Here is a 576716-nt window from a genome sequence, read left to right as displayed (position 1 = left end):
TCTTTGCAGTCCTTTCTGGTGTCCAAGGTCATTTGCTGGTGTTCAGCTGGTTCTCTGTGGAAATTATTGCATGTTTTGGTGTATTCCTGATGCATCTGTGGAGAGGGATGCTTTCCACATACTTCTACTTCACCGCCATCTTTCTTCCTCGCAAACCCTTCTTGAAGAATCCATCCAACAGCCCCACTTCCTAAACTCTTTAACATTTCACCCACTAAGAAGTGTTGCTTCCACTTCTCCTCACACTAACTTCCTTGGCCATACCAGAAAATTTCTAGCACCACTAATGGCACAATCTTCAAGATTTTAGTTTCAAACAAATTACTTTTTTACTGCTATTTTTTATCCTTCCAGTTAACTGCTCTAGAAATTCCATTTCACTGAATTTTAATTTTTTGGTGATGTCCATGATTTTATTACTTGTCCTGCAGCCCATGATGTGTACTTAGCCAGTTTAGATTCCATTGCTTACCAATAGAGTCCCTCCCCTGAGAACAACAACTTCCCTCTCACTTCTCATTGATCTCTTTGAGACACTTGAAAGTCTCATGGTATTTCATACTCAACAGTCAAAACAGAATTCTTTATTTTTCCTCCACACAATTGTCTCTTTTCCTAGATTCTCCATCTAACTTAACACTGCTAATCATCCATGTTGTCAGGAAAATTTTAGGTTTACTTTCTTGGCTTCACTTTCCACTTTCTTCCACAGACATCCCCAAAACATGTCCTACCTACCCCAGGTCTCTCCATTTCTTCCACACTAGTCCAGACCACCACCATTCTCTCTTTGCCCAAGATCACAGACTCTGACTCTTTTCTTCCATTTGCAGACCCCTACAATGGAGACCTCACTCTCCATAAAATACTTATAGATGCTGTAGAAGTCTCTGTTAAACAGAAATTAGATCCTATCTTTCCCATCTTTAAAATCTTCCAGTATCTCCCCATGTCAGTTAGAATAAAATTCAAAATTCTTTTGGATTGCAAAGCCCCATTTAACTTTTGTCTTCATTTTCAACTTCTTTGCCTATAGCTGCCTCCCTACTTGTCCATTCTGGTTTTCCTGCTGTCCTTTCTATTCCTAAGGTTTGTTTCCACCACAGGGAGCTTTGTCCTTGCTGTTTCACATGCCTAGAATGCCCTTCTCCTGAGTCTCCTCATGGTACTCTTTCACTTTGTTACACTTGCTGTTTTAATGCCACAACTCAGAGATCCCTGCTGACCTCTGGTCAAAGGAAACCCTGAGTCACCATCTACCACATACCCTTTTCAAATTATCTGCATAGCACTTATTCCTACCTGGTGTTTTGATTGTGTATGCATATGTGAGAGAGAGACAGAGACAGAAACAGAGATGGAAAGAGGAAGAAACAGAGAAAGACAGAGAAATGGAGAATGATAGAGAGAGATGACAGAGACAGAGAGGAACAGAGAGCCAGAAAGAGAGACAGAGAAGAAGAAAGGAGAGACAAGGAGATGGAGGGAGAGAAACAGATGACAGAGACAGAGAGAGGGAGTGACAGATGATAGAGAGAGGAAACAGAGATAGAGACAGATACCAAGCATGTTTATCACATCTCCTTCACAAGAAAGCAAGCTTCATGAGAATGCAGACCTCCTATGAGCCACATCAACCCTCAAGCCCATTTGAGGCATAAATGACCATGAAACCTGAGGGGTTTTCTTACACTCTGATCTAACCAGGCCTGATGTGTGCAGCACGGGGTGCAGACCCTGGTCAGAGCAAGCTCTCCGTGGGCTTTCATTGAGTGAATGAAGGCATGCCAATGTGGCTGGTCCTGTGCGGAGCATGAGAACCATCCTCAGGCTTCATGCTTTTTAAGCCTCAGATGAACCAGTGGGCTGACTTGTTGTTTCACCCCAGAAAGTTGACATTAGCTTCTCTGAGAGGAAGGTCAAACTTGAAACTTCACAAGCAGTGCTCTCTTAGCCTTTTTGAGACAAGCAGGGAAACCATCCAAGCATTGGTGTGTGCCAAAGAATGGCGTTGTCCAAGGCACGCATGAGGCTCAAAGAGATAAAAAGTTATGCTGAAGAATTTTATCTAAACTTGTTATAAATGGGTTTATAAATGCAGAGAAAACTGCAGTGCAGGGGCATTCAAATGTGATAAGAAATAATGAGGGACGAAAGAAAGGGCAGCTTGCTTGAATCTAGGCATCGTTTGTCCCCCAAGGTCGAGGGTTATCTGGAAGCAAAGTCTGAATTCTGTTTCCTTCAGTAGAGCTCATTTCCTCAAAGCTAATTAAAATAGTTGTCTGGCAGCTTCCATGTCATCCATAATACTTCCCATTTATAGCCTTTCTTTTTTCAGTATATGTCTCAGCTACACCTCCATTTATAAAGCCCTGAGACAACTTTCCAAGCAACACAGAACAAAATGTCTACCTCTTTTTCATGAATTATCTTGAAACACTGTACTATTTAACCTCCATTATAGACATTAGGGGTAAAATGAGATATGAGATTTGAAGCCACAAATAATATTACCACCATTTTTATTTGTTTATTTATTTTGCTGGCTTTCTTTTAAGAAACAAACAGAAAAGAAGGTTTTAATTTTAAAGGGACAAGGGGCCTGATTTTCATGATTTATTTCTAATTCTCTTTGATGTTGCCTTTGACAGTAAAGAGGTCTCCTTTTCTGGCACCATTTCTGATGTTTTACTCCGTATTTAGTGGTGCCAAAATGTGGTTTATACAGATAAAGGTTTGAAGAATTCAGGACCTTTAATAAAATGTCATTTTTTTTCAAAGTTCTTGCATGAGTTTATGCTCTCACTAGAATTTCCTTAGATTTGCACTGCTAGTGCCTTACACATTAATCCTCACAAATCAAATCAATATAAAATGTCTCATAGTAGTTTGATTTACACATCGACGATCACTGATCAGTGGAGAAACTCTTTATTCTTTTATTGACTGCCCATGTTTTTCTCGTCAGTAAATTGCTATTTTTTTGTCTGTCCATTTTTTCTGTTGGGTGGTTTGTTGTTTTCTCATTTATTTGTAGATAGATGATTGATAAATAGATGATTGATAGATTAAAGGATGGATAAGTAGATAGATGATAGATGGATAGATAGATGATAGATAGATAGATGATAGATAGATAATGATAAATAAATAGGAATCACATTTCAGCTATTACAAATATCTTCTCCCCATTTTTTGCTTTTGTTCACATTTTATAAGATAGTCTGTGATAAGCAGATGTTTTTAATTCCAATGGAGTGAACTCCATCAATCACTTCTTTTGTGATTAGTGCTTTTCTGTGTCTTGCTTAAGAAATCCTTCTTAACCCCAAGATCAGAATGATTTTCATCTACATTGCTTTTACCAGTTTAAAGCTTTGCTTTTGACATTTAAATCTTTAATCCATCTGGACTTAATTTTTCTACAGTGGGAGGTACACATCTATTTCATAAATTCCATGTAGCAATACATTTTCTTAGCTGCATATATTAAATAGTCCCTTCTTTAAACAATGACCTCCCATGACAATGTCATCATTTATCAGAATTCCGTATAGTCTTTGGTCTGTTTCTATTACTCAGTTTCGTTAATTAATTCACTATTGTCTTGCAAAATCAAAATAATAATTGCCATAGTATCATAATTAGATCAACTTGAGTTGTGTCTGCCTTTGTTTCTTTATAGATTGGGAGCCCTTTGAAGATAAAGAATGTCCCTCATTCATCTATGTCTCCCCAAGAAGAGCCTATTATCTGACATGTGAACTGCTCTCAGTAAATACCTTTCTGGCAATTTTAATACAGGATACTTCAAGATGTGGAGTCTATGTCCTCTCTCCTTGAACTTGGGAGAGTATGTGGTTATTTGACCTCTGGAATATACTAGAGCTGATGCTATGTGACTTCCAATGCTGGTCATTAAAGGTCATGCAGCTTCTTCCTCATTCACTGAAAATCTTACCCTTGGAGCCCTGAATCATCATGTAAGGAGTCTGATCACCCCAAGACAACCATGCCTGAAATCAAAGTCACAAGAGAAGTGATGAGCAGGCATTCCTGTTCAAGTTTTTGAGTTACCCCATCCCCGATGCCAGGAAATTGAGAGAAGAATTCTCCAGAGAATTCTAGCCCCAGACATTTGAGTCACCCCAAGCTGTTGTGCTTTCCCAGCTGAGGGCCCCAGGCATGTATATAAGTTGAGCCAACCACACTATGCTATATTCAAATTCCTGATCTACCGCACCTGGGAGTCTAACAAAAGGTTGCTGTTTTGTATGTCTAAGGGTTGGAGCTATTGACTACTCTGCAATATATACCCAGGACACGTGTTAAACGGAATGGAGGGAAAAGCAAGTATAGAGAGAAGCATGGGCAACAGAAAGGCTCTGGGATGCAGGAGCCCACAGTTCCCTGGGGAGTAGTTCTGCTGACTGCACACCCTCTCGCTTTACTGGTCTCAGTTTCCCTTCTTTAAAACCATTGTCTAGCACTCAGTAATTTAAAAGTTTCCTTCTAGTTCTATTGTCTCTAGTTATAAACAAATCCAATCTGATAACCGTGTTATTTAAAGCCAGAATAGGCTTACAAAGTCACCTCAGAACTTCCATTTTCAGGATTTGCCAAGTGGATGGGTGCTAATGGTTATTATTAATGCATTTTATTTACTGGATACGTAACATTCACAACTCACATTTCCTAATAAAAAATGATGTTATTCGTAATGTATTCTCTTACCACATTTAAAAGGATTAGAGACTGTGTACACATCTACCTAGATGGAAATTAAAAGAAAATGCAGAAGAAGTAACATACACAAAAATTTCTATTAATATATTTACCATTCGGTAACAAACTGGCAGTCCCCATAATGATTATTAAACTCAGTTCTGAGTAATCAAGAAGTAAAGGCAAAACATCACGGGTTACTGAGCTTCATTGTCTGATAAAATTTACCAGGTAAACCTCTGAGCAATGATCAAAGATGTTCTGATAATGTACTGTAAGAGTCATGTACTGATAAAAAGCAACAAAGCTTGCAGTCTAGATATAAATTCTGAGTAATACTGACAACATCCTGTCGATTAGATATCACAAAATTGCTATTTTACAGTTAAAAAACTGAGGCTAAGGGAAACTAATGACAGTTGCTTTAAAATTACACACCTCCCAAATGCTAGAACGAAGACTTAAATGTAGATTCATGAGCTTAAAATCAACTTCTTTCTACCATGTTGGTAATAAATCCCAAATTCATTTTACTTTTAGGACTTTATACCAGCACATGGGCCAGGCTTGTCCAACATCTCTGATAGCAATTGTACAAAAATGCAGAGATGTGACTGTTCCCTGTATTATCTTCCAAAAAACCCCTGAAGTAATAAAACACTCACAAAAAATGATGCAAATGTGCTGTTTATGTCAGGGGAACAAGGGGGCTAAGCTAATGAAATTCAAAAGTTATAAAAATATGCCCCACAACACATGGAAGAATAGATGGTTGGCCTGCCCTGCCCTTATCTTTCTCAAATATCAACCTCCTCAACCAGGTCTCTGATAAGAATTGGAAAGCAAACAGTTCAAATTTGGTCTTTCTTGGCAAGTTGTGGGAATAAACACCGTTAAATAAATTTATTGTGAGTCATTGCAACATGCTGTAACTTGTATGTGCAATAGCAAAAAGTGTTGTGTGGTCCAGCATTCTTAGTTAATGTTTTCATAAGAAAAGAGCAGGTGCCTTTCGGTTGGATCTCATAGGGTATTGTTAATGTTCATAAGTTTTAACTTTAACAAATATTAAGCTTTGAATTATAAAAAATTTCCTTTAAATATTGTGGATACAGATGGTCTTCACTGACAACTCTTTCACAGGAGCCATTCCTGATACTCAGCATGGTCTAAATGAAGCCAGAGTGCCCCAGTCTCCTCCCCCTTCATTCCCCACCAGTAAGGCCCTCAAATGCTGGACTTCATCCCCATTGGTGGATTTCTTGGACATATAGAAGAACTATTTTAACCACAAAAGTATACAGGCAATTTTACATTACATCAATTCCCAATTATTTTAGGCCTTTTAATTTATGTGACTTTTAATAAATGCCCACTGGTGGCTCAACATTCTTGTAAGTTGAAATTACCCACAAACTGTAAAAAAACAAAACAACAAAAAATTTTGCTCTTAAAGACTGGAAATAAAAAATACTGAGAGATTTTGAAATGGCCCTAGATCTTTTAGAAGATGAACTTAGATGAGATTATCTCTTTAACAGTTTGCCTTGATATAGAAATTTATTTTCAGTCTGTCAGTAATTCACATGCATCCATTTGTTCTAGGCATTTTAACAGGCTTTGTAGGAATCATACAAAAAATTCTGAGCTCTTCCTTATATCTCTTTTTGTAGCTTGTTCCCTTTGCCTGCAATACTCTGTCCTCTCCTTGCCCATCAGGAGTCAGCTTTGGATAGCCCAGTTCTTACCTCCTCTTGGTAATCTGCCCCAATTTCTCCTTAGATAGAATTGGGGGTCTTATAAGCTTATAAGGCAGCTGTGATCTTCTATTAGCAATCTGGACTTTTGTTTCATTCAACAGTCAATGGAAAAAAATTATATATTGTTTGCCTGCCATGTGCCAGGCATCACTCTAAGCCTGGGGAGATGGCAGTGAGGAAGACTACTCCCCAGTCTGATGGAGTTTACATCGGAGTGAAGTCAACATACAAACCAACAACAAACACATTTGTAATAGTATACCATATGCACACAAGAAGAAAAGTGGGAAAAACTATAGACTCAGAAAGTTCTGGGGTAGGGCCCTGTGAAGTGATATCTATGCAGAAGTCTGAGTGACCCTCAAGAAAATATTGCTTCAGGAAGAAGGAGGAACAAATGCAGAGCTTATAGGGTGAATTGCATGTGGCCTGTTTGAGGAACAGCAAGAGGTCAGCAGGGCTGGAACTTAATGAATGAGAGGAAGAGTAGGAAAAAGGGATTTGGTGTCCGAATCCAGGGTCCCATCATACAGAGTCGTATAGAAGATGGTCAGCACTTTGAATTTTCTTCCAAGCCATTAGAGAGTGTTAAGGAGTGACATGATCTAACTTATGTTTTAAAAACATCCATATGGCCACTGAGTAACTGTCACATTTGTCACTGCAGCCCCTCCACCAATTTAATTCACTTTCTTTCATTATTTTTGTATAATTCCCTTTCCCTGCCTAGAATATAAAACATTGAGCTATTGGGGGCAAAAACCTAAAACCTAAGTGGGAACACTCTCAAAGGCAGAAACAAGTTAGAAGAATTTTTTGGCAGTCAGGCAAGACAAAGGTTGTAATTTAGATGGGGTAGGGTAGTGGCCCCATGGAATGCACAGACACTTTGTTCAAAGCCCTGGAAGGCCAATGGTGATTGAGCTTCATGAGAATTGCAACCCCATTTTCACTAAGCATAATCTCCAGTTGAATTAAATGACCATTTGCCTCCTGACAAGTGAAGGGAAGGATATACCTTCTTTAGAAGAATATACCTAGAGACTTTAAAATTTTCAAATGCATAATAAAAGTCATTTTAAAAAATTACATTTACTTTGAAACACAGAAACACAAAACCTATAGCTGAGAAAAAAACAGATAACACAAACAGATCCACAGGCTACCCAGATCTTGAAGTTAGCTGGCAAAGACTTTAAAATAGTATTACTTAATATGTAGAAGAAAATAGAGAAAATGATGGGCAAAATTAGTGGAAAGTGGAAAATTTTAATTGAAAATTATAATCTATAAAAATAATAAAACAATAATTCTAGGAAAGAAAAAATACAATATCTGAAACAAAGAGCTTGTAAGATAGATTTAATAGCAGAAGAGTACAACAGAAACACAATTATTTCTGATTGGAACAGAATCAGAAAATATCCAGTTACCAGTAGAAAATATCTAATCTGAAGGATAGAGAGAAAAAATGTGAATATAGAAAAGAATATTAAATAAATATGGGACCTAATGGAAAAAATCTATCCTAGCATGGAAGGCAGTCTCCAAAATGAGTCCCAGTATTCTTTCTGGTATATACTCACCTTTGTATCATCATATCCCTTTTATGTGCATTGGTGTAGTGACCTATTCCTAATAAGTAGAATACAGAAAAAGACATGGAATTCTGAGATTTTGTTACTAAAGCATTGTGCTTCCATCTTGCTCACTATCTCAACCAAGGGAATATTTATTCAAGAAAAATTGCTGAATCTCTGTAAGAACATTAAGCTTTATGGTGAGTTAACTCACCCTAGTCTTACTCCATGCCCCTGAACTTGCTAGCAGCTTTGAAAACAATGACCTGTATTCCCAGACCAGTACCAAAGACAGCAGAATCGACTTCAATCACAAACAATTATAATTATATGTTTTGACCTGTCTGAAGACTCCCTTGAAAACCAGTCTGAAAGGCTTGCCTGTATCTTACCTAACCCTGAACTCACCTAAGTGCTAAAGTTGTTACCCAATCAATATTTTCAAAAACTCTTACAAGCAAATGTTTTAGTCACTGCTGCCTAAGGCAATGGATAAAGTTGAGACAAAGAATAAATTAACTAAAACTTGGGGAGAAAAGTCTGGGAAATAAAATGCTTTGGGAAATAAGGGCTTTGAAAAGCTCTGACATATTTCTGGGAATCTAGACAGTCATGCACATGCCCAGGGCTGTGCACATGCTCAGTAAAGACCTGAGAAGGCTCTGATTTTTCACTTCTGCTGAACTTGAGGCTGTCAAAGCAGGAAGTAAAGTCGTAATTGCAATCTCTTTGACTGAGTGCTAAAGACATGCTGCAACATACTCACAGAGTTTCTCTGCAATGAATGGCAGCGTATTTTGTTTTTGTTTGTTTGTTTGGGGGGCATCCAGGCATTCAAGGTAATCACTAACTAACCACTAAATGAATGGAACAGAAATTTCAGTCATCACACACAACAAAGGACATACTAGAGTATACAAAGTTATTTCAGAAAATCTTTATTAAAAAACAGAAAATAATAACTATGGCAAGAAGCAGCAATAAACCTTTGAGGAGAAGAAAGGAGAATCTGATTTCCACATTTGCTATATTATTACATTCAAAATGTCCAGTTTTCAACAAAATATTGGGAGGCAAGCAAAGACATAAGAAATCTACAAAGGAAAAAAGGCAATTAATAGAAACTGTCCCTAAGAAAGTCCACACAGTGCACTCTAAAACAGCTATATACAATATGTTTAAAGAATTAAAAAGGTAACCATATCTGAAGAACTGAAAAAAGTCTCACCAACAGAAAAATTATATAAATAAATAGATATAAATTATAATTTTACATATATGCCTATATCTGTATCTATATCTATATCTATAAAAAGATAGATATTGCAAAAAGGGACAAAATACAATTTAAAGTTAAAAACAACTGAGACAAAAAATTCACTGGAGGAGTTCAATAGCAGATAAGAGAAAACAGATGAAAGAATCAGCAAACTTGAAGATAGGTCAACTCAGATTATATAGTTTGAGGAACAGGGAGAAAAAGAAGAACACATGCAAAAAAAAAAAAAAAAAAAGGAAAGCCTGAGAGATATGTAGGACAACATCAAGCATTCCAACATGTGCACGATGGATGTTCTATAATAAGAGGAAAGAGAAAAAGGAACAGAAAGATAGATCAGAAAGATCCACACCAGGACACATAATCAAGTTGACAATAACCAGACAAAGTAGCTTATTACATACAAGGGATCCTCAATAAGATTAACAGCTACTATCTCATCAGAAACTCTGAAGGCAAGAGGCAATAGAATGACATACTCAAAGTGTTTAAAAAAAAAACCCTCAAGCAAGCTTTCTACATCTGAAAAAGAAAAAATGTTTCCCTTCAAAAATGAAGACAAAATTAAGACATTTCCAGATTAACAAAATATGATGGAGTTTATCACTAGCAGAACTGCACAAGAAATGCTAAAGGAAGTCCTTCAGGGTGAAATAAAAGGACACTAGACATTAATTCAAAGAACACTGCTGATGCAGCTTAATACCAAAAAAGCAAATAACCCAATCCACAAATGGGCAGAAGACCTAAATAGACACTTCTCCAAAGAAGACATACAGATGGCCAACAAACACATGAAAAGATGCTCAACATCACTCATCATCAGAGAAATGCAAGTCAAAGCCACAATGAGGTATTACCTCACACCGATCAGAATGGCCATCATCACAAAATCTGGAAACAACAAATGTTGGAGAGGGTGTGGAGAAAAGAGAACTCTCCTGCACTGTTGGTGGGAATGTAAGTTGGTCCAGCCACTATGGAAAACAATTTGGAGGTTCCTTAAAAAAACTACAAATAGAACTACCATATGATCCAGTAATCCCACTCTTGGGCATATACCCAAAGAAAACCATAATCTGAAAAGAAACATGTACCATAATGTTTATTGCAGCACTATTTACAATAGCCAGGACATGGAAGCAACCTAAATGCCCATCAACAAATGAATGGATACAGAAGATGTGGCATATATATACAATGGAATATTACTCAGCTATAAAAAGGGATGAGATGGAGCTATATATAATGAGGTGGATAGACCTACAGTCTGTCATACAGAGTGAAGTAAGTCAGAAAGAGAAAGACAAATATTGTATGCTAACTCACATATACGGAATCTAAAAATGGTACTGATGAACTCAGTGACAAGAACAAGGACACAGGTGCAGAGAATGGACTGGAGAACTCGAGGTTTGGGAGGGGCGAGGGGTGAAGGGGAAGCTGAGACGAAGCGAGAGAGTAGCACAGACATATATATATACTACCAACTGTAAAGTAGATAGCCAGTGGGAAGTTGTTGTATAACAAAGGGAGTTCAACTCGAGGATGGAAGATGCCTTAGAGGACTGGGAAGGGGAGGGTGGGGGGGACTCGAGGGAGGGTGGGGGGGAGTCAAGGGAGGGAGGGAATACGGGGATATGTGTATAAAAATAGATGATTGAACTTGGTGTACCCCCCAAAAAATAATAAATAAATAAAATTAAAAAAAAACCAATAAAATAGCAAAAAAAAAAAAAAAAAGAACACTGCTGAGAGGGTCACAACAATAATACAAAGGAAGATCAAACTATATACTATCTAAAAGTGACTAACTTTACATCTAAAAAACAAAAATAGATTAGGGATAAAATGATGGAAAAGATATTCCATGCAAACAGTAACCAAAAGATAGTTAATATCAGACAAAATAGACTTTAAAACACAAATTTTTCAGAGAGACAAGAATATTTTAAAATGACAAAAGAGCTTATTCATCAAAAGATATAGTGATTATAAACATATATAACCAAGTAACAGAGCCCTAATATGTATGAAGTAAAACCTGACAGAATTGAAGGGAGAAATAGACAATTCTTCAATAATAGTTAGAGACCTCAATAAGCAATTTTCAATATTGTATAAAACAACCAGAGCCAGTACAGAAGATCAATAAGAAAATAGAGGACTTGAGCAACACTGCAAATAAGCTAGACTAACAGATGTTCCTAGAATACCAAACACAGAAAGATACATATACCAATATTCATGAAATATTCTCCAGGATAAATTGTATGTTAAGTCACAACAGAAATTTCAATAAGTTTTTAAAAATTAAATCACACAAAACATCTTCTCTGACCACAATAAAACAAAATTAGAAATCAATAACAGAAGACAATTTGGATATTCAAAATATGTTGAATAAGGCAACCCACTCCTAAATAATCACTGAGCCAAAGAAAAACTCACAGAAGACTTTTAAGATGTAGTGAAAGCAGTACTCAGAGGGAAATTTACAGCTCTAGTTAAAAAAAAAAAAGGAATGGTCTCAACTCAAAACCCTAACCTTTTACCTTACGAAAGTAGAAAAAGAAAAGCAAACTAAACCCAAAAAAAATAAAAAGAAAGAAAATATGAGGGTGGGTCAAAAATTATCCACACTCTGGCTGTAGAACTTATTGTACTTAACTTTTAGAAAAGACAAGTACATTATTTTTTGACATAATCTCCTTGCTTTTCAATACACTTTGTCCATTTGTCCACAAGCTTTCATATTCCCTCATTAAAAAATGTTTTAGGCTGAGCTGTGAGCCATAAATGCACTGCTATCTTCACTTCTTCATCAGAAGTGAATCTTGGTCCTCATCGGGCTGCTTTCAGATGACTAAACAGGTGAAAATCTGATGGAGCAAGATCAGGACTATAGGTAGGATGCCTTAACACCTCAAAACATGGTAATCCATGACAGACTTAGGTTTCAAAAAGTTTGTGTGAAATGGTTACTGAAACAACTCACAGAAGAGCATAAACAGAAGCATTTGGATCTCTGCAAACAAAATTTGGACTGATACTCTAAGGAAGGTGAGAGTTTCTTAAAAAGAATCATTACTGGTAACAAGACATGGATTCATCACTATGAGCCTGAGAGTAAATGGCAGAGTATGGAATGGAAACATCCTCAATCGCTGACCAGGAAAAAGTTCAGAAGTCAACCATCACCTGAAAAATTGATGCTTATAGTTTTCTGGGATTCTTAATGGACAATATTGGAACATATTAGGAAAAAATTTAAACAATCAACAGTGCTTGTTACAATGAGATGCTTATTGAAGAGCTGAAGCCTAAACTTTGGATTAAACTCAGAGAACTGCTACCCAAGAGCATTGTGATCTTGCATAACAGTGCACATCCACACACTTCTGCCCACACTGCCGATACTCTGCAAAAACTTCGTTTCGAGGTGTTAAAGCATCTTTCCTATAGTCCTCATCTTGCTGCATCAGACTTTCACCTGTTTTGTCGCCTGACAGCAGCCCTATGAGGACCAAGATTCACTTCTGAAGAAGAAGTGAAGACAGCAGTGCATTTGTGGCTCACAGCTCAGCCTAAAACACCTTTTAATGAGGAAATATGAAAGCTTGTTGACAGATGGACAAAGTGTATTGAAAAGCAAGGAGATTATGTCAAAAATGATGTATTTGTTAATTAAAGTAAATTCTACAGCCAGAGTGAAGATAATTTTTGACTCACCCTTGTAATAAGTATTAGAGCCAGGATAAACAAAATATAGAACTCAAGACCAATAAAGAAGAAAAAAACAAAATCTGGTTCTTCTTGAAGATCAACAAAACTGACACAGATTTAACTAGACTGGCCAAGAAAAAAAGAGAGAAGACTCAAGTTACTAAATCAGAAATAAAAGTAACAATATGATTGCAGACCTCATAGAAGTAGAGGAGATCGTAAGAGAATATTATAAACAATTGTATGCCAAAAATATAACTTAAGATGAAATGAATAAATTTCTAAAAATACAGAAGCTATCAAAACTGACTCAAGAAGAAATAGAAAATCTGTTACTTATAACAACTAAGATATTGAATCAACAATCAAAAAGTTTCCAACGAAGAAAATCTCAGAACCAAATGGCTTTACAAGTGAATTCTATCAAACATTTAAAAAAGAATTAACACCAATCACTCTCAAAATCTTTTGAAAAATGGAAAAGGAGGTACCATTCATAACTCACTTCATGAGCCCAATTCTACCCTGACACCTAGGCAAAGCAAAATTATTAAAAGAAGATATTACAGACCAAGATCCCTAATGAATATAAATGCACACATCCTCAACAAAATACTAGAAAAATGGATTTAGCAGCTTACTAAAAGGATTTTAAACCCTGAATGCTTTAGTCAAGGTTTTCCAGAGAAACAGAACTAATAGAATATGTGTATGCATAAAAAAGGAAAGATTTATTTTAAGGAATTGGCTCACATAAATATGGAAGATGGCAAGTCCAAAACATGCAGGATGCAGAACCAGAGAAGATTTAATATTGCTTCTTGAGTCCAAGGACAGTCTGGAGGCATAATTCTCTCTTCCTTGGTGGACTTCAATCAGTTTTGTTTCAAGACCTTTTCCTGATTGGATCAGGCCCACCACATTATGGAAGGTGATCTGCTTTTCTCAAAGTCTACTGATTTAAAAATTAATGTCATCTAAAAAAGGCTTTCATAGCAACATCCAGACTAATGTTTATCCAAACAGCTGAGTACAATGGCTTAGTCAAGTTGATACATAAAATTAATGATCACTATGACCAAGTGGGGATTTATCTGAGGAATACAAGGGTACAACATACATTAAAAAAAAATCAATGTAATATACCATATTAACAGAATGAAGGAAAAAACACACATCATCTTAACTGATGCCAAATAATTGACCAAAAAATCTCACTCCCTTACCTGATAAAAATGCTCAAAGAATAGGAGTAGAAGAACTATTTTTTGATCTAATAAGAACATCTATAAAAAATGCACAGCTAACTTTATACTTAAGGGTGAATTGCTGAGGAGTTTCCCTCCTGACATCAACTACAAGGCAAGGATTTACACTCTTGTTATGCCTACTGAACATTGTACTGGAAGAATTCTAGTTAGGGTAATTAGGTCCAAAAAAGAAATAAAAGGCATTAGAATTGGAAAGAAAAAAGTAAAACTATCTCATTTCACAAACAATGTGTGTAACATACAGAAAAACCTAAACGAGCCACCCAGAAACACACACAAAGAAAATATTAGAATAGACAAGTGAGTTCAGCATAGTTGCAAGACACAAGAGCAATCAACAGAGAACAAGTCAAAAATGAAAATATGAAAAGTTCCATTTACAATAGTATCAAAAGGAATAAAATACTTATAATTGATTTTTTCAAAAGAGGTGAAAGATTAGTGTATTGAAAGCTACAAAATATTGCTGAAAGAAACTAAGTAGGACATAAGTAAATGGACCTCCATTTCCACTAATTCAAAGGCTTAATATTGTTAAGAAGGCAATAGTCCTCAGATTTATCTACTATCAAAATTCCAACTACTTGTATGAAGAAATGGCCTTGATGGTCCTAAAATACGTATGGAATTGACAAGGACACCAAATAGACAAAACAATCCTAAGAAAGAAAAACAAAATTAAAAGACTCACACCCATAGGCGCATATCTTTGTGGCTTTGAATTAGGCAATGGTTTTTTAAATATGACAACAAAAGCACAAGCAAGAAAAGAAAAAAAAAAAATACATTGAACCGAATCAAAATTTAAAACTTTGTGCATCAAAACACATTATCAGGAAAGTGATAGAGACAAATGACAACAAAAACATAACAATCCAAAACCTATGGGACACAGCAAAAACAGTTCTAAGAAGGAAGTTTATAGAAATACAATCTTACCTCAAGAAACAAGAAAAATCTCAACTAAACAACCAGCTTTACACCTAAAGCAACTAGAGAAAGAAGAACAAACAGAACCCAAAGTTAGCAGAAGGAAAGAATTCATAAAGATCAGAGTAGAAATAAATGAAATAGAGACAAAGGAAATGATAGCAAAGATCAATGAAATGAAAAGCTGGTTCTTTGAAAAGATAAATAAAATTGATAAACTTTTAGCCAGACTCATCAAGAAAAAAAGGGAGAGGACTCAAATCAATAAAATTAGAAATGAAAAAGGAGAAATTATAGCTGACACCACAGAAATACAAAGGATAATAAGAGACTACTACAAGCAATACGCCAATAAAATGGACAACCTAGAAAAAAATACACAAATTCTTAGTAAGTACAACCTTCCAAGACTGAACCAGGAAGAAATAGAAATATGAGGATACCAATCACAACTATTGAAGTTGTGATTAAAAATCTTCCAACAAACAGAAGTTCAGGACCAGGTGGCTTCACAGGCGAATTCTATCAAACACTTAGAGTAAACAGCTACCCTTCTGAAAGTCTTCCAGAAAATTGCAGAGGAAGGAACACTCTCAAGCTGATTCTATGAGGCCAGCATCACTCTGATACCAAAACCTGACAAAGATATCACACAAAAAAGAAAATTACAGGCCAATATCACTGATGAACATAGAAGCAAAAATCCTCAACAAAATACTAGCAAACCAAATCCAACAACACATTAAAAGGATCATATACCATGATCAACTGGAATTTATCCCAGAGATGCAAGCATTCTTAAATATACACAAATTAATCAATGTGATACACCACATCAACAAACTGAAGAATAAAAACCATATGATCATCTCAATAGATGCAGAAAAAAACTTTTGACAAAATTCAACACCCATTTATGATAAAAATCCTCCAGAAAGTGGGCACAGAGGGAACATACCTCAACATAATAAAGGCCACGTACAACAAACCCACAGCAAACATCATTCTCAATGGTGAAAAACTGAAAGCATTTCCTCTAAGATCAAGAACAAGACAAGGATGTCCACTCCCACCACTTTTATTCAACATACTTTTGGAAGTCATAGCCACAGCAATCAGAGAAAAAAAAAGGAATTCAAATTGGAAAAGAAGTAAAACTGTCATTATTTGCAGATGACATGCTACTATACATAGGAAACCCTAAAGATGCTACCAGAAAACTACTAGGGCTCATCAGTGAATTTGGTAAATTTGCAGGATGCAAAATTAATACAAAGAAGTTCCTTGCATTTCTATACACTAACAATGAAAGATCAGAAAGAGAAATCAAGGAAACAATCCCATTAATCATCAAATCAAAAAGAATAAAATACCTAGGAATAAACTTACCTAAGGAGGCAAAAGACTGGTACTCAGAAAACTACAAAATACTAATGAAAAATATCAAAGATGATGCAAACAGATGGAGAGATATACCATGTTCTTGGATTGGAAGAATTAATATTGTCAAAATGACTATTCTACCCAAAGCAATCTATAGATTCAATGCAATCCCTATCAAATTACCAATGGCATTTTCACAGAATTAGAACAAAAATTTTACAGCTTGTATGGAAACAAAAAAGACCACAAATAGCCAGAGCAATCTTGAGAAAGAAAATCGGAGCTGGAGGAATCAGGCTCCTTGACTTCAGACTATGCCACAAAGCTACAGTCATCAAAAGAGTATGGTACTGGCACAAAAACAAAAATACAGATCAATGGAACAGGATAGAAAGTCCAATGATAAACCCATGCACCTATGGTCACCTAATCTATGACAAAGGAGGCAAGAATATACAATGGAGAAAAGAAAGCCTCTTTAATAAGTGGTGCTGGGAAAACTGGACAGCTGTAAAAGAATGAAATTAGAACACTCCCTAACATGATACACAAAAATAAACTCAAATGCATTAAACACCTAAATGTAAGGCCAGATATTATAAAACTCTTAGAGGAAAACATAGGCAGGACATTCTTTGACATAAGTCACAGCAAGATCTTTTTCAATCCACCTCTTACAGTAATGAAAATAAAAACAAAACTAAACAAATGGGACCTAATAAACTTAAAAGCTTTTGCACAGCAAAGGAAACCATAAACAAGACAAAAAGACAGCCCTCAGAATGGGAGAAAATATTTGCAAACATAGCAACTGACAAGGGATTAATCTCCAAAACATACAAAGAGCTCATGCAGCTCAATATCATAAAAACAAACGATCCAATCAAAAATGGGCAGAAGACCTAAATAGACATTTCTCCAAAAAAGACATACACATGGCTAAAAAGCACATGAGAAGATGCTCACCATCACTAATTATTAGAGAAATGCTAATCAAGACTACAATGATGCATCACCTCACGCCAGTCAGAATGGCCATCATCAAAAGAGCTACAAACAATAAATGCTGGGGATGGTGTGGAGAAAAGGAAACCCTCCTACACTGTTGGTAGGAATGTAAACTGATACATCCACTCTGGAGAATGGTATAGAGGCTCCTTAAGAAACTAGAAATAGAGCTACCATATGATTCAGCAAACCCACTTCTGGGCAAATATCCAGAGAAAACCATAATTCAAAAAGATACATGCACCCCAATATTCATTGGCACACTGTTTACAACAGCCAGGACATGGAGGCAACCTAAATATCCATCAATGGATGAGTTGATAAATAAGATGTGGTACATATATATATAATGGAATATTATTCAGCCTTAAAAAAGGAACAAAATAACATCATTTTCAGGGACATGGATGGACCTAGAGATTGTCATACTGAGTGAAAGAAGTCAGATAGAGAACAACAAATATCATATGCTATTGCTTATATGTGAAATCTAAAAAATAAAGGTACAAATGAACTTATCTACAAAACAGAAATAGAGTTACATATGTAGAAAACAAACTTATGGTTACTAGGAGGAGAGGATAAATTGGAAAATTAGGATTGACATATACACACTACTATATATAAAATAGATAACTAATAAGGACCTACAGTATAGCACAGGGAACTCTACTTAGTACTCTGTAATGTCCTATATGGGAAAAGAATCTAAAAAAGAGTGGCTATGTGGATATATATGATTCACTTTGATGTACACCTGAAACTAACACCACATTATAAATCAACTATACCCCAACAAAAATTTTAAAAATATAAATAAATAAATAAATAGTGAAAAGGCAACTCATTTTGGCAACCCAGAAAGAGCAAAAATATTTACAGATCTTATATCTGGTAACAGTCTAGTATCCAGAATACATAAAGAACTATTACAACTCAACAACAAAAAGACAAACAGCCCAATTTAAAATTGGGCAAAGGGCAGTGGGCATGGAGGGTTGGGTGGTGTCCTACCCACAAAAAAAAAAAAAATTGGGGCAAAGGATTTGAATAGACATTTCTTCAAAGAAGATATACAAACATCCACCAAGGACATGCAAAGGTGCCTATCATAAATAGCTATTAGAGAAATACAAATAAAAATCATGATGAAATACCACATAACCCTCACTAATATAGCTGTAAAAAAAATGGAAAGAAATAAATGTTGGCAAGAATTTGGAGAAATTAAAGCCTTTATACGTTGCTAACGGAAATTCAAAATGGTATAACCACTGAGAACAGCCGTTTGGTGATTCCTCAAAAAGTTAAACATAGAATTACCAAATGATCTAGCAATTGTACTTCTAGATACACATGCAAGAGAATGAAAACATATGATCAGATGAAAACTCGTACATAAATGTTCATAGCAGCATTATTCATAATAATCAAACAGTGGAAACAATCCAAATGGGTATTAACTAATGAATGCATAAATAAAATATGATATAGTCATACAATGGAATATTGTTTGGTTATTAAAAGGCATGAAGTACTCATACATGCTACATCATGAGTGAATCTTGAAATTTTTATGCTAAATAAAAGTGCCTAGACACAAAACTGCAGATATTGTTTTATTCCATTTGAATTATCTCATGTGAAATGTCAAGAATAGGCAAACCCATAGAGACAGAAGGCATATTAGTGGTTGCCGTGAACTGAGAGAGAAGGAAGGGGGGAATGATTGATTAATGGATACAGGGTTTATTTTGGAGGTGATGAAATGTTCTGGAATTAAATAGTGGGGAAGGTAGCACAATATTGTGAATATAATAAAAACCACTGAATTATACATTATGAAATGATTAAAATAGTGAAGCTTGTGTGAATTTAACCTTGATTTTTTAAAATACATGCTTTGATTTAAAATGCATTAATCTTGACAAACCAATGAAAATTTAGAAAAAGAACCAAGTAAGATGACTTGACTTAGCAAATATAAAGGCTTATTTATAACCTATATTAAATTAGTTAATTATATAAGCTATATTAATTAAGACAATATGAAGATGGTGTAGAGGCAGACAAATATATCAATAGCATAGAAGTAAACTCATGAAAGAATGGTTCCTTGGCATACAATAGCAAAGGCATTATAAATCATGCAAAAAGAGTAATTCATTTATTATATCATATTGGCTTTCCATAATAGAAACAATAAAATTACATCAATGACACCATACTCCAAAATAAGTTCAAGATGTGTTATAAAAGGCTGAATTTAAAAAGAAAAAGCTTTTAAACACTTAGAAGAAAATACAGGAGAATTTCTTTGCAATTTCAATTAAGGATGAGGTTTCTTAAATGAGACCACAAAAGCAGTATAAAAACAAACAAAAAAGACTCCATCGCAGTAAAATAACACAACAAATTATACTATTAAATAGTTTGAAGCTAAGCTACAGACTTGTAGATCTAGAGGAGAACTTTACAACCTATTTAATAGAAAAGTTGAGTCTCTATACACAAACAAAAGATCAGAAAGAGAAATTAAGAAAACAACCAAGGAAGTGAAAGATCTCTACACTGAAAGCTTTAAGATACTGGTGAAAGAAATTGAAAAAGACACAAATAAATGGAAAGATATTCCATGCTAATTGATTGGAAGAATTGATATTGTTAAAATATCCATATTACTCAAAAGGATCTACAGATTTAATGTAATACTGATCAAAATTCCAATGACGTTTTTCACAGAAATAGAAAAAACAATCCTAAAATTTGTATGGACCCACAAAAGACCCTGCATAGCCAAAGCAATCTTGAGAATGAAGAACAAAGCTGGAGGCATCATATTTCTAACTTCAAACTGCATTACAAAGCTATAGTAATCAAAATTGCATAGTATTAGCTCCCCCCAAAAAAGACACATAGATTAAAGGAACAGAATACAGAGCCCAGAAATAAGTAAATTTGGACAAAGACACCCAGAATATACAATGGGAGAGGATACCTCCTTCAAAAAATTGTGCTGGGAAAATTGGACAGACACATGCAAAAGAATGAAACTGGACCCCTATCTTACACCATACACAAAAATCAACTCAAAATGGATTAAAAACTTAAATGTAAAACGTAAAACTCCTAGAAGAAAACATAAGGAGTAATCCCTCTTGACCTTGGTTTTCCAATGATTTTTTTCTGATACCAAAAGCAAAGGCAACAAAAACAAAAATAAACAAGTGGGACTACATCAAGCCAAAAAGCTTCTGTTCAACAAAGGAAACCATCAGCAAAATGAAAAGGCAACAAAACCCAAATATCCAACTAAAAAGTGAACAAAGGACCTGAACAGACATTTTCCAAAGAAGACACACAAATGGCCAACAGGTAAAAGAAAAAGTGTTCAACATCACTAATTATCAAAGAAATACAAGTCAAAATCACAATGACATGTCACCTTACACCTGTTAGAATGGCAATTATCAAAAAGGCAAGAGATAACAAGTGCTGGCAGGTATGTGGAGGAAAGGGAAGTCGTGTATACACTGCTGGTGGGAACATCAACTGCTACAGCCACTATGGAAAGCAGCATGAAGCTTCCTCAAAATATTAAAAATAAAACTACCGTATGATCCAGCAATCCCACTTCTGAGTACATATCCAAAGGTAACAAAATCACTATCTCAAAGAGATATCTGTACTTCCGTGTTCTTGTAGCATAATTCACAATAGCCAAGGTATGGAAATAACCTAAGTGTCCATTGTTAGAAGAATGGATAATCAAGATATCATACATACATATATAAATACATACATACAGTGGGATATTATTCAGCCTTTAAAAAGAAGGAAATCTTGCCGTTTGAGACAACATGGATGAAACTGGTGGGCATTATGCTAAGTAAAATATGTCAGACTGAGAAAGACAAATAATGTATGATCTCACTTATATGTGAAATCTAAAAAAGCTGAGCTTATAGAAGCAGAGAGTATAATGGTGGTTGCCAGGGGCTGGGATGGGGGAGATTGGGAGAGATTGTTAGATGTGTATAAACTTTCAGTTATGAAATGAATAAGATCTTATGAATGTATAACATGCTGACTACAGCTGATAACACTATTGTATAACTGAAATTTACTAAGAGAAGAGAACTCTAAATTCTTATTTAAAAAGTGGGGTGGAATGAATAGGGAGCTTGGGATTGACATATATACACAATTGATACTATGTATAAAATAGATAACTAATGAGAACCTACTGTATAGCACAGAGAATTCTACTCAATGCTCTCTGGTGACATAAATGGGAAGGAAATCCAAAAAAGAGGTGATATATGTATACATATAGCTGATTCACTTTGCTGTAGAGTATAAACTAACACAATATCATAAAGCAACTATACTTCAATAAAAACTAAAAAAAAAAACAACTAAAAGGTAAATACGTGAGTTAATGGATGTCTTAGTTCACTCACTGAGAGGAATCCTTTCACAATGTATACTTACACCAAATCATTACTTTGTGTGCTTTAAATATCTTACAATTTTATTATACATCAATAAATAAAATTATACATCAATAAACCTGGGAAAAAAACCCAGAAAAGTACTATAAGCCAGAATACATATTTATATATGTATATATTCACATCAATAAGAATCTATAAAACAGACATTCTCAAGTAGTGAATAGTCACAAAATAAAAAAATTCACCACAGATGAACAAAAAATGAGCAATTGACAAATGACAAGACATCTAGACTCACTAATTTATCAGACAAATGTTAATTAAATTATAGGATGTTTAATTCCATAACCATGAGATTGACTATATTAGTAAGTTTAACTACAATAAGTGAGTCAGTCAGAATCCTTTCATTTAAATTAGAAATAGAACAGAAAATGCAAATAAAATTGACTTAATAAGAATGAAATGTATTATTTCGTAGAACTGGAGCTAATTTGAACTTCAGGTTGTTAATCTATTGGCAGTGACTCCTTTCCTACCTGAACTCCTCTTCTATAGGTCATTTCATCTAAAAGATGCCTCCCCTTCATTAGCCTGAACTGAAGGTTGACTGTGTTTTCCTTAAATCATTCTTTCTACTAATTTATGTCTCCAGGAACATCATAAGATAACTATCATTATGGTATTTATTTTGCAGACGAGGGGCGTGATGTCCCAAGAGATTAACTTTGCTCAAGTCTGTTCAGCTGGCAAGAGGCAGTTGTAATGTAGATTCCACACAGTTAACACCAGGATATGTTGCCTTTATAACTGATTCAAACTTAATAGAACACTTTCCATACAACACATACTGTATTAGCCATTTGGGAGTCCATGGTTACTTTATCATGATCACTGCCCTTACGGAACTTATAAAAATGGGAAGGTTGCCAAGAAATGAACTTGCAATTATAATACACTGTGATATCCTCCAGAGCTGTAGAAGAATAGAAGATACAGTAGCTCCCTGGTAGGGAAACTAACCCAAGCTAAGTTGATAAGTAAGCTTCCTGGATAAAAGAACCTTTAGTTGACCTCTCCCCACAGCCTCCTTTTCTACAGGGGATGCTTGAGCTGACATCTTTGACATTGGGAGTATTAAGGAGCTGTTTGGTGCTATGCAATCTGCATTTGGGTCTCAGCTAGTCACAGAAGTCGTCTGGAAAAGCCAACTCCCAACACCTGGGAACTTTAGAACCCATAAGTAATTCTAGTTCTCGCATCACAAGAGGGAGGAACCTGGCCCTGATACCAGGAAAGCTGAAGTTTTTTGCAATTCTCCAAAAAAGATATCCTATCCTGCCCAAAATGCTTCCTCAGCTCTTATTATCCAGGCAACTAGCAGTGAGCCTACTTGATCATTTTCAAAAAAAACTCTGCTCCGTGAATCACAGTGAGAAATGGCTGGTGTTACATGAGACTTCGCTTCAGACATTATTTTTAAGGACAATAACGAGAGAATGGCAAGTTTTAACTTATAAAATTGGAACTATAGACTTTAACATGGTGACACTACCATGTCTATCCAGTAGCACTTGTGAGAAATTGCTCTTCTGAAGGGCCCAGCAGGCTCTGCTCTAGGGAATGCCCCATGTCCTACTGGCTTTCCAGTTCCGCATGCTACACATCACTGGCTCAGTGTGTCCAGGGTGTACTAAGGAAGTTAACTTCCATGAATATTCAGAGAGAAGAATTATATATTCAGCAGGCAGACTGAGAAATCAAAATTGTCAGCCAGGGAGGAAATAGGAAGTGCTGGCAATTTCCAGAAAAATTCCAGAAATCTTAAATCAGAAATAACATAGTCATTACACAGATTTAGCATAAAATTCCTCAAAGGTAAGGATAGGTGTTCTTCATCTTTGTTATCTCAGAAATTGACCAATTACCTGGAGTAAAATAAATTTTCTAATAAATTTTAATAATAAAAATAATAAATTTTGGATTGATTGATTAATTAATTGAATAATTACTTAATTTCAGCTACCAACTCAACATTACTGACAATTACATGATGTTTTAGATAATGTTACTTAGGAATGGTTGCCTTTATTAACCTTGTAAACAAATAGCATAAAATCATCACTAAAGATTACACTGTTAGGGCTGAAGAAGTATGTAGTAAAAGGGGCACAGAATTTAGAATTGGGTGACTGTGTGTGCTGTCATGGTCATGTTCAAACCCAGGAGAGAGAGGAGCAGCAGCTAATGAAGGGATTCAAGATGAAATGACCTTGGGAATAATCCACATCTGTCATCCAGGTAGCCAGTCTAGGCATCATCAAATCTTGTGACCCAAGGCCAAAATCAAAGGTAGGCCACAAAACTAGGGTTGGGAAAAGTCTAGGTCAGTCTGAAGTAAAGAGAAGGTAATTTATTTTAAAGGCACCATCCTATGATAGGACCAAATCAACACGATTTCAGTATTAGGTTGATACTGAACAAGGCTTATACTTTTCCTATCATTTCATGCTGTGCCTATTTTTAAATCATGGAGATGATGGGTGACGCTTGAGCATACATAACCTTGAGTAAGTTGTTCTATTCTTCACTGTCTATCATGTGAAAATGGGGCCAGTAACAGCTGTTTCAATAAAAACAGCTAGAAAGATTAAAATCCCTGAGATGCCTAGTGTATGTGAAAAAGGCTTGACTAACTGTAAATTATTGTAAAATGTACTTCATTAACGTCTGTGGTGTTTCACACCACTTTTCCAGTACTGTCTACAGGTATGATTTGCTTACTTCTTTCTTATAGAGATTTTGAGTTTTTTGAGTTCTCTTTGATTTTCAAATCCCATATGCTGTAATTGTGAGATATTTCCATTTTTACCACTATTTCCAATCATGTGGATGGCGGCTGCCATTTGTTATAAGGAAATTGTACTGGTTTAGTTATATAGCTTGGTCTATTTGATATTTTCCATTCACAGATCTTGCTATAAATTTGGAAAAAAAATTACACACTGAGATTTTTAGCATTGTTGGCTTAGGAAGTTTGAAGTCATATTAATATCACCCACAGTCATAGAAAAATGGTACAGATCAATTGGTTTGCAAGGCAGAAATAGAGACACAGATGTAGAACAAACATATGAACACCAAGGAGGGAAAGCGGGGGGTGGGGGTGGGGGTTGGGGGGATGAATTGGGAGATTGGGATTGCCATATATACATTACTAATAAGAAAAAAAATCAAACTGTACACTTTAAATATATGCAGTTTATTGTATGTCAGTTATATCTCAATAAATGTCCTTAAAAAAAATCACCCACAGTCTTTATGATTCTTAAGGAGAGGAAGGAGGTTTGGCACTTAGTAAGGGACACTGCTGATATTGCCCTGAGAATGAAGACTTTCCAAGCCCCAATCAACATACACGGTTAACCCTTGAACAACGCGAAGGTTAGGGGTGCCAGCCCCCACGAAGTTGAAGATTTCTGTACTGCCATCTCTGCCTCAAAACTTGAATTGATAAATGGCTCAGTCAAGGGCAGGAAGCTGAGATAGTTTGAATAGGATCAGGACTCAACCCCTAGTCTTTTGATTCCACCTATTGGGATCTCTAATGGATCACAGACTACCCCCCCCCCCCCCCCACTCCACATACACTTAGTTAATTTAAAGATCTGTAAATTTATTGGAAAAAATACGCCTATAGGTGGACCCACACTGGTCAAACCTGTGTTGTTCAAGGGTCAACTGTTTTTCTGAATTCTTGTTCTATACCAGGTAGTCTTCTGGGTGCTGACTGAGATGTTAGCAAAAGTAAGCCTGCTAGGAATAATTGGGAAATTACTGCTTTCTTCCCATAGACACTCACCCCACTGTGAAGCTTCCTCCTTCTTGTCTGAGGGTGGGCATTATGGCTGGAGCTACAGCACTCACTATGGCAACAAGAGGGAAAAGTTGATGGAATTGCATTGTATAATCATACTGCTTATTGTATAAGAGAAAAACCAACTCATACTTTTTGTTGAAAGTCATCACTGTTTACATGTTTTTTGTTAATAAGCAGCAGAACAAATTCTGAATCTGATTTCTGTTTCTTGCACATTATTTTAGGAGTGTTTCATTTCTGTATGATAAATGCTGCGTCCTACCTTAGTTTAGTGTCCTGGGATGCCATAAAATTTGAAAAAGTCCTGTCTTTGAAAAGCAGGCTAGATATACATTATAGAATAACAAAATATACAGATTGATCAACAACAAGGACCTACTGTATAGCACAGGGTGGTGTATTCAATATCTTATAATGATCTATGATGGAAAAGAATCTGAAAAAATCCTTGTATATAACTGAATCACTGTACACCTGAAACTAACATAATATTGTAAACTGACTATATTCAATCAAAAACACAAATGAGCAAAGCATCAGAGATTGGAAAAAAGAAGAAAAATGTGGAAAAAATGTTTTATTTTCTAATACGTTTGTTGCATAGATAAATACATTGAGAATCACAGGGATTAGATAACTTATTTAAAATCATACTGCTTATTAGCAACAGAATGAAACTGTAATTCAGTTTTCATGGCACCTATTTCAGTATTATTTAAAAAAAAAACACAAATAATCTGAATCACAAAAAATAGGGCAAAAGGGAATGAAATTTCTAAGTCTAAGCCCAGTGTTTCAAGGAACACTGTTTCTGCAGGATATTACAATAGTTATTATGCTATTACGAGACGTTCTATTATCCAAAGAATTTGAAAAACTGTGATGAAGTTGAGCAGGTTTGTTTCTCGAGGACTTCTCAGAGCCTCTAGTATAAGAAGGTGTGCGGTGAATCCTGAAAAGACAGAAATAGTGTGCAAAAGCTTCTCATTTTATGTAGGCTATGGAACCTATTCTTCCTGGAGCATTTTAAGGGACTGGTGTTCTGAAGAATAAACTTTTACAAACATCATAATTTATTAACTCAAACTCTGTGAAAAGATTCAAGATATAGGTAGAAGAAAACAAAACAAAGGAATCATAGCATAGTTAAACATACTAAAAATTCTAACAAAGCTCTTCTGATACTCAAGAAAACTTAAGCACTAAAACATTTTTAAAAGCCTAAATATTCTAAGTACAAAACAACATTGAGCAAAAACGTCAAAGACTGTCATGCCAACTTGGCATTCTCAAAAGAAGAAAACAATTAATGTTTAAATTTATACATTTTATGCTTCTATTTATTATCACATAATGATTCATGTGGCGAAATATATAAAAATATTTAATCTACAATATAATATAAAATGTATCAATTAATATTCCATTATGTTAATTACTAAAATACAAAAGTTGGCTCAGTCAAAAATAACTCAGATTACTACTAACCAAAGAAATACATTAACAGTTTTGTTTAAGAACAGAGCAAAATATTCACAAAAGCAAAGTTTAATTGTACTGATTTTTGTTTTACTCTTTACAACGTTTTATGATTTACTATTCAGTAACCAATCTACCAGTTGGCTTTGGTTCTATATCTCTAGGTGTGACATTGGAAGAATGAGTCTTACTTTGGGAACACTGAACACGGTGGAAAGGTACTTTGTGACTTTGCCGCCATCATGTGGATATTAGATTTACTAAATGTGGGGAAAGCATATGGCTTTTAAAAAAGGTATGTTGAGGCTTTAGGTTTATCTCAGGACTTCTTATTCTGGGCCCCATGGACTCCCTAACATGTCTTTACAGAACCTCAAAACCTCCTGAAAGGGTATAAGAGTTCTCTGTGGGTGTGGGCATGTTTCTGGGAGCTTTCATCATAGCCTAAAGACGTAGTGATCAAATAAAGGTTAGGAACCACTTACATGAGTTATATAATCAGAAATGTAAGCACTAAAAACAAAGGAGCTTTTTACAGTGGCCTTGATATGGCCTACCTTTGAAATTGAAGCCAACACCTATGCTTATTCTTGCATCATCAATCTTGGCCAACAATTTTTTTCTTCTTAGTCCCTGGTGTGTTATCTTTTAAAAGTTGTTGTGAAGATTTCTCCAACATATTATATATGAGAAATAGACCTGTAAACTTTAAGTTGCTAAGTGAGTGCTCAAATTGCAATAAGACTTGGCCTTCAAAACAGTGACCTTTGGGCATTAGAGAAAAAATTCTATCATGTCTATTATTCCCTAAAATCAGTGTTCTGCAAGAGCTGAAATCAACATGTTTTCCTTCACTTACTACTGAAACTGAACATTCAAATAACTAGTGAGCTACTTTCTTTAGACAAAATTCCCATGTATTATGCCAAATAATGAAGGTTGTCTACAAACTAGTAGACACTTACAGTCCTTAAGCTGAAATCCAGATATTAGATCTACAAGATACATTTAATCTGACCGTAGTGATTATTTCAGGAAGCCCAGCTGTGGTCTCCACAGTGATGGCTCATGCCAGGCATTGCACCTGGATGACAATATGCACATGGCGTCTGTTGTGCTGTTGACCCTCAGAGACAAGCCAGGCAGGAACAACACTGGATGCTGGTCATGTCTCCCCTAGAACAAAGAGATTCTAAAGTGCCCTGATGAAGCCTTCACTGGTATTCCTAGTTTCGTTGTTGTTGGATTTTTATTTTAGCTTCCTAGATTAGATACATATTACATTTCAACAAAACTTGACTAACAAGTTTTAGCTGAAAACACTCTACCACAGCAGATCCAGAAAGTAGTGTCTCCATCTGTGAGATTTTCTAAGGAACTCAACTGAGAAGGAAAAATCAAGTTTCAAGTGAGGAAATGTTAGAATAGGTCTGTAAGTAAACATATATTTTAATTTTTTTCTCAACCACGCAATTCTTTGACCCAGTGAGTCTTCCTACATCCTACCCAGCTCTGGACAGCACCGTCCAAGAGGACTTCAAGAGATGATGAAAATATCCCATGTCTGCCTTGTCCGTTTTAGCCACATGTGACTAGTGACCCCTTGGAATGTTGTTAGCATGACTGAGAAACTGAATTTTTAGTTTTATTTACTTTTAATTAATTCAAATTTAAATAGTCGCACGTGTCCAGTGGCTACCATATTGGATATCTCACCCTAAAGAATCCAAAGAAAAGGGAAACATTGTACTTAGTTATCAGTTGCTTTGTAGATCATCATGATTTACTAAGTACTGTTAACATGAAAGGTAGAATCAATGGAGGTGCTTTACCTTATCTGCATTCTCTAGGGTTGCCTGGAGACAGGTTAGCCTGAGCTTGTTCACTGTATAGGGTAGAGCCTGATTTAACTCTGCAATTCAACACACAGCAGTGTATTAACATTAAAACCATCTCACAACCAAGGCACATAATATAGTTTGCAACATAATGTAAACAAAAGCCATAGTTCTTATAGCAACACAAGCTTTTCTCCAATGTACACATACTGTATTTTGGATTACCAGAGTTCTAAATTTGTAGTTTGTTATGCAGGTGAGTCATGAGTATGTCAACATGGTTCTGAGAACAATAAGATTTACATATTCAAATTTAGATGTGTTTACAGAAGAGTTGGTGATTTACTCCAGTTTTACATAGGATTGTTGTATTGAATAGAATCACTTTCAAGTCCCAATATTCCTAACACAGTGTTTACCTTGTAAAATCATTCAAGATAAAAATGCTTTACCTGGAAAGTAGTTCTTTTGGTGACTTTTGGACTCTTTGTATATGCCAAAGTTGTGCTATAAACTTCATCAAACATAGTGTTTGTTTTAATTCTCTAACTTTATAAAACGGCTAACAAATGATAGGGACAATTCAACCTCTGATGGTGGCTGAAATATATAAAAAACAAAGCAGACATTTTTGCACACTTGAGAATTTCTATTACTATACTTAGTGTTCCCTCCCCACCCCAAAAGCCAAACAAAAACAAGAAAACCCTCATGAACATTGAACATTTCATTTGAACATCTTCATTTCATTGAACATCTTCATTTACAGCCTACCTTAAACAAAGTTCTTGTAAAGAAAAAGCAAATTCTACTAAAACCCGTTTTCAAAAACATAAAATTCAAACTGAAGTTATCCAAAAAAAAAAAAAATTTAGATGTGTTTAAATTTTCAAGCTTCGTACTTAGTTTTCTTTACAGTCGACATCCCCTAAAATTATGCTGGCATTTCAGGTTAATGCCATGAAATTACATGTATCTCATTTGTGGCAATGTTTGTAAGTACCTTTATTATTTAAGCTTGCATGTGTTAGGATGCATATATTTTGTGGTGTGTTTAAAAAACTTTGATGATTAAATGTAGTGGTGTTAAACTATAAGGTAATATAAATATTAGGAAACCTAATAGCCAGCCCTAAATTATTTCACATAAGCAATAAAATAGTAGATACTGTAAAATGATATTCTTTGCTCAACATGGACAATTGCATTGTTACTCTTTCTGCAGGGAAAATTTTTTTCTTGTACAATTCTATCTCAAATAATCCATTCCATTATAGCTATGTCTTCACTGTGTTTTTCTTCTTTATAAAATAAACCAGGACTGTTTAAATTAAAAAAAAAAATCTCACAGATATTTTATTCTGTGGAAAACAAGTTGTTCAGCAATCATCCAAAAGTAGTTGCTAAAATAAAGATACTTGGCAGAATGAACAAGGTGAACATTTCAGCTAAGAAAAGCTAGGGTGGTGTGGACCCTTGTGTAAACGACAGAGCTCGTGCCCCCCAGTGCTTGGCTGCCCAGCCCCAGGCCCCCGTGTTAGAACTGGGGACCCAGCTACTCTGTGCTGGGTGCAGGCAGGAAGAATGTGGTCCCCCACCAGAGAGGCATGTTTCAGCCTGATTCAGGCAGCTGACACCAACTGTATGGAAATATTGAATGTAAATTTGGAATATCAATGGCAAGGAAACATTGTGGGTGGAAACTCTCAAGTGTTTCTCAAGTTCTCAATAGTTATTTTAGTACAGAAACTTGTTTTTTTTAATTGAAGTACAGTACAGTTGATTTACAATATTGTGTTAGTTTCAGGTGCATAGCATAGTGATTCAGTATTTCTGCAGATTATACTCCTTTATAGGTTATTATAAGATAATGGGTCTAATACCCTGCACTATACAGTAAAGCCTTGTTGCCTATCTGTTTTATGTATAGTGGATGGTATCTGTTAATCCCTACCCCTAATTGGTCCCTCCCCCTCTCCCTCTCTCCTTTAGTAACCACAAGTTTGTTTTCTATATCTGTGAGTCTTTTTCTGTTTTTCATATACATTCATTTGTATCATTTTTTAGGTTCCACATATAAGTGATAACATACGTACAGTATTAGTCTTTCTCTGTATGACTTATTTTACCTAACACAATATTCTCAAGGTCCATCCATGTTGCTGCAAATGGCAGTATTTCATGCTTTTCTATGGCTCAGTAATACATATAAAAACAACTTAATCTATTCATCTGTTGATGGGAACTTGGGTTGGTACAATGTCTTGGCTATTATAAATAGTGCTATGAACACTGGGGTGTGTAAATTTTTTTTTCTTTTTTCTAAGTATTTCAGCAGGGACTCTTTATTAAGTAATTAATTTATTTGTTTTTTTATTGGCTGCTTTGGGTCTTTGTTGCTGCATTCAGGCTTTCTCTAGTTGCAGCAAGCAGAGGCTACTCTTCATTGTGATGCATACCCTTCTCAGTGTGGTGCTTTCTCTTTTTGCGGAGCACAGGCTCCAGGCACATGGGCTCCAGTAGTCATGGCACACTGGCTTAGTTGCTCGGTGGCATGTGGGATCTTCCCAGACCAGAGATCAAATCCGTGTGCCCTGCATTGGCAGGCGGATTCTTAACCACTGGGCCACCAGGGAAGTCCCGGGGTATGTGAAAATTTAATACATGAAATATACAAAAATTATAGGTTCATAGTAGGCACTACTAGCAGATGTAAAAGTACCAGGAGCAAACTTGTGAGCAATTATGTTTGAATCTTCATCAGCTGAAGCTCAGTGGTAAACAATACACATATATAAACTTTTCCTGTCTTCTTTCTAATTTTAAAATCCTTTATTTTCTCTTCCACTAACAGATGTAACATGAAAGCTTCCTTTAGCTCTTTGATAACCTCAAGGTAAGTTTTACAAGACCAGCTCACCCTAAAGTACACATCAAGAAATGATTTGTTGTTCTTGTTGTTTGCTTTTTCTCTTTTCCTCACAGATTGAAGCTGAGGAAACTTAAGCTATATTAACCTGGATCAGAATAGTTCACAGTTCTTTCAAGAATTACCTCAACGCTTTTGTTCCATTGACAATTTTAAGGTTTTTGTTCATCTCTTAGTTTCTTTTGAACATGACAATGTTTTAAAAAATATTTTGTATATTTTTTTCCTTTAAAGTTATATCTCACCTATACATACATATATGTAAAAATATTATATTCAATCATGCATCATGGATAGCTAAATAAATATTCAGAAGTTCATCAGTATGTCCTTAATAAGTAGCACATATGCTCCAATTAAAGATATTTAGTTGCAGAAATAAGAATGGAAGAATTCTGTATGTATAAAGAGGGTAATTTTTCCATTGAAAAAATATTTCACTTTAAGTTGGCAATATTACTTGTAGCAAATTTTTAAATATACATATGAATTAACATGAGTTTAAAACATAAGGAAATATAAAATGATTTTGAAATAAAGGTATTTTTAATATTCATTAAAAATATTCATGACATCATTTCTGTCATTTTAGTGTCATGCTTGCCACATTAATAAACTTCATTTTATTAGATTCAGCATTGTATGGCTACCCAAAAGTAGTAACTAGATCGTTTGATGGTTTTAGAATTTGACTTTGAGAAAAGCATCCAAACTTTGGAAATCAGAGCGGGGCAGCCTGCCCAGTTTTTCTGTTAACTATTCGATTGGAACTCAGTCATTGTGGAGTTAGTCAATTTGTAGATTACTGCCTAGTAAAGAATGTAACTAATGTCCTGCTGGGTGGGACACTAATAAGTTTTGAATCTAACCTATCAATCTTATTCTAATACTTTTTTCAAAATGCTGATGAATATCCACTTCCTATAAATGTGTATTTATCCAGTTTTGCAATTAGTATTTCCTTCATCAATTAGTTGAATGAAGTTTTGACACCTGAGTATTCTTTATGAGTTATATACATTTTTACCTTCTGAAAATTATACTTTGACATGACATTTGATCATATTTTAGCACATTAACCAGACATTAACCAGATAGAAAAAAAGAGATTGACCTCTTATCAGACTAAAGACTGTCTTCGTGACTATAGGTCATTATGTAGGTGCAAGAATACTCTCTGCTCCCCAGGGACCTAGTTTTGGGTGTAGTAGGTACAGCTATTTTCTGTATTAAGTTGGTATGAAAATGCTATCCAACACCTCCCTTAGTTATGAGTTTAAAGGTCTGTGTTTTCTTATGACAAAGAAATAATCTACCTTGCTATTGATACTAGTTGCAAGCATTAAAGTTTGTAGGATTTGCATAATATTTTCATGGTGTTACAAGTTCATTGCTACATCTTCCATCAGTTCTAATTAGAGGCTGCCTCCTTTTGTCCAAAGTCAACCCCTTTTCCCAGGTACAGCTCAATACAAGCTCTTTAATTAAGTTACCCCCACACTTGCTAAGTTAGAATCTTTCTCTCTGTTTTCTGTGTCCCAGTGCATTATCCCATTTAGACCATATCATCTATTAAAAAGAGATTATGTCATAAACATGTTTATATACTTCATGATACTTAGCACATGCAATCTTGCTTTCAGTAAACAGCCCATGTGGTGGAGCAGAAAGAGCCATGAGTTAGAAGTTCAGTCCCAAGCCAGAACCCTAGCTCTGCTACTACGCATTAGACCACATACCCCACCCATCATCTGCAAGGTAAGAGTAATTTGTGAGCCTCACCATCAAGACCGTGGTGTGATGTGATGGAAAGTAAAGGGATTTGGGGGTTGGGCCTGAGTTCCTATCCTGGCTCTTCCACTTAATGATTGTTTCCTGATCACAGAATGGAAGTAAAAACAATCAACTTTTCATGGTATGAGAACTGAATTAGGTGATTCAAGTAAAGCTCCTATCTTTAGTGCCTGGTGCCTAGTAGGTTTTCAATAAGTATTTATTCCCCATTTACAAAACTTTTTCCAGTCCCTCTGACTATTGTCAAACACACCAGAGTAAATCCAGCATCAAAGGGAGCAAGTAGAATCCTGAAGACTAGCTCATATACTGTATGTAAAAAGATTAGAAATTGAAGTCTGACATAGCATTGTCTCCATTCACTGATTCCATGACTACCTCCAATTCACACCTCCAAGTACACTAATCTACTTCCACTCCTACTCCTCCACTAATACTGTAATCACTGAGGCCACAAATAACCCTATGAATTATAAATACGGTGGATGATTATATAATGACATCCTACTCTAGCTTTCTTCTGAAGCTGCCTCTCTGCGTCACTCCTTCCTTGATGAAATACTAACCATAGCTCTTGATTTTCTAAGGAATTTGTATTCCTTCCTCTGTCACTTGAATACTGCTGCCTCTTGGCAACTGCTCTTCCTGTAACACTTTTCTAGATGATTTCATCAGCTGACTATTTCACCCACCTTCAATGTGATGATAATTCCCTAATGCATTTCTTTCCTGACCTTTAGAATCCTATCAACAATTTGCTGCAGAAAAACTCCATTTAAGTGTCCCTGAAAATCAGCATGTAAAAAGAGAAACTATTTCTTTCTTCTTTTTTTTTTTTTTTTGGCTGCGTTGGGTCTTTGTTGCTGTGCGTGGGTTTCCTCTAGTTGCCACTAGCGGGGGCTACTCTTCTTTGCCGTGCTCGGGCTTCTCATTGCAATGGCTTCTCTTGTGGAGCACAGGCTATAGATGCTCAGACTTTAGTAGTTGTGGCACAAGGGCTCCAGTAGTTGTGGCTCGAGGGATCTAGGGCACAGGCTCAGTAATTGTGGCTCATGGGCTTAGTTACTCTGCGGCATGTGGGATCTTCCCAGACCAGGGATCAAACCTGTGTTCCCTGCATTGGCAGGCGGATTCTTAACTACTGTGTCACCAGGGAAGGCCCTCTATTTCACCTTTAACCTGGATTTGCCTCAGATATTCTCTACCTCAGTTGTTACATTAGCGTTTCCCTAGTCTCCAAAGTTAAAAACCCAGTCACCAGGGTTTAAATGAGAATGATGTACTAAAGGCGCTACTTGCAGAGGTGTGAGCACAGTTAAGGTAGGATGAAGCTCTCAAAGCCTAGCAAAAGTGGGGAGCCTGGGGGCTGAGGACAGGTATCACGGAGACCAACGGGAAGGAGACTAGGAAGGAATGCATTTCAAAGGCTTTAGTACTGTGGTAGGTAATTTTCTAAGCATAGATATGGCACAAAATCTCATACAATTGGCTTCTCCCTCCGGAATTTGATCTAGTATTGGAAGGAATTGTTCCATTATGCTAAGAATTTCTTCCACATCTGCCTTTTATTGATTATGCTTTTTTTCTTGTCTCTCCTTGCCGTGTCACTTTTTTGCACATCCAGCCCAAAATGTGTCAGTGAAAACTTATTGCTTCTTCCTGATATACTCAGTTGTTGCCATAGTTCTCTTGCTCTGTGACTCTACAAGGGGAAAATGGTTCTAAAACTTTTCATGGTGTGTGAACCAAGTCCTTAGGTCACTGGTAGTTTTAGACATCACATTTTCTGCAGGCTACTCAAGCAGGAGGATTACTAGACAATTAACCCTTCATTGTTAGTGCTGCATGGTTTTTTGGTTTTTTGTAGTTTTTTTGGTTTTGTTTTCATTTAATCTCAGAAAATATGTTCTTAAAATGAGAGCTGTTAAAGTTTGGCATACATGGTTAAAAATGTTTCTCATTGGAGTCACTGAAAACAAATGGTCAAAAATTTTTAATTTTATCTTGTGTAAAGGAGGAAATGTCATTGAATTGCCTACTAAACTTTCAAGAGATTTCGAAGTAGAGACCATCATATGCTGCAGATGTATTCCAGTGGCAAAAATGCCCTTGCCCCAGATGGATGTTTGTCTTGGCTGTTGAGAGAGGAAATTCAGAGGTTATTATGGTACCCACATGAATCCCTGGGTCATTCTCAATGGTCCCCAAATTAAACAATAAAATCTCTATGTGAATGATGCTCCATTTCAGAACAGATTTGGATGAGTGACATTCTCACAAAGCTAAGGTGTGCTCACTGATCACAATATGGGTATTCAGAGTGGGCAGGTCCTCAAGAGGTCTGAGAAAATGAAACGCATGGAGGACACAAAGTATGTTGTGTTTCTGTTTCCTTGGAAACTAACACAAGAATGGACACCTATTGGTTGCCAGATAAATGTTATCTCTTGACTAGAATGTTTATCATAAGCGTTTGCTGTTATATTGTTAATTTTAATCTACAAGGCTTGTGATTCCAGATTCTGCTTTATTTTCCTTCTTTTTAACAATTTTATTTTTCCCTGTCTTTCACACTTAGAAACAAAGATAGTTTGAAGAGTTCTCAGTATTACATGGCTTAAAGTAGGTTTTTAACTGCTTACCTGAATAACAATATTATTGTATTAAACATAAGGCTTTTATTTCTGATATAAAATCTCTACTTTAAAGGGTCTTACTTAAAGTGAATTTGAAATGATAGCAAGACTCTTTATAAAATTGGTTATACATTTTTCAACCTTTAAGTTCTCAAGCAAGGTTTTAAAGGAAAAGTGTTGAAACATAAACTTATCCAGCTGTTTCTGGATTCATTTATGTTTGTAGAAGCTGTTCGTAACTTTAAAAGGGCTTGAGAAAGTATGCATTGCTTCAAAAGCTTGAGAGGCAAGTTAATAACATCACTGTGCTGTTATTAAATTATTAAACTTAATAATTGTTTATTAGGATTAAAATATCTCTTCAATACCACACAGAAATCAGGTTGTTCATTTTGGAGTCTTTGAATAGTCAGCTGAGTGCATGCCAGGAAGAAGCCGTGTACCCAGAGCGTAACCAGGAAACAGCCCTGGAACCATAACACAGATGCAGGGACTGTAGACCAGGCTGCAGCAGCTAAGCTTGGAGCAAGGTCAAAATCACGGTGAGGCTCCAGTTTCAGGCCCTAGCTACAAAGTCAACATCTCTGCCTCCATGTTTCTGGATTTACATTTCTAGAGTAACAGTATGGGAACACTTTCCTAAAAAAGAAAAGAAAGCAATGCTTTCATCAAAAGAAAAAGTGAAATATTGTTTGTGCCCAATCATTCTGGGGCAAGGGGAAGAGTAATTCTCTTGAAACACAATTTGGTTTTGCTCAGGCCATTTTAGGGGTCATGTCAATGGCAAAAAGTCCTTTATTAAAACTGGGCTCTGGTATTACAGGCAAACGTTACATGACCCAGGTGTAGGACCATGGAAATAGTCTGACCCAGACCAATGAACTGCTTGGAAAGCTTTTTGTAAAGTGTCTGTTGTAAGAGCAACTCAGAAGTGGAATGTACCAAGGAAGAGGAAATGTTAAACTCGGCCTAATCAAACATTTTTCTAATCCAAAATTGAATATAATTTGGTCTTCCAAGACCCAAGAGGCCCATCAAGTAGATAAATAACTTACTGTGTCCACAGTCAACTCAGCAGAGTATTTGTAAGTCATAAGACAAGAAATTAGGTACTGTCAAGGATCATTAGTGCCTCTCATTTCATACAAAACAGCTTGAGAAATTAGTTTACGTAACCCACTTCTTCCACTGTGAACAGTTATATTTATAACTATGGTGAAGGGAAAGAGCTCTCACAGTCAACAACCGGGGTTCACATCCTTCCTTGACATCTACTGGCCACGCACCCTTGAATAGCTTACATCTCTAAGACCTTTTTTTCACATGGACAAAGAAGGGGTGATAATGATAAGAAAACTCATACACACAGGATTTTTGTGATAATCAAAAATATACTTGGAGGTAGCCAGACATCTTTACTCAAAACATAGATTCTGTACTTAACAGTTCTGTAAAGTATTTTTTTTAATTGTAAATGTGGAATGCTAATGGCATTGATTCTATTGTATATGGCTAATGTGATCATGTCTGTGAAGTGCTTTGCACAGTGCCTGGTCCATAATGACAGTAAACTTTCGATATATATTAGTCACACAATGAAGATAATAATAAGAAGGAGGAAGAGAAGGAGGAAAAAAGACCTTTCCCAAATAAAGTTTTATATAATTTCCACCAAAATTTCATCTTGATTCATGACATATCAAGTTGTAGTTTTGACATTTATCTAAGCTAACTAAACTTCAAAAGACAATTATAATGCTTACCTATTCTGCATAGAATAAATGAAATTTTGTACGTAAAGTATTCTTGGTAAATCACATAAGAAAAGCACATAACAACTGGTATTATCACTATTATTATCCTATTAATATTGTTACTGTAATAAAGCACAATCAATGAAGACAAATTTTAAGATATAAATAAACAAATATTAATGATAGTAAAATAAACATCCATCCCTCAGAAATAATTAGAGATATTTTCGTGCATGTCTTTTCAGACTTCTAAAAAAGACTTTAGGAAGATGGGCCCATTGGCAATTAAGAGGTGAAGGAGCAAAGAGGAGAAAGGGATAAATTACAGTTCTGCAAGATAAAAAAAGAATTCACAAGTCAGAAGACTCAAAACCCACCCCCAACACCAGAAACAAACTGAGGAAATTTGCCAAAGTACCTGGATCTTGCTAGATGGATTGAAAAGCCACATTAAACAAAATGTACTAGTTATACTAGATACCAATAACAAGATACACAATACCATATTTTAAAAGAACAAAAGAAAAGTACAGTCTATAGAAAACTGTGCAGAAAACCAGAAAATGAAATTTCACATATATTGACTAAAGTAAATTCATCCCTGAAACACAACCAATGAAGCAATGAAAAATTCTACGTCTACATTTGTGTTAATTTTCTGTGGTGCATAGCAAACTACCAAAAACTTACGGGCTTAAAACAGCACATCTTACAGTTTCTACAGGTCAGTAGTCTGGACAAGGGTTAGCTGAGTCTCATTATACTCACCTCAAAAACCAAAATCTCCTATCTAATCTAGACCACACCATCTCATCAGCTCCACATCCAAATTCCCATCAATGGTATCATCTAAATTCAGTTTGAATGAAGATGATAAAAAGGGGTTCACTGCTCCATGGTAGTTCTGAAATCGAGCTGGGAAAACAGGAGTGCCTGCCTAGGCTTCAGAGCCTGGAAATCAGTCTTTCTAGCTCTCAGCTCTGCCCTCTGGGCTCCTGGCTACACCCTCCAAACCATGACTGCTTTTCAGTGAAGGGTAGCACATGCTTACCACTAAATAGTTTTATCAATTCATCTCCTGCTAGTAGAATCTTAGGGGTCCAGTAGCCTCTTTCCTTTTGTCCTCTCTGCCCCTTGTAGTTCAAATATGTTTCTGATGAGATGATTCTCTAAAGAATGATGTGGGTTTTCCAAGGGTTCTGTCCTTAGATGAAAGCCATATCCACAGATCTTTTAAAGATAAACCCGACTCTATCTCTGGCACCCGCTGAGGTGATTAAGGGCAGGTCCCTAAACTCCCTGAGAAGATAACACCCTTAATCTCTTGAAAAGACCCTCTATGGGAGTTTATATACAAAACTCTGGGTCCTCCTAAACTTTAGAAAGGTTGTCCAGTCACACACTCAGCCTTTTCTTAATGAAAATTTTCATCAGCTATTTCTCACTTTTAGGATCATTGACTATCTGCAGAGACTAAGAATTTCTAGTCATCTGGTTTTGGTTTTCTCTTGTCTAACAGTTCTTCCTTCAGTGTATCTCTTCCTCTTGCATCTCACTATAAGTAGCTTGAAGAAACCAGGCAGCATCTTCCACACATTGTTTAGAAACCCCCTTAGCTATATAACCAAGTTAATTGCTTACAAGTCCTGCTTTCCACAAAGCTCCAGGAGACAATTTTGCTAACCTATCTGCTACTACATTACAAGAATCCCCCTACCCTAGTTTCCAATAACATGTACTTCACTTCTTCTAAGCCATAACTGGCAGTGTCCTCAAAGTCCTGATGTCTACTTATAGTCTATTCAAGACAATCTAGGTTTTGTCTATCATGTTCCTCAAAATTCTTCTACCCCCTCCCACTGCCTAGTTGCAAAACTACTCACATTTTTAGCACTTCACTTCCAGATACTAAGATGTGTATTTATTTTCTATTGCTGCATGACAAATCACCATAAACTACTGCCTTAAAACAGCACCCATTTATTATCTTATAGTTTCTGTAGGTCAGCAGTCTGGGCATGGCATAAACACGTCCTCCGCTCAGGATCTCCAAAGTCTGCAGTCAAGATGTTGGACAGGGTTCTGTTCTCTTCTGGAGCTTGGGGTCCTCTTTCAAGCTTATTCATGTCTTTGGCAGAATTCAGGCTTTTGTAGTTGTAGGACTGAGGTCCCCTTTTTCTTGCTGGCAGTTTTCCAGGAATCATTCTCAGCTCCTAGAGACCACTCACTTGTCCTAGCTATGTGGCTCTTTCCTAAACAGTTCACAATAGACTTCTGCTTTCTTCCAGGCCCCCAAGAGAGCATCTGTTGGTCTCCTTTTTAATTTTGAGGACTTACCTAAATAGTCCAGGTCCACCGAGGATCAATTCCCTGTTAAAAAACTTAGAGTTAACTAAATAGAAAACTTAATTACATCTGCTAAATTCCTTTGCCATATAACATAATGTAATCACGGAACTGGTATATCATCATGTTCACAAGTTCTGCCAACACTTAAAGAAACACATATTTCAGGAACTGGGAATTTGGAAGCCTTCTTGGAAGGCTGCCTAGCACAGTTCTCCAAAATAACTACACATACCCAAACATTCAACGTATGAAAAACCACATTGAGTCAGAAATTTAAAGATTAAAAAAAAAGTAGATGGACAAAAACTGAGATCATTTTTTCTAAAAGGTGATCAAACTCAGAAAGAAATTCAAGAAAAAAATAAATTTATCTCAGAAGTAAAGAGAAAATTACAAGCTGTCTAAAATAGAATAGAATAAAATTAAAAAAAAAAAACTTTAAAGGGCATTGAAGAAAGGCTGGAAAGCAACTAAGACAATGAAACTGGCACATGAAAAAAAAGACAAAAGTATCAGAAAGAAAGTAGTGGAAATGAAAGACAAGCAAAGAAAAAATAATGTTTATATAGTTGGATTCCTTAAAGAAAAAAAAATGGACCAGAAATAATATTTAAAATTATAGTACAAGAAAATTTTATGGATAAAGTAAAATACTTGAATCTACACATTGAAAATTTGACCAGATATCTGGGGAAATTGATTCAGAATTATAAACAGTGAGACCTATCCAAATAAAATAAACAGCTTTCAAAGATAAACCAAAAATTTATAAATCCTACAGGCAAAACGAACCAATGATATACAAACTAGGACAGCAACAACACACCCCTATGTTCACTGCAACATCATTTACAATAGCCAATATATGGGAGCAACCTAAGTGTCCATCAACAGATGAATGAATAAAGAAAGTATATATAATGGAATACTACTCAGCCATAAAAAGGAATAAAACTTTGCCATTTGAAACAACACAGATGGACTTGGAGGGTATTATACTTCATGAAATAAGTCAGACAGAGAAAGACAAATATTATATGTTATCACTTTTATGTGGAATCTAAAGAATAAAGCAAGTGAATAAATATAACAAAAAAGAAATAGACTCACAGATATAGAGAACAAACTAGTGGTTACCAGAGGGGAGAGGGAAGGGGTTGAGGCAAGACAGGGGTAGGGAATTAAGAAGTACAAACTACTAGGTATAAAATAAATAAGATACAAGGATATACTGTACAACACAGGAAATATAGCCAATATTTTTTTAAGAACTTTTATTGAGATACAGTTAACATACAATAAACTGCATATAGAGTGTACAATTTGGTATTTTTTTTCTTATTAGTAATGTATATATGGAAATCCCAATCTCCCAATTCATACCCCCCAACTCTCCCTGCTTTCCCCACTTGGTGTCCATATGATTGTTCTCTACATCAATGTCTCTATTTCTGCCTTGCAAACCATTGATTTGTACCATTTTTCTATATTTTGCATATATGTGTTAATATACGATACTTGTTTTTCTCTTTCTGACTCACTTCACTCTGTATGCCAGTCTGTAAATCCATCCATGTCTCTACAAATGTCCCAGTTTCATTCCTTTTTACAACTGAGTAATATTCCATTGTATATGTGTACCACATCTTCCTTATCCATTCATCTGTTGATGGACACTTAAGTTGCTTTCATGTCCTGGCTATTGTAAATAGTGTGGCAATGAACATTGGAGTGCATGTGTCTTTTTGAATTATGCTGTTCTCTGGGTATATGCCCAGCAGTGGGATTGCTGGGTCATATGGTAACTCTATTTTCAGTTTTGCAAGGAACCTCCATACTGTTCTCCATAGTGGCTGTATCAATTTACATTCCCACCAACAGTGCAAGAGCGTTCCCTTTTCTCCACACCCTCTCCAGCATTTACTGTTTGTAGATTTTCTGATGATACCCATTCTAACCGGTGTGAGGTGATACCTCATTGTAGTTTTGATTTGCATTTCTCCAATAATTAGTGATGTTGAGCAGCTTTTCATGTGCCTCTTGGCCATCCATATGTCTTCTTTGGAGAAATGCCTATTTAGAACTTCTGCCCATTTTTTGATTGGGTTGTTTGTTTTCTTTAATATTGAGCTGCATGAAATGTTTATATATTTTGGAGATTAATCCTTTGTCTGTTGATTCATTTGCAAATATTTTCACCCATTCTGAGGGTTGTCTTCTTGTCTTGCTTATAGGTTCCTTTGCTGTATAGAAACTTTGAAGTTTCATTAGGTCCCACTTATTTATTTTTGTTTTTATTTCCATTACTCTAGGGGGTGGATCAAAAAAGATCTTGCTGTTATTTATGATGAAGAGTGTTCTTCCTATGTTTTCCTCTAGGAGTTTTATAGTGTCTGGCCTTACATTTCAGTCTTTTATCCATTTGAATTTATTTTTGTATATGGTGTTAGAGAGTGTTCTAATTTCATTCTTTTCCATGTAGCTGTCCAGTTTTCCAGCACCACTTATTGAAGAGGCTGCCTTTTCTCCATTGTATATCCTTGCCTCCTTTGTCATAGATTAGTTGACCACAGTTTATCTCTGGATTTTCTATCCTGTTCCACTGATCTATATTTCTGTTTTTGTGCCAGTACCATACTGTCTTGATCACTATAGCCTTGTAGTATAGTTTGAAGTGAGGAAGCCTGATTCCACCAACTCCATCTTTCCTTTTCAAGTACATAGCCAATATTTTATCATTTTAATTGGACTATAATCTATAAAAATTTTGAATCTCCATGTTGTTCGCCTGAACCTAGTGTAATATTCTAAATCAACTATACGTCATTTTTTTTTTTTTTACAATTTTTTTTTTTTTATGGCACACAGACTTAGTTGCTCCGTGGCATGTGGGATCTTCCTGGAGCAGGGACCAAACCCATGTCCCCTGCATTGGCAGGAGGACCCTCAACCACTGCGCCACTGAGGAAGCCCCCTATACGTCATTTTTTAAAAGGTAGTAAAACTGTCCTTATTTGCAGGTGAAAAAATGGTAATCTTGGAAAACTGCATACAATGAAAAATAACACAACTGATTCAAATGGTAAAATAATTAGTAAAGTAGTAAGGTATAAAATTAATATATAAAGTCAATAGCTTTCATAAACATAAGCAATAAAAAGTCAGAGCACATAATGATAGAATAGGAGCTAAGAAGAATAAATACTTCAGAATAAATTTAACAAGAAATGTGCAAAAGAAGATAATGTTTTTAATATTTTTAACTACTGAAAAACAAGGAAGTAAACTTGAATATATAAAAGACATCTTCAATTAGACACGAGTCAACATTATAAAGGTGTCATTTTTTCCTAAATTAATTTGTAAATTCAGTGGAATCTCAGAAAAACATTCTAATGTTGATACCAAAATTCATATGGAAATTTATTCACTCAAGAATAACCAGGAAAACACAGAAAAAGGAAATCCCAAAGAAAACTAACCCTCACAGATACTTATACATTCCCTGAAATCCCAATAGTTAAAACAGAAAAGTAATGGGACTTGAATAAACAAGTAACCAATGAAACAAAATAAAGAGAAACTCAAATGCATGTGGAAATATAGTGTCTGACAAAGGTAGCATCTCAAATTGTAGGTGCACATGTGAACTTTTTATTATTGGTGTTGGGAAAGCTTAGTAGCCATTTGAAAACAAAAGAAAATTAGACCCATGCTTTGCACCATACAGAAGAGAAAGCCTAAGTGTATTAGGGAACCTAATGTGAAAATCAAAGACATACAAGTGCAAGGAGAAAACAAAGGTGAATTGTTCTTTAATTTTGGAACTGGGAAGATTTCTTAACTATGACTCAAAATGCAGAGGCAATAAAAGAATGATAAAAATTGAAATTAAAAAGTTCATGACAAGAAACAACATTGAAAAATCAAGTGACAGACTGAGGAGAAAATATTAGTAAAATGTTGATATCCCCAATCTATAAAAAGCTCTTTAAAATTGAAGAAAAATTATAAACTCTTTAAACTGTTAAAGACAAATTCTTTAAAACAAAATACATAAATAATAAACCAGAAACCAAAGAGATGAGTTACCTGTAAGGGGTGAGTGACAATAGAATGGAGGGAATGGAGAAGCAGGGATGAAGAATGCACAAGATTTTTTTTTAATGTCTTTTGATCTATCCCTGACTCTTACAATTATAGATGTTTCATATGTCTTTCACAAACCCAGAAAGTAAACGAAAAATTAAAAGCAACCAGAATGTGGGAAATCCAAATGGAACACACAATAACAATGAACCTACTGTAAATAAATTAATAACATAACTACACTGAAGGGGTGAGAAAGGAAAGAACTTACCTAAATAATTTTGGAAAACAGTACCTTGACTAATACAGTAAGGCTAAAAAGCAATAACAAAACAAAACCAAAAAAAAAAAACAAAAACTGTACATAAATGTTGTCATCTAGTTAGTAAAAGTATTTCTCACAGGGTCATAGAATTATGGATTAGTAATTCTGAAACTGCTATATTTGTGTAGCAAATGTAATAAAAAATTGAGCTTAGTAAAAAAAATTGAAAAAATAGTCAATATGTTATAGATAATAAGAGCCAAGTTTCTCACTGCTGGAGAAAGAAATTACAAAAAAAAAAAAAAAAAAAGAAAGAAAGAAAAGGGGAAGGAAAAAAATTTGGTGGTGTTAAATTACAATCCAAGGATTCAGTATTTCTTCACATTCAGATAAATACCAAAATATACAGTTGTATATAGTTGGGTATAGTTAGTATAGCCACCACATTTATTTCCTGGCTTTGTCTGATGAGAGAGACTAGAAGCAGTGGCACCTGAGAACCATGAGCACATCCAAAGTCTAAGTCTTGGTTTCTAAGCACCACTCACCAGTAAAGGAAAGCAGAACTCCTTAGATAAGTTTTTTTGTTGAAGAACTAGGGCTAGAAAAATACTATATGACCCTGGGACACAATAGTACCAGAAAGTAAGAAAATACCCCCCCAAATAATAGAGCTTGTTGAAAGAATATAGGAGCCAATCTGATGTTGCTTCTAATGGCCAAAATTGGAGCACTAAGAATAACAAAATAATAGCAGTATGGGATTTTAGCTCATAGAATAAAATAAATCCATACTTAAGTAAGAAAATAATCAAATGAATAAATAGGAGGAAAGGAACCATTCTTTCTTACTAGATTTCCAATTTAAACATGTAGAAGGAAAGACAGAAATGGTGGGTTACCAATGGTGGGAAATGTTAATAACTGTTGTAGACTGATGGATGTCAAAAATCAGTAGGTAAAAGTTGGAGTAGAAAAAGGATTTACCTCGTTTCAAAGTACCCCCTCCCACCCCACACCAAGATATGTTTTAATGAAAAAGGGACAGATAATAACTTCACTGTGGAGGAACCCATCCCACACCACCTTAACTACATGACCAAAGTCAACATCACCTGTCATAAGGGGCCGACATCACATTCTTCCTGACACAGTGCACTGAGATGGCACAACATCACTTCTGTGGCATTCCTGCCAAAAATGCGTAACTTCATCCCATCCACGAAATACTCAAATTAAGGAACATTCTACAAAGTAACTAATCTTACATACAAAAGCACCTCTGTGGCTGCTGTGTGGAGGACAAGTTGCTGGGGAGCAAGTGGGGAAATGTGGACACCAAGGTGGAAGCTCTTGTGACCTGGATAAGAGAGGACAGTGACTTGGATGGGGTTAGCATGGTAGAAGTGTGAGAAGTGGTCAAATTGGGACAGTTACTGTTGAAAGAACAAGCAGGATTTTTAAAAAATATTTATGTATGTATGTAGTTTTGACTGTGTTTGGTCTTAGTTGTGGCACGTAAGCTCCAGAATACATGAGCACAGTAGTTGCAGCGTGAGGGCTTAGTTGCCCAACCAGGGATCAAACTGGCATCCCCTGCATTGCAAGATGAACTCTCAACCATTGAACCACCAGGGAAGTCCCAGGATTTTCTAACAAGAAATGAGTTTGAGAGAAAGAGAGGAGCCAAAAATGCTTCCAAAGTTTAGCCCTGAGCAACTCGTAGAAGTGGAGTTTCTGTTTATTGACATAGAGACTACATGATAGCTCTCTACGCACTGGGAGAAAATGAGGATGTGTCTTTAGGCATTTTAAGTTTGACATGTTGAGCATGTAGCCAAGCAGACGTGCCAAGGAGACAGGATAAAGTTTGGAATTCAAAGGAGATTAAGGCTGGACACATATTTGGGTGTGGTCAGCATACACTGGGTATTTGAAGTAACGGGAGTAGAAGGCATCACCTAGGGAGCCACTGTGGAGAGAAGGAGAAGGAAGCCCTGGGCTTGGACAGTAAAAAAAAAATTTTCAGATAATCAGAAGGTGAGTAGAACCAGAGAGGGGTTTGTACAGAGTGAGACAGGAGGCAGATTATGATGCAGTAATTCAAGAATGAGGCAGAGGTATTTGTACTGAGGTGGATGGACCTAGAATCTGTCATACAGAGCGAAGTAAGCCAGAAAGAGAAAAACAAATACCATATGTTAACTCATATATATGGAATCCAAAAAAAGGTACTGATGAGGCCAGTGACAGGACAAGAATAAAGATGCAGATGTGGACAAAGGACTTGAGGACCCGGGGTGGGGGGGGGGGGTGGCCGGGAGGAGGGCAAAGGGGAAGCTGGAACAAAGTGAGAGAGTAACACTGACATACATACACTACCAAATGTAAAGTAGATAGCTGGTGGGAAGCTGCTGCATAACACAGGGAGATCAACTCGATGATTGGTGATGACTTAGAGGGGTTGGATAGGAAGGGTGGGAGGGAGTCGTGGGAGGGAGGGGATATGGGGATATATGTATAAATACAGCTAATTCACTTTGTTGTACAGCAGAAACTGGCACAACAGCGTAAAGCAATTATACTCCAATAAAGAGCTTAAAAAATTAAATTAAATTAAAAAAAAAAATGAGGCAGTTCTTCCATGACTGGCTTACCTCACTTAGTGCAGATGAATAACAAACTTCATCTGTGTTGTCATATATGGCAGGAGTTTCTTCTGTTTCAATGCTGAATAATATTCACATGTGATATATATATATATATCTATCTCACATTTTCTTTATCCATTCACCCATAGCTGAACAATTAGGTTGTTTCTACCTCTTGGCTGTTGTGAATAATATCATTATGAAAATGGGTGTACAAATTCTCTTTGAGGTCCTGATTTCAATTTTTTTAGATAAATACCCAGAGGTGGGATTACCAGCTATATGAGGAATCTAAAATAGTCAAATTCATAGAAACAGAGAGTGGATTGGTTGTTGCCAGGGGCTTGAGGGGTGGGAGGAATGGGAAGTTACTATTCAAGGGATATAAAGTTCTGGTTATGCAAGATGATAAGATGATACACTGTACAAGATAGTAGCTATAATTAACAGTCCAGCATTGTGCGCTTAATATTTTGTTAATAACAGTGTAAATCACATGTTAAGTGTTTTTACCACAATTTTTAAAAAAAGGACAGTGTAGTGATCAGGCATGACAAGTTCAGCTGCAAGGACAGATCTAGGAGGACAAAGAATATCATGGATCTCTCACCGTAGGGGTCATTGTTGACCTCAAGTGGGGCAGTTCCAGTGGGAAGTAAATTGAAGTTGGACAGGACTCCAGGGAGGCGGGGAGAAGAGGATGGGATGGTAAAAATTTTTATGAGGATTGTTACTCTAAAGAATAAACAGGACTTCCCTGGTAGCACAGTGGTTAAGAGTCCTCCTACTAATGCAGGGGACATGGGTTCAATCCCTGGTCCAGGAAGATCCCACATGCCTCAGAGCAACTAAGCCCCTGCGCCACAGCTACTGAGCCTGTGCTCTAGAGTCCATGCGCCACAGCTACTGAGCCTGTGCTCTAGAGTCCATGCGCCACAGCTACTGAGCCTGTGCTCTAGAGTCCATGAGCCACAACTACTGAAGACCACGCGCCTAGAGCCTGTGTTCCACAAGGAGAAGCCCGCACACCGGAGTGAAGAGTAGCCCCTGCTCACTGCAGCTAGAGAAAGCCTAGGCACAGCAGTGAAGACCCAATGCTGCCAAAGGTAAAATAAAATAATAAATCTTAAAAAAAAATAATTTTAAAAATTAAAAAAAAGATAAAGACTAAACAGATGGGTGAAGTGGCTGCTGGAGATGTTTGTAGGATCAATGAAGACTTTTGTTCGTTTCATTTTGTAAGGCCAAAGAAATTATGGCATGCTTCTTGAAGCCTGATGTGAGTGATCCTGAATGGCAAGCGTGCAGTGTGCACAGGAGTTAACTTCTGTAGGAGTGATATAGCTTTACTGCACACAGGCGAGTGGACCCAAGTTTTGGTTTGGTAACATCTGGATCTGACTTTCTCACTGAACAGCAAGTCAGAATAGAATTTGGAAGCTGTTTCTGCACTTACTTTCTACGTGACCCTCAGCAAGGTCCAGAACCTCACCAGGTTATAACAATGAGAATAAGGAAATGCTAGTGAATATTGCAGCACTTACCATAGGGGCCCAGAACATTCTGAGTATTTATATGCACCCTAACCTATTGCACCTTCTGAAATACCCTTTGAGATTAGAGTCTAAATACATTGTCATATTATTCCCACAATAATAATTACGGTAATAATAATTGTTGGAATATAAGGGCACATGTTTTAGGATTGTGGGAAAGATTTTTTAAAGTAAATAACTTAAACTGGCATAAATAAGCATTTGCTACAGTTACTTTTGTTACTTTTCAGAGACGACTCAAGCTGCATTCATCTCTCCTTCTTGCATTCCTTTGGCAATTCAGTCTTTGAGATTATACATTGGCTCTCCTCACAGACCTGGCCTTCCAGGGCCCACCTGGCCCAGTAGAAGCTGGAAACACAAAACCTGGAGTCCACAGCTCCCACATGCCCAGGGCCACACAGCCCCCACATGATGACCCCCTGACTCAAGTGCTGGAGTGGAGGTGAAAGGCTTACAGTCTCTCAACTTCCTCCCTCTCCCAACACTTTGCTAGAAAACTCTCTCCTCCCTTGCTAGCTCCTCACCACTTAATCTTTACTAAACACTAGTAACACAAGTTATATACATTATGAGACTAAAGTCCTCCCATTCGCTAAACACTTTACAAATGTAAACTACAATGCATGAGAGGGGTTCTGGCACACAGAAATCTCTAAATAAATAGGAAGAAGGAGGGAAAAGGCCCAGGGCTGTGCCTTTCATTTTGAAACTGTTTGGAGACCTTCTGCCTCCCTCCAGAGACCCCTGGTTCTGAGGAAGCCCTCATGTCTGGAGCTTTACTTCTGGCCAGAATCTCACAGTATGACCTTGGAAACCTTGATGAAGAGGCTAATACAGGAAGATAAGAAATGACATTTCCAGAAGCTTTTCTGCCTAAGATGTCTCTTGAGAAATATGGAGGTAAAATCCCACCTCTGGTACAGTCTACCCCTTGATTCTGGGAAATGTCACCCAAGGGGATTGTAGTTACATAAATGTGAAAACATCAAGGCCACTCTATGTGATTCACTGGTCTGCCCTATATCCTGAGATAATGTCCTTTACTCTTTGAGGGCTAAAAAGTGCCCTTTTTTTCATGGCCTTTTTGAATAATTTGGTCATTATAAAGGGTTTTAAGGTTTTTTTTAAATCTTCTAGCACACTTTATTTTTATTTTTTATTTATTTTTTGGGCTGTGATGGGTCTTCATTGCTGCATGTGGGCTTTTCTCTAGTTGTGGCAAGCGGGGGCTACACTTCATTGAGGCGTGCAGTCTTTCCAGTGTGGTGGCTTCTCTTGTTATGAAGCTCGGGCTCTAGGCACTCGGGCTTCAATAGTTGTGGCACACAGGCTTAGTTGCTCTGCAGCATGTGTGATCTTCCCAGGCCAGGGATCGAACCCATGTCCCCTGTATTGGCAGGTGGATTCTTAACCACTGTGCCACTAGGGAAGTCCCAAGGGGTTTTAAGTTTTGGTGAATGTAGGTGGCATATAGTTGGTTGGGTGCCTGGGATATGAAAGGACAATGGCAAGAATCCAGAGATGAAGGGGCTAAATGACCCAGGACTCTCATAGAGTTCAGCTTGAGGCAGAACACCTCTGAAGAAACTCCCTAAATAAAATAGCCATTTAACTGGAACTAATTATACAGCCAGCACGATTTGAGGTTGGCACTCTGTTGTACTTCATCTCATGGGATCCTCCCAACAACCAAGGAAGAAAGGAATGGCAACCAACCTATTTCCCACAGGGGGAAATGGAGCCACCAGGAGGTTAGACATCCAAAGAAAATGTGTGACTCCACCGAGGCCATTGTCAGCAAAAACATATGAAAAGGGTCAATAAAGCGGGCAACCCAGGCATCTTTGTATATCCCTTCAGGGTTGAGGGGAAACTTAGGAAACAGTGCATTTTGGGCATGGGAAATCTCTTCTCTGCTCTGAGACCAGGGGTCTTCCTGCTCTCCATGACCTGCATGAGGCATCAGCTCCTCTCACCTTTGTTCTATAATCTCATTAATCAGAGACCTTTGGGCTTTGTGAGTGGGGGAGGGCGAACAAACCAGGAGGCTGGAGAACAACCAGGAGACCAATCAAGAACATTGGCCTAAATCCACTCAAAGGATGGACCTGTTTGAAAAATTTTCTTACCAAGGGAAAACAAGTGAGAGGCTGAGGGTTTTGACCTCAAGGACCAGGTGGCTTGTATTTGTCTCAAGAATAAAGTTTGCTAAAGTTGGAGAGACAAAGTAAGGCATTGAGTGTGTAGTTGGGTATGTAACTAGACTTTAAGGAAGTGGTCAGAGCTTCAGATATAAAGTTGAGAAGCAACTGTGTATTTCTGGTGTTGAAAGCCTCACAGCAGAGAAGATGATCTGGAAAGAGAGTGTGGATTAACAAAGAAAGAGAAATGGGAGGAAAAATAGGAGAACATTGTGGCCCAGAAGACAGGTATAAAATACAAGCATTTTAAAAAGGAGTGATTGGGCATCTCTGGCCCTGAGAGCATAAGTCATAGAATTGACCAGCGGATTTCAATCGGTCATATGATTTGCAATGTCTTTGGGCAAATTATGCTAATTGGCAGAAAGAATGGGGATCATTTTTCATCTTTTCTAATGCTTTTCTTAACTTTCAAATATTTTGAGTTGGCATTGGTGACTTTTCCTGTTTTGATTTTATGGCCCCATTTAATTTTCAGAACATTTTCTAAATCTCAAAATATGCGAACCAATGAAGGATGTGAACATTGAGCAATGAGAAAATAAAGCTAGAATTATATATCTTCACTCTTATAAATGTTTTATTACTGTGATATATTTGTGTCTCTATTCTAATTATATGTCATATAACCTGGATTAAAAAAGAATTTTGGCTAAGAATCTTTACCTGGAGTTTAATAATTAAAATTCACTATCCTAATATAGTCTGGGATCTCATTGTATTAGTCTTTATCCTGCCTCATTTTAGGAATGACATTGGACTGCTTGTTTTTTCTAATGTGCTGAGATACCAGAGTGCCATTGAATTCGTTCTCCTTGGGGTTGCCTGATGCTTTAGACTGAACTGTGTCCCCCCAAAATTCATATGTTGGAGCCCTAACCCTCAATGAGTCTGTATTTGGAGACACTTCTGAAAGAGATAATTAAGATAAAATGAGGTCACTAGAATGAGCCCTAATTCAATATGACTGGTGTCCTAATAAGAAGAAGCGATTAGGACACGACACACAGAGGAAGATAACGTGAGGACACAGGAAGGAGATGATGGTCTACAAGGTAAGGAGAGAGGCCTTGGGAGAAACCAACCCTGCTGACACCTTAATCTCAGATTTCCATCCTCCAGAACTGTGAGAAGATAAGTTTCTTTTGTGTAAACCATCCAGTGATGGTATTCATTATGGGAGCCCAAGCAGATTAAGGCACCTGGAAATAGACAATAATGTTCCAATCTTGAGCCTCCCCCTTGCCCTTGCTCAATATTTGTAAGGTATTTTATACTCAGCAAAGATATTTTTTGCTTTGTAAATCTGGTGCTATATTATCCATTTCTTCTATTCATTCAATAAATATATTAATGAGTATTTATTGTGCACTTATTATGTGCCAGGCAATTTTCTAGGTGCTAGAGAGACAGAAGTGAACAAAAGCAAATTGAAGTATATGTTTCTGTGTACAAAGAAAACAAATAAGGAAACAGAGAGAGTGACTTAATTCAGGTCATATGTAGAGTTACCTACAGAACTAGAATTCCAACCCAGGATTTTGATTTCTAGTCCAGCTTTCTTTCAATTTTATCCACACTTCCTTCCATGCCTGGGGAAGGATTTCCACAAATAGTTGTTCAAACTTTCTCCTCCAGTAAACCCAATGACCAAAAATTCCATCACTGGAACTACATTTACTCAAATTCTTTTTACTCATCCACAGCCACAGTACAACATTTTTTAATCATTTAATAAATTGTTTTAGAAGTTTTATTCAGAAAATAAGAAGATGTATTTGTATCTCCTTTGAGGTGCTGGCATACTTATTCATTTCAGCTAGTTAAATATATACATATGTAGGTAGGTATATTTTCTTTGATTTCCATAAAACTTGAAGCCAAGTTTTAGAATCACTTATAACAAATACAGTCATCCCGTGTAGTGAACACATTTTTGTTATATCTACTTTGACATGGTTTTCTTTCTGTGCTTTAATTTCCTCTGGTCCAGATTATCTGTTTCCATGTATTAAGAGAAGCTTCATTTAGAACCTTGGGACCAATAGTGTAACTCCTGCTTGAAACAATGGCCACAAAAGTAAAAACTGCTCCAAAATAAAGGAACATAATAGCTGTCTATTTTAAATTTCTTAATCTAATATAGAACCAGCCACATGACAACCTACACATGTTTTCTCTTTACTATGCTCCTAGTTGATATGCTTACATATGACACTTTTACCAATGTAAAATCTATTCATGAGGAAGAGAAACCAAGCAGTGCCACTGCAGTCAAGATGATGGATGAAGACAGCATCCTCATGCTTGCAGACAAAGATGGAAAAATGTTAAAAGTCCTCCAAAGAGGAGGTAGGAGAAGAACTCTCAGTATATTCATCTAGTTGTAAATTTTGAAAAAGCAGACTGATTTTTCCAGTGTCTCCGAGGATAATTACTCCTCAACTCAGCCATTTGGTGTGAATTTGTAGGTATTAGAGGTAGGGGGGTGGTGCTGAATTATTGAAGAGATTGCAAAATCTTGCAATGGGGAAGGGAAGGGGGTTCCTTTCTTGTCCAGAACTCTACTTTGGAGTTGAAGTAGAGACAGCCACGCCCTAGTTCCAAGGACTCCAGCCAAACATCACAGCAACAATGAAACTTCCAAAACTTCTGCAAGCCAGTGACATCTTTATTTTATTACAATTGCCTCAGGACCAATAGTGCCCTGGCCGCCAAAAAAACAGCATGATCACATGATGATCTTGATTATATGTTGAGTTGTTGCATAAACTAAACCTGGGCTGCTATGGCCAGTTCTATTTTCTCATCAGGAAGGTGCCCTCTAGGACAGTCCTCTGACCTGTGGGATTGGCTCTTTGCTTTTAACAGACCTTTCATTTGCTTTTTCCAAGCATCTCTGCTCCTGACCAGAAGAGGTGTTTAACCAATTAAGAGTAGTTCAAAAAAGTTCACTGGCTAACAAAAAAGCCTTTAAAAAGGAAGGGTAATATTTCTCCCCTTGAATTACAGCAAGGATAAAGAAGAAAAACAAACCAGGCTGGTATCTGGCATGTCCTAATGCTTGATAAATGGCTACAAATTATTAACTCAATGGCCCTTTCCATTTGCAAACCAAATGCACTTAGACTAGAGCTTGAAAAGTGATTTCTGGGCTCCAAGCATCTATTTGAAGTAGAACTGGGGGAAAGGTTGAGAATGGCAGGAGTTGAGAAAAGTACATACTCCATCGTTTCACATACAGTTCTCCTTTGGAACCATTGTCTCTTGATTTACAGACCTCATTGCAAACACACACAGAAACAACTATAATCTGTGACTGAGACACTAATACACCCCTTAAATAAAAAGGCATTTTTTACCCAATTTTTATGAAGAAAAATGGTGGTTTTCATTATTTTAGTCATTGAAGAAAGGAATGATCCTTTAACTCTTGAAACTTCTCTACAACACACTGGGGACTCTGGAGGGTGGGTGTGCCAGTTGCTTGCAGAGGAAGTCTACATTTCACAACATACGCCTGAGGCGGGGTGGAAATTAACAAAAATATTAAGAGCCTTTATGTGGTTTTAGCCATGACATTTTGTACTTGGCTTTTCTCATCCAGTTTAGGTATTGTAACCCATTATAAACTTTGGGGAGAATAACCAATATAATTAAAATTGTGAAACAGTTTCCACTATAAGCTTTAATTTGAGAATACTTGAGTTTTATGAATAAATTCCTTTTTGAAATGTTCCATCTTTGGTTTTTATCCAAATGTGATTTCTTTGTTGGCTTGTTTGTTTGTTTTGGAAATATTGAAGATATTTAACTGTTTGAGTGTCAGGACATGAAAATATTTATTTGCTGATTGATTTTGTTGAACATTTTAATAGAAATATTCCAAATGTTATAGATTGCCTGAATTTAAATGAAAAAATTGGAAATTGAGGCAAGATTTAGTGAGAAATTTTAGAAACTAGAGTAAATGCTTGCAATGAATAATTAAGATCTTAGAGCAAACAATGTATTTTTTGTTTAGGGTGAGCTATTTCCAACTCACAGTCTCTCTTTTGTGCCTATGAAATGTGAAAATATACCCTATTGGGTTGTATCAAACTTCTGCAAGTAAAAGACACAATCAACTCAATTCTGTTACCACTTTTTCTACTTGCTTATATTCAGGTAAGAAATAAATCTGTTCTTCTGGAACACTAGTTCTTGATTATCATAGGAAGAAAGAATCCTGTCCTCTCTCCTTCTATTAATGTAAACCCAAAGGAATTGGTGATATAAACTTTTTTTAATAAAACTTCCAGTTTCAGTTCTGTTTATAAAGAGTTTGAATTTTGTCACTCTAATCATTACAGTAAGAAAAAGCTGAACAAATTAATCATCAATGACTTATTTTGACCCATTAGAGAAATAAGGTTTTGGGGAAAACTACTACCCCACAATCTGGAGGAACAAGAAAATCTAGAATCACAGCTAAGATCTGCTTACCAAGATCTAGGAGCAGAAGTCATAAAATGGTAGGAACATTTCAATAATAATTTTGACAAATTGATGCAGGCTGAGTGTGAACATAAGCATGATGGATCCAGAAGCTGCAGTCTGAGGGTTTCTCCAAACATTTGGGGGATTCTATCATCGAGCTCCCCATGAGGTTTTCACAGTGATGATCCAAGAAATATCACTTCTTGGCTTTTAAAGGAGGAAGTTAAAAATTTTGTGGAATAATTGTGCAAAAATTGTGAAATAATCCCAGAGTGTTCTCCATGACAGTGGTCTACTCTTCAAGATAAAACAAACAAACAAATAAAACAACCACAATACTTTACCAGAGCAGTATCCCAGGTGAGGAAAAATCATTTCTCCCAACCCAGCCCTCTCTCATCTTTCTGTCTTACCTGTGATGGGGAAAACAATTATGAAGGTCACAGCTCAGAGCATGCACACACTAAAAGTATGAGACTTAGTCATCAGATTATAAAATGCTTCCCCACCCCTACTCCTTACCACCACACCAGCAGGGCTCCAGTGTAATCACAGTGGATCGTAGCTTAAACAGCTAAAAGAGGCAAACTTTCTCTGAGGAGGAGTTTCAGGAAAGCCCAAAGCAAAAGAGGAGACCAACATAAGGACAGTGGAGCAATGTAAAGACACTGGCATTTTTGGCTAAAACAGAAATTAAATACAGCCTAAGTCCAAGAAAGATTAACATACATTCTCACACTAAAGGCCAATACAATTCGATTCTTCAATATAACACATACAGCATTCACTGAGAAAGTACCAGTCATGCCAGGAGACAAGGAAAAACAGTCTGACGGGACAAAGACAGCATCATGACCACACTCAGATATTAAAGGTGTTAAAGGTATTAATGGAAAAAGTAGACAACATGCAGAAACAGATGGGTAATGTAAGCAGGGAAATGGGGAACTCTGAGAAATAATCAAAAGGAAATTTCATGAATTAAAAAAACTGTCACATTGGGACTTAGCTGGTAGCACAGTGGTTGAGAATCTGCCTGCCAGTGCAGGGGACACAGGTTCAATCCTTGGTCCAGGAAGATCCCACATGTTGCAGAGTAACTAAGCCTATGTGCCACAACTACTGAGCCTGTGCTCTAGAGCCTGCAAGCCACAACTATTGAGCCCACATGCTGCAACTAATGAAGCCCATGCACCTAGATCCCATGCTCCAAAATTAGAGAAGCCACCTCAATGAGAAGCCTGCACACTGCAATGAAGAGTAGACCCCACTCACGGCAACTAGAGGAAGCCTGAACACAGCAACAAAGACCCAACACAACAAAAAAATAAAAATAAAAAACTGTCACATTAATGAAAAATGTCTTTATGGTGTCATCAGTACACTAGACATAGCTGAGGAAAAAATCAGTGATTTTAAAGATATGTCAATAGAAACTTCCCAAACTGAAATTAAAAGAGGAAGTACTAATGGGAACAAAGAACAGAAAAATGTTCACAATAAATTCAAAAAGTGTAGGATGGGCAAAATTGGAATGCCAAAATAAGCAGTTGACTCTTGAGCAACTCAGGGGTTAGGAGAACTGACCCCACCCCCACTCCCCCCACCCAATGCAGTCAAAAATCTGTGTATAGCTTTATAGTCAACCCTCCATATCTGTTGTTCTACATTCATGGGTTCAACCAACTGAAAATCATATTGTACTGTAATCTGTATTTATTGAAAAAAATTCACATATAAGTGGACTTTAGCCACTCAAACCAATGTCATTCAAAGGTCAACTATAGAGAAAAGAGCAGAACAAAAATTTGAATTACATTGACCATGAATTTTCCAAAATGAAAGGCAGACACCAAATCACAAGTCTAAGTAGATCAGAAAACATCAAGAAGAATAAATACAAAAAAAAAAAAAACCCTATACCTAGGAATATCATACTCAGACTACAGAAAACCAATGACAGAGAAAAATCTTAAAAGAAACATGGAGAAAAGAAACACCCTACCTTTAGCAGAATAAGGATAAGAATTACAACTGACTTCTTGTCAAAAATCCATGCAAGCAAGAGAAAAGTGGAGTAAAAATTTTTAAGAGTTAAGAGAAAAAATATCAATCTAGAATTTGATATCTGGATTTGAACAAAAAGGTACTACATTTAAAAAACAACAACAAAAATATGCCATTGTCATAGTTACTTCTTTCCAAAATTTAATTGTGGAAATGGAGAAGAAAAATAACTTTCCAGTGGAGAAGCCTAAAGTATCCATAAAATGATGTGATGAAAATTCATCTTCCTCCTAAAAAAGTCATAACCATAGCATAATCATAAGGAAAATATCAGACAAATACCAACTGAGGGATAATCTATAAAATACCTAACCAGGGCTCCTCAAAATTACCCAAGTCATCAAAAAGAAGAAAAATCTAAAAAACTTTTCATAGCCAAGAGAATCTTGAGTAGACATGGCAACTAAATACAACATGGTGTTTCAAGATCGGATCCTGGAAGAGAAAAGAGACATCAGGTAAGAACTAGAAATTCTGAATAAAGCATGGACTTTAGTTTATAATCATATCTCAAAATAGGTTTAATAATTTTAACAAATATACCAAATACTAATGTAAAATGTTAATAATGAAGGAGTTATATAGGAGTTATGTAGGAACTCTCTATGCTATCTTTTATATATATATTCTGTGATTTGAAAATTACTCTAAAATGAAAAGTTTATTTAAAAATGAAACTATAAAAATTAGAAGTGGTACAAGTGATAAAAAAAAACAAACTATTTTATTACAGTATGTATCAAAATATAATGATTATCTGGGATGTTTAGAGTTCTAACAATGATGAAACTGTGGTATCAGCTTTGCCTTCCTGCCATGATCATATGATGAGGAGAACAAAGTGCACAAAGCAACAGTTTTCAGCCATGGAACAGCAGACAGTGCAGGACTGTGATCTTCAAAAAAGGAATACAAGAGGTAAGATTCACCTTCATCCATGCTTTCTGTCTGGGAGCAGTTTCCAAAACTCAGCATAAGGAAGTAAAGCCTGATCTGAAAGCAGCAGCATTTCTAGGTGGAGGAAATAAGGATGAGAGTTTGGAACTGCTGAGGCGTGTGCAGTATGTGGGAAATGGTATTGGAGAGGAGACAGTTGCTCAGAGAAGAAAGCTGAGTTATCACTCATTAAGTCCTTAGGTCTCTGCCTGAATGCTGAGCTACATATGTATAAATTGAGACTGTGAGGCCTGGCAGAGAACAGCTCCTAAGGAGCTGTGATGTGACCTGGAGAGAGATTCCAGGTATTGTACAGGAAAGGTAAATGTTGGTGTTCTGATACCCACTGTGGAAAGAACTTGAAATTCATGTTCAGTTGATGTATTGGGGAGACCATTTGAAAAAAGGCACCTAAAACTGTGCCATGACAGGGTAAAACACTGTGACAGGATCAATTTTCCTGTAGCACCCACAATGTCCACCATATCCTAAAAATTACTAGACATGGGAAAATACAGAAAAAGGCGATGCATAACCAGGAACAAAAAAAAAAAAAGAGAAAAAAAAAAAACAAAACAAAAACAAAAAACCAATCAACAGAAACAGACTCAGAGACTGAAAAACAATATGTTTACATAGTAAATGTTCCTATAAAAAGTTTATACAAGGAAAAGCAAGTCTTTATTTCACCTCAAACCACGTGATGTTTTCCCCAGAAGCATTTGTAAGTATCCTCCACCCCCATATTATTAAAATACTAACATAACAAACCTCCTCTTCTGAATATTGCTCTGAAAAATCTCAATATTAACTCTTGACATCATTTCATATTAGGATATATACCTCTAGTATATTGCTTTAATGGCTACAAAATGTTGCATCATATTGAATTTAGGTTACTTTTAGCCTTTTAACTACTGTTTCGAAAAGTTACTACAATATGTATTCACTAACCATATCCTTCGCTATAGAATAATGATGAGGAGGACAGCTAACACGTTAAGCACTGTTCTAAGTGCTTTTCATGAGTTGAATTAATGCTTATAACCATCATGTGAGATAGATTCTGAGCTATCTCAGTTTTACGGAAGGGGAATCTTAGACCAGATTTGTTAATAACTTTGTTTTTGAATAATTGGCTAGTAAATGAAGGGGTCCAGACACTCTTTCCTCAGGTGATTAGTGTGTCTCTTGCATTTTAATTGCATACATGCAAGGATTTCAAGCAGAATTTGAATTGCTGTGTCACCGTATGTATCGTTAAGCAATTTTTGATAACTACAGTAAATCACCCTCAAAGTGATTGTGCCAACTTCATGTCCAACGACTTTACAAGAGTGTCCCTGTGTTACTACACCTTGATGACCATCTCTTTTAGGTTCCCAAACCCAATTGCAGTGTGTGTGTATTTCTCTGTGTGTGTGTTTGTGTGTGTGTGTAGCTTTTCCCACATCAACAAGCAATTCTTGGATGCCAGCAAACTGTCTGAGAATTCAACTCAATCCTGACACTAATCTTCCCAGAGATAGATCTCACAGGTAAAGGAGTCAGTTCCACAAGACCACCCTCCACTTCAGATACCAGTCACAATCCCAGGTCATAACCTGTGCTTCTGAACTGCAAGCTATAGATTGGAGGTTAGAAGCACATGACCTCTTCCTTGGGTTTCATTAAATTGCTAGAATGACTCAAAGAACTCAGAGAAATATGTTACTTACTATAAAAGGATATTAAAGAATACAAATCAACAGTCAGATGAAGAGATATATAGGACAAGGAGCTTCCATGCTCTCTCCAGGGGCACCTTTCTCCCCAGTCTCCACATACTCACCAACCCAGAAGCTCTCCAAACCCTATCTTTTAGGGGTTTTATGGAAGCTTTATCACACAGGCACAATTGATTAAATTATTCATGATTGGCAATTGATTCAACCTCTACCCCCTCTCCCCTCCCTGAAGGTTGGGGTGGGGGAGAGGAGGTGGACTGAAAGTTGCAATCCTCTAGCCACATAGTTGGTTCTACTGGCAACCACCCCACTCCCCAGGCTGAGATCCAAATCTCACCTTCCTTAAAGAATTTTCAGGAACTGAGGATGAGAGACCAAATATTACTCCCATGCTCTTCTCTAGCAGAAAACTCCAAGAGTTTTCAGAGCTTAAGCCAGGAACTTTGGATAAAGACAAAATATATATAAGAAATACTGACTTGGTACTCTGGATAAATCACAATTTTGCACCATTATAACAGTTTATGCCTGTAAAGTTGGGACCAAATGTTTGTTTTTATTTTCACTTATTTAATTACAAATTGGGCTGTGAATCTTTTCACATGCATATTTCTTTTTCATTAAACTCAGTTTGATACTCGTATTTTCTGTTGGATTATTGGTATTTTTCTAATTGATTTCTAAAAGCTCCAAATATAGTGAGATTAGCACATTGTTACTTGTATTGCAAATGCCCTTGTTTACCTGAATAATTAGAATTTTTATGTATGCCTATCTACTACTTTATGCAGTAAGTCTTGCTTTAAAATTCTCTCCAATGCTCATATTATTTATATGTTTATATGTATAGACATATTTATAATGCTTTATTGCACTGTTAATTTTTAAATATTTATTGTTTGAAGTCTTTTATTGTACAAAAATGTATAGATGTGCACTATCCTATATGGTAACCTCTAGACCCATGTGACTATTGAGCTATTAAAATATGGTGAGCATAAATTAAGATGGGATTTAAGTGTAAAATAAGCAGATATCAAAGAATTAATATAAAAAAGAATATAAAACATAAATTAGTAATTTTGTATTGATTATATTTTGATTATGTTAAATATATCACATTATTAAAATTAATTTTATCCATTTATTTGTAGCTTTTTAAATATGGTAATTTGAGAATTTTAAATTATATGTGGTCCACATTACATTTCTATTCAATAACTCTCTACCTACTATTTCATTTGTCAATCTTAAATTCTGTCTAATTTATTTCAGCTCCTCATAAAAAGCTTAGAAAATACTTAGCAACATAAAAGTCAAAAAAATCTACACTAGGCTTATCAAATTCAAACTGCAGAAAATCAAGATAAAGAAAAAATTTTGAAAGAAGACAGGGGAAAAAAATATCTTTTATCTATATAAGAGTGAGAATAAGAATTACATTGGGGCTTGCATCAGATTCATGGAAACAAGAGGAGAGTGAGTGAAATATCTAGTGTTGAGAGAAAAAACCCAGTAACCTAGAATTCTGTATCCAGAGACATTATCCTTCAAAAGTATAGAATAAATAAAGATTTTCTCAGACAAACAAAAATTGAAGGAATTTGTTGCCAGTGGACCTGACTTGCAATAAATGTTAGAAGGGGTTATTCAGAGAGAAGAAGCATGATTTAGTTCAGAAAGTTGGATCTACACAAAGAAGGAAAGAATACTAGAAAAGAAATAAGTAAAAGTTAAATTTTAAAATTCTGTTCTATTATTCTTAGCTAATTTGATAGGTAACAGTTTGTTCAAAATAATAATAGCAAACATATATTCAATGATTGTAGCTTATAGATAAATAAAATTAATGACAGCAATCATGGAACAGGAAGGAGGAACTAGGAAAAATGTATTACGAAGTGCTTATACTGCCTGTGAAGTGATATAGTGTCAATCAAAGGTGGACCTGAATTAGTTGTAACTGAATATTGCAAGTTCTAGGACAACCACTAAAATGTAACAAAAGAAGAGATATAATTGCTATGTTAAGAAAGGAGAGAATATGGAATTATATAAAATGTTCAATTAAAACCACAGAAGGCAGAAAAAAGACTAGCAGACAAAAAGAGAAACAAATAACAAGGACAACAGATAGAGAAGAGTAACAAATATGGCAGATATCAATTCAGCCATAACAATGAGTACTTAAATGCCAATGATCTAAATACATGAATTAAAATGTATTGAAATTTGACATTCAGTTCACTGACTCCATGGATGCAAAAGCCATGAATATTGGGGGCTGACTGTATATTAATTTTAACACTAAGCAGACTTCAGAGCAAGGAAAATTATCCAGGATAAACGGGGGTGTTACACAATAATAAAGAGGTCAGTCTTCCAAGAAGACATAACAATCCTTTATGTGTATGTGCCTAACAAAAGAGTATCAGAGTACGTGAGTCAAAAACTGATAGAACTGCAAGGAGAAAGAGGTGAATCCACTATCATAGTTCAAAACTTTAACAACTCTCTATCAGTAACAAATAACTCTGGCAATCAGAGAAACAGTAAGGAAATAGTTCAACTCAAAAGCATCATCAATTAACTGGATTTAATTGACAGCTATAGAATTATACACATTCTTCTCAAGCCCACATAAAACATTAACCAAGATAGACTCCATTCTGTACCATAAAACACACCTTAAGAAATTTAAAATAATAGAAATCATATGTAGTAAGTCTCATACCACAATGGAATTAAACTAGAAATCAACAACAGAAAGATAGTGGGGAAATGCCCAAATATTTGGAGAAAAACAACACACCTCTAAGTAACACATGAGACAAAAAAATAAATCTCAATAAAAAAATTTTTAAATATTTGAAATAAATAAAAATGAAAACATGAACATTTGTGCAATGTCATGAAAGCAGTGACTAGAAGACTAAAGCATATACTAAAAAGAAAGAAGATATAAAATCAGTAACCTTGCTTTCAACTTAGGAAACTAGAAAAGAGGAGAGAAAATTAAATCCAAAGTAACCAGAAGAAATAATAAAAATTAGAGCAGAAATCAAAACAGTTTGGTATTGGCATAAAAACAGACACACAGATCAGTGGAACAGAACAGAGAGCCCAGAAATAAACCCACACATACATGGTCAATTAATTTACAACAAAGGAGCCAAGAATATACAATGGGGAAAGAACAGTTTCCTCACTAAATGGTGCTGGGAAAACTAGACAGCACATGCAAAAGAATGAAAATGAACCACTATCTTACACCAATACACAAAAATTAACTCAAAATGGATGAAAGGCTTGAATGTAAGACTTGAAGCTGTAAAAACTCCTAGAAGGAACTATAGGTAGTAAGCTCCTTGACATCAATCTCGCTTTCAATTTTCTCGATTTGGGACCAAAAGCAAAGGCAAAACAAGTAAAAGTAAGTAAAACCACATCAAACAAAAATCTTTTGCACAGCAAAGGAAACTGATAACAAAATGAAAAGGCAACCTTTTGAATGGGAGAAAATATTTGAAAATCATACATCTCATTAGGGGCTAATATCCAAAATATATCTTAAAAACTCATACAACTCAGTACCAAAAAAACAAACAATATGATTAAAAATGGGCAGAAGGTTTAAATAGACATTCTCCAAAGAAGACATACAGATGTTACAACAGGGACATGAAAAGATGCTCAACGTTACTAGTCATAGGGAAATGTAAATTAAAACTACAATGAGATATCACCTCACATCTGTTAGAATAGCTATTATCAAAAAGACAAAAGACAACAAATGTTGACAAGGATGTGGAATAAAGGGAACTCTTGTGTACTATTGGTGGGAATGTAAACTGATGCAGCCACTATGGAATGTATTATGGAGGTTCCTCAAAAAAATAAAAATAGATATATCATATGACCCAGCAATTCTACTTCTGGGTGTGTATCTGAAGAAAACAAAAACACTAATTTGAAAAGATATATGCATCCCCATGTTCATTGCAGCATTATTTACAATATCCAAGACATGGAAACAACCTAAGTGTCCACTGACAAATGAATGAATAAAAAAATGGGAGATATATATATATATCTATACACACACACACAAACACACAATGGAATATTATTCAGCCATTAAAAATGAAATCTTTCTACTTGTGACAATATGGATAGAAGTTGAGGGCACTAGACTAAGTGAAATAAGTCAGGCAGAGAAAGACAAATACCATATAACCTCATTTCTATATGGAACCTTTAAAAAAAATTGAACTCATAGATGCAGAGAACATCTATGTACAATTATTATCATTATCACATTTATTATAGAATATTAGATAATTGCATTGTATACCTGAAATGAATATAATGTTATATGTCAATTATACCTCAATTTTTTAAAAAAATTAGAGCAGAAATCAATGGCATTGAAAATAGCATACCAATAGAGAAAAACCAATAAAGCTGATTTTCTTAGTACAATAAAATTGGTAAGACTCTAGCCAAAGTAACTAAGAAAAAAAGAAAAAAGACACAAGTTGCTAATATCAGATATGAATAACAGGCCATCACTATATATACCCTGGCCACTAAAAGGATAATAAAGGAACATTATAAAAATGTGATGCCCACAAATTTGAAAACCTCAATGAAATCAAATAATTTCTTGAAATACACAATATGCTAAAATTCACACAAGAAGAAATACACAATCTGAATTGACTTACATATATTTAAGAACTTGAATCAATAATTAATCACTTCCCAAAACAGAACTCACTGGGCCCAGATAGGTTCACTGATGAATCCTACCAAATATTTAAGGAAGAAATTATGTCAATTCTGTATCATCTCTTCCAGAAGAGAGAAGCAGTAGCAAAGATATTACTTCTAAATTCAGCCTATGAGACTAGCATTACCTTTATACTAAAACCAGGGCAAGACTTTACAGAAAAATGTAACCAATATCACTCATGAACATAAGCAAAAAATCCTCAACAAAATATTAGCAAATCAAATCTAATGATTAATAAAATAAATTGTAAACCATTACCAGCTGAGGTTTATTACAGGTATGCAAAGCCAGTTAGTATTCAAAAATCAATTCATGTAATTTATCACATTAATAGGCTAAAGGAGAAAAATCACATGATTATATCAATAAGTGAAGCAAAAAAGCGTTTGACAAAATTCAGCACTCATTCATGATAAAAGCTCTAAGATTGGAGGGGAATTCTTTATCTCAAGTCGATAAAGAATGCCTACAAAAAACCTACAGCTAAATTAAACTTGATAGTGAGAAAACAGAGCTTTCCTGCTAAGAACAAAAACAAAGCAAGATGTTTCTCTTACCACTCCTTTTCAACATTGTTCTGACAATCCTAGATAATGCAATAAGACAAAAAAGAAATAAAAGGTATGCAGATCAGAAAGAAAGGAATAAAAAAGTCTTTTGTTTAAGGTAACAGGCCTGCCTATAGCAAATCCCTAAGAATGGACAAAAACTTCTGGAACTAGTAAGCAATTATATCAAGGTTGCAAAACACAAGGTTGCAAAATACAAAAGTCAACTGCTTTCCTATATACCATTATATTAACAATATATTCCTATATTAACAATACACACCTATTAAATGGCTAAAATCCAAAATACTAACAATATCAAGTGCTGGTGAGAATGTGAACAACAGGAATTGCTCATGAGAAAGCAAACTGGTCCAGCCACTTTGGAAGACAGCTTAGCAGCTGCTTACAAAACTGTACATACACTTACTGTATAATCCATGAATGTTCCATATCATTCATTCCAATGAGTTGAAAACATGTCCACACAATAACTTGCATGCAGATGGTTATATTATTTTTATTCATAGTTGCCAAAACTTGGAAACAACTTAGAGGTTTTCAATAGGTAAATGGATATGGCTTCCTAGGTGGCGCAGTGGTTGAGAATCTGCCTGCCAATGCAGGGGACACGGGTTCGATCCCTGCTCCAGGAAGATCCCACATGCTGCGGAGCAACTAAGCCTGTTCACCACAACTATTGAGCCTGCGCTTTAGAGCCCATGAGCCATAACTACTGAGCCGTGTGCTGCAACTACTGAAGCCCATGTGCCTAGAGCCTGTGCTGTGCAACAAGAGAAGCCATGGCAATGAGGAGCCTGTGCACCGCAACGAAGAGTAGCCCCCACTCACCGCAACTAAGAAAGCCCATGCACAGCAAAAAAAGACCCAACACAGCCAATAAAATAATAAATAAATAAATATATTTATTTAAAAAAATAGGTAAATGGATAAATAAACTGTGGTGTATCCACACAATAGAATATTATACAGCACTAAAAAGAAATGATCTATTAAGCCACAAAAAGACAGGAAGGAACATACACTGCTAAGTGAAAGAAGCCAATCTGAAGGGCTGTATATTGTATGATTTCAACTACGTCACATTCTGTGAAAGGCAAAACTATAGGGATGATTTTAAAAAGTCAGAGGTTGCAAGGTGCTTGGGTGAGGGGAGCGTAGGTGGAGCACTGGGGGTTTTTAGGGAAGTAAAACTATTCTGTATGCTACTGTAACGATGGATGCTTGACATTATGCATTGTCAAAACCTATAGGACTAAACAAAAACTGATCACTAAGGGAAGATATGGACTCCAGTTACTACCAACACATCAGCATTATCTCATCAAACATAACAAATGCTCCACATGAACACGAGTTTTGTTTGTTTTTTTGTTTGTTTTTTAAGCTCTTTATTGGAATATAATTGCTTTATACTCTTGTACCAGCTTTTGAGGTACACCAAAGGGAATCAGCTGTATTTATACATATATCCCCATATCCCCCTCCTTCCGCAACTCCCTCCCACCCTTCCTGTCCTGGCCATCTAAAGCATCACCCATCATTGAGTTGATCTCCCTTTGTTATACAGCAACTTCCCATTAGGTATCTATTTTACATTCGGTAGTGTATCTATGTCTATACTACTCTCTGACTTCGTAGCAGCTTCCCCTTCACCTCCCCCCCACCCCCAACCCCATGTCCTTAAGTCCGTTCTCTACTTCTGCATCTTTACTCTTTCCCTGTCCCTGGGTTCATCAGCACCATTTTTTTTAGATTCCATATATATGAGTTAGCATACAGTATTTGTTTTTCTCTTTCTGGCTTACTTCTCTCTGTATGACAATCTGTAGGTCTAACCACCTCATTACATATAGTTCAATTTCATTCCATTTTATGGCTAAGTAATATTGATGGGCATTTAGGTTGCTTTCATGTCCTGGTTATTGTAAATGGTGCTGCAATGAACATTATGGTACATGTTTCTTTTTGGATTATGGTTTTCTCTGGGTATATGCCCAGGAGTGGGATTACTGGATCATATGGTAGTTCTATTTGTAGTTTCTTAAGGCACCTCCAAATTGTTTTCCATAGTGGCTGTACCAACTTACATTCCCACCAACAGTGCAGGAGGGTTCCCTTTTCTCCACACCCTCTCCAACATTTATTGTTTCTAGATGTTTTGATGATGGCCATTCTGACTGGTGTGAGGTGATACCTCATTGTGGCTTTGACTTGCATTTCTCTAATGAGTAGTGATGTTGAGCATCTTTTCATGTGTCTGTTAGCCACCTGCATGTCTTCTTTGGAGAAATGTCTATTTAGGTCTTCTGCCCATTTGTGGATTGGGTTATTTGCTTTTTTGGTATTAAGCTGCATGAGCTGCTTATAGATTTTGGAGATTAATCCTTTGTCAGTTGCTTTGTTGGCAAGTATATTCTCCCATTCTTAGGGTTGTCCTCTTGTCTTGTTTATGGTTTCTTTCACTGTGTAAAAGTTTTTAAGTTTCATTAGGTCCCATTTGTTTATTCTTGATTTTATTTCCGTTATTCTAGGAGGTGGGTCCAAAAGGATCTTGCTTTGATGTATGTCATAGAGTGTTCTGCCTATGTTTTCCTCTAGGAGTTTTATAGTGTCTGGCCTTACATTTAGGTCTTTAATCCATTTGGAGTTTATTTTTGTGTATGGTGTTAGTAAGTGTTCTAATTTCATTCTTTTATATGTTGCTGTCCATTTTTCCCAGCACCACGTATTGAAGAGGCTGTCTTTTTATCCATTGTATATTCTTGCCTCCTTTGTCAAAGAGAAGATGCCCATATGTGTGTGGGTTTACCTCTGGATTCTCTATTCTGTTCCATTGATCTACCTTTCTATTTTTGTGCCAGTAACATACTGTCTTGATCACTGTAGCCTTGTAGTATAGTTTGAAGTCAGGAAGCCTAATTCCACCAACTCCATCTTTCCTTCCCAGGATTGCTTTGGCTATTTGGGATCTTTTGCATTTCCATACAAATTGTAAGAATTCTTGTTCTAGTTCTGTGAAAAACGGCATTGGTAATTTGACAGGGATTGCGTTGAATCTGTAAATTGCTTTGGGTAGGATACTCATTTTCACAATGTTGATTCTTCCAATCCAAGAACATTATATGTCCCTCCATCTGTTTGTTTTGTCTTTGATTTCTTTCATCAGTGTCTTATACTTTTCTGCATACAGGTCTTTTGCCTCCTTAGGCAGGTTTATTCCTACGTATTTTATTCTTTTTGTTGCAATGGTAAATGGGAGAGTTTCCTTAATTTCTCTTTCTGCTCTTCCTTTGTTAGTGTATAGGAATGCATTAATTTTGTATCCTGCTACTTTACTGAATTGATCAATTAGTGCTAGCAGTTTTCTGGTAGAGTCTTTAGGGTTTTCTACGTATAATATCATGTCATCTGCAAAGAGTGACAATTTTACTTCTTCTTTTCCAATTTGGATTCCTTTTATTTCATTTTCTTCTCTGATGCTGTTACTAAAACTTCCAAAACTATGTTGAATAATAATGGTGAGAGTGGGCACCCTTATCTTGTTCCTGTCTTTAGAGGGAATGCTTTCAGTTTTTCACCATTTCGAATGATGTTGGCTTTTGATTTCTCATATATGGCTTTAATTATGATGAGGTAATTTCCTTCTATGTCCATTTGCTGGAGAGTTTTAATCACAAATGATGCTGAATTTTGTCAAAAGCTTTTTCTGCACCTATTGAGATGATCATATGGATTTTACCCTTCAATTTGTTAATATGATGTATCACATTGATTGATTTGCATATATTGAAGAATCCCTGCATCCCAGGGATAAACCCCACTTGATCATGGTGTATGATCTTTTTAATGTGCTGTTGCATTCTGTTAGCTAGTATTTTGTTGAGGATTTTTGCATCTATATTCATCAGTGATACTGGCCTGTAATGTTCTTTTTTTGTGACATCTTTGCCTGGCTTTGGTATCAGGGTGATGGTGGCCTGGTAGAATGAATTTGGGAGTGTTCCTCCTTCTGCTATATTTTGGAAGAGTTTGAGAAGGATAGGTGTTAGCTCTTCTCTAAATGTTTGATAGAATTCACCTGTGAAGCCATCTGGCCCTGGGCTTTTGTTTGTTGGGAGATCTTTAATTAAAGTCTCAATTTCAGTGCTTGTGATTGGTCTGTTCATATTTTCTATTTCTTCCTGGTTCAGTCTTGGAAGATTGTACTTTTCCAAGAATTTATCCATTTCTTCCAGGTTATCCAATTTACTGGCATATAATTGCTTGTAGTAGTCACTCATGATCTTTTGTATTTCTGCAGTGTAAGTTTTTACTTCTCCTTTTTCACTTCTAATTCTGTTGATTTGTGTCTTTTCCCTTTTTTTCCTGATGAGTCTGGATAATGGTTTATCAATTTTGTTTATCTTCTCAAAGAACCAGCTTTTAGTTTTATTGATCTTTACTATTGTTTCCTTCCTTTCTTTTTCATTTATTTATGATCTGATTTTTATGATTTCTTTCCTTCTGCTCACTTTGGGGTTTCTTTGTTCTTCTTTCTCTAATTGTTTTAGATGTAAGGTTAGGTTGTTTATTCAATATTTTTCTTGTTTCTTGAGGTAGGACTGTATTGCTATAAACATCCCTCTTAGAACTGCTTTTTCTGCATCCCATAGGTTTTGGGTCATTGTGTTTTCATTATCATTTGTTTCCAGGTATTTTTTTATTTCCTGTTTGATTTCTTCAGTGATTTCTTGATTGTTTAATAGCATATTGTTTAGCCTCCATGTGTTTGTACTTTTTACAGTTTTTTTCCTGTAATTGATATCTAGTCTCATGGCTTTGTAGTCAGATAAAATGCATGATATGATTTCAATTTTCTTGAATTTACTGAGGCTTGATTTGTGACCCAAGATGTGATCTATCCTGGAGAATGTTCCATGTGCACTTGAGAAGAAAGTGTATTCTGTAGTTTTTGGATGGAATGTCCTAATAGGGAAAATTGTGTGAGGTCAGGAAAGGGGGTATATGGGAGCCTTCATACCTTTTGTTCAATCTTGCTGTGAACCTAAAATTTTTTAAAAGTCTATAGTTTAAAAAATTAAAACAGTTCATTGCACTGCTACTACTTCCCTGGTGGCACAGTGGTTAAGAATCCACCTGCCAATGCTCAGACACAGGTTCGAGCCCTGGTCCAGGCAGATTCCACATGCTGTGGAGCTACTAAGCCCATGCACCACAGATATTGAACCTGTGCTCTAGAGCCTGTGAGCCACAACTATTGAGCCTGTGTGCTGCAACTACTGAAGCCCACGCACCTAGAGCAACAAGAGAAGCCACCGCAATGAAAAGCCCATTTACCACAATGAAGAGTAGCCCCTGCTCGTGGCAACTAGAGAAAGCCCATGTACAGCAACAAAGACCCAGCTCAGCCAGTAAATTAATTAATTAATTTATTTATTTATTTAAAAAAAGAACAGTTCATTGCAAATTGCAATAAATTTGACTTTTTTCAGAAATATTTATCCTTCCTTGATGGGTAGAGAATAATTTGCCCTCCCTTATCTGACTTTAGACTTGGCCACATGTCTTGTCTCGGCCAATGAAATATTAGCAAACATTGCTAGATTAAAATCTGAAAACTGCATACATGACTGGGCATTTACTCTTGCACTCTTTCATTGCCAATGAGAAAAACATGCTCTGGATAACCCCAGAGGTTGAGCAACACATGAAACAGAGCTGCCCTGGGTAAGTGAACCAGGCGGAGCTAAACTCTCACAGTTTAGCTGTGAGAATGAGCTCCAGATCTGCAGAATCACCCAGGTGAGCCCATCGTGAATTAACCAGCACTCAACTGATCCACAAATATGGGAACTAAGTGGTTTGTATTCTTGCATACTACTGTGGTTTTCCGATTCTTCCTCATGCAGTAAGAGTTAATCAAGAGAAATAAGTACTCGAAAGTGGAGTGCTACCATAACAAAACCCTAAAATTATATGAGTCTAGTTTGAGAACCAGAAAATGGGTAGTAAGGAGCTGGAAAAATGGTGTGATGTAGCCATGAAATATTTAGCAAAACTGTTGCCTGTTTTACACTGAAATAGAGAATTGCTCCTTTGCATTTTCACACAAATTTTTTAAATTAGTGTGTCAATTTCCATACATGCATACCCAATAACAACAAAACTTGCCTAGATTTTTATTATTACACTGACTTTATGACAATTTTAAGGAAACTGACTTTTTTACAATGCTGTGTCTTCCATTCTATGAACAGAGTACATGCCTTCATTTATTTGCATAAATATTTGGTCTTTTAAAAATATTTTTCTCAACAGTCTTTTATATTTTAATTGTAACTATTTTACACCTTTTTGATAGCTTTATTACGAGTTACTTGATATTTTGATGCTAAATTAAATATTTTTAAGTTTAATTTTCCTTTTGTTTGTTGATGACATATCAAATACAATTGACTTTTATATGGTCATGTTGCGATTACAATGTTGTCAATTTAGTGACTTTGCTAAATTCACTTATCAAATAGCTTATTGTAATTTGAGGGAGATTTTCTGTGATTATACTTGTGTTGGCTAGAAAAATTATAGTTTTACTTTTTCTTTTTCAATCTTTTAACTTCTATTTCTTGGTCTTACCTAATTGCACTGACTCCCATAAAATGGACTTCCAATTGGGAAGGTAAAAACATATTCTCAAGATCATGCAATTCAAAATCAAGCTCAATGTCTAACTGGTTCTAAACCAATGCTTTTTAAATTTTTTTATGTCTTTGAAAAGTTCAGTTATACTTCTCAGCACATTTTCCAAAAGTTTCTCTATCATCCAAATGGTTCTGAGGCTCATTGCAGTGAATGGTTATGAACTTCAAACAAAAAACATTCTATTGGAACCAATTATCATGTTAGACAAACCAAGAGCCCAAAGAGAACAGAGTAATGAAAAGTGCATTTCAAGCTAATTTCTGAGCACCTGTTATGTTAGAATTTTTTTTTTGGCAAAATCCTTGGATAAATCATGAGGATTGACATAAAGAAAAGAAATGCTCTTTCCCTAAAAATACAAAACCTTATAGAACACTTTCAAAATTTTCATTTCACTGTGCTATTATTCAAAATTGCATGACATGCAAAGGAAAAATTCTGTGCCCAAACTGTGGAAAATCTGTACATTTAAATGAGCAATAACCATCTGGCATTCAGCACATTTATCATCTCTTGCCAAGTTTAATTCTTTTAACCTCAATATTGCTATAGTGCTAATATAAATTAAACTTCTAAAAGACATTCTCAAAATTTTCCATTATGCATTTAGTATATGTGAAATACAGATATGTGACCAACATCACTAAAATATTTTTAATTTGAGGTAATTTTATTTTTTAAAATAAATGTAATACATTGAATACATAAGTAAGAATACATTTTGTAAAATTTTATATAAATCAATTCAGATATCAGAAAATAAAATTCTTTTCTAGATGGACTCCTAGTTATTTTGATTGAGAAATAAAGATCACCTTGTATGTTTCAATTATTTTTCATTGTTAAAATTATGTTAGAGTTTGGCACTTCTACTCAAGATAAGATAGCATCAGTCTGTTATTCTCTGTTCCCCCCAACTAAGCAAAACTACACACACTGGAAATAACACGATAAATAACCAAAAGAAAAGAAAGAAAGAAAAAGAAGGAAAGAAACCAAACCAAACCTAACAAAAAAAAACTCTGGGGGGCGCTAAAAAGAAGGCAAATAGGTTTGGGTCCCCAGGATGGAAGGTACAACACAATAACAGGGTGTCATATATCCCTTATCCAACAGGAAATACGAGAACCTCAACCTAGAAGAAAAAGCAGTCAAGGTATGTTCATCCCTCCTCTGGATGGAATGGAAACCCCTCTGACTTCACTGATAAAATTAGTGACCAGAAGAGACACTCTTCTTTGCTGCTGGCCTGAAACTCCCCTTTACCTCTAACAGATACAGAGAGGGTAGGTGGAATAAGCAAGAGAAACCTAACTGCAGCAGACAGCTTGGCCTGAGTAGCCTCCTTGTCTGTTTAGGCCAGGATCCTCCATTCCTATCCAGAGACATGGGCAGGTAAGTGGAAACAGCAGAAGGGACATAGCCATAATACACAGCCAGTCTAGGAAGCCTCTTTGTTCCTGTAATTCTCCTCACCAGGGACACCAGTGAGGTCAGGGAGAAAGAGAGACCCAGTCACAATAAGTGTTCTGGTCCAGAAACTCTCATAAACACTGCAAGCTGAGATTTTATTTGTCCTTCCAGAGACATGGGGTGATCAGGTGGAGCTGAAGTAGCTACTCAGTCACAGAAAGTGGCCTAATTAGGGAAGGCTATGTGTTCGTGTAGGCTGAGACTTTCCTTCCCCACCCAGGCACTGAAACAGGCCCAGGTAGAAGGATCCTGCCACACTCCTCTCTAATGGAGAGGTACCCAGGGGCCCAGACTGGGAAATTCCTCCACTTTCTCAGGCCCAATAGTGCCAAATAAACCAAGAGGACTGAAGCAAAACTGGAAAGACTCTGCAAATTTTATATCTGGGGGAAAAAATTCCTTTAGGGATGAAGAAAAATTACAAGTATTATCAGATGAATGAAAACTAACAAAATTTGTTACTAGCAAATCTATGTCTAAAGGTTGGCTAAAGAAAGTCCTTCAAATAGAAAAGAAATGATAAAAAAAATGACCATGGAGTGTCTGATGTGACAAAGGAACAATGGGTGGATCAGAACTGTGGGTACATGTAATAGATTATCCTTTCTTTCATAAGTTTCATAAATTGCATTTAATGATTGAAACGAAAATCATATCTTGGCTGAGAATAATAATACTTTTACTTCTTCCATTTAATATAATGATATTTAAAAGGGAGGAAGGTAAAGGGACCTAAATGAAAGTGAGGTTTTCACACTTCACTATATGCAGAAAATGTTGATAATAGTATATTGTGAAAAAGTCACATACGTATATTGCAATGCCCAGAGCAACTACTACAAAAACTGTTCTAGTAACCCAAAGAAAGGGGGAAAAAAAGAAAAAGAGAGAGAAAGAAATAGAAGAATAAGAACTAGAAGAAACAACTAGAAAACAAGTAATAAAATGGAAGACATACGCCAACATATTAATTACCTTAAATGCATATAATCTAAGTCCGCCAATCAAAAGACAAAGATCGGCAGAGTGCATAAGCAAACAAGACCCAACTATGTGCTGCTTACAAGAAATCTGCTTCATATTCAACAACATAAGTAGATTTGAAAGTAAAAGAATGGAAAAAGATATATCATGCAAACATTAACCAGAGAGAGAGAGAGAGAAGTGACTTTATTTACATGTGATGCAGTAGACGAAAGTTACTAGACAAGAAAAGGTACACTGCATAATAATAAAAAAGGATCAATCTACCAGGAAGACATAATAACCCTAAATTTGTATGCACCAAACAACAGAGATTCAAAATACATGAAACAAAACCAGAGTTGAAAGTAGAAATGCACAAGCCCACAATTATACTTTACAACTTAAACACACAATTGTCAACAACTAACAGAACTACTGGGCAGAATATCAGTAAGGATATAGAATATCTAAGCAACACAATCAACCAATAAGGTATAATTGATGAATATTGAATAGCCCATTCAATAATGGATGAATGCAGATTTTTTTCAAGGAATCATGGAACTTTCACATAGATAGTGGATGAATATAGAGGAACTATATCCTAAGCAATAAAACCAATCTCAACAATGTTAAAGGAATTTAAATCCTACACATTGTGTTCTCCTACCATAATGAATCAAATTTGAAATAAACAGAAATGTAACAGGAAAATCTCCAATGTGAAAATTAAACCACACACTTCTAAATAATCCATGGGTCAAAGAGGACATCTCAAAGGAAATTTAAAATATACAATGACCTGAATGAAAATACAAACAGAAATATCAAAATTTGCAGAATGCAGCTAGTTTTGCCAACAGTGCTTATACAGACATTCATGGCAATAACAGCTTACACTGGAAATAAGTAAATGTCTCGAGTCAGTGACCCAAATTCCTACTTCAGGAAACTCGTAAAGGAGCAAAATAAACCCAGAGCAAGCAGAAGAATATAATAAATATAAGAGCAGAGATCAGTGAAGTTGAATATAAGAAAATAATAGAGAAAAATCCAAAATAAGGAACATCACTGAAATAGGGGATACCACTGCAGATTCCACAGTCACTGAAAAGATTATAAGGAATGCCACAGATAACTTTATATACATAAATTCTGTAATTTAGAAAATGTGGACAGACTCCTCAAAATCATGAACTATCCAAACTTACCCAAGATGAAATGAAAATCTAAGTAGGCCTATAACCATCACAGAAGTTAAATTTATAATTAAAAACCTCCCCTCAAAGAAATGCCTAGGCCCAGATGTTGCATGGGGAACCCTTGAAAACATTTCAAAAGAGTAAGCAGCAATTTTACACAATTTCTTCCAGAAAATGCCAACACATTTTATGGGCCTAATATTACCCTTTTATTACTCTCATAATACAAAGATAATACAGCTCTCATAATACAAAGATAATACAAAATAAGAAAACTGTGGACCAGTATTTCTTGTGGACTTAGGCACAAAAGTGCTCTACAAAATATTAGAGAACTGAATCCAACAGTGTATACACTGAACTATACACCATGACCAAGTGATACGTATTGCAGATATGCAAGGATGGATCAACATTTGAAACTCAATCAATGTAATATACCATACAAGCTAGATGAATAAAATCATATGATCTTATTAACTCATGCAGAAAGGCCTTCAGATCAGGGCTACATGTTCATATTCCCAGTGAGCCTGATCTTTCCTTTCCAGAGCACATTATGGAAGCAACATGGTATGAACTGAGAGTATAAGCTCATCCCACATAACAACAGGTGTTTTCCAATAACGCATAAGCAGACAATATCTTAAAGAATGATTGTAATATATTTGTTGGAAGTATGACAGAAAATGAAGCTTCATAGTGCATAAAATCAGCTGTTTGTCTTGTGAGGTGTAAGGTACATTCCACTTATCCTGAAACAGTGTTAAAATAAAGAGGTTTTATGAAGATAGATAAAATAGATACAGCTCAGTTTTATAGAACGACCTCTGGTTACATAATCAAGCCCTCATCGTCTTCCCTATTCCATCCTCATTAACTATAGACATGGGCTTGACAGTGTACAAGAAAACAACAGGTCATAAGCTAAGTTTCCTCCTCTGCAAATATTTAACCTTTTCACAATTTTTGCATGCCTAGGAAAATGACCAAAAGACTTGGTTAATAAACATATGCCTAAAAGCAGATATCAGTATAAAAGGGTTAAAATTGTCTAGAAAGGCCAATAATCAATTAGGTGACAAAGCCAAATATCAATAAAACCTATCTATACTACCCAAAGTTGCCTTACCTTTTCAGACAAGAAAACACCCAAGAACAATTATTTATTGACATTTATTTATTTTTCCAGCTTATTGAGCTATAATTGACATATAACATTGTGTATGTTTAAGATGATTTGGTACATGTATATATTGTGAGATGTTTACCACAATAAGATTAGTTAACACATCCATCATCTCACATAATTACCATTTTTTGTAGTGATAACATTAATATTTACTCTCTTAGCAGATTTCAAGTGCATAACACTGTATTGTTAAATATAGTCACTGTGCTCTACATTAGATCCCTGGAAGTTATTCATCTTATAACTGAAAGTTTCTAATATTGACCTATATTTTCTCACCTCCTTCACTCCCCAAATCCTGGCAACCATTAATCTACTGTCTTTTTCTATGAGTTTGAGATTTTAGATTTCACATATAAGTGAGATCATACAGTATTAGTCTTTATGTGTCTGACTCATTTCACTTAGCATAACACCTTCCATGTTCATTTATGTTGTTGCAAATGGCAGGATTCCTTACTTTTTTAAAGCTGAATAATATTTCACTGTACCTATTTACAACATTTTCCTTATTTATTCATCCATCTATGGACCTTTTGATTGTTTCCATGTCTTGTCTACTTTGAATAATCCTGTAATAAAAATGGGCAGGCAGATAGCTCTATAAGATAGTTATTTCATTTCCTCTGGTTAAATATGCAGAAGTGGAATTTCTGGGTCATATGGTAGTTCTATTTTTTAATTTTTTGAGGAACCTCCATACTGTTTTCCATAGAAGAGGCACCAAATTACTTTCCCACCAATAGTGCACAAAGGTTCCCTTTTCTCCACATATTCTACAATACTTGTTATCACTTGTCTTTTTGATAATAGCTATTTTAACAGGTGTGAGGTGATATCTCATTCTGTTTTTGATTTCTATTTCCTTGATGATTAGTGATGTTGAGCACATTTTCGTGTACTTGTTGGTTATTTATATGTCTTCTTTGGAGAAATGTCTATTTGGCTCCCCTGCCCATTTATTAATCAGATTTTTTTTGCTATTTAGTTGTATGAGTTTCTTATATATTCTGGATATAAACCCCCTATCAGATAGATGGTATGAAAATATTTTCTCTCATTCCACAGGTTGCCTTTTCATTTTGTGGATGGTTTCCTTTGTCATACAGAAGCTTTATAGTTTTATATAGTTCCACTTGTTGAATTTTGCTTTTTTTGCTTGTGCTTTTGGTGCAAAGATCCAGGAATAATATGGGATATGATGGTTGGTCAATTGAATATCTATATGGCACAGATAGATGATCGATAGATGATAGATAGATAGATAGATAGATAGATAGATATATTTCTAACATATGATATCCATTAAGAGAAATTCCAGAATACTTGTAGATATAAATACAAAAGGCAGAATAATAAAACTTGAGTATAAAACCAGTGAAGACTGTTTTGTAAGCTTGGTGAAGTGAAAAAAATTTAAGCAAGGCACAAACAGGAATAATAGGAAAGGAGCAAGAAATTTGACCGCATTAAATTAAGAGCTTCTGTTCATCGAAGACACCAAAAAGAGAATGAAAATTCAAACCACAGAGTGGGAGAATGTCTCATTAAATGACTAACAAAGACAACAATGTCTAAAATATGAAACAAACCCTTACAAATCAGTAAGAAAAGAATGCAAAAGAAAAATGGACAAGAGACTTGAACCAACATGTCAAATGAAGAAGATAATTGGATCAACAATAAACTTACTAACAGGTACTCAAATGCATTAGTCACTAGGAATTGCAAATTCAAATCTTAATTCTATACCACTGCACAACCACAAGAGTGGCCAGATGTAAAAGACTGACAAGTCCAAATGTTTGAAAGACATGACATAAGGGTTGTTTGATGGAGTGTGGCCTGGTGGTACCACCCTGAAAAGCCTTTGGTGTTATCTGCTGTCATGGAAGATGTGGTTTATTTGTCCTGAATAGGCCCCCAATTCAATATTGGGTAGTAAAGATATTTTCACACATCATTTTTGGTCTACTAGTTCTGGAGAAATGCTTTTGTAATTTTCAAGTACGATGTTTGCTGTAGGATTTTTGTGGATAACCTTTTCAGATTAAAAAGCTTTTTTGTTTTGTTTTGCTTTTTAATTCTTAGTTTGCTAAGAATTTCTTAAAACATTAATGGATATTGATTTCTACCAAAATCTTTTCTTCCTTTTTTGAGATGATCATATTTTTTTCTCTTACTATATAAATTGTATTGATTAATTTGTGGGTGCTAAATCAACTTTTAATTCTTAGAATGACCTCAATTTGGTTGTGATTTTTATTTTTTGTGTCTACTTGCTCTGCTAATATTTTCTTTAACATGTTTGGTATCTTTCCTGTTTGTCTCAATTTCTTTTAAAAAGTTGTTTTGTTCTCAGAATACAAGTCGATTATATTTTAACCAATACAAAAATTCAGATTTTTGTACAAAAGCTTAAATATGAAAAATGTTTATGGTTTTACTTTTGGAATTGTTTTTAATTTTCTTTTTTTTGTTTTTTAAGTGCTCAAAACACTGAAACCTGAATTGATATTGAAGAATATGTTAATGTACTGTGAGCACATGTTTTTGACAGGTAAAAGATAATCAGGTGTAATTAGTGCTTGGGTAAGGCATCAACATTTTCAAAAGGTAAATTTTATGAAAAACATTTTGAACAAAATCAGCATTTAGTAAAATTAGATTTAAACTGGATGCATCAATAAAATCTCATGATATTTGAAAAATGTATGTTTTTCTCGTGTGTTCCTAAAATCTGGCTGGGGTTTCACCTTGGCCCCCAGTGAAACCATAAATCCCCCCATCAGGTTTATGTGAAAAAATTGGATATGAACCCAACCATCCCAAAGTTGACCTCTAACACTGTTCTCCACCAAAATGGATAAAGACTCCTTGGAACATAACTATTTCCATGTACTGAAAAAGGGGAAATCGTAGATGATCTTATAACATCTGGTAGTTTCCCCAAATCAAACATATTTTTAATGTTTCTTAGATAGTGATGAAATAACATAGGATCAGATTTGTCGTGTGATGATTTTACAAAAGCGATAAACTGTTAATTGAGACAGATCTCCCCAAACTCTTACATTTGGCCAGCCTAAGAGGATTAAATATCCCCTTAACGCATCAGTTTCCTTTCCTGACTCTCTCAAGCCATTTTGGACCCGTGCAGACACCTGCCCTGCTCTCTCCAGACTTCAATTAGATGAAAGGTTCACTACTCATACTCCCTCTTGGAGTATGCTTGGCATAAACAGTCTCAACATTTGAGCCAAACTGCATGAGGCCTGTCAGCCCCTGAAAGTGGCTATAACACTGACACTTTAGCAAATCTATCATTTAACTCCAGGTTATTATTTGAAATGTTTAACAGAAACTGACATTATGAAACTGTGCTTTAATTAAAAATTGTGATTGAATGCAATTGTTTGTAAATAGTGTTTAAAAGTTTAGTCCAGTATGATTTGTTGTAATTGTAATTTCAGGTATATCATATAGGTAAGTAGCATGGCAACCTAGAGAGCATTTGTTAGATTATTAAGGCTTCTGTATTTGGGGTGTGGAGTCAGACAGTCAGAAGCATTAAGTTCCTAATTTCATTTTGAAAAAGTTAAAGACGTTTAAGTGTGCTTGGAAATGGAGCTAGAATTTTAAGAAAATTTAAACCATAACTAAATGTTAAAGAATAAGCAAAAATGAGCATTTTTAAGTCAACATAGAGTCTACTAGATTCACGTGTAAAAGAAAATTTGCTCTTAACTTTTAAGAAAAGCTATATTTTTAATATACAAGCTAAGAGATCAGATATTATTTTAAATCCCCCAAAAGAAACTGTAAACAGTCTCATTTACAAACTGTCTCCCCACACCAAGCAAAACCCAAGTGACACAGGAAGGGCAAACTTCAGAGAGGAGAATTTTAGGAAAGAGGAGAAAATTGCTGAGACAGGAGAGAGTCACAAGTGTGTGGGTTAGGGAGAAGGTTGAGGATCTAGGGGAAGAGGGGACTTATAAACCTAGGAGATTGCAAATGTGATAAAGACCATTGCAACAACTTGATGGACAAAGGAAAGCACAGTTGTGGTAGCAACATGTGTCTGAACAGAGGGAGTTAAAGCATTCTCTGGGTTGCTGGTAGCCCCAGAGCATTATACAAAAGCATCTGAAAAATATTCCTGTCCTTGAGAGAGACAATGTCTCTCTATCAGATGTCACTGAGAGAAGAATAGTAGACCTGAGAAGGTCTGACGCTAGGAGGGACAGCAGGACCCCTGTGAGGACCTGGTGATAGGAGGATGAACAAAGGCACCAATAGCAAAAGATACACCAACTCAAGGCTAGAGCGGATGAGGTACATCTTACCTGATGGTAGTAGAAGACAGAAATCACACACACCGTCATCCCTGAGGTCTCAATACACCACATGTGGCCCTGATGTCACCTTTCAGAGAAGAGAAGATGGAGCAATTTTAAATTGCTAGAGAAATCTCTGATGTGTCTGATATTAGCCTGAATTGGTAAGATCAGGTAATTGAGAACTAGGTTGTTTGGAACTCTAGATACCAATTAAGGTTAATCATGCAAAAATTTAAAAAAAATTTTGACCTTTTTGCTCAACTGGAAAACCTCTGTTCATATATCATAATTCTTGACAATTACTATTCAATGAAAGTTATTTCCGTTATAATAATCATAGAAACCTAGCACCAATAATGCGTATTGAGGACTATTGTCCCCATTTTGAATGTCCAGGCTTCAGATAAGTTGTGAATATCACCTTGACACAATCAGCATTTGGAAGGCATCCTAGGAATTATGTGAGTTGGACTTCACTCCAACAATAACCCTCCCTGCATGAAGGACCATCCACAATTAACAAAGGGAAACACAGTACTTAACAAACCCTACATGGCAACTTTGAGAAAGACTGTAAGAAAAAAACATAGTGTTTTCTAAGGTAAAAGGAAATACAGAAGCCCTGGTGAAGACTGGCCATAGGTGGATACAGGAATGCAGAAGCATCCATACTGGAGAGCATCACAGGACAGAGAAAGTCCTCGCAAACCAGCAGGTGACCCTGCAGCAGCCAGTCTTGCCCCTTAAGCCTCCAGGAGTGCTCATCTAAGGATCTTAGTGTGTGCCTTTAGTTTCCAAAAAAAGGAGGAAGATCAAGAATATTCTCAATGAAACAAATCCTTTTTAGGAGCTGGGATTTCAGAAAAAGTCGTGGGATCTGAAATATAGTTTAGAAGTCATGAGTTTGTTTCCTGTCTCTATCACTGACAAGGTATGGGAATTTGCGCAATTTTTTCAGTTCACACAAACCTCAGTTTACCCCTCTATACAACGATAATGATCCTTGGATTATTTGTTCACTCTCTAATTAATCATTTCCTACCACCTTCCTTTTGTCACTGTCAACTCCAGAGAGTTGACACTTTCCCAGACTACCTCCAGTCAAGAACAGCCAATGAGATGTCGGGGAAGAGTGGGCACTTCTATTAGGCTTCCATACTGGTTCTCTTCTTCCTTTTCCCTGTCCTGTCCACAGATGATAACTGCATCTGAAGCAATCACATTCTAACCGGGAAACACCAATGTGAGCACAACTGGCCAACAGGATAAGAATGGTTTAGAAGGTGCTCAGTTCGAGATGCCCTGTTAAGCATCTACAACAATACTAACAACTGCCATTCTCTGGACTTCTGTTTTGGATGAAAAAGTAATCCTCACTTGTTAAATCAGTATAAAGCATATTTTTAACTATCTGCAGCTGAAAGCATTCTGAAACACCAAGACATTTTTGAAACTGCTTTAAATTAATAAGCAATATAAAAATAAAATTTCTTATTATTATACTTAAACATACATAGCATACCATAGTATATAAATTTTAAGTCACATTGAATAAAATTAAATGACATTAATGTATGCACCAAATGAATCACATTTATTGAAAAAAATAGAATCATGTATATACTGTACCACTGAAAAGAATGAAAAGGTGAATCTCTCATAGCTCTTGAGCTACAGACAAATGAGAGCCTATGACAAGTTTATTTTAAAACAGAAAATTTATGATAAATTAGCTCTGTTGGAACCGTAAGATGGAATAAAAATATTTTGTGATGTTTGTGTCTTTCCTCAGGAAACTTGTCCTGGCAAAGACAAAAGCTAACCTTAGCAGAAGAAAATAGTCCAGAAGCACTCACTTCCCTCCTCCACCCTCCACACACTACTTTCAGAAGCATTGCCGGGACTTCCCTGCTGGTGCAGTGGTTAAGAATCCACCTGCCAATGCAGATGACATGGGTTCAATCCCTGGTCCAGGAAGATCCCACATGCCGTGAAGCAACTAAGCCCACATGCCACAACTACTGAGTCTGAGCTCCAGAGCCTGCATGCCACGACAACTGAAGCCCACCTCCTCTCGGGCCCGGGTACCACAACTATTGAGCCCATGTGCCACAGCTACTGAAGCCAGCTTGCCTAGAGCCCATGCTCCACAACAAGAGAAGCCACCACAATGAAAGCCCGCACACCGCAACGAAGAGTAGCTCCCACTCGCCGAAATTAGAGAAAGCCCACCTGCAGCAACGAAGACCCAATGCAGCCAATAAATAAATAAATAAATATTTTAAAAAATAAATATAATACCTTTGTGGAAAAAAAAAAGAAAGAAGTACTGCCAACTCGTGCCTCAGGGATGCTGCCCAAGCTATGGGTCTGACATACTAGGTAGAATCCCCCAGGGGCCTGGCCCAGCCTGCCAATCCACGCCATTTCCTGCCATTTCCCTCAACAGCACCTATACTCCAGCCAGAGAACCACCCAATTGCCTCTGAAAAAGTAGTTCAGTTGTTCATCTTTCCTATGGAAAATGCCCTTCTCTTAAACGTGTCTGTCAGGAAAATCCCTCTTATCCTGCAAGGTCCTCCTCAAATACCTGCTCCTCACTGAAACTCTCCCCAGCAGAGTTTACAAACCCCTCATGTCTTCGTTGTGGGCACTAGCCACAATGTATATCTTTTATCAGATCGTACAGCTCTTTCCCTCAGTTGAATGTGAGGCCAGAGCCCATCCCTTTGGCATCCTAGAATTTAAGATGGATCATGACCTTCTGGTTGACTGGAATTGACTCTGAAGTACACAGATTCAAGTTCATCCAAGCACCGAAGAATGGAAGGCTGCAAAGAAGCCACACAAAGAACTTTTGTAAGACTAGGGGTGGAGGATCCAAACTTTATGTTTTTTTTTTATTACTTTTAACACATCTATATAGTTTTGTGTTTGCTAGTTAGGCATACTCACTTAATTAAATAAAGGCTACTTCTCTGAACTCCATTTATGGAAGAAAATGTATGCTTCGGCTGACCGATAATCTCCAGTTTCAGACAGCATTTCCTGAGAAAAGATTCAAGAACTATCTTCCACCATTAGAAACAACTCAATGATCCAATTGGTCTTTGATGCCCAGTGGCCTTCAGGAAGAATGAAAATGTGGTGCTTCCCCTAGGGACAGCTGATTTCCATTTTTATCCTTTAGTGCTTGACTAAACACCACATGAAAATGAAAAACCTATACCAACTTTCCTAAGTGAAGCTGTGTCTGATTATGGAAGCACTTAAAACATAAAAATGGGTTGCACGTGACCTGCTCCTGGCACTGACTTCAGGCACCACTTCCTGCCATCAGTCCTTGACAGGGCAGAACTAACCCAGTGCTGGGCTATGAAGTTATGATGAAACATGGAGTGGTAAGAGTATTAATTTTCAACCAACAACACTTTACCAGATCCAATTTAAAACCATTTTCCTGACTATTTCAATTTAACTTTGTAGGCAAATGCTACCAGAAATCCCACAGCGTATCTAAGCATTTGAGTTTATACACAAATTGAATCTATGCAGGGGGCTGAAGTAAACTGTTCACAGATATTTTTTACTAGCAGAGGCAGTTGGCTTCAGCCTGAAACTTTCTTAATAATTAGAACTACATGACTAATCAGTTCTTAATTCCCATAAGTCTTCAAATACAGAAACCTAACAAGATAACACAAGTCTGCGTTGGACTCCATCTATATTTCATTCCCTACCCAGACCACACTACACTGGAGGAGGAACAGGAAACAGGAGGGCTGTTATCATTGTTAATGTTCAACAGAAATTAAAATTTTATTAGGAATTTGACTGTAATAAGGGTAATGAATTAGAAGATATCAACTTCAGAACTTAATTATCAGTTATCCTTAAGAGATAACTAAGAGGAAAGGGGAGGTGTTTTAACCATAATGGGGATCTATGTAACCATGCTTGCTACATGTGTCCAGTCTGTGCTCATGCTATGAAAGTCTTCACAGTCCCTGAACACCTACACTGACTTCATGTCAGCAGACCTGGGCTAGCGTCTTCTGGGTTAGGCAGAATCAATGCTGCATAGTTAAAAAATAAATAAATGAGCTCTTTGGAATCACCCAGATGGATTTCAGATCTCGGCTTTGCCACTTACTAGCTGAAACTTTTATGCTTTTTTTGAACACATGAAAAGACATTTATTATTATTTTACTATATAATATATTAATGACTACACCAGGTTGCATTTTCTCAAATAGCTAACAAAGCACAGGGTAACGTTTCTCTTTGATTCAAAAGAACTTAAATATCACCTGTCTTTGAGAGGATCCAGTTTTTTGTGACGGCTTTGGGACTGTCCACCAGAGTACCAACAATGCTTGGTAGTAAAGAACATTTTGCTAAATTGGTCTGTCCTGGTTCGTGCACACGGCGTTTACCTTTTCTTCTCATCTGTTTTTTTTCTGCACTTGATCATGTGTTTCCTCATTATTATGCACAGGATCTGATCTGGGGATAGGTTTTCTGTGTTCATGTGGAACATCCACAGAAGAGTGACATACTCTTGTCTTGTCATCAGATGTCAAATCAAACTCTACTTTGCAATATAGCCTTCTGGAAGAGAAGAATAACATAGAGCTATGAAAAATGCAATAAAATGTGATGCATTTGATCCATAAATAAATGTCATTTAATTTTATTCAACATGACTTAAAATTTATATACTATGGAATGCTATGTATCTTTAGGTATAATAATAAGAAATCTTATTTTTATATTGCTTATTAATTTAAAACAGTTTCAAAACTGTCTTGGTGTTTAAGAATGCTTTCAGTTGCAAATAGTTAAAAATAATTGCCATTCCTCTCCTGATGGACATTTAGGTTTTCTCACCTTTTCCAGTATCACCCACTGTGCTGCTGCTACTGCTACAGTGTATCAGGTTGCCTATCAGGTGGTCTAGAAAAAGGCCATTTTGAAGAGAAATTGCTTTTTCAAATCTGCTTCCAGCACATCAATGTTCATAACCAGACAGGAGCCCAGCATTTTGTCTCTGGAATTTTATCTCTTAACTTCAGGTCACACCTCCCTGAAAATGGAGACATAAAAGCCACGTAAAAGAAGATGGTACTTTGTGGAAGAACCAAAGAAAAGCCATTTCCATTTCCCTTTGCTCCTGAAGACAAAAGCAGTGCCAGGAAAAACTGTGTGAGATCTCTCCAGATACAGCAATCCATGGTTTATTTTCTAGCCAATGATGTGTTTGAACTTGGTTAGTCATCCAGAAGGGACTGGGGGCAGAGAAAGGAACAAGTCAAATGCTTTGAAGCTTTCCTTTCATCCCAAGAAAGCTAAATGACTTAGCATCTCTCTAATAATAAAACTTACATGGTGTTCTCCTAAACACTGGTCACTACCCTAAGAGCTTTAACCTATATTAAATCACTTAGTCTAATGATGACTCATACTTACATAGTAATTAATATTAACGTTCAATGTGTTTTGTGTTTATGAACCCTCAATCCTCACAAAACTTTATAAAGTAAATACCTTTGCTACCTCCTTTTACGCACGTGGAAACTGAGGCAGTATAACCCAGCTGGTTACAGTGCAGTGGAGGTGACAGGTGAGGTGTTTGCTCGGGTGCCAGGCTCTCAGCAACTGCACCTGCAGCCTCTGGCTCCAAGGAGGTTCTAGCTGTCACACTTGATGGGCTGTTTTGTTTGTTGCACTGTTCCAGCCTCTGTGATAACGTCCTATTCAAGAGCTGCCTGCCTGTCCTCCCTGGATGAGAGGTGAATGTGGAAGGTGAATTGTGTGGATAAAGAAAACTAGCTCTTTGGAGAGAATGCAGACCAGTTACCCTGCTTCATTTGTTAGCCATCCTGTTTAGGAGCAATGTTGTTTTTTGTTCATTCGTTTTTTTATTTTGTTTTTTTGTAGAAACACCTAGGATTAGAAAAGGTCCTTTTTCTTCTAGAACTTTCAAATTTTACATTTATAAAACAGTTCTCAAGCCGAGTGACGTTATTCCACAATTTAGTATTTTGGGGGGAATTATTAGGTGATGCCATGGGCCTGAATTTGAAGTGTAGGAGCCCATAATTTCTTCAGGTCATCGTAAGGAGTCCCTGCTACATCAGGTTAGAGCACCAAAGCTCACGTCACGGAGAGGAGACTGGACGTTCTCATCAGCAAGTGGTATAATGTGTGTGAGGGGCTTGGTACAACCCCTCCCACACAAGGAGTACAGAAATCAATGAGTCAGTAGTGCTCTTATTATACTATTATGATTACTATTCTTCTTACTATTATCATCAATATTATAACTGCCATTCAAAAATTATTGTTGGACTTCCCTGGTGGTTCAGTGGTTAAGACTCCACACCTACAGCAGGGGGCACGAGTTCGATTCTTGGCCCGGGAACTTCCGCATGTCCTGCAGTATGGCCAAAAAAAAAAAAAAAAAAAAAATGAACATCATCAATCACGGGGAAAGAAAAACGACACTTTGAACTTCCCTAGTGGTCCAGTGGTTAAGACTCCACGCTTCCACCACAAGGGGTGCAGTTTCAATCCCTGGTCCAGGAAGTTCCCCACACCCAGGGGTACAGGCAAAAAATTAAAATTTTTTAAAAATTAAAAAACAATTATTGTGTTGCAAAGTTCTTAGATACCTGGAAGTAACTGAAATCCAAGTTGGGCTAGGCAGGGGTTTCCAGTCTTGAGTCCACCTCTTTGCAGACCCTCCCTGGAGCCTGAGACTCTACAGATGTGGCCTGAGGCCATCTTATATGTAGCCAGGTGTGACTTCACCAGACCAGATCAATGCACAAGGACACTATCTGATAGCTGCACTCTTAAGAAAATCATCAATCCTGCTGTTGCAAAGAGCTACACTTTCCTTTGCTCCTCCCTCTATTTTTGAGTTCCTTTTTTTTCCCAACACATGTGACACCAAGGCTGGGAGGATTTGTGTACACACAGGCCCCTGGGAGATGGCAGCCATTTGGGCCACCATGGGTCAGATGGGCCGGACCCGGCACCCCCAGTGCCTCCGCTGGTGAAGGCAGAGTCACCTTCAACTTCTTGAGAGTCTTACTGCTGACTTAACTCCTCTTGGCTGAGCCAGTGGAAAGTGCATTTACATTTGGCAAATGCCAATGTAATTGGGCTTTTTAAAATTCCAGAAGACTTTAATTGCAGAAAATCACTTAAGTTTAAATCCCTTATTGTCTTTTTTTGTTCTTGAAGCTGAGCAATGAAATGAGACCAAACTCGAGTTTAATAAAAATGAATTCCCAGTAGAATTCAGAGCACATCTTTAAACTGCCTTAAATCTTCTGTCATGAAACGCTAACCCAGAGAACTGCAAGAGGTCAACAGTCTGTTTCTAATTTATACGTTTTACTCCCTTCAGGAGATGGAAGGGAAAAAAATTCAGAAAATAACGTCTGCAAAGTGATCACAGTTCCCACAATTCTGAGCAATTGCCAGCCTCCGTTCAACTCGTTGGAGAGGAGGAGACCTCAGCGTGAGGGAGGAGCCGGGAGGATTCCCAAGGACCTCTGGGAGGAAAGAGAGCCACCCCAGATGAGCACCTCCTGATGCCAAGGGTTCATGAACGTGATGCCCCTGGGTCTTCGGGCGGCTCTGTGAGACATGTTTGTATTACTGTGTAACAGAGGGAGTTCAGAGAGGTGGGGCACCCACACTAGCAATGTGCAAATGTCACATAACGTGCAATTCAAACCAGGTCCTCCTACTTCCCAAATCAATTTTCCTGCCAGACAAAATACAAGACGCTCAGTTAGATTTGAATTTCAGATAAGCCAGATGTTCCTAGTAGCCCACAACCCAGGGTGAGGTCAGGCTTTAGTGTAAATGTGTCCCAAACAGAGCATGGAACATGGATATACCAAGAAATTATCCATAGCTTATCTAAAATTTCAGCTGAACTGCACATCCTATATATCTGTTTGCATAATTTGGTAACCTTACTATCTGGAGATTTCTCCTGATAAGAACCAAATGTTGAATATCTTGTTCTCTTAATTGGTATAAGTCTCAATTCAGTTTAAAAAGATAATGTATATTTGGCAGGTATATAGGACATGGCTGTTTAGTATTTTATTTTAAGCTTATGAGAAGGAAAGGAAAAAGAAGGTAAGAAAGGATGGAAGAAGGGAGGGAAGGAGATCCAAAGGGGAGAGTGGGAGTGAAGGAAAAAGGAAAGAAAGGAAATAGGAGGAAAAAAATATGATGTCTCAGAACATTTGCTATTAAAACAACAAAAACACTTCTACTATATCAGAAGTATAGTCTGTTAAAATATAATTTAGCTTACAGCTAAAATAAATAATTATTCCTTATATAGGACATTTATTTAGAAAGATAACCTGTAAAATATGTTGGAACATTTCCATTTGAATATGCATATATTTTACTAACTAAATTATTCTATTAATGCCATGTTTCTCAAATATTATCATAACCAAGCAGACCTACAGTAATTAGATTACAGTGAGCCATCTAAATTATATGCAGATAAATTTTGTTTTCATCCATCAATATACATCCTACAAATCCCAAAACATCTGGATATCTGCAAGCAACTAAAACTTTGGCATCTTTATAGGCAAAATAAGTCACTGATCTAATTTTTTTAAATATTTATCCAGAGGTTGTGTCTCTATATACACATACAGTCACAGTGCTCATTACTTTAAGAAGTCATTTGATCTCTCTAGGCCTGGACTATTGCCTCCTTGTAATGAGGCTTGGACCTCAGGACCCTGACAGACCTTCTCACTCTAATATTTAATGATTTTTCTGAGTCAGACTTCAAATGGGTAATTGCAAGTAGAAGATTTAAACACTGATTTTCTCAGTTAAAAGGTGATTAGAGAATACAAACATACTCTATTTCATTCAGGAATATAAGACACAGTATTCATCCCTTGCACAGATGACCACTAATCCAAGTAAACAGAAGGTGAGAATTTAACTGCCCGGGGCGGTGAGGGAGGAGAGAGGTGGGACAATAAAATCACACCGTAATCTTTTCTATTTACTTAAGGCTCATTGTATTTATTTGAAAATGCTAAGATATATTCCAATGGGGACAGAGACCCAGGAAAATCAAGTTTCACTCAGGGCTGACTTCACAACGATTTTTTTTTTTCTGTTTTTAGTTTTTTTATTGGATTACAGGATACGGTTTCGATCACTAAGGATTTCTAAATCTTCATACCAGCATTAGAATCGAACCACTTCCAAATCCTAAGACACATAAGACCAAAGAGAAGCAATAGCCATACCAATTAATATGTGCCCCTCTCGTTTCTGCTCTAAGGGAGTCTTCAAACCAGTATCACGTTTAAGAGTCAAGGTGTTCATTCTTCAGCATTCCTGACAACTAGAAAGCACATTCACTGAAGGCTGAAGGTGAGGGAGTGGATGGTTTATTATCTGTGGAGAAGGGAGCCAATAGAGGAAAGAAAACTATCCAATCTCAGTAAGGATTAATGCAAATTTGGCTAGAAAAAGTCACCAGGTAATCCAAAGGTTCACTGTGGAAGAACTCATGAAAAGTACTCTGAAGTGCACAACAGGTCTAAACATCTCCCTTGTTGCAAGTAGTTGTGTGAAATTCAAGATAAAGGTTTAGTCTCATCTTTTAATGTCAGTATTTTTCCCCACATTAAAGGGAATGAGGAGTCCTCTTTTATTCCCCACAAAAAAGGGGGGGGGGGAAGCCACATTAATATGTGTATATTCCCATGACTCTAGTATATGTGCAGATCTCCAAAGCCTAGGGTTTTCCATAAGAGAGTAGGCCATTCTGGTTATGCTTTTATTAGAAGGGTATTCCACACAGAGAGCCAGAGGTTTTCCAGATGTGTCTAAGAGAGCAGCTGCGCAAGGCAAGCAAATGAGTGCAAACAGTGTTATGGAAAACATTTGAGAAGTGAGCTCCATGAGGACTGTGGGCTCCACAAGAGGACTTGACTGGGTAGCCTGGTCTGACACGGGGACATGAAAGCAGAGTATTGCTTCAAAGCTGGAAACCTTCCATAGGTGCCTCACACTGCTGGAAGATGTACTGCTGCTGGCTAAGGTCAACCTGGGGTGCAATGCTGCTGTCCTCACCCTCAGTCCCGAAGTAATGCTCAATAAGAGTAAAGGCCTTCTGGTAGATCTCTTGGTTTTCATGACTCTGTAAGAATTCAGTTTTATCCAGACCAAAAGCTTCTTCAATCAAAGCACAGTAAGGATTAATGCCAGTGCCATTCCTTTTGGCTTCTTGTTCTCCAAGCCTCAGGATATTTTCCAAGCCATTTAGGGCAACCTGTACAATCTTAGAGTCCATGACTGTGAGATCACAGAGTGGCTTGATACAGCCCAGTTCTACGAGGCACTTGATCTGTTCCGCTGATCCTCCAGAAGTTGCATGTGATGGCCCAAGCTGCCTCTTTCTTTGTCTGAAACTCAGCAGTTTGTAATATACTAATGAGGGCTGGGGAAATGTTGGCATCTATCACAGTCTGGATCTGTGCCCTATTTCCAGCTGTGATGTTAGATATTGTCCAACATGCTTCCTTTTTGATAGACTCCTTTGGGCTACTCAGCAAATGCAATAAACTCTGCAGAGCTGAGCAATTCAAAATTACCTGTGTCTGAATATCATCTCCTGTGACAATGTTTCCCACAGCTCACAAAGCAGGAGAAACCACTTTATAATCATTATGCATCAGCGACTCCACGCGTCTCCTACATACTCCTGCATCAGTGACTGCTTGAATTTTATCATTGGGTCCATCTGATAGATATGAGAGGGCCCAGCAGGCATTAGCCAGTACATCAGTGTCACTGCCAAACAGCAACCAGGAAAGCACATTCAGACAGGGGGAAACCTTTGCAAATTCTGGAGGTGGACTTTTCCCTCTACAGAGATTAGATAAAGCCCATACTGCGTTCCGGGTCATGGTCAGGCGGTTTTGCTTTGAAAATAACTGCAGAAGAGGGGGAAGAATATTGCAGTCTAAGACATAGTCCCTGCACATGGTACTATCTCCAGCAATGTTGCCAAGAGCCCAGACTGCCTGCTCCTGGACATCTTCAAACTCTGAACTGAGCAACTCTATGAAGATAGGCACAGCTCCTGCCTGAATTATGACCGGGGTCTGAAGAGAATTTCCTGAAGCAATATTTGTCAGTACCCAAGCTGATTCAAACTGCCGTATACAATTCTCTTTTCGTTTGAGGAACTCCACAAACCTGGCCACTACTCCTGGTGTGCTGATGACTTCATCAATAGGAGGATTAGGATCTTTTGAAAGCAATTTTCTGAATTTCTGTGTTGCTGAAAGCTGTTGCCCTGGGCTATTTGGAAAATATCATTTCAATCATGTCTGAAGTAATAATACCGCCTTGTGCCATCTCCATGCTATTAATCTGAGCCTCATGGAAGCCTCCATCTGACATAACTTCTGTGTCTTCTTTTGCTGTAGCAACATTTCTTCGCTTGAATAACTGCTCCTCTCTCTTCTACTTACGTAACTTCTTCCTCTTCTCCTTCTGCGCATCCGCATCTCATCAAGATTCAGGGACTTATTTTGGTAACTTTTCAGGCGAAAGTTCTCTTTTCCTGGGGTAGTCATGATTTCAGGCTCAAGGCAGCCGATCCCGGTGCCACTGCTGGGGTGAGCTTCTGGCTCGCTCGCTCCCCTGCCATGCCTCCCTCGCATACAGCCTCGAAGCGCCAGCTCGCGCCACCTCGGTGCTCACCAAGCCTCGCTCGCCGCCGCCGCCGCCGCCACTTCACAATGATGTAACAATAAGGCCCTTTCCTCGTCATCCTTTAATTCTCTGAGAGTCTGCGTGCCTCTAAAATGGAGAAGAATGACTATATCAAGTGCGCACAGCATTTTTGCATCACGAGGGCATTCGCTGGCTCCTGGGGCCACACATATGAAAAGACATAGTTCTGCCTTCAGTAAGCGGGGAAAACATGCACACAGCCAATCTCATCGCACTGAGACTGGTTTATAACAGTCATCGCTGAAAGGGCTTTGGGGGAATGTGAAGAAAGAGCCCCAAATCCTTGGAGGAACCCAGGGACGATCCTCAGAGGAGGAAACAGGGTGGATGAGGGATCCCATGAAGGCTAAACTAACACTATCATGGTATCATGGGCCCAGGGACCTTGGGCTATGCTGCTGTGTCCTTGGGCCTGGGGGGTGGGGGGGGTGGGGTAAAATACAGTGTATTAATAGAAACTTGAGGTGCACAAGTCCAACAGATCAAGAGATGTTTGCCACTGAAAGGATAGTTTGTTTCAGATCCCAAGAGGAGGCGGCCACCCTGGGAAGCACCAGGGTCAGTCAGGAGGCAGAAGGAGAGGAGAGCAGTGAGCAAGAGCGTTTATCGTGGTTTCCTTGGAAGGAAAGTGTGAGACAGGGTACACACGCAAGCCTAGGATTGGCTGGTTCGGGTGGTCAGCAGACTCTGGGCATAGGGACTATCCCCGGTTTTCTGGTCCTTGGCCTTTGGGTGATAGGGCAGGAGTGGTGGACCTTTGCCCAGTGCACACCCATCAACTTGGTGAGCACAGCATTCCTAGAGGAAGGCACGGGCATTGTGGTTGCTCTTGGGAGAAGGCCCTGCCTGGTCCAGCGGGGTCCAGCTCCTGATGCATTAGTTCAGTTCTCCACAATTCCCCACGGTGTTCACGAGGCCTTGTGGGGCACATGGGGACATTTCACCACTAATTCAGAGGCACTGATAGTCTAATTGTTAGTGAGATCACTGCACAGATGCAAGAGAAAGACAAGGACGGTTGTCAACCCCTCCCACCTTATCACCTCCACCTCCCACAGAGGAGAGGACTTGGTGAGGCTCAGCAGCGCAGGCAAGCTCATCTAGACACATATCAAACATAGGAGGCCTTCTTTTACATTCACTTATTCACATAAAATATTTCTAAATATATATTTAGTAAACAAGTTCGAGTTCAGAGACTTTAATAAGCATCATGAATGTTAATCAAGCCAGACAGTGTTTATATACTGACATTAAGTAAAATCCAAGTAATCTTTCAATATTGCCAAATATCTAAATATTAGACATTGTGTAGATAAGCATTACCTAATCGGAATATTCTATATGCTATTACAGTCTTGGACTCACTAATTGTAGATGAAATGTCCTTATCGATGCATGCACAGAGGAACAAAACCACAGAAGTAAAGCAGTTTAGTTCCACACTATCACATAAAATGTACAGATGGGAAAACTGGTGTCCATCCAAATGACCAATGTCACTTGGGAACCCACCAATAGCACAATATTGAGATTACGATGTTTATATTTTTCACAATTATGAAGCTATTTTTTATTTCCCCCAAATGGAGAGACAAATATATATAAAAATAATGATGGCACCCATGAAGTGGAACACTAGACAAAAATACCTATACTTACTGACTTTTACTCTAGTGTTTTTAGTTTGGAGTGAGAAGAGTAACTTTTATAAGATGTTCTATGGCCAAAGTTCTCCTCCTGGAATCTTTTCAGAATGAAGCATTGTAAAAAAGTCTGCCAAACAAACAGCTGTGAGGTTTACACAGTAGAGGGATATGGATATTTTTGGAAGAAAGCACGTTCGAATCATTTCCAAAGCACTTCTAAAGAGTCATTCACATTAAAACAATAAAATACTAACCATAAAAATCTAAGAAGGTAAAAGTCATGGTGATAAAATCTCTTTAGCTTGGCCATACACTGAAAGCGAGGGTGTTAACATAAATCACAGGGCACCATGGCCCAACGCCCTGAGATCCAGGGCGACGTGTGTGACAAACACGCCCTTCACGTTGACTGACGTAGGCCCCTAATTATGCAGATCAGAAGGCCCAGAGAACAACGTCCATCACTCCCTGCTTTCTCCACCTCTGTTAGATGAGATCACAAACAAAACTTTTATTCAATCGAGGTACAACAAAGGTCAGGGAATAAGGATGAGAGCTAAGCATCCAACAAAACTGCCCTCAACCTAACAAAAGGGAACTAGCTTCAAAACGTAACTTTGATAGAACTTCCATATGATCCAGTAATCCCACTCCTGGGCATATACCCAAAGAAAACCATAATCCCAAAAGAAACTTGTACCATAATGTTTATTGTAGCACTATTTACAATAGCCAGGACATGGAAGCAACCTAAATGCCCATCAACAAATGAATGGATACAGAAGATGTGGCATATATACACAATGGAATATTACTCAGCTATAAAAAGGGATGAGATGGAGCTATATGTAATGAGGTGGATAGAACTACCATCTGTCATACAGAGTGAAGTAAGTCAGAAAGAGAAGGACAAATATTGTATGCTAACTCACATATACGGAATCTAAAACTGGTACTGATGAATTCAGTGACAAGAACAAGGACGCAGATACAGAGAATGGACTGGAAAACTCGAGGTATGGGAGGGGGCGGGGGGTGAAGGGGAAGCTGAGACGAAGCGAGAGAGTAGCACAGACATATATATACTACCAACTGTAAAATAGATAGTCAGTGGGAAGTTGCTGTATAACAAAGGGAGTCCAACTCGAGGATGGAAGATGCCTTAGAGGACTGGGGCGGGGAGGGTGGGGGGGACTCGAGGTGGGGGGAGTCAAGGAAGGGAGGGAATATGGGGATATGTGTATAAAAGCAGATGATTGAACTTGGTGTACCCAAAAAAATAATAATAATAAAAAAATGTAACTTTGATCTCTATCTTATTCCAGACCAAGGCTTTTTTTAAAGATTACAAGGTGTTTGTCCTCTGTTGTCTGCTGCAAAGATTGGGCTTAAACTATAGCATAATAGTTAATATATTCCCTACTTCATGATTCCTTTACAGCATCCTCTTCACAAGGGGAAACGTTCACAGTCTACAGTCTGGATGAGGTCCTTGTTGACCTGACCTTCAAAACCTGGTGTGCGGGAAACACTTTGTACGTAATTATGCAGTACTTTGACAAATTTGTAAAATACGGACAAAAAGCAAACCAAAAAAACCTCCCAAAATATTTTAAGAGCAGAGGGAAGGGAATTCTCTTAGAAAAGTTTTGTTTTGGTATTTTTCCCCCAAAAGAGATGGGAAATAGATATATGTTTGAAGTGGAGGAGTTAAATTCTGAGTGTACCCACACCTCTTTTTCAAAGTAAGAGGAAACTGACACAAAGGAAGTTTTAAAATAGTAATAATAACCTCTGACCTGTACTTCCTAATCACCAATACTTGCTTAACTTCAGTTGGGTCTTTTATTTTAGTATAAGAAAAACACTTAAGCAGAAGTAAATTCTAAAATAATAGACTTCTTATTTAAAAGTAGACCTCTCAGGAATCTTTATGACATGAATTATTGAACTTTTTATTTGCTCCCAAGGACATTTTGCCACATTCAATCAGAACAGAAAGTTTTGGAAGGAGAAACTTGATAATTTACCTATTGTGCAAAAGTTGTGAAATATCAAGATATTTATGGGTTTGTACACGGATGGCAAATTAGAAAATTATTTCATTTCATTTTTAAAAGGTGGAGTTTAGAAAAATCCCAAAATATGTCCTACAAACTTTTCCCATTGATTGTTGTTCTATGCCTTAGTATTTTACTAAGTATTGATCTTAAGAGGATTCTGATACCTAATTTTGAAAACAAAATTAAAAGAATTTTTCCCCCTTTAAAAACAAGGAACTGGTTGACCAAGAAGGATTAAGACGATCATATTGAGAGCATCTCCTGGTTGTCAATTAAGGTTTCCTCCAACCCAAAAATGTCAAGAGCTCTCTTCTTTAAAGTTTACATGGCAATTCAGTTAAATAGGAGTAAAACATTCATAATAAGAGCATCAAGAACAGTATGTTTTTCTGCATGTCATATTTTCTAGATTTTGCTAATTGAAAGAACTACCCAAAAGACTAGCAAGATGGAAGCTAAGTTTCACAAAGGCACTAAAATAAATCACTGTAAAGGATCTATCTCCTCACTAAAAATAAAGAAATTCTCCACTGAGAGCAAAGGAAGAAACACATCTAGATGAAGGGAAATGGTTTTTCTTTCTTTCTTTTCTTTCTCTCTTTCTTTCTTTCTTTCTTTCTTTCTTTCTTTCTTTCTTTCTTTCTCTCTTTTTTGAAGCATAATTGCTTTATAATGTTGTGTTTCTGCTGTGCAGTGAAGTGAATCAGCTATATGTGTAATTATATCCCATCCCTCTTGGACCTCCCTCCCAACCCCCACTATCCCACCCATCAAGGTCATCACAGAACACCCAGCTGAGCTCTCTGTGCTATATAGCAAGTTCCCACTAGCTATCTATTTTACACATGGTAGTATATTTATGTCAAACCTAATCTCCCAATTCATCCCACCCTCCCCTTACCCACTGTGTCCGAATGTCAGTTCTCTACATCTGCATCTCTCTTCCTGCCCTAAAATAGGTTCATCTGTACTATTTTTCTAGATTCCACATATATGGGTCAATATACAATATTTGTTTTTCTCTTTCCAACTTACTTCACTCTGTACAACAGACTCTAGGTCCATCCACATCTCTACAAATGACCCAATTTCATTCCTTTTTATGGCTGAGTAATATTCCATTTTTTAAATATACCACATCTTCTTTATCCATTCATCTGTTGGACATTTAGGTTCTTTCCATGTCCTGGCCATTACAAATAGTACTGCAATGAACATTGGGGGACGTGTCATTTTAAATTATGGTTTTCTCAGGGTATATACCCAGTAGTGGGATTGCTGGGTCATACAGTAGTTCTATTTCTAGTTTTCTAAGGAACCTCCATACTATTCTCCACAGTGGCTGTATCAATTTACATTCCCACCAACAGTGCAAGAGGGTTCCTTTTTCTTCACACTCTCTTCAGCATTTATTGTTTGTAAATTTTTTAATGATGGCCATTCTGACCAGTGTGAGGTGATACCTCATTGTGGCTTTGATTTGCATTTCTCTAATTATTAGGATGTTGAGCATCTTTTCATGTGCCTCTTGGCCATCTGTATGTCTTCTTTGGAGAAATGTCTATTTAGGTCTTCTGCCCATTTTTTGATTGGGCCATTTGTTTTTTGATATTGAGCTCCATGAGCTGTTTGTATATTTTGGAGATTAATGCTTTGTCCATTGCTTCATTGGCAAATATTTTCTCCCATTCTGAGGGTTGTCTTTTTGTCTTGTTTATGGTTTCCTTTGTTGTGCAAAAGCTTTTAAGTTTCAATAAGTTCCATTTGTTTATTTGTTTTTACTTCCATTACTCTAAGAGGTGGATCAAAAAAGATATTGCCGTGGTTTAGGTCAAGAGTGTTTTTCTTGTGTTTTCCTCTAAGGAGTTTTATATTTAGGTCTTACATGTAGGTCTTTAATCCATTTTTAGTTTACTTTTGTGTATGGTGTTAGGTAGTGTTCTAATTTCACCCTTTTACATGTAGCTGTCCAGTTTTCCCAGCACCATTTATTGAAGAGACTGTCTTTTCTCCATTGTATATTCTTGCCTCCTTTTTCATAGATTAGGTGACCATAGGTGCATAGGTTTATCTCTGGGCTTTCTATCATGTACCATTGATGTATATTTCTGTTTTTGTGCCAGTACCACACTGTCTTGATTACTATAGCTTTGTAGTATAATCTGAAGTCAAGGAGCCTGATTCCTTCAGCTCCATTTTTCTTTCTCAAGATTGCTTTGGCTATTCAGGGTTTTTTGTGTTTCCATACAAATTGTAAATTTTTTGTTCTAATTCTGTGAAAAATGCCATTGGTAATTTGATTGGGATCACAGTGAATCTGTAGATTGCTTTGGGTCATATAATTATTCTCACAATATTGATTCTTCCAATCCAAGAACATGGTATGTCTCTCCATCTGTTTGTGTTGTCTTTGATTTCTTTCATCAGTGTTTTATAGCTTTCTGAGTACAGAATTTTTCTTCCTTAGGTAGGTTTATTCCTAGGTATTTTATTCTTTTTGTTGTGATGATAAATGGGATTGTTTCTTTAATTTCTCTTTCTGATTTCTTGTTGTTAGTGTATAGGAATGCAAGAGACTTCTGTGTATGAATTTTGTATCTTACAGCTTTACCAAATTTGTTGATGAGCTCCAGTAGTTTTCTGGTGGCATCTTTAAAATTTTCTATGTATAATATCATGTCATCTGCAAACAGTGACAATTCACTTCTTCTTTTCCAATTTGCATTCCCTTTATTTCTTTTTCTTCTCTGATTGCCATGGCTAGGACTTCCAAAACTATGTTGAATAAGAGTGGCAAGAGTGGACATCCTTGTCTTGTTCCTGATCTTAGAAGGAATGCTTTCAGTTTTTCACTATTGAGAACGATGTTTGCTGTGGGTTTGCTGTATATGGCCTTTATTATGTTGAGATAGGTTCTCTCTATGCCCACTTTCTGGAGAGCTTTTATCATAAATAGGTGTTGAATTTTGTCAAAAGCTTTTTCTGCAGCTATTGAGATTATATGTTTTTTATTCTTTAATTTGTTAATATGGTGTGTCACATTGATTGATTTGCATGTATTGAAGAATCCTTGCATTCCTGGGATAAATCCCACTTGATCATGGTGTATGATCCTTTTAAGGTGTTGTTGGATTCTGTCTGCTAATATTTTGTTGAGGATTTTTGCATCTATGTTCATCAGTGATATTGGTCAGTAATTTTCTTTTTTTGTGATATCTTTGGTTTTAGTATCCGAGTGATGGTGACCTCGTAGAATGAATTTGGGAGTGTTCCTCCCTCTGAAATTTTTTGGAAGAGTTTGAGAAGGATAGATGTTAGCTCTTCTCTAAATATTTCTTAGAATTCACCTGTGAAGCCATCTGGTCCTGGACTTTTGTCTCTTGGAAGATTTTTAATTACAGTTTCAATTTCATTACTTGTGATTGGTCTGTTTATATTTTCTAATTCTTCCTGGTTCAGTCTTAGAAAGTTGTGCCTTTCTAAGAATTTGTCCATTTCTCCCAGGTTATCCATTTTATTGGCTTATAGTTGCTTGTAGTAGTCTCTTATGATCTTTTGCGTTCCTTTGGTATCAGCTGTAATTTCTCCTTTTTCATTTCTAGTTTTATTGATTTGAGTCTTCTCCCTTTTTTTTCCTAATGAGTCTGGCTAAAGGTTTATCAATTTTATCTTCTCAAAGAATCAACTTTTAGTTTTATTGATCTTTGCTATTGTTTTCTTCATTTCTATTTCATTTATAGAAATGATCTTTATGACTTCTTTCTTTCAACTAACTTTGGGTTTTCTTTGTTCTTCTTTCTCTAGTTGCTTTAGATGTAGGGTTAGATTGTTTATTTGAGATTTTTCTTGTTTCTTGAGGTGAGATTGAATTGGTATAAACTTCCCTCTTAGATCTGCTTTTGCTGCATCCCATAGGTTTTGGTTCATCATGGTTTTGTTTGGTTTTGTTTTGTTTTTTGTGTTTTTTTTTTGTTTTGTTTATATATATATATTTTTTTTTTAAGCTCTTTATTGGAATATAATTGCTTTACACTCTTGTACCAGCTTTTGAGGTACACCAAAGTGAATCAGCTGTATTTATACATATATCTCCATATCTCCTCCATCCCGTGACTCCCTCCCACCCTCCCTGTCCTGGCCCTCTAAGGCATCACCCATCATTGAGCTGATCTCCCTTTGTTATACAGAAACTTCCCACTAGCTATCTATTTTACAGATGGTAGTGTAAATATGTCTATGCTACTCTCACTTCATCCCAGCTTCCCCTTTGCCCTCCACAACCCCGTGTCCTCCAGTCCATTCTCTGCATCTGCACATCGTGTTTTCATTGTCATTTGTTTCTATGTATTTTTTTATTTCCTCTTTGATTTCTTCAGTGATCTCTTAGTTATTTAGTAGCACACAGTTTAGCCTCCATGTGTTTGTGTTTTTTACAGTTTTTTCCCTGTAATTGATTTCTAATCTCATAGTGTTGTGATCAGAAAAGATACTTGATATGATTTCAGTTTTCTTAAATTTTCTAAGACTTGATTTGTGACTCAAGATGTGATCTATCCTGGAAAATGTTCCATGTGCACTTCAGAAGAAAGTGTATTCTGCTGCTTTTGGGTGGAATGTCCTATAAATATCCATTGAATCTATCTGGTCTACTGTGTCATTTAGAGCTTGTGTTTCCTTATTTATTTTCTGCCTGGATGATATGTCCATTGGTGTAAGTGGGGTGTTAAAAATTTCCCACTATTATTGTGTTATTGTCAATTTCCCCTTTTATGGCTGTTAACATTTGCCACATATATTGAGGTGTTCCCATGATGAGTGCATAAATATTTATAATTTTTATATCTTCTTCTTGAATTGATCCCTTGATCATTATGTAGTGTCCTTCCTTATCTCTTGTAAAAGCCTTTACTTTAAAGTCTATTTTATCTGATATGAGTATTGCTGCTCCAACTTTCTTTTCATTTCCATTGCATGGAATATCTTTTTCCATCCCCTTAATTTCAGTCTGTATGTGTCCCTAGGTCTGAAGTATGTCTCTTGTAGACAGCATATATAAGGGTCTTGTTTTTGTATCCATTCAGCCAATCTGTGTCTTTTGGTTGAAGCATTTAATCCATTTACATTCAAGGTAATTATCAATATTATGTTTCTATTACCATTTTCTTAATTATTTTGGGTTTGTTTTTGTGGGTCTTTTTCCTCTCTTGTGTTTCCCACCTAGAAAAGTTTGTTTAGTATTTGTTGTAAAGCTAGTTGGTACTGAATTCTCTTAGCTTTTGCTTGTCTGTAAAGCTTTTGATTTCTCCATTGAATCTGAATGAGATCCTTGCTGGGTAGAGTAATCTTGATTGTAGGTTTTTCCCTTTCAACATTTTAAATATATCCCACCACTCCCTTCTGGCCTGCAGAGTTTCTGCTGAAAAATCTGCTGATAACCTTACAGGGATTCCCTTATATGTTATTTATTGCTTTTCCCTTTCTGCTTTTAATATTTTTTCTTTGAATTTAATTTTTGTTAGTTTGATTAATATGTGTCGTGGTGTGTTTATCCTAGGGTTTATCCTGTATGGGACTCTCTGCACTTCTGGTACTTGGGTGGCTATTTCCTTTCCCATGTAAGGGAAGTCTTTGACTATAATCTCTTCTAATATTTTTTCAGATCCTTTCTCTTTCTCTTCTTCTTCTGGGACCCTTGTAATTCAAATGTTGGTGCATTTTATGTTGTCCCAGAGCTCTCTGAGACTTTCCTCAATTCCTATCATCCTGTTTTCTTTATTCTGCTCCTCAGCAGTTATTTCCACCATTCTATCTTCCAGCTCACTTATTCATTCTCCTACCTCAGTTATTCTGCTTTTAATTCCTTCTAGTGTATTTTTCATTTCAGTTATTTTCTTATTCATCGCCATTTGTTTGTTTGTTCTTTGGCTCTTCGAGGTCTTTGTTATACATTTCTTGTATTTTCTCAATCCATGCCCCCATTCTATTTCTGAGATTTTGCATCATCTTTACTGTCATTACTCTGAATTCTTTTTCAGATAGGTTGCCTATTTCCACTTCATTTATTTGGTCTTATAGGTTTCTACCTTGCTCCTTCATCTGTAACATATTTTTTGATGGGTGGGGCTGTGTTCCTGTCTTACTGGTCATTTGGCCTCAGGTGTCCAGCACTGGAGTTTGCAGGCAGTTGGGTAGAGCCAGGTCTTTGCGCCAAGATGAGGACCTCCAGGAGACGTCACTCTGATTAATATTCCCGCGGGTCTGAGATTCTCTGTTAGTCTGGCAGTTTGGACTCAGCACTCCCACCACAGGAGCTCAGGCATGACCCCCAGCCCAGTTTTTCAGGAGTTCCTTCCATTCCCTTAGGTATCTGAGATCCTTTACCAGTGCCTGGTGGGAGCCCTAGTTGTGAGGAATGTGAACTCCACATCCTCCTACTCTGCCATCTTGACTTCACCCCCTAAGAAATGGTTTTCCTAATAGCTGATGTTTCCTGGCCTCTTATGATGTGCATGACACTCCTCTGTGTGTGTTGCGTATAACCTTGTTACAAAACAACCTTGAGATGTAGGAAAAAGGCAGATTCTCTTTTCAGTTGAGGAAACCCAATGACTGGCATGAAGTCCCAGAGTTCAGTTTCCGTCCATGCCAATCCTGGCATTGGCCCTTCCCTGCAGCTGCCACCATACCCAGCTCCCAGGCATACTCTGAGAAACCTACTGTGTCCTGGTCCTAGGACATGAACACTGGACAAGGGATGGAAGGAGGACACAGACACTTTGCCAAGGAGCCTTGTGTCTCCCTCACACCTGGCTCCAGGGCAGTCTCCACAGGGGCTCCACCCTTACTTAACTTGGCCTTGCTGTGAATTCAGTAATAGCAAGGTTGAAACGTTCTCTGAGGATTTCCAGCAAGTGTGGCTCCTCCAAGGTAATTCTCACACCTGTCTATGAGAACCATCCTCTAGCCCCAAATCATGCAAACAAAAAACAAAACTGTAGGACAGCTTATAGAATGCCCTCTGTGGGAAAACCTGATGTAAAATGGTGGATGCATGCATTCTGTTAGCATTCATTAACCAACCTCTATGTAGTCAGTATGCACTGGACCAAATTTTCAGCCAGATTGATTCATTTAAACTCACAACAGTTTATTAACTAGATTATTATTTTTCCCATTTTTGCATGTAAGAAATGAGAGCCTCAGAAACTAAGATGTCCATGGTCACTGAGATGTTTTGATCTATAAAAAATATATATATATTTGTTTTACACATGGCAGTGCACGCATGTCAATCCCAATCTCCCAATTCACACCACCCCCTCCCACCTGTGTCCATACATCTGTTCCCTACTTCTGTGTCTCTATTCCTGCCCTTCAAATAGGTTCATCTGTACCATTTTTCTAGATTCCACATACATGCGTTAATATACAGTATTTATTTTTCTCTTTCTGACTAACTTCACTCTGTATGACAGACTCTAGATCCATCCACATCTCTACAAATGATCCAATTTTGTTCTTTTTTATGGCTGTATAGCACAGGGAGCTCAGCTTGGTGCTCTGTGATGACCTAGATGGGATGGGCAGATGGGAGGGAAGTCCAAGAGGGAGGAGACATATTTATACATATAGCTGATTCACTTCATTGTACGGCAGAAATTAAAAAATATTGTAAAGCAACTATACCCCAATTTAAAAAAAGAAAGAGAAATATATTTGGTCATTCATATTACCGAACTATATTTCTCATATATGCTTGGTCTTCCTCCACAGTTCCTGGCTCATAGCTCCCGAAAACCCTTGGAATTTCCTGAGCAATGAGAGCAGTGGAAATTTTGTTATAATATTTGGTCTCTTGTCCTCAGTTCTTGAATTCAGTTCAGAGCTGTAGAGATAAAATGGGTGTCTTGTTATTCGTAACAAACTCCTTCTACCACAACTGAGTTTATGTTAATGAGGTTAATTTTGAAACGCCCCTAAACAATGGGGGCTTGTTGCCAGGGGAACAAACCAAATGATTAGAGGGTTGTAACTCTCAGTCCCACTCCCCTCCTGATTTCCAGAAAGAGGAGAGGGGCTGGAGGTTGACTCAGTCACTATTGGCCAATGATTTAATCAATCATGATTCTATAATGAAACCTCTATGAAAACTCAAAAGGAAGAGTTCCAAGAGCTTCCAGGTTAGTGAACAAGTGGAGCTTCCATGCCTTGTGCATCTCATCCATCTAGCTGTTTCTGAGTTACATCCTCTTATAATAAACTGCTAATCTATAATTAAAATGCTTCTCTCAGTTCTATGAACTGATCTAGCAAGTTAATCATATCCAAGGAGGGTGTCATGGGAACCTCTGATCTAGAGCCAATTGATTAGAAGCACATGTGACACTCTGGATTGGTGACTGGTGTGTGGAGGGAGGAGGTGTGATGCAGTCTTTTGGGACTGAACCCTTAAACTGTGGGATCTGACACTATCTCCAGGTATATAATATTAGAACTGAGTTGAACTGTAGGACAGCCAGCTAGTGTTGGAGTATTGCTTATAGGTGTGGGGCAGCCTTCCCTCCATATTGGAATTGGGTATCAGAACTAAAGAGTCACAGAGCTAATCAGTTGGAGGATGAAATTTTGTTTTCAGATCATTCTAATCTCAAAGTTCATTCTGCCACATCACAAGGCATCTAAGAAGAGATGGGAAAGCTGGGATCTTCTTTTATATATTCTGGAGAATTTAATTCTTCTTTATTTTTTATTTTTTAAATTTTTATTGGAGTGTAGTTGATTTACAATGTTGCATTAGTTCCAGGTGTACAGCAAAGTGATTCAGATATATATATATATATATATATATATATATATATTCTTCTTCAGATTCTTTGTCTTTACAGGTTATTACAAAATATTGAGTATAGTTCCTTGTGCTATATAGTAGGTCCTTATTGATTATCTATTTTTGTAGAGTAGTGTGTATATACTAATTCCAAATTCCTAATTTATCCCTCCTCCCCCTTCTCCCTTTGGTAACCATAAGCTTGTTTTCTATGTCTGTGGGTCTATTTCTGCTCTGTGTATAAGTTCATTTGTATCAATTTTTTTAGATTCCACATATAAGTGATATAATACAATATTTGTTTCTGTCTGGCTTACTTCGCTTAGTATGATAATCTCTATGTCCATCCATGTTGCTGCAAATGGCATTATTTCATTCTTTTTATGGCTGAGTGATATTCCATCATATGTATGTACCACATCTTCTTTATCCATTCATCTGTCAATGGACATTTAGGTACTTTCCATTTCTTGGCTATTGTGAATAGTGCTGCAATGAACACTGAGGTGCATGTATCTTTCCAAATCATGGTTTTTTTCTGGATATAGGCCCAAAAGTGGTATTGAAGGATATGGTAGTTTTATTTTTAGTTTTCTAAGGAAGCTCCAAACTGTTCTCAATAGTGTCTGCACCAATTTACATTCCCACCAACAATGTAGGAGGGTTCCTTTTTCAAAGACTTGATTTCCTAAGATTCAGAAGTTTCCAGTTAATAAGGAGGACTCCCATGGATATGTGCACCTTGGTGATCTCTAGTCAAGCACCAATGTGCTGGGAAGCAAACAGCCCAAACTCTAGTGCCTTTTGCTGGCTTGTGCAACTGAATGATTTTTTTCTGCACTCCCAGGGAAAAAGGAAGGACATGAACTCTCAAGTCTTCTTTTGCTGCAAAAGCTATGACTTGCAGCAGTATCCCATCTACATCATGAGACAAACATGTTTTCAATTGCATTTTATAGCTAAGTCATTACAAAATGTCCATTCTCTGGATAAGATGAAACTGATGACTTCCTGTTGGAAAATTTTCCACATCCTTAATCTTGTCCCAGGAGCCATGGAGATATCTCACCTTCCCTTCATATTTCACAGGCCTCCATTTATTTACTTCTTCCACACCTCTAATTTTGACTATTATAACTAGTATCTCCACATCTGTTTGTATCCAGGAAACATCTCTCCTAGACACCTCCGGGAATGTCTTCTTAGTAAATAAACCAGGCCAATCCTCTTCTAAGGCTGAAACAAACCAAATGAAAGCAAAGAAAGACAAAACAGAACTTCTGACAACTCCTGCTTCATATGAGGAAGCCCATCATTCCCAGTCTGGCACACAGACCCTTTGACATACAACCCGCATCTTGTCTCCGTACCACCTCCCACCACTTTCCTCCTGGCTGTACAACCCTTAGTTCTAATTTCTTGTTCCTCATCAAGCACTTTATCTTTCATGTATCTGAGTCTTAACATGTACCCTTTTCTCTGCCTGGATTGTCCTTCCCCTTCTATTGTATCTGTCAGTAATGAAATGCATGAAAGAATGATTCAGAGTATGGGGTCTCGGAGAGCTTTCCCTCTTGGGTTGACTTCAGGCTTTCTCTGTGTGCTTGTCAGGGGCTGACCGTGCATCTTTCTGCACATCACACATTGTGTATACCTAGTTTCTCTGACTGGCTGTTTCATCAGTCCCTGCTGGGCCCTGAAGTAAAGAAGGATCACTGATCTTGAATGAAACATACAGATTAAAATGTGTTCTACTTTTTAAATAGGGCAGCTTTGTTGAAGTCTCACTCTAATCAGCTAGATGAGATTGAGCAACTTGCTTAACAATAGAAATCTCCATTTTCTCATCCATAAACTAGGAATAATGACACACTTCTCAAAGAACTGTGGTGAGGATTGATGTTTGTAAACACTCAGCACTGTCTGGTATACAGCAACTGTTCCATAAGTGAGTGGTCAAGAGTTCAGTCTCTGGAGGCAGAGCACAGTTGTCCAAACTGTGATCTCCACCATTTAGTGGCTGTGTGAACTTGGCAAGTGAAACCCTTTAAACTCCGTTTCCCGATACATTAAATTGCGAGTGAGATGCTTGCACTTAGTTTGGGATTATGCATATAGATATGCTACATGAGAAGATTCTTGAGTAGAAGCTGCAGGGCGCACAGTGCTTATCAGTGTAGGTAGTCCTCACCCCACCTCCACACCGTCTGTGCTAAGTACTGTTAACTCTTAGTAGCACCATTTGTTGCTATCACCATGGTCATTATCATCACCTTCATGATCATCCTCATTCTCATCATTGTCACCATCATCACCACCATCCTCATCCTCATCATTGTCACCATCATCACCACCATCCTCATCCTCATCATTGTCACCATCACCATTATCACTATCCTCATCCTCATTATTGTCACATCATTATCATCTCTGCCATCATCATCACAGTCATCATCATCATCCATTGTCATCATCTTCATAGTCTCCACACACTCACACTGGGTCCTACTTGGCACATTCCTGTCTAGTCATATCTACTCCTCACCTCCTTGCAATACTTTAGTTATGACACTTTGTTAACATGCTCACAAGCCCCTTAGAATCCAGCCTCTGCTCTCCAGGCATGACAGGGACAGTTTGAAAGAAGCCTGATCACTCTGTAGCACAACTCATGATATCATCCCTTCGAATCGAGAGAGCTGGTTGAGCTTGTTATGTCTAGTCACTCTCCTCAAAATCACCCACAAGAAAGTCTTATTACATGTTCTGAAAATTTAAAAAAAGAAAATCTGTCCTATGATCAAAACTTTGAGAAACAGCTCAGCTTATATCATTTTCTATATACATAGTAATTCATTTGAACATATTAAAGAACTGGAGAAATGCCAGAGTAAACTAATTAACATATTTAACTAATATAAGTCTATTAATCTGTGTAATCAGATAATCCCTAAATCTATGACTATGGAAAATTTCCCTGTGTTTGTGTGTATGTGTATATGGGTGTACTATGCACTAGGAAGGGTTGTGTGTATGCATATGTGTGGTGTGCTACATGCCTCTGCCTTCTGTGTGTGTGTGTGTGCACTAAGCCCTGCAAATGTGTGTCATGTGCCTTCTTTGTGGGCATGTGTGTGTGCATGCATGCAAATAATGGGAAGAGTGTACTACGTCTTCTCCTTCTGATATATTCATGTGGGGTTGTGTGTGTATGCTGTGCTACAGGCGTTGTCTTTTCTGTGTGTGTGTACTAAGCAATGAGAGACTGTAACAAATACCTTCTCCTGTATGAAATTTCTCCCATCTTAACCTTCTTACTTTTGAGTTGTGAGCTTCTTTCCTTTCCCTAGTTATTGACTACTCTATCAACATTTCTGTTCTTTCTGTCTCTTTCTATATTTTTCTTCTACCCTATAAGGAAAAAAAAGTACCAGAAGGTGAAGAGGAAGGGGTAGAAAACATTGTGTGCCTGCTGATTTTCATTTGCTCTCTTTCTACTCTGTGGGGCTGATCTGGTGCCAGTTCTGCCGCTGCCTCAACACCAGGTCTCGCTGTCCTGCCCCCGTGACTCTTGTCCCTTTAAAATTTTATGAAATCTTCCCCTCCTCAGAAAATGAGCACACGCACACACTCACACTCATTCTCACGTATATGACCTTAGTGCCTTAGATATCAGATCCATGGACTCCAGGTTAAGATAGATGCTTCACAGGGACGGCAACCACCATCTTAATCCCTGAATCCTCAACACCAGCACAGGCTCTGGCAGAGAGTAGGTGCCAATAAATGTTGAAAAAATAAATGAATTCATCAGGGTGGCTCATCGGGGTCCATTCATTTTTAAGACCACATGGTATGTTCTTAATCAGCAACATGTTCAGCTGCAAAGGACAAACTTGTCCCAGGTCCCCTGGTACATCCAGGTATACCTTCTCTTAGCTCCTTTTGAAAGGTTATTATTCTCATACATACATCCTGCTTTCCTCTATAAAGTAAGTCTCCACCTTTTAGGGTCATTATGTACAGTTGAACAGATTGTGCTCTGTTATTGTACAGAGTGTCTGGCCAAGGAGACTGAGAGCTGAAACTCAAGCTTGCGTATTGGGGCAGGGCAGGGTCTGTCTTGAAGAAGAAGCACCATTTGCTTGCAGTTATGTGCTTGCCAGAGGGGATGCTTTCTATAATTCACTCAAAGAAGCAGTGTGGATTAGTTATGAGCCTCCCACAGGCTGCATGAATGCCTGAGGGTGCTTTTTTTTCTCCAAAATCTAGGTCAAGAGTTGAAGAAGATGGACATATGCCACCTTTTCATTATGACTTACTGTGTGGATCACAATGGGAAACATTCTGGTAAGAAGATAAGCAACAGGCATTAGGTTGGACTAGATTGAGTCTCATAAAATTCTTTCCTACACTGAGCACAGAGTGGTTGAGATGTGGGTGTGTGTTGAAGACAGAGAGACTGAGAGGGATGAAGAAGAGACCAGGAGCAGAGCTTGAGGCGCCAGTCCACATGTGGCCCCAGCAGAGTCACGGGCATGAACTTTTCTGGAAGGATAGAAGGTGCACCCATTGGGCATCTGCAGCCCTCTTCCTACCAGGAGCCCATGATGTCTGTTCGTTGTTTTCTTCCATCTCTAAGGGAAGAGTCCTCTGCCCTTCTGCCTGCTTTCTCTTCTTCCCTGGTATGGAGGTCTTTCCCCCAATTATGGATTCTGTCTGGCCTTTGTCTTAAAGAGACCATAATGGCAAACAGATAGGAACCCTACTGACTTGGCCCCTGGTCTCAGAGGAGTGATGTATATCTGCAGAGATTTCTGTCCAGGAGACACTGTTGACTGTGCATCTCACCCTTTGCCCTAGAATGGTCTCCCTCAGGTGGGACCCACCAGGAACAGTACCATTGTTACATGTACCAGTTAACATTTATGAAACCCTCACTAGGATCCAGTCATTGAGTCAGGCACTTTACCCACATTATTTCTTTTACCCTCAGTCAAGTTACTTAACCCCTCTGCATCATAAAAGAAAAAAAAAAAGCACCCATGTTTTAAGAGTGCTATTATAATGAGAAATACTGCATAAGAATACTCAGCAGGGTGCCTGGGATGTATTGAGAACAGGTCATTGAGCTGTTGGATTCCTTTGTTGTAAAAGTTGCCTCTGTAAAGATGTAAACACATAACACAGATGTTTGGGCCTTATGCAAACAAAGGTGAGAAATTGTTCAACATTGGAAGAGTAAGTTGAAATGATTTTTTAATATTCTGTCCTTGTGGCCAAATCCTACTTGCTGGGTTAACTTTTGAAACTTAGAACAAATTGTCATCTAGTAAGTTAAAATGATCTCAGCCTGAGTGTGTTTCCTGCTGTTAGTTCACTCGGAATGTTCTGGGCTGTGTGTCAAATGCATTCTCATTGTGTGACTGCCAGAGGGGGAAAAATGCCCATTGTCTTGGCTATTGCTATTTTTATTTAAATTGCAGTCCAACTTTTAGAAAGTCTTAATAGTCATAAATGTGAAATGGTGGGTAAATTACTCTTGAAAAAAGATATATTGTTTTCATTAAAAGAAAAGAATACATGTTCATAAGGGCACATTTTGGAGACAAAATCTATAAAAGAGAAAACCACTCTCATACAGGCCTTTTTCTAAAACACAACAGCTTTTAAATTGTTCGTGAATTTTTAAAATCCAGCCATATAGAGAGATAGGTAGATAAGCAACAAATGGATTGAATATACATGTGCATGTGTATGTACATATAAATGAGTGAACATATATAGATATAGATATATGTACACATATATGCCTAACTTGCTGTATATAATTGGAGATATACATATATATCTGTTGTCAACTTAATATGTGTATATATGCACAGACACAAATATAAATATCTGAAGATAAATAGATATATTGATTATACTATTGTGAATCTGCTTTTTAAGTCTAACATTCTAGCAAAAACAGTGTTTTGTATCTTATAATGTTTTTATGTTATTTTAATAACTACAATAATAAATGCAATAACAAATTATATTTCATAATTTGGAAAATCATAATTCAAATGACACTTTTCCTATGGTTGGAGTTTGAGGTTGTTTCCCAGTCAATGTTTGTATAAAGATTGCAGGAATAACATCTTCTGCACAAATGTTTATTAATTATTTCTCTCTTTAGGACATATTTCTGGATCAAAGAGCATGGATACTTTGGAGGATTTGAGATACATCATAATAAACATCATTTCATTGTTTATTTCATTGTTTTTAATTTTGTTTGATTAATATTCCTACCAGTATATTTATACTTTATTTCCCTCTATTCTCCCAGATGCAACTACCACAATGGTCAAATGAGAATGTTTTTATATTGAAAATAATAGCTACATTCAGTAGGGTTTGAAATGTACCGAAGAGTAGTTAAGCAACCAAGAAAGGCTTATTGCCAAACTGTTACACGCAAGCCACTTGTAAGCATAAAGAACACTAAGGTATGTTGCAGCCTTTACTCTTTCACTCAAGGAGATTATGGTCCTGAGAGAAGGATGTTGCATGGCTACACGCCACAAAGAAAGGGGTTCACCGTCCTCATAAATTTCATAGTCTCTGCAAGTGAGGAGGACCAGAGACTATGCCTCAAAAGAGTTGGAATTCTGGTGGTGGTTTTCAAAGACTGAAGAATGTGACAAGAAAAGTAGTCACCTGCAGAAAATTCATGGAGAGAAGCTCCCAGCAAGCAGAGGGACAGTGGGTAGATTTAGGTGGCGGCAGGTGAAGATGGGTGGCTGAAGCATGCCCAGTGTAGGTGTGGGACTCGGTCATGTGTGGGCCACATGGAACCTCGCGAGGAGTGTGAGATGGGCAGGAGGACACACATGAGTTGTCCTCATGGGAGTTTTGCACCATGGCCTTGTGAGTGGGTGAGGGAGAACCCCCAGGGGGAAGATGTCAGGTGACCATGAAAGAATGGTGGTCACAGGAGGAGCTTTAACTAAAAGAGCATCATAGCCTTAGAAACAAATCAGCAATTCAATATGTGGAGAAATAAACCAATAAAAGTTGGTGGGTGAGTACATCCTGGGCTAGGGAAAGGGAGGGCCGGGAGGTGTAGATTTGAGCCAGGCAGGGTCAAAGCCCCTCCCAGGTCTCAGTATGGAGAATGCGTCAGTGTTTGAATGAAGTCCACAGGCAGATGACCTGAATGTTCTTTCACTCTGCATAGACATGAGTCCTCCTAATATTTCCACACAGCCCCAGTTAAAGTGTACCCCTAGGACCCCCAGAAACCCTGCCTTCCTACGTCCCAAATCTGACCATACATGCTCTCCAACGTGGAGCTAACAGGCTGCTCAATGAATCGTGTCAAGCTCATTAAGAACAGCAGCCCCAGACTTCACTGGTGGCACAGTGGTTAGGAATCTGTCTGCCAATGAAGGGGACACAGGTTCCATCCCTGATCCAGGAAGATCCCACATGCCGCGGAGCAACTAAACTCATGTGCCACAACTACTGAGCCTGCACTCTAGAGCCTGTGAACCACAGCTAATGAGCCTACGAGCCACAACTAGTGAAGCCTGCACACCTAGAGCCCATTCCCTGCAACAAGAGAAGCCACTGCACTGAGAAGCCTATGCACTGCAACGAAGAATAACCCCTATTCGCTGCAACTAGAGAAAGCTCAGGTGCAGCAACGGAGACACAATGCAGCCAAAAAAAAAAAAAAAGAAAGAAACAAAAGGAATAGAAGCCCCAACCCCAAAACTGGGACCTCAGTGTGCCAGAGACACAGGTGACAGGTGTAGCTACAAGAAAAAGAGGAAAATTTCTTCCAAGAAGAGCTTCTTAGCTGTGCACCTAAAGAGGCTGGGGCAGTGAGAGCTGCAGCTCCAGGAAACAGAAGTTCCAAATCCACCCCAGGAAGCATAGAATGGCCATGCCCTGGTGGGGAATAGCCTGTGGTGATGTACCCAACCTGAACCCAAATAAACAACAAAATTCACAAAAAATAAAAAATGTGGCCAAAAAAGAGGCCAAGCATGATAACTGAAATGACTGTTGCACTTGCTACTTCCCTGAGCAAGTCTTATGTTTCTGCTGTAGGGTGTTAATTGTATCCCAATGGCCTAAAACTAGCTTGCACACCCACTAACAGGATCTCCCAAAAGTAGGATGGTGTGGTGAGCAACTGTATTTAGAGATGATCCAATCTGTGACAGTGTTGCCACTAGGATAAGAGACTCTTTTGCTTCTCAAATAGCCCCTTGGAGACAGATATAGGGTGCTGGCGTGTGTGACCCATGCCCTGGGGTTTGTAAGCACCTGGCCCCCAGCTCCGTGCATCAGTGCTGCCCAGGAGCTGGTCTTTTCTTTGCGCTTGACCCCAAGAGGGCTGTGCTTGTTCATGAATCTGTCCACGTATCTCTATGGACAGAATGAGCAAACACATGGCCAGGCAGTCAGTCTTGAGCCCCTTTCTCTGCTGCACAGAGAGGTGGGAAGGCCTTGTGCACTGGACGTTTCGTAGACTTTGCACAAGAGAGGAGATGGTGGTCTGGGAGGTACAAGGACTAGCCTTTAGCTAGACAGAGAGAAAGGAGCTAAAGGAGTAGACTCTCTTATAAGTAGTGGTGAGAAAATTGAGAATATTCTAGAGTTAGAAAATTTACAGTGCCCTGAAATAAGATAAAGATCTGCCCAGTGGGCACCAACCATTGTGCATCTGCCTGGAATGCTTGTAGAAGAGGACCTGGGATGACACACAAAAAATAATAGCATAGAGATATCGGACAGAAATGCAAAGTGTATACTCCCATTCTTCTGATATTTTATGTGCATACATACACACACAGAGATACATACATACACACATGAAAACATGCATAGAAACGTGTGCATGCATATACACAGGCACACACATGCACACATAGATACAAACATAAACAAATACATACACACACACATAGATATATACAAACTTACATGCGTGCACACATACACAGTGCACACTGAACACAAGCCTGGACTTCCCTGGGGGTGCAGTGGTTAAGAATCTGCCTGCCAATGCAGGGGACACGGGTTCGAGCTCTGCTTCAGGAAGATCCCACATGCCCCACAGCAACTAAGCCCCTGAATCACAACTATTGAGCCTGTGTTCTAGAGCCCATAAGCCACAACCATTGAGCCTGTGTGCAACAACTACTGAAGCCCGAGCACCTAGAGCCCATGCTCTGCAGCAAGAAAAGCCACCAAAATGAGGAGCCTGCACACCACAATGAAGAAAAGCCCCCGCTCGCCACAACTAGAGAAAGCCTGTGTGCAGCAACGAAGAACCAACACAGCCAATAAATAAATAAATAAATTTATTTTAAACACAAGCCTGCGTACAAACACATATACATATACACACACACATATACACACACACAAACACACACACACATACAAATATATATATTTGGCTTATCCTATAGTTTGCCTTCAATTCTTTTCAACTAATTATTTTTGTTCTCTGAAAAAATTTAAGGTTGAAAACAAAAATATTGGGTTGCCCAACACATTTGTTTGGGTTTTTCCGGGAACAAACGTGTTGGTCCACCCACTAATAACAAACACATACAGATGTTACTGAGGAAAGGGGACCCAAGTTTGGGACTCCAAGTGACCAGGAGGAAAAGGCAGCCTGGGTTTCCGAGAGGGAAACACAGGTGAGCTCCTGCCCTCCTTCCTGTTCTCCTACCAGGGTCAAGATAATCGACGCTCCTTAGAAATTAACCAGGGAACCAACACGGTAACATGTCTCTACTTTCAAGTCTTTCAGCGCCATGTCTGCTGAACTCCAGTGCAGACCAGTAGCAGCTGGGGGCACGTGCCACAGAGGCTGGGACCCACGGCTCCGGGGCTGTCTCAGGTCTCCCACTCTGGGTTGTGTGCCCTTTGACCACCTTCTGAGCCACGTTCCTGTGTAGCAAATCTTCACCTGTCAATGGGGGCAGTGTTGCTTATTTCACTTGGCTGTTTGAAAACCCAGCAAGACAATTGGTAGAATTTCCCTGTAAAATGTAATAATTTTAAGCAATCATTCAATTATGTATATTCGAAGAATCGACATGTATTGAGCAATTATATCAGGTACCATATTGGTTATTTTTATAAATAATGACAAAAAGCAAGTCTTTGGAATAAAATATCACCATACAAAAAGACATATCTGGAACAAAACACAGGGCAGGGTGGAGGCTGCTTTATTTTCTCACTGAGAAAATAAGAGGCAGCAGCCTGAGTCTGGGGAAGGGTGCCACGTGGATAATTAGCGACAAGGCCCATGTCCAAAGCCTGGGCCCTTCGACATGGGGGTCAGTGCTCCCTTGACCAGACTCCCCAGCTTTCTGCTTCCCAGAAACCCCTAGGAGGCAGAGGCAGATACTGAAGGTCACCTAGGAGCATATGAGAAATAAACATGGCAAGTTTCCCAGGCTTGTGGGCTCCCCGCCGGGCCCTGGCAGCAGACAGATGTGCAGGGGTGTCCCTGGCTCTAAGTTCATCATGAGGGGTAAGGGGAAGGAAAATTTTAGCTCTGGCTATTTCCCTCCAATTCCTATGAGAAATAAACCCAAGGGACTTCCCTGGTGATGCAGTGGTTAAGAATCGCCTGCCAATGCAGCGGACACAGTTTTCATCCCTGGGCCAGGACGATCCCACAAGCCTCAGAGTAACTAAGCCCATGTGCCACAACTACTGAGCCTGTGCTCTAGAGCCCGCAAGCCACAACTAATGAAGCCCACGTGCTCTAGGGCCCATGTTCTGCAACAAGAGAAGCCACTGCAATGAGAAGCCCACGTACCGAAATGAAGAGTAGCTCCTGCTCACCGCAACTAGAGAAAGCCCGCGTGCAGCAATGAAGACCGAACTCAGCTAAATAAATAAATAAATATTTTTTTTAAAAAAAAGAAATAAACCCAAATCATATACTTCAAGGAGTGTAGCCTATCATCTAATGATGCAATGAGGCAACATCTAGTGCTGCTTCTGTTTATCCAGCTGCACCAGGATACAGGGGTCTGAGACACAAACACTCACAAAACCCTCACCGCTTGTGGAGAGCAGGGCAATAGAATGTAGTCAGGTGCAGCTCCTAGAATTGTGCCTTCCTGATCCCTCTCCTGAGTTTGGATCCTAGATTCCACATCTCACTTGCCACCTGAGTGTTATTGGAGCCTCCCAAGCCTGCTTCCTCACCTTCAAAGGAAGGATGACAATCACAGTATCCTTGGTATCCTTGAGGGATAAATGAGATGACACAGAACACACCTGGACCCCAGCATCGTCAGTGTATGACCTGCCATCCTTATGGCTCCATGCTGTTTATCTAGGAAAGATGCTGAGTTGGCTTAGAGACACTCAGTGCAGGGACCAGTGCAAGATGGAGTTCAGGAGCCAAAGAGACCAAGGTTCAGACTAAGGGAGACATGGAAACAGAAAGAGGAGATTTTGAATGCATGTGAGAAGGCAAGGGCCTCGAATACAATGGAATGTGAACTTACTCTTTGCCGGGATTATGGTGGAGTTTAACATTTCTGAGGTGGCAAGAGGAAAAGTGCTCCCAACCCTCAACCCACCTTCAATGGTATTTAGTCACTGAATTAAGTTTTATAACAGAAAAATGTTGCCTAAATGCTTATAGTCAGAAAACTCTGTATCAAAACTTGCAACAAAATATAGGCTGCTACCTAGCAAACTTTCAGCCAGTTTGGGGCAGGGAAGAAGGGTGTGGCAGTTGGGTGATCAGGGACCCCAAATGCTTTTGTTGTTAAAAAAGGCTCCAGCCATTGAAGGAGAAGATGAGCTTTTCACCTGCTTCCCCAGTGCTGATTGCAGGGCCCGTGTCTGACAAAATCTTGCCCACTTGGACAACAAAGAGGAAGGCTGGTCAGAGGGAAGGACTAGATGTTTGGGCAAGATTGAACATAAAAGTGAGATGAACACACAAGTCCCTCTCGGAATCAAGAAAATCAGGATCAGATCCACTTCGTAATATATATTCAGATAGGTAAGATGTAGAAGCAAAAATGTGGAGGAAAAACAAACAAACAAACAAACAAATGAGCTCTAATTTTACATTGGACAGACCAGAGTCTCAAGTCTGGGGAAGTCGGCCGCCAGCACAGTCAGGAGAACACAAAGCCTCTCAGCACCTTACAGCTTGCAAAAGGGGAGGGGCACATCTGTGTTTTTAATATTGTCTGCTCAAATTCTCATAATTTTCAAATGGTAATAAATTAAAGGTTTATATTTAATTCTTACAATGTCTCTGGAAGGGAGATCATTCTCCCGCCATGAAATCACCAGGGAGGAACCAGGGTTCAGTGAGGCTGTGTGGATTTCTAGTCCCCACAGGCACCAGTCCCTTTTAGGGCAAGAAACTCAGCATTCAGGATCATCAAGAAGTTCACAGTATTGTTGACAAAAAAGATCAATAAACAATCTATAATGTGAACAGAAAAGTCTTATTTGAGCCAAACTAAGGACGATAGCCCAGGAGACAGCTTCCCAGATAACTCTGAGGATCTGTCCAGAGAAGCATGGTTTTCAGCAAAGTTTTATGTCTTGTCAGAGCAAAGAACATCAAATAAATCAGGCGTACATTCCTTCACAGTTTCAAAAAAATAGATCATCACGTACACAGTCAGTCAGGATGGCCTTGGCACCTTGGAGGGACGTCTTATCATGGAAGGAGGACCAGCATTGACGTCCCACGAAGGGAGGCATTTAATCTTTATTTTTAACATGGACATTCTTTACTTCTGGTCAATACGCCCTCTTCTTTAATAATTAAAGCAGAGGTACAATGGATGTTTGATAGGCCATGAACAGGCTGTTCTAGTTAGCATAAAATTCAAGTTAACTCATGTATAAGCCAAAATGACTGCCTCGTTCCTCAATATGTAAACATTTCTTTTATCAATATGAACTTAGATAAAGAGACTAGGTGACTAATAGTTAGAAACTGTGGGCAGAGGAGTTGGCAGTCACACTAAAGGGACTGGACCTCGAGAAACTGGACCCCAAGCTTGGGTCCAAGCATGGGGCAGGAGGAGCCTGCCAACTTCTTTGTTCTCTGTGCTTGCAGCCAGAATCTGTCCTGGGGAAACACTCGTGTCCTTTACAAAAAAATCATGCAAAGGGGCTCATCTCCCATGAAGGCAATTCTCAAAGGAAATAAGGGTTTCAAAATATACTCAGAGACCAAGTAAGGTTATCCCTGCTGTGCCCCTAAAGGATTATTTACAGTTTCCCATGGCTCAGCCTGTGCACATCCAGAAAGCTGTAGCATCTTGGCCGAGCTCAAACTGAACTGATAGGAACTCCTGGCTGAAAGATTAACAAGATACTTGCACTCATTTTCACAGGGGAACCTCGACAAGGATGGTTAGCAAATGATTTGTTTGGCTTTCTGGACTGAACCCCAGGAAAGCACATAAAAATGTTAATTAAAGGCTAAGAGAACATGAGGAGTCCTTGAGAAATCATTGAGGTGGTCACCCTACTTTGGCAAACCCTCAGAGGCAGTAGATAACACTTCCTGTATAAAAGAGACCCAGAGAAATGAGCTGGCCCGACCCCCTTGGTGCCCTGTTACCATGAGTTCTGTTAAAGAGAATCCTTCCCTGGGGATCCACTAAGCTCTACCTCAAGCCTCTGTCGCTGTTCTCTGTTCAAGGGGCAGCGCTCAAATGGCTGCTTTCATTCTGTGTGTAGGAAACTTCCATATGCTCGATTTCATCAATACCTGGCTTTTTCCAGGCTAACCCAGCCCAGATTTTCAAGGATACCTTTCTCTTTATATAACCCTTGTAACAGCTTCTGTCTGTCTCTTTTGCAGATTGAAAAACACAGCAGGATGAATGATAAAAGATCCAAGATAAAGTGGTGCTAGGAAACAAGAAATAGCAAAGACAGAGCAATGAGAAAGAGTGCGACCTGCCCTCGGGAGACCCCGCAGAGGTAAGGTCACCACTGCAATCTGACCACAGGAAGAAAGATGGGGCTGTCCTCATCACAGAGACTGTGTGGGCTCTCAGAGGCTGAAGGGACTCTAAGGTGTCCAGTGGTACCCTTGCTGGAGCAGTAGGAGCCTGGAGACCTGGAAGCTATGCATCTGTAGAAATGTGCTCAACCTCTCGTTTGCTTCCTGGTCGCCGTCCCTGCCCCACTCCTCTCCCTACTCAGCACCTTCTTTCTTGGTCCTCCCTTTGCCTTCATTCTTCATTCCCTGACTCTCAGCATAATGCTTTACTCACACCTGACTCTCAACCTCATTTCTACCTTTGGCCTCATGAGTATTACATGTTCTCTCAGACACCTCATAGTACTAATTGTGAGTTTCCACTATTAAGAATAGAGCTGCTATAAGCATTTATATACAGTTTTTTGTGTAAACAAAAGTTTTTACTACTCTGGGATAAAGTGCAGTTACTGGGTGATTTGGTAAATGCATGTTTTGTTTTACAAGAAAGTGCCAAACTGTTTTCCAGGGTAACTACACCATTACACATTACCACCAGCAATATAGGAGTGGTCTAGTCTCCTATATTTGCTGTTATCACGATTTTTTTTAAATTTCAACCATTCTAATAGGTGTATACTGATATCCTATTGTGGTTTTAATTTTCATTTCCTTGACAGCTAATTGTTTTGAAAACTTTTCATTAGCCATCTGCATATTCTCTTCAGTGAAATGTTTCTTCGTGTCTTTTACTCATCTTCTAATTGAATTGTTTGATTTTTACTATTGAGTTTCAAGAGTTCTTTACATATTACACTAATCTTTCATTGAATATGTGATTTGCAACTGTTTTCCTCCCTCTTTAGTTTACCTCTCCATCCTTTTCATTAGAGTTTCTATGGAGCAGAAGTTTTAAATTTTTGATTAGGTCAAATATGTCAATTTTTACTTATACAAATCATGTTTTTTGTGTCTAAGAACTCTGCCTAGCCCTGAATCCTGAAGATGTTTTTTTCTGTTTTTATAGAAGCATTATAATTTAACGTCTGCAGTTAATCCCATGATCCATTTTGAGTTTTTGTTTTGCCTTGTTTGTATGAGGTGTAAAGTTTACATTGAGGTTCATTCTTTTCTCCTACAGATGTTCAATTATACCAAAACAGTTTGTGGAAATGTCTATCCTTCCTTCATTGAATTGGTCTTGCATCTTTGTCAGAAATCAGTTGATTACATTTGTGTTGGTCTACTCTGGAATCCTGCTTTCTGGCCCAGTGATCTGTGTGTCTCTCTCTCCAGCAATACGAAACTGTCTTGACTGCCAAATCTATATAGTGAGAATAAGCATTGGGTAAAGTGAGTCTGACCTCTTTATTGTGATTTGTCAAGAATGGCTTAGCTATTCTAGGACCTGTGCCTTTCAGTATAAATTTTAGAATAATCTTCTCTATATCCACAAAAAATCTTGCTGAAATATTAATAGAAATTGCATTCTACCTATAGATCAGTTTGGGGGAAGTTAATGATATCTTTACTATGCTGAATCTTTTGGTCCATGAACATGGTATGTCTTTCCATTTATTTAGGTCTTCCTTGATTTCTTTCATCAGCATTTCGTAATTTTCATCATACAAATCCTGTACATGCTTTGTCAAGTATATAGCTTAGGATTTCATTTTTTGAAGTAAAAGTTTTCTATGTTTTAAATTTCTGTGTTTTAAATTTCTATGTTACATATTTATTAGTAGTAAATAGAGATGTGGTTGGATCTTTTGTGTATTAATCTTGTATCCTGCAAACTTGTTAACTTTATCATCTGTAGGAATTTGTATATTTTTGAGATTATCCTATAGACAATTATATCATCTGTAAATAAAGACATTTTTATCTCTCCCTTTCCTACTCGTATGTCTTTTATTTATTTTCCTTGCTTTATTGCTACATTCTTATTGCTAAAACTTCCAACACTTTATTGAGTAAGAGCCATAAAAGCAGATGTCGTGTCTCATTTGAGATGTTAGAGAGGAAGTATTGTTTTCATTAGTAATAAGATAGATGCTTTTGCTGAAGTTGAAGTAAAGTTCTCTGTATTCCTAACTTGCTGAGGATTCTTATGAATGGGTGTTGGACTTTTTCAAATGCTTTCTCTGCATAAAATGATAAAATCATATGAGTTTTCTTCTCTAGCTCAATGATATGCTGGATTATAATGATTAGTTTTTAAACGTTTGACCCTGCCTTGCATATCTGAAATAAATCCCACTTGGTCACAGTATATAATTCTCTTTACACACTACTGGATTCAGTTTGCTAACATTTCATTAAGGATTTCTGTGCCTGAGTTCATGAGAGTATTGGTGTGTATTTTCCACCTTTCTTTGAGGAGGGGAGGTGATATCTTTGGTTTTGATTTCATAAAAAAAGTGTGAATGTTTCCTCATCTTCTATTTCTGGAAAAGATTGCATAAAATTGGTGGTAATTATTTAAATTTTTGGCAGAATTCCCAAGTGTAAATCTTCTGAGACTGCAGGTTCATTTTACAGGAGATTAAAAATTCAACTTCTTCTATGATTATAGATAGGACTACACAGATTATGTACTTCATCAAGGTCATGATTTAGACACTGGTTTTTGAGTTATTGATCAGTTTCCTCTAAATTGCTGAATTTATTAGAGCAAAGTTTTTCATAAAATTCCCTCCTTCTCTTCTAATGGCATAGGAATTGCAGTAATAAGAATTATTGTTGATACTAGTGATTTTTTGCTTGTCAATCTTTTGGTTTTGTTGTTTACCATTGCTAGAGGTTTTCCAATTTTGTTGATTTTTGTGAAGAATCAGATTTTTGTGCCATTGCTTTATAATTTTCTAATTTTTAATTGCATTTATTTTTGCTCTTTATTATTCGCTTTATTTTGGTTGCTTTGTTTTTACTTTACTCCTCTTTTCCTAGCTTCTTGACTTAGGAACTTAGATTGTTTATTTCAGAAATTTTCTCATTTCTAAGGTAAGCATTTATAGCTATAAATTTTATTCTCACCACTGCTTTAGCTACATCCCACGTTTTTTGCAATGTTATATTTTCATTTTCATTCAGTTCTATGCATTTTAAATTTTTCCTTTGAAATTTTCTCTTTGACCTGTAGATTATGTGGAATTGTGCTGTTTACTTTTCATGTCTTTAGAGATTTTTCTGTTGTTTTTATGTTGTTGGTTTATAATTTCTTTCAATTATGGTCAGATAACATATTCTGTATTATTTCAAGTTGCCCAAACTTGGGGTTTGTTTTAGGTCCCAGGATATAGTCTAATTTGATGAATGTTTTATGGATATTTGAAAAAAATGTGTATTCTGCTGTTCTTGGTTGGAGTGTTCCATATCTATCACTTAGATTGTATTGGTTTGTTATGTGATTCGGTTCTATATCCTTGCTGATTTTCTGTCTAGCAGTTCTATCAGATTCTGAGAAGGCAGCATTGAAGTCACCAAAAATATAAATTTGTCTATTTCGTCTTTCAGCTATTTCTGGTTTTGTTTCAGGTATTTTGAGGTTCTGTTGTTTTGACATGCAAAATTAGGATCCATATGTATTCCTGGTAGATTATTGATTATTTTATCATTATGTAATGTCCCTCTTTATATCTAGAAATCTTTCCTGCTCTAAAGTCTATTTTATCAGATATTAATATAGCCCCTCCTGGATTTCTTTATACTGATGTTTGCATAGTATATCTTCCTCCATTCTTTTACTTTCAACCTACCTATGTTGTTAAATTTGAGGTTAGTTTCTTGTAGGTATCAGGCAATTCAGTTGTATTTTCTTTTCTTTCTTTTTTTTTATTCTTTTGTCAATGTCTTTTGATCAATGTATTTAAATCATTTGAATTTGAGGTAATTATGATATTTTAGCATTTAAGTCTGCTATTTTATTATTTGTTTTCTATTTGTTTCCTCTGTTTCTCATTCCTCAGTTCCTCTTTTCTTTTCTTGACTTCCTTTGGGTTACTTGAACATTTAGGATTCTGTCTTGATCTGTTTACAGGATTTTTAAATGTGTCTGTTTATATGATTTTCCCAGCAGTTTCTCTGGGTATTAATAAAAAACATAAATCATCATCTACTGGTATCAATATTTACCACTTTTAGTGAAGTAGGGAAACATCATTTCTATTTAGGTCCCTTTATCTTTCCTGCTTTGAAATATCATTGTTTTGGGTATCAGCTGATGTTATAATTTTTTATTTCAATCATCAAATATGATTTATAAAATACATAGAGAATGAGATAAGCTATGGTATGGACCCATATTTCTGCCCTATCTATTGATCTCTCTTCCTTACTGAAGTGCCTAAATTTTATTATTATTATCATCATCATTATAATTATTACTATTATTATTTCCTTCCTGTTCAAAGAACTTCCTTTAGGCTATCTTTAAGGATATATCTACTGGCAGCAAATTATTTTAGTTTTCCTTCATCTGAGAATATCTTTATTTACCCTTCATTCTTGAAGTGTAGTTTCACTGTGTACAGATTTCACAGATGACAATTATTTTCTTTCACTACTTGAAAAATATTTTACTGCTTTATTCTGGCTCCACGGTTTCAACTCAGAAATCCACTGATATTCAAATGGGTAAGGCACAGTTTTTTGGGCTGCTTTTAAGGTGTTTCCCTTGTCTTCAGTCTTCAGAATTTTATTGTGATATTTTTTGTCATGGATTTGTTTGGGTTTATCCCATTTGCTTTTTGCTCAGCCTCTTGAATCTGAACACTTGTGCATTTTGCCAAATTTTAGTTTTCAGTCATTTTTTAAAACATTCTTTCAGTCTCATTCTCTTTCTCTTCTCCTTCTGGGACTCTGTACAAGTATTGAATCTCTGGCTACTATTCAAAAGTCTCCAAAACTCTTCTTTTTTTCATCTTTCCTCTGTTTGTTCAGTTTGGTGAATTCTACTCATCCATCTTCATGTTCATTGGTTTTATTCTCTGTCATCTCCATTCTACTATTGACCCCATCTTACAAGTTGATTTTAATTTCTAATGTAGTATTTCTGTTTACATAATTTTCTTTTGGTTCTTTTTCTTAATTTCTATTTTTGTTGAGGTTTTCTACCTTTTTTTTTCAAGAGAATGTTTAATTGATCATTTAAACATTTTCATGATGTCTGCTTTAAAGTTCTCAGTTAATTTCAACATCTGATTCATCTTGTTCTTGGCATTAGTTAATTTTTTTTCTCACTCAGTTATAACTTTTTGGCTCTTGGCATAACAGGAGATTTTCAGGTGTATTCTAGACATTTGTCTCTGATATTAGGAGACTCTGGATCCTATGCAAGTCTCTATTTCAGCAAACAGTCACCCTGTTTACATTTGATGTGGGGGTCCTGGTCTGCTGTGGTTCCATTGACAGTTCAGTCTGAGTTTTTCCATGCAGTTTTGGTCTGTGTAATTTATCTGGTGCTTCTGAGATTCCTGCTGGTCCCTGATGCTGCTGCCTGAGGGGCGGGGGGGGGGGGTTTCCAGGCAGGGTTACTTTGAGTCTCTGTGTAGGGGAAAGGAGGCTTCCTGGCTGGATGCTTCTCAGGAAACCCTAAGAGCACCTCCCTGCTGTCCTATGTCTTGAGGGATAGGGGTTTACTCCTGTGGGACAAGGAGACTTTCTAAGTCAGGACACACAGCATGGCTGGGCCCCTCCTAATCATGTGTCCCCAGTTGGAAGGGGATTCTTGGGACCACAGAGGCTTCCTTGTGTGGTACCTCTCTACCTGTGAGTAGAGTCTGCTGGTCAGGACACTTCTTGGACTGGGTCCCTCCTGACCATCCTATTATCACCTAGTGGGACAAAGGGATCTCAAGATTGTGGGGATCCCCATGTATCACCTGCCAAGGCCCAGGGTTTCTAGGCAGGGGAGAAAAGTCTTTCCTGGCCTTGTGGTTAGTGAGGCTCAAGATGTGCCTGGCTCTCTTGGTGTACCCATTTCACTCAGTCAGAGAGGGGAGTAGACTTACCTGCAGCTGGGTTGGGGGAAATGCAGGATCAGGGTCCAATTCTCCTGTTGGGTAGATAATGTTGTACCTCCAATCCTGGGGCCCAAGCCCATTCTCCTTCTTACCACCTTTCGGGGCTCTCCTTTGGTTGTCTGTCCTGCTACTTCCAGGGTTTATAATTGCACTTCATGAGGGAGCAGTTCTTCATCTTCTCCAGGCTGGAAGTCCCTAGAACACAAACTTAAATTTATAATATTTTACCATTTGATACAAAAATAGAAGGCTTCATTATAACTCAATGAAAGAACCAACAATAAGTTTAGGCAACAAGACCTATTTGCTCTATTTTCTCAACAAGTATTTTCTGAGTATCTGGTGCATGCCCATAGCTGGCCTAGGCCATGTGTGTATGGCTATAAACAAGACAGTTCTGCCCTCTGGAGCTAATATTTTAGTGGAGAAGCCAGCCAATAATCAAGTATAAAATATACATAAGGCATGAGTTTCAGATAGTATTGTGTACCATTATTGAAATAAAGCAATTTAGGAAGCTGGTATAGGGCAGAGGGGAGGGGAAATTGGGAGGGTAAGAATTTTAGACTCAGTGGAAGAGACCAATGGGAGTATTTTACTGTCTCATTATGTTTCAGAAAGTGTGATATCCTTTTGAACTATAGTGTGAAAGACAGACCAAATCTAAGGAGATAAAGGTCTGGGTGTCTAATCCTGGCTTTACCACCAAACAGCTATTTGACTTTTTTCCTGACACTTGGTTTTCTCTGTAATGTGGCTAAAATCATAAAACATGGAGTGAATATTTTCATAAATTCTAAGGCATAAGACATAGATTATATTCATGTGAAGTGTCACAGGAAGGAGACCATATTGATACTGAATAGGAAATGTTTAAAACACTCCCTGATTTTGATCTATCAAAACATTGTGGGATATTTCAGACACACTCCAGTAACCCTATGATTCCTCTAAATGCCAGAGGTTAGAGTTATGGAAAAGATGAGCTGGCTTATTTTCATAAAATAATCAAATCTATGTTACTTTGAACACCGCATTTAAAAAAGACAAATTATATAGAATTAATAATATCAAGAAAAAGCCCTGTAGTGAGGGTGGGATCTCATAGAACCTAGTGCAGAGCACATGCTGGGTGGGTGTGACTGTAAGAGTGAGGGGAGTGCGCCTAAAGCCCATGCTTCACAGCAAGAGAAGCCACCGCAATGAGAAGCCCGCCCACCTCAAGGAAGAGTAGCCCCCGCTTGCCACAACCAGAGGAAGTCCATGTGCAGCAACAAAGACCCAATGCAGACAAAAAATTTTAAAATAAAATAAATAAATAAATAATAATAATAAAATAAAATAAAATAAAAAGTGAGGGGAGAGAAACAGGGAGAAATGGAACTCACATTTCTTCAGCAAGGGATCCGAGAATTGTGACTTGCCTCAGGGAAGATAAAGCAGGAGCAAACAGAAAGATGAACACTAACAATGCTGTGTCATCATAGTTTCAACTGTGGGTGAAGTGTCTCCCCCTGGACCACACAGGTGGGTAACAGAAAGGCTGAAACTCAAACACATGTCTGCCAGGAGCAGAGGGCTACATTCTTTCTCCTTATAACACCACAGGAGAAGAGAAAAATACAAGCAGAATAGTCAGTGTAAGTAACAATAATCTGAGATATGATGGTTAATGCTAGGAGAAAGTGACAGTGTTGAACTTCACCTGAGTCTAGGCTCCTGTGAAACAGAAGGTCAGTAAAGGTCCCACGTTTGTGTTCAGGGACGTGACCCACTTCCCCACACTGCTCAGATAAGACTCATGATGCCCCCTGTTCACCAGGATCAAGTCAGACAGCCCAAATTCCCATTGATCAATCTGGACAAATACCCACCAACTTCACCAGCCTTCAGTCAGGCTTCTCTCCTCCCCCAGCCCCTGAACTTGGCCTGCCATTGAGTACTGGAATGAGGCACACACCCTCCTTCATGGTCCTATGGCTGAACCACATGGACCTCCTAAGATGGAGTTGTCAGCTCCATCTTACACTCCTAGCCATTCCCCTTTGCTACATGACTGAGCTTTAGCCCACTCACAAGGAATGCACCCAAGCCAGAGAAGCTCCCTGTCAGTGTTCACCATTGCCTTCATCTGATATGAAAATTGGAAGACTACCTCCTGCTGACACAGATGGTTAATGGTCCACAGGGAATAATGGTCATGAGATCACAGGGGGAGGGAAAACCCTGGTTCCAGTCAATGCTGACATGCTTCTCTCTCATAGTCAGATTCTATCCTTGGCTTCAGCCTGTCCACATCCCCCTGCACCCGCTTCAAGCACAGAGTGCAGCTGCAAGTGCCTCTGGGTCATCAATGTCCCCCCAAACCTGCCTGTACATAAGTTACCCGCAGTAAACTTCATAATTGCACTTTATGGAGTTGCCTGCTTACTTTTTCCATCTCAAATTTGCTTCTCAGTTCAGTGAGCCCTTTAGGTTCACATACTCCTCAGAAAAGAGCCCCTCCAAGACTGGTTGCTCTCAGGAAAATGCATTCCCTATCAACTGTCCGGTCACCGTTCATCCCATGCCTGCACAACACATTTTTTCTAGTCTCTTCATGCCTCTCTATCCAAGAAAGCCTCTTTACCCCGACGTTTCACACAAATTCACTGGACCTCTTGGGAAAATTCAGCACAGTTGTCCAATGTCACTTTCTCTGAGCGTAACGTTCTCTTGAATTTCAGGGCATAACTTTCCACTGGTCTTCATCTTGTATCTCTGGCTGCTCTTTTGTTGGCTCTGAGTTGGGGTCCTCCTCCTTTTTTAGCCATCGTCTTAGTGGTAAAGATCATAAATAATGCTCATAAAGATCATAGTTATGCTCCAAGATATGAAAGAACTCTTGGAGCTTCTTTTTCTCTTCTTTTCTTCTTTTTCCTCCCTCTCCTCTCCCTCCTCCTTTTCTTCTTTCCCTCTTTCTCTCTCTCTTGCTCTTCCCACCCCCCATTTCCCATTGATTGTATTCTTTCTCATGACTTTAAATATCATCCTGTGCAAAAACTCCCAGATTTTTATCTCCAACCAAAACTTCATTTCCTGCCCCACTGTGTCTATCTGTTATGGACTAAATTGTGCCCTACCCCTAAAATTCATGTGGTGAAGAACTTATCCCTAGTAAGTTAAAATTTGGCCGTACTTGGAGACAGGTCCTTTAAAGAGGTGATTAAGTTAAAATGAGGCCCCTTGGATGGGCCTAACCCAATCTGACTGGTGTCCTTATTAAGAAGAGAAAATTGATACACAAAGGGATACCACGGATGGGTGCACACAGAGGAAAGACCTTGTGAAAACACAGCAAGTAGGCTGCCACCTGGAAGCCAAAGTCTTGAAAGAAACAAAACCTGCCTACGCCTTGACCTCAGACTTCCAGCCTCCAGAACTGTGAGAAAATGAATTTCTATTGTTTAAACCTCTCAGTCTGTAGTATTTGTTATGAGGACCCCAGCAAAGAAACACAATGTCCAACTGTCTGTTTGGTATCTCCCTTGTAGCTGCCACAGTCATCTCAGCATACACTTGTCCAAACTTGACCTTCCTCAATCTTCTCCTCTCCATTAAAGGTGCCCACCATCCAACTATTTGACCACAATTAAAAACTAGGAGTGATTCTTGATTCCTCCCAATTCAATATTACCAAAAGCTTCCAATTATTCCACTGAAATATTTATTTGCATTGCTTAACTTTATGGTTCAGATGACTATTTTTCTTTAAAGAAGGACAATCCTTCCATTTTCTTTTCTTTTTCTTTCCTTTCTTCTTTTTTTTTTTTTTTGGCTGCATTGGGTCTTCATTGCTGCACACGGGCTTTCTCTCTTTGTGGCGAGCAGGGGCTACCCTTTTTTGTGGTGCATAGGTTTCTCATTGTGGTGGCTTCTCTTGTTCCAGAGCACAGGCTCTAGGCACATGGGCTTCAATAGTTGTGTTGCATGGGCTCAGTAGTTGTGGCACGTGGGCTTAGTTGCTCCACGGCATGAGGGATCTTCCCAAACAAGAGATAAAAACTGTGTCCCTTCCATTGGCAGGCAGATCCTTTTTTTAAGTACTATTATTGAGATACAGTTAACATACAATAAATTGCATATATTTAGAGTGTACTATTTGGTATCCCAATCTCCCAATTCATTCTCTGCCCCCAACCCTCCCCGTTTTGCCCACTTGGTGTCCATATGTTTGTTCTCTACATCTGTGTCTCTATTTCTGCCTTGCAATCTGGTTGATATGTACCATTTTTCTATATTCTGCATATATGTGTTAATATACAATATTTATTTTTCTCTTTCGGACTCACTTCACTCTGTATGACAGTCTGTAGGTCCATCCATGTCTCTACAAATGTCCCAGTTTCATTCCTTTTTACAGCTGAGTAACATTCCATTGTATATATATATATGTATATATATATATATATATACATATATATATATATATACGATATCTTTTTTATCCATTCATCTGTTGATGGACATTTAGGTTGCTTCCATGTCCTGGCTATTGTAAATAGTGCTGCAATGAACATTGGAGTGCATGTCTTTTTGAATTATGGTGTTCTCTGGGTATATGCCCAGCAGCGGCATTGCTGCGTAATATGGTAGTTCTATTTATAGTTCTGCCTACTGTTCTCCATAGTGGCTCTATCACTTTACATTCCCACCAACAGTGCAAGAGTGTTCCCTTTTCTCCACATCCTCTCCAGCATTTACTGTTTATAGATTTTCTGGTGATGCTCAATCTAACGGGTGTGAGGTGATACCTCATTGTAGTTTTGATTTTTAATTAGTGATGTTGAGCAGCTTTTCATGTGCCCCTTGGCCATCCATAGGTCTTCTTTAGAGAAATGTCTATTTAGGACTTCTACCCATGTTTTGACTGGGTTGTTTGGTTTTTTGATATTGAGCTGGATAAACTGTTTATATATTTTGGAGATTAATCCTTTGTCTGTTGATTCGTTTGCAAATATTTTCTCCCATTCTGAGGGCTGTCTTTTTGTCTTGCCTATAGTTTCTTTTGCTGTGCAGAAGCTTTGAAGTTTCATTAGGTCCCACTTATTTATTTTTGTTTTTATTTCCATTACTCTAGGGGGTGCATCAAAAAAGATCTTTCTGTGATTTATGTCAAAGAGTGTTCTTCCTATGTTTTCCTCTAGGAGTTTTATAGTGTTTGGCCTTACATTTAGGTCTTTTATCCATGTTGAGTTTATTTTTGTGTGTGGTGTTAAAGAGTGTTCTAATTTCATTCTTTTACATGTAGCTGTCCAGTTTTCCCAGCACAACTTATTGAAGAGGCTGCCTTTTCTCCATTGTATATCCTTGCCTCCTTTGTCATAGATTAGTTGACCATAGTTTATCTCTGGATTTTCTATGCTGTTCCATTGATCTATATGTCTGTTTTTGTGCCAGTACCATCCTGTCTTGATCACAGTAGCCTTATAGTATAGCCTGAAGTCAGGAAGCCTGATTCCACCAACTCTGTCTTTCCTTCTCAAGATTGCTTTGGCTATTCGGGGTCTTTTGCATTTCCATACAAATCATAAAATTTCTTGTTCTAGTTTTGTGAAAAATGCCATTGGTAATTTCATCGGAATTGCATTGAATCTGTAAATTGCTTTAGGTAGGATAGTCATTTTCACAATGTTGATTCTTCCACTCCAAGAACATGATATGTCCCTCCATCTGTTTGTGTCTTCTTTGATTTCTTTCATTAGTGTCTTATAGTTTTCTAAGTACAGGTCTTTTACCTCCTTGGTTAGGATTATTCCTAGGTATTTTATTCTCTTCTTTGCAATGGTGAATGGGATTGTTTCCTTAATTTCTCTTTCTGATCTTTCATTGTTAGTGTATAGACATGCAAGAGATTTCTGTGTGTTAATTTTGTGTCCTGCAACTTTACCAGATTCATTGTTGAGCTCCAGTAGTTTTCTGGTGGCATCTTTAGAATTTTCTAGGTATAGTATGATGTCATCTGTGAACAGTGACAGTTTTACTTCTCTTCCAATTTGGATTCCTTTTATTTCTTTTTCTTCTCTGATTGCTGTAGCAAGGACTTCCAAAACTACGTTGAATAGTAGTGGTGAGAGTGAACATCCTTGTCTTGTTCCTGATCTTAGAAGGAATGCTTCCAGTTTTTCACCATTAAGAAGGATGTTTGCTGTGGGTTTGTCATATATGGCCTTTATTATGTTGAGGTAGGTTCCCTCTCTGCCCACCTTCTGGAGAGTTTTTATCATAAATGGGTGTTGAATTTTGTCAAAAGCTTTTTCTGCATCTATTGAGATGATCATGTGGTTTTTATCCTTCAGTTGTTAATATGGTATATCACATTGATTGATTTGCACATATTGAAGAATCCTTGCATTCCAGGGATAAACCCCACTTGATCATGGTGTATGATCCTTTTAATGTGTTGTTGGATTCTGTTGGCTAGTATTTTGTTGAGGATTTTTGCATCTAAATTCATCAGTGATATTGGTCTGTAGTTTTCTTTTTTTGTAGTATCTTTGTCTAGTTTTGGTATCAGGGTGATGGTGGCCTCATAGAATGAGTTTGGGCATGTTACTTCCTCTGCAATGTTTTGGAAGACTTTGAGAAGGCTGGGTGTTCGCTCTTCTCTAAATGTTTGATAAAATTCACCTGTGAATCCATCTGGTCCTGGACTTTTGTTTGTTGGGAGATTTTTAATCACAGTTTCAATTTCATTACTTGTGATTGGTCTCTTCATATTTTCTATGTCTTCCTGATTCAGTCTTGGAAGGTTATACTTTTCTAAGCATCTCTCCATTTCATCCAGGTTGTCCAATTTATTGGCATATAGTTGCTTGTAGTAGTCTCTTATGGTGGGTGCTATCTTTTTCTGTAGTTTCCATTATAACTTCTCTTGTTTCATTTCTAATTTTATTGATTCAAGTCTTCTCCCTCTTTTTCTTGATGAGTCTTGCTAGAGGTTTATGGGTTTTATTGATCTTCTCAAAGAACCAGCTTTTAATTTTATTGATTTTTACTATTTTTTTCTTTGTGTCTATTTCATTTATTTCTCCTCTGATCTTTATGATTTCTCTCTGTCTACTAACTTTGGGTTTTCTTTGCTCTTCTTTCTCTAGTTTCTTTAGGTGTAAGGTTAGATTGTTTATTTTTATTTGGGATTTTTCTCATTTCTTGAGGTAGGATTGTATTGCTATAAACTTCCCTCTTAGAACTGGCTTTGCTGCATCTCATAGCTTTTGGATTGTTGTGTTTTCATTGTCATTTGTCTCTAGGTATTTTTTTATTTCCTCTTTGATTTCTTCAGTGATCTGTTGGTTATTTAGTAGTGCATTGTTTAGCTTCCATGTGTTTGTGTTTTTTACAGTTTTTTTCCTGTAATTGATTTCTAATCTCATAGCGTTGTGGTCAGAAAAGATGCTTGATATGATTTCAATTTTCTTGAATTTACCAACTCTTGATTTATGACCCAAAATGTGATCTTTCCTGGAGAATGTTCCATGTGCACTGGAGAAGAGTGTGTAATCTGCTGTTTTGGGATGTAATGTCCTATAGAGATCTATTAAATGAGGCTGATTCATTGTGTCATTTAAAGCTTCTGTTTCCTTATTAGTTTCTATGTAGATGATTTGTCCATTGGTGTAAATGGGGTGTTAAAGTCCCCCACTATTATTGTATTACTGTTGATTTCCTCTTTCACAGTTGTTAGCATTTGCCTTATGTATTGTGGTGCTCCTATATTGGGAGCATATATATTTATAATTGTTATCTCTTCTTCTTGAATTGATCCCTTGATCTTTATGTAGTGTCCTTTCTTATCTCTTGTAATATTTTTTATTTTAAAGTCTATTTTATCTGATATGAGTATCACTACTCCAGCTTTCTTTTGATTTCCATTTGCATGGAATATCTTTTACCATCCCCTCACTTTCAGTCTGTATGTGGACCTAGGTCTGAAATGAGTCTCTTGTAGACAGCATATATATGGGTCTTGTTTTTGTATCCATTCAGCCAGTCTGTGTCTTTTGGTTGGGGCATTTAGTCCATTTATATTCAAGGTCATTATCGATATGTATATTCCTATTACCATTTTCTTAATTGTTTTGTTTGTGTTTCTGTAGGTCCTTTTCTTCTCCTATGTTTCCCACTTAGAGAAGTTCCTTCAGCATTTGTTGTAGGGCTGGTTTGGTGGTGCTGAATTCTCTTAGCTGTTGCTTGTCTGGAAAGCTTTTGATTTCTCCATCAAATCTGAATGAGATCCTTGCTGGGTAGAGTATTCTCGGTTGTAGTTTCTTCCCTTTCATCACTTGAAATGTATCATGCCACTCCCTTCTGGCTTGTAGAGTTTCTGCTAAGAAATCAGCTGTTAACCTTATGGGAGTTCCCTTGTATGTTATTTGTCGTTTTTCCCTTGTTGCTTTTAATAACTTTTCTCTGTCTTTAATTTTTGTCAGTTTGACTACTATATGTCTTGGCGTGTTTCTCCCTGGGTTTATCCTGCCTGGGAATCTCTGTGCTTCCTGGACTTGGGTAGCTATTTCCTTTCCCATGTTAGGGAAGTTTTCAACTATAATCTCTTCCAATATCTTTTCAGGTCCTTTCTCTGTCTCTTCTCCTTCTGGGACCCCTATAATGAGAATGTTGGTGCATTTAATATTGTCCCAGAGGTCTCTTAGGCTGTCTTCAGTTCTTTTCATTCTTTTTTCTTTATTCTTTTCTGCATCAGTGATTATCACCATTCTGTCTTCCAGCTCACTTATTTGTCCTTCTGCCTCAGCTAATCTGCAATTGGTTCCTTCCAGTGTATTTTTCATTTCAGTTATCGTGTTGCACTTCTCTGTTTGTTTGTTCTTTAATTCTTCTAGGTCTTTGGTAAACTTTTTTTGCAACTTTTCAATCTTTGCATCTAGTCTTTTTTCAAAGTCCTGGATCATCTTCACTGTCATTATTCTGAATTCTTTTTCTGTAAGGGTGCCTATCTCTTCTTCATTTAGTTGTTTTTCTGGGGGGTTATCTTGTTCCTTCATCTGGTACAAAGTCTTTTGCCTTTTCATTTTCTGTGTCTTTCTGTGGCTGTGATTTTCAGTTCCACAAGATGAAATACTGCTGATACTGCTTGATTCTGCTGTCTGCCCTCTTGTGGAGGAAGCTGTCTAGGAGGCTTGTGGGTGCTTCCTGATGGGAGGGACTGACAGTGGGTTGGCTGGGTGGGTGGAGCTCAGTAAAACTTTAATCTGATTTTGTGGGCAGAGCTCAGTGACACTTTAATCTGCTTGTCTGCCAATGGGTGGGGCTGTGTTCCCACCTTGTTGGATATTTGGCCATAGGTGACCCAGCACTGGAGCTTACAGGCTCTTTGGTGGGGCTAATGGTGGATTCTGGGAGGGCTCACACCAATGAGCCCTTCCCAGAACCCCTGCCACCAGCGCCCCTGTCTCCTGGGTGAGCCACAGCTGCCCCCTACCTCGGCAGGCAACCCTCCAACACCAGCAGGTAGGTCTGATTCAGTCTCCTATGGGGTCACTGTTCCTTACCCCTGGGTCCTGGTGAGCACACTTTTTTGGTGCCCTCCAAGAGTGGAGTCTCCATTTCTCGCAGTCCTGTGGAGGTCCTGCAATCAAATCCCACTGGCTTTAAAGTCTGATTCTCTGGGGATTCCTCCTGCCACTGCTGGACCCCCAGATTGGGAAGCCTGACTTGGGGCTCAGAACCCTCACTTTAGTGGGTGGACTTCTGTGGTATAACTGTTCTCCAGCTTGTGAGTCACCCACACAGCATTTATGGCATTTGATTTTAACGCGATTGCACACACACACACACACACCCAGCGTCTCATTGTGGCTTCTCCTTTGTCTCTGGATGTGGGGTGGTTTTTTTTTTTTTGGTGAGTTCCAGTGTCTTTCTGTCAATGATTTTTCAGCAGTTAGTTGTAATTCCAGTGCTCTTGCAAGAGGGATTGGGCACACATCCTGCTACTCCGCCATCTTCTAAAGAAAGCATTTCTTAGTAGACAAAATGTGCTGATTGGTAACAAAAATCTAACCTAAACTGAATACATTTAGTAAAAAATCCTGAGGCTTTTCCTAGTCTGTCTTTATCCCATTTGGTGTTGTTACAGAGTGTAAGTTCGCTCTGCTTGCTGTATGACAGGCCAAAAAATTGGAGACGAGATGTTGAGGCAAGGAATACAACTTTATTCAGAAAGCTGGCAGAATGAGAAGATGGCAGACTAGTGTCTCAAAAGAACCATCTGGCAGGCAGATTCTTAACCACTGCACCACCAGGGAAGTCCATCAGATGACTATTATTTCTTGATTGGCCTAATAAAGTATGTCCATAAATTATCTCCCTGCTTCCATTTTTGTCTCCCTACCAGACACTCTCCACTCAGCAGCCAGAGGGCTCTTGCTAAGTATTTTGTGCAGCTTTTCACTAGTCCTCAGAGGAAAGGTTGATCCAAATTCCCTATCCTGATGTCATGTCCAGATCCAGAGTCCAAACACAATGACTTCTTCTCTCTCTTCATTATTGATCTTGGCCTTTGTCTTCATCTTCTTCTTATTTCTTTTCAATGATAGACTTTTACTATGAAATCCATTTCCCTGTTATACCAAAATCCTGGCCTGCTGATATTCTTCACCCATCCACCTGGATGAGGCATGAACATCAGTACTTCTGGAAGCAATGGGTGAACTCTCGTCTTTGAGACATTCTTGTCTAGGAATTTGAGTCCTAGGTGCCTTTGAAATCCAACATGTACATCTTATTGTGTAGCTCATTAGGTACACGTCTCACAGCAAAGAGGGAAAACCTGGCTTTTCTGCACCTGCCATCCTTTTCCTCCTTTTATCTCCTCTGTGTTTTATCCTCAGCTTACTCTCCTTTTCTAAAACATTCCCACATGAAAGCAGTGCTTTCATTCATGCCAATCTTTTTACTGCACTCAGAGGTAAGGAAGGGTTAGAAATGTGTTGGTGATTGTCAAGGTGCCCTCGGGGCTTAGCATTAAGCATAGAACTTTGTGACAAGCACCACAAAAGGTGCTTACTAATGCTTTGTTAACTTGAAAATGATGTTTTAGCAAATTGTGGGGGGGGAGGAGTTCTGAAAAATTAAGGACAATTTCAGGGATAATGCCAAGGAGCTGTGTCAGATCCCAGGAGAAGTCAGGACACTCACTCTGCTGCACACAGCACCTGTTACCTGTCAGGGGACGAGCACCATGTGTGGAGACCACTCCTGCCTGTGCCTCAGGCAGCTGTGAGGGACCCAGGGCTGTGGCATCTAACACACAGAGTGCTCATTGTACAAAGGAGCCTCCCACCTAGTGGAAAATGCACAGGGCTCTGCACAGATGGGGAAACGAGAGAAAGAGGCTGAGCAACACACGCACAATCCAAGTCTAGTAAGGGGTTGATCCAGGATTTCGCCCTGGCCATCAGGATCCAACAGATATGCTGGTAACTGCTATCTAGGAGGGTGTCAGCTCCTGAAAGAGGCACTGCTGTACACCCCCACACCCCCATCTCACTGGAATCACTCTCCTGGTACTCTTGAGAAGAACAGAGGTCTCAGGACACTCAGTCCATTAACCAACTCTTCTGTTACTTGCATCTCAAAACAGGCTAAGAGGTGGGGTGATTTCATTGTTATCACTAGCTACCAAATTCCACAAGAGCGAATCCGAGGCCATTTCCCATTTTGTGCTCCTTGCTGTGCAGGTTTTTGTCCAGAGACGATCACTGGAGTAGAATCAACAAATAGCAAGCAGATAAGCAAATAAAATATTCTTAAAATATTAGGATGCTCACCATAGAAGCAAAATATCTTAACTTTCATTAACTTTTAATGTAGATTGAATTAATCTAGAATCAATTAATATGGGGAAAAGCTGCATTTTTAGACTCTTAAAAAATATACTTAAATGTTTTATTTTTTCTAGGTTGTCTGTGAAGCAAGAAAAGTCAGTTAGACAGCATTGTTGTTTGCAGACAGAACTGAAATCAGTTAAAGCCCATGTCATGAGCCAGATGGGAGGAAAGAACCCCTAGACTCTTCACAGCTCCCAGTCCATGCATCTCTGTGTCTAAACAGATTGTCAACCAGCTCTCATATCAGCAATCAAGTCTTTGTTCACACAGCAATAAAGTGAAGTGTACAATTGAGTTTACACTCCACATATAAACTGTATCCAGGACACAACTAACAAAATAACAAGAAGTGAACCATAAAGTTCTCGAAATGTTTAAGAATTACAGGAACTTCCTAAGAAAGAAACAAAAATATTATGCTTTGTAAAACATCAGTAGAAGTTGCACTGGAGTTGTTTTGTTTGGTGAGTAAATGTGGTCATTTTTCACCTCCTGAAGATGTTGGCTCCAACTCCAAGTGTGACTGAGCCACAAATTTTACATGAAGCCATGCTGGGTAATGCAGCCAACCCTCCACCAGTCTAAGGATGGGGAACAGGGAAAGAGAGAGCATGCTCAGCCCCTCTGTGCAGGGGTGCTGTGGGGAGCCACCGAGAAGGGGCCTCTCATGAGTGAGGTAGAAAGAATGTGTTCGTGTCAATATGAAGGAGAAACAAGGGAACAGCCTAAGGAGCAGCCCCCATCCCTGCCCTGCCAGCACCCTGTCCTGCTCCTCCTACTTCTCCAAAGGAAGCCTTGGTGCCCCAGAGGCTCATCCCAAAAGCTGCTACAGGCTTCAATTCTCATGTGTTTGGCAAGCGCTCCATGAGATAGGCTGTTTCATCCATCACCTGGGATCTGGTGAAGCTGGGCGGCACTCACAGTGCCCTGTGAACAAGCTGGTGCTCAAGGACCTCGTAGGGCCCTCCCATGATCACACGCCAGGGCAGCTGATCAGAACCTGGATCCCCGATCATGTGATTTCAAGTTCCCTGCCCTTTAGACTCCCAGCAACCCCACTCTTGGGTATTTATCCAAAAGAATTGAAAGCCGTACCTTGAAGAGAAATCTGCACACCCATGTTCACTGCAGCACTATTCACAATACTCAAGATTTAAAAAGAAGCCTAAATAAATAAATAAATATTAAAAATTAAAAAAATAAATAAATAAAAACAAGCCAAATGTCTGCTGACAGACAAAAGGATAAAGAAAATGCAAGATAGACATGATATAAATATAGGTATAGATATAGACATAGACATAGACTGATACATACACAGCAGAATATGATTCTGGCTTAAACAAGAAGGAAATCCTATCATTTGCAACAACATGGATAAGCCTGGAGGACATTACACTAAGTGAAATAAGGACAAATACTGCTTGATTCTACTCACATGAGGAATCTAAAATTGTCAGACCCACAGAAGCAGAGAGTAGAATGGTGGTTGCCAGGGGCTGGGGGGAGGGGTTAATGGGGGAGGAGTTCATTGGGGATAAAGGTACAGTTATATGAGATGAATACATTCTTGAGACCTGCTGTACACTATAGTACCTATAGTTAACCATCCAGTATTGTACACTTAAAAACTTGTGAAGAGGTTAGATCTCATGCTAAGTGTTCTTAGCACACACACACACACACACACACACACACACACACAAATCAAAGGATCACAAGAAATCTCATGGAGGTGAGGGATGTGTTTCTCACTTTGTGATGACAGCATGAGGGACACAGGCAATGTCCAAACTCATCAAAATGTACACAGTAAATACGTGCAGCCATCAGTATAGTGCATTTATGTCAATGAGGTTAAACAAAGAAACGTCAAGAATATCTATTTTAAATAAGTGGATGCATGTTAGATTTCATTTCTCATGGTGTTCAGACAGGTTGCAGAGGAAGCTGTGAAAGACTCTAGTATTCCTAAGAAACTTTCTAGTTTCAATACACAGAGGTCCCTCATGTGTGGGATTGGACAGCATGAGAAGCAGGGCAGCAGGAGACGCCCTTGTAAGGATCTTCCCACCGGAGCATCTGCTGATTGACATGGACACGCACAGCATCCTATCAAAATCTGAAAAGTTCTCCTCACCTTTCCAAGCAATCCAGCCCATGGTCGGCAGCAATGGGCAATAAGAAGGCACGTGCTTGCCCAGCTGAGTCCGAGTCAACACCGGTAGGAAAGGCTGTGAAAGGCTGTTTGACCACAGTGGTTTTCTATGGCAAACAAAAACTAGAATAATGTGGAAAATGCCAAGGAGAAGAAATCCAGAAAAAACTAGAGACAGAAATTCTGACTTTGTGGAAAAATATTGGGAATTGCCAACAACATATCTGGGAAGTGGGCCACCTGGTTTTGAAGCCTCAGACACAACAAATGCTTGGGAGGACTTAGACCAGCCGATCTAAACCAGAACCAGACCTTTCACACGGGAACCAGCCTGGCGGCCGCTCCTCTAAACTACACAGGCTTGTGGCAGTGGGGAAACATTCTGCACGGTTGAGTGAGGGCTCAGAGGAAACTTCACGATGGTCAGGAATGTACTGTTCTTTGAGCTATTTCCTTTAACAACTTGGAAGAAATAATAATTAATACAAACAGTAGTCACCAGACTGGGCTTGATGCAGGACAAATAAGAGCACAGGATTTGCAAAGATTCAAGTTCAAGGAAGAGTGCTTTCTACACCGTCCTGTGAGAATGGAACTAAGTCAGTAAAACTCTCTGAGCCTCAGTTTTTCCTTCTGTAACATTAGCAGATACCTGCCTTGTAGGGCTATTAATAGGCTTCGGTGCCCTGAAAGCATAGAAATCACACCATGTGCTTCCTTGTTATTCTTAATAACTCTATAATATGCAATTAGGTGTTAGGTGATCCCCAGTAAATTAGAAGAAATAACAACAACCAAAGCTAAAATGAGACTCCAGAAAGAAATCTCTGGCTTCCAAAGTGATTACAGTCACGAAGAGTTCAAGACATTAAATTTATCATGTTTTCAAGAAACATTAAAATCATTCCAGAATCTATAAAAAAATGGAAAAAAATGCTGCATTTATTTTACCAAGCACACTTAACTCTGATATGAAAGTATAATTAATATAGATCAGAAAAGAAAAACTGCAGAACTAATCTCACAAGATAGTGATTGAGATCCTTAATTAATAGCTAATAAATATACTTCAAAATTTAAAAATAGGAATGAGGTGCTGATCACCTAACACAAAGAAGAGTATTCATGTCAAAGCAGTTGCTCCTAGCTTGGAAACATTAGATGATTCTCAGCAATACCAGGAATATGAGAAAGAGAGAGAGAGATTGAGAGAGAAAAGGGCCCAATAAAACCATGATGATTCAACATTGTTGAGGAAGTTATTGTCAATACAATATGATACTAAATATAAATAGCGGTCTGGAAAAAATAAAACTGTAATTACCTGAGTCTGTGATTATGTAGATAAAAATCCAAAGATAAAGAACTAAGGGCTTCCCTGGTGGCCCAGTGGTTAAGAATCCACCTGCTAATGCAGGGGACACAGGTTCGATCCCTGGCCCAGAAAAATCTCACATGCCATGGAGCAACAAAGCCCATGTGCCACAACTACTGAGCCTGCACTCTAGAGCCCGCAAGGCACAACTACTGAAGCCCACGTGCCTAGAGCCAGTGCTCTGCAACAAGAGAAGCCACCGCAATAAGCCATACACCACAACGAAGAGTAGCCCCTGCTCTCCGTGACTACAGAAAGGCTGTGCACAGCAGCAAAGACCCAATGCAGTCAATAAATAAAAATAAGTAAATAAATTTACAAAGATAAAGTATTAAAAACAGGTTTGGGGCAGATAAGAATAAGAGAAGATAAAGGTCTGAGGAGAGAGTTCTGTCCCCAGCAGGCCAGGCCCCTTGTGAGGCACAAGGTTTGAAGGGTTGGGGGGGTCTCTCTCTCCACTTGTGGGTGAGACAATAGAAAGTCCACACCAATCTGAACAGGCCTGTACATCCTGCAAACTGACAAATCAAAGACCCTCTTCAGGACAACGACGGAGCACTGATGAGGAGGAGGACCCAAGTGGAGCCCAGTAGGGAAAACAGTGACAAGAAAGCCTAGATTTATAAAGGGATTGAATGATGGTGAAAATGGAGACCAGAGAGTACATAGTATATCTTTGCTCTAGCTGATTGGAGAGCACTTGAAAGGCAGATGGCTAGCAAGGGGCCTTGGGAGATTAACCAAGAATAAAAGGATGCAGAGGAAAGAAGGGAGGAGGTGGAGGTCACTAGCTCTTTTCAATACTGTTCATAGTAGAAGCCAAATAACATCACCCCCAGACAAACAAAGATTAAGAGAGCTCCATGCTAGCACCCCTGTTATGGTCTGATTGTGTGTGTCCCCTCATAATTCATTTGTTGAAATTCTAACCCCCAAGGTGATGGTATTAGGAGGAATGACCTTTAAGAAGTGATTAGGTCATAAGGACAAAGCTCTCACAAATGGAATTAGTGATCTTAGAGAAGGAACACCAAAGAGATCTTTTGCTCTCCTTCCACAATGTAAGGATAGAAGAAGTAAGCAGTCTTCAACCCAGAAGAGGGGCTCTCGCCCACACCCAACCCTGCTGGCACCCTGATCTCAGCCTTCCAGCCTCCAGGACTGTGAGAAATGAACCCATGATGTTTATAAGACAGTCAACCTATGGTACTTTGTTGTAGTATCCAGAACTGATCAAGATCCTGCCTTACAAGGAATACTAAAGGATATCCTTCAGGTGGGAAGGAAGTGATACCTGCAAGATGGTAATCCAAACAGAAGGAGATGGAGAGCACCATAAAACACATAAGTACTTCAAAAGACATTAGATTGCATAAAATAATAATTAGACATAGTATTGTTGGATTCATAACACCTGTAGATATTTTCTATATGTTTCCATAGCAATAAGGGAACATCGGAAGGGAGGAAACCGTTGAACATTACGGTTGCTGGGCTTACAGCCCATCAGCCTGAGACTCTCTCAGCTGAGCAGGCAGAAGGTGAGGCTGGTCACTGCCAAGGCATCAGCGCACTTCCAAGAGAAGAAACAGAGGCCCAACTATATCTCTGAGACAGAGCCAGGAAGGAAACTCCCCACTGGTGGAAAGCTTTCCCTCTTAGAATAAATGTATGGCAGGCATTAAATAAAGCAGGGCCAAGAGGATGAGCCACCATCATGACATTATTGATAATCAGTTCAAATTTGGATTTAGAGTTACTGTAGCAATTATGGACTTTTCCCAATGACAAATAAAAGCCCTGATGTGGGAAAGTGGCATCTCAGCACAGGATTGCACAAGATAGCCATCACTGTCAGGCACGTACCTGGGCCTCAACAGAAGCTGATCAGCTACCCATTCAGGCAAAGGGCTCTCACATAGAAGGGCCGGGGGACCAAGCCAAGACTGACTATATTGCACAAACATTCCAGACTTATATTCAAATCTGGAGCTTTCAGTTGAGTTCAGTCATTACTTTCTTTTTTCTTTTTTGTCTTCATAAAGTCTTAAGTTAAAACCTCTTCTTCTTGTGGCTGTGACTAGACACCTGGACCCGGAGGCTGCTGTATGACCCCTGAGGTGAACCGAGAATGAGCCTAACCTTTATAGAAGGAGGATTGATCCTGGCTGTGCGTCCCTGTAAAGGGCCCATGGAAGCATGGCTCCGAAAGGCCCCAAAGAACCTCCTGAAACCAACAGCAGAGCAATTACCTGGGACCACTGGCCAGGTGGGTCTTGGTCTGTAAACTAGTTAGTTTTCTAAAATGGTAAACTAATCTGGATTCTCTCAAATAGTAAAATAGATTTAACTATTTCTTATCAGCAGGACATTTTCTAGAGTATATTCTTAATTTCTTTATGAAGTCAGATATCAGAAAGTACATTAAATGTACACTTATCTTTGTTGAAAGACGTAAAAATTTAGTAATTTTTCTGAATTTCGATCTGTTTTACTTAAAATTCAATAAAAATAATGACATTCAAATTACAGTTTTATAATTCTGTAATCAAATTGATCTTATTATGTATGTATGTATGTATCTATTTTTAAGGACTTTTATTGAGATATAGTTGACATACAATAAACTGCATATATTTAGAATGTACAATTTGATTTTATTTTTCTTATTAGTAATGTATATATGGCAATCCCAATCTCCCAATTCCTCCCGCTCCAACCCACCCCACTTTCTCCCACTTGGTGTCCATATGTTTGTACTCTACATCTGTGTCTCTATTTCTGCCTTGCAATCCAGTTGATCTGTACCATTTTTCTAGATTCTACATATATGTGTTAACATCCAATAATTGTTTTTCTCTTTCTGACTTACTTCACTCTGTATGACAGTCTCATCCATGTCTCTACAAAAGTCCCAATTTCACTCCTTTTTATGGCTAATATTCCATTGATATATGTGCCACATCTTCTTTATTCATTCATCTGTTATTGGACATTTAGGTTCCTTCCATGAACTGGCTGTTGTAAACAGTGCTGCAGTGAACATTGGGGTGCATGTGTCTTGGGTTATGGTTTTCTTAGGGTATATGCCCAGTAGTGAGATAGCTGGGTCATATGGTAATTCCCTTTTTAGTTTTTTAAGAAACCTCCATAGTGGCTGTATCAATTTACATTCCCACCAACAGTGCAAGAGGGTTCCCTTTTCTCCACACCCTCTCCAGCATCAATTGTTTGTACATTTTTTGATGATGCCCATTCTAACTGGTGTGAGGTGATAACTGATTGTAGTTTTGATTTGCATTTCTCTGATAATTAGTGATGTTGAGCAGCTTTTCATGTGCCTCTTGGCCATCTGTATGTCTTCTTTGGAGAAATGCCTATGTAGGTCTTCTGCCCATTTTTTGATTGTGTTTTCTTGATATTGAGTTGCATGAACTGTTAATCCTTTGTCTGTTGATTCGTTTGCAAATATTTTCTCCCATTCTGAGGGCTGTCTTTTCATCTTTATATTTTCCTTTGCTGTGCAAAAGCTTTGAAGTTTCATTAGGTCCCACTTGTTTATTTTTGTTTTTATTTCTGTTACTCTAGAAGGTGGGTCAAAAGAGATCTTGCTGTGATTTATGTCAAAGAGTGTTCTTCCTATGTTTTCCTCTAAGAGTTTTATATTGTCTGGCCTTACATTTAGGTCTTTAATCCATTTTGAGTATATTTTTGTGTATGGTATTAAGGAGTGTTCTAATTTCATTCTTTTCCATGTAGCTGTCCAGTTTTCCCACACCACTTATTGAAGAGGCTGTCTTTTTTCCATTGCATACCCTTGCCTGCTTTGTCATAGATTAGTTGACCATAGCTTATCTCTGGGCTTTCTATCCTGTTCCATTGACCTATATTTCTGTTTTTGTGTCAGTACCATGTTGTCTCGATTACTGTAGCTTTGTAGTATAGCCTGAAGTCAGGTAGTCTGATTCTTCCACCTCTGTTTTTCTTCCACAAGATTGCTTTGGCTATTCCGGGTCTTTTGTGTCTCCATACAAATTTTAGGATTTTTTGTTTTAGTTCTGTAAAAAAATGCCATTGGTAGTTTGATAGGGACAGTCATAATTTTATACTCACCAAATTCTTTTCACTTTTTAGCTCCATGGGAAACATTTTCTGGCTTAGCATATCAGTCATTCATGGGATTCAGCTGTGGGAAGGGTCTTCCTTTGATCTACAACACACATGGATTTATAGCTGTGTTGAAGCCATGAAGTTTCTTTTTATTTGAGAGGTCACAAGCTTTAAAACTGAGCATAACAGACTTCCCTGGTGGCACAGTGGTTAAGAATCCACCTGCCAATGCAGGGGACACAGGTTCGATGCCTGATCCAGGAAGATCCCACATGTGGTGGAGCAACAAAGCCTGGGAGCCACAACTACTGAGCCTGTGCTCTAGAGCCCAAGAGCCACAACCACTGAGCCGACATGCTGCAACTACTGAAGCCCGCATGCCTGGAGCCCATTCTCTGCAACAAGAGAAGCTACTGCAATGAGAAGCCCACACACCACAATGAAGAGTAGCCCCCTTTTGCCACAACTAGACAAAGCCCGCGTGCAGCAACAAAGACCCAACACAGCCAATTAATTAATTATTTAATTATTTTTAAAACTTAGCATAAAATATGGTCAAAGATTCATAATTTTTCTACCCTTAAACTGGCAAATTGAAACTTTAGATTTTCTTTTCAGTTCTATGACTGCCATGGACCAAATGTGCCCTCATGTCCAGAGAGAGTTCTCTCTCCTCACTTATGGCAGAATTGGCTGCCCCAGGCTTGCAGAAGATTAGAGAGCCAGCTTCAGCCTCCCAGAGGGCTGTCACTCAATGCCAGTGTTGTATGTTAGCAAGAGTGTGGGCTGGAGAAGTGGCCTTCAGCCTGAGCAGGACCACAGAACCTTGACTCTGGGTTGTGCCAGGCCCCTAGCTTCCTGACTTCATGCTTCACATGGAGGGCAACTTGGGTAGTTTCGGTGAAACTATGAGAAAAACTCAGGCTCTGAAGAGTATGTTATTGTTATGTTGTGTTTTCTCCTGCCTGAAAGGAAAAGGCGGATAAGATACATCCACCCAAAGTCAGTTTCTTTGACCAGCCTTCTAGAAAAGAGAATGCTAGGACTTTGGGGTAAGCAGTTCTTTATTTAGGATTTTCCTTTAGAAAACAATCTAAATTAATCATTTTAATGGACACTGGTAGAATCTATTATATGGGCAGAATAATAATTGGCATCGTATTGTAGGAAAGTTAAAAGGCCCAACTCAAGTCAATTTTCAAACATGAAAAAAACCAGTTAATTTTTTCAATGACATAATTCTTAGCCACTTAGAAAGAGATGCAGTTTGAAGCTCATGCATTTATGGTCATTGTACTTCAATTAAAAAGTGAATCTGAGAGGATGGAATGATTTCTCCATGATTATTTTTTCATCCAGTGTAGGCTTCCAAATCACTGGGCCCATGTGAACCTAGCTGATTTGGACCCACCCACCTCTGAAGAAACTTTGAATTCTCTCCTCGAAGGCAAAATCAGCACGGTACTCTGTTGTGATCTACTTCACAAGGTTGTTTGGAGAATTAAATTAGAAAAGTATGTGATGGACTTCCCTGGTGGCACAGTGGTTGAGAATCCACCTGTCAATGCAGGGGACACAGGTTTGATCCCTGGTTGGGGAGGATCACACATGCCATGGAGCAACTAAGCCCGTGAGCTACAACTACTGAGCCTGTACCCTAGAGCCCGTGCTCCACAACAAGAGAAGCCACCATAGAAAGGAGTAGCCCCTACTCATCACTGCAACTAGAGAAAGTCCCACACTCAGCAACGAAAGACCCAACACAGCAAAAAAAAAAGTCTGTGATGAGAGTTTGCCCACTCCTTGGCATGCACCCTGCAGGCAGTCACCAATTACAGTTCTCACATTAGTTATCCCTTCTCCCACCAGTCCTGATGCTCACAGACATGGAAATCAGAGAGCCCAGGCTCTCCTTCTGGAAGCAAGGCCCAGGGTGAGTAAGGGGCTCACTAATGGCCACATTCTGCCCACTCTGTTCCTTCTCTATGGTCAGGCCTCTTGCAATGATACCACAGCTGCTCCTTCGCAAAAGCTATTTGAGAAAAGATCGAGACGGCTCTGTGTGACCCTAATTTTTGCTCTACTTGAAACCCCAGCTAGCTTCAGTGTTAAGATAAACTGTCTTGGAAGACATCTGAAGGAAAAGCAAATATTTTGACCATTAAAAGAACCTCTAAATCTAAATAATAAATGTCAAAGTCCTGGTTTGTATTAGGCAACTTCACTTATCTCCTGGCTTACAGGACACTTTTCCTCGACGCGTTTACCAGTGACTATCTCTCTGGGACCTTGGACAACAAGATACTGGTCTGCAAAGACTGAAATGCTAGATGCATTCAAGCATTTTCCTTGCATAGAGGTGGTTTCTAGCCTCCTAGACATTTTCACCATGTCTTCTCATGGAACCTGTGCACCGAGCAACTGGGAAGGGTTAGTGTAGAAGGGGACCATTGTAAGGAGAATATTCTGCAGGTACTTTGAGATGATCCTGAACATTCTTTCCTCCCCTATCCCTCATGACTGTATTTCCAGAGGATTTTAGATGGTTCATGTAAACAGATTTGGGAATTTTAAAATGAATGTTTATAGTATTCAGCTTGTTGCCTGCTTAGAATGATAGATTTGAGTTATTCAACAAAGATCCTGAGGATTTAATATTTGGCAAAAATTATCCACGTTTATTCATTCAATCCATTCTCTGCACACAACCTTACTGCTTGCTGTGAGCCATGCATTCCTCCGGGAGCTGGAAGATACTCAATACTATGTGCCCCTGGGATTTAAACCTAGTTTTAACATAAACTGTAATCAAGAGGTTTTAAGCATGTACATGTGTGAAGTATTGTATGAATCTATGTCTCAACATACTCTTATAAAATCAGTATATGGACTTCCCTGGTGGCACAGTGGTTAAGAATCTGCCTGCCAACGCAGGGGACATGGGTTCGATCCCTGGTCCAGGTAGATCCCACATGCCATGGAGCAACTAAGCCTGTGCTCCACAACTACTGAGACTGCACTCTAGAGCCCATGAGCCACAACTACTGAGCCCACATGCTGCAACTACTGAAGCCTACTTGCCTAGAGCCTGTACTTCACAACAAGAGAAAGCACTTCAATGAGAAGCCCACACGCTACAATGAAGAGTAGCCCCCACTTGCCACAGCTAGAGAAAGCAACGAAAACCCAACACAGCCAAAAATTAAATCAATCAATCAATCAATCAATCAACAACAAAGTCAGTATATATGTTGTTCTGTATTACAGATGAGGAAACTGGCCACCACCAGCTCAGCCATGTGCTTTGGGGCTTCCTGACTCTCCAGCCATGGTAGGAAGTGCTAAAGGGAGTACACCCACCCACACTTCTCAGGTGTGTCTTAGAAAACACAGATGCCAATTAATGTCGTGCAGTTTGTCCTACGAGGTCCACCTTCAATTGGCACAGCCCCCTGCATTCTCCAAGATTTTCATCACTTCCTGGTGGCTTACTCTATTTAGCTCCAATTTCCTTATTTTAAACTGAACTTTTATGTTCATCTCCCAGGGCATGTGGCTCTTCCCTCCTCTTGTCCATGCTTGACCCCACTCTACTGCCCATCCACATAGAGCATCTGTGGATTTCAGATTTTAATGAAAGTTTTCAGTGAGAGTGGTGGGCAAAAACTCAGCACTAAACAGCACCAAAAAAAAGGAGACTTTTAAAAATTAAACTTGAGCATAAGGTATGTTTTTATTTTGCAGTTCTTTCCATACTCCTAAACCTGAATTTCTCACTGGCTGCTAATCCTCTACAGGCTTCTCACCTGCTACTGTGTTGCTCAGCCCTCTTCTACCACAGTTTCATTGCTTCTTACCTCCAAACATATATTTATTTCTTATGCATGTCATGATATAGTTCATTTTGTTTTGCTTTCTCTTCCTAAGCCAGGTTTCATGATGTTTGCTCTTCATTTACAAAGTGGTATATCAAACATTTTTTTATTAATATGTGGATAGCTATTAAAACTGGAAAGTATATCAGTCTGATAAGGACAGAAACACCAATAATTGGTTGCATTTTAAATACAATTTGGGATGTCCTGACTCCTATGAGGTAGGCATTAATCATCATCTAAGCATCAATGCCTTACCCAGGATTGCATAGGCAGAAGAGGTGAAGACAGGACCTGAGTGCGCATCTTCCTCCCTACATCCTCCTCACAGTTCCTCCTCCCCACTCATGAATAATGGCATAAATCCACCCAACACATGGAAACCATAATCAAAATACGATTACGACAACCAGGAAAAATGAAACACTTAGGTGTACATCTAACAAGCATGTCCAGGACTTGTATGCTGAAACCTACAAAGTGCTGATGAAAGAGCTCAAAGAAAATCTAAATAAATAGAAATACATACTGTGTTTATAGATTGGAAGAGTCAGTATAGTAAACATGACACTTCTCCTTAAATTGAACCACAGTTTTCACGCAATTCCTACAAAATATGAGCAAGGTTTTTGTAGACATGGACAAGTTTAGTCTAAAATATATATGAGAAGTCACAGACTCTATGGCTAAAGCAATCTTCTTGAAGAATAATAAGGTGAAGGAATCATTATTCCTGATATTAAGGCTTATTCTATCATTTCAGTAATCAAGACTGTGTAGTATTGTTGGAGGGGTAGACACATAGATCAACAAAACACAATGAACAACACCATTTTTATTTTGGGAAATGCAAATCAAAATGATATAACACTACATACCTATTAGGATAGCTATGATAATAGTTAAAAACAGATAATAACAAGTGTTGGTGAGGATGTGGAGAAACTGGAACTCTCAAACAATGCAGTGGGAATTTAAATGGTGCAGCCACATTGGAAAGCAGTTTGAAAGTTTCTTACAATGTTAAACATGAATTTACCATATGACCTAGAAATTCCACTCCAAGAGAATCTGAAATGAAATGAGAAATAAAAACATATATGCAAACAAAAACATAGCAATGTTAGTCATAATGGCTAAAATGTGAAAGCAATCCCAATGTCCATTAATGTGTGAATGCCTAAATAAAATGTGGTATATTCATATGAATATAAAATATAATGGAATACTATTAGCAATTAAATGGAAATGGACCATTGATACATATTACATGAATGAACCTCAAAAATATTTTGCTAGATATCAGATGCAAGACTACATATTATATGATTCATTTACATGAAATGACAAGAATAGGGATTTACTGCAAACAGGAACAAAGAATATTTTTCAGGTATTGAAAGTATTCTAAAATACTTGTGTTTAGATTGTGCTAATGGCGGCCCAATTCCAGAAATTTACTGAAGTCATCAATTTACATTTAAAATGAGTGAAATTTTGGTATGTAAATTATATGTCAATAAAGTTATTATTTTTTAAAATCAGTATATATGACAGTATTCTGCCAAAAAGGGTACCCTTTTTAATCCCTAGAAGGGCAAGATGAATCCTGAGTTAGGTTGGAAGGGTAGGTTATAGACTGGATTGCAAAGGGTCTTGGGGCCAATTGCATGATGAAGGCTTGATTCTTCAGGGAGTAGGAGGCTATCCACTGTTTTTAGGTCAGGGATGGAGTCCAATTAGAGCTATGGTTTAGAAAGCTTATTTGGGCATAAACATGGAAGATGGTTTCAAAGAAAAATTGAAAAAAAATAAGCCCTGTGTAAAGGAAAGTTTATGAACTGTCAATTGTACATCTAATATGTGCACGTACGCGCACACACACATAATACCCTAACATTTCGCTTAGTTTCTGAAAGCTCACTGGACTTGAAGCCAAGGGACATTTGACTGAATACCCTACTTCTATCATTACCAACTGTACAAACTTGAGAATGTTCCTTAATCTTATTGTAAAACGAAGAAGAGTTAAGTATTTGTGAAGAGAATATCAGATAATGAAAAATGGAGACTCTGAAATAGCAACTTACCTCTCTGGACGCGTTCCCTTCATGGTGCTCTTCTGCCCGGGGTGTCCAGGCTCAGGGACTGGATGTCCTCCTTCTCCCCTGGCTGGTGCTTTCATAGGTTCTGTGACCTCAACTCCACTCAACCACCTACCCCCAGTTCTGCTTGGTCTAAAGTTACTTCCTTGCTTCTGGGGCTTCCCCTCAAAATAGAAACACATTCAAAATAGGCACCTTATAAAAATAAAACAAAAAAAAAGTGTCAACCTCTATTAACCTTAGTCACTTTCTGGGTATTCAACATCTTTTCCTTCACAGCAAGCTATGCATGAACTCTTCACTACCTCACTTCTCACCAATCCTCTGCCTTCTGCAATCTTTTTCCTTACTACGCTGACAAAATTGTCCATTCTGAGTTGAATATGATATCTGCCCTATCTGGATCTGATTTCCAGCTGTTTCTTCCACCTTGGAGCTACTCAGGATTGTTGCATCAAATTTCATCTGTGCCTGTAACCCAAGGACCTTTTGTTTTACTTGGAATCAAAAAAACCTAACCAATCTATGATTTCTTCAGCCTTTGAATGATGTCTCCCTCATTTCTATCCTGCTTCTCAGGCTCTTCAGTTAAGTCTGCAACCCCTGTCCCACCTTGGCCTGAGTCTCTTCTTTCATAGCCCCTTCCCAGATCAGCCTCCAACCACTACCTTATGTTGCCAATTCCCCATTTGAGATCTCCAAAGCAGAGGTTGGCATACTGTACAGCCAGATGGACCTTCAACACTCACATATCCACACATTATTTTCTTTCTCCACACACTTCACCTTCCCATGTTCCCTGAGCCTGTGATATCCTTGATCCTTGAAACAAATCCTGAGCTCCAACTGTGAGCTGAGCATTACGATGGAACAGGTCCTCAGGAGTGGGAAAAACTGACTTATTCTCCAAGACCTTTGTTGTACAACAGGCTGTCAACCTGAGACCTAAGCAGGACTCCTGCCTGCCCCAACCAGCCTTCCACTGAGTCAACTTAACACTGTCAGTGTCCCTCACATTGCTCCCTCCCCATTTTCTTTCTGCCACCATCCGAGCTCAAGCACACCTCACTTCTTGATCTACACTGCAACTAGAACGATCCTTCTTAATAAAATACATATCCTAAAATGCTTTGGCGTGTGAAATTCTACAATTTCTACAGCTTAACCCCCTACCATTACCCTCAGGATAAACATAAAGCTCTTTGTCATGGTAGTCAATACTTATGATGCTTTCCAGCATTGAAATCACTTCTATGTGCACTCTTCACCTCAAAATCATCTTTAAATGTACCCAACTTCATGTACACCAGGTGCCAGAATTTCCGTGTATATGCCTCATTCTTTTTGTCTCAAACCATTATGCCTTTGTGCATGCATTTTCCTCTGCCTGTACTTACTTCCTCTTCTTTTCTCACTTATCAAATTCCTATTGGTCTTTGAAATTCAGCCTATGAGCCATATACATATACACACACAGTTTCAGGTGTAGAGCTTTATAGTTTGACGTATGTATACACTACATTGTGATCACCATCACAGGTCTAGTTACTACTCATCACCATACAGTTGACCACCTTCACCTATTTTGTCCATCCCTCAAGCCCCTTCCCCTCTGGTAACTACCAATCTGTTCCTCTGGATGTATGAATTTGCTTTTGTTTTATTTTGTTTGTTCTTTGGTGTTTTTGTTTAGGTGCTTTTTTTTAAATTAGATTCCACATTTAAATGAAATCATACAGTATTTGTCTTTCTCCACCTGACTTATTTCACTTGACATAATACCCTCAAGCTCCATCCAAATTCCATTCTTTTTTTTACCACTGAATAGTGTTCCATTGTGTAATACACACATCTTCTTTATCCATTCATCCATTTATAGACACTTAGTTGGTTTCCATATCTTGGCTAGTGTAAATAATACTGCAATGACACTGAGATGCACATACCTTTTCTAATTAGGGTCTTTGTTTTCTTTGGATAAATATATAGAAGTGGAATAGCTGCATCATAAGGTAGGGGTTTTTTTTAATTTTTTTGAAGAATCTCCATATTGTTTTCCATAGTGGCTGCACCAATTTACATTCCCACCAACAGTGCATCAGTGTTCCTTTTCCACATTACTTCCAACATTTGTAATTCCTAGCCTTTTCAATAATAGCCATTTCTAACAGGTGCGAGGTGATACCACCTGATTTCCTCATGGCTTTTGTTTGCATTTCCCTGACAATGAGTGATGTTGTACATCTTTTCATGTGCCTGTTGGCCATCTGTATGTCTTCTTTAGAAAAATATCTATTCAGCTCCTCTGCCCATTTTTCAATTGGGTTTTTTTTTTAATTGTTGAGTTGTAAGAGTTCCTTATATATATTTATATTTTATATTTATATTTATATAAATATATATTTATAAATATGTGTAAATATATATTTATTTATATTTGGATATTTTGGATATTAACCCCTTTTCAAACTGGGAGGCTGCTCAAACCTTAAACGGTAGTTTTCTGTGTTCAAAACGTACCCATCTCTCTAAAATGTAACAATTTTTTGCCACGTCTGTCTTCCCCACTATGGTAAGAGCTACTTGAAGAAAGTGCACTGAGTCTCCAGCTGTAGCCCAGGGTCTGACACACAGTAGATACACAGGAAATGTATGCTAAACGGCTGAACCAATAGCCCATATGGAAGTGCTTTCTTAAATCTAAATCTTGAATGTATGCAAAAGCAACATTATCATATGGGTTTATGTTGGCAATCTAAATAAAAAATCTTGAGAATGTATTTAATCTTAGCTGCAACGTGGTTTTTCCTTCTGTTTAAGGAGATGATTCTATTTTATTCAAAGATTTTTTTGGTCAGAAAATGTTATTCGCCCTAGTAATGAATTCGAGTTGCTGGATGTCCTGATAAGGGCAGAGGAAAGGACAGGGACGAATCCCATCTCTGTCTGCCTCGCTGATCCCCCGCTGGTGCCGCTAATGTTGTAAAACTAAATAAACACTGGAGGAGCTGAACATTTGTCTAGTGAGGTTTGACCTTCCCTGCACTTCAGGGCTGCATCCTACAGTTTTGCTTATATTCTTCCTAATCTGTTTGGTCTGGAGCTGGAGCTGGATGGCTCCTGACTCTAGAGGACTCTTCAGGCAGGATGGGATGGCTCTCGTGTGGCTCGGCCTGGAGCCATCCTCCCCTGCAGGCATCCTGGCTGTCTGTATCATGGGTGCAGGAAGCACAGCTTTCTTACTTGAGTCTGGGGACCAAAACCCAACATGCTCATTGGTATAGTGCCTGAAAAGAAGAATGTTCACACAAAAAAATCAGCACTAACAGGTTGGTATATTACACTGGAGGGTGTATCTCATCTCCAGGAAGGGCTCCCCCAAACCCCAATGGGGGAATGAAGCAGCCCAGTTAGGTGAAGGCAACTCTGCTAGATGTTCTACCAGGGAAATAGCAACAGCCAAGCAGTCGGATGGCCAGGGGTCTCAAAAGTCCACGGGCTACAGAACGACGGACTTATTATGTAACTACACAGGAAACAGACCCCAAACCTGGTGCTCCCACCTTCCTAATTTACTTGGAGCCCTGATCATGGCCCATGTTTTATACAGGAAGACACCATGGAAGGTCCAAGATATGGAAGTAACTTGCTCAAATCACCAACCAGCAGGAGGCAAGGACGTGGTGGGGGGCCAGGGTGTTGTCTTCCTTCTGCTCACCTTGTCCATCCTGTCATGAGTCTACCTCATCCTACAAGCAAAACTGGCCCTTGACGTACATACAAACACTGGAATTCCTTGCTCAGGTTTTAAGAAAAATATAACCCCTCCTCACCCCCAACCCCTCCCCACCCACATACACACAATCCAGGCTAAGACTGGAGAGAATGGACAGGGTGGGACAGGAGACAATGGCTGCAGGGGTCAGGGGGCAAGGGTGAGGCTGGCCAGGCAGTGAGAAAGAGCCAGGAAATAGCCAGAGCATTTGCACCCCTCAAACAGCCGTCAGTTATCAGTCTGGTGCTCCCTTTCGAGGAAGGCAGACACAACAAAAGATGAAAATGCTATATATTGTTAGTGTCTTAACGTTTTAAAAAAGGAAGTTGACCCTGAGTTTGCACTATTTGTTTTTAAAGAGCTTACACTGACCTCACCAGTTCTCAGCCTTCGCCATCCCTCAGTACTCCCAGGCTCTCTGCTTCACATGGGTTTATTACTTTATAATTGTTATGAAGAGGAATGACATAAGTGAAGCACCCAGGACGATCCTGGACATCACGAGCTTCTGACCCGTGTTCAAGTTTCCCATCACCACTGTTCCCAGTAATTCCTCCAGCTCCACTTCAATTCCTGTCAGTTAGCCTCAGGGCTCAGGGCTGGGGCTCCTGGGCCCTGCAGTCCATAAGGAAATCTTATCTCAAAAGATCAAGCTCCTTTGTTTTTTTGTTCATTTGTTTCTTAACCACGCTGGGCATGCTTGTGGGATCTTAGTTCCCTCACCAGGGACTGAACCTGGGCCCTGGCAGTGAAAACGCTGCATCCTAACCACTAGACTGCCAGGGAATTTCCAAGCTCCTTGTTTTTTGGGTTTTTTTTTAAGTGTGGGTAGTTCACTTTTTTTTTTTTAACATACAATAAACTGCACATATTAGAGTGTACACTTTGGTATCCCAATCTCCCAATTCATTCCCCCCCAACCCTCCCTGCCAAGCTCCTTGTTTTTTTAAAAAAAATTTGTTTCAAAACAAAAAAGAAAAAGAAAAAAAATCCAGACTCTTTTCAAAACTTCTTATTGACTCACAAAAGAAGAGAGAGGCCCTTGCCTGAAACAGGGGAGGGAGCCAGCCCTGTAGGGCAACGTGGCAGGGGATTGCATGTTTGAGGAGTCGGAGAATGGAGGCTACGGGACAGAGAACAGGGAGGATGGGGATGGACAGGGGGCTCCCTGGTCAGTCACTGGGGCTGGATCCTGGGACAGGATGACCACCCTCCTTCTCCAGGGAGGACTCTACACTCACAGAGCTGCACATGTCAGCCTGCAGGGCACGGCTCATCAGTGATTGTCAGTTTGCTTTAATGGGCAGCAGCCAGAGTTCTGAGAGGAAGTGAAATAAACAGAAGAGAAGGACAAGAAGATGGAAGAGAACGTGAAGGGAGGTGAAGGGCAAACCCCAGCCTGCCTAGCCCGCAGGAGGTAAGCTGTCTTCTATGACGCTTCTGTTTCAATTCTGTGTGTGGCAAGAGAAGTGCCAACTTGTGTTATAAAATAGATTTCCTATAAATATATAAACTGTGTTTTACAGTAAAAAATATTTTCAACTGCTGGTTCAGTCCACTCAACCCAGCAACCACTCTTCTTCTGAAGCACACCTGTCTACCCTGTCTCTGAGGAAGGCAAATCCAGAGAAGAGCTGCTCTAATAACAGTCTGAAATGCACAGCACCTTCCTCATCATGACGGAAATCTTGTTACGGCAGAAAAATCTTTTTAAAATCTGTAAAAGGACTGTAAAAAATAAAAGCTAAAGCCTTTAGTCAAGCAAAGCTTTTACAGCACTCTGAGAGAGAGCCAGCCAACAGACCTATGAGCGACCACCCCAAGAACTCATAGCCGGGCGGAGGAGAGGTACTGAGTATTCTAGACAACCAACCATTCTAGACTCAGAATCAACAAGTACCAGGGGTGGGAGGGATGTGGGGCAGTTTTCATGGCTATGGACTAGACACTTGCATTCTCAAGCCAATACAATATCATTTCTTCCCAAGCCACTCAAGCTCACCACAGTTATTCCCACTCTAGGCCAATGGTGGTGGAAACAGAAGCCAGCCAGGCACAGTGATGCCCCAGGAAACCAGCAAAACCCAAATGGGACAGAAGCCACAGTCCCAGAAGAAAAGTTATCAGCCTAGCCATTAAAATGGAAACTTTTGGCAGATTTGCAAACACAAAAATCACAGTGTCCTTACAATGAAAGTATTTGCTGCAACCATAACAAAGGAGTAGCTTCTAGAAGAGTCGGATTCATCATGAAGCTAATGCAGCTCAAGCTTCGGGACCACTTGTGTGGGTTCATCCCAAGGTCGGGCAAGGGGCTGGCAGTAAATAGTTACATTCTTATCTAATTTTGTATTATTTTTCTTACAGATAATCCCCTAAATTTGATAAACTTTAGGAACCACAAAACCTAAATCCATCCTAGATTTCCAGAGTAAAAATATCCCATAAATCAATAAGAAAAAAAGAAACACTATAAGAGAAAAGGGGCAAAGGATATGAACAAACAATTCATAGAAGAAGAAAGGCAAGGAGCAAATAACCATAAAACATGTGCTCCGTCTCACTTGTAATGAGGAATATGCAGATGAAAATAGAAGTGAGAATGTTTCTCCCTCACATACACAAAAATGTAAATGATTGATAGTGTTCAACAATGGTGAGGATGCATACAATTTGACTCATGTTGGTTAAAGTAGAAAGGATCTGAATCTTTTAGAAGAGCAAACTGGAAGACATATCAAAGCCTAGGTTACCTTTAATTTACAGATTCTGTTTCTAGAAGTCTGTCCAACGGACTCAAACACCCCATCTCAAAGTGTGCAGGAGCATGTCTGTTGCAATATTGCAAAAGTCAAATTAGAAGAAACCTAAATGTCCAGCAGCAGAGTTGAATGTCCACATATCCTGCCTTACAAGGAATGAGAAGATGCTCTATTAAGAAAAATACCCCCACAACGGAACATTTTACACGTGAAATTCAAAAGTTAAAAAAGACTGGTATATTCTACATTGGGGCCCTTTGGGAGGACCATTGAGCAAGAGAGATTGACAAGATTTGTTAAAGATTAAAAATTATTGTCGACGTCAGCTAAGTGTCACTCTCTCCCGCAGGCACACCTGCCATGGAATTTCAGTTTCTTGTGAGCTTTTATTTAAAGTTAGTTTTTTGCGAATGTTTGGACACCAAGCAGGGAAAGCAGGGGGCGGGGTGGGAGATTGGGATTGACGTATATACACTAATATGTATAAAGTGGATAATTAATGAGAACCTGCTGTATAGCACAGGGAACTCCACTTCGCTGTACAGTAGAAACTAACACAACATTATAAAACAACCATACTTCAATAAAAATACATATATAATCCTAAAAAAAATAAAATAAAACACAAAGTTAGTTCTTTGAACTCATTTTTATGTTTTCTTACCATTTCCTTTGGCCCATGGCCCCTTTTGCTAATATGATTTTTACTCTTCTAATCTCTTGAAATTTCTCCATATCCTGGCATTTAGTATGACCGACAGCTTGTTACTCATCATGCAACATGATTTCACTTTTAAATGTATTTCTATATGAGGGGTCACTGGTTGTTTGACTCAGTCTCATTAGATGTAACATGGTCTTCATGCAACGTCAAGAATACCATGAGGGGACTTTCTAGGTGGCGCAGTGGTTAAGAACCCGCCTCCCAATGCAGGGGACACGGGTTCGATCCCTGCTCCAAGAAGATCCCACATGCCAAGGAGCAACAAAACCCATGCACCACAACTGTTGAGCCTGTGCTTTAGAGCCCATGATCCACAACTATTGAGCCTGTGTGCCACAACTACTGAAGCCCACGTGCCTAGAGCCCGTGCACTGCAACGAGAAGCCACAGTGATGAGGAGCCCACGCACCTCAACAAAGAGTAGCCCCAGCTTGCTGCACCTAGACAAAGTTCGTGTGCAGCAACGAAGACTCAACATAGCCAATTAATTAATTAATTAATTAATTTTTTTTAAAAAGAACACCATGAGGCCCTTTATTCTCACATTGATCCCGTTCTCCTTGAGGAGTGTTTGTGCACCTACAGTGGTAGACAGATTCACACACACCCCTGAGCTACTTCCATAAACATGAACAATACTCCAACCATCCTATGAGATAGAGCCATCCTTGGTTCAAACCTCACCTTGTGCCCTGCTGACCAATCTACCTCTTGGGTTTATAATAAGTTGATGAACAGAGAGTCATTAGCACTGGGAAGAGTGGGTGTGCAAAACTATTATTGTTTTAAATGACTTTTTTTTAATAATTACCTGCTTTGTCAGATAACAAAACATGCTCAGTACATTTTCCAAGATTACTTATATAGTGAGGATGGTACCGAACTTTAAATTCTTGGTCCCCGAGCTTCCCTGGTGGCACAGTGGTTAAGAATCTGCCTGCCAACACAGGGGACATGGGTTCAACCCCTGGTCCTGGAAGATTCCACATGCTGCAGAGCAACTAAGCCCATGTGCCACAACTAGTGAGTCTGCACTCTGGAGCCTGCAAGCCACAGCTACTGAAGCCCCTGTGCTGCACCTACTGAAATCTGTGTGCCTAGAGCCCGTGCTCTGCAACAAGAGAAGCCACCACACTGAGAAGCCCATGTACCACAACAAAGAGTAGCCCCTGCTCACTGCAATTAGAGAAAGCCCATGCACAGCAACAAAGACCCAACATAGCCAAAAAAGGATAAGTAAATAAATAAATAATAAATAAATAAATCTTTAAAGAAAAAAATTCTTGGTTCCAGATCCCGTCACTCCCTGCTGACCAGTACCACCCCATCAGGTCTCCCTGATGCCCACGCCTCCCTAGGAACGCGCCTGCCCTGTGAGCCACCATTCAGGTTATGCACTCATACTTTCACTCATTCAGACAAACTGTGTTTGTACAGAACAACGAGGTCACAGTCATTTTTACTAGCTCTATTAAAGAACAAAACTATATGTAAAATGGAGCCTGAGACAGTTCTTTAAAGAACTTGTGTGTCTGTCCTTTTGGATACGGGTGCCTCAGTAGATAGACTAGAGAGAAACGAATACCTCTGTATGTCAATCACCACAAAAGAAATGGGCACTTGGGAGTCCCCAGGATCCCCCAATTCCTGCTCTTGAGAAAGGAACCAAAAGACTGTGCTGGGACAGTCACTGTAGAGCCCCCTGGTCAGCTGTGGGCAAGGCCCTCTGTGCCCCCTCACCCAGAGAGCATGGCCCTTCTGGGTTGCCAGCTCTCCACTACAAGGAGCACCCCACTGTCAGGCCCAAGCTGGCCAAAATGTGGGTGCTACCTCACATCACATTGCGTAAGAGTGCAGCAAAGGGCAAATTAAAATAAAGCAGAGAAAGAGCACACGTTTGAGTGGTCTCTGCCCTCAGGTCCTGTAATTTTCATCACATTATTAGTCAGATAATCGGTATAAAGTCAGATCAGAGTATGAAGTCACCTGGGGACCCTGTAACAGCCTCACAGCTGCCAGCTGTCCAACAAAGTACCCAGATTAATGTATTCAATTTTCTGGTCAATGATTTAAAAGTTTTGGATTTAGAGTACAAATGAATACACATTCTTTTTGAAATGGCAGACTATGTAAAAGAAGAAAAGATTATTTGCCAGGTAGAGTATAGGACTCATCATCAGAGAAAGATATCCGGAGAGGAAAGCCAAGCAAAGGACACTCTTTACTATCAGATCTCGTCTTCCTAGCTCTAGTGGGAACCGAGTGAACTTGTCAGCCAGTGGACAGAACTTTCCTCTAGCCTGATGACCTGATGCTTAGAACCAAAGCAGCTATGTGGCTCGACTCCTTCCAAATCTGCAGGCAGATCCTGGAGCTTATCCATGTGGTGACAAAGGCCAGTCTGGGAAGGTCACTTTGAACAGTGAATGTCCACATTCCTAGGGCACAGCCAGGTGACACTCCCTGCCCCCAACCAGAGAGAGACAGAGAGCACAGTCTCCCCTCCCCCCACGGAGAAGCAACTCAGACCCTCCTGTCAAAGAAAGGGATTAGGAGGATAGCAAGAGGGCAGAGTTTCTGGGTCTCCTCACGCAGGGGGAAACCCCTCCATCCTCCTCAACTCAACACCATGAAGGGAAGTGAGCCCAAGGGGAGGAGGAAACACTGAGGATGAAGGGGGAGGGCAGAGGTCCCTCAAGCAGGTGGATGCCCTCCCTCCCCCTACAAGATCTTGCCCTTTCCCCCAAATCCCCCAGACGGAGAGGTCATCCCTCCCACTGCATTCCTTCCTCAAGTTGTAGGTGCTTCTACTCCAACACACATTCCTGTGGGAATCTCTTTGCCTTTTCCTGTGACTAGACGGTTGGCTTCTGGAAGGCATGAATCAACCCTTACTCACACCGGCACCACCAGGACGTGGTGCCACAATGGGAACGGGAAAGACTCACGGCTTGATAAGTAGCACAATGACCTCTGCAGACCTTGGTGTCCTAAAGTGCCCCCTTTCCAGGACACCCTGAGTCAGAGGCAGGAACCTCCTTGGATCCAGAAGCACCAGGTCCCTCGGAGGGCTCCTGGGCCACCGGGCCTGATTGTATACTCCAAGGCCCTGCACATCTGGCCGCAGAAGCTCAGAGCAAAAAAGCCAGGAGAATCCTGCAACAGAGCCCAGTGCACAGCCCAACCGAAAGGAAGGGCAGACAGACAGGTGTAAACTGGATGTGTCTGTGGCGAGCAGCTGAAGCAGAAACAAACGTGGAAAGCCCCAGCAAAAAATAAAGCAGGGGAGCGAAGCTGTTCATGGCCGGGAAGGAGGGCTGGGTCCCCACCAGGCACAGCACAGCAGCCCCATCATCATGCCCACATCTGCTGCTCAGATGGACGTGCACATGCCACACATGCTATAAAGTGTGTAGGAGACAATATGTCCTATTGGCAGAAGACACTGCTGGTTTCTCAAGCAGGGGTAGAGACACTGGAGCTCAGCTGGGCTTCAGACATGGATAAAAAATATCAGGAGCTTTAATTCTCCTTGGTTGATTTGAGGTGCCCAGAACGTGCTGACCGCGGACCAGACCTTCCACGGAGCATCCCAGGGGCGTTGCTGGAGTTGGAGCCCACCGCCCAGGACTCGGCTTGGCGCTCAGACGCCGCCATCTAGTGGTGAGGATATGCAAACAGCACCCACTCCCTCAATGCATAAAGCATGAGAATTCTTTAAAGAAATACTTTTTTCATCGCTTCTCGGCCTTTTGGCTAAGATCAAGTGTAGAAATACTTTTTTCCTTTTAAACAGAACATAATGAAGCCTGCATTTTGTTTCAGCCTTTTAGCTTCCTAAATAAAAGCAAATAATGAGGGGGAAATCACGTCAAGGATTTAACTGGCCAGTGCCTTGTTTCAGATGCCATCTTCCCCCACTAACGGCGTAATTTTTCTTTAATGAAGCACAAGAAAAGAGATGAAGAAGTGAAATTTAAAATTGCGCTGAGTGTGCAGATGCCTTCGTGGTCATTTCCCAGGTAGGGGACACGAATTCTCTGAGGCTCATACTCTTCACTCACAAAATGGAAATAGCATCGTTTGTTTCACAGGATTGAGTGACAAGAAAGTAGGGGCGATCATGTGTGCACAGCCCTAGCAGACTTACTTCACCCTGGAGCACAGTGGCCAGCCTCCCGCAGGAGCGAGCATGCAGCTCGTGTTCTGTGCAGTGTCCAAGGTATTCCAAACACTTAACAAACATCAAAAATGGAATAGTTGGGACTTTCCTGGTGGCACAGTGGTTAAGAATCTGCCTGCCAATGCGGGGAAACGGGTTCGATCCCTGGGCTGGAAAGATCCCACATGCCGCAGAGCAGCTAAGCCCTATGTCACAACTACTGAACCTGGGCTCTAGAGCCCTCAAGCCACAACTACTGAGCCTGCACGCCACAACTACTGAAGCCTGCCCCTTTCTAGGAGCCGGATGCCACAACTATTGAGCCCTCATGCTGCAACTACCAAAGCTTATGCGCCTAGAGCCTGTGCTCTGCAAAAAGAGAAGCCACCACACTGAGAAGCCCGTGCACCACAACCAAGAGTAACCCCTGCTTGCTACAACCAGAGAAAGCCTGCACCCAGCAACAAAGACCCAATGCAGCCAAAAAAAAAAAAAAAATAGAATAGTCACAGTAGAAAAACTCATCCATTTCCCACGTAACTCAGGTGTCTAGGACAACTTCTAGTGTTGATTCAGGGAGCTCGGGTTCTGCGATTCTAATGAGCTGTTAAGATCCACTGTACTTTCCTCCTGGTTCTATGGCACCTTTCTCAGTAATAAGCCTTTGTTCCTAGAACCACCTCTTCAGTATTCCTCAGTCATCCTGCTCATAGACTCACTTCCTCCTCCCAGTCTCTTCTCTCTCCTCCTCTGTGTGCAGACACCTTCTAAGCCTTCATCTAAAGTAGATCTTTCAGTGATGGAGCTGCCCCTTCTGGCTGTGGATCTACTTCCAATGGATCATACCAAGTACCTCTGCTTCCCTGTGGCTGTCTCCTAAAAGCCAACCCACTTCAGGGCGGGCGCAGGAGACAGGGGGTTAACAAGGCTGAACCACACTCAGGCTCATACATGACAGTGGGACAGACCCAGGGAGATGTGCCCAAAGATAATGCAGGAGAAGTGCAAGTTTTCTCGTGGGAATGAACTACTGCTTGGGCCCAGAAAAAGGCACAGTTCTGCTAGGAAGATTCTGCACCAGCGTTACCGGTGCCGCCTCTCTGTATGAGTTGTATTAGTTTCAGGTTTACAACAAAGTGATTCAATTATACATATACACGTATCTATTCTTTTTCTAATTCTTTTCCCAGTTAGGTTATTACAGAATATTTAGCAGAATTCCCTGTGCTATACAGTAGGTCCTTGTCAAATCTTTACTGTCCTCTCTCCCCAGGGGAACAACTGCCCTATTATTCTAGCCATGTTTTATTGTATACACATGCCAGGAAGCTCCTTGGAAAGATGGATGGTTTGAATTGGGACATCTGAGAAAAATGGGCATGTGAGGAGTAATTCTAAAAGTGCTGAGCTGACAGAAACCACAAAGCACATGTAGTTGAAAATGCATCAAGATGGCTGCTGGACGCCTGGGGTCAGCCTGACTTTTGAGTGAGCACGTGTGTGAATGTGTGTGTATGAGAGCGTGTATGCATGGGTGTGAGTGTGTGTATATTTGAGCATGCCCGAGAATATGGGAACGTATATATGTCTATACGTATGTGTGTATGAAAGCGTACGTGAAGCGTATGTGTGAGTGTATTCTGATATATGTGTGAATGTGTGACCAGGTGTGTAAGAGAATGTGTGTGAGTGTGTGAAGGGAACACATGTGAGTATACTGCGGGGGGCGGTCTATAAGTGTGTGAGTGTGTATATATGCATGTGTGAGTATGCATGTATGTGCTGTGTGTGTGTGAGTTTATAGTAGAGTATCGTGAGGGTGTGGGAGTGTGTGGGAGCACACGTATGAGGGTGTGAGTGCATATATGTATGTGTGTGTGAGTGTGAGCATGTGGGTATGTTGTACGTGGGTGCATGTAAGTGTGAAAATGAGTGCATATATGTGTGACTGTGAGTGCATGTGTTGTGTGTGTGTGTATGTATGTGAGAAAGCGTGTATGTTTGTGCATGTCTCTGCATGTTTCTGTCTCTTAGTTGTGTGTGAATATTTGCACACCTGGATTGCTCCCAACAGGTAAAGACAGAGACTTATGATCAGAGATCTTCCTGTCATTTATCAGATGTGTCCATTTCAGAGACAGCTAATATTTCTTGAGCACTTTTCTATAGACTGTGTCACGCATCCCCTGCAATCGAAAGCTACAAAGTGAAACGTCATTCTGCCTGGTCACCCTGAGGCATCGAAAAGTGTCAAATCCCAAAGAAAGGCTAAAGTATACTCAGACTTGTGTGAAAATTACCTGGAGAATTCCATCTCAAAGCATCACTGATTAGCTAATAAGTAGCTAACTAACCCAGTGAGCAACAGTCGTTTATCCTTGGGGAATTCAGAGTTTTTCATTCACACGCCCTAACACACAGGCATGCACACGGTTACTCATCAGATCCTGGACCCTAAACATCAATGGCCACTTCCTAATTTGAACAATCTCAACTCCCACGTTCTCTGGTCCATGCTTCCTGTTCTTTCCTTGGTAACTTAGTGGACTCCATTTCTCAATGAGAGAACCACTTCTTTTTTAAATAGTCACAGATCTGCCCTTTTAATTTGAGAGACCCCAAAGGGTAACCATGGTGTCCCAGAAGCATGACAAGGTCTGGGACAATGGTGAGTGGGTTTATAAGGCACAAACATTGACGAGGGGACCCAGTCCCTCCTTCACCTGCGTGGGGTTACCCAGCCCTCAGCCATCCTCACTGGCAGGAATAATAGGAAATTACTGATTATCTACGGAAAAGAATTCAGGAACAAATGTTGGGTCTTAGTGGAGCAAATTGCCTCATAGAATATCAGGACGTGGGTGACATCTCATTTCTATGCCCTCAAATCTAGTCTAGGGCCAAACGGGACTGAGGAAAGCGTTAGACCAGTGTCAGAAAATCTGGACATTGAGACACCCTGTCGCCTACCAGAAATGTGGTGACCTGGCCTGGGACGGTCGCAATTTCTCAGGGCCCTGGTCTCTTCATCTTTGAGAGAAAAGGATTAGTAATACCTTAGATTATACAGGCCTATAATATTGGGGATTATGAAAGTAAATATGGACTCCAAATATCAGTTTTAAGGTATCCTAAGTTAGAAGGAGGAAACATTCTGTAAATGAGAATTAAGACAACTATGAACAGAAGCTGAAATTTCCACAGTATTTGTGCATTTATATCACTGGTCAGAGGAAAAAAAAAAAAAAAAGACAGCTAAGCAATTATGAAGGGGAGCCCAGAGCCCTGCAGGGTGATGGAGGCCACCTGGCAAAATGAGAGGCAAGAAGCTCGAACCTCGTTTTCTGGGGTACAGGACAAAAGGGGGCCTATGCACTGAGCTGCTCTGAGCCCCCTAAACTAAAGAAACAGATTTTTGGAAGAGTCTCTGGAGTTCAAGAATCATTTCTGGCACTCTGGCAAAATGCTGGCTTTCACCAGAAAGTGTATATGTGCCCCAGGACTTTAAGAAAGCAGATGCTGGAGGACTTGGTGATTGCAGAGCTGGCTCTTGGCAGGGACATGGAATTTAACAGCTAAATAAAGATGCCAATTGTTTAAAATGGGCAAGACCCTCACTGTTGGGCTCCCATATTACACACACACACACACACACACACACACTCTCTCTCTCTCTCTCTCTCTCAGACACACACACACCCCTCTTCCAGGACTCAAAAGGGGGAATTTCACAGTGTGTCTAAATTAACTTCTTGTTACAGGAAGCATTTCAGGATAGACAATTTCATCTATTTTTTTGTTTAAGGCCAACAATGCTTCATTTTTCCTAACCTGGGAGCTCTTGTGAGTTGGCACACATGCACAAAGCTGAATATGTTAGTTCTTCCATTGCCAGAGCCTTAGAGCCTCAGATTTACATTTTGCACCCAGTTGACCAAATTGCACCAGTCAGCTTCTCCAACACCCAGGGAACTGATCTCTGCACCCTTAGGGCAACATCTTCAAACAGTTCCAGCTCCTAACTGGGGATGAATGGGCTGAGAACAAGCTACAGTGAGTCAGAAGCATATCTAATTCTTTTCATTTTTATTTTTTATTGAAGTATAGTTGATTTACAATACTTCAGGTGTACAGAAAAGTGATTAAGAGATATAGATATAGATATAGATGTAGGTATAGGTATAGATATAGATATAGATATATTTGAAGCATATTCAATTTGGCCATTGGTTCAGTCACTTTGCAATAGGAGTATCCCTAAGTTGTTAAAACATTCTAAGTTCAAAACATTTTAAATTTGGATTTTTTCCTGGATGTCTGCTATCCACTTGCCTCCCATCAAAATGGACACCATTTTCCCTTTTTCTGTAGCTATGAAAACCAAAAAACTTGAACAAAGAGAGTGAGACAAGAAAAGAGAACAATCCCTGAAAGCAGGGATGGTATGACCCCTCCATGGTCTCACAGGTCAAGAGTGACTCTAGTTTCTTGGGTTTCAAGATGCCGCACACAGGCATCTGGGTTGTAAGGGCATCTTCTGTGTCCAGTAAGCAGTCATCAAAGTGGCCTCCTTGTTTTTCTCTTCCCTTAGATGCTGAGTCATTCATCTCTTAATCTTCCACCTCATAATATATGAAACAGAAATCTATGGAATCTGTGGAAAGGATTGTTTGTGTGAAATCAGTCCCCTAGTTAAGGTCAAGGGCCTCACACATCCGGTTGAGGTGTGCACCCAATAGAGACACAGGGCCTGCCCCCTCACTGGGCTCTGAGCTCAGGTGGTGCAGGAGCTTCCAGTGCCCCTGCTCCCTGGGGTGGGGGGTGGGGGACATCAATCCCTGTAGCCTGACAACCCCCTGGATCCATGACTCCCAAACACTTCTTTCCAGTCCAAACCTTTCCCCCAGAGCTCATCTCCTCTACCCCTGAGATTAGCAAACATTTCCTCCTCGTGTTCTGTTAGGTGTCCCACTGTCTCACTTAACAACGCTGTTCTTTATCCAGGGGCCCCCACCTCCATTCCCCACCCTGCCTCTTCCTTCCCCCTTTATGGAATTCCTCACCATACCCGACAATGGACCCTTCCGAGTTTCTATCATTGGCAACCCTCCCACCAGCCTCACTCACTGATCCCTGTTGGTACTACTCCTGCTTCTAGCCTCTCTTTGTTTTAGTTCCTCTGCAGGCTCTTTGTCAGAAGGATCCTTCTAGAATTCCCACCAGAAATACTGCCCACAGGATCCAAATCTCTAATGGCTCCCCATGGTCAGGTACTGGTCCTCCAGCTTGGCCACAAGTTAGAATCACTTGGGGAATTTTTACAAGTACGAATGTCTCCATCCCATAGAGAATCTGATCGAATCAGTACACAGTGTGGCCTGAGAACCAGGGGTATAAAAGCTACCCAGGGTTATTCTGGTGTGCAGCAAAGTGTGAAGCACCCTGATCTCCACTACTCCAAGGGCTCCACAATCTACCTGCTGCTCAGTCTCACATTCCAGACCACCAGCCTTCCACGTGCTCAGAATATTCCCTCTTTTCCAGGCCTCTATTTTGCCCATATTATTCCCTACTCAATATAGACATAGATGTGGATACAGATGTGGAGGTGAAGGTGGAGGTAGATAAGTAGATGGAGATGTAGCAATAGATTTCAATTTAGATATACACATATATTTATTATATCATTTATAGAAACAAAAAAAAACACATAACCTAAACCAAAAAGAAATTCAGCCTGTTGTCATTTCTCCAGCTTGTTGGCATTTCTATCCATTGTTTGCAATACAGCTCAGATGCAAATGCTTCAGGGATGGTGGATCTGAAACATTTGAGGCAGAGTTGCATGTTTTTTCTCCAATACTGCTAGATCATATTTGTACATTTCTTATTGAACTTACCAGGTTCTGCCAAACTAATGTTTGGCTTTTCCCCTTATGGAATCATGAGATTTTCGAGACAGAAACCAAGTCAATTTACTAAATTATGTGCCTGGACACACTATCGGAATTCCTTCCACAAAGCAGAAGCTCAGTAATTGCTTGCGAAAAACACGAACAAATTTAAAGTAATCTATTTTTACACATTTTCACGCAAACTACAAAAAATTGTAAAGAAATACCAAAGACCTCAGTAATTGCAAGAGTAATTATGGAAAGGGAGAGGTGAAAGAAAATTAAAGGTCATATGATATAATCCCCACACTTTACAAATATAGAAACCGAGAAAGTAAGGGTCTAAAAGGGGCAGTGACTCACTCAACGTCACTTAAAATCAACAAACAGCTGGGCTGAGAGTGACGTCCTCTGAGCCACACACAGCTTCCCCCCATTCCAGGGAGACAGGCACCACCTGGGAGTCGAGCTGGAGACACTAATGATAAAGCAGCATGCGTACCATCCGCCCATGGCGTGTCGGGGGGAACGACCTCGCCAGGGTCACGATGAAGGCTACCCCAGTCCTCGTGCTCATCCAAGGAGACCAGCTCTGTTCAGGAAGGTGGAATATGTGAAAAGAAAATCCTTAGATGAAGAAGGACTGCTCCGTTTTCAAACTGTACTGCTCATTCCCCGAAGTAGGTATAATGAGGCCTTGTTCCTAAAACACAGCCGTGTTAAGTGCAGCAAACCACTGTCAATTGCAATTGGGTCTGAGTACCCCAGATTTCTCTCAAAAGAAGTTCTTTGAGAAAAAATAAATTTTGAAGCAAATGTGGTAATGTTTGGAGAACTTCTCCCAGAACACTATTTTTGCACTTTGCTTCTTTTGTTCTAGCTGTAGCATCTCTGATGTGGGTATTTATGTATGTGTTGGATGTAAGGACTAACCATCTCAAAGAACTCTTAAATCAGTTCCAGAAACCCCATACAGTTGTGTTTAAAATGAGATCAAGTTTTCAATATTATTTCAAGCTGTTTGGGAGAAATTCATTGTGCTTCTCACTTCTGTGTTCCATATTTCCATCTATATTTTAGGCTGAAGGTTTTTTTGCCTAAAACCTCACAACCAAATCACAATTTTTTTAAATGTGTTTTGTGTAAAATATGTTGACAGCCATGATATAATTTGATGTAATAATTAAAGGCATGCCATAAAAATAGCATTTCAAGATTATTTATGGAGGTACATAATGGGTCCCTTTGATAAGTGGCCAAATAACTGGATTTTAAAACCTTTCTTTCATGCAAGCTAATTTTTTAAACTTAGTAATCAGCAATGTATACTTAAATCATTGACTAAATTAACAAAACATTCTAAAAATGGAATACCCACTGCTGACAAGGATTGGTAGAAGGGGCACTTTATAAACTGCTGAGTGGGTGCAGGGTAAATTGGCACAATAAGTATCGAGGATGACACCACTTGTCAGGCATTACAACTCCTGGAACTCTATCTGGAGGGATGTGAAATGTGGGAAAGGCATATATATGTGCACAGAATTACATTTAATGAGGAAAAACTGCAAGCAACCTAAAGGGTCAACAAGTTGCTTAGGTGAAAGCAACTTAAAAACAAAATGCAGGGACTTCCCTGGTGGCACAGTGGTTAAGAATCCGCCTGCCAATGCAGGGAACATAGGTTCGATCCCTGGTCCGGGAAGATCCCACGTGCCGTGGAGCAACTTAAGCCCGTGAGCCACAACTACTGAGCCCATGTGCACCTACAGCCCATGCTCCGCAGCAAGAGAAGCCCCCACAATGAAAGGTGCAAGTTCAGTGGAGCCCGCCCAGCAGATGATGAGCTGGTCACAGGGTGTGGCTCTCAGGGTAGGGAGCTGCCACCAGGCTGCCCAACGCATATGTAAGTTAACGTGACTACGGAAGGCAATGGCACCTGGAAGGAGGCGTGCCAGCATCCCTGGGGCTTGTCCTTACAAACAGCCTCCTGCAGGGAGATCTTCAAAGCCATCACTCAGCCCTCCTCTGAAAGGCTAGTCACAGAAGGATGGTGGCAAGAACAGCACCGGCCTGGGTTCCAGAAAGAATCTGAGTTGCGAGTTGCAAGAAACTTCGTGATGTTCACAACTTTATTCTAGTCACAGCATTTGCAAGGTTGTCTTCTAAGGACATTTTCTGAGAAGAGAAAAACAAAAAATTTACATATGTAATAGTGAAAAATTAGAAAACCATAAATGTTCAACATAAGAGAAGAGGTCCATTGAATTGTGACACATGTGAAATATTACACTGCATGCCCAGTATAACATATTTTAACAAATATTTCATAATATATGAAAGATATGTGGATTATAGCATACATTTTTGAAAATGAGAATAAAATTTACAAAAATGATATCAATTATATATAAATGTTATCTTTTACTTAATGTTTAATCACATATATAGTATATAAATATTTACTATTTACTATATAGTATATAAATATATTCGTAACTATGTGAAAACGTTCAATGCAGAGAGATTGAATGAAAGTCGGACCCCCAAAAATGGTCCTTATTTATGAATTAATATGAGAGTAATTTTTTAAAGCTATGTATTTTTTGGAAGGAAGAATCAAAAATGATCATCCGCTTGTAGTGTCTCTATTCCCTGGCAAAAATTAAACAAATAGCATTAAAAACAAGCAAATAATAAGCCCTGACTGGGTCTACTGCAGCATTCGGTCCCCACTCCTGATTCCAGTAACTCAGGGATAGGGCTTCCTTGGGACCAAATGGGGAATGTCTCCTAAGAATGAAATGTTATTTGTATATGTAAATATGTTTATTGAATTCAAATTTTGATAAGATAGTTCTTAATACAGGTGTTACTCCTGCTGGATATTTGAAGGAATTATAAAAGCAATACTGTGTACCTACTGTTTTTAACGTTCTTCACATATTTTTCATACATTAAAATACACTCACATTAATAACAACAAAGCCCACTGATAGGAACTGAGCGCTGCTGTACAGACTCACCGTCGTGGCTGGCATGCAAGTGGCTGCTGCTGGCTGGGTGCGCAGGAAGAGATGGCTGCTCTCCTTGCCGGCAAGGCTGGTGGAGCGACTGGCGTATGCGTTCCACCCTGCCTGTTCCTCAGCCAGCTAACCTCGAGGGAAAGGCAGCAGTGAGTGGGACTGGTGGGCCCCCAACATCCCTGGGCCACCATTGCTGAGAGGAGGTGGGCCTTGCAACCGGAGCCTCAGTGTCCCGCTCTATCACCCGGAGACACGCTTCCCTCCCCTGCCTGCATCCCCGCATATCGCTCTCCACAGCGTCCCCAAGATGAGGGACAGAAAGAAACAGAAGGAAGCCATTGGTCTCCTGCCCCTGCTGCTGCTGAGACTCAAGTCCAGCCGGGAATGCAGGGAATGTCGAGCTCCAACTTGCTCTTCCCAAGCGGGTCAAAACTAGTGGAGGAAAGAAAGTCTCCGAGGCTCGCGAGCCCACCGCACCCCCAGGAGCTGCTGCTCACACCTTCACCCACCCCGTCTCCTCCGCCAGCATTCCGCACTTAAGCGCTGCTGCCTCTACTGCTCAGTTAGGAATGCCAAGTAAATGTCGGATTCAAACCTAGGTCTGTCTCACTTTGATCCCCTCCTACTCTCTGGAGTAATGGAATTTTTTTTTTCCTGACTTTTGTTATATTTATTGTTAAGCACTGAAGTTTAAATTTAATTATTTTTTAGGCCTTAGTCCCTGAATTGGCCATACCAGTTGCTGTGTGGAGACTTAGGTAGACTGGTTTTCTAGTCTGAGCATCAGTTTTTCCATCTGTAAAATGAAGGTCTTGGATTAAGAGATCTCTGTTCCTCCTGGTTCTGAAGGGACCCAGTGACAATGGAGGATTAACATTATTAAAAATTACCTTTATTAAAAGATTTAACACAGAGGGGGCCTGGGTTCCATCCCTGGTCAGGGGGCTTAATCCCACATGCTGCAACTAAGAGCCCACATGCAGCAACCAAAAAAAAAAAATTAATTCTTTTTTTATTGACATATAGTTGATTTATAATGTTGTATTAAGTTTCAGGTGTACAGTGAAATGCTTCTTAATTTTCATTCTAATAATTTACCTGAAGATTCTTTTAGATTTTCTGTATCCACAATCATGACATCTCAGAACAAAGATTGCTTTGTTTCTTCCTTTCCAATCCATGCACCTATTTCTTTTCCTTGCCTTATTACAGTGACTAGTATCCTTAGTAAAATGTTCAGCAGGATGAGTAGTAGAAGGCAGCCTCATCTCTTCCCCAATATTCATTTTACCAGTAATGATGATGGTTGCTATAAAATTTTTATAAATATCTTCTCTTAAAAAAAGAAACCTTTGTCCTTTTCCTAGTTTCTAAGACTTTATCATAAATAGCTATGGAACTTCATCAAAACTTTTCTACATCGATTAAAACAACAGTATAAAATGCCTCCTTTATTATATTAATGTGGTAAATTACTTTCATTCTCAAACATAAAATCATATTCCATTCAAATAATAAATCAAACTGTGATGCATTAACCACATCCATAATGATCAATGTTTCCTTTATTAAAATCCCTTCAAATCATTGGATTTGAACCTACAATCCATACTCAGGTATCTAACACGAATATAGCTTTTTCCCTCTTTTTATTTTCAATTTTACAAGAAAGAAAGTAGCAGCATATAGTTGTCTTTTATTTATTTAAGCAGCTGTTTTGAAGAATTTCATCTTTTTTACAGTTAATGTATTTACTGATGATTGTTAAACTTGCCATCTTGCTGTTTGCTTTATAGTACTATTTTCCCCCTGTTCTATCTTACTTTCAGTTTCTCATCTTGCCTTATTTTGAATTGATTGAGTAGTTTTATTCCATTTTCTCCTCTACTAGTTTTATAATCAAATATTACGTCCTATTCTTTTGGTTGTTATCCTAGAGACTGTGACATGCATTTTTAACTTAGTAAAGTCTAACGTTAATTTGGACCTTAGCCACTTGTCTGGCAATGCAAGGACCTTTGCACAATTTAATGACATTTGTCCACTCCTGACTTTTACAACATTGTTGAAGACTGGTTTACTTATTTTTCTAACTTTTTAAATTTGGAAATAATTTCAAATTTATTAAAAAGTTAAAGAACAATACAGAGAAAACTTATATTCCTTTAACTCAGGTTCACCATTTTTGTAACATTTTTGCCATTTTAGCTTCTTTATTTTTTCTATCTTAGTAGATTAATATTATTTTTTCTGAACCATTTGCGTATTTGTGTTCATTATGCTCAAGGCTTCAGCATTTATTTCCTAAAACAAGGATTTTTTTTTAACATAACTATAATACAGTTTACAAATTCAGGAACTTTTTCATGGGTGTGTATATTAAATAGCCTACAGTCAATATTCCTTTTTTTTCTATTGTTCTTTATAGTATATTTCTCGCCAGCTCAGGATTCACTCCAGGATGACACACCACCACATTGTCCATCGTGTGTCTTTGGTCTTCTTTAGTCTAGAACACTTCCTGTAACAATCAATCATTTTGAACAATAGATCTGATATTTTATATAGTGTTTCTCCATTTGACTCATCTGATGCAGCCTCATAAATTTCCCACCAGAAATAACATGATTTTATGTCATTCTCAGGGGATTATGCTGAAAGGCACACAGTATCTATCTGCCCTTTGCCAATCTTGGCCGCCCAGGCAAGGTGTTGCCTGGTTTCTCCACTGCAACTAACTTCTCCCCTTTGTAACTGCTAAGCAATTTGTAAGGAGATTACTTCTAATCAAATTCTTTCCAAGAACTAGAACCCATTGATGACTTCCTGCTCAAACCAATTATCTTGTGATGGTTGCAAAATCATTATCATTAAAAAAAATTCCACACTCTCTCCACCTTTATCGATTCACATTCTACCTGCTTACTGTACATAGCATAGTGATTCAGTATTTTTGCAGATTATACCCCACTAAAAGTTATTACAGTATAACGGCATACAGCAGAAATTAACAGAACATTGTAAATCAGCTATACTTCAATTTTAAAAAGATGAAAAAAAAGATAACAGCTATAATTCCCTGTGCTATTCAATATATATTTGTTGCTTACCTATTTTATACATAGTAGTTTGTGTCTCTTAATCTCATATTCCTAACTAGCCCCTCCATCATACTGTTTTCCATAGTTGCTACACCGATATACATTCCCACCAACATTTCCTTTTGTCTGCATCCTCTCCCATGTTTGTTATTTATAGACTTTTGATAATAGTTATTCTGACAGGTGTGAGGTGACATCTCATGGTTGTCTTGATTTGCACTTCTCTAATAATGTTGAACATCTTTTCATGTGCTGGTTGGCCATCTGTATGTCTTCTTTGGAAAAATGTCTATTCAGGTCCTCTGCCCATTTTTTAATTGGGTTTTTTGTTTTATATTGAGTTGTATGAGTTTTTTATATATTTTGGATATTAACCCTTTGTGGGTCATATCATTTACAAATAATTTCTCCCATTCTGTAGGCAGGCTGTCTTTTCATTTTGTTGATGGCTTCCTTTGCTGTGCAAAAAATTTTAAGTTCCATTTGTTTATTTTTGCTTTTACTTCTTTTGCCTTAGGAGATAAATCCAAAGAGTGTCAAAGAGTGTTCTGCCTATGTTCTCTTCTAAGAGATTTATGGCTTCAGGTCTTACATTTAGGTCTTTAGTCCATTTTGAGTTTATTTTTGTATTTGGTGTGAGGAAATGTTCTAATCTCATTTTTCTACATGTGGCTATCCAGTTTTCCCAGTACCACTTATTGAAAAGACTGTCCTTTCTCTTTTGTATATTCTTGCCTCCTTTGTCATAGATTAATTGACCATAGGTTTGTGGGACTATTTCTGTGCTCTCTAATCTGTTCCATTGATCTATGTGTCTGTTTTTGTGTCAGTACCATGCCAAGTTGAAAGGGAAGAAGTAAAACTCTATTTGTGGATGACATGATACTTTAAATAGAAAACCCTAAAGTTTCCACCCAAAAACTATTAGAACTAATAAATGAGTTCAGTATATTTGTAGACTACAAGATTAATAAACAAAAATGTGTTGCTTTTCTATACACTATCAGAAAGAGAAAGCAAGGAAACAATCCTGTTTAAAAACACATCAAAATGAATAAAATAGCTAGGAATAAACTTAACCAAGGAGGTGAAATAAAACTATAAAACATTGATGAAGTAAGTTGGAGATGATATAAAGAAATAGATTCCTGTGCTCTTGGATTAGAAGAATTAATATTGTTAAAATGGCCATACTACCCCAAGCGAGCTATAGATTTAATGCAATCCCTATCAAAATACCCATGGCATTTTTCACAGAACTAGAACAAATAACCTTAAAATTTATATGGAACCCACAAAAGATCCCAAATTCCTAAAGCAATCTTGAGGGGGAAAAAAAGGGAAGAAAAACAAAGTCTGGACCTCCCAGACTTCAAACCTATGGTCAATCAAAAGTGGATATTTTTTTTAATACCAAGATCTGGATTCTTTTGCTCCTGAGATATCCTTGCCTCTTGACACTTTCACCAGACAAAACTAGTGTGTATATGTGTGTGTATGTGTATATATGGATAAATATATATAAATATGCATTCCAATACCTCCATTATTATGCTTTTTTTTCTTTGCCTTCTCCCTATTCAAATGAAAACTCTGAATCCATCAAGATTACTACTTTTCATTGCTTGCCCTATCCTACATTAAAATGATTTCAGAATTAATATACAATTAACACTACAAAACACAGACTTACTAATGAGGGTGCACAATTAATTGCAGTTCTTTATTCTGAAGACTGCAGTTTTACTATCAAATTACCATGTTCAAGTTACTTGCATTTGATTTTTTTTCCCTTCACTGTGAGTAAGAAGTAGACTTACATTCATTTGTTTCTAATTGTATTCAGAATTAGATTTTTCCCTGTAATTGTTTATTTAATGTTCTTTTTTAATACGTGGAATACTAACATGTTTCTAAAAGTCAAAATCCTTCAAGACATAACTAGAAAATTAACTGCTTCCTCTGGTCCTTCAACACCATTGGTCCCACCCATTTTAGAACAAACTTTCTTGTTTTCTTATTTATCCTTCCAGTGCTTTTCTGTTTTGTTTTTGCCAAAATTGTCAAATATGTGCATATTTTATTATTTCCCCTTTTTCTTCATAACAGGTAGCATACTATATGTACTCTTTGACAGTTGCCTATTTTAGTAAACAGTGACTCTCAGAAATTACTCCAAAATCCTCATATAGATCTTTCTTATTCTTTTATACAACTGTGTATTTCTCTTTTGTGTAAGTACTAAATTTTTAAACTCATTCTCCTATACTTGGACATTTCGGTAATTTCCAATATTTTGCAATTACAAACAATGCTAACGAATAATCTTGTGTTTATGTGTTTTTGTATTTTATAGGTGTGTCCTTAGGGAAAATTTCTAGAAGTGAGATTGCTGAGTCAAAGGATAAGTATACATGTATTTTGGAAATTCACCTCCCTAGAGGTTGTGCTACTTAGCTTTCCCAACAGAGAAGTATAGCAGTAACCATTTCACCAGAGACTCGCCAACATGTGTATCATCAAGGTTTTGAAGTCTTTAAATCTCCGTTAGCCATTATTATAGAACTTTTAGAATAAAGATAATAGTAATTCCAAAATGTTCTGAATGTCTTGTCCAAATGTATTGTCTGAATATATGTCCCAAAAGGCAAAAGGAGATGACTTTATGGTTGGCAGTCTGTCTTTTGACCAAGTTAGTGAAGCCTTTGAACTGATGCATTTGGGAAAGAGCATTCAAACTGTTGTAACTATTTAAATTCAAAGGCTTAAAGTATGTCCATCATTATACCTGTCTTGTGGTCTTATGGAAACAGCTAGACAGGCAGGAATAAGCTCTTGTAAGCTAATATCCTCTTCGAACTTCAGTAACCTATTCTAAGGAATAATGTTTTATATGTAATTCATATGTCTCTAATCAAGGACAAGGCTAGTACAGTCATAAATCTGTGTTCTGGACTCTCCTTCATGTGAATAATTGCCAGATCATTAAGGAATATTTTAATATGATAAAAGTAGTTCCTGCAAAAAAATTTCAGATTATTTTAAAATATTCTTTATAAATTAGGAATATTAGTTCCCTTATCTGTGACACATGTTGCAAATATTGACTCAAGATTATTCTTAGTGTTTTCTGCCATGAACACATTTTTCTTTTTTAAGTAGTCGAATTAATCAATCCTTCATTATTGCCTCTAGATTAAGACTGTAAGTCTTTCTGTACACTGAGGTTTTGAAAGTATTCACACGTATTTTACTGTATTTTTTCAATTTTATATTATCGATACTATCTCTGATCCATTTGAGTTTTTCTTGCATATGTAGAGTGAAGAAAACATACAATTTTATCTTTTTCCTAATGGCTATCCTACTGCCCCAGAACAATTTATTAAGCAGTCCATCTTTTGTCTGTGATTGGATATGCAGCCCTTATCATATTCTGGGTGTCCTTATGCACTGGAATCAATTTCTACAGTTCCTCTTCTTGTCCACTGGTCTGTTACTCTGCATGTGCCAGAACCAGGCTGTTTTCAACTCACTGGCTTTGTAATGGTGTTTGGCAGAGTCTTAACCCCTCACCATTTTACTTCTTTTTCTTCTTTCATTTTTCTTACCACTATTCTACTGTGTACATTTTTCCATTTGAACTTCAGTATATCAACTTGCCTAGGTCTAGGGGGAAAAACAAACCTTGCTGGTATTTTTATTGGGACTATATTAAATTTATGAAGTAACAAGAAAATTGTCATTTTTATCATGTTAGACATCACAGAAAGTATATCTACAAACTGGTTGTCGACAGTTTTCACGTGTCTACTTTTGTGTCTTTCAGGAGTGTTTTCCAATTTTCTTCATGTAGGTTTTGGGCATTTCTTCTTAACTTTATTCTCAAGAATTCTTATCTATATGTTTTGATTTGCATTTCTCTAATAATTAGTGATGTTGAGCAGCTTTTCATGTGCCTCTTGGCCATCCGTATGTCTTCTTTGGAGAAATGCCTATTTAGGTCTTCTGCCCATTTTTTGATTGGGTTGTTTGTTTTCTTGATATTGAGCTGGATAAACTTTATATATTTTGGAGATTAATCCTTTGTCTGTTGATTCGTTTGCAAATATTTTTTCCCATTCTGAGGGTTCTCTTCTCGTCTTGCCTATAGTTTCCTTTACTGTGCAGAAGCTTTGAAGTTTCATTAGGTCCCACTTATTTATTTTTGTTTTTATTTCCATTATTCTAGGGGGTGGATCAAAAAAGATCTTACTGTTATTTACGTCGAAGAGTGTTCTTCCTATGTTTTCCTCTAGGAGTTTTATAGTGTCTGGCCTTACATTTAGGTCTTTCATCCATTTTGAGTGTATTTTTGTGTATGGTGTTGGGAAGTGTTCTAATTTCATTCTTTTCCATGTAGCTGTCCAGTTTTCCCAGCACAACTTATTGAAGAGGCTGCCTTTTCTCCATTGTATATCCTTGCCTCCTTTGTCATAGATTAGTTGACCATAGTTTATCTCTGGGCTTTCTATCCTGTTCCATTGATCTATATGTCTGTTTATTGTGCCACTACCATACTGTCTTGATCACTGTAGCTTTGTAGTATAGCCTGAAGTCAGGAAGCCTGATTCCCCCAACTCCGTCTTTCCTTCTCAAGATTGCTTTGGCTATTCAGGGTCTTTTGGGTTTCCATACAAATTGTAAAATTTCTTGTTCTAGTTCTGTGAAAAATGCCATTGGTAATTTGATAGGGATTGCATTAAATCTGTAAATTGCTTTGGGTAGTATAGTCATTTTCACAATGTTGATTCTTCCAATCCAAGAACATGGTATGTCCCTCCATCTGTTTGTGTCTTCTTTGATTTCTTTCATTAACGTCTTATAGTTTTCTAAGTACAGGTCTTTTACCTCCTTGGTTAGGTTTATTCCTAGGTATTTTATTCTTTTTGTTGCAATGGTGAATGGGATTGTTTCCTTAATTTCTCTTTCTGAACTTTCATTGTTGGTATATAGAAATGCAAGAGATTTCTGTGTGTTAATTTTGTATCCTGCAACATTACCAAATTCATTGATTAGCTCAAGTAGTTTTCTAGTGGCATCTTTAGGATTTTCTAGGTATAATATGTCATCTGCAAACAATGACAGTTTTACTTCTTCTTTTCCAATTTGGATTCCTTTTATTTCTTTTTCTTCTCTGATTGCTGTAGCAAGGACTTCCAAAACTACGTTGAATAGTAGTGGCGAGAGTGAACATCCTTGTCTTGTTCCTGATCTTAGAGGGAATGCTTCCACTTTTTCACCATTAAGAAGGATGTTTGCTGTGGGTTTGTCATATATGGCCTTTATTATGTTGAGGTAGGTTCCCTCTCTGCCCACCTTCTGGAGAGTTTTTATCATAAATGGGTGTTGAATTTTGTCAAAAGCTTTTTCTGCATCTATTGAGATGATCATGTGGTTTTTATCCTTCAGTTGTTAATATGATGTATCACATTGATTGATTTGCATATATTGAAGAATCCTTGCATTCCAGGGATAAACCCCACTTGATCATGGTGTATGATCCTTTTAATGTGTTGTTGGATTCTGTTGGCTAGTATTTTGTTGAGGATTTTTGCATCTAAATTCATCAGTGATATTGGTCCGTAGTTTTCTTTTTTTGTAGTATCTTTGTCTGGTTTTGGTATCAGGATGATGGTGACCTCATAGAATGAGTTGGGGCATGTTACTTCCTCTGCAATGTTTTGGAAGACTTTGAGAAGGCTGGGTGTTCGCTCTTCTCTAAATGTTTGATAAAATTCACCTGTGAATCCAACTGGTCCTGGACTTTTGTTTGTTGGGAGATTTTTTTTTTTTTGGGGGGGGGTACACCAGGTTCAATCATCTGTTTTTATACACATATCCCCGTATTCCCTCCCTTCCTTGACTCCCCCACCCCGAGTCCCCCCCACCCTCCCTGCCCCCGTCCTCTAAGGCATCTTCCATCCTCGTGTTAGGAGATTTTTAATCACAGTTTCAATTTCATTACTTGTAATTGGTCTCTTCATATTTTCTATGTCTTCCTGATTCAGTCTTGGAAGGTTATACCTTTCTAAGAATCTGTCCATTTCCTCCAGGTTGTCCATTTTACTGGCATATAGTTGCTTGTACTACTCTCTTATGGTGCTTTTGATTTCTGCAGTGTCTGTTGTAACTTCCCCTGTTTCCCTTCTAATTTTATTGATTTGAGTCCTCTCCCTCTTTTTCTTGATGAGTCTTGCTAGAGGTTTATCAATTTTATTGATCTCAAAGAACCAGCTTTTAGTTTTACTGTTTTTTACTATTGTTTTCTTTGTCTCTATTTCATTTACTTCTGCTCTGATCTTTATGATTTCTCTCTGTCTACTAACTTTGGGGTTTGTTTGCTCTTCTTTCTCTAGTTTCTTGAGGTGTAAGGTTAGTTGCTTATTTGGGATGTTTCTTGTTTCTTGAGGTAGGATTGTATTGCTATAAACTTCCCTCTTAGACCTGCCTTTCCTGCATCCCATAGGTTTTGGATCATTGTGTTTTCATTGTCATTTGTCTCTAGGTATTTTTTATTTCCTCTTTGATTTCTTCAGTGATCTCCTGGTTATTTAGTAGCATATTGTTTAGCCTCCATGTGTTTGTGCTTTTTACAGTTTTTTTCCTGTAATTGATTTCTAATCTCATAGCATTGTGGTCAAAAAAGATGCTTGATATGATTTCAATTTTCTTGAATTTACCAACTCTTGATTTATGACCCAAAATGTGATCTATCCTGGAGAATGTTCAGTGTGCACTTGAGAAAAATGTGTAATCTGCTGTTTTTGGATGTAATGTCCTGTAGATATCTATTAAATTCAGCTGATTTATTGTGTCATTTAAAGGTTGTGTTTCCTTATTAATTTTCTGTGTGGATGATATGTCCATTGGTGTAAGTGGGGTGTTAAAGTCCCCCACTATGATTGTGTTCCTATCGATTTCCTCTTTCATAGTTAGTATTTGCCTTACATTTTGAGTTGCTCCTATATTGGGTGCATATATATTTATAATTGTTATCTCTTCTTCTTGGATTGATCCCTTGATCTTTATGTAGTGTCCTTTCTTGTCTCTTGTAATATTTTTTATTTTAAAGTCTTTTTTATCTGATATGAGTATCACTACTCCAGCTTTCTTTTGATTTCCATTTGCATGGAATATCTTTTACCATCCCCTCACTTTCAGTCTGTATGTGGCCCTAGGTCTGAAGTGGGTCTCTTGTAGACAGCATATATATGGGTCTTGTTTTTGTATCCATTCAGCCAGTCTGTGTCTTTTGGTTGGGGCATTTAGTCCATTTACATTCAAGGTCATTATTGATATGTATGTTCCTATTACCATTTTCTTAATTGTTTTGTTGTTGTTGTTGTAGGTCCTTTTCTTCTCTTATGTTTCCCTCTTAGAGAAGTTCCTTTAGCATTTGTTGTAGGGCTGGTTTGGTGGTGGTGGATTCTTTTAGCTGTTGCTTGTCTGTAAAGCTTTTGATTTCTCCATCAAATCTGAATGAGATCCTTGCTGGGTAGAGTATTCTCGGTTGTAGTTTCTTCCCTTTCATCACTTGAAGTATATCATGCCACTCCCTTCTGGCTTGTAGAGTTTCTGCTGAGAAATCAGCTATTAACCTTATGGGAGTTCCCTTGTATGTTATTTGTTGTTTTTCCCTTTTGTTTTTAATAACTTTTCTCTGTCTTTAATTTTTGTCAGTTTGACTACTATATGTCTTGGCGTGTTTCTCCTTGGGTTTATCCTGTCTGGGAATCTCTGTGCTTCCTGGACTTGGGTAGCTATTTCCTTTCCCATGTTAGGGAAGTTTTCAACTATAATCTCTTCCAATATCTTTTTGGGTCCTTTCTTTCTCTCTTCTCTTTCTGGGACCCCTATAATGCAAATGCTGGCACATTTAACATTGTCCCAGAGGTCTCTTAGGCTGTCTTCAGTTCTTGTCATTCTTTTTTCCTTATTCTTTTCTGCATCAGTGATTTTCACCATTCTGTCTTCCAGCTCACTTATTTGCCCTTCTGCCTCAGTTAATCTGCTGTTGGTTCCTTCTAGTGTATTTTTCATTTCAGTTATTGTGTTGCATATCTCTGTTTGTTTGCTCTTTAATTCTTCTAGGTCTTTGGTAAACTTTTCGATCTTTGCATCCAGTCTTTTTTCAAAGTCCTGGATCATCTTCACCATCATTATTCTGAATTCTTTTTCTGTAAGGGTGCCTATCTCCTCTTCGTTTAGTTGTTTTTCTGGGTTTTTATCCTGTCCCTTCATCTGGTACAAAGTCCTCTGCTTTTTCATTTTCTGTATCTTTCTGTGGCTGTGGTTTTCAGTTCCACAGGAGGAAATACTGCTGATACTGCTTGATACTTCTGTCTGCCCTCTTGTGGAGGAAGCTGTCTAGGAGGCTGGAATGTGCTTCCTGATGGGAGGGACTGATGGTGGGTAGGGCTGGGTGGGCGGAGCTCAGTAAGACTTTACTCAGATTTGGTGGGCAGAACTTAATGACACTTTAATCTGCTTGTCTGCCAATGGGTGGGGCTGTGTTCCCACCTTGTTTGATGTTTTGCCTGAGGCTACCTAGCAGTGGAGCTTACAGGCTCTTTAGTGGGGCTAATGGCAGACTCTGGGAGGGCTTAGGCCAATGAACACTTCCCAGAACCCCTGCCACCAGAGCCCCTGTCTCCTCAGTGAGCCACAGCCGCCCCCCCACCTCTGCTGGCAACCCTCCAACACCAGCAGGTAGGTCTGATTCAGTCTCCTATGGAGTCACTGCTCCTTCCCCCTGGGTCCTGGTGAGCACATTTTTTTGTGTGCCCTCCAAGAGTGGAGTCTGTTTCCCCCAGTCCTGTGGAGGTCCTGCAATCAAATCCCGCTGGCTTTCAAAGTCTGATTTTCTGGGGATTCCTCCCCCTGTTGCTGGACTCCCAGGTTGGGAAGCCTGACATGGGGCTCAGAACCCTCACTTTAGTGGGTGGACTTCTGTGGTATAACTGTTCTCCAGTTTGTGAGTCACCCACCCAGCATTTGTGGGATTTGATTGTAACGCGATTGCGCCCCTCCTATCATCTCATTGTGGCTTCTCCTTTGTCTCTGGATGTGGGGTGTCTTTTTTGGTGAGTTCCAGTGTCTTTCTGTCGATGACTGTTCAGCAGTTAGTTGTAATTCCAGTGCTCTTGCAAGAGGGAGTGAGCGCACGTCCTCCTACTCTGCCATCTTTATTTAATCTCTTGAAAATGGATTTTGAGATAGGAAAAAAGAGGTTCCTCACCCTTTGGGCTCCCTGTAAGAAGCCTGAGATAAAGCCAGGAATGTGACACTTTCTAACATGTTTCATTTTCATCTGACCCCAAATGGCAGCTGTGACACTAGAGAAAGGGCTGGCAATTAAGAATAAGGTCATGGCAGGACGTGTATGACTGGGATGCTGGTGGGAACTGAGGGAAAGGGGCGAAGAAGTGACCAACTCAGTTAAGTGCTGAAGAAGTTACCCAATGTTACTTATGGGACGAAGTCTTGGCAATTCCCATTTGTGACTGAGGTTTTTTCCATGAGTATTACAAGCAACCCTCTCAGTCTGCCTAATTTTGTAATAATAAGTACCATATCACGGCCATTCTTTTCCTGGAAATTATCTACTTGGGGTTTAGAAAATATATATTCAATTTAAAGGAGCCAAATTGTATTATATTCCCAAGTCTGTTCCCTAAGTTCTTATTAAGTGACTTTAAAAAGTGATAAAGAAAGAGCAAATTGCCATAGGATTGACTCTTACACAGTTTTAACCTTGGAAAACCCCTAAAAGTCCCTAAGCAAAACGAATTGCATTTTTAACCCATATCCAAAGGGACAAAACATCTGTAGCAATTATACACACTGTGACTACCCCTCAGGCCAATTAAACTACTAATTGCTAGTAAATCTGTTTCTTTTTCTTTTTGCATTTGAGCAGAATGTAAATTGTGAAATGTCTTTGCTTTTCCATCTTCATGAAAAAAAGTCCTTTGAAGCTCCTGGCACCTGGTTGTTAACCCTCTACCAATCCTTGCTCCATGTAGTTATCCTAATCACTCACCCAGTCTCCCTCCAAGGCTGGGGATCACCTCCTCAACTCCTACTCACATCCTAGGGAACCTCAGTATCCGTGAGGGTGACACCCCAGGCTGAGTGCATGGATTTTCTCACCTATGAAGATCTTCACTGCCTTCCTTTCATACACTAGCACATCCCACACCTGGGGGCAGGAAATCACAATTTCAAATGTCCCAGGCCCAGGCAGGTTAAAAAGCACCTCCAGATTGGTGAGTTGGTGCCCTACATGTTGAGCAAGGCCCAGGAGAGGGAATCTGTGCCCTCGGAGAACAGCCAACCCACTGCAGTCCATGGCCAGCATGATTGGTCTTCTGACTTACCAAGAAAAGAGAAAAAGAAAAAAAAAGTCTCAAGGGAAGACTGCCAGTATCCATCTCTGTCCTAGAACCAAGCAGGATGCTGGGCTCCTGGAAGGGAATCACTGACATCAGGAATTGAGTGAAATTCGCTGCAGGCCATGCTTGTACTTCCCTTGCCTGGCGATAATTACGAGGTGAATGAAAGGCCCTGGCACGGCCTATGTGCCCAGGGGGAGTCTGCTCCCTCTCATGCAGAAAATAAAACATCCACTCCCTGTCCTCCCACCTTCCTCTCTGCAAGACTTTAGAGAGCAGACAGAGGTATTAAGAATAGAGATGTTCTTAAAACTCTAGTTTGAATAAGACTCTGAAAAGGGGAGTCTTTTTAAGTCAGAAGCTTATTAAATACTGGCCAGAAGTTCTCGGTATCAAGTTCTGGATTTCATTCACTCATTCACTCAGTGAAGATTTCCTAAGCTCAATCTGGGACAAGTTTTATATCAGGCATTGGAGTGGATACCTACCACCCTACCAACACCCCTATGAGAAGGCAGAAAAATGAGAGAAATGTTACAGGGATGTGAGCATGGTCAGAGTATGGGAAGGGGCAGTCAGTGCCGTTGAGCAGGGCTGCAAAGTAGAAAATGGGAAAGGAAGACATTTTACAGGTTTTACTTTTGAACTGTATGAACAGATTATCTATGTTAATATTACTAAGTCTACATAATACTATTATCTAACATTAAGCAAACTGTCAACAAGTAAAGCAAAAAAGAAAACACGGCCCCACGACACCAGCGGTCAGCATAGACGACACTCAACACCGCCCACCAGAGGAAGCTTTTTTCCTACACGTGGGGTTCTTCCCTCAGTACCCTTTACCTAAAAGCCTCACTTGGCCACCTCAGATGCTGATTTCCAGGCCGACTAAGACTTCTGAGCCTGGAAGATGCCAGGCCATCTGCCCTGGAAGTGTTTTGTCTATAGACTCTCTCGGCTCTGATGACAACACCATCCTCCAGATGACCCACTGTCTCATGGTGGCCTTGTCCGGTGGAGAAACTACCTGAGGAGTTAGAGGTCTCAAGGTGTCACTGACAAACATCAGAAGGGAGGTGGATGGTTAGAGCAGATGAGGACCAAGCAGGTAAACAGATAGCCCACTCCAGGACTAGAGTAAGTCAGAGAGAAGAAACACATGAACAGCAACAAAAAGCATGAGAGAAGCGATACTCACCTTGTAAGAAACAAATAAGAATCCCAAGATGCTTCTGTGAGCAGTGGAGTCCATGCCTGAGGTTCAAGTTGGGACCTGATTCTTAGGGGAGATCATTGTCACAAGGCAAGACTAGAGTCATGGGGTAAATGAGGAGCCAGAACCTGTTCTGGGGAGGAGGGACCAAGGCCAGACAAGCAGGTGATGGTGGGTGGGCAGAAGTTGATGGAGGAGAGATTAGATTATGAAAATTTGTCCTTTCTTCTTCTTCTCAGCAAGTGACACTGTCATCTTTTTTTTTCTTTTTCTTTCTTTTTTTTTTTTTTTTTTTTTGGCTGCATTGGGTCTTCCTTGCTGCACATGTGCTTTTTCTAATTGCAGTGAGCGGGGGCTACTCTTCATTGTGGGTTCGGGGGCTTCTCATTGCAATGGCTTCTCTTGTTGCAGAGCATGGCTCTAGGCGCGCAGGCTCAGTAGTCATGGCTTGCGGGCTCTAGAGCCCAGGCTCTGTAGTCCTGGCACACAGGCTTAGTTGCTCTGCAGCATGTGGGATCTTACCAGACTAAGGATCGAACTCATGTTCCCTGCATAGGCAGGCGGATTCTTAACCACTGCACCACCAGGGAAGTCCTACTGTCACCTTCATTATAGAGGAAATAGGAACAATCAAAGAGGGATGTCTTGCCTTCCTTGTCCTTGTCCTCTTATTATTCCCCATGTGTAAATTTTCTATACAAATTCTAGAATCATCAATTTAAATACAGAACACTAATATTAACAAACTTCTAATCTATACATAAATTTGAGAAGAGGTTATTATACTGATTAACATCTTGTACGTCTTTTGCTAGATTTTTTTCCTACATATTTGATATTTTATGAAACTATTGTAAATAATGACTTTTCACCTTTTCTAATTGTTTACTACAAACATAAAAATGCAACTGACTTGTGTTTATCTTATATGCAGCCAATTTGCTGAACACTCTGTCTTGGAGGGATCTCTACTCTTTCCTGCTCCTCCCTGCCTCCCTCTCACCTTTAAATGCCACTAGAGGTGGGTCAACCAGCTCCACCTTTTCCACAATTGTCAAGTCCAGTTGCCCCATCCCAGCCATGACTTTCTCACTTTCTCTGATTTATCTGATACTCCTGACTGGTCCCCTTTCCTTGTCTTCTGGGGATCTGTTCTCTTGTTTTTTGCCTCTTCTCTCTCTGACTGCTTCTCACCCTCTTTATCCCACATTCCTTAAACATGATTCTACCCAGGAGCTCACCCTCCCTCCTGTTTTCCTGCTCAGTGTAGAGTGTCCATCTTACTAAATGATTTGGAGGGAGACTTCAATAACTTTAACTGGTGGTTCTGTTATAACAATATTTTTACACTCAATCAAGCATAGACATTATAGAGTGCAAAAGGTGAATTTCAAAATGAATCAAAGTGCTCAAGGTAAATTTGTGCTTGGACTGCATATTTACATGTAGTGTACAAATGTACTCTTCCATTCTGCTTGGATATGTTTTGGTGGAAAGTTTTAAGAAGCACTTCCCTAGAGAATCAAATCCCCACTTCTCAAACTATAATAGGATATCCAGGCTCAACACCCTTCCTCCCCATTTCTGTTCCCTCTATTCACCCTATATTCAATCAAACTGAACTTGGACATGTCCAACTTGAGCCTGGCTGTAGTCACAAATCTTGAGGGGGAGCCATAACTTGCTCTAAACCGGGTTGCCTTGACCATGGCATAGATCTGATTGACTTTTAGCCAATTTTTGAAACCAAATGAAGTATCAAACACCAGGGCCTTTCTGTGAACTCCCACTGGGCTGAAATAAGCATGAGAGAATCAACCGGGAACAGAACTGGAGAGACACATTTCAGTTAATTTTTAAATGACAGTTTCATTTGCCTGCTATCCTTGTAAATAACCTATTTAAATTTCAGTTACAACCTGTCTTCTAATTAATAACTCCCATTTGAAATTAAAATTTTCTCTCCTGGACTATTACCAAACATAAGAAATTTCAGTCCAAGGCAAATTTTTGCATAATGATTTCTTTCCAAAGAAATAGTATAATGCTCAATATATCTCTTCCAAATGCAATATAGCAGCACCAGCACCGTTATTTCAGAGTGACACTGTCACATGTCCACTCATACAAATTAAATTCCCATCTGGGTTGATCGTTTGGTTAAAATAACGAGCTTACTGACAAGTGCTTGTTTTATGTATGTAACCTCTTTCCAGAAATCCACAAAGGATAATATTACTTTTTAGTACTTTTCATAAGCAGGGAGAAGCCATCATCATTGGCTTTTTGTTTGTTGTTGTTACTGGTTTGAAATGGCATCATTTACTGGACCACCTCTAGGATCCTGTATGATGCCTGTGCCCGCAATCTCAAATCCATTACTCAGGGATAGAGAGCGTGCGTGAGAGATATATGTGAACTTTTAACTCCAACACAATCTTTATTCTAATGCTATTGCCATTTTAGTTTAACTTTTCCTCACTCAACAATATAGTTATGTTATAATTTTATTCTAGCCAGACCTTTGTCTTCATTTTGTCTCTGATGAGATTGCAGAGGTCGACTAACCCTAACCTCATTTTCAACTATAATTAAAGGACATTCTTTTTAAAACTTTGAATTATTCATGATTGAAATATAACCTGAATAATTCTCTTGAAATTTTTTAATCCTGGACCCACCTTCTATTGGGATAACCATCACCCCAAGTCCCATGTTCATTATTTTTTGTCCCTTGTATAGTATTTTATTTAATTTACATATATATTTCATATCCATATGGTGTATACTCCTACATACTTTAATGCTCTATTTTAATTTTGAACTTTATAGAAAGAGTATTATTCCATATTTACTATTTTAGGTCTTTAAACTTGCTGTAATTCACTCACACTGTTATAGCTTAGCTTATTCGTCTTCCTCTTATATAATATTCCACCATGTGAATGGACCAGTTTATCCATCCATTCTCAAATGGACCAGTGTTTGAGCTATTTCCAGCCTTTCCCTATTATTATCAGTGCTGCTGTGAATATTCTCATACATTGGATTGTGTACAAGACTTTCTCTTAGGTAGAATATGTGTATGCCCAGCCCCAGGAAGAAATGCCAGATGGTTTTCCAGAATGTTCCCACAATCGACAAACCTAACAACAATGAATAATAGATTCTTCCAATTCTGGTAATGGTACACTTTCCAACTTTTACCAGTGAAATGGGATCACACTGTGGTTGTCACCAATTATGTTGATTTCCTCATACATTTCTTTGGAAATTGGCACATACTCTTCTGTGCATTGACTACTCATATCTTTTCCTACTTTTCTATTGTGTGGTTTGTGCTTTCCTTACTCATGTTCAGAATTTTTTAAATATACTCTTAATACTAATCCTTCATTGGTTGTAATGGAAATATCTTATCCGAGTTTGTAACTCTTTTCACTTTTTGTTTGCTGGTGTATAAAATTTCTCATTCTTAATATAGTCAAATGTATTAATTACGTATCACATAGCATACAAATAGGTGTTTTTTTAAGAAGATTTTGCTACACTAATGACCAAAATATTTACCTCTATTTTCTTTTTTTTAACTAAAATATAGTTGACATACAATATTATATTAGTTTCAGGTGTACTACATAATGGTTTGACATTTACATAACTTATGAAATGATTACCACAATGTCTAGTAATTATCTGTCTCCATACAAAGTTATTACAATATTATTGACCATATTCCTTATGCTGTATATTATATCTCCATGGTTTATCTATTTTACAGCTGTACCTCTTAATCCCTGTCACTATTTTTCTCCCTCCATCCCCTTCCCTCTGGCAACCACCTGTTTCGTCACTCTATCTATGAGTCAGTTTTCATTCTGTTTTGTTTTTAATTCCACATCTAAGTGAGATAATATGATATTTGTCTTTGTCTGACTTATTTCACTTAGCAAAATACCCTCTAGATCCTCCATGTTGTCATAAATGGCAAGATTTCACTCTTTTTATGGCTGAATAATATTTCACTGAATACATATACTATATCTTCTTATCTATTCACTTATCAATGGGCACTTAGGTTGCTTCTAAATCTTGGCTATTGTGAACAATGCTACAGTGAACATTGTAGTATGTATATCTTTTTAAATTAGTGTTTATGTTTTCTTTAGATAAATACCCAGAAGTGAAGTTGCTGGATCATATGGCAGCTCTATTTCTAATTTTTTGAGGAATCTCAATACTGTTTTCCATAGTGACAGCACCCTGTACAATTCCACCTACAGTGTACGAGAGTTCCCTTTTCTTCACACCCTCACCAAAACTGTTTTTTTATAATAGCCATTTTGACAGGTGTGAGGTAATGTATATCACTGTGGTTTTGATTTGCATTTCCCTGATGAATAGTGATGCTGATCACCTTTTCATGTGCCTGTTGGCCATCTGTATGTCTTCTTTGGAAAAATGTCTGATTAGGTTCTCTGCCCGTTTTTAAATAGGGTTATTAGTTTTTTGGCTGTTGAACTGTATGAGTTCTTTCTGTACTTTATATATTAATTCTTTATCCAATATATTGCCTGCAAATATCTTCTCCCTTTCAGCAGGCTACCTTTTCATTTTGTTGACAGGTTCCTTTACTGTGAAAAAGTCCCAACTTGTTTACTTTTGCCTTTGTTTCCCTTGGCTGAGGAGACAGATACAAAATAATATTGCTAAGGCCAATGTCAAAGAGTGTTCTGCCTATGTTTTCTTCTAGGAGTTTTATGGTTTCAGGTCTTACATTTAAGTCTTTAATTCATTTTGAGTTTATTTTTGTATATGGTATGAGAAAGTAGTCCAGTCTGATATTTTTACATATGGCTATACAATAGCCATTGATTGAAGAGGCAGTCTTTTCTCCATTGTATATTCTTCCCTCCTTTGTCATAGATTAATTCATCATAAGTGTGTGGGTTTGTTTCTGGGCTCTCTATCTTGTTCCATTGATCTATGTCTGTTTTCCTGCCAGTACCATACTATTTTGATTACAGTAGCTTTTAGTACAGTTTGAAATCAGGGAGCATAATAACCTCCAGCTTTGTTCTGCTTTCTCAAGATGCCTTTGGCTATTGTGTTTTAATTAAAAGTATTAGAATTATTTGTTCTAGTTGTGTGAAAATGCCTTTGATATTTTAGTAAGGATTGCATTGAATCTGCATATTGCCTTGGATAGTATGGTTATTTTAACAATATTAATTCTTCCAATCCATGAGCATGGTATATCTTCCCATTTGTTTGTGTCAGCTTCAATTTTTTTCATCAATGCCTAACAGTTTTTCAAGTATGAGTTTTTTACCTCCTGGTTAAATTTATTACTAGGTATTTTATTCTTTTTGATGCAATTGTCAATGGCTTCATTTTCCTAATTTCTCTTTCTGGTAGTTATTTGTTAGTGTATAGAAACATAAGACATTTCTGTATATTAATTTTGTATCCTGCAACTTTGCTGAATTCATTTATTAGTTCTAATAGTTTTTGGTGGCATCTTTAGGACTTTTTATATATAGTATTATGCCATCTGCAACCAGTGAGTTTTACTTCTCCCTTTTCTATTTGGATTCTTGGTACTTCTCTCTCATTTGTTATGGCTAGGACTTCCAACACTATGTTGAATAAAAGTGATGAGAGTGGGCATTTTTGTCTTATTCCTGATCTTAAAGGAAATGCTTTCAGCTTTTCACCATTGAGTATGATGTTGGCTTTAGGTTTGTCATATATGGCCTTTGTTAAGTTGAGATGTGTTTCCTCTATACTTGGAATATTTTTATATTGTAGAATGAGATTCTGGATCTTATTGAAACCTTCTTTTTAGCTGGCTTCCTCTAAAACAGCAGCAGCAGGAGTAGAGAAGAATGCCACTTTATTTCTATCAGGTAGAGGTAGAAGTTCAGATTTCACCTTGACCTTGTTGACACAAGGAGGGCACAATTGGGAGTTTCTACCCCCAACATGGTCTCCACTAACAATGCTGTGGGGGTGGCCTCCTTACTACTGAGGAAAGATGAAAATCCTGAACTCCATTAGTTCTCATTAGACACAATCCTGGGGTGAGGGGTGGGTAAGGAGTTCCTCATTATTTCTGGGTGGGGGTGAAGTCTGGGCCCCCATTTGGTCTCTACTGATACCAAGGGGAGTGTGATTACCAATTGACAGGGTGAAATTACTGGCTTCCTTCTTGGCCTTCTCTGACTCCACCCTGCAGGGTGTTTCCAGAGGGTAGAAGTCTAGGCTCCCCATAAGACCTTTCCCAGTGGGGAGGGGCAGGTTCCACAGTTTTTTCTGTGGTGTTTGTCTGCAGTCAAAAGTCATTGTCTAAAAGTTTCTGTCTTGCTATGCAGCTCCTTTGCTGGTCTTTGGCTAAAGGGAACAGGCTCTTCTTGAGGCCTTTATCTGTACCTGTTTGGCATTTCTGGGCTTCTGGCTTCTCTAGTACCCATCCTGGGATATATGAGAGGCAAAAAAGGAATCCATGGAATTTACTACCCTAAGATCTTCTCCTTGGATCTCACAGTGGTCCCTAATGTTTGTTTCACATATAATGCCAGGATTTTTAATTTGACTTGATAGAAGGAATAGAGAAAATGGTGTCTACTCCATCTTTCCAGAAGAAAAGTCCATAGTTTTAGTTTTGACATTGAGTCCCTATTCCACTGAATAAGATAAGAGGTAGAGGTCTAATTTTAGTTTGTATGTGAGTAACATATTTTCCAGGTTTATTTCTTAACTCACTCTTTTTTCCACTAACATTTACTACCTGTCATATATTTGGGGGCTATCTTTTCCATCATCAATTTGTCTATTCATACACTTTTACCAAACTATCTGAATTACTAGGAAATACAGGTTAAGTCTTGATCTGTGGAAGTTCAGGATCCTTTACAATTGATCTTTGGGTTTTTGGCCCTTTACCCTTCTGTATAGATTTTAGAATCACTCATCTTAACAATTTGAATGAAGAACTCTGATACAAACAGATTGTTAATCTATAAGTAAATCTGGGAAGAGTTTAATTTATCAGGAACTATCTTGTACATCTTTTATTAGATTCTTTCCTGAGTATTTACTATTTTATGAAACTATTATAAATTATTACATCTCTTCATCATTTCTAATTGCTTGCTATAAATAAAAATGCAACTGACTTTTATATGCATCCCATATGTAGCCAATTTGCTAAACACCCCAATTTTTTTTTTTTTATTGGCTGTGTTAGGTCTTTTTTTTTTTTTTTTTTTTTTGCTGTGCAAGGGCTTTCTTTTTAGTTGTGGTGAGTGGGGGCTACTCTTGGTTGCCGTGCACGAGTTCCTCATTGCCGTGGCTTCTCTTGTTGTGGAGCATGGGCTCTAGGCACGTGGGCTTCAATAGTTGCAGCACATGGGCTCAATAGTTGTGGCTCACAGGCTTAGTTGCTCCGTGGCATGTGGGATCTTCCTGGAGTAGGGATCGAACCTGTGTCCCCTGCACTGGTGGGCAGATTCTCAACCACTGCGCCACCTAGGAAGCCCAACACCACTATTATTTTTGATAATTGGGGATAATTTGATAATTGGGCATTTTGTATACAAATATATATCATATGCAAATTGTAACGTTTTTAGATCCTCCTTTCCAAGCTCTGTAGTGTTTTGCTTGTATGATCATATGGTTAGAAGTTTCAACACAATGTTGAAAAAGTGGTGATAGTGGGCATTCTTGTTTCATTTTGAAATTTAAAGGAAATCTTTCAAACTTTCTACATTCAGGATGATGTGTGCTCTACTTTTTTAGATTCTCAATCTGATTAAGGAAATTTCCTTATATTTGTAAATTACTAAAGTTTTCTTTTGATAAAATTTCTGTTTTGTCATTAACTCATGTTAAGTCATATAAAAATCTTTCTCTGCATATACTGAGATGATCACATTATCTATATTCTTAAATCAGTAGGTAGATCAAACTACATTCATGAATGAATTGTTCAGTGAATGTCATTGCATATTGGACAAAACAATTGGACTATGTGTATTATCTTCTTTTTTCATACATTGGTATAAATATAGCCATACGTATGTATAGATAAACACACACATAAAATTGTCAATCTTCAAAGGAAAATGATCCTAACCATTTCTCCTAATATTTATTTCTGGTGTTGATACTACAGTTCACGAGTTTCATAGGGTTAGGTTGGGGGATGCTCCATCTTTTCCAATTATCTGCAAAATTTTGTCTAAAATTGATCTATTCCTCAAAAGATGTGTAGGCCCTCTGGGCCTGATCTATGAGAAGACTATTGTTTCATTACCAAATAGAGGAATATTCACATTTTTAATACTTTTTGAATCAATTCTGTTAATGTATATTATTTTAGGATTTTCTTCATTGCCTTTAAGTTTTCAACACTCGGCTCATATTTGTTGTTAATTTTTTCCTATATTACCTTTAAAATCACTACTTTATATATAGTTCTAGGCTTTTTTCATTCGTCTTTCCCTTTCTTCTCATCGATCTTGTCACAGGTTTTCTAACTGATAGATTTTTTTCTATAGATTTTTTAACTTCTGGTGTTTTTATTTTCTCTATTATAATCTTGGTTTATATTTTAATGACTTATGCTGATTCTGTTCCTTCAAAATTTCATGTTGTTTTTTCTTTTTTTCTTAAGTTGATAAACTTGCTTACTGATTTTTAGGTTTTATACTTTTCTGATGTAAGTATTTATGGATATAAATTACTTTGAAATGCCACTTTTGCTTTTCCTGAAAAATTTGATATGCAGTGACTTTATTATTCTGTTGTTGGTATTTTTAAAATTTCTAATGTGATTTATTTTTAACCCATAAATTCTTAGAACTGTTCATATTTTTATTGAACTATTGTAAATGTGTAAGTACATATGTGTTGTTCACTAATATTTTTAGTTAAATTCTCATTTAATTGCGATTTTATGAGAGAAGGCAGTATAGGACTTTGTATTTTTTAACTGAGGCTTTCTTATAGTTACAGCTCATCAACTTTCTAAATGACTCATCTGTCCTAGAGAAATATTAGCCATTCTGTAATTTTTGGATTTGTTACATTACCTAAAAAAGATATATTAATTCTTATAGCTTTTTGGTACATTCCATTGAATTTTCCACATTTAATGAACTTACCATCTTTGAGTAACAGTTTCTTTCTTTCTTTCCTGTATTAATGTCTTTTAGTTGTTTTTCTTGCCCATTGCATGGGCTACAACTTTCAATACAATGTTGAGGTGGCAAGAAGGGGTACTTTTACCTTGCTCTTGATCTTGTGATCTCTGACTTATGTTCTACAATGTTACTGGTAGGTTGTAGATGCCCTTTATCATCAGGTTGAGGAAAATTTCTTCTGTTCCTACATTGATGAGGACTACTATCAGAACAGATGTTGGATTTCATAAAATGCCCTTTCTGTGACTATTGAGATGATCATATGTTTTTCATTTTTAGCATAATAATATGGCGAATTACATTGATTGTCCAAAATTAATCCAATCTTCCATTCCTGAGATAAATTCCACTTAGTTTATACGTTGCATGTTGCTACATTTAATTTTCTAAAATTTTTATTTAAATTTTTGCATTTATATTTATGAAAGATATTGGTCAGTAGTTTCTTTTCTTGTAATGTTTTTGTCTGGTTTTTAAATCAAGGTAATGCTAGCCTCATAGAATGAGTTGAGAAGTAGTCCTTTCTCTTCAATTTTCTGGAAGAGTCTATGTAAAACTGTTGTTTTTTTCCCTTCCTTAAATTTTTGACAGAACTCACTAATAAAGGTGTTTTTAATAGGAAGGTTTTTAGCTATAATTTAATGTCTTTAGACATGTGGTTATTTGGATTATTTATTTCTCCTTAAGTAAGCTTTGGTAGTTTGTGTGTTTTAAGAAATTTGCTCATTTCCTCTAAGTTGTTAAATATACTGATATAAAACAATCTTGTGATCTCTGACTTATGTTCTATAATGTTAGCGGTATTCTTTTATTATATTCTTTTACTCTTTTATTATACTTTTAATATTTGTAGATTCTCTGTGATGTTGCTGCTCTAACTACTGATACATATTTTTAAAGCTCTTTATTGGAGTATAATTGCTTTACACTCTGTACCAGCTTATGAGGTACACCAAAGTCAATCAGCTGTATTTATACACATATCCCCATATCCCCTAACTACTGATATTTTTATTTTGTGTCTTAATTATTTTCCTCATTAGTGTGGCTACATGTGTATAAATGTATGAAACTTCTAATAAGAACAAGATTTTGTTGCATTGGTTGTCTCTATTGTTTTTCTGTTTTCTATTTTATTGATATATATCTTGATTCTTCTTTTTTCTTTCTTTTTTTTTTTTCCTATTTACTTTTAATGCCATTTTTTTCTCTCTTTCCAGTTTTCTAAGATGGGAGTGGAGGTCATTGATTTAAGAACTTTCTTCCTTGCTAATAGAGGCATTTAGTGTTATCAATTTTCCATTGAGTTACTGCTTTGACAGCATCCCACAAACTTTGAGATATTAATTTTTCATTTTTATTCAGGTAAAAATACATTCTGGGTTTTTTAAAAATCCTCTTTTTTTTTTTTTACAAATGAAATCTTGTTTGTTTCCTTAAGAATGAGTCAAACACCAAATGCTGTGACAAGTAAAAAGAATTTAGTGTTTTTCCCACCAGTATTTGTTGAGTCATTACCAGTGGTAAATATTTTTTTGCACAAAATTTCCATAAAATACTAGGAAAATTGTTTTGATAAGGTTTCAATCAATAATTAAACTAAGAAAATGTTTTCTCTTCTCCCATTTCTTTTTCATTAACTATCATACCTGAATATTCTCAGTTTTATACCTCCAAGGTAACAAATAAGGGTTACTCTGTGCTTCCTGATGGGGAAGTTCAAAGTTCTGTTCTATATAAGCTTATTATTCTTGCATTATCTCAGAAGTTGAATTTAAAATTCATAACTGTCTGATGTAGGCCTATTACTCACATTTTCCCGATGAATAAACTAAAGGTCTCCAATCTTGGCAACATCACATAACACACAGCTAATACGTGGAGAGCTGGGATCTGTACCCAGGTGTGCTTGATTATTCCACCTCACTGTTCACTAGGTAGTAACACCCTTTATTATGAACTCCCTTTATTTGTTATCTTTCCTAATATTGGATACTATGGGTTGAATCGTGTTCCCCCCAAATCCATATGTTGAATTCCTTAACCCCAGTACCTCAGAAGGTGACCTCATTTGGAGATATGGTCTTTAAAGAGATAATCAAGTTAAAATGAGGTTGTGTCAATGGGCCTTATCCTCTACAACTGGTCCTTATAAGAAGAGGAGATTAGAATTAGGACACACACAGAGGGGAAACCATGTGAGGACACAGGGAGAAGCCAAGAAGAGAGGACTCAAAAGGAAGCAACACTGCCAATACCTTGATCTTGGACTTCTAGCCTCCAGACTGTAAGAAAGTACATTTTTGTTGTTTAAGCCCCCGGGATTTTGGTACTTTGTTACAGCAGTCCTAGCAGACTAATACACTGGCCAATGTCTTCCATCATATTTACTGTGCCTCCAGCATCCAGCCAATGTTATGTCTTTATTAAAGTCATTGATAAAAAAGATATAAATACTACATGTAACAGGACCCAAGAGAGGCAGCCCATGACTCAGCCACTAGATCTACAAGTAGATGTCCCCTGAGAATGGTTCCTTACTCACCCATGTTTGCACATCTTAGCTCTCTCCGTTCCTGGTTTGTGTGTCTGGTATATGGCCAAGCACAATCTACCTCTATTAGAGGACAGAACTTGTAAGTACCATTCTCCCTCAGTGGAGTGTAATTGCCTGAAGGCAAATGACCATGAGTTATTTATCCCTAAATCTCAGGCAGAAACTAGTACAGCACTTACTACAGACACAACTGCATTGAAGTAAGTTAATATTCGTGGTATATTAGATCTGGAAGAATCGCAAAATATCATTTTTAGATAGCAAAATTGGGACCCAGTGGGATCAAATGATGTATTTCTTTAGCTATTCGGAGAAATCAATCTTGCTCTCAGAATATGAACTTTAGTTTCCACCTCTTCTCCACACACATCTCTCTCAAACTTAACATCTTACTTTGCAATTATGTTAACTTGTTCTTGTTCTTATAAATGTGCTGCTTTTTACAATTGCTTATAAATGATAAGCTTCTCCTTTATTCCCCTTTGACTGATTCTGTGAGTTATTTTTATTTTTTTCTTCAGATCTTTATTGGAATATAATTGATTTACAATGTTGTGCCAGTTTCTGCCGTACAACAAAGTGAATCAGCTATATGTATATATATATCCCCATATCCCCTCCCTCTTGAGCCTCCTTCCCACCCTCCCTATCTCACCCCTCTAGGTCATTACCAAGCATCGAACTGATCTCCCTGTGCTATGCAGCAACTTCCCACTAGCCATCTATTTTACATTTGGTAGTGTATACATGTCAATGCTACTCTCTCACTTCGTCCCAGCTTCCCCTTCCCCACTGTGTCCTCAAGTCCACCCTCTACATCTGCATCTTTATTCTTGCCCTGCCGCTAGCTTCATCAGTACCATTTTTTTAGATTCCATATATATATATACACTCGTATACGGTATTTGGTTTTCTCTTTCTGACTTACTTCACTCTGTGCGACAGACTCCAGGTTCATCCACCTCACTACAAATATCTGTGAGTTATTTTTAAACCTGAATGGAGTCATGGAAATTCCTTGAGAAATAACTCTTAGGAAAACTGGCTCTGATTATTTCCATTTAGAAATCTACTGACGGTAACAATCCCCATGATTGTGCTTAAAAATGAACTGTACAACAAAAGCTATTCCATTTACACAGTCATGTTAAGGAACACTGGCAGCTTGCAGAGTTTTGTCATTCCCTGCAATTTCCCTTCAGTTTTTACATTATTCAGTGGTGTTCCCTGCTCTCCCCCACAAGAGCAGCTGAAAGCTATCATGAGATAGTTTTACTTAAGAAAGTTGTTTTGCAATTGCAGGAATCCCCAAATGTCCTAAATCAGCATGTGAAATGGTTTCAGATCACAGTCCCTGAGTCCCAGTATTTCTTTGGTCCTTAGTTGACTACGTTAGGTCAAGAAGGGTAACTTGGATTGGAATAAGCAAGAACAGGAGGAAAAAAGGACATATTTCCAGTAGAGGGAGGAACATGGGCAGTGGGATGGAGAGGCAGAGCTGCCCATGAGTTACATAACACTGCAGAGGAGGGTTGGTTGGCTACTCTTGGGAGCAGCCTTGAAGGAGCTCCTGGCTAGAATTTGTACCATATATTACAGGCATCAGGGATCCAGCAAAGTGTCTGAGAAGAGGGATGTGATCAGGGCTTGTTTGTGAAAGATATCAGGGCAGCTGAACCACTCATCTGCAGAGGGAGTATCTAATAGGCTAAAAACGAAACCAAAGGCTGTAGGAGCACTCCAGATGAAGAGAGAGCAGTGGTAATGGGCAAAGAAGTAGGTAAAACAGGAGACATGTCAGAAGTAAAGTCAGCCAAAGTCAGTGAGAAGATGGGAGGTAAGCATGAAGGCTGCATTAAGTGGGAGGGATGTCTTCAGTAGGATGGCCCCTCGGGACCAGATGCAGCTGACTGAGATGCAATCACGGAAAAAGTGGCATGTTTGTAGGGAGCCCGATGGGTCCATCTGCAGCTGTTGTGAGATGTCCCTGTGGAAATGTCCTGCAGGCACATGAAAGTTTCCAACTGGTGCTCACAAGAGACTCTGGGAGACAGAGGGATATCTTTCAATTATGAATTGAAGATGGATATTGAAGTCAAGAGAGGCTAAGATAACTGAGTCCATTCAGGCTGATGCAGCAGACGGACAACAGACTGGGCGGCTTAGAAACAACAGACCTTGATTTATCACAGTTATAGAGGCTGAGACTTCAAGATGAGGGTGCCTGCAGATACGGTGTGTGGTGAGAACCCTCTTGCTCATAGACAGCACCTTCTTGCTGTGTCCCCACATGGTGGAAGGGGCTGGGAGCTCCCTAGGATCTCTCTGTAAGGACACAAATCCCACTCCTGAGGGCTCTGCCCTCATGCCTTAAGCACCTCCCAAAGACCCCACCTCCTAATACCATCACCTTGGGGGCTGTGAGTCCAACGTGTGGATTTGGGGGACACAGGCATTTAGTCCACAGCAATAAACTAGTGAGAATATACACTGTGGGAAAGGAAGAAGTCCAAAGCTGGAAATCAGAGGACAGTGACATTTAAGGGGTAGGTGGAGGGGGCAGAGAAGTACAGATATAAAGCAAAACCAGAGTTTCATGTGCCAAAGTACAAGAGTTTCATGACGGAAGGTATGGTCAGAACTGTAAAACGCTACAGGGAAGCTGAATGCTTTAAAGAATGAAAAGAAACGGAATAACCAGAAAGCCATCAGTCACCTTTGAGGGAGCCTGTCCAGTCACATGGCTGTGCAGCTGGGTGTAGAGACCAGACCCAGTTTAGCAGAGGACTCAGGAGGAAGTCAGTCAGTAGAAGCAGCAGGTGTGGCTGCTCTGGCAGGAAATTTTCTGTAAGTTGAGGTAGATGCAGGCCGGAAAGAAGTGCAACCAGTGTAGGGAGACTGCAGCCAGTATGGCTTATCCCTTCACCATCACCAAAAATATCATAGGAAGAGACACTTTTTGCTTAATTGGAATTTCTGATAGATTCCAGAGATTTCCCTACTAAAGTGGTTTTTTGTCTTGAGACCCTCCAGCCAGATCTGACTTTCCCTCACTCTGGCCCAAGTCTAAATAGGATCACCAGCCGCTGGGTGTATGTAGGAGGGCCCAGGGTGGTGAGTGAGGGCCAGTCTGGCTCAAACTTAGTTCCTAGAACAAGTCCCCCCAACAAATGATGAGGTGTTTTAGAGCTGCGGTCAAGCTTTTTATAAACTAGAGCTGAGACCACAGTCTATTAAGTGCAACATGTCTGTTAATAATTACTTAATGTCCAGGGCCAAGAAAGTATTTCTCACAAAAAGTGTCCTTGAAAAGGGAACCATGATATTGACAATGCCAAAAGTTAAAGGGCTTTCAGTCTGACTAAGCTATGTGCTGAGTATGTATGTACAGCTTAGGCTAAGCCAAGGTTATCTCAGTTTATAATGAAGGCTTTGTCTTTCTTTACTTCTACTGCATAGAACAAAGAGTTTTTCTTTTATTTAGCAAGTAAGAGGGTGGTGGTTACAGAATAGATTAATGCCTTTTTGTGACTTCTCTTAATTAACAGCTATCAAGAATAAGTATTTCCATATATTTAGTGGTCTTTCTATTTATATATTACATAGATTTTTTTTAAGTTTTGAAATTATGTAATACATTATCTGTAATGTAAGAGGTACATAAAAATTACTCAAAATCCCAACACCCAAAAGGGAAACACACTTTTAACATTGTATATATTATTTTCCAGATATTGATACAAAAGAAAAACAAGTGAAGATATAAAGCAAAGAGATTTATATAAAAAAACTAATAGCTACATAATATTTTACTGTTTGCATGTTCCATATATTATTTTAATGTATTTTAATCTTCTATTGCTGAATATTTAGGGTGAATCCAGTTAGTTACTAGTCTCAGCAATACTGAGAACAATTTTACACAGTTATTCATATATTTGCATAATATTTCTTTGGCATACCTCTTATGAGATTGCTCAAAGAAATAATGAATGTTATTTGTAAGCACTTACTGATACAATTCTGAAATTGTATTTTTGATTTCTAAATAGAGACAGTTTCAGTACCCTCCATCTGTAAAAAAAAAAAACAGAAAATAGGGTAGGACATCATTACTGTCAGCAGTTTGGAGTCTGCTGGGGAGGCCTTTGACATACATTCCTTTCTTCAGCGGAGTTATTGCTTTCCTTCTTAAATTGCAAGCTGTTTGCAAATCCTGATGATGGAGCAAAGATTTTTGTGTAAGTAACCGTCTACTGTAGCTGATCCTGGGTCCATTTTCTAATATCAGGGTCAATTATCAAAGATTTCTGTCCTTTAAGAAGAATCTCATCTCCACATTAATCCACTCCCATGGAAGTTTGCTGGAGCGAGATAAAGAAAATATCCAGATCAGATGAATCCATGAAGTACATGAAATAATGTGCATGTTTTCCTTCTTTATTTGGAGTCAGCATCCGGGGTTCAATCGTGCTGGTGTCCTACAGAGTTCCTGGTACCCAATATTAACTCCATCTGACCTAATCACTTCATTTGATCCTTGTAATGACTTTGTAACATTGAGAAAGGCAGATATTACACTTCCCATTTCACCAATGAAAATGAAAGGTAGGCAGGGTAGGAATGCAATGAGACTAATGCAGTGAGTCTAAGAAGAAAGGGGACACATTCTCCTGTAAGGAAGGAACAGACAATTCTATCGGGTTGGAAAAGAAAAGATATATAGATGAGAGCCAGCAAACAGTTGCTAATAAGATGCCAGAAAGCCCAGAAAATTAAATCCAGGCCAAGGCTAAGGTTGCAGGTCAGACCACAAGGAAAAGCATTAAGAAGGAAAAGACCATGAGGTCCTGCCCTGGCTTTGTGTCTTATCCAAGCAAAGAGGCACGTGAGTACACACTGTACATGGCTGTGGATGGATTAGCAAACCTCCTGTCCAGCCAGAACTGTCATGAAGCACTTCCTCTGTTGGTGAGAGTTTCAAGTCAGGAAGGACTCAAAAGGAAGGAAGCTCAGATGATCTGTACCTTCTGCTCAAACACCTGGTGGGGGGGTGGTTGTAGGGGTAGAGGGTTGACAGAGGCAAAACCAGAGAACAAAAGAATGCCTATTTCAAATTATGCAGCTTTTGTAAGCTTCCTCTTCCTCCTCATCCTCTCTATCTCACACATTCAGAGGGAATGTGAAGCAGCAAACAGCTTATAGGTGATGACCTATCAGCAAATACAGGTGCTATTAGAGTTCCAGGCACACTTATTTACCCCCTACCCCAACTCCTCCCACCCAACACTCAGACAGTAAAGAGGAGATGTTAGGAACCCTGCAATTAGATGCCTTATCACCTAAAAACACTCTTCCACAGACACACATATGCACCCACACAGGCTTTCCAAAAGAGCACCTAGGACCCTCCCCCTGGACCTGCCCCCACCACCATCTGTGCCAAAGAGCAGCCAGTATCAGGGAGGGCTGATAACTTGCCTGAAGTCACACAGGGCAGCGGCTAATCATGGTACACTACGGATGTACAGTAAGTGACTACATTACTCCAGTGGCACACGACAACCAGCATTTAATTTCCCTCACGTCTATGAGTCAGCTGGGCAGTTCTGGTCTGAGTCAGGTCTGTGAGCCTCACTCGTGTGTCAGCCCTGGGCTGTCTGCAGATCGTCTGTGTGGTTTTCTGATCTTGGCTGGGCTCTCACACATGTCTCACACATGTCCAGCAAGGACAGCTGGTAAACGCAGAGAAGCAAAAGAGACCACAGAAGTGAGCACAGCCTCTTGATGCAGAGGTCCCAGAGGCTGCACTCCATCAAGTCCTTGAATGCTATTTGTTGTCCGTATTTAAGAAGTGGGGAGATTCACTTGATCTCTGGATGAAAAGGGCTCCACAGTCACGTTGCAAACAATACGGGTACAGGAAAGTGTGGTAAACAGAAACCATTTTTGCAATCAATCTACTGCACCATGACATACCTGGGCTGGTCTGCTGGAGGAAGAGCCAGTGGTCCAAGTTGGGACCATATTAGTTAAGGCCATGCATCATTAGTTAAGCCCAAGCATCACCAAGCACGTGAGAGATCCACAAAGCAGAACTCCCCTGCCAAGCCCAGCCCAAATCAGCAGAACCAACAGACTTGTGAGTAATGTATAAATCATGAATACACACAGCAAGTGATTAGATTTGAGCCAGAAATCTGTCTTTTGCTTCCCAATCAAATGTTTTTACCCTAAACCAAGTAATATCTTTTTCTTTCTTTCTTTCTTTCTTTTTTTTTGGTTGCACCACGTGGCATGCAGGCTCTTAGTTCCCTGACCAGGGATCGAACTGTACCCTCTACAGTGGAAGTGCAGAGTCTTAACCACTGGACCAACAGGGAAGTTCCCATAATATTTTTTGAATGAGTTAACAAATGAAGAAACATGAATAACTTAAGTCAAATTCTAAAACAGTAATTTATTACTCTAGTTTGCCATAATCTCCTCTAGGATGTAAGTGCTATATGGTCAATGATTTTCTGTCCTCAGTACCTAGATCAGTGACAGCCACGCAATAAATATATGTGTTTATGTTGCAGGTTTCCATGAGTGAAATTCTCTCAAAACACATTTGCTTTAATTCTTTTTATTCCAAATAGATTCATATTAAATTTCTCCCTTTAGAAGTGATGGTGAAAAGATGCAGCAACTATTGCCCCAGTACAACAGACGATGAGCTTATTTATCTCAATTTTTATTTACTAAGTGTCCCTTGAATTCATTTATTAAAAGGGGGGGGACACCCAGAAAGGTGTTTGAGGTACTTACTACTTCTATACTTGGTATTTATTTATGGCTTGTAAGTCTTGGGTAACGGACAACACTGTTATGACATATGGCATTGCAGACATTGGCATCCTCATTACCCTTATTGTACCCTCTGAGAGTAGTAATGCTCCATCAGCCGCATTTAACAGTAAATTAGAAAAAATTAAAGATTTATGTTTAGATGCCAAGAGTTTTCATAGCTTCTGGTTTTATGTAGAGCAATAAAAATTGATTTTGACCACAAAAATGTCCAAATTTCTTTTATTGCCAAACACATACACACACACACACACAGAGAGAGAGAGAGAGAGAGAGAGAGAGAGAGAGAGAGAGAAATGAAAACATAGAGTAAAATTTGTAAAATTATATGAACCCAGAAATGACCTATAAAAAGGAATGGCATATTCCTGTGTAAGAGACTCACATGATTTGTCTAGAATATAAATGAACATGAATTTACAGAAATACAGTCTTACAATAAAGTCCATATCTTTGAAAAAGTGATGGAATGCCTATAGTAGAATGAAATAGTTTGACAGTTTCAGTGTTTACAGGGCACCTGAAGACCCCTGGGTCCCCACTCACTCTCTCCACCTTCTTGTTAGTGAACTTTTGAGTCCCAGATAAGTATATATGTGCAAAAGTCATACAGCCCCATGATAACAGACCAGTTCTCAAATCTGGGAAATAATAGTGTGAAATCAATTTTGCTGCCCCCAGATCCCATCCTTTATATGTATACATCTATTAACAAATGCACGTGGTATTTGGGTATAGGAACCACCTAGGAGCCATAAAAAGCACTTGGAAATCTTCCAAATGCTACATACCCCTACTCTCATTAAAATAGCAGTAAAGTCCTGGGAGCTCTGTGATTTTGACCTATCATATAACATGCTCATTGTAAGCAAGGGGGAAATATCATTGTTAAAAGACTGATATCCACTGAAATTGCATCATGGATGAAAAGAATTTTTCCTTCAGGAATTTAGAACTCCTTACTCAGGTTTTGAAAAAAGGCTAAATTAAGAATAAATTTTGGAGGAGAAAAGATGGCGGCGAAGTAGAGAGACATGGAGTGCATCCCTCTCCACAGATACATTGGGAATGCACAGAAGGACGCAGTCATTCCCACAGAGAACCAGCTGAACACCAGCAGACGGCCTCAGACACCAGAAAGGACTGCAGGGAGCCCAACATAGCCGGTAGGGAGGCATCTATGATGGCTCAAAGAGGGTGAAGCGGCGGAGCTGTGGCAGATGGGAGGGAGTGAGAAACACACGGAGGGTCCGCAGCGCAGCTCAGCATTCCCGGACCGGGACATCGATCCGCGGCTGAACGGAGGGTCCAGGAACGGGAGCGTGGGAACCGGAGAGCTGGTTCAGGGTGAGAAACATTGTTGCCGGTAGGGTGACGGACCGAGAGGACAGGAGGGAGGAGGGGTCCCCGGAGAGGAGTGCCCGTCCCTGAGAGCTGCCCCACCATGATGGCGGCTGGAGGCTGCAGGCTCACGGGCGGGGGGGAGGAGCCGCGCGCATAGCCTCTCCCTCTCTTTCGGCGCCTCTGCAACAGGCAGTGGAGAGACGCCCGTGGGCCACCTAAGGCGCTCAGGGATAACAAGCACCCTCAGGCACTCGGGCAGGGCTAGATTAAAACCCCTTGCAACGCCAGCAGCAGGGAGGCTGCCAAGAGAAAAAAAAAAAAAACAGCATCAAAAAGAAAAAAACCCCAAGAGAGGCCCAACTCTAAGACTTTCTGTTTACCCCTGAGCCACCAGCGCCCTCTGCAACAGGCACCTCCAAGCCCGACTGAAACAACAGTGCGCCACTGCTCACTCACTCCCAGGAGAAGGAGTCACTATTGTACCCTCTCCCTCCCCACACACGGATGCTTACAAATGAATAATAAAGGAACCTCTGCTGGTCACAGAGTAATGCAAAAAAACCCAAGGCAAGGAGAAGGACACTTACAGCTGAGACACTAAGGAAACAGAAATAGTAGTATCAATACCTATTGAACTGGTCCATTCTGGGATCAGTTCTGGATTTTTTTTTTTTTTTTTTGTTCTCTCTCTCTATCTTTTTTTTTTTTTTTTTTGATTTATTAAATACGATCTTAGCCCTAAGGGATCTACAAGTTTTATAATATATTTTTTAATGATATTTTTTATTCTTTTTTTTTTTTTCTTGCCTTTTTATATACTTCTATATCTAGCTAAGTTTTTGGTAGTACGGACAATATATCTCTCATACTTTCCTTTCATCCCTATCTTTTATACATTTCTATTCCTTTCTTTTTATTTGCATATTTCCAACCACATTACGCTCTTCTGTTCCCCTTTCTTCCAGCCTTTTTAAGTTTATTTTATCTTAACATACTTATAAGCAGCACTATCGGTCTGTTCAGACTCCTTGCTCTATTCTCCAGAGGACGCACTGCCTTGGTATTAATATTAGGCTTTTGTCTTTATCTTAGTTCTTAGTACAGTTGTCTAATTACATTCTGAGAATCTCCATTCTGTCTGGTGGTACTCTGGCTCTTTTCTATAGTTGATCCTAGCTTACAAAATCTCCCTGGATTAATGTTTGTATGTGTAAGGTGTTATTTGTTTGTTTGTTTGCTTTTGCTTTTGTCTCTGATTTGTTCTGTTTCAGTTGTCAATTTCTGCTGGGTTTCTCTTTGAATATCTGATAGCACACTGGGGTTCTGTCAGGTCTTTCTAGAGCCTTATGTCCTAACGGATTCAGTAATTGTGTGTTATATACATGTATGTGTTTCCTAGACTTAATATTCGTTTAATCCAATACTTGGACATTAGTCTGAGGCTTGGACAGTCTTCTATAAATACCTCTATCGCCAGGACAAGCAACCCCAAAAGTTTGGACAACCATGAGGAAACAAAGAAACACCATACAGGCAAAGGAGCAGGAAAAAAACCCACAAGACCAAATAAATGAGGAGGAAATAGGAAAAATGCCTGAAAAAGAATTCAGAGTAATGATAGTAAAAATGATACAAAATCTCGATAACAAAATAGAGAAAGTACAAGAAACAGTTCATAAGAACTCAGAAAAACAAACAGCAATGGATAACAAAATAACTGAAATTAAAAATACTCTAGATGCTATAACCAGCAGAATGATGGAGGCAGAAGAATGAATAAGTGAGCTGGAAGATAGAATGGGGGAAATAAACGCCACAGAGCAGGAAAAAGAAAAAAGAATAAAAAGAATAGAAGACAGTCTCAGAGACCTCAGTGATAACATTAAGTGTACCAACATTCGAATTATAGGCATCCCAGAAGAAGAAGAAAACAAGAAAGGGTCTGAGAAAATATTTGAAGAGGTTATAGTGGAAAACTTCCCCAACATGGGAAAGGAAATAATTCACCAAGTCCAAGAAGCACAGAGAGTCCCATACAGAATAAACCCAAGGAGAAATACACCAAGACACATATTAATCAAACTAACGACAATTAAACACAAAGAAAAAATATTAAAAGCAGCAAGAGAAAAGCAACAAACAACATATAAGGGAAAACCCATCAGGATAACAGCTGACCTTTCTACAGAAACTCTGCAGGCCAGAAGGGAATGGCAGGATATACTGAAAGTCCTGAAAGAGAGAAACCTACAGCCAAGAATACTCTACCCAGTGAGAATCTCATTCAGATTTGAGGGAGACATCAAAAGCTTTCCAGACAAGCAAAAGTTAAGAGAATTCAGCACCACCAAACCAGCCTTACAACAAGTGCTAAAGGAACTTCTCTAAGTAGGAAACACAAGAAAAGGAAAACACCTACAAATACAAACCCAAAACAATTAAGAAAATGGTCATTGGAACACACATGTCAATAATCACTTTAAATGTAAATGGATTAAATGCTCCAACCAAAAGGCACAGACTGGCTGAATGGATACAAAAACAAGACCCTTCTGTATGCTGCCTACAAGAAACCCACTTCAGACCAAGGGATACATATAGACTGAAAGTCAAGGGATGGAAAAAGATATTCCATGCAAATGGAAGTCAAAAGAAAGCTGGAGTAGCAATACTCATATCAGACAAATTAGACTTGAAAGTAAAGACTATTAAAAGAGACAAGGAAGGACACTACACAATGATCAAGGGATCCATTCAAGAAGAACATATCACAATGGTAAATATCTATGCCCCCAGTATAGGAGCACCTCAATACATAAGGCAAATGCTAAGAGCTATAAAAGGGGACATCGACAGTAACACAATAATAGTGGGAGACTTGAACACCCCACTTACATCAATGGACAGATCATCCAAACAGAAAATAAATAAAGACACGCAAGCTTTAAATGACACATTAGACCATCTTGACTTCATTGATATTTATAGGACATTCCATCCAAAAATGACAGAATACACTTCCTTCTCAAGTGCACATGGAACATTTTCCAGGATAGATCACATCTTGGGTCACAAATCAAACCTTGGCAAATTCAAGGAAATTGAAGTCATATCAAGCATCTTCTCAGACCACAATGCCATGAGACTAGATATCAATTACAGGAAAAAAACTGCAAAAAATACAAACACATGGAGGCTAAACAATTCACTCTTAAACAACCAAGGAATCACTAAAGAAATCAAAGAGGAAATCAAAAAATATCTAGAAACAAATGACAACGAAAACACAACAACCCAAAACCTATGGGACTCAGCAAAAGCAGTTCTAAGAGGGAAGTTTATAGCAATACAGTCCTACCTTAAGAAACAAGAAAATGATCGAATAAACAACCTAACCTTACACCTCAAACAACTAGAGAAAGAAGAACAAAGAAACCCCAAAGGGAGCAGAAGGAAAGAAATCATAAAGATCAGAGCAGAAATAAATGAAAAAGAAAGGAAAGAAACCATAAGAAAAATAAATAAAACTAAAAGCTTGTTCTTTGAGAAGATTAACAAAATTGATAAACCATTAGCCAGACTCATCAAGAAAAAAAGGGAGAAGATGCAAATCAACAGAATTAGAAATGAAAAAGGAGAAGTAACAACGGACACCTCAGAAATACAAAACATCATGAGAGACTACTACAAGCAACTATATGCCAATAAATTGGATAACCTGCAAGAAATGGATAAATTCTTAGAAAAATACAATCTTCCAAGATTGAACCAGGAAGAAATAGAAACCATGAACAGACCAATCACAAGTATGGAAATTGAGGCAGAGATTAAAAATCTCCCAAGACACAAAAGCCCAGGACCAGATGGGTTCATGGGCGAATTCTATCAAACATTTTGAGAAGAGTTAACACCTATCCTTCTCAAACTCTTCCAAAATATTGCAGAAGGCGGAACACTCCCAAACTCATTCTACGAGGCTACCATCACCCTGATACCAAAACCAGGCAAAGATGTCACAAAAAAAGAAAACTACAGACCAATATCACTGATGAATATAGATGCAAAAATCCTCAACAAAATACTAGCTAACAGACTGCAACAGCACATTAAAAAAATCATACACCATGATCAAGTGGGGTTTATCCCTGGGATGCAAGGATTCTTCAATATACGCAAATCAATCAATGTGATACATCATATCAACAAATTGAAGGATAAAAACCATGTGATCATTTCAATAGATGCAGAAAAAGCTTTTGACAAAGTTCAACATCCATTTATGATAAAAGCTCTCCAGAAAATGGGCATAGAAGGAAATTACCTCAACATAATAAAAGCCATATATGAAAAACCAAAAGCCAACATCATCCTCAATGGGGAAAAACTGGAAGAATTCCCTCTAAGAACAGGAACAAGACAAGGGTGTCCACTCTCACCACTATTATTCAACATAGTTTTGGAATTTTTAGCCACAGCAATCAGAGAAGAAAAAGAAATAAAGGGAATCCAAATTGGAAAAGAAGAAGTAAAATTGTCACTCTTTGCAGATGACATGCTATTATATATAGAAAACCCTAAAGACTCTACCAGAAAACTGCTAGCACTAATTGATGAGTTTAGTAAAGTAGCAGGATACAAAATTAATGCACAGAAATCTCTTGCATTCCTATACACGAACAACGGAAGAGAAGAAAGAGAAATGAAGGAAACTCTCCCATTCACCATTGCAACAAAAAGAATAAAATACCTAGGAATAAACCTGCCTAAGGAGGCAAAAGATCTGTATGCAGAAAACTTTAAGACATTGATGAAAGAAATCAAAGACGACACAAACAGATGGAGGGACATACCATGTTCCTGGATTGGAAGAATCAACATCGTGAAAATGACTGTACTACCCAAAGCAATTTACAGATTCAATGCAATCCTGATCAAATTACCAATGGCATTTTTCACAGAACTAGAGCAAGAAATCTTACGATTTGTATGGAAACGCAAAAGACCCCGAATAGCCAAAGCAATCTTGAGAAGGAAAAATGGAGTAGGTGGAATCAGGCTTCCTAACTTCAAACTATACCACAAGGCCATAGTGATCAAGACAGTATGGTACTGGCACAAAAATAGAAAGGAAGATCAATGGAATAGAATAGAGAACTCAGAAGTAAGCCCAAACACATATGGGCACCTTATCTTTGACAGAGGAGGCATGAGTATACAATGGAAAAAAGACAGCCTCTTCAATAAGTGGTGCTGGGAAAATTGGACAGCAACATGTAAAAGAATGAAATTAAAACACTTCCTAACACAATACACAAAAATAAACTCCAAATGGATTAAAGATCTACATGTAAGGCCAGACACTGTAAAACTCCTAGAGGAAAACATAGGCAGAACACTCTATGACATCCATCAAAGCAAGATCCTTTTTGACCCACCTCCTAGAATCAGGGAAATAAAATCAAGAATAAACAAGTGGGACCTCATGAAACTTAAAAGCTTTTGCACAGCGAAAGAAACCATAAACAAGACTAAAAGGCAACCCTCAGAATGGGAAAAAAATAATTGCCTATGAAACAACAGACAAAGGATTAACCTCTAAAATATACAAGCAGCTCATGAAGCTTAATACCAAAAAAGCAAATAACCCAATCCACAAATGGGCAGAAGACCTAAATAGACATTTCTCCAAAGAAGACATACAGATGGCCAACACACACATGAAAAGATGCTCAACATCACTCATCATCAGAGAAATGCAAGTCAAAGCCACAATGAGGTATCACCTCACACCGATCAGAATGGCCATCATCACAAAATCTGGAAACCACAAATGTTGGAGAGGGTGTGGAGAAAAGGGAACTCTCCTGCACTGTTGGTGGAACTGTAAGTTGGTACAGCCACTATGGAAAACAATTTGGAGGTTCCTTAAAAAACTACAAATAGAACTACCATATGATCCAGTAATCCCACTCCTGGGCATATACCCAAAGAAAACCATAATCCCAAAAGAAACTTGTACCATATTGTTTATTGCAGCACTATTCACAATAGCCAGGACATGGAAGCAACCGAAATGCCCATCAACAAATGAATGGATAGAGAAGATGTGGCATATATATACAATGGAATATTACTCAGCTATAAAAAGGGATGAGATGGAGCTATATGTAATGAGGTGGATAGAACTACAATCTGTCATACAGAGTGAAGTAAGTCAGAAAGAGAAGGACAAATATTGTATGCTAACTCACATATACGGAATCTAAAACTGGTACTGATGAACTCAGTGACAAGAACAAGGATGCAGATACAGAGAATGGACTGGAGAACTCGAGGTATGGGAGGGGGCGGGGGGTGAAGGGGAAACTGAGACGAAGCGAGAGAGTAGCACAGACATATATATACTACCAACTGTAAAATAGTCAGTGGGAATTTGTTGTATAACAAAGGGAGTTCAACTCGAGGATGGAAGATGCCTTAGAGGACTGGGGTGGGGAGGGTGGGGGGGACTCGAGGGGAGGGGAGTCAAGGAAGGGAGGGAATACGGGGATATGTGTATAAAAACAGATGGTTGAACCTAGTGTACCCCCCAAAAAATTAAAAAAAATTTAAAAATTAAAAAAAAAAAAGGAATAAAATTCACAAGATCAAAGTGTAAAAATAGCAGCCAAATTTGCTCTCTGCTAGAAAACAAATGTTTATGTCTTACTCAGTTCCTGTCTTGGCTAAACATGGTTCTATAGTCCCTGCTGCTTGAAATCCCAGTCACGTTCTTTGAAAAGATGTGAAGGGACTTCCCTGGTGGCACAGTGGTTAAGACTCCACGCTCCCAATGCAGGGAACCAGGTTCAATCCCTGGTCATGGAACTTAGATTCCACATGTGCGGCACAACTGAGGAGCCCACGTGCTGCAACTAAGACACAGTGTAACCAAATAAGTAAAATAAATATTAAAAAAAGAAAAAAGAAAGAAAGAAAAGATGTAAAGAACCCCTTCCCTCATCCGTGGGAGCTGGTGTCCTCCAGAGCCTGGTGCCACACAGGAGAGCCCATCCCCATCCCGCAATGACAATCAGAAATGCCACTCACAGGAGAGGGAGGAACACAGGCTCAGGAATCAGGCAGACCTGGGCTGAAGCCAGCTCTGCCCTGTTCTGTGACCTTTTGGCTATTTGTGTCACCCCTCTCAGGTTGTGAAGAATAAATAAATTAACCCCTGTGAAGCATTCAGCCAAGCGCTGGCACACAGTAAAGTCCAATGTGTTTAGTTTTATCACCATTAAGTGAAGAGCCTGGCAGAGCCCCTGGGGCCCCATGTGCCCACAGGAATGGAATCCATCCTCAGCTGAACCATGGTTCTGCCTGTTGCTGGTCCATTCTACTTCACAACCCAGAATGAGCCATTTCTCCTCAGTCCAAACTTTCACCACATCATTTTTGTGGATGTTTAGACATTTCTCAGACCTTTCTGTTGCTCTCTACTTAGAATGGCTTTCCACACATATTTCAACAACAGAAATAATGAATCATAAAAGGAAATTCAAAAACATCCTAGCAATCTGAATTCTTTTCCTTGTGGCTGACTGCTCTGGACCTCCAGGGTTCTCTGCTGCAGTAATTGAATGGCAACTGGGCATTTGGATGCTCTAATCATCTGTAGAGCAAAACAACAGCCCCGTCTTTCAGAGGTGTAGCAATCTGCATGACAAATATGGTGGAAAAAAGTTTTGTTATATTCACTGAAGCATATGCTATTCCTGATGTTTCCTTCTTTCTCCCTTTGATATTTGAGTTAGAAGATGATACATTTTTGTGTCCAAGAAGTGTTTTTATAGCAGAGCACAGAACACAAAAGAGGCAATTCTCAAAAGTCAACAAATACAGGACGACTCTCCCTGCCCTCCAGAATAGGAAAAATATTCCCCAATTTGTAGGAGGGAGAAAGAGACAAGGAAGCACGGGAGGCTTGAATATTTTGTCATAATTGATTTGTGGGCTGAGCCCGAGTCCACATCAAGGCGGGACTAGGATGAGAAAAGAACGAGCTGGAAAAGCCTGGGGACCCCAAAGGCTGAACCTTGACAATTCCCCCCACACACCCTAGCCTAGCAAGGGAGCAGCAGCTTAGAATAGTCTGGGTCTACTTCTAGCCAGCAATTATTGCAGAAACGTAAATGGTTTCCTGTCTGCCCCCAAAATAGGATGGAAATATAAGAAAATTTATCCAGGTCCAGAAGAAGTTCAGAACTAGAGATGAGAAAAGGGTCACGAACTCTAAAGAACACAGTCATGACAATGTGTACCCAAAATCAAAGAATAAGCAGAATTAAGAATCCCTCCCTGGCTACCAGCCCAGATAACCTCTACTAAAATCCTAAATCCTTAAGCCTGGGGTGTCCCCTGGGAAGTAAAGGGGAGGGGGAGGAGACCCTGTGTTGTCAGATAGTAGGTTTCAGAAATTAAAGGACTCAAAATAGAAATTGTGTTCAAGGATGAAAAAATAATGTTACATTCATCACACACCAGAATTGTGGATTGAAACTCTTATATGCAACATAAGCAGATACATTGCTTTAAACATCAAGATATCGGATAGGCAGTTCTCTCCAAGCACAATTAAGTTATCCTTTGGGTTTATACGCATGTGCCCTTGAAAAACCAAGGAGCAGAGGACAGAGCTCTGTTGGGGTTGGGCAAATTCCGCCTCACGAGTCTCTGTCCTGACACTCTTGTGATGCTCCTTCCCTTTTCCACCTGATGTCATCCCGCAGAGCTAGAGTGATCTCTTTCTGATTTCCAGTTGTTTTGTCTGATATGAAATGCTAGGGGCACAGCAACAGGTCTCCAATAACGTCACAGTGGGTTATAGCCTACTTACCTCATTTCTGATTTCTCGATACGTCATGTTTGCTTTTCAACAAGACAAATACAAAGCATGAAAAAGGCAAGAAAAAAACACACCTTGAAGCAACAAAGCAAGCTTTAGAATCAGACTCAGGTAAGACACATATTTGGGAATTAACACGCAGGGAACTTAAATTAACTATGATTAACATATTAAGTGGTCTCATAGAAAAAGTAGACAGCACACAACAAATGAGTTATGGCAGCAGAAAGATAGAAACTCTAAAGAAGAATTAAAAGAAATTTCTAGAAATTGAAAAGACTATGACAAATTAAGAATGTTTTGATGGGCTCTGCAGAAATCTTGATTTTAGTCTAATGAAACCTATCAGGCTTCTGACCAGCCCAACTCTAAGCGTCATTTTGTTTGTTTTAAGCCACTAGTGTGGGGATTTGTTATTGGAGTGCAGTATAGAAATATATTCAATCAAATTGTGTTTGAGACAACTGAGTTTAAGCTTCTCCATTCACCCATCTAGCTTCCCTTGGGTAAAAGCCTTTCACTTTGAAATTCCATCTTAAGTAGAAGATAAACGTTCAAGTCATTTGGAGCTATTCTTTCCCCTTTAGCTAGTCCAGTGAATTCTCCATTCATAAATGTAAGTGTAGCTCTGATTTGAGGCCTTTGAAGAATAAATACAGGAAAAGCAATTCATTATTAAAATTAAGGTCATCCATTCTACTTTAAATGTGTTCCTAAATTTTTTATATTTTAAAATTTTAACGTTATCCCAAATATTCATTCTTTGATTTCTATCCGCTCCAACTTTCTCTAAAGCTTCCTTCAAATCAGATCATAAAAAAACAAACAAACAAACAAAAAAAAAAACCATGCGTCAAAGAAGGAAGACATGGAGATAAACAAAACATTGAATTTCTCTTATGCTTGAACGAGCTAAGAAATAAATGTTTAAAGTAATACTAGTGACAATGTGTCAGGTGATGACAGCATATGGATAAGTGAAATGCCTGACAGCAGTGGCGAAAAGGGTAGGAGGGAGGAACTGGGACTATTCTGTTAGGAGGCACCTGCACTACACATGAAACGGGATGCTGTTATTTCAAGAGGAGAATTAAATTAATTTAAAATGTATATTGCAAACTCTAAGAAAATAATTTAAAAGTTTATAAAGAAGTATAATTGATATGCTTTTTTTGACATCACAATTGGTATTTTTATTTTTATTTTTTATACATCTTTATTGGTGTATAACTGCTTTACAATGTTGTGTTGGTTTCTGCTGTACAACAAAGTGAATCAGCTGTATGTATACATATATCTCTATATCCCCTCCCTCTTGAACCTCCCTCCAACCTCCCCTATCCCATCCCTCTAGCTTATCACAAAGCACCAAGCTGATCTCCCTGTGCTATGCAGCAACTTCCCACTAGCCAGCTATTTTATATTTGGTAGTGTGTATATGTCAATGCTACTCTCTCACTACATCCCAAACTCCTCTTTCCCACCCCTTGCAGTGTCCTCAAGTCCATTCTCTATGTCTGTGTCTTTCTTCCTGCCCTCCCACTAGGTTCATCAGTACCATTTTTCTATGCTAGTAGAGTAAATAAAATGGGTTTATAGAAAGTGCTCAGTTAAAACCAGAGAAAGCAGAGAAAGAGATTAAAAAAACAAAGAACAAGTGCAATGAAAACAGTAAACAAACATGATATATATTAATACAACTATATCAATAATTACTCTACAAAGATTTTAATATACTAGTTAAAAGACAGGTTGTCAGAGTAGATTAAAAAACCAAGACCTAACTCTATGTTGTCTACAAGAAACCCGTGATAAATATAAAGACTCAGAAAGGTTAAAAGGAAGACAGAGGAAAAATAAAGCATGCTAATCTTAAACAAAAGGAATCTGGAGTAGCTATATTAATTTCAGACAAAGCAGACATCAAAACAAAAAAAAATTATCATGGATAAAGAAGGGTTTTGCTTAATGATAAAGGGATCAGTTCTCCAAGAAGACATAAAAATCCTAAACATCAAAGTGCCTAACAACACAGTGTCAAAATACATAAGGTAGTACTTCCCTGGTGACGCAGTTGTTAAGAATCCGCCTGCTAATGCAGGGGACGCAGGTTCCAGCCCTGGTCCGGGAAGATCCCACATGCCACGGGGCAACTAAGCCCGTGTACCACAACTACTGAGCCTGTGCTCTGGAGCCTGTGAACCACAACTTCCGAGCCCACATTCTGCAGTTACTGAAGCCCGTGCACCTAGAGCCCATGCTCCACAACGAGAGAAGCCACGGCAATGAAAAGCCCATGCACGCAATGAAGAGTAGCTCCTGCTTGCCACAACTAGAGAAAGCCAGCACAGAGCAATGAAGACCCAACGCAGCTAAAAATAAATAAAAAAATAAATAAATCTTAAAAAAAAAATTACATGAGATAAAAACTGATAGACCTGAAAAGAGAAATAGATTAATGTAACATTATAGCTGTAGATTTTAACACCCTCTCTCAGCAATTGGTAGATCAAACAATCACCAAAGGATGTAGTTTACCCAAACAATCAACTATCAATCAACTTGATTTAACTGACATTTATTGACCAGTCCAGCCAGCAGCAGAAGACACAGTCTTCTCAAGCTGGTAGGGAACATTAACAAAGAAGAACCGCCACTGGATCATAAAACACACTTTAACAAATGGAAAAGAATAAAAATTATACAAAATATGTTCTTAAACCAATTGAATTAAACTAGAAATCTATAAGAGAAAGAAAGCTGTAAAATACTCAAATATTTCTATATAAAACATACTTCTTAATAACACATGGGTCAAAGAATAAGTCTCAAAAGAAATTAAAACTATTTTGAATGAAATCGTTTTTTTAATTATTGAAATTTTGGGGAGGCAGCAGACCAGTGCTTAGACGGAAATGTAGAGCAATGCATGCATATATTAGAAAAGAAAAAAGATCTACAATCAATAATCTAAGATTTCACACAAGGAAATTAAAGCAAGAAGAGCAATTTAAGCCTAAAGCAAGTAGAAGAAAATAATAAAAATTTCCAATAAGTGAAAATGAAAACAGGAAAATAATAGGGGAAAAACAATGAAATCAAAAACTGATTCTTTGAAAAGATCACTGAAATTGATCAATTTCCATCCAGTTTAACCGGAAAGAAAAGAGAGAGTGAGATAACACACAAATTATCAATATTAGAAATCAATTAGGGATCATTGCTATTGATCCCATGTGCATCAAAAGGATTACAAAGGAATACTGTAAACAACTTTGTTACTTGATAACTTAGATGAAATAGGCAAATTCCTTGAAAGACACAACAACCAAAATTTGTACAGTGATATTCTGAATAGGCCTAGACCTACTAAAGAAATTGAGTCAATCAATAATTAATAACCTTCCAAAACAAACTAAACACCAGTCCCAGACAATTGCACAGGTAAATGCTACCAAACATTTAAGGAAGAAATCACACCAATTCTCCACAATCACATCTAGAAAATAGAAGCAGAGGGAATACTTTGTAACCTGTCCTATGATGGCAGCATTATCATAATACTAAAACCAAATGAAGACATATCAAGAATGAGAAACTATAGACCAAATATCTCTCATGTACATAGATGCAAAAATCCTCATCAAAATATTAGCAAGTTGAATCCAACAATGTGTAAAAATAATTATACACCACGACCAAGTGGATTTATTTTAGATTGGAAGGCTAGATCAACATAAAATCCATCAGTGTAACCTACCACATTAACAGGCTAAAGATGAAAAATGATATAATCTTATCATTTCATGCAGAAAAAGCACTTGACAAAATTCAACTCTCATTCATGATAAAAAAAAAAAACTCTCTGCAAGGAATAGAGGGGGATTTTCTCAACTTGACATAGAACTTGTGAAAATACCCTACAGCCAACATCATACCTAATGCTGAAAAATGAAATGATTTCCCCCTAAGATAAGGAACAAGGCAAGCGTGTTCCCTCTCCTTATTCTTATTCAACATCATACTGGAAGTCCTAGCTAATGCAAATAAGAAAAGGAAAGAAAAGCTATAAGATCAGGAAGGAAAAATTTAAACTGTCTTTGTTCATAGATGATATGATTCTCTACATAGAAACTCCCAAAGGACTGACAGAAAATACCAGTAAATAATAAGAATAACAAAGTCATGGGATAAAAGTTTACTATACAAAAGTTAATTGATTTCCTATATGCCAAAAATAAATAATTAAAATTTTAAAATCACAAAACAGTACCCTAGCAAAATATGTACAGGATTTATATGTGGAACACTACAAAATTCTGGTGAAAGAAACCAAAAAAGATCCAAAATAAACAGAGAAATACCTGTGTTCCCAGATTACAAGACTTAACATTGTTAAGATGTCAATTCTTTCCAACTTGGTCCATAGATTCAATGCAATCTCAATCTAAATTCCAGCAAACTGCTTTGTAGATGTCAGTAAACTGGTTATGATGTTTATACAGAGAGGCAAAAGACCAAGAATAGCCAACAGAACACTGAAAAAGAGCAAAGTTGGAAGACTGACTATCCTATTTCAGGATGTACCATAAAGCTACAAAAACCAAGACAGTATATGGAATCTAGAAAAATGGTACTAAGGAACCTAGTGGCAGGGCAGGAATAGAGACACAGACATAGAGAACAGACTTGAGGACACTGGAGGGGAAGGGGAGGCTGGGACAAAGTGAGAGAGTAGCACTGACATATATACACTACCAATTGTAAAATAGATGGCTAGTGGGAAGCTGCTGCATAGCACAGAGAGGTCAGCTCGGTGCTTGGTGATGACCTAGAGGGGTGGGTTAAGGAGGGTGGGAGAGAGACTCACACGGGAGGGTATATGGGGATATGTGTGTGTGTGTGTGTGTATGTATATATACAGCTGATTCACTTTGTTGTACAGCAGAAACTAACAACATTGTAACACAATTATACTCCAATAAAGATGTGGGGAAAACGTTCCAATCATAAAAAAAAGAAATCAAGACAGTGTGGTATTGGTGAAAGTGTATCTGTTTCTACTCTACAATAATAAAACAGAATACAGGGCCCAGAAACAGACTCACTCAAATGCATTCAACTGGTCTTTGATAAAGGAGCAAAGGCACTTCAATGCAGAAAGGATAGGATAATCTTCTTAACAGATGATGGTAGACGTGCTGGACAATTGGTGATCAAGTTCAACAGCAACACTGATAAGCATTTGGATAGCATATGCCCTTGATATGATGTGTTGAAAGTGATATTTTACCTGTTTAATGTTTTTTAACAGCAGATAAATCCTAACTGTAGGGCATTCCACAAAAAACTGACCAGTACTCCTCAAAACTGTCAAAGTCACCAAAAACAAGCAAAGTCCAAGAAACTGTCACAGCCAAGAGGAGCCTAAGAAGACACAGCAACTAAATGCAATGTCTGTAATGTGAGGTCCTGGATGGGGTCCTAGAATAGAAACAATAAGGAAATCTGAATAATGTATATACTTTAGTTAACAATAATGTGTCAGTATTGGTTCATTAATTTGACAGATGCACCATACGAATATAAGGTATTCATCATTAGGGCGGTTTGATATGGGGTATGTAGAACTCTGGACTATCTTTTGTCATTTTTATATAAATCTAAAACAGTTCTAAAAATTAATGCTCACTTAAAAAGCACTGGGGAATTCCCTGGTGGCGCAGTGGTTAAGAATCCACCTGCTGGAAGATGCCTTAGAGGACTGGGAGGGGGAGAACGGGGGGGACTCGAGGGAGGGTGGGGGGGGAGTCGAGGGAGGGAGGGAATACGGGGATATGTGTATAAAAACAGATGATTGAACTTGGTGTACCCCCCCAAAATAAATAAATAAATAAATAAAATTAAAAAAAAAAAAAAAAAAAGAATCCGCCTGCCAATGCAGGGGACACCAGTTTGATCCCTGGTCCGGGAAGATCCCACATGCTGCGGAGCAACTAAGTCTGTGCACCACAACTACTGAAGCTTGCATGCCCTAGAGCCTGTGTACCACAACTACTGAAACCCGCATGCCTAGAGCCCATGGTCCGCAGCAAGAGAGCCACCAAACTAAGAATCCTGCGCACTACGTCAAAGAGTAGCCCCCGCTCGCCACAACTAGAGAAAGCCCATGTGCAGCAACGAAGACCCAACGCAGCCAAAATAAATTAAAAAAAAAAAAAAAGAATATGGAAAGGACTGATTTATTTTAAAAAATTTTAAATATATTAAAAAAATAAAATGTACTGGAAGAAAAGTTCAAAAGGTTAGAATAGAAGGGACTTAGAGGTGATGAAGTCACCCCCATTCCCAGATATACCATTTCCCTGAAAGAAAGCTGAGCTCCAGCCATGGGAAGGTGCTTTATCAGTCACGGTATAACCCGACCAAAACACGAGCCTCTCAATCTCCATCCAGTGCCTTTTCCAGATGCTGCTATATCTCTTTTGACTTTTATTTTTTCCTTTTCCCCTTTTTATATCCCTGTTTCTGACTGCTGGGTTTATGCTGACATGTATTTGTTAGAAGACATATGTCTTCAACTTAAGAGGATTTCTTCACACTGTGTCTGAACCAGGCCTCAAAATGCCATTGCCCACTGACAGCAGTCAGGTCTCCTGGAGAATAACCAAGTCTGGGTCTTAGGCAGGAAAATGCATGTGATGAGCCTAGAACACATTGTTCTACCAAATAGCAGGAAAGGGACTTCCCTGGAGGCACAGTGGTTGGGAATCCCCCTGCCAATCCAGGGGACACGAGTTCGATCCCTGGTCCGGGAAGATCCCACACGCCACAGAGAAACTAAGCCCGTGCACTACAACCACTGAGCCCGAGTGCCACAACTATCGAAGCCCTCACACATAAAGCCCGTGCTCCACAACAAAGTGTAGCCCCCGCTCGCCACAACTAGAGAAAGCCCACACGCAGCAACAAAGACCAATGCAGCCAAGAAATAAATAAAACAATAAACATTTTTTTAAAAAATTAAAAAATAAAGGAAAGCTATCAGAGGTCCTGGGCTATGTCAAAAGCAGCCAAGTTGCCAAGGATGGAACGCTTTGAGAATCAAAAGAAATGATAACTGCAATGGTTACAGCAAATATACAGAAATCCATAAGTTCATAAACATGTACACACACACAGCTCTCACTGTCACTCCAGGAAGACAGAGAATGAAAGAAAGCAGAACTCATGATCCTGAAAATTTTTTAAAAAAGGAAAAACACATCTTGCTTTGTTAAGAACTGTACCTCAGTTGAAAAGTTGAAGCCAAGATGTGCAGAAGGAATAAAATGAGACAATTACAGCCTTGAAATTCCTAGTGAAATAGATATGGCAATAATTACTAGTGGCTGTTGAAACCATTAGGTAAACAGCTGGTGGGTCATTTTATAAAGGATGGATCAGGTGACCACATCTGCATCTCTGATCACACTCAACATTAGGAAGCAATTCTGCTCCTCCCCACAGTGCCAGGGGAAGTACATGGTGATGCAGTTGGCAAGAACTCCTTCCAGTGGAGGAACCTGACCTGACCAGACCAGGTGGAAACAGACAGGAGGCAGGAGTGTGGCCAACTTGACCACAGGGATGAAAGCAGCAGTGTCCAATACCCAGGAAAGACCACAGGACAAATGATCCAGCTTCTTCAACAAATAAATTGCGAAGAAAAGAGAAGAAGAGAGGGAAGGTGAACATAAAAATTAGAATGATGAAAGAAACATGAGTCAGCACAGTGTGTAGACCCTACAAGCCCACTGAATAGAATGCTGATGAGATGAGACATCTGGGAAGATTTAAGCACTGGCCAGACACGTGTTAATGGCAGGAGTAATTGCTGATAATTAGTTTAAGCATCATAAAGCATTATTTATTTTGTTTAAAAAGACACTTTATTTGTTAGATAGTGGGGGGAATTCCCTGGCAGTCCAGTGGTTAGGACTCAGCACCCTCACTGCCAAGGGCCCGGGTTTAATCCCTGGTCTAGGAACTAAGATCCCACAAGACACGTGGCATGGCCAGACAAAAAAAACAAAAAGTTTGAAAATGGGTAAAATGATATGAGGCCTGGGATTCGTTTCACAATAAATGCATTGGGTGGGAGGGGGTGGGGCAGAGATGGGACAAGATTGGTCCTGCAGATAATTGCCAAGTTTGGTAAAGGAAACCAAATTTAGTTAATTTGTTGGAATTCTACAACAGTCTCAAAACTTGAAAAGTACGGTGACTATTTAAATGCATGTTAAAAATATTTTACAGAGCAAATAATATATGCTTATGATAAATGTAATAATACAAATATATATACAGTGAACAACACACCCACCTCACTTGAGTGACCTATGAACACTCTCTTGTGTGTTCTTCCAGAAATATTTTGTATACATACAGACACGTACATGTATAGGTAGCCCCATTTTACACAGATTTTTTTTACATTATCCACTGTTCCGTACCTTGTGTTATTTTTAACTTAATACACTTGGAAACTATGCCATTTCTTTTCTTTTCTTTCCTTTCTATTCTTTTCAATGGCTCATAGTATACAGATGGCCCATAAATTATTTATTTTCTCTGCTAGCTATGCAGTTCCAAGCTTTCTCCATTCTTCTGCTATTACCAAAATGTGGGCAACATTTTTGCAATTATTTGCACATATGTATATCTGTAGGAAGATTTTCTAGAAATAAAAATATATCCATTTTAATTTAGATAAGTACTGTCTAATCGCTATCCAAGGATTCTGTAATGATTTATTATCTCACCAACACATGACTCAGATTGCTACATGCGGACAAAGTGAACGCTGACATGGCCTAGAAAATAGCAGCACACAGAGGAGCTGACTCGACGCTTGACATATGTGTTAAAAGTCATTTTCTAGTAATTAAACTTGGTTATATGCTTTGTGTATGTGTATGAGAGTGCTTGTCTAATGTTTCAGTCATTCTCACGGGTGCTGGGAAAGAGGTTACGCTATCCAGAGATCGTCCATGAAAATAATCACAGGAAACATTTCATAAAATCTTGCAAAGATTAAGATATGGATGAAAAGACAATCCGAATTTGAAAGATGGCAAAGGATCTGAATAGAATTTCTCCAAAGAAGCTATGTACGTGGCCAACCAGCACATGAAAAGATGTCCAACACCATTAGCCAACGGGATGACACTCTAAACCACAAAGAGATACCACTTCACACTCTCCAGGGCGGCCAGCATCAAGCAGTCTGATAGGGCTCCCATGGTGGCACAGTGGTTAAGAACCCGCCTGCCAATGCGGGGGACACAGGTTCGAGCCCTGGGCTGGGAGGATCCCATGTGCCACGGAGCAACAAAGCCCGTGCACCACAACTACTGAGCCTGTGCTCTAGAGCCTGTGAACCAAAACTACGGAGCCCACGCACCGCACCTACCGAAAGCCACATGCCTAGAGCCCGTGCTCTGCAACAAGAGAAACCACTGCAATGAGAAGCCCACACACCGCGACAAAGAGTAGCCCCCACTTACCGCAACTAGAGAAAGCCCTTGCACAGCAACAAAGACCCAATGCAGCCAAAAATAAATAAATAAATAAATAAATAAAAATCTTTACAAAAAAGAAAGTCTGATAATATCAGGTTGGCAAGAATGTGGAGAAAGTGGAACACTCATACCCTGCTGGTGGGAATATAAAATGGTGCAGTCACTTTGGAGAACAGTCTGGCAGTTCCTTAAAAGGTTAAGTATAGAGATATCATGTGAACCAGCACTTCTGTTCCTTGGTATACAGAGCCAAGAGAAATAAAAACGTGTCCACCCAAAATCTGTATGTGAATATCGTAGTATCATTATTCACAATAGACACAAAGTGTACACAGCCCAAATGTCCGTTAAAGGATGACCAGATGGACAAACAGTAATATATCCATAGACTAGAATATTACTTGACAATAAAAAGAAACACACTTCTGACACATGTTGCAATATGGTTGAACCTTGAAAACATGCCAAGTGAAAGAAAACAGTCACAGACAACACATATGGTATGATTCCATTTACATGAAATGCGCAGAATTGGCAATAGAGACAGAAGGTAGATAAGCAGTGCCAAAGGCTGAGGGATGGTGAGTCAGAGGTGGTGGGTCGGGATGCGGTGGTGGGGAGGGGCAAGGTTGCCAGAAAAGTGGAGGAACTGCTAAGGGGTACAGGTTTCTTCTGGGGGTGACAAAATATTGTAAAATTGACCTCAATGGATGCACTACTCTGTGAATACACTAAAAACCATTAAACTGAACACTTTAAATCGGTAAATAGTATGGTATGTGAATTGTATCTGAAGAAGCGGTTTACAAAAAAGATTAACAAGTGACAAGTAAAAAGGTAAGGTTTTTTTTTTCTTCTAATCTGGTGAAGATGAATCAGCTAAAAGTTTTCCCCAAGTTTAATCTTGACGATAAATAAGAAAAGGAATACTATTTTCTAGAGGAAACAATGTAAGTATCCCTGCTATGCCAAGTCTCCAGGGTAGAATCTGAAATGCAAGTGTTTGTCTCTGACAATCAGAAGCTGTGAATATTTGTCACCAAAAAACTGAACATAGCATCACGTGCCCAAGGCTTCAGTCCTTGCCCTGGTCTGCACACATCAACCGTGGTACCGTGTGCGTAATACCAAAAGCAGCTCGCGTCTGTCTCCCAGCAGCAGTGCTTTGCAGCACTGACTAGCAGGGCTCAGATGTGGAGTCCTAACCAGACAAGAGGGACCTGCTTTGGTGGTGTTTCAGTAAACAATCCACTTATTTAGGGCCACTGCAGCAGAACCTAAAAGTCCGGCCAAGCAGCTGTCAGGGGCCTCTGTGGCCATAGGAATGGCCCTCACCCCAGCAGAGCCCTGTGTCCAGTATCTGAGACAACAGACCTCATGCCAGTGATTGACCTCACAGGGCATTTTCCATTCTGTGTAGGTAGGTCTTTATTAGAATCAGGGCAGTGGGGCAATGGGCTTTCCTTCTGCCTGGCTCAGAACTTTCCAACTTTCACAGCTGAAAATCCAAAGGGCTTTGCTTCACTCCAGCCACGTGGACAGTTTTCAGTGCCAACGATGGACAGGTATGCTGCCTGCCTTTGCAAGGCAGTCTTGTGTCCATTCGCCTCTTCCTGGTGGCAGTGGAGGATACGGACTTGCTCCAGACACACACCCTTGGTCGTTGTTGACTCTCCTAAATATGCCTCTGCTCATCTCTGCCCATTAGGAGTGATGGCCTCAATGGTACAAAGTAAGTGAAATGTATTTCGACCTGTAAGGTTATACTGGAATTAATTTATTCTAAAACACAAATACAAATATGCATGAAAATTTACCCAATACCTCAATTCTTTGCACTCCAAAAAAAAAAAAAAAAAAAGACGCGCTTAAGTGCCCAAGAAAACAGACTGCCTAAAACAAAACTGTGATGTAATAAAACCGGATTTGTGTAGCCATTTAAAGTTATCCTGTAAAGGAACATTTGGAAACCTGGGGACCTGGCATCCCATGACAGCACACAAGTGGCATCAACCCCTTCCATGTCCCCAGGCACTTGAGGGGATCCTTGACCAGTGCCTTTGATCAGGTTCTGTGTTGCAGCTCTCTCTTAGCCATCCTGGAGAACTTCACTCAAGGTTTGAAGTCTTCCTGTTCCTTCCAAGAGCCCCTCTGACCCTCGATCCCCAAATCTCCTTCATGGGAGGTGTCTTTCCAGCACTTACTACCTTGAGCTGTGATTATATCTTATGTACCTGAGTCCCTCATATACTGAGAGCTCGCAGGCAAGGCCATTCAGGAATAACACAATGCATTAGTTTGCTGGAGCTGCCATAACAAAAGACCACAGGCTGGGGGGCTTAAACAACGGACATTTATTGTCTCACAGTTTCGGAGGCCAGAAGTCTGAGACCAGGCAGGGCCATGCTCCCTCGTACACCAGGGAAGGATCCATTGCAAGCTTCTCTCCTTAGCCTGTAAAAAGCCAAGTTCTCCCTGTGTCCCTCTATCATCTCCTTTTTATAAGGACACAGTCATATTGGATTAGGACCTGATGACCTCATCTTAACTTGATCCAGAACCCAGTGCTTTTGCATCTGTTTGCTGCTTTGAACAGGAATAGTTGGGGCCACATTTAACTTTACACACACAAACCTACTTGGCCAAGTACACACAACTGAGATGTGTGATTTTAGATACACCCTCAAATCAAAATTGGTGGATCCCTGAAGTTCCCATAATTTCCGCTTCATCATAAGTGCACTGTTGGAAGTCCCATCCTCTTCAGCATCTCCTGGTCAGCCTGACAGTGGGTGACGTGCTCCATCTGGTTGTGCTGCAAAAATTTGAGGGAAATTGCATGATGTGTTGATGTGTGTGTGTGTCTGTTGCAGACTCAGACGCGCTGCTCTGATCCACAAACAGCTTTGCAAAATATGCGTGATTCTGCCCATTCTACCCGTGAAGCCTGAGGATTCACAGGGAAGCAGATTTCACCCAGGGCAGCCCAGTCACCAACGGCCACTCCACGGGCCACTGTGCAGAATTCCAGGTCCTGGAACAAAGGACCACACACAGCAGGGTCAGGGCATCCAGGACCCCGTGAGGATGCAGCCTAGGCCCGCGTGTCAGCTGGACTCTTGTCCAGTGCTCAGTCCAGGCCCCGAGCAGGTGTCGCTCATAAACACAAGGTGTGGGGAGGACAAAGCAGAAACAGCTTCTTTTCTCATCCCCTGTTCCCGCTCAACTTCCCCCCACAGGATTTGTTTGGAGGGAACCCAGGCCTGTGCTTTTTTGCAGATTTAGGCTCACTGACTACTGGTAGGGACCTCGCATGGGATAGAGCCTGAGGTCCCCTCCCGTCCAGGACAGCCCAGGCTGAACCAGAGCCACCGCAGTTGGGGTCCCAGGAGTAGACGTATCCCTGCCTGAGGAAGGGTTAATCCAGGGAGGGAAGCCAGTTCAGCAGCAGAAAACAAAACCACACACGTGAGAGACCAAGAAGACAAGGAAAACGTGCATCATATGACAGCAGCTGAGAGACAGGAAAACTCAACGACAGAAGAGGGAGAGAACGGGCTGGACGTACCTGGCAGCTGCATCCTTGCGTGAGAAGCAGGATGCATGTTGTGAAGATGGAACAGAGACACCAGGTGTCTGCGGGTGGGGAAGGCCACTAGTTGGGTTTCTCATGAGGGAAACATTCAAAAACCAGGGACTGGACAATGGGTGCAGAGTGGGTGCTGAAAGCGTTGCTAGGAAACAGATGATTTTCTTTAAGAGGTTAGAATGGGCACGAGGGGCTGGGACCCAAGAGGGAGCGCATCTTACTGTCGGTAGAAAACTTGAGCTACTTCTTTGGGGGGTGGGGCAGAGCGTCTGTGGAGCTTCTGAAGCTCTTTCTGGGGCTTGAGGACACCCCACCCCCTGCCCCCGGCAATACTCCGCACACCTCCCAGTGTGGAAGCAGGACAGGCGGGTCACTGCTTCTCCCGTCCATGCGGGCTTGGGTGAAATAAGCAGGCTGTTTATTTTCGTGTAAACAGGCGTTGGCAGGGCTGGTGCCACTGCCCACAGTTCTTCAGGAAGGGTGCCCCTCACTCAGCAGAGACACGAGGACATATAAACCTCAACCATGGGGAGCACGGATGATGTGATCCTGCCATCGTCGCTGAGGAACCTCCTCCCGGAAATGGTCCCTCCGTGTTGCTAGGGCAGAGCCTGCCTCCACAGGGGGTCCCCGGCGGCCACTGCAGCCCCACGGAAGCGTGCAAATAGAACATGAGTGAGTCCAGAGAGAGAAGCGGGGGCATCTTCCCTAAGATCCGAGGAAGCGCCTGGTGGGTCGAGAAAGAAGCCCGCTTCTCTCTGCTTGCCCTCCTCCCAGGGAAGGAAACCAGCAAGAGCCCCCTGTCCCCAAACCCCCTTCACCCCGCCCCCTCCCACCCCCCTCCCCCCTCAGCCCCACTCCCACCAAGATTCCTCCACAGCTGAGAGCATATTCACCAGAGGTCTTTGTTTTCTCTCTGAAAAGTAACCGGACCCACTCCCCACCTGGAGGACCCAGTCAGAGCTGTGCCAGGAACCAAAGACACAGTACCATCCTTTATTTTCTTAGAAAACGACAAGATGAGAATCAGGATGAACCAGGAGTAGCCAGGCCTTAGATAACCTTCTCACTTAGGTAACTTTGAGTAAAATGTTCCTGAGATGATCTCCTTTGAGAGGAGATGTGCCCTGAGACTCTGCGATGCAGCAAGGGAGTCCTGAGGAATTTGACATCAAAAAGCATCGTGTTCATTTGGCAGAAACCAAAGAGAAATATCCGCATTTGATGGTGTGAGGGGAAGAATTTTCTCTTGTTTAGGCAAGTCGTCCTTGAGAATAATATATAACATTGCCTAATTTGGGTTTTCTTGGACATCCCCAGGAAAAGTGCTCTTTATAGGAAGTGGTTTGCGGTGGTGGCTGGTCCACAAGATTCCTGGTCAGAGACCGCCATCTGCTGGACAGAGGACGGGCCAGAGGCTAATGGTTTCTGTTCTGTTTGGGGCTCTAAGAAGCCAACGATGGAAAAACGACCACAAATGAGTTAATTTAGGGAAGGGTTTAGACAGATAAATGAGCCTCAGCCACCATCTGGTGCCCGGCAGAGAGTTCCAGAAGCCCCTGAGCTTTCCCCAGGGCAGTGTTGTGGAACATAAGCCTCTACAACTTACCCAATCATGAGTAGATTGTTAAAATGAAGAGTCCCAAGCCCCTCCCTGGACAGTCCATTCCAGGAGGGCTCGAGGGGGCCTGAGACTCAGCATTTTGAGCACACTCCCCAGGCAATTCCATCATCGCCCAAGAAAGGAAGAGAGGTCATGAGAGGGATAAGAGCTGCGGGGTGGGACCCACCTGGATTCTTGCCCCTGCTCTGGGACTTTGGACTAGCTAACCCCCCCAAGATAAGGGCAGAGATCCCATCCCATCACCCCTTTGCTTTCTGGTCCACTGCAGGAGAAGGTCCAAGATCCTCGGTGGGACATACAGGCTCATCTGGTCCATTCTGCCCACTCTGTCCACTCCCCTCTCCAGCCAGTCCCTCTTCTGTGTGTCCACTTGGAAGACCAAGCTGGGGTGACAGCCTGTCCTGCATGCTGCCCCTCAGCAGCCCACCTCCACCCAGGATGCAGGCATGCCTGTGAGTCCACAGACTCTGCGAAAAAGGACAAGGAAAGATCCCTGGGCCCCAGATTCACAGCCCACGCAGTGGACATCAACTTTCCCACCGTGCCTCTAAGAAAACCTCCCCAGCGATGGCAGATGGACCAGGTGGGAGCTCATGGGCGCCCCGCCCATCACATGGTGCACAGGCATGTTCACTGTACACGCATCCTATGCAATTGCTATTAATGTTCCCCTTTGTTCTCAAACCAGGGTTGGTGAACAGTCTCTGAAAACGCCTTTGGTAAACATTCAGGCTTTGGGCTACTCCTCATCAGTGGTGGGGGAGGGAGAGGGGAACAGCCTAGGCTGCATGCCGTCGACTTGGTCGCGTGGCTCTTCTCTCAAAACTCTACTTAGGAAAGCAAGTGGGGGCCAGATGCCACCCAGGGCCGCAGAATGCTGGCCCTCCGATGTAGAGGCAGCTGAGAACACACTGCCTCCTCCCCCTCCCTTCTGTCTCCTTTCACACCTGCTAGTTTTGTGCGTAACTGTCCTTCCTTCCAAGGGGCTGCGTGAATAGAGCAGTGTGGCCCTGCTGGGGGCGGGCCATGGGCAGGCGGGCTCTGGTCACTGCAGAACGGGATGGCGTTGGCATTGAGGGACAAGGATGTTGGCGTTACTGGCATAACTGTGAGCGATCAGCCATGGGGTTATTGCCTTCACCGGTGCTAGCTCTCCCTCAGGTTAAGCCAGACGTATTGAACCAATTAGGAAATCAAGGCTCAGAGAGGCTAACCCACAAACGACCTGCATGTCTGACCTGACAGCGTAGGTCAACCTGAACCCCTCCTCCTGTCTGAACTCTTCCTGAAGGGAGGATACCTGCCCGGGGAAGGTATCCTCCCCGCTCTGTCCACTCTCCCTCCACACCAGCTCCCCAAGCACGGCCCTCCCATGATTCATGTGGGCCTGTCCACACGGACCTTATTTATAACTTCCAAATATTGGCACCGAGGCTGTCTCCAGCTTGCCAGGTACTTTCTGAGGGAGAACACAGCTCAGAGTGCTCTCTCCCTCTCCCTCCTTCTCCGTCTCCCTCTCTGTCTCTCTGTCTCTCTGTCTGTCTCTATTTCTTCCTCCACAGGCTGTTTCTGAGTCACCCAGAGGAAGCTGGGAACACCAAGACCATGCCAGCAATGTCTTCAAGCCTCAGCCATTCTGAATCAAAGGGCACCACCATCCATGGAGGGTGTGGGATGGTTTGGGGAACTCAACATCTTTAAAAATCTTGCGTTCAAGGACTGGCACTCACTGACCACACACTCAGGGAGAGCACTTCAGTGCCCCTCATGTGGGTGCTAGGATACCACCCAAGGATGGATAGACTTAGTGGAGTCCTTCCTTATCTTTCCACAGGGTCGCGTACAGCCCTCATGTTACACAGAACTCACAGAGACCCACCCAAGCGTGGACCACGGCCTGGGAGCTGTCAGCACCAACAGATGGAAGAGATGGACCCCATGTCTCCCAATGCCGGTACCCAGCACAGTGAGAGGTACAACATCCTCCAGGGTCCCCAGAGCCATTTGGGATCCACTGAGGAGATGCAAGCAGGACACGGGACAGGAGCAGAGGTGTGCTGCCACCCGCCAAGGCTGCCTGTGGGATCCTGCCCAGGCTGGAAGGAGGGACTTCTTCCACATCTCCAGCTTCTACTGTATTGGTGGATTTGAGGTGAGGGACTCAGAGACCCCATCAGAGCAAGCTGATGTTAAGACAAAAATGGAGCCTTGTCCGCTCTGTGCCGTGGCCCACAGCTGGGAAAAGACCAGGGGCCCCTGCTCCTCTCCAGCCTCCAGCTTCACTTACACTCAGGTCCCCAGCACAGCACCCACTCCCCAGAGCCTGAGCACGGGGTCTTGCTGCAGCCAGAATGCCCCCTCCCCATAGCTGTTCATCACCAGCTGTTCCTTCATATTCCACCCCCTCAAAGAGTCACTCTCTGCCTATGTCTTGTCACTTCACCCGGCTTTATTTTCCTTGGTGGGCTGGCCACTACCTGAAATGATCTTATTTGTGTATGTGTTTAATTGTTTATTGTCTGGTTGAAACCAGAAGACCTGATTTCTGGTTCGGCTGCCCACACTCAGTGGTTGACGTTGGGTGAGCGGTTTCCCTCTCTGCCCCATCAGCTAGTGTGCTCAGCGTGACCCAGGGCCCTTCTAGCACAGTCCTCGGGGACCTGCCGGGTCTTCCCTCCATTTCCATCACTTCTCCTCCTTCCTTTACTGCATTGCCGAGGGAAGGATGCCCTGAGCAGGCAAGCAGCAGCAGAGACCGCATTCGAGGTGGCTGAGTTCATGACTTGGGGAGCCATCTGCCATCTATCTGTTTCTCAGCGGACTCCCGAGAGAAAGAGGAATCATAAAAACTCATAAAGGAACTGGCAGAACGAGTAGAAAATTTAAACCAAAACATCTGTGGGTGTGCTGTACAGTCCAGGACTTTGAATCCCAGAACCCTCCCTTCCAGAAGCAAAGAGGGGTACCTAGTTAAAGACGGGAGTACAGTCCCTGAGGGATACAGGCCAGAGAAGAATCCCACAGATAGAAAGAGAAGGAGACACAAGGAGAGACAGAGACAGAGAGAAAGTGGGGAGGGACAGAGACAGGGAGAGACAGAGAGGAGGAGAGAGAGGTTAAGATGGGAACAGAGATGGGGAGAGAGAGCGTGGGTTTGGCAGCGCAGAGGGGTCATGTTACAGAATTCACATCTGTACAAACTCATCTTCTCACTCATTCACATTTCCTCCTTGATTTGTGGCTAGAGTGGAAATCACAAAGGTGAAGGAGCTGCCACTCCAGGCAAACCGTGTAACTCTCCATTTTCCTCCCTCCACCCAGGAACGGCCCTAAAAGACGTAGTCTCATTGGGCCTGCTCTCCTGCCTGCACACCCATCGCCGTGAATTCCACCACACCCCCACCGCCCCGGGGCAGTGGGTCAGTGTGAAACATCTCTTGGGATCTTTGCTCATTCTTCAATGCAGGGCCTCATCCGTCCCTCCCTCCCTCTGTGTGTCCCAGGGCTGCAGCTCCTCTCTGGATCCCCTGGAGGGGATTGTGTGATGACTGGACTCTGGTCCAGCCCCCAGGCAGACCCAAGGCCGGCGCCTCCAGAACAACGCAGCCCACCGTGTGTACAGAGGACTTGCCGCTTCTCTCAGGCCATCTCCCAATCTGTGCCCTCAGCAGTAGGGATGTCACCTAAATTCTAGCATCTTACATCTAAATTGTATCCTCTACATGTCTTGACCTGAGAAGCAGCACATAAGGTTGTCTTCTTCATCGCAGGTAAGCAGAAATTTAGTACTGCTAAATTAAACTGGGCTCCTAATTAGTACAGTTTACTACTACTACTATTAAATTTGGAAAGCGGGTTTCACATTGATGTCACACAAAAGCTCTTTTGGAACTTAATGCATGGCATATTGCCTTAAGAGTTTGTGTTGCAAGGTCAACTAGATGAATCCCACCCCTTGACCAAGTGGCAAGCCTGCCTGAACGTTGGCTAGGCCTATTACTTATGCTGTTGCTATGGTTACTCTTGTCTTATCTTTATCAGAGAGTTCCATTGGATTGTGACACTTGGCACAGAATTCATCAGCAGGCTTTCTAGATGGTTCTCCTTTCTGTAGCTTTGATTTCTCTCAGTTTCCTGTGGAGTTGTTTGGTTTTCCTTGCAGAGACCCTTCAAGCAAGTCCAATGACTCACCAGATTTGAAACAGATGCCCTGTCCATTGGCCCACCCCCCTCACCCACATACCCCACCCCCCTCACCCACATACCCCACCCCATTTCACTCCACCCCACTCCCAGCCCCCAACCCCACGTGTTGGTTTGGCTTTGCTTCCCAGAGCAGTAAGCCCTGCAGCTATCCCGGCACTCGGAGCAGAGCTTCAACCCAGGTGGACACATCTGTGTCTGGCCCCTGAATCACTCACACTCAGCCCGAATAATTGGGAATGGAGCAAGGCATTAGCTATAAAAGCTGTGGAGCAAAGGGAGTAGCAGCTCCCTAACAGGTGCCAGCTGCCAGCCCCACCACAGCACATGGCACTGCCTCCCTGAAGAAAGACCCAGGGCCTCCTGTGGACAGGGGCACCAGACCCAGGCCCTCGGCATGGTCCCTGATGCTCTCAGCTCCACGCACACTGCCCTGATGAGAGAATTGCACAACTCCCCTCCAGCTCCCAGCAGGCTTGCTCAAAGTTGTCCTTTCTCGTACAGTGGGTCCCATTAACCTGGTTTTGGAAGCTCCCTGGGAAAGACGGGAACAAGCAGGAGTCCCTCGGTGTCTGATGGAAGCAAGCGCTCAGCCAAGCAGCCCAGGGGCAGGGGCCATGCCTTCCAAACACCTCCTAACACCCAGAGCTGCCCTAGGGGCCCCAGGTTCCAGGTGGGGGTGGATTTTCTATGCATCAGACCCCTGGGATCACCTCCCTCCACACCCTGCCTCCCCTCCCCCCAACTGTCCTTTATTTGCTCTGATTTCAAGACCCCTCCCCTCCCTGGCTTTCTAGTCCACCAACCCCCTGCCATCTGAAGTCCTGCCTTTCCAGACCAGGCTCTGTGTGTGGGAGCTGACAGTGTTAAGTGGCACAGGGATTGTAAGCTGTGCACTGTCTGGGGACAATTCACGGAGCAGACACCACTGAAAAGCCTCCTGATGAATGGATGGAGGTAAAGTCTTAGCCCCAAGGCAGTTGGTCAGGTGTGGCCAACAGTGACCTTCCCTGGGCAACTCATCACAGCAGAGAGAGGGCGGAGCTGAGAGCCTAGCACCCTGCAGTCTGTAACGGGCTGTGATGTTGAACAAAGCACCGTCCTCTTCACTATAAGGGGAGACTGGCCTAGAGGCTGGATGTGGGGGCTAATCCCACTTCTGGGCCAGCTTGCGTGGTTGGTGCTGGTTCCCTCGAGGGCGGTGAGCCTAAGAATTCTGTGACCAGATGTGTCCACAGATTCCCAAAGTGTTCCATGTCCAAAGATGCTGTCCTCAGGGGAGAGATACGAACATATGCGCAGTGGAGGCTGGAGATTCAAAGCTGCTTGGTCCTTTTTTCCCTGGCTGCCATCCTGCCTTCTCTCAAGCTGGAAACCTTCAGAGAATTCCTTTTCTTATTCCAAAAGGCAACACGGTAGAGTAGAAAAACAAAGCCACTAGATGTCAGTGGACTGGGTTTAAATTTCAGCTCTGCCACTTTGTGGCCCTGTAACGTTAGCCAAGTCTAAGTGGATTCATGAACTTTAGGAAATAAATTATGAAATTGACTCTTAATGCCTTTTACATTCAGGGTAGCTGAAGAGCCCCTAAGACTTTGTAGGTTCCCACTAAGCTAGAGAGCCTGCATTGTGTTCCTATAAAAGTTATCATGCATGAAAACTAAGTTGCAGTTTCCTTTTACCCATGTATACGCGAAAAGGGGGAACAGCCCTGGCCGCTAATCTTCCAGCCTATCTGGGTAAACAGATGTGGCCAGGTCCTTAGTCCTAATTTTGACCATATTGAATGGCCCGGAAGCTCCCTGGGAAAGACGGGAACAAGCAGGAGTCCTTCTGTGTCTGATGGATGCAGGCGCTCAGCCAAGCAGCCCAGGGTCAGGGGCCATGCCTTCCAAACACCTCCGAACAGATTCAGAGTTGCAGGCCCAAAGATCTTGTCCTCAGGCCTCCCTCTGCCCATGGTATTCCAGGTTCCTGACAGACCTGCTGATTTCAACAGTGGGAATGAGATTAGCCTTCTCCCTGAAGTGTGAAGGGTTCCCCCTGAGCTGAAGGCAGACAGGAAGGAAGGAGTCTATTTTAAATGGTCCCCCAAGTTCCCCTCATGCTGGTAGTGAAGGTGTCCCTCGAGTAAATCTCTGATGATGGGGCAGGAAGGAGATCTCAGCAAGTGAAATCACAGGTCATATGATCACTGGAAAGTTAGCCACCTCTTCTTTCTGAAAAATGAATGAAATGCTGCACGCCTGGAAATGACCAATCCGGATGCCAAGAGACATCCAAGTTTCTTTTTCATTTCTCCAGTCTGGAACCTTCCACCGTAAGGATGCTAAAGGTGAAAGAATGGAAATGCCCCCGAATTCTAACTCGTACTTCTCCTGATGTCTGAGGGATTTATTACTCCTCTTCCATCACTGAGCACCTGCCATGTGTCTCGCCCCCTCCCACAGAGGCTACACCTGCTCCCTTGGTGACCTCATTGCCTCCCACTATGCAGTGGCTGTCTATGTCTCAAGCACAGCCCCTCTGTCCCCGGCTCCCAGCCAGTGTCTCCAGCTCCTTACTAGGACTGCCCAGGTATTGAAAACTCAGCACATCCAAAACACTCTAGAGTCCCGAAGAAGCGATCTTCTCAGGCTGACTGCCAGCTGGGGACTTGGCACCACCACCCTGCTGGTGAACCAGGAGGAAAGAACCCGATCCTCCCTGAATGTTACTGCCTTGTACGTATATGTCCTTAATGTCTTTGGTCCTCCTCGATTCACTCTACCCCGTGCCCCTCTCCCTGTGGTGGGACAATTGTGTTGGCCTCTCTTTATATTACTCTGCTATACTTCAGTCCCCACCAGCAGCTACAGCACTGTTTTCTATTATCCCACCCCCGGCTTAGTGTGGTTTAATATACACAGTGGATTTCAGGTAACATCCAAATGTCTTCACCAGGCTCTTTAGACCTAGCCCAGGCTTGCATCTAGCCTCCCCATCCCCCATTCTGCATCTCTCACATCCAGCACACCACTTATCCTCTTTGTTCTTGGCTTCTCATCCTCTGCTCTCACAGCTAAAGGGACCCCCTGTTGACCCACTGTCATGTAACCAACTCCATGTTGAGGTTCAAGATTCTCTTTCTGGGAAGTTTCATCTGATTCTCTAGCTGCTAAGGTCAACTTGACTCTCTTGGGACCAGCTTCCCCATCAGCAGGACGGGGATAGTGTTTGAACCTATCCAGCAGCACATGGTGAGGCTTAAGTCGGATAATCCACCAAAAAAGTGTTTATCCTGGCACCTGGCACCTGGCACCCATGTGCTCAGAAAGAGTTCATTGCTGCCTTTGTTATTGATGTCATTATTGTTATCACCATCTGTCTTACTAGGCTTGGGCTGCTGCACAAATCACCACAGACTGAGTGGCTTAAACAACAGACATGTATTTCTCTCAGTTCTGGGGACCGGGGTGCCAGCATGGTCAAGTTCTGATGAGGACTTTCTGGTTTGCGGACGGCTGCATTCTCAGTGTCCTCAGGTGGCAGAGAGAGAGAGAGAGAGAATGCACAAGCGAGTGAGGAACGCACTCTGGTGCTTCCTCCTTTTCTTATAAGAACCCTAATTCCATCATGGAGGCTCTACCCTCATAACCTCCTCTAAACTAATTAATTGTTCTAAAAGCCTCACACTGTGGGTTAGAGCTTCAACGTGGACTTGGCGGGGACACAATTCAGTCCATAGCATCATTGTTATACACTGCCTTTTAGAATTTGACGTAATTAGTGACCTGTCTATCAATTCCATCTATCTATCACGTATCTATCTATCTATCTATCTATCTATCTATCTATCACCTATCAATCTATCTACATATTTGTCTATTCTACCTACCTATTTAGTCACCTATTTGATAAATTATGGCTCTCCATATTGAAGAGTCTCTCCAGATGATGAAGCTGACGGAAAGTAGGTATATTTATAGCATAAAGTACTCAGTGGTGGGGATTGACGTAAACGGGCTGGATGGAAGCTTAGAGTTCCGATGATACACTCAAAATGTTCTTGTTTTAAAGACCTTCTTTGGGGATTCATCTGTTTGGATTATTCCTGTCTCTCTTCTCTCAACCTCTTCGCTTGATTTCTTAAAAGCATCACAAACCTCCTTCGCTATGGAAGGTGGCTTTCTTAGATGCACTGGGCTATGAAGAGCAGAACTAGTGATTTCTAAACCTTAGGGAGAAATAGGATTCTCTTTGATGTCTTGGGTTTACCATTTTTCAAAGTCATAGTGTCAAAATCTATAACGCTAACACTGGGTGATAAGCACAAGGCAAGTGGGTGTTTTCTCCAATGGGGTTCATAGACTCTTCTGTTTCCTGGCCACAGGGGTGCCCTTAGCTCCACGTGGCTCAAGGGGTTAAAACCAGAGGACTCTACTAGGATTTGCGACCAAAGCCTCATGAGTAATACAAAGTGCGTGCATGTCTGAGCTTGTCCACGAGGCATGTATCAGCTCTGGAAAGCTGAGTGGCAGTAGGTGGGAACTGAAAACACCAAAGCCATCTCGAGTCATGAAATAAAAATCTGGATGACTTTGGTGTAAGAGTTGTGAATCAGCAAGGTCAGCAATGCCTCTTCTGGCAGGGCTCTGCATTTGGGAATTTGCCCTGTGCCCGGAGATAGCCCGTGACTCAGAGACCAGCTGCCTGCCATTGCCTCGTCAACCCAAACTGTGGCGAAGGCTCCCAGACTCCTCCCAGCTTTGCTCCCTGGTGCCAATAAGTGCATTTTTCTATTTCTTTGCCTTTCTACCAAGTCTGTCTGACTCTTGATCCCATGAAAAAGCTCTCCTTTTCCATTATGTTCTCTGGGTTCTTTTTGGTAGAAACATGACATTTCACATTCCATTTAGCCAAATAAAAAGTAGATGAGCGAGAAACAAAACTGAATTTTTTAAATTGAAATGTAGTTGATTTACAATATTGTGATAGTTTTAGGTGTACAACACAGTGATTCAGTATTTTTGCAGGTTACATTTCACTATAGATTATTACAAGATAATGCCTATAATTCCCTGTGCTTTACAGTAAATCCTTGTTGCTTATCTATTTTATATATAGTAGTGTGTATCTGTTAATCTCATACCCCTAATTTGTCCCTCTCCCACTTCCTCTCCCTTTTGGTAAGCACAATTTTGTTTTCCATATCTGTGAATCTGTTTGTTTTTGCGTCTGTATAATCATTTGTGTTATTTGTTAAATTCCACATGTAAGTGATATCATACAGTTTGTCTTTGTCTGACTTATTTCACTAAGCATAATATTCTTTAAGTTCATCCACATCGTTGCAAATAACAGATTTTCATTCTTTTTAGTGGCTGAGTATTATTCCATTGGGTATATATATATGTACATGTCACATCTTCTTTAGCCAATTTTCTGTTGATGGGCACAGGTTGTTTCCATGTCTTAGCTATTGCAAATAGTGTTACTATGAACATTGGGGTGCATGTATCTTTTCAAACTAGAATTTTTACCTTTTCCAAACATATGCCCAGGAGTGGGGTTGCTGGATCATATGGTAGCTCTATTTTTAGTTTTTTAAGGAACCTTCATACTATTCTCCATAGTGGCTGCACTAATTTACATTCCCACCAACAGTGTACAAGGGTTACCTTTTCTCCACATCCTCACCAACATTTGTCATTTGTAGACTTTTTGATAAAATATTGCATTTACTTTGAAGGCATTGTTGAATTATTTTCACTTTGCATATACTGCTTTGATTTGGCAGAAAAACTGGTTTTAGAGAAATGTGTCACAGTGTCTTGTGACAATTTCCTAATTGTACAAGAAGGTAATCTGTGTGAGATGCCTGGTGAGAACACAGCGATGCCAGCAGAGTCGCAGGACTTTCTCAGAGACAGGCTTCCCCCTGGATGGGTTTGGAGGGTCAACCTCAGCACGTTATCTTAGCAGGTTAGATTATCATGTCTGTGCTGGCTCCAGGTTTGATTAGATTACTTTATGTGACAAAAAGGATATCAATAAATGGAAAAGTGAAAAATAGCAGTTCTAATCCTTACTTCTAGGGTCCATGCAAAAATGCACAGTAAACGCTGGGCAGAGTGTGTGGTAAAGAGATTAGCAGCTCCTAGCAATCGTACAGCTCTCAGTCTTTCCACACAAGACCTAAGTCCCTCCTTTCTTTCTTTCTCTTTCTTTCTTTCCTTCTTTTTTTCCTTCTTCCTTTCTTTCTTTTCCTTTCTTTCTTTCTTCTTTCTTTCCTTCTTTCTTTCTTTCTTTTTTTTTCTTCCCTCCTTCCTTCCTTCCTTCCTTGCCTGCATTGGGTCTTCATCACTGCTGCACTCAGGCTTTCTCTAGTTTTGGAGAGCAGGTCCTACTACTCTTTGCTGCAGTGCGTGGGCTTCTCAGTGTGGTGGCTTTGCTTGTTGTGGGGCTCGGGCCCTAGAGCACTCAGGCTTCAGTAGTCGTGGCATGCAGTCTCAGTAGTTGTGATGCACGGGCTTAGTTGCTCCATAGTATGTCAGATCTTCCTGGACCAGGGCTTGAACCCACGTCCCCTGCATTTGCAAGCAGATTCTTAACCACTGCACCAAGAGGGAAATCCCTAAGTCCTCAGTTTCTTTTTTGGAATTTCCTACAGGATTAAGATAATTTGTCTAATACAGATGGCCAATAGGCACATGAAAAGATGCTCTACATCGCTAATTATTAGAGAAATGCAAATCAAAACTATGAGGTACAACCTCACTCTGGTGAGAATGGCCATCATTAAAAGTCTACAAATAACAAATGTTGGAGAGGGTGTGGAGACAAGAAAACCCTCCTACACTGTTGGTGGGAATGTAAGTTGGTGCAGCCACTATGGAAAACAGTATGGAGGTTCCTCAAAAACTAAAAATAGAGCTACCATATGATCCAGCAATCCCACTTCTAGGCTTATACAGACAAAACTATAATTAGAAAAGATACATGTACCCCTGTGTTCATAGCAGCACTATTTATAATAGCCAAGACATGGAAACAACCAAAATGTCTATCAACAGATGAATGGATAACAAAGATGTGGTACATATATATATACACACACACACAATTGAATATTATTCAGCCCAAAAAAGAATGAAATAATGCCATTTGCAGCTACATGGATGGAGATTATCATACTAAGTGAAGTAAATCAGAAAGAGAAAGACAAATACCAAATTACATCACTTATATATATATATGTGTGTGTGTGTGTGTGTGGAACCTAATATATGACACAGATGAACTTATCTATGAAACAGAAACAGACTCATACACGGAGAGACAGACTTGTAGTTACCAAGGGGGAGGGGAATGGGGGAGGTTTGGATTGGGAGTTAGCAGATGCAAACTATTATATGCAGAATGGATAAACAACAAGGTCCTACTGTATAGCACAGGGAATTATATTCCATATCCTGTGATAAACCATAATGGAAAAGAATGTGAAAAAGAAAAAAAAAGTATAAATATATATATATAGTGATTAAGGTATATATACTGTACACCAGAAACTAACACTACATGGTAAATCAACTATACTTCAATTTTTTTTAAATATATAATTTATCTGGTTATTTCCACTTAGAATTTTTTTAATATACAAGAAATAGAACAAGGTAGAAATAACAAGGTAGAAAAATTAGTATTCATTTTCTCCAATTTTTCTCCTTTCGTTCTTTTTCTCTCTCCCTCTCTCTCTCCCTCCCTTCTTCTCTCCCCTCTGCCTTCCTTCCTACCTCACTCTCTCATTTTATTTTTTATGGAGATTTAACATGAAGTAAACTAATCTTAGTGTAGCTCTGTGAAGTTTAACATATATATACAACTATGGTCACATCCACCCAGATCGAAATTTAGAAGAGCACCCAGAAATTTTCCTTATGTATCACCCCAGTCAATAATCAGCCCCTCCCCCCACCCCACCAGTGGGTAACCATCTTTCTAGCATCTATCACCATTAAAGAGTTTTGTCTTTTAAACATTGAAACAATGGAATATTTTTTCTGCCTGTTCTTTTTTTCTCTCAACATAATGGCTGCAAGATTCATCCATGTGTGGGATATATCAATGGTATATACCACAAGCATATCAGTACTTACTTCTCCTGTCTTGATGGACATGTAAGTTGTCTTCAGTTTTTGATTATTATACATAAAGCACGTATGAACATTTAGGTTCATGACTTTTGGAGGAAATATTTACTCATTTTTCTTGGGTAAGAGGAAATGAACTTTCAAGGTATAAACTTTCCACTCCCTTCTAAGAGAGTAAATGAAAAGCAATAGCACCAAAAGCAGTATTACATCTGGGAAAACCACAGACACTAACACCAATATGAGGAACTGGAAGGAACCAGGGGCTGGGATTCCTATCAAGCCCCATTTCACTCACCAGTTAGACTTTGCAGAGTCCCGCAGACCCTGGAGAATGTGCATCATCAAGACGTAACCAGGTGGTGACTCCAGCTGCAGCTGCCGGGTGTGTTACGACAGAGTCTACAGAGGTCTTGACTTTCCACAAAACAACACACAGATCCATCTCCAAGATGAAATTCAAGTCGCTGTACTTCATACCCCTCCCACAAAAAGAGAGGCACAATGCTTAGGAGATAAACCTGCCTTAATATCACCATCAAAGATATTAGTCTACCATTCAGTAAATCTATGCCTTGCCACACCCTGTATTAGGAGTAGGACAGCATTTACCTTTACAATGACAACTTCATTTACCCCATTTACCCCATTTTGTGGATTAAAACCATGTTCATAAAAGCTAGCTTGTTCAGGGTCTCACAAATAAATGTTGTTTTAATTGACTCAGCCTGAACTCCCAGCACTGACTTGAGATCTTTGAGGGCAGGAAGGATGTCTAACAATAATTATAACAACTGTGACTATCATATTTTTACAAAGAAGAAAAGAAAAAAAAATCTTTAAACCTAGCAATCTTTAAATATCTCATGGGTCAGGCACAAGGCTATACTTTCTGCATTCCTATTTTATTTGCAGAGCTCACAGCAGAGTGGAAAAGACAGAAGCCACTAGTCAACTACCATGCAGTATGATCAACCCTGGAATGGAAGTGTAACTCCAGAGCTTGGAAAGCATAGAGTCAGCCCTCAATCCCTGAGAGCCATGGGGGCTTCAAAAGAGAACAGATGTTTGAACTTGGCTTTGAAGGTGGACTATTCTTTCAGTAAACACAGGAAAGAACGTAGCATGTATTGACAGATTCTAAGGTTCAGCATGAACAAGGGTGTAGAGGTACAGGAGAAAGTCTACAGAGATGGTATTCAAAGACTGGTAAGCAGAGGGTTTGTGGCTGAGTGGAGTTGGAAGTGCTTGTGTTGGGACTGACAAAAGGAAAGTAGGTTGGGAAGAAAATACAAAATGTCCTGAATGTCTTGCTAAGTAAGGAGTTTATTCAATAAAGAGGAGATGAAGAATAAGGCATGCAAACAGAATGGATTTTAGTTAAAGTAGTTATGGAGATGGTTACACACACCCCTGACATTTAAACAAACACTGGATTAGTCAGGATAGGCTAGTTTGTACTTGGTAACAAATGAGCCCAGTATGTATGTGGCTTAACAGAACAAAACTTTACTAATAACTTAAAAGTATATGGCAGGTCTGGGCAGCCACCTTCCAAACAGAGGCTCTGAAATCCAAGCAGCTTCCAAAGTATGGGTCTGTCACCCCAGCAGGGGACTTCAACAGGTGCTACAACAGGCGAGAGCTCTTGATGGCTACAGGTCAGAAGTGACACCTGGTAATTCTGCTCACAGCCTGTTGGCTAGAAGCAGTAGCAGGCCACCACCTACCTGCAAAGGAGCTAAGAGTCAGAGTCTTCCTGTGCCCAGCAAGGGGTGGAGAATGGGACATAGGGGAGCATTAGCAATTTCTACGGCAAACACTGAAGAGTTAAATTTTTATGTGGCTCGGTCACTGCTGACATGAATATCAATGTCAAACATTTCTCTAATACTTCTTTCCTTATAATTTGAATTTGTGTTTTTGGTTTCAGAACAAATCCTGCTTGTCACATATTTTGCAATTTAATTATTTGGATTAAAGAGTGGCCTTCATTTACTGTTCACTTGGAAGGAAAGAAGTATTTTTGAACTGTAATTATGTTGATTTAGTAGCTACACTGTGAAATTTAAAAAATCAAAACATTCCAAAAGAAAAAAAATCTTGCCATGTGGTCCAGATTGCAGATTCCAGTTGGCTTTGCGCAGAGAATCTCAACACACAGAATCCAGCTCCCGTGCGTCCTCAGCCTCCACCTTTAATTGAGCCCACAAGTCCCTGGACCATACACTCACCTGTCAGTAAGGTGAGCAGTGAACACCCCTACTGCTTTCTGCCTCCTGCAGCTGAGGTTTCTGTCCCTTGGTGCCCTTCCTGACTGGAGCCCAAAAGTGTGCTTAATCGCTGAGTCAAGTCCAGCTTCCACGGCTGCCTCTCCAGGCCTTTGGCTTGGCTTCGCTCCACCTACACTCCCAAATTTTGGAAGGATCTGCCAGTGCCCCTTAGGATTCTACCCCAGCTGGTCATACGTTTGGAAGCCAGACTTACTTGCATTCATCAACAGACTCCAGGTCAGCATGGGGAGTTCAGAGTAACAGTCAACACTCCTGGTAGACTGGAGAAGGACAAAGTCCACATCTATGACCAAGGCTGGGAGGGCTTCCAGGGCAGGACTCATCCCTGTTGTTCTAAAAGAACCCAGCTCTGAGCTGCCCTTTAAGAAGATTGGCCAGAACACGTATGTCACTCATTCGATCTCCCTTGGGATTCCCATTGGGTGGCTGAGAAACCAGACCCAGGGCTCACATGCTTCTGAATGGGTGTGGTTCTCCCCTCTTGATCATGGTATCTTTAGAGACCACGTCCTTGTTCAAAGTCAGTCCTTCATCCTGCCCAGGTAGGGTTAGAGAAGACCCAATTGGATACATCACCACCATCCCAGAGTCCCTCTGCTTAGTGGCAGATGCCACAGGCATTCTCTGCAAAGCCCAGGAGTGGGAGGTGGGTGTCCAGGACTGCAGAGCCCACCTCGCCAGTTCCTCTCCTGCCCAGGAGAGCCCACGTGCCAAGCATCTGGCTGCGTCACCTACTCTTATTTGAAAACCACCAAAGCTTCCTCAGATGGGAAAAAAGCTGCTGAATCGGTCCTGGTTCAGAGCCCACAGTCAGGCCTCCCCATCACACAGGGCCTCAGGGCCTGCAACACCAGGACCTACAGCCCAGCTGCACCTGCAAGAGACAAGGGCACCTAGCACTCCTGAAATGCTAGAACCTCACTTGATACTTTACAGAGAAAATGCAGACAATAATCCTTATATTAGTTGGTTCTCCAGAGAAACAGAACCAAAGGAGAGAGAGAGAGATTTTAAGGAATTTGTTCATTTGTTCATGTGATAGTGGGGCTGACAAGTCTGAAATTTGCAAGTTGCAAATTCGGATGAATTGAAGTTGCATCAGTGAATGTGAGAAACTGAAGCAGAGTTTTTATCTTGCAGTCTTGAGGTAGAACTCCTTCTTTGGGAGACTTTGCTCTGTCTTTGCGCTGAAGAACTTCAAATTGATTGGATGAAGCCCACCCACATTATAGTTATTTGCTTTACTTTAAAGTCAAGTGATTAGAAATGGCAATCACATCTAGAAATACCTTTCCAGCATCATCTAAACAGGAATCTGAGAAAATTATTGTGCACTGTGGCCTGGCCAAGCTGACGCAAAAACTTGACCATCGCTGTTCCCATACTCAGTGCAAAAGTGTTCAATGGGGTGGAAAGTGTTTTTCTGCTCAAGGTTGTTCCCCCCCACCCCCGCCCCGACAGATGCAGAACTACCTGGAGCATCATTCAGTCCCAGGTGCCAGATGAAGCCCAAGGAGGTGAGGCCCGTCCAGGCGGCTCCAGCCCCGGGCCAGGCCCTGCCAGCTGTCCCTGCTCAAGGACAAGCTGAGGACACCCGCCACTTGCTGGCTTTCAACTCTGGGATTTTTTTTTTCTTTCAATTTGTTTGTTTTTGTTTCCTAATCTTTGAGGATATATTTATTCTGTTTTAAAAACACTTAAACCCTTGTAACTCTGCCATGTTTCATAAATTCCTTGTTTCTGATTTATGCTGTTTTTAATTGCTTTCCTTTTGCACTCTTATCCTTTTACCATCCATCTTCCTAATCTTCAAGTTTGCTGATTTTACTTTTTTTCATTTTTTTTTTAACTATCTCAAAAAGATAGTAAAACACAAGTGGTCTTTTCATGTTCATCAGCTTTTCTTTATATTATTTTATATTTATTTATTTCTTTTTCAACCCCACAGGTATTCTTCCTTCCCTCAGTCTCCTAACCCTTTTTCTTTCGTGATGGATTTCTAGGCTAATTTTCTATTTCACTAGTTTTAGTCATCTCTCTTTGCTTTTGTGAAGATGGTTATTTAGCTGATTCTTATTTTAATTTTGTTAACTATTCTTCCTTTTGAATCATTTGTTTTAGAGTTTTCATTTTACCCACTCAATTTTTAAAGCGTTTTTGTTTTAATGATTCTTTTCTCCACCTTTCATTGCCCCCTTGGCATTTCTTTTTACTACTTATTTTCAGGTCTGTCGTTTCTCTCCCGTGAGCACTGGGACCAGAGTTTGACGGGGCCCTTGGCCGGGTGAGAATCATGGCACAGAAAGTGACAACCTGCATTTGTATTTTTCTATATTTTTTCAACTTAAATGTGCTCTGTATTTTATACTTTGCACTCTTCCTAAGTCACAGATATATATCCTCATGGAAATAGGCAAAGTGTGGCCGTGAAGACTCTGCCCATGAAGAAACCACGTTAAACGGGGACTAGCTGGGGCCATGTTGCTCAGGACCACCTGGGGAGGATGCCAAACATGGCTATACCTACACCAGAACCTTCTTCACAATTTCCCCAGATGGTCTGCATGCACATACATCTCGAGGCCCGCAGACTCGAGGTCCCTGGTTTAAAGGCCTCTTCTTCCCTCCGGCTGGCCTTCTGTCTTCCCATCTGGCTCCACCCAGAGGTCCCCGCCCCACTTGGCCCACTGCAGCATGGGCATCTCTTTTCCAGGACATTCCAGGTCTTGACCAAGCAGAGGGGCTCCTGAACCACTGAGACAGCACTGTTTGCTGACAGGGTGTCATTTGGTCTGATCCCCACCCCTGGAAAGAGCTGGACACCTGAACTCCCATCCATCTGAGTCCATGGCCTGGGATGGGGGGGGCAGGCATGGCGTAGACCCCCCACAGGGCCCAGAGCCTAAGGGAGATTCCAGCAGGGGGTCCAGCCTCCTGCAGGCCTCCTGGCTACTCACCGAGTCCTGACACACAAGATGGGCAAGTGAAGATGTGGCCAAGATGAACCCAGAACTTATGCAGATGCAGGGGCACCCCTAAATCCTGACCCCGGCTGAAGAGCTTCCAGAACTGTGAGCAGACTCTGCTCCAACTGAAGAGACACCTGGACCCATGACGAGCCCACATCCTGGAGCTTTCGGGCACGACCTGGGTCGAGATCCACATTGGGCTCCTCTAGGGAGCCGAATGGTATAGAATATGAGCCAAGAATGTACTATTTGAAAAAATATCCAGGAAGAGAAATTTCTTCCTCAAATTCTAACCTTTCTCAGCAACCATGAGGTGGGGAATCTCCCAAATTCCCCATAATCTGGCAGTCACTTCCCAGCCCCTGTCACAGTAGACCTCTCTCGAAGGTCTTTTATCCCTGTGGTAGTTTACTAGTGTGGCCATAACAAATACCACAGAGAAACGTGTTCTCTCACAGTCCTGGGGCTGGAAGTCCAAGATCAAGGTGTGGGCAGGGCCAGGTTCTCCCAGGGCCTCTCTCCTTGCCCAGCCGACAGCCGTCTTCCCCCTGTGTCCTCACATGGTCTGTATCCTGATCTCCTCTCTTATAAGGACACCAGTCCTATAGGATTAGGACTCCACTTTATCTTAATTACTTCTTTAAAGGCCCTGTCTCCAAATATAGTCACATTCTGAGGTCCTGGAGGTTACAACTTCCACATATGAATTTGGGGGGGGGGGAGGGGGACAGGATTCAACCTCTGACCGTTGCCAAATGCAAGCGCGCAGTGTTCATTCCCTGCCAACTCAGTGTGACCGCAGCTCCATGCAAGTCTGCAGCACAGCTGTGAGCGGGCGCCTCGCTTGGCCCTGGGATCCCCGTGAGGAGTCTCTCCGGAGCCTGCCTGGCCCCTCCTGCAGGTACTTTGCTTTCTTGTGTGTGTGTCTCCCTTCCCTTGGCTGGTCCCACGCTTTGGGCTTCTCTGCACCCCTGGCCTCATCCTCCCTTCTTAGCTCCATTGTGGTTATCTTAGAAGCATTGTTACCTGCTTTCATGTTTTGTTTAGTCTTCTATTACATAATTCCAGGCCAAGAACCAACAGGAAAAAATGATCCCTAACCAGAAATCCTGTTGCAACAGCATACAGTTTTCAATGGTCCTGTGATAAAGTGATCATTACGTGAAAATTAGCTTTCATGTAAAACTCAGTTTGAGTTTGTCAGCCATTGAACATAAATGAAAATAAAACAAAAATCACAAGGTCACATTTCCCAAATGAATAGAATAATTTTGCATCAAGAAACACTTGCATCTGAACACATGCAACTGAAATTCACAGCAGTCTTGAAGTCCAGCACCAGGTAACATGTGGTAGACCGGAGTGTCACATCTATCCAAGACGTTTTTGCTTATCATATTTGGAAATTCATCCCCTCCAGCCTTTTCTAAGGAGACCAAGAATAATGTTGCCATTTCAGAAGTTCAGTATTAGTGCTTATTTCCATAAGTTTCTTACTTCTGCACAGGTGGGCAATGTCTTCATTTCTGTTTTTCCCTCTCCTCCCCGCTGTGGTTCTGCAGAACCCCTGTGATTTCACTGGTCTTCAGTGTTTGTCCTAACCCCTGGGTTAGTCAAGATTCAAACCCCTCAGGTCAAGCATTTTATTCTTACAGTACACCTGCAGCATTGAGGTATTTGTGGCAAAGAAGAGTTGCTACTTGCTAAGATCAAACATTTCGTAAATGTTGATGGGGAGGGAAATTGCGAGGCAGCCATGATCAAGGAAAATGCAGGAATCCTGAGGACTCAACTGGTGGAGGCGGTGGTGTCCAGACAATGTGGCCTTCCAGCTCTGGCAACAGACACCTGGGAGGAGCATCCTTTCCTCCCTCCCTGCTGTTTTGCCTAGTTAGTTAACCTCTCTGAGCCTCGGTTTCCCCAACTATGTGTTCACAATAACTTGTACCTCATGATTTCTGGGGGGGGGGGGGGGATGAAAGTGTACACACAGTGGCCAAAGCAGAATCTTCACATTGCAGCCTCTCAACAATCTCCTCCTCGCACCACCAATTTCAAAAGAGAGTCCGTTTGGGGTCAAAAAGATGTGGTCTGTGCACACAGTGAAACACCATTTAAACTTCAGAAAGAAGCCAATTCTGCCATGTGCAACCAGAGATGAACTTGGAGGACGTGACACTGAGTGAAATAAACCAGCCACAGAAAGACAAATGCTGCATGATTCACTTCTATGAGGAGGCTAAAGTAGTCAAAGTCATAGGATCGAAGAGCACAGCTGTGGTTGCCAAGAGGGATGGGAAGATGGGTGAGTTATTAGTCATTGGGCATAAAGTTTCAGTCAAGTGGGATGAGTAAGTTCTAGAGAGCAGCTGCACAACATTGTCCCTATAGTCTGCTGGACTGTACTACACACGTAAACATTTGTAAGGGGGTAGATCACAGGTGAAGTGTTCTTACAACAATAAAATAAAATTGAAGAGAGAAAGAGAAAGAGACGGCTGTGTGTCTCCAGACTGTGGGCTTGCTTCTCCCAGAGGCTTTCTCTCTAACTAGGTCAGTCTCCTTGCTTCTTCCCACTCCTCTTCCCTGTTGTTTCAGTGTTGCCAATGTCCCAGCACACTTACCGCCACGCCTGACCCAGTTACAGCGCTCAACCATCAGCTCCACAGAGCCAGCATTGGCCCCAGGGGCTTACATCGCATGAGCCTCCTCTCTTGGTACGCAGCACCTCAGCACCTTACATGACAGTGAGGAGTCACAATGAGGCTGTTACTCTGTGCCAATCTTTCCACCCCTGCCTCTTCACCCTGACATCCATGAGGTAATTTGACCACAGGCAGCTGTAGCACATCATGGTTTTTTGCAGCAAGACAGAAGCCTGCCCCAAACCACTGATTTCTAGGAACCTCAGCTTAGATTCCAAGAATAATATTTGTGGCAGACACCATGACGATGCCACGATTGCTGGAAGCTGCATGGCTTTGCAGCTCACAAGGCAGTGCCAAGGTTTCTAAGCGCTGGCCCTAATTAGGTTCAGCTCCTTCTACCATTAAGTAAATTATTTTTATGGTGAGTGTCAGAGTTAGCTGTACTCTGGAAAAATACCCCTTTTCTACTTCTGTCTCTCACTCCAGCAGAAGCCAGGAGTTCAGCTGAGATCCCCCAGCTTCCACCTTCTATGAACCACTCTTTTTAAGACAGATTGTCCAGGGATGGGAAAGTGAATCTGTTCTGTCCATGATCGGTGCTTTCTGTAGGACTGGAGAGGATTTTCTACTTAAAATCTCAGAACAGGCTCCATTATTCGAGCCTTCCTTGTGAAGTCTTGCCATCAAGAGCAAGCATACTGACACATTATTCAATAAATATGTATCGTGTACCTCCTACGCTCCAGGTTTCTTGCTGGCTCTGTGGCGCTTAAGACCTTTCCCTTGTTCTAACAGATCTTAATAGAATAAAATAATGAGCAGAGTAGACCTTAACGTATGTAAGAATTTAGTATCTGTTAAAGGATCCATTAGAAAAAAAATGGGATATGGGCCATTTTACATTAGGAAAACGACTTGTAGTTTGTAACCAAAAATGATAATGATAAGTTCTTATCTCATATATCTAACAAAATATATTCCCAACAGAGTCAAGAATTAAATCTAGAATTTGCTATAAAAGATATTATTTTTCTGTTGGGCAAGGGACTTGCTAATACAAAACATTAAAATAAATTAAAGTGGAAACAAAACACCCAAACTGAATGCAGTGTACAGTCATCCCATAAAATTATGAGAGTTTTTTTTTTCTTTTGAGCCACTACATTTTGGATTGTTATGCAGTAATAGAAAATCAGAAGAGTATCCATCCACCAGGTAGCATAGCATGCAGCTTCTTAAATGATAGTTACAATAAGTTTTCAAATGTCTGGAAAATGTTTTTGGTATACTATTAAGTCAAATAAGCAGATATTAATTGCATTGTCAATATGATCTAAGCTATATAAAGAAAGAAAGGTAGAAAAATATTGGAAGGAAATTTGCCACCGTGATTGTCTCTGGGTAGTAAAATTATGAGTGACTCATATTCTTGTTTTTTTTTTAACTTTCTACAATCATAAAATTCACTAATAAGCATAGGAGAAGAAAACAAATGAAAGTTCTGTTTTCAATACAGAATCAATGACTTAAAAAAATATCCCTGGCTTTACATTTTTTGGACTTAAATGTCAAAGAAGCACCTGTTCTCTTTCTAAAAATAATCATGGAGAAGATGGTCACAGTGTTCCATGTACCTGTTTTCATAGGCAGCGCTTTGTACTGATAAAGATATTTTATTTCCATAAACATACGTCCAGGTTATTTGTTTTTGTTCTATACTAATCAGATTAGTTTCTACCCAAATCAGAAGGACTTTGACTCAAGTTTAACTTCTGATTCTTTCCTCAAAACATTTCCATCTTCCTTGCCTTGAAACTTTTTTTTTAATTTAACTGAGTTATAATTCATGCAACATGAAAATCACACTTTGAAAGTATACAATCTAGTGATTTTAGCATATTCACCAAGTGGTACAACCAGCACTACTATCTAATTCTGGAACATTTTTATCACCCCAAAAAGAAGCATCATGTCCACTAGCAGTTGCTCCCCATCTCCTGCCCCAACCCCTGGAAGTCACTAATCTAATTTCTCTCTCTCTCTGGTCTTTCCTGTTCTGAACATTTCACATAAATGGAATCATATGAGATTCAGCCTTTTATGTCTGGCTTCTTTCACTTAACATAGCGTTTTCAAGGTTCATTTATGTTGGAGCAACTCATCCCTTTTTGTTGTCTGAATAATATTCCATTTGCTAAATATGCTACATTGTTTAATGCACTTAGAGTGATAGACATTCCAGTTGTTTTCACCTTAGGCTGTAATGAATAATGCTGCTATGAACATTCATGTACCAGATTTCGTGTGAACATATGTGTTCAACTTTCTTGCATATATACCTAGGAGTGGAATTTCTGAGTCGTATGGTAACTGAATTTTAACTTTTTGAGGAGCTGCCAGACTTCTTTCCAAAGGGACTTCATCATGTTACATTCCCACCGGCAATTGATGAGGATCAAATTTCTCCACATCCTCATGAACCTTATTGTCTTTTTTATTCTAGCCATCTTACAGGATGTGTGGTGGTATCTCATTGCAGTTTAGATTTGCATTTTCTTTATGACTAATGATGTTGAACAGCTTTTCATGTGCTTATTGGCCATTAGAATTTCTTCTTTAGAGAAATGTGTATTCAAATCCTTTGCCCATTTTTAATTGGGCTATTTGTCTCTTTATCATTGTGTTTTAAGGGTTTTTTATATATTCTGGACACTAGTCCTTTATCAGATGTATGATTTGCAGATATTTTCTGCCATTATGTGAGACACTATCTTCTTGAGAGTGTCCTTTAAAGCACAAAAGTGTTTAATTTTGATGAAGTCCAATATATGCATTGTTGTTGCTGCTTGTGCTTTTGGTGTCATATCTAAGAAACAATTTCCTAAATCAAGGTCACTAAGATTTGTGCCTATATTTTCTTCTAAGAGTTTTATAGCTTTACCTCTTATATTTAGATCTTTGATCTATTTTGAGTTAATTTTTGTGTGAGGTAGAGCCTCAACTTAATTCTTTTGTATATGATATCTGGTTGTCCCAGAACCATTTGTTGAAAAGACTATTTTCCCCTCCATTAAGCTGTATTGTCACTGTTGTTGAAAATCAACTGTATGGGTTTATTTATCACGTTATCTATTCCATTGATCTATATGTCTCTCCTTAGGTCAGTACCAAACAGTCTTGGTCCCTGCACTTTTGCTGTAAGTTTTAGAATTGGGAATAGTGAGTCTTCGGACTTTGTTTTTCCTTTTTAAGATTGGCTATTCTGGGTTGCTTGCATTTCTCTATAAATTCTTTGATCAGCTTGCCAATACATGATAAAGAAAAAAAAGGAAGTTGTGATTTTAATAGGGATTATATTGAGTGAGTTGACCAATTTGGGAAGTTTTGCCATCTTGACAAACTCAAGCCTTCTAATCCAGAAACACAAATCATCTTTCCATTAACTTAGATCTTAAATTTCTTTCAGTGATGCCTTGCAGTGTTCATGCACAAGTCTTACATTTTTTTGTTATATTTGTTTAAGAATATTTTACTCCTGTTTATGTTATTATAAATGGAATTGTTTTCTTAAATCCAATTTTGGATTATTTGTTGATAATATAAAAATACAATTTATTTTTGTACATTTATTGTGTATCTTACAACACTGCTGAACTTGCTCTAATTGTTTTTGTGTATGTCTTCAGACATTCTACATGCAAGATCATGTCATCTGAAAACACAGTATTTCTTTTCTCTTTATAATCTAGATGCCCTTTGTCTCTCTTTTATGAACAGAGTTTCATCCTGGTGCTGTATTCATTTCTGATTGAAACAAGAAGAACATCCTTTAACTTATAGGGCTTAGAGTAAAGCCATATTCCCCTTGTGGAAGTCAGGACAAGTCACAGTCTTAGGGTGCGCACACATCTTTGATCTTGAGTCACCACACCCCAAGCTTGTTCCTCAACTGACCTCATTTATAGAACTGGACTTCCAGGCTGGTCTTCCTCTTTTTTATTTTTTTATAAATTTGTTTATTTATTTATTTACTTATTTATTTATTTATTCATCGGCTGCTTTGGGTCCTTGTTGCGGTGCACAGGCTTCTCATTGTGGTGGCTTCTCTTCTTTTGGTGCTTGGGCTCTAGGTGCACAGACGTCAGTCGTTGTGGCACTAGTGCTCAATAGCTGTGGTTCGAGGGCTCTAGAACGCAGGCTCCATAGTTGTGGCCGCACGGGCCTAGTGGCTCTGCGTCATGTGGGATCTTCTCAGGCCAGGGCTCTATCCTGTGTCCCCTGCATTGGCAGGCAGATTCCTAACCACTGTGCCACCAGGGAAATCCCTGGTCTTCCTCTTTAATACTTAAGTTTGGGCCTCTGTCTTATAACTCAGCAGATGCCTGGCCTCAACTCCTGGAAGGGATGGAATAGAGAAGGCCTTTGTCCTTGTATCTGCTGGGTGGTCTCTTGCTGCATTTAGACTTTCCAGGGCCACAGACTCTACTTATCTGGTCAGAAATGTCAGGTTACTTCCTCAGCACCACCCACCCCTCAGATGGCGGCAGAACTCAAACTCGGACCCAACCATTCTCGTACCAAGAGCAGAGCTGTTCCTATGATGCACTTCTCATCCCGCTGGGCCACCTCCACAGGACAGGAGCCTGCCTCTCTGGGGCCATCCCAGAGCAGGGGACAGTAGACAGCATAGTGGAAAGGGGAAACTCTGCATGTTTAGAAAATATTTAAGTGGGGGGGTAGAATCCAAAAGTAGTTAAATAGCTATTTAGAGCAAGTCACTTTTACACACTTGAATTCATAAAGTTAATATATGGGAAGTAGAGCTGTATCCTTTCTATGAGTGGTGACAGTGAGAGTGACAATTTTTAAATAACTTGCTCAAAAGTTACAGATCTGGGTGTAAAACTAAATAAATTCTCTCCTCACATCCACCTGACTCCGGGACCTGGGTTATTCCCTGTTGTACCATTAGTCATGACTTGCCCAAGTAAGTAGCAGTAATAAATGCATTTCAAACCATTAATTAGCAGGTTCATGAAACTTCGATCTTGGGACGTTGTTTTGTGTGTGATGTGTTGAGGTGTCCCCATCAGCTCTTGTCCCTAGACTTTGGCCAGCGAATGTGATCCAGCGAACTGAGAATGGGCCTCTTTTTTCAGGAACCTGCTGATGAACCAAAAAGGTACAGACAGGCTCCAGCGAGGAGAGCGTGGGCTCAGACCAAACAGCCTTGAGGACCGCTCCCAGCTCTGCCTCTCACTTGCCCTGCAAATGTGGGCAAGTCCACAGATTCTCCTCCCTCATCAACAAGTGGGTGTCAGGAGACCTACTTTACTAGTTGTCTGGGAGACTAGCCCAAGCTTCCCAGACATCCAGCTACATAGGCAGTAAACCCCATGTTCTTGACTCTGCTCCTGGGGTAACAGAGAATATCTGACCCCTACACACACACACACACACACACACACACACGCAATATTCCTGACTGGGGCATCCTCCACTCTTCCTTACAAATTCAGACTGGAGTCCTCCCAGTTGGTCCAGGGCTGCAGCTGAGCTGCCCTCACTGCATGTCCTGCCAGACACTCTCACCTCCCTGGGGCATCTCCAGGGGACATAGGGATCAGCTAAAGCCTGTGCCAGACCACACCTGCTCCCTGCAGGGGAGAGGATGCCCACTTCCCCACCGCAGTTGACACCTTGGGGCCTGATCCCGATGCCTTGCAGAGTTCTCAGGAATACAGCCCTTCCTGTTTTCTCTTCATGGCCTTCCCATCCCCAGGGTCCTACTAGCAGTGCTCAGGACCTGGGCTGGGGGACCAATTCTAGGGACAGATGCCATGCTCCACACAGAACTGCCTGGCCCCCAGGCCAGTCCAGTCGGCCTGGCTTCCTCTATTGCCAACATGAGGTTCCCACCTGCCCTTGCTGCCCATCCTGAGATACAGCCAGCTAGAAAGAGAAGAGGCTATGTCCTCAGTCCTGAAAAGCCACAGCAGGTCTGACTCCAGGACAAACGGTGGGGAGCCAGTCACGGCCACCGAGCCCCTGGCCGCAACCTGCTGAGGGTGCTCCCTGCAAGTAGACGGCGGCCACACAACAGTCACCTCTATAAAGGACCCAACCAGGACTGCCGTGCCCCGCTCCTGCCAGGGACACCTGGTGCCACCAAAGGATCCATCTTTGGGGAGAAGGTTTCCAGCCCTGAATGCGGTGACTCCTCCCCCACGGACTCGCCCTTGGGACGACCTGGGCTCCCTCGTCTGAACTGAGTCACCCAAGAGTGGTAGCAAGCATCTCCCTGTGGCCATCAGGTCAGCTTGCCTGAGACAGGATGGAGTCGGAGGAGGGGGCATTTAATAAATGAAAACACAATGTGTCTTTTTATTCCTTTTTCTGTCATTTCTTTCCGTACCTTTTCATCAGGTCGTTGCTGTGGGGTATAGGTTGGAAGCTGGCCAAGTCAACGTAAAAGTAAGAAGCAGACACAATACATGGAGAATGGTCCCATGTTTGTTAAAAATACATAAGGTATATGGAATATTATTCAGCCTTTAAAAGAAAGGAAACTCTGACACATACTCCAAGATGGACAAATCTTGAGGACTTTATGCTGAGTGAAATAAGCCTGCCACAAAGGGACAAATACTGTACGATTCCACTTATATGAGACAGCTGGAGTGTCAAATTCGTAGAGACAGAAAGGAGAAGGGTGGGTGTCAGGGGCGGGGGGAGAGGGGATGGGGAGTTAGTGTTTAACAGGTAGAGTTTCAGTTTGGGAAGATGAAAAAGTTCTGTGCGCAGATGATGGTGATGGTGGCACAACAACGTGAATATACTAAATGCCCTTGAACTTACACTTGAACATGGCTAAGGTAGTAAATGTTGAGTTAGGTATGTGTCACACAATTTAAAATACCATTTAAGAAACCTAATCAAGAGAAAAATAAATCACACATAAGAAAAATATATACATACATAGTGTGTCTACACCAAATATTAATAAAAGATATTTTATTAGTAGGTTTGTAGGTTTATAGGGGATCTTTATCCTTCTGTATTTTCTGAGGCATGTATTATCTTTAAAATTAGGAAAAAAGTAACTCTTTCAAAGAAGCACTTTTAAAAGTGTTTGTTGTGCGTTGAACTTGTCCTTAACAATGCAAAATGGTTGGGATGCAGAAATGCCGGAGAGGCTGGCGGCTCTCACCTGCTGGCGGGCTGCCCAATGGGTGATTGACCAGGAGCCCAGGGACCCTCCTGCCCTGCTCACTCCCTAAGCACCAGGATGTCCCACGTCCAGCCTGCCTCCCTCCCCCACAGCCCTCCTTTACCTCTCCTCCTACTGCCTCCTGTTACTTGCTTCCGGGTCACAGGTATGTAAGACAAGACTCCCATCCACACCCTTACCCCCATCAGCACCACTGTTCAGCCTGCTATAAAGTGGAGGCCTCCTCCCGCCTTGCCCTTTTGGTCATCATCAAGTCCTCTCCAACAGCCCTAACTCCTGCTTCAGTGGAGAGAGCGGTGCCGACAGCTCCCGGCCCAGGAGAGCCCCCTGAAGGCCACCAGCACAAGCCTGTATGCAGCGGTCTTCCTCCCCCTCCCATGCCCTCTGCTGCCGTCTCATCTCTGCTAGCCCTGCATTCACCACCACCTCTTGGGACTGTCATCAGGGTTGAACAAGGCTACGCCTGTGCAGAGTTTGGCGTGAAGGGAGAGCGCAGGAATTTTTTGGCACAACTGGTGTTCCCCAAGCTACCAGCACATGACTTGGGCAAACTCCCACTTCTTCACATGGGCCCAGAAGACCCATGGACACTAGAGATGCAGGGGACGTGACAAGCATGGAACAGGGCCCCGTCTGCCGTGAGCACTGCAGAGTTAGAGGACACAGCCAGCAGCAGCGTCCTCATGGAGAGAAAATGTCCCCTAAGGGTGTCAGGCAGTTTGTCTAACCCAGAAGGAAGATGTCAGAGCCACTGGCGTTCCATGTGCAGGTGGGCAGTGGAGTGCCACAGAGACCCCAGGTTGGCCGAGATGGGGAGGAGACAGGATCCTACGGCTAGAACTGCTGCCCACCCATCCCACCCACGGGACAAAACCAGTGGGCCTCCATGCACTACAGGTTGTCCCATTTTATCCATGCAGGACCCTACAAAATTTCCCTGCAAGCTCCTTGCCTCCCTAGGGATTAAAGAAGTTGTATCATTCCCTCTTATGAGCTCAGGGTGTGTAAACATGGACCAGTTCAACACGTACGCCACACACCAGCACATCCATGTATTTGTGTATGCATGTGACTGCATGAGTGTGTGTGTCTATGCAGGTACACGTGTGTGCATGTGTGTCTATAAGTACACTTGTGTCAAATTCTGTACAATTCTACTTGGAAAAGCTGTGGGTATCAGGTTGCGGCGTTATGGCCTGCACGCCATGTGTTTTAGCCTCACCTCCCAACTTACATGGACTTTGGATTTTTTCCCCCAAGTTTGTCTCTGACCCCTTGGTGCCCACTGCAAAGCCCACACTCAAGCTCCTCCTCTTCTCGCTCCCTAGAAATTGCACCAGGCTGCCAAGCTCCTTGTGCCCAGGACACCACTTTGGCTCAGTCAGATCACCCTGACCTCCATCTTGTCCAGCTCTAAATTGAGTGGAGATTTAATCACCTTCTTGGAATGTTCCATCTCCTCTTTTATATCTGTCCCATTTTATCCGTGCTAAGGATGTGGGAGAAGACTGTGATCAGACCACACCAGTTAGGAAATTCCACACACTGGGGAAGCTGGAATTTGGTTTCATGATCCAGAGAAGAACACTTGTGATTTTGAAACCTATATTAAATCTTCATATACAACAAACCAAATCTAGCACTTGTTCCATAGTGTGAGCTGGGTCACTTTCATCCTTCTGTAAACTTGCAAAACCATCAGCTACATTATCACATGTGAAAAGACCAGTCCCCTCCAGGCTGGCTTCAAGGAAACTGAAGCTTTCTTCCAGGCTTCTATCTGTTTGTATATTTTACTCATTTCACTTTTTTTAAATCAAGCAGTTTCACCCTCTGATACTTCATTCAGCATAAAATGCCTTTTCTGAATGCAGGCAGCAGTACTGCGTGAGAGGAAGACCACAGTACAAAAATCAGGAGATATGGGTTCATAACTAGACCAGCCCACTTACTCCATGTGAGATCTTCCTGAGCCAGGAAGATACCAGGGCTCGAACAGTGTCCTCTGCATTGGCAGGTGGATTCTTAACCACTGCACCACCAGGGAAGCCCCAGGCTTCTGTTTCTTCACCAGTTTGAAGTGGGTTTGACCCCACAATCTTAGGGTACTCATTGGACTCTATGGGCATTTGAGGACTGTGATGGGCCTCCAGACCAAAGGTTGGAGCTGGTGCTTAGAGACTAGGGCTTCACAGGGTGAAGGCATCCACTGACATGGTTAGAAACAGGAGGAGCCACCGGGTGGCCATTAAGGCAGGCCTAGGAGAGGCTGAGGCCAAGCTGGGAAATTTAGGGACCCAAGGACAAACAGAGGTTGTGAGAGGGTGTCAAAGTGAAAACTCAGAAATTCATAAACTCAGAAATGGTGCACATGGTGGGCACAAAGCCTGGGACATTACCTTCAACTGGGCTGGAAGCTGAGAGTTCCCTTTGCTGAGATTCTGGCTTCATGGTGTCTTAAAAGAGATTGGCTTTGTTGAGGCACCAGCATTGTGAAAGTTTATGCCTCCTTCACGTGAGTATGTAACATAGAAGGAAACAGAGCTCAATGAAAAGCATAATTTAAATTGATGCCCAGTTCCAATCAATCCTGAAGGAACTGATTGACAAGTGTGCATCTATCCAAAACCAAAGCAAAGAATAAACATAAAAGGGGAAAAAAATCCATGAAGTTCAGCAGTGACACTAATCATCCCTATAGGAAGTGACCCAATATTCACAGGAAAACATGATGCTACCAACTCAGAAGCCATAATGAGCAGTCAAAAGGCCTTCAGTATGGTTGAGAAATGACCTTGGGGTATCCTGACCCATGCCCCAGATTATGTGATGACCAGAAGACCACCTGTGCCCAGGGAATAGAACAAATGTCAAAGAAATGCACAGAATTAAAGCCAGGAGCCCAGCTTCATTTGCAAGAACTTTAACTAACTTTTGGGTTCTTGAGGCACAATCCCACCAGAAACAAACTATCAGGATAGTCTGTATATAATGATGGTTTAGCTGGCTAATCAAACCAGAGGAAAAGGACACTTTAAGCATGAGAGAGAAAAAGATAGGAAAAAAGATAAAAGCAATTGTTTTTGCTTTTCATAACTATATTGTCCATAAATCAGTTTATGAGCTGATGCTAATCTCAAACATGCTCTACCACCGAGCCCATAAGCCATGGACAGAACTTGAGAAGCTCCATCACATCTTCCAAATGGCCACTCATATCTGTAAGAGTACAGAGAATTTGTGTGCTTTTTTTTAAAAAAATTCTAATATATTTTTAAAGAAACTGACCAGCTCAGAGAATGAAAAGACATTTCATTAGCTCAACAATGAGTAAACACAGGGGAAAATATCAAGCATCTTCCCTACCTCCATTTATCTCCAGTAAATGAGAAAAAGAGAAAAGAAAGAGTGAAATAAAAATAGCAGCTTTACAAAAATAAATCCAAAAAATTTAAGTTGAAACTGTCAATATTTGAATATATGATCATTTACATAGAAAATATGAGGATCAATAAATTATTTTAAAAAGTAAGCAAGTTTAACAAGGTTTCTGGATATAAGATTAATATGCAAAGTGTAATAGCATTTCTCCACACTTTAATTTTTAATGTAGAAAACATAATGGAAAATAAGCTGCAGATTCAAAACACCAACCAAAATGTACTAAAGAGGATGCATTTTAATCCAATCCAGTGTTTTCTCATCAAGTTTTATCAACATAAGGATAAAACTCAAACTTTAAAGTCACTCTGCTGCCAGCCTGAAAACCACTGCAAACCTACATCAGCTGCAAATAGACAGAAATGTCTGCCCCAGGTGGAGACAGGTCCCAGGTTGCCACCTTGAGCTACTCCCACAAGATCCCTTCTAGGCTGCCCCAGACCACAGAAGAGGCTGCATATCTGCAGCTTGGTCAGCCGTGGCACACTGGGTGTGTTTGTAGCCAGCAGCTGCAAAGCTCAGCCTTATGTGGCGGAGCAGCAGGTGCCATGGTCCCTCATGCTGCCAGTGCAATGCAGGGACCATGAATGAGCACACCACACAAGCCATCCTCTTAAGCTCTCTCTGAGCGGCCAAAGATGGGGCTACTTATGGCCAGAGGCTGTAAGTCCTGGGATTCCAGCCACATGGATCTCTGCTCAGCCATTCTGAGGGCTGATGGGTCCCCCATATGTTGTGACACGCACCAGGACATTCTACTGGACCTCAGCTTTATTCTTCTCACTGGTTACCACATTGGTTCTGAACGTTCTTCCAGGCACTACACAGACAGAGCAAGTTTTTTAAAAATCTCATCAGGTGACTCCATATTCTAAGCACTTGAGCAGTTTTGAATCTTTCTTAAGTAAACACATCCATGAAGTAGATGGCACTATCTGAATGAAGCCAATCCTACAGCATCCTCAGGGGCCTCACCCCAACTGTCTGCATTCAGGCCACACTGCCTTTTTCCAATCCCTTGGACACACTGCCCTCATTCCCATCACTGACCTTGCCCATGCAGGTCTTTCCACAGGCACCACCCCACACTACCGTGTTGGGCAAAGAAACCACCTCTTCCTTCTGGGCTCAGCCCAGCCTCAACTTCCCAAGGAAGCTTCCCTGACCTCTCCACAGAGACAGTCTTAGCATCCTTTGCAGCACTTGTCACAGTTATCACTTTATACTCATATTCTGACTCCAAGAGTAACTTTTAGACTGTACTCCCATGTTTCAGCCAGCCACAAACTACAAAAGACTGCATGGCTTAAACTATAGACTTCTGTTTCTCACAGTTCTGGAGGCTAGAAGAGCAGGATGCCAGCAGGGTCAATGTCTAGTGACTGTTCTTTTCCTGCCTTGCAGACAACTTCCTTCTAGCTATGTCCTCACAAGACAGAGAGAGAGAGAGGGAGAGAGAGAGAGGGAGAGAGAGCACTCTGGTTCTCTTCTTATAAGGACACTAATTGTATCAGATCAGGGCCCCAACCTCATTACCTTATTTAATCTTAATTACTTTCTTAAAGGCCCATCTCCAAATCCAGCCACAGTGGGGTTAGGACTTCAATGTTATAAATATGAATGTTGGGGGGACATGTGCATTCAGTCCAGTCCATGAGGGAAGAAATGATGTCTTATCTTCTTTTGCTCATCATTTTGTCCCCAGCTCCTAGCAGAGAGCCTGGCACTAGGTAATTAGTAAACATGTTGGATAAATAGACAAAGTAAGCAATAATTTTTCTAGATGATGCATTGATTACATAATTTTGATGTTTGTCTGTTCTGTTAAACCTGGCTTGGGGAAAGACCTAAGAAATGCCACAGACATTTATAATTGCTGAAGGCAACCATCTAGGTTTAGAGCAAAAGTCGTAGGGGCAGACTTGAAGCTTCCTAAGATGTCTCCTTCTTTTGTTATGGGCAATAGGTTATCATGAGGTTGATGAGAAAAGTGCTGAATTAGAAAGACAAAATAGAGTGTTGCAATGAGAGAAGGGAATTTTCTCTTATAAATACTTTAGTCAAATATATTTTTTTGACCTATGATTATGCTGTTCCAATGGTGCCAGTATTCATTATGATGAAAAAACTTTGCAATATTTTATGGAGCAGACAGTCTCCTTCAATGACTGCTGCCATGGCTACTTATTATGATATGCAGCATGGGGCAAGGGGAGGGGGCAGAGGATTGTTCTGATGGCAATAACTTTAAGATTTAAGATATCTAAAAATTTGAACTAAACTGAGAGCCGAAAAGTCTTGACTTATCTACAAACAACCTTTGTAACTTTGAACAAAACACTTTACCTTTCCATCTAGCTCCAATATTTTATAAGTTCATGACTTTGTTTCTCTGTAACATTTATAATGGTGAGTCAAAACACACATTTGTTTTCCAGAGAAAGCTTTAAATAGCAACACAATGACTTTTCAAAAACAGGCCATCAAGTGAAAGAGAAATTACTAAAGTCACACTCTAGGATGACTGATGATCAAACTGCAGTAATGAAACACTGTCTTCTCACTCTGCCCAATCTGCTGGTTAAAACTGGAGTCAGTTGTACCAGTAGGGACCCTGAGCAGCAAGAAGAGATCAGCATGGTCATTTGACCTTTATTCTCTGCTTATCCACTCATCCAAGAGTCCAAAGAACAAAGCAAGAGGAGTCAAGGGAGTTGGAGAAGTTTATTTTTCCATAAACTGAGTGATGATTGTGATAGGGGGTGTTGAAATTTCATGGGAGGTATATTTATAGTATTTCCCTCCAGAATAGCAAGTGCCAACTCTTGAGAAAGAGAAAAATCTGCACAGATTCCCAGCCAGTTGTGATATATTCATAGTTGGGATTATCTTAGGCAGATTAGAACTATTCTAGGTAGAACATGCATTCATGGGCAGTCAGATGTTCATACGATTTCCATCCTAATGTGGTGAACAGAAATTCCACTGGAAAGCTTTCTGTCATCCCTTCTGATATATTTATATCCGGGAAGCAATAGCCTGTAAACAAGAACTGAATGTACTGATGAAAACAGAAGTGAACCCATCCCTTAGAAATAAATAAGACTCATATCAGCGAAAATAGACTTTAAAATAAAAAATGTTACAAGAGACAAGAAAGAACACTACATAAAGATCAAGCAATCAATGCAAGAAGAGGAGATAACAATTATAAATATATATGCACCCAATATAGGAGCGCCTCAATACATAAGGTAAATGCTAACAATTATGAAAGAGGAAATTGACAGTAACACAATAATAGAGGGGGACTTTAACACCCCACTTACACCAATGGACAGATCATCCACACAGAAAATTAATAAGGAAACACAAGCTTTAAATAACACAATAAACCAGCAAGATTTAGTAGATATCTATAGGACATTACATCCAAAAACAGCAGATTATACATTCTTCTCAAGTGCACACTGAACATTCTCCAGGATAGATCACATTTTGGGTAAAAAATCAAATCTTGATAAACTCAAGAAAATTGAAATTGTAGCAAACCTCTTTTCTGACCACAACGCTATAAGATTAGAAATCAATTACAGGAAAAAAACTGTAAAAAACACAAACACATGGAGGCTAAACAATACACTACTAAATAACCTAGAGATCACTGAAAAAATCAAAGAGGAAATCAAAAAATACCTACAGACAAACGACAATGAAAACACAGTGATCCAAAACCTATGGGATGCAGCAAAAACAGTTCTAAGAGGGAAGTCTATAGCAATACAATCCTACCTCAAGAAACAAGAAACATCCCAAATAAACAATCTCACCTTACACCTAAAGAAACTAGGAGAAAGAAGAGCAAACAAAACCCAAAGTTAGTAGAAGGAGATAAATCATAAAGATCAGAGAAGAAATAAATGAAATAGGAACAAAGAAAACAATAACAAAAATCAATAAAACTAAAAGCTGGTTCTTTCAGAAGATCAACAAAATTGATAAACCTCTAGCAAGACTCATCAAGAAAAAGAGGGAGAGGACTCAAATCAATAAAATTAGAAGGGAAACAGGAGAAGTTACAATGGATATCACAGAAGTAAAAAGCACCATAAGTATATGCCAATAAAATGGACAACCTGGATGAAATGGACAGATTCTTAGAAAGGTATAAGCTTCCAAGATTGAATCAGGAAGAAATAGAAAAAATGAACAGACCAATTGCAAGTAATGAAATTGAAACTGTGATTAAAAATCTCCCAACAAACAAAAGTCCAGGACCAGATGGTTCCACGGGCGAATTTTATTAAATATTTAGAGAAAAGCTAACACCCATCCTTCTCAAACTCTTCCAAAAAATTGCAGAGGAAGGAACACTCCCAAACTCATTCTATGAGGCCACCATCACCCTGATACCAAAACCAGACAAAGATGCTACAAAAAAGAAAATTACAGGCCAATATCACTGATGAATTTAGATGCAAAAATCCTCAACAAAATCCTAGCCAACAGACTTCAACAACACACTAAAAGGATTGCACACTATGATCAAATGGGGTTTATCCCTGGAATGCAAGGATTCTTCAATATACGCAAATCAATCAATGTAATACACCCATTAACAAATTGAAGGATAAAAACCACATGGTCACCTCAATAGATGCAGAAAAAGCTTTTAACAAAATTCAACACCCATTTATGATAAAAACTCTCCAGAAGGTGGGCAGAGAGGGAAACTACCTCAACAAAATAAAGGCCATATATGACAAACCCACAGCAAACATCATTCTCAATGGTGAAAAACTGGAAGCACTCCCTCTAAGATCAGGAACAAGACAAGGATGTCCACTGTTGCCACTACTATTCAGCATAGTTTTGGAAGTCCTTGCCACAGCAATCAGAGAAGAAAAAGAAATAAAAGGAGTCCAAATTGGAAAGGAAGAAGTAAAACTGTCACTGTCCTCAGATGACATGAAAATCCAGATGCCACCAGAAAACTACTTGAGCTAATCAATGAGTTTGGTAAAGTTGCAGGATACAAAATTAACACACGGAAATCTCTCGCATTTCTATACACCAACAATGAAAGATCAGAAAGAGAAATTAAGGAAACAATCCTGTTGACCATTGCAACAAAAAGAATAAAATACCTAGAAATAAACCTAAATAAGGAGGTAAAAGACCTGTGCTCAGAAAACTATAAGACACTAATGAAAGAAATCAAAGATGACATAAACAGATGGAGAGATATACCATGTTCTTCGATTGGAAGAATCAACATTGTGAAAATGACTATACTATCCAAAACAATCTACAGATTCAATGCAATCCCGATCAAATTACCAATGGCATTTTTTACAGAACTAGAACAAAAAAACCTAAAATTTGTATGGAGACACAAAAGACCCTGAATAGCCAAAGCAATCTTGAGGGAAAAAAATGGTGCTGGAGGAATCAGACTCCCTGACTTCAAACTCCTATAAAGCTGCAATAATCAAGACAGTATGGTACTGGCACAAAAACAGAAATACAGATTAATGGAATAGGATAGAAAGCCCAGAGATAAACTATGGTCAACTAATTTATGACATAGGAGGCAAGGATATGCAATGGAGAAAAGACAGCCTCTTCAATAAATGGTGCTGGGAAAACTGGACAGCTACATGGAAAAGAATGAAATTAGAACACTCCCTAATACCACACAGAAAAATAAACTCAAAATGGATGAAAGACCTAAATGTATGGCCAGACATTATAAAACTCCTAGAGGAAAACATAGGAAGAACACTCTTCAACATAAATCACAGCAAGATCTTTTTTGATCCACCTCCTAGAGTAATGGAAATAAAAACAAAAATAAATAAGTGGGACCTAATGAAACATCAAAACTTCTGCACAGCATAGGAAACTATAAGCAAGATGAAAAGACAACCCTCAGAATGAGAGAAAATATTTGCAAACAAATCAACAGACAAAGGATTAATCTCCAAAATATATAAACAGTTCATGCAGCTCAATATCAAAAAAACAAACAACCCAATCAAAACGTGGGCAGAAGACCTAAATAGACATTTCTCCAAAGAAGACATACGGATGGCCAAGAGGCACATGAAAAGCTGCTCAACATCACTGATTATTAGAGAATTGCAAATCAAAACGACAATGAGGTATCACCTCACACCGGTTAGAATGGGCATCATCAGAAAATCTACAAACGGTAAATGCTGGAGAGGGTGTGGAGAAAAGGGAACGCTCTTGCACTGTTGGTGGGAATGTAAATTGATACAGCCACTGTGGAGAACAGTACGGAGGTTCCTTGCAAAACTAAAAATAGAGTTACCTTATGGCCCAGCAATCCCACTGCTGGGCATATACCCAGAGAAAACCATAATTCAAAAGGACACATGCATTCCAATGTTCATTGCAGCACTATTTACAATAGCCAGGACATGGAAGCAACCTAAATGTCCATCAACAGATGAATGGAGAAAGAAATGTGGTATATATATATATATATACAATGGAATATTACTCAGCTGTAAAAAGGAATGAAATTGGGACATTTGTAGAGACATGGATGGACCTAGAGACTGTCATACAGAGTGAAGTGAGTCAGAAAGAGAAAAACATCGTATATTAACACATATATGCAGAATATAGAAAAATGGTACAAATTAACTGGTTTGCAAGGCAGAAATAGAGACACAGATGTAGAGAACAAACATATGGACACCAAGTGGGGAAAGCAGGGGGGACTGGGGGGGAATGAATTGGAAGATTGGGATTTCCATATATACATTACTAATAAGAAAAAAGAAATCAAGTTGTACACTTTAAATATATGCAGTTTATTGTATGTCAATTGTATCTCAATAAAAGTTCTTAAAGAAAAAAAAGCAATGATACAACCGAATATTAATTAGTTAATTAGCACAACTAAATATCAATAAATATTAGTAGAATGCAATATTAATCTAAGAGGAGAAATTGTCTAAAATTTGTGTCAGTTAAAATTATTCATATTAATTTTAAGAGGTTTCCCTGGTTATTATACAAGTATTAACATATATAAAATATAACTATTAATTTTGACATAATATGGATAATAATTTGTCATCTTGTTTACTAAAATTTTTCTTTATTAAGGGAGAGATATTGAAAATTCTCCCAATTTTATTGGAAATGTGCTTTACAAATAAATTTCTATTCATATAAAAAAAAAGAAATAAGACTATCATGTGCCTTGAAGAAATAGAAGCAAATATATTGTTTAGTCCATGCCATGTGCCAGGTTAATGGTGCTAGGTGCTTTACACGTTATCCAATTTAACTCTATAGTCCAGGGAGGTAAGGACATTACCTTCATTTGATACAGGAAAAATGAGAGACCCCACTGGCTCAGATGGCATGTCTGATATTAGCCCCACTACAAACGTGTTCTTTTGACTGCTAGGAGACATCGGAGAGCATAGATAAGATCTACCCAATTGTATTACTTGGGAGAAGAAAGGCCAGGTGCCATCATTCACTTATTAACTCACTCAACATGAAGTTAGTGAAACACCGATAACATCAGCGATTCCCAAACTGTGGTGTGCACGTGAATTGTCCAGGGAAGTGACTACAGCGGCCATCGTGAACTAGCCAGACTGGGCAGGGCCTAATCATTTGCATTTAACAAGCTTCTACGTGATGCCCATGTTTAGGGTCCATGGGTCACATTTTTAGTAGTAAGTGCTAGCTGGCCAACCCTTGGGAGGCCAGAGAGAAAACAAAAATGAGTGAGACATAGTCCTTGAGCTTGAGGTACTTACAAGCCTAACAGAGAAAGATACATGAGACAAATATATCCACTGAAATGCCAGACTCTTCAGGAAACCCAGGTCTTCTGGGGTGAGAGGTAGAGAAAATCTCATTAAGGGGGCTTTGGAGCTGAGCTTGAGGCAAGAGGAGCTGTTTTCCCAGAGTGAGGCTGGGTGAAGTTCATTCGGGGGAGGCAGCAGGGTGAGCTAAGGGACTGCAAGCGGCACAGAAACCCATTTTTTAAATGCAATGCTAAAAACAGCACTAATCATAAGAAAGCCGGAATCCACAATCTCAGATTAACAATGAGAAAAACATCAGACAAGTTCAAAATTGAAGGACATTCTACAAAACACCTGACCAGTGCTCCTTCAAACTGTCAAGATCTTGAAAAAGGAGAGACTGAGATGCTGTCACAGACCACAGAAGGCCAGGGAGAAATGATAACCAAAGGCATCTTGGACTAGATTCTGGAGAAGTAAAACAGGATATTAATGGTAAAACTAGTGAATTTCAAGTAATCAACTTTTCCATAGACCTAAAATTATTCCAAAATTAAATGTTTCATTTAAAAAATTTAAATTAGGAAAAGTAGACTCAGAACAAAGAAAATGACCAGAAATGAATATGGACCCAACACAATGATAATTCATGAATTCAGGAAGAAAATATAATAATCTTAAATACAGATGCACCTAACAACAGGCTCCAAATCCATAAAGTGAAAATTGATAAAACTGAAAAGAGAAATAGACAAATCCACAATTATACTTGGAAACTTCCACACTCTACTCTCAGTTCTCAATAGAAAAAGGAGATGAAAATTCAGCAAGGAGATAAAAGATTTTTTAAAACACTATCAACAGCTTGACTTAATTGAAATTCACAGGACAATTCACTTCACAAAGCAGAATATATATTCTAAAGCACAAGGAACATTCACCAAGAGAAAATACATCCAGCCTCATAAAACTAACACCAGCAAGTAAAAGATTTGAATCAAACATATTACATTCTCTAACAAGGATGGAATTAACCTAGAAGTCAAAAATAAAAAGAAATCTGGATAAGTTCCCCAAATATCTAGAAACTAAATTATACACTTCTAAATAGCACATGGGTCAAAACAGAAGTCACCAGAGAAATTAGAAACAATTTTGAATTCAACAAAAATGAAAACACAACATGTAAATATTTTGTATTTATTGTAAAGGGAAATTTATAGCATTAAATGCTTATAATAGGAAGAAAAATCTCAAATTAGTAATATAAACTTCTTCCTTAAAAATCTAGAAAAGAAAAATCAAAATAAACCCAAATCAAGCAGAATGAAGGAAATAATAAGAGCAGATAATCAATGAAATTTAAAAACAGCAAAACAGAGAAAATAGTGGAACAAAATTTGTTCTTCGAAAAGATCAATAAAACCCTAAGAAGAACAACAAAGAAATAAGACACAAATTACAAATATCAGAGATGAAAGAAGGAATATCACTCAGACCACACAAATAATAAAAAGATAATAATGAAATACAAGGATCATCTCTTTGCCTATACATCAGATTGCCTATACTTAGATGAAATGGACCAACTCTTTGTAAAACAAAAACTACCAAAAACTCACTCAAGAAGAAATAACCTGAATAATTCTACAGTTATTAAAGAAATTAAATTTTTTGTTTAAAATTTTTCAATCTGTACAGAAAATTCAGGACTTCACAAAAACAAACAAACAAACAACAGCAACAAAAACCTGTCAGAACTAAACCAGCTTGCTTACCCATGTCACAGGATACAATATCAATAAATAAAAGTCAATTGCTTTTCTATATACTAACAATGAACAGTCTGAAAATAAAATTAAGAAAATAATTTTATTTACAGTAGCATCCAAAAGAGTAAATTTAAATTGCACACTGAAAATGATAAAATATTGCTGAAAGAAATTTAATATCTAAATAAATGGAAAGACAACTGTGTCCATGGAAGACACAATATTGTTCAAGAAGGCAGTTCTCCCTAAATTGGTCTTTAGATGTTATCCAATTCCTACCAAAATTTCAGCAGGCTTGCAATTGACAAACTAGTCTAATGTATACAGAAATGCACAGAATCTAGAATAATTAAATAATCTTGGAACCTGAGATGTAACTGACATGCTGTCAGGATTAAATATTGTACATCATGACCCATCAGAATACCATCTCCTTTACATGCACCCCAATGTTCACTGCAGCACTATTTACAATAGCCAGCACATGGAAGCAACCTAAATGTCTATCGACAGATGAATGGATGAAGATGTGGTACATATATACAATGAAACATTACTCGGTCATAAGAATCAAAGAAATTGAGTCATTTGCAGTGAGATGGATGGACTTAGAGTCTGTCATACAGAGTGAAGTCAGAAAGAGAAAAACAAATACCATATATTAACGCATATATATGGAATCTAGAAAAATGATGCTGATGAACCTAGTGGGAGGGCAGGTATAGAGATGCAGATGTAGAGAACAGACTTGAGGACACAGGCAGGGAAGGAGAGGGTGGGATATAGTGAGAGAGTAGCAGTGACATATATACACTACCAAATGTAAAATAGATAGGTAGTGGGAAGCTGCTGCATAGCACATGGAGATCAGCTCAGTGCTTTGTGATGACCTCGATGGGTGAATAGGGAGGGTGGGAGGGAGGCTCCAGAGGGAGCGGGTATGGTGATATATGTATATACATATATGTATATATGTAGCTGATTCACTTTGTTGCATAGCAGAAACTAACACAACACTGTGAAGCAATTATAAACCAATAAAGATGGGGAAAAAAAGAATATCATCTCATTATGATACTTCAGGAAAGCTAGCATAATATGTCTAAACTCATTTGGCTTATTTATGTCAGTAAATGACAGCTAGGAACTCAAGCCCAGAAATAGCATGTATAAACCCCCAGTGTGTGCCAATCCAGGACATGAAGCTTCAGGGCTCTAAACACTATGCCTCTGCTACTTTCAAGGATCTTCCCCACAAGATGCATGTCTGCTTAAAAAGCAGAAGAAAGTTGGGAAGACCTGGGGGGCTGGATGGAACCTGCATGAGAAACAGGGAAAACTGAGGGCCAAAAACATAAGAATTGGAGCCTGAGGAGCAGGACTTAACCCAAAGGCCAGGTTGGTGTCAGAGCCAAAACTTCAAGTTACAAACAAAATGGGAACATGAGGGATGGTTGGGATTGGGGACCAAGCGGTCCCAGAGCTGCATGCAGCCAGCCCCCAGGGGAGACTGTGGTCCAGGGTCCTATTAATTGGTTCTCAGTGTATGGTGCCGAAACAGGGGCCCCAGGAGACAGTCTCAGACGGGACACTGTTCATGCTGACTGCTCCGATCATTCCTCTGAGGTCCTAGGCCCAAAGCTTTTAAATGTACAGGGGAAAAGAAAGGTTTTAAATCCAGGAATGAAAGCATCGTCTACATGCACACACAGGTATACATGTGTGTATAGTAGGATTTAGAGAGTTGCCAGCTCTCAGAGTAATTCTGTTACCAAGTCCAAGCTCACTCTGCTCACCACAGGACAATGAATCAGAGAGGAGGTGTGAGGCAAGGAATACAACTTCATTCAGAAACCCAGCAGACTGAGAAGATGGCAGACTAGTGTCTCCGAAAAACCATATTATCAAGGTCTGGATGCCAGTTTCTTTTATAGAATCAGAGAGGGAGAGGCAGTGAGGAAGTAAAGTGAAAAGGCAAACTAGAGAGGGAGAGGAGGTGGAGAAGTAAAGTAAAAAGGGCCATCAGTCTTGCAAAACATCTCTGGGAATGACCAGCCTCCTGAGAGAATGTGTTAATTTCTTCTTTTCTGCAGCCATTCACAGGTGCACAGGGTCAGATTGCCTCCCTGTGAGCTGAATAAAGGCACTTCAGTTTAACTTTCAGGCAGAGGGGCAGGGTTCCTGAAACAGCCCTTTATGTATGATTATAATAACAAAAGCAACGAAAAGCAAAGATTAAAGTCCAAGAAACAGATCAAACATGGAGCCCGATTTATGTCTTCCCTGATACAATTCTGGGATTAACTTGGTCAAGGCCTTAGGTAAGAATCCAAAACTGCTGTGTAGAGTGGTCTCAGGGAAAGACAGATGTTGCAAGAAAGCAAAGCCACAGGGCCTGGAAGAGGAGAGCGCAGAGTGAAGCCAGCGAGCCACTCTTGCCTGAGCTGCTGCTGTAGCATATTGCAGACAGATTTATGTATTCTGCACTGTTTTTTTGGCTTTGGCTCTAATGCCATCGGATTTTATTACAAGGGCTGCTTCCCCCTCCCCTCTCCAAAAAAAATTGTCTCCTGGGGAGCAATGAGGCTGATCCTTCCAAAGTCTGAATTATGTATGTACACAGTAGGTAAGATTTCAGTTTTTCTTTCTTGTTTATAACCTCTAGGCATCAGTTAACTGTATTTCTCCAAATCTCCAACCCTGTAGGGTCACACTCCTTGAGCACCGAAATGAAAATGACTCAATGCCCTGTATCCCATGTTCTTTGGGAAACTCCATCCATCGCTTCCCTACTCACCCACCTTCAGACCTGGGGGCACACACTGCCGCTGGTGTCCTCTGCTCTGCTCCTGTCAGCTAAGACCCTTTGCTTCCACAACAGCCACCAGCACCAGGCTGTCACCTGGGACACAGGTTTCTGGAAGGGAGTGGCCTCATGGAGGAGGCCTATTCCCTCAGAGCATCACAAACACCTCCAGCTGAACAGCTCAGTAAGGTGCTGCCCAGAACCACCCCCAGGGCACCTGTCTTGCAGGCCCTCCCTCCCAGTGTCTCCAGCTTTCTCATCCTCGAGCCTCCCTCGCCATTTCCCTCACTGTTTTGTGCAGAACAACTCACACTCCAGCCCCTCTGGGGCTCATGCTCGGCTGCCTTCCAAGGCCTTCAGCTCCTGGGGGCCCCCTTTTCTATAAAATGGGGTATAACTGATATTGACCTTTGCCAAGCCACTTACATTTTACTTACATCTGAAAAGGGGTATCAACTCTTCTAAAGATTCACAGCTTTAAAAAGATCTCTCCAAGCTCCTGTTAAATGCAAAGTGCTCAGGGGAAGGGTACCCAAAACAACAGAGAGGGACTTGCCTGGTGGTCCAGTGGTTGGGACTTCACCTTCCAATGAAGGGGGTATGGGTTTGACCCCTGGTCAGGGAGATAAGATCCCACAGGCCTCATGGCCAAAAAACCAAAACATAAAAAATCAGAAATAGTATTGCAACAAATTCAATGAAGACTTTATAATGGTCCACATCAAAAAAAAAAAAATCTTAAAAAAAAAAAAAAAACTAACTGGGCGGTAAAGCATAGCTGACCAACGCAGCAAGAGATCAAGAAGATCAGGGTGTTCTGACTGAGGAATGGGGCTGCCTTAAAGTGACAGGTGGTCCTTGCAGGTTGTCAGCAGGACACCATCCATATTCTGGTGAGGGCTTTTCTCACCCCTACTGCTCTGACCTCAGCTGCCATCTTCCCGTGATCTCAGGCTGTTCCCAAGAGCAGACCCCTGCCAGACACTGCCCAGTGTCAGTGCCAGTCTCTCGGTCCACCTGTGTCATAGGTGGTTGGGGTCAATCCCACAGCAAGGTGCTTGGGCACCAAATGATGTCCTTGTTTGTGGAGACAGCACTATTAGCTCAGACTCCCACCTTTGTCTCCCTTGTGCTGCCAGGTGGGGAGAGAGAGCTCCAGGCTCCAACCTCCTAACAGCCCAGAACCCACTTCTCCTTATGATAAATTTTCTCTCTAGGTTCCCCATTCAGTCTTTTCTTTTTTGTCTTATCATCTGTAAGACTCAGGATTTTTATTATGTTGCAAATAACAGAAAATCTCACCTCTAGAAGCTTAAACAAGTCAGGAGTTTGTAGAACTCCAGAAGTCAATGACATCAGTAAAGAATGACGCCCCCGCTCTCTCCTGCCACAGCATCATCAGTGGGCATGTTAATGACGGTGTGCACAGTTTAGCTGCGGCACCTCCAGGCATCACACCCTCTTACAATCTGGGACAGGAGTAGGTGGGCACAAGGCCGTAGGTGGAGGTAAACCAGACGTCCCCACTAGAAAGCTTCTCTGAATCCCACCCACGGGCTTTATCTAGTGTCCTATGGCCCAGAGCTAGGTCACACATCATCTGCAGTAGCAAGGGAGCTGAGAAGGCAGCTATTTCAGCCTCCAACCTTGGAGGTAGGAGAAGGCGTGGCAAGGGAATGCTGTAAATAGAAGAGCAGGTCTGAGTGAGCTGGGCTTTTGACCAAGTGAGGACCATCCCACTCACATCAAGTCCGGGAGAGGGGAGTTCTGGGCACTGGCACCCACCAGCAGGCCCAGGCCCATCAGGATCCCTCTTATGTTTGTTAAGCTGTGAATGCATCTGTGCAGTCTTCACCTTGACAAGAGCATGTTTTGGCATTTTGATGGTGCTGTGAAGAGTTGAATTGCCATTCCTCACCTCTCCTAGAGAAGCTAACATTCTAAAACAGAACATACATAGAGAAATGCATGGAGAGGAACAGCTATAGAAACTATGCATCACCTTCCATGCCTGTAATCTCATTTAGATGTTCCCCATCACAGCAGACAGCCACCCAGGTAGACCAGGCCAGCGTAGAGCAGTGGGCAGATGTCACTGCCTTGGGCTGATCCCTACTTCTGAGCAAGCCCACAGGGAGGAGCAGCACCAGGCCCAAAACATCCCATTTCCCAAGTCACTGGAGCCCAAAGCTACCCCTTCAGTATGTTACCTGCTGGGTAGGGCTGGGCTGGCCAGGGCAGAATGGCTGGAGGAGGCACCTTCTTTGCAGCCAAAAGAGATTCTAAAGCAGGCTGCAGACACTGTGATCTAGGGAAAATCCCTGAGCTTCCTGATCAACAGTGCTAGAATATAGAATCTCCCTAGGTTGGGATTTTAACGAGATGATGCAATTTAATGAGATGATGTAGGGCAAACGGGCAACAAATATTCCTATAAAATATTGTGCTAAAATTCTGTAATTTGGCACAAATGAGTATACAGGATAGTTTGTGGTTGTATTTTTGTATTTACTCATCTGTCACTTTTATAAAATGATCCTTATACAGATTGTCACATCCTCTTACTCATCATCTCCAGATGTTTTCCTTTGTTTGGTTTCTAATGGTTATTCTGAAATTGTTATTACAATTGACCTCTTCTTGTTGATTTTCAGAAGATCTTTGATTAAAAAAAAAAAAGTCTAGGAAATTTGCCTGTGTCCCAAACCAAGATGATCTGTTATTTCCAAATTTGTTATTTGTAAATGTGGTTTTTTTCTTTCTTTCCTAAGCTTTTCCCAAGGGCTTACATTGTTCCAGATCTTTCCAGCATTTGGAATAGAGTTGAGTTGCACACTTAACATTCTTCTTTAATTATGAGGTTGAAATAAACATCGGTAGGTGCCAGACCCAATTGTTGATGGGGACAAAAGTGCATGGCCAGTGGGGAAAGGCATGTCAATCCTTCTGAAATGAAAATGATGGATAGTCCAAGTTATCACCATTTGAAGGAATGACAAGAGAGAGAGAGTTTCCATTTTGGCAGTTTCTTTGTTTACAAAAAAAGAGAAGGTAGGAGAGGCCCGGGTTTCCACAAGCCCTCACAGTGTTTTGCAACTTCTTTGAAAAGCTACTAGGGAACCAAGGCCTCCACTCCCCTCTGACAATTGGTGAGGAGATGTCATCCTAATGCCACAAGAAGACCTAGCGTTGGCTCTGGGCTCCCTCAGGGCTGCTGCCTGGCAGAAGCACATGCGTGGCCAGGCAACAGGGGAACCTCAGAGGCCATCAGACTGACTGTCTTCACCCATCAATCTTTTTGTGTTTCTTCTCTAATTACAGAACGCTGGGGAGTCCCCACGCTCCACAGGTGGGATTCTGGGCTCTCCTATTTCTCCAGCTTCATCCCATCTCAGTCACTGCCCTACAACCCTGACTCATCCCTTGTGCTTTAACACCCATGGCTGCTCTACTGAAATAATCTCCCCCCCCCTCCCACAGGGAGGACATTGGTCTTCCCTTTGGTCACCCCCGTAGGGTCAGTGGAGCCCTGCATCCCTCTATTCTGGCAGGCTCCCCATTGCTGGATGACTGTTAGGGGCAGAATTGTACCCCCCCCCAAATTCATAGGGCAAACCCCTAACCTTCAATGTAACTGTATTTGGATACAGGACCTTTAAGGAGGTAATTAAGGTTTCATGAGATCATAAGGGTGGGGCCCTAACCCAATAGGACTGGTGTCCTTATAAAAAGAGAGAGTGCAGAGAAGTGAAACCCCAGAACACATTTCAGGACTTAGTAGAGCATAAGTTCTTCTGCCTTGGGGCATAAAGAATTCAGGGAGAGGCAGAGTGACAGGTGAGGAAAGAGTTTATTAGCATAGGACACTTGTGAGAGATACAAGCTGGCAGGCAAGGGAGTGCCACCGTGAAAGCTGGGTGGGCTACATTTTTATAGTCAATGGAAAAGTGGGGAGGAGAAGAAGTCCACTTTCTTCCTCGTTTTTGAGCAGATGCCATGCTTCCATCATCAGCTCCTCCTCCACATTGGGCAGGGGAGTTTTCTTGTCCCTCCATGGTCAAACAGGGACTGTCATGGCGCAATGGAAATGAGCAAAAAGGCAGTAACATACACTAAAATATGGTAAGTCGTCTCAGGTTTCAGTATAATGTCACCTTTGCCCTATATTTCTTCTCTGAGTGCATGCAGAAAAAGCCCCTTCTCAAGGATCATTAACTTGCTGACTTCCATGGGCAGCATGTAGGTCTCATTCCACCATTGTCTTACTGTTTGGGGCCCTCTGTTATATGTCTCGTGCTTCTGTTGTGTGGCTTTGTTGCCAGGCAAGTGTGCATGGTTTGTTGTTAAGCAAGCCTGCTTGCCTGAGCGATCACTCACTTACAGGGTCTCCCATACTTTTTCTCTACTTATGATTCCCTAGTGGGATTAGCTATTTAATCACCTACGTTTTCCCTTCACTCCATCCCTATCAGAAGCACACACAGAGAAAAGGCCACGTGAGGACACAGCAAGAGGATGGCCACCTGCAAGAGAAGAAACATTAGGAGAAACCGACCCTGCCAACACCTTGGTCTCAGACTTCCAGCTGTGAGACCCATGAGAAGACACATGTGTATTGTTTAAGCATCTCGGCCTGCGGTGCTCTGTGATAGTGGTCAAGCTAACATAAAACTATCTGATTCTCAAATCTGCGATGGCCCCTTTTGACCATGGAAGAGGCCATCATTTCACATAAGTAGCCAAGCCCTTGATCCTCAATAAGCACTTCTTCCGTAGTGATAGAATATACTCGCTAAGGTATAAGATCTTCCTTGTCTCCAGTAAGACATGTGCTTCCCTTCTAACACCTGACATCTTAGCTCAATGCTACATGAGAACAGAAGTGGATTTAATGGAAAGAATGGGTTGCAGGGAACTGGGTTGGTGTGAGGATTCAGAGCCATGGGTACATAGCCATGCTGGTGTGAAAAGGCAGACAGCTGTCATACAGCAGGTGCTCAGTAAATGCAAATACTCCCCCTTGAGGAACACAGAGCCCACCATGCCCACCACTCAGGGACATCTGCAGAGGGAGGAGACATTCCTCACTTTGTCCATCTGGTCAACAGATGCCAACGAGGGCCCAGTGTGGGCAGGCCCTGTGCAAACTGGAGCAAAACCAGTAAGAAGCAAAGCCAACTGAGCGTGCACCCTCAGCAGTTGACTTTCTTGCAGGGAAAACAGACAACAAACAAAGGAACATAATCAGGCTCTTAGGGGGTGAAAAGCACTTGACGGGAAAGCGAAGTAGAGTTCAGGGATGGGGTGATGTGGGTGCTGTCTTAGTCACATTTACTCCAGCATTTACCTGACACCCACCATGAGCCAGGGATATACTGGGTGTTGGGAGAATAAAGGTGAACAAACAGCTTCTCTCAGAGAGATGGCCATCGAGGGCTAGGGAACTCTGCCCGCCTTCCTCAGTGGCTCCAGAAGTTCTGGCCGTGACCACCAGAGCCCGTCCGAGGAGCCTCTTGGTACCCACAAACCTTGATTAAACTGACAGCACTGTTGTGTTTGATTTTTTATTTTCCTTTCCCTTCCTTCCTCCACAATTCAATCTTTTTAATTGAGTGGCCTCAGACCCCTGTTCTCTACTGACAATATTCAGGATTAGGACTGGAGAAACTGTAGAAGATGTGTCAATTTCCCCATGAGTTTTCTGAAGTCTAAAATAAAGAATTCTCTGTATCCTAGCAGACTCTTCTTTCTTTTATTTATTTATTTACTTATTTTATTTATTTAAGGGAACAGAACTAACTTAAGAAAATAATCTTTCCTTATAGTCAAAGGAAAAAAACAAAAGCATTTCCAATGTATAATCATCTGTTTTAATTTTCAAAGCACTTGTAAGTTTACGGGGTCCCAGATGGTGGGTGAGCACCGGCGGTGCTCACGAGGACATCAGAAGTGACTGCTGGGATGACTGATGGATGTGGGTGGTGGTCACTTGGAATTGAGCACCATGAGGGTTGCACAATTCAAAATAAAACTGGAGGAAAAATATTGGCTCTGAGCTTCTTAGTAGACAATGCAAATATATGTAATTGGCTATAAAATGCACCAAGAGTAACCCACCTGGTCTCAAAGCAGTCACTGACTCCAGGGACTAAGAAGACTGGTTTGGTACCCAGGACCCAACCTCCCCTCTTCTCCCTCTGATTCCAATACTGCAGCCTCAGGCCTGATCAATCAGAGGCCAATCCTCTGACCACAGGGGAATCCAGTAAGGGTGACCCCAATCTGACTCAACAAGAAGCAAAGGCATTTTGGGCTCCCAGGGAAAGCAATTCTTATTTGGGGGAAGCTTGATGCTGAGAAGATGTGGGCTGGGCTGCCATGGCCATCAGTGGGAGGCCTGACAGGGAATAGGGGTCAGTGTGGAGGAGGCGAGGCCCCCTTGAGACACCCAATGTGGAGGCTGGGTCAATAACTCCTGGTCAGACCTGCAAAAGCAGAACAACTTTGGAGTGGGGTGAGCCTCTGCTTTTCTTTTTATACCTCTGGCTTTCCTTTGTGTTCTTTTTTCAGCCTGGTTGAGGTTGGGATTTTGCCATCGGCACCTGAAGCACCACATGGGATCCTGTATTCTTTTCCCAGGTAGTTGGCCCCGAGCATGCAAGGGGACTGTGACCTCTGGCCCACAGCCATGTGCGGGTCAGTGCCTGGCCTCTTAGACACCGCACACTTCCAGGCCCCGGGCGGCACTCTCCTCCTGTAACTTCCTGTGAATGACAGGATGGGAGCAAGTGTGATGTGGGACCAATTCAAGCAGACGCTGTTGGAGGCGTTTGCCTTGATGTTCTGGGGCCTTTTTTCCCTCTGCTGTGAGAACGGGATGTCCCAGATCCGAGGAAAGAGTGAGGCCCCCTTCCCTGACCGAGGATGCAGAATAGTCACGGACCATGGCCACGAGGATCAAAGGACCAGGGCCATCACAGCTGACCTGCAGATGGGAAGACAGAGCAGCAGGCCCCTGGGGACATGGAACGTGAGAAGTTTGCTTCTGTTGAGCAGCAGCCTTTGTTGGCTTTTGCTGCACCCACTGATGGCAGCCGAGGAACACAGCATCCTAACCCGCCTAGTGAACCCCGACTCCTAACAGCCCTGCACAATACGGTCCATTTGGGCATCCCTTGCAGCTGCTCTGAAAGCCGGGCCGCCTGGCTGTGTTGGAAGGTACCTCAGTCCTGGCAGGCTCCCCCTTCCCTGGAAGAAGTGACCTTCAGAACTGACTCCACGGCTGCATCACCAGTCATAGAAACACCTTGTAAAAACCAGATCCTTGAAACTGGCCACACATTTTTCCCTTGTGATGGCCAACTCTAGGTTTTTACTGTCAGGGTCTGAGTGCAGGTTGGAAAAGAATTTCCAGACACAAGGCAGAATGTAAGGAAGATTAAGTTTATTAGAGATAAAGGACGCTGTAGAGACAGTGGGCCGACTTCCTGGTAGTCAGGGAGAGCCAACCCTCTCATGGGCTCACAGCCAGCTTTTACAACCCCAAGACAAAGAAAATTCCTGCCAGGAAAATGGCATTCATCGATTGGCCAGTGCACCATAAGGCAGAGGGTGTCGTTAGGTGATGGGCCAGGGTCCTACACAGTGAATACCTTCCCTAATATGGAGTCGTGTTATCAGCTAGCCTAAGTCAGGAAACAAAGGTTGCTATGGGGGTCAAGTCAACTCCAGAATTAGGATGCTGGGCCACAAGTTAACTTTGTGTGTGACTTTGGTGTAGCCCTCCACGTTTACCGCACGACAGAAAGTTCTACCATCTTAAAACCTGCACTTGTTCAGGAAAATACCACAGACGGTGGCTGTTAAGAAATATCTGTTTTCTAGGGGGGAGTCAAGGAAGGGAGGGAATACGGGGATATGTGTATAAAAACAGATGATTGAACTTGGTGTACCCCCAAAAAAATAATAAATAAATAAATAAAATTATAAAAAAAAAGAAATATCTGTTTTCTGAGGAAGAGGAGAGAGGGCAGAAAACATGAAAAAAAAAAAGAAGTCTGTTATTGTAGGGTAAGAAAAAGTAGGATTCCTCCCTTTTTATGGCTCGCTGGGCAATGGTATGATTTTGGATCTGTCCACAGAGCCAAGCACCCACATTTAATGGAATTTGGTCCATTATGAGAAATATGGTGCACGAATAAAAGAGAGAAATAATTTGCCCTAAGATGGAATTGAAGACACTGAGGAACTCAGAGATTCGTGGACAGTCCACTCTAGGACTCCTTCACTTCACTCGCTGTCCTGGGTGTGTGTGATACTGTGATTTATAATAACAATATATAGATTTGGGTTTTGTCCCCACTCCTGGCATGGAGCTCCTAAAAACTCTGGCATTTCCTAAGTGAGGAAAGCAATAAGGGTGTCTTTTGTTATGTTAATGAGGTGGTTTTGGAACCCTTCAGGGGATGGGAGATAGTTGCCAGTGGACCTAACCCTGTGATTAGAAGGTTAGAATTTTCAGTTCCACCTTCCTTGACCTCTGGGGAATCAATCAATCTATTGGCCAATGGCCAAAGATTTAATCAATCCTGCTTATGTAATGAACCCTCCAGAAAAGCCCAGAAAAGCAGGGTTCAGGGAGCTTCCCAGCTGGTGAGCGCGTGGAGATCTGGGGAGAGTGGGGTGCCTGGAGAGAGCGCGAAAGCTCCACGCCCTTCCCCACGCCTTCCTTGCCCTGTGCATCTCTCCCATCTGGCTGTTACTGAGTTATATCCTCTTAGAATAAACTGGAGGTCGAGTGAGTAAAAAGTTTCTCTGAGTTCTCTGAGCCACTCTAGCAAATTAATTGAACCTGAGGAAGGGGTCATGGGAACGTCCCTGTAGCAGGTTGGTCAGAAGCACAGGTGACAACCTGAACTTTCCATTGGAGTCTTGGGTGGGGGCAGGGCAGTCTTGTGGGATCTAGCAGTGCCTGCTGGTACATAGTGTCAGAATTGAGTTGTGTTGCTTGCTAGTGTGTAAAGGGGAAGAACCAAATCTGACTCCAAGTTGTATCTGTTTCTTTTACTTTAACCTTTGCTTCCCATTGCTTTTGTTCACGAAGAGGATACTGTCTATACACAATGGCCTGCCTCGGGGAACCCTGTGCCTCTGCCTGAATGTTAAACCAAAGTGCCTTTATTCTGGGAAACATCCAGGCCCTGTCCACCTGTGGATGGCTGCAAGAAAGAAGAAATTAACACATTTCCTCCCTGAGGCTGGCCATTCTGGGGGATATTTGCAAAACTTATGGCCTTTTTATTTTGCTCCCTCATCTCCTCCCCCTCTCTGTGCTATAAAAGAAACTGGCATCCAAACCCCAATAAGATGGTTATTCTGAGAGACTGGTCTGCCATCTTCTAGGTCTGCCAACTTTCTAAATAAAGTCATATTCCTTGCCTCACCCCCTTGTCTCCGATTTATTGGCCTGTCATGCGGCAAGCAGAGTGAGCTTGGACTTGGTAACAAGTGTGCAATCCACCCCTCCCCGTCCCCGCCACACACACACACACACACACAACACACACACACAAACACACACAGAAACGGGAACTGGGTGCAGAACTTTAAGCTGCCATGCACACCCTCACATAGGTTCTCCCTACACATTGAGGTGTATGAGAGCACACATCCCAGATCAATTAGTCCAAATTTCACCTTCTACAGATGAGGACCAAGGCACCCCATGTATGTCTAAGCCCCCACGCCAGCTCAGTGATCCAGCTGGAGCTGCAATACCTCACAGACAGCAATGCTCGAAAACCTCATTGTTGTCCCATGAGATGGCCAGTGAGCAGCCCTGCCCCCTGGACCACTGCTGCTCCCACAGCAGAGGTGAGGCTCTCACTGGGGTTTTGGGATTTCAGCCCCACGTGCAACCTGCTGGGTAGAGAATGCCACAGCGGGAGCAGCTGAGATATACAGCAGCCCCAAGGGGGCTTTAGTAGTAAAAGTACTACCTTATTTCAGAAACAACTGGTGAAACAATTCATGTTTTAAGGATTTTTCTTTGCCCCTTTGGGCTCCTCCCTCCCCTTTGGTGTGTGTTGTGCATCTGCATTCATTAGTCCTGCTCAGGAGAGAACCTTCCTCCTTAATCTTGCAAGGGGCCATGGTGAGCCATGACCCCCCCCACCCCATTCGGTTTGTACGTGTAGATCTGGATTGCGTAAACTGTCAATAATACATTATTTAGTGTACAGCCCTCTGTCTCAAAAACTTACATAACTGTGTTTTGACCTCTAATGGGCAGAACGGTTCCCGGAGATTTCTGAGAGGTTGTTCCTGGGTTATAATCCTCATTTTGGCTCAAATAAAATTTTCCATTTCTTTCTTAGATCTACTGATTTTTTCATTGACACAAGAAAGGGAGATGTCCTATGAGAGAAATGAAGAGAAAACCCTATCAGCCAGCAGGGTCAGGGCCTCCCAGTCCCCAGGGACAGGGGACGGGAGAGCTTCCCTGGTGCAGGATGGACGGCACAGCGTAGGAGATGGGAGGAGCCACCATCATCTGGTAATCACCCAACCCAGCCCGTGGCAGGAGAGACACCCTCCCAAGAACTGAACCCTCAGCTGGCCGGCACCCAGGGGCAGGGCCCCAATTCTCACCTTTACCATGGCACGCAATCCCCCCACCCCCACCAAAATACCAAAGTAAAACCTGATTTAGAGTCAATGAGCAACACACCACCCAAGTAGAGGCCCCATGACACAGCCCCACAGAGAGATGGCCAAGCCCAAATACACCTGGGAGGGGACTCCACCAGAAGAGGGACTCAGAGACTACTTTCAGGTTGTCAAAGGCCATGAAACACAGCCTGGGCCCCAGGGACTGGGAGAGATGACACCCAGGGAAGCAGAGATCATAGAGCAATGGAGCTAGTGCATCTGAAAAGGCCAAGGGTTTAGAGGAAAGATCGGTTAAAAAAAAAAACTTACAGGATACAGGACGGGGCCAGGAGGAACGGAAAACAGAATCGCAGATTGTCAGACACAGTCACTGGATAAAAGCAGCAGATGGCATAAATATATGGACCAGGCTCCATTTAAAAGAGGATGGAAGGGGACTTCCCTGGTGGTCCAGAGGTAAAGAATCCACCTTCCAATGCAGGGGACACAGGTTCAGTCCCTGGTGGGGAACCTGGGATCCCACACGCCACGGGCAACTAAGCCCATGTGCCTCAACTACTGAGCCCACGTGCCTCAACCAGAGAGCCTGCATGCCACAAACTCCAGAGCCCACACACTCTGGAACCTGTGCACCACAACTACAGAGCGCACGTGCCCTGGAGCCTGAGTGCCACAACTAGAGAGATGTGCACCTGCTGCAACAGAGAGCCCACGCGCTGCACAGCAAGATGAAAAAGTCAAAGGCACAAGAGAAGGTTGTGGGGGAGGGGGGGTTGTCAGGGAGAATGAGAAGTCCAGCTTTAAGTCACATCAGTTCCAGAAGAAGAGAACAACTTATCACACTGAGTCACTGGTGTCCATGCTTCCCTCACTGGACAGGGGCACACGCCATCCTCACTGAGTTCCCAGTGCCTGGCACAGAGCAGGCACAAATGGCCTTTTGGGAGATATCAGAGGGGACCCTGAGTAGCATCAGCCAAGGGATGCCTCCTGGTCTCAGAGGGACAGCTGCCTATGGAGGGGCCGGAGGACAGAGACCCCAGCGGGGCATCACAGTGGGGGACAGAGGAAGGGCTTCCCCAGCTGGGGCTAGCCCACCCAAGGGAAGCAAGGTCAATTTTAAGGGTAAAGAGGCTGTAGGTAATAGTTTTTCCCACCTACAGTCACTGTCAGCACGTCCCCCTCCCCTTGCAGGTACAGAGGTTCAGGGTCACTCTGCCAGCTGGAAGCAGGGCCCTCCCTGGTACCCAGCCCCCGACACAGCCTCTGCTTCTAGTCACATCTAACACAACTGTGGTAGAAGGTAAGGAACATGACTTACTCCTCCCCAGCGCTGTATAAGGTGGCCCATCTTGTCCTCCAATCCAGGTCTCCTTGAGCAGAAAAGGGCCCCAGTAACACTCACTCTGGGACCACAGGCACAAAGCGGGCAGCCCTGGGCCAGCTGAGCCAGAGGCCGGCCACCACTTCGGACACTTGACCTTTGCCTCAAGGATGCCCGGCCACCCGTGTTGGTTCTCTCACACCCCCTCCAGGCAGCCTCCTGTGCCAACAGCCAACATGCACCTTCCTCCACTGTCCCGCTGCTAAAATAAATCCCAGTCTCCCCATCTGAAGAAGACCCATCCTTACTTTCTTGCATGTGACAGCATCAGCCTTCAGACACCCCAGCCCCGCCCCCCTCCAGGAGTGGTACCCAGGACTCTGGCAGTGGGGCAGCTGGTGCCAATGGGGTCCTCGGTTTGGGGGCCAGAGTGGGCAGAGCAAGCAGCGGCAGCAGGAACCCACTTAGGGGAACTCTCTGAGAGTCCAGCGCACTTCCACTGCCAGGGCCCAGGTTCAATTCCCGGTGGGAGAACTGAGATCCTGCAAGCTGCATGGCCCACCCTGCCCCCACACCGCACACTGCCCCCCAGAAAGACCCACTTGGAAAATGCCACCTTCCTCAAAGACCTGCTCCTTCCATAGCCACACAGAGAAGGCTCCCTGGGTCACCAGGGCAGCTGGCAGGCTCTGTGGATCCCCTAGCTCCACGTTTGCAAACTTGAGGATTTCATCTCCATGCCCCACCAGGACCAAAATGCCCCCTTCCTGTGAGCTCAGCAAGCCTCTGCGAAGGTGACCTACCATGTCACTCCTCTTCTAGGACGCCGACTCTCTCACCAGCACTGTCTCAACGACGGTCCTCAGAGGATAAGAGTCTGGAAACGGTGACATTGTCTGCCAGCAAAAGGATGCTTTGAAAGGGCAGAAGGGGCCTGTTCCCTCCATCTCTCCTCTTCCACTTCCCTTCCTCCCCCCGCTCCTCCCTTCCTTCATCCCTCCTTTCTTCACTCTCCTCTCCTCCTCTTTTTTTGCCTTCCTGATACTCGAAATACCAGGGACTCTGCCAGTTGTTTGACATTTAACTTGCACCAAGGCATGACCCTGTGCACGGGAAACTCAGACTTGGGCAGCTCCAGTTAGCCTGCCACCCCCCCCAGGGCTCCCTGCTGGGGGGCTGGAGTTGGGCCCAAGGTGTCAGCTGCCTTGCAACCTAGGCATCCCCATGCCAGCCTCAGCTCTAGCCGCAGTTAGGGTCGCCAGACTCAGCAAGTAAGAGCTCAGGAGGCCCAGTTAAACTCGAATTTAAATGAGCAACAAATACTATTTAGTGTAAGTATGTCCCAAACACTACATGGGACATACTTACCCCACTCTAGTGCAGTGTCACAGGGCCTTCATTCATCACGAGAACTCTCCTCCTTTGCACAGGGAGGTCTGAGGTCCTAAGTGGTGGGGCCTGTAACCTGAAGATGAATACTCTGTTTTCACTTGCAGGTCTGGGTGGGACATTCACTGAGACCACATTCTGGGCGAAACCTCACAACCTGATCCTGAGAGCCGCTGGCTCCCGACATTCTCCTTAATCACGTCCAAAAAGCTCCGAGCTCTGTAAGCTCTGAGTTCTGGTGATCACCAACTAGAGTATAATTCCAAACTGTTAAAGAAAAGTTTAATTACAGTTTGAAAAATGAAAGAAACCCTCCCCTCCTCAAGAGACGATTGTCATTTTTATATCCACATTCCTTCTTATTGAAGACAAGCAGTCCAGGAACCACTAACACTAGCACTGCCTAGGCAGTCCTCAGTCATCATTACAATTTTAGACTTAAGAAAACTGAGAAATTAAGCAACTCATCCAAAGTAAGGCAGCTACAGACGAGGGTGTTGGAAGTGAGCAGTGGGCCTAGCTTCCAGTGACCATGACGTACATAATCACTGGGAACACCTGTCTGTCCTGCCCTTTCCACTGTAGTCTCTTCATGGTCCATCTTTCTTCTCCTTCTCTCCTTCTCCTCCTCCTTATGCATCCTCTTAAAATAAACCAAGCTTACGTTTCAGTGACATCATCTCATCTTATCCACTGGAAACACTGACTTCTCACGTGCTCAAGGGAAGAAAACCAATTCCAAGAGGTTTGCCCAAGGTCACAGAGGGCGAGAAAGTGGCAGAGTTGCTATCGAATTATCCCACATTTAAAATCTGCAGTCTTTCCACTGTGTTGCACTACCTCTCAAAAGACTATCAAAACCCACTCATTTATGGTCATTGGTTTTTTGTTTGTTTGTCTTGGCTGCATTGAGTCTTCGTTGCTGCGTGCAGGCTTTTCTCTAGCTGGAGCGAGTGGGGGCTACTCTTCGTTGTGGTATGCAGCCTTCTCATTGTGGTGGCTTCTCTTGCTGTGGAGCACAGACTCTAGGGTGCGTGGGCTTCAGCAGTTGAGGCACACAGGCTTAGTTGCTCCATGGCATGTGGGACCTTCCCGGACCAGGGTTGGAACTCATGTCCCCTGCATTGGCAGGCAGATTCTTAACCACTGCACCACCAGGGAAGTCCCCACTGTTTTTTTATTGTGGTAAAATTAACAAGTTTAACCATTTTTAAGTGTACAGGTCAGTGGCATTTAATACATTCACAATGCTGTGTAACTAGCACCATTCTCTAGTTTCAGAACTTTATTTTATATCACCAAAAAAGGAAATCTCCTACCCATTAAGCAGGGACTCCCTATTTCCACCTCCCCCAGTGCTTGGCAGCACTGGCCCCACTTCTGTCTCTGAGGATTTGCCCATTCTGCACACTTCCTAAGATTTGGTTCTACAATATGCCATCTTTTACATCTGGCTTCTTTTAATAACATCATGCTTTTGAAGCTCAAGCACATTGTAGCATGTGCCTGTACTTCATGCCTTTTTAGGGCTGAATGATATTGCACTGTATGAACATATGACATTTTTTATCCATTCTTCGGTTGATGGACATTTGAGTCATTTCCACCTTTTCGCTATTGTAAATAATGCTCCTATGAACATTCACAAACAAGTTTTTTCTTCAGTATCTGTTTTCATTCCCTTGACGTATAGACCCAGGAGTGGAACAGCTGGGTCATGAGGAAATTTGAGGGCGATGGAAATGTTGTCACACTGGAGTGTGGTGATGGTTGCACAGCTGTTTTAAATGTTAGAAGTCATTGAACTCATTTAAATTGAGTGAATATTTTCGTATGTGTATTATATCTCAGTAAAGGTGCTAAAACACTATTACACAGTTTTAAGAATGATCATTTTGGGACTCTCCCAATGGTGCCGTGGTTAAGAATCCATCTGCCAATGCAGGGGACACAGGTTCAATCCCTGGTCCGGGAAGATCCCACGTGCCTCAGAGCAACTAAGCCTGTGCACCACAACTACAGAGCTCGTGCTCTAGAACCAAGAACCACAACTACTGAGCCCACATGCCACAACTACTGAAGCCTGTGCACCTAGAGCCAGTGTTCCACAACAAGAGAAGCCACCGCAAGACGCCCTCATACCACAACGAAGAGTAGCTCCCGCTCGACACAGCTAGAGAAAGCCTGCGTGCAGAAATGGAGACCCAATGCAGCAAATAAATAAATACAAGAATGATCATTTTAACTGGTATATAATATTTCATCAAATGGATGTGCTATATTTTACTAAATAATTATAAAACTACAGAATACAGTAGAGTATTTTTAAACTTTCATTTTTTTAAGTACCTCAATTCTTTGTTCATAAAGCTTTTACTCAAGCCTGTGTTTTAATGATTTTGTTAGGGTTGAATCCCAGAAATGGAACATGGGGCAAAAAGAACGCCCACTGTCGTGACTCCTGCTGAGTATTCACGCTTCTTTTTCTTTAACATTAAAGGTTAAAGGCCACATGTAACAGGTCAGGTTAAAAACAGTGCCTATAGAGGTGAATGGAAACATCACGTGTTAAAAATTCAGGAATTCAGAAAGATATTAAAACAAACAAAACCCTGCTTGTTCACCTTTGCAGGATTCTAAGAAAGAAACACAATCTGAATACTAAAAATAAAATGGGGGGGAAATCAACTATTTATCCTGATTTTCCTGTAAAAACTGTACTTTATGGTCATAAAATAAGATGATTCCATCAAGTAAATGTCTAAGGTAAATAGAGTCATTCTAGCTAGTACATGCAGAAGAGAAAAATAGAGTATCTCCATTTTGTGACCCCCCCCCCCCCCAGGTCACTGTAATGTGAGGTCTTTACTTATCATAAAAGGAATGTTCTCAAGTATTCTGGGCAGTGGTTTTAACACAAGAAACAGGAGATGAGGCAGGGCAACACCCCAAAGGATGCTGGGTGGGGGTCTTGGCAAACAGAAGCAGCTCAGAGTAAGCTTCAGAACTCAACTGGATGACTCAAGATAAGCCATCTGGTTTAGCAGAAGTTCTCGTGGAGGACTGTCGACCTCCAGAGACTGCAGCATGGTGTCCTCACCCACAAAGCCACCCACCGTGAGCTGGGGAAGGAATGGGAAATGTCCTGAAGGACTGCCAGGCCAGGGTCGGGTCACAGGGTTTATGTGCCCCTTGAAAGTACAGTCTTTATGAGAGAGAGAGAGAGAGAGAGAGAGAGAGAGAGAGAGAGAGAGAGAGAGACTTCCCTGGTGGTCCAGTGGTTAAGAATCCACCTTCCAATGCAGGGGATGAAGAGTCTATCCCTGGTTGGGGAACTAAGATCCCACATGCCGCCGGGCAACTAAGCCCCAGCGCTACAACTACAACTACGGAGTCCACACACTCTGGAGCCCCCGCGCTGCAAGGAAGAGCCCACATGCTGCAACTAAGACCCAATGCAGCTAAATAAATAAAGAGGGAATCAAGGAGCAGAGAAGGGAGGTGGGGTCCTGCAGCCCTGGCTCCTTCCTCACCCTGCCCTGCTAGCTGATGGGGCCATCGCCCTCCTGCCTGCAGCATCCCACCTACTGTCTGCCTGCGCGGGCACATGAAGCAGCTGGGTGGAACAGGTGCCCTCTGGGGTCCTTACAAACGACCTTACCGGGAAAGGCAGACTTAATTGCAGAGCAGCCCTCTACAGCTTCACAACCACAGTCACTGCGTGCAGAACGCTCCCCTTGTTTCTGTACTTAAAGCTCAGGACACGTCTTAGAAATCGCTTTTCCTCCCCGTTTCTGCAGAGTTGGGGAGGATGGAGGGGAGGGTGTTGAGGTGAGCCCCCCAGGACGGCGCGCGGGGCCCCGGCCGCCTGGCCTCCCCTGCGGGATAGAGACACCTTGTGCAATTCGGCGAGTTAATCTCGCAAAGTGCCGACACGTGCCCGAGCCAGAGAAAGCTCAGTGGAGGACCCCGCCACCTTCTCGCCTCTTCGGGCAGCGAGTGCCCGAGGGGTTTAGGCGGGGCTGAGGGCTCCTCAGGGTTCGCGTCTATTCCGGATGACGACGCCCTCCCCACACCAAGCATCCCGTTTCCGCCGCCCTGGGGTCCCTGTTGGAGCCCCCATCCCCTCCCCAGAAGGCTCTTCGCAAGGCTGGGCTACGCAGCCAGTGCTCAGCAGCGAGCCGGCAGTCTGCGGACCCCGGCCGTCTGCGGACCCCGGCCCCTCCGCGCGATCTCCCTCGCGCCCTGCCCCCTGCCCCCAGGCCCCGCCCCCGTCCTCCGCGCCGACCCCACCCCCTCCACCCCCGGCCCCGCGAGAGTCCCGGATGGCGCGCGCCCCCTGCCGGGCACTCAGGGACCCTGCGCAGACTGGGCATGGAGGCGTTTCTCTTAATATAAAGCATTTCAGCATTGCAGATGATTCTGAAAATAACATTAAAAGAGAGAGAGAGAGAGAAAGACAGAAAAGAAAAAACGGGGCCCACCCCCCCACACTCTGGCACAACTACAGCTATCATATTGTGGTTTTCTCTCAAGCCTTCCTTTCAAGGTATTTGTGCTTCCACATATGACAGCAAGGACAGGAAAGCGCCCACAGGCAGCAGTCGGGAAGGTGTAGACACCCGATAGCAGTTTGCCAACCCCCAGCAGCCGATGGGAATTTGAAACTCCAATCCAGTTCTGCAAAGGCACTGCCCACGTTCTCTAAATCGACGTCAGTGTATCTTCAGCCCCCAACCTCTCGGTGGTTGTGAAGGGCAGGCTCGGGGAGCCGCTCCTTACACCCCTGCCCGGCAGCGGGGAGGTCCTGGGGTCTTAGGTGACCCTCCCTGCCTGGTGGCCACTGAGGAGTAAGATGCCCTGAAACTCTGCGGTCCCCGGCGCTCCTGGGCCACCGTGGTCACGAACCTGCAGGGGGTTGAGGGTAAGGAAGACCGCAGATGCACATATGCAAACAAGCACACAAACATGCATACACACATATACACAAGCAAACACACACACACTCGTAGATACTCTATGGAGCAGACCCCCTCCTCCTGAATCCCTGGACCCAGTGACGGCAAGGGGAGGAGAACGATGGACAGGGATGCAGCCCTCAGCCTGGGGACACCATGCCCTCCAGGAGCAGAGGCTCCCGCAAAGCCAGGAAGAGAAGGTGTCTTCCCACAGCAGTGCTGGTAGCCCGGCACAGCCCCTGCCACTGAGAGCACAGAAGGGCCTCCAAGACCCAGAGAGCAAAGGTCAGCGACCGCCTTGACTTCTTTCCACCTTCTCACCCTAGGAAATGTCTGTGTTTGTACAAAATATATGCATCCCTTATCTTATATCTTGGCCTGGGGAGGCTTGCCTCTGTCCCCTCCTGCGGTGAGGGTACCCCATAAAGCAGGAGGGGGCAGGAGGGCTGCAGATGGCAGCCGGAGAGCAATGCTCAGGCTGTAACCATCCTCTGCTGGCACCTGCTCTCTGAGCTGCCTCCGGATCCCTCAGCCCTGCAGTGGGGCTTACCTCTGAAAATCCATCTCAGTGGGTCATTCTGAGGACTGTATGAGTTAATGCCTGGCACAGAGCACATGCTAAATAAAGTTTAAAGACTAATATTGCTCAGAAAACTCATGAGCCTCTGTCCAGACATGAGGCCTAATCTCTTGTATTTATTTTTGATTTTCATACAGTGAAATCTCTCTCTTGGTGTACAATTCTGTGACTTTTGACAAGTGCATAGAGTCACGTAACCGCCACCATGAGATACGGAACAGTTCCACCCACCTCCCAAACCTCCCTCGTCATCCTGTCCCACACCCTTCACCTAACATTTTCTCCCTCCTGCAGTTCCGCCTCTCCCAGAAGGTCACGATCACACAGTGTGTAGCCTTGAGTTTGTCTTCTTTCACTCGCCATAGCTTTTCTGAGAGTCATTCGAGTTGCCGGATGTACCGACAGCTGAATACATTCCGTCAAATGCGTGTAACCCAGCTTGTCAACCCCTCACCAGTCCAAGGACTTTGGGTTGTTCCTAGGTTTTGGCAGTTACAAACAAAGCTGCTCTAAACAGTCACGTATACGTGTTTGTGTGTACATAAGCTTTCCTTTCCATCGGGTAAACACCTGAGAGTCAGATTGATGGGTTATATGGTAAGTGCATGTTTAACTTTCTAAGAAATGTTCCAAAGTGGTTGTATGCCTTTTGCGTTCTTACCAGCAATGGGTAGGAGTTCCTCCCACACCCTCACTTGGTCTCCTTAGCATTTTTCTTTTAAGATTTATTTATCATTTATTTATTTTATTTTTGGCTGCATTGCGTCTTAGTTGCGGCATGCAGAATCTTTGTTAAGGCATGCGGGATCTTTCCTTGAGGCACATGGACAGATGTTGCACTGCACGGGCTTCTCTCTAGTTGTGGCATGCAGCTTTTCTCTTCTCTACTTGTAGCAGGCAGGCGCTAGGGAGCATGGGCTCTGTAATTTGCGGCACGCAGGCTCTCTAGTTGAGGCACATGGGCCCAACTGCCCTGCAGCATGTGGAATCCCAGTTGCCCCACCAGGGATCAAACCTGCATCCCCTGCATTGGAAGGCGGATTCTTTACCACAGGACCACCAGGGAAGTCCCCTCCTCAGCATTTTTTAACTTAACCACTCTAAGACAGATGGAATGATATCTCATTGTGGTTTTAATTTGCATGTTCCCAGTGCCTAATGATGTTGAGATGATTTCCTTGTGCTTTGCCAATTGTATCTCTTCTTTGGTAAAGTTTCTGTTCAAATCTTTTCCCCATTTTTTTCCAACCTTCACTTTTATATGTAACTCCTGTCCATTTTCGACGTCTTTTCCTGCTTTCCTTTGGATAACTGGGTGGATAACAGGCCCATCTGAGAGACTAAGCATATGTAAAATGCAAACACATGTTCATGTTTGATTACATGCCAGAAGGTCTTGTAATTCTGCATCCTTGGTGGCGGGGGGTGGGGTGGGGCGAGCAGACGCCTTGCTGGAGCCTCACTCACACAGCATGTCAGTACTCCTCGGATATTTCACATTGGTTCTCTTTGCCTTTCCATTCAACTGGGCTGAGTAGAGGAGGAGCCAAGCACTCCCAATCTGATCCTCACACTCCAACTCTTAGAAAGAGGTTTGGGGACTTGTCACACCTGACATCTAGTAACAGGAAAGATAACAGTGACGACACTGATGCTGATGCTACTGGTGGTGATGATGATAGGGATGGTGATGATGGTGAAGATGATGACGGTGATGATGGTGATGATGAAGAAGATGCTGGTGGTGTTGGTAACGGTGATGATGATGACAGTCACTATGCTCTGGTCTTTGTACTCGTTCTTTTTATTTATTTTTTTATAACTGGAAATCCTGTAACTTTTTAAATTTTATTTATTTTTGGCTGTGTTGGGTCTTCATTGGTACACATGGGCTTTCTCTAGTTGCAGCAGGTGGGGGGCTACTCCTTGTTGCGGTGCATGGGCTTCTCATTGCAGTGGCTTCTCTTGTTGCAGAGCACGGGCTCTAGCCCCACAGGCTTCAGTAGCTGTGGCACACAAGGTTAGTTGCTCTGTGGCATGTGGGATCTTCCCAGACCAGGGATCGAACCCATGTCCCCTGCGTTAGCAGGCAGATTCTTAACCACTACACCACCAGGGAAGTGCCTGTACTGGTTCTTCTTGTACATCTCTTTCCATTTTCATTGCAACCTTTTGAAGAAATGGAGTCTGAGGCCCACGATCACACTGTGGGGACTGACCAGCCTGTCCCCACCCCCACTAGAGCATTGGAGAAGGACATTCATCAGTGCACACCTCCAAGACATGCTGCCTCGCTCTACCAACCAGAGCCATCATTCCTCTTTAAACTGACGTTAAAACACTTTCAATGTACTTCCTTGATTTGTTTGCTCTTTGTTCTTAAAGGCAATGGGATCAGCCACTGTGCCTTCACAGCCCTTATTTGGTTGGTCCCTCTGCACCACCCAGAGAGGTGATTTTCTTGGTATTTCCATTTTACAGAGGACGAAAGTCCTCCCTGCTGTCACCCTCCTCCTCTGCCTGCCAGGACAACCAGGTCCCAGGCCCTGTGTGTGCAGAATACGTGCTGGGAGAAACACATCTTCCTGCCTGTCACCTGCCCACCAAGGCCAAGCAGACAGGGAGCAGGCAGGACTCATGGGGTCGTTGCACAGCAGCCTCACTTTTGTCTTTCTTTGGAGCAGGCACTGGTTGAAACTTCAGGCAGGCCCAGTGACTACCCTGGTCCTGTTTATCCATAAGACGGCACTCTTGCTTGTGGGAAAATCCATCTGATGCTGGGGACGTGCAGGCCCTTGTAAGAATTCAAGTTTCCAACCAAACCCAGAGTTGTTCATATTCCCTGAGGATTTGTTGCTGGGCCCTCCAGGGGGGCCTTGTGAGGAAAGAGAAAAGAGAGTGGAAAGGTGCTCATAGCTGGGCTCTGAGCTCCCTGTGTTCTTCTGTGGGGTCTTCCCAGCCTGGACGCCCTACTGCCTGCACCTCCCTGGGACCTGGGCGAAAGTTCCCTCTTTTGGAAATCACTGCCTTCCTCCTTGGCCTGATAAATCCCGGCCATCTCCACTTCCTTCTTGATCAGATCTATCCATCCTGCTGGGTGGCCGCTGAGGTAGGTGCAAGGTTGAAGGCTCTCTCCCGGCTACAGCTCTCCTCCTGCAGCCCAGGCCTGAGCCCCACCCACAATCTGGTCAAGCTAGAGTCTCTGCCAAATTTCCACCAGGTTCCTCTTCCCTGTGATCAAGTTCTGCCGCCACCAGTTTCCCAATGACAGAAGGATGGCCGAAAACACACCGGGCTCCTCTTTACCTGGCGTGAAGCAATGGTGCCCACCTATGTGCCCCCCAGGAAGTGCTACCGGCTGGGGTTGGGGTTCTTCATTTTCCCCTCCTGTCTCTCAGCTTCCCTTCCTCTACCCACGTGTCCCCCAGGTCATTTCGCTGCACAGGCCACCCCAGGGCTCCCATGTCACAGAGGAAGAGGCTGCCACTGCAGTTACAGATTTGTCCTTTGTAGAAGCTTCATACTTCCCAGCTGGAGAGTGTTGGACAGAGAAAGCACATTTGCACTTGGTTAGCAAGTCCAGGCCTTGCAGGCAGCTGCCTTGGGCAGCAGGGCAGGGCCAGCACGGCTCCTATGCTGTCAGGTCAGGTTCCCTGGCTCTCTTCACGCAGGGATGCTTTGATCATTGCTCATATCTCCCAGGGTTCTCAAGTGTCTTTAGTCTTCCAGATTCTTTCTGCTTTTACTTTTATAACAGCTTTATTAAGATACAGTGCACACACTACACATTTCACCCATTTGAAGTGTAAGATCCAATGGTTTTTTGTATCTTCACCACAATTCACTGTCAACACCATCAATTCTAGAACATTTTCAACACCTTGTAAAGCAGATTTCTTTTGCTTTCATTCCTGGTATTTCTTTATACCTGTGCTCAGGTGGCAAGGATGGCTGGGACTGGGGTGGGGGACAGAAAGGCCGGCAGGTGGGGCAAGAGGGAAGGGGGGTGTTGTGCGCCCTCTCCTTCCTGCAGGAGCTTTGCTGGGTCAGATCCTATTTGTGCTAAGACAGGGAGACCACCAGACCACCGCGTTCGTCACTCCCAGATGGAAACCTTCCCAACCCCAGCAGTCTGGGCTCATCCTGACGTTCTCTCTTTAAACCAGTGCAGCACATCTGCCCTTACTTGCAAAAGTTTTCCCACCCTTATTCTAGGGGGTGGGTCACAGCTACAATGGATAATTCCTCACTTTTTGTACAGCAGGTCTCAACTTTAATCCACAGATACCATCAATTAGCCTATCAAGGATTAAGACTCTAATAACATTGTCTAAGATAACTAAGGCTATGATTAAGTGCCAGTTCCCTACAAGTGCTGTTTTAAACTGTTTACATGGATTCACTCATTTAATTTCAGGACAACCATGTCATGTAAGCATTATTACTTTCCCATGTGACAGAGAAAACTGGTCTGGTCAAGTAGCTTGTGAAAGTCGAGTGAATAGGCGGAAGGACTTCCTAGGCAGTGCAGTGGTTAAGAATCCTCCTGCCAATGCAGAGGACATGGTTTCGATCCCTGCCCCAGGAAGATACCACATACCTTGGAGCAACTAAGCACCGTGCACCACAATTACTGAGCTTGTGCTCTAGAGCCTGTGAGCTACAACTGTTGAGCCCATGTATCGCAACAAGAGAAGCCACCACAATGAGGAGCCCACGCACCACAATGAAGAATAGCCCCATCCTGAGAGTGGGATTGCCATGTATATGTTACTAATAAGAAAAAAAAAATCAAATTGTACACTTTAAATATATGCAGTTTATTGTATGTGAATTGTATCTCAATAAAAGTTTTTAAAAAATAAAAAGAAGAGTAGCCCCCCCTTGCCACAACTAGAGAAAGCCCGCGTGCTGCAATGAAGACCCAATGCAGCCAATAAATTAATTAATTTAAAAAAAAAGGGTGAATAGACAGAAGAGCAAAAATTTGAAGCCAGACAACTCAGCTGCAGCACACATGCTCCTCATATTAAGACAACTCAATCTATTTTCCATTTCACACACTCTCCATCTGTCTATTAACAGCTAACATACACCGCGCTGGTCTTTGCAGGGTTTTTTCTTTTTCTTTCTTTTTTTGTTTTTTTTTGTTTGTTTGTTTTTTGCCTGTTGTAGTAAGCTATGCTGCCACGAGAGGGCAATGCTGCCCAAGATGTTCTCAGCCAACCCCGGATTCAGCACAAATCCTGGGAGACGGTGGTTAACCCCTCAGCTGGAATCTTCCTGTCCAAATGGAAGGCAAAGTGCAGAAGGAGGGAACCGGTTCCCGGGAGATTGCTCACTGGGGGACAGTGTGCAGGGACAGCTTCTCAGGGCCACAGGGAGGACACAGGCTCTGGAATTGCCAGCTGGGTTCTCAAAGCCTCCCATGCTGCCTGGCTGGGGCCCGGACACAGAAAGAAATTAGAGAAAAAAAAAGGCAACCAGGCCTGTGTCCAGACTGTGGTCAAGTCGCTACACTTTTCCAACCCTGACCTTCACTCTCTGTGAATGGCAGAAAATGGTACTGCCCCCTGCCGGCAGCTGTCTGCAGCCCTTCATTGGCAGCAGCTAAGATCACCTGACTCGTCTCCTCCCCATTTGGGAGCTGTTGCTGCGTCTTGAACAAGGTAACCATAAGGCAACTTCCATGGTTGTTGGCAGACTCAACCTGTGCCCCTCGGGGGGATCTGTTTGGGGCTCACATCCTGGCCCAGACAGCAGAAAGCACCCTCCCACCCAGGCCCACTCTGATTCATGAGGGGTGGATTCCTGGGTTCTTCAGCAGAGGGGCGCTTGGCCCCATGAGCCCAGCTAACTGGCCAGTGCTTGCCTTGCACTTGGCAAACAGTAGGCGCTCACCCAACTCTCCAGGGTCTAGGCAACTTGATGTGGTCTGAAACCCTGAAGCCTCCCCAGAGACGACCCATGCCCTTTCCCAGGATTCCACCCCCTCCTCCGTTTTATGGCTCAAATTGTGGTCTATTTGGCAGTTGCTCCATGATGCTCTAAAAAAATGTATACCTTGCTGTTGAGTGGGGTTCAGGATTTGTCAGTTAGATCCTGTGGTTTTTTGTGTTGTGCAGGCTTTCCATATCCTTCCTGATTTTCTGTCTATAGTAGTTCTATCAGATGCTGAGAAGGGAGTGTTGAGTCTGCACAGATACTGTGGATTTGTCTGTTTCCTTTCAGCTCTGGCTTCAGGTATTGAGCCCCTGCTGTCCCATGAGTGTCCATTTAGGGTCCTCATGTCTTTCTGGTGGACTGATCCTTTTATGATTGTATAATATCCTTTCTTGCCTCTAGTAATATTCTTTGCTCTAAAGCAGGGGTCCCTAACCCCTGAGCCACAGACCGGTAGTGGTCCGTGACCTGTTAGGAACCTGGCCGCACTGTGGGAGATTAGCAGCGGGCCAGCAAGTGAGGAAAGCTTCATCTGCCACTCCCCATCATCCCCCCATCGCTCACGTTACCGTCTGAACCATCCGCCCCGACCCCCGTCCATGGAAAAATTGTCTTCCGTGAAACCGGTCCCTGGTGCCAAAAAAGCTGGGGACCACTGCTGTAAAATACACTTTATCAGAATTAGTACAATGGTTTCTATATTTTGTCAATTAATGTTGGCATGATATACATTTTTACATCCTTGTAATTTCAACTTACCTATGTCACTGAATTTGAAATGTCTTATAAACAGCATATAATTGGACCGGGCTTTGTGTTTTGTTTTTCATTCTGCAATCTGTGTTTTGACTGGTGTAGTTCAAACATTTACATTGAAGGTAATTCTTGATAAGCTAGGGCTGCATTCTGCTATATTATTGTTTTGTTTCGCCTTGTTTTTGTTTCCCTGTTTCTCTTTTCTTGCCTTCCTATTGGTTATTGTTTAAGATTCATTTTGATGTATTTAGTGGTGTTAAGTATATCTTTTTGTACACTTTCTGTGGTGGCTGTTAAATCACTAATTTAATCACAAATTTAATGTAACCTATTACTACATATATATGTGTGTGTGTGATTTGTCATTTTCTGTTCCTGTCAGCATCTCATCCCTTGGACTGATATGTCACCTCCATTGAGGTCCCTTTACCTTCCTCACTTTGAAACATCACTGGGTTGAGTATCAGATGGTGGTGTAGTTTTTGTTTCAATTATCAAATCATATCTGATTTATATTACTTGTGAAGTAAAGCGGAGTCTATGTTTCTTTCCATTGTTCCTTTTTCTTCCCTGATATTCCAAGTTTCTTTTGTTTCTTTTCTGTTCGAAGAACTTCCTTTAGCCAAATTGTTAAGAAGAGGCCTGCTAAAAACTAATTCTTTGAATTCCTTCATCTGAGAATGTCTTTATTTTCCCTTTATTCCTGAAGGTAGTTTCACTAAACATAGACTTCCCAGCTGATATTTCTTTTCTTTCAGCCTTGAAAAATGTGTCGCTTCCTTCTGGCCGCCATAGTTCCATATGAGAAATCTGCCGTCATCATTCAGTATACATAATCCATCGCTTCTTTCTGGCTACTTTCAAGATTTCTTCTTTGCCTTTAGTTGTCATAAGGTTAATGATGATAAGTTTGGCATGGACTTTTGTTGTTGCTGTTTCTCCTGTTCGGGGTTCACTCAGCTTCTTGAATCTACAGGTTCATGTCTTTTGCTGAATTTGGAGAGTTGGGGTCATTTCTTCAAATACTCCTTAGCCTCACTCTCCTTCTCCCTCACTTTCTGGGACTCAGTGATACAAATGACGATTGTCCCACAGGTCGCGTTTTTTGTTTTTGCTTTTGTTTTTTAACATTTAATTATTATTTATTATTTATTAATTTTTATTTTTGGCTGCAATTGGGTCTCAGTTGCAGCACTCGGGATCTTTTGTTGTAGTGCACGGGCTTCTCTCTAGTTGTGGAGCACAGGTTTTCTCTTCTCTAGTTGTGGCGCCACGGGCGTCGTTGCCCTGTGGCATGTGGGATCCCAGTTGCCCCACCAGGGATCAAACCCACATCCCCTGCATTGCAGGACAGATTCTTTACCACTGGACCACCAGAAAAGTACCCCCTCACATTTTTAAAGTCTCTGCCGTTCAGATTGGAGCCTTCATTGTTCAGTCCTCAAGTTCCCGGGTTCTCTCCTTCCTTATCTCCACTCTGCTACTGAGTCTGCAGTGGGTTTTTCATTTGTTTTACACATTTTAGTTCTGTACACTGTTGAGCTTTTTTTCATGATTTCTAGTTCTCTGCTGTGGCTCTGTTTCTGTTTCTCTATTTGTGTAAGGAGAATTCAGGCCTGCTTACTGAAGCATGGTTGCAGCGGTTGCTTTAAATCCTCACCAGATAATCCCAAGACCCGATTCATCGGGATGCTGGCCTCAGTCAATTATTTCTCATTCACCTGAAAATGTCTTAGTTCCTGGGACAATAGGTAATTTTTTATTGTATTCTGGATATTTGGGCTGTTCGGTTAGGAGACCCTGGGTCCGGATTAAATCTCATGTGTCATGGGCGTGGCCCTGTGCAGGGGCAGCACCAGGTCCCATGTGCTGTGGACTGCTCTCCTACCGACCGTTCAGGCTTTTGGTCAGCCTGACTTGCCCGCTGCTCTGAGGCTCTCACCAGCCCCCTGGGGCTGCCTGAGGGGCAGAGGGGGTCTCAGTGAGGGAGGGGGTGACGGGCCCATGGCTCAGAGAGGCTTCCTCGGCCTGGCATTTGCTGTGGGGGATCCCCTGCCAGTGGCGGACACAGGGTGCTTCCCGGACGGGGCAGGGCCCCTGCGCATCCCCCCCCCACCCCAGTGTCCCTGGGCTGGGGAGGGCAGTCTCAGGTCTTCGGGGACAAGAGGGTTTGGGAGCCAGGTCAGCTGTGGCAGACTCCCTTTTAGTGGCACCCGCTAAAGGTGACAGGCTTTGGGGGAGCCCACCCCACCCCTACTGTTGCCCCAGCCCAGGCTTGGGCTGTGGTCTGATTCTTCAGGAACTTTAAGGCCATTTGTTATTGGACCATTTTTCTTGTTACCAATTCAACAATTCTGTACAGTTGGAGCCCATTCCTAGGTCGTGAAATGACCCTTCCCTGTACCCCAGGTCTACCTGGAAACTCCAGTTCAGCCTTGAGCTGGGCTCCATCTCCCTTGCTTTGTGAAATGTGACCCCTGGGCCATAGGGGCAGCTCATCCCAAGACCTTGGAAACCACACACAAACCTCTAGGAGACAAAAAACCGCGACAGCGAAGAGTCAGAACTGATGTCCCCCAGGGGGCAGGCAAGGGGCCTGTCACTGATGGATTTAGGGCCCAAGTGGGTGGGGCGGAGGGGCCGTCACTGATGATAGGTTCAGGCCCCAGGTGGGTGGGGCGGAGGGGCATTCACTGATAGGTTCAGGCCCCAGGTGGGCGGGGCGGAGGGGCATTCATTGATAGGTCAGGACCCAGGTGGGTGGGGCGGAGGGGCATTCACTGATAGGTCCAAACCCGAGCAGACGGGGTGGAAGGGCGGCCACTGAATAGGTGGCTGAGCAATGAACAGGGAGCGTGACACTCCCCACATGGCAGGGGCCTGTCCAGCAAGGCCTGGGGGCACTGGGTCTCCAACAGTCCTCTGTACAGCCTGGGGCCATGGTGACAAATGCAGACGATGTCCCTGACACACCTATAAGAGCGGTAGAAGCAGAGCCCCTCCCACCTTCATTTCTTGTCAAGGGTCCAGGGCCCAGTGGAAAAATTCTGTTGGATAACATCCAACCTACCTCTGCCCACTCTCCCTTCCACTCTTGGCACCAACCCCGGGGCCACTGCAGGTCCCCCTTCATAGCACAGTTTCCTGGGCACCTCAGCAGAGCGGAAAGCTGAAGCCCGCACAGGCTCACCCTGCTGCGAGGAAACTCTGAGTTTGGGGGAGGGAGCCGGCTCCTATCCGTCTACGACCCAAACGGGCCCAGGTTCTGTTTCTTTCCTGAGCTGGGGCAGACGCAGCCACGGGGGTTAAGCCACATGGGTGGTCACGCCTCAGCCCTGCAGGGGGAGAGGAAGGCGAGGCCTGGCTGCGAGGCAGACGCGGGCCGAGGCACGTGCAGTGGCCACCCAGCATCCTGCGATGACAGCTGTTCCAGGCTCTAGGACGCAGAGGAAACCAGGGCACCAGGGTCCTGTGTCCATCGCCAAACAGGGGAGGGAGGTCCACCTCGGGAGCAGGTCCAGACCCGAGAGGGCAGAAAGCCAGCAGGGTGGGGTGCCGCCTGCTTGCCCCCCCGCACCCCCCACCCCAGCTAGCCCAGGCGAGCCAGCAGGGCGGCACTGGGCCTGTCAAAAAAGGTGAACCCAGCAGACTTTTTATATTCAGTTTCAATGCCCAGCTCGGTAGACACCTGGGAAGTGCCACCAGAGACTGGTCTACACTGGAAGCTTCCTCCTACTGCTACTTGAACAGGGGCCTTATATCAACATCAAAAAAGTAGCAGCACCTATGATCCATACCACACATTACTATTAAATTCTTAAAATCTTTGAATACAATTTTTAAAAGTCCCTGGACAGAAGTCAAACTATTAATCTACTGATCCACAAACAATCCCCTTCAAACTCCCAAATAAACACACACACAGGCACACCCAGGCACGCACACATGTCCACACCCGCACACACGCCCTCTGGGGCCCTTCCATTCAACACCACAAATGCCTGCCTCACTGAGGCTTACCATGTTTATACTTTATTATACTCTGAATAGAGATGATATTTAAAGAGCAGAGAAAATGACTATACAAAGGATTTATAGAACATTCATTTACATACTGGATATATTCTTTACAATATAAGAAAAGTAAAAATATCCACTACTAGGGAAGACAGATAAGGAGATATGATGAGGTCTTTGATGCCAAGGATACACACGGAGACCCTTAAATGCAGTGTGACTTAGCACGGTTATAGGTTAACACTGGAAAATACAGCTTAGGTTAATGAGTAGGTTAACAGGCCCTGGCTATGACACCTGCAGGTACAGTCCTCGTGCACGCCCCAGGACAGGACCCCTGTGCCCACGGGCACCCCAGAGACCAGATGCCTGGGGATGTTCCTTCCCCGCCTGCCCCAGAGTCAGTGTTGGCAGTGGGGCTGCCCGAGGTCTGAGCACGAAGTCCATGGACTCGTCTTGTTCCATTTAACACATATGTAACACATTGTCGTACCAGCTCCTCAGAAGCCAGGGAACTGGCTTCCTTTCATTCCTCACCGCAGAGGCAGCCACTTGCTGGGAGGAAACTTCCTGATGCCCTTGACTACTGAGAGCAAAAGTCTCAGCTGCCAGTCAGTTTAAAAAGCAAATTTCGTGGCTTGGATGCTCTGGACAAGGATGGCCGGGGAGGCCCCAAGACTGGGGCGGTCGACGCTTCTTAGTCCTGCACCCTCTCTTGCTCTGATTTCTACAGAAGCCCTCTTTTCCTTTGTCAGAAGGATAAGGGACCTGGCCTGCGGTCTCTGGGTCAAACTTGGGGACAAGCATCTCGGGAGGCGGCCCCTCTGGGGGACAGCACAAACCTCCGCTCCCCTTGGCTGAGTTCCTGCTGTGAATGAAAAACAGAAATGCTAGACGCCCCCATCCCCCGGGGACCAAGGCATCAGGCCTCTGGAAGATGTCAGCACATTCTCCTTAGCCACGCCGCCACGTGTCAGAAAAGAGGGCCCGCGAGGACCAAGGCAAACATTTGGCACAGAAATGAGGCACTTGTGTTGGTGCATCAATAGGAGCTAAACAGCGGACTCACCCGCCTGGTTTCACACACACACTCACACACACGTACAATGCCCACTGCGATTTGGCCAATCCCACCTCTGCCGTCGCCGCACCTGCCTCTGCCCCAGTTGAAAACAGAGAATCCACACAGCACACTTCCAAACGTCAGAGTGGTGACCGCCGCAGTGATTCCTGGTGTTTGAAGAGCTGGTGGTTGATTTGGGAAGTGGAGGACACAGGCAGTTCATGCGGAATGGAGAGCCATGGTGTGACCGTCCTGGGTGACGGAGAAGGAGACCGGGGACTCTTGCTCTGGGGTCCTGCAGGACCATTGGCTTCTCCCAAACCTCTGACCACTGATGGATTCAGGTGCACAGACCACCGCTTTGCAACAGGCACATCAGCATAAACAGCACATCTGATTAAGTGGCTAAGGTGGTGTAGAAGAGCTGAAAAACAGCCTGGGAGGACTGAGGCTCCTCCTCCTCTCCCTCCCCCTGCTCAGGTGCTGGAACACAAGATCCCAACAGGAGCCGACGGGCGGGGTGGAGACAGACACGCACTCCCGCAGGTCAGTGATTCTCGGGACAATCTGTCCGGGGCCCCAGGGAAGCTGAGGACAGCAATGCAAAGGAAGGCTGAGTCTCAAAGTCAGCGTGTCCCACCCCTCAGGACCTCCCTCCCCAGAAAGGATGTGTCCACAGCCTGGAAATGACACATGGATGGTCAAGTGTTTGGGGAGGGGGCTTCAGGCAAAGCCAGCTTTCGGCAGCTGCCTGCGGGTGACCACAGCCCACAGCATGGCCAACAGGGTCCGCATCGCCTGTCTTGGTGCATCCGACACAGGGACGGGTGCTCCTCCCGGAACCCCGGCTCGGCAGGCGGCAGCATTTGGACACCAGTACAGCATAGCAATGGCAAAGTGTTATCATAAATAACTTGGCTTAAGTAAAAATATAAATTATATGGAAATAGGGTTTTACTCCTGTCTTCTCACTCTCCCCTCTCACGGCCCAGAGCGCCATTCAGACCCGGTATGTGAGCAGAGGCGGGGAGCCATCCCCACGCTCGGGCTCTGGCCTCAAAGGGACCATGTGACCTCCCTTTTCCTGGCCGCCCATCACATCATCCCCTCATCCATGATGCCCCAGTGCTCTGGGAGGGGCTGACCTGCACGAACCTTCATCTAACATGCATCCCCTTCTCAGGTTAATTCGCATCTCTGCTGTGGGAGGACAGAGGCCCTGAGGTGTCCGTTGGACAGGAGCCCTCTGATGTGGCAGTGGCAAGGCACAGCCGGTCACTCAAGGCACTGAGGAGCGGGCAGGGCTTCCCTCCTTCCCACAAACACCATAGTTCGAGGGCCCCCTCGTCTCCTCACATGGTCCTTTCCCACGCGGGGACTGGGTGGGTGCACCCGGTGCCCAACTTCCTCTGCCCAGAAAGCACTGGGCTGCAGAAATGCATCCGTGAGCAGAGGCTCCCAGCTAAGGCCAATGGTGGCAGGGATGTTTGTTCTCGTGTTTGTAAAGTTGGAGGAGCCCCTTTCCCTCCTGGGCCTGGAATGTCAAGGTCACATTGGCCCCTCTGGAGTCTCCGGGCTGTGAGCGCTCAAATCTTCTTAGGGGAGCCGATCATGACCTTTGACACGAAGTTGACGATGGCGCTGGCTGGCTGCTCGGGGTCATGCTCTGCAAACAGGTGGCACACGTTGTCTGTGGCGCTGCCCTGCTTCCGGGCCACAAATCCAAAGACTCTGCAAGAGGAAAAGCCGGGTGAGCGTGCTAGCCGAGTCCTGGCCCATCCCACAGGGTACAAACCTCTGCTCCCTCCTACACTGCCGCCACCTCTAACTGCCCCTTCTCCAAAATCGCAGGGGCCAAGTCCCCTGCCAGCCTTCCGCCTGTGCATCCTCTCCGCCTCGCAGACCCTGCAGGGAGGATGCTGTGCCCAGACCTCGCGGGGGGGGAACCTGAGGGGCAGGACCAGGGCGTGCCAGCCACGGGTCTGGGACCTGAACCCAAGCTGCTGCTCCAACCTGGCCAGAACCCTCCAGATCCATCAGCTCCTGAGCTCCACTCCTGAGTCTCGGTGGGGAGGACCCTGGCTCTACCTTAGCAACTGCCTGCCCCCTCCTCACACCATCAGCGCAAAGGATTCCAGGTGCCAGCACCGCAGCCTTGGTTCCTGGGGTGGTGGAGAGCTCTGCCTAGATGCCCATGCTCCCACCCACGGGGGCCAGAGGATGGGGGCTTAAAAACACGTCAGGGGCTCCTTTCTTGGGCCTTGCACCCCTGAGTTACAAACTATGTGCAGGTGAGGCAACTGTTTAAAAGAACAGCGCAATCTAATCATTTTTCTTATAAGAACTGAAGCCTTTATCTGAATAAGCTTTCATAAGCCACACACCTAACACAATAACTACCAAGATCCAAAGCCAACTCCTTGGATTTGGATAATAGTAGAGTTATCCCTTATCTAAGGTCTTTCTTCTCCTTCTCAGAAAAATGAAGAATTTTTTTGTATGAGCTGAGTGGTTTCTACTCCCTGGGAGGGACTGGCTGATGGCACTCAAGTGACCCTCCCCCGGGGCCACACACTCCATGTAGCTGGGATGGCTGTCAGCCCTGCAAGCCAGAGCTGGGGCGGCCCAGGGGCACCACCCCACCTGGGGGGCTGGGGAGGCCTCCTGGCACTTTATCAGATGCCGAAACAAATGACAAACGTGCAATTGGAACCCTAGGATTGGGCACGTGCCGTTAGACGTTCGTGGTAATCAGATTTAGGTGAGGCAGAGGACGCCCGCCTGTGGGAATGCAGACAGCTCTGCAGGGTTCCGAGGCCGCGTGGCCAGCCTGGCCGCTGCAGGGCCAGGGCCAGGGAAGAGCCGTGCGCCCTCTGATCTGGGAAACAGTGACGCCCACTGCACTCACGCAGCCCTCCCTTCCAACACCCCACCCCGGTGCTGCTACAGGCCGGAAGCGCTGTGCAATCTGCTTCACGCTGTTTATACTGTATTTTATAGGTCACACGTGTAAGTATTGCTCAGTCAGAGAAGAGCAAGCAGAAAACGTAGCCCTTTGCAGGTCCTTTCTGCATAAAGAGAACACTTTTATTTTTGTTTAATGCCAAACCCACTAACATGACATTGTAAGTCAACTGTACTCCAATAAAAATTTAAAAAAAAGCCAAACCCAAGCCTGCCAGCATTATTTAGTTATTCTCCTCTTTGGAAATCTGGAGCAGAATTCAGCTTTGGAGGCGAGTGTCTACTAAGAGAAAGTGAAGACAGGCTGGCAACGTACCTTGAGCAAGGGCCGTCTGTGATCCACCTTGCAAATCACAGAATGAGAGAAGAGTCACGTTAGTTTATTAACTTAAAAAGCAAAGGAAGCACATTCATTGCTTAGTATGGATACGGACGCCTTACTTCCTGTCTTGTGGATCCAGCGCGCAGAAGATCACGCTGCTGACCGGGTAGTGCCTCCGGAAGAAGAGCCTGTGGGGACACAGGGGAGGGGAGCCCATTACTGGGGTTTCACAGGGACAGTGCTGCACCGGGTGGCCCCCCATGAGGAGGTTTGCGGGGCAGAAGCCTATTGTATGCTTTTACTGGTCGCCTGGAGAGAAGAGCAGAGCGTACGTTTGTTAGAAATCAGCAGACCTACGAAGCTGGGCAGAGCGGTTCTGGGGAAAGTCGGCACTTGGCAAGGAGCGAGTACCAGGGTGAAGGGAAGCACCTTTCAGAGTGAAATGGAGAAACCGCCAGCTGCATGGAGGATGGGATCAAACTGAGTGAGGTCTGACCTGCCTGCCTTCATCCCAGGAAACCAACAACTGTCTACAGCCTTAGCTGCTGCCTGGGAAAAGGGTGCAGCCCACCACTCTCCTAGGGCAGGAGCCAAGTCAGTCCCAACAAGGGCTCTGACGGCATGCTGTGAACTGTCAAGGGCTATGCACAGGAAATCCACTGGGAGGTGCTGCGAACGCCGGGCCAGCACAGGTGCTGGGGGCACCACCAGAGGATCCCTCTGTCCTCGGTCCGAGCTCCTGTCACTTGTCCTCTGTTTCACTGCCAGCCCTCCCCACTCCTCTGAGCATGGCCTGCCCTGTGTGCCCCACTCCAGCTGGGCAAGGGCCCCCTCCTCCTGGGGGAAGTGGTGTCACCAGAGGCCGGTGGCTTTGATCTGGGCAGGGAGAATGCTCATCAAGAGATGGAAAGAAAGAAGCCAGCATACAGGAAAGGCATGGGCAGAGACGGACATCTCTCCGTGGGGACGCTGCGCACCAGCCTGCTCTGTCCAGCATCAGCCAGACTAAATTCTCGTCCTGTCTCCTGCAACAGGAAAGATCCTGAGTGCTGTGGGTGTGGCCCACCACCATGGTTTTATAAGGACTCAGGGAAACTAGAGACACAGCAAAAGCACACAGCTCGTAGGAGAAAAGAGAGAGGCTGTGAAGGACAGAGCTGTGCTTTCCCCCCGACCCTGTGTCCACACTTCAGCTGAGCCGTGCTGGCACCTCCCCATGGATATTTCATCTGAGTCACTGACATCGCATGACGGCAGTTTGCACTCGGTACAGTTTGCAAGGCGAGGAAGCCGAGAGCACGGCGTGAGGAACCTGCCGCAGTGGCTCCTCGGGTAAAGGAGGGGAGCAAGGACCCCAATGTGAGCGGCAGGACCCATGCCGCGCTCCCCACCTGCTTCATCCTGAGAGCGGTGGGCACGGGCTCTGGTGCCGGCACCTCCCAAGCCTGGGACTAGCTCTGGAGCAGGAGCTGTGCCGGGAAGAGCTCCAGGGCGCTGGGGCGGGCGCTGGGGCGGGCGCTGGGGCGAGCGCTGCCCCCCCGGCCAGCATGGGCACTGGCCCCCTGCCTCTTGAAGCTCCTGCCACCACTCTGCTTTTGGGGCTGCGGGCCTGGCCCCCTTATTAACCACAGCCGGTGTTTCCATAGCAAGTAAATAATAACCACCTCTGAAATGCCTTTGATCATGGGGTCAAAGGCTCTGCTTGTGGGAGGAACACGCTTGCCTTTGCTCTGTCCACGCACCTGAACCTGCTCTGTGCTCCACAAGTGCTCCCCCAGGACCCCTGCTCTCCTGGAACCCACATAGTGACAGCTCAGAGGGAAGTCCTACTGTCTAGAAGTTCAAATGTTAGCTAAGATACAATATTATAATATACACTATCTAGATAATAGTAATTATTAACATTAATTATTCTCATATATTATATTATCATTATATAATAATTAATATTATCTAGATACTGAAATAGTAACTACCAAGGTCACACTCTCACCTGAAATGGGATGACCAACTGTTAGAAGTAATGACAAAGAAGCAGAGATGAGTGGATTCTATCATAGTCTCTGGGTGTTCTTGTAGAAATAACAAGAGTTTTGCATTTGCAAATTGCACACACACATACACACATACACACGGGGTACTCAAAGATCCATGTATCTTTTAAAAAATTTTACTGATTTCTTAAAAAAAAAAAAGCATTTTGGCCAAATGTTAACAGTTTATATGTGTCTCTGGGGACATGCTGGACATCAGGGCAAAGCTCAGATTGACCAGATCATTAATTTGTTCCAGGACCGCCGAACTTTGCTGGGGTGACCACTGCACATTCAGGGGCCTGAGCAGAGCTGGCAGAAGGTCTCACCCCAGGTGGGGCCAGAAACCCTGCCCACCCCGCAGCCCGGCCACCGGGCACACTCACTTCCTCTGGTTGTCCGTCAGGGTGATGCCCTGGGCTGACACCTTGAAGTGCACGACCGTGGACAAGGGAGGTGGCTCCTGGACCAGGGTGATGCTCAACGCCTTCTGGACCGCTTGGTGGCCTGTGAGGGACTCCATCTCCACAGAGTTCAGGTACCACACGTTGCAGGCTGGAAGACACAGGGAGAAGCAGCGTTAACTAGTCTGCCAGACACAAGGGCCCCAGGGTTTATGAACAACATGAACATATGTGTGAGCAGGTGTGTCTGAGGCAAATGCCCTTTACTCCTCATTCCAAAGGTGTGGAGTGACCCAGAGAGGCACACGCCCTGAGGCCAACGCAGAGAATAATGCCCTCCCCTGCACTGGAGCCAAGGGAACTCCTCTCACTGGCCCAGGATGCCTTTCCACCCCTGCTGCATCATTTACACCTGGTGTCCCCAGGGAGGGCTGGAGGCACCTCCTCAGTTCCAGTGTGGGTCTGGGTGGGACGAGAACCCAACCACACCTGCAGTTAAGGAAACATCCCCAGAAGGGAGCCTGCAGCCTGGAACCCCAAACATCCACATTCACGGAGTTCTGAAGGCAGTAGGCATCCAGAAAGAGCTGCTGAGAACAAATGACTTGCAGTGACTCAGAACACGGTCTGCATGCAAAGAGCTGGGATGGCTTCTCCTGTCCCCACGCTGCCAAAGGGCTGGGGGCCTGTCCACAGCCATCCCCCCTTGGGGGAAGCAAACAGCTGAGTGTGAAGGAGGCTTTGTAAACAGACCGATGGCCCGTTGAGCCTGGATCCCTGCAGCTCAAGCAGACGCCAACGTGGGACTTCAGGGAGTATGACATTGGTGTGACTGCGGGACATTCAGACTCTGCCTCAAGATAAGTTGTGCAGAAGCCGTGGCCTTGCCTGGCCTCCCACCAAGGACATGTCCATCCCCCAAGGAACAGAGCCGCTCTCCCTCCCTGCTCTGCCGGATGCAGCCTCTCTGCAAGTGAGTGGGGCATCTTAACTCCCTCTCTGAAGGCCTCTAGATTTTCACTAAACAGAAAAGAAAAAGCTTCCTCTCAACTGGAGGAATAAGATGAGTTCTGTGCCCTCACCTGCACCGTTTTCCTTGGGAGAGTCTCCCCGGAAGCCCTGCCGCAGACAGTCTCCGCCTCCACCCCGATTTCCAAGACTGAGTTTTAGTCACACCGGTTGGCAGGTGTGCTGCCACATGCCCACGAAGGTGGGTTAAGAAGAACAGAAATAACGTATGATGTCCCTGGTGTCAAGATGCAGGGCCACTTATGAGCTGCTAACCCTCTGTTCTCTCCATGGCCAAAACTGCAATTCACAGCTACTTTTTGGAGTCTGAGAAGATCTGAGAATTCAGATCTCCACTTCAGTGAGCATAGCGATGATGAAGAAAGAAATCGAGGCCTGGGATTCGTGTAACAAATTCATCAGCAAAACGAGGCCTCTCCCATTACCCTTGGTGGGGGCGTCAGAAGCAGGCAGGCTGGCCAGAGACCTGCTGACCCGAGCCAGGAAGAGCTATAATCATTTGATTCAGAACTTCCCTGGTGGCGCAGGGGTTAGGAGTCCGCCTGCCAATGCAGGGGACACAGGTTCAACCTCTGGTCCAGGAAGATCCCACATGGCACGGAGACTACAGAGCCTGTATGCCACAACGACCGAAGCCTGCGTGCCTAGAGCCTGTGCTCTGCAACAAGAGAAGCCACCGCAGTGAGAAGCCCAGGCACGGCAACAAAGAGTAGCCCCGCTTCGCCACAACTAGAGAAAGCCCTCACACAGCAGTGAAGACCCAATGCAGCCAAAAATAAAATAAAATAAATTAAAAAAATTAATCATTTGATTTGCCAGAAGAAGTCCAAGTGGAAAGGCTGAGTCTTGAGGGGAGGTGGTGGATACCAGAGAACCACCCAAGAAGCAAGCAGCCCCAAAGATGGGCGATGATGTCTCCTGGAGTGAGCGTCACCTCACAGTGTCCAACACACTCAAGAGAAAGACCAAAACATGCTGGAAACGCCAGACTTTCCCCAAACGCATGTTAACTGGGAGTTTCATCCCAGACACCAACTTCCCTCTACAAAGTTTACTGAACAAGTTACTTCTACTCTCTGAAAAAGAGCTTGGTATTCTGTTATCATCCCCAATGTACAGATGAGGAAATTGAGGTGCAGAGAAACATGCCACCAGCCTGGCAACTCCTTGGGGGCTTGCTGTGATACCTAACCTTCGTGCTGACTCCTGCAGTGCTGACTGAGAACCACCAGGCACCAGGCACCAGGTAGAGAACACAGGCTCAGAAAGAAATTTCGCATAACATTCCTGAGAATGAGCTGTTAATTTTACTTCGAGACATTCCTCAGCCATAATAATGCCCGTCAACAACCCCATGTGATTGTCCTGAGAGCAGACACATCTTTTAGGCAGCTGTCACTCCTGCACATTTCTGAGAGGCAGGGAGAAATGAGAGGTGCCCTCCCTGAATGGCTGAGCTGCTGCAGCCACCGCTGCCCTCTCCGAACCCTCTCCTTCCAGCACTGCCCCGTCTGAGGTTACCGGGCAAGGAGACAGTCCAGGGAACTTCAGGGCCGGAGGCTGACCTGTACGTGAGCTCCTGTCTGAACTCGAGGGATCTATTTGTGTCATCTTGGGAAAGAGAGCGCGTTGGCAAAAGTCTTTAAAATTGCAGTTGCCCAATGCTCAAGCCTGCAAAGCTTTGATGATATCAGGTGCTTTTATGAAATGCTCACATCAACCAGGACAGCCTTTCTGGAAGATGATTCAGCATTATTTATCAAGAGGATGAGAAGACCTGCCTGCACTCAGTAACCTGGAGGTCCCATAACCAGGTGAGATAGCTAACCTAGAGGTGAAGACATTTGAGCCACATACTTATTTGGTGGGAAAAGTTGGAAACGAACTGTGTCCAAAAGGAGGGGAATGGTTAAATTAGCCCCTCGATGGAATATCAGTTAACCAGCAAATGGTAATCATGAACCCTGTACAGCAACATGGAAAACATTAGCGGTTTCTGGGAAAAGCAGAATAAAACCATCTGTGCCATGATTAGAGCTATACAATAAAAGGAATGCGTGCCTGCGAATAGGAGTTGGGGGTATGCCCGGAAAATTTAAGACAGTTTGATTTTAGCAGGGTGAATATTCTGTCTTTGATTTCATTAGTATTACTGTAATGATAATCAGTTACCAAAGAGAAAAAAACGAAAATTTTGATCTAATCACAATGAAATCTCACAAAATTGGCAAAAGCTGGATCTGGAGTGGGTGCACATTTGCAACCATGGGCTGCCATGACCCAGACTCCTGCTTCCTTGTAGCAGCACAAATGGCCTTTTGATGTGTCCCTCCCTCACAGCCTTACACCCACAAAAGCCCTGTGGTCTCTGGCTTGTCCACAACCCTCCTAAGCTGGGGTCACTAGGACTGCATCTAATGCTACAAAGATGACCTGGCCTGAAACTAATAAGCTATTACAGCAAGGTTGCAGGATACAAAGTGAATACACAAGTCACTTCCCTATATACCAGCAGAGAACAAGTGGAATTTGTAATTTAAATTTATATTTAAATTTATATTAGCACCCCCAAAATGAAATACTTAGATATAAATCTAATAAAATATGTACAAGATCTAGATGAGGAAAACTACCAAACTCCCACTAATAAAATCAAAGAACTAAATAAACTATATATTCCACACTCATGAATAGGAAGACTCAATATATAATTAAGATGTCAGTTCTTCTCCACCTGATCTGTAGATTCAATGAAATCCCAATGCAAATTCCAGCAACTTACTTTGTGAATATCAACAAACTAACTCTAAAGTTTATATGCTGAGCAAAAGACCCAGGGCAGCCAACATAGTATTAAAGGAGAAGAACCAAATCGTAGGACTGTACTACTTGACTTCAGGACTTACTATAGGGAATTCCCTGGTGGCACAATGGTTAAGAATCTGCCTGCCAATGGGTTCAAGCCCTGGTCCAGAAAGATCCCACATTCCTCAGAGCAACTGAGCATGTGTGTCACAACTACTAAGCCTGCGCTCTAGAGCCCATGAGCCATAACTACTGAACCGGTACGCCTAGAGCCTGTGCTCCACAACAAGAGAAGCCACCCCAATGAGAAGCCCATGCAATTCAAAGAAGAGTAGCTCCTGCTTGCCGCAACTAGAGAAAGCCCACATGCAGCAATGAAGATGTAACACAGCCAATACAAATAAAATAATTAATTAATTAATTTAAAAAAAAAAGACTCACTATAGAGCTACAGTAACCAAGACAGTGTGATATTGGTGAAATAATAGACACATTGAAATAACAGACACATAGATGAATGGAACAGATTGGAGAGCCCAGAAATAGACCTACATAGAGTTAATTGATCTTTGACAAAGGAACAAAGGAGATACAATGTAGCAAAGATAGTCTTTTCCACAAATGCTGTTGGAACAACTGGACATCCACATGCAAAACAATGAATCTAGACACAGACCTTAAACCCATCACAAAAATTAACTCAAAAGAGAACGGATAACCATATGATCCAGTAATCCCACTACTGGGCATATACCCAAAGAAAACCATAATCCCAAAAGAAACTTGTACCATAATGTTTATTGCAGCACTATTTACAATAGCCAGGAGGACATGGAAGCAACCTAAATGCCCATCAATAAATGAATGGATAAAGAAGATGTGGCATATATATACAATGGAATATTACTTAGCTATAAAAAGGGATGAGATGGAGCTATATGTAATGAGGTGGATAGAACTACAGTCTGTCATACAGAGTGAAGTTAGTCAGAAAGAGAAAGACAAATATTGTATGCTAACTCACATATACGGAATCTAAAAATGGTACTGATGAACTCAGTGACAAGAACAAGGACGCAGATACAGAGAATGGATTGGAGAACTCGAGGTTTGGGAGGGGGCAGGGGGTGAAGGGGAAGCTGAGATGAAGCGAGAGAGTAGCACAGACATATATATACTACCAACTGTAAAATAGATAGTCGGTGGGAAGTTGTAGCATAACAAAGGGAGTCCAACTTGAGGATGGAAGATGCCTTAGAGGACTGGGGCGGGGAGGGTGGGGGGGACTCGAGGCGGGGGGGAGTCAAGAAAGGGAGGGAATATGAGGATATGTGTATAAAAACAGATGACTGAACTTGGTGTACCCCCAAAAAATAATAAATAAATAAATAAAATTAAAAAAAAAAAGAATGGATATAAATGTGAAATGCACAACTATAAAACTCATAAGATAGGAGAACATTTAGATGACTTTGGATTTGGTGATAACTTTTTACATACAATACAAAAGACATGATCCATGAAAGGAAGTGTTGATAAACTGGATTTCATGAAAATAAAAAATTTTTGCTCTGAGGGACACTGTCAGGAGGATGAGAAGACAAGCCACATCCTGGGAGAAAGTAATTGCCAAAGACAAATCTCAGAAAGAACTGTTATCCAAAATATACAAAGAACTCTCAAAATTTAACAAGAAGAAGACAAACAACCTTACTGAAAAGTGGACAAAGAACCTTAACAGACACCTTATCAAAGAAGATATGCATGTGGCAAACAAGCACATGAAAAGCTGCTCCACGTCATAAGTCATCAGGAAAATGCAAATTAAAACGAGATACCACTAAACACCCATTTTGAATAGGCCAAAATCCAGAACACTGATACCACCAACTGCTGGTAGGATGTGGAGCAGCAGGAAGTCTCATTCATTGCTGGTGGGAATGCAAAATGGTGCAGCCACTTTGGAAGACAGTTTGGTGGTTTCTTACAAAATAAACATACTCTGACTATATGAGCCAGCAATTGTGCTTGGTATTTACCCAAAGGAGTTGACAATTATGTCCACACAGAAACCTGCATGTGGATGTTTAGAGCAGTTTTATTCATAATTACCAAAATGTATAAGCACTCAAGATGTCCTTCAGTGGGTGAATGCATAAATAAACTGTGGTACATCCCAAAAATGGAATATTATTCAGCTGTAAAAGGAAATAGCTCTCAGGCCATAAAAAGACATGGAGGAAACAAATGCATATTACTAAGTGAAAGAAGCCAATCTGAAAAGACTGAATGCCGTGTGATTAGAATCATACATTATATGAGGGTGAGTCAAAAATTACCTGCACTCCGGATATATTAAAACTTCTGTTGGCTGCACTATCGTATCAGCGCTTTCCGTTCAAGGCTACTGCCTCCCCAGTCACTGCTGTGAGGTGTGAACGTGTTATATCTGTTCCTCTGTAACTGCGGCACGAGCAAAAATGCATGCCGCACTTGTGATTTGCAAAAAAGAAGAGCAGCGTGCAGTGATTCGTTTTTTGTGGTCTGAGGATGTGCACATCCACACACTTCTGCCCACACTGCTGACACCCCGCATAAACTTCATTTTGAGGTGTTAAAGCTTCCTCCCTATAGTCCTGATCTCGCTCCATCGGACTTTCACCTGTTTGGTCCCCTGAAAGCAGCCGTATGAGGACGAAGATTCACTTCTGATGAAGAAGTGAAGACAGGGGTGCATTTGTGGCTCGCAATTCAGCCTAGAACATTTTTTAATGAAGGAATATAAAAGCTTGTTGACAGATGGATAAAGTGTATTGAAAAGCAAGGAGCTTATGTCAAAAAATGATGTATTTGTCCTTTCTAAAAGTTAATTAAAATAAATTCTACAGCCAGAGTGCAGATTATTTTTGACTCACCCACATATAATGTATGATTCTAATCACACGGCATTCTGGAAAAGCAAAACCACAGAGACAATAAAAGCATCAGCGGTTGCCGGGAGTGAGGGAGGAGAGATGAAAGTGTTACGTGTGATACTGTGATAGTGCACACATGTCATGAAACATCTGTCCAAACCCATGGAATGTACACCAAGAGTGAACAGCAATGTAAACTATGGACTCCAGGTGACTACAATGTGTCCACGTGGGCGCATCAACTGTAGCGAATGTCCCGCTCTGCTGGGGGATGTTGATAATGAGGGAGGCTGTACATGCGTGGGGGCAGGGAGTACACGGGAATCTCTGTACCCTCCTCAGTTTTGCTGTGAGCCTAAAACTGCGCTAAAAAATAAAGTCTATTAATAAGAAACCAGTGCCCCGTGAGCTCGCTGTCTGGGAGTCTGCATCACCCTGGGTCAAACTGTGGACTCACTGATCACGTGAACATTTCCAGCTGGAGGGGCAGGTCACCCACATTCCCCAAAGTGAAACACAGGCTGTGACACTCACTCCACTGAATTAGGTCTTGTTCAGCCTGTGGAGTCCTGGCCCTGCCGCCAGGACACGTGGGGCCCCACCCAGCCCAGCCCTGTGGCGGCTTCTACAGAAGGAAACCTCCTCTAACACAGCAACGAGAGGAACCCAGACTGGAGGCGAGAAGGGATGTCGTGTCCCTGGGCCCGTCTCTGCCCACCTCTGCCCAGGAAAACAACGCAGCGGGGACTGACCTGCGCCCTGCTTCAGCAGCTCAGCCGCAGAGTTGGCCGCCGTCTGCGGAGAACTTTCGGCTATTTCCTCCAACGGATCTGCAGGAAGGAGCAAGAAAACGTAGAAGTGAGTCCGCCTCAAGGGCAAAAAATCAAGACAACGTGGACGGTCATGGACGCTCATGACTGAGCCCCGGACGGTGACACGCAGGCTCTGCAGGGTTGGGACTTCCTCCCGGAGATGAGAGTCCCGCCCAGAGAAACCATCATCACATTCCAAGCGAAAGCTGGGATGGCACCGCTCAGCAAAATAGCTTTCTCATCCCTGAATTAATTTTTATGAACAATTACATTTTAAAAGGTAAGTCACATTTGTCTATATTTTGAATTAATCATCTTTCTGGAATATAATACAATTATGTGAACTTGAGATTGCCTCGGAAAGCAGGGATATGCCTGATCACGTGTTGTGGGTGCTATTTTTAAAATTTTTCTTACCATGGATATTTTGAAATAAACACAAAGGTAAAGACAATAGTTCATCCTGCACCCAACATCAACAATATCAACATTTGCTGATTTTGTAGAATTATAAAAATTAAATGTAAATGGCCTTGAAGGTCTCTGAGTCCAGGCATTTTATTATTTTGAGCTACATACTCTTTGCTCCAAGGAAACTTTTCACCAAGCCATGACATACAGATGTAACCAGAGGCTGCAGGGGCAGCGGGCCACCTCTTCTTACCTGACCTGGGTGAACTATTTAGGGTTTAGCCACAGAGTACATGATGGGAAGGAAGTTCTGATATGATTTTTCTCACTGAATCTCTGAGGATCACAACACCCTGTGGGTGATCCCACACAGAGAGCCAGAGCGGCCCTCAGGGCCCGGCAGCGTACCTCTATCCGGAATGAGCAGTTTGCAGGGCAAAGCCAAGGGTGTGATGGAATGCTGACACACCAAAGCTGTCAGGCTCCCTGTGAACGGATGAACAGCAAACAGGCATTAGCACTGCCCTAAATACTGCGTTGCTCAGCCAATTTATCTGCTGAAGGGAGGCTGCTGTAAAGGGTGACCACTTATATTTTTAGCAACCAACACGCTCCATTATTGTGCAAAACTTCAATGAAGCGAAAGTTCGGCAGATGGTGAAGAGGCAGGTAAAGGGAACTGTAGATGATACATCACTACCAATTTATAAAGAACAAGTCATACAGTCTGCTGAATCTGAGACAGCTCCCACTGGTACCACTGAATCTCTCTGTACGGTGATGCTTTGGTTTCTCAAGCTTCACCTGTGAGCTCATGCTGTCTTTCAGAGACGCCTATGGGGTCAGGAAGGCTCTCATCTTACAGGGAGCCTGTGCTTCTCTTGTGCCCGGAGGATGGGGTCACACTCAGGCCCCAATCTTGTCCACACTCCTCCGCCCACCTGCCTGGACCTTGTGGTATCTGCATCTCCAGTCCCAGCACCTGCATTTTATTTGCTTAGTTTTGAGAAAGTTTTTACGAACAATTTTATATCCAGTTTGTTTTAGTGATGATAACTGGGGAATCTCTGAATGGGGATGAAAAGTAAATGCTCTGCATGAAGCTCCAGCAGAGCAATGGCAGTGAACAGAGGGAACGTGTGCTCGTGGGTGCAGAACACCAAGTCAGGCTCTCAGCCACCTACCGAAATACGGTTCATTGGAGCATCCTTTCAACCGCACTCCTTTTGGGGTGCATTCAATCAAAAAATGCCGCACGAGTTCATTGGCCAAATCTCCAGCTGTGGTAAGAGATGTAAAAGAAAGAGAGGAGAATTTTAAAAAGTGAGAGTGTGGGAGGATGAGAGAGCAGGAAGGAGAATCTGGCCCCTGCAGTAGGTTGACTGCCAAGAACCACTCTAGGAATGTAGCTGGGCTGCAGGAAGGCTGGCTGAGCCCTGCCCAAAAGGGCAGCTAGAAAGCCCTCCAGTGACTGTGCCTAGAGGTGGAGGCAGGAGTCCTTGGGAGACAGCCTCAAACATCCTGCAGAATTCCCAGTGATGGGAATGAGCAGCTAAGAACTGGGAACTTGGACCTCCAGCTCCTTCGCCTAAGAAGAGAGCTTAGAAAGACCCAGACACAGTACAATGCCCAAGAATGAATCACTGGAAAGACCTGGAAGGGTGCCAGTCTTCTGGGTAAGATTTAGCCAGGAGTCAGGTGCACAAGCCCCTCCTGAAAGCAAGCCCTCTAGTCACATTGCTACCACACAGACCTGTGTTCATGCCAGTCCGTGAGCCCAAAGAGAAAGTGCATCGCGAAAAACCACAGAATGGCAAACTGTCTGATGGTAGAAAGGTACAAATAACAAACAGAAGAAAAAGAAGTCACTGCTCTATGCTAATGAGTCCTGCAGACATTCAGGCCGTGCTGTGCTTCCATCCTGCCTCCTTCAGCACCCTCCACGCGAACGTGTCTCCATGGGAATGTGTCTCCATGGGAATGTGTCTGCTGTAACTTCTGACAGCAGGCCCTGCTAGAGCTAGGTTTGGGCCCCACACCTGGCCCATAGCAGGCTTCCCAGTGATGCTTATAAACAACTGTGACAAATATCAACAATATCAGAGCCAGCATTTCTCAGGGGCAGTGTAGCTGGAAGGAAAGGAAATGATCAGACTCCATAAAAGGCAGTACTGAATAAAAAGGGGGAAAAAGACATTTTGCCATTCAGTTCTGGGAGGAAAATGATCCATGGCTTCCAAACTGAAGGGAGACACAGAGTGTGGTCTGGATGCTAGTGGTGAGAAGTGACTCAGTGGGAAACCCAGCTGCTTGGCGCTTTGGAGAACAGCACCCCACACATCTGCCATTGCCCTGTCTCCAGGATACCAGGGGTGGGTGGTGACTTGATGGGCTTTTTCCTGGTTTAGCCAACTCTCAGATCTATCCTTAGACTGGGAAATCCAAATGCCAAATCCAGGGGCTGGGTGAAGACAAGGCAGCCAGACAAAATTTCACCCAGAGGATGCCGGCAACGTGGCATGTCCCGACGTCTGCTATTCTAATATCCTCTATTTTGTGGCCTTCACCTGAAGACGGAGTCAAAGTGGGCCTTAGAGGCAGGATGCATGCCTGGAGGTAAGAATTATACACATCATCTGTATTTCCAAAAACATAATGCATGCAGCAAAAAAAAAAAAAAAGGTTTTGGCCTTGCTTTTAAAAGTTTCAGCTGAATATATATGGAATCAAAAAAAAAAAAAAGATACTGATGAAGCTAGTGGCAGGGCAGGAATAGAGACGCAGACACAGAGAATGTACTTGAGGACACAGGGGGTTGGGGGGGAAGGGGAGGGTGGGATGTAGTGAGAGAGTACCACTGACATGTATACACTACCAAATGTAAAGGGGATGGCTGGTGGGAAGCTGCTGCCTAGCACAGGGAGATCAACTCAATGCTTGGTGATGACCTAGAAGGGTGGGATAGGGAGGGTGGGAGGGAGGCTCAAGAGGGAGGGGATGTGGGGATATATGTATACATAAAGCTGATTCACTTTGCTGAACAGTATAAACCAACACAACATTGTAAAGCAACTATATTCCAATCAAGATCTGGAACAAAAAGTTTCAGCTGCAACTGAGGAGCCCGGGAGCTGCCGAGCCCTCCCTCCTGCCCCACAACACCCATCTCTCGTCTCCACAGACCCGCAGAGGTTCCTGTCCTGAGACTCTTTTCTGATATAATCATCACTCAGCACGTTTCCAAATACTGCCAAATGCCTTATATCCTCCACAATCAGGCCCGAGTCAGCTCTTGAGCTATAAAAGCCTCTATTTCCACTCGAAAGCAACTGGAGTGTCTCACACATGAATTCTGGGCGCCCTGGCACCCTACTCCCCGGGCTCCCCTGCTCAGCCTGATCTGCCCGAGCCTTCTCCTCCTTCACTTCCAGACGTGACAGCAGCATGGAGCTGGGCTCTGGGCTCTGAATCACCTGCTCCTTCTCTGCCTCCCCCTCCCCCTCCATTCACACAGCCACTACCTCTGCCCAAACCGACCCTGTAAGTTTCCTGAAAACCCCCTGGCCGTGCCTGAAGCCTTGAACACCAAATCTCATTCTTCCAAGTGTAACTTACTCCGAGGCAATTTTCTCCAGGAAGCTTTAAGCAGAGATTTCATCCCAGGATTTGGCACTGGGTGCACAGCATGGGTGAAGAAGTTAAGTGTTATTCTCTTTAAACACCAAGGGTTCAGAATCTGTGCTTATTCGGAGCCACCCTCCCCCCACCCAAGGTGCGCCCAGGCGCCCTAGCAAGAGCCCTGCGACTTGCTGACATTCCAGTCCACAATCTCCATTCAGGGGGAAAGAACCGTTTCCCTTTCCTTGGAGTCTGCGGCGTGGTTGGTTTAAAAAAAAAAAAAAGGCAAAGAGGGCAGGGTGAGATAAAAAGAAAAAAAGACTAAACCAGAAACCATATATTAGGAGACAGAGGAAGGGAGTAAGTGTACAGATCTGGGAACAAAGCTCGTCCCTGAGGGAGTGATGAAAAAGGACCTGGTGATACGCTATTTGAATGCGTGGTATCAGCAGGAGCTCGGGAATTTTTAAAAATGATACATTCCCTAGCTCAGATCCTAGAGAGAAGGAGTGATGCTCCGACAGCAAAGAGCAAACCTAGCGATTAGATCTTGGTTTCTAGATACTATTCCCCAATAAAAAGAACCAAGGATCTCTAGAGAAATGGCAGGGGCAGGGAAAGTACGAAGTAAGCCTAAAACGCGTTTGCTGTTGCAGAAAGCGGGGGTGCTCAGGGACTAATGGGTGGTATGTCAGAAGGACACGGGGCCACTGGAAGGGCTTCACCTAGTCAAATCCGGGATCCTTGGAAACCACAGAGTAATAGTGATGATGGATTACGACACATGGGAAAGGGTGTGTAGGGGCTTCCCCACAAGGCTGTCGCCTGTGTTTGGGTACATGCATGGCTGCTTCATAATAATGTTTACCTGTGTGTGCACACATTGCAAATTCTTCTGTACATGGTTATGTTCATGACAAAAAACATTAAAAGGGTAAGAAGAAGCCTTGCCTGTATTACATGTTATTCAGTCATTCGGTTATTCTAGTATTTGTCATCTGCGCAGAGTGTTGGACTAGAGAGGGAGGAGGGCTTTGTCCTTTCTCGACAACCTCATGACTCCAGGCTTACACTGGCCTCACTTTCAATCCATCAAAACACTCTACTGGGTGTAGGAACAAGAACCGTGTGTGTATGGGGTGTGCCACCTTCTATGTAAGAGAAAAGGAAAAAATGCATATTTGTGTGCATTGGACAGATAGTGAGAAGACACACAGGAATTGATTACAGATGTTTACCCACAGGAAGCAGGAGGGAGCTGAGGCAGACAGGGCTGAAAATGGGAGCCAAGATGCCTTATCAGAGACGTTGCTCCATTGTTCTGCTATCTGAACAATGGGATGGATCACCCACCAAAGCAATAAAAAAAAGAAAATTGACAAATAATTAACCTTCCCTCTTGAGCTAGGACAGGACTTACTAAAATACATGAAAAAAATAAATACTAATTTAGAAAACTAAAAAAGGAAACCTATGAGTGCTGTTCTAGGTCACCCACCACCTCACGGACACACAGGTAACTGACCGGCGAAGTGCCACCGAGCAGAGCCAGGGGACCCACCAAGCAGAGCCAGGGGACCCACCAAGCAGAGCCAGGGCACCCACCTTTCTTGTTCAGCTGCAAGACGGAGGGCGGCGGCGTGGCCACCTTCATGGCCAGGCCGTAGGCACCGCGGAAGGAGTGGCTGTCCCTGACGATGAATGACCCGGGCTCCTTGTCCTTCAGCATGGCGATGGCTGGGGAGAGGACAGAGAGACGTGAGTGTCTGCCAGGGGAGGCCATGGTCAGTCTCCATTTACAGCCGTGACGACCGTAAGGGAAGTCTCTGAGAGGTTTTGTGGGGGCCTGACTGTGAGGGACACAGGGGCACAGGGTGGCCCATCCCTTTAGACCACAAAGCTGCTGCCTTTTTTTTTTTTTGGCCGCATTGGGTCTTTGTTGCTGTGTGCGGGCTTTCGCTAGTTGTGGCGAGCTGGGGCTACTCTTTGTTGTAGTGAGTGGGCTTCTCATTGCAGTGGCTTCTCTTGTTGTGAAGCCCAGGCTTTAGGTGTGAGGGCTTCAGTAGTTGTGGCGCACGGGCTTAGTTGCTCCCTGGCATGTGGGATCTTCCCAGACCAGGGATCAACTCCGTGTGCCCTGCATTGGCAGGCAACTTCTTAACCACTGCGCCACCAGGGAAGTCCAAGGCGCTGGCTTCACACACAACTGCTGTTAACCCCACAGCACCTGCGAGGCTCAAATGAGGACCTCCACCTGCCAGCCCAGGAAACCAAGGCCCACTGGCACAGGTGCCCAGATCAGGTCCCAGTACACACAGCATGGAGGAGCCAGAAGTCAGGCGGGCTGCCACGCAGGCCCCACCATGGCCCTGCCCTATGTCTCCCTGCGTGGCATTTTTCTTCGAGATTTTAGAAAGTGCGCTTTCAACTTTCAAAGGAAGGAAAGAAGTTATTCCCATCACATTTTCTGAAGACGCTGGATGGACTTCAAAATTTACTGAATATTGAATACAAATTCTAAGATTTGCCCCAGGGGATGCCAAAAATGTGGCCGTAGTGGCCCTCCGTCCCGTGGCTCTGAGACAGGTGTGGCAGCTGCGGCCAATCGTTTCCCACCTGGACGAGGCTGTGAACCCGTATTCGATGCGGCCGCCACTAGTCAGGCAGGGCCACGAGCTATGTCTGGCACTGCACTCTCCACCTGCCCCAGGTGAGGCTGGGAGGCATGTCACACTGATTGTCACCTAAAAAGAACATCCCTCCCCTTCAAGACCAAGGTCCAGCTCCCCCAGATCCCATGCTCAGCATACGGGAAGAAAGAGGGATGGATGGGTTAGGGTGACAGTAACCTCAAGTTGATGTGGCCCAGACACTGGTGAGAATTTTCTCTAGTAACCAGAACATCTCGCAGAATTTCTTTTATAAACTTGACATTTTACAAAAGGAAAGCCAGGTGGAAAAAGTATAAAGCACTACAAACTTACAGCCATGGAAATGCCGCCTTTCTGTAGTGCCTAAGGCCCTGCCTGGGGTAGATGGGGGCCCGGACACAAACCCGGGAGTGGCAGGAAGCCCCGTCACACCTCGGGATATAACCCCAGGGAGCTCTCTGTCCCAGGCCCCCTGTGCGCCCCGACTCCAGCCCCAACCCCCCCCCAGCATGGCGTTTGCTTGGCTGCAGGAGGAAATAATTGGTTTCTTCTACACACTCTCCCATGGCACTGCCCTAGCCCCTGCAGGACAAAGCCATGAGGCAGGAGCTTGTACACTGCCACATGGAGGGGACAGGAAAGCACAGCGCTCTGCAAGGGGAGCGGGTTTGCTGTGGCCCCCAGGAGTGCAAGCCTGACACAGTGGAGCCAAAGCCCACCTGCTCTCCAGCAACTTAAGGTCAGGGGATGGGACCCCAGGCCTAGGCAGCAGGTTTTGTCTCATAGCATGTTTTCTAAATATGGGGGTTGAACACATATTATTTTTTTTTAAGTGGGGGAAAGATCACTTACAGAAGTTATATTTTTCAATGGTGATAATCTCACCAGAACTTTTTCTAAGTCATGATTTTACTTCACTGTGGTGGAAAGAAGCACCCCAGCCTCGTGGGCGGCAGACTTCTGGGCAGGAGAGGGAAGGCTGGCTCTACTCTGGCCCATTCTGTCCTCCCAGACCCCATCCCCTGAAGCCAGGGTGTCTGGGCACAAGGGAGCCAGGCTCTCATGTGCCCAAGGAGGGAGCCCAAGGGTGATGCTAGCCTCATTTCAGAGATGAGCCTGTGTGCTGAGGTTGTGAGAGGAAGGCTGTGGAAGGAGCCCGTGCGCACCCATGGGGCAAGGCCAGGTCTGCTGCACGGCTGCAAGGCCGGCAGCCACATCCCCGTCACCTCTCTCCCTGCAGCTAGTGCTTCCAAGGATTCGAGCAAAGAGGCCTGGGAGCGAGGCTAGAACAACCACACTTAATTTCCACTTTACTTTAAAGCTCCTTTCCTCCTAAGGTTTTTATTTTCACCTTTAAAAAAAATCCCAAGCAACTAAACTTGCCATAGTTATATGTGAACAACTGTGCCCCAAAACACGCTATAGATTTTTTCCCCCTCCGCATCTCACTAAAATTTCATTACAGCTTTTCCAGAAAAAGGCACATCCCAGCAGTTACAACAAAACCCACGGGTGGCTTTTTTCCACCTGGAGAAGTTGGCACAGCCAACAGAACATTCATCTGTGTAGGTGTTGTCTACACAAAATATCTAGAAAATAGAGGAAGTTACTCTTTGGGAGTTCAACTGGAAAAAATACCCAATGCACATATTAGCTATTTTGAGATAGAGTCCATCCCAAAGAAATATTTTTAAATCTGTGGCTAAGATTAGGCAAATGACAACAGTAACTCCTACAGCCCAGGAGGTGCCAGCAAGGGAGGTGCCCTCCATCCACAGCCTCCCCGCCAAACCCCATGGGGCAGGCTTTGCCATCCATGTCCTGCAGGAGCTGCCTGGTGCTCTCCAACCAAGCCTGCCTCTTCCGAAGCTGGAGCCTGGCTGTTCAGACGAAAGAGCGGACGGCAGCCCAGCCTCCACCCTGGTCTGAAAGGCTGAGCTGCAGGCGTAGGAGGGTCTGCTCGGAATACTCTAGAACAGGGTCCTCGACAAGCACTCCTCAGGGTCTGTCGGGCTGGCTGAGGCGCTGAGGCACTGGAGCTAAGGGCCACAACCACAGGGGTTCCTGTGACCAGGGCAGGGAGGGAACGAGAACGGAGCATCTGGCCACGACAGAGCCTAAGACGTGAGGCGTGCCCAGCACAAAGGCCAATTCAGGGACTCAGAAGCTTCTCCAGGCCAAGCAGGCTCCCCCCATACAAAATGACAATAGGTCCATTGAGATCATGGGAAGAAAGGCACATTCTTACCATTTTTATCATCTGCCTAAATTGAGTAGAAGAATTTCGATGAAAAAGTTGGACAGTGCTGTTTTCCAGCCACTTAACCATTCACATCCGGGCATTTTTGAGAAACTCTCTCCCGGAGAGCAGTTGTGAGTTTCTTCCCCATGTTGAGAGCAGTGGTTTACCCTGCGCTGATCATGCCTCACCGCTGGAAGCCCCGCCAGCCACTTTCTCAGCCCAGCACCCCCAGGGGAATCTCCTTTCCGGGCATCCTGGCCAGCGTCTGCCAGCCCCCCAGCCAGTTCCACATCACCCTCTTGGAGGGACGCCCGGGAGTGAGAGCCCACAGGCAGGGAGGACAGTGGCTCCCGTGAGCGGGGCCAGCACGTCGCAGGAACCCCAGGAATTCTGCCGATGGAGTGAATGCTGTTCGCCTGAGGGGCTGCCCCAGAGGGGCCACCGCCAACGGCGTGCCGGTGTCCCTCTGGCACACCTCTTCTATTCGTGTTCTAGTAAAAAGTGACACGTGACTTAGCCGCTCAAAAATATTAACGATTTCTCATTTTTGCCAGCTGTCTTAAGACTGCACGGCACACCCAGAGTCTCTGTGCTGTGTGTGTGAGACGCTGTGCTGAGTCCACTGGCAGGACATCTTTCCAGTGTGACACAGGCAGGTGTCCCCGTGAGTGGTGTCAGACACCCCTCCCTCCCCACGACCCTCCGCCCCGTGGCTGGGGCCCACGATGTCTTCTCATCACAGTCTGCAGTCATCACTGGCAACGCTGGCCAGACGTCGGCCGGTGGAAGCCACCAGAAACGACATCCCACACACTGGAACCAGTCATGGCCAGTGCCCGTCCTGGCCGGCTCCCTCATTAGGATGGAGCTTCTCCAATAAAAGCTTAAAGGTCGTAGCCTTTCCGCCCTGCCCCCGAGGCAGGTAATGGAGTGCAGGCCCTGACCTAACTCATCCGCCCCAGGGCTATGCCTCCCTGACCCTCCCACCTTCCCGGATGCAGAGCCCTTGTCCCGCCCACGCACCTTGCTCTCTGGAGATGTCTGCCTTGTACCAGAACTTGGATGTGTCTTGGACAAAGTTCACGGACACATGTTTATCACCTGGATTATCTGCAAAACGAAAAACAGTCCCTGTGAAAGGCGTTTTTTATTGCAATTTCTTACCTCAAAGGGAGCTAGACATTGCAAGTCCCACCCTGGGCGAGGATGGTGTGCCCTGGGGAGAGCACTCTATTTAACCACAGGGGAGAAGCCTGACTTGGAGCAGGGAGTGGCTGTTTCATAACAGAAAACACAAAGACAGCAGGACACTGCGATCGGGCTCTGCACATTTCAACAGCACGTAGTTAGAAAGACAGGAAGCGCACAGAGCAGAGCTGGTATGGCTTTCTCCTGCCAGTGTCTTCTTATTTCTGCCACATTTGAAACATTTCATAATTAAATTTCAAATGTATTCATTTAAATTTTTTTTAAAGTTACTGTCACAGAAAACTGATTCCAAGTCAGAGGGGAAAAAAACAGAACCAGTGCAGATGTCTGCATTTTCTGCTGTTGAATGAATTTAACGTGAATACCCATAGAAGCCGAGGTGAATTAAGAGGCAGCTCTGAATGGTATTTGCTTTGGGCTAGTGAGATGGAAAAGACCCCTTAAAGGCTCTGGATTCTTCTCTCAAGGGGAGGCGCTCAACTCAGCACTAGCACTGGTGCTTACTGGGCAGGCCCAGCTGTAACCCCAGGGTCCTCCCTGGCCCAAGTACACAGGTGAGCACAGGGGTAGGCCCCCTTCTGGTGGAGACGCGCCTACCTGGTGAAGGTGCTGCAACCTCTGCAGCCTTGGAAAAGTCCGGGAGGATGTTTGGGAAAGGGATGCTCATGGTGCTCCCGCTGTGAGGGCTGGAGAAGCCGCTGGAGGACGGGGAGACCGAGCCAAAAGAGCGGTCTCCCTCCGAGGCCCGCTTCTTCTCGGGGAGGGGCGGCTGCCCGGGCAGGGTCAGCCCCGGGCCCTGGAGGACCGGGCTGTGGTGGCTGCTGTGTCCAGGCGCCACCGTGAGAAAGCTGTGGGACAGGAAGCCGCTGTCGGCAGCCTCGGCCGCTGTCCGCGGGGTGCCGGGGGCCTGGGATGCTCCGTGGGAATTGGTCAGCAAGGCCCCCGGGTCCTCCCCGGTGGGGAGCCCACCTCCTGTAGGGGAAGTGCCGAAGCTCAGAAAGGCCTGGCTGCTAGGGGGGCCCAGAGCTTCTGGCGGCTCCGCCAGGGACAGGTCATGGCCGTGGAAGGACGTCTGGAGCTCGGCGGGCGGGAAGTGGGGCCGTCCGGGGCCGTCCTTGCCCAGCCGGCTGCTTCCCAGAAGGGCCAGCGTGGACTTGGGGCTGGTCTCCACCCACTGGTGCTCAGCCGAGGAAGGGCTGTTGAAAAGACAAACCGTCAGAAAATGACACATCCAGGGAGATGCCTGGAAGTTAGCATCGGTTCCCCCATGATGGGGACAGGGATGGGGACAGGGGGTTGGGTGCTGACGCCCTCCTTGCAGCAGCCCCGTGCTCCCCCAGAGATCTGAACTCAGGCCCTGCCTTTCCAGCCTCCCAGATGCTCCGTCCACAGCCTCGGGGACAGGGGCCAGCCACAGCCTCATGTCGCTTCCTTCCTCGCTCTTCACCTGGCAAAGTCCCCTCTTCTCTTCAATTCAAGACGCGGCTCAACTGGGTCCCGACTCTGAAGCCCTCCCAGCCCGTGTCTGTGTGTGCACAGGGATTAGCCGTGTCCTCTCTCTGGTCCCACCATGGATGCACCAACCATGTGACGTACGTATCTGCTTAAACCCCCTCCCCCCATTTTCTTCTCCTTCCCAAGGCCCAACACAGGTGCCTGACACAGTCAGTTTTCAGTACGTGCTTGTAGGACACCCAGCTGATTAAGGATACCAGTAAGCACATAAGAAATTACCATATCAGAAATGGGAAATTCCAATAGTATGAATACTGGAAATTATATTTAGAAAGACAGAAAGACAGCTAACACACACATTTCACTCGCACACAGGTATTTGCTCTGTGTGTGATGCTAAGTCCTGATACGTGATGTCCCCCTCTTTTGTAAAAAGAAAGCAGGTGGAAGTAAGGGTGGTAACTGCAGAGCAATGTGCCCACACGTAAAACACTAAGAAATGATTCCTACCCTGAACATCTGAATTTGCTCAAAGGCATTCCCTTGTGAAGGTGAAACAGGACACTTCTCTCTGTCTGTGGCCCACCCGTTCTATTCCCCAACCCCCCTGAGGGGATGTTCCTGCACCCCCCTGCCCCCCCCCCCCACTTTCCTGAACACAAGCACAAATTCCATGTCCCCGAGAGCAGCACATCCTGCCTGCCCTCCCCACTCCAATCTGCAGCCCCGGGCAGACCCCCTCCTAGTCTGGCCACGGCACCTGCTTTCCAGCCTCAGCTCAGATGATGTGTTCACGGATGCCTGGTCCTTAACTGGCCACGGTGCCCAGACTCTAAATGCAGTGTGTTCCTTGAGAGCTCCGCCTGCTAACAGTGAGGGTGGACTCAGGAGTTTTTATTTTGACTGCATTTTTGAAGTGTGATGGTTGTCCATCCACAAGGCAGCCTGGTGTCACGTGGAGGATAAGCCCTCACCTTCCCTCCGTGGTGCTCGGGTTTGGGGTCTGTAAGAGCAGCCTGTGTTCAGTTCAAAGGCCACCTTACCTCGCGCTCTGCTGGCTGGGGCTGTTTCCGGAAATGGTGCAGGAGGATGTGAACGCCCGCTGGAAGGAGGGTGCCACGGGCATGTCAGCCCGGAGCATCACGGGCTTGGGTCTAACAGGGCTCTCTGACATCCCCACAGAGTGACTGAGAGTCTCGGGGCAGCCTCGTGGTTCTGGAGCAAGGAGACACAAACAGACTGTAAGGAGCAGTGCCACTTCCGAAGCTTTCTGCGGCAGAAGGAGGTGACCCGACTCCACCAAGTGCAACTTCCTCCTGCCAGGCACGTTTCCAAAAGGAGAAACACCTGACCGGTCCCTGCTCACAGCTTTCAACACATACTGGTGCACATCATCAGTGAGTAAGTTCATTTCTGATGAGAAGGGAGGGAGCCCAGCCTCATCACCTGAGGACCAGTTTACCCTTACATACTCACCGTAATGATGAGGTGAGCCGTTGCCCACTCCAGAAACAGCAAGGCTTCTGTGGAAACCACAGAGAAGACTCACTTTCCATAAAGTGCCGACCCAGAGGCTGTGGACTGGGCGGGCAGCCGATCTCCCTTTGTGCCCCAGGTGGGACTGCGCGCTTTCGGCGAACACTTCCCTCCGCCAGCACAGCCCTGCCTGCGGTGTCTTCACTCCCAAGAGATGCAGAGGCCACTTGGGCTGACCCCCGTCACAGGGAGAGGAGAAGCCGAGCACCAGGAAAGCCTGCCTGTCTGACACCCCCACACCCAAGGAATCTCCACACATTCCACGGACCAGCTGTTTGTCCTGCTTACAGCCTTGTGTCTCCACTATTTCTGGGTATTATTTTTTTTAATATTTTGCCTTTTTAAAAAACTAAGCTTTGAGAACTGGACAAATCTACTATGGTCAATAAAATAATATTGTGAGAAACACAGGTTATTTTGCGCTCTGCCTTAAAACAAGGGAGGATTGATCAGAAAATAATAAAGTTGAAAAAAATTCCACATCACTCATGTTACTCAGTTCCATCTATCTATCCATCCATCCACCCATCTATCCATCCGTTTACCCATCCATTTATCCAACTATCTATCATCTGTCCATCCATCTATCCATCCATCCACCCATCTATCCCCCATCTATCCATCTGTTTACCTATCCATTTATCCAACCATCTATCATCTAGCCATCCATCGATCTGACATCTATCTATCTATCAATCTGCCTATAATTTTGAACACAATATCAAATATTTAATAAAAAAAACTGATTAGGCATACTAGGTAACAAAACAAAAACATGAAAAACAAAACAAAAAAATGAAAAAGAAAAGAAAAAACACCCACAGCTAATACAAACATTGGAGTTAAAAGACACAGACTTTAAAATAACTAAACTGAAAATTTTCAGAAAATGTAAGAAAAGATAGAGTATTTCACCAGAGAACTGGAGTCCATTAAGAATAATCTAATGGAAGTCCTAGGACTTAAAAACAAAATTAATACAATTAAGCATGAGGTTAGGGATTGTATCAGCAGATTAAACACAGCAGAAATGATGAATGGTCTCAGAAATAAGTCAGAAGAAAATATCCAGCCTGAAGCAATGAGAGGAAAAAGGAGGGAAAATACAGAAAAGAGCAGAAAGATATGTGAGACATGATGAAATGTACAACTTTTCACATGTACAACTTTTCTAACACACACAACTGGAGTTTCAAGAAGGGGTGGAGAAATTAAATGAGGCAGAAGCAATACAGGGAAAGATATTTGCTGAGAATTTCCCAAAACAGACTAAAGAAATCAAGCCACAATTTTAGAAAAAAAATCATGAAATCTAAGCAGAAAAAGTTAAATGAAAATTACACTTATTCAATTAATAGTAAAACTTACGAAAACCAACAACCAAACTTAAACACAGCACTTGTCCATTCTGGGAGGAGGGTGGGAACCAAATTCAGTGTTAATTTTTTTAAACATTTAGTAAACTTTTGATTATAGAAAAGTCCAGTGCTAATGTTCTATTGGTACAAAACACACTGCAAACCCCTGGGGATGGACACTGCCTCCCGCATCCACCTGCAAATGCTCCATGATCACCCAGCACTGGGCTTGGTAAATGTGTGTCACAACAAACCCCGAGGCGTGTCTCCTGCTATGACACACCAATAAATTCCTAGAGCAGATGCGGTTATCCTACTCACACTGTGCAACTGCCCCTCACTCCAGCATAACATTCCACAGCAAATGTTCTAAAATAAATGTTTGTTGAATTAATTAACCAAGTGGATGGTCTTCAAAGCACATCCTTCAATCCTTTTGATTGAAGCTGGGATAGAAAAACAAAGATGGGGAGTTCCCTGGTGGCGCAGTGGTTAAGAATCCGCCTGCCAATTCAGGGAACACAGGTTTGATCCCTGCTCCAGGAAGATCCCACATGCCGTGGAGCAACTAAGCCCGTGTGCCACAACTACTGAGCCTGCATGCTAGAGCCCGTGGGCCACAACTATTGAGCTCATGTGCCACAACTACTGAAGCCCACACACCTAGAGCCCGTGCTCCGCAACAAAAGAAGCCACCGCACTGAGAAGCCTGTGCACCGCAACAAAGAGTAGCCCCTTCTGGCCACAGCTAGAGGAAGCCTGTGTGCAGCAATGAAGACCCAAAGCAACCAATATATAAATAAATTTATAAGAAAAAAGAAAAACAAGGATGCGTGGTATTTCAGATGTTCCTCTGTACCTGCCCTTCTCTTCCTGGCAATAAAATTACATCTTCAGTTGCATTTGCCTGTATTCATTTTCTACTTCAGATATATTTGCTGAGGACCAACTATCTGTCAGCACAGTGCTGGATAATGTGGGAAAGTGAGTGCCTGTGCGGTCGTGCTCTCCAGGTGAACGTTCTGTCTGAATGAGGAGACTCAAATTAGCATCACAAGGAGGAGCATGTGAGTTGCAACCTGTGAGCTTCAGAAAGACCTGCAGGAGGAACTGTTTCTGTCTGGAGAGAGTTGGCTTCCTGGAGGAGGTGGCATCTGATGGAATCCTGGAGGGCTGCTGGGATTCTGATAGACCTAATGGTACGCGTGTACTGGTGCATTGGGCACCATCCGCAGGCTCTGTGCTCACAGGGCAGGGGGAGCCCCCACTGTTCACTGCTGGCCCCTCCACTGAGCTGGCAGCTGGTGGGAGCTTCAGGGCAGTCATGCTATGAATTAATGAATGAGTTAGCAGAGGCACAGAGGGAAAAGCACAGGGCAGGGAAAAGCACAGGGCAGGGCAAAGTGTGGAAACATGGTTCAGGAGGTTGGCCCGAGAAATGAGGAGGACAGAGGTGCCAATCAGCCCCTATGGCCACACGTCAAGGAGCAGCACAGAACTATGGGATCACAAAAACAATTTACCCACCAAGTCCAGTGCACCCACTCCAGGGCTGTTTGAGCACGTCATGGGCCGCATGTGGAAGCACGTGGCACGAACGTGCACACAGCACCTGCTCACACTACTCACAGGATCAGTTCCTCTGCTACCGAGGTGGTCCCCATGCGGGGATGGGAGCTGCATGTCAGCCAAGTCCCAGGAATCCCACACCCCATTCACATGGCGCCCAAGAGTCCCACCAAAGGAGAAGCAGAGGAAAATAAGATCCCACTTTGCACTGTTATCACGCTGCCTGTTCCAGAAAACAACAAGCACAGTGCTGCCCATGAAAGTGGCTTTGTTCCTAACTCAGTTAGAGCCAGCTCTGGGGCACGTGGCTGCGTTTTGTTTCCTCTGGTCAGATCAGCCACTGCCTGGGCAACAAGATTTAACCCCTAAGGGGATGGTCCAGCACCTCAGATGGAGACCCTGGTTTCCTGGCCCCTCTACATGCTCAGAGATGCAAACAGCACTAGGGGACTTCCCTGGTGGCACAGTGGTTAAGAATCCGCCTGCCAATGCAGGGGACAGGGGTTCAATCCCTGGTCCAGGAAGATGCCACAAAGCAACTAAGCCCCTGTGCCACAACTACTGAAGCCCATGCGCCTAGAGCACGTGCTCTACAACAGAAGAAGCTACTGCAATGAGAAGCCTGCGCACCACAAGGAAGAGTAGCCCCTGCTCACCACAACTAGAGAAAGCCCGCACGCAGCTACGAAGACCCAGTGCGGCCAAAATAAATGATAAATAATAACAAAAACTGTTTTAATTAAAAAACAACAACAACAACAACAACAACAACACACAGCACCAGGAGTGAGGGGCCTCTTGGGAGATAAGGGCACACCCTTCATTCTCCAAGCAGTGGGGTGCTGGCCACTGGCCCTGCTGGGAATCTAGAGACGTAAGAACAGGAGACCCCACAGCTGGAGAAGGACCTTGAAATCAGGGCCCAAGCACAGACAGAGGCACTAGTTGCATGAGTCAAGCCTGCAGACTGCAGACCCTTCTGTGTGGATTTGCCTCATTTCTCAAAGCATGCACTCCCTGAGAGCAGGCAGAACGTGTCCTGGATGGTTTTTGTTCAACTTGCACATCTGCCTTTCATGGCTGAACTACAGATGAAATTTCCAAAAGGACAACTGTCCGTGGGCCCCATTGCCTGTTGGCAGGGGGCGGGTCAAGCCTCCGTCTGCTCAGCTCTAAACCCAGAAGGAGGCTCGGGGTGCAGTGACGGCCATGGGAGCAGAGGAGAGTTCTGAGACAATGCAGGTCATGCAGGTGACATGTGACATGTGACATGCGTGCAGGCGTTGGTCCCGGACGCCTTCCCTCTGAACCCATGCCCAGCAGGGTTTCCTTGGCTCCAGATGCCACACAGAGCATGTCTGTCTGGCCTAAACCAACTACACGAGGGGCTCCGGGGCAGTCAGACTTCTGGGGCCACAGCCCCCATTAGAATGTGCCCACAGCATGGGGGGACAAGGACCACATGGACACTGCTGTACACCCCGTGCACATCACTGCTCTGATGCCCAACCCGATCTGGGCTTTTTTAGGTCCCTGGCATCCCCCTGGCAAAGTTGCAGGTCTGCTGCTCCTCACCACATGCTCACATTTTCCCCCTCCTGCTGACGCCCAGAGAGGGCCGCATAATACCTTCAGTGTTTCGAAACCGACCCCTCACTTCCTGGTTTTCTCTGTGCAGATGGCGTCCTGGGCTGAGGGCTGGGAGGAGGGGGCCTGCCTCTCCCTCTGGGCTCCCAGGATGTCCGGCCCTGTCCTCTCCCCTCTGCTTCCCCTTCCTGCACTTCCTTTACCCAGAACAGGGTGAGAGAGGGTCACAGGCTCTCCTCCAAAAGGTCTATTTTTACACTCCGTTTGGGCCGCTGCAGGAGGTTCTGTGGGAAGCCGGGTAACATTTGCTCTCTGGTCACCACTATTTACATCACAGAGTGTAAGTTAAAATGAAGAACGGGAGCCGGAACCGCACTGCTCTCTGCACGGGGAGGGAATGGCCCGGCAGAAACAGTGAAGGAGGGGCCCAGACATCAAGGTTCATGCCTATGACTCTTCTCTTGGATGCAGGAACCACTACTTACTAACAAAAGTCAGGGTATGTGACATTAAAAATAACAATAAAAAGAAAATTTAAAAAAAAATTTTAAATCAACATTTTCCTGACTCCTAGTTACATAAAAAAAGTCTTTAAAATATATAAAAATTATTCACTCATATATTACTTACTCAATAATTACAAATTGCCATTAAATTTTTATATGATATTTAATGAAAAATAAAATATATTTAGCTGAGGTCAAGATTACTCTTGCCTATCCAGGTGAAGACACTTGAGTTTTGTTATTTAACTATCTAAAAAGTCAGTCTCAACCTTTGGCTGACATAGTCACAATAAACCTTCAGAAGTGAATGAGAATATCTATATCTATCTATCTACCTATCCATAATCTATCTATCCACCTCTCATCTATCTTTTGTCTATAGCCATCTACTTACCCTTCATATCTACAATCTATCTCCATCCCTCTGTCCCTCCCTCCTGGGATGATGTAGTTAACCAGGAAGTTCCCTTCTTCACCATTTGAGAGAGTTCTACAAAATGGAACATTAACAAGTCTTTTTTCTCTTTCCCTCTACTTCTAGGTGTGAAACTGGGGCTGCCAGGGAAGGAGAGCACAGATCCCCAGGTTTCAGTCCGGGTTCTGCCACAAGTCATGGACTACTGAACACACTCTCAACCTCTGGGACCTCAGGTTCTTCATCCACAGAATCCCATCAATTAGGATCAGGGCAGATGACTTCTTGGGTCTCTTTAGCTCTAAATTTACCTCTCCATTGTTTCTTTTTCCTTCTGTTTCTATTTCCCTTTGTAAACTGGTGGTTTCCATCTATGGTGATTTGCTCAGTCTCAGCTCTTGATTTTTGCTTTATGGTTACCATGAGGTTTACATAAAATATTTAACAGGTAAAATGGTTCTTTTTCTGCTGTCTAGCTCTAAATTTAAAGTATTTTAAAAAGCAAGATTATGGGACTTCCCTGGTGGCGCAGTGGTTAAGAATCCACCCGCCAATGCAGGGCACATGGGTTTGATCCCACATGCCGCAGAGCAACTAAACCCATGCACCACAGCTATTGAGCCTGCTCTCTAGAGTCCATGAGCCACAGCTACTGAGCCTGTGCACCACAACTACTGAGCCTGTGTGCCAAAACTACTGAAGCCCACGTACCTAGAGCCCATGCTCGTCAACAAGAGAAGCCACTGCAATGAGAATCCCGCGTACGTGCACACCACAACAAAGAGTTGACCCTGCTGGCTGCAACTAGAGAAAACCCGTGTGCAGCAACAAAGACCCAACATAACCAACAAATAATCACTTAATTAAATAATTTAAAAATTAAAAAAAAATTAAAAAGCAAGATTGTATGGGAAGCTCAAGAGTAGTGATTTTTAAAGGGAGTCCTTATCTTATAATTTTTCTGTTATTTCTCTATGATAAACAACAGACCAATCCTCTTGAAAGCAAGGGAAAGATGGGCAGGCAGCCAGATATAATGTCAATTAAATAGAGAAAAACCCTGGAAGCCTGAAAAAAACAATGCTGCGATAGATGCTTTTTGTCAAAAATCAAAGTCCTGCATCTCTGGCCCACACATCCTCTACAAACACAGAAGGAAACGATCAACGGCCCCCACATGGATAAACACATACTTTCTTGATCTTGAGTTTTTTCTTTTGTAAATCTTTATGTCAAAATCACATCATATGAATGTGTTCTATGGGTTAAGGTCACCATTTTCAATAAGTACTAGGAGTGCTCTCCCAAGGATGAACGATCTCTCTCTTCTAGAAGCATCAACATTCTCACGCCCCCAACAGAGCCGGAAGTGCCCCATCCAGCACTGCAGTCAGGGCCCCTGTCTGTTAACAGACAAGGGATCCTTCTGTGAAGGTCTCATCCAAAGTGGAATTACCCCCTTCAAAAAACTTACGCCATAGTTTTCCTTTTACTCAGTAACACAAGAGAACCAGAAAATGCAGATAAAATAGGTCATTACAATCGGGACCTTGTTTCTTATTCTTTGAAGATGTCTCATTTCTATTCAGAGGTTTTGATTCAAACATGCTGGAAAGAAAACACATTTGCCCCCATTTCACTGGTGTTGTGCAGGGAATTCTAATGCGGCAACAGTGGAAACAGTTTTTTCTTCACAATGAGTCTTTCCAAGCAGTTTCTACTGTGATGATGCACTAAGTGAGGCCAGTTTCTCAAGTGATTAACAAGGGCTCTTAGCAAGCTGTAAAGAATGAACATTTTTCAAAAATGGGCTTTGGAGTGAGCTCTCAGGAAAACAAACTCCTTCCTTCCTGCTAGACTTTAAGGAAGAATGGCATTGGGACTAGAGGTTCTGAGGATACCTGATTGCTCCCTGCCCAGAGCCAGAGGATGAGGGCACCTGCACAGAGAGCTGAGAAACTGGGGGCCAGGGAATGACACCTCCTGACACCAAACCCGAGGCCGGAACTGCCCTCTGTGGTTCACTTACCTTTCCCTTTTTTAAAAAAATTGATGTGAAATAGACATAACACATTTACCATTTTAACTATTTTTCAGTGTGCAGTTCAGAGGTATTAGGTACAATTCACATGTTGTGGCATCATCACCACCGTCCGTCTCAGGAACTCTTGTCATCTTGCCAAACCGAAACTCGGTCCCCATTAAACACTAACTCTGCATCCCCTCCTCCCTGAGTCTTGGCACTCACCATTCTACTTTCTGTCTCTATGAATCTGACTTCTCTAAGTATTTTCTATAAATGGACTCACACAGTATTTGTACTTCTGTGTCTGGCTATGTTTTAAAGGTTCACCCACGTGGTAGCATGTGTAAGAATTTCCTTCCTTTTCAAGGCTGAGTAACATTCCGTCATATGGATGAATCACACGGTGTTTATCCCTTCGACGGTGGATGGACACTTGGGCTGCTCCCACCTTTTGGCTTCTGTGAATAGTTCCATGCCCTGCTTTCATGTTCCTTTGCCCAAGTTTGAGTCAGGATTGGTTACTTGCGACAGAGAGCAGCCTCAGTGATACAAGATCCTTGCTGCAAAGCTACTTTCAATCCAGCGAGAATCCAGGTAGACAAGAATGATTACAGCAGCTGTCAGGCTATGGGGAGAGGTGGCGCCAGAGAAAAGAAAAGAGGCACTGACACAGGAAGCTTTCCTTGGGTTGAGCCAAAAAGCAATAAACAAAATAAAAAAAGTAAACAAACAAAAAACCACCAGAGAGAGTGTTTTCCAAGCAGAGGGAGAACCTGTATAACTCGTGTGGAGAGTAAGGGGCCAATGAGGAGGACAGTGCGGGGAAGCCACGAGTCTCACCCAGGAACAGATGAACTGTCAGCAGAAGGCACAGAATATGCGAGATGAGGCCCGATCTATGTTGGTGAAGATGCTGTACCCATGACCCCTGGTTTGGTTAGAACTCTTAGGTTCTCAGAAAAACTGCTTTCTTCCTGCAGGCAGAATTCCCAGTGGCTCTGGCTTTCCTTTGGAAATGGGACATGACCTTCATGCTAAACTTTGTCCTGGACCTTCTAAGGAAAGAGCCATCAGCCTGGTGAAGACTGCTGACACGGGAGCCCTGAGATGTCTTCATTCGGGATGAGAGCGTTCTCTCATCAGGACCGCACCATGGAGATTTAAAACTATGTTCCAACAGAGGGCCAGGGGTTAAAACCCTCCTGTAATCTCAGGGCTGGAAAACCCTATTTCCTGTGGAAGATTTAAAGGGCACCACTCCAAGACATCCTCATAGGACCCTGACCTCTCAGAACCCCTGGGGCACCTGCAGGACCTGTACCCATTAAGCCCCCAGCCCACACAGTAACTGGGGCCCTAGGCGGACGATTTCTCCCCTCATTTCAGAAGCCAGAAGTCTGCTGTTTTCCAGAGATTATCACTGCTCAGCTTCTAACACCAGGTCCCTAACCAGGCAGTGGTGTCTTCACCTGGTCCTTCTAAGTCACCCTGATCACAACGTAAGCAGCACCGTGAATCCCTCGTTAGGTCGGCACCAGAGAGAGCGGCTCACTGCGGTACAGGGCGCTGCTGCGTAATTTAAGCTGGATTTTCACAACATGAGCAGAAAAAGCAAGCTTTCTTCATAAAGTATCAACATATTACTAATAATCACTACCTATGAGGTACCTAACAGGCTTCCTTGGCCCTCAAAACAGCCCCTCAGGGGTATGAGGTCCTGGGCAGACCCAGGAAGCTGAGGCTCAGGGCCTGCCCTCACTCACACCCACAATGCACCGTTTAGTCTTTGGTGCAACAGACAAGGATGGCTTGTCTGACAATCCACGTGCCATGGATTAAATGCACAAGACCCTCTCTCACTCTCAGGGTGGGCACGGCTTCTCCCCATAGGACACGGGCGCCTCCCAGAGGAGGCGGCACTGAGGGGCAGGAACAAAGGGGCCGGGTGTCCGTGACCTGGTGGAGCCAGGTCCATGCCGCCCCTGACCCTGCAGGAACGTGAGCCAATGGTACCCCTTGCATAGAGCCGGGGCATGCTCTGGAGCGCCTGTCATCAGGGCTCATGGCCTCCCCACAAGACGACCACAGGGTACTACCCCACTTCCTGCCCAGGAGACTTCTGGGGCTGTGGCCTTGGGACTGTGCCTCCCCTTCTTCCCTCTCAGCAGTGAGATGGCAACAGGTATTCTTTTGTTTTCATCTTTTTATTATAAAACTCTGCCCGTGTGCTACCTCAACCCCACCTGCTCTAGGAAACAGGATGCTGTCCCAAGCTAAGGCTTCACATTCTACACATAAATTCCTCTTCCTCACTAACTTTGTCACATATCTTCTGTACTTTCATTGCATGTTTCAGGTGTCTGTGCATCACATCTCCAACCAGCCAGAGAAGTCCCTACATTGAGACTCATGCCTGCTCCACCTCGGTTTCCACAGTCACCCAGCACATATTAGGTGTTCATGCAGTAAATGTTTACCAAATTAGCAATGCTAAAAATAATAATGTTGGGAACTCGTAGTTTTGGCCAAGATGGAGTAGCCCCCTTCCTCCCCAGTCCTTGCGTTTACAACTACAACCCTGGACATTATACAACCTCAAGCCCAGGGAACTCTGACACATGGAAAGAAGGACCTGGGCACTTGGGGAGGTGAGGAAGGACACCGTGGGGAGTTCCTCAGTTTTCTTACTGCCTCCCATCGACCCCAGAACTGTCAGACAAAAACAGCTCCAGGAAAAGTCTGCTCATCTAACCAAAGAACCAAAACCAAGCAAATAAAAAAGAGTAGCCTAATAACAGAAAACCTTTTTGGCAATACCTACCCTATTCCAACCAAACACCCACAGAACCACCACCCCCACCATGGATTTAGCAAAAAGCTTATATTTCATATCACCCCCATCTCACAGAAGGAGGTGGCCCTTGACTTCCCCACCAGGGAGGTGTCAGCTGGGTGCAGGGTGAGCTAGCCTCCTCCCCAACCCAGCCTTAGGCTCCAGTGCAGCGGTGTGAGCAGAGGAGCTGTACTTGCTCCTCCCCCAGTGTCAGCAGGTCCCATGGGAAGGTGCATCTAAACATCTAAATATCCACTGGCCCTGGAACTGCACCAGGGCAGTAGCACTGCCTAAAACGAGAAGACCAGATGAAACAGAATCAAGAGTTCACAATATCAAGGCTTCCTAGGTGGCGCAGTGGTTAAGAATCCGCCTGCCAATTCAGGGAACACGGGTTTGATCCCTGCTCCAGGAAGATCCCACATGCTGTGGAGCAACTAAGTCCGTGAGCCACAACTATTGAGCCCATGTGCCACAACTACTGAAGCCCACGCGCCTAGACCCCGTGCTCCGCAACAAGAGAAGCCACGGCAGTGAGGAGCCCGCGCAACACAACGAAGAGTAGCCCCTGCTTGCCGCAACTAGAGAAAGCTCGTGTGCAGCAACGAAGACCCAATAAACAGATAAATTATAAAAAGTTAAAAAAAAAAAAAAAAGAGAGAGAGAGAGCGCTCATAATACCAAAAAAGTCTAGGATAAAACCTAAAACCTACTCATCACACCAAGAACCAGAAAGTGAAGAGGCAGCAGAAACTACACGACAACTGGAAAACTGTGGGAGTGCCTCAAAGCATTAAAGCATCTGCTCTGAGGCAGAGCTTCAGCTGGGTGACATCAAGTCTGCTCCTACCCACAGATACACCAGTCAGGGACCCAGAGACCCACACCTTCCAGGACCAAATCTTGTCCTGGGGGAGACTCTGCTCTCTCACCTTCTCAGAGCTGTCAAGGAGCCCCATGGCATTCTAGAAGCTTCTCTATGTGCACTCAGTCACCCAGGAAAGCTAGCTGTCCCAATGACGCTCAGGTCCTCCACCCAAGTTGAGTCCTAATCATACCCTAACCCGAGTCCTTCCAACTCATTCCACTGTCTCCCACTCCAATTCCTACCTGGCTTTCATTTACCCGGTCTGCCTGGTACCCACCCACCTTTTCCATTGAGACTTCTACATGCCCTCCCTGAGGCTACGCACTATCAGATATCAGAGGATACTGCTCCAGGCCAAAATTCTCTGCTATTTAGTGGCAGAACTGCAAGCTGAACTGGTTCCTTGAATTCTTTGTCCAGTGTCCTTAAACTTCCACCTGCAGGATAAAGTGGGGTGATGGCACTGAAGGAGGAAACAACAGTATAGTCTGTGAAAGGGGGTCTTCTGGACTCCAGCTCCTCTGTAAATTGTGACGCAGCTACCTTTGAGTCACAAGAGAATGCCTGGAATAAAGACTGTCTCGGGGGCCTTCTGCAAAGTGGGTGGGACCGGAACTCAGAACCAACCCCGAACATGCCACTGATGACTGAAGACCAGCTTCTACATCACTTAATACCTTTCAGCCACACACACAAAACCACCATCATCACCCAACTTGATTTCAACTCATCTGAGCCGCTTTATGCCTTTGGATGTTATTTTACTGTTTTCTTAAAATACAGGGAGGGGAAACTGAAGAGGAGGAGAGAGAAGAGACAAAGCAGGCCAACAGTCAGGACGGGACAACTGTCAATACCCAGTTCTTACTATGTCAACTGCTTGCACAGAACTTATGCTGATCATCAAACCCAAGTCCCACTGTCTTCCTGCTGTCAGAGCAATGCCAGTGGTGGCTACAGGCGCAGATCTGCACGTCCAGGACGCGTAAACCCCAGATTTCCCAAAGATGTATTAAAATCCTGGTTATATCACACATATCAACATTCTTTACAAAGAGAACAATAATAGAAATCAGAATAAAAGCTGCTTTTGGCTGAGTACCTCGTTCTACATACCAGACACTGTGCTAAGATGTAGCTGTCATCTGATTTATCCTCAGAAAAAGGTTTCCGTGTGCAAATTTTACCCCCATCTTATAAACGAGGAAAGAGAGATACGGAAAGGTGAGGTTAAGAAGTTTGTTCAAAGGCAGTCAACTCATCTCTATGACTGGGAAGCTACATTCTTCCCACAAGACACCCCTGCCCCTCCCACCATTAGGGAGATCTCAAAGTCAGCAGCCTTAATATAATAGAATAAACCTGTCCTAAAGTAACTGCCGCTTTCCTCCAAATACAGCATAACACTATCTCAGAGGAGCCTGCTGTGCGAGTTCCCCACACGTGGAGAAGGCTCGAGGCCTTTGGGAGTAGCCTGCAGCCCAAGGACTGCGACTCCCACTTAGAAACAGTGTCTGCAGGAAGCCCCACCAGAAATCGGCTTCTGGGATCCCACCAGCCACCATCCCCAACAGAGAGAGAGAGAAAGACCTCTCTCTGCTGATACACATGGACCAAAACTCTCTTAAAGTCACCTTTGGCATTAGAAAAATATTTCCAGCCTAACCAGATAATTTCTAACATATTGATATACGTATGGAATTCATGGAAAACTGCTATCATGTATACACTGCATTAAAATGACAGGGAGCATCTGAACAGACATTATCGTCCATTCAGCTGCGGAGAAACCTCCCAGTCCTAGAAGGAAGAACATATAAGACTTTCAGGCTGGAAAGAGTGAGAAGGCGGACCACTCACTGGCCTGGGCTTGCCTTTCAGAGAGAGAGTGTTCCTCTCTCTCCCTCTTGATCTTCCCCATCCTTCCAGCTAAGACACACACACAGCGCCGTACAGCACCGTGTCAGCCTGGGGTCAGCAGAGTGCAGAGCACCAGCGGAATCCTCAGGCGCACATGCCCCAGGGCGGCCACTCTGGTCCAGGCACACGCCGCGCCCACGCCACCCTCAGAGCCTGGGCCCACAGTGCTGGCCCGGCTCACCTCGGGGGTTTCAGAGGTAAGATGCAGGGAAGGACACAGACGCTCTACCCTCTGGAAGTTCTGCTAATACTGCGGACAGGTTATTTCAGTGACGGTGTGTCTTGTTTTACAGTCATGGACTCTAAAATCCTCCCTCTGATTGCTCCAACAGTGGGCAAGACAACAGTAAAACACATTTTGAAACCCCAACTTTGCTCCTCAGGCTGGCTTTCTGCATTTAGAAAAAGCACTGCCTCTCCTAAGCAGCAAGAGCACCTGGGTGCAGCCTTTTTCCTTGGGGCACCCCGAGATCCCTCAAGGGCTCTGGGGGTGGATGGACAGCCTGGAACCCAGCAGGCAGGCTTTCTCCGTTTCAGCAAAAGAATGTGCTGTGCTGGGAAGCAGCCTGGGCTCCGGAAAGCCGCACATCTGTAAACCAGGCTTTCCTCTGCCCCAGTGAGTCTCAGCAAAGACAAAGCATGGCTTTCTTCTGGAAGGAGGAGCCCTCCAGGCTCTGGGGCTTGGGAGTTATGTCCCACAGCCTTAGGACCTGAGGGCTGTCCTCAAGTCCTCAAGGGACACTGGGAAGAGTCACCCTCCTTCCAAGTCCTGTCTTCCTGGCTTCCTGGCCCTGGGACTCTGCATCCCACCTCCTCCCACTCCCATCCGTCCCCTCCCCCACCGCCCCAGAGATCAGGTTTCAGCATCAGCCGGAGACGTGGCCAGAGGCAGCGGAGAGCTGGGACTGAGCGCAGCGCTTACCTGGGCACCTCGGGGCACCGGTCAGTCCACAGGCGGCCCGGGAGGTCAGGGGCTGGGCGGAAGGCGCTCCCAGGGCTGTCCCCAGCGGCGTCCCCCACCCACGGGGCAGGGCGACTCTGGGTTCCGGCGTCCCGGGGGAGTCGGGGCGGGACGCGGGGCGGCCACCTCTGAGGAGGCCCATTCAGAGGGCGGCAGGGAGAGCTCGTCCAAGGAAAGAATCCGGGCTTGCTAGGCGGCTGCTGGCTGTCGCGGGCGGCCTGCCCATCGAGTGCCTCCAGACAGCAGTGGCCCCGCCTCGCTCCGCTGCGTGGTTTGCTTCCTTTTCATTTCTTTTCCCTTTTCTCCCCTTTCCCTCCCTTGAATCTCTTGCAAAGTCCCAGCTGAAACCTTCCACAGCTTAGTCTCAGCCTCAGGGCCAGCGCCACCCAGGGGACAAGCGGCTAGTGCACGTGGGGCTGGCGGCTCCCCCCAGGGGACAGACACCCCAAACCGCCCCCTCCAGCAGGCCTCCTGTCCAGGACCTGTGCCTCAAGAGCCACCTCCCCCAAAGACAGACCTGCTTCCCTGGGATACCGTGCTCACAGAGGAGAAGCTTCCAGCCACCGCGGGAGTCCCCGATCCGCTCCCCACTCCACCCCCGCCAGCCAGGGTCCACACCCCGTCCCTTCCCCCGGGTGGGGGCATTGCCTCGCATGTGCCCCACTCATGGCCCCATGGCCTTCACTCCATCCCCTGCCCAGGGCAGCCTGGGGGACCTTCCTCCTGTTGATCTCTGGTGGCCTCAGAATATGTGGTCTCTTATCTTCTATCTGGGCAGGACCCGGCCTCCTCTCCCAATTGTCTTGTTATTCCTGTCTCAGAGTATCGGTCCACAGGGAATGAACTCAGACCGGTTGCCCCGGGGGGCCATCTGTCTCCTGCCTCATTGTCACTGCCCCGCTCAAACCCTGCAGGTTTTCTTCCTGGCCACAGTGGCTCCCACACCCTAGCACACTCAGCCTGCAGAGTCTCTATTCCAGACACTTAGCCTGTTTCACCTGGCTGGTAGATAGGTCCACCAACAGGCTCTTGGTGGCTCTAAACACATTCTATCCCTTTCTTTCCTCTTCTCTGCTCCTGTTCTTCCCTCTATCTGAAAGATCAGCCCTACCACCCAGCAATCTGCTGAACTCCTATATACTCTCCAAAACCCATTCCACCTGACCCCACATTTTTATAAGACCTGAGACCCTATCCCCCTCAGTAATGTAAATCCACGCCCCGTCCCTCATGGCCTGAGATCCGACAGTAACGAGTCCACACAGCAGAGCTCTGTCCCGTGCATGGCCTTCGAGCCGGAAGGTCCAGGCAGTAGATACGTGCACTGTCAGGTTTACACCCACCAAGCACAGCAGGGAGTGGGCGCTCACCACTTGCCTCTCCTGCATATCAGGTTGGGCACAGTCCCACTCATCTATTAAATCCTAGTACTGAGACCCTAAAGTCTTCCCTGAGAGAGAAGGTCCCACATCCCTCCTGGGAGGCCCCTTTCCTGCTCGTGGGCACTGGCACTGCCTTCAGCACAGCACAATGGGACCAGGCGCCTGCACACTCAACAGGCTTCCAGAACACCCTCCAACCACACTATGTTGAGTCACACCTGCCCGGCCCTGGTATGACCCCCTGACCCACTCATCACCCTGGTGAAAGCTGACAGGTACACGCCTCTCGCCAGGAGGGACAGGCATGCCTGGGACCCTCGGGCCACCTCTCTAAGTTACAGGTCAAGGAGATCCCAAGGGCTCTCCGCCCAGAGGTCTGAGCAGGGCACTTCCCCTGGCTTGTTTACGTGCTCGCAGGGCAGCAGCTCCTGCACAGGATCTGTAGGAAATGCCTGACTACAGCCCAGGGCAGGCTCAGCCGGCGGATGGATGGGCCTTTCCCGTGGCCCACAGCGCCCTGAACAGAGAGGAAGGCGGCCGTCCAGCAGCCAGGCCCAGGAAGGGCAGTGATGCGATGGCGCTCCCCAGGGTGGGTCCTTCCCTTGGTGCCAGCGGACGCTGTGGGCCGGATAAGTCTGGGGCAGCCCGCGGCTGGGTGGAGGGGAAGGATGCTGCTCTGTCCTGCGGCATCCGTGACCAGGACAGCTCTGGTGGGGATCTACGGACACTTCGGAACCTTCAGGAGGTCTGTCTGCCTGTCTTCCTTCTCTCTTCTGCTTAGCTGGAGCAACAGGGACTAAGATTTTGGTGCTGCAAGTAGCAGCAATTCTGATGAAAAGCCACATTCAGAAAACTCATCCCCTAAAACCGGGCTGCCCCCACCTAGCACCTAGGATCTGGGTCAGTGGGAGGTGGGTATCCACGGGTACTCACACCTGCAGGGTCCCCCACTCACCCCTAGTGGAATCACGGATCAAGCGCAGACACAGACTGTCCATTGTCGGCAATGCCAACCCTCGCCTGCACACGTGGTGCCGGCCACAGTGCCACCAGCCCTGCTGCCTCCCTCCACACTCCTGGAAGCAAACTGTGCACCTGGCTCCCTTTAAGTAAAAGGTGTCTCTCTCCCACTCACTCACTTATTTACTAACTTATAAGACAAGAACACAAACTTTTATCCAGAACCTTCTCTATGTGAAGGCCGGGATGCACGGATGAATAAACCACAGACAGACAATAGTTTGCAAGCTACAGGGGAAGAGTGACATAACCCTACGCCAGGCCGTTTCCTGTAGGCTGCCCGCCCCTCCACCCCCATACTGGGAAGCACACTCCAGCGCTGCAGTGCTGGGGAGAGCCGGGCGGGCTGCCCCAGGGACGGCCTGGGACCCTCTCCGCCCTGACACGTGGGGCTGGATGTCCCTCCGACACACTGCACAGTCACGGCCACATCACGGGAGGTGACTGCGGAACCGTGCGACACTGCGGGGGGGCGTGGGGGGTGGCACCTGTGGAGCAGGAGCTCGAGGCCTGGGTTGACACGAGAGGAGCACAGCAGGAGGGCAGAGAGAGAGCCACGTGCGTTCCTCTTCTGGAGGAAGACTCGGAAAGGCCCAGCCATCTGGGATGTGAGACAGAGGGCAGAGAACCCGCAGGGGAGTCAAGGACGCCAGACCGATGGCTAAGGCACCTGGCAAGGGCACAGGGCAGGCCAGCAGGGTCCCCCTCGCCAGCCCCCTCGTGCCTCCAGAGGGGCGTGTGCCATCCGAAGGCACCATCTGGTCAGTCTCTTCCAGTCCTCCAGCCCCTGCCAGCCTGACAGGTCCTTTAAGGGGGCCATGCTGTCAGCTCTCAGCACTCCGTCCTGCCCAGCATTGACTCAAGGGAGCGGAACCCAGGGCAGCTGCTCCGCCCAGCAATGGGGTATCTGCAGCATCTCCTTAGGACCCAGTACCTGACACAGCAAAGGAAGCTCAGAGGCCTTACACGCAAGCTGCTTCAGAGAAAGGGGGCCATCCACAGAAGGGGAGGGCGGGGACCACAGAGAGGAGACTTCCAGGGACCTGCAGGTCTTCGGCACGACCTTAGAAAGACCACGATGACCGGTACAGCAGACAGGGATCCTCAGGGCCACTCTGATACCCTCCTGCTGCTTTCCCAGGGACTACCTACCCGCCAGCACCCAGGGAGGCACTGCTCTGGGCTTCTTACGGTCCAATTCAATGGCCTGCTTTTGCAGGGAAGAAATTAAAAACAAACACAAAAAGCCAACCTCCAGGACCCCAGTTACATGCTGACTTCACAGCAGCCCAACCTCATGCTCCTCCAGGAAATCTAACTGTAACATCACACGGTCCATCTGTCCCAGTGCATGACCCACTGAGACCTGAGGACAACGCGACATTCACCCCAAGATGCCCACCAAGTGTGTGCCGGGTCCTGAAGCAGAGGAGCTTTCCTTTTTTTCAAACGACGCCATTCTCATTTCCCCTGGTGTTTGTGTTTTTTGGAAACTTTCTCTTTCTCTACACAGGCACATATGTAAGTGCACAGCACGTAGTAAGTGCTTAAAAAGCAATGAATTCCTCGGTCTGGGTATAACTGTGAATAGATGTATTCAAGGCACATCTGCGTGCTCTGCAATATGTACATGCAAACCTACTAACACAGGACAGGATTTCAACCAAACACAAAGCTTCTTTACCTCATCAGCGTGGTTTGGCCAGTACCTCTCTCTGTCAAGGAGGCACCCTAATTTGGACGCACCAGGTTCCAAAGGCACTGAGCTGGGTGCACCACAGCCAGTAACAAACGGTGAGAGGCAGATGGCAGATTTAAGTCTTCACCCTTCTCAGGTCTCATAATCCAATCTCACAATCCTAAATCTTCCCAAGTGCATCCAGTGGAGTTGTTTTCACCACGACTGCCAGCCTGAGGTGATGAGAGCCACAGATACCTTTACCTCAAACCATGCTAGGAATCTGCTGTCCATGCAGGGCAGGGAGCACCTTCATAAGGAAAGGACTAACTGCAAGCGTCACGGAGCAAATACTCCCAGTAAGAAAACACCTCATCTGCCACAGGCCAGGGCTGCACATGCGTCTTCTCTTAAGTCATTCCCAGTTCGCGGAGGCATCTTATCCCCGTTCAGAGAGGTGAGGAGAGGACACACACAGGCCCAAGGGGTGGCCAGGTCTGCAGATGGACTCTGGACCCCACACCCACCACAGGCCACGGCCAGAGGGTCCTCTGCCTGCAACCCACTCCAGGGCCGAGACCGACCGACCCACGTCTCCAATCCCGGGGCAGATCACAATTTCTATAGATGACAGGGCTTTGGAAATGCGTTAACGACCAAGTGCATTTGGAATTTAAAAAGCATGTCGCAAGACGAATTTTTGGTACATTCTCATATACATTATCATATACATATCAACGTGTATTGTTACATTATCATATACATATAGGCTGAAATCTACCTTCATTTCTAAGAGACCTCCCCAATACCATGCACAGTACAGCTATTTATTTTTGTTTAAGTTTAAACAATGTCTTAAGAGGTTTGCAACTTGAGTAAGAGCTATATAGTGACAACTGTGGACCCACATGTGTCTGCCACCAAGTCCACGGCCTGGTCCCAGGCCACCAGCCTGTGGGACTCAGAATCATGACAGCAGCAAAAATCCCAATGGCAGCACATCAGAAAAACTTTTACATGCTGAGATTCAAGAACAGTCCACCAGAGGGGGATGAAATGAGCTGATAAATAAATTTAGAGAAACAAAGACTCCTCTAAACTCAAAGCAAGCAAACAAAAGACGGCATTCATGGTGGCTGGGAAACCATCGGCTCACATGGGGACACTTCCCAGCCGGCCTGTTTGGTGGATGAGGTGTCAGTACAGGATGCCAACATCTTGTATGTGTTGAGCTTCATTCCACTCAAGTGAATGAGAGCGCTCATCTCTGCAGACTGCTAACCACACACTCACAGGCCAGTGCCGCTGGCCACCAGCAGCCCAACACCGATGTTTATTTTTAAATATACTTCGAAGCAGTCAACCTTTCTTTTTTCATTTTCTAAATCTGGGGTGGTGGTAGCGGGAGCAGTAGCTGCTAACCCATGGCAGATGCACGGGGTCACGTGCACCAGCGGGCGTCCTTTTGCACAAATCGGAGCGCAAAGTATATCACATGCATATATAGACGAAGGTATTCCTACACAGAGTTACACACACATATGTAACTAAATATAAACACGTTAGAAATACATATATAGATGTATTCACTTTTTAGGTTCTGCAACACGCAAAGTAATCAGGGACTTCTATAAATGTCACACATGTTCACATTCAGTACATGCTTTTATTCCTGTTATAAACATTCTCATTACAAGTTCAAAAAATTTCAAAAGAAAACCGAGCTGGGTACAGGAAGAAAGGGGAGGTCTGATAGAAGCATTTTAGAATTTGTCAAGCTTTGAAGAATGACAGCTTTTTTTTAAAACAAAAATAAGCACTGCCTCAAAGTAACCCTTCTCTCTCCCGCGCCTTCCGCCCGCCTCACCCCCCCTCAACAAGACATTCCTAGATATTCCTTTTCTTCTTCTCTCTGGCAAGCATCACTCATCTTTGCCCTTTGAAACCAAATCCAAGAGGTTGCAACAGCACTAACCAAACCCTGTACCCCTCAGGCCAGGCCTCCTCCAGCCAGCTCAGAGCAGCCCCAGGTCAGAGCTCCTCCTCCTCCACCTTCCCTCCCGCCAACAGCCCCAGGCAGGGCCCTGAAAACACCAGCCCTTCCCTCCACAACAAGGGAATACAAACCAGAAGCTGCAAAATGTATAAAGGCCTTCTCTATCAGCAAACTAACATTAACGGTTTATCGTGCTCATTGAAGCCAAAAGTCCGCAGATGTTCCCTAAACCCCCCTTGCAAAACTGTCAGATGAGAACAATGTTGTGGAACTACATAAAGATGATGGCCCTCCACGCTGTGAACAAACCAAATGCCACTGAACTGTTCACTTCAAATGGTTCACTTCATGTTATGTGAATTTTATCTCAATTTAAAAAAATCTGTTTTGGGGACTTCCCTGGTGGTCCACTGGTAAAGAATTTGCCTTCCAATGCAGGGGATGCGAGTTCAATCCCTGGTCGGGGAACTAAGAGACCACATGCCTCGGGGCAACGAAGCCCACACGCCACAGCTACTGAGCTCGCGTGCTTCAACTAGAAAGTCTGCATGCCACAACTAGAGAAGAGAAAAATCTGCATGCCACAACTAGAGAGAAGCCCATATGCCACAACGAAAACCCAACGCAGCCAATAAATAAATAAATACATACATACATAAAAATTATTTTTAAAAATCTACTATGGATTAAGTTGGAAGCTGAGATATATCAGAAACATAAATTTTTAATGAAACGTTTCTTCATGGTTTTTTTTTCCCATTTATTTTGAAAATACCATCAAGATTCCTTAGCCTTTCAGATAGCAATGACAGAATAATTTACATCTCGAACTTCATAATTTTCTCTCCTTTCCCTTCATAAAGATTGAGATGAAATGATCCCTTTATTCAAACTCTTACTAATACTTTCATTTTCAAGAGGCACATTTCCTTCCGAGGCTCTAAAATGTTCCACACCCACGTCCAATGTTGGTGGCAGTTCCCCACACCAACCAGCAATGCTCTGACACCAGCTGGGGGCCCTACAATCCAACTCCACTCTGACTATCTACCTGGAGACAGCATCCGACCCCACAGGTTAAGGGCTCAGTCCCACAAGACTATCCCCCTTTAGATCAACAAGCTATAGATCAGAGGTTCTCATGACCCCTTCCTCAGGTTCCAATAATTTGCTAGAGTGGCTCAGAGAACTCAGAGAAACTTTTTACTCACACGATCACTCGTTTATTATAAGAGGATATAACTCAGAAACAGCCAGATGGAAGAGATGCACAGGCCAAGGCATGGGGAAGGGCGTGGAGCTTTCGTGCTCTCTCCAGGCACCCCACTCTCCCCAGATCTCCACGCGCTCACCAACTGGAAAGCTCCCTGAACCCTGACCTTCTGGGTTTTTCTAGAGGCTTCAGTACATAGGCAGGATTGACTAAATCATTGGCCACTGGCGACTGATTCAACTTCCAGCCCCCCTTCCCCGCTGGAGGTCAAGGGGGTGGGACTGAGAGTTCCAACCCTCTAATCACAAGGTTGGTTCCCCTGGCAACCTGGCCCCATCCTTTCCAAAAGTCACCAACATGATACAAAAGAGCACCTTTATGCTCTCATTACTTAAGAAATTCCAAAGACCACAGGAGGGTGGTGCCAGAAATAAGGAATAAAATCAAATACATATTTCTTATTATGAATCACAATATTACAGACTCACGTCTGGAATTTCTGAGGATGGTGTCCCAGGAGACATGTGTTTCCCAGGGTGTAATGTAGGCTGTGTCAGGGATGCACTGAGCAGGCAGTCCCGCGGGCGGCTATTCCAGGCTCCTGCTTCAGGTGTCCCAGGTGGGTACACGGCCCTGTCGATCTCTCCTCACAGAGCTCACGTTATTGCATCGGACCCTTGTCATGCAGTCCAGTTTCCGGTCCCAGCTGTCCTCCCAGAGCCTACCGCTGCCCTGCCATCTCCCATTACCTGTCCCCAATCCTCCAAGTTACCACCTCCCCTTCTAGGTACAACACACTGCCAGGAGAATTCAACAGTATGTGAATTCAGATTTAAGTATTCACTATCTGAGTAAATACTTAAATATCCCTCACTTTCCTGGAGCGGGTACTATAGTTTAAAACAGGAGCTGGCCGGGCACAGGGACAGGCAACAGGAGCACCTGCTGGGCAAAGGTAGGCTTCTCTGGGCTCTGATCCACCCACTGATCATCAATCAATCTCCGCTTGCTTTTTGTTTACTTTGCTTGTGCACTGCAGAGGTGGGGGCGGGGAGGGTGTGAGGTGCCTGTGGCAGGGGACAAGTCAGGTAGGCTCCGGGGACCCCTGGCACTGGAGTCTGGGGGCTTAATCTAGGCGCCACAGGACCTGGAGGGACACAGAACAGGACACGTGCTACCCAGAGCAGAGGGCAAGAGCTATACGCAGAGATGCACTGCTGCGTTAGAGGGGATAACGCAGGCCTCTCTGGAGACAAACTCTCCCTGCCTGACCAACCCTAAGACAGGGTCTTGGAGCCCTCCTCTATAAGGCCTCGACCTTGGCCTTTGATGTCTGTCCTTGGCCGGCCCAGTCTTAGCAAGGATTCTGCTAAGTCGTCCCCCTCTGCCTGTTCTCTGATCAAGTTCCTCATCCCTATCCTCCAAGCCCTCTGCCTGCCTTCAGCAAGATTCTGTTGGGCCAGTTTAGCAAGAATCTCCTTCGCTTTGATGCTCCTCTTAGTAACTTTTCATCCCCAGACCCTGTCACTGCTCTTTGGCCGTATTTGCTGCATTAGGAGTTGAACTCAGCTCCTTCCCCTGCTGCAACAGTACCAAACAAAATCTGTCTCTATCACCGTTAGCTGGTGTCCTGCTCTGTTTCTCCCCTGTTTGTCTGCTGGTTGTCTGGGAAAGAACCTGACACATCTGGGTTTATGCTGACTAAGCTGGTACCAAGTTCAGTTTGATGTAATAAGACACACAGAGGAATTTTAGGTAGTTAGTGTTGCACCAACCACATACTAACTAAAAGAAGCCAGAATTTAACTGACCTCATAATATTAATAGCAACAAAATCGGAACTAGTCATCAAGGCCCAGATTCATTCTGCTAGAGTCCGTTGATTACACGACCTGAATATCCCACAAATCCAGCCCGCCTCTTCCCATCACTTCTGAACCCACTGTGGTCAGAGCTTCTCTACCCACTGCCTACTCTGACTGCTGTTGTGCATATAACAGCCGGATCAACGTGTGGAAACAGAAATCTCAAGAGTTGCCTCCCTGTCTCAAGAGTTTTGGTAATGCCATACCACCACTTTCTGTGGCTACAGAGAACAGCTGTGGCTGGGCCTCCCCTGCCCTGCAGAGCCCTGGCCTCCATCCTGTCCTGGTCCACAGTACCCTCTGCCACAGGGCCTGTACCTGCTATTTCTCCATCCCAAACGCCCCTCTCCATTCACCTAGTTAACTACTACTTAACCCTACTCACCCTTCAAATCCTCAGACCTCTTCCCCAGGTAAACGACCAAGACAAATTGGCAGAGTGCCACCATCCTGTCCTGGGCTCTTCCCCATCATGGGATCACTGGGTCCGTCCCTGCAGTACCTGCTGCACTTCCAGGAGGGCAGGGCTGGGTCTCTGGGTTCACACCAACCCAGCAGAGCACTGCTGAACAGAAGTGCTCCATAAACACAGGCAGGCTGCACCCAGGTCCACGCCACACCAAGTATGCCTTTATATGATACTTTAACTTTTCATGATAGAAAATTCCACACAAACAAAAGTAGGCAGAATAGTATGATGAACCTCCATGAAGACGTCACCAGCTTCAACTGCTGTCAACTCATAGCCAATAAATACTGTTTCAACCACATCCACATCATTTCCCCCAACGGGATTTAAATTAAACTTTTAATGTTGAGATCACACAGAGATCCCCTATACTCTTTACTTAGTTTCCCCCGATGGTAATATCTTACTAAACTACATCAGGATGGTGATGTCAATACAGTCAAGATAGAGAACACTGCTGCCCCACAAGGACCTCTCCACGCCCCCTCCATCTTTACCCCCTCCTAAGTCCTAGAAAACACTAATATGTTCTCCATTTCTATAATATTGCCATGTAAAGGATACAATGTAAATGGAAGCATACAGGATGTAAACCTGGGGAATGGCTTTGCTCTAGAGCTTCCCCCAGGTTGTGGCACCACTGCTGCACCAACATTCAGTTCCATTTCATTGCTGAGCTGTGTTCCACAGTGTGGATGGACTGCAGTCTATTTATCCACCTGCTGCAGGACACCCAGGTTGTTTCCAGTTTGGGGCTATTGAGAGTAAAGCTGCTATAAACACTTCTGTTCAGGTTTTTGTGTGAGTATAAGTCTATCTCTTTGGGACAAAAACCCAGGAGTGCAATTGCTGAGTCACATGGTGGTGTATGTTTAATTTTTTTAAGAAACTACAAAACTGTTTCCCAGAAAGGCTGCACCATTGTATGTTCCCACCAGCAGTAAAAGAGAGTTACAGTTTCTCCACATGCTCACCAGCATTTGGTGTTGTCATTACTTTTATTTTTCACCTTTCTGACATGTCTGTAGCAATATCTCACTGTGTCTTTAATTTGCATTTCACTGAAGGCTAATGAGGTTGAACATCTTGTCACGTGATTATCTGCCACCTGTACACCTCTCTGATGAAATGTCTCTTCGTATCTTTTGGCCATTTTCTAATTGGATTGTTTCTTTCCTGCTGAGTATTTACAGTGCAAATATTTCCTCCCAGTTCATAGTTTGTCTTTTTATCCTCTTAACATGGTCTTTCCATAGCAAAAATTTTCAGTTTTAATGAAGTCTGATTTACCAATTTTTCCTTTTATGGATTGTGCTTTGGGGCTAATCTAAGTGCCCTTGCCTAACCCGGAGCCCAGAGATCTTCTTTTTCTTTCCTTTTTTTGGTAAAAGTTTTGTAGTTTTCCATTTAAGTTTTTGATCCATTATATATTAATTTTTGTATAAGATATGAGACTTTGGTTAATGTTCTTTTTTTTTTGGACTCTGGGTGCCCACTTGCTCCAGAATTATTTGTTGAAAATGCTATCTTTCCTTTGTTGACTTACTTTTGCGTCTTTTTCAAAAAAAAAATCAATTGGGCATATTCGTATGAGTCTATTTTTGGGTTTTCTATTGGTTTCTGTGTCTATCCCTCCAACACCACTACACAGTCTTGGTTACTGAAGCTATATAATAAATCTATAAATCAGACAAACCCATTCTTCCCCCTTTATTCTTTTTCAAAATTGTTTCAGCTACTCTAGTTCCTTTGCCTTTCCATGTAAATGTTAGAATTATCTTATCCAGAGCTATAAAAAAAAACTTGTTAGGAGTTTGATAGGAATTGTGTTAAAACTATGTACCGATTTGGGAATAATCGACACCTTTACCAGGTTGAGTTTTCCAGCCCATGAACATGTCTCTTCATTTATTCAGATATTCTTTTCTTTCATCAACACTGTAGTCTTCAGCATAAAAGTCTTGTACATGTTTTGTTAGTTTTACATGCTAGTACTTCAGTTTTGATCTACTATAAATGACATCATATTTTTAATTTAGGTTTCTACATGTTTGTTGCTGCCATATAAAATATAATTGATTTCTGAGTGCTTATCTTGTATCCCATAACCTTGCTAAATTCACTTATTTGTTCTGGGAGTTTTTTTAATAGATACCTTAGAATTTTCAGCAAGGACATTCGTGACATCTGCCAAAGGGGACAGTTTTATTTCTTCCCTTTCAGTCTGTTATCTTTTATTTCCTTCTCTTGCGTGAAAAAGAGTGGTGTTAGCTGTAGGGCTTTTGTAGATACTTTTTATTAGGTTGAGGAAGTTCTGTTTTGCTGGGGTTTTTAGTCATGAATGAGTGTGAATTTCGTGAAATTCTTCTTTTGCATTTATTGATATCATAGGATTTTTCTTCTTTATCCAGCTAATACAGTGGATTGAATTGATGGATTTTTTTTTTTTCTTAAGCTCTTTATTGGAATATAATTGCTTAACACTCTTGTACCAGCTTTTGAGGTACACCAAAGTGAATCAGCTGTATTTATACATATATCCCCATATTCCCTCCCTCCCGCAACTCCCTCCAACCCTCCCTGTCCTGGCCCTCTAAGGCATCACCCATCATCGAGTTGATCTCCCTTTGTTACACAGCACCTTCCCACTAGCCATCTTTTTTACAGTTGGTAGTGTATCTAGGTCTATGCTACTCTCTCACTTCATCCCAGCTTCCCCTTCGTCCCCCACCCCAGCCCCATGTCCTCAAGTCCATTCTCTACATCTGCATCTCCACTCTTGCCTTGTCACTGGATTTATCAGTACCGTTTCTTCAGATACATATATATGAGTTAGCATACAGTATTTGTTTTTCTCTTTCTGCCTTACTTTGCTCTGTATGACAGTCTCTAGGTCTATCCACCTCATTACAAATAGTTGAATTTCATTCCTTATTATGGCTGAGTAATACTCCATTGTACATATGTGCCACATCTTCTTTATCCATTCATCTGTTGATGGGCATTTACGTTGCTTCCATGTCCTGGCTATTGTAAATAGTGCTGCTATGAACATAATGATACATGTTTCTTTTTGGATTATGGTTTTCTTTGGGTATATGCCCAGGAGTGGGATTACTGACTGGGTCATACAGTATTTCCATTTTTAGTTCTTTAAGGAACCTCCAAACTGTTTTCCATAGGGGCTGTACCAGCTTACACTCCAACCAACAGTGCAGCAGGTTTCCCTTATCTCCACACCCTCTCCAACATTTACTGTTTGTATATGTTTTATGATAGCCATTCAGACTGGTGTGAGGTGATACCTCATCGTGGCTTTGTCTTGCATTTCTCTAATGATTAGTGATGTTGAGCATCTTTTCATGTGTTTGTTGACCATCTGTATGTCTTCTTTGGAGAAATGTCTATTTAGGTCATCTGCCCGTTTGTGGATTGGGTTCTTTGCTTTTTTGGTATTAAGCTGCATGAGCTGCTTGTATATTTTGGAGATTAATCCTTTGTCTGTTGCTTCATTGGTGAGTATTTCCTCCCATTCTGAGAGTTGTCTTCTTGCCTTGTTTATGGTTTCTTTCACTGTGCAAAAGCTTTTAAGTTTCATTAGGTCCCATTTGTTTATTCTTGATTTTATTTCCTTTATTCTAGGTGACTCAAAAAGGATCTTGCTTTGACGTATGTCATAGAGTGTTCTGCCTATGTTTTCCTCTAGGAGTTTTATAGTGTCTGGCCTTACATTTAGATCTTTAATCCATTTGGAGTTTATTTTTCTGTATGGTGTTAGGAAGTGCTCTAATTTCATTCTTTTACAGGTTGCTATTCAATTTTCCCAGCACCACTTATTGAAGAGGATGTCTTTTTTCCATTGTATATTCTTGCCTCCTTTGTCAAAGGTAAGGTGCCCATATGTGCTTGGGTTCACCTCTGAGTTCTCTATTCTGTTCCATTGATCTACCTTTCTATTTTTGTGCCAGTACCATACTGTTTTGATCACTGTAGCCTTGTAGTATAGTTTGAAGTCAGGAAGCCTAATTCCACCAACTCTGTCTTTCCATTTTAAGATTTCTTTGGATATTCGGGGTCTTTTGAATTTCCATGCAAATTGTAAGATTTCTTGTTCTAATTCTGTGAAAAAAGCCATTGCTAATTTGATACAGATTGTGTTGAATCTGTAAATTGCTTTGGGTAAGATAGTCACTTTCACAATATTGATTCTTCCAATTCAAGAACATGGTATGTCCCTCCATCTGTTTGTATCATCTCTGATTACTTTCATCAGTGTCTTATACTTTTCTGCATCCAGGTCTTTTGCCTCCTTAGGCAGGTTTATTCCTAGGTATTTTATTCTTTTTGTTGCAGTGGTGAATGGGACAGTTTCCTTAATTTCTCTTTCTGCTCTTTCGTTGTTAGTGTATAGGAATGCAAGAGATTTCTGTGCATTAATTTTGTATCCTGCTACTTTACTAAATTGATCAATTAGTGCTAGCAGTTTTCTGGTAGAATCTTTAGGGTTTTCTATGTATAATATCATGTCATCTGCAAAGAGTGACAATTTTACTTCTTCTTTTCCCATTTGGATTTCTTTTATTTCATTTTCTTCTCTGATTGCTGTGGCTAAAACTTCCAAAACTATGTTGAATAATAATGGTGAAAGAGGACACCCTTGTCTTGTTCCTGTTCTTGGAGGGAATGTTTTCAGATTTTCACCATTTAGAACGAGGCTGGCTTTTGGTTTGTCATATATGGCTTTTATTATGTTGAGGTAATTTCCTTCTATATCCATTTTCTGGAGAGTTTTTATCATAAATGGATGTTGAATTTCGTCCAAAGCTTTTTCTGCATCTATTGAGACTATCATATGGTTTTTATTCTTCAATTTGTTAATATGGTGTACCACATTGATTGATTTGCATATATTGAAGAATGCTTGCATTCCAGGGATAAACCCCACTTGATCATGGTGTATGATCTTTTTAATGTGCTGTTGCATTCTGTTAGCTAGTATTTTGTTGAGGATTTTTGCATCTACATTCATCAGTGATATTGGCCTGTCATTTTCTTTTTTTGTAGTATCTTTGTCTAGTTTTGGTATCAGGGTGATGGTGGCCTCATAGAATGAGTTTGGGAGTGTTTCTCCTTCTGCTATATTTTGGAAGAGTTTGAGAAAGATAGGTGTTAGCTCTTCTCGAAATGTTTGATAGAATTTGCCTGTGAAGCCATCTGGCCCTGGACTTTTGTTTGTTGGGAGATTTTTAATCACCGTCTCAATTTCCGTACTTGTGATTGGTCTATTCATATCTTCTATTTCTTCCTGGTGCAATCTTGGAAGCTTGTACTTTTCTAAGAATTTATCCGTTTCTTCCAGGGTATCCAATTTATTGGCATATAGTTGCTTGTAGTAGTCTCTCATAATCTTTTGTATTTCTTGCAGTGTCAGTTGTTACTTCTCCTTTTTCATTTCTAATTTTGTTGATTTGCATCTTCTTCCTTTTTTTCCTGATAAGTTTGGCTAATGGTTTATCAATTTTGTTTATCTTCTCAAAGAACCAGCTTTTAGTTTTACTGATCTTTGCTACTGTTTCCTTCATTTCTTTTTCATTTATTTCTGATCTGATCTTTGATTTCTTTCCTCCTGCTCACTTTGGGGTTTTTTTTCGTTCTTCTTTCTCTAACTGTTTTAGGTGTAAGGTTAGGTTGTTTATTCAATATTTTTCTTGTTTCTTGAAGTAGGACTGTATTGCTATAAACTTCCCTCTTAGAACTGCTTTTGCTGCATCCCATAGGTGTTGGGTTTTTGTGTTTTCATTGTCATTTGTTTCTAGGTATTTTTTGATTTCCTATTTGATGTTTTTAGTGATTCTTGGTTGTTAATTAGCGTTTTGTTTAGTCTCCATGTGTTTGTATTTTTTACAGTTTTTTTAAGGTAACTGATATCTAGTCTCATGGCGTTGTGGTCAGAGAAGATGCTTGATACGATTTCAATTTTTTTGAATTTACTGAGGCTTGATTTGTAACCCAAGATGTGATCTATCCTGGAGAATGTTCTGTGTGCACTTAAGAAGAAAGTGTATTCTGTAGTTTTGGATGGAATGTCCCATAAATATCAATTAAGTCGAGATGGTCTAATGTGTCCTTTAAAGCTTGTGCGTCCTTATTTATTTTCTGTTTGGATGATCTGTCCATTGATGTAAGTGGGGTGTTAAAGTCTCCTACTATTATTGTGTTACTGTCAATATCCCCTTTTATGGCTGTTAGCATTTGCCTTATGTATTAAGGTGCTCCTATGTTGGGTGTATAGATATTTACAATTGTTATAGGTTCTTCTTGGATGGATCCCTTGAGCGTTATGTAGTGTCCTTCCTTGTCTCTTGTAATAGTCTTAAAGTCTAATTCGTCTGATATGAGTATTGCTACTCCAGCTTTCTTTTGACTTCTATTTGCATGGAATATCTTTTTGCATCCCCTTACTTTCAGTCTATATGTATCCCTTGGTCTGAAGTGGGTTTCTTGTAGACAGCATATAGAAGGGTCTTGTTTTTGTATCCATTCAGCCAGTCTGTGTCTTTTGGTTGCAGCATTTAATCCATTTATATTTAAGGTGATTATTGACATGTATGTTCCTATTACCATTTTCTCAATTGTTTTGGGTTTGTTTTTGTAGGTCTTTTCCATCTCTGTGCTTCCTGCTTAGAAAAGTTCCTTTAGCAATTGTGGTAAGGCTGGTTTGGTGGTGCTGAATTCTCTTAACTTTTGCTTGTCTGTAAAGCTTTGATTTCTCCTTCAAATCTGAATAACATTCTTGCTGGGTAGAGTATTCTTAGCTGTAGGTTTTTCTCTCTCAGGGCTTTCAGTATATCCTGTCATCCCTTTCTGGCCTGCAGAGTTTCTGCAGAAAGATCAGCTGTTATCCTTATGGGTTTTCCCTTATATGTTATTAGTTGCTTTTCTCTTGCTGCTTTTAATATTTTTTGTGTTTACTTTTCGTTAGCTTGATTAATATGTGCCTCGGTGTATTTCTCCCTGGGTTTATTCTGTATGGGACTCTCTGCGCTTCTTGGACTTGATTATTTTCTTTCCCATGTTGGGGAAGTTTTCCACTATAACCTCTTCAAATATTTTCTCAGAGCCTTTCTTTTTTTCTGCTTCTCCTGGGATGCCTATAATTCGAATGTTGGTGCACTTAATGTTGTCACCAAGGTGTCTGAGAGAGTCTTCCATTCTTTTTATTCTTTTTTCTTTTTCCTGCTCTGTGGCAGTTATTTCCCCCATTGAATCTTCCAACTCACTTATTCATTCTTCTGCTTCAGTTATTCTGCTGTTTATAGCATCTAGAGTATTTTGTTATCTATTACTGTTTGTTTGCTCTTTAGTTCTTCTGAGTCCTTATTAACTGTTTCTTGTATTTTCTCTATTTTGTTATCGAGATTTTGGATCATCTTTACTATCATTACTCTGAATTCTTTTTCAGGCAATCTTCCTATTTCCTTTTCATTTATTTGGTCTTGTGTATTTTTACCTTGTTCCTTTATCTGTGACGTATTTTTTGTCATCTCATTTTCTCCCGACTTTGGATGGGCAGGATTGTGTTCCTGTCCCACTGGGTGTTTGGCCTGAGGTTTCAAGCAGTGGAGTTTGTAGGCTGTTGAGTATACCTGGGTCTTGGTGTTGAGGTGAGAACCTCTGGGAGAGCTCACTGTGATGAATGTTCCCTGGGAACTGGGTTTCCCTGTTAGTCGAATGTTTTGGACTCAAGAGCTCCCACCTCAGGAGCTCAGGCCTGACCCTGGGCTTGTTAATGAAGATCCCACAAGCTGTGTAGAGCAGGAAAATTAAAAAAAATTAAAAAAAAAAAAAAAGGTAGGAGAACAGTAGAACAATAGCAAGATAAAGAATACGATAATAGGAAACTAACAGATGTGTTAGAAAAAATTAAAAAAAAAAAGATGGCGCAACAACTGGAAGGTAAAACAAGTGCAATAGCCTAAGTGGGGAGGTGGGAAGAATAAAAAAGAAAAAGAAAAAAGAAAAAAAGCCAGAAAAGTCTTTGGCTGTGGGGGCAGGGCTTAGACAAGAGCAGGGGTGTGTGGGGTGGGTGGGGGTTTGGCAATGGGCAGGGCCTACACTTAGAAAAGGCCCTGGGGGTGGTGGAGAATGGGGCTTAGGCCCAATGAGGCAGAGGGGCCCAGGAAAACCTTTGGTCCTGGGGGCAAAGGACCAGGTCCAGGTACCCAGCGGGCTCACTGGGCCCGAGTTGGTGGGAGAAATGCTAGGCACCTCCCCTAGTTCTCCAATCTTGGAGGGTCCTGCCCTTGGGTTCTCTTCTTCCTCACCCCCTCTCGCCTATTCCCCTAGGACCCTCACAGCTGGAGGGGGCACTGGAAGGCAGGAGACCAGACTCTAACGCCCAACAGGCTTTCCAGGGCCAACTGGGCTAGGGTAACACCTGTGGCACTTCCCCAGATCTCCCAGTCTCATAGGGTCCCTGTCTGCTTCTCCTCCTTTCCCCTGCTCTCCCACTCTCCTAGGTCCCAAGCAGCTGGAGGGGGCCCCGGAGTGTGAAAGACCAGGTCCGTGAGCCTAATAGGCTTCCCACAGCTAGCGGGCAGGGGAAATACCTTCTCTGCCTCCCTTGATCCTCCAATCCCAGAAGCCCCCTTCCTCTGCCTACCCCTCCTCTTTTCCCCTGCTTTCCTTCTACACCCCCAGGACCAGTGAGACCCAGAGGGACCCCTGGAGGACCGAAGACCAGGTCTGAGGGCGCAACAGGCCTCGTGGTGCCAGGTGGGTAGGGAGATTTCCCGCAGCGCTCCCGCAGATCCTCCGGTCCTGCAAGGTGCCCCCCCACCAGTCTGCTCTCTTCCTCTTCTCCTCTCCTCCCTCCCTCCCATGCCTGTATCACCCACTCAGCTGGAGAGACTGAGGGACCGGACTCGGGAGCCCAGCAGGCCCACTGGGCCCAAGTGGGCAGGGGAAAGGTCCTCCGCACCTCCCCTGGTCCTCTGCTCCTGGAATGTCCCACCACCGGCCTGCCTCTCTTCCTCTTCCCCTGCCACACGCCAACGTCCCTGGGTTCAACGCATCTGGGAGGAGACCCTGGAGAGTTAGAGACCATGCCTGGGAGCCCAGCAGGCTTCCCGGGCCAGTTGGCAGCGGAAATGTCTTCCGCTCCTCCCCCGATCCTCTGATCCCAGAGGGTCCCTCCCCACTTCCGCCTCTCTTCTTTTTCCCCCACCGCTTCCCTCCCGTACTTATAGGACCAATGGCTGGGAGGAGCCTTGGAGGGTGGAGGACCCGCCCAGAAGAAATACCCGGTGGCGCCTCCCCTATTCTTCTGACCTGGAGAGATCCCTTCCCACCCCCACTGTCTGCCTCTCTCCCTCCCCCTCCTCCCCCCCAAGCTCCCAGGACCCTCGTGCGGGAGACAGGCCCAGGAGAGTGAAGGACCAGGGCAGGGAGCCCAGTCGGCCTCCCTGGCAGAGAGGACAGGTGAAACACCCTCTCGCCTCCTCAGCCCCCAGTCTCAAAGCCCCCACCCCCACCCGTCCGCCTCTCCACATCCTCACCCCTCCTCTCTCCTTCCCACACCCCCAGGACCCAGGCAGCCCGGAGGGGGCCTTGGAGGGTGGAGGACCCCACTGGGGAGCACAGCAGGCCTCCTGGCCCTCCTGGGCAGGAGAAACCCAGGTGTGGTTTCCTGATCTCCCCAGCCTCCTACGGTCCCTCTAGGAAGGACCCTCCCCCCTCACCCAGCCAACCCCCAGGGGCACCAGTCCCGTATGGCTTCCCCTTCCCCGCCCCCCTGACTTCCCCCAGGTCCTACCCAGTTGCTCCAGGGTTCCTGCGGTCTGCTTGGGCCTCAGGCCCACCGCCGGCCTCCGGCAACTGATGTATTTGTGCAGAGACGTGATCTCCGTGTCTTCCCACACCACCGTCTTGACTCTGCCCCTCTCAATCCATCATATTGATGGATTTTTAAATACTGAATCAGTCGTGCATCCCTGGAATAAGTCCCACTTTGCCATGGAGTGTACTTCTTTTTATATATTACTGAATTCTATTTGCTTCTATTTGGTTAAGCAGTTTTGTGTCTAAAAGGGATAATTAGTCTTTAGTTATCTTTTTTGCTGTTGCCTTTGTCTGGTTTTGGTATCGGGGCAACATTAGCTTCAGAAAAATGAATTGGAATGTGTTTCCTCCTCATCTGTTTTCTGAAAGGGATTGTGTAGAATTAGTGTTAATTCTTCTTTATATATTTGGTAGAATTCCCCAGTGAAACCATCTGAGAGTGGAGCTTTCTCTTTTGGGAGTTTAATAAATTACCAATTCAACTTCCTTAATAGTTACAGGGTATTCAAGTGGTTTGTTTCACATTGTTTACAGTTTGTGCTTATCATTAAACACTACATAAGTGGTCTGTAATATTCCCTTATTGTCCTTTCGGCATCTGCAGGGTCTTCAGCGATAGCCCTATTTCATTCCTGATATTAGTAATTTGTGTCTAGCCTTTTTTTTTGCCAGTCTTTCTAGAGGTTTGTCAACGTCATTGATCTTTTCAAAGAACCAGCTCTTTCATTTATTTTCTGTTTCCCTGTTTATAATTGCACTGCTCTCTGCTTATACTTTTAGTGTTTCCTTCCTTCTGCTCACCTTGGGTTTATTTTCCTCTTCTTTTTCTAGATTCTGGAGGCAGGAGTTCTAACTACTCATTTCAGACTTTTCCTCTTTTCCAATGTATGCATTTACTGTCATAAATTTTCCCCTCAGTACTGCTTCAGCTCTGTCCCATCACTTCTGAAATGTTTTATTTTCATTTTCTTCAGTTCAACATGTTTTTTGATTTCCCATAAGATTTCCTCGTGGATTCATGGATTATTGGCAAGTTTGCCATTTCATTTCCAGATGTCTGGAGATTTTCCTGTTACTTTCTGCTACTGAATTCTAGTTTGATTCCATTATGATTGGAGAACACACTCTGCATGATGTCAATTCTTTTTAATCCGCTGAAGACTGTTTATGGCCCAGGATGTGGTCCACTGAGGCCCACTGGTCCTGAGGCCATGGCCAGTCTGCCATCTCTTCTCCACCTCTCAGTCTTCCTGCATCTGTTTTCTATTTGCTGCCCAGTGTACCCAGTTGTACTTAGCAGAATAAATAAGGAAAAATACGTCTACTCTATCTTCCAGGAAGCCAAAGCCACTTTCCCAATGGTAATTTAAAGCCCCTGCTCTCATTTATACACACTTGATATCCAGCTCTAAGTGATACAGAACCAGGCATTAGGTACCTCTGCCCTGAAACTGCAGAGTGGTCACAAGTGAGGTGTTATTGCCTATATTTGTAGATGAGGAGACAGGGTCAGAGGGTCATTAAGTATACGAGTCCCACTTATTCCATGGCTGGACTTAAATCCAGGACCTCTGAGACTTTCCATGTGCTTTTTCTGTACTGAAAATTTGTCACCACCAGTTTAGACGAGGAAAGTGAAAAACAAGGCCTGTCCAACCTGACAGTTTGGAACAAAAAGCCCCTGGCTGTGGAGTGAGGCTAAGGGTTTGGAATCCTGGCTCTGCCACTGCTGGCTGTGCGGCTCAGGCAATCTGCTCAGCTTCCCTGTGTCGATTTCCTCATCTGCCAAAGGAACCAAAGCCCCTATGATGTGACCCCAAGACTGAAGAAATCGTGTTGTAAAGAAAAGGGGTGGGGACTTCCCTGGTGGCTCAGCGGTTAAGAATCTGCCTGCCAATGCAGGGGACGGGGGTTTGAGCCCTGGTCCGGGAAGATCCCACATGCCTCGGAGCAACTAAGCCCATGCACCACAACTACTGAGCCCGTGTGCCGCAACTACTGAAGCCCGCACGCCTAGAGCCCGTGCTCCGCAACAAGAGATGTCACCACAATAAGAAGTCCACACACTGCAATGAAGAGTGGCCCCCACTTGATGCAACAAGAGAAAGCCCGTGTGCAGCAACAAAAACCCAACACGGCCAAAAATTTTAAAAATTTAAAAAAAAAAAAAAAAGAAGAAGAGGGGTGAACATAGTCCCTATGTGTGAGCCACCACCACCATTGCTGCATCTCAGGGATCAGCCACCCCCCCGCAACTGTGCAGAGCACACGAGGCCCCTCCAGCCAGTGCTGTGTGTGCATGTCTCTGAGCTCTTCCTGGGCTAACATCCTCAGAGACTGCCAAAATGAAAATCTGGAAGACTCAGAAGGTGTCTTTAAACAGCTGCAACGTCACATGTTTGCTTTTTATATTTGAAATCAAAGCCCTACTTCTTCCACGTGGATATCTGCACACACACGTTACTTAGGCATGCTGGTCTCACAGAAGCCTAATCCACACTGGCTGTGCAGGGCCCCATCGTCACACACAGACATGCCGGCTCACACAGCTCACGCCCACCCCAGGCCTGATGCTCCAGGCCGGGACAGTCGCCCCAGATCCCACACTGGGCACGCCGAACCGTTCGGCCCCCAGGCCTTTGTCAAGTTCAGGACGGGTTCATGATACTCCACACAACGGCCCTGGCGGCCCATGTCAGGAGCTGCTAGTGAGTCTGAAGGTTTTCTCTCTGGTACTTAACTTTCCTTCCTCAAGCTTATCATCCACCATCTACTGCTGTCACCAGCATGTTTCCAATGAACCTGGTCTTGGAGTCGTGAGATCTGACTGAATTTCATGTCAGAGGGCTGGGCTCTAGTCCAAACCCGTTAAATACATCCAAATTAGCCTTAATCGTGCTCGACGAGGGGAGGAGGGGGCTGTGTGGAGATGGAGACATGTGCCTCTGTTTCTCTCTAAATTATTAAAATGTAGAAGAACAGACACATGGCTTCGCGTGTCTGAGTCCGTGCACCACACACAGAGGAATGCAGGCACTTATGCTGTGCTCCTACACATACAAACAAATGCACCAACACAGCATACATTTCTTCTTACCCTTCATTTCAGCCACACCTGCTAAGAGAGATGGGCAGTTTAATTCTATGCTAAAAGCAAGTATCTACGGTCCTAAAACCATAAAGGAAACTTTGGAAGAAAAATGGCCCTTCCATTAAATGACATGCGGATCTCATTTTCTCAGGAGAAAGAGGGAAAGTGGAGTGACCTGTCATCACTACAACCACCCCTGCATAAGAGGCAGGATTTAAACACGAAGTCTGCTTCTCCCTCCCCCAAAAGTGCACCTGATGAGCAGCAGTGGGAACCCCCACTCACCTTCCCCAGGGCAGAAACGCAGCCACATGAGGAATCCACAATGACAGAAGGTACGTTCAACTTGAGCTACATCCCCTTTCCACCTGCCCAAGCCCATCCTGGACTCTCAAGGCAGGTGGGGAACATCCATCCCAGGAAGGGATGCTGAGGAACCCACCACCGCTGTGTTAACGCTCCCTCCCCAGAGCCGGTGCACAGGCGACCTGGACCCTGCAAGTACGGAAAGTGCCCCGGGAGGCAGCAGGAGATCCACCACGGAGGCCAAGGGTGTAGCGAGTCAGGACAGGTGTCTGTGAGTGAACAGCAGGCAAGGGCAGCCGTGCCGCTCAGAGCGGGAAGCTCGCTGCTCTCTGCAGCCCCCACTTTCTCTGAAAAGGGTGGGTCGGGTGTTCCAGTTTCTTCTTTCAACTCCAAGTAACGTCACAGGGCGTTGAAAAGCACCCGTGTTCAGCTGCTGAGAGCACCATGACCCTCCCCATCAGGATGTGAAAGTGCTGAGCGAACAGAAGAAAACAGAAGCATGCCTGCAGGATGCCAGGCAGAGATGTAACACCATGGCTAACCCCAGTGGGCTGCACAGCCATGTCCCTGCACTTTCCCCAGCCAGAGCCACATTTCTGAGAGGTGACACATATGGACACATTTCTGCATGAGAGGACATCCAGAGCAGAGGAAGGGAGCTGGGGTTCTTACCATGCGCTCCTTTGTACAGACCGCTGGGGCTGCCCATCGGCGGCCCGGGTGGGCTGAACGGAGGATAACGTGGGCTTCTTGTCACTGGAAAAAAAAGCAGAGTGAGGAGCTGTTCCCCTCTCCTCCCTGAAGGGGTGGGATTGCACACAGCGAGCTCTGCTTCTTTCTTACCATACGGCATTTCTGGAGACACAGGAAATGCCGGTGTGGGAGAGACGGACTCACTGCCACTGTCGGCTGGAGAGAAGATCCTGCCCTTGATCGCATCCAGGTCTGGGGGATACGGGGTGATCACTGCCTGAAATCGGCAAGGGGGGGTGGTTCAGGTGAAGGCCACCTCCAGACAGCTGGGGGCCGCGGCCCCCACTCACCCAGCCCGCGTATGAGACTAGGGACAGGAGGCAGCCACAGAAAACTGGAAGAAGCTTCAATAACAGCCAAGGTGGAGGGAAGTGTCTTGTGGTCAATAGTACACAGCTCACAAGTGAAGCTGGCAGAGAGTTTGTGCAGCAGAGGGAAAGCGAGCGTTAAGGGAAAAAAGCAGGGCAAAAGAATCGTCACCTGTAGTGTGTTCACAGATGTGTAAAATACCCAATGAATTAAACACATAGGCATAGAAAAGAGGCTGTAAGGATGTATTCCAGGTATTAACACTGCTTCTGTGTGTGTGTTAGGATGGCAAGTGACTTTCTTTTCTCATGTATTCTGGGTTCCAACTTTTCCACCTTGAGAGTAAGTGAAACCCTAATGTCAAAGGATTCGTTTGGGGCTTTGCCAACCTTACTTCAATTCTAAGTAAAAGCCTTTAGCCTCCCTCCCTGTAGATGCTCTGTAGATCTCCCCATGGGGCACACATCCACGCTGATCCACTTTCTTCCTCTTCCCTCCTGAGGACCCCAAGAGGCCTTGGATCAGGGACGTGGGGTCCTTTGCAATGACTTCTGTTTGCCCTTCGGTGCTGCTGTCCACCCATGGAGCTCTAGGACCTCTATCCTCACAACCCACCCACACGCACAGCCCCTCATCCCCATTCTATAGATCAGAACACAGAGGCTCAGAGGACCCGTGTGGGCAAGCCACACCTGCATGGCTCTCTCGGGAGAGCACGCCCAGCACTCCCCTACACCAGCTGCCTTCAGGGAGGAACCGTGTTTGTGAGATAGGGACGAAGGCACGTGGGGAACTGAACTGGGGATTTGGGACAGGGCTCAGGCCAGGCTCTGAGTGGCGGTGCGTTTACCTCCTTGGTGTTGTCTGCAGAGAGAAAAGGCGCCAGGCTGGGAGCCTGCTCTGTGCTGGTGGTCTTTGCCCAGCCACACTTGGAGAAAGCTGGCTGCTCCCCAACATCGTTGTCATACTGCTCTAGGCTCAGCTTCCGGAATCTTCCGCCCAGTGGCTCGTCACCTGTTAGGAGAGAGACACGTGGGCTGCAGGCGCTTTCATTATGGAGGAGAGCACTGACCCTCAGTTAAAACTGACTTTAAGGACTTCCCTGCTGGTGCAGTGGTTCAGAATCCTCCTGCCAAGGCAGGGGACACAGGTTCGATCCCTGGTCCAGAAAGATCCCACGTGCCAAGGAGCAGCTGAGCCCGTGAGCCACAATTACTGAAGCCCAAGCCCCTAGAGCCTGTGCTCCGCGACAAGAGAAGCCACCACAATGAGAAGACTACTCACCACAATGAAGAGTAGCCCCCGCTCTCCACAACTAGAGAAAGCCCGCATGCAGCAACCAAGACCCAATGCAGCCAAAAATAAATAAACCATTAAACAAACAAACAAACAAAAAACTGACTTTAAATAAAACTTCTCAGAGGCACTCTTTATTTTGTTTTATTTTTTCTAGTTCCAGAGCATTTTCATCACCCAAGACGAAACCCTGCCGCCATTAAGAATTCACTCCCCGTTCCCAGCCCCCAGTCCCTGACAACCACTAATCCACTTTCCACCCCTATAGATTTGCCCATTCTGGACGCTTCACGTCCATGGAATCACACTCCACATCCTTTGGTGTCTGACTTCTTCCACCCAGCGTGACCCTCCCGAGGCTCGTCCTGTTACTGTGTGAACGGACCGTTGTCCACGTCCTGTCTGTTTCTCCCAGAGTCAGCTCCACTAGGGAATCATGCCTGGCTGGTTCCCCAGGGTCTAGAACTCTGCCCGGCACACAGTACGTGCTCAGGAAGCACAAGGGACAGAGAAAGGCTGCGACCCAGGAGCAAGGCTTCTTCCCCCTCACTGAGTGAGCAAGATTCTTGGTGGCGGTCAAGCTTGAAAGAAGCCAGGGTGGGGCCCCCAGTGGCTGCAGGCCCTGGGACTTAGTCCGAGACATCTGCCTGCATAATCCATCTTCTGTTCTCAGGGCATCTGTGGTCAACTTTGGGGTGAAAGTGTTTGCACCCTACTTTACAGCCACCAAAGAGGTAACAGCCACTTAGACCAGAGACACAGAAATTCTGAGTCACAAACATGTATATATATCCATTCGCCTACACAAATCGTCACCTTCTTTATATGTTGTGCTGCATCTTTAAAAAAATTTTTATCTGTTCTTTTTTACCACTATGAATCATCTATTTGCTTATTTGCCCAATCCTAGTGTACACCTATAGGGATACCAGAATTGTTAAGCTGTACACTTTTTATCTCAAAGTGTCAAAGATACTTTGTATTTCATCACCGGTCCACACTGTTGCTCAGCAGAGCCACGAGGGCTGCTGCACGTGGACGTGAAACCCAGGGGCATCTTCAGACTCACAGGGCAGAGAGGAAGCAGCCCCAGAAACCAGCAGCTCATGCGAGCCAGCCTACTCCTTCCAGAACCGGCTTCTGGGCAGGACCAGGCACCAGGATGACACCCAGGGCTCTGGGATAGGAACAGGCTGGATGTGACCTACAGCGGCTGAGCAGGGAGGGACCTCGCATGCCAGAGCTGTGTAAAAGCTCTGTGCCCCCGCCCCCGTCAGGGCCGGAATGCCCCGCAAGTCATACTACCTGCAGAGGTTCAGGGCCGGCTGAGGGCCCTGCATGTGACAGCGTGACTCTTAACAAAAAGGAATTGTGGGGGGGAAAAGCTTAATGCAAGCACCAACAGTCAGCATTCACTGCGCCACTGTCCAGTGTAAGAAACGTCACCGATCCTCAGCCTTGCCCCAACCAAGACTCAATTTATGGCGGATGGAGGTGGGGTCAGGGGCTGCCACCGGTCTGCGGAATCTCACGACTGGTGGTTTGGGAAACCTGCAGCAGGCTATTAGGATGGCAATGTTTCTATCGATGACGTCCTCTGAAAATTCAGACATCATACGGGTTTCCCCTACAGTTCCTATTTAAGCTACATAATCCCTACAACTGGGAGGGTCACAATGACACTGCATTTAAAGGTGGGGTTTAAGTCGCCAACGCACAAGGGGTTCATCTGGAGAGACCCTGCCCGTGGCTGTGAACGTGCTGTCACAAGAGCACCCTGATAAGCCCAGTGCCCCTCCCTCAGCAGGGCCTTTCAGAAGCTGCGTGGAATTCAAAGGCTGCCACATAAAGGGAGGCCCCGTCCACAGAGAGAGAACATTCAGCAGCTGTGTCCAGTGAGGAGAGGAGCGGGACTCCTTTGAGGGTCCTCCCCCCAACCCTCCAGCTACCTGAGGGTCCCTTCCCCGGACAAAGGCCAGCCTGGCACAGCCCTCCGTGTCACATGGGAGGACATCTGCTCAGTGCCATTCTGCTGGTGACCCAGCAGGCGAGATCTAAACCTGGTCTCCGAGGGGCCAGCCCCTCCCAGAATCCTTCCACCCCTCCTGACATCCTCCCTCTGTTTCCAACAGCCACCCCCTAAGACCCGGCCTGGAGGGGCAAGAAGAGAGGGCATTAGGGCTTGGAATTTGGAGGCTCAAGTCCACCCTCACCAGCTAGAGGATCAGCTATAGGTCATCCTCCAGCCCCTGTTTCATTATGTGAAAAATGAGCACAATGCTTGCTCTCTTTTCTCCCCTGCAGAGAAAAACTGGGGTGAGGATGAAATAAAATACGTTTAACACACGCACACTCACACAGCACCACTGCCATCCCATGGTCCTCTTCCTGCTCCCTCCTCGGGCTCCCGCCCTCCACGAGACCTGAGCTGCCGGACTGGCCCCCGATGCCACACACCTGCCCCTAGACGGGCACCTGCAGCCACCGAGGGAGAGAGCGCCAGGAGGTGTGAGGCCGCAGGGGGAGGCTGGCCCCACGGCGGATTGGAACACAGGCACGGGCTTGTGTGCTGTCACTGGGCAGTAAAGGTGCACAGTGGAGACAGGAGGAGCCCGTGCAAGCCTGGCTGCCCTGAGAGGGGGAGCGCCAACGCCCTCCTCCAAAGATGCAGGGATTACAGAGAGCACAGAGCACCTTATCCAGAGAAACGCCTCCTCCCAAATCCTGCTCTGGGGGCTCAGTGGCCCTTTAACTGACACCTGTAGCCCATCAGAGCCGAGAGATCCAGAGGCCACGCAGCTCCAAAGCCTTCCGGACAGGGGATCTGGGGACAGGAAGACAACTTCTGTTCAACAGGCAGCATAATAAACGACACACTGCCATCACCCCAAACACGCTGCGTGGCCTGAAGCCCCAGAGACATGCAGAGGGTGTGGGCGTGCTCCCCGAGAGCCTGCCCCTGGCCTGGGGAAGGCAACCTGCATGCAGACTTCAATGCCCTGTGACCTCAGCCCTGACCTTTGAACCAGAGAGCTTTGGGAACTGGGGCCCCATTCCACCTATGGTCTTGTGTACAAAAACCAGCCAGCACAGCCTCAAGGATGTACTGCAAGGGCATGGCTGTAAAAACATCTCCAGGTGGGACCAGGTGGGACCAGGGCCCAAGAGGGCATATGCAGAACTGAGAAGGTAGTTCCAGAGCAGGAAACTCAGATTTTTTTTCAATTGAAGTATAGTTGATTTACAATGCTATGTTAATTAGACTTTTAAAACCTCTCTTCAGGTTTCCTGTAATACTCCTGTTTCAGAGTAGCTGGGGAACTAACTCAGTCTGTCATTTTAGCTGATTCGGAGCCATGTGTGGCCTCAGCCCTGGCTTCCCCCAGATGAGGCCATGAGACAGCATCTGTGAGCGGCCCCAGAAATGTCCTTATGGAACACAGCGGTTTGCAACCATTTCTTGACGTTCTCTCGCTCAGGTGCCAATGAAGATAACAGACTATTCTTCACTTAAAAATCTCGCCTGTGAAGTGTTCTTAGTATCAAATACCACCAGGAGAGCCTTCACTGACCCTAAGTAATAGGACATCAGGTTCAGCAGTTCTGGATTTCATCCTTCAATAACCACAGATCAATACATCACCACTCCCCGGCCTGCGAGAGGGTGGTCACAGGCGGACACCAAGGGTCTGCGCCAGGATGGGTCTGGCCCACGCTGACAGTGTGGGGGTCAGGGGACCCCATTTCCAGGCTGTACCTGTACAAAGGCAGCACTCGCCCCGCAGAGTGTGTCTTCCCTTCCCAGAGAGGCAAAAGGACACAAGCACCACGGTCATCAAGAGGCCAGGCCTCCCGGGGCGACAGACCCTGCCCTCCTCTCAGACGGCAGTGTCGACAGGAGGGTCTCCAGCACCATCCCCACCCCCGTGTGACACTCCTGGAGAAACGAGGCAGGGTGCGTGGTGTAGCCGCGGTGCCGGGATGTGCCCACAGGCGCCCACCTCTGCCCCTGGTCGTGGTGGGGGCGGTGACAAAGGGAGGAAAGTAGGAAGCAGAGTCAGGCTCCCCTACAACAGTCAGGCCTGGGCACATGCGCTCACTCAGAAGATCCCATAACCACAAAATTAAGGCGGTGTACTGCATCTTTTTTTACAGATAAGGAAAATGGGGTCTTGGGTTGAGACCTGCCCTACCACACACAGCAAGTTACAGACGGGTTTGTGGTCCCGTGGAGCTGACCGAAAACCCACCACTGAAAACTCCACTCCTTGGGACTTCCCTGGTGGCGCAGCGGTTAAGAATCTGCCTGCCAATGCAGGGGACACGGGTTCAATCCCTGGTCCGGGGAGATTCCACATGCCTCAGAGCAACTAAGCCCGTGCGCCACAGCTACTGAAGCCGTGAACCCTAGAGCCCGTGTGCTGCAACTACTGAAGCCCATGCTCCTAGAGCCCGTGCTCCGCAACAAGACAAGCCACCACAATGAGAAGCCCACGAGCCACAGCAAAGAGTAGCCCCCGCTCGCTGCAACTAGAGAAAGGCCTCATGCAGCAACGAAGACCCAACACAACCAACAAAACAAAACAAAAGATGGCAACAAAAAACTCCACTCCTCTGGGGCTGCTTGTCCTTGCCCACCTGTGCCAAGTGAGAGGTGGGTCAGTCAGGAAGAGACAACATCCCCTCCCTCTTCAAAAAGGCTTCTCAGAGCAGACGGTGGCCCCCGGGCCTGGGAGGCACGGGCCCACCCACACAGCCCAGTGATGCTGTCGGTACCTAAATGATCACTCGTGACTAACTCGGGTGACAGAAGGGACACCGGCTGAGATCGGGGACCCTTCCTGCTGCACACGCGCCAAGGGGCAGTTGACACCCGCTTCATTTCTCAAATCCTTCTACCCCTCAAGTGAATTTCAGATTCAGAATGGCTTATTCCTTACCATCTTTGGAAACTCCCCCTTTTGCATTTGAGTAAAAACATAGGGTGGGGTGGGGAACCTGGCGGGGGTGTAGTTCCCAGAGGGGTGAGTACAGAGCAGCCTGCACAAAAGGGAGGAAGAGGCAGGTTTTAAGGCCTTTCCTGTCTGAGAATTGCTGGTCTGAGGGTGGACGTGAGGCTGGGCAAAGTGCATCTTACCCCAGGCCCACCGGCTGCCAGACGCTGGCTCCCAGGCCCGCTCCCGCAGGCCACCTCTGGCCAAGCGCGGGGTGGCTCTGCCTCCGTGCCCGCGGGACAGTGCCACAGCCGTCTCGGGGAAGAAATGAGGACAAGCATCATAGGCCGGTTCAGGCGCAATGAGACAGTGCAGCCGAAGCCAGTGCAGGACGTGAGCCCACAGCTAGTACCAAATGTGAAACCTGCAGCCACCAAACGCCCCAATGGAAGATTCGCGCAGTCACTGAAAATCCTGTTTGATGGAATGTGAACACGCTAAAACATTAAGTGGAAAAAAGCAGCACGGAAACGTAAGCATGTGGCATTACGTCTGTGATTTCATGTTGATTTTTAAAAATAAGAAAATGTAACAAAATGTTCACAAAAGGCTGTCTCTGGGTTGTGGAACTCTAGGCACTGTTAATACTTTTTTAAAAAAATATCTATTGGGTTGGCCAAAAAGTTTGTTTAGGTTTTCCGTAACATCTTATGGAATCAAACAAACTTCTTCGCCAACCCAATATATCTTCTGAAGTTTTCACTAATAATAGGTCTTACTTTTAAAATTAGGAAAACAAGATCCAGATCATCTTTAAGAAGAAGAAGTTTTCTACACATTTTGTAGAACTCTGAGTTGCCTATCCAGGCTTTCCCGAGTCCTTCTCTACCAGTTCTAATTCTAGTAGAACTTAACTCTGTACTAGTACAGGCACACCTCATTTTATTGCACTTCCCAGATACTGTTTTTTTACACATTGAAGGTTTGTGTCAACCCTGCATCAAGCAAGTCTATCAGCACCACCGTCCCACAGCATTTGTTCACTTCACATCTCTGTGCCCCATCTTGGTAATTCTCATATTTGAAACTTTTTCGTTATTATTACCTTTGTTATGGTAATTTGTAATCAGTGGTCTTTGATATTACTATTAGAATTACTTTTTTGTTTTGTATTTTGAAATTAAGGCATGTACACTGTTTTTTTAGACATAATGCTATTGTACACGTAACACTACAGGACAGCGTAAACATAACTTTTATATGCACTGGGAAACCAAAAATATCTGTGTGAGTCACTTTATGGCAGTGATATTTGCTTTATGACGATGGTCTGGAGCCCAACCTGCAATATCCCTGAGGTCTGTCCCTGTGTTTAGTTTCTATGTGAAGATCCACAAACACAAACGTGTTTGGTGTTTGTTTGATTAATAAACTTATCTTCTGATAAGTCTGCCGTGTGTGGTGGCTGGACCTTCTCAACAGACGCAGAGACAATCCTGTGAAAGGCGGCTTTCTGCACCAATAAGCGCAGAGGACTTGCACAAGTTACCTTAATTTAGAGAGCAGGACCAGGATGCATGCAAGGTTGGGATGTGAGTACCGCTCAGCGCGGGTTCACACCCCTTGAGTCATCGAACAATGCAACGGCCGGAGACAGGCTGCCCACCCTCCCAAGGGAGGGCCTTGATTCCATTTCACTTGATGAGTTAAATAACGAAATACTTCAAATCCATACTCTGAACTATATTAAAGAACAAATCTGGCCATGACCATATTTTTCCTTTTCCGTAGAAAAATTAAATCCAAGAAAAGAGGAAGAAGCAGGACTTCCCTGGTGGTGTAGTGGCTAAGAATCCGCCTGCCAATGCAGGGGACACAGGTTCGATCCCTGGGCCAGGAAGATCCCACAGCTATGGAGTAACTAAGCCCGTGCGCCACAACCACGGAGCCTGCGCTCTGGAGCCCTCGAGCCACAACTAGCCTGTGCTCCACAACAAGAGAAGCCACCGCAATGAGAAGCCCATGCACTGCAACGAAGAGTAGCCCCCACTCGCCACAACTAGAGAAAGCCCACGTGCAGCAAAGAAGACCCAGTGCAGCCCCAAAGCAGCCAAAAAAAAAAAAAGAAGAAGATGAAGAAGAAGAAGGAGACTGAGTGAAAGCAGGACACAGTCGCTGCACTAAAGCTCTGTGCCTGTGCCGGCTGGGGCCCTGCGGGTAGCTCAGCAAATCACCCCCTTCTGGGGCCTTCCTCAGGCAAAGGGCAGCTGGAGCCGGTGCCCCTGTCCCTGCCCTGCCCGGCCCAGGTGTAGCCACTAGAAAAGGCCCCGGGACTTCACCGCCCTCCCTACCACCCACCACAGAAGCGGCAGGGTTCAGTGCAGAAACCATGGCAACCTAGGTCCACGGAGTTGCTGACAGTCCCCAGTGACCTGCACATCCCACACAAGCCCCGCTCACATTCTCAGCCAAGGTCTCTGTGGAGGGTCAGGGCAGGAGCCGCTTTTCCTTTACAGAATGCTGCCTGCCAGTCTCGTCCTCAGGGTCTGCTTTTTCCACCAACATGTGGCACTGGGACATGGTCTACAATGGCCGCACAACCAGACACCCACTCCTGGCCAGTCCCTACACTGGGCAGTCAGATGTCTTCAGACCCCTCTCCTTTCCTCCTGCTGCCGAACACGACGCACTCCAGGCCTCAGGACCCACCTACTCAGGCTGCAAAGGGGGGCCGGTGTCCCCAGGTGCCCCCCTCACTGCCACCTCCAGAGACCTGAGAATCTCAGGTCTTTAACAATTCACTTTATCCACAGGCGGAGCCGGAGTAAGGACACAGAAATAACATGTGCTAAGCCTGAGTGCATCTGGCTGTTTGAGGCTCCACCTCAGCGCAGGCCAGACCTGGGGGGTGGGGCTCAGCTTCACTATGGGACGGAGGAGCTTGCTGAGCCTGAGAGACAAACAAGGCTTGGTCATTCGGTCATTCAGGCCACTTAGAGGGAGGGAGCCCTGCTGGGATCGGGGCCGGGCAGTGCAACCTTACACTGCTCACAAGAAAGTGGCATGGGGTCTGTGCAGGAAAATTCAGGGGATGCTGAGGACAGAACAGGAGAGCCAGTCCTCATTCAGGGGCACTCGGATACCCCCACTGAGCCCTGGAGAAGTGGGGGTTTCAGGCCAAGACTGTGGGGTGCCCGCCAAGCACTTAGCACCTGGGACTAAATTCAGCCTAACTAGGGAGGTGGCACTGTGATTGCCAATTTACCACTGAGGCAACGGAGGTGCAAGAGGTGACTTTCTCAGATCACTAGAAAACTGTATTTTAAAAAGCCAGAAGCCCCTTGGCTACTCTGCACCTAAATACTGTGAAATCCCAATTACGCAATACAGTGCAAACACATGGTCGTAGGTAACAGAGCAAACTTATATTTTCCTTGTACTGTGCTAGGGGGAGAAAAAGCAGATTTAGATTTATCCAGGTGACTATCTGATCCTATTAAAGACGAACCTGAGAACCAGCAAGGTGGGGTCACAGCCCCCACTCTGCCTGCTCAAATAAAGCTTAGACCTGTGGGGGGGTCAGCACAGGGAGTCACTGCCCAGAGCCCTGGCACAGGAGGCCCACCCGTCCTCGAAGTTCTATCTGTAGCAGGTGGAAGTCCTCCTGCCTGGACGAACGGTGGGTCAGCTTCCAGGTGACTGGGACACGGGCCCAAGAGGAAACACGAACGTGTGACAGTGGTTCTCAAACACGGCCGCACATTAGAACCACACTAAAAATGCTGACGCTCGGGCCTCACCCCTTACCTATGAAGTCACAACCTGCAGGAGTGAGGCCAGGTGTCAGCATTTTTTTTTAAACTCCCAGGTTTCCAATACACAAACAAGCTCAAGAACCAGGGCTGGTCTCAACCCTGGATTCACACTGGAGTTACACAAGTGGGAAGCATGTAAAATAATTCTGACCCCCAAGCCACGACTCAGGCCAACTCAACCAGATCTTCTGGAGGCGGGAGCTGCGTGGGCTCTTTCAGAGCCTGCATTTTGTCAAGTTCCCGGGTGAGTGCCCTGTGCAGCCAGGTGGCAAACGCCTGCTCTGACAAGTAGGTGGAAACTCATGACCTCCTAGAACATGACCTTTGTCTTCTATGTGGGCCGCTGCAAGGTGAAGCACCCTTAGGCTATTTATTTATCTTTATATGATCATATAAGAATGAAGCCTGTGTCATTGAGGCTTGCACGGTGGGTTCTGGAAACTCCCTCGCATTCCTGGGAGCAAAAACAATCACTAGGGATTTGTTTGGATTACTTGGCTCCAGAGTTAGTTTGAAGTCTCCTGACTTTAGCTCATTCAAATAAACATGTGCATCATCTAAAAAGAGAGTGGAAAAGGGAAAATGACAACAAAAAGCCCAAACACTCTGCCCGGCTTAAACGTTCCCAGAACGACTCAGGGAGATCTCCCCCCCTTAAGCTGAAATAGGGACTGATTCACCTGCAGGGTGTATTCTCGAGGAGCTGGTGACATCTGTCGGAAACTCCTAGTCAGAGTGCAGAGTGGTGTTGAAGACCTCAGCGGGAGCAGCCTCTCCCTCTGGGGTGCCCTCTCTGACCCGACCGACCCCAGAGCCTTAGGAAAGCGTACAGGAACGAGACCAGCGGGCTCCAGCAGCAGTAGGCCAAGAGGCCGAGTAAAGGAGGCCTACCTTTTGGGGATTTTTTTGTTTTTTTGGGGGGGTAGGGATTGTTTTGTTTTGTTTTCATTTGAGACACAATATTTAATTTATTCAAAATTTCAAGTAATATTGGGTGGTCCAAAAAGTTCATTTGGTTTTCTCCGGAGGCCTACCTTTTGGATTCTAGAAGTAAAAATCCTTTCCACTCGGAAACACCGAAGTGCTTGGTTAGATGGTAGCATTTCCTCTACAATGACATATTTAAAAGGGAAATGATCTTGTCCCAAAAGCTAAGAAGAAGAGCCTTCTGTCACAAGAAATTTCAGGAATGTGCTCATGTTTTACTCAAAGTAAGCTTGTAATTTAAAGCACAGATATAATAAGCCACACAGCAACCAAAAGGCAAGATCACTATTGGCCTCCCACGACTGCTGCCCCTAAAGACACCATCAGCAGAGGGTGGTGCCTAGTTTCAGTTCCCTTTTGCTTATGTGAATTTATTTATTTATTTATTTATTTGCCTGTGTTGGGTCTCTGTTGCTGTGTGCTGGCTTTTGCTAGTTGTGGCGAGCAGGGGCTACTCTTTGTTGTGGTGCATGGGTTTCTCATTGCCATGGCTTCTCTTGTTGCAGAGCACAGGCTCTGGGTGCACAGACTTCAGTAGTTGCAGCACGTGGGCTCAGTAGTTGTGGCTCGAGGGCTCTAGAGCGCAGGCTCCGTAGTTGTGGCGCATGGGCTTAGTTGCTCTGTGGCATGTGGAATCTTCCCCAACCAAGAATCAAACCCATGTCCCCTGCATTGGTAGGCGGATTCTTAACCACTGCACCACCAGGGCAGTCCCATAGTTTATTTGAATTTATTTTATTATTACCTCCCCTCTCCACCCCATCACTTGATCTTGCTGGCCTTCTCCTCAAACACTTCACTTGTCAGCAATTATGGTGTTTCCACAATGCACCTAAGAACAGTCACTAAGACTGTCCACTTTCGGGGCCACCTTCAATGGAAGGTGACACAGGTGGGTGCGGCCACAGGTCCGAATGGCTGAGAGGCTGTGAGGAGAAACAACACACAAGACTTGCAGACAGAAGCTGGGAGAGGCGTGACTCCCAGGCCTCTCTCTGCTGGAGCTGTCATAACCTCTTTATTCTGAGCAAGAGGGGATCTCAGGGCTCTCAGCCCTCGGATTAGATAAGTTAACACTTCTCCCTGGTGAAGGCGCAAGAGGGGATCTCAGGGCTCTCAGCCCTCGGATTAGATAAGTTAACACTTCTCCCTGGTGAAGGCGCAAGAGGGGATCTCAGGGCTCTCAGCCCCCGGATTAGATAGGGTAACACTTCTCCCTGGTGAAGGCACATGTGTGCATTAGTCACATCTGAGCAGACCAGCCTATTTCCACCACATCCAAGGCAGCACTTCCAGAAACAAACCACCCACACCAGAGGCCGGGGGTCTCCAAAACAGACTTTCAAACATCTGAGGGGGCAGCGCCTCAGCAAGTTAACAAAAGCACTGCCACGTGGCCCAGCAGTTCCACTCTTGGGTGTTACCCCAAAGAATTGAAAGCAGGGGCTCAAACGAATACCTGCACGTGAGCGTTCACAGCCGCTCTATTCACAATCACCGAAAGGTCACCATCCACAGATGACTGGATAAGCACAGGGTGCGCTGTCCACACAGTCGCATAACCCTCAGGCTTAAGCTACCATGTGGATGAGCCTGCAAAACCTTATGCTCAGTGCAAGAGGCTGACTCAAAAGGCCACAAGGGACTTCCTTGATGGCACAGTGGTTAAGAATCTGCCTGCCAATGCAGGGGACACGGGTTCGATCCCTGGTCCGGGAAGATCCCACATGCCAAGAAGCAACTAAGCCCATGGACCACAACTATTGAGCCTTCGATGTAGAGCCCATGAGCCACAACTACTGAGCCCACATGCCATAACTACTGAAGCCCATGCTCCTAGAGCCCGTGCTCTGCAACGAGAAGCCACCGCACTGAGAAGCCCAAACACAGCAACGAAGAGTAGCCCCCGCTCGCCACAACTAGAGCAAGCCTGTGCTCAACAACAAAGACCCAACACAGCCATAAGTAAGTAAATAAATAAATAAATAAATAAATAATAGTAAATCTTTAAAAGAAGAAAAAAAAAAAAAAACAGAAAAAAAGGCCACATAGCATATAATTCCATTTATGTGAAATGCCCAGAAGAGGCGAATCCCTAGAGACAGAAAACAGATCAGGGGCTGCCAGGGGCTGGGGGAGTCTGGAATGGGGTGACTGCCCATGGGTACAGGTTTCTTTTTGAAATGATGGAAGTGCTCTGGAGTTAGACAGCAGTGATGGTTGTCCAACATTGTGAAGGTACTTAATGCCACTTAATTGCACATTTTAAAATGGTTAAAATGGTAAATTTTACATTAGGTACATTTTGCCCCAACAAAAAAGATCCGAGGGAGTCATTTTTGTTTCCTAGGCTGGCCTGCCCAAGGGTTTTCACCTTGAGATGCACATTATTTTATTTTAAATTGCCTTCAATGCACCACAACTACTGAGCCTGCTCTCTAGAGCCTGTGAGCCACAACTACTGAGCCCATGTGCCGCAACTGCTGAGCCCATGTGCCACAACTGCTGAAGCCCACGCACCTAGAGCCCGTGCTCCGCAACAAGAGAAGCCACCGCAATGAGAAGCCTGTGCACCATAATGAAGAGTAGCTCCCACTCTCCACAACTATAGAAAGCCTGCGCACAGCAACAAAGACCCAATGCAGCCAATAAATAAAAATAAATAAATTAAAAAAAAAAAAAAACCTTCTTTGAGATTTGGAAGAGGTTGGAAGCATCTGAGTGTATAGGGGGGAAAGGATTCCAAGGCTCAGGATATCGTCTGACAGCCTCCTTTAGTTCATTTGTTTTCCAGCTAATGGAACTCAGTCCCTAGTGACTCCTCCTTCTTGTAGCAATAAAACACAGAGCCTGGAGTTTTAGGAAGTCCCTTCATCCTCCTCCACATTCTAGTTAGCTATTCTTTTTTTTAAATTTTATTTATTTTTGGCTGCTCGGGTCTTAGTTGCAGCACTCAGGATCTTTGTTGAGGCATGCTGGATCTTTCATTGCAAAGAATGCTAATATTCAGAGACCTTTCTGAAATTTGGACATGAGCTTCTGGTAGGAGGCCCCAGCAATGATGAACACCAGCCAGGCCAGCGGGGCAGCTCAAAGCTCACAGCAGGAGGACTGGCCTTCTAACCCGGAGTTTGGCTTTCAGTTCCAGAGTAAGCTCCTGTTTTAGGAAAGTGCCTAGCCGGGAAGTAGCAGCGCCTTTGAGACTCACACTACATTGATGAAAAGGATCTGGACAGTGTAGAGGGTTCTCAAAACAGCCGCATGCAGACTTCTGGTTTTCATTCCAGGACATCTTGTCTTGATAGAAATCTCATCAAAAGAATGCGCACATCTGTAGCTTTTGGCCATTTGAATTGAAGTGGAGAGAGAACTTCCTTCCCTTCCTGGCTGGTATGGTATAGAGGACACTGGAACCCATTTGATTTTAATATTTAAGTGTCAGTATTTACATCTCTCAGTTGCAAAAAGCTATATCAGCCAGGAACAGAAAAAAATCACTAGATGGCAAGGAAAGTCATAAAAATGTGTAGCTAACCAACTGATTCTGAGTCATAGAACATTTCAGAAGGTTTGGGGATGCTGGAAACCTGTGCTTTGAAGATGTTCCAGATCCCCAGCACATCCATCCCCTAGATGGGGGAGGCCAGGGCTGCCGAGCTGAGCTGGTCCACATGCGGCTCTTGGTTCTACTGAGCTGAGTAGGAAGGGACGATGAGTCTGAAAGCCTCCATGACATCCCCAGGACGGTGGCTGTCACTCCACAAATGCCTCGTCCCATGTCTGTGTGCCTGAGGCTCAGCCCTGTTGATGTGGGGCAGTATCTGACCAGAGCGGCCTTAAGTCTTGCACACAAATTTCAGCTGAAAAGTTCTAAGACGCTGTATCTTCTACATGAGACCCTCCCTGGCCTGCCTTTCATCCTGCCCCTAGATGCTAACTGCTGCATAGTTTCTTAATTCTGGCAGTAAATAAAGGTTTGTCAGAGACCTCAGCATCCTGAAGTGAGTGAAATCCTTCACTCTTTGCAGATCTTGCCCTGACTATGAGAAAGACCACCTGTTACCTGGTGGTAGGGAGTTGGGAATAGTATTACTTGGAGCTCCTCCTAGGGACTGCTGCATATCCTATACAGCTCACGTTCCACCAGCTCTGCAGACAGCAGCATGCCCACTGTGGCTCTGGTTATTTCTGAGATGAAAATTATTTTAGATATTTCCTGAGAAAGCTACTTGCTATCAGCACAATAATAATAACGGTGAGGATGGTGGTGGTGGTGGTGATGGTGACGGTACACATGACAGCAAGCACTGCCACTCAGCACCTGCTCTGTTCTAGGCGCTATGTTGAAGCTTGTCTGAGTCACCCCTGACCTTCATGCCCACCGTAATATGGAAACAGCCTCCATCTGTCTCACTCTGCACTCCATGCCTGAGTCCTTGTTCACTAAACTCAGATTTTGCCACCAGATCAAAACCCCCTGGAGGGCAGTGCCAGTGACTTACTCCTTTTGTTTCCTGGCACATGGTAATGTTTGTAAGTAGAGAGGGTGTGGTGCTGGTGGAGATGCAGGTGACCCTCCAAGGAGCCGTGCTTGTCTGCTGAGTTGGCGCGGGGACCTTGGCGAGGTTTATCCTGGGCAGCAATTGGGAGCCAGTTCCCACCCAGGAGACAAGAGAGAGGTCCTCCAGAGGTGGGGTCTAAGAAAGCCCTGGGAGACCTTGTAAAACGGGGTGAGATGTGGAGGAGTTCCACTCCCTGCAGGCGCTCAGCGCCTCTGCGGCTCCCCTGCTCTGGGGCTGACACCAGGCTGTGCTTCAGCCAAAGCCCGTCTGGGCACTGCTGTGGCCTCGTGCTGCCCCACCCCCCAGGTCACCCAGCTGTGCTGCAGCTCTGCTCAAAGGTGGTTTCTTGGATCACATCCTCTAAGTGAGGGGAGATGTTGACTGATAATACCCATGTAACAAAAGAAATGACTCAGCCTGTGAAGTTTGTAATCCCACGGATGGCAGGAAGCCAGCTCTGTTTTCCTCATACCTATGGGCTCCTTGTTTCCTGTTGTCAAAATATTTTATTCATGGTACATCAACCCCCAACCCACAATTGTCAGATCCTGGTAGGCCCCGTGTTCTGCTTGCAGATGGCACTAGGACCTCGTGCCAGTGCTTCTCACGTGCTTCTGCAGACACAGCCATCCCTAGTGCTCGCCCGCCTCAGAGGACTAATTTATGCCGAAGGAAACACAATAACAAGTATCAACTTTCAGTAACTGATAGTGGAAAGCCTGTCAATTTAAATTATATGTTAAACCCCAACCAAAGGGATCCAGTGTGAGAACCCGAGGTCCTCAGCTGTGGGTCCACACCATGAGTGTGGGGCCCCTGAGTGCAGGCGGGAGCCGCAGTCGCACGAGACCACGGTGTCGGGGTGTGTGTGGGGGGGCACGACAGGAGAGCCAAGAGCTTCAGGGAGTAGAGAGAGGGGCCTTTCCAAGAGGAAGGTCGGTGGGGGCTGCCCAGACACTAGAGAGAGGCGGGGCCCAGATACGCGGAAGAGCAGGTGTGATGGAGGACCAGAAATCCAGGCGCAAGGAGAAGAGGAAAGAAGGGGTGAGTGCGGACCCTGACCATGTCATGAGACAGAATGCCTGCCCCCAGGGCTTCCTCTGTTCCCCGAGGCTGCAGACTCTGTTGGCTGGAGAAAGGCATCTCAGGCTGACCCCGGCATCATTCACGGCAACAGGACCCAGGCCTGCCATGGACCCCGGCCGGGTGCTGCGAGGCTCGTCCTCCACCTCTGAGGCTCTGGGGGCAGCCCCTGTTCTTCCGGAGAAGCTGGGCCTCACAAAACCAAGATGCCTCTGCCAGGCTCTCCCGTGCTCAAGGAACTCCTGGCTCCTCTGGTCAAATGAGATGGAGGATGACGTACGGTCACAGAGAGGAAGCTCAAGGTCAGAGAGGGCGGGTGACTCAGGCTTAGACTCGGCCCGTGGGCTCTTCCTGCATGGCCATCCTGTGTTAGTTCTTAGGCATTTCCGGGAAGAGGGTCCCAGATCAGAGTCAGAACCTGCTGCAGTCTGGGTGGTCTGGGGGGGCGTGTTGAACAAAGAGTGAGGGCTCAGGTCTTTCCTCTCCACCCTCAGGCCTTTCCTTATCACCCTTCCAAGACAAGATGAGCGCTTGCAGGTCAGGGGGTGCTCCTGTGTTCAGGGGGCAGGCCCTGGCATCCCTGCAGGAGCCAGCAGCAGAGCAGGCGTGACCAGCAGCTCAGTGTCCTTGGCAGGAGAGGACTTGGTGGGGTCCACCCTTGACAGCTGCAGCCGATCTCAGTAATAAGACAGTGAAGGATGATGTCCACTGGTTTCCCCTGGGAAACACCAAGGGCTAATTCTTTGGAACTGCATTTTGGTTCTCTTTTGGTGGGTTTCAAGCAGTGAGGGCGGCCTGGCCATAAGCAGACCTTTAGACAGCGGGTGTTATGCTCACAAGTCTAATGCAACCTGGGTTTGGGTTCACTCATGTTGTCTGAAAAGCTCTAGCAGAGTAGAGCTTAAGGAAATGTGTCCATACCCCTTCAGCTGAGTCATTTTTTATTCAGTATTGCAAGATGAGAAAGTTATAGGACAATCTGAATATGCTTAATGTTATTGAATTGTGTGCTTAAAAATGGTCATGGTGGTAAATGTAATGTTATGCCTTTCAGCACAAAAAAGAGCAAATAAAATTTTAAAGCCTAGAATAATTTCCCAATTGATCTGCTTTGTATATGCATACTTGCATCCCTTGGCGTCTCCCAAAGTCACAGATTCCTGTGTGGGTGTCTCCCCGCCCCCACTTCCTTCCATGCACAGGGTCCTGATCACATGGTCGCAGAAGGGGTTCGTGGTTAGAGTTTCAGGCTGCCTGCTCTGATCATGGTCCCTGAACCTGGCTGATCTAACTCTAACCTCACACCTGCCCTCTCACTGTCCACTGAAACCCCTTATTCCTCTCCGCTGCCCAACCAGGCCTGTACTCACTGAGCCAGGTGATGGTGAGCAGCCTTGGGTCTGTGAAGGCATGCAGGATCCCATCAGTGTCACCATGACAACACTGGATGTTGTTTTGAATCTGAGCTAGAGCATGTAGTTTCAGGCTGTGTTTAATTCTGACCAGTCCCGGTACAGCTGCAGGACGTCCCTGCCCTCGGGACACACAGGGGAGGGTGGGGCCACAGGGTACACTGCTTCCCTCATGGAGCTCAAGGAGGTCCGGCCTCTCATTCCGTGGCCTCCACCTGTCAGGGACTCTCTGGGTTGTCACAGGTCAGCCCAGGGTCACATTCTCTCTGAAATGCTTCCCCGACCACCGTCCCTTCCCCATGTACCCAGGGCTCCCTCCATCTCCCTGGACAACACTGGCCTGTGACTGTCCCTTTGTTCTTCCATCACCCCCACTGCCTCCCCTCTTCTCCCCCCAGTCATGAGCTCCTTGAAAGCAGGAGGAATCAAGAATTACGGTGGCAGGCAGTGGAGGGGTACTTCCTCCTACCCAGGCTCACCAGGGAACCAGGATAAAGGAGACTGTGGAGTGAGGGCCACTGAGCCCACGCCAAGGGCTTCTGGTGATGTTCCTGTGAAGGACTCTTGCTCTCCGTCTGCTGCCACAGGTGAAACTGGACTTCCTCCACCAGTGAGGTCCTGTCACTGGAGGTGGGGTGTTCATGTACCATGAGAGACCCAAAAAAGAGGTTCCTGCCCAGGGGTCAAACTGATGCTTTAGGACCATGAATAGCGATGGGAGGACCGACAGCTGCAAGCACACATTTAGTGATGGAGCTGGCTTGCCGCGCTGCGCGGAGCTCTGCACGCTTCTCATTTGGAAAATACTTGAGAGTAAGAAATGCAAGTTCACTGCTGGAAGCTGCTGTTGCAACTACTTTCTTTCGTTGCATAAAAGCACATTATAAATTTGAGAGTCGATGAATCAGTTTCTTTTGCTCCAGCAACCCTCACTGCACAAACAGGCAGATTCGGGTGCCCCACGTGGTCACCTTGATGGGCGGATTCTTAACCACTCTGCTACCAGGGAAGCCCCAAAGAAGGTTTAATCCGAGGAAAAAAAACATTCTGGTTTTAATTTTTCCAAGCAATTTCTTTTAAGTAGGTTTGGTGATGTAAGAGACAGGATGCAGATAGCTTTGCTCCCACCGAGACCTTTTTTAAACTCAGAATCTCCTGAATGTATCTGATTAAATGAATTCATACATCTGAATCCTTCCAACTATTTAGTTGCTACTCTTACTACGGCTGTTGTCCTACAGCTACATGGTAAAGTCTGATAATCTCCTCCCAGGACGCTCTTCCAGCTTCTCCCAACTCCAAGTTACTGATATCCAGGGACCCAGGTACTCAGGGAAGAGAAGACATCACACCATTGGCTCACTTATGATCCAGGTACCCTACAGGGGTGTGCAGACCAGCACTTTCTGCACACTTCCACCAGTCGAGCATGTGATAGGGTTTCTTTTAACATATGGAATGAACAGAAATTCAGAGACTACGTCCTTAACCCAAAGTCACACAGTCAGCCAAATGCACAGCTCAGCAGGACCAAGGTCTTCAACGCTAAGGTTCCCCAGGCCATCTGGACCCAGGCAGGTCTGAAATCCACCCTGTTTGACTGCAAAGCAGGCAGGCCTCTGGATGCAGCCACAAGGGCCAAATCTTGCTCTACTGCAAACGAACTATGTCAGGGGTCCCCAACTCCCATCCGCAGACCAATACCGGTCCCTGGCCTGTTAGGAACTGGGCTGCACAGCAGGAGGTGAGCAGTGGGAAAGCGAGCAAAGCTTCATCTGCCGCTCCCCATCATCCCCCATCACTCAGCTGACCGCTTGAACCATCCCCCCCCCACCCCCCAACACCCCCACCCCCACCCTCATCCTTGGAAAAACTGTCTTCCACAAAACCGGTTCCTGGTGCCAAAAAGGTTGGTGACCGCTGACCATTGTGACCTTGGGTGGGCCACTTCCTGACACCTCTAGAAACTCAACTGTAAGACAAGAATTGTCCCTGTAGCCGAGGGGCCTAAGAGGATGAAAGGGCCCCAAGAACAATGCACGCAGCAAGAGCGGCACTCCTGCCCCATCTGTGATCCTGGCTCAGCACTCAGGGGCAGGCTCCGGAGTAGGAGGAAGTGACAGAGTCCTTCCTTCATCACCCCTCCTGTCTCCACTTCTAGAGGCAGGGCCTGAAGTGAACCAGCTGATGCCCCAGCTGTGGACACACACCAACAAGCCAACATAGGAGGGCCTGGCCTCGCCGGACACCACACTCTCAGCCCCGAGGTGACCTCTGGGTCCTCGAAGCTCCACCCCCCCTCCACCTCCCAGACCTCCGCAGCACCCAGGCTTGGACACCTGACTTGTCCCCATCTCCTCTGCATGGAAACTTCCAGATACACACTTCCCTGATAGCCTCATATGCCATTTCTTGACCCAGACACCCCCACTCTGTCCCAGTGCCCCCTGCCTTGTGGGGCATCCTCCAAGGCCACGCTGGCCAGCTCTCGAGGGCCCCACAGCTATGCCTCTCCAACATGGAGAGCCCACCCCAGGCGGATCCCAACACCTGCCCCCACGTCCACTCAGCCATGCACTCTGTTCAACCCAGCTGCCCCGAGCCTTCCCAGGTCTCGCAGCTGGGCAGGAAGGTCTGACCCTGGCCCTGCACAGCTGCATCCTGAGGGTAAGAGCCTGCACAGTGCCCACCTCCAGCACAGCAAGGCCCCCACAGCTGCAGGGCACACACAGGGACCCCCTCAGGGCCTGCGACCCTGCTGTGCTGGGGCTGCCGCTGGACCGCACAGCCTGGCCTGGTGGCTGGGATTCCCACGGCGACTCTCAGCCCCGGCTCTCCAAGACCTGCCTCTCTGTCATCCCTCCCACTCCCTACCTCCACCCACCCATGGCCCTCTCTCCCTAGCTCGCAGGCTGCTGCCCCACGAACAGCCTCCTGGCTCCCTGCGTGGCCAGCTTGGAGACATCTTCTACACCTGGACTGTGTGGTTACCTGTCCCCACAAGGCTGTGCCCAGGGCCCCAACTGTCCTCCTCATTCCCCTCCTCCAGACCTTGTGACAAGCCTGGCGCTCTTCCATAAACCCCTGTGCAAAACACAGACACAGGCAAACATGCATCCCATGAAACACCAGCTCACCTTGCTTCGAGGGGGCTCTGCCAGGGCCTTCTCCTGTGTCCTGCCGGCGGCCGCTCGCCCGCAGCCCACCTCCCACACCGTCTGGGGGCGCGGGGCCGCTGGCCTGGTTGCCTGGCATGTTCAGGTGGGTAGGGATGGGCTCAAAGGTGGGGTCCAGCTCCAAGATCAGCCTGTTGAGCTGCTCGATGGACTGGTCGATGTCCAGGGTGGGTGAGCCAGGGGAGAGGTCTGCACTCAGCTCCGGGCCAGTACCATTCACGACTTTGACATCTGGGATCCTGGGTTTGAATGCTGCTTTGCCGGGTGGGGGTCTCTGTGTGTCAGGGGGATGTGGCCCAGGGCCTATGCCCCTCTGGACAGCCACTCTGCTGCTGGCGCCCCGGGTGGGGGTCACCGGGACCCTAGGCTGGGTCTGCACCAGGCCGGAACTGTCAGCTGTGCCACGGCCACTGAGCCTGGCCTCCCCGTCGGGGGCGAAGCTGTACTGGTGAGCAGCCACCATCTGCTGCTGGCGTACCCAGGTCTGCGTGGAGTAGCTGCTCTGCCCGTAGGCCTGCGTCTGGGCGGGCACGGAGGGCTTCCTGAGCACGGGCTGCGGCTGCTTGGGCTCGCGGCTCCCGAAAGCCTGCTCCCGCTCATACAGGGGCTCGACAGCAAGGCCCAGGTCTGGGGCAAGAGTGCCGTGCTGATCTTCACCAGCGGTGCTGCCAAATCCGTCAGACAGGAGGGAGTTCTGGCTGCTCTGGTGGCAGGTGAAGGGGCCCAGGTGGGCTGACTGGTGGCCCTCCGAGGAGGACAGGGTCCCGATGCTGTCCACACTGTGCAGGTCATGGCCGGGCATCTCATCGTCCAGGATGTCCGTCTCTCGGTCCTTGGGGGTGGTGTCTCCATTCACGTGGACCTGGGCCGGTACAACATGGCGGGTCCCGCTGTACTTGCTGCGAGCATCGCTCATATCCTTGAGGGGGCTTCCAGGATCTTCGAAGCCAAAGCCACTGAGCAGCTGATCCAGCTCGGCCTTTTCTTGGGGGCTCAGGCCCCTCTTGGGTCCTGGAGCCAGGTGCTCCTCAGTCCTGTCGGTCCTCACCGAGGCTGTGGAGTGGCCTGAGTCACTGCTGACAGACAGGGTGTGGTCACTGTGGTCTGGGCTGCTGGCGGCCGGGACGGCGGGGGACCCACCCGGGACACTGGGATCCGAAGCGCTCTTCTTTCGCACCTTGGCGTAAAGGCTGCCGTCGACAGGGCCCTGCGTGTGCAGCACTGGTGGGAAGAAAATGAGAGATGGAGAGACGGACTGTAAATCAAGGATGAAGGGGGGCTTTGGGCTCTCGGAACAGCTCTATATTTCTGTTTGAAGAAATAAATGAATTCGTAACAGAAAACCTAGAGTCATTAGGGCCAAAGACTCCTCTAGGGTCCCAAAATTCTACACACACTCCTGCGAAGCAAATGCCAACAAAAAACAATCTGAATAATCAAACATCTTCAGGCCCCAGAATTGTTTCTACCTTTTTCTGCAAAGAGAATGGTCGTTTAGAGCAGGGGTCCCCAACCCGCGGGCCGTGGACCAGTACCAGTCCGCAGACTGTCAGGAACTGGGCCACACAGCAGGAGGTGAGCAGCGGGCGAGCAAGCCGCTCCCCATTACTCCCCATTGCTCACACTACCGCCTGAATCATAACCCCCCCCAAACCCTACCCCATGCGTGGAATAACCATCTTCCATGAAATTGGTCCCTGGTGCCAAAAAAGGTTGGGACCGCTGATTTGAAAACGTTTGGGCTTCTCCACATTCAGGTCATCTTGCCTTGAGGGCGCACTGTTCCTTGCATCCGTAGTTTGAATACTGAGCACAGCTCAGCTCACAAATCTCCGAGACTCAAGAACGGGCTGTGCATATGACAGGAGAGAGCTCTGTCAACATCTATGAAGCATCTTCCAGGGACCTGGGTAACAAGTCCTTAGGAAACAGAACATCTGATTTAGAGGCCTGCTGTCCTCAATCTTCTGAGATCTGCTAAAATCTAAATATGTAACTCAATGAAAAGGGAAAGCACAGGAACTGGTCTTGAGCCTGCCTTCCCATTAGTGCCTCACCTCTGGGCCAAGAAGGCGCCGATCAAGGCATGTCAGGACCTCAGAACACAGAGGGGTAAGCACTGATCTCCATACAATGGGACGGCCAGGAAAACAAAATTAGGCCTCAAGTGCAGATGGGAAGAGCAGAGCCCTCTGTGACTGTTATTAATTACGGGCTTGGCAGTCAGCCATTCCCTGGGTCACAGCAAACAGCTGGGAGGGCACCCAACAGCCCAAGAGAGCTTGCGGTCAGCACCTCCCTCCCCAGCCACCCTCCTCTGCCTCCCTGTTTTCCCAACTGTGAAATCGCAGGCATACCACAATAACGGGGCTGCAGAGGGCTTGACCCATGCTGTTTGGGGCCCTGGGAGCCACTGCATCCCAGCAGCAACTGGGCCTGGATCTCCTCTGGAGGGCCCCAGCTCTGGCCCTGGCGCGCTGGGTGCACTCCATGATCAGCAGCTTCCGGCCTTTTTAAAAACGCCAGGGCGACATGTGAGGACAGAGACTTGTGGGGTATCTGGGGGTGCTGTGCTGAGAGCAGGTGCGACCCCAGCTTCCTTCTTATCTCAACTGTGCCCAGAAGGAAGAAGCAGGGCAAGAAGTAATGGGGGATGGCAGACACCAGGGTGCGGGCCAGTACGAAGCTCAGCGGCCCTCGTCTTAAACGTAGTTTCTGGCGGGGAGGGCTGAGGGGAAGAAATAATGCACAGAATACTGTAAATAAACCCAGTCTTCAAGGCAGGCAACTGGTGACGTGAGCGTCTAAGTAAGAGGCAGGAACTGGACGCAGCTTTGGGGTAATTAGGGGCAGGTGTCAGTGACGACTGGGGTCACAGAGCACCTATCATGGGGTGTGCACTCAGCACATTTGCTCTAACTTTCTAGCATATTCCCCTTGTAAAGATAAAGAATTAAGGTTGAAAGAGCATCTGTAACTTGCCCAAGGTCTGGCAGCTGCTGGGAAGCACAGCAGGGACCTGAACCCATATTCCCTGGCTCTGCAGCCTGGGTGCCCCTGAAGCCCATGCCCTGCCCACAAAGAGGTGGCACCTGGTCGTGACACGCTGCGTGGGGGCAGCAAGTGACCTGAAGGCAACAGGGGGAGGAACTGCGGCACCCAGCTCGGCAAACAAGGACCCCAGAATGAGCACCCCAAGTTACAGGGCACCTGCAAACATCACCCCTACAGCTGGGAAAGTGCAAAATGTACCCATGTGTGAGTCACTAGGTCAGCACGCTCAGGAGGCTGCTGGGCTCGTGCAGGACAGCCTGTGAGTGACACGCGAGCTGAGGCATCAGAGAGACGCCCGTTCAGTCCCGGGTCTACCCCAATCCGGCCTGGGACCACCAACCCCGTGGTGGTCCAGCTGCACAATGAGGGGTGGCTGTGCTCTACATGAAGCTTGAACACAGGCACTGAAAGTCACAGCACACAGATGAATGTCTTTCTAGCCCCAAGGAAATACCAGTTTCACTTGACTTCTGTGGGAGACCCTCTGTGGCCAGGAAAACTCAACTAAGGCAAGACCTGAGGAACCAGGTGTTTCCCTTCTATTCTGCAGAGTAAGCAGGACAGGACACTCTGCTCTGTGAGAATCCCAGTCCCCCCAGAGTGGAGGGGCGGCCAGGGCAGACCACCAGCCACACTGTTGGCAGGGGAGGGGGAGTCTGCGGTTTCTAGAAACCAACGTCCATGCGTCCAAGACTCAATTTCTTGCCCCTGAATCTGAATGACAATGGATGGGCACAACGAATTAAGGATAAAAAGGAAGCCAAGGATGAGCTGTATAAAAATTTTGATTTAAATTCACTGCCCCAAAGTGCCTGCTAATCATTTTGCATAGAACCCCGTGGTTAGCCCCAAGTGAAGAACAGTCAGTCCACAAGGGCCTGCAGGAAATGGAACAGGATAGGATAGTCCTTTGGCTGCAGAGTTATGCGTAATTCCATTCTTCCTATTTTTATTAGCAGTAGAAATCTTAAAATAATAAACTCGTTAAAAAACAACCCGAGGGACTTCTCCAGTGGCGCAGTGGTTGAGAATCCACCTGCCAACCCAGGGGACGCGGGCTGAAACCCTGGTACGTGAAGATCCCACATGCTCCAGAGCAACTAAGCCCATGCGCCACAACTACTGAGCCCATGCGCCACAACTACTGAGCCCATGAACCACAACTACTGTGCCCGCACACCTAGAGCCCACGCTCCACAACAAGAGAAGCCATGGCAATGAGAAGCCTGTGCACCGCACGGAAGAGTAGCCCCCACTCGCTGCAGCTAAAGAAAGCCATGCATAGCAACGAAGACCCGACGCAGCCAAAAAACAAACAAACAAACGAAACAAAAAAACCCCACCCAACTGCCGCTGACCAAACACTGGCTCTGTGCGAGGCCGGGTGCTGAGCATTTTGGCCTCGGTCTCATGGACTCTCAGAGCTGCTCAGGGAGAACAGTGAGGGATGTAGCCAAACACCACAGACTCTTTGCTAAACTTCCTACCACGCGCACAGATGACTTTCTACATCAGAAAATGTCCAATAAATGGTATATCTGTAGGAAAAGTATTCAAACCAAATTCGTGAACCCTCAAAGTCAGACCCACCCAAACTTCTGAGTCCCTTTGTAGGAGCTCAAATCTTCCCAAAGGCAGTCCCAAGGGAGTCAGACTTGGGGCGAGGAGGAAAAGGGGCCTCTGGTACACACTGTCCCTGCCCTGCATTCTTTGCAAAAGGACTCAGACTGTTTCCCTGCACCTGGAGATGGGAGTCCTGTTCTGCATTTATTCTATACATTCCTGGTCATGACATTTAGACTGTTCAAGCCCCTGATTCTTCATTTATAAAAGGGAATAATTAGTCATCTTTCAATGTGCTTATAAGAATTAGAGAACATATATAAAGAACCCAGGTCCTAGGCTGCTAATATGGGTAGCCATAATTATTAAAAGCTCCTTCCAAGGTGGACAAGGCCTGGCACTACCTGACTATGCTCATTTCTTCCCTGTCTTTGCTGTTCCCAGAACACAGCAGGAACGCACCTGCCCCAGGGCCTTTGCTCGTACCATTCTCTGCCTGCAGCACTGTCTTGGCTCACTCCCTCACCTCCTTAGCATGGACTCTCCTAACCTGCATTTCTCTCCCTGCTGGGTGTTTGTCTGTGGCATGTACATACATTTAGACCTACTGCAGACTTTCCCAGTGTCTCCCTGACAAGAACATGGGCTCCAGGAGGGAAGGGGTCTGTTTTTTTGGTCCCTGTGGTATCCCCAGCATTAGGGACCAGCCCTTGGCACCCAGTGAGCACCGAGTACTAAGATACTAAATGTTCTGGCTTGTTCTCATATGACAAAGCCTGGGGAGCTATTTTGGCAAGATGCAAAGATGCTATTTTGCTAAAGATGCCTTAGCAGGTAAAAAAAAAAAAAAAAAACAAATCTATAAACAACCAACCAACTCCAAATAAACAAGAGTCTGAAGGTAGAAGTGCCCACAGCCCTTGGCCACCTGCAGCCCCAGGGCCACCACTCCCCAGACCTCAAAACAACCTCCCCCCAGGTAGACCACACAGCCCGACCGAGTGGGCCTTCAAATGCTACCCAACAAGACTGGAAAGGTGCTGACGTCCATGTGAGGGTTCCAAAATATCAAAGAAAACAAAAGATGCAAACCTAAATGTAACCCAATGTGCCCATCAGGCAGGCAGAAGGGCCAAAGGTCTGAGGGACGTCTGAACACGACCTGTGCAGCCGCAGGGACTAGGGGTGCAACGCGGGCAAGACGGAGCCCTGGCATACAGCAGGTGCATAGCAATGGCACCAGATCTTTGCCACTTCCCGTCTCCTCCAACCTCCTGCCATCTGTAAGGTGGACCTTCCTGAGCGGGTGAATCCCCACAGCTGCAGGGGTGGGCGGGGACACCCACCTGCTCATGGCCCACCTCTAAACCACACCCAGAGAAGGGCGGCCTTGCCTACTGGGCTGGGATTTTGTTTTCTGAGACCCCATGTGAAAACTGCAGGGTGACAGCGATGAAAACAGAATCACGACCAGGGACAAAACTTACCTGGGGGGCTGGGGGGAGGAGGTCACTCACTGCACAACTGGCTGCCAAACTGGAAAATGAGACACGAGGCCTACCCTTGTTGTGTGAAGCCCCCCGAAACGCTGGTCAGTCTTTAAGGACACCCCGACTTAACTGATGGCAGAGTGCCCCTTGTAATGTGGTTCCGATTTGGAAAAGTGATGCAGAAAGTAATTTGCAGAGAACCGATATAGCCACCCTCCCTTCTGTGATCTCTAGCATGGCTGGGGCTAGGGTTCCACTGCCACCACCACCGGCCCCCAGGGAAAGGGGGGGTGGGGGTGGGGCCCCTCGGGTGAAGGAGGCCTGGGGCTGTGAAGCTCTGCTCCATCTCAGAACTCAGAGTGCTTTTAAAGCCGTGGGGTGGGTGTGGGGCCAGGACAAGAAGTCTGGAAGATGCAGTCATTCCCTTCACCTGCCCCTTGCCTCCTTTTGTATACGTACATGACACATTTTAATTTTGTGCTTCCAGCTCAAAGGGAGTTTGGAGGAACTGGATCAACCCTCATTCTGCAGATGAAGACCCCCATCTCCAGACAGGGACATGACCCACCCAGGACCCCAGCTTTTCCGCTGCACAAGCAGGACAAGAGCCTTTGCCTGTCCCAGTGCAGGATCAACCACTCGCTCTGTGTTCCGTCCCTTCCTGCCACCCCTGCCCCACCGACCAGAACCCAGGGCCCCTTCCAAAAGAAGGCCTGTGAGTTGTCCGGTAGTGATTTCCCTGCAGTCAGGGCCTAGCTAAAAATCAAACAAACGTCAATAAGGCCCTGACTGCTTCCGCTGAATGACACACCAGGGAGGTTCTCATCTGGAAAAGAACCAGAAGGAAGAAAAGAGCTAGTTGACATTCACCTCATTAAAGGGCAGAGGCTGCCGGTCAGACTCCCCACCCCACCCCTGCTACCGTGCGACAGTTCCCTGCCCACTGTCACTTAACTTTTGAAAGTGAGGTATCTCACGAGGAGGAAAAGAGACACCCCCACAAGATTTCAATAGTAAGCAAAGAAAATGAGGAAGACTGAAAATACAACAACAAAAAAAGAAAACATTTCTTTTCATCCTGGCTGAACACAGATTAACCAATGCCCACCTGTGCTCACAGGTGTGTGCGCACAGGTGTGTGAAGAATCAGGCAAAGGAAAGGCAGCATCTCAATTTCACCTCCATCCAAGCACCAACCACTCAGCCGCCACAAAGGTGTAGAACTGATGTGTAATATGTTCAGCTCTCCCCTGGCCCTGCTTCCAACAAAAAAATCGATTTGAAACAAAAGAGCAAACCTGATGGATACAGTAAGCTGCTGAAATCTTTCTTTCTTCTATATACCAACTCTATGAATGTTATAGAGTTTGCTGAAAGGCTTGCTTAAAAAGCAACTTTTCATTTCAAAAGAGCTACACGTATCCTCCCTGCAAGTCTTCAATGGAGAAAAACAGAAAACTCCTTTCCAGGAATGATCACGAGAGTTTACTAAGCACTTGCCATAGCTGCTAGTTAGCTGTTTATGAAGATTGAAGTGGAACACTCAGCAGAGTCCCCAGTACGTGTGGGGATGAACCAGGCTGGGGAACAGGCAGAGGATCAAGAGATGGAAGGCAGCAGGCACACTTCACAGCATCTGATGGGTCAGCAGAAGCAGCAAGAGAGAGCAGGATTTCAAGAAGGGATGCGTCCAGGAGCAGCTGCTCTCAGGTGTGGCTACTCTCAGGTGAGGCTGCAAGGAATCATTATTTCCATCATCAGAGGAATAGAGAACGCAGGAAACAGCCCTCTTCTGCAACGGGGCTGACACTCTAAAGACAGAGGCTCTGTTTAAGCACCTCCTATGTGTCAGGACACTGTCACGCTGCAGGGATGGACCTCGCTTAATTCCCGCAGCAATCCTGTGAAGCAGGAATCAACAAGCCCATTTTACAGATGAGCAAACAGAGGCTCAGAGAGGTTATGCTACTATTTAAGATAATAAAAAGCTAGCAAACAGATCATCTGGAATTCAAACCTACCCCTGTTCCACTCCCAAATCTACGCTTTCTGTTTTTTTAAAACACTGGAATTCTAAACCTGACCAACCACTTTAATGTGAAATTAACAATTTAATTTCGGAAAGGAATTTGCCTAAATGTTTTCTTTTCAACTCCCTCTCCCTCCTTCTCCCCCCCAACCCCCTCCGTTTCTCTCTCTCTCTCTCTGTCTCACACACACACTCCTTAGAAACTACTTAAGTACTCTGCTTTCCTCTCTAACTCCTGAAATGCTTCATTGTCGGGACAGGATCCTGTGTTCTGAGGCCGCTGGGTTGATGATGGCAGTGTTATGTCTGTTTCCTAGGCTGCAGCAGCAGGAGCTCATGGCAGGCTGTGCATTTCTGTCCTTACAATTAATGAACTGTTCCTGGGTGGACCACTCGATTCCTACCCACTATGCCCACCACGCCCACTGCACCCACAGCCCCTTGGAAGCCCTGATAAAGGGAAGGTCCCCGCCCATCCTGACTCACCAGGAGACAGACTGTTTCTCTGGGCACAGGCTGCTGACCACTGTCAGTCACTTCTGACTCCTGCGGCAGCTCCACATGGATCACCTCTAGCTCGCCCTCCAAACGACTCACTACTTGCGGCTAAACCAATTCATCCCATCAAAATGTCCCAATACTAGACTCTGTGAGTCCCCCCATGGAGGGTCTAACAACCGTGGGCTTCCCAGGAAAAGTGAGAAGAAGGAAAGACAAATGCCGCCATCATCTGCATCTACACCCACAGCACTGAGTGAGCAGCCAGACTGCAGATGCTTCAGCTGACATCCTTGGGGAGAGATCGGGGGCAGGAAACGGGCTCAGGGAGGGAAGGCTGCGGCAGCAACCAGGGATGATCTGGGTGACAGAAATGTTCTTTACCTTGGTTGCGGTGGGAGTTTCAGGACAGGAAGTCCAACTCCTAGAACTGCACAGCAAATAGAACTTTACTGTATGTACTGGGTCGGCCAAAAACGTCATTTGGGTTTCTCCATGTCACGAAAAACCCAAACGCACTTTTTTGGCCAACCCAATAAATTATACTTCGATTTTTTTTTTCTAGATTGATTTTTTTAATTGTAAATAATTTTTTTGAAACACATCTTATTTTCTTTTTTTTTTAACTTTTTATGTTATGTTGGAGTATAGCTGATTAACAATGCTGTGATAGTTTCAGGTGCACAGCAAAGCGACTCAGCCACACATACACATGTATTCATTCTCCCCCAGACTCCCCTCCATACACCTCGATTTTTAAAAAGATCATAAAATTAAGACAGAAATGAGGCTCACAATGCAATGGGCCTCCTCACTGTGTCCGCCTGCCTCCCCTCCCTCTCCCCTCCTCTCCCCATCTCCTCTCCTCTCTGTCCGCTAGCACCAATCCCCACCCCACCCCCACCACCCACCCCTGCCCCCTCCACCTCCCTGAATTCCTCCACCTTCTCCCTCTCTTCCAGGACCTTTCTTCCTCTTCCTAGACTCCATGAGATGGTGAGAGCTCTCTCCTCCTTGGGATCACTGTCGGGGTCCCTCTGTGCCCCCCTTGTGGCATAGAGCTTGTTTTAACTTTTTCACTGGAGCGATTTATGTGCACATCTTCAGTCCCCTTCTAGACTTTCTGGCATAATCCACCTGGGCGTGAATCCTAATTAAAAATCCTCCCCACAGCTCTGTGACCTTGGGCGAGTTACTCAACTTCTCTGTGCTTCACTTCCCTTACTGGACAAGACGTTGGGCAATGGGTGTTTGATGAGGTCTGCCCTGGGATCACTGTGGCAATTCGGCAAGACCAACACAAAGGGAAGAACACAGGTGGGCGCCAGGTGAACACTGTCCCTGCACATACCCACACTTGTCCTGGGGATGGATTCCTGTCTGTGCTCCCTCCGGGCCAGGACCTGGGAAATAATGAGTGCCTCGTGGTGTCTAGTTAATGAGTATTCTTAACTCAGCCTGACTGACTTTACACTTGGGAATTATGTTGAAGAACTGCTTTTTAATAGAGATCTAAAGTAAAAGATGGAATTTTTAAAAACTGACCTGAAGGTTCTGTAAGTCATCTCACATGACCCAAACTGCACAGCGTGGCCCTCCAGCCGGCCAAGCAAACCACCTCCAACTCTCACCAGCTGTAAAACACTGTTTGAGCCATGTAATCGGCTCTGCTTCTCAGTTTCCTCCGGGACTGAAAACCATGAGGACAAAAGCAGCAGCAGTAAGTTGGCTGAGCAACACACCTAGGGCCTCTGCATCGTCTCGGCGGGCTCGCCACAAACTCGCCTCTGCTGAACCCGGGCGGCCGTGCGGGCCGTGCCCCACTCCGCAGGGCTCAGCAGCAGGATGACAGCCACATTAGCGTATCTCCCAAAGCACACCCAGGGGCCTTCCTTACCTCTGCACAGCTCGGGGCCCTCATCCTAGCAGTTAGAGACCATTCCATTTCTCCCAGACCTGCTGCATCGGCTCTGTCTGCCCAGCTGTGGAACCAGTGACAAACTGCCCAGCTTTCAGTTTTGAGAATGAGCCCTGGAGCACTGGCCCAGCACTGCAGGACGTCTAGAAGCAGGCGGGCATCTGGGTGCCTGCTGTGTGGTGTGCAGGCAGAGGGGGAACCCAGCGTTCCAGTTTCTGAGGCATGGGGAGGGCCGCCGCAGAGCAAGGCAGCTGCAAGGGGGATGCGCCCAGAGCAGGAGGCTGGGTTGAGCGGGGCTGGTGACCCTCCACATCCTCTGGCCAGGTAGGGAGCTGCAGGTGGTTTGGAAGTGTCCCAGGGTGCCTCTTCCCTCGGGGGCCCGTGGGGGTTGCAGGACCTTCACAGTCAGGAGAAACACCCAGGTGTGGCCGGTGTCCCTCTCAGGGGAGTTCTTGTCATCTCACCAAGTCACTCACGCTGAGATCTCTCTTTTTCCACTTGGACATTTATAACTGTAGCCTTTATAACCTCTCAGGAAATGAGGCTTGCTTTTATTTTATTGCAATAGGGTTCTGCCTCTGTGCTAATTATAGACTCCCCTGTGTTTGTACTGAATTAGCTCCTACTCCAAAAAAATTGAGAGCTAAGAAAGGATGACCACACTGGGGCCTTTGAGAATATTACCTTTAGTCTACAACAGCACAGATGGGTGACTAATATGTCATGGGTGTGGTGATATGCGCCCTTTTCCCTTAAACAAAAGACAGAAGACAGTGATGAGCTACTAGGAACCCCAGGGGTGTGAAACCTGGCCCAAGCCCCTCCTCAAGCCAAGTTCCAGAAATAACTCCACGTAGCACTCAGCTTCTCTGGACATGCCATCTCACACCTTGAGAGCAAATGCCCGCCCAAACTCCCATACCCAAACGGAGCCCCTGAATGCCAGGCGGGGAGGCGCCCAAAGCAGGAAGGCGGCACCTGGCCTGCCAAGGGGAGGGCAGATGGAAATTGCTCCTTTTGGAGCCAAGTCGAGTTCTGGGTAAATGTTTTCTAAAACTGAGCTAGGTAGGCTGTAAATTTTTGGAAAAAAACAGTGAGAGTGGGAGTGGGTCATTCCAGCCAGGAAGGCACACAACTTTCCGGGAAGGACACGCCAGTGGCAGGGCCCAGGGTCTGGGAAGCTGGAGTCACACAGATTCCAAGCGCTCCTGGCGGTCCCGTGAGCGAGGCCCGGAATGCTGCTATAAAGGAGCGCTGGGTTTCACAGTGGGGCTGTGGCAGGCGTGTCCCGGCCATGGTGACTGTGCCCCAGACAGCCCACACAAATACAAGCAGGACTCCCAAGGGGGCCCCCCTCCTGTCCAACCAACACCGCAGCTCGCGCCGTCCTGTCGAGGGCACTTATCTCAGTACCCAATTCCCTTCCGGGCACTCCTAATTGTGGAAACACACCTGAGCCCCAGCAGGCCAGGAAAACAGGCGGTTCTGTGGCCCACTCAGAAGCCACCTGGGCCAGCCAGCCACAGAGCCGGTCACAAACTTCTGCACATAAACCCCATTTCAAACTATCACTGACTCTCCAAGGACAGAAGCAACTAGGACTCCTCCAACCTGGAAACAAACAGTCTTCCCGGCGGCCTGCCTGGCTTTCCTTCCTGCCAGGTTAAAACTGCTGTTCAACTCATTACTTACCACTGGACACCCCCTCCCCTCCCGGGAGTGCCATCCTATCCCTCTGGTACTTTTTCTGGCTGGCAAGTCTCTGGTCTCAGGTACAGGTCTTTGCACCCTAGCAGAAGCCGTGTGCACGCACGCCCGCGTGTACACACACACACACACACACACACACATGCGCGCCCCGCTTACCTTCCTTCCAAACAGCCCTAGAGCTTATTCAGCCCACATCTGTTGGACCCTGAAGAAAGCCTTCAACCCCAGAATGCAGCATCCCGGGATGGGGGCATGTCTCCCCGACAGGGACCCAGCCTTCCTCTCCAGGCAGTACAGAAGGTGGAAGATCTTGTTAGCTAAGTAAGGGACTTTGGTTCCACCAAAAAAAAAAAAGGCCCGTGCAAGGTAAACACGAGGGTGGGGTTTCCAACAATCGGGTTTAGTGAAATTTGAACCTTGGAAGCTGAGGAGGCGGGGAAAAGGCTTCTGCCCAAGAGCCACCCAGCCAGATCTGTGTTCCCTTCCAAGCCTTCCCAGCTGACAAGCTGACGTGTGGAGCCAGCACCAACCTGCTTCGGTTTACACACCACAGTTTCAGCATCCTTTGCGTTCTTCAGCATATCAGCCGGGAAGTCTTTGCTTACATCCTCCACGTCCTGGGGCTGTGTATCTCTTTCATGCTCAGCGTGGCCACGTTCACCGTCAGTGTTGACTGCACACAGCCTATCTTTCAGGGTTTCCTTGCACACCCAGACCTCCACGTTCTGCCCAGCAGCACCTTTGTACCTCAGGCTTCTTTACGCACAGCTTAGGTGGGATTCAGCCAACGGTTTACCCCTCTGCTTTGACAGCATACTGTTCACAGCACAGCCACACGTGCTGAGTCTTAAATGACCGTAACACACCAGAGCAAACAAGCAAAGTCGTTCCAATGCCTTCAGGTTCCCACAGCGCAACTGGAACCTTCACAAATGTCACCTCCCAACGAGCAGCCTGAGATGGGACACAGCCAGCAGGTCACAGGCACAGATTTCTCCAACAACCTCCCAAAATGGCCATCAAGGTTACATCTGCACTCAGGAGAAAGTATCTCTTTTACTGTGGGACATGACGCACTTTGGGGCAAGAAGGTCTACTCAGTATGGTGCTTGGCAAAGGGTCCTGACCAACCCTCGTTCCTATGCAGGGAACTGACATCACTGTGGCCACACTGCAAGTAACACGGTCACTGCAATAAAGGAAGCGACTAACTGATCACATAATACTTCTCTTCAAAGAACTCACATCAAAAGAAAAGAGATTAGAAACGGAAATCTGAAAGATGTGGTTTGAGGACTGAGACAAATGGGGCCTTGCCTCGTTATAGCCAAGGCCATGTCCAGAGGGGCTGGGGCTCCTAGCTACAGGACAGAGTCTTCAAATCAGACCTTTGCATCCCAAAGCTGACAACTGTGTGTAAAAACAACAGAATAAGGTACCAACAATGAGGAAGAGACAAAAATATCTTACACTGGCCAGTGGTCGCTTTTCTCCATTCCTAACAGAACGAAGCTGCATGACTAGTTGTGTGTCAAAAGGATCCTGGCCTTTCATGCGGCTCATTTTCCATCGTGCGTGTGGGGCGCAGGGTGGGTCTCCTTCATGTTGACGGCGGCTTCACAAATGAGCTGCGACAACCTCCGTGAATGCACACCTACTGGCACCAATGTGGCCTTCAGGTCTCGGCGGTAGTGCTGCTGACAGCCTCTGAATACTCACACCTAAAGCACTGTCAAGTTCCCTCTGCTCCCACCTGTGGGTTTCCATCACACAGAGCCCATTCAGGCTGAAACAACGCGGTCTTGTGAAGCTCTGCTGATGTGTGGCCAAAAGCGAGCTCTGTGGCTCAGGGTTTTGAAAGACCTCAAACCTTTTAGCTCTACAGAGGGGGAATTGTGTGCATGGGGTTACACAGCTAATACAGAAAAGACTTGGTGGGATCCCAAATACTCCTGGGAGTAGTTGGCAAAGTGGGACAGGAGATCTGCAGAATATTTAGTGTGATTCCCGCTGTAAGATCCATAAAGACAGGAGAAATATCCAGAAAAGAAAACCAATTAGGACTAAAAGAAGTAGCAATTTCACAAAATAGTAGAAAAGATCAGCAGTATAAGAACAGCCTAAGGGACTTCCCTGGTGGTCCAGTGCTTAAGAATCCGCCTTCCAATGCAGGGGTCGAGGTTGGATCCCTGGTCAGGGAACTAAGATCCCACATGCCACGGTGCAGCTAAGCTCACGTGCCACAACTACAGCGCACACGCACCTCAATGAAAAGATCCCCTGTGCCACAACTAAGACCCGATGCAGCCCAAAAAATTAATTAATTAATTAATTATTTTTTAAAAAGGGACAGCCTAAGGTCAAAACATGCACAAGAATGTTCGTGGCAGCATTAGTCACCATAGCCAAAAGGTGGAAAGAACCCAAATGCCCACCTGCTGATGAATGGATCAACACAATGTGGCCCAGCCACACTCTGGAACATTATTCTGTCATGAAAAGGGAGTGAAGTATCGAAACAAAAGGAACGAACCCTCAAATGATCACGCAAAGTGAAAGACACCTGTCACAATAAGCCACACTCTGCATGATTCCACTTGTGCAAAATGTCCAGACGAGGGACATTCACAGAGAAGGAAGACGTGGTCACCTGGGACCAGGAGAGGGAGGACTGGGGAGTGAAACTGGGCACAGGGTTTCATTTGGGGCTGATAGAAATGTTCTGGAATTAGAAAGTGGTGACAGTTGCCTGGCCAGACCTGGCCCTGGGCCCAAGGGGCAGCTGCCCACCACAAGGCCAGGAGAGGTAACTCAGCCCCCCGCCCCACACCACGCCACGTTCACGTCCATCCAAAATGGCTTTCCCTCTGGAAGCCCATGCTTCCTCTCCAGCCCCTCCTGCAGTGCCTGCTTGGACTCCTAGAGCTACAGGACATACAATCTGACCCCAGAAACACCCTCACTGTCTGATCAACACCATCGCCAAGAGAGCATCACAAAATGGCAGAGACCCATTTTTTTTTAAAAGGAATAGGCACATGATAACTGTCTCTACAGAGACAAAATAAAGGGTTTTCCCAGCTGCCCCTTTTCACTAAACACCTCCCTTTTCCCTTAATTCATGGGGTACTTTTCCCTCTTGAGGACCCCTGGGTCTGCTCCAATTTGCAGCACTTTCCAAAGGGAGCGTGTGATAAAGTCACATATGTGCCATCTGAAAGCCCCCCTCCCTACATCTGCTAAGTCTGAAGACATGGGGGGCAGTGCAACCACATCAAGGGAAGAGATGGAAGAAGAGGATGCGTGCGTATGCTGGGGAGGCAGGCTCTCACAAGCACGCACATCTCAGCCTCCTTCTCTCTCAGGCTTTTGTTCTGGTTGTCGAATACTTAAAGTCTGTAATCTTTCCTGCATTGGTGACGTTGCCAAAACGTCTGAGGCCTGACTTGGCAGAAACGCACCTGCAGCCTCTGCAGGGGAGACCGCAATCCTGCCTATTATGGAGAAAGTCTCCCCATGGAGGACACACAAGGAAATTCACTAGGTTTGATCTGAGCTTAATCCACGCAGCCAACATGCACGTGTCCAGGCTGGGAGGGAGGTGGAGGAGCAAGCCAGGAGGGGTTCAACTGAGATGCAATTTGGTAAAGGTGGGTCTGCGAGAGCTTCTAAAGAAGGGGACAGGGAACAAAACCCTCACCATAACTCATTTACATGCTCTCTGAGTTCACACTCATGCAGAAGTTGTGTGACCTGGGGTCTTAGAGAGACCAAGGGGTCGGTCCCATTTCTAGTTTCATCTCTCAGAGAACCCACCAGTAGTCAGAACTCAGCTGCTGGTCCCCAAGGCAGGGTGCCAGCGACAGGGTGCTCCAGAGACGGGATGCAGGGCACGGCAGGGATCCCTGGGTGCCTGCTGCTCAAACAGGTGCAGCATCCAAGGGCAGGAGCGATGCCGACGCCAGCATAAAGGGCAGGAGGAAAGTGAGAGCAGGATAAACATGCACTTGGCTGGAGTCTAGGGAGACACTGGAGCTGCGGGCATGTCAACAGCCACCTGCCTTCCAGAATGTGCCCCAGAGCGCAGGACAAGCTCACTCCTGCAGTGGATCCCAAAGCCCAAGGGATGTGCGCAGGTTGGGGGCCAAGGACCCCGGTGAAATCAAGCCAAACTCTCAGTGCCTCTGTTCACTGTCTGTCGTGAGGTAATGCTACTTAATGCTCCCCATCCTCCCTGGGAGACTACATGGGCTAATTCATGCAAACTGGTCCAGGACGACATGAATTCTGAGTTGATTTCTCAGACAGCACTTAGGCTAGAAGAGCAATGGACTCTGAGTGAGATGGCAGCTCGGGGCCAGTTATGACTCATTAACAGCCTCCGACATCGCACCTACTCTTCTGCCAGAATCCAACCCATTTCAAAAAGTTAACACCCAAAGGTCTTTATGGTTCCTAGCACAGAGGGTGAGACTCTTGTATTCCAGATAAGATGAAGCCATTGCCCTCCATGCCAACTGCTGCCTGAAATCCCTTATCAAGGGAGGATTAACTCTGGGTCACATTTGGAAGGGGGCCTGCAAGGCCAGGGGACCGGAGGTACAAGAGAACACAAGGAGGGTGCTTCCTGAGGTCTGAGCAAGATGCCCACGCCATGCATCTAAACTGACAAATGCCATCAGCGTTTGGCACAGCGTCGGCTGCGTGAAGGCAGTTACTCTGCTCTGAACCATCAAAGCAAGCACTGCTTAGAAAAGTCTGCCTGGACACAAGGTCTAAAGAAATGCTTCTCAGTCTGGATACAGAGCAGAAGCATTCGGTGAGTGGTTGCCGTGGCCAAACACTGATGAGGCAGCCCCTAAGTTCTGGAAGCTCAGCCAGCAGCATTCCCGTTCTGCCAATGAGGAGCCTGGCCTCGGACAGAGAGCAGATCCAGGACCTCAGGTCTGATCTGCCAGATTCCAGTGGCCCCTGCTTCTGCTAAGTCACCAAAGCTTCCTTTGCTTTACTTTTCCAAATCTCAACACTAAACAACAATTTCTGGGGAGAAATGCTTTCACATCCATTTCAAAACAGCAACACCTAAATGCCACAACTAGATCTGGCGCTTCAAACTCTGCACACACCCGCAGCCAGCTGCTTCTGGACCCAACGTGTCCTCCGCAGCAGCCCAACTGCCAGGGGCTCTGCAGAGCATTCTGCGTGGGAGGGTAAGAGGCCTGCATCTCACGGTGAAGGTGGCGAGAAATCTGAGTCCCCTCTCCTGCAGCCAGCCCCCGTGGAGCTCGGGGACAACTGTGGGCACCTGAGGGGCCGAGTCTGAACGATAGGGCATTTATAAGATAACAACTTGAAGTAGCAGAGCCCAAACCTGGGGGACAGTGGCCCCCGTCTATGCAACCTTGGATCCACCTGTGGCCAGAAACTCACTCGCTGGTTAAAGCTAGGAACAGAGGAAAGGGGGCACAGCAAGGCTTCACGGCCAACCGTGGGCAGTTCTGGAAGCTTCCCTGCCCCCCCTGCCCCGGGTTGAATCTGGCGGAGAGTCTTATTCCTCTACCTCCTAAATAGGAAACCACCTACGGCCCACCCAGAGCCACACCCGAGTCCAAGGCCAACAGAAACCTCTTCCTTGTCGTCTTCCCATCCAGGCCCTGACATCTCCCTGCACCCAGCATCTGCCACTTCCTCCAGGACGCCTGCAACATGGCGGGTAAACGGTCAGCAGGTGAACGCTCAGGCTCTCCCATGCCCCCTTCCTGCACCCCTGCCTGCAAGAGCCATCTTCTTCCTGCATTTCCCTGGAGTACACAGGCTGAGTAGCTGCTTCTCTTCAATACTCTCCTAATTCCTGGTACCTATTCCACCCATGGCACATGGGATGTCTTATGGCCACTGCTGAGGTAGAGAGATAGGTGCGTATACACACATGTACACACGTACACACATATATACACATGAACACACACATACACACCACATATATTAAATACACAGACACACACACACATATATACACACAAATACATATGTGCACACATACATTTATACATGCACATACACACACCATATATACACACTCACACATACACGCACACACACACATGCACATATACACATACACACATATACATGCACATCCACATATACACACACATATGTATACACATGCACACACATATTCACACATATGTATATATGTGCACATGCACACCCATATATGTACACACACATATATACGCACACACATATACATGCACATACCCACACACACATATACACACACATATACACACATACATATATACATGCACATACACACACCATATATACACACTCCCATATATACACACACTCACATAAATACACACACATGCATATACGTACGCACGCACACACAAACACACACACATATACACACATATGTATATACATACACATACTATATATATACACACACATATACACACATATACACTCACATATACCCACACACATATACATGCACATATATGCACACATACATACACAAATACACACACGCATATGTCTTCCCCATGAGGCCTGCTTATTTTCTCTCCCCAAGCTCATCACAGCATCAGAAACATGGCAGGCCCTAAGGAAATATGAGACACATGAAAAAGAGAAAATGTATGTAGAATAAAAAAGAATTCACAGAGCTGGAGGCTAGTTCTAGGATGATCTAATTAAAATAGTCCATTTCAGACAAGAACGAGGCTGGTCGAGAGAGGAAGAGCAGGACAGAGGGCCCAGCGCCGCAGGCCTGGTGGGAGAGGAGCGGGGCTGCTGCACCCTGGCTCTGCTGGCTGCGATCCCCGGCCTCCGGCGGGGAGTCAACACTGCCTCTGGGCATGACATCCCAAGTCCAGGGACCCCTCAGCCATCACAGCAGAACAGGCACTCCTGCCCGCGCAATGCTCTCTGTGCAACAAGAAGCTGTGGCAGCAGCGACATTCACCGTTGAGCGACATCAGCACTGAGAGGAGAGACGGGAACAGAAGAGTTTTCTGGGTGGAACAGAAAAGTCACCAGCGCCGAGAGCAAGACAGCCCCGCGTCACAGGCCCCACTTGGTGTCGCCATGCTGGGCTGCCGCCTGACAGCACAGGGAGAGACAGACACGTGCTCCTCCCACAACAGCTCAGGATGCCACACGCCTTCACCGACCTCGTGTTAGACCAGGGTCTCCTTCACTCTCTGGGCTTCAGAGGAAGGGACAACACTGTTCATCGGACCCTGTCATCTGAAGGATGTGCTCAGCACTTCATGCGATCATTTCACTCCATCCTCTCAGCGCTCTGGAGCTACACTGTTCCCACTGTGCAGAGGAGGAGGAGAGCACACAGAGAAGTCAAGTCACTTGTCCAAGGTCGCACAGCACAGGCAGAGAGGCAGGAAACCAAACCCAGGCTGCTGGTGCAGAGCTGTGACTTTTACACCTCCCTGGGACAGGCTGGTTGTGGTCCCTGGGCACAGAGGACTTAGCCCCGTGGGAAGGACAAAAGGAACAGAAACAGTAAGTACAGCAGGTCCCCATCATTCAGGATTCCATATCTGAAAATTCACCTGCTCACTGAGAATTACTTACTTGTAACCTTCAAATTGATACACACCACATTTTCGTGGTCACTCACGGACATGCACAGAGTGGTAGAAGTTTCTCGTCCCCCACATTCAGGATCCCAGCAGGGTGGAACAAAGGGACCCCTGCTTTCTCCTTTCAGCTCCCACACCATAGAGTGGCCTTCTCCAGGCTTATGTAATGCCACATTTCTTGCATCTGTGTGCATTTCGTTAGTGCTTTTTCTATTTAAGGTGGCCCCCAAGCATCGTGCTGCAGTGCCGCTCCTCAGAGCAGGAGACCATGAGGTGCCTGATGGAGAAAACACGTGTGTAGATCACGTGTGCTGTCAGCCAGGAGTTCAGTGTTAATGGACCACCAACATACCGTCAATAAGATATCTTCACACGGGACTGCACATAACGAGGTTACACAGGCAGCTCTCGCTGCCCTATCCTGTCACCCGACAGGAGGGGGACTGCCCAACCCAGCCCACCTCCAGTTCCTGGCCCCCGAGCAGAGGGCCCACCACGCAGCTGGGGCCCCGAAGGCAGCGCCCAGAGACAGTCAAGCCCACTGGGGGAGACAGTCACATCTGTCCAGAAGCTCACCACCCAGTGCCCTAGAAATAAATCTCTTCTGTGCAAAATGCCTGGAGGGGATTAAGCTGTCTGCAGGCCTCGCCCTGGCCCAGAGAGCAGCAGGTTTTCAGCTGGAAGGATGAAGTTTGCACCAAATTGCACTGGGGTCAAACAGGCCCAGACATGAGTCCCATTTCCACAGTCTCTGTCCTGCAGGACCTGGAACACACAACTCACACAGCTTCACCTCTGATCGCCAGCAGTATACAACCCTGAAAGGCCACCAGGACCCCTCACCAATGTCTAGCTTTTAATTTCTCTTGGGAACGGCCCCCTTTACCTCTGAAACGTGTCACAGGTTCTTATGTGGATTAAATTAAATGGCATATGAGAGGCTCCAGCAGGCTGCCCTGCTGTCTGCCCCAACCTCCCCCCGCCTCTCTCTCCTTGAGACAGCGCGCGCTGAGGGGGCAGCGGGACCCCCATGGCCCTGCCAGGGCCACAGAGCCTGGAGCAGAGGAGTGACTCCCCACAATGAAGACAGGACACTTGGAATCACTGGTCCACAGGTGAACGAGTTCACTGCTGGTAGAGGAAGCAGAACACCTCGCGCAGATGTAACAGGGGGGTCAAGGTCCCTGACTGCAGGCTGCTGTGGAGAGTCCGCTCCAGGACCACAGGGATTTCCAGAGATAAACGCAGCTTATGTCACTGCTTCCGTGGGTGTGTGCTTTATAACCAGTGGGGACGAGAGGTGGAAGTGCAGATAGAAGAGAGGGCTGCAATACATCACTTTCTAGCCAAGACATATTGCTGCCAAACCTTCCCTAACCCTGGACAGAGTTTTGCCCGGATGGAAGCATGGCTGAGACCCCGCTTCCCGCCGGCCAAGGCCCCCGCCTCTGCGTGAGTCAGGGGCCAGTTGCTCCCTCCTCCAGAAACCTGAGCTAGGGACTGCAGCTCCAAGTGAGAGCTAAGGGCATCAGGAACGAGCTCACCAATGCAGGTCAGCCTCACTGAGGAGCCCTGGAGAGCAGGGGAGAAAGAGGCAACTTCAGGAAGGGTAATGTTTCCATGTGAGGGAAACCGCATGAACAGTGAGAACTCGGAACCCCACATGAGCTCCACCAAGATCAAGTGCAATTGAGGAGGAGCCAGATAGGGTTAGGGAATTGAAAGGTACAAACCATTATGTATAAAATAAATTGCTACAAGGATATATTGTACAACACAGGGAATATAGCCTATACTCTATAATAACTAGAAATAGACCATAACCTTTAAAGATTGTGAATCACTATGCTGTACACCTGTAACTTATATAATATTGTACATCAACTATACCTCAATTTTGAAAAAAAAAAAAAGGATATTTGAGAGGTCTAAGAAAAAACATCAAGAGCAACTGGGAACCCCTCTGATGGAACGCAGTGTGGTGGATGAACCAGGCACGAGAATGGCACTTAGCGGTGTGTGCAGATGCTTGACAGGTGCTCCAAAGGAGCAGTCCGGTGATGACACCAAATAGGGGCCACCCTTGCTGTGAAACACGCACATGGCGTTTAGAGACCACGCCTGAAGTACAACAGTGACAAAGGCTTCACCTCTCGACAGCAGGATGGTCTGCATCACAAAAATACTGACATGAGCCTAGACACTCCAGGTGGACAAGCAGAGGAGCCTCGTGCCCCCCGGCGTGGACCGAAGACATCCCCGGCCAGTCCCTGCAAGCCCAGCGATGCACAAAGAGGGGGCACTGGTGGAGTTACCTCCACAACACTTGCTTTTAGCTATTTAATGTCTGGTCGAAACTAACTGGACAAAAATGTTTTGATTTTCTCTCCCACATCAGGTCTGTTCTCAATTGGCGGTTGAAAAAGATGAAAGGCCAGTGTTCTCAAGTGCCTGGAAGAAGTCTGATCCCTCTTCTTTGAAATCAGCCTTCAGTGGCTTCTTTCTACAAACCTGGCAGATGCCACCCTTCATTCCTTTCCTCCTTCATGAGACTTGTGACCCAAACTGCATATCCCGTGGCAAACAGAGAATATGTTTAGGAGAGACAGACTCACAGAAACAGATTAAACGATGCAGCCACACAAGCAGGACACCAATATAATGAGCCACCCGTGGGGCTTCCCAATAGTAGGAAGGTGGCCGGTGCTGTGCTCAGACACCAGGTATTCCCCTTGCACAATCGGGCAGGGAAGGGCGAGGCAGAAGACAGCCGTTAGCAACATGCAAATGTACAGCTTCAGGCGAGGAAGCTTCTAAATGATGACTTCACTCATTGGCTGTCACCCAGGACAGCTTTGTCAAAACCCGACCCAGTTCACTGAGGCCGATTCTCACGAGTGCCCTCAGGCTCACAACAGCATGGGTTCTGGACAGCAGCGTTCCCAGCCTCCAAGTAGACTGCAAGGAGATTTCTGATCTAAACATAAACAGGCTGCTTTTGCAGGGTTCTCTTCTCTGGTAACTGACAAAAGATAACCAGACTCACCTTCACCATCTGCACTCAGATTCTCGTACGAGTCCCAGCGGATCAGCGGGTCTGCTGTGTTGAAGTCCACAATCACCCCGTGGTCGTTCTGCAAATGTTCACACCCTGCAGGGCAGTGGGGAAGGGTGGGGTTAGTCCCAGGGAAGCCAGCACCTCCGGGCATCTGCTAGCAGTGAGGCAGAAGAGGCAGCGGATCTGAGCACAGAAGCCCAGCACCCAGATCTGCACCCTCTCCCACAAGCCCGCCAGTAATCGAAGCTGCTGTGCACTATTTGGGATGAACTGAACAATAGTGAAAACTGCTTGGCAGAAAGGAAAGGCGAACATTGTGGTCCTCGGTCCACGAGTGCGGGGCTCTGGGCTCTGGGTACTGTTTCTGTACAACGGGATCGCCCGGATGGCTTTGTTAAGTCAAGGACCCAGAGGCACCCAGAGGATCGACCTCAGGGCAGGTGGATGGGAAGGGCAGATTAGGGCCCTCGCTCGAGGCACCCTGATCATTGTGAGGATGCCAGGAAGGTTCTCACCCCACAGCCCTGCATGTATCTGTTCATGCCTAAATCTATGGTGCTGGGCACAGAAGTAGGGTGCTTCTTTCCCACAGCTATTAAAAACTGCATTAAAACTTTCACAAATATGGATCTCGGTAATGGAAATGAACCATATGCTGTCACGATAAAGGGACTGATTTCTCTTTAAATGTATTTTTAGAAGAAAGCAGAGTCTATTTTGCACATAAATATTTGCGGTCTACTGTATTTCTAATCGTCTTTAAAAACACGTGGTTGTTTGTTGAGGGGAGAAGTAAACAGGGTATCAAGGCACAGCCCCAGTCCTGAGGTTCCCTTCCTTGGGCAAAGCACACCATCTCTGGGGTCCTACTGACCCACCTGGGCCCTACTGTCTCTAAGGCAACACCCTCCCACTAATATCCTATTTTTTTTTTAATTTATTATAAGTATTTCCAATCATGTGTGAAGGTAGGAGGCTATACAGAGACCCCAGCATACACATCACCCAACCAGGCCAGCATCCCGCTCCCCAGCATCCTGCATGCTACCCACCTTGGATCTTCTCGGGAGTGGCTGAGAAAACTAACTCAATCTTCCCATTATCAGGAAAACGATCATCTAAAAAAGAAATCCTATTTCAACAAATTTGGAGACAATGAGACAAAGTATGGATGAATTTCGTCCTTACATTCAAACCAGGACAACACCGTCCCCCACTCTCTAACAGCGCACCAGTGGCAGAGCAAGTAGCAGTAGTCTCACCATTTCTCTAGAAGTTTTCTCTTTGTTGGATCAATTGTTAGTCTTTTGTGAGACTGGTAATAATTTTGTCAATAGGCTGACTTATGGGTGGGGGCAGGGGAGAACAATGAAAGAAACACATAAGACCACCGGGGGTCGCCCACTGAGGGCCCATTCCCCCGCCCCCTGCCCCAACACCCAGTCTGGACCCGGGGCAGGGATCTCACCTTTGCTGGCATTGTCCAAATCCTCCTTTGCAAACACAAGTCCACAGCCCTGCACAGCCCCGGTGTGAAACTGCAGGCGGAAAATGACGTCGCGGGTGGCCGAGCGGTACTTCTTGTGGTAGCACTTCACCTGGGGTAAAGAGGGTGTGTCCTCAGGGGAGCCCGCGCCCACACAGAAGCGGGTACACAGGCAGCTCCCTTCCAGGAGGGGCTGGCAGTGTGAGCAGCCGCCAGCGCGTCCCAACCCGGGAGATGGGCTGCAGACATCGCTGTGGCTTTGGTCCTTCTGCAGGACATCTGTGCTGTTCCGACAGGTGGACCACAGTCCTTAGTCCTCAGGTGGACAGTCCTTAGTCCTCAGGTGGACCACACCTCTACTCTGGAAGACAGTCCTTAGTCCTCAGGTGGACCACACCTCTACTCTGGAAGACATCCAAGGAATGAAATTCTGTGGCCTCTTTTTCCTAATCTCACCGAAACTCTCCACGTTTCACCTTAAAGCGTTTCTGTTCTCATGAGAGAAGAAGGCGGTCATCACTTCCTGTGTGTACTATTATGTTCAATATTTATGTTGCATGTTATAATTCAGAGAGAGAGATGGGGAGAAGGCAGAAGGGAGGGAAGGGGAAAGGGAGAGAGGCCCTGGAGTTTAAATTCCACTGCTGGGTTGTCCAGACATCCTGAATGGCCATTTGAGGCCAGTCTCCAGAATCACCAGGGATGCGATTTGAACTTGGGTTGTGGCTCCTTGGCCTGAGGTTCCCGGAAGCAGCAGCTCAGGCTTTTGGGGTGACTGTGCCATTATGGAGGGTGAAAGCACCCCTTCCTGGCACTTGGCAGGGAAGGGTGGGCGGAGAAGGGCCCCTGGCATCATTTCCCACCTTTACAGGGAGGCCTCCCTGCCTGAGGGGGTCTGTGGATGACGCCGGCCACAGGGAGGGCTCGAAGGCCACAGCTGGGTGGCATGCAGCAGGGGAGGGGACCCTTCCTCCCTCCCACAGCAGGGCAGAGGCTCCTTTCCAGGGTCCCCAGGGGTCCAAGGCCAAAAGCAGGCCGAATCCTGCCCTCAGGCACTCAGAGAGGAGGTGGCCACTCTGCACCGCACATGCCCGGGAAGAAGGGAGGCTGGAGGCGCAGGGACCTCAGGGGCAGCCACACTCACAGAAGAGGCTCTGCTCGGAAAAAGCTGGGCTTCAAATAGTCTGTGCAAGGTCAATGAGAAGCAGCCTCAGCAAGTACGGTCCAGACCAGCGATGCAGGAGAATGATGCAGGTGACCGTTCTGTCACCTTCACTAACCAGAGAAACCATCACGCGAAAGAAAAAATAGAGGCGCAAGGAGCCGCGGCCGGCATGTGGGGAACTGTGCCCCTTCGGGCAGACCCAGAGGCCGTTGACCTTTGTGCTATCTACAAGGAAACGGCCTGATAAATAAATGAAAACATGTAAACAGACCATCAGGGGAGTGTTTCACGTTGACAAACAATGAGCTGAGCCTTCACTACGCAGGAGGCTCCAGGCAGCCTGCGCACACGCGGCCGGTGGGGATCCAGACTCAGGCCTGGCCTCCAGGTCCCCGTCCAGGGCATCTGGAACCAGCCAACAAGAATTCTGCAGCAATGCGAAAACTTCAACTTGCTTTCCAGCAGCACCTCGTCCGGGGTCTCTGGCTCCTCAGTAGGGCCCCATCAGAGGCTGTGCTCTCAGCCTTCCTTCCAGAATGTGCTGCCTGCATTCTCACCCCTCTGAGGCCCCTCGCCCCACAGTGACCACTGGCCGCTCAGCAGAGGCCCCCACGGAGAGGACGTGCCCACCTCTGCGGGGTGATGGACCCGCCCTCTCTTCACCTTCTTCCACTGGTACCTTGGAGGTAAGAGTGAAAAGGGGAGAAGACTGGAGAAAAGGAAAGAGAGTTTCAGGCGCACACCATCGGGCCCTTAAATCTCTGTCGATACTGAGGGGAACCAAGGCTGTAAAATAACACAACAAGGCCTCCAGAAGCTGGCATCCCCTGAGGGGGGCAGCCCCAGGCCAGCCCACAGGGTCATGTCACACAGAGCCGGCAGCCCCCCCACGTGGGCACCGGGCACCTGTGGGCAGGTAGATCCCCAGATACACGGAGGTATCACAGGTGCTGGGCAAAGAGGCATATGCAGCCTCAGGGCAGCACAGAATGCCCCCCAATCACAGCCCCCTTTCTGGGGAGCCTTTCTCCTGCTCTGAGTTAAAAGGTTCATCCTGTAGCCAGATCCCGACAGCAGCTCATTCCAACCAGGAGCCCCCAGGCCCAGCCCCACCTTCCCCAAGGTGCTCCGTGGGGTCCCCTCCTCTGGTCTCACCATCGCTCATCACAGCAGCGACACACACACACACACACACACACACACACAGAGCGTGACTCATCAGACACGAATGCCAGCCCACTCCAGGCACCAGGAGGGAGGAGGCAGAGGTCACACGTGCCCTGGAGCAGAGGAAGGATGCCAGATGGGCTCACCCTCCCCAGGCTGCCATCTCCCAGTCCTCCTGGGGCACAGGCAGCTCCCCAGGCCCAGCGTGACCCTAGTGTCTAAAGATGCCTAGCTTTTCACAGGACAAGGGTTCAGGGTGGAAGAAAGGGCAGGGTATCCCACTGCCACAGAACAGCCCCGCTCTGTGTGCTCGTGCCCTCCCTGCGGGGTTTCCAGGGACGCCTGACAAGAGGCACAGGTGGAGACCTGAGCCCTCCCCACACTCCCACCCGTTTTTTCACCATGGACTTCACGTCCCACTGCTTGGAGTGGCATCTGCCACCCCTTCCAGTCCTCCTGGCCATGACAGGAATGACCACAGCTGTCTCCTGAAGGTACAGAAAACTGCAGGAGTCTCCCTCGCATGGGGCCCTGGCAGCTCCGACTGGAGAGGGGATGCACCCACCCAGCCGGAGCCCCGCCTGGGGCCTCTGGCACCCGCTGCAGAGCCAGGAGTGGTTCATCATCTGCGTCAATAAATCTTAGTAGCATCAGTGACAAGAGACCAGAATCATGCTCTTAACACTCCATGGGGGACTTCCCTGGCGCGCAGGGGTTAAGAATCTGTCTGCCAATGCAGGGGACACGGGTTCAATCCCTGGTCCTATAAGATCCCACATGCTGCTGAGCAACTAAGCCCGTGCCCCACAACTACTGAGCCTGCGCTCTAAAGCCTGCAAGCCACAACTACTGAGCCCACATGCTGTAACTACTGAAGCCCATGTGCCTAGAGCCCATGCTCCGCAACAAGAGAAGCCACCGCACTGAGACGCCTGCGCACCGCAAGGAAGAGTAGCCCCTGCTCACCACAACTAGAGAAAGCCCACACGCAGCAACGAAGACCCAACACAGCCAAAATAAAAAAAAGTCACTGGAGCCAGGTTAAGGAGCCCTGCAACCACAAGGACAAAATGTAAGTGGCCACGGGGTCTGCACAAGCAGAGGCAGCAAGACAAGGCATGTGGATGGGAAAGTGTTTACAAGCCCATCAGAGCTCTGGACCACGGCCAGGCTCCTGACGGGCCCACGCAAATTCCTTAGCGAGGTTACATAACCACGCGGCTGTGCTGTGAACGATCTGCCCTCCCACCTGACAACAGCGTGTTTACTGAACACCTGAGGTTCTGCCCTTTAGAAGTTCTGGGGTGGACTTGAAAATCTGACCCTCAGTGCAAGCACATCGCAAAGACGGGCAGATCAGGTGTGCCGTGGGAAGGTGCCTGCAGACAGGCTAGCCGTGCCCTGGCCTCACCAGGTACAGCCCTCCCGCCAGCCCCCACGTCGAAGGAATGACAGACGGAGCCCCCTCCACTTTCCCTACATACTGTTCCCAACCCAAAGAGCTGACAAGGCCTTACTTCTTGTAAACTGGACCCCTGTTACCTTTGTGAACCAGTCTCAACTCAGAATCCCTCATAAGGAAAGAGGCAGGTTTATCTGTGTACAAGGCTGACATTGACCAAAATCAAGAAGGGAAAAAAAATCAAAGGACAACATGCCATCTCAAAGGATGGTGACCAAGGTGTCTACCTTCCCTGGGAGCTACCTTCCACCTTCCAGCCCAACCGAGCCCCCTGCAACTGCGGGTGGGAAACCTATGAAAGCCTTCCCTGCGACTTAGGATTCTGTCCAGGTCACAGCCATTGCCAGAGTCTTGATGACAAATTAAAATGTCTAAATATGTGAACCCTTTACACAGAAAAGGTCCCGAAACTTTCTCCGTCTACAGTTTTCTCCACTGAAGCAACACCCACTGGATTTACTCGCTAAAACTGAAGGACAGGGCAAACCAAAGTGCAGGGGTCTCCCACAGTTCATCCGAGACCAGGCACTTCTCCTGCCTCGAAGACTCATGGAACCAGAGCCAACCTGCACGGCAGGAGGGGAGACGGCTCAGGCTACCCCCAGGAAGCTCTGCCGACACCAAGGAACACTCTGCCCTCCATCTACTCCCCTGCATTGATCCCTGAGGTCATCTTCAGGTCGAACCAACAGCCCTGGGGTTCGGAGGAGCCCACAGATCATGCAACACAACGTGTCCCCCAGAGATTATGATGTGAGCGTGGGGACACCCTGGGCCCGTCCTCCAGGCCAGCCGCGCTGTCGGCACCACCTCAGAGTCTCTCCTCCTCGGACACACTGGAATCACCTCTCCCACCTGTGAACTCCCACCTCCGTGCACACGCAAACACACCAAATTCTCCTTGCACGGGAGTGATCCGCCAGCTCATCTCACTCAACAGCTGGAATCTAAACTCTCGGGAGTAGGACCTGCGTGTGACTCATGTTCACATCCACCAAGCTGCCTGGTTCAGGACACATGCAATGGGGAATGAAGGAGGGAATGAACGGACACTGGTGACAAGTCTAAACCAAAGGTGCCAGAGAACCAGTGGAACCTAATTTCACTATTAACCTTACTAGAATAGGTTTATTCTAGAATGAGTTTATTCAATGGACACAGGTGTTATGGGCTGAATTCTGTGCCCCCAAAATTCATATGTTGAACTCTTAAAGGTGGTTCAGGTAAAGTAAGGTCATAGGGATGGGCCCCAATCCAGTCTGACCGGGGTCCTTATAAGAAGAGGAGATCAGGACATACACACACAAACAGGAGGGAAGATGACACGAGGACACAGCAAGAAGATGGCCACCTACACACTGAGGACAGAGGCCCCGGGAGGAGCCAGCCCTGCTGATGCCTTCATGTCAGATTTCCAGCCTCCAGAACTGTGAGAAATGTCTACTGTTTAAGCTTCCCAGTCTGTGGTCCTCGGTCATGACAGCCCTAGGAAACTAATAGAAGAGGCTAGAGCTACTTTGAGTCTTCTCAGAGATCAATAACTAAACGAAACCTCCTAGGTAATCATTTCTACGCATGGTGCTAGGAGAGATTACCCTGTGGGATGGAAAATTACCCATTTCCAGCTGCAACCCACATCATCCTTCTCCCGTCTGATAACACTGCAAAAAATAAGTGCAGAGTGTACAAAAATGAACTGTAAACACAGGAAACATAAATCAAATAACTCAATCTGAAAATACTCCATGTTAAGAATGCATAAAGGTGCAGGAAGGGGCTGGTTTTATCAAGTTAAGCATTTCCTGTGAAGAGATTCCTATTTGCTGGCATTTCCAACGGAAGCAAAAATTCACAGAGAGGGTGCCTTCACAGCACAAAACACCCCCCTCCAGAGACCCAACCGCAACAGGACACCTGAATGCCAGACCTCTCCAGTTCCCCCAGCATCGCTCAGGGCCCATCCAGCCGAGCGGCCCCCACATGCAAGGGGCAGCTTGCAGTTCTTGCTGGGATGTGAACTTGCCCAGCGACTCCCGTCTCGGCAGTGGGCTCTGGGCAGTAAGGAGGGGGCGCTAGCGTCCCCCTCCTGGCTCACAGCAAGGGTGAGCCTCCACTACCAAGGAGCACAGTGACCGGCTTTGGAGAGGCTGGGACAACTCCAAGGGCTTGGCATCCACTAGGGAGGCAGAAGAAGCACCCATCTAGGACAGATCCTCAAGCACGGCCTAAGGGAGGGCACGGCCACGTGCCCCAGTCGTGCCTCACGTGGGTGATGCGGGTGGGTGGCGCTGGCAAGACGCAGAGGAAAGGGCCATGGGGCCGTGCGCAGACAAAACAGATGACACAGGGTCTCCGGGACTACGTGCTGAGAGGCCGGGAAACCAAGGGGCTCCTAGGCCACATACAGGAGCCTGGACCCCCTCCTCCCACCACGGGGAGGATGCTGGGCCACGGCGGTGGAAGGCAGTGCCTGCATGGGGTCCGCTGCGAGGGGCGGGGCTTGGGGATTCAGGACACCTCAGGCTGGAGGACCTGCACGACTGGTGAGATACGGGGCAAGGAGATGCCAGGAGGAAGCTCCCGTCCGAGTCTGAGGAACAGGTGGGGACGGTCCTAGAAAGCAGCAGAATGGACTCCGGGGGCTGGTGGGCACCAAGGGCTGAACCTGAGGTCCAAGCACTGAAGGCAGAAGCGAAGACGAGGCATCCTGGCCCCAGCAAGAGAGACACGGGGCCAAGAGGAGCAGCACTCAGAGAGGGGGATGCCCAGTGGACACCAGCACGGAGACCCGCCAGGAGCCAGAGGAGGACCAGGAGAGGAGGGGCTTCAGGCAGAGCTGAGGGAAAAGGAGGCGCCACAAAGAGAAAGGGCCCACGTGACAGTGAATGCCACAGAGATGGCCACGGAGATGTGGTCCCCAGGAGGCAGCCGGAGACAGGGGTTGGGGGAGGACGGAGGAAGGAGAGCAGAAGGCAGGGGCGATTGGGTGGACACTATCCTTTCCTAAAACCTGGACAAGAAAGCAGGCCAGCAGGGGTGCCCACGGGGGAGGAGGGGCCTCATTGCTGGGCAGAGAGGGGCCAGTGCTCCCTCCCCAGAAGCTCTCAGGAAGGGTGCAGCCCATGTGCTCTGAGGCCCATGCCAGCCTTCGTGCCATTCCTTCCACTTGGGCCTGTGCTGCACCCCACCCCTGTTCTCCCATGACTATGGGGTCCCCCTTCCCTCGATGACCCCACGTGCAGGCCATGAGCTCCCAGAGCTGTTAAGATGAAGGGTCCACTCACTCCGAGGGCTCTAGACTGACTGCCCCCTGGCCACACTGGTGTCCGCCCTTCCCCCTCCCCACCCAGGCCTCGCACATCCCCAGAGGTCTCCCCAAACCCTCGCTGGCCCGACGCCTTCACCTGTAGCTGGCACTTCAGAATGCTCTGCCCAGCACCAAGCAGAGTCACAAGTGTGTGTTGGAAATGAAATTTTTTGAGGAGGGCCTAATAATCACACTTTGGGACTTCCTGGAAAGAAGCAGCAAAGAAGGCACAGGGAAGGCGAGTCCCATCTAGCCATTGGATCAAAGCCACTTACCAATACACCTGAAAAGAGCCACGGGCCAAGTACACGTGGCGACAGGCACCTTTCATGTGGCCCTGGGTGCCCAGAGGCACCATCTTTCATCTGCAGACAATGTAGGCAACAGCGTCCCTAACTCACAGTCTGGTGCCTTCCTGCTGCAGTAGCAGCACCAGCTCCAGCAAGCTCGCTGCAGGCCTGGGGACGGCGCCTGGCACCCGCGCCCGCACCAGCTCGCAGGAGCCAAGTCCAAGCATATCTGCCAGCACCTCCTTCACCCACCTGCTCCCCGCCTGCACCCCACCCATTCCCAGACCTGCCTCCCAGTTACCAAGACCCAAACTGCAACCGGCCACCCAGGTCCCCTCAGAACGAACCCACCCGCCTGCTCGGCCTGCATTCCAGCTGAAGGTAGGTGCACATGATGTTTCCTTAGACACCTTGCTCTTGGGCGGTGCGCTGGCTGCGGTGCCACCGTGTGCCTAGGGCAGCGGTGAGGCACGGAAGGTGGGGTATGCAGGGAGGGAGGGTCTCCCAGGGGCCGAGGTGGTGGCTGCCCCCGGGCCAAGCCCCCGCCAGCTGCCCTAGTTCATCTCATCCCCACAAAGCTTGCATACAGTCCTCATGCAGCAGAAGGGAGCTTGAGCTGAGACAATGACCCATCTGAGGCCACCCAGGCCCATTGAGCCATAGACCTGGTGGGAGCCCAGGTGTGAGACCCAAGGCCTGTCTGGCGGCATGATGCCCCTGTCGGGACTGTGGCCCCCAATCTGCCGTCACTCACATGTGCTTTCTCCTCCCATGCTCGCTACTCCTCTAAGTCACAGTCCTACAAGGGTTACTCTCAAGGGGTAAGTCAGTGCATTTTCAGGGCACAGAAAAGAACTTTGGTAACACCACTTTTCCCAAAAGAAAACTGCAAAATCCAAGCCCTGCACGGTCTGGCTTCAACCTCCCAGGACAACTCACTCCCACAAGGACATCCTCGAGGCCTGGGGATTGCTGCACCCCCAGCCCAGGACCTCATGTCCAGCTCTGAGGGCACTTCCCAGCCGGCCGGCTTCAGCCATCAGGACCCACTCTGCGGTGCTCTTTGGATCCCCCTCCTGCGAGATACCCACCTCCCCCACCAGGCTCCTCCAGGACAAAGATGTCCCTCCGTCCCTCCCTTCCTTCCTGTGCTACGGCCCAACTCAGACACTCCGAAAGCTCAAAACGTTCAAAAAGGAACCTCTGGGCAAATAAATTAATAGTACAAAAGGAAGGAGAGAAGAGACAGTGGCAGGGAGAGAAGGAGGCAGAGGGAAGGAAGGAGGAGGGAGGGGGAGCAGGCAGAAGGGGTAGATGCCCCCCCCCCCCCTCCGCTGGTCTCTGGACTGGCAACCTCTTGCTGCCTCAGGAAGACCCTGCAGCCACCAGCCCACAGTCAGGTGCTCTTTCTGGGAGGGGAAGCCCCACAACAAGGCATGGGAGTTACCCTCCACATCGTGGTGTTCTGGCCACCTCCCTCCGGTCATTGCAAAGGCACTCAGCCATCTACTCATCCTGGACCCCAGCGAGCACCCAGCCTGGCGATGCCAACTCCAAACCCTCTCCCGGACCAGTGCAATGCCCGGCTGGGTGCACGTCCCAACAGCAGCTCCACCCTCTCACAGCCTCTCTGGGTCTCTTGGCCTCCTTATTAAAGCTGGAATTCTAGACCCAGAGCACAGAGCTGGCGAGCAGAGAAAAGCCACAGCCAGGTAAAGCCCTGGTCGGTGCCCGGCACACAGCAGGTGCCCAATAACTGCTCGGCCCTCTGCCCAACAATCCCAGGAGGTCCAAGGAGACTCAGCCAGGGCTGCACGCTGGGCAGAGAAGCACAGGAGTGGGGGCATCCCTTCTCTGCTCTGTTCCTCCCCTCTCTCCAAACCACAGGGATGAGGCCACAAGCTGCTGTGCAGAACCAGGAAGGAGAACCCCGGGCCCAAGTCCTCCTTCCTCGGGGCAGTGCAACACCATGGCTGAGCAAATTGGCTCACAGAAACATCACCACCACCCTGCACCTCGGCTTTCGCACCTATGAAACGGGATAGCGGCTCTTCCATCTCAAGGTCTTTGGGAGGATGGAAGACCGTGATTCTAAAGTGCTTGACATGGTGACTTGGAAATAGAGCCACTTTGCTGTTAGTCTTATTGCTTTTTATTCCCCCTTGTGTACCTTCTGGGCCTGCAGATCCCTCTCTGGACACAGACCCTTGGCGCCTGGAAGTGGAGGGGCGCCCCTGGGGAGGCTGCAAAGGGGGTATCAGCTGTGAATATGCCCGGGATCTTTGTGAACCTCAGTGACTTGAACTTCATAAGAATTCAGGGTGGGGCAAAGTGGGAGTTCACCAACCACTAAGAAAGTGTTCAAAACCCAGAATTTTAGGAAAAGTTAATGAGAATCCTCAAAAACTCTGGATGAGTCACACAAAATAAATAAAAAGCCAACTTGCAAACCATCTTATCTGCTTGTCACGGGATGTCCTCCTAGGCCTCAAATAGATTACAGGAGAGCTTTCTATGCACGTGGGAAGCACACACGTGCCTTAAAGGTTTGCCTTATTTCAGACAAATTTCTCTTATTTTTTATATTCACGATAGGTAAAAGGCAAAGGTGGGACAGCTAATCTCCCCCAAGAAGCAGCATACCCAAGAATCAAAACTATCCGGACACATCACGGTTTCCATCGTAAATCAAGCTGCAATACGCTAGCTGTATCTCCCACTTAGGCCACTAACAATAAATAGACATTTTTATGTCTACGCCTACCCCTGGAAGGCCCAGGTCATGTTAAGTCTACATATTGTGCTCACATAACGGGAACCCTGGGAAAAGCAGTAGCTGAAATAGGACTTCTTTTTTTAATTTTTTTTTTTATTTACTTTTGGCTGCATTGGGTCTTTGTTGCAGCACACAGGCCCTAGAGCGCATGGGCTTCAATAGTTCTGGTGCGCGGGCTCAGTACTTGTGGGCTTAGTTGCTCCACAGCATGTGGGATCTTCCTGGACCAGGGATTGAATCCATGTGCCCTGCATTGGCAGGCGGATTCTTAACCCCTGCGCCACCAAGAAAGTCCCAGGACTTTAATTTCGAGGGTGCACATAGAAAGTGTCTCTAACAATTTGTTCTATTCCTTTTATTAAGACAGGTTTACTCAGAAAATTAACCAACTGCCTTAAGGTAAAGCCTACTTTGCATTCTTCTCACAGGTTTTCTCAGGGCGGGTTGGGGGGCTAGTTGATGTTATTGCTTTAAGATGAACTTGCGGGGGGCTAGTGGATGTTATTGCTTTAAGATGAACTTGCTTTTCCCTTTCAAGGTGTGATTACTGGGAGTAGGGGCAGGGCCTTGACACTCACCATGATGTCCCCTTTCAGGAGCTGGGCCGGCTCTATGGCGATGTAGATTCTGCTTTGGTTTTCTGGGCCAACGTTGCTTTGGAATAAACGAGAAGGTGCGTGATTATGCAATTTCATGATTTAATGGAAAGAATACTTTCTGAGAAAAGTAACCCCATAATTGAAATATGACAAAATATCCTGCTTGGCCCAGGAATCCAATTCCTCAGACTCTCTCCTATGAAAATGAGTCCAAAATGTACAAAAAAGTAACAGTGCCAGGCAGGGTCCTGACGGCAACATCAGAGCCAGTGACCGCGGGCCCACCCCAGGGCACGCAGCGTGGAGTACCGGGGTGCTGACACCAGCAGCCTCTGTGTAAGCAGAGCGTGAGAATGCCCACGTGTCACCAGGAGTCCGGACACATGATAACAGTTCGTTTTGAGTGATAAACAAGGATGAGAACATTTTTCTACCTTTATGCATTTTCCATTAATGTGCATAAAATGCTTCTCCAAACAAAAAAAGCAAACCAAATAAGTCTAGAATTAGTACACATTCTGGAAACGTCTTCCTGACCTTTGTCTAAACTGCAAAGGGAAGAAAAAGGCAAACCACCATCGTCCTGTCATAAGACTCCGATATGTTTACTTCCACACAATGCGGGGCCCTCTCCTTCCCCCGGGTCCCAGTGTCCACACCCCTTCGCAGAGACAGCAGCGAGATACCTGCAGGGCAGGATGACAGGGTATGACACCCACGGCATCCCTTCTGTCCCCTTCTCCTGACTTGCCAGTCTTCACCCCCACCCACCCCCAGCGGGAGAGGCAGCCTAGAGTAGGCCCCCTCCCCGAGCTCTCCCGAGGTCCCCAGCCACACTTACTAGATCCCCGACGTGTACACAGGCTGCATGGCTTGGTAGAGCTTGAGAAAGGGCCGGCACGCTGAAAGACAGGCAGAATCGGCTATAAACACACAGAGCTCAGGACCAGTGCCAGGCAACACATCTCAAGACCCCACCCTGTGGGAGACCCTCACCTCCACCCGAGTCGAAGTTGGGGGTTCCGTGCAGGATGACGAAATGCAGGAACAGGGGCGAGGCGTTCATCTTCACTGTTCCCGACAGGAGGCCGCTGAGGAACTGCACGTACCTGCAAAGGGCAGCCAGCTCAGAGCTTCCGCACAGCTCCCGAGCCCAGGTGGGGCTGGACGGAAATGAGGAAGCCTGCCTGCTTTCTGGGAGTTCTGGGAGACAACCCATGCTAACTGCTCACAACAAGGAGGGGGTCTGCACCCCAGGTCTTGGCCCACACCCTGCAGAGCACGGCTGACCCCACGAACCCACCGAGAATCTCTGGGACCCCCACACTGACATGCCCAATGATCTGGAAGCACAACCAAGGGTGCCTCCCGAGCGTGAGCCCCGACACGCAGCACCTCCTGCTCTGCACCCCAAGCGCAGGTGGCATCACCTCAGTCCATGGAACCCACAGCCAGGCAGGTGGTAATTATGGCTGCAATGGCAATCGTATTACAATACGTGAATGTATCACATTAACATGTCACACACTTTAAATTTACACAGTGTCATTTATCAAATACATCTAAATGTTTTAAGATCTCTAATTTACACCAGCCATGCAGATGCAGTCCCTTATCTCAAGCACCTGAATTTGCATACAAAGCAAACTGAACAAGAGGAAATTTCTAGTAAATCTTAAAAACAAAATTTAAAAACTCTACTTAAAATCTATCCTTATAGAAAAAAATGTTAGAAAAGAACATTCCCTTCTGGTGCCCCTCCTGGTGTTTACATTTTCCTGGTGGCAAACTGCTCTTCCCTTTCAGAAGAGGACAAAACCTCACCCAAGTCACAGAGGCCAGATGGAGGCCCCGGAGGGCCTGGCAGGACACGTGGCGGGGCCGTGGCTGCAGGCGCCTGGCCACCAGATGGCTCCACATGCCTTCCCGTTTTAGCTTCTCTCTTGACAGCAAAGGCACAGACACGGGAATATTCAGGTGACCAGTCCAGCTACTTTTAATCACCTAAGTGCCATGCACTGCAGATTTCTAGGTCCTCCGGCCCCAGGGTCATGAGCACAGGACAAGGGATCAAGGACGTTGAGCTGGGGCCACGAGTCACCACGTGGTCTGGACAGCAGTCTCCCCTCCTCCAGGGCTGGGCAGCCCTGGTCACCAGACAACCCGCTTCCTCGGCCTTGTCGGTGCACCAGATGGCGTGTTTCCTCAGTGGGCACCTGACCGTTCGCTCAGCCTGCACTGACCACTCTCTGGACATCCGAGGGACCCATGAGCACAGAGACCAGGCATTACAGAATTGGGGGAGGTCAGTTTCCATTTTACATTTTGATGCAAACGTGGAGGGTCCTCCACTGGCACCGACACAGCCTGGCTGGCACTGTTGCCCAGCGGCCAAAGGGAGCATGACAAGGTGCTCCGTTCAGGTGGAGTGTCCACGTGACTACAGAAGAATGCGGACTCCCTGCAAGGTCCCAAAGAAGGAGCCAGAAGACCACGGCCAGCCCTCACATGGAGTTAGAGACGAAGGGAGGGAGGCGGCCCTGCTGCCTGGGACCCGGACACAGACAACCGCCCTCCTGCCAGTTCATCATGTGACCAGTGCACACAGCCCTCCTCTCCTCTCAGTCAAGCTCCTGGTGCACAGCTCTCATCTGCCCTTTACAGAAACCCAGCTTTTATGGGTTCACATTTTAGGTAAATCAAAGACATAACATGTTATTATAAAATGCAACTTACTTCTTCCTTCACATGCTTCCTTAATAAGGAAAAAATAGAAAATCATTTTATATTTCAGGGTATTTTCTATTAACCAAGTGCTACTTTCCAGCACGTTTACTGCCTAACTTCCTGGAGCTAAAGCCGTTTTTGGTTACTTGTTCATAAGAAGCAATACAATTGTAACTTCTGAGTCCAAGTTCTGGATCTTGTGATACTGCAACAGTTTACCATAAGGCTTATTAGCAGCATGACTGTGATCAGAACGACCTTTAAGGAAAACCTTACGCCAACCCCATCACACACCGCCATCCGCCTTCTGAGAGAAGGATACGTGACAAGGGTCATTTATGTACTTATTTTTGTAAAGCCTATGGACAGAGTGGAGACAGCACCCTTGCTCCTTCCTTCCAGCTGTGATGAGTACAGATCTGTGGCTGACGGTTGACATAAATGAGCGGAACGGAAGCCCGGGGGCCTCACCCCTGACCCCAGCCCACAATCCAGCACCCAGGCAGGACGGCATGGCCACAAGGGACATCACAGGCCCCTCGCTCCTCTCCGGGGCCTTCCTCCACGGCCTGCAGGGAGCTATCGGCAAATCCGAAACTCCAGACCCCACAGACAAGCGGCCATCAGCCCTTGCTCCCCCAGAGACTGTGGCCTCAGTCTGGGGGGCACTCCTGGCCCCTTGGGGGCTCGTGGCAGCCTGTAAGGGGACATTCAATGCTATAAATTAAGCATATTTCCTCTCTATGCACTACTGATTAGTGTGTGTGATGGGGGAGGGGTAAAGGAAAGCTTTGTGCAGTAAAACAAAGTTTTCATGACTTCGTCACTGGGGTGGCTGTTCCCAGAACACTTTCACACCCTCATTGGTCCCTCGGATGAGCAGGCTAAGAAGCTCTACTGTAGGCCACCTGAGCGTGACATGGAAAAGAAAATGTTGTTCTTAAGTCACAAAGAATCACATACAAAATGCCTGATAAAAACAACAAAGTTCATTGAAAATATGAGCTGTAATTGTCACTGCAGTCAGAGGTGAGCTAGCCACCGCTTGCGCTGTGGGCGAGAGAGGACAGGTAACCAGGGCACATTTGGCAGGAAACTGCCTGGAGAGCCGCCATTAGTCCCAAAGAAAACAAAATTCAGACCATGGATGAGACTAAGAGGGAATAAAAACAAAAGCAAGGATTTCACGATTACTTTCTCCAGCAAATTGTGGAAAGGATGAATTTCAACTCTGTCTACATGGCATTCACCCTCAGCACTGAAGGCAGGTGTGTGTGTATGAATGAGTGGGTAACAGGGTGCCTCTCAAAGCCCATCCCAGAGTCTTACCCAAAACAGAAAGTCCTCCCTGGGACCTCCCTGGTGGCACAGTGGTGAAGAATCCACCTGCCGAACTTCCTCGGTGGTGCAGTGGTTAAGAATCTCCCTGCCAATGCAGGGGACATGGGTTTGAGCCCTGCTCTGAGAAGATTCCACATGCCGCAGAGGAACAAAGCCTGTGCGCCACAACTATTGAGCCTGTGCTCTAGAGCCCGTGAGCCACAACTATGGAGCACAAGTGCCGCAACTACTGAAGCCCATGCACCTGGGCCCGTGCTCCACAACAAGAGAAGCCACAGCAATGAGGAGCCTGCGCACCACAATGAAGAGTAGCCCCAGCTCTCAGCAACTAGAGAAAGCCCGTGTGCAGCAACGAAGACCCATAGCAGCCAATAAATAAAGAAATAAATTAATTAAAAAAAAAAAAAGAATCTGCCTGCCAATGCAGAGGACACGGGTTCGATCCCTGGTCTGGAAAGATCCCACGTGTCACGGAGCAACTAAGCCCATGCATCACAACGACTGAGCCTGCACTCTACAGCCCATGAGCCACAACTACTGAGCCCGCATGCCACAACTACTGAAGCCTGCGCACCTAGAGCACATGCTCTGCAACAAGAGAAGCCACAGCAATGAGAAGCCCATACACTGCAAAGAAGAGTAACCCCCACCCACCGCAACTAGAGAAAGCCCGCACGCAGCAGCAAAAACTCAATGCAGCCAAAAATTTAAAATAAAATTAAAAAAGAAAGTCAGTCCCTGGTCAGCTCCCTGGTCAGCGCAGCTCTCACAGCCACACAGGTCAGACAGCTCTCCTGTCTCCCCACTGCACTCTCCTTTCTTTTGAGGGAAATAACTCCCTGGGGATGACGTTTTCCACACTGCATCTCAACTAGCAAGTACAATTAAGAAACCAAGCTTGTAGCTGGCAGGGGACAGACAGAAGAGCACACACTTCCTTCATGTTCCAAAGCAGCTTGATATGTGCAGTTGTTCACTGCATTATTTATAACCTCTTTCCAAAGCAGAAACTTACACTTGAAGTTTCCCTAAATCTTCCTAAATATGTGAATTGTACCTGACATAAGCTTAAATATCCCTGAAAACTAGTGTGAGAATAATACTTTTGAGAGAAAAAGAAGCCACTGTGACCCACCCATCTCTCCCTAAGGCTTCCTGGTTTCACCTCCATGCACTCGGTGTGGCTACGACCGCAGGGGCGGCACGATGGCGGTGAGATATGGGCTGGGCGCCATCAGCTCTGTCCTGTTTGCGAGACCCAGGCTTGCTGGTTACCTAACGTTCCCCAGCACTTCCCCGCCCCACACCCCAGACCTCCTCCAGGTGACTCCCTGAGGAATGGTCCCGCTCCTGGCGCCTGCTCTGCAAGCCGAGGCAGGAGGACATGCAGAGCGGCCACCGCAGCACAAGGCGCAGGAAGCCTGCTGGCCTCAGCGGCCACACTCCCTAAAAAAACACATCCTTGGAGAAAGGATCTGCGCATCTGCTTCTCTCGGCAGCTTTCCTGCTTCGAGTTCAAGGTTCTTTCAGACACTCGAGACATCATGTCCAAAACTACAGAAGAATGAAAACCCAAATAATGCTGTGATGTTGGGGAACTTTCCAGCTATTAGAAACACCCAAGAATCCAATGTTGGTGTTTGCACACCCAGACTTTTGGCCTCTCTTCCCTCTACTTCATGGGACACAGCAATGACCCCGCCCAGGACCCCCCTGGGGCCCCTTCTTCCTGCACCCTCAGGAGAGTTTTGCTGTCCCAAAGAAAGAGCCAGTTACCTGTCCTTCTCCCCACTAAGCTTAGTGATGGGACCTGCTGTCCCAACTCCTTCATGGAAGGAAAGGAAGAGTGGATGAAGGAAAGGAGCTCAGAATTTCATCATTTAACTCACCACTACTGTGACACTGATGATAAATGATGCTGCAGGAGGAGTTTCTTCAGTTACTTATCAAAGTGCAAGGGCCTCCAAGTGAACGGGCGCCTCTCTGACACAGCAGGCTCATCAGCCCCGCAGAAGGTCACCCCACAGCCTTCACAAGCTGCTCCTGGGGTTTGCTCAAGGCCAAAGGCGCAGGGAGAGAGAAGCGCTCTTGCCTGAGCAATTCTGCTGGAAGCAAGCAACCTCCAATGGGCCTGTGCCAGCCAGGCGGCTGCAGGCCAACTGCTCAGTGGTTTTTAGGAATGGGGCACAGGGTGACAGAGAATTTGTTGCCCTTCCAATGGGCCTCCTGCCTCTCGAGCTCTTAAACCCAATATTAATTATACGTGAAGGCCAGAGCAGGCTTACTGTTGAGGGTCTAAACTTCCTGGACCACAAACCCAAGCTAATAAATCCACTCTTACCACGAGACTGATTTTGAAATGGCTTCTTGAGCTCAGTCCTAAAACAGCCTGCAGTGCTCCCCCTGTGGGCATTCAGGACCACCGTGATGGGTCCCCTCACCACTGAGCCTGTCCCCACAAATGTGGTCATCACATATCCTCCGGGTCTCAAGTATTCCTCCAGACGTACTTATCCACTCACTTGGTCGTTCACCCACTCAATTCCGAGGTGGCGAGCATCTCCCAATGCAGCTGCTGGGTGGGATAACACTCCCCTAAGCTGCAGGTGCAGGGAGATTAGCTTCAGAAAGCAAAATCTAACCCACGCTGCCCTCATAAAACGTAAACATTACAGCTTCTCATGTGCAATGATGCAGGAGAACCACGGGCACGTGAAAGTGAGATGTTTCCCTTTTTCCACACTCCTGCAATGATATTAACAAGCTGCAGTAGGTAATAAGAAGAAAAAGAAGAAAAATGAGGCAAATATCTTTCCCTGGTGTGTGCTGAGTTTTGGGGTAGGTTATCTCGTTTACCCTCACATCTCACACAGGAGCTCATATGAATGTAACCTTTCTGGAAACTGCTCAACCAAGAAATGACACTTAGTGGTTCCAAAGAGATCAAGGGGGTGTTTAACTGTAATGCTAATAAACTGCTGGTTTTTCCCAGGCGGCTCACATACCCTGTGGGGCCCTTGCTAAGAGCAGGGCATGGCCAGGCTCTGACCTGTGATCCCACATCCACAATACACCGTGGTCTGAACACAAACAGGCCCAACCATGGCAAACACCCAGGACAAAGCAGGAGGTGCCTTTGGTGGTCCCTGAAATCCCTTTCCCAAGTGGAAATATTGAGACTTGGCTCCTGACCAAAACACCTGGATACTGAGGGAACTTTGGGTCCACCCACTTCTGCTGGTCCAGCCCTCTGGCAATAGGCGAAAAGATGAGAAGGTCAGGAAAATCATCTTGGCAACTGCCTTAGCAATTCCTGTGCAAATGCCTTGCCATTTGCTTTAAAATAAAAAAGCAGCGCTCCTGGCTCCATGCCCCCATCTGCAGAAGAGGTGGGTCTGGAAGGCAAGTGGCTGCAGGCCCTTCTCAGGCCACACACCTGACCCTCCTCTGATTCTTCTCCACCTGGGCCTGGTGACAGTGTGGACTCACCTGGGGGCAGGCAGCGAGAGGAAATCTGCTCCCCAGGGTCCCTCCGCAGCATCTGCCAGGGGCCACGCTGTGCAGGGGAGAAGCGGAGGAGCGCCAGGGGAGGCTGGGAGAGAGAGAGACTCCCCGGCCTCTGAGGCTGGCCAGCTATGAACTTGTGTGTGCCGACAGTTTTATCGAAGATAAGCTGCTTTCACTTGCTTCCTACCGCCCACAGACCCTCTTGGAGTGGCCGTGACAGAGACCACTTGACCTGCAAAGGCCAGAACATCCGCCGTCCAGCCTCTGACAGACACAGTTCACAGACCCCTGGTCCAGGAGACACAAACCAGTCCCAACATAGTAACGGCACCAACACCAGCAGAGAGCAAGGAAGACCGGACGGCGAAGCGTGTGAGGAGGCAGCTCTGAGTCCACGCCGGAGCCAGCCAGGGCGAGGGACTCCCCAGCACCCACAGGCAGAGTGGATCATCCTTCACTACTGGACCCCGCAATCCCTTCCCTCCCAATCTTGGCTGGTCAGGGGAGGTGCGTCTTCCATCCCTACGTTTTTTGGGGGAGGGGTATAGCTGCTTTACGATGCTGTGCTAGTTTCTGCCGTACAGTGAATTGAACCAGCTAGGTACACATCTATCTCCTTCCTCTTGGACCTCCCCTACCCCCCCCCCACTCCACCCATCCAGGTCACGACAGAGCACCGAGCTGAGCTCCCTGTGCTATGCAGCAGGTTCCCACTAGCTATCTGTTTTACACGTGGTCGTGTATACGTGTCAATCCCCGTCTCCCAATTCATTCCACCCTCCCCTGCCCCCTACGTTTTTAAATGTAAAAATCTCATTCACCTTTTCACTCTGGCCCTGGGACAGATACCTACCGTTTCTGGGATGGCTGCATTAAAGCTGAAAGTTTATCATCATAAAACTTCTTCATCGCAAATCTGTCGAGGGCCTGGTCAGCACTGGGGAAGCAGAGAGAGAGAGAGAGAGAGAGAGCGGTTTAATTTCATGGCCACGCGGTGGGGGGCAAGACAGGCCCCGAGGCTGTTCTGAGAGGCTGGCACCCACTAAGAGCTCCATTTTGCTACGCATCCTCCCCGACCTCATCTCCCTCAAGAAGACGTTCAGGGCCAAGGGGAAGCCGGGCTTGCAGGGTCTGAGGTTCCCCCTGAAACAGCAGCACCCAAGCCTAGGATGTGGTACTTTCCCTGCTGCATGCACAGCTGGCAGGAGAGTCACCTGCCTGCCATTTCTCACAGTTGGGCACAGGCCTGGTGTCCTAGCTATCCAAATAACTATCTAAAATAATAACTTTGTCTAAATAAGGGGCTGGAGCTGCACAAAAATAAGGGTCACTTAAGCACTGACTATTTAACATACTGAGTGTATATGTTTTTTAGAGTAAAAACGTATAGTTACATACTCACCTATACATTTTTTTTTTAATGTGGACCATTTTCCTAAGTCTTAGTTAAATTTGTTACAATATTGCTTCTATTTTATGCTTTGGTTCTTTGGCTGTGAGGCATGTGGGATCTTAGCTCCACAACCAGGGACTGAACCCGCACCCCTTCTTTGGAAGGTGAAGTCTTAACCACTGGGCCGCCAGGGAAGTCCCTCACCTACACCTTTTTTTTTTTAATCTTTTTTAAAAATATTTATTTATTTATTTATTTATTTATTTATTTGGTTGCACCGGGTCTTAGTTGTGGCATGCAAACTCTCAGTTGCAGTATGCATGTGGGATCTAGTTCCCTGACCAGGGCTGGAACCTGGGCCCCCTGCATTGGGAGCTCAGAGTCTTAACCACTGCACCACCAGGGAAGTCTCTGGAATTCATTTGTTTTATTAAATGCTGATAATGCATTTTGGTTAATGTTTATGTTCAGCATTAATATTGGAATCAGTATTCGTAATACGAGCAACGATTCTATCTTTATGAACTCTTATCTTCCTGGTGCTGGTATCAGAATGTTCTTCCTACTTTACTTCGCAACTTGAAGTGTCTCTTTTGATCTGGACACACTTTGTGACAAGGGCCTTAAAAAGTCTGCTCCCTACGATGGCTCTACTTCTGAGAATAACATCTAAGAGAAAAACAGCAGAAATGATCAAAGATGTATTGAGGAGCATTTGTTATCACGGCATGCATTAGCATACAAGATCATTAGAAGGAAGCAACTGAAATTCTGAAGAAACGCTGCAAACAACCTGGGTAGGCAATATTGGTAAATGCTAAAACACATAAAATTCCCTCATCGAGCGGAAAACTACTACAGCCACTAACATGATGCCAGGGAAGGCATGAAGGAAAAAGTGTTAATTTAGAAAAGCAGGTTACAAAAATCTCGGTGATGTCCCTTCATTTTAGTGAAGAGCACTTAATACTGTTACCCCCACTAGTACCAGCAGCATTAACAGCAGCTAACACCAGCACTGATGCTTTCCAAGTGCCTTACACACAACAATACATTAAACTGTCACAAAACCCTGTGAGGCACGGCCATCATCCCCGTTTCCCAGGTGAGGACCCTGAGGCTTAGAGCCTCTCATGTGAATTGCCTGACACGTGCAGCTGGGACACACTTCGATTATTCAGAAAAAGTGGTGCATTTAGAGAGCGTGTCAGTGATAAATGAAGCTCAGTCTCCAAGCTTTCCAAAAATGCCAGGACTGCCCATGGCGCATGGAACTCTGGTTCCAGACAGAGCTGCGCTGTTGTGGACAGAAATGTGAGGTGGCCTCTGTCCAGGGTCCGGCCAGGTGAAATCTGCTCTCTGACCAAGTGTCTTTGGCTTTGCAGAGGGCTGTGACGTGACCGGGAGTCTCAGTCTGTCTGGCACACACACAAATACTCATTATCACCAAGAAAGGATCTGATTTTCGCTGGGGGGTTGGGTTTCCTGCCTGGCAGGCATGGGCTCCCCAATTTGTTTCCAGAGAAAACATTTGGAAAGTCAAATTTCACTCCTTAATGCTAGAAAGGAAAAGGTCTATCGGCTGATATGAATAGGCTTGTATTTCCTCAGAACGGAGTAGTTCACGCTTCACAAAGCGGCCATTGAACAGAGAGGACCAACGCAGATACAAAACCCATGAAGAATGATGTTTCTGAACTGGACCTCAGTGTGAGTGGAGACGTGTGCTCGGAAAGCGCACCTGGGTCCCGCCGTGTGCCCAGCGCCACGAGGGCGGGCACGTGGCCAGTGCCTCACTCACTGGCCTCGCAGTGCCTGTGGTCCCGGTGGACAGGACGGGCCTCCTGTTGGTGGCACCCACACGGGCACCTCCTGAGAAGCGGACCAGAGCAGGCTTCCTGCTCACGGGCCGTCAGATGGTGATGGCTTAAGTCCACCACGCCTCAGGCTCCTCATCTGGGAAGTGGAAGCCATGACTGCTCCCTCCTGGATGACCTGGGAGGACTGAGCGAGCAAAAGGATATATGCAAGGTATCTCCCAGAGGCTCAATGCATGCAAGCTATGGCGGCCGCGGCCACAGCCGTGCGCATAATTTGAGGTACCCAGTGAGACAGTACTGCTCTTGCTCCACTAACACTAACGTTTGTCCCTGTCGTTCTTGTCAGAGAATGACAGTGCACTCACTTTATCTTTGATGTCTCCGTGAAGTCTTCAGTGTGAATCACATATAGCTGCACACCTACAAAAATATGTTTCTCCCGAGTGTAAACCCTTAGCTGCAGCTAGGTTTCTGGGCACCAGGAATACGTGCCTCGGCCTCCAGGTCAGCTCCCGGGCTGACCGCCTCCCACCAACCCAGGCTTAGAGCATCCCAATGCCCACAGCAGCAAGGACGCTTCCCTCCTACCTGGCTGAGACATTGGTGAAATGCATGTAAGATGATATGACCACGCCGATGCGTCCCTTTCCACCCTGCAGGAGACGGAAGAGAGGTCATTAGAACAGGAAAACACTCCTTCATTCACAGGATGACAAAGAGCCTGCTTTGGACAGGAGGCCAGCGTCACCCTCCTCTGGTCCCTGTCCTGGCAGCACCCAACTCAGCAGAGAACACACATGGGGGGTGCTGATGGCAGGAGCAGGTGCTACCCGGGGAATCTGAGGACGCCATCGAGGGCAGGTCTGCACAGAGGCGGCCAGTCGGCTCCTCATTGCCCAGTGAGGCTGGAAAAAACTGTGTCGGGCGGCAGCAATTAGCATGACTTAATCATCCAGGTAAGACAGACCCGAACACCCCGCGCACAGGCTGAGGGCTTTGAGGGCTGCACGCAGAACACAGGGAAGTCCAGAGCAGCAGGACCACAGATCCCAGGGTGCTGCCAGCATCACAACATCACTGGCACCACCTACCCAGCCCTGCCCTGTCACACACAGGGGACCCCCGTCCGAGGCAGCATTATGGAAGATGCATCACTCAGTCCATGGTCACAGACGCACAGGCAGGACAAGGCAGCCCAGGGGGACCAGACCAGCATCACCATCAGGAGAAGGTGTCTGGAAGCACCACAGCCCCATGACTGGAACCAAGGACCGCCACCTTCTGAAACATACTGCCATGACCCAGAACGGCGAGCAGCAAACCACAGCCCACCAGCCACTTCTGCCCACCACCGGGTTGCTGAGGCAAGAGGTGTCTCAACATTTGTAAACAGTGGAAGAAAAATCAAAAGAATAATATTTCAATGACACATGAAAATCATATGAAGTTCAAATGTCAGTGTTCATAAACAAAAAGTTTGGGGACTTCCCTGGTGGTGCAGTGGTTAAGAATCCGCCTGCCAATGCAAGAGACACAGGTTTGATCCCTGGTCTGGGAAGATCCCACATGCCGTGGAGCAACTAAGCTTGTATGCTACCAGTACTGAAGCCCTTGTGCCTAGAGCCCGTGCTCCGCAACAAGAGAAGCCACTGCCTTGAGAAGCCTGTGCACCGCAACGAAGAGTAGCCCCCACTCACCACAACTAGAGAAAGCCTGCACGCAGCAACAAAGACCCAACGCAGCCAAAAATAAATAAATAAATAATAAATCTAAAAAAAAAGTTTGATTGGGACACAGCCACGTCTGTTTGTTTAGGTGCAACAGGGGCTACTTCTACATGGCAGTGGCAGGTAGGAGCAGACTGGGGCCCCCAAACCTTGAAAGCCCTGTCTGGGTCTTTCCAGAAGAGTCAGCCGCCCCTGATCTAGAATCACGTGGGCCACAATGGCTGGGTCAACAACATGCAGACCCTAAGTCTATTCTTGAAAAGAAACGATGGAGAAAATTCAGGTCAGAATTCTTGTGTGTCTGTCACCCAGGACCTTTCTCCTGTCTCGTGAACACCCAGGACGTGCCTTACAGAAACTCAGTGCAGACACACAGTCGGTCCTTCCCTGCTGAACCCTGCACCTGAAGCCATAACTGCACAGCTACTGGTATGTTTCTTACATAAGTTAACCTGCAGGGAACAACACCTCCGACACGTCAGGCACGCAGGGTGGCTTCACCACCACCATCTCCAGTGCTGCTCGTTAGGGACAGGAAGTCTTTAAGCACAAGCAACATTCTTTAGGACTTGAACAGCTTTTGTCTGTTCTTCACAAAAATCAGAATCGCTGACTACACAAGTCCCAGTGAGTATCCTCCACCAGCTCAAGACTAAACCACGTGGAGGGGGTGAAACCATCCAGAAGAACCACAGGCTATTGTGTGGGCGGGTGAGGGGGGACTTGGGGACAAACACACACAAACACCACCCTTTGTATCCAGCAGGGAGACTGGGGTCTCACAGTCTGGCCTAGTCTGCCCTCCCCAGGCCAAGACAGCATTCCTGGCACTTGTGGCAGCAAGAGCACATTCTGCAAGGCTGGCAGGTTTTGGGGAAAGTCAGCAATCTCACCCCCGCAGCAACTATGATGAACTTCCCTTAATGTCAACATCCGTAAATTCAAATTACAAGAGGGCCTCTCTCTCATGGCATGTCTTCTAGATCATCTCAGACAGGGTTCATAGGCCACCAGAATTAGGGCAAGAGATGAGCAAGCTGTTTCCAAAAAGTTTCAACATGTTCCCGGTTAATCCCACTTACAAGACTTTTCCCACGAGGCAAGCGTATTTTGGGAAAAGGAAGTGTTTTAGAGAACTCTATGCGGTAAGTTCATCACTTGTGACCCAGATATTGTAAATAATATTATAATGTATTTCATTAAAAAAAGTGAACTGAAATGGAAGGCACGGTGAAGGGGTGCGTCTCAAGGTCCAGGGACCCGAATCCTCTGGAGACACAGCTGGCAGCATGTCTGGATGAACCGGGTGGGCATTTCTCCCCAGGGTCAGGCACTGCAGCCGCTCCGGAGGGGTTAGGGAATGCTGCCACAGGCCTGTGAAAGGATCTTAGGCCACAATGGCCCATCAGCTTTGTCCTCACTGTGTCAAAATCATCAGGCCAAGCCCAATGAAAAATAGTTTGTTGTAATTGACAAGAATTGTTTGTTTGTTTTTTAATAAAAGAGTCTCTTTCTTTGCTTGCTCTTAAGTTTGCACCAAAACACAAATGCAGAGAGAAGGTCCTTAATATAACACAATCCTTGAATAAAAGCTCTGGTTAACTTAATTTAGTAAGAGAACTAATGGGACTCCTTGGCTGTCTGTGGGAGAATGTAATCGAGTCAGATGCGAGAATAAGCAATGAAAGCAGAGAGCAGCAAATGCCTTGTGAGCACCAGTGGCTTCTCCTCCAGGCCGAGTGACCATCAAAGTCAGCTGCCGTCTACCCTCCTCATTCTATGGGCAGATCTCAGTGCCCTTGCAGGAAACTCACATGGAAAGTCTGATAATTCAAAAGGAAGGTTCTTTTACACTAAGGTCCATAATGCAAACCAGTTTTTGTGCAGCTTTTGAGTATGAAAAGTCTGAAGGAAGAAGCACTCCAAGGTGGAAATGTCTATTTTTTCGAGATGTCCTGATGATCCTAAGAATTTGGTGTAAAATATACAGAGCAGGGAACAGCCCCCTTCTTCTGAGACGGAGACCCACCCACCGCACCCTGCCCCTTCTCAAAGCAATCCTCCCACACGTTGCATGCGCTCAAGGTATCTGGGGGAACGGATCAGATTTGAGGAATCCAGGGTAGTGCAGAAAGACGCTACAAAAAGTCCAAAGCAGTTGAGAAATTGGAGACATAAGAGGAGAGGCAGGTTCCAGGAGATGCAAAGCAGGTCTGGGCAGCCAGGATGATGCGCTGCTGTCCCCACAGCCAGCTCCAGTCACCCTGCAAGGGTGGACATGTCACATCCCCTTTGGGCTGGCCTGCTTGGAAAGGACCATACGACTGCTGCAAGCAGCAACCTACCCACAATCTCAAGCCAATCAACTAGCATAACTCAGGCAGCACAGAGTCCAATGTCGTGCATCTTAATAGCCCCCCTCGCTTTTTAAAAAGGGCTTTCCATGAAAAACAAAAATGCATAAAAATGAAAGGATTCGCTCCCAGGGGTCCCCCACCTTAGCTTCACCATGTGCAGCTATGCTCTCAGGGACCTCAATCCTATACATTCAGAAGTCAGGCTCTGGGAGGCTGGAGGACTCTTTTTTTTTTTTTTTCCCCCTTAGAATAAGTATGAAAACCTAACCACAAATCCCTAAAGAAGCTGGAAGTGAAAAGGTGGTCCCCAGGGCCCCCGAGCAGGCACTCACCCTGCAGTGAATGACGACCACGTGCTGGGGGTCACTGTTGAGCCAGGCCTCCTGCGCCTTGCAGATGGTGCACACCTTGTCCAGGGGCGGCGCATGCAGCTCGGGCCAGCCCACGTCCAGAATCTGCAGGGAGAGAGAGGAGGCTTTCTGGTGTCCATCTCCAGAAGCCCCATGAAGCCATCTCATGATGGTCTTTTTTTAATTTACCACAATATTTCATCATAAAGAACAACGCTGCATGTACCTTTTCTAAAACTTAGTGGGAACTGTGCCTCCTTTGCTGGAAAGAAAAACATAAAGGATTATGTTTTCCCCATGAGACATCCACTCCTGGGTCTTATCTGCTTTTCTGCAGCTGGAATGACAATTCTAGAAAGGGTTTTCGGGAGCTGCTAATGGTGCGTGGCTCATGGAGAGAGGCCCAGGCCTGGCAAGATCTGAAACAGGAGTTCTTGGCTGGAGCTGCTGCCAAAATTCCTCCCTTCAGACTAAAATCGCAGTTTGGGAAAATGCTTCGAGCCATTCTTCCACACAAGGGGCAGATAACTTCTCTCGGGAGGGAGATGTCTATCACACGTGATGCTCCTCAAAGGAGAGGAATGTGCCCAGGAGGGAGGGAGGAAGGCCTTCAAACCACGGTTACAATTCAGGAACAAAGAAAGTCATCATCACGTGATAAGGAACCTGGCAGGTCTGTGCACAAAGAAAAGAAACTTTGAGCCACGGGACACACATTCCCAGCTCTAAACCTGCGGGCCATGCAGTGTTGTTATTTTTGCTTTCCATTTTCTTTTTTAAGGAGGAGGGGAAGGCAGAGCTCTGTCTTATTATAAAAGCAATAGAAATTGTGTAAAATGATGGAAAAATTCAGAAAACTGCTGGAAGCAGGGAAAGGCACACACCCCTTCCGTCACCCAGAGTAAAGGCTATAACATTCTGGTGAATCCCTTACATTCTTTTTCTGTGTACGTCTAGCATAGTTGAAATACTATTACACATAAATTCTATATTCTGCCCTTGTTAACTAGCATTAAAACAGGCAATTCACCGTGTTACTATTCTTTTTATCCTAATGGCTGCAAAATATTCCAATATGTGAACTATAATATGCATACATATCTCATATATACCATAACTTACACGTATGCAATCTTAAACATTTCCCCCTAAATCTTTGCTATTAAAAAGAATAATGGATGGAGGGGGAGTGTGTGGCTGTACAGAGGTGGCAGGAGGGAGACCTTTGAGGTGAAAATGTTCTGGATTTGATTGCGGTGGAGGTGACACAAATCTACACAGAATGAGATGGCAGAGAACCACACACACACACACACACACACACACACACACACACACACACACACACAGCTGCTGCTGCTGCATGGAAACCCAGTGGACGTTGCACGCAGTCTGTGGATTGTACCAATGTCAACTTCCGGCATTAATATTTCACTATAAGTTACGCAAGACGGGGAAGACTGGGTCAGCAGTATGTGGGATCTCCCTAAATTATTTTTGTGATTTCCTGTGAAGTTATAACCATTTCAAACTAAAAAATTTTAATTAAAAAGAAAATAAGTCATGGATATGAACCGTTCCTAATACCCCTCATTCAGTCATATTCCACTTGCTACAAACCCTTTCTGCACGGGCAGGATAAGCATCAGGGACATTTAACAAAATTCAAAACATAAAGGGCTGAGATCCGTACCTTTGGGTTAAGCTTTGTAAGGTCATATCTCTTTTCCGAAAGGTTCAACACCTACAAAGGGGAAATAAGAGGCTATTAGACTAATCACTGTCCTCAGAGATCAAAGAGGATACAACTGCATTCTCACAGGCTATTTGCATTCTAGATATAGAGGATTATAAAAGATTGAAGTGTACAGATATGTAATTGTCACGGAATGAAAAACAAACCCAATAAACACATAATAAGGACAGCATACAGATCCTGTGGGACTGGCCTCAGCCCCAGAAAACATTGGCTTCCTGGGAGGAAGGAGGTGCAAGGAGGATGGCCCTGGGCCTGCAGGGGGCCTGGCCTTCAGGGAGCCCAGGCCCTGATACCCAGAGCCAGCTCAGAGCCCCATGCTGCACGCACGACGGAGCAGAGCTGTTGGTGGAAACCGACCACACTTCGAGGAAAGAACAAATAAGGACAACGCTGGAGCAGGCGGGGCTCCGTGTCCTTCTCTCCTCAGGGATGGACGCTGAGGAGAGCTGAGAGGGGGGTGCTCCTGGGATGGGGGTCCACAGTTCCTTTACCCCAGAACAAGCTGCCTCCCACACCTCTGGTCCGTGGGCCCCGTGAGAACCTTCCCGAGAGGGCTGATGCCTGTGGCCTGACAAGACAGTGTGGCCAGGGAGGTGTTCTGCCTCCACGTGCAGCGGTCAGAGCACACAGTTCAGATGTGCACAGGGGGAGAGATGAGCTCACCCCCGACTTCCTGAGCCAGGATCCATGGAAGACACATGTGTGTCTTTTCAAAAAGATCCTTGTCCCCAAACGAGGTGAGGACTCAGCCTCGCCATGTTGCCGTGGGGACTCTGGCGTTGACGAGGCCCCACAGGTGTGAAGGGAAGACCAGCCCCCAGATCCCAGTCCTCAGGCCCGTGCCTCCCAGGGTGGACAGCGAGGAGGGAGGAGGTGTGGAGGGCTCCCCTCCTGGGCCAGGTGTCAGGGCAGGCAGCTCTGTGGGCAAGGACGGGGGGCATGACCTCAGGGGCCGGACCCCCCCTTCCCTGCCTGTCGCCAGGCCACGCTGAGGGCAGGCGTCAGCAGGAACGCCGCTGGCCAGCAGGGGCTGCTGGAAGCCACTCCGGAGGTCACCTCCCTCTGCGCTGCCTCCGGGGCCACCTGCCCCCCCGGCTCGTTAGTCATCGGAGGAGACAGGTAAGGATGACAATAACTGCCTTGTCGGTTTAGGGTAAAGATTAGCTGCCTCATGGAGATAAGGAGGTCTTACGGGGCAGCTCTGCAGAGGTGCGAGGAGCTGTCCTTTGACTCAAACTGTGGAAGATGGAGCCCCAGGGCCACCCTGCAGGCCCGGCACCGCGGGAACACACAAGGGCAAGTGGAGAAGGAGGACGTTCAGGAAGACTCTGGTCTTCTGCGTTTGGCCTCAAATGTGGGCTCCGTCCGACAACCTCACGCGTGTCTGAAACGGAGCTGGGGCAGATGCTGGCTTCCCGACGCCCAGCCTCCGTCCCCTGATTTACCTCAGCAGGAGGGAAAAGAATGAGGCCCGAGACCGAGGATGCCAAGCCCAGCAGCGGGGGAGGAAGCTGGGGGCCCTCAAGGCGCATGTGGGCCACAAGCCGGGGGCACTGCGCTTCCCAGAGGAGCCCGGACGCTCCAGAGCACGGCAGGCGCACCGCAGGGCCGCCTCTGGGGGGGCGAGGCCTCCGCCCCAGCACCTGTGAACCGGGATCCCAACAGCCCTGGGCTGCGGAGGGACAGGCTCCTCAGTCCCCACACATGGGCGCCTTCGTCAAGTTTCAGCAAACTCAGTGTCCCCCAAGGTCCCCACCTTCGGGGTCCCCTCGCCACGCTCACGCTCATTCCCCGCTCACCAAGTAGTTGTCGCCGTGCTTGGACCGCAGCATGCGCGTCACCTCCTGCAGGTTGTGCAGGTATGACTCCTCGGAGCAGCCCGTGGGGAAGGACACGGCAATGATGCGCTCGGTGATGTAGGTGAGGTCCAGCTCGCGGCCGTCCTCCATGGTGGGGCTCAGCCCTACAGGCCTGGGAGACATGCAGGCAGCAGTCAGGAAAGGGGCCAAGTGCCAGGACAAGGGAAGCGCAGGGACATTCGCTCACTGTTCACACTCGGACCTGATTACAGGCATCTGGGAATTTACTGCGTCCCATCACAGGAGGGCACGCATCTCAGTTTCCTTACCTGGGGCACTGCAGGCTACAAGCAGGGAACACACAGAGGAAAAGAGGCTTGTGGCAGGGCTGAAGGCCTGATGGAAAGCCTGAAGAGAGAGGACCTCAGTGGGTGGCTGTGGGTTCAGAGAGCCTGGACCTGGGAGGAAGGAGACTTCCTTGCTCCGGGTATCAGGTCAGGAGTAGGTGGCAGGGAAGAAGCCCACTAGACAGGGAAGACAGAGCAGAGGCCGAGACTGGGAGACATCTGCAAGTGACTAGTCATGTCTGCATATAGCATCCTGGGGCAGGTGTGGAGGGCCCACAGGCCTAGGGAGGAGGCTGGCCTGCCCTGCAGAGGGGATGAGCTGGGACAGAATCTCAGCAGCTGGGAGGCAAGAGCTAGCATCTCTGAGAAGGGCTGTGCACGGGCTCTGGTGAGACTACACCTGGGTTAACGCAGGGCGTGCGGATAAGCGCAGGCATCAGGTGTGGGACGGTGGGTCTGGAGGAAAGAAAAACGCCAAGCAATGAAGCCAGCAGAGGGGATGACCTAGTGAGGGCTGCTGCTGTGGGGAGAGCCTGGAGCCTGGTGCGCCCAGGATAATGCTTCCTGCACGTAGCATCCAGGCTCTGCTTCCCTCACCACTAGGACTGTGCTGTGGGGACCACGGTCCCCAGAGCCCCACCCAGGAGAGGTCCCTGAGGCTGCGGGTGGTGTCAGGGATGGGAGATAAAAGACCCAGGGGAGAGGTCATGGGGTCAACCCCAAGACAGTGACAGCCCACAAGGCAGCCACGGAGGGGTGCACGTCAGCTACGGGAGGGCAGTTTTAGTCCATCAAATTCCCCACCACCAGCTTTAGGGGTTTGTAGTTGCTGTTTGTTTACTACTCCTATTACATGTGCTTCTCTCCTAATTATGAAAAAATTAAAAAATATACTAAATGGTTTTAACAAACTTCCAGGTACCCAATCATCCAACTTCAAAACTGACACAGCCGTGTCCATTCTCCCTGCTACCTCCTCCCTCATTTTGAATGCTTTGAAGAAAGCCCAAATATTATGTCATTTCACTTATAAGTATTTTTGTATTTATTTCTAAAAGACAGAGATGTTTTTAGAAACATCTACAATGCCATTATCACACCTAAAAGAAACAATATCTTCAAATATCCGAAATCATAAATTCATTTTTTAAATTGGTTTATTCAAATTCAATCACCAAGATTTTTTTCTCTACCTTATACACGAAACATGAATGTAAAAGAGTTTTGTTTACTTTAAAAAAATCAAAGAACATTTTTTGACACTGGTATTAAAAAATAAAGAGCTCATTCCATGTAATTAGAGTCAATTCTGAAACTCCCCCCAATGTTACATTTCACAATCAAAACACAGCTACACAATTATTTATTGAATGTTTCCACAACCAGAGTTTCTAATACTGGGAGATTACATCCAGAAGGAGGCATAACCATGGTATTCATCACCTTTGAGCATTTAAACACTAAGATTACTACGGACCAGGCTTCTTCAGTGAAATGCGACCCAAGGCCAGAGGCACACGAAGGAGCTTCCATGATAGACACTCACCTGGATGGTTTGTCACAGCACAGAGAAGCGGGTGGTGAGGACGTCTACAAATGACAAAACAAGGGTCATTCTCAAGTCTCCTGTCCTGCCAGACCGCACCTTGCAAACCCCACCAAGAAGGAAGGATGGCAGCCGTTCCGCAGTTTAATTATAAATGGTAAGTCAGACCCTGTGACCACTGGCTCACCTTATCGCCTGGGAGGGTCACCAGCTTATCAGGTCATTGGCCCTAAAACTCCAGATCCCAAGAGACACAGTTCCATTAAGCAACAGCAGGGCGGGTTCCCAGGAGGGCCGGCATGACAACCCCTGGCCAGGGCAAGGTAAGCAGCCCCGGCCCACGTAAACACTCATCCTGCTTGTCCCGGTATACAGGAGGCACTTAATCAACGTTGGCCATTATGACTATACTATACTGGCTTGGCCAAAAGGTTCGTTCGGGTTTTTCTGTAACATCCTACGGAAACACCCAAACAGACTTCTTGGCCAACCCAATATTTACTTGAAAGAACCAGCTAATGACTTTGAGAGAATTCTCAATTTTTTTCCACTCTTCTTTTTTAAAACGCTTATCCAACAGGGGGAAAAAAACTTTAGGTTTTAATTACTTTACAGTTTACATAACCCTTTCGTGTGGGGGGGGGGGGGGGTGGAGGGTAAGGGTTATGTTATGCCCTAAGGCTATATAGACACTATTTCAGCAGATGCATCCAGCAACTTTGTGAGTCGGAATTACCCCCACATTTCAGAAGTGGGGAAAGGCTCAGAGAGGTGTGAGGTCTTCTTGAAGATGGCAGAGGGGGAGAACCCAGACGTCCCCGTCTCAGCTCCCCTAAGGCCTTCCTCTCAGGAGGCTCCTTTCTCTGCTACCTCCTGTGAGCTCCTCCCTGCCCACTGCGTCTCCTGGACACCGAGCTGTGGACCAGCCTGGGATACACTCTGGGCAGAGGTGACATTGGGGTGACCATTCAGCAGGCTAGAGGCGGCCAGGGTGGACAGAGCCCCGGCACTCCCTTCTGCTCCCGCCTATCCTGGTCCTCAGGAACCCTTCTCAGACAGGACCTGACACCCGTCCCCGGCCTGCTATCCCACCTGGGCACCTGGCTCACCTTGGCTCCCATAGTGTGAAACAAAGGGACGGAGAATGAATACCCAGGTTATTTCGGGCATCACTGAGATAGACGTTTTCCTGAAATCACACAACGTGCGGCCAACCCAACCCCAACCCACAGAGGTCATGATCTCGCCCCAGTCACTGCACGGCAGCTGCAGGGGCCTGAGAGCACCCCCCTGCCACCATGGCCAGGTCACAGGCCCTGACCACTGCCCACAGGGCCATCCAGCCTGTCCTTCCTCCCAAGGACCTCATCTCCCTTAGGACTCGACTACCAGTCTTGGCAGATCATCAAAATCCCAGATGAGCTGGTTTGAAGCGAGTTTTAAGCTAACCAGGTGACTCCAATCATCCCCGTGTCTGAGAACCACTGTCTCCAGCAGGAGGCACACAGCACCGTGTGATGTTCCTTTAGTTCATGCAGGGTTTTCCATCTTGTTTTATTCTGTGAGTGTGTATAAGGAATGCACACAATACATCTGCAATGTGGCACATATACGTAATTTACAAATAAATGAACATAATGTTTTGCATTCTGTTACACTCCATTTACAATTAAGCATAAGTAGGTCTCGGCCCTGGGGGTGAGTACTCAAAGCTGTCTGGAGTCCACTGCTTTCAACTATCAACCAGCAAAAAGGGATTGGTTCTATCTTCTGATATTTACAAACTTCTCTGCATTTTCCCTAAGAAGCTGCAAACTCTGGTCAGCAGGTTGTGCAAACGAATGTGTCAAAGCAAAGCAGGAGAGAAGACAATACCCTGAAGGGAGGGAAGGCCGTGGGGGCCCTGCGGTCCAGCCTCACCTGCCGATAGCCAAGCACTGACATGACCAGGCCAAGCTGCCTGCCACCGGGCCACCCCCACCTCGCTGCTTAGCTGGAGAGGGGACGTCCCCTGTCATTCCTGACACACAGAAGCTGAGTTTCAAGGAGGCACACAGAGATACCTCCAAAAGCCCCCATCTTTCCAAACTCTCTCCTAGTTTGGCTTGAAGGTCCAAGAGAACCGTTTTAGTCTTGCTCTGCAGTTTCCCCAGAATTAGCACACAAGCACAAGACACCTCCTGCTCCAGAAGGCACAGAGCCGGGTAGCTTCTGGGCCTCAGGAAATGCCAGGCCCCAGGAGGGCAGTAAGGTTGGGCCTGGAGGGACAGAACCCACACGCCCTGCAGCAGCCTCAAGGCCTAGCAGCTTCACAGAAGGTCCGAGCCAGCCCTCACCCCCAGCAAGTCCTGAGCTCCACCTCCCTTTGCATGATGGATGTAAGATAGATAGATGATAAATACATAGCTAGATGGTAGACAGGTGATAGATAAATAGGTTGGATAGGTGATAGCGACATGATAGATAGATACATAGATACATAGGTAGTTAAGAGAGAGAGATAATGATAGATGCATACACACACATGCACATGAAAGATAACTAAACACACACATACTTACATACAAGCAATACAATCAGAAGGCCAGGCCTCGGCCTACCCTCCCAGCATTCCTCGGTTTCACCTGCACACTGAGCTGTGTCCCCAGCCAACTTAGACTGAAGTAACACACACCGACTTAGGACAATCTGACACCATCTGTAAGTGTACGTTTGTCAATAAACATCGAACCTCCTTGAAGGCAGGCCCTCTGTGCCTTCCCAGCACCAGCACCCATCACCTAACTGGATGACAGGGGCTGGAACCGCCACATACCAACTGTCCACCCCAGCCTGCTGGCGAGGCTCCCAGCCATCGCTCAGGTGAGGAGCTCACAGGGAGGAGGGCACAGCCTCAGCCCAGCATGGAGGTGGGCTGAGGGACATCCCGTGAAGGGGATGCGACTCAGGGGGGCGTGGCCAGTGCTAAGGCCCTGCACTAGGACTGTCTGCATCTCGGGGACCAGTGAGGAAACCAGTGCTGCCACAACAGGTGCAGGAGGGAAAGAGGGAGGAGGGGATCTCTAGGATGAAGAAGGGAGGCCCACCAGCCGGTCCACGGCCTCTGAGAGGCTGGAGAGAACGCCTCCTGCCTTCCTTCCTCACCGTCCTGCCCCTGCACCCCACAGCAGCCAGCCATGCCTGGGGCGACACGGCCTGGGTCCATTGACCGTGCAGCGCCTCCCCCCCTCCCCAGGGGGGTTCACGATGGAAGGCAGCAGCGTCCCACCGGCACCGTCCTGTAAGAGGCCACAGGTGACTGAGGTCAGGAAGCGGATCCACTCACGATCAGCAACCTGGTTCCCAGCAGGAACCCCAGTACACAGATGCGACTATCCTCACTTCACAGCTTGGGAAAACGCATTCAGAAGGACTATTAGGTGTGTAGAATCACACAGCGAAGATGCAGTAGCAACTGCTGACACCAAAACTCTGGACTGTTTTGATTGCTCAGCCCCTGACGGTCCACAGCCCATGCTGCCCAGCCTGTCCCTGCGTCAGACTGCAACCAGTGAAGTTAGAGAAGTTTTTCCTGGGGCAGCTAGTCTAGCCCTAAGCCTAGGAGGATAGAGAAACCATAAGCAAGTCACCATTTCTAAGCCAGTTTCTAAGATTTGATGTGCATGAAATTCTGCAACAGGGGAAACTTCATTCTGCGGCTGTATCTGGAACCAAGCAGATGATGCGCAGGGGATGGGACCCCGGATACACTAGATAGAAGCCCCTTAGCTGCCCGGAGAGCTCTGCCGTGAGCAGCTGAGGAGGGACCCGCCCCAGGCCCACGGGATGGGGCCCGACCGTGCCCAGACTCCGCGATTGTCAGGGAGGTGACATGTGATGTCTCTGTGAATCCCTTCTTGGTAGCAGAGGCTTTACTCTCGGGGCTAAAAAGCCAAAGTCTCCCTTTATTGCCACCGTACCTTTCATGCCTTAAGAATAACTGAGAACCAACTTACTAAAGTTTCTTGCAGACGGCCCCTTGCTCATGAGAAACCCTGCACCCTGACCGTGTAGATGTCTAAGGAAACCTCTCTACTTGGAGACCTCAGGCCCCCAGATCTGTGCTGCAAACTCCTTTTCTCTTGTAGTTTTGCAAGAAGAGAGCTGCCCGCCTGCCTTCCTGGGGACCTTCGGAGGCTGAGGGCTGCAGGCCTCCACCGTTCTCCGCGGCCCAGCGCCAGCATCCCAGGTGATAGCAGCCCAGGCACCTCCCGTGCTCCTCCTGGTCTCCAGGGTGATGCAGCACCGTCCCCACCCGCCTCCGCCCTGCCCAGCCTCCTTCACCCGTGTCCCCTTTGGCACGTGCTTCTCACAGCTCGCAGCTTCTAAAGGTACTAAAGAAAGAAGGGAAAAGGGAAGAGACACAGGTGGAATCCGTGAAAAAGGTTAAACCTGCAAAAGTAGAGCCCAGGCTGCTCGAGGGGCTGCTTCTCCTTAAAGGTGCTGCTTGAGGCCCAAAGCTCATCTGCTTAGACCGCTATGTAGTCCTGGGAGCCCGATGAAGTCACTGGCTTCCCTGGGCATCAGTCTCTTCTGATAAAATGACGGCTTTGGATCCAGTGCTTAGAAGGCCCAGCCCAGCCCTGCAATCCCTGAGTCCACGGATCCGAAGCAGAGAGGAGTGAGCCGTCCACCAGATAAAGGATTAGACGACCTGCCTGCGGGCTCTCTTGCTCAACATATTTTTCAAATTATTAAAACTCACGTATTTTCCTAATGGGGTTATTTTTCTACTTGAAAGAGATGTAGCAATAGCAATTTTGCAGCCATGTGGCCATCTTTCAAGAGAGGACAGTGACCACCATGACACTCGAATGCCGACACAAACTTCTTTTATTAAAAGAGAACAGAAACCAGTGCCCCATTGGCCAAGACCAGCGGTAGCTCAATCCAGAACACGTGGTGACACTGGCCCAAGTATCTCTGGGAGAGAAATGCTTTGCCCCTGATAACTGCGCCTTTCTAAGAGGGCAGACCGCTGAAAGGAAGGCTGGGGTTCCGACAGGCGCTCCACCATTTGGGAGCAGACGCGGGAGAGCCACATCCTTCCAAACGACAGAGGGAGAGAACAGTGGGGTCCTGGAGTTCTGGCGGGGACCACCTGGGTGAAAAGGCCGCTGGAAGCTCTCTGGGGATGAAGGCCAAAGCACGTGTTCAGGGTGGCGGCACTGGTGCTCCCAGGCGCACACCCTGCCGGCCCCGCCTGAGCTGAGTAAACAGAGACACCCTTGGTGCCTGGGTGGGGCAGGGCGGGGCGGGGGCTGCCCGGCGCTCACAGACGGGTGGTGTATGGGGGGAGGGGGAGGGGGTATCCTCATTCACTGGTCAACACCCCCTCCCGAGAGCTGCCGACTCCCCAGGGCAGGGGGGCTCCAGGACCCTGACTCCCAACTGACCTGCGGCTTACCTGGTTCCGTCAAACATCCTGTACCACCTCAAATCTAGACCCAAGCCTCTGTTACCTTGATAGGATGTCAAGTGTTACTAGGGGACCTTGTATCTTATACTATTTTAAGGAAAACGTGTTGTCGATGCAACCCAGGAAACAAACGCCCAGAAGACCTTACTTTGGATGCCAGAAGTGCCCTTTAAGGCTTTGGAGGAAGGTGCTGCTGTCACAGCCAGCAGCCATGTCCAGGCCCAAAGACTCCAGGCTCCGTGTCCCCAGTGATCATTCACGAGTGGCAGATCACTGGCTTCCCACAGGCTCATATGAAAAGTGCTGCTGCACAAATCCAACTCAGGAATGCCACAGCACCAACACCGCATCGCCAAGGCCCCAGCAGAGCCTAGGGGCCCGCCTGAAAGGCTTACGTGAGGGATCTGATTCGGGGCGCAGGGAGGGGTGGAGACACAGCTGCTATAGGCCACGTGCCCCATCACCCTTCAATCCACAGGGCGGGAAAGTGGAGGGGAAGACACTCAGAGTAAGCCCCACCGCACAGCAGGAAAGCAGCAGGGCCAGGGCTAGACCCACGCCCACACTCCTCACTACGGCCACCCTCCGGGCATCTCCCGGAGCCTTCCAGCCCTGGGTGGCTGTGACGACAGGGCCACACAGGGACAGCCAGCTGACACAAGGTCAGGGTAGCCACACAGACTGTCTCCACATTATCAGGTCCCCACTCTCTTTCAGAAGAAGGCCTCTAAGTACAGGTAACAGAACTCTGAATGCTCCAGCTGTGTGACCTTGAGCAGGCATCTTGCCCTCTCTGTGCCTCATACGTGTTACCCATAAATGGGCTGATAACTATAGCAGCCTTCTCTGCAAGGTCATTGTGGGGTTAAAGCAGCAAAGGCCTGTCGCACACCCAGAACAGGCCCCAGCACAGAGGAAATGCATTATTAGCATTTACAGCGACAGATTCTCATGTGTTTTCTGGGAAACCATGAGATGGGGTGAGAGGAAAATGGGAACAGAGAAAGAAGTGCCTTAAAGAGAACCATTCAGTGGGCAGTGAACGCACGTCAGCAGAGGAGAGGAGGCCATGGACACTTTCCTGTGAAGACAAAGCAGCACCTGTCTCTGTCACAAGCACACTTAGACAGACAGAAACACACACACACACACAATGGGCTGGCACAGGTATGAATCAAGCCTGTGTTGGGGGGGTGATGCTAGTGCAGTGTTCCCATGCCCCCTTGCCACGGGGTGAAGGGTGGGGACCTGCCTGGCTCAGAAGGCCCTGGGTGAGCCCTCACCCAGCAGCCCACCTCATGGAGTCTCCCTCACTCTCCAACCTCACCTCACAGCCCTCCTTTCAGTTCTCCCAACACACTCACTCCCTCCTGCCCCAGGGCCTTTGCACATGCCCTACACAGTCTGGAATGCTCTGCACCCATTTATTCAAGCCCCACCTGCAGCTCTCAACTCAGATGCCATCTCCCCAGCAAAGGGGCCCTGTTTTCCTGTTTCACCTATCTTGCTCTTCCGGACGCACTGACCTCAACTGCACAGAAATACCCAGGGTGTGAATTCTCGTCTAAGCTCTACATCCCCCGCTTGAAGACACAGCAGAAGTAATGAAGGCCCCTCCCAGATGCAGCTCAGCCCTGGGAGCGGCATCCTGCACGCAGCAAAACACAGAGCTCACCAGGACGAAGGAAGGAATAAACCAAGCACTAACTTCAAACTGTCAGAGGGACGATCGGCCCATTTTAAGAGGTGGGGGGGTACTGTTTTACGTTTCAGTAATGAATATCTAGTCAGCTCTATTTTTACGATAACAAAAATAAATGGCAGGGCGGGGCGAACGTCCCTGATGGCACAGTGGTTAAGAATCTGCCTGCCTACAGTGATCAAGACAGTATGGTACTGGCACAAAAACAGAAATATAGATCAATGGAACAGGATAGAAAGCCCAGAGTTAAACTATGGTCAACTAATCTATGACAGAGGAGGCAAGGATACACAATGGAGAAAAGACAGCCTCTTCAATAAGTGGTGCTGGGAAAACTGGGACAGCTACATGTAAAAGAATGAAATTAGAACACTCTTTAACACCATACACAAAAATAAACTCAAAATGGATTAAAGACCTAAATGTAAGGCCAGACACTGTAAAACTCCTAGAGGAAAACACAGGAAGAACACTCTTCAATGTAAATCACAGCAAGATCTTTTTTGATCCACCCCCTAGAGTAATGGCAATAAAAACAAAAATAAATAAGTGGGACCTAATGAAACTTCAAAGCTTCTGCACAGCAAAGGAAACTATAAGCAAGATGAAAAAACCCTCAGAATGGGAGAAAATATTTGCAAACGAATCAACAGACAAAGGATTAATCTCCAAAATATATAAACAGTTCATGCAGCTCAATATCAAAAAAACAAACAACCCAGTCAAAAAATGGGCAGAAGACCTAAATAGACATTTCTCCAAAGAAGACATATGGACGGCCAAGAGGCACATGAAAAGCTGCTCAACATCACTAATTATTAGAGAAATGCAAATCAAAACTACAGTCAGGTATCACCCCACACAGGTTAGAATGGGCATCATCAGAAAATCTACAAACAGTAAATGCTGGAGAGGGTGTGGAGAAAAGGGAACGCTCTTGCACTGTTGGTGGGAATGTAAATTCATACAGCCACTATGGAGAACAGTATGGAGGTTCCTTGCAAAACTAAAAATAGAGTTACCATATGACCCAGCAATCCTACTTCTGGGCATATGCCCAGAGAACACCATAATTCAAAAAGACACATGCACTCCAATGTTCATTGCAGCACTATTTACAATAGCCAGGACATGGAAGCAACCTAAATGTCCATCAACAGATGACTGGATAAAAAAGATGTGGTACATATATACAATGGAATATTACTCAGCTGTAAAAAGGATTGAAATTGGGACATTTGTAGAGACATGGATGGACCTACAGACTGTCATACAGAGTGAAGTGAGTCAGAAAGAGAAAAACAAATATCGTATATTAACACATATATGCGGAATATAGAAAAATGGTACAAATCAACTGGTTTGCAAAGCAGAAAGAGAGACACAGATGTAGTGAACAAACATATGGACACCAAGTGGGGAAAGCAGGGGGGATTGGGGGGGAATGAATTGGGAGATTGGGATTGCCATATATACATTACTAATAAGGAAAAAAAATACCAAATTGTACACTCTAAATATATGCAGTTTATTGTATGCCAACTGTATCGCAATAAAAGTTCTTTAAAAAAAAAAAAAGAATCTGCCTGCCAATGCAGGGGACATGGGTTCGATATCTGGTCCAGGAAGATCCCACATGCTGAGAAGCAACTAAGCCCGTGCACCACAACTACTGAGCCTGCGCTCTAGAGCCCGCCAGCCACAACTACTGAATCCCACGCACCTAGAGCCCATGCTCCACAACAAGAGAAGCCACCTCAATGAGAAAACCGCACACCACAATGAACAGTAGTCCCTGGCTGCAACGAAGAGTTGTTAGCTCCCACATGCAGCAATGAAGACCCAAAGCAGCCAAAAATAAACAGAAAGGAAGGGAGGGAGGGAGGATGGGAGGGAGGGAAGAAGGAAAGAGAGAGAAATTAAGAAAGAAATTAATTTGAAAGAAAGAAATGAAAGAGAAAGAAAGAAAAAGAAAGGAGGGAAGAAAGGAAGAAGAAAGAAAAAGGAAGGAAGGAAGGAAGGAAGGGAGGAAGGAAGGAAGGAAGGAAGGAAGAGAAATTTTCAAAAAAATAAATAAATGGGGTATATTTATTTGCTATTTAAGTGCCTTGAACAGACTCATCATCTAAAAGAATAGCAGCTGAAGAGCAGCAACTCTCTACACCCCCACAAGGTTGCAACATATGGAATCAATGAAGTGGGGGGCCGTTGGTTGTTAGGAAGAAATTGTCCATTGAACAGCCAGGTGATGAAGCACCAACTTCAGACAACCCTGTGACTGTAAAGTACAGCCTGTCCCCGCACACCGCAAAAGGTGGGTTCTGCAACCTGGCTGGGTGGGACTCACACGCTGCGCCAACCCCACCCCCCTCCCCAGGTACTGGCTACGGTGACACACGTTCTCATCAACAGGAGCCCCCAGATCACCCTGTGGAAGCGCTTCATGAGATCCGCATCCCCACCCCCACCCCGAGACGAGGAACCCAGAGCAGAAGCTTTCCTCTCCAGGCACAGCGCCGACCACATCAGGGAGCTGGTTGCAGCTCTCACCAAGCTCCCCCCCACCCGCTCCTGCTCACGGGGTGAAGGGTGGCGCTGGGATCCCTGGGCTGGAGCCGGCGAAGGCTGCACCCTTCCTTCCCACCTCCTCTCGCCCCCTCTGGCTTTTGGGTGAAAAGCAAAGAAGGAAAGACCCTTCGTGGGTGCCATACCAGAGACTCGGCAGGGCCTGAGGACACATCAAGGACGCCCGCTTCCTCAGAGTCGCTGGACCTGTGTGCTACTCCCAGCCACGCTGACCAGCTCCGAAACTTGCGTTGTGAAAGGTCGCGTAAAAAGGAACAAAAGGCATGTTGCATAACCAGAGCCAGATTCACAAGGAAGCACAGGGCCTGGTGGCAGCACACAAATGTCACCGCCAGGCTGGGGACTGGGGAGGGCACTCCATTAAGGAGATTAGCTGAAACATCTCTGCACATTCTGTGTTTGTTTCTCCAGGAAAACAGAGTTAAAAATACATTTAAAAACTTTTTAGTGGACTTCCCTGGGCCTGCTGGTTAAGATTCCACGCTTCCACTGCAGGGGGCACAGCTTGGATCCCTGGGCAGGGAACTAAGATCCCACATGCTGCAGGGCGCGGCCACCAAAAAGTAAAAATTTTTGAAAGGCAGCAACTAGCCACATCCAGTTCAAACATAAAGGCATTCATTTGTTCACTCACTCACTGCCCGGCTGGCGGGCACAGCGTTGAAGTGCACTTGCTTTGGAATCCTAACACCTGGGTAAGGCCCCAGCTGTCTGATCTTCAGAAATGACCTCTCTGTGACTCAGTTTTCTCATCTGGAAAGTGGAGGTATTGGGAGGATTAAATAAGAGAACATGTGCAGCACTACGAATAGCAGCTAGCAGGTCATAAGAGCTAAATAAATATCAGCTTCACACTCAGTCCTTGTTTTGGGCACCAGGCAGGGACTGGCCCCTGAAATGTGACTTCCCCACAAGCCCACACCAAATGCAGTAACCAGCCAAGACCACAGCACCATTCAAAGAAATAAGACTCCGGGAAAGAAATTTTTCCAAAGTCAGACGGCCAGCAAGACACTGTTCCCTTCCAGAACGAGAATATCAGAAACAAACTCATTATCAGGATGGCCCACCTGAAGAATTTTTGTTCTTAATGCTCCTACACATGAGCAGCAATTGCCATGAATTACTAGAAAAATGCACCCCTCTCTGAAGTTAGGAAACTAAGGTAACCTCGTTCTGCCCCCAAGCTCATCTATGAGAAGCAAGGTTTTGTTCACGCTGAGATTATGTCTGCTTATTTGTCACCAAATCCTCAGAATTCTGAGATGCATACGCTGGTCTGAACCACACGGAGGCTGATGAAGGGAGGGAGGGGGGTGTCCCCAGGGCAGGTGGCGGAAACAGTGCTTTCACAATCAAGTCTGATGTCCCCAGGGAGGCGGGTGGGCAGAGTCCCCCAGGGCGGGCAGTGGCCACCCTCAGGAAGCAGAGGGCGGGAGCCAGGGTCAGGGCGCGGCACTGCATGTAACTTTCACTGCCCCGTCGTCTCGGAGCAAGGGAGGGAGCAAACAGAGGAGAGGCGCCAGGGACAGACTCACTGCCAAGTGCAGGCGGAGGCGCTGCAGACCCCTCGGGGGAGGAACTCACTGTGCTGAGGAGGGGCACGGCCAGCTGCTCCTTCCAGAAGAAGCTCCCTCCTCCCACCTCGCTCCCTCCCTGCCACCGGCCTGACGCAGGCAGCAGGAGTGCTTCAGCAGGAGCAGGGCGGCAGGGAGCCCGGTCTCGGGGCTACAGCCCGGGAGCCGGGGCACCAGCCCCACAGCAGAGCAGAGGGCTCGGTGGCAGCACGCAGGCCTGTGCCCGGGGCAGGGACGCAGGCCCTGGCTGAGGGCTGCCTGCCGGGCCCTGCAGGAACTGGAGAGGGACCAGGAAGGACCACACAGAGCAGGGGGCTGCGTCCTGCCGGCACCGCCAAGTCCCGCCTCCGTGGGGTGCAGAAAGGGCGGCCCCAGCGCTGCTCCCCGTCCTCCTAAGTCCCCGCTGGAAAGGCAGGTGTCCCAGAACCTAAGAGATGCCTGCCCACCCACCCATCTGCCCTCCTTCTGTCCTTTTCAATTAGCACAAAACCAAGAAACAAACACAAAAACAAAGAGCATAGCTGGACCAGAAAGAAGCAGCAGGCACCATAACACCTCCGCTGGCTCATGAAATGTCGTGCTCCTTGGGCCAAAAGCACAAGGGAGGTAGTGGCTGGACACGCGTCAGACCGCGGGGACCACCGCGGGGACAGAACAGGTGACCTAACCTGTTTGAGGCTGGATTCAACTTGCTCACTTGACACCCGGAGCTACAAGAGGAAGAGCAGGCAGTGCCGGACCAGGAGCAGCCCAGAAGCAGAGCCCCATCCCCCACTGTCAGGACCACCCTCCCCCCCACCCCCCAGCTATCTACACTGGAGGCCTGTGTCGCTTTCCTTCTACTAAATGGTCGGATATGTCCCTTAAATTGAGAGGGAGATTCACGTGGGCCCATTTTAAAATTATGTCTAAACAGGCATTCTTTTATTTTATTTTTATCAATTATTTCATAACAAGAACACTTCATTTCTTCCCACAGAGGACCACAGGGAGGGATGTGGGAGGCCCTCACAGCCCTGTCCCTGGCAGGATGGCCTGGAGGGAGGCGGGAGGTCCTGCTCTGGAGGAAACCACTTGGAGTCTCCTTCCAGGCCAGATGGAATAGAGACCCTGAGCTGAGGGGCTGGAGTGTCTGTTTTAGGCCAGCTCAGTCCCCACAGGACAGCAGGAGCTTCCTGAGAGGGACCGTGGGGGTGAGGGGTAATCAGGCCACCTGATTACCTGTCATGTCAGCAGGATTTTTAACTCTTCTGAGCATCGGTTCCCACCTCTGTGAAATGGGTCAACAATGGCAGCCTCCAGGCTCCCTGAGAGGACTGGAGAAGCCCAGAGGGACCTAGACCCATGACGCACAGCGGTATCGGCTCAAAGCCAGACTCTTCGCCATCAGGGGCCCCAGAGGGAGAGAAGGTCTTAGCCCAACTCCTGCATTTCACAAGTGAGGGACGTGATGGGGAGGGGAAGTGCGCTCTGGTGGGGGAGCAGACGGGGCCAGGCGTGCCGCCCCAAGGACAGGCCGTTTATTTCTTACTCTGTGCTGATGGATAACACGCCAAGCCTGGGGATCTGGCTCTCAAAGACACCATCAAATTCCCAACAGGAGCGTCCTCAGTGCCAGCCAGGGATATGAACAGTGCAGGAAGGAGCAGCCGGGGAGTGACCTGCAGCCCTGGAAGAGACTGGACACACTCTCTAGAAGGTAAGGACCTGTGACCTGCAGCCCTGGAAGAGACTGGACACTCTCTAGAAGGTAAGGACCTGTGCGATTATCCCCAGGGTAGTGTCACTTATCCTGGGCGGGCGAGAGCTCCCTGCAGAGAGTGAGCTTCAGCAGCAGTGATGTGAGTCCAGTCCAGGCGGTGCCCAGTGGGGCAGTGTCCTGTCCTGCAGGCCCATCCTGCCCCAGTGCCCAGGCCTCCCACCAAGGAAGGCCCCACTGAAACCCAGGGTCCAGAGGAAAAGGCAGGCCCCCTTTCTGGGAACATCTCCGAAATGGTGTTCCCCTTTTACAGGTAAGGATATTTCCCACATTTAAGATGCTTAAAACGAAAGAGAGACGTAAATATAAGACTGTGGATGTGGAATTAAATGCTGCATGACAATGAATCACGTTCAAGAAAAGACAGACACATGTTGAATTAAAACGAAAAGTGAGGGACTTCACTGGTGACGCGGTGGTTAAGAATCCACCTGCCAAGGCAGGGGACATGGGTTCGATATCTGGTCCGGGAAGATCCCACATGCCGAGGAGCAACTAAGCCAATGCACCACAGCTACTGAGCCTGCACTCTAGAGACTGCGTGCCACAACTACTGAGCCTGCATGCTGCAACCACTGAAGCCCATGTGCCTAGAGCCTGTGCTCCACAACAAAAGAAGCCACCACAATGAGAAACCCCCGCACAGCAACAAAGAGTAACCCCCGCTCGCCACAACTAGAGAAAGCCCGTGCGCAGCAATGAAGACGCAACACAACCAAAAAATAAATAAAAATACAATACAATAATACAATATAATACAAGACAAGACAAGACAAAAAATGGAAGGTAAGTCTTGGCTGGAACAGCTGGGAAGCCACGTCAAAGTCTGGGTCCTACTGCTCGCTGACTGGAATTAAACTCTGTCTTGCCCTCCAAGAACCAAATAAATGAGGTCACACCAAAACTGCCCTGTAGACCCCCCACCAATCAGGAATGGCTGCTCACTCCATTCATTCTGGAAGACAAATGCCTGCTGCCCAGGGCTGCCCACTGAACCCTCAGCCTCTACAATCCTGTACTGCATCCTCCATCAACCAGCCCAGAGACCACCATGTCCGCTCCCAAACCTGTTTATGCCAAATGTACTGGCTTCTGTCACTGCACAGTCTAAGGAAACACTGTATCACCTCTCTGTCACACGCTGATAAACTCATTAAGGTTTTCAATGAAGCATTTCGTCAAGCAGACACAGTGTCCTTCCAGATGTCAGCTAGTCAGGAGGCCACACTGGCCACTGGTGGGCAAGCCTTGAGCCCTCAGGTACCGGAAGATAATCGTGCAGGGCGGGGAGCTGGCAGCGGACCACAAAACATGGTGGGCGATTCGTGTGATGAGAAACAGTTACTGGCCACTGGGCCTCAGCCACCAGCCCACCCTGAGCTCTGTGCCTACACTACCTGCATCCTGCACAATAACCCCGGGAGGTGCAGACCAGGGTCCTGAGCTTCAGGTGCCACTAGCTTCCAATGCTCCCCAAAGGAACTGCAACCACACACCCACCCCCGCGGCCCTTCACTGAACCATTATAAAGCCAACCCCAGACATCACGTCACTTCATCTAGTAAGTATTTCGGTATCTTTAGACTATAGACTTATAAAAAAAAAATACAACAACAAAATACCAGTATCATTAGCAATACACTCCTTAACGTAAACCAAGTATGTAATCATATTTATACGCAAATATGTAATCAGGGTTCAGATGTCCCCACCTTACAAGTTTTGTTTTGATTTTGATTTTTATAGTCTGATGTTGACTCAGGATCCACATCAAGTCTTACAATGTTTATTTAATCTGTCTCTTCTGTTCCTTGACAGGTTCCTCCTCCTCTTCTTGCGATGTATTTGAAAACAACTGGGGTTCTTTTTTACCCAGTAGAGTTTCCCCATTCCGGATTTTGCTAACCTGTCTGGAATTATTTTTCAGATCGCTCTGGCCCAGTTTTTCCTATAAGCTGTGGGTGGGTCTGGGCTTGGTGTGATTCTGATTTCATTTCTGGTAAGGACTCGGCCGGGAGGCAGCGAATGCTTCACGTGAGGCCCACGTGACCCCACCAGATTCCTTTTGTGACCAAGGAGGTTACAGAAGGTCACAGCCTAGAGCCAGCTTTTAGTTATTAGTGGTCTGAAACATGGCCTATTACAGCTCTGATCAATTTCTCAACATCTGTCAGCCACAACTCCTCACCAAATAAAGATCTCTCCCTTCGTCTGTTTTTAACTGAGGTACAATCTATACAAGAAAAGAAGGTTAAATGCTTGACTGCTTCTCTTCACTGAATTCCACAAGTTGGTTCCCTAACGTCCCATCAAGGGTAACTAACAAAGTTTTGTTGCTTTCTTTAAGTAAGTGCTTTTTAAAGTCTATTTTATAGGTCAGAAAATGATGTCTCACAGTCACAAAGCTGGCACTTCCCTGGTGGCGCAGTGATTAAGAATCCGACTGCCAATGCAGGGGACAGGGGTTCGAGGCCCTGTCCGCTCTGTAGCAAGAGACGCCACCGCACTGAGAAGCCAGGGTATCTCAACAAAGAGTAGCTGCCACTCGCCACAACTAGAGAAAGCCTGTGCACAGCAATGAAGACCCAATGCAGCCAATAAATAGATAAATAAATAAATGACATTCTGCCTTGACAGGAATTATTAGTTTAAAGAATAAAAAATAGTTACTGCTATTTCCACCACCGATCACACAGAACCGGTGTCTTCAAGCATCCCTCCCACACTTAAAACCTGTAACTGCTGTGGAATCAGTGCCACAAAAGAAATAACATCAACCTGAGTTTTCTCACCCACTGCAGACTTCCAGCCTTCAGACCCGGGGACACCCCCGTTATTCCTTGAAAACATTTTCCAAGGCCCTTCCCTGGGAGAGGAGCTGTCACTCTGGAAGCTGCAGGCCCTGGTGAGTTGATCGCCGGGCATGGGGGCCCAGGACGAGGGTGGACAGGAACAATGAGCAGCCCAGGCGAGGGCGGTGGGGACGTCGTGCCTTGTGTGCCATGCCTGGCAGTGGCTGTGCAGGGGATGCTGACGTCGGATGCGAGGACGGGAACAGACTTGGGGAGGCAGTTGCTGGTGTGACCGCCTGCGGCGGATGTTCGGTTTTAATCATTAGCCGGGCTCCCTGCAGCCCTGGATGCAAGCTGACCCTGGGTTAATATGTTCCCTGCAGCCTCTTCCTCGCACCCGCAGGCGGGCCTGGCTGCCAGCAACAGCAAGTAGCCACCAGCTTTCAAACCCCAGCTACAAAGGGGTGTTTTCTTCGTTTGGGGGGGGTCATCCCCCTTTCTCAGAAGGTCCCTGAACTGAGACTTCAGGAAAGGCTCGTGACGGCCGACCTGGAGTTCCCGCTAAGGAATTGCAAAGACTGCCTGGGCCTCTCCACCTGGCCACCTTTCCAGAAATCCTGGCAATTCTACCCCCAAAGGTGAAAACAGCCAAAGGCCAGGATGTTATTTCAGGTGAGGGAGGGAATGGTGACATCAAAGCTCGTGTAGACCAGAGTCTGGCCTGGGGTTAGAAAAGATGGGAGGCAGCGAGCCGCCTCTTCCCTGGAAATCTACGGGAACCCACGCCCAGGTGCGGCGACGGTCCAGGGCAGTGTTTACGGGAGGTGCTGACGGAAGCTACAGCGAGAGGCCGGGCAAAGCTGACGGCCCCCTTCCCGTAACGGGCACTGGCTGGGCTCGGCCAGTCTGGCCTGGGCCCTGCTAATTCCTGGAAGGAATGGAAGGGGGTCTTCCCATGCCCACTGTGGGCTCACACTGACTTAATGCCAGCCCGGCTCCCCCATCTTCACAAAGGACTCTGAACAGAAAAATACAACAAGTGAACAATTGAAAAATGAAGTAAAGTAATGAAATCATCAATTCAGCGCAAGTGCCTGGCCTGCTCTGAGACGCCCTGCAGGGGCTGGTGAGCAGGTATCTGGGGCACCAGGACACCTGAACCTCAGGAAAAGGGAGCCCCCAGGCTGCATCTCAACTCAAGTCATTCAGCTTTTCCTCAACGGTCCCCACTCTCCCGCCAAGCTGTAAATCCCCAGGCACTCCTGTCCATCTGGACTTGCTGAGAACACGCAGAACAAGCCAGCGTGTGCACCTGCTTGGATGCAGCCGCTGGGGACACAGGGCCTGAGGCTCTCCACGAGCAAACACAGACCCTCCAGCAGCACTGCAGGGCTAGAACAGCCTGCCTCTCCAGTGGAGATGGTGCTGCGAGCTCTGGCCTCAGCCCTGTTCCCCTCTTACTAGCTGTGTGACCTTGGGCATGCCCAAGCCCCCGAGTCTAGGTGTGCTTGCCACGCTTCTCCCATCCCAGTTGAGCCTTTCAGTCTCCATGTGCCCCTTTAAGAGTGCTCCACGGGGCTCCTCAGGTGACCCATCCCTGTGTAGACAGGGCACTCAGAGCATAGCTATTAGATGACTTATTTTCAAGGTTAAACTCTGGGAATGCAGCATCGTGTATATTTTTATTTCTGGGTCTCACCTGGCTTTTACCAAAAACACAGACGTTAAGTTTGGTTCTCTTGACCAAGTGGAAGACTTGGACTTTGATCCAACAGGATTCTTGAGACTTTTCTCTCTTTCCTAAGGATCAGAGAGGTTAAGGAGCAAGGAAATTTGCAAGTCTCTGTTGGCCTGAAACAAATTAATCTCATTGTGATTCTGGTCAAATATGTTCTCATGAGATACACAGCCTCTGAAGGGGCAGCTGCGGGTCCTGACGTGTGTGCATGTACACGTATACATGTGTTTGTGACTTGAAGAAAACAGCATCTACCACTCAGTTAAGACCCTGCTGCGGAATGCAGATCCATGTCTGTGCTTCTGAAGTTTACGACATGGGTGGAAACAACCTATGAGCAGGGATAACCAGCATCCAATCAAATACCTGCCCTTATAGACGAGGACAAGAGATTCGTACAGAGAGCCTGCTGTGGACGGGAACCAGCAGGAGGGACCAAGGTTCCACCAGCTCCAGTAACACTTCTTTGCACTTCAATATCTGACAGATAGAAAGCTTGAAATGTGCTGTTGTTACCTGATTTTGCAATAAAATAAAGGGACTATCATCAGAGGAGATTCCTTTTCCTCCATCTCAAACTTTCAGTTATCCAATTTGGTTGGCATTCTTTCTGAAATAATTCAATACTTTTGAGAGAACCCGTCACGGGCCACTGGTGGGAAATATGACACTGACAGCACATGCTCATGGACATGTGTCCTAAACAGTCACACTGCCCTCGTGTTAACCTCATCACTCATGACTACCTCCTCTGACTCTGTGAGTTTAAGTGAACTATATTGAACAAAATCCCAACACACACACACAAACAAGCACAGGCACGAACACACACATACATACACACAAATACAAAGGTATAGCTGTCAGAACCCAGGCTGGAGGGACTACCCTGGTGGTGCAGTGGTTAAGAATCCACCTGCCAATGCTGGGAACATGGGTTCGATCCCTGGTCTGGGGAGATCCCATATGCTGCGGAGCAACTAAGCCCATGCACCACAACTACTGAGCCCACTTGCCTAGAGCCCATGTTCTGCAACAAGAGAAGCCACCACACTGAGAAACCTGTGTACCACAACAAAGAGTAATCCCCACTCGCCACAACTGCGCAGCAACAAAGACCCAATGCAGCAGAAAAAAAGAAAAAAGAAAAAAAAAGAACACAGGTTGGAAACTCCAGCCTCAGACAGTGTAATCTGACTCCTAATGTCACCTTTGACAGAAACCACCCATTGTTTTCGCTTTAATTAAACAAGGAGAAATAAAGCCATCTGAGTTCAGTAAACAGCTGACTCAAATTTCAGAAGCTATTCTTATACAACCTCTCCTCCTGTGGGAGAAACCACAATGTCCAAGCAAAACAATGGGTGTGTGCGTGCCAGCCGCCAGGTGAGGGCCTGCACCTGCGTCCTCGGCGGAATCTGGCACTGCCCTGACCTCCTCCCGCACGTGGCTCCGGAAGGGGGAGACATGGCCTCTTTCAAGGATGGCAGCTGCTCTAAAGAGAATGAACTTAGATGCAAAGCAGTGCAAGGCTTCCGTAGGGCTGGCTGCTCCAGGGAGGTGGCTGGGTGCTGCCCGTGGGTGCAGCCGTGTGGGTGGTTCATACACGTGGACTCACGGTGTCTCAGCGAAAGCTACACCTGCGCCCGGGAAAGAGTTTCCGTTGGCACACTGATAAGAATCCACTCCCTTGGGTAGCACTGGAAAGGCAAAGATAAGATGGAAAAACAAACAACACTGCCTGGACGTCAATAAAAAGCTGTCAGGCCAAGTTCAGAGCTCCACGAGGCCTGTGTCGTCAAAAGATCCTGCAATCAGTCCACTGACCACCAGCTGGAGGCTCTCACAACACCTGCGTCCTGACCACAGGCTCTTTTCCATGGGCTTCTTGAGTTCCTCTAAGTCTCTAAATGAGGGATGACAAGAATCAAGGTCTTAAAAGTGCCTGACAAGGTGCCTTCACCCTCCCGCAGCAAAGGGCACGCTCTGGAACCAACCAGACTGGTTCTCTCCCAGCAGATGGCAAGAGAACGATGATCAAAAACAAAACACAAACAGCAATGGCTGCGGGAACTGAGACCTTTCTCGCCCTCTTGAATTCGCTGAACGACAAATAAGGGTTTTCCCCACTCACTGTGGACTTTCCTTGTGCCAGAGCCGGTGCTAAGAATCTTCATACGTTATCTCATCCCATCCTTACAGCGACCTGCGAGGAAGGGGGTAGCATCCCCACTTTATAGAAGAGGGAAGTGGAGCCCAGAAGCAAGAGGGCTCAGTTCAAGGTCACACGGCTCTACTATTGTCACAGCCCGGGTGGGACCCCAACCTGACTCTAGCCCCACGTTCATAATCACTGCTATATTCTGTGCTATATGTGCCTGTGAACATGCATGTAGATCTACAGAAATAGAAAGAACATACACATGACTCAGTCTTAAAGAGCCTGACCACCTCTCCCATCACTAATGATCACGGTTACCTAGAAAAACGGTGATGTATCCACTGTTCCATGGACGTTCCACAACTGTGACCCAAACAGACAATAACGTATTGGTTATCCTTTTCTATTTCTAAACACCGTGCAAACGGCCACAGCCATATAATGCCAGAGGATTTGATAAGCTGTACTTCAAAGCTTGTATCTGACGTCCCTCTAAAACAATACTTCATCTTGAGCTGGGCGCAGGCGGGAGCATCTCTGTACAGCTGTGGCTCAGTACCTGTCCCAGACGCAGTCAACACCCTGCGTAATTTCCCACCTGGCACTTTCTCCACCGATTTGCCTTTTCCCTCCTTGCCGATAAGGCACATGCCAGTAACGTGGTTTCCTCTTTACACTGACTTCCAGGAAACTCGGAGCCTGTTCGCACGTTTCATCATCTAAGTTAACATTTACAAAGGGAGGTTGGCCTCCCAGATCTTTTCCTTAGCCCCACAGCCTGCCATTTTTAGTTGAACTTCACACCCACTTTTTAAGCCATCACAATAAACAGAGGATCTGCTACCAGGAAAGGCCTAGAAAAACAAGCATCAAGGCAAACGGCCAAGGGTTCAGAGCATGACAACCACATGAAGCTTCTTTGATTCCTGTGTCCCACATGCTCCGGTGGTCACAAAGGTGCCTTGCCTGGCAAAGGCTCTCACAGAGCATAACTTCTTCAGGTGCAGGGGCCCCTGCAGCAGTCATGGGAGATTGTCACGTCCTGCTGGCATGGCCAGTCACCGACCTCTCCTCTCTAGCCAGGATAGAGAATTATGCCCAAGTGTTTCCAAGCAATCATGCCCCAGGCCACTGCTGCCCCAGGAATTCAGGCAGACCTGGTGGCTCAGTTGGAGACAGCGGAGATGCAGCTATTCTGCCACTGCCTGGAAGGACTCCCTGCACTCAGGTGACATCTGCACAGCTGGGTCAAAGGGCTGGGCACAGACAGGTGGGAAGGGGTATTCGCACCCCAGAGCTGACCACCATCACAGTTTCAGGCAGACAAGGAAGCAGCTCCTGTTCCCAAACCTGGAATGCTGAGGAGTGCCCATGACCACTGACAATACAAAAAGGATGAAGCTGGAGGGAAAGGAGGACCCTGTAGGTATCAGCTCAAGCTGCGCTGGGACCAGGGATGGGATGGCCTGGCCAAAGGGTACCTGAAATCCAAATCTCCTCTGGCTGTTTTCCCATTTATGAGCAATGCCACCTTCGGGAAGGTACTCACCCATGATGCCCATCACACAGAGATGTTCTTAGCATGAAATACCAAGCTGGGGTCTGAACCCTGGTGGCACTAAATCACCACTAATTTCCTCTCGAGCTCCACTAACAGAACATGAGTTTTTCCCTCACAGTTATCCTTGATTTCAAAATATGGTATATCAAAACATTAGAAGCCATGCCAACAAACCTGTCTCATCTCTAACAGCCAGGGGCCAGCAAAAGAAGCCAAGATCAGAGGCTAAGTCCTCTTAGTGTCTGTGGCCTTGGGAAGCTACTTCCCTTTTCACAGCCCCACATTCTGCATGTCTCAGGTGGGTGAGCCAAGGTGACCTTCTGGGCAAATGTGTCTAAGACAGAGTAGGTACTCAGGGAATATAAATAACAAAGGGAGAACTAGAACCAGGATCTCTGGTGGCCTAGTCAGGACCCACACAGGCCCTCTGGTTCCCAAGGTGACATCAGGAATGCTGGTGTTATGTGGAGGTACATCCCTGCCAATCCAAAACGCCAGGCCCACGATGCTAGAAGGTCCCTGGAGAGACAATGCAGGGCCGGGAAAGAAAAGGCTGCTTCTGTGCTTTCTGCCCTGAGAAGTGACACCGTGTAGGTGACAGCCCTTCACTCAATCTCCACCGGACAAAGCTGGTCCATTTACACCACCCTGTCCAGCACAGGCAGAGGGGAACAGGCCAGGCTGCCCACACCTGTCCTACCATTTATTCCTCCAGCAGCCTGGGGGACACAGCACTTCCCGAGTTTTAGGGGAGACAGCCACATGCAGAACACAGGGTTGAGCCCTCTGGAGGGGCCCACGCTGCTCCAGGGAAAAACCAGCCCTGGGTCTAGAAACCAGAAGGCATTGGAAGCAGCAAGGTGGGCGAATTCCCCACCAAGACTTTGGATTCTGTATATGGTGAAACCAGGGCTAAAGGCACGGTGCCACGTCCAGTCTGGGAAGCAGAGGACACACCTAGCAGATATCTTGGAGGAGGCGCCGGGGCACACCTGTTTCCTCTCCTCACAGGTGAGGCTGGGAAAGGCACACACTCCCCCACAGTGAGTCACTTCCAATCTGCAGTGAGGGCTGTCAGCATCCTATTGTCCTGGAAGTGCGCTGAACCAGGTGTCCTGCAAGCCCTGCTACGAAGTCATTAACACCAGGCTTAACCCCCTCCAATGGAGGGGAGAAGGGGAAAAAGAAAACACCCAGAGGCACAATGACAGTCAGAGAACATCTCCATTTAAAAAGCAGACAACAATGAAGATTTGCCAAAGTGAAAGTGCTATCACCGTGTTTACCTGATAGAAAGATGGCGTGGGTCAGAGCCTCCTGTTCCAAAGCCACTCATCATGCCCTCCACACAGGCACCCTGGACACAACTGCTTTCCCCACACCTTTATCACTAAGGAAACGGACAAGCAGCATCTTTGCATTACAGCTGGGGAAAACCGTGCCCAGGGAAGTGAATCCCTGAAGTAACTACCACTGATCAGAAAGGTAGTTCTTACGAAGGAATGCATGATTCGCTCATCTTAAGGAGAGCATGCAAACAGCAAGTGCAAGGCGGTCCAGGGTCCCTACAGAGCTCTGTGAACAAAGGCTACAGCTCAAACAGAGGGAGAGGCTCCTAGAGGGACCAGGAGACTCCCCAAAGAGGGTACAGCAGGAGGAGCCCCAAGGAAATGCCAAGGACTTACCTGTTCCTGGTGGACTTGCACACAGTGGGGACTCACCACCTAAAAGGAGAAGAAACACAATAAACAGGCGGGTTCTCTCAAGAAAAAACTTGGCATCACGATCAAGCGAGGCTCCCAAGCCTGAAACTACCTGTGACCACATTCACAGTCACAGTTTCAGCATCTCAAGGCAAAAAAGACCTGCAGTATACAGACTCCAGATTTTTGTTCGCTTTTGTAAAGTCTGAATCCTTTTCAGAGAATGTCATGAAAACCATGGAGCCTCAGCCCAAGAGAAATGCCCACCGCTCATAAATACAGGACTTCATCTTTAACTTGGAAGACCTAGTAGACTCCCAAGACTACGACCTTCTGAACTAGTGCAAGCCCCTCCTTGCCGGGTGGCATGGGGAGCGAGGCCAGGAAAGGGAGGTGGGGGCTCTGCCTGGGGGGGGGTCTTTCAGCTGCCCCAACACATCACAAACACGCTCAGGGCTTGCATTCTCTACAAAACAGATCACCTTTGCTAGAACTATACCCACAAGTGGAACCAAAATCAGAGTCTAAATGTGGACATTTCACTCTAGGCTGAAGCTTAGTGCATGAGACATTGGAAAGAGTCCCTTTGACTCCACCCCCAGCCCCTGCAGATGTCAGCACGTAAAGAAAGACACACTGGCCAATGTGATGAGGCCACGGCTGCAATCAGGTCAGAAGAAACACAGTTACAGACAGGCACCCAGGACAACCGACCCAATGGGGATAAAGACCCCAGCTCTGGGGGGAGGGGGGGTGAAGGGGAACCTGGGACAAAATGAGAGAGTAGCAGTGACATATATACACTACCAACTGTAAAACAGATAGCTAGTGGGCAGCTGCTGCATAACAGGGAGATCACCTCGATGATGGGTGATAACTTAGAGGGCTGGGATAGGGAGGGTGGGAGGGAGTTGTGGGAGGGAGGAGATATGGGGATATATGTATAAATACAGCCGATTCACTTTTGGTGTACCTCATAAACTGGAACAACAGTATAAAGCAATTATATTCCAATAAAGAGCTAAAAAAAAAAAAAATATCCCACTCTGGAGTCTGTCTTGGGTGGGACTTTTGCTCCACCACTTCCTGGCCATGGGACCTTGGGCTCTAATAGCTCTGGGCCTTGGATTCCTTATCTGAGAACTGGAAGTAGTAAGAGCTTGTGGTGCTCAGAACAGGGGCTGACAGAGGGCAGCTCCTCCCCTGGGGAACACGGCGTCCTCCCTGAGCAGAAAGGGCTATGGGCGGGTGAGGGAATCACATTTGCTTCCTGCAGTTCTGGGAGGCCAGGATCCGGACACCTGCAAGCGGGATTCAGCTCCCCGTGAGCTGCTTCCTGGCTCTCCTCCCCCTGGACCCCTTGTAACCCCATCCTCAAAGAGCTTTCTAAAAATGTGTAATGTCAGGAGAAATCCCAGGGATCTGACTAATTGTCCTTGTGGGTTGGAGTGGGCGGCAGTGCGACCTTGGTTCTTGTCATGGCAACTATTTATAGTTCTCTTGCTTATCTTACACAGTTCCTTAAAGAACACGATACACAGTCATTCATCTGTCTGGGGCATATTACTCCAACAGAATTCTGACTCATGTTCTCGTCTGGGGACAGAGGCCCTCTCTCCTGGCACCCCATCTTCCTCTCCCCACCTAGCAGCCCCCTCCCCATACACTTAGTGGCCCCTCTTACCATCCGGAATCACTGAGCTAATAGATGCTTCACTCTACCCTGAGAATCCCTGAGAAGCAGAAACACTCTTTGGAAATACAGGGAGCTAAACATAGATGCTTATAGCGTGGTGCTGGCAGGCAGACAAGGAGCCCCCGTGGTTACGGAACACAGTGAGTAGTTGTATCCTGTGTACAGGCCTATCCTGTGCAGGCTCGTGTCCTGGTGCTGCACTAAATGCTTCACACGCGGGTGAGCAATGTGCAAGCAATCAGAGCTCCTGCCTTTGACAAATCATTATCTATGTTCCACTCAGTGGAATACTAATTCAGCGATGAAAAGAAATGAGAGGTCAAGCCCTGAAAAGATATGGAAGGGGACTTCCCTGGTGGCACAGTGGTTAAGAATCTGCCTGCCAATGCAGGGGACACAGGTCCGAGCCCTGGTCCGGGAGGATCCCACATGCCACAGAGCAACTGAGCCCATGTGCCACAACTACTGAGCCCACATGCCACAACTACTGAACCTGCGCTCTAGAACCCATGAGCCACAACGACTGAGCCCATGTGCCACAACTATTGAAGCCCGAGTGCTGCAACTACGGAAGCCCACGCACCTAGAGCCCGTGCTCTGCAAAAGAAAAGCCACCGCACTGAGAAGCCCACATACAGCAACAAAGATCTGACAATGAAAAAACAAAAAACAAAAACAAAAACAGACAAGTCCTCGGGAAGGAGACGCGGACTAACACAAACTGCATAAACTGTACTCTTCATTAGAAAGTGAGCTGGGGCATGGCGTGGGGCGAGCCGACTCCCCAGTTCAGGAAGCAAATGTCAAGCAGCAACTCTCTGCATTCCTGCCAGAAAAAAGCCTCTCGTCCCGGGAATCGATTACAAACCCTACTGCCTGTTTTTACACACATTGTTGTAAAATGCAGACAGCAAATGCCTGAGGAAAGACCCTGAGTTAGAATGAATTTGCAAATGAAAATGCACAAGAGGTACGAACTAAGAGAAAAGGAGATGGTCTGGGGGCAAAGCAACCTGTCCATACAGACAAAACTAATGTTTACATCAAAAACTGCAGAGGACTGGGGGGGGGGGGGGGGGGGACTCGAGGGGGGGGGTCAAGGAAGGGAGGGAATACGGGGATATGTGTAAAAAAACAGATGATTGAACTTGGTGTACCCCCAAAAAAATAAAATAAAATAAAATTTAAAAAAACTGCAAACACCTACTTTAGTAAAGACACATCATCAAGTGGACACACTGACACGCATCCCTTCAATGTGGCTCAAACCAAATCCCAGGATGGGAACTACATGAAAACAGTTGAGATTTTCATGTACATTTCTTATTTCTTTCCTTCGAATAAGAAAGAGGGAAGCAGCTGACCACAGCCTGGCGGAACCACGGAGCAATCAATGGTCAGGACACAGCATGTTCTCACGTGGACCAAAGTGCTCGGCATCAGGGACGTGAGCAGTGTGCAGCCTGACCAGAGAGACAGAAGCGCACAGCTTCTCTGGAGGGGCAGCGTCCAATACCGGAGCCCACACAGTCGCAGGCTCTCCACCCGCCCCTCAGACCTGCAGCGAGCGGCTCATCCTCGGGATGGAGCCACCAGGTAACCACGCTGAGGGCGGCTGTCCCAGGTTCAGGTCGGGTCAGTGACGGCGGCGCAAGCTCACCTGCTTTCTCTGCCCATCTCCAGGGCGACCTCTGATCACACACCTCACAGTGCCATCTGGGTCTTCTGCTATTTTCATTTGAAAAAAGGAAATACTGGGGCGCTGGGTCATCTGCAGGTGGCCTTGGCCAACCTCAGCATGAAGGAGCTGATACCGCCTAAGCATTCGGCCTCTGCAGGGCCAGCCCCATCTCACTGATGCAGCTGAAAACCAAGCATGCCCACAACTCCGAGGACAAGGCCAGTGTGTCCAGAGGGACCAGGCAGAGCCCCCCTCATCAAGCCCCTTGCCTGCTCTGTGCGGTGGCCTGAGCCAGTGGCAGCGGGACGAGAACAGGGTTGTACCACCTCCAGCAGGGCGACCTCACGGGGATGCACGCAGCTCAGTCACAACAGGGCCAAGGCACCTGCAGGTACTTCTCATCAGCCCACACAACCCGGGCAGCTGGTGCCTGTCCCGTCGGTGCCCAGGGCACTGAGTGCCAAAGAGGCTGGGCCACGTGGGCAGATCCTTCCAGGGAGGAGACAAAGCCACCAGGGCCAAACTCCACATTCCTCTCCTGATAGGAACGGCTCCCCTTTCTCACCAGGAGGAGCCGGGAGTAGGGGCGACGGAGGATGTGGGAAGGACAGGGCAGGAGGCAGAGCCAGCACCCACTGGTGATTAAGGAAGCCCCAGAGGAGGCCCCAGACGCCTGCACTTTATGGCCTGTCGCGGCTCCATGTGGGGCCGAGTCACCATTACCAAGGGCAACCGCAAACAAACAGGGCTGCACCCAGCGCGCCTGGCGACGTGGCGCCCGCTGCCTGTTGGTATCAGCAACCTGTCCCGAAGCCAGCGGCTGGGCAGGTGAGCAGGACAGGGAGGGGCGAGGGGGCCTGGCACCCAAAGTGACTCTGTCCCCGGGGACTGGGCGTGTGGGTGAGCACGAGTGTGTGAGGGTGAGGGAGGGTAGAGGGTGAGTGTAAGGGTGTGGAGAGTGTGTGCATGAGAGCGAGTGTGTAAAGAAGTACATGAGAGTGTGTGAGAACGTGTAAGAGTGTGTGCGAATGAGTGTGAAAGGATGAGAGTGTGGGTAAGTGTGTGAGAGGTGTGTGTGTGTCTACGTGACTGTGTGTAACGGGACGTGTGAGTGTGTGTGTGTGTATAAGCGTGTGAACACACTACAGAAGCCCAGCCCTGCACGTCCCTTCCCAGGGGAACCATGGTGCTTTGTGGATGCCCCAGCGCCGAGCCCGGGTCTGGGGCGAGGCTCTATCTCCGGGGGGTGAGGCCAGCTCTGCTCACTTCTGGAGATTAATCCTGGAGAGTAACTGCGGCGTGGGTCTCCGTGTGCCTTACAGCCGTTTGTTTTCCTCCTCACGAGTACCACGAAACAATGAGCTCAGCTTTGTAGTCGTTGTTTCTTACTATATTTTACTTTGGGGACTTCCCTGGTGGTCCAGTGGTAAAGAATCCGCCTTGCAATTCAGGGGACGCGGGTTCGATCCCACATGCTGCAGGGCAACTAAGCCCACATGCCACAACTATACAGTGCACATGCCTCAACTAGAGAACCTGCATGCCGCGACTACAGAGCCCATGCACTCTGGAACCCCGGAGTCACACTACAGAGGCCACATGCCCTGGAACCTGTGCGCCGCAACTAGAGAAGAGAAAACCCACGTGCCACAACTAGAGAGAAGCCCTCGCACCGCAACGAAAGATCCTGTGTGCCTCAACTAAGACCCGAGGCAGACAAAAATTAATTTAAAAAAAAAAAAAAAAGCTTCTTCATGAAGAAAAACATTTTTTCACTTTGGACAAAGCCATATAAAGACTGACATTTTCTCACCAGCTTCTCCAAAAACACGTGTGCGTCACTGGTGCCCTGCACATCACTGCGTGCACGGAGAAGTAAATCAGAGTTCAACCTATGGAACGGTTGGGAATCCCAACTGTGCTGAGTCCAGTGAATGGGCTCCCCAGAAGCCCACGGATATCGGTGCCCTAGGGTGTGTGGCACGTACCACATGTTCAGCTGCTACCACAAAAGTCCCCAGCTTGGTCTTTCCTCCTTGCTATCTACTCCCACTTGTTTCCCAGATCACTCTGCCCACAGGCGAATCCCTCCAGGCTGGCATCGAGCCGGCCTGAGCACATCCGATTCACGCCAGGGTCTTGGAAGGAGGGATCAGCTCAACGACAGCTACCAACAATTATCAAAGTGCATTCAGTAACTGCACGCACGTGCAGAGGTAGAACCATCCTCCATCATGGAAGTGCAGCATGAGCGAACACGGAGAAGACAAGGTGAGCCGACTCGCTCGCAGGCCGGATTCAAGGCAGTCTGCCGAGCTACACCAAGTATAAAGGCATCCCTCTACGCACACACTGCATCATTCAATAAGATCACTTCAGCACAGGAATCTGAATTCTACCATAGGCTATGCAAAATCTGGAGTAAAGTTTACCTCTGTTTTATCTTTGCAAAGGTGATTCCTTACGAAGGAAACTGACAATGAGATCAATACTGAAGCAATTCCTTTCCCACATCAGCCTGTTACGTCACAGCCCACCTTCTTCATCTCACGCTCTGAACCAGATGCTGAGAAACGGATACGGGTACACTGGCCATGGGGCCTTCGCAAGAATGGGGAGGGGATGACACCTCCCCCATCTCTGCACAGAGCAGCAGCCTGGTGGGAGGAGGGTGGGGCCTCTCCTCAAGGGGCAGAAACTTTATCATCTTTATCTTGTATTATTGTACAGCTTTTACCTCTTGCATTTTATATTTACTAATCAATAAAGGAGCAGGATGCTTTATGTGCCCATTACAGATGACTGAGATAAAAGTTCCATTATTTCTATTACCATTATTACCATTTATCATACATAGGGGGGTAGAATAATGAGGAGAGGAGAGCCCCCCTCTCCCCTAGGGCCCACATTCTGAAGAGAGCAAGGCTGCTTAAATACCAGCTGTCTTAAGTGGGCTCGGGACTCCATCACTAGTATCACAGCCTGGGCGGCTTATAGGATAGAAGTGTACTTCCTCTCAGTTCAGGAGCCTGGAGGTTGGAGACCAAGGGGTCAGCGGGGCTGGTTTCTCCTGAGCCCTCTCTCTTTGGCACGTAGAAGCCACCTTCTCTCCTCACCTGGGGTTCCCTCTGTGTGATCTCGTCTCGTAAGGACATCCGCTGTATAGGGTCAGGGCCCACCCACAGGATCTCATTCTGGGGCCTGGTGCTCCGATCTACGCATTTGGGGGTGGGGGGCACATTCAGCCCGTAGCACCCACCATCAAAGGCCTGAGAGGGCTACACAGCCATTCTCACAAGGCCCTCCGGGCAGATCTGGGCAGGTGGCCTGTGCATGCTCCTCTGGGGTGGAGAGTCTGGGGTAGGCGAGCTCCAGCAAGGGGTCCAACACGAACCTCCAAAGAACGACGGAACCCATGCAAAAAGGAACGGCTCCCCAGATGCCGACCTTCGAGACTTTATTAACGTATTTGCCTCCTTCAAGCACTTTTTCTTAACTTTATCCGTCCTGACCCTGGAATCTCTAATTAGGTTCACATTCCTCAGGAAACTGTTCTCCCACTGAGCGTTAAAGCCCAATTTAGCCTGTCTAATCCCCATGAGAACATACTGCCCTACAAATGCAATTAAGCCTTATTGGTCCTGCCTGTCCCCTCCCCACCCCCCGGGGAAGGGGGAGCTGCGGAGGAGAGAGAAGGAAAATCACTGGAATCATTTCATTATAGTTTCCCTTAAAGAAGTCTTTTAAAAATTGTTTTTATTTTTACAGGCCTTTAAAACACCAAGGATCGAGATTTTTTTTTTTTAAGGACTTTTATTGAGATACAGTTAACATACAATAAACTGTATATATTTAGAGTGTACAATCTGGTATCCCAATCTCCCAATTCATTCCCCACCAACCCTCCCTGCTTTCCCCACTTGGTGTCCATATGTTTGTTCTCTACATCTGTGTCTCTATTTCCACCTTGCAAACCGGTTGATTTGTACCATTTTTCTATATTCAGGATCGAGATTTAACTACACCAAAATTACTGGATCCATTTCCACGAGAAAAGTCCAGGTCTCCCATTCAGAATCATTCCTCACTGGCTATGCCATGATCAGCCTGGAAATGTGTCACAAGTGATTGGTAATTAATAATAATCAACATACCCGGGACTTCCCTGGAGGCACGATGGTTGAGAATCCGCCTGCCAATGCAGGAGACATGGGTTCGATCTCTTTTCCAGGAAGATCCCACATGCGGTGGAGCCTCTAGGGCCCTCATGCCACAACTACTGGGCCCGCATGCTGCACCTACTGAAGCCTGTGCACCTAGAGCCCATACTCTGCAACAAGAGAAGCCACTGCACTGAGAAGCTGCACACCACAACAAAGAGTAGCCCCTGCTTGCCACAACTAGAGAAACCCTGTGAGCAGCAACAAAGACCCAAAGCAGCCATAAATAAATAAATAAATAAATAAATAATCAATCAATATACCCATGTTGATGAACAGATTATATTTGAACTAATTAGAAGAGATGGCCAGTTACCTCTACAACAACGTTTGCACACTATTTCCAGTGCTTCCCTGCGGTGGAGTGCAGTAGGTTGTGTCTTCAAAGGTGAAAGCATCACGGGGCTCTTTAGGTGACTTTGCCGCACCCCCACTAGGAGGGAGCAGAGACAAAGGGCAGGGAGGTGAAGGAGGGCTAGCATGTTGGGAATCAAGAACCCCACACATGGCAGAAGAGTGCCACCCTTCACTGTGTCCCAATGGGCATGGAGAGTGGAGAAAAACAGCTCTACATTGGCACTTTAAAAAGCACAGGGCATACCACGAGGTGACAGAGGAGGTGCTCAGATGCTATCAGTGGAACAAGAAAGATGGGTGAGAGAGTGTGTACTCTGGGAGTCCACCTGCTTCAAGTGCAAAGGCCAGCAAACCTAACCTGGGTGCAGGCGGGTGGAGGTCCACAGTGGCACAGGAGGACTGCAGGGTGCCGGGCACGCTTCATCTCCCCACCTGTGATGTGATGACACAGATGCGTCCACCATCATAACACATCAGGCTGGACACTTACGATAAGAGATTTTTCTGAATGCATGCTTCAAGTTTAAACAAAAGTTTATTTTAAAATATATACTTAGTTTCAAGTGCCACAGAGTCAGCTATGAATAGAAGAGAAAAAGCTTAGGACTCTGCTTCAGAGACTGACATTACATTATGGAGTGCCCCCTGCTCTCTCCCAGTTGGCCTGATGGCCTCAGGTAGCCCTTGCTCTCTGAACTCAGTCTTCCTCGGCTGTGAAATGGGGATACCACCACCTTACAGTGGGGCTGTGAACCTAGAGATACCAGGAAAGGCTTTGAGAAAGTGAGTATGTAAAATATGCACTATCAGATTGCAAGGGAGATGACCATCTTGTTGGGCTGGGAGGATTCTGTCTGCCTCTCCTGACACAGACATCCCACAGCAATGAGCAGACTGCATTCCTGATGATGCAGCTGCAGCAGCAAGGCTGCCTCCGTAATCACATTCAATGGGCGATAGGAGGGCACCTCCCTGTTCACCACGACGGGCCTGGGAGCGGGGAGGAAATCAGAGGTGCTGTCCCACGGCAAGGCCCATGACTGTTCGGACCCCGTGGCTCCCCAGAATTCCAAGTGCTTCTGGGAAGGACATGTTTAGATAGCACGTTTGACCGTTACTGTTGAAAAAACAACTCAACCAGTGGTCCTGGCAAATTCAGGACCACATTGGTTTGTTCATGCTCAGAATAAAGGTTAAAACCCTAACTGACCAGAAGGTGCATGGGGACCACTGGATGGGACCCAAGCACCTGTGGCAGAACGTTCCCAGGGACTCCCAGCAGGAGGGCAGGAACGCCGCCTCCAAGCAGCCTGCTCTGCTTGCTCCTGTGTTGCTCTGGCCCCCACGCCCACACCAGTCAGTACTCTACGGGACAGCTGTATGCGTCCTTCTCGGGGGCTGCTCCTGTCACCCCCAGAAAGGTGGGGGTCCTTCCTATCACAGAGGTGCCCCAAGGAGGAAGCAACCCCACGCCAGGGTGCATGCTGACTCGAGGCAGTCAGGCTGCACACGGCACCCAGCCTCCCTGGACCTCACGGACCCAGCACAGCGTCGGACCCGGCACTGCTGCTCCACTCTGCCCTCACCTCCCCTTCTCCATCCACAAGGACCCAAGGTCACCTCACCCCCTAAGGCCCCTCAGGCTGGATCCCCTGCTGAGAAAGCCCACCTCTCCCTTTCTATCTGGCCATGGCCCTACTTCATGGCCGGACCAGAGACTCCTTCTTCAGGAGACCCACAAATAAGATAGATGTGCTTGCTGGCAGACCAAGCCCCCTCCTCCCATCAAGACCTCTCCTCCCCTCTCTTCCCACTAAGGCCCTCTCCCCTCCCCCCACCAAGCCCCTCCCTACCCCCTTCTCCCCAGCACCAGGCACCAAGCTCCTTCCTTCTCTCTCACTTCATAGGAACACCTGCATGGCTAAGATGTCTTTGCAAACAGCAGCCTGGAATAAGGACCCCCTCCCTCAGGCCTGAACAACTCAACCAGACCAGCAAGGTGGGTGGAGCCAGGAGAAACAGAACCAGGAGCTGCGCGAAAAATTCAGGACAAATACACTGTGTGCTTTTGCTTTCCTTAAGAGAAGAGCTTAGAAATGATATGACACCCCATGACTTTTTAACACCCTCCCTCTTGTTACCAAGAAGAAAGGAAGAAAAGGCACAAACAGAAACAACAGTTTTTAAGGACGGAAATAGTACGCATCACAAAGGGGAATGAATACCAAGGACATTTCCCCCAAATGTTTTGTATAAAGTGTCTAAGAATAGTACAGTGAATACTCTGGTTTTCCCCAATTATCCTTTGCTCCAGGGAAGGGCTGACAAGAAAAGGAAAAAAATTACAAATTTTAATAGCTCGTAACTTATCATCAAACCCTAGAGGAAAAATTTTAAAACTCAGCATTAGGCTGTATAGGGTCAGCTAGCTCACTCCGAATGTCCACATGAATACGTTCCACTAAACCCACAGGAGTTCACCCTGATGAAGCTAAACCTCCCCCCACGTTTACAAAATCCTGCTAATGGGGTCACTCTCCACCCAGAATCCCAAACGGAAAGCCTAAGAACTGCCGGCAACCCTGTCCACCTCTAACCAGGACGCCAATCCTATCTGCCACTTCTTCCCTCAAATGCCCACAAATTCCTTCCTGCTGCCTCCTCCGCCGGAACCAGCCCCTCCACCCTCGCTGGGCACCACTAAGCTTCCAACAGGCCTCCTCTGGCCAGGCAACTCCCCCAAAAAACACGTTAAAAGTAAAGAAGAAAACCTCTGAAAGGACAAACGGTTCTAGATAAAGACTCTGGAATCAGAATTTCTGACTTCATAGCCTGTGCGAGCCGTTCAGGCAGTCTATCTCCCACCCTCCAAAAAGAAGCTATTGTGAATTTATTTTAAAGATGGTCTGAGGGACTTCCCTGGTGGCATAGTTGTTAAGAATCCACTTGCCAACGCAGGGGACACGGGTTCCATCCCTGGTCTAGGAAGATCCCACATGCCGCAGAGCAACTAAGCCTGCACTCTAGAGCTCTCGAGCCACAACTACTGAGCCTGAGTGCCACAACTACTGAAGCCCACGTGCCTAGAGCCCGTGCACCGCAATGAACAGTAGCCCCGCGCACCACAACTAGAGAAAGCCCACGTGCAGCAACAAAGACCCAACGCAGCCAAAAATAAATTAAAAATTAAAAAAAAAAAAAAAAGATGGTCTGAGCAGGGGAAGGGAGAGGCTGACAACCCAGAGCCCAGTGCCCAGCTCTGTTAGAACAGAGGGGGAGGCCTGCGGCTCCGGAAGTTCCTGGGGGACTCAGGAGTTGAAAGGTGCAGAGATTCACAGGGTACATGAGAAGGCCGGAGTCAAAATGTCTAAAAACACACAAAAATGAGCTGTGCCGGCTGCACCCAGAGGTGACCAGAGGGCATCCCAGGAGTTATTTCTGTGCTTGAAGGAAAATGGGAAGCAGGCACTTCCTGAATCCCTGCTCAAAATAAATAGCTTTACTAGAGAAAAACAAAGCACAGAGTGCAACTGGAGTTTCATTTTACAAATTAAAATATGAAGGTGGGGACTCAAACGTTTAGTTGATTATTTCCATCCTGCTGCTAAAAATGTAAAAGGAGAAATGGGTTTTTTAAATATGAAACCTATCCTCCGGAAGTAGCTCCACAAAAATAAAACCAGCAACTCGATGAGAAATGTCCTTCTCCATGTACAACTGTGAGCAATTTCAAATGAGAGGCGCAAAGATGCCAACAGAGACCCCTGGGAAACACCCCCAGACACACAACGGTCACCACCAGAGGTGGCCGAGCTGCGTTCCGGGTCCGGACCTCAGTGCTGGCCCTCTGTCCTCAGGGGCCCTCACCCAGGTGGCGGTGCTGTCCACAGACACACATGCTCGGAGGCGGGAGGGGTGGGGCACCGGGTGTCCAGAGGTATGGTGGGAACGGGTCCAAAGCCAGCGCCCTGCACACGAGGCCTGCAGAGGTCCCCAAGGCCCACCAGCGTGTCCTCCCCACAAGGGACAGTGGATAATGAAGTCGTGCAGAGTTCTGTCACCCCTCCCAGCCTGAACGTAGTGCTTGGGAGGCAACAGAGGGAAAGGGCAGCAGAGAGGTGACCTCGGAGAATAGGAACTGGCTTGAACCTCCTCTACCGGGCAGGACATATCACCGGAGAGAGCTGGAGTTCACCCCGAAAATCGCCAGGGAAGTCCCTGGAAACTGCCCCTTCGGAGACAGCACGCTAGGCCCCAGAACAGACATCACACGCACGGAAGAAGGGTACCACGAGGACCAACTGCCAATCCACGGAGCAGACGCTCCCGCGTCTAGAGCGCGGGCCAGGGCCGGCGGGACGCGCTGCTTTACTCCATTTGCAGATGGAGACACCCAGGGTCACGGAGCTACCACGGGGCCATCAGAACCCAGACCCAGGTCCAAGGGCCCCTTCTCCTGCGGGTCTCATGGCTTTTGGAGCTGCTTCTGACAGCTACGTGTGGAAACTTCCATTTTCTACTTTTATTCTCCCAAAAAGAGTGCAGGTGCAGGGAAATAATCATCTATTACAGAATTTCATGAACCAGTGAATCCAGTCACTTACACTCATAGAGGAGGGAAACAGTCACTGGGTGCTTTTTCTTGTTTTTGTCTATATTTGAGTGACAGGGGCTCACAGCAGCCTGGCCCCAGGACAACTCTTCCTCCACAAGGTGGCCGGGCTCCCGCCCTGCTGTCTGACCCAGGACAAACACACACACCTTGGTTACTCTCATCACAAGAGTGCCGTCTGCTTTGAATCGAGGGGCCCTGCAGTCCTGGGTGCCCTTGCTCTGTCACCAGAGCCCAGCTGTGTGGGTCAGCTGGCACCCTCCTGACGCCCTGCAGGCAGGCGCCTGTCCCCTCCCGTCTCGGCCTCAGCGAGCGGGCTTGCTCGACTGCATTTGATCACCTCCTGTATAACGAAGTCCCCTTTGCACAAGGAGGCTCCAATACTTAACTGGGACCAATTTGCTAAATATATTTCAAAACATTACCGCTATCATTCCTCCGGACCCCCCAAGTCCTGCAGATGTGGGGGACACAGGGCAATGGCTAATTCGTCATGGGGGCCTCACCCAAGTGGTCCCTCTATAAAGGACCATAAGATGCACTGGTTGAAGATGATGGTGCAAGGAAGGGCTGTTTTTGAAGGAATCTTCCCGAATATACACACTTCAATGACTGCAGCTCTTCAGAAGTCACCTTGAGACACGATACACGTATTCCAGTAATTGTGTTATTAACTAAAACAAAACTGACAGAACTGAAACCCTGTTGCAACTCCAGGATCGGAGTCAAGTCCTGGGGGAAAGGTACGACTGCCGGCAGGGGCAACCTGCACAGCTTTCTGGCATCACGCTCATGATCGATCACCAGATTCACCAAACAGCAAGTCCTCACCCAAAGCACGGAGCCCCGCCACCAATGAAGTCACAAAAACACATGTTCCCAGAATGTCAAAAGCTATTCTGGGAAACTTGAGCAACGCCCAGGCTCAGGCACCCCTCCCCTCACAGGCGATGTCGCCAACCGAGAATTTGTGACAAGTGGCCCCAGTGGATCCCCCACCCACTCACGGGTTTGGCTGCAGGGGAGTCGGGCTGGAGTGAGAAGGATGTGGCTCAGAAGTATGTTCCCAGGGCACCGCCGATGCCCTGGTCTAAATAACAATGTGCAGGGTTCCTCCTGCTGCCCTCCCCGCGACCTGCTCAGGATGGAGGACCCCTGCCCCTTAGGCAACTAGCCAGAAGGTCAAATGTGCAGCAGGTGAGGGCAGGTTCATGTTAAGGATGTGTGGAGGTGCCTTATTAGCCACTACATGATGTGGAATGAAAGCGGCGATGTAGGGAAAACAGAAGGGCATATTTTTCAATTACATGGTTTCTTTAAAATAAGCATATTTCCAAAGGAGATTATAATTCCTGTCTGAGTTTTTTAGGGGAAGGACTAGTGAATCCTACATAAATATAGCTTAAATTTAGGCTGCACTAGAGAGCAAATCAGTCTTAAAGGAGTTAGACTGTCAACTACATAACCACTCGGTCCTGTCTCCTGGACACACGCCACCACCGGCTTCAGCAGCCTCTGTTTCCTCCCGTATGAAATGAACACAGTGCCTGCCGGCCCGTCCAGTACCCAGCAGGGTCTGGTAAGGCCCCAGCACAGAGAAGTGCCAATAAGAGGAGGCTCCAGAACCACCCATAGCAGTGTTGCTCAGGGAACGAGCCTCTCCGGGTTACAGTGGCTCCATCCCGCTGGCCAACTTCAAGCCCAAGCTAGCTCCGAGACCCCACAATTACCACCCCTGCTCAGGCCCAAACTATCTGGGATTTGAAAACATTAATTTCCACACAAAGAAAACTGCCATATTGATATAAAATCGCACTTTCCAAGAGCAGCTGCACATGGCTTTCTGACTGAAGAGCAGACCCAGAACCCCCTGGGTAGGAATTCACATGTGGGGACGTTCCCCAAACTCTGGCCACAGAGTAACAGTTTCCAGCGGGACAACAGCCTCAGCCATGAATGTACCTTTAGCAACGTGAAATGTGTGAAGTAACTTTTCTTCTAATTGTAATAAGTCAAAAAAAGATCCATGAGGACAGCCTACCAGAAAAGGGATCTTATGGGAAAAGATACAAAAATGCCCAGAAGTGCAGAACTTACCAGAGCTTAATGGCTCTTCTGACTCCTTTGACAACTTGCAAAAATAAAAAACAAGACTGGGAAGCCACCAAGATGTCCTTCAGTGGGTGAACGGATAAATAAACCGTGGTCCACCCAGACAATGAAATGTTCCTCAGCACTAAAAAGAAAGGCGCTATCAGGCCATGAAAAGACATGGAGGGGGGACTTCCCTGGTGGCGCAGTGGTTAAGAATCCACCTGCCAATGCAGGGGACACGGGTTCGATCCCTGGTCCAGGAAGATCCCACATGCCGCGGAGCAACTAAGCCCACGAGCCACAACTACTGAGCCTGTGCTCCACAACAAGAGAAGCCACCGCAGAAAGAAGCCTGCACATGGCAACGAACAGCAGCCCCCACTCACCACAACTAGAGAAAGCCCATGTGAGGCAACAAAGACGTAACGTGGCCAAAATAATTAATTTTAAAAAATAATAAAATAAAATAAAAGACATGGAGGAAACTTAAATATATATCACTGAGTGAAAGAAGCCAGTCTGAAAAGGCTACCTAATGTGTGCTTCTAACTATACAACATCCTGGAAAAGGCAAAACTACGGAGACCGTAAACAGGTCAGCAGTTGCCTGGGGTTACGGAGAAGGAGGATGAACAGGTGGAGCACAGAGGATTTTCAGGGCAGTGAAACTATCCTACATGATACTGTGATGATGGATACATGTCATTATATATTTGTTCAAATCCACAGAATGAACAACACCAAGAGTGGCCCCTAATGTAAACCATGGACTTCAGTTAATAATAACACGTCAATACTGGCTCATCGATTGCAACAAATGCACCACCTCTGTGTGGATGTGGATGGTAGGAGGGGTTCTGTGTGAGTGTGTCAATTCTTTGCACTTTTTTATTATTTTATTATTAACTATAAAACAAACAAACATCGACAGCCAAACGTCAAAACACAAGCACACATCTGCCTACCACAGGTGGAAAAATGGAATCCTCTACCTGGACTGGCCTCCCCGATTGGTCCTGGACGGGCGGCAGGCCGAAATGGAACTGTGGTCGGCGAGCTCCATCTGGGCACCCAGCTAGGAGCCTGGCCGACAGCAAATCAGGAAACGTTTGTTGAATTGGGCAGTTTAAAAATTAACCACCTCTTCCCTTAGTGCAAGGAGTGGGAGGAGGAGAGAAGGGACGTGTAAACATTTGCTGAGAGGACAGAGAGGCCGGGCCAGGGTCTGCAGCTCAGGCGGGGGAAGGACATGGCTCTCAGGTCCCATCGCCAGGCGCGCGGTGTAAGTCTTTCCAGTCCCAGGGTCACCTGTAAGGCTGGGGCAAGGACACAATGACCTCCGAGGGAGGTTGTGACGATCAAAGATAGACAAGCAAAGGCTCAGCAAGTTATTCATGACCCCTCAACACCACAGCTGATTTCTGTTCCTTCTGGGCACATGTTAGAAGCCAGTCACTGGCTAGATACCTAGCTATCCGATCGCATGTCACCCCAAAACCACCCTGTTGGGTTACAACCACCCACTGTGTTTCAAATAAGACTCTCAGGCTGCCTGTGTACGTGGGGGCCTGGGGTGATAAACACACAGACCCTCACAGGCTCTGTGCTCGAGTCTGGGGAACAGCCCCACATGCAAATTCCTACCGGGGGTTCTGGGTCTGCTCTTCACTCAGCAAGCCACGTGCAGCTGCTCTAGGAGAGTGCTATTTTACAGCAATATGGCAGTTTTCTTTGTATGGGAATTAATGTTTTCAAATCCCAGATAATCTGGGCCTGAAAAGGGGTGTTGATTGTGGGGTCTTGGAGCTGTCTTGGGAGTGAAGGTGGCCAGCAGGATGGGGCCACAGGAGTTTTATGAAAAAACTCTCACTCTTTCCTTTTTACTAATTCAGGCCATTTGTCCCCAGGAAAGGATTTGTGTCCCAGGAAAGAAAGGCCACCAGCAACATCCTGTGGGGAGGTAAAGGCAGACTACCCCATGCCTTCACCAAACGCCCCTGAAGGCAGAGCAGGCAGGGAGCCGGGAAGGGTGGGGCGCTTTGCCCAGATCGGCGCTGGCTGGTGGGCTTCTGGGGAGCAAGGGCTTAAGGGCCTCGAGGGATGGTAAGATCTGGACATGAAAATGAGGCAGTGCAGGGCCCCCCATGGTTGGGGGCTGAACACTCGGGCAGGGCAGCTCCTCCACCTCCTCTGTCTCCGAGCTCCAGGGGCAAGGCCATCAGGCGTGCACACGCCCACCGGCCAGCACAGGCCCAGCACGGCCAACGGGAGCTGCTCCGGCCTGTGTCTCCAGGGAGGGCTGGGGTCTTAGAAGACATCATGGACGTGATGTGAGCAGAGCCGTGTGAGAGGGGGCAGGCAGGGGGTGTGGATCCGCAGGGCATCCTGCGTGGCAGAGAAAGGAGATGCAGGACAGGGAAGGCCTCGACCCCCAGCCAAGGGGGAGCCTCGCCCGTGCCTACAGGTGGGTGTTTCAGGGAAGCCAGCCGCGGGGCTGGAGTTCCCAAGGCGGGTTCTGGAGGCATCAGAGCAGCTGCACCAGGCACACGGGCCCATGTCAGCTCCAGGGCTGATCGGTGAAGAGCAAAAATACACAGGGCAGCAAAAACCTGAACTTGGAAGTCCAATGCCCTTGAACGCTGGCACCTGGATGCCAGGTGACAGTGGGTAAGTCATTTCACCACCAGGGTCTCTGTTTGCTCATCCAAAGAAAGGAAGGGCTGACCGACAAAAACTGGGACACAGCAGGTCCCAAAAGGGAAGCTGTTGCCCTTATTAATTCGGAGAGCCGTCTGAAGACAAAGGTGAACGATCAGACATATAAGTTAATGGTCAAAACTCATGAGTTAAGCCAGCGGGTACCTGCTGACACCCAGGAGAAACAGCTCGGGTGGTCTATGAGGAGGAAGTCATAGGCTCTGGGCCTCGTCCCTCCAATGGCACAGAGATGCCATCTGATGACAGCCTGTCTCATAAGGTCACTGCAGCTCTTGCTCCAGCCACAGCCAGAGCCTGGAGTCGCTGGGCTGAGGGGCCAGCATGGTAGAGGAGGTGATGACAGCAGATCTTGCAGGGGTCCCGTGGCAGGAGAGGCCCCAGAGGTCCTGGGGTCCCCCAGAGTTATATCTGCCTCACACGGTGGAATTCTGCTTCTTTGGGAGGTGGAAGTGGGCAGCGGCTCCCAGCTCAGCCACCATGTGACGGCCACAGCAGGGACAGGGGAAGAAGAGGCCCCTGTAGAAGCCAGAGGTTGGGCAGAGCCCGGGAATCCTCTCCTGTCCTGAAACCAGGCAGGCAGCACCTGTAGTCCTGGTCTTTATTACCAACGAGGTGCCAATCAAAACAGGCTCAGAAAGAGGAGAGGAGAGCTGGCTCCGGGCAGCGTGCTGTGCAGGCCGGGGACACACCAAAGGGGGTCCGAGGACACTCTCTGAGCCGGTGGCAGGCAGCTCAGGGCAGAGTGGGCTGCTCCACACCGCGTGTGCGTTCGGTTCCAACTCACTGTTCAGCCCCTACGTGGGGCCTTACATTTGCAAAAGCATATCAGAGGTACAGAACTCCCACCCACTCACCAAAGCTCAAGGAACTCCACCTCTGCCACATCTCAGGGGGCCCCACCAGCGACCTCATCGCCCACATGTCTCCTCACCATCATCTGCCTTCCTGAAACAGCTTTATTTCTCCTACTTCCTTTTTTCTCTTGCCAGTGAGTCAACCAGGGGCCAGGAAAAAACCAAGTCACGATACCCAAACAGCTCACGTGGCACCCATGAACAAGCAAAGCCTCCCAGGGAGCAAGATATCTGGAATTCCAAACTTTCCAGTCATTACACATAAATTGTTCCGCTTCCCTAAAATTTAAATAATTACTACTACCATAATTAACAACGAAAAGCAAGCTGTTTCAGGTGGATTGTAGAAGTATTATTCACCCATTTAATGAAGAAACTGAGGCTCAGGGGAACTGGACTTGCTTCAGCAGACAAGAAGGATGCAAGCCCAGGTCTCTGCCTCCGTGTGCCCTCGGACCGAATGGCCTCACCTGAGGGGACATACTGCCCAATGGCCAGGAAGCCAGCGACCTCGGTGTTAGCTCAATGCTCCATTTCCCTGCCCCAGCCCCCCGTCCATGGCTCAGCCCCTTTTCTGCAGGATAGCTCTCTCCTTCCAAACCTCCCGCTCTACCAAGGGGACATCCCGGGCCTGGTCGGGAGCCGCTGACGGTGGTCCTGGCAGCAGCAGGGCGATGACAGCGCCAACAGGGTTCACTGCACACTAACGTGCTCTGGGGAGCATGCTGTGCCCTCTCCCCCAGTGCTCCCAGCACAGAGGGGACCCACAGCCCACACCATTCCCAAGTCAGTGAGCGGATGGACGGGCCGGATATTAGGCCAAAGCCTGTGTTTTGGACCAAAGCTTCAACTAAGCTTTCTCAGTGTCCAAAGAAGTCCAGGCACGCGCAGTTAGGCACAGGCGTGCCGTGATCAAGGACCCAGCCGTCTAGGGGAGCCTCATTTCAGCTCAGTCCTGGGAGACAGAGCTGCCCTACCCCCCATGCTTATCTCCAGGGGTGGCTGAGAATTTATGGCCCTCGTCTGCTCAGCAGCAACGGCATTATAGTTCTAGAATAAGAAGAGTCTTTGTTATTGCCGCATTCTCTCCTGCCATTCAAAGCTGCATTATCCAAAAACATGAATACGGATACTTTTCCCTCTCTACCATGATCTAATAAGAATAAAAGCTTATCTATCCTTAGCAAACTGCCAATTACTATGGCTAGAAATGCCATAATCAGTGATAGTTAAGACTTTTGGAATATTCTTTGAGCCAAAGAATTCAATCCCCTAAGTAGCCGGCACCAGGCCCCCTTTGAGTAACGGTGCCAAGAGCCGCAGGGCTCAGTCTGCAGCTGCGGGTCAAGAGTGGCTGGGCCAGCCAGAGTGCCACAGGAGGAGGCACACACAGGCACACGCACACAATGCACACCCACGCAAGCACTGGCACGCACACAGGCACACACGTGCAGGACGACACAGCACAAGCCGGGCGCTGGGGGTGGCCCCCACCTCTGTCTGCCCCACAGGGACGAGGCGGCACAAGCTCTGCAGGACAAGGCTCGCTGCAGCTGGGACCCTCGGGCTGGGGGCGCATCCAAACCCTCGCGAGGCAGACGGGAGAAACCCTCTCGGAAATCTGAAATGTTCCCCAGGTGGCATCTTCCCCACCTCCACTGCATACCAGAATCTCTGCTCTGACACAATCGCTTAGGTTTAAAGTATACAGCACACTGGAGAGACGAGCATATCTGTGGGTAAAGCAGACCTAAAATAACCAAGATCAGAAATCAGTCACGCCCAGGGGTGAGTGTGAGCAAGAACGCCTGGCCCTGGACGGAAAGGGGAAGCCTTCTCCACAGTGCGACCAGAAGTGACAGCAGAAATGCCCCAAACCCCCACCACGAGGCCTGATCTTGAAACGTCTAAAACATACATCATGTGACATTTCAGAAGAGAGGGGGGCAGGAGGGTGCCAGCCTGGGGGCCGGATGACCGTGCCACACAGAGCTCCATCCTAACCTCGCCACTTCCGCATGCATCCCAAAGGCTCCACAACGCAAAGTTTCCTAAGAAAAGTCATTTCATCTCTTTCTTGAAAAAAAGCAGGGCTAGACCCACCTGTCATTTTTCCAGCTTTGTGTGTCTGCATCTGTGTGTACGTGTGCCCGTGTGGGTAAACCGTGTGCACATGTGAAGTGTGTATGTGCCTGTGTGAGTGTGGACTGTGTGGGCACGTATGAATGTGGCGTGCCCGCATGTGCATGCCTGTGTGTGTGGTGGGGAGAGTGGAGGACACCAGGATCCTGGTCCTCAAACACAGAGAGCACGCACGTGAAGCCAGCCCACAGTTCCCCGAAGCCTGCCTCCAGCGAACGTTCCTTACGCCCAGAGCCCAAGGACCCGACGGAAGGTCTCAGGAAAGGCTGCCCCGTGAGGTCCAGAGCAGCAACAAAATTGCAAGACTCTCTAAAACCCCAACTCCCTGCACCTCCAGCCACAAGGGCAGCCTGCAGGGCACCTGAGGGAGTCCCATAAAGGTGGGGCCAGCCAGTCAGCAAGGGGCAATACATGGGCTGCAGGTAACATCCTACCTGGAAAGTGGGAGAGGTGCAGACGCCAGGACCTGCGTAGAAAACCAGGGCCCGTCTAGAGCAGCCTACAGCTTCCTTTGCCATTGCCAGGCCTCCTCATTCCCCACTAATCAAAGCCCTAACCCAACTCAGCACGCCCAGGCCTCAAGCGCTTCGTGGGACCACCCAGCAATTTAGCCCTTCCAGGGAATGCACAAATGCAAGACAGCTACTGTGATTCAGGGTCCCCAGACTTCCATGGCAGCCTGAAAACCCCAACCCATCTACAAACTACCCTCAAAAAAGAAGCCAGAAAAATCCTCAAGGCCAGGCATGTGCCCTAGACCCTATCCCCACACCCTCTCTGCCATAAAAAAGCAGCACGTCGATGTGATGAGAAAGAAGGGATCATTTGTCATGGAGAAAGGGCTGTGACACAGCCAGGACAAAATTACCAATTCTTATCTGAAACCAAATTCTTAAAGAGTTATTTTTCTATAATTAAAAACATGGATTTCATAGCTCCTCAACTTATTCTTCAGATGAAAACTATATACCCTATCAAAAAGCATCTAGCAGCCATTTCTTAAGAGTTCCATATCTGTGGCCACCGTCCAAAGCAGTCCCCGCCCATGCGCATCATTCAACACGGGCCAATTCAGCTCCAGAAGCCCCATGGGAAAGCAATGCAACGCTTACCTTGGCTTCACATTTCTTGTGGCAGGAATACTTGCAGGCTGCAAGAGAAGGAGAAAGAATGTGGGTGTGTTGAGCAGTCTCTCAATACTTTTTACAGCTCCAAACCCTCAACCTTTGAGAAAGTCCAGACTGAGGGAGGTTTTTCCACTTAGGATGCAACGCGGAGTTCAACAGGGTGGGGTGGATGGACATGGTGTCCAAGAACTCAGCCGTCTCTGCAGTGTCAGCAACGGCCCAGATGGTGCAGGTGGGGACTCTGGGGAGCAGTTACAGACACACTGGCTTTTCCAGGGGTTCAGGCGGCCAAATCAGGGCCTTGAAGGAGAAAGGCAGTGAATCTGAGCAGTAGAGAACATCAGTGTTTGCCTAGAAATTACAGCTTCTCCCTGAAGACAGGAGAGAAACTTGAAAATGCCCCGGAAGGCTCAGGACTGGCGCCTTTAAATTAGTGAGAAATTGGACATTTGAGGTCCCCATTCCTTCCACTTCCGGGCAACCTAAGAACTGACTGTCCGAACAAATCCACGTCTAAATTCCTGCGGGCGATCCTTCAGCCCAGGCCATTGTGTGGACTGAGAAAGACAGGGGTTGGTTCTGAGGCCCTAACAATGCAGACAGAGCCGGAACCAATGTGTATTTCACAGACCCGCCCTCCAGAGGCTGCAGCTGTGCTGACAGGACATGAACGTCTCCCCACCCCCGCACCACGATGGCTCAGGGCACAGGGGCCTGCAGGCCATGCTTCCAGGCAGAGACAGCAGGACAGGGAGACAGAGCAAGAAAGAAGCAGCGGCACCAAATAAGCCCCGCGCAGGCTCCCACGTGGGCTCCAAGCAGGCATCTATCTGGTGAACCCGTGGGGCAGCTGTGGGATGGGGAACAGGGACCAGGGCTTGGGGACATGGGACCTGGGGGCTTCCTGGCCCTGTCCAGCTGGGCTGCCCTAGGCAGGACCAGGGACCTCTCTGGGCCTCTTTCCTCTCCCCGGGTCATCACAATGCCAAAATGGAGTCATTCAAGGGAGGTGGGCCCCAAATCTGGTCAGAGCCTTGAGGCCCAAACTATTCAGCACCACCACCAACACCACCAACCCTCCACCCCAGATCTTCCCTCTCTAGTCTGTGAGCTGGGGAGAGAAAGCCTGCACTCATAGCACACCTGGGACTGAGTGAGGGTGAAACAAAGTAACAAAGTAAAACAGTTGGTGGCTGGGTGCCCTGGAACTCCAGCAGAGAACAGCCAGGGTTGTTATCTTTGCAAGATCTATTTTTTGAACTCTTTCTATGCAACTTAGGTGTGTGAAATTATTCACAAAACAAATGTTTATTCTGCATCTTCTAATGGGTCCACCCCCGCAAAGGCGATGAGTGATTTTCTAATTGAGATAGGCTGGCCATTGGAATAAAGGAGGCTTTCACACCAGAATAAAATGTCAGACAGAGGGACAGCCAGGGGCCAGAGGCCAGCAGGAAGGACTGAGATAGAGAGGAAGGCAGCTGAGGGGCCCTCTGGCCTTTGGGAAAGTGAGAATTAGCAGAAATGCAAGTGAAGACTTCACTCCACCCCAGAGGAAGCTCCGTCCACACACACTGGATGGAGCAGGGCGGTCTGCTCAGCAGCCGGGACGGAAGCACCACCTCCCATGGTAGTCAGCCCCGCGATGGCCTCAGGGATCCTCCTGGTGCCCGTGCCCCCGTGCAGTCCCCTCACACAGTGACAGAGCTGGTCATGTGCCGAGGCAGGATGGCGGGGGGGGGGGGGGTGGCGAGCGACCTCAGAGGCAGCCCTGGGGAGAAGGCTCACGTGAAGGAACGGAGGCCTCCCAGCCGACAGCCAGCTCCACCCTGCCGGCCAGATGTGCAAGGGAGCCACCCTGGAAGTGGGCCCTCCAGCCTCAGGAGAGCTTTTAGATGATGCAGCCTCTGAAGAGACCCTGAGTCAGCACTGCCCAGCCACGTGACTCCCAAATTCCCAATCCACAGAAGCAGCCAGGAAAGAAGCCGTTGTCACGGTAAGTCACTAACTGTGGGGGAAACTGGTTATGCAGCAGCAGGTCAACAAACCAGTTCAATCCATAAGGGGCCGTGGTCCATAGAAGCATGACGACAGTGGTGTGACACATTCACGGTGGACGGCCCACTGGGCCACGCGAGAGCCTCAGGCCGCTACAGGGCAAATCGTCACATTCACAAAGGTTAACTAATCAGCGTGAATCGCAAAAACCACCCAAGCGCTAAGGCGGGAGTCCTGAGAGGTGGACCCACTGTTCCTGGGATGTAAGCAGGTGACCCCCACAATATTCTGAACTTTCCCCCAAGTGCCAGCAGCATGGATGGTCCCTCAGGTTTTCCTCAGAGTAGCGATTCACCCTCAGCCTGTGGGAGCTGTGGAGAGCCCCAGGCAAGACGCTTTCCCGTGGTCCTGCCTTCAATCTCTGCCCCACTTTTCACCCAGCCGCACACTGCCTTTCCGACACACTATAAACACTGAAGGGGACAGTGTCCAGACCCGGTTTCCAATCCCTGTCGCCCACAGTGCCAAGGGTAGCTCCTCAGCACAGAAGCAACCTCCAGTGCTCCCAGCCTCCCTCCCTCCAGTACCTCGTTCACACCCTCCTCAGGCGCCAGCCTCTGCCTGGAATTCTCCACACAACCTGCTGTGTGGATCAGACTGGCTTCCTTCTTCAAGACTGAGTGCGAGTACCGCCTCCTCCACCAGGAAGCCCTCCCTCCCTCCACCGTGCCCCGCCCAGTGCCTCCCAGGGTTGCGGGAGCCCCTGGGATTTCTCCCTCCAGCACCCATCCCGTCTTGTGTCATTTCAAAGTAGTTTCTGTGCATCCATCTCTCCTGACCAGGCCAAGCTCATCCAGGGAAGGTGTCATCTGCTGTGCACCACCAGCTTCTTGGAACAGCAACATGACAGGAGGGACTGAGGCCAACAGACCGAGCACCCAACATGCACAGACTGATCACAGCGCTCATTGCACAGGCACCACCAAATGTCACCACACCCCACAAAGGCGCTAACAGATCTTCTGCCTAATTCCTGATGGGATGCTGGAGCTCGTGGGTGAGACCTGGGGTGTCATTCCCTGGACAACAGCATACGACCCTTCTCTGTTCCAGGTCGGCTTTCGGAAGCCAGTGTCTGGCGGGACCACGCAGGGCGGGGGCCTACTTAGCTGACTGCCCGTCTGTGCAGCGCAGCCCTCAGGAAGAAGGAAGGCCCTGGAAAGTACCAGAACTTCCCCAACAGAATGCACCCCCCCCCCAAAATGGCAGAGGCCAAAATGTACATGATGGGGATATATGTATATATATAACCAATTCACTTTGTTGTACAACAGAAACTAACACAACATTGTAAAACAGTTATACTCCAATAAAGATGTATTAAAAAAAAAGAAAAATGCCCATATTTCAGATGAGGAAAAAAATTTTCATGAAAAGACAAAATGTACACACTTACTTTGACAATCAGCCTCTCATCTACCCCTATTTCTCAGGAGCCAACACTGGCAGCTTGTTCTTTGTTGGTTTTCCAGCTTTACTGAGGTATAATTAACAAACAAAGTTGAATGTATTTAAAGCATACAACATGATGATTTGATATACACACATGCTGTGAAATAACTTACCACAATCACGTCAATTAACACATCCATCACCTCACATAGCTACCATTCTGGGTGTGTGGTGAGAACACAAGATCTACACTCTCAGCAACTTTCAAGTATACAAAACAGTATCGTTAACCACAGTCACCACACTGTACATTACATTCCCAGAACTAATTCTTCTTATAACTGAAAGTTTGTACCTTTTGACCAACATCTCCCCATTTCTCCAGCTCCCAGTCCCTGGCAACCACTATCCTACTTTCTGTTCCAATGAGTTTCTTCTTTTACAGATTCCACATGTAAATGATACCATACAGGACTTCCCTGGTGGCACAGTGATTAAGAATCCACCTGCCAATGCACTGGACACGGGTTTGCTCCCTGGTCCGGGAAGATTCCACATGCCATGGAGCAGCTGAGCCTGCGTGCGGCACAACTACTGAGCCTGTGCTCTAGAGCTCGCAAGGCACAACTACTGAGCCCGTGTGCCACAACTACTGAAGCCCATGTGCTGCAACTGCTGAAGCCCACGTGCTGCAACTGCTGAAGCCTATGCATCTACGGCCCATGCTCTGCAACAAGAGAAGCCACCGCAATGAGAAGCCTGCGCACCACAACGAAGAGTAGCCACAACTAGAGAAAGCCCATGTGCAGCAACAAAGACCTGACACGGCCAAAAATAAATAAAATTTTAAAATAAAAAAAAAATAAATGATATCGTACAGTATTTATCCCTCTGTTTGACTTATCTCACTGAGCATAATGCTCTCAAGGCCCATCCATGATGGCAAATGGCAGTATTTCCTTCTTTTTCACACCTGAATAATATTTCATTATATATATATATATATGCCACATTTTCATTATCCAATCATACACTGATGGACACTTAGGTTGTTTCCATGTCTTGGCTATTGTAATTAATGCTGCAAACAACAGGGGAGTGTAGACATCTCTTGAAGACACTGATTTTATCTCCTATTATTATTCCTACTATTTTATTTGGTACATACCCAGGAGTGGAATTGCTGAATCATATGGTAGTTCTATTTTTCACTTTTTGAGGAACCTCCCTACAGTTTTCCACAGTGGCTGAACCAATTTATACTCCCACCAACAGTGTACAAGGGTTCCCTTTTCTCTCCATCCTCGCCAAAGCCTGTTTTTTCTTGTCTTTTTCATGACAGCCATTCTGACAGGTGTGAGGTATTATTTCACTGTGATTTTGATTTGCATTTCCTGCAGGATTAGTGATGTTGAGCACCTCTGCAAGTACCTATTGGCTACTTGTATGTCTTCTTTGGAAACTAAACTTTAAGAAACTATCATTTGAGTTTTGGTATAATATCAAAAAAGAATATGCTTTCTTTTCCAAACACGTATCTGTGTAAAGCTGGATTTTCTTCAAATACTTCAACCGAAACAACACGTTTGTGACGGTTAATTTTACATGTCAACTTCATGGAGCCACTACATGCCCAGTTATTTATTTAACATTTTTTTGGGCATGTCTGAGAGGATGTTTCTGGATGAGAAAAATATCTGAAACTGTAGACTGAGCGAAGCTGATTGTCCTCCGGAATGTGGTGGGCTTCATCCAACCCACTGAGGGCCTGAATACAATAAAAGGTGGAGTAAGAAAGAATCCTTTCTCCCTGCCCAACTCCCTGTCTTCAAGCTGGCACACTGGTCTTCTGCTTTTGGACCAGAACTCAGACAGGAACTACACTTTGGCTCTCCTGGGTCACAGCTTGCCGACTCCAGATGGGACTTAGCCTCCATACTATGGGGACCAATTCCTTATAGTAAATTTCTTTCTGTATATACATCCTATTGGTTTTGTTTCAATGAAGAACCTTAACTGATACCATGCTGAAATAGACTGAATGCAGAAGCAGCTAGGAGGATCCAGCCTACTAAGTCACATATAACATGTGCTATATATGTATGAGGGTGAGTCAAAAATTATCCACGCTCTGGCTGTAGAATTTACTTTAATTAACTTTTAGAAGAGACAAATACATCATTTTTCAACATGATCTCCTTGCTTTTCAATACACTTTGTCCATTTGTCAACAAGCTTTCGTGTTCCCTCATTAAAAAATGTTTTAGGCTGAGGTGCAAGCCACGAATGCACTGCTGTCTTCACTTCTTCATCAGAAGTGAATCTTCATCCTTGTAGGGCTGCTTTCAGGGGACCAAACAGATGAAAGTCCGAAGGAGCAAGATCAGGACTATAGGAAGGATGCTTTAACACCTCAAAACAAAGTTTTTGCAGAGTGTCGACAGTGGGGGCAGGGGTGTGTGGACGTGCACACCCTCAGCCCACAAAAAAAGAATCACAGCACACTGTTCTCCTTTCGTGCAAATCACAAGTGGGGCATCCATTTTTGCTTGTGCCACAAATACAAATGAACTGATATAACACATTCACACCTGCACAGCAGTGACTAGGGAGACAGTAGCCTTGAATAGAAAGCACTGATAAGACAGTGTGGCCAACAGAAGTTTTAATATAACTGGAGTGCAGATAATTTTTGACTCACCCTCATATATAAAAATAATGCCACTCTTCTCATGGTACGTAATGAGGAGTAGGCCAAAGAGACATCAAAGACTCCTTTCTGCCATGAGAAAAGAAGTTACTGAAGCAATAAAGAAGAAAATTTATATCTACAAATAAAATAATGAGTAGCTATTTAAAAATCATAACTTCTAAAAAGCTAACATGTGACAATGCTTATAATAGGCAAGGTGAAAAGAGATAAAACTATGTACAGTACAAACTCTGTAAAAACAGCCATGTGCTATGGGCTGGTCCACACAGGGGAAGTCGGCATAGGGGAAAGACTTCATTACACTCAGTTACAAAAGGACGAGCCCCACAACAAATCATGCTGGGAAAACCAGCTCGCTCATGAAAAATAACCTAAATAACATGAATTCCAGATGAATCAACCATGAAATTGTGAAACTGTATCAGAATTGGAAAAGCAGAAATGAATATTAGGATAAAGTACTGTAGAACATCTTTATGACTGTAGAGAAGGGAAGGCATTCTTAAATAGGAACAAAAACAGAAATTAAGTGAAATGATGGGTAGATTCAAACAAGCTGAACCTTCAAGCTTTCACATGGCAAACACTCCACAAACAAAACGAGGCAAGGAACTGCTCACAATATTTGCAGTATGTAAGCTGGAATGGTAAGGAATTGACATCTCTGTAGGTCAAAATCCATCGAAAATTGGCAAAAGTTCTACCTAATTTAATGACAGAAAGATTAACGTTATAATATAATGAATTCTTAGAAACCAAGAAGAAAAAATAATTTTTTAAATAAGCCAAGGATTTGAAAGGCTAGTTTACTAAATAAACATTACAGACATCTTTTCTGTATCTTTTTAGATGCTCAGCGTCAGTGATGATCAATGAATGAAAAACACAATAGAGCGAGACACCACTTTTCATCCAATGACTTGCAAAACTGAAAAGCAGAGAATCGTCAAATGAAAGAGTGGGTTGAGTTCAAGGCCAAGGTCCAGGGTCAGCTCCCTAAGGTTCCCTCAGCACTTCCCGTCAAGAGCCTTTCTCCAACCTGGGAGGGGGTATGTGGCCAGTGCATTTCTCATGAGCTTCCAGGAATTAATGACACGGAATCCTCGCCTCCACAAGTCTGGGGTCTGCATTCCACACTCGGCTCCCTGGTCAAACAGGGGTTTCCAAAGTCATGGGTAGGAATCTGCTCCCACTGCAGCAGCGACTGCCCAGAGCGCCAGGCTCCGAAACGCCCCACATTGTTCCACGTTGTCTTGGAACTGCTATTCTCCTGACACCTCCAGGAGCCTTGGGAATCCAGGCCACCCTCTCAGGGGCTTGTCATACAACACTCTGCACATATTTACCGAGAGAGATGAGCCCTGGGTGTCTCTCTCTCCTCCTCCTGCCTCTGCCCTCAAGCTCACCAGCTTATCCGCGTCCACGGTCACCAGCTACATGGGACGGGGGGCCAGACACCCACAGCAGAGGGCAGAGGGCCCAACGCCACATTCACTGCTTGGTCACGTGCTCCTTTTCCTCACCCCGTGGGTCCTAACTGCCACCACGTCCTGGGGTTCTAACTCAGCACCTGGTGCAAAGCAAGTGCTGAGTATCTACACCTGCCCATTAGCCCATGCAGCCCTAGGTTTTGTCTATAATCCCTTAGTACACTGTAGACTCTGAGCTCCTCACAGACAGGGCTCCCCCCTCAGATTTTCAGCTCCCTACAGACAGGACGCCCCCCCTCAGACTCTGAGCTTCCCACTCACAGGGCTCCCCCCTCAGATTTTCAGCTCCTCTCTGACAGGGCCCGGCTTTTTCATCTTTTTACTCTAGCAAGTGCTTAATATGTGTTCAGTTAACTGAAGGGAAGAAGTCATTATCCAATATTCCTTACAAAACCCCCTCCGTCCCATTTTCCCTCTGGCCTTTTTACTGCTCCCTTTCCCAACCTTCATTTCCTTCAGCCTCCTCCCTAGCATTTCTTTATTTTTTTCCATTCCAGTCTGTTTGCTCCTATTCCACCACCTCTCCCTATGAGATTACTTCTGTTTGATCTGACCTGCATCCTCTCTGGATCCATCTCCCCGACGGGGCCAAATGCCGCAGAACTTGCGACTCAACATCCAGGAAAAGACTCACCCACTGAGGGACTTTCCTGGTGGCGCAGGGGTTAAGAATCCGCCTGCCAATGCAGGGGACACGGGTTCAATCCCTGGTCCGGGAAGATCCCACACGCTGTGGAGCAACGAAGCACCACAACTACTGAGCCTGTGCTCTAGAGCCCCTGCTCCACAAGAGAAGCCACTGCAACGAGAAGCCCATGCACCACAACGAAGAGCATCTTCTGCTCGCCACAACTAAAGAAAGCCCACGCACAGCAATGAAGACCCAACACAGCCAAAAAAAAAAAGATTCACCCACTGAGGACTAGAACACCAAGATCAACCATGCCAGTGCCCTCAAGTGTGGGTTTGTAGAAGGATTGTCAATGGAAACTGGGCCAGTTAAGCCACCTGAAGGATCTCAGTGGAGCAGTGAGAACAGGTCACCCGTTCAAAGCCCTGGCTGGTGGGGAGGGCACAGCAGGAGCTGCTTCAGTGGGGTTCTGAGCGGCAGGAGGCAAACCACAACCAGATACTTCCCCCATCTGTGACTTTCCCTATAATTAGTTTGAGAAGTAGGGGTAAGGGAGCCTCTACATGCAAACACAGCTTCTTAAAAATGAAATGTTTTTCCTAAGTTAACCACATAAAGAATTTGTGGCAAAATAGGTTAAAATGTGAAAATAAGGGACTTGAAGGTCAAGAGCAAGCTAGAAAAAGAACAGTAAAAATATTATGCCAGAGTCACAGACTACACACCGAACCCTCCTCCGCCATCACCACCCCCATCACCACCATCACCAATGTCACCAGAACCAACGGGAATAACAGCATCACCACGGCCATCATCACTAACGCTACTAGACACTTCCTTGAGCCGATCAATGTTCTTTGTGTTCCTGGTGCATTTCATCTGTTACTCACACAATGACTCTAAAAGAAAATTCAAGCACTGAGAGGCAGGGCAGGAACCCTGGCAGCCTGTCTCCAGGGTCCATGCTCCCCTCCACCGCGCCCTGCTGCTTCTCCAGAAATGAACCAAAGGAAGGGTCTCTCCACCAAGACCTCGCACAGCGTGTGCACAGTTACTGAGAGAAGACACGTAATGTCTGCAGGCAGCACATACACACAGGCTCACCCTGCAAATGTATACAACATACATCTAAACTGTAAGGAGAGAAAACTACTAAATTGCCTGGGTGTTTTATGGTATTTGTACAGCTTACTGACAAAAGGAAGAAATCCTAGAGATTTATTACTCAACGTGCAAACTGTAAATCTGAGGGCCAGGAAAGGGGCCTGTCCAGGGCCACAGCTTCTTCTGCAGGAGCCAACCACTGACCCTGCCAGGCCCCATCTACACCCACAGTGACTATGTCGGGCTCCCAATCCAGCAACACCCCCCCATCCTGCCCCTGCCCAACTAGAGGGATGCGGTGTAGAAGGGGAAAAAGCCAGGCCCTCAGGATGCTGACAAGAACCACAGCTAAAATGAAGATAGCCACCCAGCAACAGCACATGTAAAACCCTGACTCTCATGTTTCTGTCCCTATGGTCACTGCCGTAGGCCTTTTCCCTTGACAGTGTCAGGGTGTGTGTCACACATGACTGCATCTGTAAGAGGCAGACTGTCACAACCACCCGAGGACGGAGACTTGCATCTCCCACACACAGCAACTGAATTTAATTTAAGAGGATAATGTCTAGGGACTTCTCGGGCCATCCAGTGGTTAAGAATCTGCCTTCCAATGCAGGGAATGTGGGTTTGATCCCTGGTTGGGGAACTAAAATCCCACATGCCACGGGGCAACTAAGCCTGAGCACCACCACAACTACTGAGCACACGAGCCACAACTAGAGAGCCTGCATGCCGCAACTACAGAGCCCACGCACTCTGGAGCCCACATGCCACAACTAGAGAGAAGTCTGCATGCCGCAATGAAGATCCCGAATGCCACAACTAAGACCCGACACAGCCAAAGATAAAATAGATAAATATTTTTAAAAAAAGAAAGATAATGGCTAAAGGACTCCTGGCACATAGAGTCCTTTCCTTCTCAAAAAAAGAGTAGCTACTGTTTATTAACACAGTTATTACAGTTAGATACATAAATATGATAACCTACTGAGTATTCTCATAGGTGTTTAAGTTCCACCAAATGAGGGAGTTCTAGAAAACCTTTTTCTGGAGAGAAGTCGGCAGACATCTCACTAACTGATATAGGCAAATCTCCAGCCCCTCAACGCACATGTGACACTCACCACATTATGAACGCACCCCACGCTGGACCCAGAAATCCTGACGTGGTGCCTCCACAGGTGCCCGCCGCTGCGCCTTCCTTCCACACCGCCTGCTGCCTGCCCTGGAACCCACGTGGGACCCCGGGCACGCAGGCATCCCTGATGCCTGGGCCTTGTCCCTCATGCGGACCTGCTCCCAGTTTCTTCTCCCAGTAGCACAGCTCTCCAGAGCCCACACCCAGGCATCTGAGATCTTTGGCCAAAGAAGTGGCTTCCTGGAGCCGCACGTACCCCAGAGGTGGCTTCTGCTAGCCAGCGCTCCTGGCCATATGCTTCAAGGTGGCAAGTACCACCACGCAGCCACAGCAGGTGGACCCAGGGCCCCTCAGGGCGAGTCCATACATGCCCCCTCGGCTGGAGGGCTCAGAACAGAGGAACACAGCCTTGAGACGACACAAGGAGAGGCCAAGTTTGAATGAGAAGCGTGGCATGTGTGCTGGGGCGTGCACACTGGGAAGGGGAACATGAGAGAGGAGCGGCCCCGGGACCCGCACCCAATACCTGATCTATTTCTACTGCCTCCAAACCATGCAAACCATCCCAGCCAAGTGCCAGGGCAACAAACGGGGGTGGGCGCCTCGGGGCCACATCGTGTGCACCCTGGTTTCCCCACACACGGAGACAGTGGCAGAGTGTCCCTGTGGGGAAATGAGACATGGAGATGAACCCCCTGCAGGAGAGGGCACTATGGGACAATTGTCAGTGAATGATTTTCTTCAAGGAAGAAAAAAGTAGATGGGTCAAAAAAGCGATCTCCATGGGGCTAGCCTGTGAGATAAAACATAATCACGCAGCGATTCTTGGAGCAGAGAAGCGTGAGACAAACAGGTCACAAGATAGCACTGCACAAGGCCAGCCTGTCGCTGTACTTCCACCCTCCCGCCTTCCCGCCCTTCCGTGTTGGGGGCGCACAGGGTCCTCAGGGCCAAGACAGCCTCGGGCAACGCAGCGCACAGTGGGATCCTGAGATCTCACTGCCTCCGCTAACAGAATTCCAGAGGGTGCACAACCCAGTACACGCACAACCAGGTGCCACTCACACTGCTCCAACATTTCACACACTACACGCTAAAAATGCCATAAAACAGATGGTTAAGAACCCAAGGATAATCTGGGCCCCTTCCTGGCCGCTACGAGCCTGGGAAGCTGCAGGACAGGGAGCGAGGTGCAAGCCCAGAATTTGTGCTCTCACGCCAAGCCCTGGACAGTGCTGGGGGCCGTGAGCATCCCCAGAAGCAAGAAGGGAGCCAGGCGCCAGCCTGATGGGAAAGCCTGGCTGCTGGGCACCACTGTCTCCGAGCTGATCAGAGCTCTCTGCTTCTATTTACTCTGAAAAGAAAGTTTCCTGTAGGTGGTTAGAGCAGAAGTACTGAGATTTTAAAAAGGACATTTGGGATAGCTCCTCAGTCAGCTCAGGCCTCAGCTGAACAGAGATGAAAAGGAAACTGACTCTTCAAAGAGACAATCTATCACAACCAGGACGCTGTTAAACGTCAGTGGGAAACAGAGCCCTCGTACCTATGGAGCTACACCACCTGGGGCCTGCGGCTCATGACCTGCACATGTGGACAGCAGCCAGATGAGGACCCCAGGTGTCACGCTGTGGGACTCGCCCACAGCACACTCAGTTGGGGGCATTGAGAAAAAATAATCATCACAGCAGCTGCAAAGCTAAGTACCAGAACGTGGGCTAAGCAGCTCACACCCATCTCATCCAGACCTCGCGCCAGCTGTCCGGAGAATGGTCACAACCACGTCATGGGCTCAGAGCAGGAGACTTTGCCCCGACAGACTCAGGGCACCAGCCTGTGCCCCTAGCCCAGCCCTGTCTCTGTCACGCCCTCCTCTACATTTCCACGTGTGTGCATATGCGCCTGTGAGCATGTGTGCGTGCATGTGTTTGCACATGTATGTGTACATGTATGTACACACCTACGCAGGCCTGTGATATGGGGAGAGGGCCTGTGCCGAGGAGGCCAGGTGCTAGATCCATGTTCCACGTGCACCCCCACAGGCGACCCTTCAGCGCCCGGGGCCCGGCTCACCCTTTCTGTGTGGAGAGGAACCACCAGGCCCCGTGAGACAGGCTGCATCCAGGGACAAGGTGAAAGTGCCATGACCTCTGAGAAGCAGGTGCGTCCACTCTGAAATAGAGACCCCTGGGGGGTCAGGTTGCGGGGGACTTCTGGCGCCCCCATGAGGCCGTGGGGCTAGGGGAGGAGGCAGGAGTTGGTGATGGCTCCAGGGCACGGTCAGCACTGGCCGTGGAGGGGCCCTTCAGAGGAGGGGGCCACGCCTGCCTCCCGCCCACTCTCGGGTGCCACTGAAGTGTGACCACCGTGCATCCTTCCTCAAGGCCGCCCAACCCTGAAGCAGCCATCAGGGACGGTGCACGGGGAGGAAGGCGAGCCTAGAGGTAAACCCTGGAAATATTCCATGGAGGAAACCCTAAATCCACCAATGCTCAGACGCCCCGGAGCAGCCTGAAGCCTCTTCCCAGTTCCCCCAACCTACCTTTGCTCTGAGGCACAGAACCACGATTCTAATGTTCAAGGGAAACAGGAGACGTCCTCCTCACATGTTCGTTGTACAGATTTACTAACATGAAAGCAACAAAAAACAGAAAGTTGCATCGATGACCTGGGGTTTAAGCACCAAATAGTGAAGCTGGTGGCTGTGTTTACTGACCAGGACAATGCCTGACAACACGCTGAAAGGGTGTTGAACGCAATGAACTCAAAAGAGCAGAAAATTTTCATTTGTAAACTCTGGTAAGAGATCAGAAAATAAAACGGAATAACTCGAGCTGCCGACACTACAGGAAAGACGGAAAATAAGTCAAGAGCCACTTGTTGCTGCCCCCTCTCCCATATGACTAGCTTTGCTCCTTCTAGAAAACTTTCTCATGAGCACTTATCTGTGTAAATACAGTCGGTCCCTGTCCAGTGAGGGTGGGGGAAAAGTTGGGTTATGTTGGGGAATTCCATGATTTAACTTTTGGAAACTCCCAAAAGAAGGTTTCATTTTGGTTTTTTGTTTGCCTGCTTTGCTTCAGTTTAATAGGCATGGGAACAATGAACGCAGACTCACCTCGACATGAAATCCCTCGACCTTCGATAATCTGTTTGCAAACCGCACAGACTCTGGCTTTTTTAAAGGCCTTGTTCTTAAAACTGTGCAGACCCGCAGTTAATTCTTCTGGCTGAAAAAGTAAAGAGAGAAAGTGTCAGCTCTTCCATTCTTAGTCCGTTTGCTCCTCCTTTCCCCTTTCAGGAGATAATAAATCCAGGCGAGATGGTGAAGAGCTGAAACAGGAACTTGACCAGGCAAACAGAGAAAAATGAGACAGCACGTTGCCAAGGCTGAGATCCCCATGGCCCAGGATACCCCGTCAGCACACCCGGTGCCAGAGCCCTGGTGGCGGCCCACACGCGCCCAGCTTGTAATCCCCTGGGTGAAGAGCTTATGTGATCGCATATTAGCTTCCAAACTGCAGGCTTACAACCATCACTTCTGTGATAAAGGAATCCACACGCGTTCCCAGAGTCTTAATGCTTTTTCCTCTGAAAGAAACAATCAGCGAACTGCATGATTATAGCAGAGGACACTAACTGATGGGCCTTTGGCCCCTTAGCCTCTCTGAACTGATATACTGGAGGAGAAGCTGTCACCAGACCAGGGTGACAAGTTAGGCGGTTCCTCCTCACACCTGGTACAGCACTGAATCCATCACACATACCGGCACTGGGAGGAGATGAACTACTTATCTACCAAATCCGTGTTTGTAGTGTCAAGGGTCATAGCTGTAGCTGAGAGTCTTATAAAAATTCAGTTTGCCTTCAACACCAAACACCAATCATATCCCCATTTGCAGATATGTGATAGTGTATTCTAACATAACCTATATCCACATGGACTCACAGAGGTCATTACTTACACCAGAATAGCTAAAATTCGTTGAGAAGACAAAATGTTACCGAGAATGAGAGAAGAATGGTACAACTACTTTGGAAAACAGCTTGACAATTCCTTATACATATTTTTAAATCTACACCAGTCTTATGACTCAGCAATTCCACTCTTACAGATACTAAAAAAAAAATATGTCCATAAAGACATATTTGATCAGAGCCACCTTATTTAATAGTAACCCAAACGCCGATCGCAAAGAGCCTGGTTAAATACTTTATGGTACATTCATAAAATAGAATATCGTCTGGGTATACACAAGAGCAAGCTACTAATACAGGCAACATCGTGGGTGAACATCAAAAGCATTATTATGCTGAATGAAAGAAGTCAGACACGAGCACACAGTGAATGATTCTCTTTATAGGATGTTCATGAATAGGCAATTTAACCTATCTAGTTTCTCAGAGACAGGAAAAAATGAGGTGAGCACTACAACTGCCCCAAATCCTACATGGAGAAAGTTTCCAGGATGCAGAGAGGAAAGGGGGAACCAGCGTACGACATGGGTAGAAGGAAAGGAGTTAAGAGTTCAGGCTGAATAAGCCAGCAACAGCTTACTAGCTGGAGCACCAGAGAAGAGAGAGCTGCAAAGAACTCTTGAGATCTGTGCAAAGGCCCTCTGAAGCATTCAGCACAGTACTGATGAGCGTGTGCACATGCGTGCATATGCACACTCATGTTTCAGGAAGCCGTCCAAGGCTGGAGAAAGAACCACCAGAAAGGATTTGAGAAAACAGTGCTCACACAGAGCTGAGAATAGTCCTTCCTCCCACAGCAGACCAGAAAATCTGAAGACTTAGGGGATACTGCACAAAAAACAGGATCTTGCCTCAAAAGTGGGGAATGATTAACTATAGGCTGAACACTGCTCCTGTTCTCTCCAAGTAATTTAACTGCATTCCAGAACAAAGCTCAAGAATATTTGTAGGGATAAAAAAAATATCCAGCACCCAATAAGGTAAAATTCACCATGTCTGGTATCCAACCAAAAAATTATCAGGCATGCAAAACAGCAGGGAAACATAACTCATAATGAGAATAATCAATCAATTGAAAGTGACCCTGAACTGACAAGAATAAGCAGACAAGATATTGAGAGGTATTATAATCATATTCGATTTGTTCAAAAAGATCCAAATGAAACATTTATAGAATAAAATGTAAATATCTGAGATGAAAAATACACTGGATGGGATTATTGGCAAATTAGACACCGCAATAGAACAGATTAATGAATCTGAAGACATCACCATACAAATTTACCAAAATAAAGCACAGAAAGAAAAGACAACCTAAGTAAATAAATAAATAAACAAACAAAAAGAGTTTCAGTGAGCTGTGGGACAACTTCAAACAGCCTGAAAGCCCCCGAAGGAAGATGGGTGGGTGGAGGGATATTTGAAGAAATAATGGCTGAAACTTTTCCAAAGCATGAGGAAAACTATCTAAACCCATAGATCCAAGAAACTCAAAAAATCTCAAGCACAAGAAACATGACAGAAACTACATCAAGGCACATGATAACCAAATTGCTCAAATCCAGTCATAAAGAAACAATCTTAAATGAATCTATATACAAAACAGAAACAGACTCACAGACATAGAAAACAAACTTATGGTTACGAAAAGGGAAAGGGGGAAAGGGAGAGATAAATTAGGAGTAGGGAATAACGGATGCAAACTATTATACATAAAATAGATAAGCAACAAAGATATACTGTATAGCACAGAAGCGTATATTCAATATCTTGTAATAACCTATAATGGAAAATAATCTGGAAAAAAAAATATATATATAAATGAATCACTTTGTTGTACACCTGAAACTAACACAACACTGTAAATCAACTATAGTTCAATTAAAAAAAAAAAAGATCTTAAAAGCAGCCGGGGGGGCGGAGGGGGGGCGCCAGAGACACCTTACACTCAGGGGAGCAATCATTAGAATAAGAGCAGATTTCTCATTCAAAAAAAAAAAAAACAACCCAAGTGAAAACACAGTGTAGCAATATAAAGTACCTTGACCTTGGACTTCCAGGCTCCTGAACTGCAAGAAAATTAATTTCTGTTGTTTAAGCCACCCAGTCTGTGTTATTTGGTTATGGCAACCCTAGCAAACTAATATATCCCTTCTCAATAATTAATCATTATTTTTATCAATAATAATAACTGGGACTTCCCTGGTGGCACAGTGGTTAAGAATCCGCCTCCCAGTGCAGGGTACATGGGTTCGATCCCTGGGCCAGGAAGATCCCACATGCCACGGAGCAACTAAGCCTGTGAGCCACAACTACTGAGCCTGCACTCTAGAGCCTGTGAGCCACAACTACTGTGCCTACATGCCGCAACTACTGAAGCCCTCGTGCCTGGAGCCCGTGATCCACAACTAGAGAAAGCCCACACACAGTAATGAAGACCCAATGCAACCAATAAATAAATAAATATTTTTTTAAAAACTTAAAAAAACGAAGTACTTAAAACTCCCAAAACAACTTTGAAGACTGCACATATTTAAGTGTACAATTTGATGTTTTCTATTATAGTTTGAAAATGTGTCTTTAGTATAAAAACATTAAAGAGTTTCAAAGAAAGTATACTCTTGGGATTCTACATAATTAACAAATATGAGGTGTTGAATGAACACCTGGAATCCTAATTTTCAATGAAGCAAATGCTCCTCCGAGACTGATAAAAGGAAGAGCAAATAAGCAGCACATGGACCACAGCTCCTTATTCCTTGACCAATAGCAGAGATGGAGAACCCCATGTGCAACTACCAATGGTCTGGAAATGGCAGAGAACTCTTTCTAACATGTCATTCCAACTTTAAAGAATGCTTTGGCCATCCCCAAACTTTCCCCTGCTACTCAAGCTGTCTGGAATGCTGGTAACGTATAGTTTTCTATTGTGACCATTTCTAGTCCCACCCTTCCCCAAGTCCTTCCTGACCACTTCAAGCTCCTCAGCAATCCTACAGCAGTCTCATCACTCAAGCACGGATCCCCTGGTGTTGATATTGTCAAGCCTGTCAAACGAGGCAAAGTGTCCTGCACGAAGCAGAAATCTTCTCACCTGTTCTGCCACCTGCAGTACAAGCTGTATGACATGGGGCAAGCCATACCTCTCTTCAAGGGAAAGGACACCCACCCCCTCCTGCCTATTAACCGAGCTACTGTAAACGGTCAAATGCTATGGCAGGTGCCAGTTATGAACACTGGCACTTGGAAGCACTTGGGCAGAGTTTTTAAACTGCTGCTCCTAAGCTCCACCCCAAACCAATTAAAACAGATTATCTGGAGGTGGGACCAGACTACAATTTTTTTCAAAGCCCCTTCAGTGATTCTAATCTGCAGCTGGGACTGAGAGCCTACATATATAATAAACCTGCTATAAGAAGCTATTCTACATACACATAAGGCACTGTTATTATGTGCTTCTTTCCATGCTTGTTTCTGGTTTTTTTCAAGAGACTGTGTACTTTTTGACAGCAGGGCTCTTGTACTCAATACAAAAGAGGGACGAAGGTGCTGCTCTCATGAAGTTCATGACATTGGCAGGGCCCTCTGTGCTGTAACCATCACCACCACTCTTCTGCAAATGGGGGCACTAGGATGCCAGATGAAGACCACACAGCCAACGGATAAGGGATATGGGCTCAGACCCAGTCTCCACCCCAGTCTCACGCTCCGACAGGAGCAGGCATTCAAGCAGCTGACAAACACAGCCCTCTATCGTAATCCCCCAGTTGGCACATACCTCCACCCCCCTCATATTTCAGTTAGTTGTTTGTACGCCTTCTCTCCTGTGTAATTTCCTAGAGGCAGGACGCCCGGCGCTTTTCCATTTGTCTTCCAAGGCCCAGCACAGTGCCTGGCAGACAGCGAAGCGTGGACCCTCAATTAATATCTGTTGACTGAATGAATCGGCTGTATTCTGTGGGCCAGCGGGGGATACTGTGACCTTTTATTCCTTATAAATACCTTTATTACAACCAGGGAGAAAGAGGCACTGTGTTCCCGTGATTTTCTTGCTGGCTGGGCCACAGCTAGAAGCCTGGAGGAAGGAAACAGCAGAGGTGCTGTGGGGAGGCTGAAGCCATTTCGATGGCTGGATGGCGGAGGAATTCATTTCAGATAGTGTAATAACATCTGCTCACGCTTCATCTGTACATAACATCTCCATTGTGAAGTGAGCCTAGACGGGATTAGACTGCCTTTGTTTTCACCTGATACTGTGCTTTCATTTCTCCCAAAGAGGCGGGGCCCATGAGAGCACAGGGGACAGGGGAGGCAGAAACGAGGAAACATTTAGCAGGCTCAGTTCAGGAATCTAAATTGCATTTAATTGTTAGGAGCAGACAGTTGGAAGGGTAGAGAGCAAGGCTGCTGGTTCCACAAGGACTCCCTGAGGGGTTCAGGGTAATTAGTGCTGGTCTTGATTGTGAGGTCTCTTTTTAGAAAGAAAAATCTCTGCAAAATTGAGTGAGGAAGTGCGCCACAGGAGCACAGAAGGGTAACCTTCTGCTCTGTTCTGCTCTGCGAAAATGCAAAACCTCACAGACCTCTCTGCTAGATTCTCTGGGCTAATGTTGCAGTAGCAACAGTTACCCACACAAAGGCTAAATCAGCACAATCCAAGCTACGTTTTCCTTTCAGGAAAGAGGATTTAGGTGTGTGTTTTCGTACTTGGGAAACCTTCAGTAGCAGTCTAGGGAGGCAAAAACACTGAGCAAAAACACCAAGCAACTTGACTCTGAAGTTAAACGCCACTAAAATTTCCTGCATGCGCAGAGCAGATCCCAAACCTCTGGGGTGATCCTGACCAGAGATGTTTCCACCCACCAGCAGCCACAGGACCCAGGGTACAGGGACACTGTCCCCAAGCTTCCCAGCAATAGCCTTTGATTGTTAAACTAAAAATAGAATGCAGCACAATTCAAAGTGATATGATGTAGTTGACATTTTGACAGCTTCTCACTCCTCAGAACTTACACAAGTTTCCAGGAAAACAAATGCAATAAATGCCTAAGTATTAGAGAAAGGATTGCTGAACCTAGTAAGGAGCGGCCCCCGGTATCTGCTCCGTTTAATTCAAACACCATGGGTGACCATCCCAGGAGTATTGTAATATGGCCCTGGTTAACTTGCACTTCTGCAACAATGCTAGTGCATCCTCACATAGGCACAGAGCTAAGCACCCTTTTCCTTCACAGGAAACACAGGCTATGAGGCACGTCCACGAAATTGCCAATGTCCTACTTCCATTCCAGGAAAGGAGTCCAAGGAAGTGTGTTCAAGAGGGAGTTGGATTAGAAAATTAAGCCAGAACCGTATCCCACTTCATGTGAGCTCACCAGGGGACCGGCCTTCCACCAGGCAAGGCCCTTCTTTCCTTCTCTCGTCCTTTCCTGTTCAAGTAACACCCGCACACACGGGCACACACGGGACACGCGCGCGAAAGTGCACACGGGTGCACAGACAAGGACACACGCGCACTTGGGGACATGTGAGCACGCACAGAGACGAGGGGCACACGCGTGAAGGTGCACGCGCATTCAAGAGTGCACGGAGCAGACTGGGGTACGCAGGCACACACAAGCACACACGCGCACCAACCCCAAAGCGCCCGCCTTCCCAGCGCCTCCATCCGGTCCCAGCTCCCTGCGCGCCCTCGTGCCCATCCCAGCACCTCGACCCTTGCCCCAGCGCCCCTCCCCCGCCTCGGAGCGCCCACTCACCTGGCGCCGGTGCCTCCGCGCTCGGGCTCCGCGTGCGCACCCTCCAGGCGGCCCGGGGGTCAGGGCGCGCAGCCGCATGGCCGCCCCGGCCCCAGCAGAGAGCGCGGTCAGGCGAGGAAGGCCGAGGTAGGCGTGGACCCCTCCCCGGCGGCGATGCCTGGCAGGTACGCCTCCTGCGCCCCTGCGTGTGGGAGTCAGGAAACGTTCGACCCCGGGAGCCCCGAAAAGAAGCGGCCTCCAACTCCAAGTCTACTCTGCCGTCAGAAGTCAGATGCCGGGAACAAAAGCCAGACGAGTGAGCGCCCCGTCCCCCGGCGCCCCTCCATCTGACACGAATTAGCCCTCCCTCCCCCGCCCGAGACCGCAGCTCCAGAGAGGAGGCAAAAGGCTTCTCAGCCAAACCCAGGAAAAGTGGAGAGGAAACGCCTCCTAGAGCAGGGGTGGGGGGCAAAGCTTCCATCGCCCTCCGTAGCCCTCCGCCCTCCCACTGGATGACCCCCGCCTTTGGCTGGAGTACAGCTTGACTAGGATTTCAGACCTCTCCAAGAATGCAGACCCAGGGGCTTAAAATCAAAACCCGCAGGCTCTTTGGCTTTCGGGATTTTAAATCTTGTAGAATGTCCAGTAAACCTGCATCTGTAATGGTCAGTATCACTGGTAATCTACACTGCTAGCAAACAGTGGCTTTGGAGTGGAAAGAAGGAAAACGCTAATGCAGAAAGGCTTTCTTTCCAATTCGCCTCTTCAACTAAGAAAAACAAGGAGCAGCCTTGCCAAAGAGGGATGAGAACCAGGTAGACGTTCCAGCAAGCTCAAAGCAAATGATTAGGGGGGGCCTTCCACACCTGGGGTCTGGGATCCGCCACACGCCTCCCTCTCCTTACAACCTGGAGGGCCATCCAGCTCCCAGCAAATCACATCCCGTTTTCCTCTCTGGGTCTGTGACTTTTAGAAGGAAATTAAAAACCTGTTTTTAATTCTTTTTTTTTTTTTAAGGAAGTGAAGGTGACTGGGATGGTGGGGACAGGGTGTCACATGAAGAGGAAGCCAGACACCTGGAAAGTGGAAGCATCACTTAGCCTGAAGGACAGCCCAGAGGGGAGGGCAGGCATGCTCCACAGACAGAATGGCCCTTTTTCAATGTTCATCAGACCCCAGAGGACTGAATTATCATGGGCTGGGGTCGTGGAGCAGTGGATCTTCTCTTTCCACCATGAGAAGCTCTGGCAACCCGCCCCTGGGAAACGCTCCCTTGATAGTGGACATGTTCCGCTGAGGCGATGTCCTGTGTGGCCTGACCCGCTGGCTCACGGTGTGCCCACAGCAGCACCGTGTGCCCTAGTGACTCGGCCTGCCTCCGCGCCCAGCCCAGGGTGCAGTACTAATGACCTGTGTTGGTCTAGCACTCTGACTTCAGATCTTCAACTCTGCTTGCAACTCCAAATGTCTTAGCTTTGGAGAGCAGTCTGGGTGGGCTAGACCTGGGCCTTTATGGTTAACACATGTGCGAATTCCAGCCATCAATTCAAAGGCCAGCATTAACCTCTCAGGTTCTGGCACCGAATACCCATCTTTCCATTTCTGGTGTGGAATAGCAAAGCTGCTCGTCGACTGTCAACCACATACACACACACACACACACACACACACACACGCACACACACATGCGCGCGCGCGCACACACACACACACAAAACAGGAACACGCCATTCTGGCTTTTGATTCTTCACCTGGCAGCCACCCATTCATTCTCATTTACCCCCATCAAATAAGATTATTATTCATCTGTCTCTGTATTCATTTATTCCTTTGTTCATTAATTCATTTTCTAGATTCATTCATCATTATTCACTTTTTCTATAGAGTAGTCAAACTTTAGTTTTTGCAAACATCTCTCAGTGCTATTTCTTCATACACATCCCTCACCCCCACGTGACCGCAGGACCCCTAAGAACACACATCTGTATTGGATTCATTTGAGTCCCCAGCATCAAACACAAGACGGAGCCCGGAGCTGTGTCTACAAGCCGAGCGAGAAGCACACTATTCTGCTGTCCGGGGCACACGATGCAGACACTTTTTCCAGAAGTCAGCTGGACCTATCACCAGTCTCACCCATGGAACCAGAAGAAGGAACCTGAATCCCAGCAAACAGCAGGTAACTTCCAAAATGATAAAGCTCCCTGAACTCAAGGACAGGGCTCTGCACTCTATGGGGCCCCTGGAAATGATGGTCCTGAGCACCAGTGCTCCTAGGCCCGTGGCTGCCAGGTTGGAAGACAAACGGGTGTTTTCATAGGGACACCTGAGTCTCCTCTTACATCGTTAAAAGATACATCATTCAGAAAATTCCCAAACTTTATTACTAATAATGTCACACGCATGTGATCACACCTCACAGATGACAGCAAAGTGGGTTGTCACAGTCGGTGAGAATCACGGATCACAGACAGTCTCTCGACTAAAGCCCAGAACGCCACAGCCCAAGTCCACCTCCCCAAACACAAAACTGGGACCCCCACTGGGACTCCCCACTTTGCCAGCTGGCCCCCTCTCCAGCCGCTTCTCCCCCACCTTCCCACACCACCTCAGCCCCGCGCACCCCCGGGCTCCTCCCGCTCTGCATCCATCAGAGGCAAGCTGAAGCACAAGGCTTTGGGGCCAGCTCAGGCTAGGGACCCCGGGGAACCCAGGGCAGGTGTGGAGCCAGCTACCCCAGCCTCGCCGGACTCGCCTCACTACCGCGCTGCCAGCCTGGCCTGCTGCTGGGAAGACAGCAGTCCTCCCTGCTTCTTGCTGGCCTGACCTCCTGCCTCTGACTTCTGGCTGCACCGAGTCCCCAGCAACAAAGAAGGTTCACCCTACAGGATGGACTTCAGGGGGCCCGGGTCCAGTCTGTGAGGGCAAAGCTGCAGGCCACGGGGCTGCATTGCCGCCACGGGGCTGCACTGCCAACCCAGGCTGCGAACCCAGACTGGACTGGGGACAGGAGCCCTGCAGTGAGACTGACCCTAACACGGGATGCGAGGCCGGTCCATCCGGGACCCCAGGGTTCTCGTTTGACTGAATGGAGGGAGGCTGCTCCCACACGCCCCTCGCTCACACACTCACCCAGCCATCCTGCAGTGCGGATGAGCAGCCTGTGTGCCTGGCATCACAGGACCCACAGTGACAAACGACTTGCCTTTACCCGAGGGTGGAAATATCTGCACATGGCATTTTGAGGGGGCACTGAACCCACTCACAGGACCTCGGGGAAAACAGGTGACAGGTTGGCTGAGACCTGGAAGAGAAGCGGACATTTTCTTTCTTTTTTTTTTTTTTGGCTGCATTGGGTCTTCAGTGCTATGCAAGGGCTTTCTCTAGTTGTGGCAAGCGGGGGCTACTCTTCATTGTGGTGCGCGGGTTTCTCAGTGCAGTGGCTTCTCTTGTTGTGGAGCACAGGCTCTAGGCCCACAGGCTTCAGTAGTTGTAGCACGTGGGCTCAGTAGTTGTGGCACACGGGCTTAGTTACCCCATGGCATGTGGGATCTTCCTGGCCCAGGGCTTGAACCCATGTCCCCTGCATTGGCAGGTGGATTCTTAACCACTGTGCCACCAGGGAAGTCTGAGAGGTGGACATTTTCAAGACAGGAAAAGAGCTAGGAGACCAAGCTCAGTGCCTAAGGCAGGGTGTTTGTGTGAATTGAAGCACAGCATGCATTCGGGGCGTGGACCGCAGGCAGGCAGGCAGAGGCCACGTCCTAAGGGCAGGCATGGGGGTTGTGAGCCTGGTCCTGGGAGGAATGGAGAGGAAGGGGGCCTTCCAAGCAAGCCAGGGCCTGACCCCAAGGGCAGAGGGAATCTCTAGCGGTAAGAGGGAAGGAACCACGTGAACATATTGTGTCCTGAGGACCACCTGGCAGTGAAGGGGTTACTAACACGGAAAGGGAGAAATTAAGTGATGGCTGTATTGTGGGCCTGGAATTGGATGCTAATGTAACTCAGGGTTTCAACGTAGAGACACTGATACTGACAGAAATGAAAACTGATACAAATGTGCACATGCACACACACCCACGCACAAGCATGCACCTGTATATACACATGCATGTATACACTCCCTACACTCCCCAGCTGTCCGCAGGGGGTCCTGAAGCAGCCCCCAACAGTAGTGGTTACATCCAGCACCCATTACCCCATTTTAAAATGCTGTTTCCCAGTAAAAGAAATCAGGGCTTAATGCAGGGAACATGGGTTCAAGCTCTAGTCTGGGAAGATCCCACGTTGCGGAGCAACTAAGCCCATGCGCCACAACTACTAAGCCTGCGCTCTAGAGCCTGCAAGCCACAACTACTGAGCTCATGTGCCACAACTACTGAAGCCTGCATGCCTACAGCCCAAGCAGTAAGAGAAGTCACCGCAATGAGAAGCCCGAGCACTGCAACGAAGAGTAGCCCCTGCTCTCTGCAACTAGAGAAACCCCGCGCACAGCAAAAAAGACTCATTGCAGCCAATTAATTAATTAATTTTTTAAAAAAGAAGAAATCAGGGCTCCTTGGAGACATGACTGATGGGTGGGGGTCACCAACCACTCCAGGCAAGTGACTCCTGTCTTCACCCCTCCCTCCCCATCACACATAAGATCCACCACAGGCCAGTCACAACCATCCATGATTCTGTGCCTACAAGTGCCAGGGGCTTCCAAGAGCCACTTTGCCTCTGATAACAAAAAAAAGACTCTTGCTTGAGTTTAAGGAGCTTCTGATACCAGTAAGCTGTCGCGCCAGCTCTCCTCTACAGAAACCTCCATGCTTGGACTTCCCTCCTTGTCGGAAGGCAGGGACACCAGCCATGGTGGCCACTGGAGGCCCAGGAACCATCTCAAAAGGCTGGCCTCGCACCTGGGCCCTGCTCGAGCACCGCTCTTGGGCGACTCCTCACCCTCAAAACTGTCTTCCTCCTCCCTTCCCCGCTCAGCCTGCTCCTGCTGCACCCCACCCCCGGGAGGGCAACAGGACACAGGGGGCCTCGCAGGGCACTGGCCACATGTCCGTACTTCCTGATGACATCCAGGAGTCCTGTGAATCCATCTCACGGATGGCAGTAGAGCCTGTTCCTCAGACAATGCGGGAGGGGAAGATGAGGCACAGGACACAGGGGTGACGGAGTCCCCGGGGGATCCAGGGATGTCGGGGGGAGGTCCAGAAGACTGGAGAGCCAGTGAGTGGAGACAATGCACCTAACCTGGGGACATCCTTGGGGAAAGAGTCACATTCAAGTTGCTGCATGTTTAGCGCCTGATGGGTGAGGACCGTCCAGCAGCAGGAATGCCCTCTTCCTGGAGGACACAGGACTGGAGGGCTGTGTTCCCACTCCAGGCTTTGTGCTCCACACCCCTTGTCCCTCACCAAAGTCAGAGTACATCAACATCAATGAACTTGTACCGTGAGTCCCCTGACCTCAAGAGAGGTCATCTAGTCCAGCCAATTTCACCAAAATGTCTTAGTTGGAGTTCAAAATGTCTTAGTCACAGAGTTCAAGGAGACTGCCATCCTGAGCTCACAACTCCGTCCCCTCAAGGGGAGTCCTGAAGTGGCAGCAATGGTGGCCCCACGGAGTGCGCACACCATCCAGGCGCCCAGATCCTCGTGTGCGTCAAGCATGGCTCTTCACAGGCACGTCTCGTGGCTTCCTTTCAGGACAAGGTGGTGACTTCTGACCTCCTCAGTGTACTGCTTTGGGCTGATGCTAAGAATGTGAGCACCGGTTCTCCTCTCTCCTCCACTCTCCCCTTTCATGCGTTTCCCTCCCTCGCCTTCAAGAAGTACAGAGAACGTGCTTCCTCTACAAAAATCAACCTCCAGTATGTGCTTTCCCCCCTTTGCCTGCTCAAAAACAGCAACTGTTTCCGTAAAGAACAGAGAAGAGCAAAAGAAAGGGATAGATTAAAAGGCTCGCCCCTTCCCCTGAGCAGTTACGTTCCCCTGTCCTGGCCGTTCCTCCTGTCTCCTAGGTCATCCCTGGAGAGGAGGGAGGAGCTCAGGAGACAGGGCTGCCTCTGGGGGGCGGGAGAGGAGAGGCATTCTTGCGGCCTTACCCGCCCTTGGGTGGGGGGGTGGGGAGGAGACAGGGGTGTGGCAGTAAGGATGAGGGCAGGGCCTGTGGAGACCTCAGCAAACCACGGGCACCCCGGCTGTGTGCACTCCTGCCCGAGTTTGACACCAAGGCCTCGTATTCAAACCTAAGAGAAAAAAGCGAACCCCACATACCATGTTCCTGCCTCTGCCCTCACAGGCACAGGGCACATCCCCCATCCTCCCACCCCAACACTGACAGTCTCATCCTGCTCGGGGGGGAAATATCTGCAGGAAAGGGGCACGGGATTGAAATAATAAATTTCAGACTAGTGGCGTTTGCTCTCTGCATGCTGAGATGACCCCACCGGGAGGGAACTCTAAGCCTGGAGGGCCCTCTGCCCTCCGTGAGTGATTCTGGTCTCTTACACTCAAATCTCACACTCAGAGACCTGCCCAGGGTCGCAGAGCTGAACACCCTGAGCCCCCAGTCCTCGTGTCCATTCTCAGAGCTCCGCAGCTCTGGACAGTGTCCCGAGACCTAGCGGGGGCCCCATCCTATCCTAGTTAACCTCAGAAAACGGGCCAGTGGAAAACTAGTAGGTAGGTGTGTTTAGTACTGAGGGGAGATGAGGGTTGAGGCCGTCCAGAGCTTACTCCTCAGTCCCTGCCAAGCACATCTGCGCCATCACTTGACTCCAAGTGCAAAGAGACCCCCAGAATTAGTTCCTAAGCAAAACCTGGAGACCCACCGTTGTAAGACGTATTCTGCTGCTTTCAGCACAGGACACCAAAAGTGGAGAGAGAACACGCAGGTCCGAAGAGAACAGACATGGCTCATCTGGACTTTTCCATTCCTCCCCAATACAGGCAGACCTTGTGTGACTGCACTTTGAAGATACAGCATTTTTTACAAATTGAAGGTTTGTGGCAACCCTGCGTTGTAGGTGATGGTTAGCATTTTTTAGCAATAAAGTACTTTTGATTAAGGTATGTACATTGTTTTTTAGACATACTGCTACTGCACACTTAGTAGACAAGAGTATAGTGTAAACGGAACTTTTATACTCACTGGGAATCCAAAAACTTTGTGGGACTCACTTTATTGCGATATACACTTCATTGCAATATTAACTTTATGGCCACGGTCTGGAACCAAACCCACAATATCTCTGAGGCGTGCCGGTACTATCAAGTTGAAATACTTTCTCTAACAGAGGAAAATCTAGATCATGGTCAGGTCTGGTGATGGGCTGCAAAATGCCAGCAGTGCGATAGGCAACCTCCACCTCCCACCCCCTCCAGAAATCCCGGTTCTACAGGGATGTCATCCCCATCTGCCGGCGACCAGCGGAGGCTTTGGGAAGTTTAACCTAGTGAGCAGTGCTCCACCGCCACAGCAGAGCTGGCCTCCCACGGGTGGTCCCAAACACAAGCCATCTCCCCAGGCGGAGTGTGAGGATGGAGGACCCACACCCGGCCTGTCCTGCTACAGCACAGCAGCCGGGCAGCCCTCCTGTTCACATGGCCCCAACACATCCTCCCCTGGTGTGCCCGGGAGCTGGCTCCTACGGGGAGGGTGTGGTTCAAAAGGAGACACAGACAGAGCGCCCTCTGAGTCACCAAGCCTCATCTCTGGAATTAATACCAGTCTTTTCACTCCTCCACAGTTCTCCTGTGGACCAAAAATTCCCCAGTATTCCCTGGCTTTGACCAAACCTGGCTAGGCCAGATGTGGAACTCTGGGTAGGGACTCTGCCCATAAGAGCCCCGTGCTGCCTCCTCCAAGAGGCTGGACCGAGATGGGCTAGAGAAACTGCAGAAGAGAAAGCACTGCGGGGCACCCTGGCCTCCTCCCTGCTGTGTGTCTGCAGCTTCATTAGTCATGGCTCTGGGCCTCCATGTCTTCACTGCTAACGAGAATGAGAAACTCACTACCAACCTCAAACAGCTCTTGTGAGGTTCACTCCAGATGATGCCCAGAGGGGCTTCGGTACAATGTCCACTGAATATTCCTTCTTCCCCTGCTAAGAGGGGTCCCTACACAGCCAGAAGAGTTTGGCGGACTAAGATGAGAAGCTCCAAATAGACAATGGGAAGATACCATCCCAGTTTCTGAGAAAGTTGCGCTGTTTTCATCAATATGAACAAGTTTTAACTATTCCTAAGGTTTAAAAAAAGCAGACTGTTTCTGTTTACTATTGCCACTGTGAATCGGTATTCATATTCCCAGGAGGGTGTGAGGCAGGCAGGGCTGAGTCCCATCTTGCTCTGGGGAAGCCAGGACTTTGGGGTGATTCCCCGGCACCTGGGTCACCCTGAAACTTGGTGAGGCCATGATGAAGCTGGGAACGCACCTGGGCCCATCAACATGTTATCAAAGAGAGCCAAGCATCAAATCCTCTGACCAGAATTCCAGGAAAGCAAGTTCCCCCCCTAGTGTGATGCTCTTGACTTGAAGTAATCTCTGCCTCACCTAAATCACGCCCCAAGATGCTCCAGCATGTGAAAAGCATGCTTCCAGTAAACAACATTGCTTGCTGCAACTCAGAAAGAAGAAACAGCAAAATCTCCACCCACACCCAGAGAGCAGGAATCGGCGTCCACATGAGGGGCAGAGCCCTCAGCCACACACCTGGCCAGTGTCTTGGTCTCCTACTGGCTCCCAGTCCTGAGAACATCAGCCCAGAATCAGCCCCTCCCCGCCAGCCAGCTCGTGGGTTAGCTGGTGACTTCTGTGTCAGTTCCCAAATTTTCTGAAAGATCAATCAGGTTGCGTTTATAATCTTAAAAGCTTAAGGTTAATACAAATTTTATAATCTATAATTTTAAAAGGTTAAAGTTTATAAGTTAAAAAATATATCCATAGCACAGTTTTGACAATCCCCTTCATTCTCCTTTTTTTTTTTCTAAGTTATTCCAGTTCCAGTCCCACCTGACCACTGGGGCATCTCACCTGGTGTCTGATATAGGAGCAGACACTGTCCAGGTCAGACAGAGAAGCGACACTGGCTGGGCACTGTCCCCATATCGCCGGCTTTCTCCGTGTGTCCCTAGCCCCTCCCCCACGCACAGTAAACTGCGCATGTCCTCCCGGGACCCCGGCTGTACTAGACACACATTACTGGTGGAATGAATGACTGTAAATCAATAAAGACAGACGCCAGGTTTTAAGGCAATGGTCACTGGAGGCCACACCCTGTGGTCACACCTGGGCTGGGCCTTGGAACTTGTAGCCTCATATCTGCTGCCCTTTGATTTCTGATTAGCTGATTGACAATGATTCACAGCATCCATTCGCCCACCTTCCATTCATGCCCCACAGCTCACTGCCTGGGAGGGACAAAGCTGATAAAGCCTGAAGGGGAAGGTGGTCTCCGTGACGAAAAAGTTGGGGGGTGGGGGACACTGGGTGCCAGGCTCAAGGTCAGACGTGACTCTGGAGAAAATGAGGAGTCAGAGGTTTACAAGCAAAGGAGTAGGAGGGAGTGGGGGGCGGGGATGGGAGGGGGGAGAGAATGGGATGGGAGGGGGCAGACCTCCTGCGAAACAGGCCAGCAGAGAGGGGAAGGGTGTTTCAGTCAGGACCCTCGTGGTGGTGGCAGCAGGAAGAATGCGGGCTGACTCCCCAGCTGGACTGGGGATTAAGGGAGAAAGATCCAGTGTGGTGGAGACGGTGAGGGGTCTGTGTGGGGCCAGGACCTTCAGAGGTCATCAGTGCTTGTCGGAGGACTGCGGCTTCAGATCTGAGGTCTCTGGCATGCTGCTGCTGCACTCTCGGGTAGGACGGTTTGGGGGGGTCGCCTGTAAGCATGGGTGCAGGGCTCTGCGCGCTAGCTCTCCCATCTCCTCTGCAACGAGCATGGGGGGCTCAGGGGCCACCTACCGTTCAATCAGCTGGCCAGGTCCACTGTGCACCCGCTGTGCGTGTGCTTGGGAAGGCCAAGGTCAGGGACACAAGGCAAGGTTACCGCCTACAAGGAGCGCTCAGCTGGCCTCCAGGAAACCTCCCTAAGTGGGTGCTGCCGCCCACCCCCTCCACAGCTGGCCCCCGCCAGTGCTTAGCTGCCGCATGGACACAGCACTCGGAGCCTGGTGCTCCCTGCAAACCACATGCATGAGAACGTCTTGAGCCTTTGCCCAGCCCGCAGGTGTAAACCTGGATGACAGCAGGCGCCCGCACCGTGCAGCCCAAGCAGCCTTTACTCCCTCTCCCCCAGTCAAGCCTCACCAGGTTTTTACCTCGTGCTGACTCCCCAGCAGACACAAGAGGCTACCTGACACCCATCTTTCTTTTTTGAATGCATGCAAATTTTTTTGTTTTATTTATTTATTTTATATATCTTTATTAGAGTATAATTGCTTTACAATGTTGTGTTCGTTTCTGCTGTACAACGAAGTAAATCAGCTAGGTGCATACATATATCTCCATATCCCCTCCCTCTTGAGACTCCATCCCACCCTCCCTATCCCCACCCCTCTAGGTCGTTGCAAAGCACCCAGCTGATGTCCCTGTGCTGTGCAGCAGCTTCCCACTAGCTATCTGTTTTACATTTGATAGTGTGTATATGTCAATGCTACTCTCTCACTACGTCCCAGACTCCCCTTCCCCCCCTGCTGGCACCCATCTTTAAAGATGGACCTCCTGGGACTCCCAACCCCTGCCACCATCATGGCCCATTTCCTAATCCCTTCCAGGGAAACTCCTTAAGGGTTGGCTGGATTCCACGCCCACTACACGGGGTCCATGCCCGGGATCGACAGCCAGACTTTCCTCCCCATCCACCCAAACTGCCCACCGGTCCCCACCCAGCTCATCACACCCAGCAGTGCACGCTGCTCCTCACCCGCCCCAGCTCCCAGCTCACCTGGCTGCTCCCCCCCCACCACACTTCCCTCTCCTGGCTCCCATGCCCCCGCGTCCTGGCTACCTTCTCTCTCTTGGGTCCTGCCCTCATCTCCCTTGGAGAGTCCTTGTCCCCTGGGCACCCCTGTGTGTTCTGGACTCTCCTCTGTGCACACTGCCCCCAACCAGCTGTCCCCTCCAACCCACGCCATCATGGCTGACGGCACCCCGAGTCCCCTCCAGCCCTGCCCTCCTGACCTGCTGAGTCCTGGGTATCACTGGCTCCACCCCTCCACTGGGCCGTCCTCTCAGCCTCCTTCATCTCAGCCCTCCAAGTCAGAACTCTAGGTTTTCTCCCCACAAGCCAACCGCCCTACAAAACAAATCCCCCAAAGACCTTGACCTGGTCTCCATCCCCACCACCCCAGTCCCCCCACAGCAAGCTGACTGGCTCTCTGAATCCACAGGCCCTGCCTTAAATAGGAATCAGGACTTGACAAAGTGCCAGCACAGAAGGCTCCCCAGGACACTTTTAACCCCCAAAACCCCAAACTTCTGACCCTGGGGCCACAGACCATTTGAGCCAGCCCCTGCCCACCTCGGACCTGCTCGACTCCCCTGTTCTTTTCCCACCTGCTGGGCTAGCTGTTGCCTCAGGACATTTGCACATGCTCTTCCCACCACCTGCAACTCACTCGTGTGGCTTTCTCTTCTCTTCCTTCACATTTCAGCCAAAATGTAACCCTCTCAGAGAGGCCTTGCATGACACCCTGTGGAGAGAGCCTTCCCACTTCGGCCCAGTCTTGCTCTCCCTTATGCTGCCTTGTTTTCCTTCAGTGTCCTTATGGCTACCTAACTTCCTATTCTGGGGACACTGTGGATGGGTTCACTGCCTGTCCATCCAACAGGGCAGGGAGCTGTGTGCCTGGCTGGCACAGGGCTCCCCATGCCTGCAACAGTGCTAAGCACCAGCTACGTGATGAAAGGAGGAACGAATGAATGGTGCCCCTGACAGCCCTCAGTAGACCCCTCACTATCCCCTTCCAGGGCTCCCTGCCTCCCAGAGCCTAGTCGCTGCATCTGGCTCCTCTGGGCAGGTCGCCCACCCCATACCTGGTCTCCTCTCTCTCCTCCTGCCTTCCACATGGAGGCCCTTCATCCCAAATACCAACATGCGTCTCCCTGCAGGGCCCTCTCAAGGTGACGTGGGTGAGGTCCACTGGCCTCCAGCCCATTAAGCGCATTCAGTGTCCCATGCTCACTGCCGCTCCCTGCCTGTGCCTCTCCAAGCGTGTCACACATCACCATGGGAAGGCCCACACCTGTCTGCTGCATGAATGGGCAACGGAGGCCGAAAACGGGATCAGGGATGCTGCCCAGGCTCCCACCCAGCAGTGCCCACAGGACGGCTCAGTGCCCTGCCCTTTGCAAAGTGAAACGCACGTAGAGCAAGTCGGCAGCAGCATGACCACAGGGACCCTGTTCCAATGCAGGAGAAGCACAAGATGCTTACGTGGCATCTCAATGGGCAACGTGCGTGCAAACAGAATCTACATTTCTTCATGTAAAACATGCACATGGTGTGCAATTCCACATCCAGGAACGGCTCAGCCTTCTGGACTGCCAGGTGAACACCAGGAGACCCCCTGGAGCACCTGGCCCCTGAAGTAGGCATCTCTTTGCAGTGCCCCCACTTCTCTTTCTTGACAGGCAAACAGGGCCCCCTGCCACCCAGCAGACAGACAAGCCCAGGTCCCAAGACTGGGTGTTGCTGCGTCCTCCCCATGTGCACATTCCCCTCAGGACCCTGGCCACATGTCCACGTCAGTGTGATGCGGCATGAACAAAACAAGGTCCCTGTCCTCACAGAGCCTACATTCCAGGAGGGAGCTGGGCAGGAAACAGAGAGACAGCATACAACATATGCCAAACACTCTGGAGAAAAATTATGCAAAGTGAAAAAGACAAAAAATCATGCCAGGCACATGGTGGGGCAGGATGCTCCTGTATCAAGGGCAATTTGATATTTTATACAGTGGACTGAGAAGGGGACAACAGTGCAGAAGCCTAAAGAACACCAGGGCCATAGGTGAGGAGACGCCATTGCAGGTCTTGCCCAAGGCAGGGGTTGGGGGGACAGCGAGGGCTCTGAGGTGGGAAGGGGACCAGGCCAATGTAAGGACTTGACTTGTGACTCGGAGAGAAAGAGAGATGGCCAGGTGTTCTGAGCAAAGCAGTGCTATGATGTCATTACGGGGCAGAGTCAAATCTGACTCCATGCTGGAGCTGTTTCTTCTACTTTAACCTTTGCTTCCCGTTGCTTTTGTTCACTAAAAGGATGCTGTCTATACACAGTGGCCTGCTTCTGGGAACGCTGCTCCTCTGCCTGAATGTTAAACCAAAGTGCCTTTATTCTGGGAAACATGCAGGCCCTGTCCACCTGTGGATGGCTGCAAGAAAAGAAATGATCACATCCCCTCCCCGAGGCTGGCCATTCCAGAGGATATTTGCAAGACTTATGGCCTTTTTACTTTACTTTCTCATCTCCTCTCCCTCTCTGTTCTATAAAAGAAACTGGCATCAAAACCCCGATAAGATGGCTATTTGGAGACACTAGTCTGCCATCTTCTCCGTCTGCCTGCTTTGGGAATACAGTCGTATTCCTTGACTCAATACTTTGTCTCCAATTTATTGGCCTGTGAAGCAGAGAGAGTTTGGACTCGGTAACAATGGGACCATATAGATCAAGAACTACAAAAATGGTCACACCCCTGACCCCCCTCACTCAACCCCTGTGAATCCCAATTAAGGAGGTGTCTGAAGACAGAGTAGCCAGGAGGGGAGGGCTGACCGCAGCATCTTCAGTCACAGTGGGAGGGAAACAAAGTCCACCACCCAGGGGAGGTCCCATAAACAGATGGAGGGATATGGTAACTCCCACACCTAGAAGGAATATGTAAGTGAGCAAATCCATAACTGGAAATATGACGTCAACATTAATGCTCACATGGTGGAGACAATGTAGTAACAAAGAATGATTTCTGCTAAGGCACATGCAAAGAGATTCAACAATGTATCTTTGTCACAAAGGACTGATGGGCGGGCAAGAGAGAGGGAAGCAGGCTTTCTGGTGGGCACCGGAGCTTCCTTTCCTCTCCACATATCCACATTATGCTGTTGTCGCTGTGTCTGTTGTAGTTGTGTCTTTATCATTTTTTTAAAGGAAACATTTAAACAGACGTTGAAAAGGAGCAGCATATTTATTTGCATACACCCCGACCCAGGCACATTTTTTGGACACACCTAATTCATTTCTTTTTTCATAATTTTTCTCCTGAGGCTATTTTGGCTGCAAGATAAATCCTCAAAAAATAACAGGGGTTTGACAAATAAAAGGACTGCCTAAGGTATTCACGTTAACCTTGCCAAGCCAGGAAGCAGTCGAGTTCAGCTCGTGAGTGAGCTCAAGAAACGATTTGCCTGAGGAATGAAAACAATAGCAACAACATCACCACCACCCCCCAAAAAAGAACACTCCCTGCCTCCATTTCAGAAATCGACACGGACTTCCCTGGCAGTCCAGTATTTAAGACTGCGCGTCCACTGCAGGGAGTGTGGGATGGATCCCTGGTCGGGAAACTAAGATCCCATAAGCCGCCCAGTGTGGCCAGAAAAAAGGAGAAATCGAGAAATCGAGAATGGCACAGGCATACACACGAGTATATACACAGCAGACACACACACACACATACCTATACACCTGTACGCATTACAGACACATGCTTGATGTATGACTACAGATACGTATATATGCATACCCAGCATACACACGCACACGTGTACACCTAAGACACCCATTACGCAGACACATGTATGCACATGCATGTGAACATGAGTGTGCAATGTGTACACAGCAGTGCACATGCATGCACACAGTCACACAGCACGTGTGTGAACATGCCTGCGTGCACGTGTGCGTGTACATGCACACCTAACACACGAGCATGCATACATGCACACCCACAAAGGGGGAGGCGAGCAGGTGGGGTTCTGTCTGTGCAGCGCACACTTGCATCCTCCTGAACCCTGTTACCCTCTTTTGTACCCATAAAATAAACCCCACCGACTATCAGACATTGAGACATTCTACTCAAAATATGGTGGACTGCAGGAGATTCTGGAGAAATTTTAAGTCAAAATGGGATCTTTTAAAGATTCTCTTTATTTAATCAAATAGAAGTTGGCTACCCTGAGGCAGCCCCCAGATGTTTTCAGACCCGCTGGTCCCAGATCCCGGAGTCTGTCCTGGCCTTCCACAGCCACTTCTCGCCCCCACCGCCCACCCTGGAGCATCAGGGGTCATCACAGGGACGCTCTGTGCAATCCAAGAAGGCATGATTATTGTTTTGCTTGTCATTTGCTTGAATTTCTTTTTTCTTTTTTCTTTGGCTACATTGGGTCTTCATTGCTGCCTGTGGGCTTCTCAGTGTGGTGGCTTCTCTTCTTGCAGAGCACAGGCTATAGGTGCACGGGCTTCAGTAGTTGCGGCGCATGGGCTCAGTAGTTGTGGCACACAGGCTTATCTGCTCCCGCAGCATGTGAGATCTTCCCGGACCAGAGATCAAACCCGTGTTCCCTACATTGGCAGGTGGATTCTTAACCACCGCACCACCAGGGAAGCCTGAATTTCTTTTTTTTAACCCAATAATTGTGCTATGAGCTTCTCTCGTCGATGGGAGCACCTCTAAGCCAGGCTTCCTGAGCAGAGTGAAGTAAAGCTGCAGCCTACTTCCCAGACAAAACCAGAGGGGATGAGATGAGATTTTCTAGGTGCGCATCAGTGCAGACCCCTGGCAGGCCCTCCACACCTTCTTGCATGCCTGGCATGAAAGCCACGCCCCAGTGGTGAGGCTCCTGCCACAAGTGCGCTGGTGGGGGGACTCAGCGCCTATGGATTTTGGTATGGAGGGTGCCACCCCTACTCCCCCACTCGGCAAGGAACAGGCCGCCACTCAGAGATGCTGTGCCCACGCAGACTCCCCCAGGAAGGCTAGCCAAGAGCAGGAGACTGAGCAGGAGCAGCAGGGGGAACCGTGGTGGACCCCTGACCCAGACGCTCTGACCCTCCGGAGAACTCCCACCAACCAGAACAATGCTTGAGCCAACCAGGAGCTCCAGGGTATTTGGGAAACTTCTTAGGCATCTTATTCAAAGGAAAGGATGGGTTGACTTTTCTCTCTCTGGTCTTCAGACCCGTGGACAGACACAGAGAATTCGAATGCCACACTGGAGGGCCCTCGACAAACAGGGGCCACCTTTACCTTAACCACAACTGTCCGTCCTGCTTATGCGGAGCTCAGAGAAGGACTTTTTTACCCAAACGTGTTATTTTAACTCAGTTCTCCTCCCTACCCTTCCAAAGACGTCTGTCTTCATCTTTCAAACACAGGAAAAGAATATCCACACCGTGTAATGACCAAAATGCCTGTCAGTCCACAACATTTTTCAAAACTTTTTGAGAGCAACACACAGTAAGAAATACATTTTAACCAGCAACTTAGTAAAACACAGACATGTATAAAGAACTGAATGTTTTTTTAAAAAAATACCTGACAGCTTGTAGAACACGCTGGAATTTTTTTTCATCCTAGTTTTTTTTTTTTTTAAGTACTGCGTGATTTCTCTAGCCACGAATAACTGGAGAGATGTCAGGGGCATTTGGAAATAGAAGGAAACTTTTTTGTTTGAATCATCACAAGTGGGGCGGCCACTAACTTTCACTGGGAGGAGGTAGAGATGCCGTGCAATTCCTGAGGCAAACCCTCCAACAAGAATTATTCCACCAAATGCAATGAAGGGTGGCTCCCACTGTTCAAAACTATGTATCATGGAATTTTCCAGAGAAAATCTGCAGACTGGAAGGATGCCCTATTTCAGGAGGTCCGGGTAGGAGGTGGGTATAAGCAGGCCCCCAGGACATCTGCCGTCTGCTGCCTGTCTGTTTGTCTGTGCCTGTCTGTTGGTCCTGAGCCTCGGGACCACTTCCATCCCCACCAACGAGGCCCCAGCAGGTTCTCCCCCTGCAGACAGGGCAATGCTTCCTGTGAGCAAAAGGAAAGAAGCGCTTCCAATTTCAGAACCCTGTGCCGGTTCTCAACATAAAAGGGGAAAGGGAATTTGCTGTCCTGATGGTAGCAAGTTGCAGCAAGCCCAGGGCACCCGAGATCAAAGAGGCTGAGCCACCTCCAGGTAATCCCCACCAGGAATGCTTCCTCTGCTCACACTGTTTTCTTTTCTTTTCTTAGCCGAAGGCAAAATGCAAAGCTCCCATCTGTGCGCCTCCTTTCAGCGGACTTGATACTCTTCAGAGTCCCACAGGCTCACCAGGCGCTCCCAGACTCTGGGTGCCCCACCTGCCTCACAAGCGCATACTTCCCAGCTACAGCTCCGTGGTGTGTGGGACAGGAAAGGTCACCGGTTTCCATTCTAAGGACACGGGGTTGAGGCCCACCTTTGCCTTCACTTGCTTGCAAAATTCAATTGTGTTTCCTCCCTAAAAAAAACTGGGACAGAATCACCCCAGCCCCACTCAGCAGGAATAGGACAGGCAGGTGACCAGTACAGAGGTGATAGCCTCACTCATGGTCCCAACCATCTCCATCCCTCAGTGTCCGCCTGGGGGTCCCCTAATGGGGTGTCCCTCTTTGCATGCCCAGTGGGAACACTTACCTCTGACACCAGATTGAGACTCCATACATGGCAAGAGGGGGCTTTGCAGGACCTCCGGGAGCCAGTCCATGGACCAGGGAAAACCAGCTGAAACCTCCTAGATCCCCAAACCACTTCCCAGTGGGAAGGCAGAAGCAAATGCACAACTTCCATCTAAGTGGGCTTATTTCACTCTTCAGGGCCCACGCTAAGTAAATATGAGACACTAAGGATGCACGCTCAGATTTATACAATGAGGGTGGACATCCCCCAGGGATGGCTGAAGCAGCATTATGAATTTGCCACAGGTGAGTTTCCAGGACTTTTCAGTGCAGAGAAGTGACTCGGCGGCTCACACACCAAGAATGGAGACCAGAGGCAGGGACAGACGGGAGGACGTACAGACATCCTGCCAACTGGGAGGTGGCATAAGAAGCTGACCATCTCTTTGTAACCACCGTGACCCACCCAGCAAGAGAGGACAGCCTGGGACTTCCCTGGTGGCGCAGTGGTTAAGAATCCACCTGCCAATGCAGGGGACACGGGTTTGATCCCTGGTGCAAGAAGATCCCACATGCCACAGTGCAACTAAGCCCGTGTGTCACAGCTACTGAGCCCATGTGCTGCAACTACTGAAGCCCGTGCACCTAGAGCCAGTGCTCCACAACAAGGGAAGCCACCGCAATGAGAAGCCCGCACAACCCAATGAAGAGTAACCCCCACTCACCACAACTAGAAAAAGCCCACACACAGCAACAAAGACCCAATGCAGCCATAAATAAATAAATCAATAAACAAACAAACAAATAAATCTATTTAAGACAGAGAGAAAGAGGACAACCTTCCTGATCTCCTGGCCTCAAGACTTCTATCAAGGTCAAGGGCATTGACCCCGACCCACCCTCAACACCACAACACACGGACTCTAAAGGCTGCTCCCCACTGGATCTATCTCTGCCCGCCCACCCCCTTCCACCCATGCCAGGCCCTCCCACCCTCCAGCCAGGGTCTTCAACAAGAGAGGAGAGGGCTGCCGAGTGGATGGATGAAAAAGGATTTGAGAGAGAGGCCAGTGCAACGTGGCACCTGGTTAGGGTCCTGATTGTAACACAGCTACTCAAAGAGTCAACCTGAAGCGATCAAGGAAATCTGAACACAATACAGCAACTGGGTGGTGACGCCAAAGAATTACTGTCACCATTAAATAAGCAAAGTGCCTGTGACTTCCAGGGTGCACACACCTAAATGTGCAGGTGAGAAGACACACTGGCTTCCAGATTACTGAGATTATCATCACAGGGAGAGGAGGTGCAAAAGCAAGTATGGCAACATCTTGATACATGTTGAACCTGGCTGTTGGGTTTTATAATGATATTCCTTCCACTTTGGGAAATGTTTGAAAATGTTCACAATAAAAGATTTTTTAAAAGGAAGGAAGCCCTGTAAAAAGCAATGAAACTGGGACATTTGTAGAGACATGGATGGACCTAGAGACTGTCATACAGAGTGAAGTGAGTCAGAAAGAGAAAAACAAATATCGTATATTAACACATATATGCAGAATATAGAAAATGGTACATACAAATCAACCGGTTTGCAAGGCAGAAACAGAGACACAGATGTAGAGAACAAACATATGGACACCAAGTGGGGAAAGCGGGGAGGGTTGAGGGGGGATGAACTGCGAGATTGGGATACCAAATAGTACACTCTAAATATATGCACTTTATTGTATGTTAACTGTATCTCAATAAAAGCTTTAAAAAAAATCTAAAAAAATAAAAATTAAAAAATGTTAAAAAAAAAAAAAAAAAAGGATGGAAGCCCTAACACACACTGGGACAACACGCAGCCCCAGGTTTGTACGGAGCTCAAGCTCAGGTCCCTTCCTATATAGCTCCCTTCCTATAGCATCACAACTCTGTAGGGTTTCTGGTATTTGTAAGGAAAACTAGTAATAGTGACATTCGCCCCATTTTATAGTTGGGGAAACTGAGGCTCGGGTTGGAGAGGAGAGGAGAACACAGGGCCAACACCCTCACTAAGGCGGACGGGACCAGGATGAGGAGGTGCCTGACAGCAGGTGTCTTGACAGCCTGTACCCTGCGTCCGAGCCAGCTCCTTCATGTCAACCCTAGACTTACGTTTGGGGGTCGTGATTCTCTGATGAAGCTACAAGCTCCTGCAAGCCACAGGCCACACATACGACTTCACATTCCCTTTGAATGGTCTCACAATGCCCAAGGCCAACAATGGCCCTACCCAGGCCTGGTCATATCCCCGGTATTGCACAAGCCAGCCTGGGGCCTCCCACCCCACAACCCAGCACTCAGCTTTCCTGAGTCGCCCACCCAGCACCCTGCAGGTGTCCACTAAGAACTCCCAGCATGTGCACACGTGGGCCTCCTCGAGTGACCGATCATTGAATTATCGCACCACCTCCATGAGGAAACAAGCAAAGAGCAGTCAGCTCCTTGGCCAGGGTCACCGAGCAAGGACACGTGGGACTGGGTGGGTGGCCTCTTCCCCAGGGAGTTGGCTGTCCCCACCTGACCAGGAGGCCTGTACACCAGGGTCCCTAGCCTCTCACTCCCCAACTCCACCAGCACCCGATCAGGGCCCAAGGCGCAGGAAGAGTTCTGTCCGTGTTGGGGATCAGAGGACAATCACACCCCCTAACTGGCCTCCGGAATAAATAACTGAAGGCAGCATCATAGACCAACTTTAAAATTTCCTTGGCAATGGTTGATCCTGGCAGCAGGACCCACAAAGTAACTGTTCAGAAGTGCAAGGACTCTCAAAGTCAAAATTCCCAAGAACATGTGAAATCTCACCTCCTCTCGCCTCCCTGGCAAAGGAGCAACAGTAAGGATCTGAGAAATTTATTTTTTTTTAAAAAGACACCATTGATTTTATTTATTTATTTATTTATTTTTAATATTCTATTTATTTATTTATTTATTTATTTATTGGCTGCATTGGGTCTTCGTTGCTGCACGCAGGCTTTCTCTAGTTGCGGGGAGCAGGGGCTACTCTTCCTTGTGGTACACAGGCTTCTCACTGTGGTGGCTTCTCTTGCGGAGCACGGGCTCTAGGCGCATGGGCTTCAGTAGTTGTGGCACGTGCCTGAATAGCTGTGGCTCGCGGGCTCTAGAGTGCAGGCTCATTAGCTGTGAAACACGGGCTTAGTTGTTCCTCGGCATGTGGGATCTTCCCAGACCAGGGCTCGAACCCATGTCCCCTGCACTGGCAGGCAGATTCTTAACCACTGAGAAATTTAAATAATATCCCCACTGACTGCATAACTACAACAAATGTTTACCACCCCCCAGGATCCAGGCACCTACGTCCAAGGGTGCCTTGGGAACACTTCCTTGTTCCTAAGAGGACAGCTGCTGAGTTGGCCTCTATCCCCTTGGACCTCCTCTTCCTTCTAATTTGCTAGCAGGAGAGGGGCTGCACCATGAGTCCAACACATGGACGGAGCCCACAGATCCACAAGGCAGCACCCTCTCTGCCTCAGGGTCAAGAGGGCACAAAAGCCAGGACATCTGGACACCGCTGGACCCACACTGCCCAATGGAGATATCACAGAAGCCATATACGTAGTTTTCCAATTTCTAGTAGCCACATTTTGAAAAGAAACAGGTGCTAGCAATTTAATGATATATTTTATTTAACCTAATATACCCAAATGGTTATTATTTCGCCATGCCATCAACATGAAAATTATTCAGGAGATATTTTACCTTTTTTTTTCTCTTTTTTACTGTCTTCAAAATCCTGTGTGCATATTATACTGTCAGCACATCTCACTGTGTTTAGTTTGGACACTAAATTTTCAAGTTAAAGTGAAATGTAGTCCTAGTAAAACAATAAAGTTGTGTTCAGTGGAAAAATATCAGTACTCTGCTATAGCTTTTAAATTTAAATGACTTAAAATTAACAAGGAATTTGTAATTCCCTTCCCCTGCCACACTGGCCACACTTCACACACATGGCTAGCATCGATGTACGGGACAGCAGCTCCGGGCTCTTGAGAGCACATCCTCAGCGGAACCTGTTCACTCACCATTTTCAGAGGAAGATGATGCAAAATGCAAAGGAGGCAGCACAAATGCTCTCTGTGAGGATTTGCTAAATTAGCAGTGTTGGAGCAGCTTCTATCCAGTCACTGCAAGCACAGGTCCCCCATGGTGCCTCCAGGGGAAGCCAGTGGGGGCAAACACAGCTTGCCAGGCACAGAGGGGGCTAGAATAGATTCAAATGTCTTTTTGGCCTTACAGAACCCTAGAGTTCATTCTCCTGAAGTTCAAGGGCAATATTCTAGCGTTTTATCTTTGTATCTAAGTTGTATACTCGGAGCAGCATGCTTTATATTTCTTGGAATGTTCCTCTTGCAAACCTGCATTTTGTCACGATGCCCTCAGCACAACTGAGGTTGTTAAAGAGACTTATACTCTCCTTTCCTACTATGTTGGTTGTAGGATGTGATTGAGGACATTGCAGGAACTCTACAGAGGCATTCCCTCAAGATTCAGTCTCAGAAACATCTGAGCTCTTTGAAATAACTTGTTTCTGATTCTGTTGTCTGTTTTTCTTGACTTCATTTATTTTCATCCTATAGACACAATGAAACAATTGAAAACAACTGTTTCCCTTATCGAACTGGCTGCCAGGAAGCTCACAACTAAATCATTGTGGTAACCAGGATTTTTGGTATACCCACTGGATGCTGACCTTCCATGGGCTTCACAGGCTTCTCAGATCTGTATATTCTCTTTCTTTCTGTATTTATTTTTGAATATTTAATGCTGATACACACACACACACACACACACACACTTCTGTATGCTTCTCAAATCATTTTGGGAATTTGGCAAGGCATTAAGTCATGAAAATAAAGTTAAAATTCTGTGGGTTTAGAACATGGATTTGGAAGTTTCAAGGATGAACATAACAAGCACATTTATGTCTGTGGTTAAAAGGCATGTGTCTGGGCATCCCGGGCTCCAGGAGCTGCCCCACAGGTCCTCACCCAGGACAGCAGCATGCAAGCATCACACTCCCACACAAACAAGACTACAGACGCCAGACCAGAGGACCAGCCCTCTGCTAAGCCATGCCAGTTCCAGGCTTATTCTCTCTACGTCTAGATCACTGTGAACTAAAGTCATCTTCCCAAGCCTCACAGGATACTCTCCCAGCTTACAGATGAGACAGACACTTCCAAGAAGTAAATCAACTGCCCCAGGGTCACAGAGCAGCTCTTCCACGTCCTCAAGACACACACACTCACTTCTAGATGAAGGTGGCCATTACTCAGTTCCTGAACACCTTCCAGCCTCCACACCTGTTCTCACAGCTGGGCCCCTGCTCAGAGGAGCATCAGCTGACAGCTAGAATCGGTGCATCCACGGAGCATGTGGTCCACAGGCCACAGGACCCACAGTCAGCCTCCAGACTCGTCTCTCGGCCATGTGCCCCGGGGACCTCCATTTTGGAAGTGATGCTGAACACATAACCTCTCCCCTGGTCTTCTGAGAAGCAAACCCTGACCTGGGACGCTGGCCCACAGCACAGCCCGTCCCCGCTGGCCTCAGGGGGATGAAGGCGCAGTAAGGAAGAGCCCAGTGCAGACACGGGCCTGTCTTCTTGGAGGCCTTTCACGGCTATTCAGACAGTTCTTTCCAGCGGGAACACTGGATGACATGGTCCTGCGGCCCCAGCGCACACCCCCACACAGGGCCCAGAATCAGAAGGAACTGGGTGATTCCTGAGGTACATGCGTGACTACTATCAGCAAGAGGCCAAATGGTCAAACAGAATGTGCTCAATCGCCACTGGGAGCGCCTAGCAACATTTCCTAAAGAAACACTGGTCCACACTTCGCACCCGACAGGGGTCTTGAATCCACATGGGTCTCGCTGTGTGTGGCCCACAGGAGCTGCTAGAAGTACTGGCATGCAGGTAGGGCTGGCCCACAGCTTCTGCCTTTGCCCTCTTCAACCCTACACCTCTCTACTGAGGAGCACCCAGGACCCACGGCCCTGAGAAGGGACAGGTGGGTGGCCAGAAACCCTGCTGAACCCAGCCCTGCCCCCACTCCCAACCCAGCCTGCCCGCCAGCAGCCATCCCCCCAGACCATGAAAAATAAACCTTATTGCTTTAAGCCACTGAGTGTGAAGTGGTCTGTGTCACAGGAAACAAGTGGCACAGTCACCCATGTCAAACTGTGGTTGGCCTGCAGAGGTCACTCCTGGTGACAGCTCGAGGCCAACAGGGAAACTGGGGCCCAAATGCAACGCAGTTTGATAGGAGAATATTTCTCCCTCTTAGCAGTGATGGCAAACACTCCCTGTACACCCTTACCTCCAAGGGGACAACACACAGAGCAGGGTAATTACTCGGGAAATGGAAGTCAGCCCACTTTTCCTCAATGAGGGTCTACAAAGAATATCTCTGGCACCATTTACAATTATTTTAAAAGGCTCCAAGAAATGCAATGAGAATTATTTGGTCAATGGCGGACAGGACAGACACTTGAACAACCACATCCTTCACCCTGCTGACGTGCCTGCTGCTGAAGTGGGTCATTGGGTGAAGCTCTCCAACCCGCTGTGTGGACACCCACGGAGACGGTGTAACTTTCCAGTGGGATTCTTAACTGCCTACAGAACAGGTCATCCGTCTCCTAGGCTATGTGTGGAGAAAGGACTTCTTTTAGATTTGCCTGAAGATGGGTAAGAAGAGTTGATGAGTTCAAGGCCTGTCACTTTATCAATACTTTGCACAGAGAAGTAGGTGTCAGGGCTGGCCAACTCCATCAGGGCCTGGAGAAAGCTCATCAGTGGCCAGTTACACACCAAGCCGCCAGCAGGCGTGGAGGAGCCCAGGCGTGTGCCAAAGACTTCCAACCTGGGCATAGTGATGGCCAATCCTGTTCCTGTTCCTGCACCCCACCCCCACCTCGGGCAGCCAGGTCAGCATTCACTGGGCACCAACAGGGCCAGGCCCTCTGCCCGGTGCACGGTGTCACCGTGGACAACAGAAATCAGGTCAAGCACATCAAGGCTGGGAGCAGCATCAGAGCCAGGAAACTTGGAACACCCTGCCTGGGACTCACCCTTCAAGGACTCTCGAACCCTAAGCGGACGACAACAGTTCTAAAATCAATAGCTGTGCCAACTACACCAAGTGAGACAAAATATATAAAAATGGCCCCTAAGCCAAGAGGCAGTCCATAAATGAAGGGAAGAAAATACACTTTCACTAACTTCTCTTTCAGCCATCATGCCAAGACACACTCTTAAAAGAGGCCTTATCACCTGTCTTCCAGGAGAAACACACGGAGATGCAGGGAACTGAAGGTCATAGGCCATCAGCAACAGAGGACTCTGCCCCTCCTGCGAGCAAGTTCCCTTCAATAAGGACCCTTTCCTGGGGAAACCCTTCCTCCCCACCTAGGTCTATTCTAAGCCAACCTACAGAAGGCCTTTCCTGCTTCTCCAGGGAGGGGATATCGTAATGACAGCCCACTCTCTTCAGCACTTACATGTGCCAGACAGTGCATTATCTCATGACAGCCCTGGGCTGAGGCCACAGAGCAAGGGGACACAGCTGGAGGCTTTTCTGTCACACATTTGCCAACCCACATAAATCTTCCCCTCTTCCACCAGTCACTGACTCCAGGAAAAACCTACAACTTGGGCTTAACCAGTCAGCTTGGTGGGCAAAGAGCAGGACAACAGACACTGCACCTGTTGACATGAGGTGAGCAGAGTACCCCACCTCACACCTCGTGTGATGACAAGAAAAGACTCAGACAAATTAGACTGTGGGATATCCTACGAGGAAATTGCCCTTGGCCCTTCAAAACATCAATGCAAGGGAAGAAACAAAACCGTCCCTATTTTCAGATGACATAATTGTCAACATGGATAATCGCAGGAAACCTACAAAATAAAACTCCTAGAACTAATAAGTGAGTTTACCCAGATCATAGGATACAACGTAAACATAAAAAAGTCAACCGTATTTCTACGTACTAGCAATGAACACATGGAGGCCAGAATGAAAAATAGAGTACCATTTATAATCACTCAAAGAAAAGTAAACACTTGGGTGGAAATCTAACAAAACTTATACAGGACTTATATGCTGAAATCTACACAACACTAGTGAACGAAATAAGATCTAAACGACTGGAGAGACATACCATGTTCATGGGCTGGAGACACAAATTAGTAGAGATGACCTTCAACCAGTAAACAAACAGTGGTCCATCCACATCATGGAGCAGTACTCAGCAAGGAAATGGAATGAACTATTAACACAGCAGCAACCTGGATGGATCTCCAAGGGATTATGCTGACTCAAAGAAGCCAATTCCAAAAATCTACATACTGTTTGATTTCATTTCTGTAACATTCTTTGTGACAAAACTACAGACATGAGAATTAGTGACTGCTGGGGTGAAGTTTGTGTGCAGATGGGCAGGAAGTGGGGGTGGCTACAAAGGGCATGTGAAGGATCCTTGTGGGGATGGAATGTTCTGTACCCTGACTCTATCGATGTCAACATCCTGGTTGTGATATGGTCCCACAGTTTTTCAAGATGTTTTCATAGGAGGAAACTGGGTCAAGGTAGACAGGATCTCTCTGTATTATTTCTTACAACTGCCTGAAAATTACTTCAAAATAAAAAATTTAATTTAAAAAAAAATGTCTTCAGGAAAAAAAAAGTCATGAAAAATAATAATATTCAATAAAGAAAGCAGGCGGCTTGCTCCCACGTTCAGGGCACAGATAGATGAAGTCACCCAGTGTGACGTGTAAACCACAATGAGATGCAGAGCAGATTAAGGACAGAAAGAAAGCACTTTGGGGGCCAGTGGGCAACATCTGAGTAAGGACTGGATGTTAGCTGGTGTCGACAAATCGAAATTAAACTGCTTAGAGTGTCCATGGTCTTGAGGTTGAGAGATGTGGGAAAGTGTCCTTGTTCTCAAGAAATACAGGATGAAGCATTTGTGGGCGAAATTCATGACGGTCACAACTTTTCATATTACATAAATAAAGAGAGAGAAAGCCCCGTGACAAAAACACAAACGAAAAACATGGCAAATGTAGGTGAAGGCTATACAAGTGTTCATTATGCCATTCTCCAGAAAATGTGACCATTTTCAAAAAAAGAAGTTGGGTAAAAAACAGTCTCTTCAGTTCAGTAACCACCCACTGGGTTTGTCAGTAATTCTTTTACAGTCTCCTCTTCCTTTCATGCTAAAGCACAGATCTAACCATTGCTAAGTTACCAGGGTCCCAAATGATGGCAAAAAAGCCTTGCACACAGGAACCAAAGGGCCCCTTGGCCCCAAGAGAGAAAGCCTGTAGCAGATGTGGCCTCAATCTCAAAATGACAGTGAAAATTCAGAATCAGATGGTCAGAAGTAACTAGAGATGGATATGAGAGCTATGATGGAGGGATCCCCCAGCTCTGACCCCATGGTCCTCAGGACCCCACCAGCCCCGTGATCCTCAGGACCCCCACCAGCCCCGTGATCCTCAGGACCCCCGCCAGCCCTGTGGTCCTCAGGACCCCAATCAGCCCCGTGGTTCTCAGGACCCCCACCACCACGCTGTTGTGCCACATCCAAGCTGAGACAGCAGTCAAGCCACAGCAAGCCCTGCTGAGTTTCACTGTCTTCAGAGTTTGTGAGAGTTAACCACATCCAGGACACAGCCGGCACTCAGTAAATGTTAGCTGCCACAGAGGAACGCGTGAGGGAGTGAGTGAACAAACAATGAAGGAACAAAGGAGTCACTCTCTGACAGGGCCTCACACTCAGTCAATAATTAATGTCAGCCTGCCCGCCTCCGCCACCCTCAGGTGCGTACCTTTTATTCCCGGCAACCAGCTTGAGGTCTCTGAACTGCTGGCACACCACATCTCATTCATCAGGCTGGGAACAGAACAGCGTCATGGAGACGGAGGCAGGTGATGGGGGGGTCCTGTACCACCAGGCCATGCGTTTAGCCAGGACCAAGCCCCTGAAGTGGCTGCTGGCCATTTGGGGCAGGACAGACAGATCAGCTGAGGAACAGAGCCAGCTTGTGGGGGGGCAAACAAAGCCACACTCTTGCTATCAACTCTCCCATCCTCATCTGAACGTGAGTTGTGTGCCTCCAGGCATCCAGGGTACCATATAGCACATCCAAACTTCTCTCTAAAATTTAGCCATTTTTCAAAACGCATTCAGTCCCACAGAAAGAATTTGTGAACACAATCTGGGCAGCCCGGGCAGAAATCAGATAAGTGGGAGAGGCAACTCTCCTCTCGGCACAAGTCTAATGGATGCCCAACACTTTTATAAGAACAAAACTCTCATTTAAATATCGGACAAGGGATTATACATCGCTAGTGGATCTGTATGGAGACTGGAATCCATTCTGCGAGAAAGACAAAGGAAATAATTCTTGCCATTTTACAGTGTGAATTTCAAGGAACCCCACAACACACCCTGTCCAAAATGAATATTCTTTTGTTCTACCAAGATAGTAAAGTAACAGTTCTGTATTCCCAACTCTTGTCAGGGGGCCCTCGTGGATTTCTAGCAGGCATTTACCATCCACTTTCTATAATACAACAACTTGAAACATGGCTATTTTCCAAGAAAATAACAGTGGGCTAGATTCTCCAGTCTGTAAGCCAAGTGTCAACTGCCCTCCTCTAAAAGTTCATGGAGGACATTGCAAAGCAGAACTTCCACAGAGAAGACAATGCTGGCCCTGAAAAAAATTAATGAAACCCTGGGAAAATACGCAAGCACCTCCTTCTCTTCTAGTAAAGAACCAGCTTCTCAGATGTTTCCACTTAGCTGTGGAACTGTCCCCTCCTACGGTGAAGCTTAGAGTAGGGAGGCTCCAGTGGCAAAGGCCTTGCCCAAGGTCACGCAGCTATCCCTGAGCTCCTTCCAAAGCCCTTATCACATGAAGATATAGGAAGCCTTGGTTCTTGTCCTTGGAAGAGTTCAGATTTTAGTGCGGAGAAATACAAGCAAAATATACACGGCCCAATCCCAGCGTACGTCAGAAGACCAAGGACATGCTAACTGGGCGTGAGGAAGGGCAGCGTGGGCCTGTGATTGTCAGGGTCCCACCCAGAGGACATGGGCCTGGGTGGAAAGAGTTCGGGGACCCCACAGCCCCACCTCTTTCCCAACAGCTCTGTCTCGGGGGCGGGGCTCGCACGGGGAGGGGGTGGGAACCTGGGGGGGTGGGGACAGGCTTCTCCTAGATTCAGCTCCTCGAAAGGTTGAATGACTAAAAAGGAAAGAAAAGTAATGACAGTGACACCTAGTGTGTACATGACATCACATTTACCCCAACAACCCAGGGAGCTCCTTTATACCAAACCGCCATGTTCAGCAACACGTCAGAGGGGCAAGGTGACTGTCCCAGGGTCACACCGAGAGGCAGGATCCAGGCCACAGTGGTTACTACAGAGCCCGCTCCCTTTCTGTCCCGGCCTCAGAGTAAACAGGCAGGACCATGCCGCTTCCAGCAGCACCAGGGGACACAGAGAAGATGATGTCCTAAAAGTGCACTGGTCTGACAACAGACAGAATACATCAGAAACAACCAGCAAGGCCAAATGGAAGGAAGGCAGTAAACCCAGGGGTCAAGGGAGAGCAGAAAAGAAAGATCATCATTGGCCAAAAGTCTTCGTCAGCTCCAGCCCATTAATCCAACTCATCTTGGCAGTGAAACCTGAAAGTTGAGCCTGTCTGGACCCCACTAGAACATTATTAGTTGCAGCGCTGAGTTCAGCCCTGTCAGGTTCTAGCTGGACACTGGCCAAGATTCTTGGTCACGAAGGCTCCCAGAGCCAAGGTCAGCATCACAGCAGCTCCAGTGCACGTAATTCCATCAGCACGCAGCCGGCCACAGCGGGGGGGGGGGGGGGGGGGTGCAGTGCGGGGCCCTGACCCTGGTGCCTTTGTGAAGACCTCACTGGGCAAGAGCCACACTCACCTCCCACTGCTGCGCGCAAGGCCCCGGAAGCAGGAAAGAAAACTTGGCCCGTCGGGGCAGGACAAGCAGTCTAGGCAGAGGGGCTTTGTCCCGGCCAGGCCTGAAGCTGCACAGACCTCCGCATGAGCTACACACAAAATCAGAGGCCAGCAGATCCCCAGCAAGCTGAAGCTGAGCAGCTTCTTCTTTCAGCTTCTGAAGCAAGCAGCTCTAACAAGAATCGTGTATCCACAAATAGCCCGCCCAGCGGTTGGGAACTCCCACAGGTACGGTCACCACTCTTCAGGGCTGTAGGAGTCATTGCTCTGATAACTGTGAAGTCGAGGCAGAAACATGGGAAATGCTTAGGATAGGATATAGGTTTGGGAAAACCATCAGCATGAAAAGTACACACACATCACACTTCTAACAGGAAACTGTTACAAAAACCAAGCTGGGAAGAGGAAGATGATCACGTATTTGGAAGTGTGAGAATGGCAGCTCTTTTATAGGTGTGTAAACATCATTTAAGTTATGATAGTGTCTCTAGCAAGACACAAATTCTGTAAAAGTGCATTATGCTCTTCTGATGACCTAGATTTGGGATTTTTCCCATTTAAATGGGGGTGGGGAGGAGTAACGTGCAAGAGAAATCAGCTCTCTTATTGCCAGTTACTCATCTCACCCAGATTCTTCATCAGCCTGACCAGTCCTCAGCCCAAAGCCTTTGCTAATCATCATGCTCAGAAGTGCCTTTCCTCAGGGGCCTGGGCACAGCCCCCCTGCATCTCCACGCGCAGCAGGGCAGCACGCGAGCTGCCGCAGGCGAGTGCTTGTGATCAGGCAGGCTCAGCCCCTCACGCCCCCCGAAAACGGGGCGCACGCGCTCTTCTCCTGCAGGCCAGGGCCCACACCCCCAGACTGCCACCCGCACCCCCAACCCCCACGATGGGCCTCTCACTCTGGGCCACAGGATCTTCAGGGCTAAAATATCTCCAGGCTTCATAATTCTCCAACCACCTGGTCCAGCAAACTGTCCTTCCTTTGTGGGCTGCACTCGAGCACATTCCTGGGCAGAGTCCCCGCCCTCACCCAAGCTCCCACAGGCCCGGAGGTGGCCAGCACTCAAGGCCGACCTGCCACCCCCGTGAGCGTGGAAGGCTAAGGCTTGGACACCACGTCCCTAGTTTCAGGAGCGGAATGCTGGTGTCCTCCTACTTCCTCTGCCTTCCTCAATCCCTTCCCTGCTCTGGGAACTCACCAGGCCATTCCTGCCCAGGACTCTGCCCTCACTGACCCTCCACCAGACGGATCCTTCCCGGAGAGCCCAGGGTTGACGCTGTCACATCCTTCAGTCCAGCATCTCCTTCCAAAGAAGCCCCACCGGACCACCCTGTAGAGAGCCCAGTGCCCAGTGTCCTCCATAAACAGGGGACAATGTAAGGCTGTTCCCCTCTGTGAATCCTCCAAGCCTGACCAATTCTGCAAATGCCCACACTGGAAAAGATGCCAGTAATTCTGGTCCAACGTGTTCCAGCACTGGGGGTAGGGCCTGCTGGTTGGCATTCCTGACTTGAGATTATGAACACATTCTTGGAGGGTAAAAATTAACCAGTGTCCATCTGGTTGGGCCTCAGGCCCCGTAGGTTCCATGCACTGATCAGAAGAGCTGCCTCCCTCCAAGGCACAGCCGCCTTCATGGCTATTTCACCAAGGCCAAGCCAGAGCAGGGCCCAGGTCTGTGCTGTTCCTGAGGAAACCCGGAGTAATTGCACTCATACATCATAGGTTCTGGCATGCAGGTCCCAGACTGAACCATTTATCCAAATTAAAACCATTCTCCAGAAACAAAATCAGACCCTTTTAATTGAAAATAAAACCAAGCAACCCCAAAGGCTCTTTTTTTTTTTTCTTAATGAAAGACATTCTTCCTGCTTTCTCATTCCATTAATCACTGAGTTTACACAATCTGTCAAAATAGCTTGGTAAGAAGTCTCCCTCTTCCTTTTCCTGCAGGCCTGGTTTTTCCCAGCGGGCGCCAACCCAGCCGGGAGTTCAGGCATGCTGGGCGAGCACCAAGGGGATTCTGCGAGCACACTGTTCTCAGCTGCAATCCAACCACATATTTCAAGGGACTTTAAAAAGCGTGTGTTCACTTCTAGGTATACACCCCAAAGCAGAGAGAGCAGGGATCCAAACATGTTCCTCCACACCCGTGCTCAGAGCAGCATTACTCAAAATAGCCAAAAGGTGAAAGCAACCCAAGTCTCTATCGGAGGACAAATGGATAAACAAAAGGTGGTCTTTATGTACAATGGAACAGGAACACCACTCAGTCTTAAGAAGGAGGGAAATTCTGACACATCCTACAACATGGATGAAACTTGAGGACATTAACGTTAAGCGAAATAAGCCAGTCACAAAAAAACAAATATTGTATGATTTCACGTGCATAAAGCACCCAGAGTAGTCAAATCCACAGAAACAGAAAGTAGAACGGCAGGTGACAGGGGCTGGGGGTGGAGGAATGAAGAGTTCGTGTTTAACGGGGACAGAGCTTGTTTTGCAAAATGAAGAGTTCTGTGTATGGTTTCACAGTATGCAAGTACTAATGCTGCTGAACTGTACATTTAAAAATGGTTAAGTTATGTTATGTGTATTTTACCACAATCAAAAATAGTTTGCGTTCTTTGACCTCGAACTTTAGAAGTCCTTCCAAGAACATGACTGGCCAGGATCTTGCCCAATGATCTCCATACAAGGATGCACACAGGCTGTATGTGACCAGAGAATAAATCGTCATCACGTACATTCTGAGTTTTGCACTGTCATCAACACTCGTGTGTACGCAGAGTTAGTTACAAGTGGGGAAATGCTTATATTGCCACATTGATGCTAAAAAATATGCATGATCTCAAGTTGGTAAACTTGAAAAGCACGGAATGTACACAGCATACAAGAGGGTGAAAACATTGCCCCCTGGGTGGTAATATTAGGACATTTGTCCTGCATTCTTAACATTTTTCCCTCTTTTCCAAGTCTACAGCAAACATATTACACAAAAATTATTTTGTAGAAAAAGAGGCAAAAAATAACTTAGGAAGCAAAGGCATGTCCATAACCTACCCCCTGAGCAACAGAGATGACAAATGTCCCCTCCCCTCCTAGGACAGGACAAGAGAAAACGTGTGCCTAGCCAACTGAGAGCCAGTCCTGCCTCACTTAGCTGCCAGCCCAATGGACACAAGCAGAGGTGTGTTCGCTTTCCTCCACCCCCAGCCACCGGGTGCTTTCAGGTCTTTCCAGAGAAGATAAACTGAAACACACCTGTATCGGCAAACTCCTACAATCGCTACCACCTCCTCCTGTTATCACCAAGGCTTGCCCCGGGGGGATCAGATAGAGCCTCCAAGAATGGGGAAGTGATGTTTCATCAGGAGTCCCTTGGGTGGTAAAAATTCGGCAGAACCAGAGTACGCAGTGGCCCAGGAGCTGGCAAGCAGGAGGGACATCTAGGGCCACGCGGGCGACCCGGCAGTCAGACAAAACAGCACCCAGGAGGAGCCCTGGTATGAGTCCCGCGGAAGGTGGCAATGTTTCCAGGCTGCAGGTGGGGGACCAAGAGGACAGTCATGGGACAAAGGGCGCCTTTTACCCCAGACCTGTGGCCGCCAGAGCCCAGCTCTTTCCTCCCGGCACACTGCCTGCACCGTACCTTTGATGTGCGTCCAAAATCACCAGTGGTGAAGGGGTGAGCACTCAGGAAACCTTGGAGAAAGGTGATGGATTACCAGCAGGAGGGGAACGCCAGAATCCAGTCAATGGGGCCCTTTTGTTCCCGCAGCCAGCGCCGCAGCCCGTCCAGGAGGAATGTGTACAGAACACAGACGCCCCAGCTAATGGCCCAGCCTGGCCCTGGGGCAACTTGCACGGCCAGATGTAGGCTGCTCCCCTGCAAGTGAGATGCGACACAGAGCAGCTGTGGTCCAGGATAATGAGGGAAGCGGATTCCTGAATCTTCCAGTGTGAAATGACCAGCTCCTGAGTTCCCGGAGCACAGCCACCTCTCCCTGGAAAGAAGAGCCAGGCAGGCAGCACCGGACGAAAAGCCTTTGCCTCTGCGCCTTCTCCAGAGCCTTGGCCTCCTCCCACTGGCGCACCTATCTCATTCACATGTCTTTAAAACCTTGGGGTTTGTTGTTCATCGCCAGTTTCACAAAAACCTACACTCAAGAGGTACCAGGTCAACCCCCACCTCCCCAAATGTATGTTGTTTAGGTAGCAGGAGCCTAGTGGGGACCCAGGCCTGCCCTTGGGAACTTAAGCTCTAAATCAAATAATTGTCCTAGCATCAGACTAAAATTTAGAAAGGAGTGTATCTAGGGTACTATATGTTTTTAGTATATTCTTTGACGTTAAAGATAAGCCTTAGCTCATTAAATAAAGCAAATTATTTGATGGCAAAAAACAAACAAAAAAAAGAGATATCAGGTCATACCCTGTTGCTGCCACCCCCCGAGACACAATGAAAGGAGGTGAGACAGGTGAGACCCTTCCCACCTGGGGGGCCCCCCAGCACACGGGCACAGGCTGGCTGGGAGTGGCACCAACTGGCTGCCCCTCGGGAAGCTGGAATGAGGCTTCCCACAGATGGCTCCTCAATCTTAGAAACAGAGCCGGGTCTGCACCGGGTGTCCTGAATGCTCTCAGCTCCCCCAAGGAGAAGAGGAAGAAGAAGGCAGGCAACTGGCAACGTGCCACAATCAGAGCTGAGGGAGGAAGGAAGAGGGGCGAAGAAGGAAGAGGGGCGAGGGCTCCCTGTCTAAGGAAGCAGCTGCGGCTGGAACCCTGGCCAGTTATGGACAGCAGGCACTGGAGAGCTCCCAGGGCCTTCGCCAGGCACTTGCGAAGGGGGTGAGGCGGGCGGGGGACCACAGAGACCGCTGCCTTGGGAAGAAGTCCCAGCATTACGGAGAGACCTGGGTTCCACTCTGGGACCCAGTCCAGCACGGCACCACCCCCTCTAAGCACAGGCTCAGGCCCCCTGTGACCAAGGGGGCACTCACCTTCTGTGGATGAGGGCAAGGCACAGGCTCTGTCCCCAGAAAGACCTGGGTTCTCACCAGCCCCGTGACACAGACAAGTGACAAGCTCTCTGCGTCTCAGTGTCCTTTCCGGAAAACAGAAACAAAAATATTATCTTGCAACGCTGGGTGACAGTCTGTCTGATGGTGGGTAGCAAGCACCCCCAGGCGCACGGGTGACCACACCATCAAAAGAAAGCATTAATCCTGCACGGTTACTAGGCTGGGAGCAGGGCAGATGCTTCCCCAGGGCTCTCAGGGCTTCCAGCCCAAGCAGACGGGCACGGAGGGTGGGGGTGGGGGGTCCCTTGAGGAAGGCCTCGTCTCCCAGAGTTGGTGGCTCTGGGGAGCACCTCCTTGACATGATCAGGAAATGCTCCACCAGAGGGAATTTTCTTAATCACTGACACAGACTCCTTAAACCTAAATTTTTCATTAATTTAGCCCATTTGGGATCAAACATATTAATACCAGATCATTGCCTTCTTTTTAAAAAAATTAGCATAGCCCTTTCTAAATGTCTAGGGGTCATCATGATGGCCATCCTCCCTCAGTGACACAGTAGGGCACTCTGACGGCTCCTAACAGTTGCCCCACGTGGTGGTCATCCTCACCTTCACTGGCCTCCTCCCTTCCATCCAGCAGAGGCAGCCCCCGGGGGGGTCTGGGACAGCAGCTAGGAGACATCCGGCCGGCCTGCACCAAGGCCACATGCATAGTGGGGACTCAGAGTGCACACAGAGCAGGAGAGAGATGTCCCTGCAGGAGGGCCCGGTTTGCGGATCCGGCAGACACCTGGCTGCCCCACGCCAAAATAATGGGGCGGGGACAGGGCGCAGGGGTTCACCAAACACATTCCTGATACGCAGAGTGCAAAAGGAATTTCCAGAAACCTGGAGATTCTAGTTTTCTGCTTTTATGGGAAAAAGACAGACATCAAGGAAGTATGTGTTCCCATGCTGAGCTCACTCACAACTACGGAGAGGCGAATCTGCCTGTTCTGGGGACTCAACACTCTGGAAGATTCAAAACATCTTCTGAACCCTAAGAGAAGTTAACCCAAACAGCAGCACTTTGACCCAGGCAATTTTTAATGTTTAGGTGTTTTAAAAGCAGTGAGGCAGCACAAAAAAATACACCCACGCAGTCAGACAGTCCAGGGGGTTTAAAGATCAGGCCACACAATCCCCTCCCACACCCGCCTCTGCTTAGCTGTGAAGCTTGAAAGAAGTAACTCTTTGGGTAGCTAGAGTAGTGCCCAGAACCTGGACAACCGTGAAGACAGTGATGATTTTGAACACTGTTGCTAACAGCCAGGAACAGGTAGCAGCTCTGAGTTCACAAAAGGTCTATGTAACTAACCAACTCGCCAGACCCCTTATTCTGGATCAACAGAGAGAATTGCAAAGGACGCCAGGGGAACAGGGCCGGCTCTAGGTCACTGATGACCCCCATGCTTACCGGGTCCCACAGGAAAGAGCCTAGAGTTCAGGGTGTGTGTACTCCAGGACCTGACCCCAAGCCAGCTCCTGCTGCCAGCAGACCCTTCCAACCCAGCCACAAAACAGGGGCCTCCCCAAGAGAAAGCAGAGCCACTGCAAGGCAGCCTCTCCACTCAGGGAGCTGTGGATGCACTGGGTGGCTGGGATGCAACAGTAACTTTCTGCCTGCTGGAGGCTGGCAGTTTCTTTAGCAGGAACACCCTGCACCTTGCCCCCAGAGGAGTTTGGGGGCAGGAGTAGGGGGTCAGGGCAGGGTGTGAGTCAGGTGCAAAAGGCTTTCTCCTAGCATGGTGGTGGTTTATGACAGGCTCACCCTAGAAGAGGAGACCAGCAGGAATGGAAAGCCAAAGGGCTGGGTTTGATCTAGTCCCTCATTTAACAAATGTACTCATCTGTAAAATGGGCCTTGTGTACAAGCTGCCATGGCCACATGCCAGGTCAGAAATCTTCCCCTCTTGGCCTCTCCCCTCTTTTCTTGCCTTTCTGCCTTCTGCCCTGGCCATTTTTAATCCCATCAGTAATATCTCCTGCAGCCCCGGAACATAATTTGATCTGGTGTCCTTTAGCTCCCAGGGTCACATTTGCAAATAGCTCCACTTAAAACCAAGAGGTGGGGACCTCCATGGTTGCACAGTGGTGAAGAATCCGCCTGCCAATGCAGGGGACACGGGTTCGAGCCCTGGCGTGGGAATATTCCACGTGCTGCAGAGCAACTAAGCCGGTGCACCACAACTACTGAAACCTGTGTGCCTAAAGCCCATGCTCTGCAACAAGAGAAGCCACTGCAATGAGAAGCCCCCACTCGCCGTAACTAGAAAGCTTGCGTGCAGCAACAAAGACCCAATGCAGCCTAAAACAAAATAAATAAATAAATTAATTAAATTTATTAAAATAAATAAATAATAAAACCAACAGGTGCCAAGGCTACACTTTGTAAAAGCCAAGTCAATTTGTATCCAGGAGCACACCATTCCCTGAGGCTACTACTTTTTCTATCTTCTCCTTGGTTTGTAAAGAAATAACTCTGCTGCTGCTGCTGCTGCTGCTAACTTTGGCACCTCAGCTGAGGAATCTGCTGTCAGGACATGCATCCACTTGACAGACAAGCAGGAGCAACTTCAGAGCCCTGGAACCTAACTGTCCCGGCTGAACCCCGGGCTGCACCACCACACTGGCCAACAATTTGAGCAAGATAATTAGCCTTTCTTTGCCTCAGTTTGCACATCTGTAAGATGGAGCAATAACCCCAGCTGCCTCCGAGGGTTGTTATTTGGGTGAATGCAATGAATGCATGCAAAGCATTTAGCACAAGGAAACACTCAATAAGCATTTGCTATGACCATGCTATTACTTTGTCTCTGGGGTTAGTATTACTTTGTAAAATCACTAAGTAAGATTACTATTACTTTGTTTTTGAGGTCAGGAGTCTGGCCTCCTTCCAGCTCCCACAGCCAGCTCCCTGTGCACAGAGGTTCCCCTCATTCTCGCAGACTGGCCTTGCTCACCCCACCCTCCAGCTGCAGCAACCCCCTGGCCCCTCCAGGTCTCTGCACAGAAATGCCTTTCTTAATACTTGTTGATTGATTTGCAAATATAACCTCCCAGGTCCTAAAGAGGGGTGAATCCCAAGGACACACAAATCTCTTTCAAAAGGCAAGGAACTGAAGCACTTCAAAACGAATAATATGCACAGACCACGTATACCAAAATGCCAAGACGGTTAGTTCTGAAGGGCTATGCGATACGGATGCAAAAATTTTCAGTCGCATTTTCAATATATTTAAAGAGTCCTTCTTGATCATCAGTATATTTAAAGAGTCCTCGGTGATCATGCATCCACATTACAGAGAGTGAAAATGGGGGAAACCTCTGCCAGAAGATCGAAGTGTGTGAAGGACAGGGACACCCTTGGGGTCTGGGGGGCTTCTAAGTGGGCAGGGACCTCTCTCAGCAGTGGTCTCTGCAGGGCCCACACCCCAGAGGCTATTTTTTAACCACATTGGAGAATGGGGGGTGACCCGCCAGCGCTATCTCAAGAGTTAGAGTGGAGCTCTTCAGCCCCTTCCCGCCACACAGATTTTCAAATCACTTCAATCAAACGACCCCGGCTCACTTATCCGACCCCGGCGGCGCCCGCCGAGACCCGGGCCCTCCCTCTTCCTGCCTGTCAGCGATAGCGCCGGCGTGCCCGCAGGCACGTGCCGCAGGTGGCCCCGGCTCCGCACGCCCCCGGCCCGGTGCCCGCTCCTTCAGAAGTTAGGAAGGAAGCGCCAAGGGACCCCCTGCTTCCCGCCCAGCACCGGGAAAGGGAAAGACAGACGCACCGGAAAGCCTGCTTGCAAAGAGCGGGAGGAGGGTCCTGAGCCTTCCCATTGCAGCTCCAAACTCGGCTCCCCGCCCCGGAGTCTCGGGACCGGTCCTGGAGAGCGAAGTCCGCCCAGGCGCTGCCGCGACAGCGCCGCTCCGGCCCGCGCCCGCCGTCCAGGGCGCCCCGCCGCCGCGGGCCCCTGACCCAGCCGGCCGGGCTCCCCAGCTACATCCGCGCGCCCCAGCCGCGTCCCCGCGCCCCCGTCCCCAGACCACGTCCGGGACCCTGGCCGAGCCCGCCCGCGCCCCCGCCGCCTTCACCCGACTCTGTCCCTGAGCCCCGCTCCCCCGTTCCCGGACCCCGGCCGAACTCTCGCCCCCCAGCTCCGGTCCCCGCGCTCCCCGAGCCCCCTGCCCCACCCCCACCCCCAGGAGCAGGCGCCGGCGCCCGCCCGCCCGAAACAAAGAGGTTGACGGCGCGTGCCCCCCTCCAGTACCTGGGCGAGCAGCGGCGCGGTCCCGCGGGGCGATGGCCGCAGCAGGCAGGGCGCCGAGCAGCGCGAGCGGCGCGCGGGCGGGCCCGTCCTCCTGGCTCGCGGCCGCGCCCGCCGCAGGGCCCCCTCGAGGCGGCACGGGCAATCGCCGCCGCCACGCCCGGGCCGGCCGGTCACCTGGCCTCAGCGCTCGAACAAAGCAGCGCGTTCCAGGCGCGTCCGGGGCCCCATGCGCCCCTGGGACCTCGCTGCGTTGGCCAGGTGGGACCGGGAATTATCGGACCTGTTGAGCAGCCCAGACTCAAAGTGTTCATGGGCTGGCGGGTCCCGAATAAACAGGCGAAGTCCTGGTTCCTGCACAACTGCCTCGTTCATTCATTCATTCATCCACTCATTCAATCGGAGCTATAATTATTGTGCTCTAAGGAAGCGAAACCCCTCTGCCCGCCTGTAGCTTACAGTCTACTGGGGTAGTGCAGGCATAAAGCAGCATGGACATGACAGAGGAAACCCAAGATCCTTTGGAAGCCCTGGAAAGTCCGGCCAATGGAGGGAGGGGTTGAGAAAGCCAGGTCTTCTTAAAATGACCGAGAAGAAATGAGCAAGATTTAGGCAGGCCAGGAGTGGACAAGAAAGAAGGTCCCAGACAGAGGGATGCTCAGAGGAGGAAAGGCAGATAGATGCCAACATCCCCAAGACACATGGTCCCTCACAGTCCCTCAGCCTTGGTTTCCCCGTTGGTGAAATCTGGGAAGTGGACAGCATGCTCTTGAAGATCCCCTTGTAAAACATATGCCCTTCTGCAGAATTAGAAGTGCTAGTCCTCCTGTGCAAAAGAATAGTTTCAGGACTTCCTAGTTAAGAATCCGCCTGCCAATGCAGGGGACACGGGTTCCATCCGTGCTCCAGGAAGAGCCCACATGCCACAGAGTAACTAGGCCAGTGCACCACAACTAATAAGCCTGTGCTCTAGAGCCTGTAAGCCACAACTACTGAGCACGCATGCAGCAACTACTGAAGCCTGTGTGCCTAGAGCTCGTGCTCTGCAACAAGAGAAGCCACCACAATGAGGAGCCCACACAACACAATGAAGAGTAGCCCCCACTTGCCACAACTAAAGAAAGCCTGTGTGCAGCAACGAAGACCCAATGCAGCCAATAAATAAATAAATAAATTTATTTTAAAAAAAAAACAGTTTCATCAACACTCTATCTTGTGAACACACAAAGCCCCTTACACAAGGAAGCCATTTCCAGGAAGGCACTCCACCCTACGTCCTGCAGAAGAGACACAGATTGTATCTGTCACCCAGACTAAACATTCTTAGACTCCCACCCAGAGGAGTGGGCACATCTTGGAGTGCAGTTACCAGAAACTGTCCCTGATTCAGGAATGCAACATCCAGACCCACCCTAGCCCTTCTGGTCCAGCCCTGCCCGTCCTGTCCAAGCACAGAGCAGGAAAAACATGGCTTGTCAGGACCAGTGGAGAGACTGAGCAAGAAAATCATCCCTGAATGGACTTCTTTAAAAGTAGCCATCAAAAACCTTGTGGCCCTGGATGCAAAGTAAGCCTGTCCAGGGAGGAGACAAAAGAGACCCCTTGTTTCATCCATGAGGACTCAGGCCATGTCTGCTCAAATTCTACTCCCTGTGTTCACCATCTCTTCAGAAGGATTTAAACAACCTCTGCAATGCTCTGATTTCTCAAGAAGGCAAAATCACTGGGCTCTCAATTACCAGCTGAATGGGGCATTCATTCCCTGAGGCAAAGGCTTCCTGAACCCTGAGCCCCAGGCCTCAGAAACAGAGCATACATTTTTCCTGCCTTTGAGGACACCCCAGCCCAAGAAGTGACAGGATGAAACAGGAGGTGTGGGGGAAAAGAGCCTCAGGGGAGGCAGGAGGTCACAGCCAGCTGACTGCTAAATGGGAGTGAGACAAGTAGTATCACGATCCCCTTTTTACTGACAGGCTAAAATCATAGGTAACTTGCCCAAGGCCACCCGCTGGTCAACTACAGTATATGATAAGGACTCAGGACCATCAGGCCAATGAGCTACCCTGATTTTTTTCCCTGAGCTGCCCTGCTCTGCTCATCCGTCCAGCTCAATTGTACTGAGTTGCATCTTTGCTTAAATATACCTTCCACTAGACTCCCAGGATGGAGACAGGGGGTGATGGTGATGGTAGGAACCTTCAGACCCAGAGCCAAGAAGTCTATCCATCTTGCATCACAGAATCCATCACAATGTCAAGGTCCATACTAGCTGGATGACTAAGTGAACTTGAACTTCATGAGGTATTACAATAGCCAATATCCCCTTGCAGAAGCTGGGTTGATAAGTTTGCCCAAGATTTCACAACTAGGAAGCTGGGATTCTTTGTCCCTGTCAAGAAGCCGCCCTTACCTGCAAATTGCTCCCCTCCCTATCCCCTCCCGCCCCCCGCCCCCTCCCCCCGCCTGGGGGCAGGGCCAGCCAGCCCCACTGGCCCTGCTGCCTCCTGCTGGGCCGGCTGCCTTGACCACATCCTTGTTTCTAGGTCCATGGTGACTTAGACGCACGTTCATGCAGTGTCTGTCCTCACACTTATGCTGTGTCCTCAGAAGGCAGAAGGCACACTGGATCTGGTGTCCCCTCACATTCTCTGCTAGCCCATGCAACTGGCTCCCTGATTCACCAAAGTGCAGACTCCACTCTGGCCCAGAGGCTCCTAAGGGGTGGCCCATGCTCCACAAGGCCACCCTGGGTCCAGGGCCTCCATACTTCACAAGCTAAAACCTTGAGTTCTCAAGAACTTAAACAAAAGCAAGGCATGCAGCAATTATTTAAAAGGGAATGCACATTTTTTCCATTCTTACCCATCCAAAAATATCTCAGATCTGAAAACAAAAGTCTCAAACCAATTTAGATGAGGGAAAAGCAGGCATATGCCAAGAATGGAGCTCCCTTCCCAGCACTCCATGGTGGGGGGTGCGGGGGTGGGGGGAGGAGGGAGGGTCTGGGCAGGAAGCACTGGCACCTCTGTCCTCCCAGCCCTTCTCTGCAGCCTCACTCTTGTTCCTCTTGGCCAGGAGTTGTGAAAGAACTTTTTAGAAGTTTGTCATTGCCATAAAGATAGTCTTGGCCACGGCAAGACTCTGACACATTTTTGTCCTTTGATCAAAGGGAGTATGTGAGCAACGACTTGGATATTTTTCTTATTTCCTTGCCCTGAAGATTAATATCGTCCGAAGAGCCCCTGAAAGGGGCAGCGGGAAACATTATACGAGATGTAGTTACCTTGCTCCGCAATGCTGTGAGGAAAGGGTGGAGCAGGAGTGGGAGCACATGCCTTAAGATACCAATACCGTGTCCCTCGAGACCTCTCTGGGACTGTCACCCTCTCCTCCCTTTCCTTCTCCCCCTCAACACAGAGTCCTTACCCACAACCCAACGCCTCGCCTTTTCTAGAACCCAGAACCCTTCACAAATATATGGAACCTTGGTACTCTCTCCTGCAAAATACACAGACACACCAACTTCTGCAAGGCGGGCTCCAGGAGCCTGCTGCTTGGACACAGATTAACTCTCTGTGCTGCTGGTACCACCTGGTCCCTGAGAAGTGGGCTCCTAGACAGCCATGATCGGGGATCACACCCTGGGAAGTGAAAGGAGGGCAGGAAACATGGAGTGGTGGCTCTGTGACCCACCCCGGGGACTGCTGGAGCAAGGCCACGCTTTGCAACTGAGGCTGTCCCCAAGGGAGGCTGATGGCTGAGGGCTGCTTCACAGTGGTTCACTGAGGAGGAATCTGAGTCGCTGTTGCAGGGCTGGCTGCTCTCTCGAGGGATGCTCTTTGTCCCAGAGCTGTACACAGCACTGGAACCACGCCAGGAGAGACTGACTGGTCTCTTGGTTCTCTCTCCCTGTTTGTGCCCTAGGAGCAGCCTGCTGATCGAACCCTGCTGGACTCCATCCTTCAGGTGCTGGGGTGCTTTCCCTTCCCCCATGATAAGCGGGCCTCACTGGGAAAAGCAGGAGCCCTGTGCTTTCCTTCTTGTTGGTCTCCTGGGGTGGAGCTTAGAACAGCAGCCCAGAAAACCCATGGCAAAGCACATGAGGACAAACACAATGACAGTACAGAGCAAAGCAAGACAGACTCTCCTGAGCAGATGCAATCCGCATGTGTGGTGTGAACATCTGGTGCTTGTCAAAGCCCTAATAGTGGGGCTTTCTGTCCCTGCAGCCAAGCACACTCCTAAGAGAGTCAGGACACACGGATCTATCTGCATGTGCTTCTTGCGATGTCTGGAGCAAAGGGGAGATAACTGCTCAAGGAGGAGCAGTTAGACTTGTCCTCCCCTCCTCACCATTATCTTTGGCCACCAACCCCTCTTCCTTCCACAGTCCTCACCTTATACATCTGGTCAGCTGGGGACCCTTGCCCAGGAAGCCATCCCCCCAATGAAGCAGAGCCCATGTGATCCTCCCTCCTGCCTGCTAGCTGGACTGACCACTGGTTCCTTGTGCAGGGACTCTATCTTGCAGCTCTGCATCCCTAGAAGATGTGGGGGGCGTGGCTGGTTCTAAGATCAGGGCAGGAAGCCTGCGAGGTGAGCTGGAGCATCTCACAGTGCCGGAAAGTGAGGATGTGCTCAGAGAACAAAAGGATCCGGGCCACCCGTTGAAGGGACACAGCAGAGCTCTCGAAAGAGCTCCCAGGGGCCAAACCTGAGCCATTTGAACAAATAAACACCACAGTTTGGGGTTATAATTTAAAGTGTAAAATAAAATGCCATGAGTCCATACTGACTGAACGAATAAATTAATGAATGAGTGGGGAGAATAGGCAAAACTCCCTTACAGAAGAATTCCAAATAATTTTTGTATCGAGTTGGCCAAAAAGTTCATTTGAGTTTTTCTGTAAGATGTTACAGAAAAATCCGAACAAACTTTTTTGGCCAACCCAATAGATAGCTTCCTCCTCCAAGGAGATGCAGTTTACTCCCCACCCCTAGAGTGTGAGCTGTGCTTAGTACTTGCTTCCCTCCAAAGAGTCAAATGTGAAGGGTGGGGGTCTAAGGGTAACTTTACAGTGGAGAAACCTCACAGACACAACTTCAGCCAGGTGATCAACGTCACCAGCGATGAGTCCTGTTGAGAGCATGTGCCCTGGACCTGATGGGTGAGGATGGCACTCAGGTCCTCGTCCCAATAACCAGGAACCCCAGCCTGACGGTGAGTGAGCATCAGACACATGCCAGCTGAGGGACAAAGCGCCTGACACAGCCTCCTCAAAACCGTCCGGGTCAGCAGGAACGAGGAAGTCTGAGAAACCGTCACGGCGTGAGAGTGGGAGGAGACACGATGAATAAATGTCACAGGGTGTTCTGGATGGGATCCTAGGACAGAGAAAGGACAGCACAGGCAAAGGCGTGGCCTCCATATAAGCTGCTGACCTGAGTTAAGAGTGATGTCGCAATACTGGTTCCTTAGCTATGACCATGTGGCATTGTGATATAAGATGTTAAGGGCTGGAAAAACTGGGGCGGGGAGAACCAAACAGAACTCTGTACAGTTCTTGCAACCTTTCTGTAAATCTAAAACAATTCCCAAATAAAAAGTTTATGTTACTAAAATACCCTTGAAGCTACAGGAAGAAAATGGCTTCTTACAGGTGGCAGCACAGCTGTGCTTCCCTGACTGCAAATATCCAAGTGCAAAGCTGTCACCATGGATGGCCCCTTTGTGTTCTAGAGTAGCGGTCCTCAACCTTTTTTTTTTTTTAATTAATTTATTTATTTTATTGGCTGTGTTGGGTCTTTTTTTGCTGTGTGAGGGCTTTCTTTAGCTGTAGTGAGTGGGGGCTACTCTTCTTTGTGGTGTGCGGTCTCCTCATTGCCATGGCTTCTCTTGTGGAACACCGGCTCTGGGCTTGTGGGCTTCAGTAGTTGCAGCACATGGGCCCAATAGTTGTGGCGCATGGGCTTAGTTCTCCACGGCATGTGGGGTCTTCCTGGAGCAGGGATTGAATCCATGTCCCCTGCATTGGCAGGCGGGTTGTCAACCACTGTGCCACCTAGGAAGCCCGGTCCCCAACCTTTTTGACACCAGGGACTGGTTTACTGGAAGACAATTTTTCCATGGCGGGGCGTGGGGGATGGGGGGGAGGAAGGAGGGGGAGACAGTTCAGGTGGGTTCACGTGGTAATGCGAGTGATGGGGAGTGATGGGGAGCGGCAGATGAAGCTTTGCTTGCTCGCCCACTTCTCATCTCCTTCTGTGCGGCCCAGTTGCTAAGGGACCCCTGTCCTAGAGTAACCCAAGTTCCCCCAGATTTTCTGTGAACCTCTGGCTACAAAGAAACGTGCTTACCTTGCCTGGGGGAATTTGTCCAAACTGGAATTCATGGAATTGCTAAGCTGCTTCCCTCAGTTTCCCTTTCACCCTCATATTTCACCACTTTTAAAAAAAGATTTTTTTTGAAATATTTATTTATTGGCTGCACTGGGTCTTCAGGCTGCGCACAGGCTTTCTCTAATTGTGGCAAGTGGCGGCTACTCTTCATTGTGGTGCGTGGGCTTCTCATTGCAGTGGCTTCTCTTGTTGAGGAGCTTGGGCTCTAGGCGCCAGGATTCAGTAGTTGTGGATCGTGGGCTCTAGAGCACAGGCTCAGCAGTCGTGGTGCACAGGCTTAGTTGCTCCGTGGCATGTGGGATCTTCCTGGCCCAGGGATTGAACCCGTGTCCCCTGCATTGGCAGGCAGATTCTTAACCACTGCGCCACCAGGGAAGCCCTCACCACTTCTTAAAAGTTTTTTCTTTTTAAGTGAAATTCTAGATTTATTCAAAGAGAAATGAAATTTCTGGATAAAGCATTTGTGTAATAATATTACTTCTGAATCTGTGTCTCAGAAATAAATGGCTGAATACTTACATCTATACATTTAAACATTAACAATAGGTACTAGTCAGGATACACATTATGAAAAAAAAGACATGATTTAGTCAATTGCTAAAACGTACATATCATGATTAATTAAGATAACATGGATATTTAATTAAAATTTAGAACATAACAACATCTGACTTTTATCCTGTGGACATAAAAGGAAAAATACAGTAATCCATTTTACCCATTACATGTTACAAAATCAGACAGAATGAATTTATAAGTGGTATTTTAGCAATTTAATTCTAAACAAATATATCCCCGTCCTCTTCCTTTATCCTGTATATGTATCTAACCGACAAAGCCTGCTAGATTGCTGAAATCAGTAATAATCCAATCTATGATCCTTCAATTTTTTCTTTTCATGTTCAGCACCTAATTCAAAATTACCTTGGGATGAACAGCGCACAGTTCATGACATTCATGTCAAGATAAGGCATGCTTCCTGAATAGTGCCATCTTCAGGGGCCCCCAGAAGACCTAAGGCTCGCCCCAACAGAACCTTCAGGAGAAGAGTTCATGGTTCGTCTCTGGGCTGCCCACCTGTGCTCTCAGGTCCCAGCAGGCTCTGGTGACCACCCGCACGGAGCCCAGGACCACTGAGAGCTGATCTCGCACCCAGCCCCCTCCAGGCCTGCTGGGGTCAGCCTCTTGACCGTGGCTGACCAACAAAGAGCCAAGCTGCTCTCAGATCTCCTGGCCAGCTGCACAGATATCATCAACTCGCCCAGATGGACCACCTGGGCAGCAATATTTCCCCACCAAAGAGCAGAAGAATGAAAGTGTTTAGGACAGGGCCCAGGGTGACGGACACAGAGACCCACCCCTCCCTATAGACCCACAGACATGTTACCTTGTCCCACCGGCAGGGCCTGAGACAGATCAAGTCCTCGGGTCAGGAGGGGAACCCTCATTAGGGAAGGCTCACTTCCGCCCTCACCAAGTCCCCTGTTTGAGGCCCAAAAAGGCCAGGAAAAGGCTGTTTGTGTAACCAAGCAGGACCCTATGGGGTCTTCCCAGGACAGGCCTTCCCACATATCCTCCACTTTAGCTACTCTCTGAAGTACCAAGATCATAGTATCTGATGCACATTTCCTGAGTTGTTTTACAGATGTGAAAACCCCCCACCAAATGGAAAATGTTAACTATTGGATGACCATGAGCATGTAGCCCCAGGCCTCCTAGAGCCTAAGGGCTGATAATGTTAACCCCTGCGACACCCACCACCAACCCTGTTCCTCACCATCAGCCAATCAGAGAACTGCACACAAGCTGATCACATGCTCTGTGACCCTCATCCCTCACCTGGCTTTAAAAAATGGTTTGCAGAAACCATCCTAGGAGTTCTGGGTTTCGGGGGTCACGAACCACCCACCTCCTGGTCTGGCCCTGCAATAAATCTTTTACTGCTCCAAACTCTGATGTTTTGGTTTGTTGACCTCACTGTGCACCGGGCACACAAACTTGTGCTAATATTTGCAAGCCGGTCTGCAGTCCCTGGCCTGGCACTTCAGAGGGTAGTTAGAACTGAGGAATGAGCCTGCCAAGACTGAAGATGGAAGGGAAATGGGATCTCTGCGGGCTGTACAGGGTCCCGGCCACTGCCAAAGCCACTAGCAATGCGGACATGAGCACTCAGAGGAGAGCTTCGGGACTCAGGGGGTGAAAGTCCACATGAGGGACAGCAGGCAGGGGCTCCCCCACAAGAAGCCCCATCAGGCATCTCCTCCTGCAGATCACAGGCATATTCATCCACATCCTACTTGTGATTTTTGTTTGTTTGTTTGTTAAATTTATTTACTTTATTTATTCATTCATTCATTCATTGGCTGTGTTGGGTCTTTGTTGCTGCACATGGGCTTTCTCTAGCTGCAGTGAGCAGGGGCTGCTCTTTGTTGCGATGCACAGGCTTCTCATTGTGGTGGCTTCTCTTGTTGCGAAGCATGGGCTCTAGGCACGTGGGCTTCAGTAGTTGTGGCACATGGGCTCAATAGTTGTGGCTTGCGGGCTCTAGAGTGCACGTTCAGTAGTTGTGGCGCACGGGCTTAATTGCTCCATGGCATGTGGGATCTTCCTGGAGCAGGGCTCAGACCCATGTCCCTTGCATCGTCAGGTGGATTCTTCACCACTGCACCACCAGGGAAGTCCCCACTTGTGACATTAATCAGAGACTGTTCTGGGCTGAATTGCGTTCCCTCGAAATTGGTATGTTAAAGTCCTAACTCCCAGTATCTCAATGTGACTGAATTTGGAGATGGGGCCTGTCAAGGGATGATTAAGGTAAAATGAGGTCGGTAGAGGGGACTAATCCAATTTGACTCCTGTCCTTATAAGAAGAGGAGATCGGGACATAGACATGCAGAGCAGAAAGACCACATGAGGACACAGGGGAAGATGGCCGTTGACATGCCAAGGAGAGAGGCCTCTGGGGAAACCAGTGCTGCAGACGCCTTGACCTTGGCCTTTCAGCCTCCAGGACTGTGAGGAAATAAAGTGTTGGTCAAGTTCCCAATCTGTGGTGCTTTGTTATTGCAGCCCAGACAGACGAATACAGTGGCCCCAACTGTGGGCTTAAAGCACATCATGGAGATCATTCTCTGATCCACGCATCCATGCGTGCTCTAGTGTATTCAGTGAAGGGTCACTGGACACCCACTGTGCATCCGGCACAGGGCAGTTAGATGCTGTCAGATGCTTCACTTAACATCTGCCAGCAGAACTCTCCAGAGCTCACACACAGACCAAGGTTGTGCTGGATGCTGAGCCCTCGTGGTGTGTTTGTCGAGCAAACCTTGACCCTCATCCTGGGGCAGCCTGGGCTTCTGGGATCACCCAGTGAGAGGCCAGGGCCTGAGTTAGGTGCCTGACAGTAGGCAAAGCTGGGTGGATGTGAGGCCCCCAGAATCTTCCAGGTGGAAGAGTCCCTGGCTTTGGCCCTGCATGCCAGGAAGTCCCCTTTACCGTCCCTGACACAGGCTCACTGAGCTCAGCTTGAAGGCTTCCAACAATGCGGACCACCCAGCTTCGGAAACACCAGTCTGTTCTCATGAGGAAGGGCTTTGGCTAGTAGGGAGGCCCCTCTGGAGATTCCCCAGCGGCTGCAGGGCACGGGGCAGGAGGGCATGCGCTGGGGAAGGCTCCCTGGAGGAGCTGGCAGTGAGCAGGGTGAGCACCCAGAGAAGGGGGGTGCAGACTGCAGGCACAAAGCAGGGGCCTTGCTGTGGGGCGCAAGGGTGGCCTTCCTGAGCCTGGGCATAGTCACTGGAGGACGTGGCCCAGAGGGAACGGCACAGGGACAGAGGTGAGGGCCCAGCTGGAGGATATGAGATCCATGGCAGGAAGGGGCAGACAGTGGGACGATAAGCTTAGGCACTTTCAATTCAAGGGAATTTGACTAAGAATCTTGGAGCCATACCACAGACACCTCTGTGAGCCTCAGTTTTCCAATCTGTAAAATGAGGGTATTAAACTGAAGTACAGCCTACACAAGGACGCCAAGGCTGTGTTCCTGCAGCCCTCACACAGAGTATGACACAGTGCGAACGCCACCGACAGCCACGGGCGCTGAGACTGTGGGAAGCTCTGTCGGCTTGGGTGGGATGTGGAGGTTGCCTGGGGGTGGGGGTTAGGGCTCAGGGCCGGTACCCTGAGAGACCTGGTTTGCTAACCTTGCCTGGTCCCATGGGGTCTGGGGCTGTGGCGGGGACTGGGGAGGGCTGGTCCGTTCTCTTGTTCCCATTTCCAGAGGGCATCACAGAAATAAATATTTACCAAAGCAGACAGACCATTGGTCTGGGGCTTTGTGGTTTTGCTTTGCTTTTTTGCTTTTTTTTTTTTTTTTTGCCTTTAAACAATTATGAATTACAGGAGGAGTTGCTCCGCTATTTTATGTTCCCTCAGCAGTTTTCCACTGAGAACCCTGAAGCACTTTGCAGACAGGTGACGCGGCCAGGATTCCCTGTAGAGAAAATCAGACCAGGCTGGCACCTGTCACTCTGCCTGGCAGGGCCTCTCCTGCCCGTTTTAGACGTTCTGCGGATGTCCTGATTCCAGAAAACCACAGCAGGTCCACTGGTCCCTGTAGGGGCTCCCCGGTGTCCCATCCCAGTCCTGCCAGCGTGTCAGCTCCTGGTCTAGGCCTTCACCAACTCCCAGCTCAGCGTATCCAGGAGGGATTTTTGTCCCCATGACACCCTGCCTACCTCGCACGCCGTGTCCTTTGTACAGTGTACCACAGTGTCTAGCAATTGAACTACAGTTTCATAGTGTTTGGGCAATCATGCTATTTTCCACTGAGAAGTGGACCCCAGCAGGAGGAGGCCCCCACCTCTCTGTCCTGCTCCTGAGCCGGCACCTGCCCCCTCACTGTGCCCAGGTCCCTGGAGTGCTCACCTGGGGCTCCCGGATCTTGGGCCCTATTCCTATATTAGTGCAAACAGCATGATGATGACTTTTTTTTTGGGGGGGGGGGGCGGTGTTGAGTCTTCTTTGCTGCACGCGGGCTTTCTCTAGTTGCAGCGAGCAGGGGCTACTCTTTATTGTGGTGCGCAGGCTTCTCATTGCAGTGGCTTCTCTTGTTGCAGAACATGGGCTGTAGGTGCGAGGGCTTCAGGAGCTGTGGTGTGAGACCTTCGTTGCTCCGAGGCATGTGGGATCTTCCCGGACCAGGGATTGAACCCGTGTCTCCTGCATTGGCAGGCGGATTCTTAACCACTGCGCCACCAGGCAGGTTCCGTGACAATGACTTTTAAATGTCCCTCAATTCTATATCTGAGTATGTTTTCTTCACAAACACCTGGAACTAAAACCACTCCATGAATGAAAGTAAATATTGTCACTTAGCTTTATCCAGATTTTATCCCTCAAAAACCATCAGAGGAAATGAGAAAGACCTAACTCTGGGTTCTCTGGGCAGAAAAGGGAATCTGGAAGCTTCTCTGCAGGGTCCTGACGGGTTGGCCTGCCCTGGAGAAGAAGCTCTGTGTTGATGTTCCCAGGGTAGCACGGCTGACTCCCAGCCTCAGCCTGCAATGCTGCTGGCACAGCCTGGGGGGAGCAATTAGCAGTTAGGAACCTGAGAGCAGAAAGACAAGACCAGAGAGGATGCTTCTCCCACCCTGCTCCCCCTGTCTCTCTCTCCCTACACACACACACACACACACACACACACACACACACACACACACACGTGTTCCAGGAATTATTAATAAAATGGTACTAGTTTACAAAGAGTTAGTCAACATAAGATTCCTTCTAAACATATATTCCTTTGAAAATGAAACACATGATTTATTTATGAAAATGCACATGCAGCATCTCAGAAATGCAAGTGTTGCTCATGGTGAGGGCCTGCCTCACCCTTGGCTGAACTCTGACTACAGGACACCATTGGCATCTGTACCAGAAAGAGAGGCAGCACTGGGACCTGGTCACAGACCACCCATTACTTCCCTGACCTCAGGCAGCGTGTGTCGTGTTGATTTTTGTTCCGAACTTTGAGACTGTCCCTATGCGGGAGGAGCAGGCATACCTATGATAATGATAAAGGCCAATTTATCTGGCTCTTCCTCTACCCGGGTATCTCTCTGCGTTGCTGGGGGCCTCTGCACCCCTAACGGGCCATAGCACGTTTTCATGCTCAGTGGGCTCCTCTGTCTTCTCTGCTTAATTGAGAGCTCCCTGGGGACTCAGCCTGGAGCCAGGCAGGACGTCTGGTTTTCAAATCCTAGAGTGACCAGTTATTTACTGTGTGGCTTTGGCAAGTTAATTAATCTCTCTGAGCCTCAAATTCCTCTTCTGTAAAAAATGGAGATGAGGGACTTCCCTGGTGGTGCAGTGGATAAGACTCCGTGCTTCCAGTTCAGGGGGCCCATGTTTGATCCCTGGTCAGGGAACTAGATCCCACACACAAGCCGCATCTAGGGATTTGCATGCCACGACTAAGGAGCCCATGTGCCAAAACTAAGGAGTCCACATGCTGCAACTAGGGAGCCAGTGAACCACAACTAAGGAGACTGCTTGCCACCACTAAGACCCAGCACAACCAAATAAATAAATTTTTTTAAAAAAATAGTTCTTTTAAACAAATGGAGATGATAATAGAACCAAACCTATGGGGCTGTTGTGAGCATTAAGCATGTTCCATGCTCTGTTCACAACAGCATCCAGCACTCAGTGCAGATGTTGGCCATCACCGCCACTCCCCTGGCTCCCCAGGGCCCACCTAGACCTGGAATATGCTCAATACTTGATTAGGGTAACCAAAGAAAACACAACAGCAAAGATCATTGTGCCACAGGCCCTTTACCTCCCCACCAAAGAAAGCTGGCTTGATTTTGTGCTACCTGAATCTTCTGCACCTTGGCCCCTCCTCCCAGATGCCAAAACCCCTCCTGCCTGAGGTGTGGATTCCAAACCAGCAGATCATCAACATCACACTGGCGGAGGGGCGGCTAAAGGGGGAGATACCTGAGCCCAGACCTCTGAATTCCAGGACTCGATCCAGGAATTCACTTACCAAAAAAAGTCCCCATTTTTTGTAATTACCCCTAAGAAAGAGATGCGTATATGTTCAAGAGAAGAGCTTTGTTTTCCTGAAGCACTACTAACCAGCGTTTCTTTTCTACTTAAAGACTGTCTTTCACTGGGGGACAGGAAAGCCTGTGAATTTAAAACTAGCTCAAGAATTTAGATGGGCGTATTCCCAGCGGATCCCAGGGAAGAATTCTGACCTGCTGGATTCCTTAGCTGCATGGGATCAGAGCTCTCGGAGGTCCCCAGCTCTCTGCCTGACTAGCTCATACAGGGGTGGGGTGAGGGGGCTGGGGGGAAGTGGTGGCAGGAGGGGCTCGGAGCAAACCTTTGGCGACTAAGGAGATTTTGACAATCTGCGAGGCAACCAGACACTGAACGAAGTATGTTGGTTTTTACAGAAGAGGTTTAGAAGGAGCTCAAATAAATACCCACTTTGACACAAAGCACAGAAGAGTGTCCCCTGAACCCAACCTCAGGAAGTTGCCACTACCCACACCTGGCCACGCTCACTGGTGTGTTACTCTCATTACTTCCTGGGGCCCTTGCCGTGGCCCCAAGGCCCCAGCGAAAAGGAGCAAGGCCAGCTTGCCCAGAGGCTGCCAAACAGCACCCAAGAAACTCCAGGCCGCTCCAGGGCTGCAACTCTGAAAAACCCCAGGGTCCCCCAGGATTGACTCCAATACATTTGCTGTTGTTGTTTAATATTTATTTTTATTTGATTGCACTGGGTTTTAGTCATGGCAGGTGGGCTTCTCAGTTGCGGCTTGCTGTTTCCTTAGTTGTGGCATGCAAACCCTTAGTTGCAGCATGCATGTGGGATCTAGTTCCCTGACCAGGGATTGAACCCAGGCCCCCTGCATTGGGAGCTCGGAGTCTTAACCACTGCACCACCAAGAAAGTCTAGACTCTATTACATTTTTACTCTCATGAGAAAATATAACGTCCCCCCTGTGTTTACTGCCAGTTTCTCTGCCCCATCGTGTCTTCAATCCAAGTCTTGTAATTCCCTGGAAGCAAGCCACTGAGTGGGAGCTAGGAGCTCGGCACTGGCCTTTCCCGGCCCCACCACTAACCACGGGGCCTGGCAGGTCATTGTCTTTTCCAACAGTGATCATTTTTATTTCTAAATAAGGAAAGAAATAAATACCCAGAGATGTTCCTGTTTTCCTTCCACTCGTGAACACTCCAGACTTCAGCGTGACGTCTCCCGCCTCTGCCGCACCATCCCCACCCCACCCAAAGGCCTGATCAAGAGCAAATAATTCCTCAGAAATCAGATACCTGACAGATGCCCATCACCCCTTACAAAAGATGAAGCCCTTCCAGAGGTTGAGGGGCAGGGGCATCGAGGAGCTGGGCAGGGACCGAGGGGTACTGGGTTTGCACACATGCCACAGAGGCCACGGGCGCAAGCCCAGTACCCCTCTCTATGCACATCCAGGAGTCAAATATCTCCTAAGCAATTGGATTGCAATAAAACTTCCTCACGCTCTTTGCAGGCTCCAGGGTTCGTTTTCAGTAAAGGAAAGGCATCAAGTGTGATGACCATCCACAAGGCTGCCCAGGCCTCCTGTGTTCTAGGACTTCCTGGGTCCCGCCCACCAACAGGAGGGGAGGTCAGCCACAGGGCTGCCTGAGGCCCTCAGCCTCCTGGCCTCAGCGCGTGTGTCCACCCAGGCCCTGCCACTCTTCATGGGCTTTGTGTAGGAAGAAGTGTTTTGACCTGGAACGTGTATGTTTATATACAGAAATGGCGAGTTTGACTTTCCAACATTGGGACTCTTGTGTGTATCAGCTTGTGTTTTGTTTTTTGGCTGCATTGGGTCTTCGTCGCTGCAAGCAGGCTTTCTTTAGTTGCGGCGAGTGAGGGCTACCCTTCATTGTGGTGCACGGGCTTCTCAGTGCAGTGGCTTCTCTTGTTGTAGAGCACAGGCTCTAGGGCACATGGGCCTCAGTAGTTGAGGCTCACGGGCTTAGCTGCTCCGAAGCGTGTGGGGTCTTCCCAGACCAGGGATCAAACCCATGTCTCCTGCCTTGGCAGGCGGAGTCTTAACCACTGTGCCATCAGGGAAGCCCCCATCAGCTTGGTTGAATGAAAGTTTCCATTAAAAAAAATTTGAAACCATAAATCTGAGGTTCTAGCATGTGACACATAGGTGAGAAAACTGTGCCAAAGGATGGGGCAAATTGCTAGATGTCACTCTGGTTTCCTTCTCCAGGCAGGCCAGGGCTCTCTCCTCCTCCACGGGACTCTTTCTGCTCAGTTCTACCCCTTCACCAGCGCCCAGCTGGGGGCCAGGCCCCTTGTTTCCTTGGCAGTGGTTATACATTGTTTGAAATCTCAGAGCCAAATTTCTGAGTGTCCAACTCTGAGGGCTGCCCTGACAACCTCAAGGACCTTCAGCAAAGGGCAAAAAGGTTTTGTGTCCCCTTAGCTGCAACCCAAAAATATTCAAAGAAAGAAAAAAGTGCAAGTGGTTGTAATAAAAGGTCTTTCCCTGGAATGGGTCTTGATTTCAACTTTTACCCTCAAGGTGTAGGGCAAGAAATGAAGAAGACTTCTTTGCAATTTCGTATTAGTTTAACAAATAGCTTACTGAGCACTAATTTTAGTGCTGCCCTCATGTTGCCCAGCTGCAGGCCCCACAGCCCCACTGAAGAGCCTAGTGACCCCCAGGGACCTGGGCCTACCTTCCCACACCTACCTTCCCTAATTAAGCTACTTCCCGAGTTAAACTACTTCCTTTGACTAGCATTTGACCCCCAGAGGAAGGAGGTCATTTCCCGCTTTGGACCCTCTGTGGGACAGTGATGAAACTGCTGCTAGGATTCTACCCAAGGAGGTTGTCAGTGACACAACCTGAGATTCAGGTGCAAAGATGTTCCTGGTAGCGTTGTTTATAATGAGGAGAAATAGAACAACACATAAGCACTTTCTGAGGACACTCCTCAGGCAGGGAGCCATCTGTGCTTTAGGAGCATTAACTGGTCTTATCCTCTCAACAGCCCCATGAAGTAGGTGCTATTGCTGTCTCCGTTTCAAAAGAGGGAAACTGAGGGACTTCCCTGGTGGTGCAGTGGTTAAGAATCCGCCTGCCGATGCAGAGGGCACAGGTTCAATCCTTGGTCTGGGAAGATCCCACATGCCGTGGAGCAACTAAGCACCACAACTACTGAGCTTGCGTGCTGCAACTACTGAAGCCTGAGCACCTAGAGCCCATGCTCTGCAACAAGAGAAGCCACCGCACTGAGAAGCCCATGCGCAACAATGAAGAGTAGCCCCCGCTCTCCATAACTAGAGACCTGACACAGCCCCCCCCCCAAATAATAATAATAAAAGAGGGAAACTGAAACTCAGACATGGTTTCAAGCACTGGCTTTAAGCCTTGCCTAACTCTCCAGGGGGCACCAACTGTTGCCATGTAACTGAAGTCGAACACTTCCATTTAAAAAGATGACTTCAAATAATTTTCTTAGCAGAAGATTTTGCTCAGACTAAAGTTATTCACAAAAGACATGCTTACATACATGAAAATATGCTTGGAAGAAATCTTGGAAGAAGATGTTGAGTGATAACTAGGGTTATCTCTGGATGGTAGGATTACTGACAATTGTTAACCTCAAGTTATACTTTTCTTTAGTTTTCCCATATTCCACCATGGACTTGTATTACCTTCATAATGTGAAAAACACCATGACATTTTCCAGTATTTTAAAATGAGGTATGCTTGTAGGATGGGGCCCCAATAGCTTCTGAGACCTCAGTGTAAAGATTAGGGAAGGGTTGCTCTATATTTTGCTACCTCTGTGTAACTTCCTCTAGCCCCTGCTTGATTAAATGGGGAGACTGTTTTTAAGCAAAGCAGATTTCACTTCTCCAAACAAAAGTGACAAGAAGCAGCTTTTTTACCCTGGTCACCTCTTGTCACATAGTTGGGATGCCGAAATTCTTCCAAATAGGGTGGAAAGTCCCAGTGACCAATCTAGATGTCAACCTCTAAGTAAATAATTTTACTTGCCAACATTCCTCTCTGGAGTGAATCGTCCAACTGGTTCATGCTATTCAGTCTCTAACTTCTGCAAAGCATCAGGCCCTGTAAGGTCCTAAAGCCAGCAGACGGCTTCCACGTGTGTCAGTAAAGAGCCCAGGGTCCAGACCCTCTCTGGTGTGGTCACTGTGAGTTTGAGAAGTGCCATTTGGCACAATAATAAACTGCTGAAGATGAGTGATTTAGTTAGAAAGTAATGAAACAGCAGAATCAGGGTCATTTTTGCAGGAACGTCATCCTCACTCCTGTTCACGTTGATACATGTGCATGGGTCGCAGTTAAGGGTCAACTTGCAGATAATCCTTGGTGCACCCATGGAGCGTGGCCATCATCCCTCACGCATGTTGTGGTGGATGGAAAGTTTGAGCTTTCAACTAGCAGTTCAAACATTGAACAAGAGTGCTCTCTCCAGCCTTCTGTCTAATATGGCACTGGATCCGAAGAGCAGGTAGACCAGATGACAGCATGGTGTAGCACATTTACAGGGCAGATCTGCTGAGTTCAGAGGCACTGGCAAGGCACAGAGGAGCTCATGGTGCCATCAGGGGGTCTAAAAGAAGAGTATGGCTTTCAAAGGAGGTGGCAGGGAAACCCAGAAGCCAGCAGGAGACACACAGAGCAGCTCAGGAATGGCCTGGAGAGCTTTGTTTTTTGCTGGACTTTTATCTTCTTGCTGAATATGGAGCCTGAACCACTGCAGTGTCCACAGGGGTGACAGTCAACATCCATAGGTGATCACATCTCAGACTGAGCTGGGGACAGATGTGCTAGGATTCCCCCCAGGTTCCTATTGCTGCCATGTGCTGGTCAACTTTTTACAATTATAAATTATATATTTTTAAGAAAAAGATGACTGGGACAGTGTTCTGGGCTGAGTTGTGTCCCCCCAAATCCATATGTTGGAGTCCCAATACCCAGAACCTCAGAATGTGAATGTAGTTGGAGGTGGGGGGCTTTAAGGAGGTGACTAAGGTAAAATGAGGTCATATGGACGGGCCCTAACCCAATAGGACTGGTGTCCTTATGAGAAGAGGAGATCAGGACACACACAAGGAGGGATGATCATGTGAGGACACAGGGAGAAGATGGCCGTCTACACAAGAAGGAGAGAGGCCTTGGGAGAAACCAGCCTTTGAACTTGAACTTCTGGCCCCTAGAACTGTGAGGAACTACATGTCCTGTTCTAAGTTGCCCAGTCTGTGACACTGTGCTGTATAAATATGAAGTGTAAAATAAGCATTTTCTTGTAATTCTCTGTCTGTGTGTACTCCGTGCCAGACAGTACAAGTTCACAAGAGCTGATGGTTAAACTTTCAGGAATTTTGCTGATTGTTAAAATTTCAAGTTGATAAACGCAGGCATCATTAAAAATTAAGTTATATAAACTTATGATTAAATGAATCTTTTTTTTAAATAAATTTATTTATTTATTGGCTGTGTTGGGTCTTTGTTGCTTTTTGCAGGCTTTATCTCTAGTTGTGGCAAGCGGGGGCTACTCTTCCTTGCAGTGCACAGGCTTCTCATTGTGGTGGCTTCTCTTCTTGCATAGCATAGGCTCTAGGTATGTGGGCTTCAGTAGTTGCAGCACACGGGCTCAGTGGTTGTGACACGCAGGCCCTAGTGTGCTTGGGCTTCAGTAGTTGTGGTATGCGGGCTTAGTATTTGTGGTGCATAGGCTCTAGGGCATGCAGGCTTCAGTAATTGTGGCTCATGGGCTCTAGAGTGCAAGCTCAGCAGTTGTGGCGCATGGGCTTAGTTGCTCCACAGCATGTGTGATCTTCCTGGACCAGGGATTGAACCCGTGTCCCCTACATTTGCAGGCAGATTCTTAACCACTGCACCACCAGGGGAGTCCCTAAATGAATCACTAAAAATAGAGATAATTTCTAAAAACCTATCACTTCCAAATTATTTTGCTACATATCACTATTATTGATGCTTTGGGGTGATTTCCATCTGTTTTGCCTGCATGGTGGAAGCATGTGTTGTGATCTTGGGCACTTCTTTCCAACTTCGTGCTCTAGCGACATCACGTGACTCCAGCCATGGTGGAAATATTTACACCATGGAAATTGGCAAATGGTACCCATCAGGGTTTTATAATTTTTTCCTGAGAACCAGTTGTTAAGCATTTACTGATGCCCCGGTGGCCTTCCTCTGTTGGCTGGAGCAATCATAATCACTTCCCAGATTCCAGGCAGGGTAGGACCAGTCACGTGAATAAGACCACGCATGATAAGTACCTGGGGGCAGCTGTCTTTGGGACAGCCGATCTGTCCAGGGATGATGGAAGGATTGCAGAGGAGGTGGGACATAATTTATGTGAAGTGTTTCTCTGAGTGCCAGGGACATGGATTCCTCAGTAAATGGCCCTATTATAATTACACACCTCACTTTCTGTGCTCAGTGTGGCAGACACCCTTCAGGAGGAACTTTTCCACGTGCCTCCTCCCACCACTGAGTGGTAAACTACCTGAAGGAAGGGCTGTTCACCTTGCATCCCTGAAGCCTAGCACACAAGGATTTTGTGAACAGATGAGAAATCTCCTGGCCATCTGGGAGCTCATCTGCAGCAGTCGGTCTTTGCAAAGCTGGAAGCTTTGAGTGCAGGCAGTGGTTCCCGTGCTGACATCTGCAGCATCACCTTTGTGGGTAGTGTGTCCTTTGTGTACACAGCATTGCCTCAGCAAGGTCCACAGGGGGCTTAACCAAGCAAGAAATTAAAACTACAGTGTCTTTAGGGCTTCCCTGGTGGCTTAGTGGTTAAGAATCCGCCTGCCGATGCAGGGGACACGGGTTTGATCCCTGGTCTGGGAAGATCCCTCATGCCGTGGAGCAACTAAGCCCATGCACTACAACTACTGAGCCTGAGCTCTAGAGCCTGTGAGCCACAAGTATTGAGCCTGCGTGCCACAACTACTGAAGCCCATGCACCTAGAGCCCATGCTCTGCAACAAGAGAAGCCACTGCAATGAGAAGCCCGAGCACTGCAATGAAGAGTAGCCCCCACACTCCACAACTAGAGAAAGCCCGTGCCCGGCAACGAAGACCTAACACAGCAAATAAATTAATTAATTTTTAAAAATACAGTAAGTGTCTTTAAAGACTTACGCATCACTGATTGCTGATAATGGACTGACTTCATTGGTGCCGCCTGTACCTCCTCGCTGCCCACCCGGCCCCCACCTGGAGCACTCTCACCCCCAGTCTACTTTTGTTACCTAACCTCCAGTTTCCCTTCAACACTACCTCTGTCTTTCCTTCTCCCCCCCAGGCTGATGTGGAGCCTGGCCCTGGGGCTCCCACTGACCTACACTGAGCAGCAGGTTTACCTGTTAATTTCTCAACCAGACTCATGGGCAAATGAGAGGGCAGGGGGCGTGCAGAATTCTACAGAAGCCCAGGAGGACCTGGGGTCCCCCATCGCGTCGTCCCCAGCCCATCCTGGGCTGGCCCCTCCTGGTCACAGAGATGCCCTGGCCTTCACCCAACAATGGCCCAAGGCTGGAGGCAAGGACAAGGGCCCCATGCTTGGTCACACATTAAGAGGGAGGAAAAGTCCCCAGAGGCCCCAGAGCAGACTTAACTCATGTTTCACTCACCAGAATCCTGCACACACCCCTCCTGAAGCAGCTGCTGCCCAGGCCAGTAGACCCATGATTGACTTCACCAGACTCACAGCTGGGGCTCCAGGGACAGTGGAGCCCCCAGGCCTGGGGGAGCCAGACAGGCACTGCAGAGCCCTGGCCTCAGTCCTGGACAGCCCAGCCCAGGTGGGGAAACAGGACTTGAAGGTGAGTCCCAGAGAAGGACAAATTTATTCCTATTAGCTGCACAAGTGGAGGGGGTGGAGGTCAAGAGGATGTAGGGCTGAACAGAGAAATTACTGGGGCGTGAGGGTGCAATAGACAGGTCCTCGCCTCAAACAGGGTTCGTCTTAATCACCAAACTGAAGCTCATGCCTGCTTTCCTTTGTCCCTTCTCTTCTCTCTCTCCCTCTGTCTCTGGTTCTTTCTCTTTCTTCTTTCTAAAAATTCTTTCAGTCCAGACATTGTACGGAGCGCCAAATGCTGACACAGAAGGAATGTTATGTTAACTCTTTTCAGTGCTGGGAATTCACTAGACTCAGAGCCTTTTCGATTTTTCTCTCAAGCGCTGAGCTTTTTTTCCTTTTTTTTTAAGTCTTGGTTTTTTAACAAATGAGGTCAGGAAGTGCCTGAGAACAGATCCATGCCGATTAATATGCAGCGCTCCCTTCTGTAGAGACAGGAAGTGAAGGGTTGTGTAAGAATACGAAGCTGCCATGAATATGCTCTTGGCTGTTTGGAAAGATCCAGCACCACTTCCACTTCAAAAATAACTCTGTTCAGTGTGGCCGCAGTCGGGTGCGGGGTATTTTCTAAAATCAAAAGCAGCTGTTTCATCTCATTGAACCATTAGGCTGAGTTTCACAGACTCATGGCAGGAATCACAGAGCTTTGAGATTCCCTGCTTAGGACAGCCTTATTTTCCAGAATAGAGTGAAGCAAGTTCTTTGATGGCAACTGTTTACATTTGTTTGCTGAGCTCCCATGAGTCTTCTGAGGGCAGAGGCGAGGCCATTACTCTGAGCTGTCTAAGAACAGATGACTTTACTGCGTGAGCATTGGGTACCAAGGGGTGCAGTGTCCTCCCAAGTAGCCCTGGCAGAGCTGAGCAGGGCACTCACCGCAGTCCTGCAGGAACACTTTTCACTCACACTGAGCTTCAGAGCCAAGACTTATAAAAAAATTTTTTTTTAATATTTTGGCTGCGTTGGGTCTTCGTTGCTGTGCATGAACTTTCTCTAGCTGCGGCAAGCTGGGGCTACTCTTCGTTGCAGTGCGCAGGCTTCTCATTGCGGTGGCTTCTCTTGTTGCAGAGCATGGGCTCTAGGTTCTCACACTTCAGTAGTTGTGGCACTAGGGCTTCAGTAGTTGTGGCTCTCAGTCCCTAGAGTGCAGGTTCAGTAGTTTTGGCGCATAGGCTTAGTTTCTCTGCAGCATGTGGGATCTTCCTGGACCAGGGATCAAACCCATGTTCCCTGCATGGGCAGGCAGATTCTTAACTACTGCACCACTAGGAAAGTCCCAAAACTTATTTTTAAATTGCATTTATTTTATTTTGTAAAAGTAGAGCATGTGCACAAAAAAAATTCAAATGTGACAGAAGGGCTTTAAAGTGAGTATTAGAAACCCTCTCTCTCACACCCAAATCCCCAGTCCATCTTCGCAGAGGTTGCAGTTCCTAAGTGTACCAGATGCATTATTCCAGAATCTCTGAGCATGTGCAAGTGTGTGTGGCCCATGTTTCATATGTATGTATAGATACATGCATTTGCGGATGTACTTACACATATATTCATTTGCATTCAGAAATAAAAATATATACCTTTAAATACAGTGCAGCAGTAGGCAAGCTGACCTGGGGTTCTCGCAGGTGAGAGGCCTCAGCACCATTGCTGACTCCCATGTCTCCCTCGGCATTTTGGCTGCTTGGAGCCAGGTCTGTCTTAGGGACAGGGAGATAGGGAGGCAGTGCTTGTGCGTTTTGGAGACTGATGGCCTGGGTTCAAATCTAATGCAACCAACTCTTCCTTCATGTAACTAGCTCTGTGACCTGTGGCCTTTCAGGGCCTTGGTTTTCTCATCTGTGAAATAGGGGCACAATTTGCTAACACAGGATTAAATGAGGTGATGTATGCAGCACTCTTGGCGCAGAGCTTGGCTAATACATGCTGATGGTCTGTATCATGGTACTACTAACTGACATGGTAAAACATTTTATCCCCCTCCAACTCCGCACTAGCACGTCCACCTAACGGCGGCGACAAGCCCTGGCTGGTCTCCGGGTCTCAGCTTCTTGGACCTGTTCCCACTGCAGTGGAGTGACTTTTCCAAAGCACAGGCTTCAGCACAGCCCAGCTCTCTCTTTGAATTCTGCCCAGAATCTTCCCCCAGCTGGCCCCCTCCTCCATGCTCCTAGACACCTGGGCATCACTTAGTGTGTCCATGGGGTCCCAGGGCAACTCTGAACCCTGGGATGGTGTGTATTTGTTTTGTGTGTCCAGAATCCCGTGTGTAACTGATGCACAGCTCCTGTTTGTTGATGAATTAATTACAGATAAAGAAATCCTCAGTTGTTTTTAAACTGAATCTTCAACCATGTCCTTCCCATCATCTCTGCCACTTACAGAGCACAGGTACCTTGAGGACTGTGACCAGGAGGTTGCCTCTTGAGCAAACAAAGTCGGTACAAGACAAACTGGATAAGGAGACTAAACAAAATGATACGTAGGAAAAGTAACGGGTGAGTCCCACATCTCTGGACAATAGCATCAACTGGTATTTAGAAATGATAATATGTTTCTCTGAAGTGGTAGGAGGAAATGCAGTGACCTGCAACATTAGGTCTGTGACATGGTCAGCCCCTGCCCACTGATCCCCTGCCTTCTGCAGGTGACTCACCCCCCTCAGGAGCAACGGGAGGCCAGAAATTCTCTCCCCGAATGCCAAGAGGATATGAGACACCCCCCTCCACACCGCACCCAGATGCCTACCCCAAAATTTCACACTTAACAAGTGGTGGGGCGGGTGAAAACAATTCCTAAATTGTCCCCTTTCTGTGGAATCCACTACTGCCCTCAGGATCTGGACACCAGAGAATAATCACCAGCTGAGCAACTGCTTGCAAGATCCTTAGTGGGTTAACTGACATGTGCCCATAGGGGACAGGAGGGTCAGCCGCGCCGCAGGGGGCTAAGCTGGCCTTCTTATTCTGAAATTGTTCTTTCCAGTGGTTAGACCATGCTACGTGTGCAGAAATGGGTCCTGGACAATGTTGCAAGTGCCTGAGATGGTCCTGATTCCCCTTCCTGCCTCCCCTCCGCAGGCCCTGATGGCAGGGGCCAAGAGCCTCCACTGTAGGGCTCTGTCTTTATTTCTCTTGTTCCATGTCCATTTCTAGTCTCTCGGGACTCTGATGGCTGGGAGGGGCTGTTTTCTAGATGCCAAGAGGACCAGGAAGCCCCTTTTAAGGAACATGAAGTCTGCCTGTTCTCTTCGGGTTAAATGTGCCGTCAGCTCCTCCTGGTGACTCAGACATGCCAGCCACTGCCCAGAGTATGTGGGGGTTTAGGTATTATCTTAGTCAGCTCAGTCTCCATAACAACATGCCACAGCCTGGCAGCTTAAACAACAGGTGCTGATTTCTCATAGTTCTGGAGGCAGGAATTCTGAGATCAAGGTGACAGTACAGGAGCGTCCCTGGTGATGCAGTGCTTAAGAATCCACCTACCAATGAAGGGGACACGGGTTTGATCCCTGGTCCAGGATGATCTCACATGCCTCAGAGCAACTAAGCCCATGTGCCACAACTATTGAACCTGCTCTCTAGAGCCCACGAGCCACAACTACTGAGCCAGCATGCTGCAACTACTGAAGCCCAAGTGCCTAGAGCCCATGCTCTGCAACAAGAGAAGCCACAGCAATGAGAAGCCTGTGCACCACAACAAAGAGTAGTCCCCACTCACCACAACTAGAGAAAGCCCACGCACAGCAATGAAGACACAACGCAGCCAAAAAGATAAAATAAAATAAAAATTATATTAAAAAAAAAGGTGCCAGTATGGTCATGTTCTGATGAGAGCTCTCTTCTTGGCTTGCAGACTGCCACCTTCTTGCCGTGTCCTCACATGGCAGAGAGAGAGCTCTGGTGTTTTTCCCTCTTCTTATAAGGACACTAATCCCATCACAAGGCCCCACCCTTGTGACCTCACCTAACCCTAATCACCTCCCAAAGGCTCCACCTCCAAATGTCATCACATTCTAGGTTACAGCTGCAACATAAGTATATTTTTGGGGACACAAACATTCAGTCCACAACAGGTTTCCTATTTTCCAAGAACTAATAACCTATGGAGAAGTTCATTGTTCAGGTAGAATGATTTTCCATTTGTGACCCTCTCTGACCCCTTGTCAGGCCTTCGGGGGCTGTCTATGCTGAAGTCATGTGTCCTCTCTGTGCAGCTGCTTCCTGTTAATGACCGTGTGGTCCCCACACACTCCTGGGTGACAGCACTCTTACCATCCACTTCTTTGTGTGCATCACAAGAAGAGAGAGGCCCAGAGGGAAGTGGAGAGAGGTGATCAGATGGCCAGTTGGCAAGTGGCAGGGTCAGAATGTGAGACCACAGGTCTGCCTAATCCCCACAGTGAATCTGCCCTGCTTTGGCGACCAGGGTGTGTATGTTTCCGAACTTGAACTTCAAGCACACTGGGCATGGCCCGTGCACAGGTGGGCCTAGGTCTCAGTGGCCCCCGAGGAAGGAGAGGAAGGTGTATCAGAGCTTCTGAAGCCCAGGCTTGGGTTCTCCAGTTACCTGATGGATACAGGGGAGGACGGGCCTTAGGCCTCGAATGTCTGTGAAAAGCGGGTGGTGGGAAGGGGTGAGGTCTAGGACAGTGCTGGTGGAGGCGTTTTGGCAGCGTGGAGCACAAGGGCACCACCATTCATGAGCCCACCGGGAAACGTTGGCAGCCCCTTGACCAGAGAGCTGAAAGCTGTTGTGGAAGGTGGAAGGTGGTTTGCAGGACCCTGGCCAGGTTATGCCTGAGCAGACATGGACTGGGGCCTGGGGACACTCTGAGCAGAGTGTGGGGGCCCAGGGGAAAGGCTCAGGCCAAGATGGGCAGGGCACAGCTAGGGAGGGAGAGGGGAGGGGCGCCAAGACCTGGCCCCACACTCTCCAAAGTCCCCTCAGTCCTCACAGCAGTGCTTGGGGAGGCAGCATCGGAGCTGTAGTCCCAGGTGAAAAATCAGAAATGGGATTTGGGCTGCGGTCACCAGCTGAAGAGGGAGCAGATGGGTGACCCTGGGCTGCATCCAGTCATGCACATAATTTGTTTGGCCCATGTGGTGTCACACTGTTTTTAGTCGATTTCATTGCCAACCTTTTAAACTCAAGGGGCTTTAACCTAAATGTCCATCAGCAGTTGAATGGATAAAGAAGATGTGGTGCATATATACAATGGAATACTACTCAGCTGTAAAAAGCAATGAAATTGGAACATTTGTAGAGACATGGATGGACCTAGAGACTGTCATACAGAGTGAAGTGAGTCAGAAAGAGAAAAACAAATATCGTATATTAACACATATATGCGGAATACAGAAAAATGGTACAAATCAATCGCTTTGCAAGGCAGAAACAGAGACCCAGATGTAGAGAACAAACATGGACACCAAGTGGGGAAAGCAGGGA

At 45.4% G+C, this 576716-nt stretch overlaps 1 protein-coding gene and 2 pseudogenes across 3 annotated transcripts; 1 reads left to right on the top strand and 2 right to left on the bottom strand.

Moving 5' to 3' along the window:
- Window positions 1-92052: 92052 nt before the first annotated feature.
- Window positions 92053-93658, bottom strand: LOC130851670 (importin subunit alpha-5-like; annotated as a pseudogene).
- A 69238-nt stretch (window positions 93659-162896) lies between these two features.
- LOC130852823 (U2 spliceosomal RNA) lies at window positions 162897-163030 on the top strand (annotated as a pseudogene).
- A 140525-nt stretch (window positions 163031-303555) lies between these two features.
- TNS3 (tensin 3) lies at window positions 303556-549973 on the bottom strand. 3 transcript variants are annotated; one of them, XM_057731399.1, is made up of 32 exons: window positions 549924-549943; window positions 504293-504404; window positions 503717-503800; window positions 490637-490674; window positions 469133-469171; window positions 446114-446157; window positions 444221-444392; window positions 442356-442406; window positions 440645-440767; window positions 436817-436881; window positions 433869-433952; window positions 426437-426549; window positions 426282-426342; window positions 425420-425495; window positions 414657-414786; window positions 414241-414306; window positions 413177-413281; window positions 390214-391473; window positions 369838-370001; window positions 368769-368895; window positions 368598-368681; window positions 330530-330701; window positions 328629-329227; window positions 327846-327932; window positions 323535-323666; window positions 319496-319591; window positions 318720-318797; window positions 317841-317918; window positions 310322-310490; window positions 308022-308090; window positions 307897-307923; window positions 303556-306347 (listed from the first exon to the last, which is right to left on the bottom strand). In XM_057731399.1, exons 7-32 carry the CDS (start codon window positions 444368-444370, stop codon window positions 306203-306205), a joined length of 4311 nt encoding a protein of 1436 aa, XP_057587382.1. In that variant the 5' UTR covers window positions 444371-444392; window positions 446114-446157; window positions 469133-469171; window positions 490637-490674; window positions 503717-503800; window positions 504293-504404; window positions 549924-549943; the 3' UTR covers window positions 303556-306202. The 3 variants fall into 3 exon arrangements, with proteins under 3 accessions (XP_057587382.1, XP_057587384.1, XP_057587383.1); XM_057731401.1 differs by lacking the exon at window positions 503717-503800 and having other exon boundaries at window positions 549924-549973; XM_057731400.1 differs by lacking the exons at window positions 469133-469171; window positions 490637-490674; window positions 503717-503800; window positions 504293-504404; window positions 549924-549943 and adding an exon at window positions 455985-455997.
- Between the last annotated feature and the right edge of the window lie 26743 nt (window positions 549974-576716).

This window comes from Hippopotamus amphibius, chromosome 4, assembly GCF_030028045.1.
Source record: "Hippopotamus amphibius kiboko isolate mHipAmp2 chromosome 4, mHipAmp2.hap2, whole genome shotgun sequence".
In the NCBI taxonomy this organism is placed as follows: domain Eukaryota; kingdom Metazoa; phylum Chordata; class Mammalia; order Artiodactyla; family Hippopotamidae; genus Hippopotamus; species Hippopotamus amphibius.
This window is presented reverse-complemented; position numbering and strand designations above follow the sequence as displayed.

Excerpts from the sequence above, each read along its gene's own strand:
- TNS3 (XM_057731401.1), bottom strand. The coding sequence starts at position 444,370 with ATGGAGGACGGCCGCGAGCTGGACCTCACCTACATCACCGAGCGCATC. Across the intron at positions 327,933-328,628 it reads GGTTGCAGCACCTTCACCAG|ATAATCCAGGTGATAAACAT; the intron begins GTAGGCGCGTCT and ends TTCGTTTTGCAG. Across the intron at positions 310,491-317,840 it reads GCTGCTGAAGCAGGGCGCAG|CCTGCAACGTGTGGTACCTG; the intron begins GTCAGTCCCCGC and ends TGTGTCTTCCAG.